This window comes from Hemicordylus capensis, chromosome 4 (genome assembly GCF_027244095.1).
Source record: "Hemicordylus capensis ecotype Gifberg chromosome 4, rHemCap1.1.pri, whole genome shotgun sequence".
Lineage (NCBI taxonomy): Eukaryota > Metazoa > Chordata > Lepidosauria > Squamata > Cordylidae > Hemicordylus > Hemicordylus capensis.
This window is the reverse complement of record NC_069660.1, coordinates 39,709,870-40,286,585: the sequence shown is the minus strand read 5'-3', so window position 1 is coordinate 40,286,585 and position 576,716 is coordinate 39,709,870. Positions and strand designations below refer to the sequence as shown.

Sequence of the window (576,716 nt, the reverse complement as noted above, 5' to 3'; positions counted from 1 at the left end):
TCAGAGTCCTGGATTGGCTCGCCTGTTGTGGTAATCTGGAATCATGTGTTCTGCTTGCACTTTATGACTTTATTGCATCTGCTTCCCATTTGTGGCATGCCTGCAGCCATATTTGTATGCCACACCTCCCAGTTTTCTTGGCCACACCCCCTACACATTCACAGGCATGTCCTTATTTTCACTGGTGAAATGTGGGAAGGTACTATGCTTCTCCCAGCTGTATTGGTAGTGGCCGCCAGTTTCTTCCCCACTGCTCCCTCTGGAATTATATGACACCATCATAGAGCATAATGATGCAGCCATCGCTCACGGGTAGCATCTGCTTTGCATGCAGAAGATCCCTGGTTCAGTCCCTGCCATCTCCAGGTAAGACTGGGAAAGACCCCTGCCTGAAGCCTTGGAAAAGTCATTGCCAGTCACTGTAGATCAGGGCTGCTCAACTTCAGCCCTCCTGCAGATGTTGGCCTACAACTTCCATAATCCTTGGCTATAACTCACTGTGGCTGGGGATTGTGGGAATTGTAGTCCAAAAACAGCTAGAGGGCCAAAGTTGAGCAGCCCTGGTGTAGACTATAGGGCTGTCATCACAACTGGAACTAGAGTAGGAGAAATCTAGAGTAGGAGAAATCCGAGCTCAGGAGCTGTGCACACTCCTGATATTTGATCATGTGTTAGATAAAAGCAAGGTCAGAGGCGAGGAGCTTGCTCATCTGACAAGCCCCAGCTGGGTAGGAGGGGTTTTTCATCCTACCTTGTTCCAAACCTGGGAGAGAATCTGGATAAGGTGTGGTCATCCTCCCCAGCTGGGACTTGACAGATGAGCAAGCTCCCCACATCCAGCCTAGCTTTTATTCAACACACGATCGAATATTGGGAGCGCACACAGTTCCCAAACTAGGGGAAGAAGCTTTTCCCACCCTAGATCCAATCATGAGGACAACCCTAATGCTTAGCTAAGATAGATCAATAGTCTGGCTCAGTAGAAGGCAACATCCTGTGTTCCTTAGGTTCCATCATTCTGAAGGGGAAATGCATTGTTAGTGTCTGGAACCTATAACCTGAATAAGAGCAGGGTTTTTCTTCAAGTTGAAAAGTTTTTACTTGCTTATCACGAACCCCTTATCCCCTTTGAGCACTCTGCCATGCCAACCGTCTTGGTGGCAAAAGATGGCTGTTCCATGGAATCCAACTGTGGCCCTTTCTCCCAAGTTTTGCCTTGGGTCTTCATTGGTTAAAGCTTCTGATATATCTGACAGTCACCAAAGCCAAATCTCAGTGCAAAGAATTTAAAACTGCTGTTATCCTTCATTGCATTGGAAATGTATAGTCATATGCAAAACGTCAATGCAGATCCTACAAATGAATCCCTTGCAGAAACCCTAAAAGCATTCAAGGGTTACTGTGAACCTAAGGGGGGTGGGGGCCTCAGTTTTTATGAGGTATCTCTTTTGGCAGCATAGGAATAGATAATTTTTATAACAATGCCAATAGGAAAAGTGAGAGGCTGTGAATTTGGAGCTATGGGAGCCCTCATGCTGAAAGACAAGATTGTTTTTAGTTTCACAGATGGCAAATTAAAGGAGTGGGTCCTAGGAAATCCCAACCTAACACTTACCCAAGCTGTTGAGGTGTGCAGGGCTAAAGCACTTACAACAGCCCAGGCACAAGCAGTGGCTGCTGCTGTGTAGGAGCAAAAAATGCATGTTATTGACTAACAGCAAGAATATCCAAGGGTCATATCTAAAGAGGGGGAATCTCCACCCAAATCGGTTTCACTGAAAAGCATCAGTGCATAACCCCTGCAGAGAGCGTGTCCATATTGTAGTGCTTAAATTACAGGCACGGAGAAAGAGAACCGGCCCCTTTACCTTTTGTGTTGCTTCTTTAGCTGCTAGTTTTAGAAGGCTACAGAAGGGGTTGTGATTTGACTAAAATTAGAGGGATCAAGGTGTGAGGCTTATGGAGAGGAGAGCTGCTCTTGTGGAAGCAAGCATGACTTCTCCCATTAGCTAAGCAGAGTCTGCCCTGGTTGCATTTGAATGGGAGACTACATGTGAGCACTGTAAGATATTCCCCTTAGGGAATGGAGCTGCTTTGGGAAGAGCAGAAGGTTCCAAGTTCCCTCCCTGGCTTCTCCAGGATAGGACTGAGAGAGATTCCTGCCTGTAACCCTGGAGAAGCCGCTGCCAGTCTGTGTAGACAATACTGAACTAGATGGACCAATGGTCTGACTCAGTATATGGCAGTTTCCTATGCTCCTATGTTCCTATGTTTTCAGTAGATGCCCCCTGCCTTTACCCCCATAATTTAAGCACAAGCCCAGAAGATGCCCTGCATATGGTACCAAGGGCCTCAAGTGGTCTGGCACCAACCATTTCTTATTCATCAGATCTTGAGGGCAAAGCAAATAGAAGCAACACCCCAGCTGGAGAATGTCATAAATGAATTGTTTGCCGAAACAATGGCAGGGGCACTACACAAGAGGGAAAAGAACAAGAGGATCCCTGATGCATGTTACATTACAATTGAATTTGCCAGGTTTGCAGGTGTCGTTCAAACCAGATGGTGGAACAAACAGCAGAAAACATTGCAGCAAGCATGCAAGACAAAATGGGAACCATATATCCATAAACATCACACTAGCTGCTTATGGAGGTGCAAGATTTCCACAATCACGGCAGAGCTGGAACTAATGAAGCAGATTTCACATTTTGTGTCATTAGGAAGAAACAGCATTTCCACAGTTAAGTGCAGGGTTGTTTTGGATTCTTTTCTTTTGTTTAGTTAGGGGGGTTGTCACTCTGGTGAATTTTTTTCCTGGGAGAACAATATGAATATAAATATGAGAACAGTGCATCAAGATTTTACTGCACAAATCCCACTAGTATTAATTTATGTATACATGTATTAATTGTATTATAGTCCATTATTAAGACTTGTAGTCAGGGAAGCTAGGGTGGGCCTGCCCCTGCTAATTTTTTAATACATCATTTTAAAAAAAATAACTGAATATTGCTTTCACTTGGGATTGATGGGGGCCAGATAAGCTGCCCCCTACTTTTTTGCAGCCCCCCTAAACTTTTAGGCTGGCTATGGGTCTGTCTACCACAGGCCTGCACAACATAAGGCTCGGGGACAGGATTTGGCCCCCAGGGACTATTTTACTGGCCCCCAGATATCCTGCAACAACACAGGAGCTGGAAACTGCTCATAGTGCCATCCTGTGCATTCTTTCTCAGAAATATGCTCCATGGTGTGCCCAGTGAGACTTACTCCCATGTAAGCATGCCTAGCTTGCAGCCTGAAAGCAACAACAATTTAGGGAGAGGAGAGGACTTAGCATTTGTTTGGGGCTGGCATGTACTCTAGGGGCCCCACTGATTGAGCAGGGACAGAACCTCTCTCTGGCCACTATCCTTGGTTAAAAATATGGTCCATTGACAGTGGGAATAGATCCACAAGTAATTAACAATATTTTTAATTTTAATGTAATGATGTGCTAAAAATTTGACCTCGGCCCCTGCACACCAAGTTGTGGATGGTTCTGGCCCACCAGGGCATTTGAGTTGTGCAGCTCTTGTCTACAATATACTCATACACAGCCAGGACAGATAAATAGCATTTTAAAAATGTTGGGTCCTTGAGTGACTACCATTCATTTTAATACAGGATGGTACAGCAGGGTGATCCAGGCTGTTTTAATGTGACTGTATCATAAAATGAACTCATTATCACATGCAAGGCATTTTAATCGGGAATAAAACTGCTCTACTGGCAATTATCTGTGAGAAAGCAACGCTTGTTTTCCAATCCCACGCGGCATTAATAATTTGCTCACCCCACCCGCCCAAAAGTGGCAAGCATAAGACGAGCAGATTTGTTCCCTGCCTTATAAAAACAGACCTCTTCACGGATCAGGATTAGAGTTTCCAAAGGACTGGCAGCAAGAATATTCTCTTTTTAAATCTTCAGCTTCTAGCCTCCAAAGGAAGGTTAAAAAGAAGCAAAATGTAACTAGGCCATTAGGTAAGCTGATGGAATCAGCTCTCTCTTTCGTTCTCTCATTAATATTTCCTTTAACTCCCATTCCATACACACACACACCCCTACTGAAAAGTAGGACAGTATCTCCATCAGCAGTTAGACTTCAAGTCTGGCTTTCTTTTGGATGGAACACTTGTCATCAGCGCTGATTCACAGGAGACACTACGGAGCTTGCTGCTGGAACTCTCACTGGGGTAGGCAACAGGACATTTGATGGATGGATCAGGGCTGAGGTTCTCTTTAAAATGCTTGGGCATCCAGGTTCAGGAAAATAGAGAGTGTCCATAGAGCTTCACAGATGCAAATGTGGGGCACTTTGTGCACCTTACTGGCTACATCCAACTCTGTCACTGTTACATCACATTTATGTGTCCTGACAAACCATGTCCTGATAAACACCTGTTCTTAATCATCAATATGTTTGCAAAGTTGCTATCCTCCATGTCAGATAGTGCCAGTTCCCTAAGCTAGGAGCAGAAGACAGCAGTATGCAATCCATAAATGGTTGTGTTGGAGTGTACATGGGGTGTATCCCTCTTTGCTAAAATGCATTTCTTCTGCACAGTTATATGTTAGGACTTGAGTTCTGATAAACCCAGATGCAACAAGGAACAAAATGTAAGGATCTTAAACTGTCCTTGGAAGTCTGAGTAGGTGCCTTTATAAGGCTGTAGAGGTAACATTTGGGAAGATAAAGGAGCCACACTACTCATGTCCAGAAACTGCTTCTGAACCACCAACGGTCTCTGCTGGGCTGTTGAGCAGACATGGAGAGGTAACTCACTGCATCCAAAGCTCTCTCCAGAAATCCCAGGTTGGAGCATCCCATCTGGCTGGAGAGTAACCAAATGTCCTGCATCTTATCTTATAAGAGGAGAGCTGGTCTTGGGGAAGAGAGCTGGTCTTTAGGAAGTGAGCATAAATTGTCCCCTTTGCTAAACAGGGTCTGCCTTGGTCTGCGTTTAGATGGGTGATTACATGTGAGCACTGCAAGATATCTGCATGCTTTCATGCAAAGAGGCCCAGGTTCACTCCCTGCCATCTCCAAGTAGGGCTGGAAGCAGTAGCAGAACCAGCCACATGGCGGCCTGTGTTCCGCCCCATCCTACAACCCTGCTAGTGACGCACCATGCGCATGGTGTCACACACACAGGGGCATGGCTCAGGCTCCAGAGAACCCTGAGCAAGCTTTCCCCCTCTCATTTCCCCCTCTCATAGGCACACTGCCATTCTTCCAGCTCCCCAGAAGCCTGCTGGTGGAAGGAAGAGGAAAGGCTTCATCTGGCCTTGGCAGACCCCAGAGTGAGAGGCTGGGGTCCCTGCCTGGCTGCCTCCTCTTCTGCTCCCCCCTTCATTTGCCCTCTGGTCCAGCCAGGACTGTCTGTGGTGGTGAGTCCTTGCAGGACTGGGGGCAAAGGTGACGGGGCAATTTTAGTTACTGTGCTCCACCTGTTGGAGCTGCGGCTGCCCAGGACTATATAGGCACTCCGCCAGTGGCGGCAGGCCCGCCACCGAAGGGGCGACACCAAAGGGGATTGCCCCCTTGGGGGAGGCACTTCGGGGGAGAACCAGGGCAAGGGCCAGACCCTCTGTTTAATTATTAGATTAGGGAGGAGCTACTCAACAGTAGAACTTCTGTTTAGTTAGTTTAGCTGTGTTTTGAACTGGCCTGAAATTGCTACAGTGTGTTTGGGTTCATCTGCAGATGGGGAGATGGGGGCGCCTTTGAATGTGGTGCAGCTATCCCAGTGGTGGTGGGGAATAGAAGGAATAATGTTGTCAGGTCAGCAGGCCATTCCAGGGGAAGGGTGGTCAGAAATTTAATTGCTGTCACCCCTTCTGGCTGTCCTGCCAGCACTCTGACCTCGGGGAGCACTGCCAACAGCCCACATAGCCTTATCCTGCTTCTCTGCAATGCCAGGTCAGTCCAAAATAAATCTGAACTCATCTGTGATTTGATTATGGATGAAGGGGCCAACCTGGTGTGTATTACTGAGACTTGGTTGGGGGAGGCTAGTGGCCCAGTATGGGCCAGTTTCTCCCACCAGGATATTCTGTAGAGGAGCAGGTGAGGGGACATGGGTGGGGAGGTGGAGTGGCTGTGGTCTATAAGGATAACATCTCCCTTACCAGGGTCCCTGTTAGGGTATCGGACCATATTGAATGTGTGTACTTGAGTTTGGGGACCAGGGATAGATTGGGACTTCTGTTGGTGTACCAATCGCCCCGCTGTCCAACGGAACCTCTTACTGAGCTCATGGACTTGGTCGCGGAACTTGCATTGGAGTCTCAAAGACTTTTGGTGCTGGTGGACTTCAGTGTTCATTTTGGGACCAATTTGTCCGGGGCAGCTCAGGAGTTCATAGCAACCATGACAACTATGGGCCTATCCCAAGCAGTCTCTTGATCAACACATATTGCAGGTCACACGCTTGATTTGGTCTTTTACTCTGATCAGGGGTGTTCCGTGAGTGGAGACTCCTGTGATTTCCCCATTGTCATGGACAGACCACCATCTGGTTAAGGTGGGACTTACGACCACTTCCCACCTCCGCAGGGGCGAGGGGCCTATTAGAATGGTCCGCCCGAAGAGGTTATTGGATCTGGTAGGATTCCAAGAAGCCTTGGAGAGATTTAATGTTGGCTTTGCTGGTGATCCTGCTGATACCCTGGTTGAGAATTGGAACAACCTGCTCACCAGGGCAGTAGACACGATTGGTCCCAAGCGTCCCCTCCAACCCGCTTCAAAACAGGCCCCTTGGTATACAGAAGATCTACGTGGGCTGAAGCGGCAAGGTAGGCGACGGGACTGCAAGTGGAGAAAGACTCTACTCGAAACTGACAGATTATGACACAAAGCACATTTAAAGATCTATGCTCAGGCAATACATGCGGCAAAGAAGCGGTTCTTTTCTGCCCGTATTGCCTCTGCGAGTTCACGTCCAGCAGAGTTGTTCAAGGTTGTGAAGGGACTGGTATCTGCCCCCCCGCCCCCGAACCATAATTTGGAGTCATCAGTTACCCACTGCAATGTTTTTAAAGAATTTTTCACAGATAAACTCTCTTGAATTCGGGCCGACTTAGATGGAGACTCCACAATTAATTTGACGTCTGAACTGGAGGTGTCCAACAACTCCTCTTATGCGACTCGACTGGATTGGTTTCAGTTTGTGACTCCTGAGGAAGTGGACAAGCTGCTTGGAGCGGTGAGACCTACCACTTGCTCTCTTGACCCTTGCCCAACATGGCTTGTTCTATCTAGCAGGAAGGTTGTTGTAGGTGGCCTGGTGGAAATCATAAATGCCTCTCTGAGGGAGGGCAGGATGCCTCCTTGTCTCAAGGAGGCAATTAATAGACCTCTTCTAAAGAAGCCTGCATTAGATCCCTCAGAGTTGAACAATTATAGGCCTGTTTCCAACCTCCCATGGTTGGGCAACGTAATTGAGAGGGTGGTGGCCTCTCAGCTCCAGGTGGTCTTGGAGGAAACCGATTATCTAGACCCATTTCAAACTGTTTTTCAGACAGGCTATGGGATGGAGACTGCCTTGGTCAGCCTGATGGATGATCTCCAATTGGGAACACAAGAACATAAGAACAGCCCTGCTGGATCAGGCCCAAGGCCCATCTAGTCCAGCATCCCGTTTCACACAGTGGCCCACCAGATGCTGCTGGAAGCCACAGGCAGGGATTGAGGGCATGCTTTCTCTCCTGCTGTTACTCCCCTGCAACTGGTACCCAGAGGTACCCTGCCCCCGAGGCTGGAGGTAGCCTACAGCCCTCTCATTTCAGGCAGTGTTTGCTGCCTAACAGCATTTATTTCCCTTCTTCTCCCTTACAGTGGGGAAAGGAAGGGAAATAAACACTGTCAGGCAGCAAACGTTGCCTAGAAATGAGAGGGGGAGAATTGGGGTGGGCCTTCTGGCAAGCGGGCCATGCCTCCTTTGCACGTGATGTCACATGCAACAGGAGCTCCAGCGAGTCTTTTCATTGGTAGCCTGGGTTCTTTGAATCCGTTCACTCAATGGTGGCTCCACCCCTGGCTGGGAGAGACTCCTGCCTGAAACCTTGGAGAGCTGCTGCCAGTCAGTGAAAACATTACCGAGCTAGATGGCCAGTAGTCTGTCACAGTATAAAGCAGCTTCTTATGTTTTGGAGATTCTGCTCCCAGGTTGCCCCCAGAAAAGGTGGGAAATATTGAGTAACAATGGAAGTTTTTTGCCTGGTCAAATAGCAGTAGTAGAAGACTCAATCCAGATCAGGACCATGACAAAGGCAAAGCATACATGCCCTCTCCATTCCTGATTCAGTCACTCACACACACACACCACAAATATTATTATTTGCAGAAAAAACATTCACATGCTTAGAGTAATGTGCCATTTGCCCCTAAATCTGCTGAAATCAAAGAGACTTGTTAGTACAACTACCTTCTACCATTGATTTCAATTGGACGTAAGCATTCCCAGTTTTTGTAAAATCAAGTTCCCTGCATAAAATGATCAGTTATTGCTGCTTGTTCCTTTGTCAAATGCCACTGCAGACTCAGGCAGATGGGATATCCTTACAAACATATTGCTAACGAAACCCATCTGGCAAATGGGTATTCATTTTGAAGAAATTTGAGTCAATACCCTTTATGCTACATGGAAGAAGAAAAGGTAATTGGGTATCTACCAGTATTAATGGATGAAGCTAGGAGTGAATATTAGGTTGACTCATCAGGTTTACACTCTGAGGCTCTATCAATTCAGGTGGATGAATAGGCCTTTCTTACTAGGACAAGAATAGCTGCCAACAATGAGCTCTAGAAAATGTTTCTTCTTAAATCAATTCAATCCAATCTTTGTAGGATGCACGTTTGCAAACATGGCTCATAGCTCAGTGGTAGAGCATCTGCTTTTCATGGAGAAGAAGGTCTCAGATTCAATCCCTGGCATCCCCAAGTAGGGCTGGGGAAAACTCCTGATTGAAGAACCTTGAAGAAGCCTCTGCCAGCCAGTGTAGACAATACTGAGCTAGATCACCAAGGGTCTGTCTTGTATAAGGCAGCTTCCTATGCTCCTGTTCTAACACAGCAAGGATGCAATGGGAGCTGTATCCTCACAATGGGGAGCTGCTCTTAATGTAACCAGTGGCTTTCACACTGCTGTTCTGCCTGCTTGCATGTGGGAAGGAGGGCAAATTTTGGCAATCTTCTCTGCCTCTGGAAATGCCCTCAGGGACATATTTTCAGATGGAACAGGGCATTTCTGAAGGCAGCCTATGCATTTGCCATATTCAGACATTAAATCTTTAGATGTACATATAACACATCTTGTGTGTACACCGAAAACCGTAATGTGTGAAGTGGTTCTATGTGGTTCTAAAATGGATGTGACTCACCAAGAGGGCAGCTACAGGAATGGTTCACAGGTATATGAGAAACCACTCTTGTTTGAATCCACTAGCTGTGGTCCAAACCAGCTCTTGCTGGCATCACAAACTCTTTTCAAGGGCTGTGTGAAGTGGGCCCTATTCAATTCAGGGACTATCTCAGTGCTTTGGGAGGGTCCTCTATTCAGTTCAGATCTAATTAAGGGATTCCACTTTGCTTCAGTCTGCTGAGAGCAAAGATACAGATTCCTGTCCCAGTCTTGTAAGTACGTTTAGAGCTGTAGGTACTTTTAGGAAGGGGTTGGAGCAAAGCTTCAAGAGGGCAAATAGTTTGGTCCAGTTTGCTTGCTTCAGTCCCACTGGCACTTCAATTCAGATCAAAGTGCATCAAAGTTAGCCAAAGTAGGCCAAAGCTGACTAAATTCCCATGGCCGTACTCTTTTCTCTATATTTTCTAAATCAGCTTCTTAGGACTAAACTAAACCTGATGTCAGAGATGGGTAATGAATCTCTGGCATGGTTTTGCTAAAAGCCATTATGGGGAAGGGGCAATTTGGATCAAGTCTGTGATGAGAGAGAGAGAGAGAGAGAGAGAGAGATTAACTCTTTCCCAAGTGCCACTGCAAAGCACTACCACCCCGGCTGAGCTGCTTTTTGCAAGAGGTGAAAACAAGCATTCACCAAGAGGTGAAAACAAGCATTCACCTCCACAGTAATAGCATCAGAATGGTAGGGGTGTGTGGGTGGGTGGGGACTAAAATCTATCTCCACCTGCACGGTCTCCCTGCTCCAAATCAGATCCTAGGAACATAGGAAGCTGCCTTAAGCTGAGTTAAACAACTAGCTCAATATAGGGATGTGCAAGCTGAATCGATTTGAACCATGGTTTGAATCAAGCCAGCCTGATTTGGCCGGTCTGAGTTCAAAGCGGTCTGGCCCCGGTTCTGAGAATCGGTTCATGGGCTGCTTCGGGAATACTTATAAAGGGGAATCCTTGAGGATTCCCCTTTGCAAGTAAAGGGGGCACCCCAATCCCTATCCTAAAGGTGCCAGCAGGGGAGGGTGGCACGAGAAAGGGGCCTCTATACCTTTAGCAGAGGTGGCAAGGCAGAGGCATCGGAGAGGGTAGAGAAAGGGGTGACGGTGAGAGAAAGGAGCCTCTGTACCTTTAGTGGAGGCAGCAAAGCAGTGGCAGAGAAATCAGAGGCAGGGGAGTAGCAAAAGGTACTCCTCCAAGCCCCCCACCAGCCTCCAGCTGACAGCCCAGGCCAACTGTGGTCCAGCTCAGGCCTCTGTCCATGTGTAGAAGCCATTTTCATTACCTCCATGCATGCATGGAGGCCATTTGCATCACCATGCAAATTGTGTGGTGATGCAAATGGCCTACACACATGCACAGAAGTCACAAAAATGGCCCCCACACCGCAGCAGGCCCAAGCTGTTATTCAGGAGGCCAGAGGGGGGCTCGGGGGAATACCTTTTGCTACCCCCCTGCCTCTCATTTCTCTGCCACTGCTTTGCTGCCTCCACTAAAGGTACAGAGGCCCCTTTCTCTCACCGTCACCCACCTCGGCATCTTTAGGATAGGGATCAGGGATGCCCCCTTTACTTGTAAAGGGATTAGGGATGCCCCAACTACTTGTAAAGAATACTTGTACAAGTATTCCCAAACCGGCCCGTGAACTGGCTCAGCCTGGTTTGATGGCCGAACTGGACCTAACCTGGTTCGGCCAAATCCAAAGATATTTCTTGCTGCCAGCCATGTAAATGTATTTAGTGTCAGAATGCTAGGTGCTGTAGTTTGAGATGCAGCATGTTATCCAGATCCCAGAAATAGCAGATGATGTTCAGTTGCTAAAAGTGATGTCTGCCACAGGAGTGCTGATATAAACCTTTCATCATACCTCCTGAGGATTAAATATCCCCTCTAAAAATATATACCTGTATCATGTGCATTTCACACAGCAGAAAAGATAACAAATACAGCGACAGCACACAGGAAAATATCACCAAGGATTTTCCTGCCTTGGTGAAATTACAAAGCTATTTCTAGACACATTTTAAAGAATTCCACTGGACTTAATGACATTTATTTACTTACTTACTTACTTACTTACCTATGTACTACATGTTTATACCATCCTACCCAAAGGTTCTGGGTGGTTTAAACATTCCCTACTCCCTTTCAACATCCTTGCCTTCCATATCCTGATTACCAGGCTGAATCTTGGCAGAATGAAATAAAACAATGGCTGAGATACTGCACAATGTCTGCCTTGTTACAGAGTATGCACCTTGGCTCACAAGTCCTCTTGCACAAATGCATTAAATTGCTCAAATGCAGTTGTACAATCATAGGAATTGTTCATAAGAAGCTGCCATATACCAAGCGAGTCCATGGGTTTATCTAGCTCAGTATTGTCTACACTGACTGGTAATGGCTCTCCAAGGTTGCAGGCAGGTGTCTCTTCCAACCCTACCTAGACATGCCAGGGAGTGAACCAAGGTAGGGATATGAAAACCGGCTCGACGTTTGACAGGTTCAGCGTTGAGCTGATTTGGTTCGACAGTCTGGGGTCGAACCGAACCACCCCCTGTTGGGTCCAACCCCAGACCAAACACCCCTCCGACTGTTCAGGGGGGTCACAAACGTGGTTTAAAAAAAATACTTTTACTCCCTTTGGGGGGGTTCCTTGAGGCAGTGGTGGGGGGGTCCATGGAGGTTCCCCCTCCCCCCGCTGGCCTCAATTCTCACTGCCAGCGGCCCCTTCAGCTGGGTTTTTGGCCCATTCAGGCCTTCAAACTTCAGTGCGGTGGCCATTTTGGATGCCACCGCACCTGTGCAATTGGCCTCTGCTATGCCTGGCATGACCCAGGCCTCACCAAAGCCAATTGTGCAGGCACGGCAGCATCCAAAATGGCCACCACACCAAGCTCGAAGGCCCAAACGGGCCAAAAAACTGGCTGAACGGGCTGCTGGCAGTGAAAACGGAGGCCAGTGAAGGAGGGGGAACCTCTGTGGACCCCGCCCCACCACCTCAAGGAACTCCCCCAAATGGAGTAAAGGTTAAAAAAAATTAAAAACTTCATGAACCCCCCAACCGAACCGAACTGGGGCGGGTGTTTCGAGGGGGTGCGGGACTGAACTGGCTCAGTCAGGTTTGAGTCCGGTCTGAACTCAAACTGAAACAGGCCAGCCGGTTCCATGCACATCCCTAAACCTGGGACCTTCTGCATGCAAGCATGCAGATGCTCTTCCACTGAGCTATCGCCCAATCCCCTAAGGTGAATATCGTACAGTGTTCAAATGTAGTCTCCCATCCACATGCAAATCAAGGTGGGCCCTTCTTAGCAAAGGGTGACAATTCATGCTTGCTAACACAAGAGCAGTTCTCCTCCCCATCAATAGCCACTGAAAATAATGGCCATTGATTGTGCAACTGCACTTGCACAATTTCCCACATCTGTGCAAGAACACTCTGTGCAACTGCATGTGTGTGCCATTACAAAAGAGGCAGAATGTTCCACTTTATGTCAGTCAGGATCTACAAAACTTTTTCAGTTCCTTTAAAAAAAATGCAATTCCGATGTCAGTCTCTGTTCAACTTATATTCCAAACGTTCCATTTAAAATTTCCTCTGACCTTTGCAGGCTATTATACTCTGCCCTTCAGGTGCTGCCTTGAACTTACTTCCGGCATAAAAGAGATGAACTTCTCAGACTCTGAAGCTGCTCCATACAACCAAGACCCATAGAAAAACTTTAATAGCCTATGCCATAAAGGTTGAGATAAAAGTTCAACATGTACTGGATTGCGATGTGTTGGGTTTTTTTGAAGGTGTGCTCTAAAATGTCACAATAGGGCTATGGACCTACAATTACTAATTTCTCCTTTTCCAAAGCTGTCCTTGTAGACTGCTAAGACCCCGTAAGCCCTAACCACAGGTGTCTGTGTTTCAGTTCTAAAAGGATAAGCAGTTGACACTTAATAGATAAGTAACTGGCCAAAAAAACCAAAACAGTAGGAGAGCTTGTCAAAATGTTTAATTTAAGCAGCCAAATATATAGTTTATTACTCAATTTTTTGACAATTTCAACATTGTTAAAGAATCTTGCACTCTTTCCTAGAAAAAATGAGATGTGGGGGGAAAGGGGGAGAGAGAGGCAAGGAAGAAGGTTGTAAAGGAAGGAATGTCTGAAAAGAACACATAATTCAGTCTAGCTGGTAGTATCTCGGAACCTTCTATGTCCTCAGCAATTCAAGGACATTTTAAGGGTCATGTTTTAAGTGAATCAGAATTGACTTTGGAACACCAGCCCATCATTACTGGTATTTTGTTTAAAGTGGAAAGTAATTTGCTGCTAGCGGTGATGGTCAAATCTCAGAATGGTTAGCAGTTTGGATTCATTTCCTAACAAGTGAGCAATTCTAGTAAAATGCAGCCCAAACGTTTTCTTCTAAAGAATTCTCTCTGTAACGTAACCCTTTCCACACCATATCTAATATGTTCAAGGCTAGGAGAGCTGGTCTTGTGCTAGCAAGCATGAATTGTCCCCTTTGCTAAGCAGAGTCTGTCCTAGTTGCATTTGAATGGGAGACTACATGTGTGAGCACCTATGGGAATGGGGCCACTCTGGGAAGAGCAGCTGCATGCTTGCAGGCAGAAGGTTCCAAGTTCCCTCCATGGCATCTCCAAGATAGGGCTGAGAGAGATTCCTGCCTGGAATCTTGGAGAAGCCTCTGTCAGTCTGTGTAGACATTAATGATAAGCTAGATGGACCAATGGTCTAACTCAGTATAAGAAAGCTTCCTATGTTCCCAAGTATCAACAGGTTTGCAGACAGAAAGAAATCTTGAGGAGTAAGTCCTCACTTAAATTTGAGTGAGGGGAGAGGAAAGACACTTTTGGGGAGAAAAATATGGTTGGGGCATGAAGATATAGGCTATGAGGTTTGGCAGGGGAGAGCTCAGTAAGATGAGAGGGAAGTCCTCAAATGTTTAGGGGCTGGGATCTACACCCCTGAGTATAGGTGCTCTCCTCATAAACCATTCATATGGTTTTCCAAGATATTTTGTACGGCATTGGGAGTCAATTCTCACAATATGTTGCACCCATTATTTTGAGATGACCTGTGTTGACTTCCAGCTGCAGATGCCCATGTTCTGGGGCAGTAATGTGCAATCCTGACACAGTACAGTGCAGGGGCATAGCTAGGATGTGGCAGGCAGGGCACGTGCCCCGGGAGCCACTTGAAGGGGGGCACCATTTTTTTAATTTTTTTTTTTAATGGCCGCCGAAAACAAAATGGCCACCGCGCATGCTCAAATGTCCTCTGTGAGGCCCTAGGCCATGCCAGGCCTCGCAAAGGCCATTTGAGCATGTGCGGTGGCCATTTTGTTTTCAGCAACCATTTTTAATATATATATATATATATATATATATATATATATATATATATATATATTTAATGGCCACCGCACATGATCAAATGGTCCCTGCGGGGCCCTAAAGGCCAGTGGGGGGAGGGGGGACCTTTGCAGACCCTCCCCCTGCAGCCTTTAGGAAGCCCCCCAAAGGAGCTACAGGTTAAAACAAAATAAAAAATGTAATATATTATACATTACTGTACACATATTCAGTTTGGCACTATGAACAGAGAACTGGGGCTTGTGAATACTCAGCTGAAGCTTATGAGCTAGGATTGTATTCATTTGCTCTTACTTTGCTTCTTGTGATAAGTGAGTTAAATGTGATGTCTTGCTAATATGGCTATTAATGGTGAGTTTGTCTTTGAATCAGTGTGAAATCCTTAGTATTAAGGCCCACTGGGAGTTTCTTGGAAGGAGGTACGCTGCTGCCCCATGCCAGAGAATTTGAAGACAGTGCCAGTGGGGGAAACATTGCAGGTGTGTGTGGCGGGGGGAGCACCTTCCCCGGTCCTTAAAAGGATCCCCGCACCGAACTGGCCGTCTGCACATCCCTAGTATTTGCACATCCCTAGTATTTGCCTGATGTTTTGAAGACACCACAAAGGTCATAGAGTATTTCCAGCTGTCCTACATTTGACCAACAATGGGGAAAACATTGGGAAGAGTGCTATACTGCCATATACTGTCCAAAAAGTTAGCTTTGTGTTTAACCATATCTACTTAAAGTCACGCTGTTAATGTACAGCCATGCATGTGAGCAGACTAGGATAATAGAGGCAGGCTCCAGCCCCAGCTTCACAAGTTCAATCCACGTATATTCCAGCTGCAGGAATCGTGTGCTGAACTGGTCACGTGGACACTACTGGCCAACATCCCGAATAATTCTGTGCTTGTGTAAGGACATTGCACAATGCAAGGCATGAGCTAGTTATACTAAGTCTGGAGCTTGCATTCCAAACTACTGTTGCACTCAAACAAACAGGTTTGTGCTTGTGCTACAAGGTGCACCTCGTATGTTGTGCTGGGAAGTTTTGCACCATAGTGCAAGATTGCAAGAGTGCACTAATAATCCCCCAGAGGCACAAAAGACCAACTGCTGATTGATAAAATGATTTTAGAAAATTGCAAAAGAAGAAAAACAAATCTGTGTTGCATGGATTGACTATAAGAAGGCCTTAGAACATAAGAACATAAGAACAGCCCTGCTGGATCAGGCCCAAGGCCCATCTAGTCCAGCATCCTGTTTCTCTCACTAGCCCACCAGATTCCGCTGGAAGCCACAGACAGGAGTTGAGGGCATGCCCTCTCTCCTGCTGTTACTCCCCTGCAATTGGGACTCAGAGGCATCCTGCCTTTGAGGCTGGAGGTGGCCCACAGCCCTCCAACTAGTAGCCATTGATAGACCTCTCCTCCATGAAGTTATCCAAACCCTTCTTAAAGCCATCCAGGTTGTTGGCTGTCACCACATCTTGTGATTCAACTCATTGCCTCATAGTATACATGGATACTAAAATGTTTAGAAACAACTAGTGTCAGCAAAAGCATTCAGATATTTATTTTAAAAAGCAATGAGCATGTGGAGTACACAATTAACAATCAATGGCGAGACACTTGGACAAGTTAGCATCAGAAGAGGTATTTTCCAAGGGGACTCACTATCCCCTCTGTTGTTTGCAATCTCCATGACTCCACTTTCACAAATACTAAACAAAACAGGCCTCGGATACCAAACATCTAAAACATCAAGTCAAATAAACCATCTGCTCTACATGGATGATTTGAAGTTGTATGAAAGTCCCAATCAGAAATCGAATCACTGCTAAACACTGTCCGCATATTCAGTAGTGATATAGCAATGGAGTTTGGACTAGATAAGTGTGCCATGTTAATAGTGATCAGAGGAAAAATAACCAAAACAGAAGGAATGGAACTGCCCAATGGAAACAACATTAAGAACTTGGAAGAGAAAGAACATTACAAATACTTGGGCCTTCTTCAGGCTAATAAGAATCATGCTGCTCGCCGCTCAAATGAGCGGTGCGGCTAGCTTGCCCCAGTCCCCTGCAAGAAACACAAGGCATGATACAGCCTCATTGGCCGATCGACCCATGCAGGGGCGGAGCTTTGGCCATGCTGCTCGGGCCAATGCCAACAGCCTCAGTCCGCTCCTAGAAGGCACCATCCCTCCTTCCCTAAGGTACAGTCTGGGCTCTAGCTGGTCGCCTTTGGGGGCCGGGCAGGAATTTGGGGGGCGCTCACTTGATTGGCCAGTGGTGCGTGTCCTTTTTCGACTGCTCCTGACTGTACCAGCTATTAGTCAGCTAGTGAGGTTTCACCTTTGTTGGTCACAATTTTGGCAGGTACAGTGTGGTTGGGAATAACATCGGAGGCCGGTGAGCACCTTCAGGTAAGCGTTTGACTATAGATTGGACAGGGCAACTCTCGAGAGACTGCACAGCTTAGGGAGCTCTGCCCTGGTTCGATCTACTCTGTCAGGCTAAGCTCCCCGGAATCGCTAAATGGCTACCGGGGGGTGCTGCTATGGCAAAGGCCTGGCACTAGGCCAGCTAGGATGGGCAGCCCCTGCTCTAGAGCATTGGGGCTGCCCGGAGCCAAGGTGCATTGCCCTTTGCCATAGGCCAGGCATGCCCTGGTGGCATGTGCCTAGGGATACTGCACTGTATGGGGTGGAGAGCCAATCCCTGCTCTTTAACAACGTTGTCTTTTAAGAAGTTTAAAATAGATAAATAAATTGTGGCCCTTATTTACACCGATACCTTTGTGTCTCATGTCTGCTTAGGTGCTGGGCAATCAGAACTGGATTTGAACCAACCTAATCTGGTCCAGTTTGGCTGCCAGAACGGTTCATGGACCAGTTCAGGGGATAACTGGTAAAGAGGAATCTGGTGAGGATTCCCTTTTACCAGGTATTATTATTATTATTATTATTATTATTATTATTATTATTATTATTATATTTACACAGTCAGACAGGCGTTATTGACTGGTTTGTTTTATACAGACATCGAGTCCTTCCCAAGGACCTGGGATGGCTGAAGTTTATTGTCAATGTTGTTGCTGTTGTTATAGATATCGTCGCAGAATATAGGCTGTTCCCAGTAAAGCTGCTTTTTGTAATTGGCTGATGGTGATTTCTGTGGTCCCTATGGTGTTGAGGTGCTCTTCAAGGTCTTTTGGAACTGCACCCAGGGCGTCAATTACCACTGGGATTATTTGGGTCTTTTTCGGCCACAGCCTTTCAATTTCAATTTGTAGATCTTTGTATTTGGTGATTTTTTTCTATTTCTTTTTCTTCTATTCTGCTATCCCCTGGTATTGCTATGTCGATTATTTTGACTTGTTTTTCTGTCTTCTCGACTACAGTTATATCTGGTGTATTGTGTGGCAGATGTTTGTCTGTTTGTAGTCGGAAGTCCCATAATACTTTTGCATCTTCATTTTCTACCACTTTTTCAATTTTATGGTCTCACCAATTTTTGGCTACAGGTAGCTTGTATTTTTGCAGATGTTCCAGTGTATCATCCCTGCTACCTTGTCATGCCTTTGTTTGTAGTCAGTCTGTGCGATCTTTTTACAACAGCTGATTAGGTGGTCTACTGTTTCATCTGCTTCTTTACAAAGGCGGCACTTGCTGTTTGTTGTTGACTTTTCTACTTTTGCTCTTATTGCATTTGTTCTTAGTGCCTGTTCTTGTGCAGCCAGTATTAAACCCTCTGTTTCTTATTAATTATTATTATTATCATTTCTATTTATTTATTTATTTATTTAATACATTTCTATACCACCCAAAACACAAGTTCTTTGGGTGGTTTACAAAACAATAAAAACAGCCAATACAAGATTAAAACATTTCAACAGTTAAAATTAAAAAGTAAAAACTATTAAAACACAATTAAAACAGTATCTAATTAAAAGCCTGGGTGAACAAATGCATCTTGACTGCCCTTTTAAAAGTTGTAAGAGATGGGGAGGCTCTTATTGCAGCAGTAAGTGTGTTCCAAAGCCTCGGGACACCAATGGAGAAGGCCCGTCCCCAAGTAGCTACCAGACAAGCCGGTGGCAGACAAACCTCTCCAGGTGATCTCAATGGGCGGTGTGGTTCATAGCGAAGAAGACATTCTCTTAAACCACCCTTCTACCGCCCTTCAAAAAATGGCTCAGGGTGGTTTACACAAAGAAATAACGAACAAATAAGATGGAAACCTGTCCCCAGAGGGCTCACAATCTAAAAAGAAACATAAAGTACTGTTACAGTACTATGCTGGTGGTGGATAGGGCCAGTTACTCTCCCCCTGCTAAATAAACAGAATCACCACATTAAAAGGTGCCTCTTTGCCAAGTTAGCAGGGATGATGAAAAAAGCTTTCCATACATACAAATGTAGATCCAGGGAGCTCTCTACAGATGTTCTAATAAATGTGCATGAGCTGAAGGCGGAGCTGCCTGAACAATGCTGCTCCCCAATGCACATTTGTTGTACATTAATAGAACATCTGTAATGAGCTAATATGCGGCAGTGTTCATGTGAGTTTTTCCACTCCTCTTCATACCCTTATTGTTAACATGTGATTCACATGATAACCTCAGCAAAGAGCCCCTCATACTGGAGTTTACATGGATTGATTCATCCATGGGTGCTAGGCACTGAGAGAGATAAATTATATATCAGTGTTCCTCAGTAATACAGCTTAACTCATTTCTTAGGGTGTCCCCCGCCGCCACCATGGCTTCTCAAAATAATATAAGCATTTCTGGAAGTTTTTATTATTATAATAATATCTTTGACATATTTCACAAAACGGGACTGACAACTAGAATTTCAGCTAATCAGAAACAAATATTTATATACATTAAAAAGCAGTATGTTTATTCAGAATCAAAATTGACATTAAAGATCTGATGTTGAAGAGTTAATGCCAGGGCAGGGGTTAAACTAAAACTGGAATAAAATCTGCTCCAAAAGAAGCATACAGAATTTCTCAGCCTTGCCTAATTATGGAGCAAATTATATTTCAGAACAAAACATTTTATAAACAAATGTTTCAGAAAACACTAAAAAGATGCATTTCAAGTAGATCGTAGTTTGCTCCACTTAGGCATCTTCTGGTTCTACAACCCTAAGAGGATGTTGGTGGAAGACTGGTTTAGAGGTGTGCACTGAACACAGAGGCGTATCTAGGGAAAATAGCGCCTAGGGCAAACACTGAAATTGCGCCCCCTGTCCAAGCATCTGACACCCAGCTTTCAGATAACTTTACCATAATATCAGCTGAAAAATACAAGTCAAGCTCGTTAATCTTTTAATATTTCAAAAACTATTTAACAGTGGACTTAGCCAGACCAAAAAATGCTGGAAAGCTGCAAATTTCAGTATGTGGGGACTCATGAAATTCACAAATACAATGTGGAGATGTACTTGGAAAACTAAACAGAAGTGCCTTGCTAATTCTCTACTATGCATTGTAGCATCACCATTACATAAGTTTTAAAAATCAATGGAGAATTTGACTTTTCCCAGATACTCTGTAAATAATTAAAGGATATGCAGAGTAAACTGTGTCACTGCTTGGAATATATTCTAGTCTTTCAGAAAGACAGTTAAAATGAGAGAAAGAGAGCAAGAAACTCCCAGTGGGCCTTAATATTAAGGGTTTCACACTGATTCAAAGACAAACTCACCATTAATAGCCATATTAGCAAGACATCACATTTAACTCACTTATGACAAGAAGCAAAGTAAGAGCAAATGAATACAATCCTAGCTCTTAAGCGTCAGCTCAGTATTCACAAGCCCTGATTCTCTGTACATAGTGCCAATCTGAATATGTGTACAGTGTCTTATATTATATTTTTATTATTATTATTTTTACCCGTAGCCCCTTTGGGGGGCTTCCTAAAGGCTGGGGAGGTTGCAAAGATTGCCCCTCACCACGCTGGCCTCTAGGGCCTCGCAGGGACCATTTGAGCATGTGCAGTGGCCGTTTTTAAAAATAATCTTTTTTTTAAAAAAAAGGTCCACTGAAAACAAAATGGCCACTGCGCATGCTCAAATGGCCTCTGCAAAGCCTGCCATGACCTAGAGCCTCACAGAGGCCATTTGAGCATGCACGGTGGCCATTTTGTTTTTGGCAGCCATTTTTTTAAAAAATTAATTTTACAAAATGGCGCCCCCCTTCAAGTGGCTCCCGGGGCACGTGCCCTGCCTGCCCTACCCCTAGATACGCCCCTGACTGAACAGGTTTTGCTGGTTCAGTTTGAATCAGAACTGGATTTGAACCAACCCGACCTGTTCCAGTTTGGCTGCCAGAACGGTTTGTGGACCAGTTCAGGGGACAACTGGTAAAGAGGGATCTGGTGAGGATTCCCCTTTACCAGAAAAGTGGCAGGGGGGCTTCCCTGAGACTAGAGAGGCGGCAGGAGGACTCAGAGGTACTTAACTCAATTTTTGGTGGTAGCAGCAACAGGGGCAGCGGATTCCCCTTTGCCAGTAGACCTCCAAACCAGTCCAAGCCAGTCTGGTTTGAACTCGGACCAGCTGAACCTGGCCGGTTTGATTAGAACTGCAGTTCAAATCAAGCCAGCTCACACATCCCTTGAGCAACTCTCTGTGGAGCACTATGTTTCCTGACTTTTGCTATATAGGCTTCAAATGGTACATCATCATTCTTAAGTACCTAAGATATCTGGCACAGCATTAGTAAGTTTTTTTGTTCTAAAGCCGAAATGAATTTTCAAAACGAAACATATCAACATCAGGCATCTGATGAAGTAGGTGCTTGCCTATAGAAGCATATGTCACCATAAACTGATTAGTCTTTGAGGTGCCACGGGACATTTTTGTTGTTTTTAATTAAATTTAGCTCATCCGAATAGAACAAATCTGGATCAAAAATCTTCATAGAATTCTAGAGCTTTTCTGTTAACATTCTTACATGCATTCACTGAATGCATTAGCAGAATGAAATGGGTCAAACAGCATAACAAAACATCAGGGTGTCTCAGAAGGAGCGGATCTCAGGGTGACCTCTGAAGCAAAACAAGTAAGGATGTAGTGTTTCATTGATTGCTTAGTTATACTAATAAGTTCAAGATCTTTTATTTAAAAGATGCTCCTGATTAACTGGGAAACATGTTTTTAAAATGTGTTTTAATAGAAATGCTTACAATTATTGTTTATTTTTATGCAAAGTTATGTAGAGTTTATCCTGAGATCCAGTTCTGAATTAAGTGCAAAGATGGGGAGCACACTGAGTGGGTTAAAGTTAAATAAATTGAGAAGACAATGGGGGCCATTCACACGACCTACTGGGCAGGCAGGGGGAAGGATTCTGAAACCTTGCCTTCCCTCCATTTGATGGTTGTTTTGTTGGTGGGAGCATGCAGCATGCTCCACATGATCATTGTCCCAACCTCCATGAATCCCACAATGCACTGCGAGACACGTGTGATGCATTGGGGGAGTCCCACAAGAGATGGGCGCTCTAGGCGCCTGACTCTGTGTACGGTCAGGCTGGAAGCAGCCCATGCTCACACACAAGCAAGTAACTGGGGGTAAGGGACCACTCACTCCCGTAACCTCAGCTAAAAGCTGGGGTAAATAGCGGGGCTCTGTTTGGTGGGAGGCAGAGGGTCAAGTAATTGCGGGCATTCATTTGAGAGGATCTGGGGATGGGATCTTAGAGAGAAATTAATTTGAAGCAGGATCTTGGCCAGCCATTTGCCACTGGAAACTCACAAGCATGGAGATGGCCCCCCTCCTTGTTTGCCCTTAGCTTCTGACATTCAGAAGTACTCTGAACATGGAGGTTTCATTGGCTATCATAGCTAATAGTTATTGATAGAGATCATCTTAATGAATTGGTCTAATTCTTTTTTTAATGCCATCAAAACTCATAGCCTTTCCCCTAGAAGGTCCCTGTGGTTAATGTGGCATGCCAGCTGCCATGGTACATGCAGATCTAACTCAGCCATATGGATTGGTGGATTCAGTCAAAGATGGATTCTCAATCTTGGGTCTCCAGATACCATTGGACTACAACTCCCATCATTCCCAGCCACAATGGCCAAAGGCTGTGAATGACGGGAGCTGTAGTCCAACTGCATCTGAAGACCCAAGGTTGGGAAACCCTGTTTTAACTGAATCCACCTGCTTTAACGGAATCCTTTAACTGAATCCAACTCACCTCCGGTTCAGCCCCTGTGTAGTTCAAATTATTGGAACTACAGTTCTTGGACTCAACCATGGCTCCAATTTTGCCCCTAAATGAACCCTCAGTTTGTAGTAAGTTCCACTCACTCAACTGAGGATCCATTCCCTCCTCCATTATGTCCAGATTGGGATTTCAACCCAAACTGGAACTAATGAACGAAGCTCCTCCTGCTGGCTTCCCTCCCATTAGCTGGCATGGGCTGTCCTTTCATGGTCAGAGGAAGCCCATACAGCCAGTCCCACCCCTGTTGCCAGCTCCCAGACTGAAGATAGTGATCATTTGGGAGCACGTGGGGGGATGAAGGCAAATTGCAGGTCCATTGGACCCGTGGTTTGCCATTCTGTACAGAAGTGCATATAGGTAATTTTGGAGCCTGGACCTAAAGGCCTTTGGAAACCGCATCCCCCCCTGCAAGTTAAGCATCACCCCTCTACACACACACACACACACACCATGACACACACAGAGGCTATTCTCATAATCTGCCAAAAGCGGGCTAAGGGAGTCTAGCCCACTTTTGGGTGAGCGTGAAAACCACCGGGCTCACAGGAGAGCCTGGTTTCCTCAAAGCGGGTAACCCACTGAAGTAGCCCTGACCCAAAACGGTTAATGGGGTGAGCGCTCTGTTAACAGCATTTTTTGATCGTGTATTGCTGTGGTGCGGTTCAGCGCCACAGCAACACACGAGGAGACCCCCCGCCAGGAGGCTGCAAGCAGCCTCCCAGGCTCGGGGTTCTCTCCAGCATGCCCCGCTTACTCGCATGGGGCATCCTGGAACTTCCAGGGGCCACACGGCCCCCCGATCCCTGCAGCCCCAGCCAGCTCCGTGACAGAGCTGGCAGTCATGTGAGCAGCCAATCCGGCCGCCCAGGGCTGCTGCCTTCATAGTCTGCCAGGAGAGCAGGCTAAGCTCTCTCTCTCTGCTAACCCTCTTGTGGCAAGTCTCACTCATCGTGAGACTCGCTTCACAGTATAACTAACACGTGGGCTCTTGAGAACACAAACAGCAACTGAACTCACAAGAATGTAATAATATAAAACAGGTATATTTATGCAAATATGCATTCGCAGAAACATTTCAACACACAACTGAACATATTCCCATCACACATATTATGGAGTTCCACAAGGCTCCGTACTATCTCCAATGCTCTTTAACATCTACATGAAACTGCTGGGAGAGATCATCAGGAAGTTTGGTACAGGGTGTTATCAATATGCTGATGACACCCAGATCTACTTCTTCATGTCAACCTCATTGGTAAATGGAATATCTTCCCTAGATGCCTGCCTGGAGGCAGTAATGGGCTGGATGAAAGATAACAAACTGAAGTTGAAATAAGATGGAGGTACTGACTGTGGGGGGCCAAGACCTGAAAGATGGTTTAGATCTGCCTGTTCTGGATGGGGTTACACTCCCCCTGAAAGATCAGGTACGTAACTTGGGAGTGCTCCTGGACCTAAAGCTCTCCCTGGTTTTTCTCAGGCTGAGGCAGTGGCCAGGAGAGCTTTTTATCAGCTTCGCTTTTTGTCAGCTACTGTATGTCCATTTCTAGAGGTGAATGACCTTAAAACCGTTGTACATATGCTAGTAACCTCCAGACTTGACTACTGTAATGCAATCTACATGGGGCTGCTTTTCTACTTAGTCCAGAAACTACAATTGGTACAGAATGCAGCAGCCAAATTTGACTTTGGGACATCACAAAGGGAACAAATGACACTGGTTTTAAAAGAACTGCACTGGCTGCCCATATGTTTCCGGTTGAAATACAAAGTGCTGGTTATTACCTATAAAGCCCTTAATGGCTTGGGTCCAGGCTATTTAAGAGAGTGCTTCCTTTGTCATAAACCCTGCCACCTTACAATCTTCTGGAGAGGTCCAGTTAAGGTTGCCACCAGCTCATTTGGTGGCGACCCAGGACCAGGCTTTCTCTGTGGCTGCCCCAGGGCTGTGGAATATGCTCCCTACCAAAATAAGAGCATCTCCTCTGTTTGTTTTCAGGAAGACCCTCAAGACTCTCCTATTCTTGTAGATTTGATTTTAATAATTTGTTTTAATAACTCTTTTATGCTATTGTTTTTATTGTGTCGTGTGTTTTAATTCTGTGTTGATTTTTAAATATTTCAAATTTTGTACACTGCCTCTAAAGCAGAGGTCACACTTGGCCACCCGATGCAGCACAGGCCAACGGTGCAAAGACCACACCACCTGGGACAGATTAGAGGATTTAGGGCCCCCCAGGGGGTGTGGAGGCTCTGAAATTTGGCCTGGAAGTCCAGGGGTGAGAACACCTCTGAGTTTGTGTGATGGATACCAAAGATTCTAGCGCAGGCTCAGACAATCCAAACAAGAGCACTCCAGAACTCTAACCAAGGCAGTAAATCTTCAGAAACCCTCTTTTTATTTTGCCTATGCCTAAACATATGTATTGGATGTTTGTAAATATATAAATATTCATCATATTTGTATTCATCATATTGCCAAACATTTGTGAGACATTAGCCAGAATATAGTCTAGCTTACAATAAGAGCAACTGCCCAGAATACTGGGTTGTAGCAATGAGAGCTAAACTGGACCTCTATGTGCAAAGGCAGTATACCTCTAAATACCAGGTGCTGGGGACAAACAGAGATGGGCTGTCATCTTCTATTCCATTTGTCAAACTACTCAAAGCCATCTGATTGGCCACTGTTGGAAGTAGAATGTCAGAATAGTTAGATCTTTACTTTGATACATCAGGGCTCTTCTTTGCTCTATTGTGATTGGATAGGCACAAAGCCTATCCACAGCCTGCATAGCAATATTCTTTTCTGGTCATAGACAAGCCACCTTATCACAGCATCCAAATGGCACTTGAGACACATTTTTGTTTTGTTTTGTTCAATAAACATAGATAGCTAATCTTCTGGGTATTCAGATAAATTGTTAGGCATTTATTTTTACAGGACTGCATTATTTGTTTCTATAAGACCACATTTGACAGTAAGCTTGGATGCATGGAATAAGTCGTTCCTAAATCATTGTAATTTGTATTCTGAAGATAGATATATAAATCCTTCAGGAACTTATATATCTTGTGTATACAAGGCAGGCTAATATTAAATGGTTTGTTCTTTTAAAGGAATGGTTGTCCTTGCACAGAAGAACTTCAGCCTGATAAAGCTATCACCTGTCTAGTCTTCCCTCTGGCAGGTTTTTGCAAATGCTGCATTTGGTGTCAGTATGAAGGTGACATTCATTGCCAGGTGTTTTAGGTGGATGAGAGATTAAAGGATGATAAAAAAGAGGACAATGAATCCTTTCAAAGTGAATGTCAGCAGTAGTAACTCCCACATTTCTTCCATCATATTCTTTGTACTAGTCAAGGAAAAGAGCTCCTTAGAGCCAGTCTTAACTTATCAAGAATGTACAGTCCATTCAGAATACAATCAAAGCAGCCAATCTTTGCAACTGATCCTCCACCAGGTCAGCTTTTACTTTCCCTCACAGGAACATAAGAAGCTGCCATATACCAAGTTAGACCATTGGTCTATCTAGCTCAGCATTGTCTACACGGACTGGTAAGGCTTCTCCAAGGTTGCAGGTAGGAGTCTCTCTCAGCCCTGTCTTGGAGATGCTAGGGAGGGAACTTGGAACCTTCTGCATGCAAGCAGGCAGGGGCTCTTCATGGAGCAACCCCATCCCCCAAGGGGAATATCTTACAGTGCTCACATATGTAGTCCCCCATTCAAATGCAAACCAAGGCAGACCCTGCTTAGCAAAAGGGTACAATTCATGCTTGCTACCACAAGACCAGCTCTCTTTCCTTTCCGGCTCTCCTCCCTCATTGCATAAGCCAGAAGGCTACCTTATGTAATGCCTGAAAAGATACTTTTGCATGGGTTCAGAATTGACTTTCAGTTCCAGCAGCACCAGTCAAAATCCCATTTGTGCAATGGGCACTGGCTTGATTCAGTTAATACAGATGAAAAAAGGGCCACACATGTGATAAACAACTAGTCAATTTATAGGTTTGATCAGTAAGGAAAGGAGATCTAAATTTGCATCTGGACTTGGCATGTTTCCTTTAATATGGGGTTTTTCTGTCTTTTCTCATTAGTGTAGTTATTTTGTGAAATGATTTGTCCATTCTCCATTTGTTTTCATGGGTTAAAAGAATTTATATGTTGTTGATTGCTTTTGAAAGTGGTTATTACTGAGCCCTGGTTGGAATGGGCTGATTAATTTGTCTTTTGTCTCTGTTTCCTTTCTTATGCAAGTAGTTGATCTTTGCTCCGATCCCTTAAGTGAATAAGCTTGATGTCTTATTTGTGGTCTCTTCATGAGTAAAATGACTTGGCTAATTAAGGTTTATTCTATGCAGGAGTTTTATGATGCATGATTGTGCAAATTGAAGCCTTAAGGGTGGTTCACACACACACACACACACACACACAGAGCGCTCTCTTCCAGGTAACACACCACAGGTAAAGTGTTACCATGAAGTATATAAGGTATGAGAAATGTTTTATCACATTAGTTGAAAACATTTGTTACAAGGGCTTATCAGTAAAGACTACTGATGAATCACCTCCAAGAGCTTCAGATGAAGTTGAAGATACTCATAGCTCATCACATGTAGGAGGATGGACTTTTTCATACTCTGGGAAACTAGATTCCTCTGTGATAAGCAATTGCTATTTCATCTACATAGTGGCTATTTTATAAGAATGTTTATATGACTTTTGGCACATTTGGGGGTTTTAAGCATTTGGATATATGGATCATATTTATTATACTTGAAAAATACATCCTTATATATTTAGTTTACTATGCTTTGAGGTTTCATGTGTATGCTTTGAGCTGTCATGTATTGTTTTTGGTTCTTGATTCAGTTAATGGCTAGTATATCCATGGAGTAGTGACAACATACCAGAGCATAGTGAGAAATTCTGACCTTCTAAAAGTTCAGGGGATTATCCAGGAACACACTTGAACTGAGGTGCAAAATGGGAAAGTCCTCCAAAGTAACTTCAGGCTCAAATACGGTTGCCATCATTTTATTAGCCTGCTCTTATTACTTATAGGGATGTATGAGCAGGTTTGGAACTGAACCAGTTCAAAGTTGAACCAGTTTGGTTCAAAGGGTCTAGCCAAATCACCCCCTTCTTGGCTCAACCCCGGATGGACACACACACACACCCTGGTCAGTTGGTGGTTTTCACAGACCTTTCATCAGGAAAATTTTGATTTATTTTTTTTACACTTACCCCCAAGGTGGTGGGGAGGGAGTCCACAAAGGTTTCCCCTCCTCAGCCTTCCTTCCTTCAAAAACAGCCCCATTCAGTCATTCTTTGGCCCATTTTGGCCTTTTCCCCCAGTGCGGCAGCCATTTTGGAGGCTGCTGCACCCACACAATGGGCCTCTGCATGGCACCTGCACAAAGAGCCCCAAAATGGGCTGAAAATGGCCCAACCTGTCATTTGGGTGGCAGGCAGGCTCAGGGAAAAAGCTCTTGCCACGGCCTCCACCTCCCCCGCCTCGGTCTCCCCTCGAGTGCCTGCACCCTGCTGGCCGCCCCCATCTCTGCTACCATTCCTGCTATGCTGCAGCCTCTGGGGGAAAAAAGCTTGGGGGGGAAATTTCACTTGCTCCCAACCCCCACCCCAAGCCCTCAATCTGGGGGGCCACCTCCAAAGCACTTCAGGTCTAGGCTCCAAAATTACCTAGGTGTGCCCCTGCTGCTGAGTATGTCAGTCAGGGTGAGAGAGGGCTGGGCTAAGCCATAACATGTAGCCAGCCAATCAAGAGAAGAAGAGGAGGGAGAGACACTTCCTGACATACCTCCTTTCTCTCTCCTCCTGGAGAGGACTTTTGTTGGAGCCAAGACCAGTCCTGTGATCTGGGAGTCGAGTAGGCCACTGAGATGGGGAGATGGAAGGGAGAGCGTGAAGAAAGAGCATTTGCCCCACCAGCAGGACATCTCTTCTTCCATGGCCCAGGAGCAATTTCCCCTCCTTGTTCCATTGTAACTATGCCCCTGTTAATGACCCTTTAAAGAGCTTGACAAATTCATTGAGGATAAGTCTATCAGTTGCTATTTGTCATTGTGGATAAAGGGAGCTGCCGTCTTTAGTGGCAGTGGCTGACACCATAACATTTCCTTTGTGCAATGGACACAGTTGCACTAGCTCAAGAAGATCCTGTAGCTACATGAAGTCATGATGGTGTTTTAAATTGTGCTATTGCGCAAAAGTTACTTTTAAAATATGAGGCTTGCCACAGGTTGTGCACCTGGTAGCAATTGCACACAGGTCTGGAATGCCTGCCCCAGACTTAACACAATTAGCACAGCAGCCTTGCACTAGCACAGAGTCCTTGCATGAGCACAACATTAGGATGTTGACCAGCATGTTTCTGAATAGCAGCTGCTGGAGTCAAACAATAAGAGAAGGCTGTTGTCTCCCTGCCCTGCTTGAGAGACAGCATGGGGTAGTGGTTCAAGTTTTGGACTAGGACTAGGGAGACTCGAGTTCAAATCCTCATTTAGGCATGGAACTCACTGAGTGACCCTGGGTCAGCTACTTATCTAACCACACCACCATAACCATGTGCACTGCTCTGGGCTCCTTGGAGGGAGAATGGGAGAGTGGTGTAGTGGTTAGAGTGCTGGGTTATGACCAGCGAGACTCAGGTTCAAATCCCTGTTTAGGCATGGAACTCACTGTGACTCTGGGTCAGCCACTTATCTAACCTACATCACAAGGTTGTTGTGAGGATGACCATAACCATGTACACTGCTCTGGGCTTGTACACGTATATGTGTGTGTATGAATAAACAAATAAGCAAGCTTCCCAAAACATCCAGCTGGCCATTTTTAACCAAATGTTCGATGAACATTTGGTGCATCCAGCAGGGTGGTTCTTTCTTTCTTGAGTTCATGGTCTAAATTGCAGTTCTCAGATATGGGGTCTTGGATATGCCACAAGTAGCAATAAGCAAATTTCCAGTAATGAAGGGCATGGCTGATCCTCTGTTGGCATATATAATGCAAACCAAATTTCATGCTACGCTGCCAGGAGTTAAAGAATGTAGAATTAAGCAGCTACATCTTTCTGCTCTTGTGCTTTTTAATTTTTTATTTTAGAAAATGACTTTAACTGCAGCTTTTGTTAAAAAGCTATGATCCTACCCTGCATTGACTGAGGCCAAATGACTATTTAAGACCTTTTCAGCATTTTCACCTTTGGGGGAAAATTAATTATGTGCCAGCCATAACTCATTCTGCAAAATGTAACCGTAATCGTTCCAGCAGAGAAACGGCTTAGCAAGATGTTATTGTCTAGCAAGATGCCGCAAGAAGAGCCACAATGGAGATGCAGAAGAGAGCAATTCTCAACTTGCAGACTTTCATTACAGGAGCAACTTCAATATATAGTTCTCTTCATCTAATTAATAATGGTCAGATATTAAAACAGGAAAACCAGACTTCTGCTGCACAGCCAAAAAAAATCATGGAGGTAAGGGAAACGAAATGGTACAGATGAAAAATATCCTATATTATGTAGCCAGAATCAGAAACTGGTAACATCTTCATTTCAGCAACAGAAAGCAATATGGGAAGCACTAAATCTAGAAAAGGGGTCCTTTCACATGAACATCTGGGGGTGGTTTGCGGCAGGAAGATTTCGTACCCTCTTTCTGACAGAACCTCAATTTGGTTCTGCAAACCCTGCACCAGTGGCTTAGGGAGGCCAGCGGTGGCCCCGGTTCAGCCTGCCACCAGCGGGCCCGCCTAGCCATGCCCCCTGCATCTGACGTCAAGCATCAGCTGTGTGCCTCTGTTTTTCAGAAACTTAGCCAGCACCGGATTCCCAGACTGGCCAGAAACGCATCTCCCTGCCTTTTAAAGCAGGGAGAGCCACTCCCAGCCATGCTGTGAATGCGGCACAGCCCAGATTTTGCTCACAAATGCAACCCCGTTTGTGAGCGAAACAATGCCTCCTGCAACGGACTTCAGCCACAGGGAGTGGCTGGGGTGCAAGGTATGGACCCTGTGTGTGGCAGCTCAGGTTCTTTGAACCCGTTCATGCAATGGTGGTTCTGCCCCTGCCCTGCACCCAGACAAAACAGCAGCTGTGGGCCCCATTTTGCGGGGGAAAGCTGAGTCCTCCAAGTATCCCATAATGCATTGTGCTTACAATTGAGAAGCAGCCCTCATTACAGCAACAGCTCTCCTCTGCTGTTGCTGTACTGCTTCTAGCCACAGAACTCTATGACAAACATGGCCACCCACTGTCGAGCACAGCTTTAACTAGCAAATTCAAGAGATGGTCAAACTTCAAGGAAGGGCATCTGCTATTTTCATCCTACTACCTCAGTTTTTTAAAAAAAGGCTTGCTACTCACATTTTTGTGGCCTGAGCTGGAGGGTTTCCCATTAGTTCCATGAGCAGCAATAGTTGCATTTGCTGCCTCCTGCGTTTATGCTGCTGATCATGAGGATGAGCCCAATATCTAAATAAGTCAGACATGGGAAATGGTATTTCATCCTTGGGCAGGCCCTAAAGGCTCAGCCATTGGCCTCCAACAAGTGCCTAAGTTGGTCAACCCTTGACATTGGGCCTGTCTTTATACATATTCAACTACACAGATGTTTACATTTTTGACAGAAAGCAAGGCCTAGGGACAAATAAGCAAGGACTGTTCTTGGAAGGCTTAGAATTTTTAAAGTAAATGTGACATTTATCATTATTTGAGCAAAAGTCAGCAGCAGCATTTTCACTTAGTGTGCATGACTGAACTGTGCAGCCTACACACATAAGGAGCCAGGTTGATAAACCTAATCCCAGCAGATTATAGCCCTATTCAGACGTTATGTTGTATATGTGTACAGATGCATGTACAGATGCACATGTTGTGTGAATGACTGTCACATGTTGTGTGTGAGACATCAGAGTGCATGTGTGCACTTCCTCTCATAGGCTTTTTTGAGGTGAAGAAGGTGGGATGAATAGTAGTGATGCAAACTGATAGCTTACCAGTGAAAACTATGAGGATTGTTCTCATATCCACTTCCCTGCATAGCTCCTTTACCTCACAGTAGGATGCAAGTACAGGCTCAACCTATTGAATCTGCCAGGGGGCAGAGCCTGAGACAGATCGGGGCAGAACTTGCTCTTCACTCCACTCCCCATAGAATCTACCAAGTTCCAACCCCTGACGTATTTCAGACTCCAGCCCCAGGTCCAGCTCTAGGCCCAATCTATGACTCTACCCCAGGGCTGCTCAACTTCATAGGAACTTAAGAAGCTGCCATATACTGAGTCAGACCATTGGTCTATCTCACTCAGTATTGTCTTCACAGACTGGCAGTGGCTTTCTCCAAGATTGCAGGCAGGAATCTCTCTCAGTCCTATCTTGGAGAAGCCAGGGAGGGAACTTTGAAACAGTGTTCCCTCTAACAGGGATTTCCAGATATTGTTGACTGCAACTCCCACAATGCCCAGCTGCAATGGCTTTGCTTGGGGATTAAGGGAGTTGTAGTCAACAACATTCTCCTGTTAGAGAGAACACTGCTTTGCAACCTTCCACTCTTCCCAGAGAGGCGGATTCATCCCCTGATGGAACTTCGGCCCTCCAGCTGTTTTTGGACTATAGCTCCCATCATCCCTAGCCACAGGGGCCAGTAGTAAGGGATGATGGGAGTTGTAGGCTAACCTCTGCAGGAGGGCCGGTTAAGTAGCCCTGCTCTACCCCCTGGCCCAGCCCAAAACTCCACTCTCTGACCCAACCTAAGGACCAATTATTTTCAACTCAAAAAGATGTCAATCCTGGATTTACTAGAACTTTCAAGGAGTTATTCATGGGATGATTCTAGAAAAGTCCATGTGGATGTCAAATTATTGATTGTCCCCACAGGAATTGTCCCAAAAACACTCTCATGGAGATAAATGTTACATAGAAAGAGGTCTTTATTTTAGCTCTGATCTGAAAGCAAAATAAAGTTGCCTGTTTCCGAATGAGATTAGTCAAACCTTAGTGGATAAATTCTTTTTAATAGCAGTTAACCATGAAAAGAAAACCCTTCCTGAGTTCTGCTAATCCCCAGTGCCAAAGCTGATGAAGACGCTGATGATGCACAAACAGAGAAATAAACTAGAGACTATCACCTGAATACACAATCAGTGCATGTTACCCTCTTGGGATGTCCAATTTCTGCTTACAGATGTATCTGGGAAATTTAGCATGCAAGAAAATACAGTCTACGATTTAGGTAAATGCTTGAATAATTTGAAATCTGGGAAGCTGCTTCAATTACCAAGGCTTCATTTAGGTGACATTGCAGCATTTTTAGGGATTCAAACAAATAGTTCAGGATATATCACAGTATCATAAATATATAGTGAGGACATAAACTACCTTTAAAATGGGCCACAGTTATCTCTTTTTTCAGGGGGTCACCTGGAAAGTTGACCTATGCACTCACCCACTATATAATTTCAAAAATGAAAGCTGCCTAGAAATCACGGCTGATAGGAATTTCTGCTGAAGAAAAAGCACTCTTCACATACTCAGTAATGTTGTTCTATTCCAAAATAGCAGTGCCATCACCTGCCAACAATGTCCTTCTGCTGCCTACCTAGGACCAGCAGGTCAGTCTCTGTGGAAAAATAAATAAATGGACACAGATCTGATATCCAGAATTTCAACATTCAGAAACAAGTGGGAAAACATTTCAGTCCCCTAAGATGCTCTGCTGCTGACCCAAAACCGACTTCAAGTTCAAAGAGAGATTCCAAAAGGAAACTGTTGAACTAGAATTGATCATCAGCAAGTTTGATTCTGTTTGTATAGGACTCAGTCAAGACCAGGTTCCCCCACCCTCCCCTTTCTCTCACTGCAGGTGTTAAATAAGCATAGCAAAGCTAGGAAGACTGCATTATTACCAATTACTGCTGGTGTGAATGATCACTGTGCTCATTTTGTACACATCTGAGCCTTGCATAAGCCCTGTTCAGGCATTACAAAAAGCAGAGATGCTGTAAAGGTAAAGTGTGCCGTCGACGCCTGGCGACCACAGAGCCCTGTGGTTGTCTTTGGTAGAATGCAGGAGGGGTTTACCATTGCCATCTCCTGTGCAGAATGAGATGATGCCTTTCAGTATCTTCCTATATCACTGCTTCATACAATGTCCCTGCTCTGAAGCACCTGTGCTGACATGATCAAAAACTCCCCACTCCCAGCACACTGTCCACAGTACCAGCTTTTATCTGCACTGCAGAGGTAAACACTGTATTTGTGGACTGATTCTTCATACCAGCAGCAGTTGAACGCTGGAACCATGGACAGTGAGTGATTCAGAAAGAGCATTCTTGGGGGCTCCGTACATAAGCACAGCATCCCTGCTTTTTATAACACTTGAGCAGGACTGTAGAAATGTCACAAACTGTACTTTTGTAGCCATTTGGCCCCACTGTTTACAACTTTCTCTGCAGAGGCGTAGCGAGGTTGGAGTGGGCCCAGAGACAAGATTTTAAAATGGCCCCCCTCACTGAAGCTATATATATATATATATAATCCTATGTGCCACAATCAGAGGCGTAACTATAGGGGGGCAGGGGGGGCACGTGCCCCGGGCACCATCTTTTTGGGTAACATGGGGGGCGCCGCCATGACCAAAAATTGTTTTGTTTTTTAAAAAAATTAATACAAATTTCTCCTGCTCAGTGCAGCAGTCAAGGGAGCGCGTCGGCGCCCCCTCCCCCATGAGCGGTCCCTTCTGCAATGCCCACACACACCCCCCATTGCTTTGCTGGCGGCCAGTCAGTTGCCTGGCTTGGCAGCTGCGGGTGCCGCGGCGGGCGCCTTTCATGCTGCTCACTGCGCCTGCCTGCCCGTGCCCCCCCCCATTGCTTTGCTTGCGGCCAGTCAGTGGCCTGGCTTGGCGGCGGGCACCTTTCATGCTGCTCACTGAGCCTGCCCTTGGCTGAGGCTCGCTCGCTCCATCGCTCGCTTAGTCTGGAACAGCCAGAAAGAGGCCCTCTAGTGGCTTGCCAGCCAGAGGGTCTCTAGTCAGTGACGCACGCATACGCGACTTGGCCGGCGTGCCGTGTCGTGCTGCGCATGTGTGCGGTGTGTCCGTCCTCCTCTGTTCGCCTGCACGTGGTGGCGCGGTCGCCGTCGTGGAGGAAAGCGTGGTGGCTGGGGCTGCAGTGCAGCAGGCGCAGGCAGGACGACGAGGACACACACGGACACCCGCACGGAAGAAAGGATTCGGTGGCGGGTGGGTGGAAGCAGCAGACCAAGTGTCAGGGTGAGAAATTGAATGAGTTGCAAAAACTACAGAAGCCACATGTCGGGGAAAAAACATATTAAAGAATCAGGCTTTTATTTAGCTGCCCAACTATGGTTCTCAGATGCCTAACAGGTGTTAATGTTTGCATTATACGCTCCTCTCTCCACCCCAAAAGAAAGAAAAACAATCATAAAGATTCTTTGGCACTCAATCTTAAATGCATGCATGTATATGGAACTGAGAGTCAATTCCCATAGCCTGGGTAGTACAGCAGTGTGAGTTGACTCAAGCAGTGTAACATAGCTGCCTGTGCATTGTTACAAGGTGTTTCAAGAGAGTTTTACCATGAGTTCTGCTTGCTGGCATGCTCGTTTTTGCACTGTGAAAGCTTGCCTTGTGATATCAGTTTACGCTGAAGTGCTCCTATAACAGCTCCATCTCAGAAAAACCTGCAGTCTTAGCTTTAACAAGTGCCTGTGGTATCCTGCTAAAGACACAAAGTTTGGCAATAAAAATGGGGGAGGGGGTTATATGCCAGGACCTTTGGAGATTGTCTCTTGCTTGTGAGGAAAAACCTAAGTATAATGTAGTGTGTATCATCATTGCATCATAATTCTGTTGTTTGAGATACAAGCCAACTCCACAGGGTTGTTGCTTGTGAGGAAAAACCTAAGTATAATGTGGTGTGTATCATCAATCATTGCATCATAATTCTGTTGTTTGAGGTACAAGCCAACTCCACAGGGTTGTTGCTTGTGAGGAAAAACCTAAGTATAATGTGGTGTGTATCATCATTGCATCATAATTCTGTTGTTTGAGGTTCAAGCCAACTTCACAGGGTTGTTGAGAGGAAAAAACACATGTGTGTCAGTCAGATGTATGCTGGGAGAGCGGCGGCGGGGGGGGCACTGCAGGGAGGTGCAATTTCAGTGCTTGCCCCAGGCGCCATTTTCCCTAGTTACGCCTCTGGCCACAATAGAACATCATCCTAAATTATGTTTTAAAAGGTTTTGTAAATTGTGGACAATGCAAGTCATTTAATGGTGCTAGAGAAAAACATGCTGTTCTGGTAGCTCCAGGTCTTAACACTCACATCCATTTTGGAGGATGAATACAACTGAAGGAAGTCCGGGCGGGTGCGCGGCTGGGGGAGTCAGTCATGTGACTTGCCTCTGGGAGGCCCCCCAAGGCAGTGGGCCCCCAGACAACTGTCTCTCCTTGCCCTATTATAGTTACGCTCCTGTTTCTCTGTGTATGAATATGTGGGTACATATAGATAGGTATAAGCCCTGTTCAGGCATTATGTTATACAAGTGTGCAGATGTCTCTGCACAGGTGCATGATTTTTTGTGTGAATGACATACATGGTACAGACAGGAAGTGTACTGCTGCATCCATGATCAACATAACATGTGAAGAAGTATACCTATGAATACTCATCGTATGAGTTTTGAACATAGCATGTGACTTGGGCTATAGTTAGATATATAATCTCAACTAACACTTCATGCATCTGGTGAAGTGAAATCTAATCCAGAAAAGCTTATATCATACTAAATCTGTTAATATTTAAAATACCACTATAACTTTGTTGTTATTTCACATATTCCACAAGTCCTTTGCATGGAGCTCAGGCTCTAGGTCAGCAGCCTGGCTACCTTCATCAGGGCTGGCTGCATTCTTAGCAGCACTATTAGCTGAAGAGATAAAGCTCTCAGACTTTCTGTCTCAAAGAAGTCAGTGATAAGCTAGGACAACATTGCCATCTTGTGAGGATTCTCTAAAGTGACTGCAATAGCAGAGGGAGAGAAATGCTTATGGTTTCCATAAGCAGCACTTCAAATCCCATGATTCACATGTCAGTCAGTCACAGTCTTTATTACAGTCTTTGGCCAATAAAACAACATCTAAAACAATATAAAATTTTAAACATAGCCATATTAATAACATAACTGTACATTGGATCTAACCATTAGTGAGCAGAGTGCAATGAACTCGTATTGCAGAACAACAGAATTTTGCTACTGTGTGTGTGATAGATGAATTCACATCTATTAGCAGATATTTAGCATAGAATTTGTCTGATCGACCTGGCAGGTTATAAAGAAGAGGGTCAATTAACCTTCGCTTAAGGGCTATATAAAAGACACACCGCAGGAGCACATATGCAACTGATTCAATCTCATCAGAGTTACAGGGGCAATATCTCTGCTGAACTGGAATTCTATTGTATCTACCAGCCAAGAATTCTGAAGGGAGGGCATTCACATATGGGCCCTCGAAAAGGCCCATCTGTGTTTGAGCAGGAGAATAATTCACATGGGCTAATTCACATGCACATTGAATCATTCTCTGTGCATGATTCCTGGGTGAATCAACCCACAATACATTTGCAACTGAATACCTCAATTGAAAAGTATTGTGGTTTTAGTCAGGGTTTTAAAAAAAACCACAAATATTTTAAGACTTTAACACACAGGCTTTACATATGTAGCAGAACGTAAAACAAATCGCAAATTTATTTCAGTCCAATAAATACCAAGTAAGCTCAGCTATGATGCCTATATTGAGTTCAAAGTGATGTTAACTGTTTAGAAAAGCCAAGGAGCTCTTGCCTCCTGCTCCGGGAGGGGGGGGGACCACCTTCTGTAACATGTTTTGTTTGTTTTAGTTTTGTAAACTGCTTTGGTTGCCACGGCAAAGGCAGAAAGGTGGTGTATAAATGCAATAAATACGTAAGAAAGCTCTGTCAGGGTGCCAGTTTTCAAAATACTTTATATAGCAAAAGATATGAGAAAATTGTTCCCTGTTCCCAAAGGTCTCACAATCTAAACAAATGCACGCATGCGCGCGCACACACATACACACGGAGATGCCAGCAACATGCCACTGGAGAGAGGCTGTGCTGGGCTGGAAAGGTAAAGTTTCTCTCCCTTGCTAAATATAAGAGAGCCACACTTTAAAAGGAACTTCATTGCTAGGATTGTCCTTGTGGCAGGGCAAGCAGGGCAATCACCCCAGGCCCCACTCTAATAACACCCATAAAATTTAACTGGAAGGGGTCCCTAAAATGACGCCTGGGGGTTTGCCATCAGCAACTGGATAGCATGTGCTTCAGCAAGCTTCAACAAGCAGAATCCCCTAAGGTGTGAGGGTGCAACATTTCAGATAAACAAGGGGACAAAGTAGAACCAGGAGTAGAGTAGATGGACAGCTGGTCAAAAAGGTCAAATGGCGGTAAGGGAGACACCACATGCCAACGCCAGGTAAGAGACTCAGCATATAGGTGTTTATATACCCAGGTCTGCTCAACTTAGGTCCCCAGCTGTTTTTGGACTACGATTCCCATAATCGCCAGCCACAGTGGCCAATAGCCAGGGATTATGGGAGTTATAGGCCAACATCTGTGGAAGGGCCAAAGTTGAGCAGCCCTGATATATCAATGCCAGAAGCCTCCAAGCCAGGATGGGCAAGCTGGAGTGCTTGGTTGCTAATGAAAGCATAGATATAGCGGGCATAATGAAAACCTGGTGGAACTGTGAGAAGCCAAATTTCTAGACATGCTAAATGATTGTGCCTTAGAACAGTAGATAACAGAACCAACCAGAGAGAAGGCGACCTTGGACTTAATCCTGAGTGGTGCTCAGGACCTAGTGTGAGATGTCAGAGGTGGAGAACTATTGGGGAATAGTGACCACAGTGTGATCCAATTCAGTCTATATGTGAGTGGAGCACTACCAAGGAAGTCCAACACAGATGAGTTGGACTTCAGAAAAGGAAACCTCAAAAATGAAGTGACAAGTAAAAAGGAAGCTGAAAGGGAAAGTCAGGAGGGTCAAATCACTCCAGAAAGCATGGAACTTATTCAAAACCACAATAATACAAGCTCAGTTGGAACGTATGCCAAGAAGGAGGAAAGGTCCCACCAAGTTTAGGAGGATGCCAGCATGGCTAACAAGTAGAGTCGGGGAAGCAATAAAAGGGGAGAAGACTTTCTTCAGAAAATGGAAGTCCTGCCCAAATGAAGAAAACAGAAAGAGACGTAAACTCTAGTAAAAAGAAATGCAAGGAGACAATAATGGATGCAAAAAAGAGAGTTTGAGGAGCATATAGCTAGAAGTGTCAAGGGGAATAACAAAAACTTCTTTAAATATATCAGAAGCAGAAAGGTTTCCAAGGAGATGATTGGACCTGAAACCCTCGGGAGGCAGTTGGTGTGAAAGAGATTATTAAAGAGGATAAGGAGATTGCAGAGGAGCTGAATGAGTGGCAGAGGATACTTACTGGCCATATACCCACTCTAGAACTGAGCTTCTCAGGCTTGGAAGCTGAAGAACTGGGCCAATCTGAGGTGACATGATAGGATGTTTTAAATTGTCTTGAAAAACGAAAAATTAACAAATCGCTAGGGCCAGTTGGCATCCACCCAAGAATTCTGAAGGAACTCAAATGTGAAATTGCTGATCTCCTAGCAAAAAAAAATGTAGCTTGTCCCTACAATCAGGCTCTATACCAGAGGTCTGGGAAGTAGCTAATGTAACTTCCACTTTTGAATAGGGATGCAGGGGGATGCAGGAAATTACAGGCCAGTTAGCTCAACTTTGGTACTGGGTAAATTGATGGAAGGCATACTTAAGGACAAAATTGGTAAGCATATAGAAGAACAGGCCTTGCTGAAGGAGAACCAGCATGGCTTCCACAAGGGCAAGTCTTGCCTCGCTAACCTTTTGGAGTTCTTTGAGAGTGTCAACAGGCATGTGGGTAAAGGTGATCTGGTTGACATAGTATACTTGGACTTCCAAAAAGCTTTTGACAAGTTCCCCAAAGGCTCCTGAGTAAACCTAACAGTCATGGGATAAGGAGAAAGGTTCATGTGTGGACTGGTAACTGGTTGAAGGACAGGAAACAGAGGGTAGAAATAAATTGACAGTTTTCACAATGGAGGGAAGTGGGGTCCCCCAGGAATCTGTACTGGGACCAGTGCTCTTTAACTTGTTCGTCAATGATCGAGAAGTTGGGGTATGCAGCAAAGTGGCCAAATTTGCAGATGACACTACACTATTTAGGGTAGTAAAATCCAAAACAGATTGTGAGGACCTCCAAAATGATCCCTACAAACTGGGTGAGTGGGTGGCAAAATGGCAAACACGGTTCAGTGTAAGCAAGTGTAAAGTAATACATATTGAGGCACAAAAACCCAACTTCACATATATACTGATGGAGTATATACAGAGTACATACACTGATGGTCTGAACTATCAGTGACTGACCAGAGTTGAGATCTTGGGGTCATGGTGGACAGCTCATTGAAAGTGACAACTCAGTGCACATCAACAGTTAAATAAACATGGACAGAAGGCATTCCCACAGGACCTAGGTGAGACTGTCAGCAGCCAGATCACTCATGAGAATTAGGAATGGACCCTATGTCTACATCATGAGATGCAGCCTGGATGACCTCCATGCATTCTACAGGTCTATGGATCCAGCATCATATCAGCTTCATAATTACACCCCACCAGACTTCTGGTATCCAGCCAGGTGGTTTCATGTCCTGTACGATTGCCCTAGATGGCCAATTGCAGTGGTCAGGATAATAGTCTATCACAGTGAGTGGAGTCATTGGCAGTTCTGCCTTCAACCATTAGCATATGTCCAGCTCTGGACTGGCTCCAAGTTCAGAGTCCCTTTTTGGCCCACGCATTGGCGTGCCACAAGTTGGGCGGGGACACATGTGTTAGTGCATGGGGGAGTGCCAGCAGTTAATTGTTAGTGCATCTATGCATGCCTCAGTTCCAGCAATGGATCCAGAAGGAGGTCATGTGCCAAACTAGTGTGATGCTAGCCTAACAAGGGATCAAGGAGGCATAGCTGCCTCAAGCCTCTCCCGGGAGATGACACAGCCCCGAAGCAAGCCGTTTGCTAGCCGTTGCTTCCAGAAGTTATTTTTGCCAGCTGTAAGATGGAGTGGCCATCTTGGAAATGGGGAAACCGGCTCCCATTCCAAGAGCTGATTCACTGTTGCCATTGTAAACCCAGATGCCTAAATTCTCAGCTGCCGATGACATCACTGTCCTGCTAGATGGAGGGATGGAGTGTTTGAGCCACATCTCTGGAAGTTTTGCCATTGCATTCCTGTGAAGCATCAGAGACACAAGCGATTGGTGCTGCTAGTCAAACAAGTAAAACTACCTCTCAGAGTTGGCATGGACTATATATACACATAGCCCCAGCTCCTGAAAATACCAAAGCCCTGTAGCCCACTGTTTCCCCCTCAAGAAACACTTGCTTGAACTCTTTTCCAAAATTGTATCCTGACAGTTGCTACTGCTCCCCCATTGGAGTTCCCGCATCACAACAATGCAGTGTTATTCCCTGTACAGCTCAAACCCTTCCCGGCAACATTGTCTTTGTACTATATGCTTGCTGTTATGGCTTTACGTTTACTTTTATGGTTTGCTTTTATTGGTTAGGCACATGCTTTTCAATTGCTTCACATTTAGTGCCTTTTATAATTTTGGAGTTTTTCTTTAATTCATTAGTAGGGATGTGCATGGAACTGGTGGGGGCCAGTTCAAAGGCGGGGAGACACCTTGAAGGGTGGGGGAGGGTGCTCTTACCCCTCCCGCCACGTTCCCCCTGCTAGCGCTGCACTTGAAAAGTGTTCAGCGTGGCAGCAGCATACCTCCATGCTGCCCCATTCCCTCATCGGACCAGAAGTGACAAGAAGTACCCCGTGCACATGCGCATGTCAGCGTGATCATGTGCATGTCTCACATGTGCCAGTTGTGTGCGTGAGCAAGTGCACTCTCCTCTGCCCTTAAAGGTGCCCCTTGCCTTCGAACCGGCGGAACCTCCGGTCATTCAAACCTATTGCGAGGCCTGCAAAAGGTACATGGGGACAGGTCACTTAGCAGGCAGTGGGACAAATACCCCCAGGTTCACCAGCTATCACACAAATTGAAAGGGGATTAGACTCACACCTTTCCCTCTTTTGGGAATGTCTAAGCAGACCCGAGTTAGGCACTGAGAATTAGGGGTGTGCACGGAACCAGCTGGCCTGGTTCAGTTTGGGTGGGAACTGCACCTGAACCTGACTGGGCCAGTTTGGTCCGGCACCCCCCGAACAGCCCTCCAGTTTGGTTCGGTCGGGGGGGGGGTCGTGAAATAGATAGATAGATAGATAACCTGTAGCCCCTTCGGGGGGCTTCCTAAAAGTTGCAGGGGGGCAAAGGTTCCCCCTCCCCCCTCCGGCCTCTTAATTCACTACCACGGCCCGGCCCGGGCTGATTTTCTGGTCTGTTCAGGCTTGCAAAGATCGGTGTGGTGGCCATTTTGGAGGCTGCTGTGCATGTTCCCTGCTCCTTGCAGGGACCATATGAGCATGCGCGGTGGCCATTTTTTAAAAATAAAATATTTCTAAATGGTCGCCAAAAACAAAATGGCCACCACGCAAGCTCAAATGGTTCCTGCGAGGCCCTAGGCCATGCCAGGCCTCACAGAGGCCTTTCGAGCATGCACGGCAGCCTCCAAAATGGCCCGAACGGGCCAGAAAATCAGCCCGAGATGGGCTGCGGCAGTGAATTAAGAGGACGGTGGGGGAGGAGAAACCTTTGTGGACCCCGCTCCACGTGGCCTTTAGGAAGCCCGCCAAAGGGGATACAGGTTTTAAAAATTATGTTAAAAAATAATTTTTTTTAATCGCCAACTGGGGAGGGGGGTTCGATTCAGCCGGGCCAGACCAAACCAAACCCCCAAACCCCAAATCCCCCGAACCAGTTCGCACATCCCTACTGCGAATGCTACTCCCTTCCCCAATAAAAGGGTTAATGGGCCATAGGGAGATGCGCTCATTTAAAATCCTGATTGGTTTACTGGGTCCTTCTGATCCAACAGATAAGTCCTTGCACATCCATTCAAGCCATTTACATACAGATTGTTCTTGACCTTTTCACGCCATTGTGCTAACACTAGCACAGCCAACAAAGACAATGAATTCTTTTGATATGCACAGGAATTCCCCCCCAACACCAGGCAGGAGGAGGTAGTTTGCCCCCGGGCACATTTTGGGCTATAACTGGCACTAGTTTCATGAACCAGTGTGCTTCTCTTGGTCTCTACACCTTGGAGCCACCTGCTGTTTGGGCAATTGACCTGACACCTGCCAGAACATCAGGCCGCGTCTTGGTCTTTGCGCCATTCCTGCTCTCAGCCTCCAGATCAGCCTTCCTTGCTGGCCCGATCTTCCCAGCATGCCTTGCTGCTATGAGAAGCTGGCTACACCAGAACAGACACCTTTGGGATTTCCCCTGCTGCCTAACCCCTGAACAGCGTTCATTTCTCCGCTGCTGTCTCCCTGCTCCAAGTCCGTTCCTGAGGAAAGAGGTACTTTGGTTGCACCTGAGCCATAAGGAAGAAGTGAGGTAGTATAGTAACCAATGCACCTCTCTGGGTTTTTCCCTATCCCTGTTCTTTCCTAAATCTAGAAACCTGTTTCTCTAAAGCCTCCTTTTCCCTAGGCAGCCGGGAGTAATCTAATTCAGACACCAAGCTAAATTGCCTCTTTGCAAGTTTCCTAGTGACATATTTTAGTAATAATATTGCCTTTTATCTATTACAGTGCACACCATATTTAATCTTTGCATGCAAGTTTACTATATTAATATTCACATTGACCCTACTACAGATGGCCAGCCCAGAGTAAATGTGTGGGATGGAGAAGTAGCTCTGCACTCAGACTGTCCTGACTTTGCAGATGAAGACTCCTTTACTTCTCCTCTTGGCTGGTCTTTTCTACTCTCTGATTTGGTCCCAGCCAATGCACCTTGGAGCTTGGCCATGCCACAGTGTCCCTTGAGTCATGATCCAGATCATGCACTCACTGAAGCATTTGATTGGTCAATTTTCTATTGAGAGTGGATAGAGAGACGTTTTTCTTCCCCTCTCATAACACTAGACTAGGGGCTATCAGCTGAAACTGATTGCCAAGAAACATAAGAATAGCCCTACTGGATCAGGCGGAGGGCCTATCTAGGGCAGCATCCTGTTTCACACAGTGGCCCACCACATACCTCTGGGAAGCCCATAGGCAAGAACTGACGGCATGCCCTCTCTCCTGATGTTGCTCCCCTGCAACTGGCATTGAGAGGCATCTTGCCTCTGAGGCTGGAGGTGGCCTATCGCCCTCAGACTAGCAGCCATTGATAGACCTGGCCTCCATGAAATTTATCTGAATCACTCTTAAAGCCATCCAGGCTTCTGGCAGTCACCACATTCTGTGTCAGAGAATTCCACAAGTTGATAGATTATTTATTTATTTACATTTTATATCCCACTCTTCCTCCAAGGAGCCCAGAGCGGTGTACTACATACTTAAGTTTCTCTTCACAACAACCCTGTGGAGTAGGTTAGGTTGAAAGAGAAGCCCAGAGTCACCCAGCAAGTATGATTATGCGCTGTGTGTAAAAGTACTTCCTTTTTTTGGTCCTAAATTTCTTGGTAATCAGTTTCAGCGGATAACCCCTGGTTCTAGTGTTATGAGAGGGGAAGAAAAATGTCTCTCTGTCCACTCTCTCCACACCATGCATGATTTTATCCATCCATCTATCATGTCTCCCCTCAGTCATCTTTTTTCTAAACTAAAAAGCCCCAGGTGTTGCCTCATAAGGAAGGTGCTCCATTTACTATTGGGGCATCCCCTTTTGGGGTAACGCTCCATGCATTCATAGTTACCTGAATAGGTCTAGGGCAGCAGACCGACAGATATAGGTGCGGATTCAAGATCAGTACAGGAATCTAACAGTCAACAGATAATTGGTGATTTCAGCTTTTTCAGGTTTGTAATTATAATCAGAAGAGGAAGAAATAAAAAAAAACAAGGAAGACCCAGCCCTGCTGTGATGTGACCTTGCTTAGCCATAAATAAATATATTTTTTAAATAAAGAAAGCACATTCTTGGCTTCTGCTTACCATGCAAAGCTCCTATTAAATGTAGGAATAAATCTCCAGAATCCTGCTGGGTGCTGGCACTGCAGATGGTGTGGGTGATAGCAAGTGCTGCAACTGTGAAGCTTCTTCAGATGAATGATAATTAGGCACTTCAACTAACAAAAAGTTCACAAAATAGTTAGCTGTCTATGTGGAGCAAGCTGTACCATTCATCACTTGTCATGTCATAGAACAATAGCCAAGAGAGGCCCATAACATGCTTGCAATTACACTCCATAAAACAATCAAAACAGAAATGAATGGTCTATCTAGGGAAGAAGAGCATTTTCCCAGGTGTGAAATTGCAATGGGGGGGGGGCTTAGAAAATGCACTAACATCACATCAAAACCTTAATTTTGAGGTGGAAGGCAGGCGGGGGACAGGGGATGTGTGATTGGGCACCAGAACAGAGAGACACATATTTATTGCATTTATTATGCAATAAACCTATGCAAAAAGACAGTGGCAGCCCATACTAACTGAGCCATGCAGGTTGGTCATTTGTGCGGTGGGGGAGGGAAATTCCCATACAGGTGAATAACCAGGATTTGGGATTTCTTTCTCCTGCTGGACAAATGACCAGTCCACACAGCTCAATTATAGCCAAGACAGGACCAGAAGGCAGGGAGAGACCGGCTGCCAGTACCCAAGCATCTAGGGCTCATTTATTGCTCGTTCAGCTTGTTAGTATGGGCCGCTACTGCAAAAGGACCTTCTACTAGAAGAGCCCCTGGTGGCGCAGTGGTAAAACTGCCGCCCTGTAACCAGAAGGTTACAAGTTCGATCCTGACCAGGGGCTCAAGGTTGACTCAGCCTTCCATCCTTCTGAGGTCGGTAAAATGAGTACCCAGAATGTTGGGGGCAATATGCTAAATCATTGTAAACCGCTTAGAGAGCTCTGGCTATAAAGCGGTATATAAATGTAAGTGCTATTGCTATTGCTATTGCTATTGCTATTGCTATTGCTACTAGGGGTGTGCGAACTGGTCCGGTTCGAACCCCGGTTCAACTTCATCTGGGGAGGTTTGAGTGGTCTGGGTTTGAACTGGACCAGCCCCGCAAAAAGGAATGCCAATCCAAGTTCAAACTAGACTGGTGAGGTTTCCCCTTTATTAGTAAAGGGGCAGGGATGGGGGGTTTCCTAGAGCTAGAGGGTATGGGAGGGGAATCAGTACTACTTACTTTAGTCGGCAGTGGTGGCTCTACTCCACCCCTGCTGGCCTCCTCCAGAGTAACCCAAACTGGGTCAGAGAAAGCCCAAACTGGGCCACAGCCAATCCGGGCTACCCTGGAGAAGCCTAGGAAGGGTGGGAGGAGCCTCTGACTCCCCCCAATGCTGACAATTAAAGTAAGTAGCCCTGACTCCCGCTGCCTTCTAGCTCTAGGAAGCCCCCATTGCCCCTTTATTCATAAAGGGGAATCCTCACCAGATTCCCTTTTACAAGTAGACACCCGAACTGGTTCGTGAACAGGTTCGAACCGGTGAACAGGTTCAACCAAACTGGACCAGGCCAGGACAAATCTGTTCAGATTCAAATTGAACAGGTCTGGACAGTTCCATGTACATCCCTACCTTCTACAGCCTTTGGGTTATGGGCGGAGAGATAAAATAACATTTTAATAGGTTATTTCTCTCAACCATTGCCCCTGACCTTCTGTGGTTTCTCAAAGCTTTCTTTTTGCACTATTTGTGCTGGAACACACATTTCAAAGCTCAAATCACCTGCTGAGCAAGTGTCAGTTTTCTAATGAATCCGTGGGAAGATGGCTAAGTGATGAGGAGCAGACATTGAAAAGCGCACATGAAATTGCAACACTGTGCTCAGATCTTCCCCTGCCCCTTATGTTTACAATGGGATATTTTACTAACTAATAGAAAAACCCAGATTAACTGAATTTCTTCCAGAAAGGTCTCTTTCAAAGGTTTGCTTTCTGCATGAGGGTCTTCCGTGAGCTTGTCAAAATAAATAGGTTCTTTTGAATGTCTACAAATTAGGGAAATGGCTCTCATTAGGTTATGTGCTAATTAGGGATGTGCAAAAAATTTTGGGCACAGATCGATCTGTGCCTGAAATGAGCAATTTTGGGTGATTCGGGGCCGAACCGAATCACCCCCGATGTCCCCCGATATTTTTCAGGGCCGAGCCGAATCACCCAAATTTTGGGGCCAAAAAATTCGGGTGATTCGGCTCATGGCTGATTTGGGGGGATTTTTTGAAGTTTTAGTGACTTTGGGGCAGTTTGGGGGCATAGAATGGGATCTGGGCAAAAAGAGTGGGGTGGGGTGGTAGTGCCTAATGGGTGGAGGCTACCACCCCAATTTAAGTGGGATTGGGCAAAGGGGTGATTTTGGGGGGATTTCTGAAGTTTTTGTGTCTTTGGGGCATTTTGGGGGCAGAAAGTGTATCTGCCCCAAAAGGGTGGGGTGGAGTGGTAGTGCCTAATGGGTGGCAGCTAACACCCCAATTTCAGGGGGATTGGGCAGAGGGCTGATTTTGGGGGAATTTTTGAAGTTTTGGTGTCTTTGGGGCAGATTGGGGGCAGAAAGTGGATCTGCCCCAAAAGAGTGGGGTGGGCTGGTAGATAGTGCCTAATGGGTGGAGGCTACCACCCGTCCCCAATTTCAGAGTGATTGGGCAGAGGGCCGAATTTTGTTGAATTTCTGAGGTTTTTCTTCATAAAGTGCTTTGTGGTAGATTGATTCATTTATCATATTCATAGTAAATGCGAGTTTGAAAAAGTGAAAGTGGGGTCATGAGAGTTCTTTAATTGAAAAAAATCTCATTTGCTATCATTGAATGAGAATTCACACCTCAGAAAATAAGGGAATAACATCCCTTCAGAAAAACTTCTGAGGTGTGAATTCTCATTCAATGATAGCAAATGAGATTTTTTTCAATTAAAGAACTCTCATGACCCCACTTTCACTTTTTTCACACTCTCACTTACTATGAATATTGAATGAATCAATCTACCACACTGCACTTTATGAAGAAAAACCTCAGAAAATCAACAAAATCCGGCCCTCTGCCCAATCACTCTGAAATTGGGGACGGGTGGTAGCCTCCACCCATTAGGCACTATCTACCAGCCCACCCCACTCTTTTGGGGCAGATCCACTTTCTGCCCCCAATCTGCCCCAAAGACACCAAAACTTCAAAAATTCCCAAAAAATCATCCCTCTGCCCAATCCCCCTGAAATTGGGGTGTTAGCTGCCACCCATTAGGCACTACCACTCCACCCCACCCTTTTGGGGCAGATACACTTTCTGCCCCCAAACTGCCCCAAAGACACAAAAACTTCAAAAATTCCCAAAAAAATCACCCCTTTGTCCAATCCCACTTAAATTGGGGTGGTAGCCTCCACCCATTAGGCACTACCACCCCACCCCACTCTTCTGCCCCAGGCCCCACTTTCTGCCCCAATCTGCCCCAAACTGCCCCAAAGACACAAAAACTTCAGAAATTCCCCAAAAATCACCCCTTTGCCCAATCCCCCTGAAATTGGGGTGGTAGCCTGCACCCATTAGGCACTACCACCCCACCCCACTCTTTTTGCCCAGATCCCATTCTATGTCCCCAAACTGCCCCAAAGTCACTAAAACTTCAAATATTCCCCAAAAATCAGCCGTTTGCCCAATCCCCCTGAAATTGGGGTGGTAGCTTCCACCCATTAGGCACTACCACACCACCCCAAAATTTTGCCCCTGGGCCCCTTTTTTCCCCCAAATTGATTTGGATTCGGGTTAAATCCGAATCCGAACCGAATCAAGGGTGATTCGGGTGGCCCATATTCGGGCACAAAACAGAACAGGGGTGATTCGGTTCAGGTCCCGAACCGAATCACGGAAAATCCGAATTGCACACCCCTAGTGCTAATGTCAGGTCTGCTTGTGCCCAGTAGCAGACTGTCAATAGTATAGAATTTTGGTTAGCCTCAGAGGCAGAACGCCTCTCAATACCACAGTTACAAGGGAGCAACAGCAGGAGGGAGGGCATCCCCTCACCTCTTGCCTGTGGGCTCCCCAGAAGTATCTGTTGGGCCACTCTGTGAAACAGGGTGCGGGCCTAGATAAGCCTTGGGCCTGATCCAGCAGGCCTGTTCTTAGGTTCTTATGAGAGAAAGCGGGGGAGAGTGCTGGACAGAGAACGGAATGGGGGCAAATAGAGGCTCTTCAGTTTCTTCTGCTTGTTTTTCGCCCTGGAAACAGATGAAAAGGGCCTCTGTCAGGGCTGGTTAATCTGGTTCAACCCCCCAGCATACCCCACCCAAGGAAGGAGAAATGTCTTGAAAATAAGGGCAGTCATCACACACTCATGGCTCTGAGGTAGATTGGGCCTGCTCCCCTATCACATAGGCCTCAGCTGCTCAGAAGTGGTAGTGTGGCTGCTTCTATCTGACAGTGGCCTTTTCCTTCATTTTGCTTCATTTTACCTCAGAGCTACTAGGTCACAGTGCTCCTGTTACTACACTCCAACTTTGTACCTCATAAGGGAGAACGGCTGCTGAATTCCTTGTAAGGGCCAGAGGCCACAGGGCCTTTAACAATTGCACGACAGGCAGACATTCAACAGGTGCAACTTTGCCTAATGTAAGAGGGTGAAAGCAGAATCTGATGATATTCTGAACTTCAACAGGCATAGTTCCCTTCTCCAAATTTTGGGGGGAACTCAACTGGCTGAGTTTCTGTCTGTAATTCATCTGCTAGAGACAGAGCTGCAGGCATGGTGGAAGCACAGTTATTTCTATCGTTGAAACATTTCTTGCTTCCACCACACCCAGTGCTCTGTGTTTAACAGCTGGATGACAGGAAGAAACTCAGTCAGTGGAGTTTCAGCCAGCAATAGGAGATGGAAATTGCACACACTGAAGTTCTAGCTGTCAGGCAGCTAAAGTACGGCAGAATACCAGCAGGTGCTGCTTGCACCTTCATTTGCTAGGCAAAGTTGCACCCATTGGATATCTGCCTGTCATACAACTGTTAAAAGCCCTGGGCCCTCTGGCCCCAGGGAATGCCCCAGAGAATGGGACAACTACAGTACATGATATACCATTTATCAGTTTGCCTGGAGACAAGCAGTAATTGCTCAGCATTCACTGATGTGCCTTTGTCTGGAGGGATTGGTGACTGCTGAGGAAAATAACAATAATGATATCCTGACACATGCTGCTTACCTCCCTTTATGCTGGTTTCTGTCTGATTAACAACAGGTTCAGGTGAGTGTCCCGTGGGACATTTCAACTGGGCATCCATCCACACCAGCCCATTTGGGACATCTCAGTTAGCAATGATTTTTGTTCCTCTAAACACTGGTCAGCCACTTGCTATATTTGCCACATTTGGCAAATACAGTGATGGCTTGTTTTAAATCCAAGCACTCACATATCTGCCTCTTTATTTATGCCTGGCAATGCTAAAGCAGTATTTTCACTTTCCTCATGCTGGGCACACTTATATTACGTGTGGCACATAAAGGATCCTTCATTTTATCGCACATGTCTTTTTTGCCCTTTTGTGTCTAATCCAGGGAGGCGGTGATGCTGGGTGCCCAAAGCAATGAGGTGAGGGAATGACCTTGATTAGCAGGCTGTTCCCTCCAACGGCAGTACAGGGGAGGAAGAAGCTGCAGTAGTTGGAAGAGGAAGCAGGGAATTCCCTGCCTCCCAGCAGATCAGCTGCCTCTTTTCTCTGCTGGCTGGCTGGCTGGACACTGTAAGTTATCTCTCACCAGCCATAGGCTGTTTTCTTTTCTTTTGGGGGGTGGAAAGGGTCCTGGCTGCTGCTAGATTTGAGTGGCTCAAATCACACTGTCTGTTACCCATGAGTAGTCCCATTGGAAGTAATGGGCTTACTCATGGGTAGCATTTACTGTGTGATTTTTGCAACTAGCATCCTCCCCCCCCCCCATCCTAGATGGCAGCAGCTGCCACTACATTTATTCTCTTTTTGTGCTGATTGTAGATGTTGCCTGCTGAGGTGACAGCACTCACCATATGCTCAGAGGCACATGTTACCGAATTCTTCTTAAACATTGCTGTAATGCTAATCTCCAGTTTTTGCTGTCACTACCAGCCTATGCAGATAGTGGATTGGAGCATGGGGAAACTAGCCAAACTGTTTTTCCATGGTTATGATTTCACAGGGCAGTACAATATCTCATACTGGGCATCCGGTCTCACCCCCCACCCCATGGTGTGAACTTCATGGGACATCAAATTTGCTCACTTTTTGGAGTCCAGTTGGAGCTGCCACTCCCATAACTATCCCTGTAAACCAAAGTTGTTTCATTTAATTAAATATACCATTTATCCTGTTCCTACTCCCAAGGTCTTTAGCAACAGAACATTCAAATGCAGGAAAGGACTGAAGACAATATTTAATGTCAGTTTCTTCAAATATCTATTGGATAGTTTCACATGTAGTGTTATATATAAAATCTTTATATGACTCAATGTGAAACTCTATATAGTTTCCCATTTGCCTGAGTCTATTTTAAATGTGAGTGTGAATGAAATTGGCCTTTCCCCCCTTTTCCTCTCTTTTCCACTAGAGGGCATCAGTGCAACAAAACTGATTGCTCAGAGACCTATACAAGGTAAATAAAATGAGATGAAAAGAAATAACAACACCTTTTATTAGTCTGAATCTTGAACTTTATAGTGCTTTGCATCTTCTAAACATTTTAAAGCAAGTAGGACTGGCCGACCAAAAGACTCTAGACACTTTCCTCCTTTTAGCGAGCATTGATACCAAATCCAACTTAATGCTACCCGAGGGTTGGAAAACTAAGCAAGGTCCTGCCCTCTTCTATCTGTTATAAGATATACCCCACTTTTGACATCTGAGTGAGAGCCAGAGCGGCCCAGTGGTTAAAAGGGAAGGAAAGATTGTGCCGTTGAGTCAGTGTCGACTCCTGGCAACGACAGAGCCGTGTGGCTTTCTTGGTAGAATACAGGAGTGGTTTACCATTGCGTTTCTCCCACGCTGTATGAGATGATGCCTTTGCCATTATCCTGAAGTTAGCATCCACCTCCAAAACCTTCCTATATCACTGCTGCCCAATATAGGTCGGTTGTGCCGTCGAGTCGGTGTCGACTCGTGGCAACCACAGAGCCATGTGATTTGCTTGGTAGAATACAGGAGGGCTTTACCATTGCCTTCTCCTGCGCAGGATGAGATGATGCCTTTCAGCACCTTCCTATATCTCTGCTGCCCTATATAGGAGTTTCCCATATCCTGGGGAACACACCAGCAGGGATTCGAACCAACAGTCTCCTCCTGCTCTCTAGGCAGGTTGCTTCCCCGCTGTGCCATGAGGATGCCTGATCAACAGGTGACTACAAATTTACTAGGCACAGTCTGAGAAGCACACCGGCGGGATTCAAACTAACAGCCTCTTGCTCCCTAGGCAGGCTGCTTCCCTGCTGCGTCATCACAGCCGATCCAGTGGATATCCCAAAAGCAAAACTGTCTGGGTAACATTCCTTTCCCCACCACAATCTCAGTTGTCAGGATACAATACAGACTTGCAAGCATTTTGCCACATTTATCCACTGAAAATCCTGTGAAAAAAATGGGGCTGAGTGTGAACCTCATTCCCTTTCCCATTCAGCCTCCAGAGCTATCCATTGTGAAAGAAAATACACACGCCCACCCCATTCTTCTTCCCACTAGTCTATGACCCAGGCCCACAAATTTTGGGCACTGGTACCATTTCAGGAACCACCTAATGGCGCAGCGGGGAAGTAACTTGCCTAGGGAACAAGATGTTGCCGGTTTGGATCCCTGCTGGTATGTTGTATCAGGCAGCAACGATATAGGAAGATGCTGAAAGGCATCATCTCATACTGCACGGGAGATGGCCATGGTAACCTACTATAATACAGGATCTACCTCCTGTATTCTACCCAAAAAAACCACATGGCTCTGTGGTCGCCAGGAGTCAACACCAGCTCGATGGCACAAATTTGTTTGTTTGTTTGTTTGTTTGTTTGACATATTTGTATACTGCCCAAAACGTAAGTCTCTAGGCAGTTTACAACAAAACAATAAAAACAAGAAGTAAAAAGGTTAAGACATTACAACAATTTAAAATATAAAGGTTAAAACTATTAAAAATCAAACAATTAAAACAGTACCTAATTAAAAGCCTGGGTGAACAAATGTGTTTTGACTGCCTTTTTACAGGTTGTAAGAGATGGGAGGCTCTTATTTCAGCAGGAAATGTGTTCCAAAGCCTCGGGGCAGCAACGGAGAAGGCCCTTCCCTGAGTAGCCACCAGACAAGCTGGTGGCAATTGCAGATGAACCTCTCCTGATGATCTCAATGGGCAGTGTGGTTCATAGTGAAGAAGATGTTCTCTTAAGTATCCAGGGCCCAAGTTGTTTAGGGCTTTATAATCAAGACCTTGTATTTTGCCTGGAAACTTATCGGCAACCAGTGTAGATCTTTCAAGACAGGAGTGATATGGTCTCTCCAAAATGACCCAGAGACCAACCTGGCTGCTGCATTCTGGACCAACTGCAGTTTCCAGACTACGTACAAAGGCAGCCCCACATAGAGTGCATTGCAGTAATCCAGTCTGGAGGTGACTAGCAGATATACTACTGTTCTTAGTTCGTTTATCTCAAGAAACGGACTTTACCTTTCACTTTACCATTTCAGGGGATGAATGTTTATAGTGATTTTTGTTGGAAAGTTAAAGGACTTTGCGCTGTCTCATGCCTCAGACAGTGGAGGACAGACTAGTAAGTCAGAGGGCTAGAAGGTCAAAGACATTTGGTCATCACTTCCCGCTGCTCTGATGCTATCCCTTTGAAATGTAGATTGCTAATCTCAGGGACTTCCTTCCTCCTTCTCTCTCTCTCTTGCTACCTGGCTGTTGACCTTGCAACATGGCAAGTCTCTTGCCCTGCACCATATGTGCAGAGAAGATGGTGAATCCATCTGCATCCATTTAGATAGATAGATTAGAGATCCTAAATCCTCACTTTCCTATCTAGAATGGAGTTCCTTAATAAATGCCTTTTATATTGATTTGAAACTAGCAATTGGCTCCAAGTTAATTTACTCTCAGCACACATGCATGCCTAACTAAATCCGCTGTGTTTTGTGCCTCTGTGCACTCTGCTATATTGAGAAAGGGATTCTCTCACCACAGAGAACTTCCAACAATTTTTGGCAATTTAAAATTTAAATTTCCACCACCCCAAATCCAGAGTTGGAAAATAGGTGGTAGCACTGTTGCACTTACAGCTTTCTGTGATCATCCTTTCTTTATCCCTACCCCCACCCTCCCAAGAGAGTAGGGTAGAATTGCAGTCATTTTTGAATGGAGGAAAGGGTTAGAGTCAGGGTGAGGGAAAAGGGCTGGCCTTCTGGAAGCAAATATGCATTGTCCCCTTTGCTAAGCAGGGTCTGCCCTGGTTTGCATTTGAATGGAAGACTAGATGTGTGAGCACCATAAGATATTCTAGGGGCTGGGGCCACTCTGGAAAGAGCAAGTTCCCTCCCTGGCATCTCCAAGATAGGGCTGAGAGAGATTCCTGCCTACAACTTTGGAGAAGCTGCTGCCAGACTGTGTAGACAATACTGGGCTAGATGGACCAAGGGTCTGACTCAGTATAAGGCGGATTCCTTCCTATGTTCCTCTGTTAGCGTACAGTCATGAACATATTGTTGCACTCTCCCTATGGAGAATATTCCTGCCAATTTTCCTTTCCTTTCCTCTGGCAACACCAATAAAACTAGATTTTGTCTGGTTTTTGGTGTGTTCTTAAAACTCTAAAAAGCTTTTAAAATACCATTGCAAATTTGGCCACTGCAGGCCCATGGTCAGGACAATAAAAGCATGATCACACACTGGAAACTGATATATAAACTTTTATATATCTAGGGGTGTAGACCTTGTCAAAAATCACCACAAGCATCCCCCGCCGCCCGGTACCAATGATGACCCCAGCTGGCTGCTACACTCTAGGTGCCTGGCCATTTGCTTCTCTTCAGCCTACCTTTCAACTCAGTGGCTGAGGGATTCGAGTATGCACTGATGTCTCTCTGCTGCTAACATGAAACAGCACGAGTACTACTACAGTATGCAGCCTTCAGCCCCTACTAATTCGATTTGGGGAGTTTTGTGTGTGTGCGAGGCTGCACCTCATTTTGTTTCAGGGATTATTATTCAAGACGTTTTATCTCTGTGAAAAACAGAAACAGACACTACAATGCAACTGTTGGAAGTGAAGGACTCTGCGCTGTCTCATGTCTCAAAGACAGAGGGGGACAGATTAGAGGGCTAGAGGGGTCAAGACACTGGTCATCCCTTCTCTACTGCTCTGACACTATCCCTTTGATATGTAGATTGCTACTCTCAGGGACTTCCCTCCTTCCTGCCTGTCTTGCCACTTCCTCTTCCTCTTTCCCTTTCTTCTCCCTTGCAACACCCACGCTTCTCTCTCCCTGCACCATGTGTGCAGAGATGCAGAATCCATCCCTCTGCATCCAGCTTGCTAGATAGATTAGAGATCCTATCTCTCCACTTTAATATCTAGAATGGAATTCTCCAATAAAGATTCTTTATACTGATTTGAAACTATGAACTGGCTCCAAATTTCTTTTACTCTCAGCATACACGCATGCCTAAGCAGACTCTGCTTTGTGTCTCTGTGCACTCTGCTGTAATAGAAGGGTATCCCTTACCAGAGAGAATTCCCAACAACAAACATGAAAATATAAGAGATCCATATGAACCAATAACGTCTCTAAAGAGGAAAACACAGAAAAATCAAGATTAATACAAAATTGAACAATTTGTTCTAGTAAGAACTAATCAGCCTACTTTCCTTTCACTGTCTCTACATTTGGACTAAAAAGAAATTGGTGCACATCAAGGTCCACAAGTTATAACTCTTGCGCCTCAAATGTTCATGTGTCCGCCATCTTGGCTTGGGGTGGATGTCATCATTACAAACTGCACCATTGAGGTGTCCCTGTGTGTCACTCACTACAGCTGTTCCAAATTTGGTTCGAATTGGTTAGAGAGTCCTCAAGTTAGTGCAGTTATGCCTCAAAGTTTTATGCACCCGCCATCTTGGAACTAATCTGACTCTTGCAAGCATTGCAAAAAGTGCCTCTCCTCACACTCCTTGAAAAGCTTGCAAGACACATGAGAGAGGAGAAAACCTCTCCCTTGCAGGCTTTGAAAGTGCATAGGAAGCGGGTGGTGGAGGAGAGGTTGCCAGCAGCCTGCTCTTCTCTTGTCATGCAAGTGTTACTCCTAGTTAAGCTTGCAAGGGTTGGAGCAGTCCAAAGCAGTTGCCCTCATGGCGGCAGTGAGGGGCATTGGGCTGCCACCTCTGGGGGTCTTCCAGGTATGCAGGAACCCACTCTTCCATTCTTCCTGGCCCTCTTTTGGCATCCAGGAGCTCCCCAAACATCCCTGTTTACTTACAGAGGTAATATATAAGTCAGTTTTCCTTACTCCACAGGAAAAGCCACAGTGTCTTGCAGAACACATAGAGGGGCCTAATGAGCCTTTATATGAATATGAAGGACATGCAGGAGAAGCATCAGCATGCCCTTGAGTGATGGGGAGGGGACTTTCCCAGCATGACCAGCATTATCTTGTATAGGAGCAGCTTAGATGGGCTTCGGTTCGTCTGAACTGGCCCCAGGACAATTCCAAATCGGCTCTTTGTCCATGTCCAGGTCTAGCAAGGAAGCTGGAGGCATGATCTCACAAAGGGCATGATCTCAATCACTAAAGACCCAGCTTTTCAGCCTGGCTTTTAATAATATCTAATAGGGTTTGAATGGTTTTTTAAATGAGTTTTATATTAAAATTTTATCTGATTTTATTTTATACTTTATGTGAACCACCTTGAGCCATTCTGGGATGGGCAATATATAAATAAAATAAATAGAAATAATAAATAATATGAAGAAGAAGAAGAAGAAGAAGAAGAAGAAGAAGAAGAAGAAGAAGAAGAAGAAGAAGAAGAAGAAGAAGAAAATTGGAGCTGTAGAACCAGCAAAACTGGTGCCAGCTGACAGTATTATGCCCCCTGCAGCCAGCAAGATATCTGTGCCTTCCTTCAGACTAGCTGTGCTCTAGAGGAGGCACCTGATCTGGCCTCCCCTTCCTCCTGAACAGACCCATCAGATGTGAGGCCCCAAGCAGTCAGGCTAGCACTTCACCTTTAGCTGGAGTTCAGCCCTAATGCACCATAGCCTCCACTGCTGGGGTCTCAGAGGCGATGAAGAGGATCATGACGATTGGGCAGGAGCCTGCTGTCAGTGTGTGGGTAATCAAGTCTGTAGCGCTCCAGGGCTGCTCTGAGTCAGTCTCAGTCGGACATTGTTTCATAGCGAGTCAGGCCATTGGTCCATCTAGCTCAGTATTGTCTGCACTGACTGGCAGCAGCTTCCTCTAGGTTTCAGGCTGGAGCCTTTCTACTCTCCAAGTAGAACACCTCTACTTGTAGATGCCAGGGATTGAACCTGGGACCTTTTCTGGGCAAAGCCAATGCTGTACCATTGAGCTACCTATGTCCCACTCCCATCCCTTAAGGGGAATATCTTACCAGAGACAGTGCTCACATGTTGTCACTCATCAAAATACCAACCAGGGAAGATCCTGCATAGCAAAGGGGATAATCCATGCTCACTGCCACAAGACCAGATTTCTTCCCAGGTGGGTTCTAACACCATCAAACCTTTGCATAGCCCTAGTGGTTATAAAACTTCAAAACTTTATTCAGAGACTTCAAACCTGCATTATTTTATATGGCCATAAGATGGCAGTGCAAAAAAACCCTTTCAATTTAATTGAAAGTTAAATTGAACAAAACTTTCAATTTAACGTCATAGTGAGACTTATGTAGGATAGCTAATTGGTTTACACAAGCACAAATGACCCAGGCCTACTCTCACAAGTGATGCTAACGCATTTCTACTTGTACGTCACATTAAAAAAAAACAACCATCCTGTGGATATGATTAAATCTTCTAGCATCTAATGCAGAAAACAAATGTCAATTAAATGACTGAGTCACACTTTATGAACTTTTAGATTAAAATGGTCCAGTGGATATACGTTTTTTGGTTCTTGTGTGCTTGAAGAAGTATAGAATAGACTATTGGAATGTTGCCTTCATCATAGAAAAATACAGCATTCAGGGTCTCCTGGAGGCATTTTCAGGTATAATGTGAGGAATGTGACTTTTTGCAGCGAAAGGGGAAATCTTTTGATTTCCCATATCTTACGGAAGCAACCTAACTTCATTAATTCAAGCTTTTAATGCAATCAAATAATAGCTTAATGCATCTTGCTATCATTAACTGCAGAATACCTCTGCATTCTCAAACACCATTGGTGATAATTTATTATAGAGGAGATAACTAAGAAGAAAGACTGAAGTTCAACACATTGATTTTATGTTATTGGGGGGGATTAGCACCCCAAATCTTAGTGTTGAATCCCTTCCCCCTCAGAAACACAAAGCTGTGAAATGGCTGGTGAGAAAACAAAAGTTTAAGACACCTCCCCCACCACCCAGAAGCAGGGAGAGGAGTGACTGCCTTGAGAGAGTATTCAAGCTGAGAAATGTGCAACTTGTTTTGTTCAAGCCCTCTTCACTTCCTCACCAGTGAGTGTCATTAGCTCCACCCACCTGGTTGTCTATTAAGTGCCATCGAAGTCCTTGAAAATTCCGCTCCACTGAGTTGCATTGGGGCACTTTGAGAGGGTTTGAGCCTCCTTAGATTTTTTTTCTTTCTTTCAGATTTTTGTTCAACCAATGTATCTGTGGTTTACCCAGGGGCGTATCTAGGGTAGGGCAGGCAGGGCATGTGCCCAGGTTGCCACTTGAAGGGGGCACCATTTTTTAAAATTAAAAAATTAGAAAAAAATGGCTGCTGAAAACAAAATGGCCACCGCACATGCTCAAATGGCCTCTGTGAGGCCCTAGGCCATTCCAGGCCTCACAGAGGCCATTTGAGCATGCACGGTGGCCATTCTGTATTCAGTGGCCATTTTAAAAAAACAAAATTTATTTTTAAAAATGGCCACTACACATGCTCAAATGGTCCCTGCGAGGCCCTAGAGGCCAGCAGGGGGAGGGGGAACCTTTGCAGACCCCCCCCCACAGCCTTTAGGAAGCCCCCCAAAGGGGCTACAGGTTATATATATATATATATATATATATATATATATATATATATAAAATGTAAGTCACTGTACACATATTCAGGGCTTGTGTATACTGAGCTGAAGCTTATGAGCTAGGATTGTATTCATTTGCTCTTACTTTGCTTCTTGTGATGAGTTAAATGTGATGTCTTAATAATATGGCTATTAATGGTGAGTTTGTCTTTCAATCAGTGTGAAATCCTCAGTATTAAGGCCCACTGGGAGTTTCTTGCTCTCTTTCTCTCATTTTAACTGTCTTTCTGAAATACTAGAATATATTCCAAGCAGTGACACAGTTTACTCTGCATATCCTTTAATTATTTTCAGAGTATCTGGGAAAAGTCAAATTCTCCACTTATTTTTAAAACTTATGTAATAGTGATGCTACAATGAATAGTAGAGAATTAGACAGGCACTTCTGTTTAGTTTCCCAAGTACACCTCCACATAGTATTTGGGTATTTCATGAGCCCTAGCATACTGAAATTTGTAGTTTTCCAGCATTTTTTGGTCTGTCTATGTCCACTGCTAAATAGTTTTTGAAATATTAAAAGATTAATGAGCTTGACTTGTATTTTTCAGTTGATATTATGGTAAAGTTATCTGAAAGATGGGTGTCAGATGTTTGGACAGAGGGCGCAATTTCAGTGTTTGCCCTAGGCACTATTTTCCCTAGATAAGCCTCTGGAGTTACCCCAAGTTTGCTGGTGCCTCCCTCCCGCCCACAGGTGCCACAGTTATGCTTTTGTAAGGATCATAATATTTCCAGCTCATTCAGAAATAGAGGTAAGATATTAATCTCTCATGTAAACACAATACTGCAGGGGTTCTCAAACTTGTTGACAACTCTAGAACCACAAATGATATGGCTTTCCCCTGCCAAATTCCCAAGAAAACAAGGTGGGAGATATTTCCTCTCCAGAACCCATCCTTCCTTAATCTCAGTGCCAAAACAGGAGCGGCACTAACAGAATACCTTTCTTTCATAGCAGACAAGCATCATACTTCAAGAAAGGCGTGGTTAAGCTCTTCCCTTGTCAGAGTATGATGTAGCAATTTTATATAACGATTGGAACAACAAAGTGGTTGCCAAAGAGATTTAAGGGACTTTTAAAATCAGCTCTGAAGAGTCATTTGTATCATTGGGTATGATTATTGAATTTCACAGAACCCTCAATGTCACAGAATTCTGAACGCAGCAACTGGATGCATTCATGCCTACCTGCCTGGTTTAGAGAAGTAACTGTAGAATCCGGTGAATGAAACCCAAGCAGCATTCTGCTTGACTGGCCTCCTACTTGTGACTCTAGAGTTGTCCTGAGGATAAGCAACTTGCTTATGCCACTTCTGTAATATTAAAGGTCCAGGAACCTTTTCTGGGACAAGAGCTGGAAACTCGTGTTGCCAGCTCTGGACCTGGAGACAGCATTAAAATTTGTTGCATATACACTTCTAAGGCTGGAAAAAGACATCTTGAAGGTCAGCAATGGCCATTTCTATCCCAGATCTGTAGCAAGCTACTTACCATTCCTCACATGCTGTGAACTGTCCTTGAGTCCTTTGTTATAAATATGGATCTAGCAGCAATTCTATTGGCAATTCTGTTGAAAAGCAAGGGGTTCTCCTCAAATTTTATTTTTACCATCTACCGATGGTAAAAGTAGCACAAGTGCCCTGCAGTGCCTTCCTAGAACCCACGGAAGATTTCTCCACCACTTTTGCCCATCCGAGTCCCTTATTCTGAGATAGGGATTGGCCAAAATTACCTTAAAAGGAAGAAGTGAGATATATAGCTGCTGCTCTCCACTCAGCACACTTTCCATATGACCCTCTCTCTAAGGGAGGGATGGGCAATCTCCAATGCCCAGATGTTGTTGGACTACAACTAGAGTTGCCATGCGCCCTGAAATTCTGGGTTTCACCCGGATTTTAAGCATCTCGCCCAGATTGCTTAGCCTACCCAGATACACCTGGATTTCAGCTTTCATTTTTTTAAAAAAAAATAAAATAAAAGCTAAGCTCTAGCCCTTGTAGAAGCAGAATCATGGAGCAGAACGTGCAGTCGCTATTCTGCTCAAAAATTATTTTCAAGCCCATTTACATAATATGCAAATAAGGCACCTAGATTTGGAAAGCCAGAATATAGCAACCCTAACAACTCCCATAAACCCCAGCCACAATGGTCATAGCTGGGGATGATATAGACCAATAGGAGGAGAGCTAGTCTTGTGGTAGCAAGCATGACTTGTCCCCTTAGCTAAGCAGGGTCTGCCTTGGCTGCATCTGAATGGGAGACTTGATGTGTGAGCACTGCAAGATATTCCCCTCAGGGGATGAAACCGCTCTGGGAAGAGCAGAAGGTTTCAAGCTCCCTCCCTGGCTTCTCCAAGATAGGGCTGAGAGAGATTCCTGCCTGCAAGAAGCTGCTGCCAGTCTGTGAAGACAATACTGAGCTAGATAGACCAATGGTCTGACTCAGTATATGGCAGCTTCCTAGGTTCCTATCTTTCACCATGCTATGACCATTGTGGCTGGGGTTGATGGGAGTTGTGTTAGGGTTGCTATATTCCCAGATGTTATTGGAACATTGGAACATAGGAAGCTATGTTCCTATGTTCCAATAACATCTGGGCATCCAGGTTTGAGAACCCCTGCCATAAAGTCACACAGAACACAGGACAACAGTACGCCCGATTGCCCAGGAGATTGTTCAGCTTTATATCAGGAATGTACATTAGCAGGCTGGGCATACATATTTTAAAGAAATACACTAGTTACATATCAGCACTGGCCCCTGCTGTCTAAAGGCCCATCAAGGACACTATACTCCCTCCTGTAAGGAAGTATTGAGGTACTTCTCTCTAGAGAACGGCAATAGAAAATCCCATGTATGCATGGTAAAGCCAAATATGGATTGCTGTCTGGTTAAGATGCCCATTTCAGCCCCAACCAGGAAAACCATTTTTGACCAGAGCTTCCTGGGACAGCATGGGAGAGTGTAGCATTCTCTTGTATTCCTTCTAGAATGGATAATTTCTTCAATCCATCCAGTGTGCTGACCTCACTGACTAGCCCTTTGGTTTGTGGGGGACAAATGCCACCCCAACACCCTATGGCAGGGGCGACCAACCTGACACTCTCCATCTGTTGTTGGACTGCAACTTTCATCACCCCCCCGCTGCAATAAACTGTAGCAGAGGATGATGGGAGCGGTAGTCCAACAACAGCTGGAAAGCCTCAGGTTGGCCACCTCTGCCTGATAGCACTGAATCAGTCTCCAAACACATCAGATTTTGACTTGGAGAAACAGAGGTAGAGATGGAGTGGTGAGCTCTCTGGTGAAACGTGACAGCCTTGGCCACAAGCTGTAATTGTGCCGTTGGAGTCAGGTGGTAGCTAAATTAAATTTAAAAAATAAATAAATAAATAAAATATTTTTTTATTTATTATTTTTAAAAAGTCATCAGTCAGTCGAACCCCTGCTAACTGAGCAAAGAGACACCTTTTGAAGTGGTGATTCTCTCATATTTAGCAGGGGGAGAGCACCTGGCCCTATCCAGCCCCAGCACAGCATCCCTCCAGTGGCTGTTGCTGATATCTGTCTTATGTTTCTTTTAGATTGTGAGCCCTTTGGGGACAGGGGGCCATTTTTTTAATGTATTATTTATTTTTCTTCGTAAACCATTTTGTGAACTTTGGTTGAAGAGCGTATATAAAAATTCGTAGTAGTAATTGTGTGTGCTTTCTCTCTGCATGTTGAATGGGAAGACCTACAGGGTCAGTGGCCCTGTCATCTACTCTTCACATACAGATTGTGGGGACTCGATACACTGTTTCAGTGCATCCGATCTCCTAAAACGTGGATATGTTCAGGGGCATAAACTTGATGGGGAATGCAGGGCTCAAGCCCCCTCTGGGATTTCCTGGATGGAGCAATGCCGCCCCCCCCCCCCCAGCTCCTAGGCAGCACCGGCAAGCTCTCATGTTCAAGTTCATCAGTCAGTTGAACAACACAGTCAGTGCTGTGTCGTCTTTGTAGCAACTCAGCAAGTCCTTAGACAGGACGGCTGCCTCTCAGGGCCCTTTCACTCCATGATTCTCCGATTAGAAGTAGTATAACATGGAGAAAACCTAGTGGTGCTCAATGCAGGCAGGGGCTTTGCCCGAAATGACCCCATCCCCTAAGGGGAACAACTTACAGTGCTCATACACAGAGCCGGGTCTCACAATCAGTGAGACCCAGTCTCAGGACCTCAGCGGGGAGAGTGGGCTAAGCCCACTCGCCCCACACACGAGCAGGACGGGAGCCCTGGGCAGCCACATCGGCCACCCACACGATTGCCGGCTCCGTGACGGAGCTGGTGGGGGCTGGGGGGAGTGGGGGGCCGATTGGCCCCCGGAAGCTCCAGCATGCCCTGCGCGGGTGTGCAAGGCATGCTGGCGAGACCCCCGGAGCCAGGAGGCGGCTTTTCGCCTCCCCTCCGGGGGTCTCCTCGTGAGGAGCCGCGCCGCGGAGCCGCATTGTGGCTACTCACGGTTTTAAAAAACGGGTTTGTGGAGCGCTCGCTCCACAAACCTGGTTTTAGGGGAGGGGTACTTAGGCGGGTTAACCTCCTGGGAGCCACCAGGCCCACCTGCAAGCCCGGTGGCTCCCACGATCAGGCAAAATCGGGCTTGGAATAGCCCCATTGTCTCCTATTCAAATGCAAATGAGGCTGGACCCTGCTTAGCAAAGGGGAGAATTCATGCTTGCTACCACAAGACCTCTCCCATATGCACCGTAACCCCGCTGGGAAATCGAGAAGTCTTTGTTATGGATGTGCACTCCCAGGAGGCTGGGGGGTCCTTTAAGGGGCAGGGAGGGTGACCTTACCTGCCCTCCCACTTTTTCCCCACCAGCACTCTCCCCAAAAGCATTCGTGCGGGGCTGCAGTTTACCTCCTTGCAGCCCCGGTGGACATCACCATGCAAATGGCCAACACACATGCACATGGCACACAGACGCATGAACGTCAGCCATTTGCATGGTGACATTTACCAGGGCTGCAAGGAGGTATGCTGCAGCCCCACACCAGTGCTTTCAGGGAGAGTGCCGGGGGGGGGGCAGAGGAGCAAGTAAAAGCAGCCTCCCCCCACCCCCACCTCCAAGCAGGCTCAAACACCAGACTTTTGAACCGGTTCAGCACTCCAGAAAAAGAGCACCGAACCGGTTCGTGCACATCCCTAGTCTACATCCCTGGTACTAAATATTTTGATGGGAAATGTCACATAGAGAGTGCATTATATGGAGGGAAGGTTGAAGTTTCTACTTCTATGTACTTGGCATAGAATATGGGATTACATAATATTAAATGAAGCTTCCAGGTTGCTAATGGAAACCCCATTAAGCCTACCTCAAATGTGTGAAGGATCAATGGTCCTCCCAGTTCAACATTCTGCTCCGTATTTGTTTATTTGTTTCCTCTGTGCTGGAGTGCTGCCTCATATTATAATACAAACTTTATCCTCTTTGACTGCTAAATGCACACATTTTCTGATTTTTCAGATGTTTCTAGCAATCAGGGCATCTCACACAATGGCTGTACCAAATTTCAGGTTTCTAGGTCATGTAGAAGTACCCTAAAAGTGTGTACATACTGCCGTGAGTGAGCAAGCGAGTGATTGAGCCAAAGAGTCCCAAGTGCATTTATGTATTAACCTGAATGTCTGAAATTGTGTAAATGTCACATGTGACAATGTATGCATTCATCAAGCCAATACCCAATGAGTTTTGAAAATGTCAGAAGATTCAAAAGATGCACTGGGTAAAAACTGGAAATCACCCAAACGTGACAGAACATTCACATGTGGATCCAAAAAGCAGAGAAATGTGTCCCTATTTTCACAAAAGTTATCAAAGATTGTCACAGGCTGACATTCACCAAGTTGTGTGTGTTGTTCACTGAAAAGTATGACATGATGATTCAACTTCTTCTAAGGCAAGGCAACAACATCAGCCAGAAGTATAAGGGGGATTAAAGTTCAAAGAGTCGCTGCCCTGCATCCTTCCAGACATCCTAGGTCTCTTCTCTCCATCTTCCCATCTGCAACTTTGGGGAAACTTACTGCTTTTTTCCCCTTGAAGTGTATGTAAAACTGAGTGCGTTGGTTTGCCTCCATTGATCTCAGCATTCTAGAAAACAGAGGTTAAAATACAGGTTTAAAAAACAGAGATTAAAAATCATATCTATACTTACCCAAAATATCATATATCTATACTTACCTAAAAGGAAAAGTACTCTGAATTTAAGATGACCCCCTGATTTCTAACATTTAAAAACTTGGGGTGAAACCTAGTCTTAGATTCAAGTAAATACAGTATTGTGGCTACAGGAATTAATATCAGATTGCACAGCATCTTCTAATCTAGCTGGTTTGTTTTCTCCTTCTCCACTGCATACTCTTTTGAAGTATACAGTATTTGTGTATTTTGAAGACACAAATTTTAGAAATTAGGGGGTCATCTTCAATTTGGAGTCCTCTTCCTTTTGCATAAGTATAGGTATGAACTGTATTTAATCTCATTTTTAAAGGGGCTCATCTTAAATTCAGAGTCATCTTGTATTCAAGTAAATAGGGTACAAGCTCCGAGTCCACAAGTAATGCAACAGAGCCACCTAAAGGCAAAAATGCTCCAGGGCTGTAGCTAGCCCAACAGTGATTTTCCCTCAGGCAAGAAGGTGCTTCTGGGGACTCCAGCGACATCGATCGGGGCTTGTTTCTCTGCAGTGAGCGTTTGAAAGATGCAAGAACTGTTGAGGGATTAAGAAGGAAGGTTTAAAACAAACATACCTGTATATCCACAACCACAGTGAGCTCCCAAGGTTTCCACTGCCAAATTATCTTCCCTGACTCAGGCAGCATGGGAGGGGACGGGGAGGGAGAGGTGGGAAATGCAGTCCAAGATCTGGAGACTTTCTGTACTATTAAGAACTACCCATGTACTGCGACCACGCCCTCTGCAGAACCGAACCCCGCCAGCCGTATTTACTCAAAGTCCATATTTCAACACGACTTCCTTCCCAATTGCTGTGCATTAGGATTGCTATTGATACTAGTCTTCGGGAGCTTCGAGTTTCTCTGAGGTACTGAGAAACGAGCTTCCGAGGTCTACAAAACTCCCAGGCAGGAAGAAGCATGTTATGCAATTCAGAAGATTGCCTCTCATCCTTGCCTCTGCCTTGAATTCACTAGGGTTGCCTTAGGCAATCCGCTGTCTTTCAATTCCACCTGCACTATGGGAAGATAGCAACTATTCTACCAACTATTCTCACGGGTTGTGTAACGACTGCAAGACAATGAGCCTGAACTTCTTTGAACACGCAAGAAGTACTTGCAATGTATTGGGTATGCTTATTACAAGACCACCACAGCTGGAACCATCAGTGGTCTCTAGCCATAAGAGCGGCTCAAGACGAGGGCAGCAGGGGAAGGAGGATTTAAAGGGCTCCTCTTAAATGCAGAGACACCTAATGGCGCAGTGGAGAATGGCTTGACTAGCAAGCCAGAGGTTGCTGGTTCGAATCCCCGCTGGGAAACACCTATATCGGACAGCAGCGATATAGGAAGATGCTGAAAGGCATCATCTCTTACAGTGTGGGAGATGGCAAGGGTAAACTCCTCCTGCATTCTACCAAAGACAGCCATAGAGCTCTGAGGTCGATACCGACTCGACCAGCACACTTTACTTTTACCTTAAATGCAGAGTTGGCTTTCATTCGAGTAGATACAGCACAAGACCAGAATCCTCAAGTGATGCAACTGCTCCACCTAAAGGCAAGAATTCAGGAGACAGACATTCTTTCTTTTCTGGGCACCCCGAGAAAAGTGGCTTGCCCCTCGCCAATTTCTGTTTCAGAGCTCTAATATGTGGGACACAACTTGCCCGCCCAGAAATGAATGCACTTTGCCCCTTCTGCCTCCCCCCAATATTTCTCCCTGGTGCTGCTGCCCCTTTCTCTGTTTTAGACCACTGTCGTAATAACATACTCAGACGGTTACCTTCCAAAACTGAGGTTGAAACGCTGAGTTGGAGACAGAGCAGAGCCCGGAAGGAAGACTCGGCAACCTGGAGCGAAGGCGCAACCACCCCAAATCCTTGGCGTCCGATCGGGAGAGGCCACCCGCGGATGGAAGGCCCGGGCTGCATTTCATTCACCACTACAAGAGCGCGGGGGTGGGGGAGAGAGAGAATCTGATGTTAGTTAAAGGGCTGGGGAATTTGTAGGGAGAGGATTACCCAAATGAACACGTTGGATCAATTCCACTCGAGGAAGGGTGCGACGGAATGTCTGGCCGGGATGTTTGTATTGTCTGGAGCAGCGATTATGATGTCGGAAAATATGTGGTGGGCTCCTCGGCGCTGCACGTCAGAGCAGGCAACAAAACTGAGCTAGATGGCTTGACTCAGTAAATGGCAGCTTCGAACTTCCGATGTTCATTCGGGGGTGCAGGCAGGCAAGGGTAGAGCATCTGCTTTGCATGCAGAAGATCCCAGGCTCACTCTGGCATCTCTAGGTAGGCCTTGGAAAATCACTCCAGCTTGAAAACCTTGGAGAAGCCACTGCCAGTCAGTGTAGACCATACTAAGCTCGGTGAAGCATGCTCTGACTCGATAAGAGGCCGCTTCCGGTAATGAATCTCTGGTTCTGCGATTATCAGTTTTGTTACAGCTTTCCTTCCCGGTGTGTGCGCGCGCGCCCCCGTGTTTTAACTTTCCTCTTCTACTCCCCCTTCAAAGGAATTCTCTCCTGCAAATCTTCTGCAATGCGGAGCTAGTCGGCGAACCACCACCAAGGCCTTCCTATCGCTTTTTGCTAAACCAATTTTTAAAACACCCACGTGATAAATCCTGGGAGGTGGGGGCTTCGAAACCACTCCACTTTCTTCCACTCCACTGCGTGTGGAATGGAACCTGTTTCTTTGAGTGCTTTAACTGTAGATTATTTTAATCATTTTTTAAAAAAACAGAATAATCGCTCTAAAACCGATCTCTTCTTACTGTCGTGCTGTAGAATCAACAAGAGAGAGATCGTGTTAGGTAAAAGCGTTTCGTTTGCCGCTGATTTTTTGGACCCTTCTCCTTTCACTGAAGATCTTATGGCAACTATACAGCCATTAATTTAAGGAGAATTAAGAATCAAAAATCTACCAGGAGGAATCATGCGGACAAAGCACCCTAGCTAAATCCTTGTCATACGAATTCATCTTGGAATGGGAACAGTGTCTTTGTGCATTCCATTTTTTAGGAAATTCCTCCCCCCCCTTTCTGTTTTAAACAACAATACAAATAACTTCGCTGCATCACAGACGTTGCAGAACAGACATGTCCAAAGGCGATCCCAGTTCGCTAGATTCTAGGGTGGTTCTGGGTGCTTTAGCATAATATTGAACGTCAATGTCTTAAAAGCAATTTACGAATGTCCCTAAAAGCTTTCAGATCACGTTTATTCTTATGCAAGGTGTCTACCTTTCGATGGTGAACTGTTCGGGGTTTTAAGGCCACAAAGCAAACTCATTCTCAGCTCATGTTATAATTATCCCCGTAATTATTTTCGCGGCTGCTGCAAAGCTCACTGGCCATGAGCCCAGCATGCATACGTAAGAGGAGCTTAAGGACGTAATTATTTGTCGCACGCGGTGTGACGTTAGCAGGGCAGCGTGACGTGCCATAGCCATGACCATGAATGTTAATTAATTGTAAAGTAGCTTTAAAAACGCGGGGCTCAAAGGAATCAAAGACAACGGAGAGTCGACTCTCGTTGCACCTTAAACCCTAACGGATTAACTGTGGCATGAACTTTCTTAGATAGACACAGAGTTGCACACAGGCATGTACAAAACACACATACCGGTAGGTGCAGAAAACCGGGAGTGGGGTGGGGTGAAAGCAATGACTAGGATGATAATGTTCCCTTTTCCCCTTCCAGAGAGGAGACTGGGGAAATGTATTGATCTTCAAAAGAAACCTGCAGGAATAATTTGACTACGTGTACCTACTACATGTTTCTTGCTGTTTTTGAAGGGCATTATTTGACACGCACAAGAAACAAAATCCAACGTAAAAGAAAAACGTGCGTAATAATTCCCACCGATTACACAGTGCTAAAGAAAGGCAAGTATTTCTGTTTAGAAAACTATGGGAAGGGTGTTAAACAGTGGTGCTAACCAAAAAGACTGCGGAGACATTCTGGAACCTTCAAAAATATTGTCCTCTTGAGCAATATTGGGGAAACCTCTGATGTACCACTAGGAGGCGCTATTTGAAATGTTCCAAATGTCGTAAAATTAAGATAATAGCGGGGAAATTAGCTGGTAAAGATAACGAAACAGAGCCATTGAGATTATACAAGAAATTCGTAGTCAGAGAAGAGCTGGGGGTTAAGTTCTGACATCTTTGTTGCTTCCAACAAGAGCACGGTTAGCCAAAACTAGCGCTGCACTTCCATTATATCTGGATCTCAAAACAAATCGTCCCTCCTCCGAAGGCTTAAAATGCAATCATCTTGTGCACTGCAGTGGGTAAGGATCTGCTATAATTTGTAGCTGCGCTGCAGAAAATACCAGGACTTAGGAAAGGATGTATATCATCTTAGAGTTTCCCTCTATTTTGCTTAAACTGAAATCTGGCAAATTTGTGTATCAAAGATTGGACTATATAACTGTTAAATCAGTCAACAATCGCCATAATCTTTTGTTCCTCATCAGAGAAGCTTAAAATATTACACAAACATTCTTAGGGATGCTGCATATTTCAGAGCAAATTCTACCACCAAATGCTATAATTAACCTGAAAATCCAGTAAGGATAATTTAAATGACATACTGGAAATTCAGAACTTGAGAGGAGCCCTCCAGACATTCAAATATGCATAAATGTGACATTTTAGAGTGTAAGAACTTTGACAAGCAAATACAAGATGAAAACCTCTACATGACTATTTATCTCCCAATTTCATGTCAGCTCTGTGCAATACTAGTCCTGTGGGTAATGTATTGGACCACGAGTTAAACTACTCATTCAGAACAACCATATGGTAGTCTTTGCTGGCCTTTTTCACTTTAGAGTGTGATCTAAACATGTTAGATCACATGATGATATCACGTTTGTATGCTCCACTCCCCCATTAAAAAAATATCCCTTCACATTTTAAAAAAAATCCTATTAGTATGAAGGCTGAGTTTTCCTGTCTTTCCATAAGCAGGGAAGTGTTTTTACGTAGCGTATATTCAATTAGGTGATTCTCCTACCTGTCCTCTGAAGTGCAGTCCAGAAAGAGCTGTGCCATGTGAGCCTTAGGACCTAGAGTTAAGTCCCATCCTCAGCAATAGGTTCACTGTAACCTTGGCAGAGCCACTTCTCCTCCACCTTGGGGGTCCCCATCTGTAAAATGAAAATACTACTCACCTACCTCATGCTGTAGCTGTGAGGAAAGACCATGTAAAATGCTGTAAAATCCTTTGCACATTTAAAAAACGATCACAGTCAAATAATCATACTAGTGAGCTTGGGAACCGAATACACAGAGCACAGTTTACAATTGCAGAGACACGCAATCAAAACACCTACCCATATCATGTATGTGAAGTGCTCTGAGCATGTCAGAATGCTATATAGATGCTAGGAATACAGGAAGCTTCCTTATACCAAGCTAGTCTAGACCAAGGATTCTCAACGTTGGGTCCCCAGATGTTATTGGACTTCAGCTCCCAGAATCCCCAACCAAAGGCCACTGGGGCTGAGGATTATGGGAGTTGACGTCCAAAAACATCTGGGGACTCAACATTGAGAATCCCTGGTCTAGACCATTGTTCCATCTAGTTCAGTATCGTCTACTCTGACTGGCAGTGGCTCTCTAAGGTTTGAGGCAAAAGCCGTTTCCAGCCCTTCCTAGAGATGCCAGGGAATGAACCTGGATGGGACCTTCTGGGTGCAAAGCAGATGCTACATCTCCATCTCCACAGGTGCCATTATATCCCCAGCCTCTGTCTCCTACAACAAACCATGCCAGCCGTCGTTACTATGATTTCCTTTTATTGTTTGATATATTTATGTACCACATTATATGTTAAAGATAGATTTTCTGATATACATTTTTCATCTTATTTACCACAATTACACCACACATACATTTGAAACAGCTCCACAGATCTGGTAGTTGCACAGAATGGTTTTTCGTGTGTGTGTGTGTGTGTGTGTGTGTGTGTGTGTGTGTGTTTTGCTTCATATCCAGAATACTTTTCAAATCCAACAACTTGATTTTTGTAATTTAGAAATAAAAACACCCCGTCCAGAACTGAACTTCAAGTCCTTGATTTCAGCTGGAGGCCAAGATCTTAATCAAACAGGGAAGTGCTGGTATTGGTCATGAGTTGGTACAGAAGAATTAAACAGTCTTTACAGGGGATTTTTTTTTTAATATGCAATGTAAACACTACAGCTTGCTAGGCTCATCATTGGCCAATGCTGCCATTTTAATTTGTTGCTCATATGATCTAGATCTTGCATTAGGCTTTATCAGCTTGTGTATGATCGCCAGCTCAATGGTCCTGAGCAATTGGGCTGCCATATATGTTATTTTCCCCAAGACTGACTTGCATAATACTTGCAAAAATGTTACCATGAAACCTTTTGTTATTTCCAAATCTAGCAGTTCACCTTCCTTATAAAGATTAGAGAGTTAGATTATACTAAATGAACAGGACGGGGAAATATTTCAAATATTCTCTCTCTTTCTCTCTGATAATATCTAAATAATACAAAATATATATTTTTTTTCTCAGTCTTCATTTAAAAAATCTGCAGGGCAAGCATTTGATCTGGCAACTTTGCTTAAGGTTTGGTGACAGAATTTGTTGGATGCAAACTAAAAGAACAACACTTCTCCTTTATGAGGATGTGTAATCGTTTGGCTATGTGGATGTTCTGTGTGATTATCTCTCCCCTCCACGTGAATGCAACCAGCTCTCGTCATTCTCTAGTCTTCTGTATTGGTTCCATAAGCCTCAATGAGACCTTCTAAAGAATGAATGAACCCGGACACACTGCATATACCACCTATTACAAAAATGGCCACGTCAAAGAAGACGTGGTGCCATAAGAGCTTCCGCCACAACAGCTTGAGGTGGAAGAGGCTGGGAAGGAGGAAGCAGAGGCCTGCACCGGTGAGGCTCCCTGTGAGGCCCATCAGGAGGGCAAAGTGAGGGACATAGATGGCCATCAACAAGGTGAAAACTACCAGGGCACACCTGAGGGTGAGCCCCCAGGACTTGAGCCTCCCATCACCTCCATAGCAGTTAGGGAAGAAGGCCCTGTTTCCATCTTGGAAAAGGGATCTCTCCAGAACTTCCACAGCTGCAAAGAAGGGCAGTGGATAGGAGAGCAAGGCTTTGGCCACCAAGAAAAGGTTAACCACGGCCCTAATCGTGGACGGCAAGTTGTCTGTGATGACTTCTTTAGTGTCATCCGCCCAGGTCAGGTAGGCTACCAAGGCAAAGAGTCCTTTCAGGATGCAAGCGGCAATGTGAGTCCAGTTCATCATGCAGTGGAACTCCTTAGGGTTCTGCATGTTCCCTTCTAAGGAAGGCAGGAAGATCTGAGAGGTGTAGCTGAAGACAATAATGCCAATGGAGATGGGGAATTTCTTCACGTCAATGTAAAACTTGACTTTATCCCACGCCCAGTCATGTGCCCTGGAGAGGCAGTAGGCGATCACCAAAATGTTGATCACAAAATGAGCCAATGTACAGAGCAAACTGAACTTGGAGACAGCCTTGAGGTTCTTCAAGAAAGCACACGGCAGGAGCACAGCTGTGGCAATGATGGACCAAGATTTCTGGGAGACTGGCAAGGTTGGGAAGCTGTTGTACATCAGGTTGCCACTCACCACCACGTAGAGGATGCAGGTCATGACCAGCTCTATGATCTGAGCCACATTCACAATCCTGCCCCCAAGCGTGGGAAACCTGGGAGTGCAGCACGCGTTAGCAATGTCCACATAGGAGTCTCTCACCCTGACTGTCTCCCCGTCTTCATTCTCTTCATAGAGACAGGCAATAAGGATCTTCCCAGTGTAGCAGCAAACCACTGCTGCAAAAATAATTAAAAAGAGTCCTAGGTATCCACCGTGAAGAATAGCGTAGGGCAGGCCAAGAACAAACATTCCCTAGAAAGAAACAAAATGGAGACGGTATTGCTCATTTTTATTTGGCAAAAGACAACTCAGTATGCACAGAGAAACAAGCAGCAGGGTTCAGGCTGCCTCAGTGTCACCAAACAGATATCAAAGATTTTAGAAGCAGCTCCCAGAAAGAAATTAACAAGGATCCATGCTTCACTTTTTTGTGTATCATAGCTTATATAGTGTGCATTCTCTGAGCTCGTTATTGAGACAGGAAAATTGATTTCAACTGGGACATAACTACCTTTAAAACAAACATGTTTTTTTTAAAAACCCACATGTTATATACATTAAAAAGCATACATTTCTTTTCATTTCAAAGTTAGAAAAGTGTTGAGTATTCTGTAGTATATTGGAATAAATGTCACTCATCATCATAATCATCATAATTCTTCCCTATACTTTTAATTTCATCTTATACCTAATGATCGGTGTTTTGTTTTTAATTTCAAAAGCAGTAAAAAAATTAGTAAGGATATATTTAATAACTAGCAAAGGCAAATATCATTCTATCTCCTTCTTATTTCCTTTGCCTTCTGTAAACCATGCCCTGTTTTTATTTTTAAATTTAATAGTGCCTAGTACTTAATAGTACCCAATTGTTATAGTGCCTGTTAGTCACAATAATAAATGTTGAACTCCCCAAATTTCCACAAATTAGTTTTTCCCCAGCCACCAAAAGATCTGCAATTTTACAAAGAAACACATCTTGTAAATGCAATGCAAAGGGTTTGGAACAGAAGGAACTGCCATTCGCTCTCCTTATTTAAACTACAAACCAAATTCAATCAAAGGACTGGAACGGAATATTTTAGTTGAATTGGTTTTGAAAAGTGAATCTCTACAGAGGACATTTACCGAAAGGCTTAGTTGCATTCAGAATTAATCTAAGATTGTTATAGTTACCAAAACAAAAACAAAACAACAAAAAACCCGCTGGTTGTTTCTTTTTACGAAAATGAAAAAACACGAGGTGTTTTTTGTTTTGTTTTAATCAGTGTGGATTATTTTGGGGCCGGGAATAATCTGAAGGGTAAATGCTGTAATATCAAGGGAAGTCCTTGGGGAAGATTCCATCCTAGTCCCTCAACAGCAAACGAAAATGGATCACAGATAAGGAAAAGCAACTTGTCTTCGTAGGGTCTCAATATTACTTTCTCCCTTTTGGATTTGAAATCAGAAACACTGCATCAATCCGAGCCGTTTCTGGGTTTCATTTCATTAGGTTTCATTTTAGGTGTCTGTAAATTTATTTCTTATGTTTATGCATCTGCATTTTTTTCAAGTAAAATAAAATAGTGGTGTCGTTTGGTTTTCCAGACTGGAATCACGAAGGGTCATGTTATCTGTAGCCCAAAAGGAAGCAAGTCGCTTTCCCCAGCCGTGGGCTGGTTTATCCCTTCTGTAAATCACATTCCAGATACATTTAGCTGAATGAGCAGAACAGAACGAAAAAAGAATGTGAGACGCCTAAGGGAGAGAACAAGCTCTCCTGTTTAGATCATCTGTTGCCTTGGTCATATGGACGTCCAGAAGCATGCCAGAAGGGGTGCTATGCACTGTGGAAACCAATTCGCAACGAGAGAGAGAAAAGATGATGTGACAGGTCTGGGCAATTGAAAGATATAGAAATATTGCTAAGACTACATCTGATCATGTGCTCATAGGAGTACATGGATAAAATCACAGTCGTCTATTCTGGGTGGATCAATCGGGGATTAAATTCTGGGGACTGGGGTGTTATTTTGTTCTGATGGTTCTCACCATCACTCACCCGAATTAGACTCATCGCTGCAGAAATAAACTTGTGTCCAGAATGAGGGTGGGGTTAACTGGCCATTCTATCGACCTCCCTGGTATCAAAGTACGATTGCTGTGTGGGTATTCATCAGTGTTGGGTGATATGAATATGAATTTCATATCCCAAGGGTTATTTTACCCTGTTCCTTAAATGATATGGCCCACACGTATTGCATCCTTGGTACACACCTCGGGTCAGCCTAGATGACCCATCGGGCTCCCTAACCCACCTCTAGAGTTTTGTCGCTCAAGTTAGAAGAACAGGAGGAAAGGAGCTCCAGGGAAAAGAGCTCCAGGGAAGCCCCCCTCACTACGGGGGACAGGAAGGATGGCACCCTGGCTCTATGGAAGTCAACGGCAAGGCTCTCTGGATCCAAGGCAGGCAGGATTTCCGCCCTAGGGAACCGAGGGAAATGGAGCTGGGGTGGTTACCTGGATGGCATTGGTGACATTCCAGCCGGCTTCCCAGGCTGTGATCCTGGGCTTCCCTTGGCCGGACAACTCGGAGCAGATGCCTTCGTCCTTGGAGGCGGAAGGGGGCAGAGGGGGCCCAGTGCCGTCCCTCTGGTAGTGGGTATCCCCTTCCAAGGGCGGCTCTCCTCCTTCCTCGCTGCCCTCGGACTTCAGGATGTCCATCTGCAGCCCCTGCCTGTGCTCGAAGTCCAGGTCATCGCAATGAGCAAACCCCACCGCCTCTTCGTTCGTGGCCGCCTGGAAGCCCATGCGGGCGAACATGCCGCTGACTTTCGCCTGGGACTTGTTGGAAACCGAAGTGGCCACATTGGTGATCTTGCTGCGGATTAGAGTCGCCATGATGCCTGCTCACCTCCGGCCCTCGCTGGCGGATGCGCGGCGCGGGGAGAGACCGAGACGCGAATCAACAAAGCCTGCCCACTCCGCAGATCAAGGAAGAAAGAAAAGAAACTTTTAAAATTAAAAAAAAAAAGCCAGCCAGCCAGCGCCTTGATAGGAATCTGCACCAGCAGCAGGCTCGACTGTTGCGGATCTGCTCCGGCGGCGGCTGCGCCCTTGCTGCTGGGGGCTGGAGGATCTACCAAGGCGCTATCTCCACTCCCGGCTGGAACTGGACCTTCTCCTCCGCAGTGTCCCTTGGACCATGACACCGCTCAGAGGGACCCCCGGGGCAGCTCCATGCCGGCCTCTCGCCTCCTTGGTGGTGCATAGAGAGTGGGCTGCAGACAGGGCGCAGCAGTGGGGCTCGTGATGGTGCCGGCGGTCGCGGCAGTGCCGGGAGAGACTCGGATGCCCAGCTTGCGTGCCCGGCGTCTCCTTGTCTCTCCCCTCCCCTCCTCCTCCTCCTCCTCCTTCCTCCTAAGCAGCAGCACAGTCGCGGGTGGGTTGGCTCTCCAGCCTCAGCGGTGCCAATGCAATGCAGAGGAGCCTGTGGGGAGGGGTGGGGGGCGAGAAAGAGAGAGGGAGAGAGAAAGGAACAGGGACGAGCGACGATCACCAGATTGCCAGCGCGAGCCTTGGGCTGTGCACGACACGTCTCCATCCCCACGCGCGTAGCTATCAAAAGGAAGGGGAGGGGAAGTGGGGTGGGGACGGGGGAAGAAAGGTTTGCTGCATTTCTGGGGGAGGTACTGCAAGTCCCCACCAAAATCTACCTCCCTTCTTCCTCCCCCCAGCCCGTCCCATTTCAGCAGCAACACCCACGCCTCGAAAGCACTGCAGATGGGAGAAAGGAGAGGGAGGGGTCAGCATTTTTATATCTGCACAGTATTACTGCACAGTATTTCTTGTCCTTCCTTCACAGACTCATCCAGGCTTGATTTGCAGGATGCAGCCCAACCCAGCCCTTATGTAGGATAGGACCCCTTCCCCACCAGCAAATCAAAGACCCCAAGGAACTCATCTCCTTGACTATGCCAGGTGGTATATCTCTTCTACCCTCTTTCCCCAGCCGCATTACATTTACGACTTCTTCATTCGATCCCCCCCCCGTATTGTTTTTTCGGGTTATCTTTGAGGCAGGAGGAAGCTGATGATGGGCTAAAATATGGAGTATTTTAGGAGGAGTATGGGGAATAATGACAACCCCCCTTTATTCCCCCAAAATGGCAAAGACAGGCCTAACAAGGGTGAACTTGTTCGGTGCCAATTGAATTAAAGACAGACCACTTTTTATAGCTCCTAGCAGAGAGCTAAGGAGAATTCTTCTATGTCTGGTTCCAGGATCTATAAAGAGGAATGCTCGAATAAAACAGGTGTGGTTTTCAAATCTCTGTTTATATTAGAGATCAGATCAGTGGCGTCACTTCATCTTCTAAATGCATATATGCATTTTTCGGAATCTCCTTCCTTACAAAAGTGTCTATCTGGTGTGTGTTTTTAAGATACGCCAGTGGCGGACCTCATAACTGTCCCAGACACCTATTACATAGAATCTAGTGTAATAATTGTTATCCCACAAATTGCAGAACAGTCCTGTGTCTGTTTACTCAGGAGTAAGATCAATGGGATTTTCTCCCACGCCAGTGTGCATGGGATTGCAGAATCAATGAGCGACTCCTCTGTAGGACAACTCCTGGCACTTTAAAATACTGCAGTAATCCGGTTTGGGTGGTGTGTGGGTGGGGTTGGAGGGAGACATACGTTAGGAAACCTAGACCACCGTAAATCAACTTCCAAGCACAGCCATTCAGCACATCCCTCCCTTTCTCATTTGATTGGTTCTTCTCCCCTTCTATTAATATGACAAATTAAATGTTCCTAAAATAGGATCGCGCCTGTAGTAGTGACGTTATTATTATTTTTTCCTTACTGCCTAATTTTATTTGCTGTTTTAGAACTATATAAACGGCCCGGATTATTTCCCCTCGAAATATTTTACTGGTCATATAGCCTGCTGGATTAGATTCAAAATCAGAGGTAATCAAATGATATTGAAATTAGAAAGAAGGTCACGGTAAACATGCCAGGCGTTTCTCGAAAGATGCTTTTAATTTCACCTAATCGTTAGATTCTCATGTTACCTGGTCTGAATGTTACTGGGGTTGGGGCGCGTCTCAAAAGAGCGTCTCAAAAGATTGTAAATGACACGATGACTTGTAAATGACATTGTAAATGACACGATTCTAAGCGTAGTTACTCAGAAACAAGTATCTCTCTGGCAGAGATTTCCTTCCCAGGAAGCATTCTTATAAGGACACCCTTAAATAGATATGTTTATAATGAACTAAAAAACGGGCCCTCTGCTTCTAATGTTCTGGGCGATGAAGGTCAAAGACCGTTTCTTCAAGCAAACATTATGCGCCTGTGTTTATAGCAAACGAGTCTGAATGAAACAGGGAAAGAAGAGGAATCAGCTCCGCAGTTTAACAAAAACAGGTTCCGTCCTTCCTTTGGAGAAGGAATTATCTCATATCATTGCACAAATAGGTCGAGAAAGGCAAGCTCTGGACTCTCCCCCCCCCCTCCATATTTAGAAACATCCAGCATGCATCTGGTACAAAGGGACGATCAAATCGCACCCAGCCAGATTTTAATGTCAATCTTGAAACAGCAGTGCAGTCTCGAGCCGGCGCACACAAACGCATGTAGTTGTTGGAACCTCAGATATTCTTGGAAACCAGAAAAGGAAATAATGACCCAAATCTTGCCATTATTTTGGCAAAGACGTCTTTGAAACAGATGGAATTCTTACACTGGTAAAGATACTGTTCTTTACACTGGTAAAAGAACAGCCCTGCTGGATCAGGCCCAAGGCCCATCTAGTCCAACATCCTGTTTCACACAGTGGCCCACCAGATGCCTCTGGGAAGCCCACAGGACTGAGCTGAGGGCATGCCCTCTCTCCTGCTTTTGCTCCCCCAGATGCATTTAGCAGCATCTTGCCTCTGAGGCTGGAGGTGGCCTATAACCCTCAGACTAGTAGCCATTGATACACTTGTCCTCCATGAATTTATCTTTTAAACCCTTCTTAAAGCCATCCAGGCTGTTGGCTGTCGCCACACCTTGTGGCAGAGAATTCCATAGGTTAATTATGCCTTGTGTGAAAAAGTACTTCCTTTTGTTAGTCCTAAATTTCCTGGCAATCAGTTTCATGGGATGACCGCTGGTTCTAGTGTTAAATGAGAGGGAGAAAAAGTTCTCTCTATCCACTGTCTCCACCCCATGCATAATTTTATAGACCACCTCTATCATGTCGCCCTCAGTCGTATTTTTTCTAAACTAAAAAGCCCCAGGTGTTGTGGCCTTACCTCATAATGAAGGTGTTCCAGGCCCCTGATCATTAGTCACCTGTTTCTGCACCTTCTCCAGTTCTATAATGTCCTTTTTGAGGTATGGTGACCAGAACTGTACACAGTATTCCAAATGTGACTGCACCATCGATTTTTATAAGGGCATTTGATGTTCGGAATAATCTGGCTCCATATATTTAGAGGGAAACATTTTATTCTTCATCTTATTCCCATTTATTCATATTGCTTGGGGTGTTTGGTTCCCAGCTAATCATACCTTTCACTGCACAAAGATTTAAGCGACTTCCTATTTTGTTTAGATCTTTAAAAAACCGAATTGTTCTACAAAAGAATGCAGACCTCAACTACAGAAATAATAACATTAAAAATATTCTAACGGCGGGACAATGATAATCATCTGATGATGAGCATCAAAAGAGACAACTAAATTATACCCCTCAACCCGTCCCGTAAATATTGAACAACTTTGACCTCCTCCTCCCCATAACATTTTTGGTTTAAGTTTCTTCACATCACACCAAAGGAAATAAATTCTGTTGTGGCTACTGCGGAAAAATCCACCTATAGACTGGAACAGGCAAGAGTTAGAGATGATGATGATGATGATGATGATGATGATGATGATGATGATGCCACAATATGAGAGGGGTATTATATCTTGGAACTATTCCTTTTCTTCAAATGTGCGCGTCCCAGAAAGAAAAGGAGATTTGCTAAATAAAGAGAAAAGGAAACGAATCAGGCGGAAGAAGGCGCCGGCTTCCTTTTTTTTTTTTTTTTTGTCTGGAAAAGGTCAAGGCCGAAATCCCTGTTTGTGGATCCTAAACGGGGGAAGCCCCATTGTCTTCATTAAGCGCTCGCTTTCGATGACGTGCCTTCCCAAGCCTCCTCCCTCCTCCCCAAGAACACCCCCCGCCTCCATCTACTGCTATTCCACCTTCCACTCGCCCCCGACCGCTTCGCCCGATATTGGACCAGACAAACTGGTTTCTTTTCTCGCTTCCACTTAAGTACCCTTATTTTACTCCGGAATTCCCCAGGGTTACCTCTACCGGTTTAAGGGAGCGATAGCTGCCATTTAAACGGATTTGCGAATCAAAACAAGAATGGCTTAGAATGGCTTATCTGGAGATCCCAGGACTGCAGTCTGGAATTAGTTTGCTCAATCTAATCATCCCGTAAGTGTCCAAAAAAAGGTGCCCATACAAATCTCTGTTTTTTTTCCTCCCAGTCCCTTCAGAAGCCCTAAACTTTTCCTCCTCTTTGATAAAAAGGAAGACGCAAATTACTAATTTCACTGAAATCAACATTGATTCAGTGCATTCATTCACATCTCTGAATCGATGCTTTAAAAAAAAAAATCCTCCTAGGCTTTGTTTCCTGCGCGATCCACATACAAGGAAATCCAAAATTCTCCAATTCCATCTCAAAATCAGTGGAAGTAACTGACGAATATCCTAAAATCCCTAAGGTTCCTGTGGGGACCACACCCACTCAAGAGAATGTTCCTCTGGGACAGGGTGAGTTGCCAATCTGTTTAACTAATTTGCGATACTGGATTATACATCTGGCTGTAGTAAGCATCATATATCTACATCTACATCTATATCATTAACCTACCCCAAATTAACGAATCCGGAAGAACTATTCCCCCTTTTACGCAAGTAACGCCAGTCCTACTTCACTCAACAACATACGTAAGAGATAAACCAGCTCTTAACTACACTAATGGAAATGGTTAAAGAAGAGGACTTCGTATTTAGGTCCGTTTCAGAGTATACTTTTGGAAGTACTTTTTAGTTTCAAGATAAGTATATACCCCGCATTTAGACGCATTCACACGTGCAGGTTGGTAAATTCTTTTAGACTGTGAGCTCCTCGGGGCGGGACCTTTTTGTTTATAAAGCGCCATGCATGTTGATATGTGTATTGGCTCCCTCTCTCCGAGTCTTTCGGAGAAATCTGAAGACCATCTTTCTTATCTGAAGACACACACACACACCCTCAATGAGTGCACCCTCTCCCTTCTTAATGGAGCTGTGTTTTTGTTTTATTTTATCAGTATGTTTTAACTGTAGTTTTATTACTGTTTTTATTTTGTTGTTAACTGCCCTGGGAATTTCGGGTCAAGTGTAGTATAAAAATACCATAAATAAATAAATAAATAAATAAATAAATAAATAAATAAATAAATAAATAATTAATAACAGATATAGATCTAAATGTTAACATCAACAGACAAGTTGTTGCATGTGTGAAAGGGACATCACGGATCAAACACCACAGAACGGATTTTCCTGTCGGCTATGTAGCAGAGCGGAGATAATTCGCACATTCACCTGCCAGTAATCGAGCGATCAGTGGTGCAATTATTGATGCTTTATTTCCAAGCAAATGTGCTAAGTATGGGGTGCCCGTTTCTTCGTGGTCTCTGGACCGAGCAATTTGGGGCGAAAGGGTTAAGCCCTGCCTCCCCCTCCTTGCTTTTCAGTTCCAAATGCTCCCCTTCGGAAATGGCTTTTCTCCCCAAGGGCTCTATGGCGCGTGGAGTTAGTTGCCCCTCAGTGCAGGCGTGCAGAGGTCACTTTGGTTAACGTGCCTTTTTCTCGAAGACCATGCTCTGGTCCTAGGGACCGACCGACGTTCTCCCACGAGAGCCCTGATCCGGAGTCCAGCAACCAGATCCACTGCAAAACGAGGGGCGGGGGGCAACCTTACACGCCGCTAGACTCTTGTGCGTAGCAAGGCAGCGTTGCCCCTCACGGGGCGGGGGGGAACCAGGGTAACAAGATGTCAGTCAGACGGTCTATCAGCGCTTCCTCGGGGTTTTTTTAACTCTAGCTCTGCTTTGAGCACTGACCCGGAGGAGAGGGTGACGAAAAACCAGTTCCCTGCGTAAAAGCAGCCGAGGATTCCTCCTCCTCCCCCCGCCCCCGCCAACGTACACATCCCAGACAGCGGAATCGTGACAATTCTGTCTGGATTGGAGTCGTGACTCAAAAGACGCTCATTCTTACAGACCGTTTCTGACACGTCCCATCACCCCGCCAGCCAGCTGCATTAGACAAGCAATCCGCTTGACCTGCGAATCTGATGCCTGCTTCCCTCTGGAGTAAGCGCAACTGAACTCAGTGGGGCTGGCTGCGGGGGCTTATTCTGCGTGGCAGCCTTAGCGATGAAAAGAGCGGGGAACGCTCCCGGTGGAACACAAAGAGAAGCCTAAAGAACACTCGACACGGGACAAACAGGACCAATCCTTACGTGGGATGGAACAAGGATTTTAATGGCAGAGTTACGGAAGGGAGGCATTTCTGCCGCCGCGCCCCGCGCGCTTCACTCCCTTTTGTAGTACCATACCTGCCGGTTCCTTCAAGAATGAGAAACTTTCCTGCTGTCGATTGCCGGCTGCAACGGTGCTTCCTTCGGTGGATTTCAGTAGCATGCACGCTACTCCTGGTAGCAGGATAGCTACCATCACATCTACACACACACACACGCATGCATACACACCCTGCTTTAAAAAGTTTTGCCCTGATCTAAGGACGGGCTTTCAGAGAGTCGAAAAAGGTGTTGTGGGACGGGGGGAGGGAGAGGGAGAGGAGAGGGAGAGGGAAAGAAAGAAAGAAAGAAAGAAAGAAAGAAAGAAAGAAAGAAAGAAAGAGGCGGGTGCGGGACAGTGACAGATAAGACAGAAACAGACAGGCAGTTCGGTTTACCTAGATTTCCTCGTAGCCTACGGCGCATGATTCCTTTAGCAAGTGGCGAATGAAGAAGGGTTCGCAATAGCACCGAGAGTGCGGGGTGAATGAATGAATGAATGAACTGGACCGCGTCACACAGCCGCTGGTTCCCCCTAACTCATCATTATTCCCAGGCAGGATGTTACATGCCAATATTGTTCAAAGGTTAGCAGGTCTCGCGGGTGCGTCTGATCTGCAAATAATTTCAGAACGGAGCGAGAAGCAAACAAAGATCCCTTCGCAGGCGTTTCTCTTTCCCAAGCAGCGAAGATTTTCCGCGCGCGTGTGTGTGTCTGTCACGACGAGTACCTACGAGACACAATCAGACAGCCCGAGGATATGGGGGGGGGGAGCCTGAATCAGGTCACGAAGGAAGATATAAAAATGATTATTATCCTCCCCCCAACACACACGTCACTTTGCACAAATCGAGAAGGTCTGGGTATTCCTGAAGGAAAACAAACAAGATGTTCTATTTTAAACGGTAAATCCCACCCGAGCCCTGCCAGAAAGCCGTCATATTTAAAAGGGCAGGCCGATAAACTTCCTCACAAAGACATCCACGGGTTAAACGACTTTGCCCTTATCTCCTCGGAAAAGGCAGCGCTGTGCAGATCCTGCATTAATAACCCAGGAGCCAGAGAGGGTTTAAGGGATGGGCAGGGGGCGGGGAAGGATGGTAGCAGCAAGGGATATGTAGCCAGAAATATTAGTCCTCCTCTCGGACATGGTTAACTCCCCCTTGCTTTGCGGAGTTACAATCTGAGAGCTCCTTTTTTAAGAGTTAAGGTTCTAGTTCTCATTGCTGCCAACACACTCCAATGGAGTGCAATTCCCAGAAAGTAGACCAGCCTTAATTTTCTCCTTCTCCTTAAAAAAAAAAAAGTTTAAGACACCTGAACCTCCTTCCAGTGCTGCTTCCTCCTCAGTCACCCCCGAAGTGACACTTCTTTAGAATTACTACTAAGACTGCAGTCCTGGACACATGCCCTATTCACACATTACGTTCAACACACAATCTGTGAACAGTGTACAATGTGTGTACAGATTTGTAGACATGTACAGATCCTCACACATTATGCTTGCATGTATAGCAGTACACTGTCACTTCCTATCTGTATCCTGCATTTCAGGGGGACCAATAAAGTGTGCTGTCAAGTTGGTGTCGACTCCTGATCTTTGGTAGAATACAGGAGGCATTGTTCATTATTAATTTTTGTATTATTATTATTAATATGAATAATATTATTATACCATTGCCATCTCCCACACAATATGAGATGATGCCATTCAACATCTTCCTATATCGCTGCTACCCGATAGAGGTGTTTCCCCATAGTCTGGGAAACGTGCCAGTGGGGATTTGAACCAGCAACCTCTGGCTTGCAAGTCAAGTCATTTCCCGCTGTGCCATTAGGTTGCTAGCCAGGGGACCAGTACCCCATGTGAATGAATATACAGTCATTCACACAAAAACATGTAGATAGATAGATCCTTTGTTACAGTCATCGACCAGATGAACAATCATGGTACAGCTTGCGGCAGACAATGAGCCTACATCAAAGTAAGCATCTCTTTATGTATTTTGCAAGCTATAAAGCAAGATTTAGCCAACACAAAAGCATGCATGTATGTACATATACCTGAGAGCACATACAGTGTCATGTTTTAATAGGGCTTGAGCTAAATCCCATTGAACTCACCCCCAAGTAAACATGCATAGGACAGAGCTCCATGAAACTGGTGCATGACAGGGTTGAAGTCATAAAGGATTTCAAGCTCATACATGATTTCATTCAAGGCAGAGCTATGTATCTTCTAATCATCTCAAAGGCTAAAGAATTCTCTTCTTTGGAACATAGGAAGCTGCCTTACACCATTTGTCCATACAATGACTGGCAGTGGCACTCCAAGGCTGCAGGCAGGAGTCTCTCATATCCCTACCTGGAGATGCCAAGGAGTGAACCTGGGACCTTCTGCATGCAGGCAGAAGCTCTACCACTGAGCTATGGATCCATCCCTTAAGGGGTATATCTTGCAGTCCTCACAGGTAATTACCCATCCAAATGTAAACCATGGCAGACCATGCTTAGAAAAGGGGGAAATTCATGCTCACGATCACAAGACCAGCTCTCCTCCCCAAAGTCTTCGGTCACGGGACTGATTCAGATTGTGTGTCACTGCCTGTTGCCCTGAATCACAACACTGGTGATATGGACATTTGAATTGAATTTTGCTGCTTTATTGGCGTTGCTTGATCCATGATTAAAATCACAGAAGACTGGGCAATCCCTTGATGGTGATTCAGGGTCAAGGCCACCTCAAAAATTACATTAATAGCAGCTGTACTGTTTGTATAGTACATGTATACAAAGCATCCCCTTGTTCAGTGTTGGAGGAGTACCTACCTGTTTCACTGCTGAGAGTACAGGTTGGTAGTGAGAACTGGTGCATATTCTTTCTATAAGCTGTGGGGTGCAATATGAGCACATATATGCAATGATCCACCTGTTTAAATTGGGGACCTATGGATTTTGGGCTATATATTAATCCCCCCCCCAATTATATTTCAGTAGAGACCACTTGCTGATGTTCATGAATATATATGACCCATCTCAAACTGGTTTTGGTGCTGGGGAGAAGCCTAAGAATACAACATAAGAATAGCCCTGCTGGATCAGGCCCAAGGCCAATCTAGTCCAGGATCCTGTTTCACACAGTGGCCCACCAGATGCCTTCAAGAAGCCCACAGGGAAGAGGTAAGAGCATGCCCTCTCTCTTGCTGTTGCTCCCCTGCAAGTAGTATTTAGCGGCATCTTGCCTCTGAGGCTGGAGGTAGCCTATCGTCATGAGACTAGTAGCCATTGATAGACCTGTCCTCCATGAATTTGTCAAGCCCCTTTTAAAACCATCCAAGCTAGTGGCCATCACCACATCCTGTGGCATAGAATTCCATAGATTAATCAGGCACTACGTGAAAAAGCAATTCCTTTTATTGGTCCTAAATTTCCCGGCCTTCCATTTCAGGGGATGACCATGAACAACATCAGGAAGCAGCAGGGACATTTTGACCATAGCAGCACTATCTTGCCGGCTTCAACATGTATGTTGGCAAACAGAGGGAGCTGCCACTATCATGTCTGTTGATACAGATGCAAGAACATGACTGGTCTTCCAGCTCAAGGTGAGGCAGTTGCCTCAGGCAGCAGATATTCGATTTTGGAGCACCAGGAAGAGAGCAAGGTCTCCCATGATGCACCACTGATGCAGCTTTTCCTGATCCATCCTACCTTTGCAATCTGTGGCTGCTGGCAACCTTCCCTTCTCCCACCTCATGCCACTTCCAAAGTTTGCAAGTGTCGGTTTTGCAAGGGGGCTGGCCCCCACCAGGGATGTAGGGCAAGACAATCTTTGGTGCTTTGCCACAGGTGCCACAATTCCTTGGGTTGCCCCTATGGGAGTAGCCTGGAGAGACTATGAAGCTTACTGGATTATCTAGTACCTGTCCAGCATTGGTGGCAGGTTCCAGGGGAGGGCCCCCGGAAGAAAGTCCTGCCCTGGACCCTGCAGCGCACCCACCTGCACCCCTGACATGTTCCTTCCAAATAGCCTGCTCCCTGCACTCCCTGCTGCAGTCTTTCTGAAGGAGAGATGTCCCAAACTTTGGAGAGCTTCTAGGCAGGAGGTCAGAGCTGACCACAAGGATTCAGAGCTGGGCTTGGGGCAAAACGGGATGTTACTGAAGCGGTGTCATAGGAACATAAAAACATAAGAACAGCAGGATGAGGCCCAAGGCCCATCTAGTCCAGCATCCTGTTTCACACAGTGGCCCACCAGATGCCGTGGGAAACCACAGGCAGGAGTTGAGGGCATGCCCTCTTTCCTACTGTTACTCCCCTGCAACTGGTACTCAGAGACATCCTGCCTTTGAGGCTGGTCGATAGCCCTTCAACTAGTAGCCATTGATATACCTCTCCTCCATGAAGTTATCCAACCCCCTCTTAAAGCCATCCAGGTTATTGGCTGTCACCACATCTTGTGGCAGAGAGTTCCACAAGTTGATCATGTGTTCTGTGAAAAAGTACTTCCTTTTGTTGGTCCTAAATTTCTTGGCAATCCATTTCATGGGATGCCTGGTGTGCTGGGTTCCATAGCCTGCTACTCAGGCAAGGAGACTTGGCCCCGCCCCTTCCAAGAGTACTCTTTGGTCTTTAAAGGGGCCTTACCCAATTTTGCTGGTTCCTGCTCCAGTGGCACTAGGGGCTATCCACCGTGGTCTTTGGAAGACTCCCCCAAATTGGAGGGATGGTTCACTGGATCTCAGCAGGGGTACTGACTGCTGAGATTGACATTAGTTTATTCAGCACAGGGGTTCCTAATGGCATGGGGTCACCAGGTGCTTGAGTTGGTGGTGCCTCCCAATCTGACTGTATTCACATATTAAGCTCAAGAGTCTGTGTACAATATATGCACATACGGATCTGTACACATGTACAGTTATTCACACATAGAGGCTGTTCTCATGAGTAACCTAACCCAGACTAGAGACGCCCAGCCTGGGTTAGGTTGCATGTAAGAAACGCAGGGATTGGGCCCAATCCCAGCAGGCCAGCACTGCCTAGCCCAGCTTTTTAGGCTGGCTTTTAGCTGAGGTTAAGAGTGTGAGTGCTTCCTTAACCCAGGCTTGCTGCTCATGAGCAAACCAGTCTGCTTCCAGCCCTGGAAGCAGCCCAGCCGCACACAGAGACAAGAGCCTAGAGCACGCGTTTCTTGGGGGGATTTCCCAATGCATTACACATGCAATTTCCAGACACAACGGAGTGCTGTGCGTCTGGGAGCGCGGTTCACACTCCCAAAACAAGAACTCACTCATCTAGGGGAAGGGTACATTTACTCAGCCTTCCCCCCCACTGCCTGGCCCGCATGGTCACATGAACAACCTCATTATATTCAATGCATATACAGTAGTACACTTCCTCTCTGTACCCTCTATTTGAGGGGGCCTGTATACTCAGGTTCACTTTTAAAGTGCATGCATGTACAGTCATTCACATGTGCATGTGTACAGACATCTGTAGTATGCCTGTACAACTAAATATCTGAATATGCCTGAAGTGGTTGTGTGAATGGACTCTTGGCTTAGCCAGTTTGCCAGTGTTATGATTTTCACACAGCCAGTGACTAGTTGTCTGAGAGGGAGCAGATCTATTTTATTCAATCTCAAAATATAGTGATTAGTTGGCCCCCAAGTGTAAGCAAAAGCCATAGAGCAAAATGTCGCCTTTTGTTCAGACAAAACTCCCAACATTCTTCTAATTGTACTGATGGAAATATTCATTTGCCTTCCTAACAATGATAATTCACAACCACCAAAACCATAGGTGAATCCTGTACAGTAGCCATAGAGGAAATCAGGCTGATTGATTCAAAACTGTAATTGTAGAAGAACAGGTGCTGCTATGGGACTAAATGACCTATTCAGGGTGGATTTGAGTTTTTCAGCTATGGAGACAGAGTTTGGGGGAGATAAAGTGCTGCAGTTCATATTGCCATCTTCCTTGTCCCAGTCTGATAATTGATGCAATGTTCGCCCCAACCCAATGTAAATTTAGGAGCACCTAAGCAAATTAAAATAAATAGATAATTTTGTAAAGGATCAGGTTATAAGCAGAATTCTATAGATAAATGAATGGATACAACAAAGCAACTCCAGAGTACATGATACTGAAGAAACCCCTCAGTATTTCTTGCAGTGTTGTGCCAATATTTTTTGCATCTACAAAATGCAGATGTGTCTTTGCACATTTGTTTGTTTATTTATTTATTTATTTATTTATTAGATTTATATACCGCCCTTCCAATACGGCTCAGGGCGGCTCACAACATGATAAAAACAATTAAAAACAAATTAACAATTAAAATCAAACTATTAAAACACAATAAAACCAATAAAACAGCTAAAAGCCCTGAAAATCAGGGCAACAATTTAAAACAGTTTAAAACAATTAATCATTTAAAACTCTGGAAGGCCAGGCCAAATAAGTACGTTTTAAGGGCTCTCTTGAAGGACAGCAATGATCTAAGATTGCGGATTTCTGCCAGGAGTGCATTCCATAGCCCAGGAGCAGCTACAGAGAAGGCCCGCCTCTGCGTCGCCACCAGACGAACTGGTGGCAACTGGAGACGGACCTCCTCAGATGACCTTAACATGCAGTGGGGATCATGTAAAACATATACAGGAGGCCCTCATTATTCGCGGGGTACCATTCTCACCTGCAACCACAAGTGTGGAAACCGTGAACAAAGAAACCTTATACCTCTATGGGAATCCTAATGCCCCACAAATACTCCTATTTTTCACCCCCCGCCCAAACTCATGTTTTTTTTTTAAAAGAGCTACAAATAGCTCTGTGCTGCATTTGGACTGGAAATGACACCAGAAGTCACTTCTGGTGGCTCAGGAACCATGGATAGGCAAAAATCACTTATTTTACTACCCACAGATAAGGAACCTGGGACTCTAAGACCTGACCATGGATGCACAAAACCACGATCTTCAAATTCACAGAGAGCGAGGGCCTCCTGCACTTAACATTTTTAAAATCTAGATGATAATTACTCCTATTTATTAGCTGGAGAGCCTCTCTGGTTGGCAAAGAAGGGGACCATTTCCAAATAAAGACTCTGTTTTTTAAATCATCATGTCTTTTAGTATGTGTGTGTGAACTTGGTGGGAAATTCATTGTGGCTTGTCGCCACTTCCCTTCTCCTTGCCTGAGCCTTGGAGCACAATTCTGATGACAGAATAATCAAGCCTGGCATGCAGCACTATAAAAAGGCAATTAGGTAAACTGCTGGTTTGGGAAAAGCCCTGTGACCTAGTTAATAACTCTGAAGAGACCTGGGAATTTCAAGGAAAGAAAATGCACTGATTTGTGTGCTTGGGAACTGGGAAAGAGGTACAGGGTTTACAAAATGCCCGAGAAATATATGCAGCATTCATTAATGAACTTGTCTCTCATGCCATTGCATCATGTTAAACTCTTTTAGCAAGAGTTTTGAGTAACTCTTTTACTCAAATGTTATATTTATGTACAGTCTTCCTCCCCCCCCCCTTTTTTTGAAAAAGCAATTCAAACTAGCAAAATGTACTGTTGGCCTATGAGGAAATCTCACGAATCGCTCTAATTCCATAATCACCATAATTCCCACAGAGAGCTAGCGTGGTGTAGTGGTTAAAGTGCTGGACTAGCTGGGTGACTCTGGGCCAGTCACTCTTTTCTCAGCCTAACCTACTTCACAGGGTTGTTGTGAAAGAGAAACTCAAGTATGTAGTACACCGCTCTGGGCTCCTTGGAGGAAGAGCGGGATATAAATGTAGTAATAATAATAATAATAATAATAATAATAATAATATCCAAATCACACTGCTAAAATCAACCAAGGTTGTGCTTTTGTCAATACAATCTGTGTGCCAGTGATGATACTCTGATGATACTCAGTGATGATGTGCCCACGGGCCCACAGAAACCTGAAGTCAGCCCTGTATAAATGATTCCTCTGGGAGCATTCTCCCTGATAATTAAACAATATCAGGGGGTCACTGAAGTGGCTGTGCCCTTACTCTACAAAAGATTACAGTTTAAATTCTTATTCTGTAATAATTCACTACTAATAATAATTTTGCAATAATTTAATTAATAATTTAAGAGGCATCTTTTAAAGTGGTGGATCTCTTCTATTTAGTAAGGGGAGAGCAACTGGCCCTATTCAGCCCAGCCCAGCATCTGTCTAGTGGCTGTTGCTGGTGTCTTCCTAGACAGTGAGTCCTGTGGGGACCGGGAACAATCTTAGTTATTATCCATTTATTTTCTATGTAAATCATATTGAGAACTTTTGTTGAGAAGTAGTAAATAAATATCCATAGCCATCGCAGCAATAACGATTCCTAAGCTGTTCTCTTACTTCGCCATAAAAGTACATGTGCAAAGTTGATATGCGCATGGTGCAGGGGCATAACTATAATAGGGCAAGGGGAGACAGTTGTCTGGGGGCCCATTGCCTGGGGGGGGCAGAGGCAAGTCACATGACTGACTCCCCCAGCCGCTCACCCACCCGGGCTTCCTTCAGTTGTATTCATCCTCTAAAACTGATGTGAGTGTTAAGACCTGGAGCTACCAGAACAGCATGTCTTTCTCTAGTACCATTAAATGACTTGCATCTTCCACAATTTCCAAAACCTTTTGAAAAATAATTTAGGATGATGTTCTATTGTGGCATGTATAAATTTTTACTGTGCTTTTTGTTACCACTATTTAGCCTCATTTAAGATGTATTTATTTCATGAGCTGATCTTCAGTGGGGGGGGGCATTTTAAAATCTTGTCTCTGGGCCCACCCCAACCTTGCTCCACCGCTGGCATGGTGCTTTACAGAAGGAGGAGGAGGAGGACAGGTCCCTGCTACCAAGTGTAGAATCCAGAGGAAAGAGTTGTGGCACACAAGGACCAGGTAGTGGAGTATAATTAAGTATGTTGATAGTTGCATTGAAAGACGTCTTGATTACAGAAAGGCAAGTGCAGACTGCTTCCTATTCTCCTGCTGCTCCTTGTTTGTCTGCCCCGCCTCCCGTCTAGGACTGAACTAAAACTGTAACTAACATAGAACCTGGCCTGGATCAAGGAATGGATTCACCAGAAACACAACACCTAGGCATTTACAGTCCAAATTAGTATAACGTTCTTCCATTGCCATTAAAATGTATTGCAAGTGCCATAGCAACAAACCTTTTAAAAATCAACACATTATTAGCGTGACATGAGGATTCACTGACAAACAACATCTTGGTAAGGAGTCTTCAGCAGGATCTCTCAGTCTTAAGAGACATGTTCTCAATGTTCTTTTCCATCAATGGAAACACTATAGTCCTACTATTCACATATTATGTTGAATGCACATACAGTTGGTGTACAGTCACCTCTCTCCCCAGCAGCTGTTCAGAGTGAGGGAGATAATGGGAGAAAAAATAGGAGGGGTGATGCTGGGGGCCCTCAGGAGCTGGGGGGGGGCAGGTTCTTTGAACCCATCTACTCAATTATAGCTACACCTCTGTGTACAGTGTATGCATGTACAGATCTGCACACATGTAAGTTATTCACACATTGAGGCCATTCACACAACCAAAAACTGTGTTCTACCTGGGTTTGGGAGCTGTGTGTGCTCCCAATTTTCAGTTGTGTGGAAGCGAGTTAAGAGGAAAACCTGGGGCAGAAGTGATTGTGTGGAAACTACCCAGATTTTCCTCCCAGCTTGCTTCCACACACTCACTTCTATCCAGGTTTCCCTCTTACCTTGCTTCCACACAATTGAAAATTGAGAGCACACACAGCTCCCAAACCCTAGCAGAACACAGTTTTTGGTTGTATGAATGGCCTCACTATGCCCAACGCTCATACAGTAGCACACTTACTGTTGTTTGAGTATGTACTCAAACCACTACAGAACAAGCATATGTATGATGTATGAGGAAACCTCAAGAAGAATGTGCCACTGTATCGTTCCCTCAGGCAAGTCATTTTGTGCAGGGCAGAAGCAATCTACCAAAGTGATGGAGTCGGCGTGTAGCTGCTCTGACTAGGTCAAGAGGCAAATGCTCAGCTCTCTGCAAGCCATGCAGTATCAGCCCACAGGGACTGTCCCACAGCATTATTACATTGTTTCCCCACAGAACGTAGGAACATTTGAAGACCTGTGTTTTTCATCAATCAAGCCCATTTTCAAATATAAAAGAGTGGGTGCCAGACCAAAGGACTTTCCATAAGAGCTGAGACTGGTTTGTATTATGTGGTTCTTCAGTTATTGACTCAACTGCAGCATTGCAATGGTCAGAGGAAGCCAAACAATTAAATTATAAGTGGATTTTAAGAAGCCTGAAATTGCCCAGTTAAAATTCGCTAAGACATACCCGTGACTAATCCTATGTATGGCAGCTCTTGCAAGAGTTCATAAACAGCTGCCCGGATAGCGACGGGGAAGAAAACCATGATGGTGGCCAGCAGGAGGAGGCAGCAGGCCAGCCACCGGGAGGCCTTTTAAAAAATCAGTTAAAATCAAATTTGAAAATCAAAATTTAAAAGGCCCGAGTGGACAAAAATGATCTTTACCTGGCATCTAAAAGAACAGAGTGATGAGGCTAGGCAAACCTCACTGGGGAGGCTATTCCATAAACAGAGTGCAACCACTGAACCAAGTGTTAACATGCTCTCCATGCCAGTTTGTTACTGGAAATTGCAGACTGAGCAGCTGTGAAAGGAAGGAAGGAAGGAAGGAAAAGGTCTACACATGATTAACATAATATTAACATAATATATAAAGTAAAAAGGTAAAGTGTGCCATCAAGTTGATTTCGTGCAGTCTGAGATGATGCCTTTCAGTATCTTCCTGTATCGCCGCTGCCCAATATAGTACCAGCAGGGATTTGAACCAGCAACCTTCTGCTTGTTAGTCAAGCATTTCCCTGCTGCACTACTTAAGGTGACAGTAACATAGTATATAGTTACCCCTAAGTGATTGAGATCTGGGTGCACCAGTGGGAGCATACATTCTGTTCTTGCTGGAACGTTCTGGTCATTCCCCCATCCCCTTTCTTCCAGGCAGTGCTTGAGTGGTGTCAGGGCTCAAGTCTACCTAGAAATCATTCCTAAACACTGTTCTTCCTCCAGTGAACAGTTCCTGGCTGTGATTAAGGACAAAGAAATTCAGAGGAGACGGTGGCCATACACTGCAGCTTATATACAAGGAAGAACAACCTGCTTAAAGATTCCAGGTCCCAATCTTAAAAGTCTTAAGATTCTAGCAAAAGCCTTGCTAAGATCACCTCGAAAGGTCCACCAAGTCTTGCCCCATATGTCCCAGCCCTTAAGATCTTCTTCAGAGGCTCTCCTCCGGGTACTCCTGTCAAACGAGGTGAGGCGGGAGGCTACTAGAGAGAGGGCCTTTTCAGTGGTTGCACCCTGCTTATGGAATAGCCTCTCAAGTGAGGTTTGCCTGGCTTCATCACCTTGTTCTTTAGATGCCAAGTAACGACCTTTTTGTTCACTCAGGCCTTTTAGATTTTTGATTTTTACATTTGATTTTAACTGATTTTTAAAGAGTTTTAAAATTGCTTTGTATTGTATTTTGTATTTCCCCCGAAATTTGGTCTGTTATTATTTAAGGTGTTGTGTGTTTTTGCCAGATGTTTTAATGTTGTGAGCCACCCAAAGAACAATTTCTTATGGGGTGGCTAACAAATAAAGTGTATTATTTATTATAATCCAGAATTCTGCTTCCCACAGTAGAAGCTAGATCTCTCTGGGAAGCCCTTGAGCAGGGCATGAAAGGCAATGGCCCTCCTGTACTATTGTCCCCCAGCAACTAGCTAGCATTTAGCATTCAATGGCATATTGTTGCCTCTAAACTTGGAAGCTCTATTTAACTATCACGGCTAATATCCACTGAAGATCCATCCTCTGTGCTTCCTGCCCTCTTGGGCAACTTGGAGATCAAGAACTACATTTTAGTTGGCAGTGCTGAGTAGGCACCTGAAGTTTTGCACTTTTGATAACTCAATCACTGATGTATATCAATTTTGTGGGGAGCCAGGTTCATGAATTAGATCTTAATTTATTAATGTTAAAAGTATTTTTGGAAATGCGTTTTAAAAATCTCTTCTATTGGGAACTTTCTGGAGACTGGCTTTAATAAAGAGAGAGTGCCCCTTCTGAAACAGCAGTTGCAGAGTTAATTTCCCACATATAATGCTAAGTAAGGTCCCCATGTTGTCTTAAGAAAAGCCACCTAACTCATCTGCTAAATAGAGACAGTAATACTAGTACCCACTGCTGAAGGATGTGGCAAGGATTAATTAGTCAGTGAAAAGTACTTTGAAGATTTAGATACATTTGTAGCTGTGTCTCCGTTAAAAATAAATGACATGCCTTACTGTGAGATTGGAGCTGGACGTGGGCGTCTGCCATTAGTCACTTTCGATAATCTTCTTACAGTAGCAGAAGCCTGCTTGCTGCTAGTTAGCTTTCTGAGAGAGATTGTTGGTGTACTGATTCCTTTATCTGGAAGGAAAAACAACAGACTTCTTCTCTTCCTCTATTAAAAAGTTGCCTCCCACCATTAGAAGCTGCAAGGGGTTAGAATAGATTTAGAGGACAGGAGTAAGAGTCCATTTTGAAGCAGGACTGCACAACTTCACCCCTTCAATTGTTTTTGGGCTACAGCTCCCAGCATCCCCAGCCACAGTGGCCAAAAGGGATGTACACAAAACCAGCTTGCCTGGTTCAGTTCGAATCCAAACTGGATTCAAACCAGATTGGGTATGTTCAGTTTTGGCACCCCCAAATGGGCCCCCCGATTTGGTTCAAATTCAAACTGGTTTGGGCCCAGTTCAGGGGTGTCGGGTGCCAACAAATTTGTTTTTTTTTAAAGGTTGACTTACTGCCACTGAGGGCTGATGCAGCCACGGTGGAGTCTCCAAAGGCTCCTCTCCCCCTGCTGGCCTCCCCTCATCTCCCCATGGGCCCGTTTATCCCATTTGGGGGCCGTTTCAGCCCTATTTGCATGCACAGTGGCCATTCGGGTGCCACTGCACATGCGCACAGGCCATTTACATGACCCTGGTCATGATCCAATTGTGTAAATGGCCGGCATGCATGTGCGACAGCCCAAAGGATGGCCACCACATGTGTAAACAGGGCCAAAATGGCCCTAACATGGGCTGAACTGGCCCACGGAGAGATGGGGAGGAGGGGCAGGAAGAGCCTCCAGAGACACACACACACCCTGCGGCCGCAGCAGCACCCCTCAAGGCCACAGAAGCCCTCAGTGGCAGTAAGGCAATCTTTAAAAAAAATTATTGCCACCCAGCACCACCAAACCAGGCTCAGTTCAACCTTGAGCCGAACTAGGCCCAGTTTGGTTCAAGGTCGAGCCCTCTAACTGAGACAGTTCCAGCTCAAATTGGATGAGTCTGGCTCGAGCCTTTTCACACATCCCTAGAGGCTAATATAGTTAGGAATTCTGGAAGTTGTAGGCTAACATCTGCAGAAAGTCCAAAGTTGTGCAGCCCTGGCCTGGTATTTCAGTGACCCCTTCACATAACAAGTGTAGCTCTATGTGGAAGCCAGTTGTCCTGATGTGAGAAGGTACTCCCAGAGTTTAGTGGAATTCCCATCTATACTTAATGATGATAAGCTGGCAATGCTATGCACATATTGGCTCTAAGCAATTCTTCCACCAAGACCTCTTTATTACACAATTATAAAATAACAGAGGTTATAAGTTCAAAACAAATAATAACTGCTTTCAATGTGAAAAACTGCAACTGACGATGGAGTTTTTTTACATTGAAACTGGTTTTGTTTTGTTTTTAACTTGTAACATCCGGTATTTTATAACTGTGTAATAAAGAGGTCTTGGTGAAGAATTGCTTATACTGAAATATGCTTGTGACTAATTGAGTATATGGTTTTCTCAGATTCTTTGCTAAGGTTCTTTATTTGCTGAAGTGGCTGTCCTATAATGTTTGCTGACCCTTGAGAATCAGATGAGTATACATTAGCAGACTGCTGTACGAAATCACTGTCAAAGAGAGCATTGCCTTCAAATCTGACTTGTACAGTAGAGAAGTGCTAAGCCCTGTCAAGACATTCATGAAATCTGGAAATGAAAGGAGTACGCGGATCATACCTTCTGGCTTACCCTGATCTCTGCATGTTTTAGGTCCCATTTGCACAGCAGCTGTGCATGATTCAGACTCCTCATTTTTTTCAGAGTATGGATCGTGCATAGGGAGCCTCCATGTAACCCCTGTGCAACTTCAAACTGAAGTTGAATCCAAACACATCGGAGGTACTCGGTGTGGAAGGCCAGAACTTAGGAAGTGGCTTAGATCTGCCTGTTCTGAATGGGCTTACACTCCCCCTGAAAGATCAAGTAGGTAGCTTGGGAGTACTTCTGCACACAAACCTCTCCCTGATATCTCAACTTGAGGCAGTGGCCAGGAGTGCTTTTCATCGGCTTCAGCTGATACACCAGGTACATCCATTTCTTGAGACAAATGACCTTAAAACAGTGGTGCATATCTATTATTTTATTTATTTATTTATTGAATTTATATACCGCCTAGTATAAAAATCTCTAGGTGGTATACAGAATTAGAACATAAAATAACATTTAAAGTTCATAAAAAGATTTTAAAAATCATAGATTAAAACACACAGAAACCACATTAAATTTTTAAAATTTGTAATATGCTGGTAACACCCAGGCTTGAATATTGCAATGCGTTCTGCATTGGCCTGCATTTGTACCTAGTTCAGAAACTGCAACAGGTGCAGGATGCAGCTGTCAGATTGGTCTCCAGGGCCACCTCTAGAGACCACATTACTCCTATTTTTTTTATTTAAAAAACCACTGGCTGATCCATGATGTTTTAAAGTTTAAAAGTTTAAAAACTTAAAAGCGTAAAAGTCTTGAGAAGGCAGATCTGGCCAAAGTTACCCACGCCTGAGTCACATCACAGCTGGATTACTGTAATGCATGCTACATGGGGCTGCCCTTGCAGAATTTTCAGAAACTGCAGCTAGTGTAAAATGCAGCAACTAGGATTTTATCCAGAGCTGCCCACTGAGATCATATTACACCCATTTTGAAAAAGCTACATTGGCTCCTTTTGTTTCCAGGTCCAATTCAAGGTGCTAGTTTTGTCCTTTGAAGTCCTTAATGGTTTGGGCCCTGGATATCTGAGGGACCGGACCACCTGCTACCAAGGGTTTCTGCCTGCTTGACAAGGTCATTGGAGAGGACTCTGCTCCATGTGCCAACAATGAGGGAGGCTCAGCTGTTGTGCATGCCACCGCCGGACAGGGTCTTCTCAGTTATTGCCCCCAAGCTTTGTAATGCTCTCCCGCTGGGCATCTGCTCCTCAGTCTCTATCACAGTTTTTAGAAAGCAAGTGAAATCTTGGCTTTTTAACCAGGCTTTTATATGAGTGTTGTTTTTGTGGGTGCTGCTCTGTATTTTATGGTCTCCTGTATGCTTTTTAAATTTTTAATTAGATGTCTATTTTTATATTCCAGTTTAATATTTTTATTGTGTAACTGTTTTATATTGTTCTAAATGTTTTGTAAACTGCCTTGAGATTGTTTTAATGAAAGGTGGCATAAAAATCTAACAATAAATACATAATTAATAAGGTTTTAAAGTTTTGTTTATGGTAATTTTAATCTGTTTTTATGATTTTAAGATTTTGGTTTGATTGGATTGTAAACTGCCCTGAGTTTTTATATAGTTTAGTATAAAATAAAATAAAATAAAATAAAATAAAATAAAATAAAATAAAATAAAATAAAATAAAATAGGTTTTGAGGCATGGAGGTGACAAGAGGGCCCAGTGAGTCACTGTTTGTGCCCTCAAGAACCCATGTGTTTAAAATATAGTGTGTGTCACGGTGTGTGTGTGTGTGTGTGTGTGTGTGTGTGTGTGTGTAGGGGAATGATGCTTAACTTGCAGTGGTGGGTGGGGGGTCCTCCAAAGGCGTTTAGGTCCAGGCTTCAAAATTACCTAGATGCACCTCTGCTCCAGGGCACTGGTGGTGTAAATCTGGAAGTGCTGTTAGTCTACTTCGCTCACTGCACTGGTGTTTCCGTGCTCTGGATATCAGCCATTGTATGGAATTCCATGAGTAATGCTTAGACTGAGATGAGAACTAGACTGTCATTTTCACAATATTTCTTGCATTTTCAGGAACCCAATTTCTTTCTTTTCCACCTTGACCTACAAGCAGTCTTGACCATCCTTAGGGATTCATTCATTCATTCATCTGATTTATATACCACCCTTCCAAAAATGGCTCAGGGCGGTTTACATCAAAACATGTTAACAACTTCAACATGGGCCTGAGGTGATCAGTGATGCACTAACAACAGTTCTGATGGTCATGCCAACAAACAAGAACAAGAACAATATGCTTTATTTGTTAGCTGCCCCATAATATTGTTCTCTGGTGCTCACAACACAGCATTTAAAAATATCCAATATAAACACCTAAAACACAACAAACAAAAGACCACACACAAAAAATAAATACAAAATACAATACAACACATTTTAAAAACTTTTTAAAAAATCAGTTTTAAAGATCAATGTAAAAAACCCTGAGTGAACAGAAAATTCTTCACTGGGCATCCAAAAGAACAAATTCATGGCACTAGGCAAGCCTCACTAGGGAAGCTGTTTTATCAATAGGGTGCCACCACCAAAAAGCCTCTCTCTCTAGTATCCACCTGCATCACCTTGTTTGGCAGGGGCACTTGGAGGAGGGCTTCCGAAGAAGATCTTAAGGTCCGAATCGAGATATATGGGGCAAGGTGCTCTCTCAGGTAACATGGTCCCAAGCCGTTTAGGGCTTTAAAGGTTAAAATCAGCACTTTGAATTGGACTGGGAAATGGACTGGGAGCCAGTGCAGCTGATAAAGCACTAGTGTGATATGATCAAAATGCCCAGCCCGGGTTAATAATTTTGCAGCCCTATTTTGTAGCAACTGCAGTCTCTGGAGTTCTTTGCATCCGTCTTCATGGCAGAGGATACTGAGCATATACCTGTTCCTGAAACAGGCTTTTCAGGGATGGAGGCTAAAGAATTGAGTCAGATAGAAGTGACAAGAGTTGATGTTCTAAACTGTCTGGAAAAACTGAAGACTAGCAACTCACCAGGGCCAGATGGCATCCATCCAAAAGTCCTCAAAGAACTCAAATGTGGAAATGTCAACCTCCTTGCAAAAATATATAACTTATCCCTACAATCAGGCTTTGTACCAGAGGACTGGAAAGTAGAAAATGTAACACCAATTTTCAAAAAGGGATCCAGGGGTGATCCGGGAAATTACAGGCCAGTTAGCTTAACGTCCGTTCCAGGCAAATTGATGGAAAGCATCCTCAAAGATAAAAATGTAAAGCACATAGAAGAACAGGCCCTGCTGGGGGAGAACCAGCATGGCTTCTGCAAAGATAAATCTTGCCTCACAAATCTTTTGGAGTTCTTTGAGAGTGTCAATAAGTGTGTGGATCAAGGTGATCCAGTTGACATAGTATACCTGGGCTTCCAAAAAGCTTTTGACAAAGTTCCTCATCAAAAACTCTTGAGGAAACATAGCAGTCATGGGATAAGGGGACAAGTACATGTGTGGAATCCTAACTGGTTGAAGGACAGGAAACAGAGGGTAGGAATAAATTGACAATTTTCACAATGGAGGGAAGTAAGAAGTGGGGTCCTCCAGGGATCTGTATTGGGACAGGTGCTTTTTAATTTATTCATAAATGATATAGAATTTGAGGTAAGCAGTGAGGTGGCCAAATTTGCAGATGATACCAAACTCTTTCGGGCAGTGAAATCCAAAACAGATTGTGAGGCACTCCAAAAGGATCTCTCCAAACTGGGTGAGTGGGCAAAAAAATGGCAAATGTGGTTCAGTGTTGGCAAGTGTAAAGTGATGCACACTGGGACAAAAAAACCCAACTTCAAGTATACGCTGATGGGATCTAAGCTGTTGGTGACTGACCAGGAGAGGGATCTTGAGGTCCTGGTGAATAGCTCAATGAAAGTGTCGATAAGTGTCAACTCAGCTGTGAAAAAGGCCAATTCCATGCTAGGGAATAATTAGAAAGGGGATTGAAAATAAGACCGCTAATATTATAATGCCCTTATACAAAATTATGGTGCAGCCACACTTGGAGTACTGCGTACAATTCTGGTTACCACATCTAAAAAAGGACATTGTAGAACTGGAAAAGGTGCAGAAGAGGGCAACCAAGATGATCAGGGGCCTAGAGCACCTTTCTTATGAGGCAAACCTGGGGCTTTTTAGTTTAGGAAAAAGAAGACTGCAGGGAGACATGATTGAGTTCTATAAAATCATGCATGGTGTGGAGAAAGTAGATAGACAGAAATTGTTCTCCCTCTCACATAACACGAGAACCAGGGGTTATCCCATGAAATTGATTGCCACAAATTTAGGACCAACAAACGGAAGTACTTTTTCACACAATGCATCATCATAGAAACATAGGAACATAGGAAACTGCCATATACTGAGTCAGACCATTGGTCTATCTAGCTCAGTATTGTCTTCACAGACTGGCAGCGGCTTCTCCAAGGTTTCAGGCAGGAATCTCTCTCAGCCCATCAACTTGTGGAATTCTCTGCCACAAGATGTAGTGACAGCCAACAACCTGAATGGCTTTTAGAGGGGTTTGGATAACTTCATGGAGAGGTCTTTCAACGGCTACTAGTTGGAGGGCTATAGGCCACCTCCAGCCTCAAAGGCAGGATGCCTCTGAATACCCATTGCAGGGGAGTAACAGCAGGAAAGAGGGCATGCCATCAACTCCTGCCTGTGGTTTCCCACGGCATCTGGTGGGCCACTGTGTGAAACAGGATGCTGGACTAGATGGGCCTTGGGCCTCATCCAGCAGGGCTGTTCTTATGTTCTTATGACTGTTTTCAAAGGCAGCCGCACATACAACACATTGCAGTAATCTAAGCAGGTGGTTACCAGAGCATGGGTAACTGAGGCCTAGTGATTTCCATCCAGGTAAGTTCACAGTTGGTGTCTCAGCCAAAGCTCATAAAAATGCACTCTGAGCCACAGAGGCCACCTGAGCCTCTCACAACAGTGCTGGATCGATTATTCCCAGACTGTGAACCTGGTCCTTCAGGGGCCATCACAATATGTACTGTACATCACAATTAAGGGAGTTACTGCATGTTTCATCTGGAATTGCCCCATCTGCATGTAACGTTTTTGCATGTTTGGCCAAGGATGGGTTGGGCTTTGCAGGTGATGAGCCAAAAATCTTGTGTGAATCATTCTTTAGATATGTGATCTTGGGTAAATCACTTTACATTTCAGTTGACTTTTTCTTTCTTTCAAAACAGAATTTTCAACAAAGTAAACAAATGACTTGACTAGCAAGCCAGAGGTTGCCAGTTTGAATCCCCACTGGTATGTTTCCCAGACTGTGGGAAACAGCTATACTGGGCAGCAGCGATATAGGTAGATGCTGAAAGGCACTATCTCATACTGCGCGGGAGGAGGCAATGGTAAACCCCTCCTGTATTCTACCAAAGTCAACCACAGGGCTCTGTGGTCGCGAGGCGTCAACACTGACTTGACGGCACACTTTACTTTAAACAATAGGGTCGGCTACAGGTTTAAGGGAGTTCTTAGCAAGCTGTCCTCTGATGAGCTCCCTTCGACCTGGCCATGGCAGCAAACATGGGTTTCTTTCCTTTTCAGAAGGCCAGCAGCAGTAATAATAAAATTCTGCCCAGCAGCTGCTGCCTGCCATATCCCCCTCAATGCTACATGTAGGATCCTAACTCTATGTGGGGCACTGTGGGGGGAAATCAAGGCAGGCAGCAGCCACTAGTTGATGCTTCATTCCGTTTATGGTTTGTAATTATTAGTCTTTTGTTGTAAAGCGTGTGATATATTGTTTTGCTTTTAGTACCTTAATTCACGTTTTGCCAGTTTGTGGTATAAAAGTGGGATTATAAATACATACATATTATAACTATAAAAAAAATTGATGTGTCTGCCACCAAGCCAAATTCTGACACCTCAGAATACGACTGTATTGTTTATTGCCCTCTGCTAACTGAGCAAAGTGGTGATTCTCTTTATTTAGCAGGGGGAGAGCAACTGGCCCTATCCATCCCCAGCACAGCATCCCTCCAGTGGCTGTTGCTGTATCTGCCTTTTGTTTCTTTTTAAATTGTGAGCCCTTTGGGGACAGAGTAGTCATTTTATTTATTTATTTATTTAATTTATTTATTTATATCTATGTAAACCACTTCAGAAACTTTTGTTGAAAAGCGGTATATATATAAATATTCATCGTATTTGTATTCACATTGTTGCACAACTTTATTGGTGCACTTAAACCAGTCAGTGTTGCATTCCCCAGAGTGACACCACCTGCATTCTTGCTTAGCATTTCCCCGCGCAAACTTCAGTGGAGTTAAACACACTCATTTGCTCATATAAAATGCTTTGCTGGGTTAGATTTGCCCAACAATCTAATCTAATCTAAGGATATGGGTGGGGAGAGGAGTAAGCCTAAAGCTGAAAGTCAAACATGGGTTGATGGGTGACAACAGCTCTTCAAAGAACCAGGCTCAATGAGAGTCATGAAAGAAGCCAAACAAGCCAAGAGGGCACGAAGGATCCTGTGGGGCTACCAGACCCAATGCTTTCTTGGTCAGGTGAGGATATCATTGCAATATCAATTAGGGATGGGGCTGCAGTTCAATGGAAAAGCATCTGTTTTACATGCAGTAAGTCCCAGGAGCGCCTCCTTTATCATAGTTCCAGGACTGTGGGATGCACTTCCTGTTGAGCTGCTCCAACCCTGCTGGCTTTTAGGAGACCACTGAAGAACCACCTGTTTGTAGAATCCAGAGGAAAGAGTTGTGGTAGGCAAGGACAAGACAGTGGAGTTGAATCAGGAATATTAATTGTTTAATGAGACCGATATTATGTACAGAGAAGCCAGTGCAGACTGCTTTTCAGTGCTCTTGCTGCTGGCTGTTTGTTAGCCCCGCCTCTACTCCAGGACTGGAATAAAAGTAACTAAAGCGCCATTCAAAAGCTGGCCTGGATCAAGGAATGGATTAAAAATACCACACAGTTCAGCCAGGCTTTTTGGTGAATTTTTACTGATGTTTTCAAATTGAATTTTGCAACTGTTTATTGTTGTTGTTGTTGTTTGCTGTTTTTATTTGTTTGTGAACTATAGTACTCCAGACTTCTGTAATAGGTGGTATATAAATATCTATACATTTAATTCTCTTAAACGTACCCATCGCTAATCCCATGTGTGGCAGCTCTTGAGAGCATTCACAAGCAGCTGCCAGACTAGCGATGGGGATGAGGGAGAAAATAGGGATGGTGGCCACCGGGAGCAGGAGGCGGCAGCCTGGCCCGGCCGGTGGGACTTGACGGCCGCTGCCGGGAGTGGGCGGACGGGCAAGAGGAGGCGGCTGGCTGGCTTTCCGGCCGGCCGGCTAGCCAGAAAGCAGGGGGTGGGGTGGAGAAGGGAGGGAGAAGAGAAGTGGGCCGACTGGCTAGAAAGCTGGCCAGGCCGGCAGAGGGGGAGGGAAGGCAGCCGCGGTGCTGGCCTGAGGCACAGAAGCTCTGCGCCCGGCCCAGCTAGTATTACTTATTTATTTTATCATATGTCTATACTGCCCGACTTGTGCGTCCCTAGGCGGTGTACACAACTATAAAACAAGATAAAATGATTAAAACAATTTTATAATATAGAATCAATTAAAAGTAATTAAAAGCATGAAAAATCAGGTGCATCTTAAGAGTCTTTTTAAAAACAGGCAGAGATGGAGAAACTCTGGCTTTAACAGGGAGTGCATTCCAGAGCCCCGGGACAGCCACAGAGAAGGCCCATTGGGTGGAGTAGCCACCAAACAAGCTGGTGGTAGCCATAACTGGACCTCCCAGATGATCTTAATAGTGACAGGGGTCATGACAAAGGAGGCACTCTCTTAAATACCCTGGGCCCAAGCCATTAAGTGCTTTATAGGTTATAACCAGCATTTTGTATTTCATTCAGAAACATGTCAGAAACAATTTAATTAAATAAATACATAAGCCAACAAGCAAATGAGCCCTTGCATTTCCAAGCAGGGCTGAGAAATACCCCTTTGAAACCTTGGAGGGCTGCTGCCAGTCAGAGTAGACCATACTGAGCTAGATGGACAAATGGTCTGACTCAGTATAAGGCAGCTTCCTAGGTACCTGTGGACTACTGTGGGCTTCCATCTTGCCATCTCCAGCTCTTTTTTTTTGCCATCCTCTGGAGGGAAGAGCCTGGAACCTGGTGTGGCAAACCAGGAGAGGGTTGCCTGACCGATACCTCCCCCAATTTCATTTAAAATTCCTCGGTAGAGCTGCCACCATTAAAAATCTTCCCCGTTAATAGCAAAATGCCTTAAAACCTCTTTAAAGAGTGTGTAGCCAGAGCAAGCACATAGGGAGGCAGAATGGAACACATTTCCAGCCCAGACCAAGCTTGAAACAATCAAAATCTAGTTTCTTTAAGTAGATATCAAAAGCAGGACAGTTTACAGGCAAACAGGAGGCTCAGTAGATCTTAGGGCTTAAGTTGCAGTTCACAAAACAAAAGCTTGCATGATGGTGAAGTCTGCAAGGCTCCTAGGAGCCGTGCAGGATGGTATCAGCTAACAAAGCTAAACTAAGACAAAAGTAACATTCTAGACACAACCACCTCAAGAGCCCCTCCAATGACAAACTACCACCACAACTAACTCACTCCATTCCACACAAAAGCTGGCTGTTTCCTTTATAAGGAAAAGTTTGCAGATTTAGTGTCTAGCACGGAAAAGAGGCAAAGCCGGCAGCTAATTACATTCTTCTTCCTGTAGATAGGCAATAGGATCCAATGGTTGAATACTTATTTCAAAAGCTTAATGTCTCCCCCTGATAGTAGCAGATTCCTGAGACAATAGGGGCCCCAGTGGTGTAGCCAGAAGTAGGGCAGCCCATGTTCCTCCTACTGGTGGCCGGTGCACATTATGTCACATGATGCCGGTGCGCATTATGCCACACACAAAGGGGACGTGGCCCAGGCTCCAGAGAGTTTGTGCCAGCTCTCCTGAGCTCATTTCCAGCCAGCATTTGCTGGGTGGATGTATTTATTTCCCTTTCCCTCCTTCCAGTTTACTGGCTGGAGGGAGGAAAAGGAAAGGAAATAAATGCATCCAGCCAACAAACACTGGCCAGAAATGCTGTCAGCAGGGCTGGGGTGGGCTCTCCAGTGATCGGGCCATGCCCCCTTTGCACGTGACATCATGTGCACAGAGGGCACTGGTGGCCCCTTTCATTGGCGGCCCAGGTTCTTCGAACCCTACCATGCAATGGTAGTTCCACCTCTAAGGGGCCCTCATTTACATTATGGGTACATAAGAACATTCCGAGTCTTTTCCTGGCCTATGGAGGTTAACTGATTCACAATAGGCTAGTGCAAGACAAGAAATACACAGAACAGCCAGGCCAGGCCAAAAATGGCTTTTAGAATAGAGGAGAGTTCTGATATGAAACATGGATGAGTTTTTGCGCTGAGCAATGGCCCATTCCGTTTCCTGTATTATATGAACAACCACATGGGACCAGATGACTTCTCCCACATATTCCTCTTATTGCGGTGTCTTTGTGTGCATTCTGCATGGGAAGTTGCTGTGGAAGCCAGTCTTGGCTGAAAAATGGGGTGATAATACAATACAATAGATGGATAAATGAAATCTCCACTAGAGTACTATAATGAAGGCCCAGAAGGACGAACCTTCTGGGATTTCATATTAAGCACTAGGAAAAGAGCAAGCTTGGCTGTGTGATCAGACACTTGAACTGAGTGGGAGAATAAGAGAATCATGTCATCAGTAGCAAGTTTCTTCCCACAAATGAACTCATAGAACCAGGTTTTCTCGCCTCCCCACTGCCCCTCCCATTTCTTCCCCCCCAGTGCTCATCTTTCACTTTGTCATTCAATTCCCTATTGGCCAGATGCAGTCTGTTTCGCTCCGTTTTTCCATTACACACTTGACTGAGCCGAGGATGAAAGGGTCCCCGGATTCCAGCAAGAAGGTAATTAATTGACTTTCTGCTCTCGTTGCTATGCGGCAAAGGTTGAAGCGGCAGCGGCCACAGTTCATTTTCAATCCTGGAAAATTAGCCATGAATGGCATCATTATGGAGATGATCATCTGTCCACTACAACAACTGTGATGCCGGCACCAGGCGATCTCAGAGAGGCTGCTAGAAAGATGGTTTGCATGCCATGCACACGGATGCCTTTAAACTGTTGAGCAAGTATCAATAAGAGCAAACTTCTGCATGATACATGGCATCTTTGTCCTCAATGGATTCTTTTTAAGGGTATTAACTGGATATGTGCACATGCATGCTTGCATACACACAGACACAAACATGAGTTCCATGTTGCAAGTTGTCAACATTCCACTACCTTCATTTCTTCATAGCAAAAAAGGAGTTCAACCTTTCCTCTCATTCTCCAACTGAATAATTGCTAATATCGTGTCAGGACCCACTTAGTCCTCAGACCTGATTGTGTCAGAACCTGCCAGTACCTAGACCTCAGATGCATGAAGATCATGAGCACCGCTTCTCATGTTATGTGTGCAGTGTGAAAGCCACTGAATGAAAGCACTGTTCCAGTTTTCAGGAAGAGCAAAGCTTGGGACCCCCATGAAGCAAAAAGCAATTAGGGGGATAGTTGGGTGTAGAAAAATTGCAGCAGAAAAGATGAAACATTCCATCCTTCCTTCCATACACTTGTTCACTCCAAACTCTCCCCTCTTACAGCTGCTTTTCTTTTCTTTTTTTAAGTTATATGCTCTTATGATATGCATTTGTGTGAAGCTGGTCCATGCTGGGTCAAGGCCAGCATGTCCATATAGGCAGTCATATAGAGCACCAAGCTTTAAGGGGTGCCATGCTGTCATGCTAACACCCCAGCTGCTGCCTCCTCCAAGCTCCTTAACTGATGAGGTGATGGTAGCAGTGGAGGTGGAGGCAGTGGTTGTGCCTGTCTGGGCCATGGTGAGCAAGCACCCTAATGAAGGCAGTTGCAGCAGCCCTGTGTGCTGGGCATGCCATCTATCCACCCATCAGCCAGCGACTCTCTCCCCTCTGGTGCTCAGGTGCATGTGAGTTGAGCACCTGGCAGAGTCTGGTGTTGGGGGGTGAGGGGCAGGGCAGCTCAGGGCTTGAGAACTGTGGAGGAGGAGGAGGAGGAGGAGGAGGAGGAGGAGGAGGAGGAGGAGGAACAACTCACCTTGTATGTGTGCACCACTCTTGGCTACCAGGCATGGGCAGGGCTTCGCACATCTCAGCTGGGGGGTGGGTTCATCTTAGTCATACTTTGCCTCGGGCACAAAAATACCCAGGGCTGGGACCCTACTAAAGATTTGCTGCTATTTTGAAGTTATTTGGAATCAGTGCTGAGTGTATCATATTTATATCCCACTTTCCATCCATTGAACTCAAGATGGCATACTACAGGGTTCCGAGGTCTCTCAAAGCAGCCACTGACCAGACCTGGTTCTGCAAAGCAAGGTTGTTACATCAGGTGCCTTGAAATCATAGCCCTTCCCTTGGCTTAAGGTAATTAAGACAACACTCAACAAAGCATCTAGGAGTTGGCCTACATACTCCACCAAAGGTTGCTTGCCTGCCTGAAATTATCCCATTGGAAGAAATAAGCAAATGTTCTGAGAACACTAGACAGCAGACATTTAAATTATCCTCAGTACTCTTGACTTTTGGTTTGTTGACGGAGAAGGCCGGTCATTTTATTCTTTCCTCTTGTTTCCTTAGCCCTGTTCAGACATTCTGAAAAAGGGAAATAACCCTGTTCAGACATTGAGTGGTGTGCAGGGGGTAGGGAGATAAACCTGTGCACAGCGTCCTGAAAGCCTGAACAGAATTCCCACCTCAGCACTGATGCATGGATACCCCGCACTTTCCACACTTATTCATTTCATTTCATTTGTCTACCGTCCATCCTAAAAACAGCTCTTTGTCAGAGGTCTCAAGGAGACCTGGGCAGTTCACAATCCAAAATAAAGCCAATTAAGATATTAACATGAAACATAAAATAAAACCATTTACAATATTAACATAAAACTCATTTCATAACCATTTCAACCACCTAAATATTATTTAAACCCCATTATTAACTTAAGGGGTTTGTTTCTCTGATCAATAGGCTGCGACGCCCAGCATTCCCATCACAGAAAAGCTCCATCACACTTACAGCACTTGCCTCTTCAAACAAGCACCATAAGCATGATGGGCAGTGCAGGGTGTGAGGTTTCGCAGGGTATCAGCACTAGTAGGCTGTGATTTCCAGGCGTGTTCTTGAGATGCTGTAAACGAGAACAGTGACCCTTTAAAAATATATCTATCCAAACAAGCTCTTTGACCATTTCACCTACTACACAAATTGCACATGTATCAGGCAGACCATGTATCAGGTGTATTGTCGGTTTGCCTTTTTGTTGGTTCGTTTCCTTGTGAGATGTCTTTATGAATGTTGTGCTGTTAAAGTATTTTCCATGAGCTTTTCTGTATGGGGGGCAGGAGGGGAAGCACTGGGGTGGGGGAAGTGTCTAGAGTGACAAATAAGCAATACATTCACCCACTTCTAGTGATACCAACAAAAGCTGGGAGCATACCTTTGGCATAAAGTGGCACACCTAGATTCACCATTGCAGAATTATATTAATGCCTAGCATTTCTAGAGTGCACTTCAGGTATCCAAAGTGCTTCCCATACATCTGTTAATATATTGCTGCTCGCTGGCGTGTGTTGACAGGCACGGAGCTTCTGAAAGCTCCTTTTCTTGCCACCTCCCATTATGCCACCATTCTCTCTCTTAATCTCCCATCTCTAAGGTCTGTTTCAAGATCCTGCTGTGGCGGGAGCAGGAGGTGCTAATAGACTGAGGGAATAGGGGTCAAAGTGTTTAGTTTTTAGAGAACACTGGGGAACAAAGTGTGAATGAAACTTGTAACCTAACAGACTCTGTCAAATGGCCTCAACATTAAACACAGGAGCCACATGTTCCTTTGGCAGACACTGTGAAATAATGGGGCAGGATATGTTTTCAGGAAGGGAGATTATTTGGAAGAGGGAAAGCAACCTAGGAAGAATTTGGACTGCCGAAGTGACAGGGAGGGAAAGAAATAATCAGCACCTCTCATCTCCTTGCATACAAACTTCTTCTCCACAAGGAAGAGCTATGAAATATTGAACACATAAAGCCAGACTTTTAGTCATTTTCTCAAGTTGTATCTACTTCACTGCCAGTAACTCCTTGAGACCTCTGACAAAGAGAATTTCCCTTTAACTGGAGATCCCAGGCAGGGGTGGCCATCTAATGAGGCGAGGTGAGTCAGTCATCTCAGGTGGCAGTATGTTACTAGCAATGCTTTTCTGCAGGCTCCCAGATGCCTGCAGGCTCCCACCCGGCCTGTGTCTGAATCTCCAAGCTTGGAGATCTCAATCTTGACATGCTCGGGAGCCTCACAGCATCATGAGCTCTCCATTTGTGGCACATGAGGACAGGTTAGTTAGTTGACAGTGGGCCATTTGCCCCTAGATTTGGCTACTAACAAGCAAATTGGAAAGGGCGGGGAGAGATGCACACCCTCCCTATGTTGGGATACCATAGGTAGACCCTAGAAGTTAATTAAAGCAGGTTAACTTCCAGCCAAGGCCACTCTGCACTTGGAGTGAACCTGCCTTGGCCCCTTCCCTCCTTTCGCAAAGGATAGCAGCAAGCTAATGTGCCAATTAACACAGCACACAGAGGAACTCTGCCGCCCCAAGAACAGTTTTGCCAACTCCAGCGCCGGAGTGGGAAGAGCGGCGGGGGGGGGGGGAGGTTTAAGTACACCGCCCCCCCCCTTAAACACACACTCCCCCGCCCTGCCGGACCACCGGACTGCCGGAACTCCGGACTGGTCCGGAGGCCTTTTCTATGGCCCCAGACCGGTCCGTACACACCACTACCATAGTCACCTCTTTTCCAAATGAAAAAAGTCCCAGATGCTGTAGCCTTGCCTCATAAGGAAAGGCCAATCTGACATGCGCAAAATTACCAAGGAGTGCCTCTCCTCACATTCCTTGCAAGGCTTGCAAGAAGCACAAGGAGAGAAGAGGAGGCTGCTGGCATCCTTCCCTCCTCCCAGCTCCCCATACACTGTCAAAGTTTGCAAGGGTTGGTTTTGAAAGGGACCTGGCCCCCAGTGAGGACATAGGGCAAAGCAGCAGTTTGTGCCTGACCTCAGGTGTCACAGTACTTTGGGCTACCCCGGACCCCAGAAATTGAAACTGGGACCTTGTGCACTAAACTATTAATAACATGGGGTTCATACACCAACTCAACAGATAGTTCTGAAAGCATTGATCTTCTGTTGGGAACAAATAGGACATGGATTCAGTTCACATCCACACCTCCTAAAAGGCCACTGGTGCTGCCAGAGCTGACCAAATGTTTAGTGTTTGATGCATAGGCCCAGCCTCACCATGCAAATTGCGCGGGCCCAGATGCTAGTCATATATCAACACACATCATGCTCAAAGCAGGCATTTCCCCACTCAGTAGACTTGACAAGCATGTTGGCATCCCAGTAAGGGAAAGGTTGTCTTTGTTTGGACAGATGTTACTCTAAAAAGCCAAGGGTTTCATTTAGCCATATTCACTGAGATGGTGGCTTTTCAGAGTGCAGCCACTTGGGGAATTCATTATAGTCCCTTTGAGCAATCGGCTGTTCCCCTTCCACCCTTTCTCACCTTTTTATGATTTCTCACGTCCCTGAAGTGCAAAGCTGTAAGCCCCATAACGGCATAATGCACTATTTGCTGGAGAAGGTCAGTAGCAGAATAAATATTTGCCCCTCCTGTGTCTGTTTCAGGGCTTTATAAGAATTAAAGTTTTATTTCACAATCTAAATCTATGGCAACCACAAGGGAAGGGTGCATGCAGATAGTCTTGTTATTGTTGGACAATTTCCCTCTTTTTCTAATTGCACGTCAGTGTCAGAACTCTGCTATTTATACAGGGATATGCATATAACTGTGACAACTTGCTTGAACATTGGCTGGCACCCAGAAGTATCATTCAAAGCTCATCACTCTCTGCTACTATTGATGTCTACCACTTTGCTCCTACAAAGACTGGCTACTGAGGAAACAACATTTGCTTTTTTAACACTTTTCCAAAATTAAATCACAGGGAAGATTCTATTTCAAATCTAAGAGGAATGAGATCAGTAGATCACTCTCTGTTACTGTGCACATTATTAAGGCAAGGGAAGAAAACACACTGGATCCTGGAATCGTGGAGAAGAAAACCAACATCTGGATTAATGCTGTGCTCATGCAATGACTAAAGATGTGCACATGCAAGAAGTGTTGGGATTTATGTGTGTATACACTGAGGTCATTCACATGACTGCGTGATGCACTGTTCACATGCACATTTCCCCCAGATGAGCATTGTTATGATTCTGGGAGTGTGGACCGTGCTCCCACACAAGCAGTGCTGTGTGGCAAAGCGTGCAGCTCTGGAGACTGGGATCCCACAATGCACCAGTGACATGTGTGGTGCATTGGGGGAGGATTCCCCAAGAGACAGGCACTCCAGGTGCCCATCTCTGTGTGTGGCTGGGCTGGACGTAGCTTAAGCTCACAATCGAGCAGCGAGTCCTGGTTAAGGGAGTGCATGCTCCCTTAACCTTGGGTAACAGTTGTGTCAAAAAGTCAGGCTAGGCAGCGCTGCCCCACCAGGATTGGGCCTGATTCCGGCAGATCTAATGCGCAGTCTAACTCAGGCTGGGCTTCCCTAGCCTAGGTTAGGCTGCGCGTAAGAACAGCCTCATTGTCTTTGTTCATGCCACTGATGTATTGTATGTGTATCTGTGTTTAGGCCTGGGCAAGAGTTTAGAATGTTCATGCCAGTCATCAGTTCTGAAGACTGATTGGTCGGTTTGTATTTCTTACTGGATGCTTGAGACTCTTATTTTCCTGCTAGGATGATCTTTCACTCAGAGTAGGACTGTTGTTTATATTTTCGTAATCATTAAGTAATAAACCTTAGTAATTTTGTTCAATAAACATAGCAAGCCTCAGTTTCCACTACAAGAAGGTCATGAGTGCTGTATGGAAACTCAACATTGAGCTTGCACAACATTGAGGTTCAGCAACAAGGACAGTGGAACGAGATGTGGGCATCTGCTTTTATCACAGAATGCACACCTTTTAGCACAGTGCGCCCAGTGTGCTAGAGCAGGCCTGCACGATTTAGTCCCTCCTGCAGATGTTGGACTACAACTCCCATCATCCGTTTTGGCTACTGTGGCTGGGGATAATGGGAGTTGTAGTCCAAAAAGCAGCTGGAGAGCCAAAGTTGTGCAGCCCTGTGTTAGAACAACACTAGCCCTTAGCACAGGATGTGGGCATCTGCTTTTACCACAGGTTGCACACCATGTTGCAGAAGCATACCCTAGTGCAGGGATTCTCAACGTTGGGTCCCCAGATGTTACTGGACTTCAGCTCCCATAATCCCCAACCAAAGGCCACTGGGGCTGGGGATTATGGGAGTTGAAGTCCAATAACATCTGTGGATCCAATGTTGAGAACCCCTGCCCTAGTGGTCTAGTGCAACTAGTCTGGGATGCAAGTTCTTGACTTAGCACATCTGATTAGTGCAACAGCTTTGCTCTAGCACATGTCTGTGCTTGTACAGCATTAGTCTGGATGTCAGCCATGGATTTTAAAGATGTTTTGAAAATGCCCTATTGTATGCCTCCCCAACACTTATTTAAGGTGCAGAAGGCAACTACCAGTTTGAGGTCCTTTGCAGTGATGATGACCCCTTGCTTTTGGAATTCCCTGACCAACGTAATACTCTGAGGGGCATTTCAATGAGAAAATGGCTTCCCGACCCAAAGAGGCTCACAATCTAAAAACACACAGAGCAACACACAAGCCTTCCTCACACAACCATTTGGGGGTAGGTAGAAGGGCAGGAGCACTCCTACGTTCTACCTCAAGACTCCCAGAAGGCCAGAACCTCTATTTTGGTTTGCTAACCTAGAACCCAGACAACCAAGGCTCCAGCCACAAACTTCATTGAAATCGGGAACTGCAAGCCCCACCCCACTGTGGATGGTCCTCCAAACATGCCCCTGCCTTCCCAGCATGCACGATGCCTCCAGAAGCCGGCAGCGTCTGCTCCCTGCCAACTGCTCTGACTACAGAATTCTATGGTGGCCATGTAGGAGCGGTCAAAGAGTGTCGCGTTCTGCCAAGTAAAAAGGCTGCATGTGCCCACATCACCAAGGGAAACCAGTAGGACTCTTTTCCTCCTACATAATTTAAAAGTAAGGTAGATAATCTGGGTTAGCCAGGTTTGGGGGGGGGGGGGGAATGTGTTGGAGAGTTTCCTGTAGCTCCACATGAGCTGTGTCTACTACCTTCTGCCCTGAAACGGATGGCTGTGAAAACAGCCCTGCATACAAGGGAGACATCAGAACAGCCATTGGAGGGATGCTATGCTGGGTTGGTTGAATAGGGCCAGTTGCTCTTCCCCCGCTAAAAATGAGAATTGCTTTCATGCTAACCTCAGCGGTGTCTGAATTCCACACCAAGAACCCTGAGTTGTCCTGCTGTATTATTTACTTTCAAATCTTGTAGTTACAGAGCTATTGCTGTGCAGAGCGGGTGCACAGCTTCCTTTTTACAGCTGCACAAAGGGATTGATTTGATGAAGTCTCTTATCTAAGAAATAATTCTGACAGCGTTGGGTCCTTCAGGGAGCTTCCAGTGGAGGATAAAGCAGAGATGATGGCCTGCATTGCATAAAGCAAAAAGATATGGCCAGGAATTCTTTCCCCTGTGCTTTCGGCCCCTCATGACCTGCAATCTACATCATCACAGCCCCTCTGCTGGTGTACATTTGGCAGTTAGTCACAATAAAAACCACATATCATATCAGAATAAAATGCCCCTTGGGGCTGCATTGAGAGCAACACGTGTCAATAATTTCTGCTTTTGAAGGCACAGAGCAAGAGCTTTCCTTTAAAAATATAAAGTTGGTGTTTTAGGATTTAAGCAAGATACTTTGAGTTCTGCAGAAGTGCTCTGGAGGCCACAAGTCATGTTTTTACGTTACTGCTATAATCTATATTCTCAACCAGAGTTGTCAAAACAGCATGTAATAAAACAGCCCATGTCCAACTGTGAAACAATTCATTAAGAGCAATAAAGCAATTCATCTTAAGGTCAATGTCTTATCAACACATCATCAAATGTCACAGCATAGCTGTATGAATTGAAACTTCTCCCACCAGCAAATGTTAAGAGTGTTCACCATTTCACTGGGCAAAAGCATTCCCAAAGAAAATAGTCTATATCATCAGTCTAAAAGCTGACTGCAATGAACTACTGTCAGGCTGTGTGGCCCTCACGCACATTTTCCTGGCAGAAAGGGGGCTTCGTCAGGGAGAGGAGAGAAGCAAACATAATTTTCCCCTTCTCTTCCATCCATGCTGAGCTGAGGAGCAAGCTTCAATAAAGCTAGACTCTTTATTTTTGGTTAACCCCTTCTTGATCCAGGCCATCTTTTGAATGGTGCTTTAGTTACTTTTAGTCCAGTCCTGAAGTAGAGGTGGTGCTAACAAAACAGCCAGTAAAAAGAACATTGAAAGCAGTCCACACTTGCCTCTCTGTAAATATTATCTATTTCATTAAACCGTAAATATTCCTGATCCTATTCAACTGCCTTGTCCTTGTGTGTGCCACAACTCTTTCCTCTGGATTTTACACTCTGCAAGGGCGAAGACCTTCTTCACTGGCTCTATGGGGGAGGGTTGATTCCCACCAATCTCCCCTTCTCTCTGAAGCCCAGAGTGCCTCCTGACATGTCCCTGAGGATTGTGCAACCCTCCCCCATAGTGCCAGTGCTGAGTTAGCCTGGATGTCAGCCACTTTTTTTTTCTTGAAAGGTCCATAATACTTAGATATTTCTAGAACCAATTTTATAGAACCAATTTCTGCTAGTGAGGATAAATGCAGGCAGAACACCAACAGCATATTTTCACATCACTCAAGATTAAGAGAGAAAAAGACCTTATATTAAACCAACTAGTTAAAAATGTGGAAAGTTTTGAACTACAAGCTATTTCTTGTGCAGCAACCTTTAGACAAAATCTAAAATGAACTTTGTATTGTATTCATTTTAATTAAAAGATTTATAATGTATCTTTCCACTGGTCAGTAGCCAAGGCAGCTTATATAATTTGTTGTTGTTATTATTACATTTATATCCCGCTCTTCCTCCAAGGAGCCCAGAGCGGTGTACTACATACTTAAGTTTCTCTTTCACAACAACCCTGTGAGGTAGGCTAGGGTGAGAGAGAAGTGACTGGCCCAGAGTCACCCAGCTAGTATTATGGCTGAATGGAACAAGAAACACAGAAATAAAATTTAAATCAACCGCTAAAGCTTAAGTAACCATAAAATAAACAAACCTAATGAGCAACAAATGAAAACTGTCAATACAGTCATAAAATGGTTCCATATTATATCCTGCAAAAAGGTTCAGGAACAGGTTGACATCCAGACTAATGGTGCACTGCTGCTGCTAATGCTGCTAGGGTCCTAGGAGGGACAGGTGATTTCCTTCAATCCCCCCTCCTTTCTAAAGCCATCTGTGTCTTCTGAAAATATGGCCCTGAGGACTGCATGACTCTCAGGAACATATTTTCAGGAGGTACCATGAACTTCAGAGGGAAAGGGAGACTGATGAAAATTGCCCCACCCCCTTAGGACCAGGGCAGCATTAGCAGCACCAGTTAGTTTGAATGTCAGCCACAGATTTTACCTGGAGCATTTCCAGATGGGGCTTTTGGCTTGGAATGGAGGGTGTGCGTTTGCATATCAGCTGGATTTGCACCCATGTCTATGCAAGATATTGGGGGGGGGGAATCTTCACACACAATACAGGTTTTTCATTGCACAATTTATGTCTGAGGTAAAAAAAATCCACTTTTTGTGTCGGTTTTGGGGTTTTTTTTACAAATTCAAACTCACAGTAAAGCCTTGCAGTAAAGCCTGCTGGTGTCTAAGCTCCTGTTCTCTAAACAGAGAAAGAGCCAACATGGTGTAGTGGTTAGAGTGCTGGACTAGGACCGGGGAGACCCGAGTTCAAATCCCCATTCAGCCATGATACTAGCTGGGTGACTCTGGGCCAGTCACTTCTCTCTTAGCCTAACCTACTTCACAGGCTTGTTGTGAGGAGAAACTCAAGTATGTAGTACACCGCTCTGGGCTCCTTGGAGGAAGAGCAGGATATAAATGTAATAATAATAATAATAATAATAATAATACCCCCAGTGAGGCACTACCTTGGCGTGGTTGTGGGGCTTGCGTGCTCTGAGGAAGGTGAGAGTTATGCCAGAGGTCCAACCATACTAGACAGGTCTCACCAGAGGAGCCAGACAAAGAGTGCCTCTCCCATCAACAATATGGTGAGACGTAACTTTAATAAATCTATACCGGATCGGTCGTCGCCCAGGTCAACAAGGACCGTGCCAGGTGCTGGAGTCCCTGGACATCTGGTGGTAAGTGGGCAACAGGACTCAGGATCTTCAGTTGAGAAACCAGGGCTGAAGACAGCAAAGTTACTGGAAGAAACGTTGCTTAACCGAAAAAAATATACGAAAAATGCCACCAAGGAAATAATTATCTGCTATTACAAGTCTAGTCCAACTAGAAGAGGTTATTTAAAAAGAATGTACCAAATTTGGAAAGAGAAGCATCCAGACACAGAAATAACATAACAAAGGCTCGCAAACCAGAGAAGATTCATAATAAGAAATAAAGTATTCACAGGAGTTGAGCTGGAAGAACTGCAAAGAGCAACACAGGCTCAAGATATGGAAGAAGAATTACCACCAACTGAAGCAGTTAGTCAGGCGCAGGTGGAGGAGGTGTTGGAAATGGAGGATACCACTGTTGCTGAACTGTTTCAAAATCAAAACCAGGCAACCTCCCCTTTGCCTTCACCTCAAAAACCCAAATGCCGTTTAACAGAAAAGCAACAGGAACTAAAGCAAAAAATAACTGAGCATATGAACCAAACAACCACCAGGGTTCGACTTCCAGCTCTAAAAACAGTTACCAAAAAACAACTTGCTCAGGCATTAAAAGATATAAATGCTGCACTTGCAGAAATAACAAACAATAATTTGCAAGAAACAAAAGAACTAATGTACAGTATAGCAACAATAACAACACAAGAGCTCGGATATAAGATCAGTGGACCTGTAAAAAAAGGAAGTAGTACATCACCTAAATGGAAGATTAGATTAGAAAATAAAATCTCCAGGCTTAGATCAGATGCTAGTAAACTGAAAGATATGAAAGACAAGAAGCTGAAGAATGAAAACACCAAACAGTATCTGATCCAAAAAGACCACCTAGATTCAAGGAAAATTAGAAAAGTCCTGGAAATAATAAAGCAGCAAATAACAGCAGTGTCAAAGAAGATTAGCAGATATGAAGCCAGAACTACACAACACAGGCAGAATCTCCAATTCCAGTCGAATCAGAGACGTTTCTACCAAAGCATAGAAGGAGAAACTGCAAGAAACATAGAAACACCAAATAAAGAAGAAACAGTGCAATTCTGGGGGAAATTATGGGACAATCCAATAGATTATAACAAAAAAGCAGGCTGGGTGAAAGAGGTCAAAAAATGTAACCAACAAATGCAAGATCTAATAATAACACCAGAATTAATAAGTGAAAGAGCAAAGAAAATTAAAAATTGGATTGCACCAGGCGACGATGAACTGCATGGCTTTTGGCTTAAACACCTAACAAGCCTTCATAAACAACTATCAAAACAGTTCAATCACATTTTGCAAGGAGGTGATATTGAACAATGGCTAACAACTGGGAAAACTCATCTCATCATGAAAGACCCAGCAAAAGGTGCAGTTCCAAGTAATTATAGACCGATAACCTGTCTGCCAACCATGTTCAAATTATTAACTGGAATAATAGCAGATGAAGTGATGCAACACTTATTAACTAACAAAAAGCTCCCAGTTGAACAGAAAGGAAATTGCCCAAACACCAGAGGCACAAAAGACCAGCTGCTGATTGACAAAATGATTTTAGAAAATTGCAAGAGAAGAAAAACTAATCTAAGTGTTGCACGGATTGACTACAAGAAAGCCTTCGATTCATTGCCTCACATATGGATACTAAAATGTTTAGAAACAACTGGTGTCAGCAAAAACATTCAGATATTTATTTAAAAAGCAATGAGCATGTGGAGTACACAGTTAACAATCAATGGCGAGACATTTGGACAGGTTAGCATTCGAAGAGGCATTTTCCAAGGGGACTCACTATCCCCTCTGTCGTTTGTAATCGCCATGACCCCACTTCCACAAATACTAAACAAAACAGGCCTCGGATACCAAACATCTAAAACATCAAGTCAAATAAACCATCTGCTGTACATGGACGATCTGAAGTTGTATGGAAAGTCCCAGTCAGAAATCGAATCACTGCTAAGCACTGTCTGTATATTCAGTAGCGATCTAGCAATGGAGTTTGGACTAGACAAGTGTGCTGCATTAATAATGAACAGAGGGAAAATAACAAAAACAGAAGGAATAGAACTGCCCAATGGAAGCAACATCAAGAACCTGGAAGAGAAAGAACCTTACAAATACTTGGGCATTCTCCAGGCTGATAACATTGCACACACTGAAGTTAAAAGAAAAATTGGAAGTGAATACATCAGGAGAGTTAGAAAAATACTCAAGTCCAAACTCAATGGCGGGAACACCATACACGCCATAAACACCTGGGCTATACCAGTTATCAGATACAGTGCAGGAATAATAGACTGGACCCAGTCAGAGCTAGAGATGCTAGATCGTAAGACCAGGAAAATCATGACCATCAATCATGTTCTGCACCCCCGCAGTGATGTCAATAGGCTATACCTCCCTCGCAGCTCAGGTGGAAGACGAATTCTGCAAGTCCATCAAACAGTAGAGGAGGAGAAAAGAGGCCTTGAAGAATATATCAAGGACAGTGAAGAAGATGCACTTCAAATGGTCAATAACACGAAACTATTCAACACCAATGAAACAAAGCAGGCCTACAAGAAAGAACAAGTCAAGAACCGAGCAGAAAAATGGGAAAAACAGCCCCTGCATGGTCAATATTTGCACAATATAACTGGAAAATCAGACATCACCAAGACCTGGCAATGGCTTAAGAATGGTTACTTGAAGAAATAAACAGAGGGTTTAATACTGGCTGCACAAGAACAGGCACTAAGAACAAATGCAATAAGAGCAAAAGTCGAAAAATCCACAACAAACAGCCAGTGCTGCCTTTGTAAAGAAGCAGATGAAACAGTGGACCACCTAATCAGCTGTTGTAAAAAGATCGCACAGACTGACTACAAACAAAGGCATGACAAGGTAGCAGGGATGATACACTGGAACATCTGCAAAAAATACAAGCTACCTGTAGCCAAACATTGGTGGGACCATAACATTGAAAAAGTTGAAGAAAATGATGATGTAAAAATATTATGGGACTTCCGACTACAAACAGACAAACATCTGCCACACAATACACCAGATATAACTGTAGTCGAGAAGAAAGAAAAAGAAGTCAAAATAATCGACATAGCAATACCAGGGGATAGCAGAATAGAAGAAAAAGAAATAGAAAAAAATCACCAAATACAAAGATCTACAAATTGAAATTGAAAGGCTGTGGCAGAAAAAGACCAAAATAATCCCAGTGGTAATTGGCGCCCTGGGTGCAGTTCCAAAAGACCTTGAAGAGCACCTCAACACCATAGGGGCCACAGAAATCACCATCAGCCAATTACAAAAAGCAGCTTTACTGGGAACAGCCTATATTCTGCGACGATATCTATAACAATTGACAATAAAATTCAGCCATCCCAGGTCCTTGGGAAGGACTCGATGTCTGGATAAAACAAACCAGTCAATAACACCTGTCTGACTGTGTAAACAAGATAGTAATAATAATAAACAGCACAAGAAAGCACTTGGGTTTGAGAAGGGAATTCCAAAGTTGGAGCACCATCACAGAGGATACTCTATTTTCTGGTGCCTAGCCACCTAGACTTGGACCAGCAAGACCTCAGCTGATAATCTCAGCAAATGGGCAGGTGCTCATGGGAGGAAGTGGTCCTTCAGATATGCTAGGCCAGATTGTTTAGGCCTAAAAGTAGCACTCTGGATGCTATGCTTAAAATATTTCACTTATTTAAAAAACAAATGTACACATTCATTTTATATTTGGTTAGATCATCGCTTATAGGTTCTCCGCAGAGGAAATGCCCTCGTTTCAAAGTAGATATTTTATTTCCTGAGTAACATACAGAACAATAGAAGATAATTCAGCACAAAGCAATATGGTAATATTAGATACCAAAATCAACATTAATCCCTGTATAGGGGTCTTGAATCAGGCTTCAGTCAGTATTACCTGCGTCCCAGTTCAGTGCTTTGCCTGGTCATCTGCAGGATACAACAATCGGTTCTATCTTTAGAACTGTGTGCCAACTCTCTGACCAACAACGATTTTCATGAGATCTCTGGATGCTACCCAAATCTCTCATTGTTTTGATTCTTCAGCACAATCATCCTGAATTATTTTCTAGACTGCTAATGTCTTCAATTATGTGAAGATCAATGCAGTAGCCCTGCCTCACTGGGAGACAGCAGGAGGCAGCTTTTCATGTTCTTTGACCTACAGCCGACACCATTTGCTGCCTATCTGACTAGCTAGTGAAGCAGAAAATGTACATAATACAGCACAGTAAAGGGCGGGGTTTGAAAAACACACCAGGTCCCAGCAGAATACAGAAAATTAGCCTTTTCCACATTGGGGTTCAGGCTTCCTGACTGGATTTTTACCTTTATGTAGGATTTGAAATTTTCATAAAGACAAAATACACCAAAAGATACAACAGCTTTAGAGTAACATCCTTTAGTGTAACTTCTAAATTTAGGATGTCAACCGGTGTTAGGAAAGATGTATTTATTTATTTATCTGCCTATTTATTTATTACCGCCTAGTATAGAAAACTCTAGGCTTAAAATGTCATATAAAACAAAGCATTTAAAATTCACAAAAACAGATAAAAATCACAATAGATAATAACACACATTAAAATTAAAATTTTAAATTTCAGTTAAAAGCCTGGGAAAACAGGTACATCCTCAAGGTCCTAAAAGTACGCAGAGAAGGAGCTGCTCTTATTTCAGCAGGGAGTGCGTTCTAAAGCTCTGGGGCTGTGACAGAGAAGGCCCGGTCCCGAATTGCCACCAAACGAGTTGGCGGCAACCATTACCAGACCTCTCTAGATGATGTTAATAGGCGGCAGGGTTCATGACAGAGATGGCGCTCTATTAAGTGCCCTGGACCTAAGCCATTAAGGGCTTTATAGGTAATAACCAGCACTTTTTATTTACCCTATTACATATGACAAAATAGCGCTCTCTTTCTCTCTCTCCCCACGTGTGTGTGTGTGTGTGTGTGTGTGTGTAGAAGGGGGAGGGGAGAGGGAGGGCTAGTTTATCACATGCAATAGGGTAAATCTTCCTAACTCCAGCTGACATCCTAAATTACCCAACAGTACTACTCAGAAGTTACTCTAAAGGGTTCCTAAATTTCATTAGGGTATCTTCTAGTACATTCAGTCAAGATGCCAGCCATTATTTCTTTTCATGATTTCAAGGTCTCACAGGACACCATCCATCAATATCATGACCCTCTTTGTAGATATATCATGTACAAACAACCACTTTGTATATAATTGTGCTTTGGCAACGTACTGTATGCTTTGGTAGTTTGTTGGTTCAATAAAAAAATCTTGTCCTATCAAAAAAATCTTGTCCTATCTTGGAGAAGCCAGGGAGGGAACTTGAAACCTTCTGCTCTTCCCAGAGCGGCCTCATCCCCTGAGGGGAATATCTTGCAGTGCTCACACATCAAGTCTCCCATTCAGATGCAACCAGGGCAGACCCTGCTCAGCTATGGGGACAGGTCATGCTTGCTACCACAAGACCAGCTCTCCTCTCTCCTCTTGAAATTTTGAACTGCACAAATAAATGTTCTTTTAGAATTGCACTTTATTTAACTGCCCATTTGGTGTCTGGTTGCACTTTTAAAAATATATATATACCTAATATGCCACGCTTAGCCAAATATTATGTTCAGCATTATTTGATTTGTTGTTCTTGTTATTGTTGTTTCTGGTCCCAAAATGGCTCACAATCTTTTAAAAAAAACCCTCTTCCTTTGAATATCTCATATAAGGTTCTTCCCTTATTATAACCTCACAACAATCTTAAGAGGTAGGTTAAGCTGAGAAAGAGTGTCTGGCCCCAGATCACTCACTGACTTACATGACTGAGTGGGGATTTGAACCTGAATCTCCATAATCCAACATTTTAACAACTTAGATTGGGTTCACATAATCACAAGGATCCTGGTTAAAAGGTTAATTAGAATTACTGAATCCAGCAGAGCTGATTGTGTGAACCCAGAACTTCAGGGCAATCCTGGTCAAACTGCTCTGATTAACTAGCATTTAACCAGGATGGATAACCAAGATTGAAACCTAGCTTCCTATCCTGGTTAAATGCTCATTATCTGGAGCAGAGATTTCAGGATTGCCTGAAAATGCCCTGAAATTCTGGATTCACACAATCTTCTCTGCTGGGCTAACTAATTCTGATTAACCTTTTAACCAGGATCCTTGTAATTGTGTGAACCCAGACTTAATCACGGTGGCTGACATCATGACTAACAAAATATGTGTGGGAAGACATTGTAGTACCTACTTGGGCTAAGTCTGCAGCTTACCTTGCAGACGACTCTTTTTTGTAAAACAGTTCACAACAGTGGCACATCTCATTTGTTTTCAAGTGTGCAAATGTGCAAGTCCTTGGGGTTTTTTTGGTGCAATCTTCTTACGCTAGCACAACTTTACTCATTACAAAAGTGCTTTGTTAGGCAGGATGTCAGCCACTGGCTCACACAGTCTGATTGATATTCAGCACCATAGACAGCTCACAAGTCCAACTTGACTGTGAAGGCATATACTGTAGTAATTTTTAAGTTATCTTCTAAAGATCTTATGAGTACAATTATACCTTTAAAAACAAACAAATCAGAATGTCCCTAAAAATCCACCATCAGAGTGATGAGGTAGCTTTAAAGTCAGCTTTAGAAACTACACTTGCGTTTGTCAAACAGTGTGTGGTTTTTAGCTATTATAAGTAGCCACAGGAGGCTTTGTACATGACTGGTAAACTGATGTGTAAAAGCTTTTCTATGTATGTACGTTTGTATGCATGTATATGTCTGTTTGTTTGTTTTTTCTAAGACCAGCTAGGCTAACATCCCAAGAGACACTTCTGGGGACACTTGAATTTTTGATTTGACATGTATGGCAAACTGGTTTCTAGAATGTGGGCTTTTTAATGTGTACTTTAATGACATATTTCCTAGAGACAAAATGTTTGATTCAATATTATTGTTAGAATTTAAGAAGAGGAAATAATTAACTGGACATGCATAGGACCTCTTAACAACAGACATTCATACTGAATGAAGGCAGGACAGGGAAATTCGAATATCACTGTAGATCAAAACTCAGTTTTTGACACTTGGGCACATTAACAGTTTACTACTGTCTTACAAGACTACAGTGATATGTCATAATATAATATTCCAGAGAGAGGACCTTTATGGCACTAAAAGTAAAAATTTTCTTGATATGACTCTAGAATGTAGCAGAACCCAAGACTGTGCTTTCGCCAACATCCTATTCCATGAGAATTTCAAAGAAGTGTTCAGATTGGATAACCCAAATCACAATATACTGCTAATGTTGCTGCAATGGGGTCAGACTTTATTTTCATATTGCACAAGTACCTATTGCCTGGGCATCTGTACCTATTGCCTGGGCATCTGTACCTATTGCCTGGGCATCTCTGTGTTGTTTAGATAGGTCTTGTGCAACTTGCATACATGTGAATTTACACGTGATGTACCCTTGTGCAATACATCAGTCAGGGTATACAGGTTCTGATCTGTACACAGGTACAATTATTCACATGTCATGTTGAACACATGTACAGCAGTATACTTTCTAACTGTATTATACATTTGAGTGACCTGTACTCAGGTTCACTTTTAACATGAACAGGGGTACAGTGATCCACACAAAAACGTGTACCTTGTACAACATAATGTCTGAATAGGGCTTAAGGCAGGTGCAAAAGAGTTTTGTGGCACCTTAATAGATCTTTAAATTACATCAAAGACAGGAAGACAGAAATAATGCACAGAGAAAGGCTCTAAATGAGGGGTAGGCAATCTTGGCTTTCCAGCTGTTGTCGAACTACAACTCCGATCATCCCTAGCCACAATAAATTAGACCCAAGGTTGCCTACCTCTGTTCTATCTGATCTCCTTTTGTGTCCTAGCAAAGGATTAGTGTAGAGAGCTTTTTTTAAAAGTAGATTTCCAATACAAGGAAATTATACAATAATCTTCCAATACAAATCACTGAATTTTGTGTTTAAAGAAGATGACAAAAATACTGCAAGAGAAACTACATGTTTTGAGTTAGGCCTAGTGTGTGGCTTATTTTTAGCATGCAGTCACTCAGGCCCACCCTAGACTGCTTATTAATTGATTGATGAAGTGCCATCAAGTCGGTGTCAACTCTTAGAGACCACATAGATAGATTCTCTCCAGGATTATCTGTCTTCAACTTGGCCTTTAAGGTCTCTCAGTGATGCATTCATTGAGGTCATAATCAAGTCCATCCACCTTGCTGCTGGTCGTCCTCTTTCCTTCAACTTTCCCTCTTCTTCTCTTTACTTCAGCTTTCCTTCTCAAGGCAGCTGGATTTTTGCATAATGTGTCCAATGTATGATAGTTTGAGCCTGGTCATTTGCACCTCAAGTGACAATTCTGGATTGATTTGTTCTATGAGCCATTTGTTTGTTTTCCTGGCTCTCCATGGTATTCTCAAAAGTCTTCTCTGGCACCACAGCTCAAAAGCATCAATACTTTTTCTATCTTGCATCTTCAAAATTCAGAACTCTACCAAGTGCTAGTCTGCACCATATTTCTTGACTGCTGGATCATTTACTGTTGATGGTCGATCCTAGAAGGCAGAAGCTATCCACCACTTCAATGTCTTCATTGTCAATTCTGAGGCTGGTTGCTGTACCCGTTGTCATTAATTTAGTCTTGTTTACATTTAGTTGTACTCCCATTTTTTCACTGTGCTCCTTGACTTTCATTACTAGAGCTTGTAGATCATCTGCATTCTCAGCTATCAGAGTGGTGTCATCAGCGTAGCGCAGGTTATTAATATTTCTTCTTCCAAATTTAAAACCATGCTCATCTTCTTCCAATCCAGTTTCTTTCTCTCAGTATATGTTCAGCATATAAATTGAATAAAGAAAGAGAAAGTATACAGCCTTGTCTTACTCCTTTGCCGATCTGGAACAAGTCTGTTTCACCATGTTCCATCTGGACTGTGGCTTCCTGTCCTGTGTATAGGTTTCTCATGAGAACAATGAGATGTTCTGGGATGCCCATTTTCATAACGATATTCCACAACTTGATATGGTTGATGCAATCGAAGGCTTTTCTGTTGTCAAAAGCACATATTGACTTATTTTTGGTATGCTTTGGCTTTCTCAATTATCCAGCATGCATCAGCAATAATGTCTGTTCCTCGGTCTTTTCTGAAACCAGAGTGAACATCTGGCATTTCCCTTTCCACGTATGGCTCTAATCTGCATTGGATGATCCTGAGCATTATTTTGCTAGCATTTGAAATTAAGGATATTGTGCAATCTGTTAAAACTCCTTTCTTTGGTATGGGTATGTAGACTGACCTCTTCCAGTCGGTTGGCCACTGTGTCGTTCTCCAGATTTGCTGGCATAGTTTGGTTAGAGCCTTGACTGATTATTCTTCAGTTGCCTGACATATTTCTGTAGCCATTCCATCAATTCCTGTAGCCTTCCGACTTGGTAATGACTGGAGTGCTGATCTAATTTCATCTTCCCGTACTAGAGGTTCTTGCAGATAGGGAATATCTTCAACAGTATCTTGGATGTTGATGCCCCTGCTGTACAGTTACTATCTGTCCTTTGGCATCCCTTAACATACTAATTTGAGGTTGGAACCTCTCTCTGAGTTCAGAGATCTTTTGGAAAACTTTCCTTGTTTTTCCATGCCCATTTCCATCCTCAAGTTCTTTACAGATGTCATTGTAATACTGCTCCTTGTGTCTTCTAACAGCTTTCTGAAATTCCCTATTAAGTTCCTTCCTTAAGGAACTTAAGGAGGTCTTTATCTTTCTTGATTTTGGCTTCTCTCCTCTTCTTAGCAATGACCGCCGTCTGTTCTGACATCCATTTTGCTTTCTTCTGTTTCTTGGTCTTTGGCAGTCTCTTTTCACATTTGTCCTTAACAACTTCTTTGATTTCATTCCACAGTTCCTTTGGTTCCCTATCAATGAGGTTCATAACTTCAAATTGGCTCCTGATGTTCTCCTTGAAAATGGTGTGTACATTCTCAAGATCAAATCGTGGAAGTTGGATAGCTTTGTTTTTCCACTTTAGCTTGACTTGAAATTTGCACATGAGTAGTTTGTGATCTGTTCCACAATCGGACCCCAGTCATGTTTTTGCTGTTATAACTGAACTCTTCCACCTCCTTGCACCAATAATGTAATCAATTTGATTTCTGTGTACTTCATCTGGTGATGTCCATGTGTATAGGTTCTGCTTTGGTTGTTTGAAGAATGTGATAGCAATGAAGAGATAATTGGACGGGCAGAAACTAATATGTCATTCTCCTGCTTCATTTCTGCTTATGGTGTTATAGGATTGCTTATTGTGTCCTATTATACGCAAAGAAAAAGAAAAAGGACCAGCAATGTTAGTGACTAAAATATATACTAAACAAGCATGTAAAAGAGGAACTTGGAAAGTAGAATCTTGCCTAAGCAAATGGTAAGTAGAGGACATGATCCAAAACTAAGCACTTTTGAAGTTCTGTTGATTTCAATGGAAGAGGTTTAAGCTCATGCTAACATTTCTGTCAACGTTAATGGGGTGTAAATGCATTTGTTGTAATAGAACTTAAATATGCATGCTTGTTGCCAGTGTTTGACCATATTTATAGATGGAGTAATTTCAGAATCAGGAGGACAACAACTGCATTTCAACCCTATGTTCTTTTATGCGGATTTCTCTGCATTGGCAACAATGAAATGTCTGTTTGTATCCTGAAGGCATAGACTCTTCTGCATTTCCCCCAACTTCCTTACATAACTCAGAAGGCAATGCACACACGCAAAGCAAACAGCTTCCGGAAACCATAAATAGAAGACCCTGGAGTGAAATTTACACTTTGGCTATTAATACACCTCCCTTCTCAATGACCCTAGTGATAAAAAGAAAGAGTTGAGCACAGCTTTATCTTTATTCAGTGCCTTTCTCCTTCAGGGACACTTGAACATGATTGCATCATTTTCAGTGTCAGCCTTGATAACACACTGATTGTGTTTCTTCTCTCTCTCTCTCTCTTTTTCCAGTGGCACAGAGAATTCCCCAGGTAGCCTGAACGGTTAATTCAAACTGACTGCCTCACCACATTAGTCCATGTGGTTCCCTTTGCATCCCACTGTAGCACATTAACACAACAAATTAACATTCTAATTGCCTTTTAACTATTTATCAAAGGCGGCGGGGGGGGGGAGGGGAGAGACCACAGAGAAGGATGCACCAGAAAAATCCCAGACTGCGGTGCTTTCTGTCTGTAGTTCCATCTTCTTCTGTTTATGGCCAGCCATTGCTATGCTTATCAATCACAGGACACATACATTGCCCTGCAATTGAACAGTGAAAACATTACGATTCAGGTCACAATTCAGCCAAAGGTAGGCACTTTGATTATAATGGGAAGTAACACATAAATGATATGATATATTTATCATATGTATATTATAAATAAATTAGGGGGCTATTTACAAGTGCGGTTGAGTGAGTTGGGGGTGGGGAGGCAGGATTCAACCTACGTTCTCCTAGATGATCCTTTGCATCCCGTGCAAGCCATGCGCCCACACGACCCATGATCTTAAGAGCCAGATAAGTCACATTTGTGCCCTTAACCTCGGCTAACTGCCAGGCTGCAGCGCTGGGTTTAGCAGCCCAGGCTTGGCTGCTTGTGAGAACAGCCTCAATGTTTATTATGATAAATCTCATCCCCTGAGATCAATGGGACTTAAAAGTGCTTACATTTGAATGGATTGTGCTCCTAGATCAAAATATACATTTTTTCACACTGTTTTTGAGTTCTGTTCTAAAGACTAGTCTAGTACTGGGGAAATTTGCAAGCTTTGAATCGAGACTTCCCCCGCCCCCCTGGGTGCATAGTTATGATATTCTGGATTTTTTTTTTAAAAAGGTATTGGAATGGTGCAGTTGTTTATTTCTTCTTTATCACACCCTTTCTCTAAGAGACTAAGAACAGCAGACAAAGTTCTCATTTCCCCATTTATTCACACAGCTTTGAGACAGGTTAAGATAAGAGGGAGAGAGATTCTGGCCCACAGTCACCCAGCAAGGTTCCTGCATGATGAGGAATTTGTACCCAGAACGATAACCATAGTTCTAATCATTCTAATCACTCTAATTACTTTACCTTCTTCAGCCACGATGATTTCCTCCCCACTTTTGCCCGCTGTAACCGTGAGCACCTGGGACCTTTCATAACATCTGAAGAGGGCGATGGGCTCTTGTTAAATCTAGTTTTTATATGTAGCTCTAATGCAGGGGTAGGCAACCTTTCAGCTGTTGTTGAACTACAACTCCCACCATGATGGGAGTGGCAGAATGAAAAGAATGATGGGAGTTGTAGTTCAACAACAGCTTGAGTGCCAAACTTTGCCTATCCCGCCCTAATATATTCTGTTGCACTTTTGTTATAGGCATACTGGGAATTCCTATAGCATTAGATGGGCCCGTAGCTCAGTAGCCGAGCATCTGCATAGCATGCAGAAGGTTCCAAGTTTTCAATCCCTGACATCTCCAGGTTTGGCTGGGAAATATCTGTCTGAAACTCTGAAGAGCTGCTGCCAGTCAAAACAGACAATACTATTAGATTGTAGACAATACTATTAGAGTTAGATGGACCAATGGTCTGATTTAATATAATGCATCTTTCCTGTCTTCCTAATTTCTTATGAAAAACTGATATTAAGTTAAGTTTCCATAGCACTCCAGATTAAGGCAAGGATTCCTTTCCAAATGCTTAAGTAGCACTGGGTCCTAATGTCTTCTACTTTTTTGCTCAGTTTTGCTGTTCACACTTGGAGGGGGAGTTGTGATAAGGGGGGGATTAATTCAAAACTGTCTCTGTACGGCCCTGTTCAGAATTCTCCTCTACAAGTTTTATGAGCACATGAAGGGGGAACAGGATCAGACCACCAGGCACTTCCCAGACGCTGATACACTTGCAAGCCACACACTAGGGTGGCCGCACATTTGGAGTTGGACTCCAAGGGGCCCTCTGTGTGCAGAGCTCACAGACTGGTCAGAGTTCCAATGTGTATGTGAGGGAGTCCTCCACACATACAGAGACTTTTGCAGAGCAATGCTGAATGCACAGCTGGCAACAGTCCTGCTGAATATCCAGCAGAAACCAGCAAGGCAGTTCACACTGGCAAACAATGCTAGCTGACACTGTGGGGCAATGAGGGGTGAAGGGGAAGCAAATCCTTGCCAGTAACTTCTTACCAGTGTAGTATTGTGGTTAGAATGCCAGACTATTCTTATCATGGGATGTGGTGATGGCCACCAGCTTGGATGGCTTTAAAAGGGGCTTAGACAGATGCATGGTGGACAGGTCTATCAATGGCTACTAGTCTGGTGGCTGTGGGCTATCTCCAACCTCAGAGGCACAATGCCTCTCAATACCAGTTGCAGGGGAGCCACAGCAGGAGAGAGGGCATGCACATACCTCTTGCCTGTGTGCTCCCCAGAGGCATCTGGTGGGCCACTGTGTGAAACAGGATGCTGGACTAGATGGGCCTTGTGTCTGATCCAGCAGGGCTGTTCTTATGTTCTTATGTACTAGGACTGGGGAGACCTGGGTTCAGATCCCCACCAGAGTCACTCCAGGCAGAGGTCCAGGGCCTCCACACCACCTAGGGGCCTCCAAATCCTCTTTAATCTATCCTGGGTGAGGTGACCTGCACTGGATAGTCGAGTGTGACCTCTGCCTTAGAGACAGAGGGGGGAGTGGGGAAAGAAATATGTGCAATGGGAATATGTTAAGGTGTGTGTTGAAATGTTTCTGCTAATGCATATTTGCATAAATATACCTGTTTTATATTCTTACATTCTTGTGAGCTCAGTTGCTGTTTGTGCCCTCAAGAACCCATGTGTTAAAAATACTGCATGTGTCATGGTGTGTGGTCTGTGTAGGAGGATGAAGCTTAACTTGCATCATGTAGTGGAGGGCGGGGCTCCAAAGGTCTTTAGGTCCGGGCTCCAAAATTACCTAAGTGCACCTCTGATCCCCACTCACCATAAGGCTGGGCATGAAATACACCAGTGTTGTCCAATGAGTAACAGAGGGGAGTTGTAGTCCAATGACATTTGGTGGGGTGCTGGGTGGCTGTGAGCCAAACTCTCTCTCTCTTTCCCTCTCCCTCTCTCAAAGATCTGTAGATAAAATTGGGGAAGGAGAGCCTCATATGGTATTCTCAGTCTCTTAGAGGGAGGGTGTGACATCCTGGCTTTGATAGACCTACATTTATTTCTTAACTGAGTCCCACTGATTCAGCAAGTAGACTTGAGCAAATTGCTATATATCACAACCTCAGTTCTTCATGTGTAAAATGGGAATAACCACCATCTGTCTTCCAGGGGTGTCATGAAAGCAAAGAAAATAAGCATGCGTTACCAGTCTCAGGCCTCAGGGGAGATTGTAGGGTATACATCTAAAATAAAACAATTAATTGACATTAGGCACGCACAGGGTCTTATTGCAAATTCAAACAAAATGACCAATATAAATGATTCAATAAAGAATTTTAATTTGTTCCTCTAAAATCATGATGGCACTGAGGAACGATTCAGGGCAGCCTTGTAAAGAAGAGATTAATCCAGAAAGAAAATCTCATTTATCAAAATAAATGTACACTGCAGCTGCTATCCACATCTCCATATTACATTTTCAGGAATACTCTTGCTGTTCATTTCCTTGTTCATATTTGACCGCAGTGCAGTCAATAGAATGATCACACACAGAGAGGCTGTTCTCACGAGCAACCTAACCCAGGCTAGGGAAGTCCAGCCTTGGTTAGGCTGCACATGAGAACTGCCAGGATTGGGCCTGATCCCAGTGAGGCAGTGCCTCCAAGCCCAGCTTTTTAACCCGACTTTTAGCCGGGGTTAAGAGAGTGAGAATGCCCTTAACCCAGGCTCCAGGATTGTGTGAGGAGTCATAGAGATGGGTGCCTAGAGCACCTGTCTCCTGGGAGAATCACCCAATGCATAGCGCTCAGTGCGCAGTGCATTGTGGGATTCCCAGAGGCTGGGACTCATTGTTCTGGCTCTCCAGAGTTTGATTCTTTCCCAGCACATTTTTACTGATCATGGGGGTAGGGGGGAAGGTCAGGATTGCACAGCCTTCCCCCTGGCTGGCCCACCCGCCCAGTAGGTCATGTGAATAGATCCACAGTCTAAGAAAAGCTCAGGTCCTCCTACATATTAGGGAGAATGAGGTGACAGAATTCTGACTGTACCATTTCAGAATGCAGGTGGGGATTGTATTTTCAAATGCTTCTCCAAGTAAAAAAAAGCCCCCTGCATATAGTAATTGAACCAACTATACCAAAGGAAAAGGTTCTGCACACCTTCACCCTGATGTGCTAGTATACCAGATGTCAGGAACTTTCTACAAAGGAGACCATTCAAAACTATACACCATATCTGAAGTAGTACAGTCCAGAATTCTACCACCTCATCCTCCATCAGTTGTACAATGGCTCTCAGACTGATTCTCATGTTACTTTGCCATTATGGCAGGTGTCTCCCACATAATGATTCTCGTCATGGCAACTATAATGCTTGCTGTAGTTTGCTCAGTGGAGTTTTCAATCATGTGGAGAGTGTCCACCCCAGTACTCGGTGTTCCCAGACATGTCGTCTACCACACAAATCCTTCAAATGATCTTATGAATCTGCATGGCAAGCTGTGCTAGAAATTATAGTCACATTAATGAAAGGCACAATGTCAGCAGTTCTCAGCCTTGGGTCCCCAGAAATTGTTGGACTTTTGATTGATTGATTGCGTGCCATCAAGTTGGTGTCAGCTCTTAGCAACCACTTAGATAGATTCCCTCCAGGGTGATCTCTCTTCAACTTGGCCTTTAAGGTCTCTCAGTGGTACATTCATTGCAACTCTCATTGTCCCTAGCCACAATGATCAAGGCCATTGTAGCTGAGGATGGAGGCAGTTGTATACAACAACATTTTGAGATGCAAGGATGAGAACCCTGCCCAACATAAAGTGGCATCCAGACCACACCTGAACTGATTTAGATTATAATACACGTGACACAGAGGGGCTGGATTACCTATTATGCTAAATTAACTACAGAACAGGTTCTTGTCTTAATTAGAAAATATCATGCTATGGATATTTGGGTGCTCCTTGTACACATTATTTTGGACCTCTCAGGATGATTCCATTTTCTCAGTACCAGAAACTAATTGCTATCAGGTTTAGTTTTATGATGACATGAGTTAGATATTTTATGTTCTTCCCTGTGATGCATGCAGAAGTTGTTGTGTTGCGCATAGCTGTTGTAACTCATATTATGAGCCTTGGTGAAACAGCACTTGTTTTAGATAAAAGCTCACTTATCTCCATAAATCATCACTTAATTTCATGTTTTACAGGAAGTTCACCATCCCACATTTTAAGATCTGTTCCCAATCATTCTCCATTGTTAAAGTTCAGGGATTGAGGGGTATAAGAGTGAAGATTCTCTTTAAATGCCAGTTTTGCTTCAATTGTGCTAGACTGGAGCATCAGAAAACTTCACTGATTAATCACTATACTGTATGCCTAGTTTAAGTTACAAGACAAGAGGTTTGTTAAGCCGAGCGAGCCTTGGGACTCCCCAACCCATTTATAACAGGATGAATCATCAAACGCTTTGTGACACATTACAGTCCCGAGGCTTTTTGCTTCCGTGCAATTAGTCTCTTGTGTGCCATGCATGCTTCATAATAACATAAAGCCATAAGAAGATCCCTGCTGGATGGGACCAAGGGTGTATCTACCCTAACATCCTCTTTCCTTCATGCCCTGCTTGCAGCCTTTCCAGAAGCAGCCAGATGTCTCCAGGAAGCCTATAGCAGGAATGAAGGCAACAGCCCTACAGCATTTGAGGAAGGAGCTCAGTGGGAGAGCATCTGCTTTGCATGCAAAAGGTTCCCAGTTCAACCCCTAGCATTCCAAGGTAGGGCTGGGAGATAGCCATCTGAAACCACAGAGAGCTCTTAATGCCTCCCCCCCAAAAAATACTATGAGCGCCCATGCTCGTGGGTACACATCTTTCTCATGCAAGTGTTTTGGTAGTCTGGGTGAAAGCTAATGTTCACAGTACAGTCATACAGGAGTTGGGCAAACAGGATGATTAAGGGCTGATGATTCACATGTTCATCTATCAGTGGTGGCCAGGACAGATGGATTGGGTGGGTGGGGGATGATAAATGAACTTTAGGTCAGGCTTATTCTCACTCCTCTCACCCTGTTCCAGCTGCCTTGCCATGGTGCTAGCCCCTTGCTCACAGGCTGGTTGCACCAGGTTGGGAAACTGAGCAAATGGCCAGCCTATGTACAAAGGGTTAACAATGCAGCTGGGTGCAGCGTGGCAGAGCAAGGCAGCTGGGATGGGCCAAGAGGAATGAGAATAAGCCTCACCTGTTTACTCCCCCCCTCTTACAATTTGTCTATACCGGCCGCCACTGTAGAACATCTCCTTGTTGCTCAGAGTTGCAAATGCAAACTTTCTCCATCGAAAACTATAGTGTTTGGGTGAAATCAGATGATTGCTGAGCACCCAAGAAGACATGAGACACAGAGTGTTGGTATAACTAAGGGCCACATTTTATTTAACTGATAATCAACTTTGTTAGAACAGGGATTGGCTCTCCACCCCACACAGTGCGGTATCCCTAGGCACACGCCACCAGGGCGTGCCTCGCCTATGGCATAGGGCGACACACCTCGGCTCCAGACAGCCCCAGTGCTCTAGAGCAGGGGCTGCCCATCTTAGCTGGCCTAATGCCAGGCCTCTGCCATAGCAGCACTCCCTGGTAGCTGTTCCAGCGATTCCGGGGAGCTTAGCCTGGCAGAGTAGATTGACCCAAGGCAGATCTCCCTGAGCTGTTCAGTCTCTAGAGAGTTGCCCTGTCTGACCTAAGGCGAAATACTTACCTGAAGGTGCTGACCAGCCTCAGATGTTATACCCAACCGCACTGTACCTGCCATAATGTGACCAGGAAATGGTTGAAACTGCTAGCTAACTATTCACTATCAGTACAGTCCAGAGTAGGCGAAAAAGGAAGTGCACCAAAAGCCAATCAGGTGAGCGCCCAAAAAATTCCTACCCGGCCCCAAAAGGCGACCACCTTGAGCCCGGACTGTACTTCAGGGAGGGAAGGCAGGTGCCTTCTCGGAGCGAACTTAAGATTGCCGGCATTGAAGTAAGCTGCGTGGCCAAAGCTCCACCCCCCAGCACGGGCCTTCTGGCCAATCAGAAGCCAGGATGCCTTGTGCTTCTTTCAAGGGGCTGGGCAAACCAGTCGCGCAGCCCAATAGACCTGCGAGCAGAGTGATATTGAAGTTCTGTCTGCAACGCTTGATGTGGGGTAGCTATTAAATACATGCAAGGAACTGAATGATGAAGATGTATGTTGATCTGAAGGGGGATATAAGAAGCATTCATATATACTTTTAAAATACACTATTAAGTGGCACAGTGGGGAAATGCTTGACTAACAAGCAGAAGGTTGCCGGTTTCAATCCCCGCTGATACTATATCGGGCAGCAGCGATATAGGAAGATGCTGAAAGGCATCAGCTCATAGTGTGCATGAGGAGGCAATGGTAAACGCCTCCTGTATTCTACCAAGAAAACCACACGGCTTTGTGGTCGCCAGTATTCAACACCAACTCAACAACACACTTTACCTTTATTAAAGGACAACATCAATGCTCATGATGTTCTCTTTCGCTCCTGAAGCCAGGACTAGAACCAATGGATTGAAATTACAAGGAAGAAGATTTAAGATAGACGTTAGAAGGGATTTCCAAGCTGTGAGAGAGTGGAACATTCTGCCTCATGCAGCATCAGGCTCTCTGCTGGAGGTTTTCAAAGAAAGGCTGGTCAATCATCTGTCAGAGATGCTGTAGCAGTTCACCGCACTGAGCAGGGGGTTGGACAGAGGCCTCCAAGGTACCATGATTCCATCATCACTGAGCATAATTTGTTTACTGTAAGGCTGTCATGGAGCCCATCATGCTGCCCAGGGGCGTAACAAGGCTGGAGTGGGCCCAGAGACAAAATTTTAAAATGGGCCCCTCGCTGATACACACACACACACTTCACATGTGACTTGGCTCTGGGGGACCCCTCGAGGCGTGGGGGCCCCCAGGCAGCCGCCTCCCCTTGCCTAATAGTAGTTACGCCCCTGATGCTGCCACCACGTGTCATGACCTGGTCTCAACCAGCCCCATGATTTTTACGTTTAACTGCTGCCACCAAGTAGACTTGTAGGCTTTCTCTGGCAGAGTCTACTGAAACCAGCCTTCCAACTTCTGTTGTATTAAAACATTAACTCATGTGGTAAACTGTTCAGTTTCTCCCACCCAAACCAAACTGTAGAACTATAGCTGTGGACTTTTGACCCCTGCTCAGCATTTTAACATAGGGAGTAAGCAAAGCAATTGAAATACGGACATCTTATATACAAATCCCCGCTGGTACTATATCGGGCAGAAGTGATATAAGAAGATGCTGAAAGGCATCATCTCATACTGCATGGGAGATGGCAATGGTAAACCCCTCCTGTATTCTACCAAAGACAGCCACAGGGCTCTGTGGGCACCAGGAGTTGAAATCAACTTGATGGCACACTTTACCTTTATATATAAAAAGAGGAGCTTCAGGCCTCATTCCTTCACAAAAGCACTGATGTGTGTCTCTCCATCCAGGATCTTTAGCAGTCAGGCCAAGTGTCATACCCCCTGGGAGGAACCCTCGGGCAGAGGAAGTTGTTAGCCCCTGCTAACTGGGCAAAGAGGCACCTTTTACCGTGGTGATTCTCTTTATTTAGCAGGGGGAGAGTAACTGGCCCTATCCACCCCCAGCACAGTACTTCCAGTGACTGTTGCTGGTGTGTGTCTTATGTTTCTTTTTAGAATGTGAGCCCTTTGGGGACAGGGAGCCATCTTATTTGTTATTTCTCTTTGTAAACTGCCCTGAGCCATTTTTGGAAGGACGGTATAGAAATTGAATTATTATTATTATTATTATTATTATTATTATTATTATTATTATTATCCTTATTTTTCTGCTGGAGCATCACCCAAATGATGGCCAGAGAGGGCACAGCATTTCATTGCCCAGCCAGGCTAAGTTATCTGGTTGGGGCCCCCCAGAGGGGCCTGGGCAGCCACAGATAACTGCTGCTGCAAGCTTGGTCCCTCAATCGGAGCAATTTGTCACTACAACTCCTTTGCCACATTTGGCAACTTGACTGTCAGCCTGACCTTGACTGTGGACTCTCCTTCTCCATCAGCCACCCCAGGACTCTGTTTGCTCTATTAGATTTTGACTTCTGCCTGACCTGACTCCTTTCTCTACCTCCAGCCCTCAGATCCCTGCCTGCTTGCTCTGAAACCTGACCTGGCCTGAACCCCATTGCTTGACTGTGAAGGCAGCTCAGGTCTGACAGTTACATCAACACAATTTATTCAAGCTGCCATGCTCCCAATCAGGAAGGTTAAAGTGTGTTAAAAGAGTGCCTTTTCCTTGAATGCCTATGTTTCCTGTGGGGCTTCTAGTCCATGCTAGAGAGTGAAAGCAGACTTTTCTTTGAAAAAATGGAGAACTGCACAGTGGTATGTGAGTATAATTTGTGTGTGCACCTGTGCATTTTCCTTCTCTTTGCATGCACCTGTTCATTTTCCCTGTCTGTGTACAGGTAAAGCTTGTTCACACAACCCCAGCCTGAGGAGAGCTGGGCCTGCTCCCAGTTTTCAGCCATGCACTTGCAAACATTAAGGTAGGAGGCAGGGAGAATGATTGTATGCGAGGTGGCAGCTGCAGGGGTGGAGCTATATAGGGTGGGTGGGTTCAAAGTGTTGGAAATTCTCTGTGGTGAGAGAATCCCTTTCTCGTTATAGCAGAGTGCACAGAGGCACAACACAGCAGACATTTAGTTAAGCATGCATGTGTGCTGAGAGTAAAGTAACTTGGAGCCAATTCATAGTTTCAAATCAATATAAAAGGCATTTATTAAGGAACTCCATTCTAGATAGGAAAGTGAGGAGTTAGGATCTCTAATCTAGCTAGCTAGCTGGATGCAGATGGATTCTGCATCCTCTCTGCACATATGGTGCAGGGAGAGAGGCTTGCCATGTTGCAAGGTAGGTGGGCAGGTAGGAAAAGAGAGAGGAAGGAGGAAGTTGAATTCCCTAAGAGTAGCAATCTACATTTCAAAGGGATAGCATCAGAGCAGTGAAGAAGGGATGACCAATGTCTTGACTCTCTAGCCCTCCGACTTACTAGTCTGTCCTCCACTGTCTGAGGCAAAGAGACAGCGCAAAGTCCTTTAACTTCCAACACAAAGAACCCAAGCCAACCAGCTCCTGGGGGCCACCTGACTCACCCCACCCCACGAGTTCCAGCCGATCCTCATTTCCCAACTGTGTTCATTGTTGGGTGCACGTTTTGTTTGTTCCGTCCCTCAAAGGAGAAAACAAACAAAATGCACACCCAGCAACAAACATGGCTGGGAAATGAGCAACGGAGGGCTCGTGATGTTACATGCAAGGGGGTGTGGCCAGAACCCTGGAGGGCCTGCACAAGCTCTCTGGAGCTCTTTCCCAGCTGGTGTTTGCTTGCTGGGTGCGTGTATTTTTCCTTTATGGCACAGCAGGGAAATGACTTGATTAGCAAGCCAGAGGTTGCCGGTTTGAATCCCCACTTGTATGTTTCCCAGATTATGGGGAACATCTATATCGGGCAGCAGTGATCTAGGAAGATGTTGAAAGGCATCATCTCATACTATGAGGGAGATGGCAATGGTAAACCTCTCCTGTATTATACCAAACGACAACCACAGGGCTATTTGGTCACCAGGAGTCAACATCAGCTTGATGGCACACTTACCTCGAGCAAGGGAGAAAAAGGAAAATACATGCACCCTGCAAGCAAACATCCGCTAGAGATGAGCTCTAGAGAGCTTGTGTGGGCCCTCCGGGGCTCTGGCCATGCCCCTTTGTGTGTTATGTTACACACAGGACTGTCACTGGCTTGTATGCACAGCACGCACCCCGCAAAAGAAGCCAGCAGGGCTACCGGGGATGAACACTGTCTCCTCCACTCCCAACTACGCCACTGGGAAGCTGGGTAGATTCCATCCCCAGCTTTTAACCAAGGTAGGAGGAAAAGCCAACCTACACAGCTGTCCTCTCTCACACACGATCATTCTTCCTGCCACCTACCTTAATGTACACAAGGACACAACCACCAATCGGGAGTCCTCCTGGTTCTCCTACTCAGGCTGGACACTTCTCCTAACCTGCTGGTTGTCATGTGAACAAGCCTATACTCACTATAGTCACTTGCCTACAGTGACATCCCATGATATTTAGAAGCCTACATAGAGTGGGAGAAAAGCCTCAGAACCAGGAATTTGACAGCCTCACTGCAGATGAGTGTGGTATCCCTGGTGAGATAGCCCCTGGTGGCGCAGTGGTAAAACTGCCGCCCTGTAACCAGAAGATTACAAGTTCAATCCTGACCTGGGGCTCAAGGTTGACTCAGCCTTCCATCCTTCCGAGGTCGGTAAAATGAGTATCCAGAATGTTGGGGGCAATATGCTAAATCATTGTAAACCGCTCAGAGAGCTTCGGCTATAGAGCAGTATATAAATGTAAGTGCTATTGCTACTATTGCTATCCCTGTTACTGTAAGAGCTTCCACAAGACTTTGGTTAGCTATATGCTGGTTTTACTGTTGTTGTTGTTGGTATTTTAAACCATTTTAACTGTTTTAATTGTTTGTTTTTAACTGTGGTTTTAGGTTGGGGGGTTTTTTTGGGAGGGGGTTGTGCAGACCACCATGAGACACCAATTTTTGGTGGTATAAAAATATAATAAATAAATAAAATGTAATAATAAATAATACATATTCAGTGGTGAAGACTCTGTGTGGAGTAGCAATGGAATCTGCAGGAAACATCTTTGGCAGTCGGGGGAGAAATGGGTATGCTTGACCAGGGTCTCCGTTCTAGAGGAGTCTGGTCTATTTGGCCTACTTCTCTTATTCTTATCAGTCATTTTACAACATAACATAACATTTGCATGATTTGAATGTTTGAATTCCACAAATGTTCTTTTAGAATTGCACTCCCCCCCTTAAACTGCATGTCTTGTGTCTGATTGCACATTTTAAAAAGAAGTCCTGAGTAGTAGTACTGTATTCTGGATTAATTAACCCAGAGTACTGTGTCTGGTCTTATGTATACACTACAAGGCTAATGCAGGAAGTCCAATGCTACAAACCCTTTCCCTTGAATTAAAATATAATCTGTAAGTGTACCAAGCAGACGGCAGTCAGTCACTTGGTTCCCAGTGTATCTAATATTCCCTCAGGCTCCTTCGCCCTCCCCTCCCTCAACTGCACACACTGTATGATGAATAGAGAGGTATTTTGTAGTCATTAAATTTTCATTTTATTTTTAAACAGGCACGCTGCCGTTTGAAATGCTCCCTGGTGAGAGAGGGGATTGCTAAGCCTGCAGAGGAAAAAGCAGCAGTGAGGGGAGGGCAGATGGATTGGAGATGGAAGGCAATTGCGCTCCATGGTTTTAGAGTGCTGGGTGGAAAAGGAGGCTGTGCATTGAAAGCCCACACTGCCTTTCTGCAAAGGAAAGCGGCAGGGAGAACAAAGCACAGCTAATAACCTCAATTACAGCCAGGGTCCTCCCAAGACCATTCTTGGCACCTCTGTTTGCTTGGCTCTCCAGATACGGAGGCAAAGACCGGCTTTGTTCCGGGGGTTTTTTTGGTGGGTTTAAAAAAAAAATTCATTGGCATATGTTGCCCAGACTGCCGCAAAGTAAACAGACCAGGAGGCTAGAGCATACAAATATCATCCCCACCCCCACCCCAAAAGCAGTTGCTTTCCAAACATGCTTTAGGTCCCGGCAATCTAAATGACAATCTTAAAGCTCCCAACTGTTCCAGTTTGATAGCCAGAGGCCAAGCACACACAGCTGGGATTGGACCTGCAGGAGCAGCATTGCTCACTTGACTTGTATTTGCATCTTATATCTATTGCAAATCTATGCTTATGGGGAAATCTGTGTTTTGAAGCATTCAGGGGCTGCTGAAACATTTTTGCAGAGAATGATGGTGGAATCTGAATTTTAGGGCTAGGTCACAACCCAGAGAACTGTCCTTATACATGGGCAGTGACCAGTAATGTCTTTCTGTGACATTCCACAGATTTGATCTCCATAATAGGCAACAAGGTTGTCGAATCCAGAGGAAAGAATTGTGGTGTGCAAGGACAAGGCGGTGGAGTGGAATATTAATAGTTTAAGGAAACAGATATTGTGTACAGAGAAGCAAGCCGCCTAATGGCGTAGCGGGGAAATAACTTGACTAGCAAGCCAGAGGTTGCCGGTTTGAAGCCCTGCTGATATGTTTCCCAGACGATAGTTCAGACTATGGGAAACACCTATATCAGGCAGCAGGAATATAGGAAGATGCTGAAAGGCATCAACTCATACTGCACGGGAGATGTCAATGGTAAACCCTTCCTGTATTCTACCAAAGACAATCCCAGGTCTCTGTGGTTGCCAGGAGTCGACACCCACTTGATGGCACACTTTACCTTTACAGAGAGGCAAGTGCAGACTGTTTTTTAGTGCTCTTGCTGCTGGCTGTTTGTTAGCCCCACCGCTACTCCAGGACTGGAATACAAGTAACTAAAGCCCCATGCAAAAGCTGGCCTAGACTGCGGAATGGGTTAACCAAAAACACCACATAGATCAGGAAACAATGCAACACATTTGGTAAGTTTTTGCTTCCATCCGTCAGTCCAGGAGTAGGGAACCTTGGCTCTCCAGCTGTTGTTGAACTACAACTCCCATCATTCCCAGCCAATTGTGGTTGTCCATTCCCAGCCACGGTTGTTTACCCTGCTTCAGACTGTACACACACCCCTGCTGCAGGCATTACCCAAATGCCTGGCATGTGAGCAGCTATAAATTCAGCAGCCTGCCAGTGTTCTCATGGATATGTAGGACTTTCATATGCTGGATTGTACACATTAAGGCATCCAGGTTTGCAGCTTCGGTGCAAACTAACTTGGCTGTTGGAGTCCAGAAAGGTGCAGTGCCATCCCTTCGGGAATGACTTGGAGCTTTCCAAGACAGCAGGCTTTAGCGCGGGTTTTCTGCAAGACTTTACTGCGATTTCAAAGTTGCCCCACAAAACCGATGCAACAAGTGGATTTTTTTCACTCCAGATATAAATCCGGCTATACTCAAATGCAGGATGAAAAATGTAAATTGTGTGTGAAGTGCTCCCTGATAGCTCACAGGGACTTCAGGGCAGATTTGGCCAATATGTGAACGTACACCTCCATTCTGGAGGACCTGCAAACTAAATGCCAGGTGTGAAAAACTTCTTGGAGTTTCCAGGAATCAATATCAATCTCTAAGCTACTGCCAGAATAAGAACAAGAGAATAATTGGGCATACTATCTGGGTGGGTATCTATGTCTCTATATTGGTGTATCTTTTATTTATTTTTACTTTTTTAAACTTTTGTATATTGGTATGGCTCAGTTTTGAAAAACTTCTTGTTTTGAATTGTTTTTATTAAAGTTTGTACCTGTAAGCGTTTTTTCCTAATAAAATTTACAGATCTAAGTGACTGCCAAAAGCAGTCCTGGAGGTTTTAGTTGCATGATATAGTGAACAATATTGTGGCGGCGGGGGGAATGTATCTCCAGGAATAGCTTCAGCAGGGGGCGTATCTAGGGTGGGGCAGGCAGGGCACGTGCCCTGGGCGCCACTTGAAGGGGGGCGCCATTTTTAAACATTAAAAAACATTAAAAATGGCCACTGAAAACAAAATGGCCACTGCACATGCTCAAATGGCTTCTGTGAGGCCCTAGGCCATGCCAGGCCTCGCAGAGGCCATTTGAGCATGCACGGTGGCCATTTTGTTTTCCCTAGAGGCCAGTTGGGGAGGGGGAACCTTTGCAGACCCCCCCATGGCCTTTAGGAAGCCCCCTGAAGGGGCTACAGGTAAAAAAAAATTAATTTAATATAATATAAGTCACTGTACAGTTTGGCACTATGTACAGAGAATCAGGGCTTGTGAACACTGAGCTGAAGCTTATGAACTAGGATTGTATTCATTTGCTCTTACTTTGCTTCTTGTGATAAGTGAGTTAAATGTGATGTCTTAATAATGTGGCTATTAATGGTGAGTTTGTCTTTGAATCAGTGTGAAATCCTTAGTATTAAGGCCCACTGGGAGTTTCTTGCTCTCTGTCTCTCATTTTAACTGTCTTTCTGAAATACTAGAATATATTCCAAGCGGTGACACAGTTTACTCTGCATATCCTTTAATTATTTTCAGAGTATCTGGGAAAAGTCAAATTCTCCATTTATTTTTAAAACTTATGTAATGGTGATGCTACAATGCATAGTAGAGAATTAGACAGGCACTTCTGTTCAGTTTTCCAAGTACACCTTCACATAGTATTTGGGTATTTCATGAGCCCCAGCATACTGAAATATGTAGTTTTCCAGCATTTTTTGGTCTGGCTACATCCACTGCTAAATAGTTTTTGAAATATTAAAAGATTAACAAGCTTGACTTGTATTTTTGAGCTGATATTATGGTAAAGTTATCTGAAAGATGGGTGTCAGATGTTTGGTCTGGGGGTGCAATTTCAGTGCTTGCCCTAGGTGCTATTTTTCCTAGAGATGCCTCTGAGCTTCAGTCAGCATTGGCAACCCTATCAGGAGTGCATAATAAAGAACTGAGAAGAGGCCACAAGAACTCTTTCATTCTTGGAGGATATTATAGAGCCTTCCTCTGGCACTGCACTTGATGGGTTCTACTTGTATAGTCAGAGAATAGCCAGGCCGCCCCATCATGGCTGCAGCTTCTACTCCAGCAATTGGCAGCAAATTCCACACCAGCAGAAGGTTAGGCCTGATGGGGATACTGGGGGGGATTCACTGTGCAAATACTTACTGTGAAACACTGAGTTCATTTAAGAGCCTGCTATTTGTTTATTGTCCCCGATTCCCCTCCCTAATTAAATTACTGATTTATCTGGGATATGGGTTATATGTCAGTAATATCCCAAGCTACAGGGGGTGAGAGATATTAAATGAATTCACCCAGGCTATTAGTGGAGCCAGCCAGTGCATGGAAGAACCAAAAGCTAATTGAATCAGGCCCAAGAAAGAGGAGTACAAAAATTAGAGTTGTGAGTTATTATTTAGGGTTTCCTCTGGTTAAAACAATAATGCAAAGAAAATGCTGGGTTACCTCACATTCCCACCAGCACACCATAATTGTTTTCTTTGACATACATGTACAATTGTTTTATTCTGCTGTATTACTCAGTGGTAGAAATTGGTAAAACATTAATTGATCCATGTATCAGGATTGGTAAAACATTAGTTGATCCATGTATCAGGGTTGATAAAAATCAATGATTTTTTTAAAAATTCAAAAATATCAGATATTTTAAATTTAAATCAGATTTTTAAAATTTGATTTTAATTTTTTTAAAAAACACAATTATATATTTTTAAAAATAACCTAGGTCAAAAATATCATGAATGTTAATTATAACTGCTAATTATATTCTGTGAACTTGTTAACAGCAGTATATGGGGTTGAGAGATAACAGACCACATCAATCCTGTTCTGCAGGTGTTGTACATGCAGCGCGCTCACGCTGACACACACACAATCAAGCCCTTGCCCCTCTCTTTATAAAAATGCAAAGACATTAGACCCATTCACACGTTACGTTCAACACTCATACAATGAATTTACAGTGTACTCAGGTACAGATCTTACACAGGTATAGACATTCACGTTATGTTGAATGCAGATAAAGCAGTACACTTCCTGTCTGTACCATGCATTTGAGGGCCCTGTGCCCAGGTTTATTTTTGAAATGAACACAGGTACAGTAATTCCCACTAACATGTGTACAAGCGTACAGACATCTGTACACGTACAGCATAATGTCTGAATCAGGTTAAAGAAGGCAAATGAATGAATAGATTTGGGGAAAATGAGTGGATCTCAGCAAGGAGGAGGAGTCTGGTTAAAACTTCATGGTATAGGGGTGGGGGATTGAAAGTGAAACCAAAAGTGAACAGAACACATTCATGAACACAGTCTGAGGAAACATTTTCCAAGTTCATTCCTACAATCCTCCATTGTAGAAGGGAAACATCTATCATGGCAACAGGCAGTAAAAGAGACCCCACTTGGGAATATTTTAATGAAGTTCCTGCACCCGTGGATAAGATAGGCATGTGTGTGAAATGTAAACAGTGCAACAAAGAAATGCAAGGCCTGGTTTCCTGAATGAAACAGCATTATGAGTAATGTGTACCTATTATATAGTGTACCTACCTTCTAAAAAAGAAACCTACATCTCTGAATATGCATTAAGGTTATATTAGACAAAAAGAATGTACTTTTACTAGAAAATGGGGATTAAACAGAATCTTCCTGACTAGTGATTTAAATTGTGATTTAAATCATTAAAATTGAATCCTTCTGTGAAACTGTTTAAATCGTGATTTAAATCAAATCAACCCTGCCATGTATTATTGCTCCACGTATTACTGCTGATTGTTCCATTACATGTAGGCGATAACTCCCAAACTGTGTGTTATGAGAAATAAATTAGTTAAATAATTAGAGATTCCTGTGAGCCCTAAGTGCCTACACCAAAAGGAGACTGCTGGGAGTCTCAAATACTCCAGCTTTGTCTCCTTCCAGTAAGCTGGAATAGATAAGTCTGTGTTGGTTGAGGTCCATCTAGTCCAGGGGTTCTCAACCTTGGGTCCTTCAGAAGTTGTTGGACTACAACTCCCAACACCCCCAGCCACAATGAACTTCAACCACGCTGTCAGGGGATGATGGGGATTGTAGTCTGACAACATCTGGGGACCCAAGGCTGAGAACTGCAGTTGGACTAGTCCATCAGGGCTCATCTTATCTTCTTCAAATAAAGCAACATGACGCCATTTTGCTTTATTTTGTTATGTTGCTTTATCTGAATTCTTATATAACACATAACAGCTATGATGTTAAACTGCATCTGCACAAATCAAAAGAAGTCTTTAGCACACACACACACACCCCGCTTCCCCCAACTGGAACAAGTGCTGTGATGTTACTGTGTAAATAAAAAGCCCAGGGAAACCTAATACGCAATCTAACAGCTCCAAGTCAGATGTCCGGGCCTCAGGCTATCAGATTTTTTTTTCCTTGCAAAAAAAAAAGTTCACAGTGTGAATTAACCTCTGTCTGATTTCACACATGATTGGCTCATGACAGAACGATTACAGGAAAGGAAAAGAACAGGAGAAATGCTGAGGGAGATGCTGTAGCTGTGCTGTGGCCTTGTGGGTCTATTTCGGATGACAAAGAATGGATCTGCCTGTAAAAGTGTGATGATGCAAAGAGCACCCAATAACCTTGCAAGGCTCACGCTGACCACCTTGCAGTTTGTGTACCATTTTCAACTTGGGACCCCGACCTCATAAAGTTGAGCTCACAGACAGAATCCACAGGAATATTTGCCTGTAGGGATGTGCACAAACCTCGGTTCGTGCACTGGTTCAAAGCTGAACCAGTTTGGCGGGTCAAGTATGGCGTCAAGTGGTAGCTTTAAAAGGTCCTTATGTGCTCCATGCAGCTTCCTGCTCCATCATTGCTCTCCCATCAGCCCACATGCAGCAGCGGTGCTCCCCCATCAGCCCATGTGCAGCAGCCATGTACATGCTGGCACCGTATGCGGGCTGATGGGGGGAGAACCATGGAGCATGGTAGCAGCCCGAGTGTACACAGAGTTGGGCACCTAGAGCACCTGACTCATGGGTGATTCCACCAATGCACTGTGCTCACCGTGCAAAGCACTGTGGGATATCCAGAGGCCAGGACTCATTTTCCCAGCCTCCGGAAATCCCCGCTGCTTGAAGCAGCATGGATCGTGTGGAAACACAAGCTGCACTCCACACAGTGAAATAATGGAAAGTAAGTAATAATGGAAAATAATGGAAGGTAGGTTCATCCCAGCCCTCCCCCTCTAGGGGGGGTCAATCATGTGCATAGGCTTTATACCAGTATAATTACCAGATTTTACACTAAATCCCCTGCTAACTTGGCAAAAAGGCACCTTTTAACGTGGTGATTCTCTTTATTTAGCAGGGGGAGAGTAACTGGCCCTATTAACCCCCAGCACAGTACTTCCAGTGACTGTTGCTGGTGTGTGTCTTAAGTTTGTTTTTAGATTGTGAGCCCTTTGGGGACAGGGATCCATTTTGTTTATCTTATTTATTTGTTATTTCTCTGTGTGAACCACCCTGAGCCATTTTTGGAAGGGCGGTATAGAAATAGAATAAATAATAAAATAAATAATAAATACATGATTCTAAGGTTGTCAGACTACAATGTGAACCATGAAAAGGGGAAGAAATTTTAAAACACCAGCTGTAATTTTGGAAAAATTGGCCATGAACAGTGTTCCTTCTAAGGAGTATGCATGTGCATACGCACACAAGTTTTTTTTTAAAAAAAACTTTAGCTCAGTTTTATTTTAATTAAAAGTTAATTAATTTAAAAGTAATTAATTTTAGGTCCTGCTCAGGTTGAATCAGGAAGGTCCCACTCTGAATGCACATGCACACACACTGCCTTGATACTGCCGCCCAGAACAAAACTCATTCTATACACAGATAGAAAAAAAAAGAGAAGGTACACTAAAAATAAGGCTGAAGACAATACGTGCAGATTTGTCTGGAGTTATAAGAAAGATCTTTACAAAGAGCAGTGGGAACAGGCCTGTAACACAGGGACACTCATTGTTAATGTTTCACAAAGCATTCCCAGATAGTAAGCAGATTAACAATTGAAATTGACCTTTGTATGCCATGAAAAGATAAGACAGAAACCTTGCTTCTGTAGGTTTCTGATAACAGCAGCTCCCAAAACAGGGCACCAGGCGTGTGAGAAGATGGAACAGGCAAGACCTCCAGCTCCTTATATGAAAAATGAGAACGCAGAGCCACATCTAAGGAAGATGCGACATGTTTCTGAACCTTAGTCATATTCTCCTGCTGTCCCCATTTGGATTTGGATAGTCTTTGTTTTGTAGTTCTGTCTCTGGTAAATCACTGCTCTTATTTTGCTTTCAGGGAAAACTTGAAGTACCAATTAAAACTGAAGCCCCTCGTTGCAGATAGGTATTAAGGATTTTGCTGTTATCTATTGGAGATGGGGATGGAATTCATTGTGTTTGTTTTGCATGTTTCAGCCTTCACAGGATTGTTGTGAGGAGAAACTCAAGTATGTAGTACACCACTCTGGGCTCCTTGGAGGAAGAGCGGGATATAAATGTAAAAATAAATAAATAAATAACTGTAGAAGGTTCTGTGTTCAATCCCTGATATCTCCAGACTGGGCTGGTAAAGACTTCAGTATAAAACCCTGGAGAGTAATTGTGAATCAGAGATGGACCAACAGCTGTTTAAATGCTTTGAATTTAATTGTCTGGGCTCTAGAGGGGTTTTTTTTGTTTTGTTTTTGGCTTTTAATGGGTTGTACTTTGTTGTTTAATGTTGTAAACAGCTTTGTACATTGATAATTGATAATTCGATAACTGAAAAGCAATACAAAATCAATAGTAAATTAATAAAGCCTCCAAATGTCGAGCTCTTAATAATTCTGTTCCATTGCCAAGTTCTGAGCTTTTAAAAATTCTCTTCTTTACCAAAGGGGAAATCTAGTCTGCAAATGGTTAATACCACAGAACATGGGCTCCAAAGCTGAAGTCAGTGATATCATAAAGCATTGCAGTATTCCTGGTTCCCAACTACTGAAGGTGGAGCAGCAGCTAACATTTAAGAGGTGTGTGCACTATGGGATTAAAAAAAAAAAATCAAAATTCTGTTCTAGTCTTTACAGACTCTGTGCCAAGAAACATGGGCTGAGACCCAGACTAAGTTACTCAATATTCCTGCTCAGGAGTTACTCTAAAGGACTACTTAATTTCAAAAGGACTTCCGTCAAGTAATTTAGTCAGGGTGTGTCAGCCACTATGATCTGCATTCACATTAACCAAATTGTATATTTCTGCTTACTTTAGGGCCGCCACCCATTTAAAGAAATGGTATTAGTCAATTCATTTTAATTGTATAATCAATCAGTTAAATCTGCATAGAGCTACATAGATATTAAAAAAATTCTGAAAAAAACATGCTGAGGTCATTCGCACAATCAAACCTGTGTTCTACGTGGATTTGGAAGCTCTGTGTGTTCTCAATTTTGGTTATGTGGAAGCAACATAGGAGAGGAAAACTTGGGTAGCTTTTCCTCCTACCTTACTTCTACACAATCACTTGTACTCAGGTTTTCCGCTTTCCTTGCTTCCACACAACCAAAAATTGGGAGCACACACAGCTCCCAAACCCAGGTGGAACACAGTTTTTGATTGTGTGAATGACCTCGCTAGGTTTTTATACAATGCATGCACAAGTCACAACAAGTACCATCTTAGAAAAAGGATTCCCTTCTGTTAGCACAGGGCTTCCCAACCTGTGGTACTCTCCAGATGTTGCTGAACTACAACATCCAACAAACCCAGATACAATTTATTGTGACTGGGGATGATAGGAGTTGTACTTCATCAACATCTGGAGTACCACAAGCTGGGAACCGCTGTGTTAGTATAAGAGCCAGCTGGGATGGTCGGTAGCACCTGGGGGGTGCTGCTGCTGCTACTACTACTACTAATAATAATAATAATAATAATTTTTATATACCGCTCTTCAAGCAAAGTTCTCAAAGCGGTTTACATAGAAAAATAAACAATACATCAATAAGATGGTCCCCTGTCCCCAAAGGGCTCACAATCTAAAAAGAAACATTAGATAGACACCACCAGCAGCCACTGGAGGGATGCGGTGCTGGGGTTGGATAGGGCAAATTGCTCTTCCCCTGCTAGATATAAGAGAATCTCCACTTTAAAGGTGCTTCTTTGCTCAGTTAGCAGGGGTTTGCAGGGGTACAAATGCTTAGCAGGGGTTTGCAGGGGTACAAATGCTCATTATTTTTGACACGGTCTGCACCCCTAGAGATTGAAAATAGGTGATAGCATCACAATACTTTCCGCTTTCAATGTAGTAGCATGCTTTGATTGTCCTGACCATCAGGCCTGCAGCAGCCAAATTTGCAATGGTGTTTTATTTAATTTCATTCATTCATTCAATTTCTATACCACCCTTCCAAAAATGACTCAGGGCAGTTTACACAGAGAAATAATAAATAAATAAGATGGATCCCTGTCCCCAAAGGGCTCACAATCTAAAAAGAAACATAAGATAGACACCAGCAACAGTCACTGGAAATACAGTGCTGGGAGTGGAGAGGGCCCGTGGCTCTCCCCCTGCTAAATAAAGAGAATCACCACGTTAAAAGGTGCCTCTTTGCCAAGTTAGCAGGGGACTAACTTGGTCCCCTTTTAAAAGCTTTAAAATGTTTTTAAACACACAAAAACTACTGTACATTTTTATTGATGTTGTCAGAGGAATGGAAATAGAAAATTGGCAGGAATGTCCTCCAAAGATTGCTCCATGGAGAGAGTACAACAATTTGTTCATTGTTACCCCAACCCTTATTGTAAACCTTTTTCTCTGTGCAAAAACGACAGCAATTTTACCCAAATCATTTGAGATAAAGAAGTAGTGATAACACAGAGAAAGCTGTTATGTGCAACCATACTAGCATCCATCCCCGGGTGGGTAGAAATTGCCAAAAATCACTATGAGCAGAGCATTCGTGCCCTGATATGGTAAAGGTAAAGGTAAAGCGTGCTGTCCTGGCGCCTACAGAGCCCTGTGGTTTTCTTTGGTAGAATTCAGGAGGGGTTTACCATCGCCATCTCCCACGCAGTGTGAGATGATGCCTTTCAGCATCTTCCTATATCGCTGCTGCCCTATATAGTACCAGCGGGGATTCAAACCCGCAACATTCTGCTTGTTAGTCAAGCATTTCCCCGCTGGTTATAGATTGCCAAAATTTGTGGGCCTGGCTCATGGGCTATGTGCAAGAAGGAAGGGGAATGATTTTGATCAGATGACACTAGACAACCGTTGGAAGTGCTGTATTAAGAGTTTGTTTGTTTGTTTGTTTGTTTGTTTATTAAAAGATTTAATATACCGCCCAGTCCACAAAGTCAGGGTGGTGTACAAACCAGAACAGCATCCGAGATTTTTTTAAAAATGTAAACAATTAAACAATTGTTAAATTAACAACTTACGTTAACAATTAAGTTAACAATTAAATAAAACTCCTGATTCTTAATGGATTGAGCCCATGTTTTTGCTCAAACAAAAGGTTGTTATTTATTTTAAACATCTCTATATTGCCCTTTTCCAAGGACACCAGGACAATGATATTAATCAACTAGTCTAACCAATTAAGAACTAAAACCAATTAAGAACTAAGTTATTGCATCCCTACTTATTTTGCATAATTTTCTCTTCTGTCATTTATTATTTATTTATTACCTTTATAATCCTGTCTGTCTTCCATCTTGGAACTCAAATCAGTCATCCAGGCCCAGGAACAGATCTAGACCTTCTTAGCTTAAGCAAAGTGGTATATCAAGGACTGTCAGACCATGGGAACAACTTGTTATAAGGAGAGGTCATGGAGCAATGCAGGGCACCGAAACCTCATCCTCAGACGAACAGAAATCTGATTCAGCCATCCCTTTGGCTTCTGAAAACTGCTGGGTATTTCCTATATACTTCAAAGCCTACCATATTTAACAGAATCCAAGACGAGGTTCCCCCCCACTTCTTTCCTGTCAAATATGGGGGGGTGGGGTGGGATCCTTTCTTGGGGTACATACAGGTATAACCTGTATTTAACGCCTATCTTTTAAGGCAGCACATTCAGAGTCACCTTCTGTTTTGGTAAATATGGTACTTTCACATCACAGCCATAAGGGCGAGAATCTTGGCTTTTAAAAAGAAAAAAGAAAGAAAGCTGGGATTCCAAGAAAACTGAATTTTGGAACTGAAAAACTGAATTCTGGAACACAATGGCTGACATGGTAGCAGCCTTCCTGAAACTAGAGAGCTAGTGTTCCCAGACAGAAGAGCATTTTCAGTCTGTTCTTAAAGCCCTTAGCGCTCCACCTATTTGCCTCTCTGCAATCCTCTTCCCCCCATATATTATCTTTAATCACAAGAATAATGGAAGCTCCATTTGAGCTCTCAGCTGCCTTTCCTTCCCCATTACTCACAATGCTGTAATTTTCCTTGTAATAAACAATTTTCCCCTGCTCTTTTAGGCACTGATCTTGCTTGGACATTCAAAGAGAGTTCTTTTTAAAAATAATTTCTGCACATTATTACATGGAAGGCCCTGGCTGGTAATGAAGATTAAAAAAAAAACCTGGGGCACTTCACCAGAGCATTAAATTGCACAAGGGCATAATCATGGGACTCTCAGCCTTCTTTGTTCTCTTTCAGATGCAGTATCTGGGAAATTATTGTAGTCATTTGCAGCTATTTGTTGACACAATTTATCCTTCCTCACAGAGACACACACTATTGTACGTACAGAGCTAGGTTTGAAACCCACACATCATTCTCTTTTGGCTTCCTTCATCTAGCACTGTAGTGATTGGCTGATTCTCCCACTGTCCTATGCACTGGAGACTTCAGTGGCTTTGTGAATTTTAAGACTGAACTGATCTTTTCTAGTTTGATTTTTAGGTCAATCTAATTAGTCATTTCAGTGACTCACTAGTCATAAATGAAATAAACTAGTTATTTCAGTGAGGTGGAAATTTCTCCTGAAAAATTACTTCTTAAGACTGTGTGAATATTCATCTTTTTTCAATACTGTTCGACATTATCATTTTCCCTGACTGCTGCTTCTTCTTGGTCTAGCCAGGAAGTTAATCAAACCCAGTCATGTAATAAGTGGGATGACATCACAACACTATATAACCAATAAGAGTTGGCTTCATGGTGACATCGGTAAGAGAAAGCAAGAACAATTTAAATGAACAAATGAGCATTTTTCACAAAGACTGCCAGAAGATTAGCCCAAAATGGAAGAGCTCTTTGCAGAAAAGGTTCACACACAAAAACAGGGAATAGTTGCAGCTTAGCACTAATTCATTCACAAATGTGTAGCCTGAGACAGGCATGACCAGGCTGAAGCCCTGAGCATGGCATTGTTAGCCTGAAGTATCAGCAGTCTTAGGGTTGCCATATTCAAGCTCTCCAAATCCAGGCCCCCTAATTCACACACCATGCAAATTAATTTGCATATTATGGCAACTGGCTCGCAAATAATTTGCATATTATGTAAATTAGTCAAATAAATTGATGCACTGTCCAGTTGACTTGTATTTGCCCTGGATATCTACCAGCAATAGTTGGGGATAAAGATGTGGACGAACTGAGGTCCGTGCACTGGTTCAGCGCCGAACCAGTTCGGACAAGGTCCAAACCAGTTCAGCACTGCGAGGAGGGAAGCAGTGAGCAAGATCTTTTAAGAAGAGAAGAGCAGGTTGTTACTTGCTCCAAATGCAGCTTCCTGCTGCGATGACACTGCCCCCCAGAACCCATGCACAGTGCTGGCATGCACATAGAGTCCACACAGGCACAGGCACCATGTGCGTGCCGTTGTCATGTATGGGTTCTTGGGAGCAGCACCATCGCAGCAGGAAGCTGCATTTGGAGCAAGTAAGGACCTGCTCACCTCTTCTTAAAAGATCCTCTGCTTCCCTCCTCACAGTGCTGAACCGGTTTGAACCTGCTCTCCTCTTTTTAAAAGATCCCGTTCATCGCTCTCCTTCCTGCAACGCTGAACTGGCCACTTGAGCCTCTAGTGACAGTGCTGTGTACCTGGTCCTTCAGGGGGAGAGCAACCGTATCTAGAACAGACTGAGCACCATTCAACCGGGCAGAGGAACCACCAACCAACAGTACTTCTGTCTTGTCTGGATTGAGTCTCAACTTGTTCACCTTCATCCAGTCCAATACTGCATCCAGGCACTGATTCAGGACAATCACCACCTCACCTATGTCTGATGAAAGAGAGAGATACAGCTGAGTGTCATCTGCAGAATAATGAAAACTCAGGCCAAATCTCTGGATGACCTCTCCCAGTGGTTTCACGCAGATGTTAAACAGCATAGGGGAAAGAACAGAACCCTGTGGCTCCCCAAAGCATAGCTGCCAAGGGGTAGATACCAGCAACTGCCACTGGAGGGATACTGTGCTGGGGATGAATAGGGCTAATTGCTCTCCCCCTGCTAATTATATGAGAGAGGCCACTTTAAAAAGTAATCCCCCAGCATCACCTTTTGGATGTGGGCCTCAAGGTAGGAGCGGAACCACCTCCAATCAGTGCCCCCCAGGCCCAATTTGGCCAACATATCCAAAAGGATACTATGGTCAATGGTATCGAAAGCCATTGAGAGATCTAAGAGATTTAACTGGGTTTATTTATTGTTATTGTTAAATTTATATACCGCCTTTCATTTGCAAATGAAAATGGTTGCACTCCACCTGTTTCTCTCTTTGCACAGGTCATCCCACAGAGTGACCAAAGCAGTTTCTGTTCCAAAGCCAGGCCTGAAGTCTGAAGATGTTCAATGGGAGAACGGCATCAGGCATACCAATCTACTTTCCCTACATGGTGGAGACCACAAACAAAATGAAAATGAGCAGCTACCACATCTTGAGTAATTGGGTGAAGCCACTTACAGTGGACTTAAGGGGTCAATGCACAATGGATTCTGCAGCCTTCACACTTTGGGCAAACTGTGAATAGGGGTGTGCACAGACCATTTTGCGCTGTTCGATCTGAATTTGGACCAAACCATGGGTCAGCAAATTGGTTCAATTGAACCTACTGGCTGGCCCAGTCTGTTTGACCAAACCAGTTTGAAAGTTCACGCTGCTATGTAAAGGGGAATCTGGTTAGGCCAAAATATCTCCAAGGCCAAAATTGGGCAGATCTCTTGTAAAGTGGCCATCACATAAACACAAGTTGCTTCTCTGTTCAAGGCCTGGCTCCTCTATTGTTAAAAGAAAAAAATATTTGTGAAAATGGCTGAAATAACATTTTGATGCTGTTCACTCTCAGGAGAAGATGGAGGACTTTGATTGTGATTCTCCATCTAGAACATAAGAACATTAAGAACATAAGAACAGCCCTGCTGGATCAGGCCCAAGGCCCATCTAGTCCAGCATCCTGTTTCACACAGTGGCCCACCAGATGCCACTGGAAGCCTACAGGCAGGAGTTGAGGGCATGCTCTCTCTCCTGCTGTTACTCCCCTGCAACTGGTACTCAGAGGCATCCTGCCTTTGAGGCTGGAGGTGGCCTATAGCCCTCAGACTAGTAGCCGTTGATAGACATCTCCTCCATTGAGGCAAAAAGAGAGTTTGAGGAACATTTAGCCAAAAGTATCAAGGGGAATAACAAAGACTTCTTTAAGTACATCAGAAGCAGGAAACCTGCCAGGGAGGTGGTTGGGCCATTAGACAATGAGGGAGTGAAAGGGATTATTAAGGAGAATATGGAGGTTGCAGAGAAACTGAATGAGTTCTTTGCGTCTGTCTTCATGGCAGAGGATACTGAGCATATACCTGTTCCTGAACCAGGCTTTTTAGGGATGGAGGCTAGAGGGCTGAGTCAGACAGAAGTGACAAGGGATGATGTTCTAAACTGTCTGGAAAAACTGAAAGCTAACAAATCACCAGGGCTGGATGGCATCCATCCAAGAGTCCTCAAAGAACTCAAATGTGAAATTGCCGACCTCTTTGCTAAAATGTTTAACTTATCCCTGAAATTGGGCTCTGTACCAGAGGACTTGAGAGTAGCAAATGTAACACCGATTTTCAAAAAGGGATCCAGGGGCGATCCGGGAAATTACAGGACAGTTAGTTTAACGTCCGTTCCAGGCAAATTGATGGAAAGCATCCTCACCAACCTTTTGGACTTCTTTGAGAGTGTCAACGAGTGTGTGGATCAAGGTGATCCAGTTGACATAGTCTACCTGAACTTCCAAAAAGCTTTTGACAAAGTTCCTCATCAAAGACTCCTGAGGAAACTTAGCGGTCATGGGATAAGGGGACAAGTACATGTGTGGATTGCTAACTGGTTGAAAGACAGGAAACAGAGGGTAGGTATAAATGGAAAGTTTTCACAATGGAGGGTAGTAAGAAGTGGGGTCCCCCAGGGATCTGTACTGGGTCCGGTGCTTTTTAACTTATTCATAAATGATCTAGAAGCAGGGGTAAGCAGCGATGTGGCCAAATTTGCAGATGATACCAAACTCTTCCGGGTAGTGAAATCCGAAACGGATTGTGAGCAGCTCCAAAAGGATCTCTCCAAACTGGGGGAGTGGGCGACAAAATGGTAAATGCGGTTCAATGTTAGCAAGTGTAAAGTGATGCACATTGGGACAAAAAACCCCAAATTCAAGTATACGCTGATGGGATCCGAGCTGTCGGTGACGGACCAGGAGAGGGATCTTGAGGTCCTGGTGAATAGCTCAATGAAAGTGTCAACTCAATGTGCGGCAGCTGTGAAAAAGGCAAATTCCATGCTAGGGATCATTAGAAAGGGAATTGAAAATAAAACGGCTAACATTATAATGCCCTTATACAAAACTATGGTGCGACCACACTTGGAGTACTGCGTACAATTCTGGTCACCACATCTTATAAAGGACATTGTTGAACTGGAGAAGGTACAGAAGAGGGCAACCAAGATGATCAGGGGCCTAGAGCACCTTTCTTATGAGGCAAGGCTACAACACCTGGGGCTTTTTAGTTTAGAAAAAAGACTATTGCGGGGAGACATGATAGAGGTCTATAAAATCATGCATGGCATGGAGAAAGTGGAGAGAGAAAGATTCTTTTCCCTCTCACACAACACTAGAACCAGGGGTCACTCCATGAAATTGATTGCCAGGAGGTCTAGGACCAACAAACGGAAATACTTTTTCACACAATGCGTGATCCACTTGTGGAACTCTCTGCCACAGGATGTGGTGACAGCCAACAACCTGGATGGCTTTAAGAGGGGTTTGGATGACTTCATGGAGGAGAGGTCTATCAATGGCTACTAGTCAGAGGGCTGTGGGCCACCTCCAGCCTCAAGGGCAGGGTGCCTCTGAGTACCAGTTGCAGGGGAGTAATGGCAGGAGAAAGGGCATGCCCTCAGCTCCTGTCTGTGGCTTCCAGTGGCATCTGGTGGGCCACTGTGTGAAACAGGATGCTGGACTAGATGGGCCGTGGGCCTGATCCAGCAGGGCTGTTCTTATGTTCTTATGTTCTTATCCAAACCCCTCTTAAAGCCATCCAGGTTGTTGGCTGTCACCACATCTTGTGGCAGAGAATTCCACAAGTGGATTATGCATTGTGTGAAGAAATACTTCTGTTTGCTGGTCCTAAATTTCCCGGCAATCAATTTCATGGGATGACTCCTGGTTCTAGTGTTATATGAGTGGGAGAAGAATTTCTCTCTATCTACTTTCTCCACACCATGCATGATTTTATAGACCTCTATCATGTCTCCCCACAGTCTTTTTTTCTAAACTAAATAGCCCCAAGTGTTGTAGCCTTGCCTCATAAGAAAGGTGCTCTCGGCCCCTGATCATCTTGGTTGCCCTCTTCTGTACCTTTTCCAGTTCTACAATGTCTAGAACAAAACAGACTAGGAAGAAGGATCCAGGGGTAAGTACTCTAAATGGAAACCTGATAGAACATTCCCTGGTGAGAATGTAAAAAGAATAAAGGAAGGAATCTCAGTTGAAAAAGTTTCCATGGCACATTTTAGAATTAAGAATTTATTTATTATTAATTTATTACTGCTACTACTAGACAAATATATGTACTGCTTTTCATCTAAAGAGGTCTACATAGAATAAGAAAATAAGATGGCCCCTTGTCCCCAAAGAGCTCACACTCTAAAAAGAAACACAAGATAGATACCAGCAACTGCTACTGGAGAGATACTGTCCTGGGGATGGATAGGGCCAATTGCTCTCCCCCTGCTAAACAGAAAAGAGTGCCCACTTTAAAAAGGTGCCTCTTTAATCATTTAGCAGGGAAATCCTTATTAAATGCCACAACAGTACAACATAGGAGGAGGCAGAGGCTTGCAAGATGTAAACTGACATATTTTATTCACTGCATCCCACGCTCCATGGAAGAATCTTTAATACTAAATGATCAATTTAAGATTACCACTCACTAGCTGAATTATTGCTGGTTGATGTTCCATTGTGTTTCTACTTGCTTACAGCCTTTGATAGATTATTTGCATTTGCTGGGTTATAAACATGTTTCACAGCCATCCTTGAACAAAAGGACTGTTTTGATTCAAACTGCTGTACATTCTTTGGTCCAATGATTGATTGGATTTTGGGAGGATGCCTTATACATGAGCCCTTCTTAGCTAGCACAATACGTATCCATGAAACATAATAATTCATCAGAGTACCCTCTGTATCCTGTATTCAATCATCCCCATAGTTCTGCTGATATTATTATTACTGTTAGCCTTAGGATAGTATCATCAGCTATTTAATCTGAATTAACCATGTATATCAATCTTGAAAGCACACAGATTATGAGATTTAAGCCTGGACTCAGCTCAATAGTCTAGTTTGGATACTGTGATGTAGCTAGAGGATTGCTTTTAAAACAATGGATAATTTTTTCCTTTTTCTTAAACTGTCAACATGGTTTTCACACAAGCTCCTGGCAGATTGATATTTTAAGAGGCTGTGAAACTCAGCCTTTTATTATTCTGAAAGGGCCTCAGAAGTGAGATAATGGGGCAGGAGTTAGAAAGCAGTTCTTTTGCTAAGGCATTAAGGTCACTTGCTTAGGCATTATTGTGCTAACGCATTAAGGTCGTTCTAACAACTGAAGTACCGGGCAGTGGGGAGGATGGGTGGGGAGGCAGGCCAAAAGCGCACCAAAAGCATGGTGTATTGGGGAATTTCCCCACTGCTGGGCACTCTTGCTGCCTGGCTTTGTGAATGCTTGGGCTACAGGCAGCCCAAGCATTCACACAATGGGAGAGTGGGGTAGATGAGTGTACTCACAACCTTCTACCCTAGTATTAGCCCAGGTAAAAAAGCTGGGCTACTTGGTCACAGAGTGCCGGGATCGGGACCAAACACTGACTTCTCACGACTGGCTGCCCTAGTCTGGGTAGAGCCAGTTGTGAGTACGACCTTATTGTGTCTCTAGTGCATGTTAAAAGGGTGTTCAACAATAAAGCACTAAGCAGTGCACAGCATGTGGCAGGTGGAATCCATTGTTCCGCAATATGTCCGTGAGGGGCTTGAGCAGTAATTCTTTGTATGATAATGGGCTGATAACAAGTTTCATCCACAGAATGTTGGAGCATATGGGCTTGGCTCATCTACTTTGGTAATCTGGAATCATGTGCTCTGCATGCACTTGATGATGTGCTTGCCATCTGTGGCATGCTTATAGTAAGATTGCATCCCGTATCTCCCAGGTTGCTTGACTATACCTCCTACACATTAATAGGCATGTCCCTATTTTCATTGGTGAAGTGTTGGAAGTTGTGTGTCCATGCTAGCTCAGACAATCAAGCCTTGGGCAGACTGAAGACATGGGCTGGAGAGCAGGTTTTGGAGGACCATATGTGGCCCTCCAGGCAAGCCACTAAGTCTCCAGTCACCTGCAACTCCACCACCTCTCCCATCGTCTCCTTCATTCAAAATTGATTGCATGCAGCTAGCATGCCACTCCATCTTCTCCAACTGGCCTGAAAGAAGTTGAGATGCCATGTGACATCACCAGTCCCTGCTCTTGAGTTACAGATCTGAGGATGCCTCTGACTTGGAATCCCTACTCCTGAGGAATCACATTTACTCTCAAACAAGTGAGAGGATCCCACCTTACCCTCCCTAAACAGTATCTTGATTATGCATTGTTGTTTTTAATATGGCAGACATTAAGAGATTAATAACTCAGATTGGTTAAATCTTCCTGAATTTTAGTTTCACGTTTCAATTCCAAATGCATCTTTCCTTGCCAACCATTAAGTTTTCATTTACTGCTTCTTCAGAACATTCTTCGCAACTATGCATTCATACTTTAAACAACAGATCCTGGCTGTTTTCCTGTCAATTAGACCACCAATGAGTCACATAGTAGGTACACCTTTTTTTCAGGCTGTTTTGTAACACATTGGATCTGTCATTTAAAGTATGAATGCATAGTTGTGAACACAGTAAAGTGCAGTGAGAAAAACTTCCACCTCTCCTCTGCCCTTACAATCCCCCTAGTGATTCATAGAGTTGGTTTGCAGGGTCCCTTGAGTAGGTTGCAAGACTTTTCTCACACACAGCCTAACCCAGGCTAGGGAAGCCCAGACTGGGTTAGGCTGCATGTAAGAACCACTGAGATCAGGCCCTAACCCAGTGGGGCAGCACTGCCTAGCCCAGCTTTTTACCCCAGGTTTTAGCCTGAGTTAATGGCGCCAGCACACCATTAAGCCAGGCTCTGGGATTGTGTGCCTCCTTGGGCTGCGTTCTACACGAGGAGACACAGAGATGGGCATCTAGAGCTCCCATCTCCCATCTCATGTTTGGCGCGTGGTGCATTGTGGGATTCCCGGAGGCCAGGACGCATTGTCCTGGCCTCTAGAGCTCCATGCTGCCTGGCGCAGCAGTGGATCATCTGGAAGTGTGGTCCACACTCCCAGCAATGTTTAATGTATCATCTGGAAGGAAGGAAAGATTAGCACAGCCTTCCCCCACCCACTGCCCAGTCGTATGAATGACCCCATTAGCTTCCTTCATAATTATTTTATTTATTTATTGTATTTATTACATTTCTATACCACTTTGAATAAACAAAGTGTTGTCCCTTGCCTTTCAATGCATTTTCTAACTGTAAGCAAAATGAATCATCTTTCATTGCTGTTTCTGGAGTCAGATAATTAATGCTCACAGAATCCCCTAGGTCTGCTGAGGGGATTGTTTGTATCACAGGGAGGACAAAAGTGGGAAAACTCTTTAACTCTTGCACACAAGGTGTATTGTTGCCAATGAAAAGAGTTGCCTCATTTTGTGAGTGCAATAAATGTTACATTTCTGATGTTTCCAGAATTTGTGCTCAAGTGCATACAATGCCACTAGCAGAGAATATGCTGGGATTGAGAGATTCAAAATGCAGATATACAACAGCCAGATCAATACCTGGAGATCCTGCTGAATGCTTACAAATCCTGATTGATTTCTCCCTATGACAGAGGAGAAAAATGTTCTGTACATCCTATCCTGTTCTCCACCAGTTCCTTTGCCCATCCTCTTCCCTTGCCTGCAGTAGAAATCAGGAATCCAGACTTATCCCACAGCAGTGGAGGACCAGTGGAGGACTACACCCCTGTGTGCATTCAAACACCAGACATACTTACCCCAAAGTCCATTCAAGATGCTTGGAAGCACTCCTCATACAAATTGGGCTTTGTCTTCCGAATTCTAGCTTATCTCAATGTATTTCCAGGTTTTTTAAATGCTGGGTTTAAGCGATTTTTTCCAAAAACACTGGAGCAAATAGAGAGAGGCACTGAAGTAGAATCATGAACATGATAAGAGGGAAACCCTCTTTAGAAATGCAGGTATAGGCTAAATCTCTCCTCCACCACCACCATTGGCTAGAAGGGAAACACGGAGGCATGCAATGTGAACCTGCACCAAAAGAAAACTTGAGAGCAGAGGGGAGGGGCTGCTTCCTTCAATGCCGTGAGTGTAATTCGAAGTGGCTTCACTCAACATTTACCCCGCAATATGAAGCCATGTGTGAATAACTCTCAGGTAAGTGATTATGGAGCCTCAGCTGCCCCACCAGCATTATTTGGCTTTAACTGGCCCTAATCTGCACCACTGCTGTGACTGTACTATCCCCATCTCACTTCAAGCCCAATAAGTTGATGAGAAACCCCAATTTTAGCTTCAATTTGTGCCTTGTCTGCCTCCGCCATCCAAGCTGATAATTATGCACTCACTAGTTGCTCTACTGGATGTCAGTCTATAGCAGTAACCTGAGTTTACTGTGCAAACTGTTATGGTCCAGGCCTGATTTATATACTAAATATGCTTATTAGCTAGCATACCAAATTAGGCCTGGCTCATAGTGTCACCAAGTGACCAAGTTCTTTTATATGGTGACCATGTAGGATCTGGGCGCATGGAAGAAAGGAGATCAAACCAATCCTCAAAGATTCCATGGGCTTTATTGGGTATAAAAGAATAACTCATAGTCTAGCAGAAAGCAGAACACTCTATCAATATATTACTAACAGCATTTAATCAGAACATCCTAGCCAGCACCAGTATTCAACCAGTGTTCCAAACTACATATGTGTGTGCATTAAATCTTCCTAAAGCCTAATATACAGGCAGAAAAGAGGGGGGGAAGGAAGGCTGAGGGCTGGCATGGTTTGGGGGAGATCAGGGATTAGTATAGGCACGAGGGGAAGGGAGCAGAAGAAGGGGAAGGGATGAAGGGATTCCAGGCTTGTAAGGGCAGCATATTTACCAGGATCAGAGACTTGAGAGCAGAGATCTTTCCAGCTGAAGGAGCAAGGCCTTTGGCAGGAGACAGGAGCGTTTGCAGTTGCTTAGGTCACGGCTGAGAGCCAGAGCACCATGGCTGGGGAAGTCTTGACTTCTCACTGCGCAGTAGAAGTCGCAGACAGCTCCTGTCCATGGACAGAGTTCCTGCCTCTAGCCCCGCGGCTTGGGCAGCAAACTCTTGGATCGCTTGTGAGCAGATCTTGAATGTAGGCACAAGATGCCCGTAGGCACAAGACTGCTAACTCTCTGTCCAGTAGCCTCATTCTTTATAGTGTATTTTCCTTTGATCTCTCATAGAATCTATTCAAATCTCCTCTTTTCCTGGGTCCTCAAAAAGGGTGACAATGCTGTTACCTTCTGGACAATGTCTTTTAAATATTCAGGAAATTGGCCAGTCCAGAGAGATCTTAATCCCATCTTCTGTTAGCTCCTATCTTGAGGAGGGGGCATTGCCCAAAGCAAATCTGCATCTTTGAGTTGCAAAGGGCATCTTCTCTTCCCAAAAGGTGTTAAAGTGTTAGTAAAGTAAGAATTAATGTCTACAGGTGTTTCCTTTGTATGCATCTACCTATGTTGAATTTCTATAGAGAGCAATTGAGTAATCCCCTTTGGGCATGGCAGATGTTAGAAAAAGGACTAAATCTACAGGTGTTCTTCTAGGGTGAAATTTCTATAGACAGCGATCCCCTTTGGGCATAGCAGAGCAATCATTGACAAAGATTAACATAGATTTCTTGCAACAGGAAAGGGGAGATCAGCCCCTGGCCTCTTCCACAGACATTATCTGATAGTGAGTTACATTTTAGCATATTGATTAGCTCAGGCCTAGCACTTGGGTACCCATTTCACAATTCAGTGCTGGATTGCCTCCTCCTTCACAGAGCAGTTGAGATCTAGTATGGCAGTTCACCTTGAGTTCAGGTATTATTTCATTTCTTAATATAAAATGAAATCAGACGCAGGCCTATATTCCATATACGTCTGAGCTGGTACCTTTAAGTCTAAGGTTGGGGTGCTCATAACAAAACTATGTATCCAAAGATATCTCATTGGGCCCATAGCCAGTCCACATGTTTGTTTGGGGCCACAAAAAGTAGGGGGAGCAGACAGCTTCTGGTCTGGAACACTTTGCAGAAAATTTAGGGGGAGCAGAAAAAAGGGGTGCAAAAATGGGGTGGGTGTTAACCTAGCCCCCTTCTCCCTGATGCTATGGGTCTGCCAATATCTAATATGTGATATATTCTTTCCATATCTTATATGGGAGCAGCAGCCTGGCTTATAGGGGTGTAGCAAAGGTTACTGAGGTATTATTTATATATTTATTTAATTTATAAACTGCCCCATCTAGAGGCTCTGGGCAGTGCACAACCAGTTTAAAAAACATAAAAGCAAACACTTTTTAAAACTCACTACTTAAAACAATATAAAAACAATTTAAAATACTTAAAAACAATTTTAAAATCTTGGAAGGCCAGGCCAAATAAGTAAGTCTTTAGGGGTCTCTTAAAAGCCAACAGTGAGCCTAAACTGCGTATATCTGCCGGGAGTGCATTCCATAGGCCAGGAGCAGCTACAGACGTACTGGTGGTAACTGGAGACGGACCTCTCCAGATGACCTCAACAAGTGATGGGGATCATACAGAAGAAGGTGCTCTCTAAGCATGTAATATATATGCAGTAATGTGAGCACCTGAAATGCGCACTGTGAATGCTAACTGTTATCCCATCAGGAAACAAAGCTTCTGTTTAACTTGAAACCTGCCCCTGAATAACAAGACTCTGGCCCTTTAATTCTGAAGTGGTTAAAAAAGGGTCAGCAGTGAGCTCTCCAGTTCTCCCTGATGTGGCAGTTAGAGGGCATCCCTCCATGATGTGCTGCATCCCAGCCTTTTAAATATAGTAATTGTCCCTGCAGCCCAGCTCATCTAGGGATGACTCAGAAGTGGTTTTGCATGCATAGGCATCCTTGCTTGATAGGAATGAGGGAGGGAGGATTATCTGTTTTTTGCATTCAATCCATCACAGCGAAGGTGCAGAAGAGGGCAACCAAAATGAACAGGGGCCTAGAACAGTTTCCTTACGAGGCAAGGCTACAACATCTGGACCTTTTTCATTTTAAAACAAGGCAACTAAGGGGAGACCTGCTAGAAATTAATAAAATTACCAGGGAGAACCAAGTTCACTGTCATGAAACTCACTGTGTGGCTCTGGACCAGTTACTTATCTCTGAGACTAACAAGGTTGTTGTAGGGATAAACATAACCATGTCGACCACTCTGGGCTCCTTGGAGGAAGAGTGGAATATCAATGTTAAAAAAGAAGTCTCCCTCTCTTGCAACACTAGAACCAGGGATTATTCCATGAAACTGATTGGCAGGAAATTTAGGACCAACACAGTGCATAATTAATCTATGGAATTCTCTGCCACCGGATGGGCACCAGTTTTGATAGCTTTAAAAAGGCCTTAGATTCATGGAGGACAGTCTATCCATAGCTATAAGCTACCTCCAGGCTCAGAGGCAAGATGCCGCTAAATACTAGTTGCAGGGAGCAACAGCAGGAGATGGGGTAGACCTGAATCTCTAGACCAGATAGGTCTTGGGCCTGATCCAGCAGGGCTGTTGTTATGGCATCCTTGAAAAGATTCTAAATTTTTGCAAACTAAAATAAGCAGCTTGGCTGTATTTAAATAATGGACACTGGGAAATTTCCATTCATGGCAATGTGGCATGTATAAGAGAACTTCCCAGTGGAGTGTGCCATATGTGTACTGAAAACAAACCCCTGTTCATGCAAACATGCAACAAAACAAAAACAAAAAACATGCCTGGAGTGATAGAAGAAAGCAAGAGGAGCTAAATCCAAGGTGAATTATTTTTCCATCTCATTAGCCTGCCAGCTGTAGCCCTTTCATATGGACACAGATAGATGCCAAAAGTTCTGATTTATTCAGTCATGGAGATCATAGCCTTTATGATGGGAGGGATGGTGACAGAGAAGAGAAAACAGAGATTTGTCTTTTTTGGCTGACCTCCTCTTGAAAAGGCAGCCAAAATCCTATTTTAATTATCTGGCTGCTTAACCTTTTTTGCATCTAAACTTAGATTGGGTAAAAAGAATTAATATGAGAATATAACATCGACACATCAATGTTGAAATCTACATTTTAAAAATTTCCCCTTCTTACTCATTAGCTACCTATCCACATTTTTAAAAATAAAAAAATCTTATATCATCTAATCATCTAAACTGCAGCCTTCTTGGACACAGCAGAACCTGGGGACTGATTCCTGACAAATCCTCAGGGGGCAGAGAAGATGTACAGAAGAGCTACCCTCTACAGAGTCAACCCATTGGTTCACGGCTGTCCTTAGAGAGCCCTGGTGGGGGCGGGGCCCAGGGCAAACCAGCCAGTGCGGGGCCGCCTTCCAGTTAAGTCTAAAGAGCGGGTCCTGGGGCATTTGCCCTGCTTGCCATGCCCTAAGGACAGGCCTGCATTGACTCATCCAGCCCATCCTTGGGGTTGTTTTAATGAAAGGCGGTATAAAAATCTAACAATAAATAAAATAAATAAATCCTACTCTTCCTCTGAGGAGCCCAGAGAGGTGTACATGGTGATGTCATTCACACAATCAAAAACTGTGTTCCACCTGGGTGTGGCAGCTGTGTGCGCTCCCAAATTTTGGTTGTGTGGAAGCAAGGTAAGAGAAAAACCTGGGTAGAAGTGATTGTGTGGGAGCAAGGTAGGAGGAAAAGCTGCCCCAGGTTCTCCTCCTACCTTGTTCCCACACAATCACTTCTACCCAGGTTTCCCTCTTACCTTGCTTCCACATAACAAAAAATTGAGAACACACACAGCTTTCAAACTGGGTAGATTTTGTGTTGATTCTGTGAATGGTCTCATTAAGTTTATCCTCACAACAAGCCTGTGAGGTAGGTTAAGCTAAGAGATAATTAGCTGAGAGTCACCCAGTGAGTTTCATGGTTGAACATCTCTACAATGTGCCACTGCACTCTGCCAGTGTAGTTGAATGAGTATTGCACTTCCCTACTGGAGAGTATTTGTGCCATCCTTTCTGACAAGTAACCCAATTTCCTCACCTAATATCTGCAACATTTTGTGTACTTCTTTAAGTGCTTGTAAACATTTTTTGTTTAATTCTTTTGTTAAGTACTCCTGCTCTAGTGAACTATTCAAGCACTAGCGTAGAACACTCTCACAACCCGCATGTCCTGCCATTTAACAAATATTTAATTTTAGCTTTATTTAGTTCTTTGCAAGCTGTATACTCATTCTAGCGACATAGTACACATTTTTAAGGTTCAAAAATATGTAATGTCATACTTCTTTCTGCTTCATTTATCATACATTATTCATTTCTAAAGACTGAAATTTGGGTGACAAACAGAAGATTTTTATTTTTGCAGTACCAAAAGACCCTAAACAACTTTCCCCCAAATATTTCTAAGTATTTCATAGAAATACTTAGCTTAAAAAAAATATATAGGGGATAAGATTAGAAATACTTAGTATTTCTAGAGCCTTTGGAGTCAGATGGTATATAAATTGAATCAATTAATAAATATTTCTGTTCCCAAAATAAAAATCTTATCCCCTATATTCTTTTTTTAAAGCTAATTCTATTAACAAGCCTGCATTGTGTGTATTGAATCAGACTGGCTCATTCCTTTAAAACCTAATATTGCACAAAATCTGCTGTCAAAGAAATATTTATTATTGACCCGTCAGAGTTTGGAAATGTAGCTCAGAATAAATGAGTCTGAATGCCACTGACTCCAGCATTATTAAACTGTTTGGCATTGAGGAAATTGCTTTTCATAAACATCCTGGGTTCTTTCTTTAAAAAAAAGAAGTTCTATACACATCAAAACATAGTTAATCTGTACAAATCCACAAAGTGCATTGCTAATGAGACAGGGAAATCTATCATTCCTGGATATTGAAATCCTGGAGGGGCTGCAGTTTGAGGCTAAATTTAAAAGTGTAGCATAAATTCCAATACATGTTTTATTGCAGCTTGGCTTCTGTCCTCTGCTAGAAATTCAGCTGGGATAACACAACATATTTGTTAAAAATAAGAATGGGGTAATAGGGTGGTAACAATCTTAGTCACTAAAAACCTAACTCAAACCATTTGTCTTGCTTTTATAACATGCTTTAGCAATGGGGTGATAGATATTTTGGCACAGTGATATTCGTTCATTCTGTGCCAAAAATGTGGTCAGTAAATCTAGCCACACACTTTGAGAGAAGGGAATTGGATAGATTTGGCACATGTAATGCTGCAGAACAAAGTGGAAGTCTGGGCAATACCATATCAGGCAGCAGGTAGGAGATGCAATTTTGAATGCTCCCTTATATTAAAAATCCCTTGCAAACACAAAAACACACCCTTGCCCTGTTGTGCTGGTTTTCTGTTTTGCAAAAAATTTTAACAATAGAAGATATAAGACATTATTTTCTCCCAACTGCAGCCTGAAATGGGATAGTCCATTTCGCATCCTTCACTCTGCTACCTGTGTAGATCAGGCCGGATAGATACACTATAGGTGTAACGAAAGTGCAGTGACAAAATTAAACGCCACGAACTAGCTCCAGCTTCAGGAGCACAGGAGCACAGCAACCAATTTAGATTATGACTCATACAAGCCTGAAGGACAGTTACGGGAAAAGGGAAAGAAACAGAAAGGCATGAAACTAGCAAAACACCATGACAGTCGGCGGGTAGGTGGGTGTGCATCCTCTTACTCAACCAAATACAAAGCTGTGGAAGCTACTGCTCAGTGTTCCAGGTAGAACACTGTGGAAGTGACTGCAAAATTTGTGAACTAGTTAACTTTCAACCATACTAAAAGGTACAGACAAACCTCCGTCTTCACTGTTCTCTGTCTGAAGGCGCGGGGCCACACCAACTGAAAGGACCCTGCTTCACAGAGTGAAATAATTTCATGAGCTGTGGGGGTGGGGGAGGGAAAAAGTCACACAACTGAGTCATACATGAAGTTTACCTTCCCCCACAGACGATCCATGTATCGTTGCTGGGAGCACAAACCGTGCTCCCAGTCCCAGACAATCCACTAATGCACTAGGAAGCACAGAGCTCCAGCATCCTAGCCTCTGGGTATCCCATAATGCACCATGTTCAGTGCATTGGGGGATTCCCCCAAGGATATGGGCTTTCTAGGAGCCCATCTCTGTGTCTCCATGGGCTAAACAAAGCCCAAGATGACACACGATAATAGAACCTGGGCTAACAGTGCATTGGTGCCGTTAACCCAGGCTAAAAGCTAGGCTTAAAAGCTGGGCTGGGCAGCACTGTTCTGCTGGGATTGGATCCGATCCCTGCGGTTCTCACGTGCAGTCTAAACCAGGCTGGACTTCCCTAGCCTGGGTAAGACTGTCCATGAGAACAGCCTCACTGAATGTTAACTCCATAATTTCCCCTACAACTGGCTAAGTGGATCACAGCAATAGCCAATGCATAAACATTTTAGGAGCAAGTTTACTTACTTCTTCTTTTTTTTTTTTTAGGATTTAAAAATAGAAATATAGCCTGCACAACAGGAATTCCCTAGACCTACCTTCCCCAAATGTCTGAAGGAAATGACACAGTTTCTATTTGCCATGGGAAGGGGAACCAGTCAGTAACTATAGAGTACACAAAGGATTAAAAATAGCTCCAAGTAGTCCAAAATAGACCCAGGGGTCCTTAATGAATTTTAAAGTTTGGTATGCCTTAAAGGATTGGGGGTAACCATTGGCATAATGTGTTAAGAAATGGAAAACCTATCAGTCTGTAGCTGGGAATAAATTTTTATTTGCATTGCAGCTAAATTGAAGAAAATTATGAGTATTTCCCCCCGATTCCTCCCAGAAAACTGGAGATGTAGACCAATCTGGGTTGCTAGGCAACCGAGGCCTGCACATGGCTGATAACACTCAAGGCATTATTTGCCCGCCTGACTGCACTGAGTCAGAACAAAGGCCAGCTAATGAAGCTTTCAAATGCTGTCGGCTTTTGCCTTTGACGGTTCAACACAGGTTCTCCCTGCATGTATGCGACAGTTACAGCAGCCATGCGACATCCCCTCCAAACACAAATGCCTCCCAAGCTTGGACAGGAAAAGCCCAATGGAAAGTGACAGACAAACAAGATAGTAGATGAGCAGCAAAATGTCTGACAAACATACAGCGCTAGATTCCAAAATGGAGGATGGCTGGGATAAGACAGACAAAAAGAAACCACAGAGCAAGCAAGCAAGAACAGTCACTCACTCACTGGATGAATAATCTGAATCCTAAACTAATCACATTTAGTTTTTACCAAATGGAAATATGTTCCTCAAAGGTCAAAGTTGGGGAACTGTATTTTTTAATGCTAGAACACAGATGAACAGCTGAAATGTGGACTAAATTAGTACCATTCTTAGTATCATTCTTTGACAATATTATAAATTCCCTCCTGTATTAGCTCAGTCTTCATGTTTTTCCTCAAGGAAAGTTCCTCACGGTAGAGACCAGTCCTTTCTCTTGTGTAGTCTACACAGATAATTATATAATAAGTTTGTAGTCATGAATGCTAACTGGCCTCCTTTTTTCCTTTTTCCTTAGGAAGATCATGGGCTAATAGACCAGGAGGCCAAAGGATGTTTCTGAATGGGGTATTAATGGCCCTGTACCCAAGGAATGCAGAGTACCAACCAAGGAGGTTATCTTCTGACCTGGAGACTCTAGGTTCTACTTTAACAGCAATGGTAGAACTGAGTCCTTGCCAGTGATAGAACTCTTGACTTGTAGGGTGGCAAGAACTCCATTCTACCATTGCAGCTAAAGTAGAACCAGAGTCTCCAAGTCAGAAGATGAGTCTTGTTAGAGTTAGACCAGGGGCTACAAAAGAATTAAAAGTGACCTAGAAGTTCAGCTATGGCAGTCCTAGTCAGGTTTAGTAAAGAAAATTGATGAGATGGATGGACGGTTGGCTAGCTTGGACACTAGAGTACTCCAGTCCATCTCCATAAATCAAACAGTATTTGACCGATTTTGAACTATTTAGCAGAGGCATCCATGACAAACTGCACAAAGATCTACAAGAACTAGAAAGCTAGTAAAGAAAACAAAACTGGAAGAGGCATAGCAAGGAATGGTAGCCCACACTGGCAGTGGAGTGGCTTGGTAGAAGACAGGAAGCCAGAAGCCATGGCTAAGGACACCCTCCTTATAAGAGCACCCTTGTTCTCCTCATAAAGACCTTAATAAGAGTGGGCAGGCCCCTACAACTGGAATAATCAAGATGCCACAATCTATGACAGGTGCTCTTACCCGTAGACTTCTGGGCTGAAGTTCAGGGCCTCCACAGCCCCTGGGGGCCCCCAAATCCTTTTTAGTCTGTCCTGGGTAGTGTGGTTATCCAGCCAAGCATGATGATGCTTAAATTGCAGGGGAGAGGGGCCTCCAAAGTGTTGTGGTCAAGGCCTGATTTATATACTAAATATGCTCATTAGCTAGCATACAAGATTAGGCCTATCTCATCAGTGTCATCAAGTGACCAAGTTCTTTTATATAATAACCATGTAGGATCTGGGCGCAAGGAAGAAAGGAGATCAAAGCAATCCTAAATGATTCAATGGGGTTTATTGAGTATAAAAGAATAACATCAATCTAACTTCAGCAGAAAGCAGAACATTCTATCAGTATTACTAACAATATTTCAACTCTAACCAGCAACAATATTCACCCAGTCTTCCTAACTAACATATGTGTGTGCAATCAGTAATTACAGCTATCTAACAATCTAACAAATCCTAAATAAAACCTTTAGAGAGAAGCAGAGAAAGAAGGAGGAGGAAGGGGGGGCTTAGGAAGGGGGTAGCGGTGATTAGTAGGAAGGAGGGAAGAGGGATCCAAGGCTTGTGAAGGCAGCATATTACCAGGATCAGAGGCTTGAGAGCGATGGGGCTTTCAGCTGAAGGAGAGAGGCTGTAGCTGGGAACAGCAACTTGGGAGCAGTGGTCTGGCTTCTGGTGGTCAAGCAGACAGTTTGCTCAGAGCAAGGCAGAGAGTGAAGGTACCATGGCTGGGGAAGTCTAGACTTCTCACTGCGCAGTGGAAGTCAGAGACAGCTCCTGTCCATGGACAGAGTTCCTGTCTGTTGCCCTGCGGCTTAGCAGCAAACTCCTGGATTACTCATGAGCAAGTCTTGCTTGTAGGCAGAAGATTGCTAGCCTGCCATGTCCAGAGAGCCTCATTCTTTATAGTTGTATTTTCCTTTGATCCCCATAGAGTCTATTTGAAATCTCCTCACCCTTTCCTAGGTCCCCAAAAGGTGACAACTTGCTGCTACCTTCTGGATATCATCTTTTAATTATTCAGCCAGTCCAGAGAGATCTTAATCTCATCTTCTGTTAGCTGCTATATTGAGGAGGGGACATTGCCCAAAGCAAATCTGCATCTCTGAGTTGCAAATGGGCCCCTTCTCTTGTCCCAGATTTGCTAGCCTGGTCCCAAAAGGTGTTAAAAGACAGGCGTTCGTGAGAGAATTAGTTCTATTTGTGTGAGACAGCAATTACATTATTTCTCGTGTACCTCTATCTAGTGTGTAATTATAACAAGAGAATATTTAAAGTAACATAAAAAGCGGTACATGTGTGAGACAAATTAATCAATACATTTGACTAAGGCAGAAGCATCCTGTCAGTGAGGTAAGGGGATTACTGGAGGTTAATTTCAGCAGTGTGAGACTGGTAATTAAGCCTGACCCATTGTGTCCCTTGTGAGTTCCACAAACACTGATAAACAATGCTAGATTACCCCTGCCTCTACAAATCATTTACCAGGCATTACCCAGGCAGATCTGGGTGTCATGTTCACCTCAAGTTCAGGCATTTAATTGAACTCTTAATATAAAATGAAATCAGACACAGGCCTGAGTTCCATGTACTTCTGGGTTGGTACCTCTGGGTCTAATGTTGGGGTGCCCAACAAAAGGCCTTTAGATCCAGGCTCCAAAATTACTTAGCTGCACTTCTGCTCTACGATGGTAAGAGATCCTGGGAAGCCTACCTTTGCCAGTTCGAAATGGTCTCCCAAATATATAGTTGGAATGATGGGCAGAAAGGGAGAACCCTGGCAGATAACTTGAATGGACCAGCCTGATGGACATCCCTGCCCTGATGGCCCCCTAAGCCAAAAAGCAGAGTTGTCTATACTTGGGAAAGCTTTAGATCTGTGGTTTAGAGCAGCACACCAATAGGAGTTGGCTAAGACACATTCAGGAGTCACAGAGAGTTTGTGTGGAGGACCACTTCATGGCTGGAAACACCTTACTTCCCCTACACTTTGCCTGCAGGGAAATCCTGTTGCTACATGCCAGTCTCTGGGTTAGTCTCTGTCTGCCATGTAGCTTTCAAAGGCGCAGGAGCCCAGCAAGAGCCTAGCAACTCTAGTTTTTCTTTAGGGCTTTCCATTCTCCTAACAGGCTCTGAGCTTGCTTATTTATTGAATTTATAAACCGCCCAATATCAAAATCTCTAGGCAGTGCACAGAATCAAAACATAATATAAAATATAAAACATTTAAAAATCATAAAAAGATAAAAATCACAATAGATAAAAGCACATTAAAATTTAAAAATTTGGTATCAATTGAAGGCCTGGGAAAATAGGTACATCTTCATGGTCCTCCTAAAAACAAACAAAGAAGGAGATGCTCTTATTTCAGCAGGGAGTAAGTTCAAAAGCCCCGGAGCAGCCATAGAAAAGGCCTGGTCCCAAGTTGTCACCAAACAAGTTGGCGGCAACCATAACCAGACCTCTCCAGATGATCTTAATAGGTGAAAGGGTTCACGACAGAGAAGGCACTCTCTTAAGTAGTTATAGTACAACTCAGGTTTGTACGTAAGTACATTTTTATACTTATATGCCACCCAGGGGCAGAGAGAGGCCAGCAGCAGCCCGGGTCCAGTCCACTAACACAGCCCCCTAGCCCCGCCCCCTGCATCTGATGTCAGATGCTAAGCCCCACCCCTGCATCGGACATCAGATGCAGGGGGTGTATCTTAATCCCCTGGCCAGCACCGCATCTGCAGCATGGCCAGAGCGGTTCTCCCCGCCTAAAAGTCAGGGAGAGTCATTGCTGGCCGTGCAATGGCTGGTTTAGCGTTTGCGAGCACAATCCCTGGCCAGTGCTGCATTCGCAGCATGGCTGGGAGCAGCTCTCCCTGTCATTTAGGCAAGGAGAGCCGCTCCATCTGCGCTGCAAGTGCAGAGCTGGCCAAGGATTTTGTCTGCAAGCGGGTCCGTGCAGCCCCATTTGTAAGCAAAGATACGTCCCCTGCATCTGATGTCAGACACACGGCATGGCTGGGGCACCAGGTGCGGCCCCTGATTGACGGTGGCCCAGGTTCTTTGAACCCGTTTGCTCAATGGAGGCTCCGCCCCGATGCCACCTTTCATTAAAAATAGCTTCAAAGTGATTTACAATATATTATCCAACATAAAGTGGATTTTAAAATGCAAAACATAATTAAAACAATACGAAATGCCATAAAACACAATTGCATTGCAGAGAACTGAGCTAGATGGACCAATGGTCTGACTTAGCATAAGGCATGCCATTGGTCCATCTAGCTCAGTTCTCTGCAATGCAATTGTGTTTTATGGCATTTTGCCATGATGCTTGCTGAGTGACTCTGGGCCAGTCACTTATCTCTCAGCCTAACCTACCTCACAGGGTTGTTGTGAGGAGAAGCTTAAGTATGTAGTACACCGCTCTGGGCTCCTTGGAGGAAGAGTGAGATATAAATGCAATCAATCAATCAATCAGTATGTAACTATCTCTGAACATAGCCGTCCAATTTTGCTGTCATAGATAATGGTTGCTGATATCCCCATCCATTTCCATATTACAGCAATATGTATCTATGGCTTTTATTTTATCTATGGGGGATAATTTTCCATGTAACTGCCTTACTTCTGTGTTTCACAACCATTTGTTTTCAGCATTATATTTCCAGCATAGAGGATCATGGGAGAATATAGTAGTTTTATCTGCACTGACTAGCAGCAGCTCTCCACAGTTTCAGTCAGAAGTCTCTCCCAACCTTACCTGGAGATTCTAGGGATTTAACCTGGAACCTTCTGCATGCAACATAGATGCTCTTCCACTGAGCTATTGCCCTAATGGGAACATAGATTCAGGAGATGGCTAGTATCACCTTTATACTTTGCTGTGATGTCTTCCATGGGAATTGGGGTGTAATTCAAGAAGGGGCACATGCATTGTTTTCCCAACAGTGGTGGCACCTGAAAAAACAAGTTGTTATAGCAAGAACTAATCTGCCTTTCCTTTCACTATCCCTACAGCTGTAGCAAATTTGGTTCAAATTGGTTAGGTGGTTCACAAGTTAGCCCATTTGCACCTCACATGTTTACACTTCTGCCATCTTGAATCAGGCAGGATGACATCATCACAAACTATGCCATTGAGGTGTCCCTGTGTGTCATTCACTACAACTGTACCCAATTTGGTTCAAATAAGTTAGACAGTCCACAGGTTAACCCACTTGTGCCTGAAAGGTTCACACGTCCACCATCTTGGATCAGAGTGGATGACATCATCACAACTATGCCATTGGGGCATCCCTATATGTCCCTATAGCTGTAGCAAATTTGGTTCAAATTGGTTAGGTGGTTCACAAGTTAGCCTCAAAATGTTTACGCATCGGCCATCTTGAATCGGGGTGGATGACATCATCACAAACTATGCTGTTGAGGTGTCCCTGCAACTGTACCTGATTTGGTTTCATATTGGTCCAGGCATTGTGAAGTTGATGGAGGAAACACACATACGGACACACACGGAATGCCAGGTTATCTCACAAGCCTACTAGAAAGTAGGCTAAAAGTTGTGAGGAGGGCACAGAAGGGGCAAAGTGCATTCATGAGTGAGCAAGCTGTGTTCCACATATTAGATTTCTAAACAGAAATTAAGGGTAAGTGGGGGGGGGGCTAACTACTTATTGGGGGGCACTTGCCACCCTTGGAAACGAGCCATCCTCTTTTCCAAATCACACACAATTACTATTCAAAATAACCTCTCAGACTCCGATTACTATAACAAATACTTTTAAACCACACTGCTTTTGTTGCGATTTAATTCAACGTAGGCCTTTAAAATTTGCATTGAATTTCCCCCTCCCACTGCCACATCTGAAACCTGAAGAGATGCCCTTCCTGGTTGCTTTTGACAATAAAATGTTGTATTATATGGAACCTTGGTCTGATCCCAGCAAGACCATCCTCAGATGGGCTTGTAGATACATTCTGTTAAATTACTAAATTATTTCAGATAGTTTCCAGAGATTCCCAGCTAGACGGTCATTTTCCAACCTATTTTATCCTACTCTAGCTCTGTAGAGTTTGAGAGAGGAGACACGATGCCCTGACCACAGACATAATGACCCAACAAAGATGAGCTGGACATCTTTGCCCTTCCATTTAGTTATTAAAGGGAAGCTTTAGAGAGAGGCTGCTTTTGTCACTCCCGAAATGAGCCACCCTCTGCTCTTTCTTTGCCTTGCTGCTGCTCAAGCTGCTCTAATTTTTGCTCTTTGTTCTGTCCCAAAGAAGTAAACAGCTACCAGGACTGATCTGTTCTTTAATTGCAGCAATTTTACCTTAAATACAGGCAGCTGAGTGCTCATCATCAAGTTGCAAATTTCACTGTTTAGTAAGAGACCTCCCCCAAGCGAAATAATTAGGGATAATAACAAGTGGATCATAATAAATGCAACACACAACAAATGCGTGCTAAGGACATGAAGCAGAGTCAGAAGGGCTATTAGGGAACCCCCACGACTTTCCCCTCTTTTTGGGAAAAAAAAAGAGAGAGAAACACAATGCAATATCCTTAATTGTCTCTTGTAAACTTGAATCTAGCTCATCAACCAGCTCTGTTGGTTTGTTATAAATAATACCCAATTATTCCCCTTTTGGCAACCTCTTGTGTCCAGAGAACAGCTCACCAGTGTCATCAGCACAGATGAGAACTGCCACCTCAATTTACATCAGTGCATAAAAGACTATAATGGAAGGCAGTAGGAGATACGCACTTAGGTTAATTATAGTATTCTCTCAGACCTGCACCTGACGGAAACCAATTTGCTACGACTCCCCTTCGACTTGCACAGCTCTTTAACCCTCTGTTCCTCACCACATCACCAAGCTAAAAAATGGAGTGAATGTTCTCTTTCAGCTTCCATTTTGTGGATTTTTAAAATTGCAGGGTCACACTCTAAAAAAACCAGACACCCATGCAGCTGGTTCTGGGATACACAAAGCTGATTAAATGGCTGATTTTACCCAGAGACATGACACTTGGGGGTTTCAAAGTAGATAGTAAAGAGCTGCTTTGCACTTAGACCAGTGATCCATCTCACTCAGCACTGTTGGATTATTCTCTCTTTCTGAAAAAGTTTGCATATATTCCAAAACTATGTATGGTATTTGTATCCCACACTTCCTCTGATGAGTTCGGGATGGTGTATATAGGAAGCTGCCATATACCAAGTCAGACCATTGGTCCATCTAGCTCACTATTGTCTACACAGACTGGCAGTGGCTTCTCCTAAGTTGCAGGCAGAAATCTCTCTCGGCCCTATCTTGGAGATGCCAGGGAGGGAACTGGAACCTTCTGCATGCAAGCATGTAGATGTTCTTCCCAGGCTCCATTCCCTAAGGGGGATATCTTACAGTGCTCACAGATGTAGTCTCCCATTCATAAGCAACCACAGTAGACCCTGCTTAGCAAAGGAGATGTCATGACCATTTGACCATATGGTTCCTTCCTACCCCCATTTTATCCTCACAAGCACCCAGTGAGGTGGGTTAGGCTGAGCCAGTAACGACCCAAAGCCGCCTACTGAATGCCATGGTTGATTGGGACTCTGAACCTGGGTCTCCCCTATCCTGGCCTGAAAGTCTAACCACTTGCACTACATTGGTTTTGTTATTATAGTTACCTGCTACTTTTCTCCAACGTTTTTGGGGAAAATATTTTGAATACATCTAATAAATGCTTATCAGAACTAGAAGTGGCAATTGATAACTACACTTATATATTGGCAACGACCACCTGCATGGCAGCCAGTCATTCATACCAAGGCTGTAACGACGCAAGCTGAGCCTTACCCTCTTCCCTGCAATTGCTGGAAATTCTTTGGGGACAGAAGATTGAAATGTTTGGGTCAAGACATGGCTCTGGCCTATAGACAGTTTTATATCCACACAGATGGAGCCACATGCCTGATTGCCATGTGGCAAACAGTTATATGTTGTCCTATAGAGCCTTACTTGAGAGTAAATCTCATTGCACAGTAACACCATTTACAGTTTGATCCTGTAAAAAACAAACTGCATTTCAGAAAACTGGGCTAGAGTGATTAGTAAATACATATTCATCCACTCAGCCAATTAAAAAGTCTTTTAGTCAACTTAGCCACATGATTTTGCCCTATCAAATCTACATACATTTACATATCACCAAGTGCTTTTTAAAAATTGGTTTCTGAATTAAAGTCATAGTTTTGTTCAGTATGAGGGCATTACATTTTAATTTAAAACTCTGCAGTCTATTACTCTGGTTTAGACAAATTGCTATTAGTTCTATGTGCATTGTGATCAGATTTGTGAAGCTGGCAATGCTCTTAGTGTCTCAGGTTTGTGACCACAACTAGACATCATGATGTTGAAGCTGACTTAGTTTATCATTCTGCTTTAACTGGCTTTTCAACAATAACAACAACAACATTTTCAGAGTCTTGCACAGCAAAAGAATAAGAAAATGGTCGTCTGTCCCCAAAGGTCTCACTGTCTTTTTTTAAAAAAAACCCCAAAAACCCACAAAGCAGATGCCAGCAACAGCCGCTGGAAGTATGCTGTGCATGGGGTTGAGTAGGGACAGTTGCTCTCCCCTTGCTAAATATCAGAGAATCACATTGGTGCCACTGGCCTGATATCCAGCCCCCTTGCTCAGCATTCAATCTTTTTTTCTTTTTAAAGTTGTTTCAGTGCTTTGTATAGTTCATCCATCAAAGCGACCGAGGCCATTTTAGTGCCAAACACAGGCTTGAAGCCATATTGAAATACATCTAGATATGTCTCATCTAAGAGTGTCTGGGTTGCATGACCATCACCTGCTGGTACACTTTGCCTCAGAACATGATGTTTACAGTCAACTGATAGTTGTTACAATCCTCACGGTCCACGGCGGGAGGTTCTTTAGAAGTGGTCTCAACTACCTTCTTCAAGACATCCAGGAATGTTCCCTCTTGCAAAGTGGTATGAATAATCCATGGGCTCCAGCTGATCATCCCTATTTATTGTTTGTTTGTTAAATTTATATACTGCCTTTCATTAAAGCAATCCCAAGGCGATTTACAGCAAAAAAAAAATTTAACACAAGATGGTAAAAAAGACACAATTAAAATATTAAGTGGGGGCGGGGAAATATTAAACAAATCTGATTTAAAAATTTAAAACAAAAAGCATAAAAGCAATAAAGATTATAAAGAGCAGCAGCAGAGAATCAAATAAATGCCTGGGCAAAAAGCCAAGATTTTACATTTTTTCTGAAAGCTGTGATGGAAACTGAGGAGCAAATAGCCACCGGGAGAGCATTCCAGAGTCTGGGGGCAGCAACAGAGAAGGCCCTGTCCCGCGTACACGACAACCGAGCCTCCCTCATTGTCGGCACCCGGAGCAGAGCCCCCTTGACAAGATGATCTTGTCAAGCGGGCAGCAACCCTTGGGAGCAGGCAGTCCCTCAGGTATCCCGGGCCCAAACCATTAAGGGCTTTAAAGGTCAAAAACAGTACCTTGAATTGGACCCGGAAACAACTGGTAGCCAGTGCAGCTCTTTCAAAATGGGTGTGATGTGCTCCCACCGGGCAGCTCCAGATAAAACCCTAGCTGCCGCATTTTGCACTAGCTGCAGTTTCCAGATGTTCTTCAAGGGCAGCCCCACGTAGAGCGCGTTACAGTAATCCAGCCTTGATGTGACTAAGGCATGGGTAACTGTGGCCAGATCCACCTTCTCGAGAAAGGGATGCAGCTGGCGCACTAGCCAAAGCTGTGCAGAGGCACCCCTGGTCCTCCACCTGAGCTTCCAAAAGCAGAGCCAGGTCCAGTAATACCCCCAAGCTGTGTACTTGTTCCTTCAAGGGGAGTGCAACCCCATCCAGAACCGGTGAAATCTCCTCATCCCGATTGGCTCTCCTACTGACCAACATTACCTCCATCTTGTCTGGATTCAATTTCAGTTTATTAGCCCACATCCAACCCATCACGGCCTCCAGCCCCCGATTCAGGACATCCACCGCCTCCCTCGGATCAGGTGACAAGGAGAGATAGATCTGAGTGTCATCCGCATATTGCTGACAACTCAGTCCAAGTCCCTGGATGACCTCTCCTAGCGGTTTCATGTAGATTTTAAACAGCATGGGAGACAAGACCGAACCCTGCGGGACCCCACAGGCCAATGGCCACGGAGCTGAGCAGTAGTCCCCCAGCACCACCTTCTGGACCCTTCCTCCAAGAAAGGACCGGAACCACTGCAACACAGTACCTCCGATTCCCATGCTTGAGAGGTGGCCCAGAAGGATACCATGGTCGATGGTATCGAATGCCGCCGAGAGGTCCAGCAGAACCAACAGGGACGCACTCCCCCTGTCTAGTTCCCAGCATAGGTCATCCACTAGAGCAGGGATTCTCAAACTTGGGTCCTCAGGTGTTATTGGACTTCAACTCCCATAATCCCCAGCCTCCGTGGCCTTTGCTTGAGGATTATGGGAGTTGAAGTCCAATAACACTTGAAGACCCAAGTTTGAGAATCACTGCACTAGAGCGACCAAGGCAGTCTCATTCCCATATCCATGTCTCTTTGCTACTTTATATAACCCAAGGAGAGCCATATCAACAGGATGTAGGCCAAGCTCCTCCAAATACTTTATCCATGTTCTTAGACTGCAGCAGCTGAAAGTCACTCCATAAAACAGGAGCAGATAGGGCACCTGACACATCCATAGGATGAACTGCAGAATGAGTGGTATCCAAGTCAAGGCAGATGTGAGAAACTTTATCTTCAAAGTGCTTTGCAAACAAGTCACAGGAGGTTGCAGAGGGTTTTACATCAACTTCTTAGACCAAGGGTAGGCAACTTTGGCTCTCCAGGGAGTTATTCAGACACGGTTTCATGCCACGGGTTATCAGAAGAGTGAATCTGCTTCGCAGCAGATTTGGAGCTGTTTAATTTGCAGCATTAAATGGACCATTCACATTTCCTCAGCTCCTCTCCACATCTTTCTCTGTGTGCATTCTCACAGCTTGCTCTGGGTTTTTTCTTCCATCAATCTCATCCCAGAGGAGGAGGCACAAGATGCCTCCATTATTGCTTTTTGTTTGTTTGTTTGTTTGTTTGTTTGATAGTGTGGCCTTCTGCAAAACTGACTACTCAAAACAACAGAATGCTTAACCCAAACCTGCTGAATATGATCCAGATCTTTGCTGATTTTTATAATGAACTTTCCTTTGTGACTGCCTTCATCACCTCATGTTCCCTCCAACCCTCACCCCAGACCATTTAAGAGGCAGGGAAGTTTAAAGCAGAAATCATTGCTTTCTCTCTGTTGTGAAGAAAAATGCAGCCTCAATCAGCTCAGACACAAAGGACTCAGGTTACATCGGAACCTGTAGTCTCCATTGTTAAGCTTCCAACAACATCTGCATATGTAAAGCCTAGCTTCCTATAGTGACCCGGTTTCAATAAGACAAAGACAAACTTGAAAGCATAGGAAGACCCACATTTTGCATGTACTTGCATTTAATTCAGGAGTTTTCCCCTCCCCCTCCCCTTCTGGACTCCCTCCACAGAATTTCACCAATTTGCCACAACCCCTCTCCACCCCCAAGCGCTCGCAATTTTAAATCACTCAAAGAGCAGGCCAGACTGAGCTGTCACACTCTCCTTCCTGACACTTGATGTTCTGGAAATCCACCCAGCAAACTTTTTTTTTTAAAAAAAGCAAGTGCAAGTTTAGGGCAAAAAATCTGAATTATTGGCAATGGCCCCTCTACACATCACAGATAAGGGTAGGGGTATACCAGAAGCCTCAGGTTTTTTTCTTCTTCAAAACCTGCTGAAAATAGAGCAGCTTTTTACACTGGATATAATTCAGGCTAACCCATCATGCACAGCCATAATGCAGGGGGAAACAGAGTTGTGTCTGTCCTGGTCCCTGATAGCCTGCAGCGACTTCGGGGTAAATCCAGCTGATATGTGGACTCTTACCCTCCATTCCGGAGGAGATTCGAACTAACAGCCATGTGTGTAAATGCTCTAGCTATTGTATTCCAGCAACTCCCATCATCCTTAGCTACAATTTATTGTGGCTGGGGATTATGGGTGTTGTAGTTCAAGAACAGCTGGCAAGCCAAGGTTGCCTGCCTCTGCACTATTTAGTAGTTGCTTACTCACCTCCTTTGCGATTCAAGCAGTTTTCTACAGTCATTATTGTTTGCTCGAGTCTCATTCAGATGTTATGCTTAAAAGATGGTGTACCTGCATACACCATCCAAACGATAAACAGAAGTCACACCCTGCCATCATTTTCTTCACTTCTCCTGCGGGGCTCATGCTTACAAACTTGGTTTGAAGTGAGAAAGCAAGCTTGAGTCTCCCAGTCATGGAAGTGCCTGCCATCATGCCTGCAGCCTTCGCCTCTTCAGAGGAAGGCTGTAAGTGTGAGCCCTGCGGGAGGGGAAGTAGGGAGAAGGAGGGACACACAGGTGTGGTGGGACTTCCATTCCTTCGTTGGACGGTGTGTACAGGTACACCACCCTTTAAGCATAACAGCTGAATGAGGCTCCGGTCTACTTCAAAACCATTGTGTTTCCCCCTTTACAGTTCAACACAGCCCTTTTTCACTGCCAAAGAGAAAATTGACAGAATAAGAGACCAAAAGGAAGATATTTTGCAAATGTGTCTAGTTCTTTATTGATTAACCTTAAATACAGCATTAAAAATGTTAATATAAACCATGTTTAAAAAAAACGCACAAGTGAGCTTTACATATTATGCCTCATTGGTTTGACACCTGTCAATAAAACTGCTCTTTTCTAGAGACAAAAGATATGAAAATGCTCTCAAAGAACATCAAAAGCATGGACAGGGCTACACCGTTTCCTCTCAAGTGTTATAGCTACAGTCCATTTTTTCCTGATTGGTTCCCTCATATCGTTTTTCACAATACTCATTACAAATTGGTTTGTTAGCATTTGAGGAGTCTAATGAAGTAATGTTCAGCTATTCCCTTGCTTTTCATTAAGGTTTGCTATGAATACAAAACGGGAAGATGTTACCAGGACAAAATAGGCCTCATATCTTAAAAGAGTAGGGATCTGCCCCTTTGGTACCTTGGACTTTTCATAAATACCAGCAATATCCCCCTTTTATCCATTACTACTTAGTCGGGAACCTTGTACTGTGTCTCATCCTGGATCAAAGCATTTTCTCTACCTGGAAATTTGCATTGTTCCATGGCTTGCAACTTCTATACAGACTACTTTGTACTAGACACAGTGCCATGAGTTAGATTATGTGTAGTGTATCTAGAGCAAGATGTACCTTTCTAGAGCGAGATGTACCTACCATATTCTAGAGGAGCTAGGGGCAACTTCATCTCCCATTTAGGCTCTGATGCAGAAATATTCTTATCAGAAAAAATATGTCCAATATACCCAGCCTGTCTAGCACATCCTATTGGTTTATAGCAGGGGTTTCCAACCTGGTGCTCCAGATGTTGCTGAACTACAACTCCCACCATTCCTAGCTGGGGATGATGGGAGTTGTAATTCAGTAACATCTGGAGAAACACAGGTTGGGAACCCCTAGTTTATAGGATGCCTCTATTTATTTATTTATTCTTCAGTTAAGGTTCCTGAAGGAAGGGAAACGCAACAGTGGAACATTATGCATTGGAGGAGGCGTTATTCTTTCACTGGGCAGAACCAGACATTAAACACACAGCTGCAGCTGATGCTGAGGACTACATCCACATGGAGAGATTATTTTCCCCTTTCCTAAGTTCGAGCACAACTAAACCTTCATCCTGGCATCATTAAGCTCCATGCCCTACAACCCACCCCATCTTTGGCTATCACTAGCTGGGGGAGTGGGGGACGAAACACTCAGCACAACAGTGCCAGGACACAGAAGGTCCTTGGAATATTGTCATAAGAGGGGGAATATTGTCATTTTTGAATGACAACTTCATGTAGCCATACACTTTACGCATAGTCTAATTCCACTCTGTGATCCACTCCTTAACCCCAGAGAACTAGCTTTGCCACTTCAACAAGCCATTTTTAACTAAACTGTTAAAAATTCACCGGAACACAGAATATATGGGGCTGGGAGAGGAAATGCAGGGAACTAGTTCAGGATTTATTCCATACTTCAGCGTACAAACATACACGCTGCACTATCTGAATGGCAACTCTTAGGAACTAAATATACACTTGGAGCCCTGAAGACTTTTTCTCCTCTTTAGAAAAGCAGATTTGGGATGGTGCAATTTAGAGTAGAGAAGCAAGGAGGGACATTTAACCCTTTTGCTGTCACTTGAATTCCTGTTCCAAACTTTCCCAGCATTTTCTCCTCACCCCACCACATGGAGTTTCAGATATACATTTTGCCTCTTTGCTCTCAGTCCCATCCTCCCAAGGCTGCTTCTCTGAAGGGCATTTGGGTTCTGATGCATATGTGCATATTGCATGTGTAATTCAACACTCTAGAGCCTAGATTCTTGCATTATGCTAACAAATATAAATTCTCCCAAACTCTACTCCACCCAAAAGACCACTCCTTTCTGGCTAAAGGCAGGCAAGCTTCTGGCAATACATATATTCAAATAAGTTGTTCATGTTTTGTTCTTCTAATGATCTTTGGCTAAGATTTTATTCCAAAAAGGTATAGCCTTCATAAGTATACCACACTGAAAGGGGCCAACATATTCTTTTTAAAAGTCTCTGTTCAATTCTGAGCTTTTAAAAATAAATTGGCCATCTTAAAGTGAAATTCCAAACACTGAGGCACCTAAAACTATCACGTTTAAACCCTCTGCACATTTAGGTGGTTATTTTGGCATTTCACAAATATGCCTACAAACACAACATTTAAAAATTAATATCAAAATAACGCAAAATATAACAAGACTAAAAACATCGTATGGCTCAGATTTTTATGAATTATTTGTGTTGTATGTATTCAGAGGACATTTAAGGGTATGGAGAAAGAAAAAAAATCCATACTTGCAATGTCTTTTAAAAAATAATTATTATGTGAAGTAAGCAATGAAGGTTAAATGTAGGCCCCAAAAGCCAGACAGGATATGAAATTCAATCTGAAGTTGGAGAAGGTTAAAGAGTAATATGGTAATACTGAAGTGGTTTACTGTGCCTGAGCAAGCAGGAAGATGTTCTTAGGACATTAAAAAAAAATCATTACAAAAACCTTGGGTACATACCAATATACAAAAAGATATATGTTAAACTGTAATGCTAGAACTCATCAGAGATGACATTCCATACCTACAGTTGTGCATAGTAATGTTTCAGCACCAGGGTGCTTGGACAGCAGAATTCTGAAAACAGAATTCCCAGAGCTCTCTTAACGTCTGGTCAATATGACTGTCAATTACTCCCCCCAGAAACATAACATGTCAAAATGCACCTATCCAACAAGCCATATTCCTTCAAGGAAGCATTCAGCTTCATTATAAACAGTCATTAACCAGCTACAAGTTGAGCCTTTGGTGTCTCCATCCTCCAAAGTGAAGACCCTAATTTTCTCTAATAAATTAATCAGACCTCAAACCAGATGATCTCCATCAGTTTCTTCAAGGACACAAGTCTCCTTTTATCCCTTTCCTTGCATGTATGGAGGTCCTTTACTACAGGCATTCATACTGTATAAGTCCTGAAGTCCTGTTAACCTGAAGTCATCTTCCATTGGCTACAAGCTCATATGAACATTTTAGTGGATTTGCTACTTTTTCACAGCCAGTTGGTCCATTTTTAAGTGTTTTTCAATGCATAATCTATTCTTGGTTTCTTTCCCTTTGACCATTTGTTCAACAGAATCTGTGGTTGGGTTCTTTTTCTCCCAACATTCTTCCTAGACTGTCCGTGGGAAGGATGGGTTTTGCCTTATAATCCATTCTGCATGGGGATTCACGTGGTACAGGTCCAAGAGATATGTATCAGGGTCCAGGCAATGTTCACCTGTTGGGAAGGAGGAAGCATTTTTTTTAAAATTCCAAAATTATACAAATCCCATCAACATTTGAGTTGGTTCCAAATTGTTTAATAAACTCCCAAATGGAGTGTAGCCTTTAAAATATCTCTCTTACTGCTTCTGGGCTACAAAATGAGAAGAGAATAGAAGGAATGATCCAGTGAGCAAATTTCTACTCCTCACACTGCTAATGCATGCTAGGAATGCTCATCTGGGCAGATGTTTAGGATGCAGCAAACAAGAAGTTCAACGCTGGTCCTCTCCCGGGCATAAGCCTTTTGTTTTATTTATTTATTTAAAATATTTATACCCCACCCCCTCCATTACACTACCGTTGGGGGCGGCTCACAACTCAGTTTTCAAATAACTGAGTCCCTTTTCCTTTACTGGTGTGCCCTTCTAGTCAGATTTTAAAAAGAAAGCAAAAAACAGGGGGAAGGGCAAGCCACAGCACAGCTTTTGCCCCACATCAAGGCTGTCTTCCTAGATACAGATGGGATGCTGTGCTATTATCACTGAAAAGGGACAATGAAAATTAAAATGTGTTTGGGACACATTTTGCCTATCTGTGTGGAAATACTCTCAGCACCCTTCCTGTACTTTATATGGCCTTATGTCCAAGGCTGCACATTTCTGCATGTTGGCCATCTCATTTGTTGCTATAGCAGCTCCTGCCTTCCATGCCTCATCTGAAGCGGCTTTATTCTGAATCAGACAATCAGTCCTTCCAGCTCAGTATTGTTTAGCATGACTGGCAGTAGCTCTCCTGGGTTTCAGTTAGGGGCCTACCTGGACATGCTAAGGCTTGAACATGAGACCTCTTGTATGCCAAGCATATGACCTTCCACTGAGTTATGATCTTTCCCCAATGGCCCCTTCCAGACTTCACCTGCTAACCCACTAGACCAAATTCCATATGACTTAAATAAATGCCAATATTCCAAATTCACATACCTATGTTGCCGCCAACTTCATAGAGGAGAAGGTTCATTGAATCCACCGAACCATTGCTGCAAATAAAGAAAATGCTGTGTTATGGACAGTTCTGAGACTAAAGACAATTAAATATTATCAATATTATTCTGAATTTATGTATGGACTTGAATTTCTGGTTTATTTATTATATTTGTAGACCGCCTCAAACTTCTATCTCTGGGTGGTTTAAAGATAAAGGTAAAGTGTGCCATCGAGTCAGTTTTGTCTCCTGGCGACCACAGAGCCCTGTGCTGGTTGTTGGTAGAATACAGGAGGGATTTACCACTGCCTCCTCCCGCGCAGTATGAGATGATGCCTTTCAGCATCTTCCTATATCACTGCTGCCCGATATAGGTGGACCGGCAGGAATTTGAACCGGCAACTTATTGCTTGATAGTCAAGCACTTCCCTGCAGAGCCATTAGGTGGCTGTCTTAGAACAATATAAAACAGAACAGATATAAAAACCTTTAAAAGGTCAGTTCTCACATAATAAGTTATTGTGGGGGTGCGGGGGGGGAGGTACCAATGAATCATTTTCTGGTGACATCCTTATGAGGAACATTGGTAAAGTCACCATGAGAAGGCATGGAGACCAAATCAGTGGTTCTGCCTGCTATAGAGACTGGCTGACTAGAGATGTACATATCAGGCGAAATAAAAATATGATAAATAAATAAATCGCAGGCTAATGCGGGTAGTTCTGAACTATGCCTCCCCACCATGCTGTGGAAATCTAAAGCAATGCCTGCAATATTGTGCATGAGCGCTGCTGCACTAATGCTTAAAATTGGTAATAATGGGCGTAGCTATGCACAAATGTGAATACACAATTTTAAGCAAGAGCACAAGAGCGATCTGGTGCAGCACTGCAGGCGTTGCTTTAGAGGCCTACAGCAGCATGGGCAGCAGCTGAAAACCGCCTGTGTTAGCCTGTGCTGAATATCAGCCACTGAGAAGACATCCACACTGCAAACTTTGTTCAGGATTTTTGCTTTGTTCACTTTGACTTCCTCCAATGAGTCATCCAAAGAATGGAAGTTTTCTGAGGGAGGGGATAGGCATCTCTAAAGAAGAGTCCTCAACATCCTTAACAAATTAAAATTCCCAGGGTTCTTTGGGGAAAGAGAACTATTATTTATTTATTTAAAATATTTATTCCCCGCCCCTCCAGTACACTACTGCTCGGGGTGGCTCACGGCATTAATAAAAAGATACAATGTAAAATAAGACTAGGTTAACCAACTTTAAACAAATTAAAAGACCAAGCTTAAATCACATTTAAAATTATATATTTTTAAAAAGTTTCAAATTAAAAGTTATTTTAAAAGCTAAAAACTGAGAACTATAAAAACTGTTTAAGGTATGTAGTACAGACCCCCTCCCCATACTCTCAACTCCTGGAGGAGGGCTAAGTTCTCAAGAGGAAAATTAAAAAGGCTAAAAATCAATATCTATCGACAACATTCAGCTGGATCAACAGCCAATTCAGGCAACGTTCTAGAAGGTTAAGAAGAGCTGCTGCAGCCCAAGGAGAAGATGGTAGCTGTTAATAGAGTATTAAGAGCTAATGCTTTCAAATCCCCTGTGACATGTCCAATACTCCTTTAAACCTGCTATGCAAATCTATACCAGGTTTACGGAGAGTAATGACAAAACTACTGCGTAGAGGATAGACTAACAGATGCAAGTAATAATATGAACCACCTAAGGAGGAGGTTATAAGCCAGTCACAAATTCAGATCATGCTTATGAACTGTGACTATAATATAATTAGTCTTTATTTCTTTTACCTCACACTTCCTCAAAAGAGGAAGCCATTTATATAGATGGTTCCCAGCTGGCCTCCCATTCAGGCAGTGGATAAGGCCACACCCGCTTAGCTTTAGCAAAATAACACAGTCTCATGCCTTCACACTATTCTCTGAGTATTGGCCCAAAGTGTCCAGTGAACCTCTGTCAATGAAAGATTACAACTGCTTGTTGATTGTAAAGTTCTATGGCGCAGCAGGGAAATGACTTGATTAGTAAGCCGGAGGTTGCCAGTTCAAATCCCCACTGGTATGTTTCCCAGAATATGGGAAACACCTATATCGGGCAGCAGTGATATAGGAAGTTGCTGAAAGGCATCCTCTCATACTGCTCAGATGGCGGCAATGGTAAACCCCTCCTGTATTCTACCAAAGAGAACCACAGGGCTTTATGGTCACCAGGAGTCGACACCGACTCGACGGCACACTTTACTTTAGACAATCCCTTTGCAAAGCAGGTCAGCAAGGTATTTCTGACACTTCTGTTTTGTCTTTTTTTCTCCTAATTATGTACTCCCTAAGAACAAAAACATTTTCAGAAATACCAATCCAAAGCACCAGTATCAAATGGGTTTATTCTAGTCTCCCTTTTTTTCTTTCAGGGTGAATCCAGTCCTCTGGTTGTTACAGATACGCAAGATCAAAAGGTATCTCTGCATGAGTCCTAATTCACCCTAGGTTTTTTTAATCTACAGAGCAAAGGTTCTCAAACTTTGGTCTGTGAACCAAAGTACTCCATATCACCACCCAGGTAGTCCGCAGAAAGGTCGTAAAAATAGTTGAGAATTTCTGCATTTTGCCCTGTGCTTGATTTTTTTTAACTTTTTAAAATTATATATGAGTTATGTGCTTTCATTTGTACATCAAACAAAGTTTATTAAGCGGTCCATTGAGATGCCAAGCAAGATTCAAATGGTCCGCAAAAACGGATGGGGAGCACCCACAGTCAAATAGGAGATAATGTTCTTTGCACGAAATAGGTCCCATGTTCAGTCCCCAGTTATTTACACCAAAGTGAGCCTTTTACCATTTGATGAGGTTGACTGTGTTGGCAATATTCCAGCCATTCTGACAAAGGTGCTTCTGGAACTGCTTGAGGACATCAGCAGCTCTGGTCCCATTGTTTAAATGAACTTCTAGAGAGTCCTTCAGGAACAGGGTGGTCTGGACTTTCACTGTTATGGAAGGCTGAAAAATGAAAGAGGCAGCAGGGTGTGGGGGAGAAGGGAAAGAAACACGCAAAAGGTAAGAAAATCCAAAAGGCATGCAACAATAAGATGGCATGTAGAAATCGTTCAGGTAGTCAATCTGAAAAAGATTCTTATTTCCAAGTGTCCACTATGTATATACACATTGATCTGATCAGACAGGGATGGCAAGAGACAGGATGAATGCAAAGCAGTGAAGATTAACATCTAATAGATTAATTCTACCATAAAACCAGAGAAGTGTAGAACTGAGAAAGCGAAAGCACGGGCGCCCCCCAGTGTTTATATATGGGAACATTATTTCATTTCAAGTACGGGTTTTCACTGTAGAGGCAAAGGTCCCTAGCTTCAGAAGAATAAAACTCGCTGCATTGAGAACCTCAAGCAAAGGGAAAATAGAGAAAGATGGCTCATTGGTCAGGTGCACTCTCATCGAGGGCCAGTACATGAACGTTCTCCAGGACAAAGCTTCATGAGACTTCATGAGGACGTGAGAGTTCTGAAAACAAAAAGGAGGCAAGCCTGCCCTTCTTTTCAGAACCAATGAGATGAAACTGCTGGGCAGAACCTCAGGGTCACACTGAGCTCTGACCTCACCTACCCTACTCTCTAGCGTCTTTTCCAACAGCTGGAAGCTGGTGCTATTGGAAGAGAAGGCGCATTTCAGAACCTGTGAGCTAACACTGACTATCCTGGGAAGAGCTCTAGAGACACTACCTCACTCTTTTCTCCCCCACCCCTTTTTAAAAAAATCAGCAGTAAACTTTGGCTCTTGGAACTACATTTCTCATCATTCCCGATTACTGGCCACGGTGGTTGGGGATTATGGGAGTTGCAGTCCAACAACAGATGGAGAACCAAAGTTGTGCACCACTGCTGTAAAATGGATGTTATGTTTACAATTTTGTTTTGATTTCATTTCCCCTCTTTTATTCTCCCAAACATGATGTTTTTAGATTGAGAGCCCCTTGGGGACAGGAATATTAAATTTAGAAAAAACAAACACTGTAAGTTGCTCTGAGTTCATGGGATATAGTGGGTCAGGGCATAGCAACATTGACGAGAGGGCATGGCATTCCCAGGGCCACCGGGGTCAAGGGGGGACATCATCAGCCCCTTTCCAAAGGCAGCCCCTTGCCCCCTCCTTCACACAGCCGGTGAGGACTTTGTTTGCCAACTGGGAGTATGAAGCACGCCCCTCTCCTGCCTAGCTGGCGCTTCGTTCCAGTTCTTGCTTACTGGGGACTTCGCTTCCTGCCTCTCTCCCAGCAAGGCAGAAAAAGAAACGCCCAGCCAGGCAGAGCTTGTTCGAAGCGCCGATTGTGAACGACTTGAAGAGAGTCTGGCTGTGACCTCTCCCAATATTAGTCGTGCCCCCTGCATTTGACATTGATAAGGGGGCGTGGCTAGTGCATGCCCATTTCATTGAGGTGGAGCTAGTCCCCTGGCCACCAGCAAGCTTCTTACACCCCTGTAGTGGGTAATTCAATCAGAGGCGATTTACAAGTGGGTGGGAATGGTCTGTAAATCTCTGTCTGTTGCACTAATCACATGCAAAGAGCAGATTGGCTGCTCAGCTCTTGGTCCCGGGAAGATTCAAGCCTATTCACACATTATATTTATTTATTTACTACATTTTTATACCGCCTTTCTGCCTCGACAAAGGCACCCAAAGCAGTTTACAATATTAAAAGAAGCCAATAACAGAAGATTAATAAAACGTTGTCTCAGGCTGTTGGTCTTTTCAGGAGCTGAGGACAAGAGCTCCCTGGCCTGGGCGCCTCCTTTCTTGCCTTCTTCTCAGGGTACACTGGTCTTTCCATCCATACTCCTAGGAAGGGGGGGGTGCTGCTGGTTTCTATGGGGCCGATGTTATGCTCTCCCCTGGCACAGGCACCTCCTTTCATGCCTTCCTTTCATATTAACTCATGTATGAGTGTACACAGTGACAGATCTGTACCCAACAGTGATTCACACATTATGATGAACGCAGGTACAGCAGCACATTTCCTATCTGTACCATGCATCTGAGGGGCCTGTACCCAGGTTCACTTTTAAACTGAAGGCAGATACTGTAGAGTCATTCATACAAAAATGTGTGTGTGTGTGTGTGTGTGTGTGTGTGTGTGTGTGTGTGAGAGAGAGAGAGAGAGAGAGAGAGAGAAGATATCTATACACTTGTATTCTGGTCCACTATATTTCTACTTGCATTTGTTTTCAAATTTTAATGGGATAATACTATAATGAATCCAAACAAGGTGTAGACATTCAGGGTTTATGCCTTCTATATGTAGAACTAGCAATATGGAATCTTCTAGGATGTGGAGTGACAGTACTAAGTTGTTCATGCAGCAAAAGGTGTCATGATATCCTTGCACTTGCCATGGGGGTTAACAACGTAATTATGCTGCAATTACAGAGCAGTAAGACTTAGGAAAAGCAGTAAACTAATCAGATTTAAAGATTTTTCAGTTTTTACAACTGATTGATTTATTGATTAAGTGTTGTCAAGTCGGTGTCAACTCTTAGCGACCACATAGATAGATTATCTCCAGGATGATCTGTCTTCAACTTGGCCTTGAAGGTCTCTCAGTTTTGCATTCATTGATGTCATAATCGAGTCCATCCACCTTGCTGCTGGTCATCCTCAAGAGAACTGGACTGGATTATGACAGCAATAAATGTACCACTGAGAGACCTTAAAGGCCAAGCTGAAGACAGATCATCCTGGAGATAATCTATCTATGTGGTCGCTAAGAGTTGACACCGACTTGACGGCACTTATTCTCTCACTCACTCACTCACTCACTCAGTTGTAAAAACTGCAGAAGGCAAAGCACTATTTTAAAAGAGGCATGTCTGCTTTTCTCTCACATGTGAGGGAATGCCTCTTCCAAGCATGATGCCTACTATGACACATGCTTGGATCTTCTAAAAACAAAAAGGCAGGCTTCCTTTCTTCTGAACTATTGGTTTTAAACCAATAGATTGAAGACATCTTAGTCAATCAATCAGTTTAATCAAGTGACAACCCTAGTATAAACACATAAGAGCACATAAATAGAGTATCTAAGGTACAGAGCTTGTTGGTAAGTCATCAACAGTTGTGAACACAAACCAAATTATGAGCAAGACAGCATGTACAGGATTTTCACAAAACCTCAGGCCCACAGAGGGCAGTGGCAGTTCAAGACCTCTGTGGGCCTGAGACAGGGCAATAAATGCCACCCCCCCTTGTGTACAATCCCCCCCCAAAATGTGTTTTTTAAAAGCAGGGGCAGGAGGAGGGCATCTTGTTGCCTTGCTGACTCCAATAATCTCCTGCCTGACGCCATTACCTCAACTCGCCGCATGGAAAAACTGCCTCATTTGTGTGAGTAGACTCACCTTGACATGGTTCTTCTCCGTTTTCTCCTTGTCTGTATGAATCTTTTTCAGCAAGTTTTTGATCCTCCTGTCATAGAACTGGTATCTCCTGCTGCTGCTTTCATTCAGTTTTCTCACTTGAGCCACTAAGAAAGATGCAACCTAAAATATATGAGCAACAACAACAACAAAAAACAAGAGGAGAAGAAAAGGTAGCGTTGGTTACTCAAAAGTCAGAGTAAAGTATTCTTGTTCAGTTTTCTTGTTCTCCAGAACTTGATTACCACTTTGTGATAATTTAGATGGTCCTAATAAAGGTATAATCCTACTTTGGCTTTCTGTCAAATGGACCAGAACAGCTACCCACAATTGTTTGCGACTCATGTCACAAAATTATTCACAAAGAGTTATTCTGTGAAATATTCTGAAAATATCCTCCAAAGACAGGCTGGAGGAGTGTGGGGTAGAAGGTAACTAAATTGAGGAGTAAGGGAAGCAGGCTGGGCTCGACTAAAAAACAAAGGAGATCCCACAACCCTGAAGTCTGTCCACCCACTGTGCTATTAGTTGACTGTCCCATCCAGTGTTCCCTCTAAGGCATGTGCATGCGTACACAGGTTTTTTCAATGTCCACTCAGTTAATTTTAGATCTTGCTCAGGTTAAATCAGGAAGCCCCCACTCTGAATGCACATGCGCACTAGGGATGTGCACGAAACAGATTTTGCACTTTGTTTTGAGCTTGAGACAAAATGCAGATCCCTGGAACATTTCGTCGGAACAACTGGTTGAGCTGGTTGTTCTGATGGAACAAGCTCGGAACGTTTCAAGTATTTCAAGCGCCATTTTAGAGGGCTGTTTATCTGGGAAGAGCTGGTCTACTGACTGGGGTCAGCGGGTAGACCAGACCTCTGCTCCAGACTTAGCACATCAGCCCACCCCGGAGGACTGGTCTAACTGAAAGCAAGCATGGTGTAGTGGTTAGAGTGCTGGACTAGGACCGGGGAGACCCGAGTTCAAATTCCCATTCAGCCATGAAACTAGCTGGGTGTCTCTGGGCTAGTCACTTCTCTCTCAGCCTAACCTACTCCACAGGGTTGTTGTGAAAGAGAAACTCAAATATGTAGTACACCGCTCTGGGCTCCTTGGAGGAAGAGTGGGATATAAATGTAAAAATAAATAAATAATAAATAAATAAGATAAAATAACTGGTAGATCAACCCGTCAGTAGACCAGCTCTCCCCAGATAAACAGCCCTCCAAAATGGTGCTCAGAACACTCAAAACGTTCCAACTCTGAATGGGGTCATTCCTTTCTGAGCTCAAAACAGGCCTTTCATTTGAAGGGTGTTTTGTTTCCTGCTCAGAACACTTGAAATGGCTTATTCCAAGCTCAAAACATTTTGCACACCCCTAATGTGCACACACTGTCTTGATACTGCCGCCCAGAACAAAACTCATTCTGCACACAGATGAAAAAAATTAGAGGGAACACTGGTCATCCTTGTTTTATCTGAGAGTAGAATAGGGGACTCTGTGTTCCGCCCAGGAACTCAAAACTCCCTCACCTACTCAGCAACCCACTATCTGTGAAGTTTGGTCCCAATCCAAACTTCACAGATAGAAGGATAGATACCAGACAGTGGGTACCATCTACACACTAAGAATGCTTTTTAATCTAAAAGGTATTGCTTGCAAATACTGCATGTGAGAAAGAAAGTGAAAGGCTATTAAACCCAAAAGATCTATTTTTAAACCCAAAAGATCAATTTTAGTCAATCTAATCTTCCCTCAATTTGCACCAATTGTAAATGACAATGACAATTTAAGGGCGCCAATTTAAATGCCATTCAAGTCATTCTTACACGCCAATCTGAAAGCAACTCAGAAATACGGCCTGACTTACAGTCCAGAGCAAATCCTGGTAATGGATCATCATCCGTACAATGTCTGCCGCACCCTCTGCCAGCTGTTTCTCCTTCCCCTCTGGGATCTTGTTCGGCAATCCCTTGTGCATGAAGAGATTTGGAGCAATGACTGTGGAAACATTCCAAAGATTCATCTTGTTTCTCTTCTCCCTGGTAACCACCAGCCTCAGAAACTCCAGCAGAGCCTGAAAGAGGTGGGGGAAGAGAAAGATGCTCCTTGTCAGATCATCAGCAAATGAAAAACACAACATCAATTGGAGCTTAGATCAAGGAAAGAGGGGCCAGGCCTTCCCGCTGGCTCCCGGGAAGCCGAGACGCTTACTGAAGATGAAAGCCACGGGGCGTCCAGTTCCATCAGGGGGCAGTGGTGCCTCACCCCAGGATACAAGGAGAGCCAGGAGGCCAGGAAGCAGATTGCCCAGGGATGGGCCAGCATGGCTCGATAAGCCGTTGCTTGGTGCCAATGATGGGAGGGCAGTCCCCCTCCCTCTCTGCTATGGCGCTGTGTTCTGTGACGGCACCAGAAGCATGTGTGGGGATTAGAGCGACAGCTGCCTGGGAGGCAGCCATGGCAACAGGTGGGGCGGCAGCTGGGGCCACAGAGAAGGGGACTCAGGACTGCCCTGGATGTGGGGCATTGTTTAAGGGGCAGACAGCCAGGGATGAGCAGCTCCACAGAGTCGGGAGCTGGCTGGCCCTAAAGACTCCCAAGGAGGAGTGGGGCAGCCCCTCTTGCTGACGGGTGGAGGAGGAACAGGGTGACTAACAACCCCGTCCCTACCCTTTCTGAGGCCAATATTCCCTTTACAGCGGGTGAGAAAGAGCGTTGACCACGAGCGGCGAAGTGGTCAACAAGAGGAATACGTTCCTCTTGCTGACAAGAGGAATACGTTCCCTCTTTCATGAAGACTAGCATTGGCTCTCCAGGATGTCAGGCAGAGGTATCTTCCAAATCTGCTAGCCAAGATCCCTAACAACTAGAGATGCTAGGGACCAAGATGGGGCCTTAATAAATGCAGAATATATGCTCTCTTGCTAAGCTTCAGCCTCTCATCTGGTCAAAGACTCTAAGAAGTGTTCAGGTCATGGCTCTTTGGATAGCTATGTGCAACGTTTCTAAGACAAGTGACAGCACAGGAGACAGTTGATTATTACCTTAAGGGTGTTTCGGTTAGGCTCTGGCAAAATCAGTATAAGGAGATTGAGAGCTTGCAACCTCTGCTTCAGATCTGGGATGTCTGCAGAGGAGAGAACAAACCACATCTAAATTACACATCAAGAGGTCCCTTGTTCTTGCAAAGCACCAAGAGGATCAAACATTCTAAAAACTCCTTCGGGAATTGCAACTAGACTAAAAGAGGAAAGCTGGATATTTATGTTTTGTTTATTGTTTATCTAGGGTTTTTAAAATTGTTGTAAATTGTTTCTAAATTGTTTTAAATGTTTGCCCTGGTTTTCCATGGTTTTTAACTGTTTGAATGTTTAATTGGTTTTATTCTGTTTTTATAGTTTTGATTTTAATTGTTAACTGGTTTTAAATGTTTTTATTTTGTTGTAAGCCGCCCTGAGCCATTTTTGGAAGGGCGGTATATAAATCAAATGAATGAATGAATGAATTAAAATAAAATAAAATAAAATAAAATAAAATTGATTTTTCTGGGGGAAACCCATGCTGCACTCAAAGTAACCAAGAATTCATTTTTTGGTGAAACCAGTGCATTGTGGGGAAGAACCAATGTGGATGCCCAATGAGCAGCAGAGGCTTCAGATGCAGGAAGGAGACCCCTATAAGCACAGGGCACTTAACTCCATCCCACACTATACAGAGCAACATCCCTGTGGCTGTAGTGTGGTTATGGTGATTCAGACAGTTAATTGCACGTGGACAGCACTATGCAGAAATCTATTTTTGTTATTATTATTTTGTTATTATGTTTGTTATTCAACAAATCATACCTTACTACAATATTTGTTAACTGCATTTATATCTTCCTCCAAGGATCGCAGGATGGTGTACATAGAGTTTAGGGCTAGCACACCTGGGAACTGACCAGTCAATATTATCAGCTGCCTTCCTTTTATCTGACCACAGTCAGATGCAGCTTAGAGATAAAGTCTTGACCAGGATCACATAAAGTGAGCTTAACAGCTGAGCAAGAATCTAACCCTTGCCCACAACCAACCATATCAACCACACCACAATGACTCTCCAGTGAACCTGACAGGCAAGAACACAGCTACACGTGATTAAAGCTGCAAAGGCCAGACCCTTTGGCCAAGGACTCACTCTGCACAGCTGCAAATGCCGGCAAGTATTCTGCTGTCAACAGAGGATTGGGAAGTTCCCGGATGAACCTCTTCAGCAATCCAGACACATCATTCTGATGGACCTCGTCCCACCGGAAAAAGCCAGAATAGAATTCACTTTCTAGTTTTTGTTCCAGGCTCTGAGGGGAAGGGGAAAAAAGAGAGAGAAATGAGAGTTACTTCCTGATGTAAAAGCTTCAGAGAGTTTGGATAAATAATAAGCATTAAGACCCTGGCAGAAGTGGGGGGAAATCAGTCAAGCTTCTCTCTACAGAACACCCTTTCTGTTACTTTTCTCACCTTAACCTTGCAAAATCAACTATCTAAGTTACCAGATGAGATACAAATGGGGGTAGGAGGATGACACATTCCCAGGACAATTTAAGAATGGGGGGAAATTAGATATCCAAGGTATTGAAGTGTAATGACCTTCCTGAGAAGTCCATCCCATGTTCAACTCAAGTATCAATCCCAGCCGGCCCTGCGGCAGCAGAGGAAGGGCTAGCTTCAGGAATCCCTCTGAAAGTCACATTTCCCTCTGAACTGTGCATTTATTACTTGGGAAGCCAGCACAATCATTGGGAATGGCCCTTGTCCCTTTTAGTCCCTTGAGCACAGGGGGCAATCTCTGCTTGTAGCTGTCCCCTTATATTTGGGTCAGGAATACAAACAATCAGACCTTTAAAGTAATCCTCTACAGTGAAACGTCAAGCAATTGTTAGGCACAGATAACCACAATTAATTTTGTACTATAGACAATTAATCTTGCATTTTTATTAAAACAAAAAATCATACCTTAATGCGGGTCTGTGATCCAGAAACTCTCAGGATTCCTTCAGTATCCAGCCCTTTCTTTTCCAAACAGGACAGCAACTATGAAGCAAAATATAAGAATTTCATCATACAAAGGCACTTTTGGAGCAAACCTTCTGCACCAAAATTCAAGACAAAGAGCAGACAAGCATTAAAAAAAATAACCAAAAGGAAATGTGGAAATAACTTACTGCTTGCAGAACCAATGGAACTCTGGTATTTGGGTAGAGCTTTTGATCATTTTCCAATAAAGTGCAAAGTGGAACGCCAAAGAGTTTATGCTCTGCAACAAAGAATGCAGCGTTATATCTGTATTTATAAATATTCCATCTATAAGAACCAGGGTACAGAGTGATCAGCATAAAAAGAAACAAACAAAAAGGATAGTAAGGGTCAGCATGAAGTCATAACCAGGGAAAATTACAGAGATATTGTTAAGGAACTATACTTACTGCAGTCAGTGGAAGCAAAATGTTTTACCTGGTGGAATGGCAACACTCTAACAGTAGGGTGGGTTCGCTTGATTATTTTACAGCAAAACCTCACTACAGGGTTAAAAAAAAAAATCCCTGCTATCATTTGGTTATATAGGCCTGGTGTACCTGATCACACACCCAAGGGCATGTCCATAGACTGAACCTCTTTCAGAAGTAGTTCCCCCCACCCAATAGCATGACAGTGCTACTGTTTTATATGAGGTCTGCAAACAATGAAGCATGATCTCTCTTCAGTCAGGGTGATAGGCAGGGGAACCAGTGCTGGCTCCGCTCAAGGCATTCTCTTATATTTAGCAGGGGGAGAGCAACTGGCCCTATCCAGACCCAGCACAGAATCATTCAGTGGCTATTGCTGGTATCTGCCTTAGGTTACTTTTTAGATTGTGAGCCTTTGGGGGACAGGGGGCCATCTTATTTATGTCTTGTTTATTTTTCTATGTAAACGGCTTTGAGAACTTTGGTTGAAGAGCGGTATATAAATATCTGTAGTAGTAGTAGTATGGCTTGCAAGCTGTAGGTATTCATAGAAACATCAGAAGCTGCCATATACTGAGTCAGACCACTGGTCTATCTAGCTTAGTATTGTCTTCACAGACTGGCAGAGGCTTCTCCAAGGTTGCAGGCAAGAGTCTTTCTCAGCCCTATCGTGGAGAAGCTAAGGAGGAAACTTGAAACCTTCTGCTCTTCCCAGAGCGGCTCCATCCCCTGAGGGGAATATCTTACAGTGCTCACACTTCTAGTCTCCCATTCAAATGAAAACCAGGGCAGACCCTGCTTAGCTAAGGGGACAATTCATGCTTGCTACCACAAGACCAGCTCTCCTCTCCTTCATATATGTATACTCTGAGTGGTGCACCTAGATAATTTTGGAGACTGGACCTAAAGGCCTTTGAAGGCCCACCCCACCCCCCACATTCTGCATTTTTAATACCACCACAACACCTGGGACAGACTAAAAAGGATTTGGAGGCCCCTTGGGGTGTGGAGGCCCTAGATTTCGGCCCAGAAGTCCAGGCGTAAGAGTGCCTCTATGTATACACAGCAGGCAGACACCCACCCTGCCACACATAACTTTTATATCCACCAGTGTAAAAATTAGCAAAGGGAACAATTAATAATCAAGGACAAGAACCTCCTGATTTAAACTGTACATGAATAGGGGGAGTAGCTACCTGCTGTCTTCCGTTTTACTGCCTTGTTTCTCTTCAGCTCCACGCCTACAACATCACAGAGAGCAGTAAGCTCAATGAGGGCGAGCGTGGGGATCTTCTTCATATCCTGTAGAGAGAGATCTCCTATCCTGGTCACCCCCAGTCTGCCCTTGGGGATCTTAAATTTCTAGACCAAAAGAAACATACAAAAGAAGAAAGGAATGTAGAGTTTAGCAAGCTGCATTAGGCTCAATGCAAATAACTCTGCCCCTATATATATATATATATATATATATATATATATATATATATATATATATATATACACACACACACACACACACACACACACACACATACACACACACACTTTCTTAAAATTATTTAAATGTTATTAAAGTAAAAATTGAATAAAGATATTCAAAACAAACAGGATGTTAGAAGACATAGCAAAATCTTACAGGTAAACAGCTCTCATCCTTTATCCTTCTAGATTCTCTCGGAAATGATCCTTTGAACAGGATGGCTGCCTGCTCCGAATAAGCAGTTTCAGTATTGAACATCTCTTCTTTTATAGAACCCCTCAGTGGTGATGGGAAGTCTGGGATCCCCATTGTATCTGCTAATAAAAAAGAAATCTGGTGTTAAGATACATTTGACATACAAAACTGCAAGGCAAGGTAAACCTAAATATATTGTTGTCAATATGGACCACTCAACAATCCACTTTAAGAGCCTATATACTAATGCAGACAGCTGTCCAAAATTTCCATTTCATATGTATTTCCCTATATGCAGGGAGCACACTGGGAGACTAAGGAAGTAAACAGCCTGGGTTTCAGATCCTGATTGAGTAAAGAGTCCATTCCTAGTTTAATCGAGTGTTTTTATCTCAAAGGGCAATTTTCTGTAACCAACGAAGCTATGGCTTTTGCAAATTCCAGTCTCTTTGAAGTATTACAATACATGATGTTTGCATCATCAGCTTTTCCAGGTAATGAGATTCCAGGTGAAATAACTTTGGCTTCTCCTGTTGAACAGGATGAGAGTAGCTCAAGTTTCCTGAAAGACTACAGCAGGGCCATTTTTTCCATCTTGTAATAAACGAGGACATTCTCAACATTTCACAAGAAACTAAACAAATAAATAAGACACACAGAGGAGGTCCAGCACAGTTGCACAACATGAGGCCCAACTGTACAAGCAATACCAGCTCTGCAGAATTATATGTAACTTCCTCCACACCCCACCCCAGTTGGGGAGCTGGGGAGCCCACCATTAAAATACTACTAACCACCCTGAACCATTTTTGGAAGGGCTGTATAGAAATCCAATCCAATCAATCAATCAATAGTAAAATGACAAATTCTTTTGCAAAGATTTTAAAGGAAGAAAAGATTCATATAGGAAAAAAGAATATTTGCAGAAATCAGAGGTTCTCGGGTCCCCAGATGTTCGACAACATGACTTCAACTCTCATAATCCCCAGCCAGAATGGACAAAGTGGATTATGGGAGTTGAAGTCCAACAAGATCTGGGGACTGGGGGGGTGGAGCCACCATTGGGCAAACAGGTTCAAAGAACCCGGGTTGCCACCAATCAGGGGTCGCACCGCATGGCCCCGACACGCCCCCTGTGTCTGACATCAGGCGCAGGGAGCGTTATTTCACTCCCAAATGGAGTCGCGCGGCCCCGTTTGGGAACAAAATCAGCCCACGCTGCATTGGCAGCACAGGCTGGAGCGACTCTACTTGCCTTTACGGGCAGGGAGAGCTGTTCCTGGCCTCGCTGCCAATGCAGCGGAGCCAATCACCCTCCCAAACAGAGCCATGCGGCCCCTTTGGGGAGGGAGATCGGCCCACGCTGCGTTGGCAGCATGGCCAGAAGGGCTCTCCGTGCCTTTAAAGGCAGGGAGAGTCACTCCGGCCCACTCTATCCAACAGGCCGATCTGCCTTCCAAACGGGGCTGCATGGCCCCGTTTGGGAGGGAGACCACACCGGCGTGGCTAGCCAGGCCCCTGCATCTGACGTCAGACTCAGGGGTAGGGCCAGAGGCCACAGTGGCCAAACATGGGCCACCGCCAGCCTCACTCCATGACTGCTGGGGACCCAAGGTTGAGGACCGGGGAGACTCGAGTTCAAATCCCCATTCAGCCATAAAACTAGCTGGGTGACTCTAGGCCAGTCACTTCTCTCTCAGCCTAACCTACTTCACAGGGTTGTTGTGAAAGAGAAACTCAAGTATGTAGTACACCGCTCTGGGCTCCTTGGAGGAAGAGCGGGATAGAAATGTAATAATAATAATAATAATAGATGTCTGGATAAAACAAACCAGTCAATAACACCTGTCTGACCGTGTAAACAAGAAATAAATAAATAAATAAATAAATAAATAAATAAAGAAAGAAAGAAAGAAAGAAAGAAAGAAAGAAAGAAAGAAGAAATTAATGTAGTGTGGAAATGAAAGAACATTTAATTTCAGGTTTCTTTGCATACCCATTGAATGTTTCTGAAAGAAGAGCTATTTATATATTTTATAATCTCTCTACCTCCAGGACAATACAGTTTCCTTCTTACATTTCTGGATGTTGTTCGACGATGCAGACCTGCAGTGCAATCGATCTATGTCTGGTTCCATCCCTGATTCAGGCTCCTAGATACAGGACATAGAATACAAATGAAGCCACATGAAGAAAAGCTGGGAATATAACATTATTTATTGTTAAATGCCAGGTCTTTTATCACTCTCTGTCGGTGGCACAATCCAGCTAATGATATTTTTGTTGTGTGCATGTATATGTAGAGGTTTACATATGATGTGTGCATGTATATGTAGAGATTTTTATCTTGACTACACCCCAAAGAAGAGTGAGAACTCAAAATGAAAAAGGCAGCAACAGATATGGGGGATAAATCTACTCTTTAGAGAATATCCACATGGAAGACAGATAAGCACATGGCAATTAGCCACAAACCTGCTACCTGCAGAGTAGAGTTCCTCTGAACTGGATATGCTGGGGACAGAGAACAGGGTAGGCTTATTCCCTTCATGTCCTGAATGTAGAAGCACCTGGCGAGCCACCCGCTGTTGGAAACAGAGTGCTAGACCAGATGGAGCTTTGTCTGATTCAGCAGCGCAATTCATATGGAAGTTTCAGCATTTAACCGGAACGTGTATAGCAGTACCTAATGATGGTACCAGGATACATGTCATTTTGAGAAATATTCCTTTCTGTGTGGAGTTTGACACCCCAGCCTCTCTTACTGCTTACACCCCAGCCTCTGAACTTATTCCCAGACGTGCCTGCAGAGGGGCTTAGCAAAAACTGCCATGATGTAGCTCGTGGCATCAGATGCACTGAGCTTGTACAGGGATTCCCAACCTTGGGTCCCCAAGTGTTGTTAGACTACAGCTCCCATAATCCCCAGCCACAATGGCTGAATTTGTGGTCCAGCTGATGGGAGTTCTAGTCCAACAACATCTGGGAACCCAAGGCTGATGGGAGTTCTAGTCCAACAACATCTGGGAACCCAAGGCTGGAAACCCTTCATCCAGCACATCTGACCCTGGACAGAAGTCTACACATATCTCCCTCTAAATTTAAGATCTGGCTACAAATAAGGCTCCAGTTTCAGAGCTGGCCTAACTGGAAGAGTCATGAAACAGAGCAGTAATTAAAGAGCCACTGTCACCAAGTGATTTTTACACTCCGATGAAGCATTTTAGGACTAGAAAATCAAAGCTCAAAATTTGGAAGCCAGATTCAGCTCTGCCTGAGCTGTTTGTTTATTCATTTTTAGATCCATTAGTAGTTTGTGGTTGTTTTTTTCACATCACAAAACTGGCACAATACGGTGGACCAATTTGCCATGGCGGGTGTGGTAAACAATCCAGAACAAGTTTAACTATCCACACACCATCTAATCACCACTTTGTCTAGCATGAAACGGACTTCTACCTGTTACTGGTAGCCACCCTCCTCTCTGTTCACAGAACCTGCTGTGGCTGAGGTCTGAACAGCCAGCTCACACCTTATGCAGCTCATGCAAGTTAGTTTCTCCTGTGAGAACAAAATGCATCCCAAACATGATGTGTGACGAGTTTATGCTTCCTCACATGATGGGACAGACATTTGAACTATCTTATGACAGTCATTAACTGAGCATTTCTGTGGCTTGCCAAAGGAGCCACCACTGTGCAAAGCACCTATACAGGAGGACCTCAGTATTCGCAGGAGTTCCATTCTGAGCTAGTACCATGGATGCCAAAACTGCGAATACAGAGGCATCGGGACAATGGAAATCCGTGGGTTAGGTTCCCGGTGCCGGGGGGGGGTGGTGGTGTGTGGAATCCAAATGCCAAAAAAAGCCTCCCAAATGCCAAACTAAAGAGCCCTACCATGCTCCATCGGCCTTCTGCAGGCCAGTGATGCCCCCGCCCTGGCCCAAAGTCCCAATTTTTCCATGAAAAATCATGTGGTGAAACGCCTTTTTTAAAAATCAAGATGAACCACAAAATGGCTCGTCACAAAATAGCGGCCGGAAATTACCTCTGAGGATATGTGGATTTAACCCTTTAAAAAGCTTTTTTAAGCTGCGTATATTGTTACCAGGTGTCTATTACCCGACCTGCAGATGTTGTATATGCATCTGCAGATGTTGGATCTGCAGATATCGAGGTTCTACAGTACTTATTTCTTTGCACCTTCAAGAGACAGATGATATAATGCCAGTTTCATTTAAAGCAGGGATGTCAAACTGTGGCCCTTCTGCAGATGTTGGCCTACAACTCTCATCATCCCTGGCTATTGGCCACTGTGGCTGGGGATTATGGGAGTTGTAGTCCAAAAACAGCTGGAGGGCCACAGTTTGACATCCATGATTTAAAGCATAAGTTCTCAAGCTTTGACCCAGTGACCTCCTACAGGGGCCAGTTTGGATACGCATGTGCATCACTTTATTCCTCATGAGGGACAACCAAATATGCAAGTTGACTCTGTTGAGCACCTTGCATTTGAACTTATTGGATGATATGAAAGTCCCGTAAGATCCGTCATGGCGCCTTCAAACCTGCAAGTCATGACATGATGTCAAAATCATGCCATGTAACATGCATGTGTGAATCGTTCCTAAGTGTGTGTGTGGGGGGGATCTTTATCAGAGAGGTTAAGGTGCATCTGCAGCCAAGAGAGAGGTGCATCTGTAACAAACTTCTCTCCCTTCTATTTCAGTGCTTTCTTTGAATGCTTCCTTAGGAATCCAATTTCCTCTAAAGTGCAGTCACTCACAGACGAGCTAGAGAGCACATTCTGTCTCTCATATTAATTCTATTAAACATTTGCATTGGGCAGGGGGGGGAGCGCAATTCTGTTCTCATAACCAAAGCTGCTTCTGTTGCCAATTATAATGATCACAGGCAGTGGTTAAAAGCAGGTAGGTAGACAAATTAAGCAGCACCAAGGCATAACTTCAAAGACACAGGTGCTGGGAACCAAGCGTGCCCAAAAGCCTCACCTTCCTTCCCACCTGAAGGTCCTGACATCTCATTTCACGTTAGGATTACTCAGTGCTAAGGTGGCACTCTACACATGCTCGAGTGTTCTCATGATTATTACAATAATCATGTCACTCAGTCAAGCCCTGGCTTCAGGGCTTGACTGAGGAATGAAGGGACAGCATCCAGTCCAATATAAACTTTGTTTGTGAAGCGAACGTAAACCAAAGAGTACAAAGCAATCAGTGCTGAGTCAGGGCAAGTGGAGTGGAACAATCAGAGCCAGAGAAAGGTTTTACTTCTCTTTTTCCTTGAGCAAGACCTGCGCAGGTAACCTAGCAGCCACGGCTCAGTGCATACCTGGCATGCTGTCCGATGCAGGGACAACACAGGCCTCCCAGTGAGAGCCACTGAGCAATCTGGGTGTGTGCAAGGGCAAGGAAGGCTCAGCCAGACCATCAGGTTGTTTTGTTGGCTAAAAATAGATTAATCGGAGAGAGAAGAAACTGAAGGTGTGGTACAAGGCTTCTAAACGTAAATCAAAGCCGCAGACAAGGAAATTATTATTTGTGTTTAGCCAAAGAGAAATTCTAACGTTTTGATGGTCTGTAAATTAGGGCCAAACTAAAAGGTACATAGGAAGCTGCCATATACTGAGTCAGACCATTGGTCTATCTAGTTCAGTATTGTCTTCACAGACTGGCAGCGGCTTCTCCAAGGTTGCAGGCAGGAATCTCTCTCAGCCCTATCTTGGAGGTAGAACGAACAGTGCCCTTTTCCTTGCCAAACAGCAGTTAGGGGGTTGGGGTGGAGACTCCAGCTCAGGACCCGGGGGACAAAGGATTAAAGTCCTACTCCTCAAGCCTGCGTGCTGTCATGGTAAGAGTGCTGGACTAGGACCGGCGAGACCAGAGTTCAAATCTTCATTCAGCCTTGATACTTGCTAGGTGACTCTGGGCCAGTCACTTCTCTCTCAGCCTAACCTACTTCACAGGGTTGTTGTGAGGAGAAACTTAAGTATGTAGAACACTGCTCTGGGCTCCTTGGAGGAAGAGTGGGATATAAAATGTAATAGTATTAGTAAGAATAAGAATAAAGAATAATAATAAGCAGCAGAGCCATCAATTAGGCAGGTGTCTATCCTTGTGCTGCCACCCAAGATCCTTGTAACTGAAGATGCCAGGGTCTGAACCTTCTGGATTCAGGGCCAGAGTTCCATCTAACAGGGATTCCCAGATGTTACTGACTACAACTCCCATAATCTCCAAGCAAAAGCCATTGCAGCTGGGGATTCTGGGAGTTGTGGTCAACAACATCTAAGAATCCCTGTGAGAGGGAACACTCTTCATGGCATGACTGCTGTCATTGACCTGTAGCCCCTCCCTTGCCCTCCTATCCTTGATGATATAGCCAAACTAGGTCAAATAAGACACTCACCTAATTGCATCATTAAGAGCTATACTCATAACCAGAAGCACCTCTTTTTCACAAAGACGAGCCAAGGGAAAAGTCCCTGCTCCTGCAAATAGCCAAACTGCTATTTGTCCTTGTAGTGGCTCTTTGCTGCAAAATAGCCACTTTGGGGGCAAAAAGTTGCTTTGGGTGTGTGTTATTTTCAGTAGGAAAAGGGCATGAGGGGGAAAGAGTCAGCTCCCTGCATGCTGTGGCCCCAACCAAACTCCAGTTGCAAGCATGCCTCTTAACAATTAAGTGAACGTCAACTTTGATCCAGAGACTGTGAGAGTGCATATGTGTGCATATATGCAGCAACACAGTACAGGCAAACCTCATTATTTGCAATTTCACGTATCACAGGTGTCGCAATTTCATTATCCGCAGATACTAATGGGTTAAAACCCACTTAATCCGTGGTTCCTAGAGTGCCGTAAGTGACTGCAGAGATAACTTCCAGCCATCATTTTGTCTGCAGGAGCTATTTTGTGGCTCATTTCTTTTGAAAAAAGCTCCCCCCGCCCATGATTTTTCACAGTTTGGGGAGGCATTTGGTGGTCACAAGGAGACCTCATGAGTACATAAATGCCTTTCCAGTTTTTTTCGCTGTTTTCCACCATTGTTTTGCCCTTTATTTCCCACCAATGAACCTAACCCTATTTTCCATAGGCACAATGCCTTTTTACTCACAGTTTTGTTACTCGCAGTAGTAGGCAAAGAATGGAACCCCCATGAGTAATGAGGTATACCTGTATATCATCTGACACCCTGTCCCCCTTATGAGATGGAAAATTATTATTATTATTACATTTATATCCCACTCTTCCTCCAAGGAGCCCAGAGCGGTGTGCTACATACTTAAGTTTCTCTTTCACAACAACCCTGTGAAGTAGGCTAGGCTGAGAGAGAAGTGACTGGCCCAGAGTCACCCAGCAAGTCTCATGGCTGAATGGGGATCTGAACTCGGGTCTCCCCGGTCCTAGTCCAGCACTCTAGCCACTACACCACGCTAGCTCTCATTCTCTATTCTCAAAGAGTAGCCAAGTCATGCAGAACAAGACTTAATCATAAAGTTCTCTGTTCTCAAACTATTACTTACCACTTACATCAACCTGCATATCAGGAATCAGAGTACAATTATTACCCACGCTTTGCTATCTCTATGCAATAATGGACATGTTATTTTTCCCCCTCCCTCGCTGTTGTGGAAAGTCAATTAACAGTTCTTAAATCATGGACAAGAACCCAGGAAGCAACCTACCGCAGAGTCAATCACTCCAAAAATGTCTCTGACGTCACGGACGGGCTGCTTGTTCTTCTTCCGCCGGGAACGGGTGTAAGTATCCAGCCGCCGCTGCACAGCGGCAGCCTGGGTCTTGGTCAAAGTAGAAAGCAGGGCCATGTTGCCGTTCTCCACAGCAGGGTCTCCAATCAGGTCCGAGAGCCCTGCATCTTGCAGCCATTCGGCTTCAGCTTCGCCCTCTGAAAAGTAAGGAATAAGGCAACATTAAGGAACAGCACACTGCCTGCTACTGGCCGCATAGCACGGATGCGGCACGTGGGGGAGGTTTATATGCAAACTGTGCAAAGAAAACTTCAGCTATATTTCCTGCTGAAGTCCACTGTTGGAGAATTCAGTATCTTAAGTCAGCAAGCCTTTCCGTATACAAGAGCTCCCACCTGGAAGCACAGGTTCCATAGGCACAGCCTCTCCCATGCAAGTGGTGGATAACAACAAAGAAATCTGTACTTACCAAGCACTACTTGGTACGGGCGCTTTCAAAAAGGACAGAGGCTCTTGACCCAGGCAGAATTTAAATCACAGAAAGACAACAACATTCTCAGCCGACAAAATAAGGACATTCGCCTCAGAAGTGTCTGGAAAAAGAGGTAGCATAATGGCCAAGGAACTGAGCTATGTGTCAGGAAGTCAGCGGCAGTGTTCCCTCTAACAGGGATTCCCAGATGTTGTTGACTACAACTCCCAGCATCCCCAGCTGCAATAGCCTTTGCTTGGGGATTATGGGAGCTGTAGTCAACAACATCTGGGAATCTCTGTCAGAGGGAACACTGGTCACCAGCTTGAAGTTTGTCCCTGCCACAAACTCACTAGGTGGCTTTAAGCGAGACACTATTCCCCAAGCTTCTCGTCTGCAATATGGGGATGGGGCCGTAGCTCAGTGGAAGGGCATTGGCTTTGCATGCAGAAGGTCCCAGGTTCAATTCCTGGCATCTCCCGGTAGGGCTGGAAGAGACTTCCACCTGAAACCTTGGAGGGCTGCTGCAAGTCACTATTGACAATACTGAGCTAGATGGACCAATGGTTGGACTGGGTATAAGACAGCTTCTTATGTTCCTACATACTGACCTACCTTACTGGGTTGTTGTAAATGATACAAGACGACAGTCTATTTGAAGTGCTATATAAATGTTAAGAGTTCATTGAAACTGCTCTGATGAAGACATACTGGGCATTACTTATACTCTCGCCTAAAGTGCTACACCCTTGTGACGCTTGCCATTCTGGCCAGTCAGTGGAGAAGGTTGTCTTTCTGTGATTTAAATTCTGCTCCGCACACATTCTGCCTGGGACACGAGCCGCCCGCTACTAATTTAGTCTTTGGGGAAAGGGCAATCCCAGGACAGAGAGAAAGAGTACGTCCATTCTCTCTCTCTCTCTCTCTCTCTCTCTCTCTCTCTCTCTCTCTCTCACACACACACACACACACACACACACACACACACACACACACAATTTCTTTTTATTGTTGCTCCTGTAAACCTTTCAGTTGCACAAGTGTGTTCTTGGTGATATGCAAAATACTTAATGAAGAGACATAGGAGTAATGCTTTGGACTATTTACAGCACCACCTAGCGGCCACAATTAGAGACATACTTGCTGAGGGATTGAAATTTACTAGGCAACCAGTTTTCTTCTTCCTCCTACACACAGTCTGCTTCCTACAACAGTCTGCTTCCAACTCTCTCTCTCTCTCTCTCTCTCTCTCTCACACACACACACACACACACACTCTCACTCCCCTCACCCTACACTGGCCACAATACATAAGCAAGAAATTCCAAGCAAGAAGTTATTTCTCAGTTCCTCATAGCACAGTAGTTTCCTTCCATCACAATTTTCATTTCCTCCCCCGAATGTCTAGCTGGATACTCAGCATACCTTAAGGGGTGGAGTCATAAAGCACAAGCCTGGATTTACAGCCCGTTTCGTCTTGGCAAGGGCATAGTAACCGCCTTGGGATTGTTTTAATGAAAGGTGGTATATAAATTTAACAATAAATAAAATAAACAAACAATAAATAGTTTATGAATTAATAACTCTAGAAATTTAAGATAGCCATTTTAAAAGATCTTTTCAAAAAGGTACTTTTTGGCAGGCTCCCTATACCAGTTTCACAAGCACAACTTGCACACTCAGTGTACTTTTGCAAGGGCCATGGCATTACTTTGATTGTTAACAAAGGAGATAAAATTTCACAACTGTGATCCAGGGATACCTGTCTGCACATGCAAAAACACTTCTGCACACACATGGTAGCTTTGCTTATCTCCTCTCCTGGTGGCAGTCCTCATCCTTAATGGAATGCTATTCCAGAGGGTGCCATGACTTTGCTTTTCAGGAGGCATGGGGTGCTGTCACTGGAATAAGATGACAGAAAGCCACTGTACACATGCCAATGAGACCCACACGTGCCCCTTTGGATCCCAAACAATATCTGCCATTGACTAGGGACAGGAAATTAAACACACATTTGTGTTTAATACAGGCACTCCCTGAGTTACAAACATTCAACTTACAAACGCCTGCACATAAACCATGCTCCATAACGTATCATTACATTAAGCATGTCCCCAGCTTACAAACACCAACACATACAAACCAGCTTACACATACAAACCCAGCTTACAAACACCTGCACATACAAACAGGTTGTCTCTCTTAGGAACTATATGCGTTCCAAGCACTATAAGCATTATATGCACATCCGACTTACTTAATGAACTTTTGGGACACAACCTGTTTGTAAGTTGGGGACTTCCTGTCAAAATAAAGATTGGAAAGCACCTTTGTTGTGCTGTTAGGCAGGCCACTGTGAGACCTATTTTGTAAAAGGGGGAAGCAGCTGTGACCGCCGGCCACAGTACTGTGGCTCCAGTATGCACACAAAACTCAGGGACACCAACAGCTAGGTCATTTTGGAGTCTGGACCCCGCAAGATAAGCATCCTCCTCCTACGCACACACAGAGTATTTAACAGGTGGGTTCTTGAGGGCCCAAACAGCAACTGAACTCACAAGAATATAAGGATGTAAAACAAGTATATTTATGCAGATGTGCATTAGCAGAAACATTTCAACATCTAACTTAACATATCTCCATCCCACATTTTTCTTTCTCCACTCCCGCCTTGGTCTCTCAAGAGAGTCTAATTTTTGAGCAACTGAATTTGCAAGGATGTAAAACACGGAGGAGGAAAAGCTTCACCAATTTCTACAGAGGAACCCTGCAAGGAACCATACTGCCAAACACTGCAGTAGAGCAGGTGACACACTGGATGTTAAAAACTCACTGATGTACCATCACAAATGCATCTCAGCACATCATACTCTATTGAACTTTTGCGTAAAACATGAGAGAGTCCAGCGATACTGGGAAACATTTTCCAACAACACCCTGGCAGCAGCACAATCTAACATTGAGTTAGGGCATACCTAGCAGGCTTTATTCTGAACTTGTACATTTCTCCCCATCTGGTGCTCACTCTTACTGCCATTTATTTATTTGCTACATTTATATCCTGTTCTTCCTCCAAGGAGCCCAGAAAAGTGTACATGGATGGTTTTCCTCACAACAACCCTGCTAGGTTATCATGCAGTGGGTTGTTTTATCCAAATTGCCCCTCAAAGCATGGATTAAATACTATTTTAAAGTAAAATTAAAGTAGTATCCCCTTTCCACACCAACTATAAATGGACATAGGAGTAAATAAAGGCCCTAAAAGGGGCTCAACCTATCCACAGGACCGCCCCTCCATCCATAACTTCACAATCACAACAGCACTCAGTTGGTGGTTTATCTATTGCAGTTCTCTCTGTCAGTCTTTGGATGGACTGTGGTTCCTAGTGTTAACCCAGGCTAGGCACACACCCTGGCTAGCTCGCTGCAGGCGTGCCTGCCTGCCCGGCCACCAGCGCTGTGCTTCACCCCTCCTTTTTCGCGGTTGGTGATGCTGCCACTTGCGGAGCTCCAGAGGCAGAGTGATGTCATCCTCTGTCCTAGAGTCAGTGGGGCTGCCCCTGGCCTCGCAAGCTGCTCCTCAGCTCGAGACTCGACGGATGCTGCCTGAGCCTCGCTCGCTCTCTCCTTCCCTCATCGCCTGGCTCTGAGCCTCGTATCATGTGGCAATAGCTCTGTGTCACGGGTGTACGACTGTGCAATAGCGCAGGTGTTGAATGGCCGGGCAGAAGCAGCTGTCTGCTCGGCAGCCTTCTGGCCCAGTCCAGCCCCACCGCCGCTGTGCACTGAGCAGGCAGCAGCACTCAGCCCACCTCAACTGAGTTGCACCCGCATGGGCGGGCCAGCGGCAGCCATAACAAGCAGCAGAATTTGGGGGCCCCAAGGCTTGTGGGGGGACTTCTGCCTGGAGTTATGGTGCCACTGCACACAAATATTCTTTCTTCTCTCATAGGAACTGTAAAATATACTCTGCATATGCAGTGAGGAATCATTGTATGCATGTATGTATGTATGTATGTATGTATGTATGATTTATTTATTTATTTATTTATTTATTTATTTACACAGTCAGATAGGTGTTATTGACTGGTTTGTTTTATCCAGACATCTAAGATCAGTGAAACATTATTTATTATTATTTATTATTATTAATTCAATTTCTATACCGCCCTTCCAAAAATTACCACAAATAATGCAGTCGAGTTTCCCACATTTGGGGAAATCGCAGGGGTCAGCACACCCGCAGTGCAATGGATGAGCCTCACCCTGGGAAAACAGGTTCGCAGTCTGGGAGTGCTTCTGGATTCACACCTCTCCCTGGTTTCTCAGGTTGAGGCAGTGGCCAGGGGTGCTTTCTATCAGCTCCAGCTGATACGCCAGCTGCATCCGTTTCTCGAGATCAATGACCTCAGAACAGTGGTACATCTGTTGGTAACCTCCAGACTGGACTTTTGTAATGCGCTCTATGTGGGGCTGCCTTTGTACGTAGTCCGGAAACTTCAGTTGGTTCAGAATGCGGCAGCCAGGTTGGTCTCTGGGTCATCTCGGAGAGACCATGTTACTCCTTTACTGATGGAGTTACACTGGCTGCCAATAGGTTCCCGGACAAAATACGAAGTGCTAGTTATAACTTACAAAGCCCTAAACGGCTTAGGCCCTGGGTATCTAAGAGAGCGCCTTCTTCATTATGAGCCTCACCACCCATTGAGTTCATCTGAGGAGGTCCGTATCCAGTTACCGTCAACTCGTTTGGTGGCTACACAGAGACAGGCCTTCTCAGTTGATGCCCCGAGATTGTGGAATGCGCTCCCTGCTGAGATACGATCCTCCCCATCTCTGGCAATTTTCAAAAAACACCTGAAAACCCATCTTTTCACCCAAGCTTTCTCAGCTTCCTAAATTTGGGGGGTTTTAATATCTGGTTTATTTTAAAATTAAAAACCTGATTTCGGGGTTTTTAATCACTGTAATTGTTTAATTGTTGTTTTAAAACGTTTTTAAATTGTTAATTGTTATATTGTTTTTTAATTTATTTTAGCTCTTTACTGTTTTAGTGCTTTGTTTTAATTGTAAACCGCCCGGAGCCATTTTGGAATATAAAAATGAATGAATGAATGAATGAATGAATGAATGAAATAAATAAATAAATAAATAAATATGGTGCAGGGCTGTTTACACAGAAAAATAATAAATGAATAAGATGGATCCCTGTCCCCAAAGGGCTCATAATCTAAAAGGAAACATAAGATAGACACCAGCAACAGTCACTGGAGGTCCTGTCTGGGGGTGGATAGGGCCAGTTACTCTCTCCCTGCTAAATAAAGAGAATCACCACGTTAAAAGGTGCCTCTTTGCCAAGTTAGCATGTAAGCAGCCTGCCCAAAAAATCAGGGCAGCACCTGGACATGTGTGAAAATTCACATACACATGAAAGCCATGTGTCACTTTGGTCTATACTTAATGACCTCCCTTTGTTTCTCCGGTGAATCTGGGGATGAGCCGCAAGCAAACTGAATGCAGGGCTATGTAGGACTATATTCCTATTATCTGTCTTAGCAGTTGTGCTTGAATATTCAAAGCACTTCACATGCATTCTTATGATAATGCAATCCTGTCTGCTCTGAAGGCAGAAGATACAACTATCTTGCTTATGGTCAAGCAGGTCTAGATCTGGTCAGTGCCTGGATGGGTGACTGGCTGGCAAATTCCAATACACAATGGAATAAAGCCGGGATATAAATGCAACAAATAAATAAGGGAGGTGGATATTATCCCCAGTGCAACAGAAAGGTTCAGGGTGAAAGCCTAAGGCCAATTAGTGAATTCATGACAAGAGCAATGTTTGAACTGGGAACCTCCTAGTTTGTAGCGCAGACACTTATACTACACCAGCTCTTTTAAGTACAGCAGTTCCCTTTTAAGTATACAACCAAAATTAGTCCACAGAATGCCCATTTTTCTAAAGACATGCATGTTACTCAACCAATAAGCCCAGGAATCTGGTAGTTGTAACAAAGATATGCTTAATTCCCACATCCCTTTTACCTTCTGGGGGTCTGGCATCCATAAGGTTGGACTCCACTGGCTCAGATTCCGTATTCTCTTTGATGCTCTCTACCTCTAGCCAAAATGTATCCATTGATAAGTTGCTCGAGGAATCTGCCCTGGAATTCTTGCACTCTTGCAGGAGCTCGAAGGAGCTTTTCCGAGTAAAACGGCTCATTTTGCAAGGACAATTTCTGATGCTGAGAGACAAAACAGGACAAATGTTACATACTCTCTAATATCTTGAATCAACACATGCTTACTGTGAATACGTCAACACTCTCCAAACCCAATTAAATGAGGACAACGTCCAGAAGTGAGATAAATTCTAAATGTCCTATTTCTATTTTTGTTTAGTGATAATATGGGCTGAAGGCTGAAAATGAGCCCAACATTTGACGTGAGTGGAGCTAGCAACAATGTCAATTTCCTTGTGCTGTCCTTTCTATGACCTAGAAAGGAACACCCTTCAGAGTGTGCTGGAGACGTATCAGAGATCTAGAGTTAATTTTGCTGTAGCAAGAGCTTCCCAAATGTAAAAGAAAGAGAACCTTGCTTTTAATTTCCCCAGGACAGCAACCAGACCGTATTGGTTTCTGATCTACATCCTTTAAAAAAAAAAAAGAGGAAAGGAAATGGAGGAGAGGGTCTAACTCAAAAGGCGATGTCACTCATGCAAGCAAATTGTGCAGTTTTCTGAACGAACACATTCGCTCTCCCTCTTTCATGTTCCGATGAGCAGAGACAATTAATGATGACATTTCCAAGCTTGACTATGAGCATCAGAATGAGCTTTATTTTCAGTGATATGAGCAGAAAGTTCACTTTACAGCCTCACAGAGATTATCACATGCTTCCAGCAAAGTATTTTTCTTATAGCTGCATAGATTTCAAAGAGCATCAGAAATTCTGGAGAGAGAGTAACAGTGTGCATTGCGTATCTACTAGCTAAACAGATGCAAATCCACAGCTAGGGTGGGGATGCAACCCCACCATGGAATGGTAGTCCCACCCCACCCCCGGCAAAAACCCCAAAACAAACCCAGATTTTTTTTTTAAGTGTACAACATGATAGATGCCTGAACTAGCCCACTGAATGGATGCTATAGGGCTGAACTAAAGTCTCCCAGCCCCACCATCCCAGGTGATCCAGGAGGAGACCAGTCATATAGTATCAAAAACAATGTGAGGTGTTTATTGTAAGTAGGTAAAACTCCTGATATTAAGGTCAAGCTACACATTATGTTGATATGTTTGTTTCTTCTCTCGCAACTAAATAGCAGCTGGATTGAACCCACAGCATGGAGCACCCCCTGCATCCTCAGTGTCCTGATCCGGAGCACATGTGAGCAAAGTATAAAAGCCTCCACATCATAGCCTTGTTATGGAAGTGGCCCAATCTGGCAGCTATTTCACGAAGAAGAAACAAGCATGTACTTAACACAATGCATAGCTTGACCCTCCAAAATAACTATTCTTACTGAACTCTATCAGTTGCTATCAATTCATAGACACTAAAGTATATAATTTTAAAATACTTATATCCCATCGTTCTAATTTACATGGGGGAGGGGAGCAGCTCAGAGAGTAAAGATACGGAGGCTGTACACACTAAGTGTGTGTAGAGCCTGAAGGACTTCTGTGGGGACAGCCGGCTTGACCTGTTCTCCCCGCAGACAATCCAGCGCCGAGCCCCAGGCAGATGGCCCACAGGACTACTAGGGATGTGCACGAACCGGTTCGGAGGCCATGTTGGAGGCCTCCGAACCGGTTCGGAAACGGACCAGTCTGGTGGTCCGGCACTGAGGGGGGGTCTACCTTTAAGGGCGGGGGGGTAGAACTTACCCCTCCCGCCGCTCTTCCCCCTCCGGCGCTGTGTTTTAAACTGAAGTTTTCGGGGCGGCAGCGTTCCTCCCTGCCGCCCCTGCCCCCGTCGTTGCCCGGAAGAAGCAGTAATACAAGCATGCATGCGCACGTCAGCATTACTGCTTCTTCTGGGCAACGACGGGGGCAGGGGTGGCAGGGAGGTACGCTGCCGCCCCGAAAACTTCAGTTTAAAACACAGCGCCAGAGGGGGAAGAGCGGTGGGAGGGGGAAGTTCTACCCCCCCCGCGCTTAAAGGTAGACCCCCCCTCAGTGCCGGACCGCGCCGCGTGGTTCTGTGCACACCACAAATGACTACTGGCTCCATCACGGAGCCGGTAGTGGCAGTGGGGATCGGGAGCCAGGTGGCCCCCAGAAATCCCAGCATGTCCATGCAAGTGCACAGGGCACCCCAAGGCTTGTACGCTTGTTGTAGCCTCCTGTTTGGGGGTCTACTTGTGTGTCGCCACAGCTCGGAGCTGCGCGGCGGTGGCACATGATCTACTAAATGGGGTTAGTGGAGCGCTCACTCCGCTAACCTCATTTCAGAGAAGGGTTTTTTTGTGGGGTTTGCTGTGGGGAGCCATGCGACTTCCATGGCAGCACACGACCAGGGGGAATCGGGCTAGGCTCCCTTAGCCCAGTTCCTCCTGGTCGTGAGAATAGCCTCACACAGTCACAAAAATCATTCAACAACAACAAAAAATTCTAAACACATAATACACATGAACCATCACAGAAAAGGAAGCCTGGCAGTCCAATATAGCCTCCCATAGTTACAACATGCACATGCAAGAAGAGTTTTAACTCTGTGCCTGTGGAAATAGCAGGAAGGTGCTCTGCATTGGGTCCCCAGATCCCTAGCCTCATTGTTGAGCCCAACGGAACCTGGGGACCCAAGTGTGAGACCCCCTAAGCTAGATGGACAAATGCCTCAGAAAAAGGCAACATCATGTGTTCATATGGTACGGTCCCAGGCGGACTGTACTATACAATTCTTCTGAGCATACAGTTCAGCTCTAAGGCTAGGTGAGCTGGAGCAATATATGGGATAAATAAATGATTTGAGGTATATTTGCTGCCATTTGCTTCAGACATTTCTACATATGGAGGACTTTTTAAGGTCTTGAGAAAGACATTCAGAATTGTGTTAACAATCCCCCTACAAAACAGACATGTACCTTCCAAGTGGAAAATAAGGATGTCTATGATGAGAACACCTCCTGGGCCCAAACAAATGGACGAAAGGTAGCTAAATTAGAGGCGAGGTAGGCTGTAGCACTGGTTGCATGCAAGCCGTGTTATAGAGCGACAGAGAAGGGCAGCAACCAAATCTCCTTTGAGGCCCCATATGGGTGTCATAAACCTTTCCACAGATAACAGTAGCACTTCTGAAGTCTCAATAAAGATAAATACCTATAAAACAGCTTTTCAAATAGCAGTTGTTGGGTTCAAGGGTAGGGGTAGGGCAGCCGCCTGTCGGAGAGGATTTGGAAAGAGGGTTCTAATGGTTGCATTGACCTTCAGTCACACACGTCTCTCGCGTAGGCTGCAATCTTAGACACACTTGGTAGGAGCTAATCTCCACTAGACACAATGGGACTCACTTCTGGGTCAACACTCCGCCTTGTTCATCGTCATGTAGCCTCAGTGTACTTGGGCACTGACATTAACTTCAATATCTGGAAGAGTACAACGTCCATTCCCCTACCCAAGACTTCAGAAATTAGTTTCTAAAAAGATAAAAGAAGTGATTCCTTTAATCTAAGAAGTTCCAGCCAGAAAGGGATTAAGAAACAAAAGTACCTAGTTTACAGAAAGAGGAATTACGAATAATGTGGTAGGAGAATATGGAGACAAAGAGTTTATAGGAAAAATATATATTTATAATTCCCAAGTTCCCTTTTGTATTTCCCTCAGACTCAAAGTACAGATCATACGTTTCAACCTTTTGGAGGTACTATCTGTTCAGGCTTCAACAAGAATAAATAGTTTTAGCAGTTGTGAGGAAACCAAATTATAAAAGCATCCTGGTTTTTCAAATGAAATTAAGTTGGAGACAGAACAAAAAGGCCCCTCGTCTGTATGCACAAATCACAAACAGTGATGTAAATATTTGCAACTTTATTTAAATATTAACATCCGTAACTATAAGAACATAGGATCAACAACTGATATTTGCAAAACAGAAATGATAGAACATGCAAATCATAATGGAGAGGCTCTGTTTCCAGCCTCAAAAGTTGAGTCTTCAAAGACAAATCTGTGCTTTACTTTGATCAAGTTAAAAGCCATCTGGAACAGCTTCCGGGTGGTGTTTTTTCCACAGTACCATTTGTGTTTCCATGGTAGTACCAGACACCACCAGAAGGTTTATTTATTTATTTGATTTGATTTATACACTGCCCCTCCAAAAATGGCTTTAGTGTTGCAACACTAATGCAAAATCACTCCGTACAATGAACCATGCTATGCACTGAGGCTGTTCACACACCCAACCTGGGCTAGGCTGCGCACATGACGTGCCAGAATCAAGCCCGATCCTGGCATTGCCCCCGCACCTACCTCTGGTTTTTTTAACCCGGCATTTAGCCAAAGTTAAACAAGCCTACAGTTTGCTTAACCTTGGCAAGCGATCATCTGGGTGACTGCTGCCAGGGTAAGAGGATTCCACTGGGCCCGCCGCCATTTCTGGAAGTGAGCTTGGGGGCGGAGGGGGAAAGTCCTCCCACTTCCAGCTTCTGAGGTTTCTGCTTGTGTGGGCGTGTGGTGCAGTGGAGGGGAGGGGCAGCCGCTGCTCGCCTGCCAGAGAAGGCAGGCAAGCTCTTGCCTTCCCTGCAGCCCTTCACAGTGGCTGCCGGAGGTAGTGTGAAAGACCTCATTGTGGTTTTCAAACTTTCTATTTTCAGGGAGCCATTTCCACTTTGAGCTGATTCGGGTGACAGGTCCAACGAGCCCCACCCACCACATAATGAGAAACAGGAGCTCATACATCCCCACACTCCCAGCACGTGGAACCACAACTACTTGATTACATTGGGAGGGCTGGTTTGTCCCAACTGCCCCCACCAGTGTTCCCTGTAAGAGGGGCCTCCAGATGTTGTTGACTACAACTCTCATCAACCCCAGCTGCAATGGCCTTTGGCTGGGGGTGATAGGAGTTGTCACCAACATCTGGGAATCGCTGTTATAGGGAACACGGGCCCCCACAGGCAATTTATAGGCATATTTACATTATAGTAGTACTTAAATTGCATGCGAGGGTCAGTTTAGACAAATCATCCTCCCAAAGTGACACGGTAAGCCAAGAGAGGGAATGGGATGGTCACATTCACACCCATCATCGCGTAACAAGTGAGGCTGGTTGGACACATCACTCACTGATCCATCCTCCATTGCAATATCCGATAGCTGCCATGGAACTCCTACACACTGCACAAGATTCTGGGGCATGTTTTTCGGCACGTACTCCATTTATGCAAAGTACTAGCAAGGACTAGTGGGCCTCAACTATCACCTTTCATGACTTGAGAACACACCCACACTCCTCCACAACTGCATATCTGACCAGAAGATCAGGAATGGCGGGCGAAGCTCCCTTTTTTCCTCTGGGAAGCTTCTCCACTGTGACCGATCTTGTCTTTGGAGAACCTTTGCTAAGCTTGCAATGATCAATCTCTATTCTATCCCACTGACTATAAGAACTAAGTTTTCAGTAAGCCCTGGGTTTTCCAGGAACAGAGATTGAAAACTGCCTTTACAGCAGCAGGGTGGAGAAGACACAGTATGGCAGCTAATCTCAATCAGTGTATATCATCATGTATTAGCAGAGTTGCAGAAATCCACTAGTCTACTAGTCTCTGATGAGTGAAAAATGATGCCTGACGAGTGAAAACAGTCCTGATGAGCAATGTACCAAACAGCAATGTACCAACCTGATGAGCAATGTACCAGTCTCTAACGGGGATTCCCAGATGATGTTGACTACAACTCCCATAATCCCAAAGCAAAATCCATTGCAGCTGGGGATTATGGATGTTGTAGTCAACAACATCTGAGAATCTTTGTTAGAAGGAACACTGGTACCAACATAGCTTGACGAGTAAAATATTTTGTCTGGCTGATAAACTAACGTTTCTTCACTACTGTGTATTAGAATAGTGGTTGGCCCAAGATCACCCAGTGAGCTTCATGACTGAGCAGGAATTTGAACCAAATTCTTGCTGGTTTGACACTCTGACCACTACACTACACTGGCTCTTTACACAAACCAGTAAATCAGAATAAGTAGAATGCTTGCCACTGACACACCTATTTTCTTTAAAATCCACTTCTACAATTAACTAAATGCCAAAGCCTATGGCAGTGAATTCAAAATCTCAATTATGCACTATATGGGGAAAAATATAGATTATACATAGCAACACATTTGCTGCACATTCATTTCTTTTCTTTGTCATTATATGAAATATTAGACTGTTTTGTGCTGTTTCCACAGAATTGTGTGTGGTGTTTCTTTCTTTACACACAAAACAAAGCTGCCGTTTCCGAAATAAATTAGAACCCATTGCATTTTCCGGAGGCATGACATTTTGAGAGCCAAGAAACTGTTTAAAATTAGCAACATCTGGATATGCCAGGGCCAAGGCAAAGTGTGTATCAGTAGACTTAAAGAATTGTTTTACTTTGAAGACAGAAAGGAAGGAACACTGAGCGACTTCTGTGGGCAGCTGCAGTTTAGATACAAATGAAGATTGGGTGATGTGCGTATTCACTGGGGCAGCTGAAGCAATACACCGCGGAGAGAGGAGAAATAGTCAAGTTCATTCAGAAGCACCATAATCCTTAAGAAGCTTAGTCTTTAAAAAAAGACTTTAAAGTCTGGATCCAAGTATCCATGCAACGTGTCTCCCAATCCTGAACACATGGACATGTAGCATTGCCCTCATTTCCATGTATTGTTTTTATGAAGTGCACCAATGTTTCTCCTTGGAGCAAATGCATATATATGGAAATAAAACATGCATCCTGCAAACCTGGGCCAATCAAGTGTTACCCACAATATTCGTACGCAGTGCTGCTCTGAATATAGAAAGAACCAACTTCTATGATCTGTACTTAGGGACCCAAATCTCAAATGGCTGACTGAGAATTTTCTATCCAAGCTGCTCCTTTCTGCCAATCTAGTTGACTGCAGGAAAGCAGTCATTTGAGTGTCCCATTGCAAGCAGAAACCACAGTTTGGTGCTCCATCACAAAAAACATCCAACCTAAAGTGGAATGAGGGATGACATGCTGTATTGAGGGTAACAATAATCTCAGATACTAAGGAACAAATGAGACACGATTTTATCATTTGCTTGGCACACTTGCTTTCCCTCCTACAAACAGCACATGGGGGATAAGATTCGGATCAAGTCTATGGCAGGGGTTGGCTTGGAGCCCCCTTATCCTCCCACCATGCCCTCAATCCAGATTTCTCCATGCATGCTATTAATGGGGAGAGGGAACCAAGCATTTCAGAGCCTCTATCTATCTATCTATCTATCTATCTATCTATCTATCTATCTATCTATCTATCATTCTCCTGGGTGTGCCTTGGAATGTGCATCCCGGCGCCCAGCTGATTGGCTGGGCGGGGGGCACGCCTGATTGGCTGAGGTGCACCCAGGAGGATTGGTTGCCACGGCGGCAGCAGGCCTGGCCGCGGAGGCCAGAGGTGGCAGTGGGCCCAGCCCGGACACAGAGGGAAGGCCCAGGAGGGGAGAAAGAAAGGGGGGGCAGAAATGGCGGTGGGGAGGAGAGGTGGCTGGGCCCGGAAGCAGAGACTGGTGCAGAAGCGGGGGGGGGGAGAGGTAACCGCTGGCCCCAAAGAGAGCACAGATGCTCTGTGTGGGGTCGGCTAGTTTATTTTATTTTATTTTATTACATTTATATCCCGCTCTTCCTCCAAGGAGGCCAGAGCGGTGTACTTCATACTTACGTTTCTCCTCACAACAACCCTGTGAAGTAGGTTAGGCCGAGAGAGAAGTGACTGTCCCAGAGTCACCCAGCTAGTCTCATGGGTGAATGGGGATTTGAACACACTGGCTCTCATGTGTTTACTGACAGATCTAGTTTGGCTTACAGCTGACCTTTACTTTTGTGATCAAGGACAGGAAAGGATTTCTTCCTATCCTGAAATAAAACTAACTGAAATATCCCCCTACTTTTTAAGCCTACAAAATTAGGATGGGAAACCGGGGAGTGGGGGATTCAGGTCAGTCCTATGACCTACTTCCTCCTGCACCTAAAGAGGGTTATAAGGATGAATGTGGAAATCCCAAGTAGCTCCTAGGGAAAGGCCCCAGACCCAGGCTTTAAGGCTCCTGGCTCAAATCTCAGAATCCTTTTTAAAGCATTTTGAAAAACTGTATAGAAACAAATACAACCATTATTTATATACCACTTTTCAACAAAAGTTCCCAAAACTGTTTACATAGATATAAATAAATATAAATAAAAATATAAATAAAATATGAATAAAATGTCCCCAAGGAGCTCACAATCTAAACAAGAAACATGAGACAGACACCAGCAACAGCCACTGGGGGGATGCTGTACTGGGGAAGGTTGCTCTCCCCCTGCTAAACAAAGAGAATCACCACTTTTAAAAGGTGCCTATAACCTTAGTCTGCTCCCTCTTTTCTCAACTTAACAGGTTTTCTGTACTTGTTTTCTATACAGGTTTTTCTGTACAGAAATTTTCAGTACCTGAAATTTCTCCTCCAAGCAAGGAATTTCAGTGTGAACTATACTCACTCCATTCTAGCTTCCCCTGTACCTTTTCACTCATCTGTTGAACTCTTATGCGCATGGACATGTACACATATACACACTTCTCTCCCTACCTTCTACATACCTCTTCATTTCCAACCTGAGATAATTGGGCCTACAATGAGCAGGGACTTGCAACTCCATGCATCCCTCGTTTCAGTGATGCTACAACCCACACACAGAAAAAGCTATTGCTAGGAAGGCACACACAATGGTTGGAATTCCCACCCACTGGCTCTGTCTAAGACTTCCCCATTCTTGCTTCCTATTATAAAAATACTATCTTACGGTACTCACAGATTTCCAGGCAAGCCATATGTCAGCAGCATTTAGCCAGCATTAGAAAACATTATGCAGCTTTTCAATCGTTACCTAGCCGCCGCCACCAAAAGAAAAATGGACAATACACATCTGAAACATTCTCCTGTGCCCTTTGTGTACCTTATCTATAAAACACACATGAATGTTGCTATGTCGCCTGATGTGCCAAGGCCGAAATCTCCCACCCAACAAGCTGCTCCTCACAGAGATCGCAAGCACAGTGCTTCTGCCCTGCTTGCTCAGGGCTTCCCAGAAGAAAGATGAAACCAAACACCACGTCCAATTCAGCAGCTGCCTTGATGAAGAGCATTTCCTTTTATTGTTCTCAGCTGCTTTAAAAGGATAGACTTATTTGCCAGAAGCAGAAGCCAGCAAAAATGCAATTCATGTTATGATGGTTTATTTGGATTTTTTTTTTTTAAAGGAGATTTAAAGGAGCATTCAGAACAAGGCTTAATTCACACAACTACACTATGAGCCCTGTGAATTATAGCTGACTGCTCCACTGAAGGGCTGGGATTGGTTCTCACCCTGCTTTGTGTCACTGTTTTCAGCCATAAAAGTCAGACCTAGGAATCATACATACAGCCAAAACTGAGTCCAATAAAATTTTCTGCATAAAATCTCTTGCACTCCAACTTAAGATAGCTACAAAGTGTAAACTTTGGAGGCTGCCCCATCAGGTCTAACCCCCACCACCATTTTGCTCAACATTCAGGCCGAACAGCTTCTGAAAAATTCAAAAGTTGGCTGACTACTTTGTCCTAATTTTAATTGACCCTAGTAAAGATATTACTATTGGTTTTTGTTTTGGGTTTTTTTGTTTTGTTTTGGGGTTTGTTTTTTTTGCTTTCCCAACCCCAAATGAACCAACATGGTTACCTACTCTTTTAGCACAAGATGTAAAATCCTGCTTTTAGGCACCAAGAAGACTTAGAAACAGAAAGAAAATGATATTTTGCCACCTGGAGATGGCATTTTACTTTATGAGGGTTAAATACCCTCCAACTACTAGGTAATACAACTCAGTTTGTCGTATTTTGACTCTTTGCATTGTAACCACTTACAATCTCCAGCTTTGCCTATAAGACTACCATGTTTTTCTTCACTTCCATTCTGCTCTTTTGTCTTGCAAGGTATCTGTGAGTTTGACTTAGTGCTGGAAACAGATCCAAGTAACTTCTAAATTTTATGTGTTGTTTTTTTAAAAAATGTGGAGCAGATAAATGTAGCCACTGATGTTCCTTTTCCTCTGTGTCTCTCCATACAAACTGAAATCTGTTTTGAAACTAACAGAGGCTAATCTAAGTTGCATAAATACCTCCTGCACTTCATCTCAAGACAGATACAAAACTGTAGATTTTTCCATCATGCCCTTCTTCGTCTATTTTCTCCCCATTTTGCTTAATATCCAGTCTGGAATTTTTTTTTTGAGAACTCAAAAGCTTGCCAACTACTCAATTAAAACCAATTTTAATTTTTCTTAATAAAGGTATTGTCCTACTTTGGATTTCTTAAAATGAGTTATCGTTTCTGCTTAGGATTTTTATACATAGCACATAGTCCTGGATATCACACGTCTTTATAATTAATTCTCTTAGCCAGCCAGCGTAGGGATGTGGCAAGGCAATGCGTGCCGGCGAGGGAGGCACCTGATTGGCTGAGCTCTGTTTGGCCGGCAGAGGCGCCTGATTGGCTGGGTGCTGGTTGTGAGGAGGGGCCGTCTTGGCTGCAGCCTGAGCTGGGAGTCGGGAGGCAGTGGGAAGGACTGGCCCTGGCCTGGCGCCAAAGGGGGTGAGTGGGACATGCATGCCTTGGGACATGCGTGCCCAGGATTTGGCGGTGGAACTCTTGAAAGGCTGTTAGAGTTCCGAAGTGAGGACTGAGGAGAAGAGGAGGAAGAAAGTGCCGGCAGTGGTTACTGGCCAAGAAAGGGGGAGAGAAAGGTGGCGGGGGGCAGCAGATGGGGGGGGAGAGAAAGGCGGCAGCAGGAGAGAAAGGTGGTGGGCGGGCAGCAGGTGGGGGGAGAGAAAGGCGGGGGAGAGAAAGGCGGCGGGCGGGCAGCGGGCGGACTGGAGGGAGAAAAATCGGTGGCGGCGGGGCCCTTCTTAGCCGCCCGCCCTGTGTGGGGGGAGGAACGGGAGGGGAGGAGGGCTGGAGGGAAGGGGAAGAGAGGAGAGACCAGGGCAGGAGGAAGAGGGAGGGGAAAACAGCCGGCCCCAAAGCGCCGCACAGATGCTCTGTGCGGGTTTGGCTAGTATACAATAAAATCTGCTGGAAAGGAAAGCTTTAAAAAGCCAGAGGCAACTGGTAACAGCTTCAAGAAATGTATTTCTTCCACTAGCCTTCAATCTATCTCTCAAGGTCAAACAATCAGTGGGCAGAAAGAGATAATGGATGACAGACATCACACATACGGGTTAATGCAGTGGGAAACTAAGCTCACAATCCTATACTTTTTTAAACGCTGATTTGAGTGGCCATAGGACTTGGCACACATCCCTTACCACCAGCAGAACCAGAGATATACCTTTGCTCTCTCTGCTACAGCAGCAGAATGCTATGACAGCATAACTTGGCGCTACTTCAACTGGTAGAGGCCCCAATCCAGGGCAGAGACAAAGACACTGCACATTGTGGCCAGGATAGGGAAGAGCTCACTTACACCGAATCCTATACGCCAGACACGCCCCCTGGCAGACTACATGATTCCAAAGCTAGAAGCGGCCTACGTTAAAAAGCACCCACTACAATCAACAGAGAGCAAAAAGCCAGTGAATCTGCCCCCTACATCTTCTTTCACCCATCTCACCATACCCGAGTATAAGATCCAGAACAACTCTACAGTCAGCCAAAGCACATCTACCTCAGTTCAGAAAACCCTGGATAGGGAGACCATAATTCACAAGATAGCATACACAGCTGTACCTCTTTGGCGTCATGCCATGCATGCTTATAGCACACCAAGGCAAAACCTGGTGAAGGGGAACTTTGGAGCAAGGACGCTATGTTCAACCAACCTACAGACCTCAGAACACAGAAAGAAATAATGCACTTACATTTGTCTTCTCAGAACCCATACAGGCATTTTGCCTCTGGAGGACTCCACAGACAAACACCCAACTGCAATGCAAGAAAAAAGTATCCCAGAGAGAGCTGGCCTTGTGGTAGCAAGCATGACTTGTCCCCTTAGCTAAGCAGGGCTCACCCTAGTTGCATTTGAATGGGAGACTAGAAGTGTGAGCACTATAAGCTATTCCCCCCAGGGGATGGAACAACAGAAGGTTTCAAGTTCCCTCCCTGGCTTCTCCATCTTGGAGATACCTTGGAGAAGCTGCTGCCAATCTGTGAAGACAATACTGAGCTAGATAGATCAATGGTCTGACTCAGTATATGGCAGCTTCCCATGTTCCTTTGTACAGGTAGTTAAGGGGGAGAGAGTTCATGCTTCAAAAGTATGAATGACGCAAATGGCTCTCATATCTTCTCCCACTTTAGTCTACTGCCTTGGCTAAAGCCAAGGCAGTTCCTTCCTCCCACAACAGCTAAGAACAGTGTCTCCCACGCAAGGTCAGGATGCTTTCTGTTCATGAATGCCAGGCACTCCAGTCCAACCATTGCTAATGCTGGACAAACACTCCTGAGCCACCTTGCTTTTCAGGACAGCAGCCTGTCTGCATGGAGTGAAACACACAGTCACTGCACACAGTCACCACACTCTTCCTTCAAAAGGTGGCAGAGTGGCTAGGACCACTAGAGCAAGCAAGAACATCGCTGCATATGCATTCTAGCAGAACCACTCTCTAACACTGACTTCATAGGCCCATTCACACGCTATGTTCAATACTCATACAATGAGTGTAAAGTGTACACAGGCACAGAGCTGTACACAGGTACAGTCATTCATATGTTACGCTGGATGCAGGTACAGAAGTACACTTCCTATCTCTCTCTGGTGTCTCAAGTTGAGGCAGTGGCCAGAGGTGCTTTCTATCAGCTTCAGCCGGTACAGCAGCTGTGTCCGTTTCTTGAGGTAAACCACCTCAGAACAGTGGTGCATACACTGGTAACCTCCAGACTTGAACATGAGAACAGCCCTCCTGGATCAGGCTCAAGGCCCATCTAGACCAGCATCCTGTTTCACATGGTGGCCCACCAGATGCTGCTGAAAGCCAATAGACAGGAGCTGAGGGCATGCCCTCTCTCCTGCTGTTACTCCCCTGCAACTGGTACTCAGAGGCATCCTGCCTTCTTTTTATATTATTATTATTATTATTATTATTATTATTATTATTATTATTATTCGATTTCTATACCGCCCTTCCAAAAATGGCTCAGGGCAGTTTACACAGAGACATAATAAAGAAATAAGATGGATCCCTGTCCCCAAAGAGCTCACAATCTAAAAATAACATAAGATAGACACCAGCAACAGTCACTGGAGGTACTGTTCTGTGGGTGGATAGGGCCAGTTACTCTCCCCCTGCTCAATAAAGAGAATCAGCACATTAAAAGGTGCCTCTTTGCCAAGTTAGCAGGGGTTTGAGGCTGGAGGTGGCCTGCAGCCCTCCAACTAGTAGCCGATGATAGACCTCTCCTCCATGAAGTTATCCAAACCCCTCTTAAAGCCATCCAGGTTGTTGGCTGTATTTGGTACAAAATGCAACAGCCAGGTTGGTCTCTGGGTCAGCTTAAAGAGTCCACATTACACCTATACAAAAAGAGCTACACTGGCTACCAATATGTTTCTGGGCAAAATACAAACTACTGGTTATAACATATAAAACCCTCAACAGCTTAGGCCCAGAGCATTTAAGAGAACACCTTCTTTGTTATGAGCCCCACCACCTATTGAGAACATCTGGGGAGGTCCATCTGCAGTTGCCATCAGCTCGTCTGGTGGCTACTCAGGGATGAGCCTTCTCCATTGCTGCCCTAAGGGTTTGGAATGCGCTCCCTGTTGAAATAAGAGCCTCCCCATCAGTGTTCCCTCTAACAGGGATTCCCAGATGTTGTTGACTACAACTCCCAGAATTCACAGCTTCAATGGCTTTTGCATAGAGATTCTGGGAGTTGTAGTCAACAACATCTGGGAATCCCTGTTAGAAGGAACACTGCTCCCCATCAGTGATAACTTTTAAGAAGGCAGTTAAGACACATTTGTTCGCCCAGGCTTTTAGACAGATTTTAACATTATTTTAAATTATTTTACTGTTTCAATGCATTAATTTTCTTTTAATTTGTGCTGTTTTATTGTAAACTACCCAAAAACATCTGGGCAGTTTGGGCATTATATAAAGTAGAGATTTTATAAGTTTTGGGCATTATATAAAAGAGATGTGCACAAATTGGTTTTTGCTATTCAATTTGAGCTTGAATTGAATCACAAAAACTCGAATCAATTTGTTGAAACAGTGGTCAGTTGCCGGCAGTTTCAATGAATCACCTCAAAACAATTGAAGTGATTTGACCATAGGGAACAATGGAGAACTCAAATCACCCCATTGTTCTCCATGGATTGGTCCTAGGGACACCAACGTGGGTTGAGTGGTGGGACATGATGAGTGCTGCCTACAACACAACCCACAAAAGAAATGGGTAAGCAGGCAATATATAACAAATTTTTAAAATTCCCCTAAAATTCCCCCCCAAAAAAACTCCATATGATCAGGTGTTCAGGTAGGGGGAGCTCAAGCTGACTCTCCTTGAACATCCACCTACCCTTTTCACTTCGTTGAAAGAAAGCTACTATCTTGTGGCACCTCTCTACAAGAGCAGCTGTGGCAGCAGCAGGATGGCGCACAGCATCTGCAGTGGGGATATCTCACCTGCCCGCAACCAGTGTTCCCTCTAACAGGGATTCCCAGATGTTGTCGACTACAACTCCCATAAACCCCAAGCAAAAGTCACTGCAGCTAGGGATTCTGGGAGTTGTAGTCAACAGCAACTTGGGATCCCTGTTAGAGGGAACACTGCCCGCAACCCCAGAAGGACCAAGCGCATCTCGCACGACCAGGTTCAGCATGTGCGCCCACAACGGATGGACGCAAACTGACTCTGCTCAGCTGCCCTAATTAAATTTGCAGCATTGTCAGTGACCGTGAACCCCCAGTGAAGATTTGGCTGCCCAGACAGCCATCCGTCCCCCTGGCGATCCATGGCTACTGATAGCTCATCTGCCCTGTGGTCAGTGACCAGCACCTGCAGTACAGTCTGCTTTGCTGCATAGGAGGGGCTGGCCACATCGCTAGCAGCAGATGTCCCCGCACTCTCCTGCCCCCACCAGTGCGCTGTGAGGGACAGGAAAGCAGCGTGCCTCCCACTTCGGATGGTCCACTGATCCACAGTGAAGTGCATTCTGGTGTCAGGCACTGCTGTGCACAGCAGCCCCAATATGGCCTCCCTGTATGACCAGTACAGGGAGGGCACCATCCATCTGCTGAAAGTGGTGCATGAGGGGCACTTGTAGTTGGGCGCAAGCTGTCGGAGCAGCCAACAGAAGTCGGCATTCTCGACCACCTGGGATGGCTCGTCAGTCAGAGTTATCTCAGCAATGGCCTGGGTGACGAGATAAGGCTCTGGGCGACCAGACCTCTTGCCCACCAACTGTACCCACTGAGCAGGCAACTTGCCCTGCTTGGGAGTAGAGGCAGCTGCCTTATTGCCGCTAGTTGAAGACACAGCAGGCCTATTGCTGCCAGCAGGACCAGGCTCCCCCAGGTGATGCCGTCACAGGTGCTGCAGCATCCCCAACATCATAAGACAGTTAGGGTCATTAGCCCTGCTGACCTGTGTCCTACAGTAGACAGGCAGTCCATTAAAAACATTTTGAAAATCCCTCCCTTTGGCTCTCACTTCCCTTCCCCCAGCCAATGGGGGCAGAGTTGCCCATGATAACACTTGATTTGAATGACAAGCCAACCAAGAAGCAAGGAGTTCTCAAGCCAATCGGAAGCCAGTGACAGAAAACCAGTCAGCAAGGGGGGAAAGCCCACCAGAACAGCATTTGAATCAATTCGAGCTCAAATCAGGGTAGATTCAAGCTCAAATCAGGCCCTTTATTCTAAGGATGATTCAGTTTGAGCTTGAGTCATTCAAATCACCCCAATTCGAGCTCGATATATCCCTAATATAAATATCTTAAACAAACAAATAAATGCATAAATGCATGCATGAATGAATAAATATCTGTACCATGCATTTGAAGGGCCTGTATCCAGGCTCACGTTTAAAACGGACACAGGTGCAGTTATTCACCCAAACACCTGTACAAGTGTGCAGGTATCTGAACACTCATGCTGCGTAATGTCTGAATCAGGCTCATATATTGATAACGCTGACCAGGGCAGGTTAGTCAGCCTCTCTCTCTACCCTCTGCAGACAGCTCTCAAATCAGTGCAGATGACCGGACCATCAGCGTGCCCAGGGGCATACAGACTACAAGGGCAGCCCACAGCAGTAGTGCCCAGTGCAATTCCAGTTATGCAATTCCAGCTGACAACTCTGTGGAGTTGTCTATCAACTTGTTCCAGGCAAGCCCCCCATAGGTTTGCATACTCCCTGACTGAAATTTGTGGGATGGGTGCAGCCAGGCCCCACCACCACCTGATGCTCTGCTGTCCATCATCATGCAACTTGCAAAGGCACAGGAGCCCTGCTAGTGTGCAATGGGTCTTACTCTCAGATGCTGCTCCACCTCTGAAGCTGCTCAATAAAAGCTATGTCACAGTTGCTGCCTAACTACTGACTGCCATGGTGAATAAAGACATCATTTAGGGAGATGGAGAGGGGATGATAAGGGCTGTTGGCTGGGCAGGCAACCAAGGAAACAAGCACGAGTGGTGGCGGTGGATAGATAGGATGGCTGGAACAAAAGACAAATCATGTAATATGGAAGCCAAATGATTGGCTGAGACACCGCAGTCTCTCAACAGTGCCTGTTTGTGGGGACTCCTCCCAGCCCTTTCCGGTGGGGGAGCCTATGACCATTTGTAAATCGGCAAAGGGAACTGGCTTGCAGCAGGTGATGAATGCCCCGGGATACATTTTGATTCTGTCCGTGGCGGTGTGGTTGGAGAGCAGCTCTATGGACTGGGCAGTCTGGCTTTGAGACCTGCCAGCTTCTTCTGTTTTGTTTTATCAATGATTCCAGATGCTTAGTCATGCAAAAGGTGAAGTCTTTTGCTTGACTAAGCTGGGTCTTGGTTTTACTGGTCTCCATGGCTGGGTTAAAACCTGACTTGCCTGGTTCCCATCTGATGTCTGTGTGGTGAGCTACAAGAGAAGTTCCCAACCTCTTCCTCTCTGCAAGCATTTCTTAACCTTGGGTCCCCAGTTGTTGTTGGACTACAACTCCCACCATCCCCAGCAATGGCCTTTGTGGCTGGGGATGATGGGACTTGTAGGCCAACAACATCTGAGAACCCAAGGTTAAAGAAATCCTGCTTTATGCAGACCACTGCATCATCATTGAAAACTTTTGCAGACCATCACGTAAGCAAGCCTTTTTAAACATTTTTAACATAGCTTATGGCTGACAGGAGTCAAACTTATATAGCAAGGGGTATTCAAAATGCAGTTATTTCTAATAATTTATTATGCTCACTCAAAAATCTATTGCACTCATCGCACTGCATTTAACTGCAGTAGGCCTACCAGTGTGGGAAAAGATAACACTTAAATGAGAAGACTGATGTCAATTATCTTTACAGCCTCCCCCTGCCGCCATAGACCACCTGCAGTACCTTTGTGGACCACCAGTGGTCCATGGACCACAGGTTGGGAACAACTGAGTTGCAGCAATGTCCCCCACATGGGCGTAATTGGAGATCCACATGAGGCTTGTACCTTCAAGCTCCTCCCCAGGCAAAAATATTTTTTCTGGCAGCAGGGGCGTATCTAGGGTAGGGCAGGCAGGGCACGTGCCCTGGGCGCAACTTGAAGGGGGCGCCATTTTTTAAAAATTAAAAATGGCAGCCGAGAACAAAATGGCCACCACGCATGCTCAAATGGCCTCTGTGAGGACCTAGGCCATGCCAAGCCTTGCAGAGGCCATTTGAGCATACACGGTGTCCATTTTGTTTTCAGTGGCCATTTAAAAAAAAAAAATTTAAAAAATGGCCACTGCACATGCTCAAATGGTCCCTGAGAGGCCCTAGAGGCCAATGGGGGAGGGGGAACCTTTGCATACCCCCTCCCCCACAGCCTTTAGGAAGGCCCCCAAAGGGGCTACAGGTAATTTTATATATATATATATATATATATATATATATATATATATATATATATATATATATATAAATAAAATATAAGTTCCTGTACACATATTCACTTTGGCACTATGTACAGAGAATCAGGGCTTGTGAATACTGAGCTGAAGCTTATGAGCTAGGATTGAATTCATTTGCTCTTACTTTGCTTCTTGTGATAAGTGAGTTAAATGTGATGTCTTAATAATATGGCTATTAATGGTGAGTTTGTCTTTGAATCAGTGTGAAATCCTTAGTATTAAGGGCCACTGGGAGTTTCTTGCTCTCTTTCTCTCATTTTAATTGTCTTTCTGAAATACTAGAATATATTCCAAGCAGTGACACAGTTTACTCCGCATATCCTTTAATTATTTTCGGAGTATCTGGGAAAAGTCAAATTCTCCATTTATTCTTAAAACTTATGTAATAGTGATGCTACAATGCATAGTAGAGAATTAGACAAGCACTTCTGTTTAGTTTTCCAAGTATACCTCCACATAGTCTTTGGGTATTTCATGAGTCCCAGCATACTGAAATTTGTAGTTTCCCAGCATTTTTTGGTCTGGCTATGTCCACTGCTAAATAGTTTTTGAAATATTAAAAGATTAATGAGCTTGACTTGTATTTTTCAGCTGATATTATAGTAAAGTTATCTGAAAGATGGGTGTCAGATGTTTGGACAGGGGGCGCAATTTCAGTGCTTGCCCTAGGCGCTATTTTCCCTCTGTCAGGCAGGACTGTCTTTAAAGAGCCCTGGCAGGGTGTGAAACTTAGGGCAAATCAGCCAGTGTGGGGGGCCCTTCCAGTTGGTTTTAATGGGGATTAAAAGAGTGGGGCCCAGGGCTTGCCCTGCCCTAAGAATAGCCTTTTTCTAGAGATGGGTGTTTCTCCCCCAGAGTGACCTGAACTCTTGCCCTGGGGAGGTCTGTGTGTTTGTTTCCCATCCTTTCCCCCTCTCAGTGGAACTCCCTTCCTTTATGTAACACCCTCAAAAAGTGGCTATTGTGTCTGTGTGACTGGTATAGACGAATTTAACTCACCCACCCACCCATCTAGTTCTCTGCTTCCAGCTTCCTATGGTCTGCATCACAGAAGTTCATTCAATAGAAGGCACTGGAGCATCTTGTGTGTTGAGCATCTTGCCAAGGATGCCATTGGAGCGGCTTGCAGAGTTGCACCTCTCTGAGGTCCCCCCTCCCCGCACCTCCCAAGTTATTCTTTACTCCTCCCACCCTGTTCTGAAGTGGTACAGCATTCAGACGATGTCAAGCTGACGCTGGCCTGACATAGCCAGGGTGCTGGCCCAAGGGAAGTATAGGACAGCCCAGTCCTATACTTTCGTTTGCTTCCCAGTTTTTGCCTGGAACATTTAAGTGCCAATAACGGATTGTACTAGGCAATTACTTAAACCTACGTGGAGCAGATCAACTGATACAACTTTGTGGGGCCTGAGTAAACAAAGGAGGTGGGAAGGCAGCCAGATCCAACTAGCTGAAAACTGTTCCATCATGGGGAAACAAGCTTGATCAGCAGCACAAATCATGTATCCCAAAACACACATTGCAGTCATGGAGAGCAAGTGCAGGAAAGGGAGCTTGGCCATTCCACAAAATTGCATGGCTTCCCCCTTCTAGAACTCTGGTTATCTGGCATAAGGACAACTTCCTCCAATCAGTTCCAATCCAATGATTCTCAGGAAGAGGTGAAAGCCCACTGATGTGTCAACACTTTACTGGCTCACAATCTTCCAGCACCTTTACTTAGAAATCACTCCCATTGGTTTCAAGGGAACTTGCTTTGTAAAAACATTCCAAACAAGCAGAAACTCTGGCTCTGTCACCTTTTCACACATGCATATGGCAATCTGCATTTGGGTTGCAACCTCATATTCCAATACAGCCACAGGGAATCATCAACGTTACTGCTATCATGGCCCCATCTTAAAAATCAAAAAGAGCTAACCAAATGGCTGTTTGGTATAGAAACCAAGCTCCAATGAAGTGCTGCAATTATAGCCATTAACATGATGAGCATGACCAACCATGGAAAAAGATCACAATCATCTAGCGAATCTGAGACAAGCAGCTAGGTGCTCTCTTGTCAGAACTAGCTCATGCGAAGCTGCAGGGGAGGCGAGGCAGAGGGGGAGAAAGGCAAAGGTAGACTATAATCCACAAGAGCAGGTCTTCTCATTGCTTGGACCAGGGGACTAATCTGATGCGGAACCTTTTAGAAGGGTCAGGAAATATTACTTGACCCCATGCTGATGTATTCATTTAAGGTGGCTTTTTTGGCTGGGTGCAGTTGATCTTCCTGAAATACCTTCTTTGCCCAGAGAGAGCTGGATGGTGGCACACAACTTGAAATTCTGCTGGACCTTCCTTGGTTCACCAGTTCCAAGACCTACAACAGGCTCAGGTCTTGACAGGCTGTGTAGCTTGCCAGCAACAGGAAGGATACTGACCTTTCTGCATGTTTAATACATTTTCAAACCCTTTCAAGCTTTCCCAGGAAGTGTGCCCTTGGAAATGCTCTGTCCCAGAACCAGCTAGTAGCAAGACCAATTTGCACAACTGTAGATAGGGATGTGCATGGAACCGCTTTTCCCAGTTCAGCTTGAATCTGAGATGGATTCGAGCAGCCCCAGGCGGCTCGGGATCAATCAAGCTCCCATCCAGACATCGAGCCACCTGATCCTGCTCGTGAGCTGGCTTGAGAAGTATACTTGTAAAGATAAATCCAGCAAGGTAGTAGTCTTGCATTTACCTTAACCTTGAAAAGCAAGCAAGCAGTGGGGACGGTCATGGGGGCTCCTCCAACCCCCCCTCACCCACCAGCCTCCCAAGTGACAGCTGGGGCCCGGTTCAGGCCTCTGCGCACACATGGGGGGGCCATTAGAGTGGCCTCTGCACAAATCGCATGGTGACGCAAATGGCCTCTGCACACATGCAGAGGTCACTCTAATGTCCCGTGTGTGCACAGAGGGCCAAACCGGGCCAGCTGTCACTTGGGGTAACGGCAAGGAGGTGGAAGGAGTCCCCTCAGCCACCAGCTTGCTTTTCAAGGTAAAGATGAGACGACTACCTTTTTCCTCTCCCTCCCCCCCCCCCCGCCTGCCCCACTTACTAGGAAAAGCCCTTTACTAGGAATACACCTTGAGCCGACTCACAAGTCGGGGTTTCGAGCTGGGCTTGGCTCGACTCAAACTCGGACCAGCTTCCCCCTTCATGGGGCTAGTTCGGTTCAAATCAGCTCACACACCCCTAACTGCAGAGATGTCAAAATGTTTTGTCATTTATGTGCATTACCGGGCATTAAACTTTTTAAATACATCAGAGTAAAATATCATGCCCATCCTCTAGAAACATTTACTTTAATTTTATAAGCAGCACCTGGAATGCACCACAAACACCAGGCATATAGATGCAGTTGAAGCAGGTGGGCACCTTCAGAAACCAAGCAGTATTGTTTTCTGCTTACTATAGAGATTTGTCTTCGGTGTACATTCAAGGTAGTTGAGTACAATATGTGGCTTAGAAGTGTGTCACCCCCTTCAAAAGCCCACTTTAGCAAAATCCACACTACATTCAGTTGTGATGAAGCTGCTGTAGTGTGGATAACAGAATGAAACTGAGCAAGGAGGATCAAAAGACTGGCAACCAGGGACCCACAAATTTAGGCTTAGCTCAATAGCTAGTCATTATTTGTGGTCTCTGTAGAATCCAAGGGAAAGAGTTGTGGTATTCAAGGACAAGGCAATGGAGTGGAATCAGCAATATTAATAGTTTAATGAAATAGATATTACTAGCTGAACCCGCACGGAGCATCTGTGCGGTAGTTCACTTCCTTTTTGGGTTTAGTTTGGAGAATTTGTTGAGCTGGTCCTCCCACAGCTCTCTCGCTCTCTCTCTCCCCCCCCCCGCGCCTCTCTCGCACGCCTCTCTCGCTCGCTCCCCCCTCCCCCCGGCGACTCTCTCGCTCGCTCTGTCTCCCCCCCTCCTCCGGCGCCTCTCTCGCTCGCTCTGTCTCCCCCCTCCCCACGCGCCTCTCTCACTCGCTCTGTCTCCCCCCTCCCCGCGTGCCTCTCTCGCTCGCTCTGTCTCCCCTTCCCCGCGAGCCTCTCTAGCTCGCTTGTCCCCTTAGCTAAGCAGGGTCTGCCCTGGTTGCATTTGAATGGGAGACTTGATGTGTGAGCACTGTAAGATATTCCCCTCAAGGGATGGAGCCACTCTGGGAAGAGCAGAAGGTTCCAAGTTCCCTCCCTGGCTTCTCCAAGATAGGGCTGAGAGATATTCCTGCCTGAAACATTGGAGAAGCCACTGCCAGTCTGGGCAGACAATACTGAATTAGATGGACCTATGGTCTGACTCAGTATATGGCAGCTTCCTATGTTCCTATTATGTTCCATAGACACGCGGTAAGCAAAAATACATATACACACACACACACACACACACACACACACACACCCTATCTGCAACCTACATTAGAGGGGGCCTGTACTCAGGCTTGCTTTGAAAATGAATGTGTGTACAGTCATTCACACTAGAACGCATGCATACAGACAGACACCTGCACATACATACAACATACTGTCTCAACAGGGCTACAGAGAGACTCTTATTTGCAGTCACTACCTCAGCCAGGCAACCCAACAGGTTAAAGATTTCCTCGATTCAGATCCCAAGAGATACACCCCAAATGGCTCAACTATGTTCCATTGATGCAAATTCAGTCTGCAGCTTGAGTGAAACTGTTAGAGTAATAGATACAGAACAAATTAGCGGCAGGGCGGGGGAATGAGGAGGTGGAGTAATAATGCCACCGGGCAGTTCTCAGCACTCCCAGCTGTGTTTTCCCTGTATGCATTAGGATGGCTGTTGCCTCTACAAGTTCAAAAGATTTCTCAACATGGACAGCAATCAGATCAGTCCTCTTCACTAAGTTTACCATCCTAGCCAAAAACCAGAAGGTACCAGCCCAGGATGCATTTCCAAACACCGCTAGGCTGTGTGCTTCATCAGGCTAGGCAGCCAAATCTGCTCTGCAACATGACCCTAACAGCTTTCAATATTTGGGACCGCACTCTTTGACTTGAAGCAGGCATATCTAAGGAGGCCAGTGAGTCACCGCTCCTGTCTGAGGTCACCCCGGGCCTTTTAGGTGCTTCCTTGTACAACCAAGAATTGGAAGGTGAACAAGTTGTGCCCTCCAGTTCTTGGTACACGATTTGATTTAGAATGATGGGGTAAGTGAAACCTACTTCACATATGCCTTTTACTTCCTGGACTTCCTTTGCTGTAGATCTTAAACACAAGAGGTGTTGCCATCTTTTTTTCTTAGATCAGAGTTTCACCTGCAGACCCAAGCTCTTCCTTGCTGCAGTTGCAAAGCTGGAGGAGAGCTCAACACACACTCAGTGTGCCTTCTTTATATAGGGAAGTGCACAAGAACCAAGTCTTGAGAACTTTGTTCTTAGTTGCAACACCTACTGAGCCGACGCAGCTCAAGGAGCAGGACTGCTGAAAGAGCTGGGTCTACATTGCAGCTCAGCTGCAGACTCCTTGGATGGATTAGGGTGAGCCACTGTAGCCCGAGTGGCCAAGCTGAGGCTTTCCAGCTGTTGTTGGACTACAGCTCCCATCATCCCCAGCTGGAATTTAGCTGGGGATGATGGGAGCTGTAGATCAGCTAGAGCAGGGGTTCCCAACCTGCGGCCCTCCAGATGTTGCCGAACTACAATCCCCATCATCCCCAGCTACAACTTGGCTGGGATGATGGGGGTTATAGTTCAGCAACATCTGGAGGGCCGCAGGTTGGGAATCCCTGAACTAGAGAGTCTCAGGTTGGCTCTCAATTGATACTGACAGCTGTAAAACAGCAATGCTACCATCCCCACACCTGCTAAACAGCAGCAGCAACAAAATAGGCACATCCAAAAAGGTCTCATTTTGACAACTTGGGCATGCCATTTCAGCACACCTGGCAGCCCAGGCCTGCAGGATGCTTTAACCTGTGCTGGCCAGCTGATGTGGAATCAATACAGATAATGCAACTTCTTTTCCTGCCCTTCCCAGGAGGCTTTACAGACAGAGCTGTTACCCCGTATCTCCTCCGGAAGAGAGTGTGTGCGTTCACACACCAGCCGGACTTAGCCCGAAGTCCATTCGAGACCCTTGGAAGCACTCCACCACCACCCCATTGGCTAGTAGGAAAACACAGAGGCATGCGATGTGAACCTCCACCAAAAAAACCAACAACCCCGAGAGCAGAGGGGAGGGGCTGCTTCCCTCAATGCCACGAGTGTAATTTGAAGTGGCTTCGCTCAACATTTACCCCGCAGCATGAAGCCATGTGTGAATAACTCCCAGGTAAATGTGTGAGTGGGCTACTGTGTGGAAAGGAGGAGTGCCTTTTCTCTGAGAGACCGAGTTCACAACGGACTGCTATATACAGAGGCAAACCTAGAGCAAAAGAAGCCAGAATATGGAATGCTTTGAAATGAAACCTTCATTGTTCTCCCTCAACTAAAAAAACAAAACAAAACCCACCAACTCTCAGGAATGTCTTTCTATGGGGTGCCTGCCTTAACTTCCCCACAATATCACAGTTTTGAAACAAGAAAATCAATGTTCCTATGATGTTGGGGGTAGCATATACTGTGAAACCCCTAGTTGTTTGTTGGGGAATGGCCGTAGCTCAGTGGAAGAGCACCTGCTCTTACATGCAGAAGGTCCCAGGTTCGATTCCTGACATCGCCTGATAGAGATGAAATGCCCTTCTAAAACCCTGGAGAGCCACTGCCAGTCAGTGTAGATCAGGGTTTCTTAACCTTGGGCCCCCAGATGTTCTTAGACCACAACTCCCATCATCCCCAGACATGGCCTTTGTGGCTCAGGATGATGGGAGTTGTAGCCCAGCAACATCTGGGGGCTCAAGGTTAAGAAACCCTGGTATAGATGATACTAGGTTAGATAGACCAAAGGTCTGACTTGGTATCAAGCAGGCCTTGAGGGTTTTTGTTTGGATCTAGGAGCCAGCCCAAAAATGTAGAACCCAGACAATTGGACCCTTAACAAAATTGCTGGATTTAGTGAGCAACGTTGCAGAGGGGGAGGGCAAATGGGCCTCTCTTTATCCCCTTTACATGTAAGATACTTAGAAAAGAAACATGACTGCCTGGGACAAATAAGAATTGTATTAAATGACTCTGCCTCTGAATATCCTTGTCTAGATACCACCATTACATTTCTAGGCAGCATAGCTCCTGTTACCTGGGATTGGCCAAGCTCTGTTCTAGACCATCAATACTTTGGCAAGGGTATAACCAAAAACAGTTAAGAATAGAATTACAGAGAATCTAGTTAAGAGGCAACTGATTTTCAGTCAAAAGAATGAGCATTCTCCGTTTAAAAAAAAGAATAGTTTATTATTATTATAACATTTATATCCCGCTCTTCCTCCAAGGAGCCCAGAGCGGTGTACTGCATACTTAGGTTTCTCCTCACAACAACCCTGAGAAGTAGGTCAGGCTGAGGGAGAGAAGTGACTGGCCCAGAGTCACCCAGCAAGTCTCATGGCTGGATGGGGATTTGAACTCGGGTCTCCCCGGTCCTAGTCCAGCACTCTAACCACTACACCATGCTGGCTCTTTATTTTACTGCCTAAGGCCCTGGGAAAGCACTCTAAATGAGTAATTAGCAAGGAGTGAAACACAGGAATAAACTAATTGCCAACCCCACTCAAGGATCAACTTAAGCTGCATGCTTAAGAGATTTAGGGGCAATGGAAATTAAGAGCACAGATTGATACATAAGCTTCTTGCAGTCTCCCTTCCCCCAGCCTCCAGATACAGAAGGTTCATTTTGTACACACACACACACACACACACACACACACACACACACACTCCACATTTCAGTGTGTTACACCCATCATTAAGAGTCTTCCTTCAAACTAGACAGACAAATGGAATTAAATTCAGGGTCACAGGCAAGAGAGGCAGGATAGAACACACACCAAAGTTTTACCTTGAAGCAAGAACTGTGAAGGACAGGTTAACCTCCGCAATTGTTCAAAATACATGAATAGTCTCTGCATGCAATTTGGTCATCATATGGAATGTCACTAAGTCAGTTTTTGAGCTCAGAGAAAATGCAGAACAGTTGGCATCCAGCCTGCAGATTAGGGAACTCACAGACACTAGAAATACAGGCTCCCTTTACCAGGCCTTGGAAAGATAAAGGCAAGCGAGATGGTCAAGAGAATCTGGATCAATAAGCACCACCTGTTAACTCTTTTCAGAAAGACGGGTAACAAAATTACCAAGCTGAAAAGGGTCAGGCATTAATGGCAATCTAATACTCATTATGGTTGCCATGGCACTAATTGAACAAGCGGTCATTAAAAAGTTAATTAAAAAACGACTCGGATTTTTTGCATATCATGTTGCAAACATCACACAGTCACAGGCTCAGTCAGTCATGCCTTCAAATATGGAACAGAGGATTTATTATGCAAGCACTAAGTGTCTTACTTACGTACTGGTTAAAACTGGATGCATGTTTTAATTTAAGCAGTATATCTGATTGTAAGTTACCAGGCCTTTGCTTAGCTCTCCAAACCCAAGCTCATACAGTTATATAATTCAGTAAGGGTAAGAGGCAAATCACAAATACAGTGAAGTCCAAATGAACAGACATATGCGGATTTAAAATGATATGCTCTGACCATTTCAAAATGGGGCAGATTATTGCAATCTTTGCAATGTTCATTTTGAAAAACACCGGTTCAAATAGAGCGTCTACTCTTGGCTTGCAGAATAAGATGCTGGCTCTCTTTTAAAGTCATTTTCTTTGCCACCGCTTTGTGAAAACTTGGTAAAACTAGTCATTTGGAATTAATGGTCATCTTTCTAAAGCAAAAACTAGAAGTGGAAGTTTTAGTCAATTGGTCTTCCTAGCAATCAGAAAAGGCGGGGGTGGGTGGGAGGAAAGATTGTGCTGTCGAGTCAGTGTCAACTCCTGGCAACCACAGAGCCATGTGGTTTTCTTGGTAGACTACAGGAGGGGTTTACCATTGCCTTCCACCCACACAGTATGAAATTATGCCTTTGCCATTGTCACTGAAGAGAGCATCCACGTCCAGTACCTTCCTATATCACTGCTGCCCGATATAGGTGACTACAAATATATATTTACAGTCTGGGAAGCACACTGGTGGGGATTCAAACTAACAGCCTCTTACTCCCTAGGCAAGCTGCTTCAGTTAGGCTGAAAAAGAAAAATCCACCAGCCTTATAAACAAAAAATACTTACCAAGTAGTTCACCAAACATTGATAATCATGCAAGAAAGAAATGCACCAGTGCTGTGATTCCAGACACATATTTGGAAGCTGCCCAACTAATTTCATTGGAACTTATGTTCAAATAAGTACGCTTAGAACTGCAACCTACGCATTATTTAAACTACCTGCAGGTGTAATCTCATGCTTTTCTATAGAAGCACATTTGGTTTTAGTTAGCGTTTGCAATCATCCTTTTTAAATTTTTGAACAAAAAAACTTTTTAGCCCATTGGAAGCTACTTTCTCCCCTCTTTTACTTGCCCATGTCTAGAAACAGTTTGTTAGAGAAGTTGTAATTTAATTATTGATTCTGAAGCTACTTCTAGCACTGAAACACTTTTACACTTCCCAACACAGCCCTATAGTCTCCAAATAACCAAACGATCCTGATGTAGATCGACACTCTGGCAAGCAACGTATAAGTAACCAAGTTGGTAGAAACCATTCTTAATTACATTTACCCATTTTATTCCAGCAATCCTTTAGTTTGGGGGTGGGAAATCCCGCTTGAATTCACTCACTGCATTTTGCAGAGGACAATAGTCCTACCAGCCTGCGCTGCCTTCTACGCTAGGGTCACCACCCGAAAAAAGGGCATCCCAAAGCCATGAAACAGTACCTGCAAAAACCTGAGTGACCTGAAGACTGGATTGGCTGTAATACGATCTGGGGTCTAGGAATCCGAGTCCTAACAAACGCAGTACGGCCATGCTTTCCAAGTTTATCCATTTTCTCTACCAGGTGGACAAGTGGTTTCTCTCTGCCAGGACACGCAGCAACCAGTCCATCCGTGTCCCCTTTCAAAGAGTCCCAGGACAGGGGACGTTACTGGAACACCTTCGGATTTTTCTGCTATGCTGCTGACTGCACTAAACACTGCAGCACCACCCACTCATGCCACAGGAATGCTGCTAATTGGACAGCAGATCCTCCTCCTTTTTTTTCTCATACACCCGGTGAGAATGGAGAGATAAAATCTAGTCAACATACTCATGACTTCAAATACGCAGCCAGGCACTCATTCCAAGAATTGCAATCAAGCGCCTCGTGCTCAGAATGAAGAAGATACCTGGCTCGTATCACTGGAGGCTTGGAGCAGAAGGATAATTCAGAGTGCTGGCAGCCTGGTGCTGGCCATTTCAAGTCTTATAAGGCTTGGGACCCGAGTAACTGAAGGAGCACTTGCTCACTTATCAGCCTACCTGTGTGCTAAGATGTCTCCAAAATGTCCTCCTATGGTTGCCCCCACCACCACCACCATCTGAGGTGTGCAGACTGGGGAGAGAGCCTTTTCAATTTACCTTCTCAAGTTGTGTGTGTGTGTGTGTGTTTTTTTTTTTAAGGCAAAACACCAATATCTTCAAAGCCCTCTCTTCCAAAAACAAAAACAAGAACCACTATCAACCAAACAAGCATAAACAAAAGCAAAGGAAACTGCAAAGGCAACCCTGAAGGTCCTAGCATATGGACCTGGAAAAAGAAAAAATGCCACTTAAAGTGCTGATGTGGACTAACTGTACATACAGCCTCTTAGCACAACCCCAAGATGACAATTATGGGAGGCATCACACAATCTAACACAAGTCTGGTTCCCAGGGAGCACACATTCCCAGAGAATATCTCGTTCAAACCTGCCAATGTCCAGTTCCCAAGCCCAACTGCCAACATTTGTAACCTACATTACGAGTTGGGCAGAGAACGAGTCCCGGGGCGAGTTCTCTTTTCATTGTGAAGGGAGTGGTGCCCTGGAATGGGTTCGCCCTGAGAGAGGGGCCCGAGCCTTGGAAAGCGTCACGGTTCCAGTGGCATCTGGTGAGCTCTCACTGGCCCCTGAAAATCTGGGGGAGAGGGGATTGGCAGAGACGGGCACTGCGAGGCATCCAGTGTGGTCACACAAATAATCCCAGAGAAGCCGAAGGGAGCCCCAGCCAGAGTTCTCTTTTCTTTGGGCAGAGAACACCAGGCAAATGTTGGCAATCCAACTTGGGAACCTGACTTTGATGGGTTCTGATGACATGCTTGCCAGGAGCATGCACACCCCAGGAATCGGACTCATGGTGGATCATGTGAAACTGCCCTCTTACTATCCCCAATGTACACCTCATTATTTTTTTAACAGAGTTATCCCAGCCAACTTCCAATGAGAAGATGCATCCTTACACAAAATGAATAAAAGGCGGTATAGAAATCGAATAAATAAATAAATAAATGGAATGGAATGGAATGGAATGAGCACACTTTTAAAAATCAGCACTAAAACAGCAGCCTGAATGTGGGTTTTGTTCAATAAAAAGCAGCAACAAATATCAGACAGGAATAGTTGCATACCATGCAGCAAAATCCCACGCATATTTACTCTGAAGCAAAACTCATTGAGGTTGTTCTCAAGACCGGGCGGAAGGCTGCTTGTACTCACCTTCACCCCCAAGACAACTGCTACTTGTTACTGGGAGCGCAGACCATGCTCCCAGACGATCTGTGCTGCATGCCGGGACACAGAGTAGTTCGAGACGATGCATCCCAACCTCTGGAGATCCTACAATGCACTGTGAGACATGCACGATGCATTGGGGGACTCCCCCCACGAGACAGACGCCGTCTCTGTGTCTGCTGGAGCTAAACATAGCCCCAGCAAACACACAAGCAGCAAGCTCAGGTTAAGGGAGTGCTCACTCCCTTAATATATTCACTTAGCTTCAAAAAGTTGGCTGTATCACATGTCCTTAGTTGAGGCAGCCCAATCCAAAATTTCTTAGGGCAATTTTTCAAGTCGCAAGATGTGTCCCCAGTGTGGTACTAAGACTTGATGCTGGCCTTCTGAAAGTGAAGGCCAAAATATGGTATGCGGCTTTTACTTTTTGGCTGAAACTAAAATTACAGCCATCTGGCATAGCCCCATTGATGTTGCTTAATACCTTTCAAGAAACTTGGTAATTTCAGCTGGAAGCAAAGCCATTACGATATGAGAGGGCCAAGGTGACTATAAAGCAAGGAATACAATGAACCCAATAAAGCAATGATACTGAACATCAAAACAATATGAATATAGCATATAACTATTTGAATCTGCAAATAATAAATTGTAACTTTGAACCAGCAAACTCTCTTGCTAGTCTAACAGCCCCTAGTTATAGAAGAGCTTCTACCTTGGCAAGATGCAATGTCTTACCTTCGGCTGTTTTGTCTGGAAAGTACCGGAACATCTCGTATAACGAAAGAGTATCCCCATGTGATTTAAGCTCAGTGGAGTCAATTGAACACATATTTTTTTCACTGTAAGTTTTATCAGGAAATGCAGAATTTTCTTATTACTCCTCTTTTATTGTCTCTCACCAGCCATACTGAAGCACTTTATCTTACTTATTTACTTTCGGACCATAATACAGCATTAGTTTCAAGGTGTCCAAGTTCTGTGCAGCTAGCTGTTTGTAAGATTCTTTTTGGCTCAGGCCTTTAAACTGGTATTTAATTTAAGTTATGATTAACCATTAGCCTGGCATAGCCCATCATGTACCACTACTTGGAATAGATAGTGGGAAAGAAAGATATCATTTATGGAGCAATGTATTATTATGTAGAGTGTGTAAACCTTGTTATTGTATCTGGTCTCTGACCAAAATAAAGACTACTACTGTGTCCTTAGACCATGCTCTGGGCCCCACTACCAGATGTTTGCTTGATGAGGGTCACCATAGAGGGCCTTTTCAGATCAAAAAGCAATGTGTTTGATACAATATGCAAGTTCTGTTGACAGCGCTACATCTGCAATGGCCCATTCAAGCATGCAAGTCTTCATGACGTTGCAGACATCAACAGATGAACATGTATGTCAACCAGTCCATTGTTCTGCTATTACAGGTCGAGTATCCCTTAGCCGGTCTGCTTGGGACCAGCAGTGTTCCAAATTTTGGACTTTTCCAGATTTGGTAATCTTCTATATATAGCTATGTAATTCTGGTAGATGAGGGTCTGGAATTGGAGGCGGAACACTCAGGAGAGCGTGCGAGAGTTCCAGCAGTGAGAAACAATGGTGGTGGCGAGGTGGTGGACGGCTGAAGAGGCGAGCAGAGGAGGTGGGAGGCGCCGGCAGTGGTGCCGGTGGGGGTGGGCTGCAGCAGAACGGCCTGCAACCCCGCATGCCATAACAATGTTGGCTGATACCCTTCCCTTGCATATACCAAGTTTCGTATCTCAGAAAAAGTTTGCGTATCTCTCTCTGTTGAGAGAAGTTTCCCCACTGACTCAATCAGTAGGTGGCTCCCAGGGCCAGTTTCCTATGTTCAAAGTGAACTTGAGGCATGGCAGAGAAGGACTCAGCGGAGGTGGGACGGCCCTGGCCCTGAGGAAGGCGACTTGATTGCATTTTTAAAATGAGCTGAGGCATTTGGGGTGGGGGGTTACAGCGTAGTGTCCGGATTTTGGAGCCTTCCGGATTTTGGATGTCCGGATAAGGGATACTCGACCTGTATGTGATGAAAGTGTTTAAACTGTTTTCAATGTCTTTGTCTTGCCAGAAGGCCTTTGTAAAGTTTTGATATTTTGAATGCCTAAACATCATTATTATTAGGCCCTGCTTGCAGGGGCGGGGGGGGGGGGGGGCGTAGTCCAAACAAAAACAAAAAACAAAAAAACCCAATCCCCTGAGGCTGTCTGGAATTTTCACCAAGAAATTTTGACCACTTTGTTTTGGCACAACTGTGATCATAACTTAGTATCAGTGTTCCCTCTAAGGCGTGCGCATGTGAGTGCACTCACACATTTTTTGATATCTGCTCAGTTAATTTTAGATGCTGCTCAGGTTGAATCAGGAAGGCCACATTCTGAATACATGTGTGCACACACTGTCTGGATACTGCTGCCCAGAACAAAATTCATTCCACACACAGATGAAAAAATATTAGAGAGAACACTGCTTAGTATCCAACCATCCAAATATTTCTGGAGGGAGCGTAGGATAAATAAAAATGTGGTGGTGGTGGTGGTGGTGGTGAAGGAACCCAGCAAGGTTCATTTATTTCTCTTTCAGTACAGAAGAATACATTGATTCCATTCACCTGTTCTTAAAAACTAACAAAAAAAAAAAAAACCACACCTAACAAGCCCACAATAAAAAATGTTAACCTTGAAACATGCAAGAACAAGAGTCAGGACAGCCTAGATGTTATCCTCACTGCAATTTTCGCAATAGTGAGAACTGTGGAGGCCCACACGCGAGTGGGAAAAGAAATTGCAACAGGCAATTAAACAGCGTGAGAGAACTTCTCACAATGCTCTTGGAGATTCTTGGCTCAGCTGAAGCTTAAATTCAAATGCTGTAAAACAGAAAATAGTGTACAGAAAAGAACATAGCATGTGTGTTCCAGAAGGGCAGGCAGCATCTCCTCTTTCGGTCTTTGCAAAACAGGTTCTAAATATTTCAAGTTAATTGTGGAATACCTAATAATAGTGGAAACTATGTTAAAAATCCAACATTTTCATAAAATGCAGTTAATTGGGTAGGTTCGATAAAGAGAAGCATAAATCCATAAATTATCTGAAACAGGAACCAGTTTGAGTTTGATTGCTCAACAATTAATTACAGTAGAACAAGTTAGTAGAACCTGTACAAGCATTGCAAAATTGTTTGGTGTTTTTTTAAAAAAATTGCACGTATCTACCTGTCCGTCACTCTTATTCCTTACTCTCCAATATTGCATCAGGTTGGTATATACCAGTTATTGATTTCGAGATTCAAAAGAACACTTCCCGGAAGGGCAATTTAAAAAACCATTTAACAACAAAAGTAAATACCCAGTGCAAAGTTATACATTCCTTTCTGAATGCATGATAAGATTACTATTTAGTCTAGATCACTATGATTCTCAAAGGAGCACCCTGACCTAACTAATGGTTCCAGAAGTTAGCAGCTAATCAAAACAGGTTTACAGCCTGGACCTAGCCACTGTGATAATGCAAAGCTTTGGTTGTGCTACAGAAACACCACTGTCTACTCTGCTCCCACCTGTATATCAAAATCCTTGCAATCCCTCTTATACCAACTTGGTTTTTTTCAACAGCATCACTCACTGATCTTCTCCACCTCCTTGTCCCCCAAAAGTATACAGTGCAATGCAACCATATCTCCCCCCCCCCCACATAGCACAAAAAGTTAAAAAAAAAAAAAAAACCATAAACGGGAGAAAGATTTGGGAGAGTCCATTTTCCAGGAAGAATAGTCTTGGCTATGGAAGAGTGTGTCAAAGTATTTGGATAATGTTACCCTTAGAGAGAGTTTCTTGAAGCAACAGTACCATTGGTACGGATGTGAACAAAATGGCATTTGCATTCCTTTCCAAGCTCAGAACAGAACACAAATGCCCAGATCATTCTGTTGGAATAACTGGTCGAGCCGGTTATTCCGATAGAACAACCCCCTTCCAAGTCAGAACGTTCTGAGTGCGGTCTCTTCTGGCCTCTGCACACGCATGGCAGTCATTTGAATGGTTTTTTCCTTTGGTTGTTCTAAAGGAACAATCCAGGCGTTTGAGTTCCATTCTGAGTGGTATGGAAATGGCTGCCATGCATGCTCAGAGGCCAGAAGAGCATTGTTTTGAAGTCCAAAATGGCACTCAGAACATTTCAAGTGTTCCAATGAGGTCATTCTGTTCCGAGCTTGGAACACGCAAAACAACCCGGTTCACAGTTGGAACATTCCAACCGCAAACTGTTCTACACATCCCTAGCTGCTACTTAACCCCTGTGTGACTGTCATATATTTATAAGTCTGGTAAAGACAGTTGTTGGAGATGTCAAAGCCCTAAAACTGGCATCTACCATTTGTTTTGGATTTGTCCTTTAATTACACAGTTCTGGTTAATCATTCTGAATATTATAAAGGAGTTAACAGGATACATATGATCCAAAAATAGTCCTTTTTGGTTATGTCAAAGGGGTAGTTTTAGAGGACGCTTTAGAACTGGGTTTTTGTTGTTGCTACCAGCTGCACGACTCTTTTTGGAAATGTTCATATCCACCTTCTTTAACAGATTGGTATAAACATATTTGGGACATTGCATTACTTTGAAAATTAACTTATTTTAGAAGATCAGAAATGAATGTAAAAGCAAATAAATTTGTACCACAATAGATTCTGTTTACTTTTTGCAACTCAAAATTTAATGATGTATTCCCTTACTCTTTTGTTTTCTTTGTTATAATTGTATTTTTGTATTAAGATATTTTTCATTTTTAAAAAATAAATCCTTGAGCATGCCACTCACAACATAGGAGGGCTGTTTTCACAACCCTAAAGAGGATCAGAGGAGTGCCCAGTCAGAGTAGGAGAGCCATCCGTGCTCCTGAGCAGCATTCACGTGTCTGCAAAGATTACAACAGGACAACATGAAACCACGCAGTGGCATTAAAATGGGGAGGGGAAACTGACAAACTTAGGGAGGAACACACACACCACCACACAAGAAAATATTCCTATTCATATGGCATTTTTTACATGGTGCTTCGCAATGAATCGTTTATGTTTCACTTCCACTCATAGCTAATTAGGATAATTTGTAAGAAGGGCTCTCCAAATTCATTTTTATAATCAGACCAAGGAGTGGGATACATTCATTTACAGCCAATCACTTAAGAACCCGTGCAAACAACCATGATTGAGATGTGTTGCTTAAAGGAGACTTCCCCTTACCAGGATTCAGATTATACTAGCTGGGCTGGGCGCAGAGTATCTGCGCCTCCGGCCGGCCCACCCACCTGCCACCAACTTCTTCCTCCACCAGCCTGCACACCACCTTTTTCTTGTGTTCTCCCCACCACCACCTGCCACTTTCTGGCTGGCCGGGCACCAGTTCTTCCCCCCCCCCCCCCCGCTTTCTGGCAAGCAGACTTCTTCTCCTCCACCCCTCTCGTTTCTGGCCAGCTGGCCCACCTGCCGCTTTCTGGCCGGCTGGGCACCCGCTTCTTCTCCTGCACTCCCACCCCACTTGCTGGCTGGAGGACCGTTTTCTTCTCCCTCCCCCAATAAATAAAATGGCTCCCTGTCCCCATTTTAAAAGGGCTCACAATCAAAAATATACACGTAAGGTAGACACCAGCAACAGCCACGGGAGAGATGCTGTGCTGGGGTTTGATAGAGCCGGTTGCTCTCCCCCTGCTCAAAAAAGAAAATCATCACTTTTAAAAGGTGCCTCTAGTAGAAAGGAGTGAGGAAGGATCCCCTCCTGCCAACTTCCCCACTTCAAAAATGTCTGTGAAAACCAGCTCTTAAGTTATCCACTCACTGTGGGTAAATCAACCTCTCTTTCTCTCTCTCAAACTGAATCTGCTAACCATCCTAACCAGTCACAGATGGGTCGAGTAAAATAAAGTGATGCACCAGGAAGCATCATTAACACATCTGTCTCCACTTGATTATGGTGTGAATATAGCAGAGTGTTTAATCAATACTGCCACAGAGTTTATTCAAATGCCTTAAAATGCCATCAGCACCTTAGAGCTGCAAGCAACGTACCTTTCATCAGATGGGTGCAGCAGTAGCCTTGTTTCCAATGATCATCACAACACACATAGCAAAGAAGTGCTCAAAGCCCAGCACAGTCATCTGGGGTTTTTGTTCCCTCAATCCAATTGATAAAGAGGTTTGGCTCTGCTGAGTGCATAAAGCCTAATCAGATCACACAGTCAGAGGGCATCATTGGCCTCCATTTGGAGACTCATAAGCTGCTTTAAAAACACCAAATTGTTATGTGACAAACAGAGGATTAGGCCTTCAGGTGGAGAATAAGCACATCGCTCTTTAGAAGCAAAGTATCTGTATTTATATTATAAGCAAGTTACCAGCAGATGGAGATAAAGGGTGAAGAAGGGAAGGCCAGAAGCCGAAGCAACAGAGCTGCTGTGTCCAGCGCTGTACAAATGGCAGCCACTCACAACCCTATGGCTAAGCAAGAGTTAATGCCTACTTATGGATGATGGAATCCAGCCTACAAACCAACATTGCTGAATTCCCCAGTGGCTCTATCAAATTGCATCAAGGTGTGGTAAGATTTTCACCCCCAGTTTCACTCGTGAAGAATGGAAAACAGAGAAATAAGAGCTTTTCCATACTTTCATTGTTTTTATAGGATTCTAGTGCTCTGACCAATAGCTACTTGGAGAAGCAGTAAGAACCCTTGTACTTCATATGAAATTAACATGCTGCTGTTTTAATTCATTACAATTATTTTCCAATCTTCCTGCAGGCAGCATAAGGTAGCATACATGGTTATCTCCTTGTCCAGTTTTTCCTCACAACTACTCTGCAAGGTAGGTTAGACTGAGAAAAAGTGTGACTGTCCCAAGGTTATCCAGTTAGTTTCTGGGTAAGGATTTGAAGATGGGTCTCCTCCATCCTAACCAGCAGTCATCCAGCCTTATTCAGAGTTTCTGTTGTATGTGGATACAGATGTCTGAATGACTCTAGATGTGTTCATTTTAAAAGCGAATCTGGGTACAAGCCCCCTCAAATACAGGGTACAGATAGGTAATGTATTATTATACATGCCTTTTACCAGCTACGGTAAGACACATACCAGGCACTTTTACCAGAAGTGCCTTTTACCAGCTACGGCTGGTATGCCAGCTGCTACTCGGAGAAGTTGGACCTGACTTCAGTCACTCATGCTTTGGTAACATCCAGATTGGACTACTGCAATGTGCTCTACATGGAGCTGCCCTTGAAGACAGTTTGGAAGCTTCAGCTGGTCCAGAACGCTGCCACAAGGATGCCCATGGATCTCTTCATGAGTGTCACACCCATCCTATGGCAGCTTCTTTGGTTACCAGTCCACTTCTGGACTAGATACAAGGTGCTGGTCTTGACCTTTAAAAGCTCTACACGGATTGGGGTATGGATACCTGTTCTGGATACCTGTTAGTCTGCATTCACCCATATGAACCTACCAGGGCCCTCATCATCTCAAGCACTGCTCATGGCCCCACCACTAACAGAGATCTGGTTGGTGGGAACTAGAGACAGGGCCTTTTCGGTTGTGGCCCGTTGGCTTTGGAACACCCTCCCTGTAGAGCTTCGCCATACTCCCTCCCTCACTTTTTTTTTAAACTAAACACACATCTTTTTTGAAAAATGTTTCTTAATGCTCCATCTTTGGTTATATCTGGTAGGTTCTTCAGTTTTTATAATTTTCAATTTTTAGCTTTTAAAATAACTTTTAATTTGAAGTTTGGAACGCTCTCCCGGTGGCTATTCGCTCCTCAGTCTCCATCATGGCTTTTAGAAAACATGTGAAGGCTTGGCTTTTTACTCAGCTTTTAAGTGATTGTCTCCATTGCTGCTTCTTTGTATATTATATGGTTATTTTTATGTATGTATTTTTTTAAAAAATTAATTAGATTTGTTTTTTATATTTTAGCATAATATTTTAATCGTGTAATTTTTATAGTCTTGTTTTAATTTTTTCTATGTGAACCGCCTTGTGATTGTTTTAATGAAAGGTGGTATATAAATTCAACAATAAAAATAAAATAAAATAAATAAAATTTTCTGATTGTGGTTTTAGCCTGACTTTTAATATGTTTACTTAATTTGGTTAATTTTATTACTTTTATTTTTAATTGTATCTATTTTATAGTTGCGAGCTGCCCCAAGCAGTAGTGTACTGGAGGGGTGGGGTATAAATATTTTAAATAAAATAAAATAAAATAAAATAAATAAATGATGCATTGAACATGTGTGTAAATAACTATGTATACGTGCACATCTGTATGCCAACAGAAAGCCTGTGTCTTTCAAGTTCAGTAAATAATTAAACCACATAAGATATTTTTAATGCCCCAGGAAGAACTCAGAAAAGAATGAAGCTGCGAGATTGAAGAACAGGGGCTGACATACACACATTGCATATGCTGAATGTTTTTTTGCATGCAACTCTCATATTTTTGAGAGACACAGAGGGCTGCAGAAGAGTGGACTGGCAAAAATCACTCCTCTGTTGCCCAGGCAAACTGTTATTTGGTGCACAAAACATTAGTCTGGATGCCAGCCAGTGTTGCGCAGTCTGCACAGTTCGTTGGTGGTTAGTTACTTGTAGTAATTTACAAGTTAGTTACTTGTAGTTATTTTTGTCTCACTCCTGGTTATAAGAATATAAAACTTCATCTTCTAAATGCTTTGGTGGTTCCTATTGCATAAAGCAACCAACAGATCTCTCCTCTGCCTGTGAAATAAAATTATGGGATTTGGGACTGGTCACTGCAAGTGGCATCTCAGCTATGGCTTTGCCTAAAGACAATGCCTGGTCAGTGTGTCTGGGACCCAACATAAAGTAATATTAATATTGCTTAAATGGCTGAGGAAGACCAGTCCATGTCTCTTGATGTGAACTGGGGGAAACAATCTGAGTCTGGCAAGGCATGACATAACCTAACATAAGAACAGCCCTGCTGAATCAGCCCAAGGCCTATCTATTCCAGCATCTAGTTTCACTCAGTGGCCCACCAGATACCTCTGAGAAGCCCACAGGCATGCCATCTCTCTTGCTGTTGCTCCCCTGCAACTGGTATTTAGAGGCATCTTGCCTCTGAGGCTGGAGGTAGCCTACAGCCACCAGACCAGTTGCCACAGATAGACCTGTATTCTGTGACTTTGTGAAAGCCGCCTTTAAAGCTATCCAAGGCTTTAAGTGCAAGGTTGCACTTATCCACCTCCACCTGCTGGGAGGGACTGGTGCGTGAATGTAAAAAGAGACAGCGTGGTATAGTGGTTGGAGCGCTGGATTAGGTCTGAGGAGACCCGAGTTTAAGCCCCCATTCAGCCATGAGACTTGCTGGGTGACTCTGAGCCAGTCACTTCTCTCTCAGCCTAACCTACTTCACAGGGTTGTTGTGAGGAGAAACTTAAGTATGTAGTACACCGCTCTGGGCTCCTTGGAGGAAGAGCGGGATATAAAATGTAAAAACAATAAATAATAAAACCAACAGGCATGGCTGAGCAACAGACATCGGGACAGACAGTTTTGGAGAGGCTGGAACAGAGGTGAGCAGAGTGCTGAAACACCTTATGGTGCTACTTCTAGGGATCGGGTATAATCTGCTACTTGTAGGGGCACACAGCTGTTCAATCATCTGATGTTCAAGCTGTGTATTTCAAAATACTTATTAATTTGTGTATCACCTGACAATGGACAATGTCCCTAGGGGCAAGATATCCCGGAGATTGCAAGGACTATAGCAAGAAACTCAAGACAGCATGCTTCCTCCTTGACCAACTTCCAGACTTCACTGGGACACGACAGCTTCCTGCTCCTTCATATCAGCACATCAATGAATAACGGGAGAATGTAAAGGGTCCCAAGGCAAGTATTGTTTTTGCCTTCCCTGAATACTCCAGCATCCCAAACTGGAAGGCAGTTTTGTAGATGGCATGGCTCACAACTGTCCAGCAAATGTCCAACAGCAAGTGTGAGTGAATAGCGATCCACTATAGACTGAAGAATCTTTTAAAGGAGTCCTAGAGCTTATGCAAAGCCTTGTAGGTATGTTCTGTATGGTTCTCTGACATGGAGCAAAAGCAAACACCGCAATATGAATCTGGTCTGCTCCTAACAGCCCTTGTGGTTCAAGCAAAGGGAAGAGATAAACAGCTATTTCAAGTGTTAGCGCAGCCAATCTAACTTCCAGCGATCTGTGGAAATTAGATTGACAGAGACAGATAGGACACACACAAGAGTGTATTGGTTTCTCTGGGAATTAAATGCCACCCTACAGGTTTAGGCTTTGGACACCAGCCAGTTTCTTTGGTGTGGGAAGGATGAGTCTCTTCAAAAGCAGACAGACTGGTACAAGGAGAGTAAGAACTTGCATTTCAAAGCCATGGCTTCCTACACATTATTTTATTGAAATATATACACCAAACATATCAACTGTAATGGCCTAGAATATAAAATGGGGGGTTTACAGAGAAGATATCAGGACAGAGTTATTCCTTGTATTCATTAGGGCACACAAGTGCCCAAAAAGAACGATCTAGTCTGTAGAAGAATCACTGCTGAGTGCTGAAATGCCTCTGCTTCAGAAAATAACTTCTCTGCAAAAATAAAGTGGCTTGCTTTATTTATTGAATTTACACCATGACGTTCAGTTTTATTGAGCTTTTAGGTTAGTCCACAAGACCAGATAGTAATTACATTTAATAGAATCAATAGAATAAATCAAGACCCTACCATTTATAATTCTACAAAAATGTCCACCATCACTTTCCAAACAATTGGAAAGGGATACACCTCTTCACAAGGTCAGTTTTCTTGAAAAGAGAAAGCACATTTTAGGTTTATGGGATCTTTGAAATATCTGTATACTTACAAGTCTATATACAAGTAGCGCATATGGGAAGCATGCAGGCTTCTAAAAGCAGGCAGCAGCACCACTAATTTTGCAGATTTCGAGAGACATAGGGCCCCCAAAACTGGACTGGATCATGAAGCTGACTTATACAGTCAGTCCATTAAATTGTGAGCACTGACTGGAAATGGCTCTCCAGGGTATTAGACAGGAGTTTTTCCCAGCCCTACCTGGAGATGCAAGGGTTTGAACCTGAGACCTTTTGCAAACAAAGCCTGTGCTCTGCCAGTGAGATATGGCCCCATTCCTTAAATTTTTCTTATGCTTATGTAATTAAGCATTAAGCCACCTAATGGCGCAATGTGGGAGTAGCTTGCCTAGGGAGCAAGAGGTTGCTGGTTCAAATCCCTGCTGGTATGTTTCCCAGACTATGGGAAACACCTATATTAGGCAGCAGTGATATAGGAAGATATTGAAAGGCATAATCTCATACTGCACGGGAGAAGGCAATAGCAAACCCCTCCTGTATTCAATCAAAGAAAACCATATGGCTCTGTGGTCGCCAGGAGTCGACACCGACTCGATGGCACAACTTTACTTTTAGTAAGCATTGTTGCAGGGGAGTAACAGCAGGAGAGAGGGCATGCCCTCAACTCCTGCCTGTGGCTTCCAGCGGCATCTGGTGGGCCACTCTGCGAAACAGGATGCTGGACTAGATGGGCCTTGGGCCTGATCCAGCAGGGCTGTTCTTATGACACCAGCAACAGTCACTGGAGGTACTGTGCTGGGGTGGATAGGGCCAGTTACTCTCCCCCTGCTAAATAAAGAGAATCGGCACATTAAAAGGTGCCTCTTTGCCAAGTTAACGAGGGGGGGGAGTTTGGTGTAATAATGCTTATTTTATTTATTATTTTGTGTAATGCTGCTTAAGTCTGGTTGCAGGAAGTAGAAACAGAGGAGAAGGAAGTGGTGGGGTGGGGAGGTGCTCTAAGCAGCCCCTCTCCTGTACCCCACGTCCTCTTCTGGAAGGGGAAGGAGATGGATGAGCAGTGGTGGCTGCTAGGCAATTATCACCCTGATGAACTGGAGAGAAAGGGAGGAGAGGTGGCAATGGTAGGTAAAGTGCTGCCCACTGTGGGAGGTTAGGTGGCGGCACCAGCCATCCTTCTGCCCCACCACCTGGGGTGACCAACTCACCTCATGGCTGGCCCTGCCAATCAGGACCATGGGGAGGGAGGTTATAACTCTTCCCCAGATGCTGCAATCTTGTCAAACACTATTTATTTATTTATACATTTTATATCCCGCTCTTCCTCCAAGGAGCCCAGAGCCATGTACTACATACTTAGGTTTCTCCTCACAACAACCCTGTGAAGTAGGTTAGGCTGAGATAGAAGTGACTGGCCCAGAGTCACCCAGCTAGAATCATGGCTGAATCAGGATTTGAACTCGGGTCTCCCCGGTCCTAGTCCAGCACTCTAGCCACTACACCCACCACTCTGGCCTATGTCACTCCACAAGCTGCTATTGGTGCTAGCAGCTACTTTGCCCCTGAAGCAATTAGTGGGTCAGAGGGCCATTTTTGTTGGAACTGGCATGAGGAGGGTTAAAAACCCTGTCACTGTGATCCTGATAGTTGGCTGAGATATATATAAATAAATATATATATATATGCAAATGGTTTAACAAATGCTGAGTTTCACCTTGAGCAAATTCATCTTAAAGAGCCGATAAAAGCTCCTATTTTGCTTAATATCAATGAACACAAGCTTATTATTGGAAACTAGCTGGGCCAGGCGTAGAGCATCTGCACCTCTAGTTCTTCCCCTTCTTTTCCCTCTGTTCTCTGCCCTCCCCTGCCACCATTTTCATTCCCTGCCAGCCGCCATTTCCTCCTCGCCTGCCGCTGTCTTTCCCCCCTTGCCCGCAAGCCTATCCACTGGCACTGCTGCTTTCCTCTCTCCCCGCCAGCAGCTCACTCGCAAACTCTCATGATAGCTGCCACACATGGGATTACAGACAGGTACGCCTTAGAGGAAATATGTGTGTGTGTGCGCGCACACACACACACACATATATATACATACACATCTATATATACACACATCAGTAACCAGAAACAAACAGAAATGAAAAAAGCCCACAATAAAATTGCGCACAGAAAAAACCCCACTGTCATAAAAGCGCACAAGGAAAATGCGCACATGGAGCATTGCCCACACGGAAAGAAAAATGCCCATATATATACTACGCTCCAACACAATAATTTTTCGGTGTGGGCATTTTTCCATGTGGGCAATTTTTTCGTGTGGGCAATTTTCTTGTGGGTTTTTTTCATGTGCATTTTTTCCCCCAAAGAACCATACACATCTGTATCTAATCTATCTATCTATCTAGATGGCTCACAAATTCAGCTGGGTGTAATCAAGTTTTTGGCAAACAGCTAGTGTATGTGCATGTCTGAAGTGGCATGGCCTCAGCTCTTGCCTGTGGGCTTCCCAGAGGCATCTGGTGGGCCACTGTATGAAACAGGATGCTCGACTTCATTGACCTTGGACCTGATCCAGCAGGGTTTTTCTTATGTTCAACTGTTAATTCCACCTGGCTCAATCCCTCCTAATCCAGGTTGTTGTCAGTAGTGCAGAAGGTATGGATTAGAGATGTGCACAAATAGCGATTAGAAGGGTGATTCATAACGCATCCCCTGCACCTTCAAAATGGAGGTCATGTCCATGCCAGTGTCATGTGGGGGAATCTAGGGGACAGCACTACTGGCAGAGATGGGCAAAATACTTCTAAAAAGTATTTTAGGTACAAAATACAAAATAGTATTTTAAAATATGCCTTGTAATACAAAATACAGTGCCTGAAAAAAAGGAAACAATTTTGAGATGAGATGAAACTTTTCCATTTCCTTTAGCAATAGAAGCTTTTAAAAAAATTAAATCACTCAAGTTGTGCCTTCTGGGCTGTGAATCATCCCAGCAAAGGAAAAATAACTGATCTACAGGACCACTTGATGTTTGTATTATATCTTTAAAAATAGTTATCAGAGGCCCATCCAACATACTAATGTGCTTGGATATGTCCCAAAAAGGCTGGAGTATTTCCAGCTTTTTAAAAACTCAATCAAATCAATAATTCCAAAACAACATCAAACTCTTTTTCTTTTTACTATGTTTGCTATGTTTCTACATTCTCACCACCCTCCATGAGCATCTGTAAGCTTTTTTTTTTTTTTTTTTTTGCAGGGGGAGCAAAATATACACAAAATATGTCAATAGAAATCAAAACACAACAGGATGTAGCCAATGGTAATCCTGCTTACAGTAGACCCACTGAAATAACTGAAAGTTAATCATGACAAAGTCTGAAATCCTATAGCTTGAGCATAGTCAAATGAGCAGCAAGTTGTATTTATGGTGAAGCAATCATATGGTCAAATCATATGGGGAGAACAATCCCTTTTACCCCAATTGATCTGCTCCCCCCTTTCTTCTCTCTCCCTATGTTATTCTTGAAGCAATGAGAGCAATGGTGTGTGTGTCTGTCTGTGTCTATGTCTGTGTGTCTTACAGGAGTGACTCAGAAGGATTCCCCTAAACCCAAACTCTTACTCAGAAGGAAAGCTAAAGAAAGCTTCTAGTTTATATACAAATAAAAAGGATTTATTTGCATAGCCTCCTACAAATAATAAAATAAAGAAGATGTTAACTGCCCCATTAGCCAATGTGGTATAGCGATTAGGTTGTTGGATGAGGACTGGGAGACCCACCTTGAAGCCCTCACTCAGTCATGAAGCCCTCAGTCAGATCCCTGGGTGATCTCAGTCACTCACTATTTCTCAGCCTAGCCTACCTAAAGGATAGTTGTGAGGATAAAATGGGGGCACACAAACCTGAGATATTGTACATGGAGTCATCTGCTCCTGTGAGGCATGTTCTCTTTGTGTGTATCTCAATGTGACCAACTATACAGGATGCTGTGAGGAAAAAGATGGTTTTTAAAACTTTAGAAGCTTTTAATCCAGTCTAAGCAAACATAGCTGCTTGATTTCCTGTATTGTTCCGTGTGCCCCAGTGATACTGAGGCTGTTCTCATGAACAGCCTAACCCAGGCTAGGCAGCCCAGACTGATTCGACTGGTTGTGTGAAGCGTCAGGATCATCACGCATTCCAGCACTCCTGCACAGCCTGACCCCCTTAACAAAGAGTGCACCCTTAACCCACCTGCCAAGTATGGTGTGTCGCCTCGGACTGCGTGCAGCCTGAAGAGACACAGAGATGTGAGAATACCCCAATGCACCTCTGAAACAACATGTTCCAGCCACATATCATTCTGCGCTCCTCCATGGAACGCTGCTTATCTGGATGTGCGCAAGGTGTGCTGAAGACCCAGGGCTTGGTCATCTGGGGGGGGGGAGTGAGTTAAAAGCAGCCTTCCTCCTGAAACCCCCCACCCCACCCCGCCTGTTCTTGGCAATCATGAGAATTGCCTCAATGTGTCCCATTCCCACCACAGCCAGGTAATCTGGAAAGCCAGCTAAGCACTCTGCATGGCCTCCAGCAATCTGAACACAAAGCTCTCTAAATGTAAACTTCAGACAGAGGGTATGCTGGTGCTTTGTTTCATAGAGAGGGGGAAAATTGACATCTGCTACCATTAGTCAGGAGATATTTGTAAACTACTCTGCAACACAACCTGCCTAAGCCTTAGGCAAGTTGCAAATTTACAGAGACTAGACCAGAAGAACTTCAGCCTCCTCAGGTCAAGTCAGGTTTCAAGTTGCAGCTAGAGGAACAGAAAAGCTTTGAAGCAAGCAAGCTGTGATGTAAAGATTTCTCTTGCATCCAAAATTGTGGGGCGGGAAGCTGCTCCCTCTGCCCCCCTCCATGGACTCCCATGACATCTTCACTTCTCATTTCCTATTTCCTATTTCCTCACAAGGACAGTCTCTTCCTCCTGCCCCCCCACTTTAATTTTTAAAATTGGCTAGCTGACCAATCAGCAGTGGAGTAAAACTATTCAAACTTGAGGGGGCAGAGAGGGAGGAACAAAGCACAGAGAGAGAGAGAGAGAGAGACCCACACACAGATGCTTGGAAGCCAATGGACTGCCTGCTTGCAATAAAAAGGTAGCTCCTGAAGCAAGAAAGCAAAGCAGTGATTGACTGGGATGTATTTTGGTTTTCACGATGTATTTTAAAAATACAAAATACCTGAGCAAATGTATTTTAGATACAAAATACAAAAGAATTGATGTATTTTAAGTACTTGTATTTTAGATACTGGCCACTTCTGGCCACCTGAGCGCCAAGATAGTGGGAGGAGTGCCGCCAATTCAGGAAGTGGTGGGGGAACAGGTATGCACCTGCTCTCCTCCATTTTAAAGGTGCAGGGGATGTGTTATGAATCGCCCTTCAAATCATGATTCGTGCACATCTGTAGTATGGATTTAGTATCTTTGGAGAGTCCCCATGATACATTGCCATGTAAACTCTATAGAAGATGTTTGAACCTTAAGTCACTGCATTTGGATAAATGGCTTTGATTTAAAACACAATAAGGGCAAAACACTATATAGAAGGGGACCTTCAAAATAGTATGAAAATTTATTTGGATCAAAAGGAGTCTGGAGGCTATGCCCTCGTGAGAACAATAATTGGAAAGTCACTGAGGAAGACGACGTGTTGAAATGCATCTGACTTTATCAAGATCTATAAGGACTCCATATCACCTGGAATCACAAGACTACATGATCCAGTCAATATATGTCTGAGAACCTTTACAATATTTGAACCAAGTACCTAATCAGCATATGTATGAGGACTTTTAATGTATTATGACTTCTTAAAAACAAACCTTATTAAGTTTCAAATGACTTTATGCAGTATTATTAACCTTTATTATTAAAATACCTATTCTTATTCTTTTTGTAGTTTGCATATTATTAACCTAGGACCTAACTGCAATTTTTCATGATTTCTTACGTATTTCTTTTGAGAGTCCCTCCAGCTTAGCAGTCCCACTTCAAAAAGAAAGCTGTCCTGAAGCTGTTGTTGCCCACCCACCCCACCAAAGGCAAACTGTTGCTCTTGCTTGGCTAAAATATAAAAGCTCCATATTGAGTAGGGACTTGTATATTTTAAATCTTACTAGTTCAAGAGCAGGTTGCCTCCACATAACATGGAAATGAAAGGATATCCTTTGGAAGGGGAGGCAGAGATTAATACATTTTTTTAAAAATAGCTTCACTTAAGCTGTGTTTTCCTGGCCAAGTGGAATCTCTGAGAGAGCTGGCATTTGCAAATAACACCCTTAGCACAGTCAAAGGAAATCCTGTCCTTTGTGTAGGAATCGGGGCTGGCGCATATACATCCTTCACAGCTGATCGGAAAAGCAGCCGCGTGGATAGAGAATGTTTTTGGTGCACTTCCACTGGAAAATGCAAGGTGGTGCAACAGCTATTTAGAATAGCCATGCTCACACCTTGTGGCCAATGCACATACAAATATATATGGTGCACACACACATACAGATCTGCACACAAATACAAACAGTGTTCAGGCTATAAGAACTGGAGATGCTTTACTTGCATAAACATCCCCAAAGCGTGCTCAGAAGACCTGCCCCCAGGCTGATGTGCTCAGATGACTTCCCCCTCTTTTAGAAGGAGAGCTGGTCATGTGGTAGCAAGCATGGATTGTCTCATTTGCTAAGCAGGGTCCACCCTAATTTGAATTTGAATGCGATACTACATGTGAGCACTGTAAGATATTCCCCTTAGGGGACGGGGTGCTCAGGGAAAAGCATCTGCATGCTTGCATGCAGAAGGTTCCAAGTTCCCTCCCTGGCATCTCCAAGATGGGGCTGAGAGAGACTCCTGCCTGCAACCTTGAAGAAGCCATGCCCAACTATGTAGACAATACTGAGTTAGACTGATCAATCGTCTGACTTGATATAAAGCATCTTCCCGTGTTCCTGTGTTCCCTCCAGCTGCCCACAGTCATGGACAGATTCTTCCCACACTCCAGCAGTCTGCTCACAGGGAGAATCTGTCCATGAGTATAGCATGAGTCTCTGCAGACAAACGTAACTGTGGACAGTGGGGAGGGGGCATGCTCTTGAGAGTGCTCTTGAGAGTGCAGAATGAGAGTACAGTGTGCCCAGTTTTAACAAAACCTGAACAGCACTATAGATTGAACATAATGATGAGCAACACACATAAAGTAGCTGTAGTGCACTTCCTATAGATTCACTTATAAAACAAACGCATGTTCAGTCATTCACATGTATGCACATACAATGTAATGTCTGAACAGAGCGAATTTCTCCACCTATCCCAGCTGGTTGGGAGCTGCCTGAAAGTAGTCAAAGGCCTGGTCAAACTTTACTCCACATATGAGAGGGTGAGCATCTTTGGGCTTGCACGCACATACCCGAGCCTTTCCAACATCTTCTCTTTCCACTCTTCTCGCTGGTGAGCAAGCAACATTTGAACTCTTTATCCAGCAGCCTTCCCACAAGAAGTCTAACTGACCCAGATCAGTAAGCAATGGACATCTTTATCCAGAGAACACAGAAAATATTACTGTTGTCCAGAACAATGAAGAATCTGTTCAGTCCATTACATTTTGACCAATAGTATACATATATGAAGGAACAGAATCAGTGACAGAAGGACTCAAATGCTCCTCATTTGGCTTCTGTGTCTTATTTCTTTAGGTCTTCATTAATTTCTTCCCAGATTTTTTTTAATTTTAATGTATCATAATTTTTCATCATATCAAGTTCTTTGCAATGTGTCTGCCATTTTTCCACAGTCTTTGTGTCTCTTTCATTAAGATCAAGTAAAGCTTGCTATGTGCAGAACAGCTGTTTCCCCAGTACAAACTCATGCTGGATCCTGTGGTGTGTAAAATGGGAATGATCCTAACTGGCCATCAGTGCATGTAAACTGACAGAGGATACCAATGCCACTGTTATGTGGCAAACAGGGGCAGCAGCAGAAAATGATGGTGATTATTCTTTGCTGACAGCTATAAACCCTCTGGATCCTTGTGAAATTACCAGAATGAGTACTACTTGTTTATTAGAACTTAATAACAACCCTGCTGGATCAGGCCGAAGGCCTATCTAGTCCAGCATCCTGTTTCACACAGTGGCCAATCAAGATGCCTAGGAGAAGCCCACAGGCAAGAGGTGAGGCATGTCCTCTCTCTTGCTGTTGCTCCCCGTAACTGGTATTCAGAGGCATCTTGCATCTGAGGCTGGAGGTGGCCTATAGCCACCAGACTAGTAGCCATTGTTAGACCTGTCCTCCATGAATTTGTCTAAGTCCCTTTTAAAGCCTCCCAAGCTAGTGGCCATCACCACATCCCGTGGCAGAGAATTTCATAGATTATGTGCTGTGTGAAAAAGTACTTCCTTTTGTCGGTCCTAAATTTCCTCACCTTCAGTTTCATGGAATGACCCCTGGTTCTACTGTTGAGTGAGATATTTATCTCCGTCTACTCTCTCTGCTCCATGCACAATTTTATACACCTCAATCATGTCTCCCCGTAGTCGCCTCTTTTCCAAACTAAAAAGTCACAGATGCTGTAGCCTTGCCTCATAAGGAAGGTGCTCCTGGCCCCTGATCACCTTGGTTGCCCTCTTCTGCACCTTTCCCAATTCTAGTGTCCTCCTTGAGATACAGTGATCAGAGCTGTACGCAGTACTCCATATGTGGCTGCACCATAGATTGGTATAAGGGTATTATAATATTAGCATTTTTATTTTTAATCGCCTTCCTAATGATCCCTAGCATGTAATTCAATTTTTTCACAGCTGCTGCGCACTGAGACGACACTTTCAATGAGCTGTCCACTGCAACCCCAAGATCTCTCTCCTGGTCAGCCGCTAGGAGACCCTATCAGTGTATATGTGGAGTTGGGGTTTTTTTGCTCCAAAACAAACCCCATCATTTTACACTTGCTTACATTGAACCGCATCTGCCATTTTGTCACCCACTCATCCAGTTTGGAGAGATCCCTTTGGAGCTCAGCACAATCTGTTGTGGATTTCACTCCCCTAAATTGTTTAGTGTCACCTTCAAATATTATTGTACATTGGCATCTCTGGACTGCATCCATGCTTTTTAGCTGAGTTTCCAACCACCACCAAATAGAAGATTTTTCTTCTTAAGAAGACAGAAGTGCTTTTGTCGTCTAGCAAATATGTTAGAAAAATGATTAAGCAAAATACCAGAAATACTGGAGAGGGCAGAAGGATGCTTTCTCCAGCTTTGCTCTTTTGTTTACTCAGAAAGGAAGACTCTAGCGCTGTCAAATAGCAGAAAGCACACAAGAAGGGCAAAGGAAAAAGGAAGTGTTCAGGAAACCAGGAAGCAAACTTTGGCTTCAGGGTAACAAGACAGCTGTGAACACAGATAAACAAGTCTCTTAAAGCATTTATTATCAGCTTAATTTGAAGTTAACAATAATACTCGAGCCATACCAATGAAAAAATAATACTGGCTGCATAGTTTTTGTTTATGGTTGTCTGGCTTTTATGACATGCATAGAGTGGAGACAATGGTTGGCCTGAATCCATAGATTATTCACCATTTTAAAATAACAACTCCGAAACTGACCATCATATATTAGGAGGCAATGCGTGCAATTGTTTTGATCAGTGCAGCTGTATGTTTACAGTCTATGTGAAGAATTATTGCTATCTCTCTGTGTTTCAACAATCTCAGCTGTTGGTCCACTAAGACACAAGTTGGGAGATGCACGCAGGTTACTGGATGGGATCTCTGCCCAATGCTTTCTTAGAGCCAGGCTTCACAAAATAAGTTTAATCTTTTCTTTTTTTTTCTTTTTTCTTTTTTTTAAGAAAAGGGAGTTTTATGTTAATGCTTTAACTTTTTATTTTTACATTTTATGTTAAATTTTAATGATTTGACTTTTTGGAAGTGAACCCTCCTGAGTGGAGTGGAGTGAATAAAATAAGTTTAACGGTGTGCCTGGGATGGTGGTAAGCAAGTGCAGAACATTTAATGCAAATCAACACTTACTCAATTTCGGTCACACTGTATTACTCAGTTTTGGTCACACAGTCAAAGACAATTTCGGTCTTTATATCTCAGCCATTTCCCCATTATTTCACTGTTCCTCTGTGCATTCAGTGAAGAAGGGGAGAAGAAATGAATAACTCCACCCCAATGGACTCTTGTGAACAGTTGTACACGTGGAAGATTCCATCCATGGCAAATGGTAACCAGTGGTCCATCTAATTTTTTTCAGCTCTGTGCAGAATGAGTTTTGTTCCGGGCAACAGTATCAAGGCACTGTGTGTGCACATGCATTCAGAATGGGGCCTTCCTCATTCAACCTGAGCGGGTTCTAAAATTAACTGAGCAGTCATCGAAAAACTTGTGAGTGCATGCACGTGCACATGTTTTAGAGGGAATAGTGATGGTAACTCTGCCTTCGCAGAGTTCCCAGACATGTGGACAGCATTTCTGTGCTTAAAGGCATTGAGTGAAAGTGCAGAAGGGGCAGGGAAATGGAATTGCAGCCAGGCTGCCACTCACCCTCATGCAGTTCATTTAATATCCAGAGGAGCCACCTTATTCTGAACACTTTTCCCCCTTTCCTTTCTTTTTTTTAAGGAAGACAGTTTTAGCTTCTAATTCTCAATCTAGAGAAGGATTTCCTACTTGTGGAGGATGCTTCCACCTCTCAATCCAAATGCAGTAGGAAAACCTTTTCCCAGAAAGGAAAAATAAAGATTACTTACTAGTATTAACAAAATGGATGGAGGTCTGTATGTGTTTGCTTCCTTGGATTATCTCTGTTCATCCATCTGTTCCCCAATGCTCCCATTTCAGGGCTGCCAGATGTCCCTTGTACTGTAAACTCTGACCTTTACTTGACAGGATCTTTATCCTACAGACCACAATGGCTGCCTTACTGCAGAGATCCCCAACCTTGAGTCCCCAGATGAAGTTGAACTACAACTCCTATCATTCCCAGTGACAATGGCTGAAGTAGATAATGGGAGTTGAGTCCAACAACATCTGGGGAGCCAAAGTGGGGAACATCTGCCTTACTGGGTATTTCTGTAGTAGGCAGCCACACCCCATGCCATTGAGCAGGAGCAAGTACCCCCAGCAGCTTCCGGCAGACTCTCTTTACGTTGCAGGTTGGAGAAGGGAAGCAGCCGCCAGCATTTCTCTTCTGTTTCTTCATCTCTTCCAACTGCTGTGCAAGTCAGAGTAAATTCTCGCTCCAGTCTCTCTCCAAGTGCCTCTTTCCTCACTTGCATAAGTGGATCTTATCACTCAGATAAGAAAAAACACTGTGGTGGATATACACTGATTTCCCCCCACCCCCAAACCTCTGGGCAAGTGAGAGAAGATGCCATGTTTCCCTTGGGCCCTGACAACCATAGAGAGAAATGAGGATTTCCCTCACTTCTATAAAGACCTGAATACGATAAGGAACAGTGGGGGGTGGGGGTGGAAGGGCCCTGCTTTCTCTTATATTATCTAAATCTCTGTTCCCTCAAGAGATGTCACTCCTCTTCCTAGCTCTCTGTGTGTGCCAGGAGGTTTGGAAGGTAGGCAGAGTTCCTTTCTCCCAACTGCTGCACAAGTGAAAGGAAAAACAGTAGGATGTGCTGTGTTACTTCTTTCTTCGTCTATACTGTATCACTGCACAAATGCGAAAGATCCTTGCCTCTCTCCACCGCCAACTGCACATGCCACACTATCTGTCCGTGAAGACAGAAGTGCAGACAGCCAGCCAAACTAATATGTATGTACTCCTGTTGGGATGTGCACGAAGGGCTTGTGCATAGGTTGGCAGGGTAGAGCGGTTCCCTTAAGGAGCCGGTAAGCAAGTCTTTACCTGCTCCACTGCTGCCCCGCCACTTTTCCAGGTGTGGCGCTCGCTCTAGCAACAGCCACACGAGGCTGCAGCACACACACGGCACGCACTGGCTGCATGGAACAACACTGAGGCCCTGCGTTGCCATTGCTAGGGCGAGCACCATGCCCAGGAAAGCAGCGAGACAGCAGTGGAGTGGGTAAGGACCTTAAAGGAACTGCTCCCCGCCCCGCCAAACCAGTTTGGCACTTCCCAAAGGGTTGTGCACATCCCTATGCTCCTGTCCTGTGGAAATAGCTCTGTGGCTTGTTCTCAAAGTATTACAATGAAAGCTTTAGATGTGCAGTAGATGTTTACACAATGATTGCAATTTTGAAGAGCAGGCGGTAACACAAACCTTTTTGCTAACCCAGGCTCCAGCAAGAAATTCTGGTAAGAACTAATCTGCCTACTTTCCTTTCACTATAATCTTAATTGATAATTACCATCTTCACAAGTTAGCCTACTTGCACCTCAGATGTTCACATGTCTGCCAGCTTGAACTGGGGTGGATGACATAATCACAAACTATGCCATTGAGGTGTCCCTAGGTGTCCCTAGAACTGTACTCAAATTTGGTTCAAATCGGTACAGGCATTGCAAATCTGATGCGGGGGCATGCTCCGGACACACACAGAAAGCTGGGTGATCTCCTAAGTATGCTTTAAAAAAATAATAAAAAGAATTAGGATCATACAGGTAAAAGGTTTGGGAGCCAAAACATTGGTCCTAAATGCCTAGATTCTCTGGCACAAACAATCGCATGCAATTTAGGAAAGCCACAAAATGGCCAGATCCAACTATGTGAAATTACATGCAATTCCAACTCCTCATTCTACAGGGATTTTTAAAAGCTGAAGACGGGAGAGGGGGGGAGCATATGAGTCATTCATTCAAGAAGCTTTCTTCCTCAAAAAAAGAACTTCCTCATAGGTTTACAGTCAGGCTACTTCACATATAAGAATATTTTGCTGGCTTAAGAAACCAAACACACACCTGGGGGGCGGGGGGAAGAGTCTACTTCCCTACATAAGAAAGACGTGGTTGACCTCAGTGTCATGAGACCGTCTGGGGGTATATCTATACTATAAACTACCTGTTTCATACCTGTTTTTACAGCCAGTCATGGCTTCCCACAAATAATCTGGGAAATTGTAGATTTATTAAATAACATGTTTTGTCCTAACTAGATCTTTTTCAGAGTCCTGGGCTTGGAATTCTACAAGTTCCCTCCCCAAAGCAGCAACTGAGAGGCCTGAAGAGCTTAACTCCTTGCCGCTGCACCATGGACCTGATCCAGATCCCACCCCTAAGCTGCTACTTGCCCTGCTATGGAAAACATGTGGCTCACCCCTGTCTTCACAGAACTAGAGCTTATTTGGGGAAAGGAATAACTGTCAAACCTGTTTAAGTTTGCTCTCTACATGCCTTGAGTGTTTAGCAGTCTAGCATACCTTTCAAATCAAAGGGTAGGTGATTATAGGAGATGACCAGGACAAAACTGAGGGGGAGAAAGAGAGAGGGAAGGAGAATGACAAAGCACAGACATTTGAGGCACAGATACTTCTGCTGGTGCAGGATACAATCCCCAGAAAGAGGGAAGATTGTAGGAGATTGCAGAGAGGAGAGCGGGTCTTGTGCTAACAAGCATGACTTGTCTCCTTAGCTAAGCAGGGTCCGCACTGGTTGCATATGAATGGGAGACTACATGTGTGAGCACTGTAAGATATTCCCCTCAGGGGATAGAGCCGCTCTGGGAAGAGCATCTAGGTTTCAAGTTCCCTCCCTGGCTTCTTCAAGATAGGGCTGAGAGAGATTCCTGCCTGCAACCTTGGAGAAGCCACTGCCAGTCTGGGTAGACAATACTGAGCTAGACAGACCTATGGTCTGACTCAGTATATGGCAGCTTCCTATGTAAGATATTAGAAATACATTTGCCTCTGAAGAAGAGCATTCATTGTTCAAAATGCTTCAGGCAATATTGAACAAACAATTCATTAATCTATCCAAGACCTTTGAGATTTCTCCCCACTTTTTCCAGGGCAAGACTCCCATGCCAGCAAGACCTGAAAATATATTGACAGGAGAAATTATGTCTTTTTTTACCCTTTATTTTTTGTTTTAATATTCAAAATTGCAAACTGCCTTGACTATCTTGGCAAAAAGGCAGCATAAAAATGCAAAGTCAGGGTTCTCAACCTTGGGTCCCCAGATGACGCTGGACCACAACTCCCCGTTATCTCCAGCCACAATGGCCCAGTTGTAGTCCAACAACATCTGGGGACTCAAGGTAGAGAACCCCTGCAGCAAACAACCAATACAGCTCATTTTCCCACCCTTTCCATTTCTTCTTTCCTGCAGGGTGGACCTTTGTTATATTCCAAGACTCCACCAAGGTTTCCTTCTGCTCACCTCACTTTTATGGTAGCAGAAATTTTTGGTTGAACTTTTAGCATTGTTCACTGTTGAAATACATACAGGGCCAATTCATGTAATCAGATGACAGTTACTGAGCTTGTCATGTCCCAATGAAGTTACATGGCATTTAGGCAAGATGACTGATTAGCCAAGGCAGCTGTCCTGCAAAAGGGTGGCTATGCTGAATGTATGACAGATGATCATTGCAAGGGTCATGTGAAGAGTTCCCATAGTCTCAATTTGTAGTCATTAGCCGTTGACAAAGAAATAGAAATATCTGGCCATGTGCATCACAGCAAACCTACATTCTGAGTCACCAGCTCCATTAGCAATCCAAGAAGCCACAAGAGATGAAATGCACAATATAACTGTATGTGGTTTGGCTTTTCAGCACTTCCAAAGAGAGACTGAGTCAGTCCTTCCAGTATTTAAATATGTGGTCAGGATTATTCATTAATGATATTTAAATCAGCTCATTTTTGAGAGCTCATTTAACACATGAGGCAACTGAGACACAAAGCAGTTGAACACAACCAAGAGGCCATTTATACTTGTCTCAATTTCTATCCCACCTCTTCCCAAAGCTCAAGGTCATTAACAAATAATGAGTGCAAGCAATTCAAGTTCTATGTAAATAAAGAAATTAAAGTTGTTCCACTCCCATTTAAACCCAGCTGCTAAAAGGCAGTCCAGACAGAGTCAAAGTGCTTTGGAAAGTTGATGGATCTCTAAAGGGAGGAAGTTACCAGTTAAGCTTCAATCTAGACTAGATCTCTATATCAGGCGGTATAGAAATGATAAATAAATACCTAATGGCACAGCAGGGAAGTAACTTGCCTAGGCAGCAAGACGTTGCTGGTTTGAATCCCCGCTGATATTTTTCCCAGACTATAGGAAACACCTATACTGGGCAGCAGCAATATATGAAGATGCTGAAAGGCATCATTTCATACTGCGTGGGAGATGGCAATGGTAAACCCCTCCCGTATTCTACCAAAGAAAACCACAGGGCTCTGTGGTTACCAGGAGTCGACACCAACTCAATGGCACAACTTTACCTTTATACATTATTAGGAGACCAATTTCAAGACTCAATCAAGACAAAGGCCTCTAGTGGGCCAACATTTGAGAGGACTTGTATCCTGCCTTTCCCAATTCAAGAGCTCAAGGCAACTCACAACAGGGCTTAAAATCAAACCGAAGCACCATATGAATTAGAAGCAAAACATAACTGAACACAAAGGCCAGAAGATAACCAAAAAAGCAGAACTGATAAAAAGGCTGCTGAAAGAACCCCAACTTCAACAACCATCAAAGCAGACAGGCTGAGTGTCGAAGTTCAACATCTTAGAGCACACCACCAAGAAGGCTCTCTTATACATTACCCACTAGTTGAACTGTGGGAAGTAGAGGGGTGCCCCAGAGGCCCTCCCCAGCTGAAATTACTGACAAAGTTATTTATTGTTTATTTATTCGATTTATATACCGCCTTTCCAGAATGGCTCAGGGAGGTTTACAACAGAATAAAAACAAAACAATTAAAATCAAAACTATAAAAACAGAACAAAACCAATTAAACATTCAAACCATTAAAAACCCTGGGAAACCCGGGCAAACATTTAAAACAATTTAAAAGAGTTTACAACAGTTTAAAAATCCTGGAAGGCCAGGCCAAACAGATAGGTTTTAAGGGCTCTCCTGAAAGACAGTAATGCACTCAAATTATGAGTTTTTGTTGGGAGTGCATTCCATAGCCCAGGAGCAGCTACAGAAAAGGTGGCCTCTGGGTCGCCACCAGACAAACTGGTGGTAACTGGAAACAGACCTACTCAGATGACCTTAACGTGCAGTGGAGATCACCGCAGGTTGACCCATATGAGACAAAGTGGTCCCTTAGATATCCTGGTCCTAAGCCAGGAGAGTTATGACCAACAGTTTACTGCAGAAACACACACAGGGCCTGTTCATGCCCTCAGGTGACAGTGACTGAGTGATGATAAAGTTACATGGCAATCAAGTGAAGTGACTATCCAAGGCAGCTGCCCTGTGATAGGTGACCATGCTGAATGACTGTCATGTGATCATTGCAAGCATCAGGTGAACCCAGGGGTGTAGCTATAATTGCGTGAATGGGTTCAAAGAACCTGGGCCCCCTAGATCCTGAGGGGCCCCCCCAGGTCTACCGCTCCCTATTTTCTTCATTATCTCCCTCACTCCGAGGGGCTGCCGAGGAGAGGGGAAAACAAAGGCCCCCTCTCACCTAGCTACGCCCCCGGGTGAACCCACAACTGGGAGGGACAACTAGATAGATAGTGAGATAGTATCACCAGCAGCTTATATTGTGCCTAGAAACAGGCCAGAAGCTAGAGAAGCTGAGATAGCAAGGAAGTAATATGCTCCCAAGAATTGGCTATTATAAATAGCTAGTGGACTGCATTTGGCTCGATGGGTCACAAAGTGCATGGGTCCAATGGTCATTGCCTATAAATATAATGAGAACAATCACTCATTCCTGCATGGATTTTTCTTGCTATGGGACAGGGAGAGGGATGCAAACAAACAGTGGTTAGAGTGCTGGACTAGAATCAGCAAGACTCCAGTTCAAATTCCAATTCAGGCACAAAACCCTCTGGACCAGTCACTTCTCTCTCAGCCTAACCTACCCCATAGAGTTGTTGTGAGGATAAATATACGCTCTGGGCTAAAACATTATAAATAAATAAGAAAACTTGGCGCTGTATAGCCCCTGTGTATTCATTTGCTAAAATATTTAACAACTTTGCTAATGTACAATCAAAGTTTGAAATTTATATTTTTGGAGCATTTAGGTTTTGTTGGATATTATTTGCAAATAGTTCTCAAACAAGCAAAAAGCACAGTTGGTTTGCACAGACGCCTTTTCAACAGCACTTACAGTGGCTGGTAGATTTCCCCACCACCGCCACCACCTTGAGGATATTTTATGATACTGCTTGAAAGTATGTCTCAACAGGGAGGGGAACCAGGCCAAGGCCACAAACCAGATGTCTTGAGAAGTGGGAAGTGGGAAATATAGCACTTGGAAGCAAATTGGAACCTTTGGGATTAAAAGTAACGCTTTGGCTTGTATGCAATGTACAGGTGCGAAAGTTGTTGACGACACAGTATAAAAGATGGATGAGCTGCCGGCAGGGGGCAGTGGGGACGGCTACACCCAGAAGCTTTTGCTAGCAATGAAATAAAGCTTTGTCTGAAATTTTTATACTGGTGTCTGGTGAAAATACCTAACCAAGAGACGAGTGACAGGGAGAATCTCTCTCTCTTCTAACAGTTTTAACCACCGAATTGCAAAATATATTTTCTAGGTAAAGGGACAGCTTGCATTTTGAAGCCAATGCATGCAAAACTGAAGTCAGCTGGGAGCCTTGGCAGCTAAAGATCAAGTAAAGATGTTGCGTGCATATATATATATATTTAAATACACACATATACATGCACGTACACATACTGTACCACCTACTAGACGTGATGCTTACTCATATTGCTGACTTTTTACGTGTGTGCAATAAGCAAGTATGCTGGAGCAAACATCTGGCACTAAGTTTGTTTGCAGAGTATTCTTTCCAGTTACAAGGATATTAGTAGGGAAATATTTATGTACTGCTTAGTGCAAACAAGCAGAACTACAGTATTGGAACCAACACCAAATACTTTCTGTGGGATGGTCTTACAGAGTAAAAGAAAACGAGGAGTACAGTAATCACAAAGAATTACATTTAGCAGCTTCAAAAATTAAACAGAAAAGTAGGACACCATTGTAGACAAAGAAAGTGTTCCTTAGTGGTCCCTGGCAATATAATTGCTATAAGCAAACAAAATATTAAGACTTGAAAATCTCAGTTTCCACTTTCTTCAAGAAGTTTCTATTCTTTGTGGTTGTGTAGAACATACATTTGCACTTCCTCTGCCTTTCACATTTACCAATAACAAACATCATAGCAGAAAGTAACCACCAGAGGGTATGGTTGCTTAGCTCTCTACTTGAAGCAAACAGAATGTCCTTGAGTTAGTCTTGAAGGTGGCTCTTTACTGTCATTTAACCAAGATAAAGCCAAAGGTGAGTGCAAAAGGGCAAAGTGTACGCCGTCTGTCACAAATATTCAGCTCAAGTATCCCGGGGGTGGGGGGGTTTGCATGCTCACAAATGTAAATGTTACAATTATGAACCAAGCTACTATAGTCTCAATGGGGAGTACTCAGCGCTAATTCTCTCAAAACTGTCAATCATGATGAGCTTCAGCAAATAGCCAGCCAATCAGGAGCAGCGGAGGAGGGTCTTCACACTCCTTCCTCCCCTTCTGCAGCAGATACATCACTGACGATACATCAGCTTCAAGCTGGCAATCCTCAGAAGGGAACAAATACCTGTTCCCAGAAGGAACAGGTATGCAGTCTGGAAGTGCTTTTGAATCCAAACCTCTCTGGTGTCAATGAGGCAGGGACCAGAGGCACTTTTTATCAGCTTCAACCGACATGCCAGCTGCATCCGTTTCATGTACATATGTACAGTAGTACATATGCTGGTAACTTCCAGACTTGACTACCACAATGTGCTCTATGTGGGGCTGCCTCTGTATGTTGTCTAGAAACCACAATTGGTACAGAATGCAGCAGCCAGGTTGGTCTCCAGGTCATCTAGAAGAGACCATATTACTCCTACATTAAAAAACTACACTGGCTACCAAATGTTTACAGGCAAAAAACAAGGTACTGGTTATAACCTATAATAAAGCCCTAAACAGCTTAGGCCCAGGGTAATTAAAAGAATGTCTTCTTCACTACAAGGCCCATTTCCCACTAAGATCATCTGGAGAGGTTTGTCTGCTGTTGCCACCAGTTTGTCTGGTGACTTCTCAAGGACGGGCCTTCTCTGTTGTCACCCAGAGACTCAAATGCACTCCCTGCTGAAATAAGAGCCTCCCCATCTCTGACCTTTTAAGATGCTTCAAAATACACACTTCTTCACCCAAGCTTTTTAACCAGAATTGTGGTTTTAAATTATTTTAATGATTTGTTTTATGTTGCTGTGAACCACCCAGAGACATACGTTTGGGGCGGTGTACAAAAATAGTAAATAAATAGTGTGGCTACAGTGTGAGGAGGCAGGAAGTCTCTGAGACAACACCGGGAGCCCTTCAAGTACCCCTGGGGTACTAGTATGCCTTGCTGGGAACCTCTGGACTAAGGCACTTTGGTGCTTAACCCACACAAAATCCAAAAGATACCCACATGATCATGACATTAAAATTATAAACAAATGACTATTTGCTGGCTTTTAACGGTGCCCCATGATTGGCTGCCTGGAGCACTACATCTCACCCTTCCTAATGGTAGAGCCAGCTGCCACCACCTAGCACCCTGCTCCTTAATAGGTGGTCAAGAACTACATCAGGCCCACCAAGCTTCTCCTTCCCTCCTCTCCATCCCATTAGCCTTGCAGCTTCTGCAACTCTCAGTAGATACTGACGCCCCAATACCAGTAGCCAAATGTTCTTACAATACAGCATATGAAGTCCTACATGCATGACATCAAAAGAAACAGGGTATGGATAGGACTGAAGAGGTGTCAACAGGTTCCAGAAAACAGGATTTCCTCCCACACAGTTGATTTTGCAGTGGGGAAGGGGAGATGGCTCTCCCACAATTTAACTGAGCAACACTGGAGTGAAATCCATAATTCAGGCAAGGCCTGCAAAGGCAGGAGCAAGAACATTGGAGTGCATTTATACCATGTGATCGCATCATGGAATGTAAACTAAGTTGACATGACCATCTGACTACATCACCAGTACTTGCTATAGCCTTCTCCATCCCCAATCCACCAGGGATTACAATGCAAGGGAAGGGAAGAGGGAATCCTTTAGAGTCAGTCTCATAGTAACATCTTAATTGAAAGAGCATCTGCTTAAATTTTGTCTCTTAAGGGTGTGTGTGTGTGTGTGTGTGTGTGTGTGTGTGTGTGTGTAGGGCAAAGAGGGTCAATGCAATACAGCAGATTGGGGTCACACATGCGTCACAGATGAAATACTGTACCACAAACCACTCACATGTTGATTATTTTGTTTCCAGGGGTGTAGCAAAGTTGGGAGTGAGCCCACTGGGACAAAAAGTAAACATGGGCCCCTACCCACCTTCTTGTTCAGAGAAGCATGAGCCGGAAAGCAAACAACAAGCTGACGTCCAGCTGGCATGGGCCACCGTGAGGGGCCCAGGGACATTTGTCCCTCCCCCCACCTTGTTCAACTGTGGCTAACCCCCTGCTTGTTTCAACAGAAAACTTAACTAGTTGCAAACGTTCTTCTTCAAGGACTAGTTGGGGCGGGGTGTGTATGTGTGTTGAAAGTGATGAGCACTTTTAGGCTAAATATTCAATTGCTGAAAAGAAGCAAGCTTTTAAACAAGTCACTTGCTCTAATTATTGCCACCTCAAATCAGGACACCACGACCACCCCAAACAGCAAAGGCTTGATCAGTCTACAATTCCCCCTTTGCCCCCAACTAAGTCGCTATTTCAACCATTACATAAGTGATCCGTACTGCTGTTTATTAGATCAAAGAACCAGACCTCTTGAGGAAGGACACTGAACATCCTGTACTCTTCCAGCAACTGCAGGAGAACCATAATATTGCTCTCAGTTACACAAAACAGCTGCTTTTGTCCGATTATTAGACACAACCTTCTTTTAAGAACCTAACAATCTGATCTGAAGCAACTTTGAAACGCAATTTGGAAACCGAATCGCAGCACATCCCTTTAACACAGAGGGATTACACATCCCCTTTAACACGGAGAGCAGGTCCATACCTGCTCCTCCACTGCTCTCCCACTTCATTAATTGTGCCCCCCCCACCAGCTATCATCACGTGCTAGTGACACTCTCTGCCAGCTGCCCCTACCCGATGCCAGCATGCGTGGCAGCCGTGTGTGCTGGCGTCATGCAGGGGCTGCTGGAGGAGAGCACTGCAAAAAAGAGCCAGCGTGGTGTAGTGGTTAGAGTGCTGGACTAGGACCCGGGAGACCTGAGTTTAAATCCCCATTCAGCCATGAGACTAGCTGGGTGACTCTGAGCCAGGGTGGATTTGATTTAAATCAAACTGATTTAAATCACTATTTAAATCACTAGCAGGGTGGATAAAAATAAAAAAAAATCCGATTTAAATCAAAAAAATCCGATTTTTTTTATTTAAGTCGGATTTTTTTTATTTTTATCCACCCTGCTAGTGATTTAAATCAAATCCACCCTGCTCTGAGCCAGTCACTTCTCTCTCAGCCTAACCTACTTCACAGGGTTGTTGTGAGGAGAAACTTAAGTATGTAGCACACCGCTCTGGGCTCCTTGGAGGAAGAGCAGGATATAAATGTAAAAATAAAATAATAATAATAATAATAATAATAATAATAATAATAATAATGGAAGTGGCAGTGAGCAGCAGCAGAACCTACTCTCCTCCGTGTTAAAGGAGATGTGTAATCCCTCCATGTTAAAGGGATATGCTGCAGTTCAGCATCTGAATGGCATTTCATGCACATCCCTAGTTTGAAGCAGCTCATAATAAGTTTTTGCCACTGTAGGGGTGTTCAGGCCTTTTGCTTCAAAGGGCACACCTGCACAAGTGTCCTTGAGCCTTGACACCACCAAGCTGATACTGCTCCTTGGCTAGTATACCAACACAGCCTACGCTGGCTTGCTCTCTATTTGCTGGGCAGCTGATTCATGTGGGCTGAACACCTGCAGGCATGTGGAATGGAGAAGCTGCATGAGAACCATATTGTTAGAGTACAACTGTCTGGGAGAAATCGACTGTACTCATTATACCATCAAATGCTCAACCAGCAATTCTTACAGTGTTAAAGGAACAAAGCCCTCAGTTGCTTGTTCTTTGTGGACCACCACATCGTCTTGCCTTCTATTGTTTACATGGGAACACACCTGAAAGGCTTCCGGATGAAAAAGAGTGTGACCTCCGTGTAGTGGCAGAGAGTTTACACACATACACTGCCGGTATGCATGATGTTTCCACTGCAACCCCTTGCACTGCTGAAGAGCCAAGCTGCTTCTTCAGCTGGGTTTTAAAATTTAATCTGAGAAGTTCACTTTGCCTTTTGTGGAAACCTCTAGAAGCACCTCAGCAATATCATCTTCCAGCAAAATGTCAACCAAATGGTGGGGAACTATTTGGAACAGCAATACTTGCTACTCAGAGGATGAAAATAGTATAATAGAGGCAGAAGTAATCTTACCGTCTTCATTCACAATATCAGTCCAGCTTTCTCCTGGCTTTGCAGTTTGCATGACAAACACACACACACCCCGTGAATTAACTTCACATTCAACCATCAGCCCTGTGCACAGACACACTTGGAGTATACACTCTGTACTGTTTACATTTTTGACTCATCCTAAGCTCACCTACAAGCTTAATGTAGCATGCATGACACAGTCCCTTCCCCACCCCGCTCTGTTCTTGCAACAACCCAACGAAACAGGTTCAGCTGAAAGAATGGAACTAGCTCAAATTTACATAGTAAGCTTTGTGGTTGTGCAGAGATTCAAACCCAGATCTTCTGGCTCCAGACAACACTTTCTAAGGACTACACCACAGGTTTTGCAGGATTCCTACTGACAATGGCTGGCGTGCTTATTGTCAGCACTTTAAATTCCATTCATTCCTGGGGAGGAAAGGACATATAGCAACAAGTAAATGGCGATGCTCAGGATGGAGGACAATAAACCTGCTCCCAGTCACCCCAGTGCCTGGAGGCAGCCCTTTCACCCTATGGCGGATTAACGTAGTAACAAATGTAGCATTTGCTACAGGCCCCACATTTTCCAGGGTCTGCAAGCCCAGCTTCCAACTGGGAATTAAAGTTAAAACTTTACCTGTTTTATTTGGTCCATGTTAGATAAAATATCCCTTTTCTGCTCAATGTGCCTTTTAAGAGAAGGCCGAGCACAGCATTTGTCCAATGGCTGTTGCTGGTGCCTACCACATTTTGCTTTTTAGAGTGTGAGCCCTTTGGAGACAGAGAATCATCTATCCACACTTTATTTTTCTATGTAAACCACTTTGAGAGTTTTGATTGAAAAACGGTATATAAATGTTCACTGTTGTGGTAGTAAGTATGAGTTTGTGGCTTGGTCTCTCGTACTCCAAAATAGCAAATGAAATAATAGCAGTACTTTAATATGCCAGTAAATAATTTATGTTTTAATATTCTGTGCATTTTTTTAAAATTTAGGGCCCCTTTATGCTACAGGCCCCGCACTAGCTTAATTCGGCCCTGCTTTCACTTTCTCAGCTGTATCCCAGATTAGGAACATAGGAACCTGCCATATACTGAGTCAGACCATTGGTCTATCTAGCTCAGTATTGTCTTCACAGACTGGCAGTGGCTTCTCCAAGGTTGCAGGCAGGAATCTCTCTCAGCCCTCTCTTGGAGAAGCCAGGGAGGGAACTTGAAACCTTCTGCTCTTCCCAGAGCGGCTCCATCCCCTGAGTGGAATATCTTGCAGTGCTCACACATCAAGTCTCCCATTCATATGCAACCAGGGCAGACCCTGCTTAGCTATAAGGGGACAAGTCATGCTTGCAGCCTGCCTTCTCTACCTTGGAGAAGCTGCTGCCAGTCTGTGAAGACAATACTGATTGCAGCCTGCCTGTCTCACAGAGCTCATTCAGAGCCACTGAGAATCAAAAGCTCCCATCCTCACAGTGTACCCAAACTTCTGTTCTTAGTCACACTGTAGTGGGAACCACTCTGGTCAAAAGCTTTCAATGTGAGAGCTACTTCCCACTGTGCTGACCTCTGACCTCTCAAGAGGAGAGCTGGTCTTATGGTAGTAAGCATGACTTGTCCCCTTAGCTAAGCAAGGTCCGCCCTGATTGCATATGAAAGGGAGACTAGAAGTGTGAGCACTGTAAGATATTTCCCTCAGGGGATGGAGCTGCTCTGGGAAGAGCAGAAGGTTTCAAGTTCCCTTCCTGGCATCTCCAGATAGGGCTGAGAAAGATTCCTGTCTGCGACCTTGGAGAAGCTGCTGCCAGTCTGTGAAGTCAATACTGAGCTAGATAGACCAATAGTCTGACTCAGTATATGGCAACTTCCTATGTGGGTTCCGTTTCTCTTAGAGGAGTCTTACCAGTGCTCACAGAATGCAGCACTGCACAGTAGTAATGGCTGCCCCCACACAGCGCAAGGGAGGTTGTGCAGAGTACTCGGCTTTGACTGAAGCTTTGCACAGGCCTGAACAGACAATTAGCCAGGGAGCCCACTTAGAGTCCATGGGAGCCACCATGGGCTTGCAACAAAGAACACTGGGCTAGTGTGCCAGAACTTGGAAACTGGTTAAGTTATAATATCTGCCTAAAATGTGGACTCGTCCGATTTTGTGAAGGAGAGTTTGTATCGGAAGCCTGTTTGTGCAGGCCTTGACAGATTTTCTTTAACTCTAGGATCCAACCCAAAGACTCAGGAACCAGACAATGAACATTTCAAAAAATTACCTTAGTGACAGACATTGTGGAGAGGGAAGGTAAATGGATTTCTCTTTATCCCCCTTTAGAACAGAAACAGGGCTGTCTGGGCCAAAAAAGTAAGCTTTCATTCAATAACCCTACCTCTGAATATCCAAGTATAGTCATGGTTAAACTACCAGGTGCCAGGGCTCCATGGCACCTGGGATCAGTCAAGCTTTTTATTTGTAGCAACTCTTCCTGAGAGGTACTTGTTTAATCCCTGGAATTGATATGTGTCAGGACTCAAAAAGAATGAAAATATTAAAGGAAATCCTCAGGAAATTTGCTTATTGAAAGAAATAGAAGACACAGGCTAGAGCTTGGTTATTGGGAAATAGGCAGAAGACAACTGGTATAAAAGCAAGCCAGAAAACAACACTAAAACAGACCAACACTCCAATTGCTTGCTACACTGTTAGCAATTTATACAGCAAAATCAGCCTCAGCCCTGGATAAACACCCTGGGAGAAGAGTCCTTCAATGCACCCATTCTCTCCCTCATTGATGGAAGTTCGTTTTTGTAGTTAGCACCCAAACAATCTGTAGAATTTTGAACAAAGCTGAAAGACATTTTTTTCTTCCTTATCTAACTGCAGACAATACCAGGGATGTGGAGAATGTTTTGCCATTGAAATGTTTTGACTCAATGCAGCCGTTTTGAGGGTTTCAGTATAAACACCCTTTATATAAAAGGCCTGTTTTGAACTCAGAGCAGAACCCTGTTTTGGTTGAAACATTTTAATGCTTCGAGCAACATTTTGGAGGCCTGTTTTTCCCTTGCTGATTGGTTTTCTAGCACTGGCTTCCAATCGCCTTGCTTCTTGGTTGGCTTATCATCATACAAATCAAGTGCTGTCATTGGCAACTGTACCCCCATTGGCTGGGTGGAGAGACACAAAAGGAGGAAATTTCAAATACAAGATGTATTCAAAAGGGACTGAGATGTCTGCCTCTCTTGAAGAGGATACATTAAGACACAAGGAAGGAAAGTTTGCTTTTGTGGTTTTCTTTTCTCAGCAATGAGCATAATATGCTGTGCTACTGCTGCTATTACTATCTGGTTTTGTTGGTTCTCAGATTGCCAAAGGCAGAACTTGCATACCTACCTTCCTTGAGTTGTAGTTTGGTTGTGAGATAGTGTTGTGGTGAAAATAGACAGTGGCAGCACTGTGTGTGTTTATTGGTGATAGCTGTGCTGAGTTCCATGTCTGGCCTTGAGACTAACTTATGCTTCATTCACAGCTGTGGTCTGCTCTGCAATCTGCATTGCAAGGTGTACTCAGTCTAAAAATGTGGCTGAAGTTGCTCAAGTTGACCTTATGGCTATGTTTGCTGCTAAGTAAGGGTGCCACTGTTGCAATGCTAGGCAGTAATGCAAGGAGTCATAATTGTGTGTGAGAGCAACTTGTGCCAATGATGTTAGTGCAGCACAGGCACCGTGGCTGGCAGTCAATTCTGGTTCAGTGATTCTTTTTTGGCCATTTTTGGACCGTGTTTGAAATATGTGTTCATGTTGGAAGGGACAGATTCTTTTACAATGTGCTTCTGTAGTGTTTTTCAAGGAAGGGTTGCAAAACGCATTGCGAATTACAATGCAAACCTTGTGTGCAGTAACTCTTGAGTACCGCTTGTTCTAGCCATAGGGAACAATGGGGAAACTTGAAACACTCCATTGTTCCCCCATGGGCAGCTCCTAGGGACACCAAAGTGGGTTGTATAGTGCGGTACGGCATGATGGGTGCTACCTACCACCCAACCCACAAAAGAAATCGGTGGTTTTTACCAAATGTAACCCTTCCCCCAAACCCCCATAGGATCCTATGGGGGTTTTGGGAAAAGGTTAAAAATGGCCTACTTGCCCATTTCTTGTGTGGCCTGGGTGGTAGGTAGCACCCATCATGCCCCACCACACAACCGACTTTGGTGTCCCTAGGAGCTACCCATGGGGAACAATGGGATTTTTCAAGTTTTCCCATTGTTCCTTATGGCGAAAACACTCAACACGTTTCAAACTTGTTTCATCGAAACAGCTGGCTCAGCCACTGTTTTCAACTAAATGTTTCAGCTATTTGCATTTTGAGCTCAAAACAGAATGCAAAATCTCTTTCGTGCATAACGCTAGACAACACACTCAACAAAAAGTGAGCCACCAAGCTCAGCCATATGCCCAGGACAACTACTCAGCTCGCCCACCCTTAAACTAGCCCTGCCCTAAGCAAAATGTGTATCACACAATACGCTAGAAACTGCAGTATAATTCTGATCGATCCCTCCTAGTAGTACAGTAAGAGCCATAAAGATCACCAACTGATTACAGAGTAGCTTCCACATCTATGGAGAGGGGACATGCTAAGGAGACTGACGCCTTACCTAGACTCAAACATCTGCAGGGGGAGGCCCTACTTTTAATATGTATTTTTAAAAGCCTCCACGCTTAAGTGCCATCATTCCACAGACTAGAGAAGCTTCGTTTCAAACAATAACAGCATTAGAAGCTCTAGGCAGCCTGGCAGGCAGCAGCCGCAGCAAACTAAGGGTTCATTCATTTGGAAGCAAACACCCAAAAAGACCTACTGACAATGCCATTGTCCGCTGACTAACACCACCCAAAAACAGTTTTCTTACAGGAGTGAAAGAGAAGGGAAAGTGCTATACACAATTATTCAGTACAGTATTGGACTGTTGCAGTCATTCCAAAGACTTCTCTTCCTGGGAATTTTGCTTGTCTTCAAACGTTAGGACATAACTTTGGTGTTATGTCTGACAACTTTTAAAGAGTCTCTAAAGACACATTTATTCACCCAAGGTTTTACCTAGACTTGTAGTTTTATTTATTGATTACATTTTTATACCACCCTATCCAAAAGCTCTGCACAGCCGCCGCCACCAATCATTTAAAACATGGGCTTAAGACAATATAATAAAGGCAATTTAAGACCACTTAAAAGCATTTAAAAACATTTAAGAGCAGTTTAAAAACTCTGGTAGTCAGATCAAACAAGTAAGTTTTAAATTGTTATAGGGTTTTAATTGCTCTCTCTTTTAGTTGGTTTTATGTTGATGCGAGCTGCTAAGAGACAAAAGTTTGAAAAGAGGTATGGATAAATACGATCGAGTTCAATGGGACTGCTTTCCACATAACTCTGCATAAGACTGCAAACCCTAATACAAGCTCCCTGCTGGTAACTTACTAGCCCAAACCAGGGCGTAAGAGCTACGGAACACCGTAGTGGGACTTACTTTCAAGCAAATATGAGAAAACTTAGGAGGTCCTTCACCGGGTGCTTTTTAACTTCAACCTAAGTTTGCCGGATGATCAAAACCCGAAGAACTAGGGACAATTCCTAAGGAACATACGCCCCTGGTGTCATCTTGGAATGAACAGCAAACGCTTAAAACAAGGGGAATTCTAGCACAGCTTTACCAGCCTCCCCCATGCCATTCTGTTTAGAGAAATAATGCAATCCGATTGATCATGATCTCCGTTTTGAATCAGTTCCTCCAGAAAGTGACTGATTTAAATACCAAGGAGAAAAGACGAGGAAGTTCTTTCTCTCTGCATTCGACGCACAGACGCAGCTCTGGGAGGATTTTTCTGCAGCAGAAAGTCTCCGCTACAGGAGACGCCGCTCCAACCTCACTCTGCCCCATATCCCGGCAATAAACACACACAACTCACCAACCAACCGCCTCCTCTTTTCCTAATTCCCCCTACAGATGAGAAATCTCGGTCGCAATAATAAGGATGGGCGGGGGGGGGGACTCGGGTGAGTCGCTGCCCTCTTAGGCAGAACAAAGGGGCGCCTACCTGCTTAATGAGAGCAACAGACAGGGGCACCACCGAGAAGCAAGCCACCAAGCGCCGCTTCCCCTCGCCTCCAATAGCGTCAAAACGATTCGACGAGTGCAGCACCCCAGAGAAGTAGCGTTTGAATGGAGCCGGGAACCGCAAGCGAGCGGGGGCGGGGCCAGAGAGAAAATGCGGAGCCAGAGAAGGGCGGAGACGGGACCGCGGAAAGGATCCAGAAGGGCGAAGTCTAGCGATAGGCCAGCGTTGCACGAGAAGAAGACCCCTAGTGTGTGTGTGTGTGTGTGTGTTTAATGTAATAATAATTAAACACATACAGGCGAGGGAAGAGCGGTTATCATTTCCCCCCCTACCCTGACTCACCCAATAAGCCTCGCACGCTGCTTTGCTTCCCCTTTCCCAATAAAAGCAGCTTAGCGGGATGGGGATTTTCAGTAGGAAATGTCCAAACGGGAAAGGTTCAGCAGCAGCACCGCTCAAGAAGATCACGTGGAGGAGTTTCGGTCCAAAGAGAGTTCCCTCACCTTCCTCTGCTACTCCAGTCGGCCCTGGTTGCTATGGAAATGAGTTTTAAGGAGACCGGGAGAAACATCAGGGAGTGATTAGAGGCTTAGTTTTGTCTAAGCTAGGATTGGCCTGTTGGCCAGGCCTTCTGAAAGAAGGGGCAGCACAGAATTACTTCTTCTCTCAGCCCCACCCGTGAAGCCCTGGAAGCATTTGAGTGATAAAGAACACTTAGCTGTTCAGGGAAGATTTCCTTGGTGTAGTGCAAAAGGTTGTAGTAGCAGTTGAGCCAACCACAGGGATTAATCCACCTAGGCATAATTGAGGAGCGAAACATTCATTCACAGCCCAGTCTGCTCTTATATGTGTTCCCTCCGAAGTCAATTCCATAAGGCCTAGTGTGCAAATACTGCAGAAGAGTTGATAAACCTGTATCTGGAGCAGCATACCATCCTGAATTCAGGTTAGGTCATACGTGAGTGAATATTCCTCTTTGCAAGCAAAAATGGTGTGTATATACGGTAGTTTTCCACCTTTGATATGTCAGGTTTCCTAGATATTTTTCACTCTAGCAAATGAACCTGTTCCTGCAAGGGGAAGTGGAAATTGCTCTAGCCTAATACATGTTTACTTCTTCATCTGTAGGAGATTCAAGCTTTACCCCAAAAGGTATACATGCAGGGCTATTACACACTAACTAATGCATATGCAATGATCAAAGGGAGGGGGATTCAAAATCCCACCTCTAGCTGTGAGGAGTCCAGGGTAGGCTGCCATCCACTTTTGAGCAGATTCACCCTTCCAAGGGATTATTCAGGGAGAATGATTTATAGCTGCTTCCCTTAAACACAAAATAATCTTAGTTAAATCTATATAAGAGTTTATTCAGAAACAAATCAGTTTTCCCCCTCCCTTTTCCTTTCCAGCTCAACCCCCCACACTCTCTGTAGGATCCCCAGGAGGACAAACTCCTAAACAAATAGAACACAACACATCCCTCCACTTCCGTAACAAACCAGAATTCAGTTGATTTAAAATTGAGTAACATAGGCTTGAAGTCTTTTAGGTGGTCTCCTGTCAACCTACTTCTCTGAATTCTTGGGTTCTCTGGCACAGGAGTTTGTAGTGATGTTCTTTCTGATAAAGAGAATTGTCCATTACTTTCATCAGCCTCCTCTGTAAGGTCAAAAATGGAGACAAGATCAAAGTCCTCTCCAGTTCCTCTCAAGACCAGACTCCCCCCTTTTCTCATAGTATGCATGCTGGAAAGTTTCAGACTGTTCAGTTTCTTTCCATCCAATATGACAATCTCCTCAGATTTCAATTACTTGTTTTGGTCCAGAATATCAGGAACATCTTTCTCACTTTTTAAGGCAACCATACCCAAATAAAGTCCCCCACCTAAAATGTTTGCTGTTTCACACCGCTACTGATCCACATACAGTTTGGATTTTTGTTGCTTCTCCCTTACCGAATCACTAATCTTTGCATCCTCAGAGTGTGCTGGGAGAGAGTGAGATCAGTTGTTGCCATTGTAGAACCTTGGTGGTATCTTTGAATCCTCTCAGCAGTTCAAAAGTTGATTTTCCTGTAGTGGAATGAGGAGTAGTTTGAATTCCATGGATTGTCTCTTTCCAGGATTATTGTTCTGTAGAAGCCAATTGTAAACTTTGTCATTAATCTGTACATTCTTTGCACTAAGCCATTCCCTTGAGGATGGTACAAAGAAACAGTCTTGCATATTATCCCATTGTTATGCAAATATTCCTCAATTTCAAATTAGGTAAGTTCAAATGGGTCAAGTCTGAACCAAACCATCCCACTGGAAGAGGAGGCCGGTTTGAGTTTGATCCGCTTTGCCTGGCTTGATGGCCCTGCTTGTAAAGGAGAATCCTTAACGGATTCCCCTTTACAAGCTGGTGGGGGGGGGTCCCTGTCAAAACATTGGTGGGCAAGAGGGCACCTTACCAGCTCTGGTGGTGGTCCCTCTCGGCCCCTGTTGGTAGACTGGTTCTGGCCTCCATGCATGCACAGAGGCCATTTGTGTGACCTCCATGCATGTGTTCAATTTCCTCACAAAAACAGTGAGAGAGACCCATTCTGATGAACCAACAGTCTCTAGGATGTCAGCATGCTGTAGTCTTAAGAGCTGCTCTAAGTGGTTGGTGCAGTACTATGGGTATGTTTCTAACTGTGTTGTACAGATACAGTCATCCCTTGCCAACCGTGAGGATTCATGGTAGACAAGCCATTCAAATCAATGGCAAGCAGGGGGTTAGGGGAATCACGGTCATGAAAAGACTGCAAAATACAATTAAAAATAGGGGGGAATCACCCTTGAGCCCCCAGAATCACCCCTGACCCCCCAAAATTGCGCACACACAAAAACCCCAAATTGCCCAAAAATCTCACCAAACCACAGATACTCAGGTCATGGTTGGCGAGACCTGCCACAATTTCCCACTTGTAGATACTTAAAACCATGATTGGGAAGCCTGTCATTGGCGAGGGATAACTGTATTGCATTTGCTTCATCTGAATTTTATGTTTGAAATGTACGGCAGTACCAGGAGTATCGGCAAAAACATCTGAGAAATCAGTAGTCATATCAGCATATGGATGCTCCATCATCTGAAATATGGGTTCTATGCTATTTAGGTCTATCACAATCCATAGATCTTTCTGATATTTCCAGCCCAATACTGAGACTTTTTTGTGACACATACTTTCTCTTCTGTAGTACATCCTTTGTATTCTAGGACATCAGTGAAGTATCAGTTTATGGCAATAGGGGAACCTCTATATCCCCATGTGTCAGGCCTGCTCAACTCCCATAATTCCTGGCTATTGGCCACTATGGCTGGGGATTATGGGAGCTGTAGTCCAAAAACCAACTGGGGGGCCAAAGTTGAGCAGGCCTGCCACGGGTGAATGTCTGAAGGCTACAGGTACAGATCTGATGTATTAAGGAGTTTCTTGTAAAATAGATGTGGAAATGATAGTGTATGGAGAACCAGAATCAGCCAGCATCCACACTTCATGGCCATTAAGTTTTACTTGACAATGTGGAGAAGCAGGCTCTGACTCAGTCACACTTAACAGCGTCATACAGTGAATCAATAATGGAGTAGACTGAAGACTTGCAAACCTTAGCAAGGTCTAAGGTTCCCTTTTTTTGTTGTAAGTGATTTCCATGCAGGATAGTGAGCAAAATTGGCTTGGTGGGCAGAATCTCCATCTCAGTAGCAGTGGCAGCTTTTCCTTTCTTGTGCTACCACTTTCTGGGGCTGTGCCATATGAGAAAATTGGGCTTGAAAGGATTTATACTAAACAGCCTGGATTTCAGGAGGTTTGGGGGTACTTCGAACCCATCTGCTCAATTATAGCTACACCTCTGAGGCACACAATGATATGACATACTGATCAATAGATTCACCAGGCAGTTGGAATTTACAATAGAACTTGTAACATTCAATAATCACATTCAAAGTAGGGTTGAAATGATCATCTAAGGCTTGAAGAGCAGCTTGATAAGGCAATCGCTTCCAAGTATTTGGCCTTCAGGGCCCAGTTAGTGCAGCAATATAGAGCCGCCTGCTTTGCTGGAGTAAAATCAGGAGTCGGTATAGTGAAGAGGCAATTGCAGAAATAGGACCTCCATTGTTTCCAGGGAAGTGCAGGTTTTCTTGGAGGGGGCGGGGGAGAGAAAAATGGTGGTGGTGGGATCATCCAGTGAACAACAGCATCCAGGAATAATAAGGGAAAAGTACCTTCAGGGAGAAACAAGCAGTAGCAGCAACAATAGAAAGCCGTTCAGGAACGTAGGTCCAGCAATGCAATAAAATGAGGCTGCAGAACATTCACAAGCTTTGCAGGCTCACAGGCTTAGCTGGTTCAAAACCTTGTCACCAAATGTTTCATAGCTGCTTTCCTCACAAACACAAAGTAATCTTAGTTAAATCTGTTATAAGTTTATTCAGAAAACTCAATTTTCGCCTTCCCAATAAGTTGTGACACTCTTTAACAAGGATCTAATAATAGTTGGATAAGGAGAGCTATAGAGGCATCAATAAATCGCTGCTTCCATTCTCATAGAACTCTTCCCCAGGAACTAAAAGAATCATGCACTCAGATCCAAGCACTTAAACAAAAATAAATTCCCCAACATGGAATTTAGCAACTAAACTGGTTGCTATCCTTCCTACTTACTTCCAGGTAAGAAGTTTCCAGTTGATTCCCAACCCTAGACAGACTCCTTTTCTTACAGTACTGTAGTTGCTGATCAGAGCTCACTCACTCAGAGGCCTCTAGGGAAGAACTCAACCCAAACACATCCCTCCCCTGCTCCTCTGTAGGCTGTTGTCCAGTAAACCCTGCCCCTCACTCTGGATTGGGCCACAGGGATTTTATATTCCTGGGCTTTCTTCTGGAAAAGCCCAGCATCCAAGCAGTTACTCTAATTAAGGCCTAATCCTCTCTCAAGCCTGACTTTCACTACAGCATATAATTCAACACAAGGATTTTAACTAAGAAAAGCTGCTTCGTTTAGAATGGGCAGGAGGTGGGGAGATGGGGCCAAACCTTTCCTTACGCATCCCTTAATAAATTGTAGAAGGAAAAAACCACATACACAGACCCAGCTTTTCATCCTGCAAGGTTCAGTTGTCTTTGTAAGCTCAGAGGTGGAACCCTACATGGTAGACAGTAGTTCCAGGGGACAATTTTAGGCAGCCAGATAAATTACTTATCCAAGCCATCCCTTAAGCTTCATGGCCGAGCAAGACATTCATCCTTTTACACCATGTCCAATGACCTGACTACCTCACTCTTTCACAAGAAACTCCTCAATTATTTCAACCAATACAACTCTGAGACTCTCTTCAACGAGAGGTACCAAACACAGTACCTAGATTTAGCTGAAAGCTTCAGAGTAACAAAGGCTAAATGAAAGGCCAGTGAAGAAAAGGTTATTTTATTTAGGCTCTTGCTCAGACCGTTTTTCAGAAGCAGCTAGTGTCAAATTAACAGTTACCCCCCCCCCAAAAAAAAACCCCTATTCACAATTACACTGAGTGCAGCAGAGAGGAAATTTGACATGCCTTTATGCATAGTTTAAAGCACTTTAAATCTGGTGGGATAAATTGGATTTAATTCAGCAGCAGCTAAACTGGGTCCCCCCGCCCCCACTAATAGCTGCAATATATCAAATCATGGGTACAGCTTGTTTACTCTTCACTTACCAATTCATGAAAAAAACAACATCCAACAGTAACTGGTTAGCTATCTTCATTAAGTTAACATGAAAGCAAGCATCTACATTCAGTACAAGTGTAACATTTCCTAACTATGGTTAGGCAAGCAAGAGTCTGGGGTATGTGTGCATTTCCCCCTCCCCTTTCATCAGACCCGCACAGATGTTATCACTAATCATGGTTAGCAGTACCCCAAGTATGGAGACCAGCTTCTCATGCTGGTTGCAGTCTCTGCTTTAAAGCTCTCAACATCTTTGCAAATACAACAGTGTGCTATGAGAAGCTCCAGAACAAAGAGAGAAGACTCCTGCACAAGACAGCAGAAATGAGTTCTGTTGAAGAGTTCTGCAAGACAGAATGACTCCCATTGTTTGTCCCATTCTGTTAGCCACAATTAAGAGATCAGGAATGTTATATCCATCTCACATAGCTCATTCTTCTTGGATTCAACAGAAATGAGGTAGGTTTAGAACACTAGCTTTACGATTTTCACTACCTGTGTACTCCCAGAAAAGGATGTACCAACAGTGGGTAGGACCAGGGATGCTTTATCTCAGTTGCATCTTCTTGTAGTCACCTGGCATGGGAACAAGGGCAGTAAAGAAGAAAGCAGCTGGTATCCATTATAGGGGCCTGCCAAGGAAGGAAACAGAAGAGCAAGACCTAGAGAAGGCAAAATGCTCTACTATATTATCCCTAACACTCTTTCAAAAAGTTACTTGCATTTAAAAGTGTTCCACAATTAAATATTGTAGAAAGCAGGGGGTGGGGAACAAAAGATGAAGGAAGGAGTAGTTCTTAGGCTGATGTATGTACTAGGCCATGATTTTGCCTCATTTTTCTGCTAGAGGCATTATTATTGTGATTTGATTAGTGTGGTGTGAGATAAACTCTTGTCTAGGTCTTAATCGTTTGATTCTAGTACTTGCTCCATTATGGAAAAATCTGAGCTGTCAAAAAGCATGCTGTTTATACATATATATACACACACACACCCTAAAAGAAATGCATTGCCTTATCTCAGATAGAGACAACACTTTCCAATAGCCCCATGACAAATAAATGACTGTTACTTCAACAGCCCAGTCACAAAGACATGACTTGTACAGACATGCGTCATTCCTACTTTGGTTCTTTACTGGAGCTGCTGCTGTATTGCACGTCTCCCTTGACCAGAACATTAGCTTTTAACCCTGGAGGTTGTTTGCCCTCTCTTCCTTGTGACAAAAGCCAATATCGAGCAGATCTTTTGCTTCAGGAAAACCATGATCCTCACGAGCTTTTCAACCAGCCAGGCAGAGAGTGAATATATGTGGAGAAGCAGAGATGAAGGCAGCAGCTGTTTCCGAAGAGTGTTGGAGATCTCAAGCAGCTGGCAGAGAAGGCTGAAGAGGAGAGAGATCAGCAGAGTGCACAGCAGCTAAGAAAGAGCAATATAACTGTAAACACACATATGGTTTGGAAGCATGGTATTTAATTGTCGTTTGAGTTGCTTCCTGCAACCAACTTTAAATTCAGTTTATGAAAACATGATTCTTGGGAATGGGTTGTACTGAGGTTCTGTGATGCACTACTCCAGTACAACCTAGCATGAGTACAACCCAGCTCTCTCTCGGGGACCTAAGCAGTTCATAGTTCAGTAGACAGCAGCCAGACTCTTCTGCTAGCGCCATCCCTATTTCAGGGGTTCTTAACCTTGGGTCCCATATGTTGTTGGACTACAATTCCTGGGGCTGAAGCTCAGTAGCAAAGCATCTGCTCTGCATTTTGAAGGTTCAGTCTCTGGTATCTCCAAATAGAGCTGGGAAAGACTCCTGCCTGAAACCTTGGAGAGCCATACTGCCAGTCAGCATAGAGACAATATTGAGCTAGATGGACCAATGGTCTGACATAGAGGCTGTTCTCTAGTGTGGAGTGCCAGGATCCGCACGGATCTCAGTGCTCTCACCCAGCCTAATCCCGTTCCTAAACCCGGCTCTTAGCCAAGGTTGAGAGCAAACACTCCTTTAACCCAGCTGCCAGGGTTGAATTTATCCTTGGGCTGCACACAGCCTGAGGATACACAGAAATGGGCGCCAAGAGCACCCATTGATGAGGGATCCCATCAATGCTCATGGTGTGGTGTATTGTGGGATATCTGAGGCTGGGACATGTTGTCTCGGCCTCCGGAGCTCTGTATGGATCAACTGGGAGTGTGGTCTGTGCTCCAAGCAGTATTGCTGTGGTCATCTTGCGGGGGTGGGGGGAGGTGAGTTGGAGCATCCTCCCCACCCCTGCCCGATCATGTGAATTACCATTTGCATGTGCGCACTCTCTCTCTGCCTAACCTATTTCACAGGGCAATTGCAAGAATAACATGATAGTGGGAGAATGACATATACTATCCTTGTGCTGCTTGGAGGAAGAATTCGCATATCCTGTGCCTGAAGTGGGGTGAGCCTGGTAGCACTTGCTCGCTCCCACCCACCTCAAGCCTCTACTTCCATTTCAACTTCCAATACATGGAGATGTTGTGCGAACTCACCAGTCTCAGTATATTGGAAGCTGGAGTGGAAGTATGAGCTTGTGCAGGAAGTACACACTCTTCCAGGGAACTGACTGCTCGCCCCAACCTCAGGTACTGCTGTACAGTACAACCCACCCATAGAATCTGACCAATTTATCTTTAAAACAGAAGTGGAGAGAGGCAAAAATCATTATTTCCTCCCCTTTCTTATCTTGTCTTGAAAATTCTGCCTAGGTAAACTAGATTTTACCCAACTAATCCTTCTTAGGTCATGTGATAAATAGGTATGGGATTAGCATGTGAATTCCTGTTGAAGTTAGTGCAGCTTGCAAACCATGTAATTGAGGCAATAATGTGCACCTTTGGGGTTTAACTTGTTTTAATTTCACAAAACCACCATTGTTTTAATATAGACAAGAACATACAACATAGCACTAGCCTAAAAAGCAGTACAGCCTACTCCACTTACCATTATAGTGCTATAGAAGGACCTTTTCTCAAAGCAGTACTGTTTTATTTGCTGGTCCAGTCTATCTGAAATAAGGGCAAGGAGGCCTTTCTTCTTGACTGACTCTTTTGAACTCAAATAAGCAGGCTTGGGTCCAATACTTTTCACAGGTGAAGTCGTCCACATGGCACTTTTTGAGCTTTTTCTAAGCATCTTATTCTGGCCGTTATTTCCTCTAGATTCATTCTCGGATTCTTGGTCAGCATTCCCATCAGAATTATCAGAAGGTGGCATCTTTATCTCTTTAGTGATGGGTAACTGGGCTGAAAGGTTTGGGTTTTTTAAAGCATTAATAATATTTAAAAATTAAGGAACAAGAAAAAGCAACAGGCTGGAAAGAGAAACATGCTTTTTTAGCTGGAGTATAGAAACTGTAAGCTAAACTGAGTTCTATTATGAAAAGGGTATGCTGAATACAACATGGAATTTCCACTTCCAAGATGTACCAATTTTGGGAAGGATAATGTTTTTCCTTTAAATATCAGTTATGCAAGCATCAAGTACTAGGACTTTTGCACTCCATTCTATCCTGCTCCAATGAAAAGCAGCCGGCCAACAAGAACAAATGTAAGATTAAGAACAAAATGAAGAATCCATCTTAGTGTTTCAGCAGAGTACCCACAATTTACCATTCCCAATTAATAAATGATGTAGAGAGCACAAGCAACATGTTAAGATAGCCACTTTTCACAACTGAGTCCAAGTCCCAACAGAAGTATAAACCCAGTGTAATCTTTATTTGGAAGAAATTAGTGATAGTCATGATTCAAAGGGAAATGCTGCTGAAGCTTCATTGTTCTTCAGAAATGTTGATCAAAATACCATCATTATACAAAAGAGGTTTCTCCAGTTCTAGCCTAGACCTAAGCATGTTTGCACAGAAGAGCCAGTGTCTTCAGTGAAGCTTACTGACAGGCAAATTTGCACAGGATTGCAGCCAAAACCAATAATAGTTTTGAAGTTGTGGCATATACTCAGTGTCGTGATCATTTTTGCCATCACCTCATCAACCCACTTTTCGTTAATTGCAAAAGGAAGTCCAACAGCAGCAGTTCCATTCATTCCAAGATACCTTGTCCTGACCCACTAACTGACCCCGTAACATTATAGAGTGTTTTTCAGAGCAGATATAGTAGGTGTTTTACTTACATAGTAACTAACGGTTATTCAAATATGTTGTCACTAGACATGGTTTGACTAGAAAAGTACCAGCTTAGTAGGCTTTGTCCCAGAGCATCAAGCCATGGGAACTCAAGAGTCTTTGGTTTCTGTCTCAGGGAATCTGTATCAACAAGACAATAAAGCAATGAATCTCTCCATTTAAAAAAAAGAAAAAGGGAGCAAGTAGACTGAGATGGCTTTTACAGGCTGAAAGCACAAGTCCACAGCTCCAGTTGGCTTGACAGACTGCAAGATACTTGAAGGATATTGTTTGATGTTCTGCTTGCCCTAATACACAGTGACTGACATCCATTCCTGGTTAACGTAGGAGCAGTGCCAAAGGAGAAGCACCAGTGCTTCTAAAGCGTTCCAGCCTAACTCTGTACTGGGGTGTGGGTGCATGCGCATGCAATTTCAGACAACCTCCCTTTCTCCTAAAAGCCCTCTGTGTTGCCCAAAAATATGCCCCTGAAGGCTGTGGGGCCTTCAGGGACATGTTTTCAGGTGACACAGAGGGCTTGCTGGGGAAAGAGGTGATTAGCAAGATTTGCCCACACTGCTGAGCCAGCAGTTTCGCTGAGTCAGTTGAACTTTTCAGAGGCACCTTTTCTTGTTGCACCAGTGCTTCGTTAGTTAGCACGTCAGCCAGTTATTGCAACCGCAATATCTTTCCTTCACAAAAGTTATACATAGCTATGGTTTTATTTTGCTTTCTTTTTTATAATGCAGTAGCAGAACATACAAGCCAAGCAGTTATTTGCCCCTGAATAGCTGCTTTGTGTGTGTATGCGGGCAGGCAATTTTCAACATAAAGAACAGGACAAAAGAAAATACAACCCTCCCACCCTGCATTCTACAGTCCCAAGCTAGATCAGGGACCCACAACTATATCTAGAGATAAGAGGACCACTTCTAGTTCAGTTCTTGGTTTAAGCCAGTCTATTCATTACAGGTTTGTCATCATACGTAGTTTGGTCCTGCATCATTCTTAAGCAGCCTACTGGACACCAGCCAGTTCTGTTTAAATGGCCAGTTTACCATGAGCAAGTATGCAGAAGGAATCAGATATATTTAGAATAGTTATACACCATGGGTCAGCAAAAAGGTTTTCAGTGCAATTTACATGGCAAGAAGAATGACTCATTCCCTGGCTGTCCCAAAGGGCTCACAAACACAAGGAAGACACCAATAGCCGCCACTGGAGAAGGGGACAAGGAGAGCTGGTCTTGTGGTGGCAAGCATGACTTGTCCCCTTAGCTAAGCAGGGTCCACTCTGGTTGCATATGAATGGGAGACTTGAAGTGTGAGCACTGTAAGATATTCCCCTTGGGGGAAGGGACCACCCTGGGAAGAGCAAAAGGTTCCAAGTTCCCTCCCTGGCAGCATCTCCAAAATAGGACTGAGAGAGATTCCTGCCTGCAACCTTGGAGAAGCCGCTGCCAGTCTGTGTAGACAATGCTGAGCTAGATGGACCTATGGTCTGACTCAGTATATGGCAGCTTCCTATGGGATGCTATACTGGGCTGAATAGGAACAGCTGCTATTCTCCCACTGCTCGATATAGAACAGCCACCACTTTATAAGGTGCTGCCTCCTTGTCCTGTTAACAGAAACAATATAAACCTACAGAAGCTTCTCTAGTAATCCTGCTGCCAAGTGATCCACTTGACAACCAGGTCAAGTAAAGCAGTTTCTATGCCAGCCTATTAGGACTGCAGCCATTTTTCTGGTAGAGACCCTGTACCTTTAGCTGCTGGTGCTGGGTGACAAAACAGAACTCCAACAGGTGCACTTTCCTCCATTACTACAGCCCTATGCTAGGAAAGAAACACATTTGTTTGGGTGGTTATTTTGGGGAAACATCTCAAAGTAGTTTTAAAAAATTGCTCTCTTTTCTGCCTGGGCTATCCAAATCCCTGTACATACTGCAACATTGATCATTATATTAGAAGTTAGCACAAAACTAAAATTCCATAGGAGAAGAGTAGCCAAAGCACTGCCATGGTTTTCTGTACCTATAATAGACTCCTATACTTTATTTCAATGCAGGGTTTAGTATAGTACTAAACATGCTATAGACACATGCTGTTTATTATAAACAAAGAGAAATAGCAATTTAAAGGAAACATTCTCCCGTCTCCATTTTTATTAACTGGTCCTTTCCAGCCACCATATGGGGAATTATTTCCCTTAACATTTTCTAGGTTTATACATGAAATTTAAAACCAGTAACAAAGCCTGCTTTTATAACCTGCTGCTTCTTACTGGAAATGACATTACTTTTTATTTGGGCAGAAACACAACGTTTATAAGTTTTCTTTTTAAAGGGCACTTAGTCAACTATGACAAAGGACACTATAATATACAATGTTATCACAACATTAAAATTTTATAGCTTTTTATGCCAAGATTATTTGCATTTCTAAAGATGTACACGAAAAGCATTTAGTTTCTCTGCAAGATGATCAACATGAAACTAAAAATAGTCTTACATCACAAAGCTTTAAAAGGAAAGCTAATACTTAAAGCCTTAATGTACAAACAGCTCTTAACTATCTTCTAGAAAGGCTTACCTTCATTGAGTAGGAACTGAAGCCAGAAGATCAACATAATCAAGAAAATTCCAAAAGGCAAACAAACCCAAAAGAAAAGAAAATGAAAAGTTAGATCATTGACTAAAGGAACCAGAGGATACTTCATTGCTGCTTTTAGACCAACCTAAGCTATGTATTGTACATGTTTTCTTAAATACTTGCACTGCTACACTAAATACCTTTGGATGTAGCCAATGGATGTACCTCTTATTACATCACAGCTTGAATCACAAAATAGCTATGCTGTCATTTCAACAGAGCTGATTTAAAATAAGGCTTCTATCCCATTAAGGGAGGAACACAAAGGATTAGATGGAGGATAATTAGAGAAACTGAAACACACCTAGTATTACACCACCTTCTGCACTTGCAATTAGAATCAATTAATGAATGCGTGGCAAATAACAATTAAAGGCATTCCTCCAATTTCTTTTATAGACAATTTATGACCAAACATTAATGTTGCAATCTTAAGAGTATTAAATAAAAATAATCCCAATTGAATCTGATAGAACATACTTCCAAATCTGTTTTGAAATAGGAATGTCACAATTCTATGTATGTTTACTCAGAAGTGAGTCCCACCATGTTCAGTGGGCTTATTTCCAAGTAATGTTGCATAGGATTGCAACCCAATCCTATGATGAGTTAAGCCCTTTGATTTCTGAGTATTTTCTTTTGAATAAACATGCTTATGGTAATACTCCACTAACTCCAATGCAATGCAGGATAGGTCCCCTGTTCCTTTATTTCTTGCATAGAAGGGAAAATTTCTGTCCCAGTGCCTTTAACCTTCAGAAATTCATGCAGAAATTCAACAGATGCAGCAAAGGGAAACAACCCAGCTAATGACTTTCACACATTAATGCACAGAAGGCCCTGCCAGGAAAAATTCTAACATGCACTCAGCAAACGAAGCTTTCTCCATAACTCTATCTGCTTGCTAGGAATAGCTTCACCTGTTGAATTTCTGCTTGTCACACAGCAGTAAAAGGCACTGGAACCCTGCTGGGTTAAACCTGGCTTTTCTACATGTGGCCACAAATGAAACCTTGAATAAACATTACAAAGTGGTGACTTTACATAAGAACAAGCTTAACTGTACTATACTTAATCTTGAAGTTTTCTGTGTAAACTAATTACCTGTCAAAGACTTTATGTGCTGGTGAAATGTTTAGAGGAAGGAATATATTATAGCAGGCAGTGGCAGTAGGCACCTATTTTAATTTAAAAGACAGACCTACAGAAACCAATGAAGTACTGATCTGGTGCTAGTGAACTCACTTGGACCATTGATGGTAGTGGGTGAATTAAAAACAACAACACCTAGCAGGGACAAGAGATGGAAAACCTTTTGTAGAAATTCAAGAGGTCAAGAACCCTGCTATTCCAATTCATGTATCTGCCAGCTCCACTGCAGCTATGAGAATGGCATTTTAAAGAGAAGTAGATTTTTTTATTTGTTTCCTGTGGTTTAGCTAATGAAACTAAGGAACTGCTTGAGGAATGGCTTTTCCAAGTATTAAAGTCTGGTAAAAGTCTCCATTGGTTGCATGTAGTTTCTGAAATCTAGTCCATGTATTTGAAGAACCTTTGCTGACCATGGTAGGTTGGCGGCACTCTACAGCACTGCATCAGTGTGATATCAGTTCTGTCTTCAAAGCAAATTTCCATTAAAGTTGCACTTCTGTGCTCACTTACTTGGGAACAAATCCAGCCTGTTACTCTTTATGGCTATGTGGAACCTCCCTGGTCAGAAGCAGTATACCTCTGAATACTGTTTGCTGGGTGGAGCAACAGCAGGGGTCCTGCTTGTGAGCTTCCCAGAAGCATCTGGTTGGCCACCAAGAAACAGAATGCTAGACCTGATGGGCCTTTCATCGGATCCAGCCAGATTCTTATGTTCCATCCAGATCAGTGGGCTTACCTCTGAACTATTAAGGGGTTCAGGGCAAAAACAGTTCCCACCCCCATGACGAATCAATATTATTCTTTCTGAGCCTGACAAAACTAGAAGAGTCGTGTTGTTGTGCTGCAGCATAGGGCCCTGGGTGACTGCATACCTGCCAACATGTGACTTTTCCCCAATTCAGGTGAAAATAGTTGGCAGGTATACAACTGCCCTCCTAGCACCCCTCCCCACCTTCCTGCTTCTGAGTAAACATAGGAACTGATTATAAGGCTTATGGATCAAAGCTGACTTCATACATTTGATGAATTCAACTGTCGTCTTGTCTATATGAACTCATGACACCACCTCATTGTGTGACCTTGGATAAATCCTTTTCAGCTTCAGCTAGGCATCTGCAAATTGGGATTAGCAAGTGGCAGAGCTCATAGCATTGGGACTGGCAACTGGAGGCCATAAGGTTTTCCATCAGACTCCCAGAATCACTCCTGATCCTAAAGAGCCTCCCCTCCCATGCATCATGATGGGCCTCATTTTGATTAGCCCTCAGCCACTTTCTCCTAAACTGGGAAAGGTAAAGGGTGCCATCGAATCAGTGTCAACTCCTGGCAACCACAGAGCCGTGTGGTTGTCTTTGGTAGAATACAGGAGGGGCTTACCATTGCCATCTCCCTCACAGTATGAGATGATGCTTTTGAATATCTTTCCTATATCACTGCTGCCAATATAGGTGTTGCCCATAGTCTGGGGATTAGAACCAGCAACCTCTGGATTGCTGATAAAGTCATTTCCCCCACTGCGCCATTAGGTGGCTACCCCACACTCTGAGAGCAGGAACAGCAAGAGAGGCTGTGGCAGGAGCCCCTTCAGTTGATCAATCCCACCCACAAACTTGAACACAGGGAAACAAATGGCTGTGAATAGATAGCGGAGGTGCCTAAAGGAAGGGTTGCATCTGAGCAGCCTCTCTTGACATCCACAATGGAGGAGAGATGGTTCAACAGCCCCTTGCCTCTGTCTTAGCTTGCGTGGGAGTGAGCAGGCAGAACCAATATTTGTTTATTAAAATATATATACCCTGCCTTTCTGCCCCATTTAGTGGAATCCCTAGATGGCACTTATATGACTCTGAACATTAAGATCAAATGTCTCTGCTTCAGGTCCCACCACACTCTGATTATCTAGAAGATGGCTTTCTTTGGTAGTGGTGCTAAGGTTCTTGAATTTCCCTCTCTGGCACCTTTTGTCAAGCAGTAAAAACCTTTTGGTTTATTTGTTTTATTTTCATGTTTGTATCCCACTCTTCCTCCAAGAGCTCAGAGCAGTATAGATGATTATGTATATCCTCACAACAACCCCGTGAGGTAGGTTTGACTAAGATACAACAAGTGACTGGCCCAGAGTCACCCAGTGAACTTCATGGCTGAAGGGGGATTTGAACTCAGGTGTTCCAAGTCCTAGTCTAACATTCTAACCCAGGGCTGCTCAACTTCTGCCCTCCTGCAGATGTTGGCTACAACTCCCACTATCCATCACTATTGGCCCCTGTGACTAGGGATGATGGGAGTTGTAGTCCCAAAACAGCTGGAGAGGGCGGAGTCTCTACCCATTAGCAGGTGCAGGTAACCTTGGCTCTCCAGCTGCCGTAGAACTACAATTTTGATCACTCTCAGCCACAAATTGCCTGCCCCTGCATGCTGGCTCTCTTTAAACAAGTATTTGCTGGATGTTGCGCTGGTTTTTAGTTCTCTGCTGTAGGGTCACTCCGAAGTCCCTTTTGGCCCTGCTTGAGTCAGGATACTGTATCTTTTACATTATGTTTAATTTACATTATGTTTGTTATGTTGAATAATGGTATTCCGCATACTTTTGGATAGTAAATTAGTATAAAAGTGTAATAAATAGTTTAAACGCAGAAGTAAATCAAATAAAATATAATGGCTTAAAACGACAGCAAACGGGCTCCTTTCAGATCATCCTCACCAGAAGTGTACAACTCTCTGGGTCCCCAGATATTGTTAGACTACAACTCCCATCATCGCTCAGCCACAATGGCCGAAGGAAAAATGAAGGGGCGGGGTTGCGAAGCTGATCGCAGCTGTAGCAGGCTAATGGATGGAGGCGATTAACCCTTTGAGATCCCAACTTCAGGTGCTTTTCCGCAGGTTGAATAGGAGAACACTTATGGGAGGGAGAATGCAGACAGAGGGAGAGCTAAAGGAGCAACTCATCACTCCCCCCCCCCTTTTTTTTTTTTTTTTTTGCTTTTTGCGGGTGGGAGAGAAAGTGTTTCTCCCAGTCCCAGATCCCGCTGAGCAAGCGAGCTCCTCCAATGCTTGGGTGTGTGTGGAATCTGGATCCCTGGGGTCTGGAGTAATCTTGATCGCAAAAAAAAACAGTGTCTGGGAAAAGGGGAATCTCGCGCCTCCCGCAAGAGGCAACTGAACAGTCCAGATCATGTCGGGGAAAGTATGTGCAAGGAGGTTCCTAAGTCTATGGTGAGTCGCTCAAAGACCGGAACGTTCGGCCCCCAGCTCTTGTTCCTGGTCGGAAGGAAGCGGAGGGGCGGACTAAGCGAGCGACGCACAGTTTCTCCCGAGCGATGGCGGTGCCTGGCGGGGTGTTCCCGTTCCGCGATGTCCGCTGGGACCCCGACCCGATGCTGGAAGCCAGCCCAGCCGTGCGCCTGCCGCAGCCAGTTCCTCTGGTGGTGGACAACGGCTCGTTCCAGATGCGGCTGGGCTGGGCCTGCGCGGACCCCGAGGTGCCCGGCGAGCCGCTGCTCCGCTTCCGCTCCTTGGTGGCTCGGAGTCGGGGAGCCCGCGGCGGAGCCGGCGCCGAGACGCAGGTGGGCAACGACCTGGGCAGCCCCGAGCCCCTCCGCTGGCTCCTCCGCTCGCCCTTCGACCGCAACGTGGCGGTTCAGATGGAGCTGCAGGAGCTGCTCTTGGACCACGGTTTCCAGCGCCTGGGCGTATCTTCTCAGGTAGGGGGCTTGCGGTGGAGGCCTGGCTGGGTGAAGCACTAGGTGCGGGAGAGGGGTGTCGGTTTGCAGCCAGGGATGCCTGCCCTCAGGTATATAAGACCTGCATTGGCTCTCCAGCTGTTGTTGAACTACAACTCCCATCATCCCCCGCCACAATTGTGTGCCAGGGGATGATGGGAGTTGTTGTAGTCCAGCAGCAGCTAGTGAGCCAATGTTGCCCATCTCTGTACTACAGAATGTATTGAGGATACACCACTTTGGCCCTCCTGCCAATGGTGGACTACAACCCCTGTCATCCCTGACAACCGGCCACTGTTGTCAGGGATGATGGGAGTTGTAGTCCAGCAGCAGCTGGAGGGCCAAGGTTGTGCAGCCCTGGCAGGAAGCTTACCTGTGGCCTGAGGGCAAAGTCCTGCTGGTGGCTTCCCTCACCCCTTTTGGTTTTAATTGCCCCAAGCCATGCACCCAGCATCTGACATCAGACACAGGCTGGTACTGGGGATGGGGCCAGTCAGCCCCTGCAGTGTTTCCTGTCAGTGCTTCATTGAATTGCTGACTGAGAGCTCCTTTCCCTGCCTCTGCACTGCATCTGATGACAGATGCCACTGCTCTGGAAAGGGCTGACTGTCTGGGCTCCCCCCCCCCCCACTCCCCAGCCCAGCCAGTGTTTCATTGAAAACACTGGCTAGGGAGGAGAGGGACACACTTCATGCTCCCAGCCGACAAGTGTTTATTTCGCCAGCTGGGTGCAAGAGTGGGCAAGGGGGTGCCTTGGTTGAGGGCAAGGGGGTACCTTGGTGGTCCCTCTAGACTCTGGCGACCAAAGGACAATCGTCCTCCCTTGCTCCATTGTCCCCACACCCCTGGGCATCTACAGTTATACAGCAGGGCTCATCAGGTTACTTAGCAGATGTATAGCACCTTTGAGTGTTCATAGTGCTTCATGTCATCCTTGCATCAATCTTTTAAGATAGGTCAGTATTATTATCCCCATTTTGTAGAATAAGGGTTGAAGCTGAGGTTTGGGGACTTGCCTAAGGCCACTTAATAAGTTTATGGCTGAGGGGCGATTCACTCCTAGAAGCCTTCCTGATTTGTAGCTCATTCTTTTAATATAAAACCAGAGAGTTGGCCAGAGCTGTAAAAGCCCTATTCACACAGTACATTCAACACGCATTCAGCAATACATATTTTTGAGGGCCACTTTGTTGACATTTAGAGCAGATGCATGTATGTGAAAACATGTACACATTTATTTATTTATTGTTAAATTTATATACTGCCTTTCATTAAAACAATCCCAAGGCGGTGTGTGTGTGTGTGTGTGTGTGTGTTTAAGTATGAGTATCCCTATCATTGTTCCTGAAGAAAAATCATCTGTGGAAAGGGAGATATACCCCCTTTATCACCTGTTTGGGTGATAACTGTACCTGCAATGAATATGTGTAGGAGGATATTATTGCATTGACAAGTTTTGCCCAGCCTACCTGTATTCATTAGGCAGAACATCTGGGGAAATAATGGCCTGACTTGCTATAAGGGAGCTTCAGTTTCATATGTGCTGCAGACAGAGAGACTTCTAAAAAAAGGGGGTGAGTTAGAGTTCAGATTGCAGGCTGACATAGAAATATTGTCTCTCCTTTCAGTGCATTACAGACAAAATGCAAAAATACTGTATATCAATGTTATGCTTAATATATTTCCCAACTTTGAAGCCTTACTGTCAGTAAAACAGTGGACAATGTTCTTAAATTGATTAAAATTTGGTAGAGCTACAGGAGATCAGATAAGATAGTTGAATGGGGTATATAGAACCTGCAGCCACTAGTTGGTCATCCCTGGCTTGGGGCATCTAAAGAAGAAAATGTGGCCCCTAAAGAAGAAAATGCTGGTTTCTAGTTTTCGTGTACTTTATTTCCAAAACTGACCAGTGTCAGAGTTGCAAAAACCAGTTTAAATTCCCATGTTCCATTGTTAGAGTTAAAGGAGCCCGTTGAACTTCTGCACACCATTGCCACATAAGACTTTACAGTTATTTCAAAATCTAGGCATCCATTTGATCAATTGCTGGGACTTCATGTAGCCTGTTCTCTCCCCAACCCCCTTTCACAATTTTGTTATAGGGCTGTGTCGACCACCCAGTTGTGATAACAGAAGCTGTCTGCAACCCTCTCTATTCGAGGCAAATGATGTCCGAGCTCCTGTTTGAATGTTACCAAGTCCCAAGAATTTCGTATGGTGTGGACAGTTTGTACAGCTTCTATCACAATAAAAGACAATGCTGGCCTTGTAGTGGTCTCATAGTTTCCTCTGGATATCAGAGTACACACATCTTGCCAGTCTTGGAGGGCAGGTGAGTTGTATACTGATTATGAGGTTAGATGATGTAATGTTTTACAAACTGGTGTGCAGTCCTGACTTCTCTTTTGCACAGGTTGTGTGTGTGCATGCTTGTGCAGGGGCGCACCAAGATAATTTGGGTGCCCGGACCCCCAGCTGCAAGCCCCCCGCACACACACGAGGCCCCCCAAAATCTCCTTCAGGGGGCCCACCCCACCAACCTGTTCTTTAAACTTCTTACCACGGCTGAGGGATGGCTGCAGGGTGGCGGAGCGGAGCAGTCCTTCTCCCCTCTACCCCCCTCCACCTGCGGCTCTGAGACCAGAGGGACGCTGGCTGTGTCCGTTCAGGTCAGCATCTTTAACAAAGTGTGAGGTGCGCCTGAGCAGTTTAGAGATCGTCTCCCTGGGCTCTCTGCTGCTGGGGGAGGGGGAAAGAAGGGGGAAGGACTGCTCCGCTCCCCACCCCCATGCAGCCAACCCTTGGCTGCGGTAAGATTTTTTTTTAAAGAACAGCGGAGGTTTGGCGGTGTGGGGTGGCTGCCAAGCCTCCCTGGCCTTTTGGAGGCCCCTCCCGGACCATGGGGGACTGGACCGGGTCCCCAAGGTCCGTGTGTGTGTGTGTGTGTGTGTGTGTGAGAGAGAGAGAGAGAGAGAGAGAGAGAGAGAGAGTTGTCTCCATGAGAGGAGAGGTGGTCTTGTGGTAGCAAGCATGACTTGTCCCCTTAGCTAAGCAGGGTCCACCCTGGTTGCATATGAATGGGAGACTAGAAGTGTGAGCACTGTAAGATATTCCCCTCGGGATGAAGCCACTCTGGGAAGAGCAGAAGGTTTAAAGTTCCTTCCCTGGCATCGCCAGGATAGGGCTGGGAGAGATTTCTCCCTGCAGCCTTGGAGAAGCCACTGCCAGTCTGCATAGACAATACTAAACTAGATGGACCTGTGGTCTGACTCAGTATATGGCAGCTTCCTATGTTCCTAAGTTTGGTTACAGTGTGATCAGACTTCACCCAAAAAGAGTTAAAAATCTAGTTTTATTGGATGTCTCAGTTTTCTCAACTCAGTTTACTGAGCTATGCACACAGTGCTGAGCCAGCGTGGTGTAGTGGTTAGAGTGTTGGACTAGGACCGGGGAGACCCGAGTTCAGATCCCCATTCAGCCATGATACTTGCTGGGTGACTCTGGGCCAGTCACTTCTCTCCCTCAGCCTAACCTACTCCACAGGGTTGTTGTGAGGAGAAACTTAATTATGTAGTACACCGCTCTGGGCTTCTTGGAGGAAGAGCAGGATATAAAATGTAAAAAATAATAAAAATAAAATAATAGTCAATTGCCCACAGACTGTGCTTGCATTTTTTTCTCTTCCCCCTCTCCTCCAGGAGAAAACCCATGTGCAGTCACCTAGCAGAAGGCAGTTTTTACATGCCTAATTATCTGAAGATAACAGGATAGTTGCCATATGAACTGAGTCACTTTTACTGAGTCTTACCTGAATAATCAGATCAAGTAAACTATATATATACACACATATACACACTGTGTTTCACAGGTTGCATGCAAAGTTGTGAAGACTGATTTTATCACAATAACATTATCAAATACCTCCAACGTGATGTTGATGATGCTCTTTTGGTATCCTCCTGTGTCTCTGGAATTTGAGCATCCTCAGTCAACTTTCCCTCTTATTTCCTGTTTACAGAGGCTGCAAATATTATATTAACGTAGATTCTCTGCTCTGAATAACGCCGTTTTAAGCAGTTTGCAGAGGAAGAGAGTCATAGTTCTGTTCTCGCTCTCTTTTGCACTATGTGCAAAAGACTATCTCTATTTTTGTGTGTAAGATATGGAAATGCATAATAAAAATATCGGAATATGAAACTTAATGATCATGTTCACCTATATATTTTAATTAGCTGTTTGCTTGTCTATAATTCTTAAGTTATACATAATTTTATAAAAACTGGATGTGGGTATGGTACATGCAATTATTTTATAGCTCAGTATTCTGATGCCAGGGGGTGGGTGGGGAGATAACCCAGACAATATTTCCCATTGAAAGCTCTGTGGTAGAATAAACTATTTAACAAGCTATTTTGTCCTATGTCATGTACAAGACTCCTTTTTCTTTCTTTTTGTGGGCTGGTAGGTTGGATGCTAGAAATTGTAAACGTATAAATCTTGGAGGTTGCCAGGCTGCTATGTACCTTCAGCGTCTCCTGCAGCTGAAATACCCTGGGCATTTTGCTGCTATCACTCTTAGTCGTGTGGAGGAAATACTACATGAGCATAGCTACATTGCTGAAGATTATAGAGAAGGTACGTTTTACTGTTAAGCAATTTCCCTTCAGGTTCCATATTTATTACATTTATGCCTCATGGCATAAATAACCAAACTGTCTTTTCCTCCTAGATTCTGGCAGTCCTAAGAATTAAATGTTTTACTGCATGTATTCTGGGTTACTTCCAGTCTTACGAAAAGTCTGTTTTCATCTCTGTGTCCACAAAAGAGATCTTGGGGGTGGTGATGGTAGATTAAGAGGGTGGCTGCCCCCATTTAACATTTTTAATACAAACATTCACACCTTTATAAAGAAATAAATACTCTTCCAGAAGAGAAGTGAAAAATGTAATTGATACCAGTTACCTGGATTGTTACAGCTGAATGATGTATTGTATACAAGACTTTTTCCATAATAGCTTTTACTCAGTTACATGAAGCTTTTTCAAGATTCATTTTCTGTGCATGGAAATGACCATAAATTGACCTGAAGGAAGGTTCAAGTTTCAATCCTAGATAGATATTTTTAGTTACGACTCATGGTCAGCTTAGAAAACAATTTAAAAAGATTTCAGTCTTTTTGAAGCATGACAGTTTCTGTAGGTGACCTTGTTTCTTTGGGATCCCAATATGTCTAAATTGAGGTTAAATTTTCCCCACCCCCAGGCTTTTAAGATTGACTACTGAGGTCTTATTTCTAAACCAAGTTTTTTCTTTTGGCTGTTTTTCCCCCCAATAGTTGTTTTGAGATCTTTTGCTCCACTGACTAGTCATTTGTTATCTTGCTTGTTTTTCAGTTTCTAAATTTGTTCTTATTTTAAAAAATGTTTAATGTAAACCGCACTGAGCCTTTTGGAAGGGCAGTATAAAATTTCTAATAATAAATAAATAAATAAATAAAATATTTATATTCTCCTTTGGGAATTTTCAGTAAAAAAAGAATTTTTTTTGTTTTAGTAAAACAAAATCATAAAAATGTGAATTATGTTTAGTTCTAAAACAGAATTTGAAGAGAGCTTGTAAACCCTGATTAAAGATAACCATGGTTAGCATTAACTTCAGTGTTGACATACCACAGTTAAGGCAGAAAAGTTTTGTCTGATTAAGCTTTTGTTTGGAGAACAACCATTCAAATGTAGTAACTCGCATCAAAAGTCAACTCAAGTAGCATTCAGTGGTAGATAGAATCCAGTAACGGTACATGTAAATCACTTTATACTTCTGTATATTAAAGAGTAACCTGCTAAAGGGACTGCATAGCATATGGAGTCTGGTCAGCTACTGGTTTTAATTGGAGGGCCATTTTGAGGAGGCCATGGAAGGTGGCGGGCCAGCTCTCTACCCTGCTTGGAACTGCCAGCAAGTCTCTTTGCCACATGTCCTCTATTAGGGCTGTGCGTCAGACTCTTGGATCTCAGTGAATTTACTGCACCTCCACCGCCGCCCCCGTGCCATACAGAGGTGGCCACTTCCAGCATGGCCTTCTCTGCACAGTTACTCACTTCCTCAGTGCATGGGAGTGGCTCTTCTACTGGAACTTCCATGGCTCTTCCATGGAGCCGAATGGGGAGACTCTCAGGAACATTTGGGTAGAGTACTTCCTCCTAGTGCTTTCCCAGTGGGAAAAGCGCTGGGAACGCTTCCCAGATGTTACTGTACACTAGGGATGTGCACGAACTGGTTCGAAACCGGGCCGGCACTGGGGGGGGGGGTCGAACTTTAAGGGCGGGCCATGCGTGCTGGTATTTACACGACTTCCTGGCAATGACGGAGGCAGGGGCAGCAGGGAGGAATGCTGCCGCCCCCAAAACTTCAATTCTAAATACAGCGCCGGCGGGGGAAGAGCGGCGGGAGGGGTAAGTACTTCCCCCCCCGCCCTTAAAGTTCGACCCCCCTCAGTGCCGGACCATGCTGCCGTGGTTCCGTGCACACCACTACTGTACACAGCCAATCCTGTGGGTTTTGGCTAAATTAGAAGAGGCCCACAGCACAAGAAACAGTCATGTTGTGACCTCCATGCAGTACTGGGGGTGTGTGTGCTGTAAACTCATACAAGTATCTGATGCACAGCCCTGTTCTCTGTACCTTCTCTTGCCTTTGACTGCCATCTGTGAGGCTAGCAAGATACATTCAAGCAACTGAACTTGGTCTTGAAACTTTCACTTGTTGTCTCAGACTCTGGGCAGTAGTTACTTTTCATGACGCAAAGGGTATTAGGCAGAAGCACCCTGTTTCCTCTCTCTCCTCTGTTTCTTTTTTCCCTTCAGTGTCTCCTGTATTTTGGTCTAGAGAAGGCATAGGAGAAATTACTTGCATGTAATGGGCAAAACCTACTCCGTTTAGAAAAAACAGGAAAGAATCTTGGGCAGAGGGGTTAATTGCACTCCCAGCTAGTTTGTTTTCAGAGCTGCATACTTTTCAAAGAGAAGTGCACAGAAGAGTGTTGGTTGACCCTGCCCAAATTACCTTGCTTCTAAAATTGTTGAATAGAGATGCAGAAGTGGCGATCTCCCGAGTATTATGAGAACAATGTCCATAAGATGCAGCTGCCCTTTTCAAACAAGCTCCTGGGAAGCACCCTCACATCTGAAGACAAGCAGGAGAGGCGGCAGCAGCAGCTTCGTCGGCTCCAGGAGCTTAATGCTCGCCGGCGAGAGGAAAAGCTGCAGCTCGATCAAGAGAGGCTGGACAGGCTGCTTTATGTTCAGGTAACCCTGTGCGGTGTTTGACTTATGGTTTTAGGGAGGTTGGAAAGGAGCTGCGGGGAGTGAGTGGCATGCACAAAGGCCACACTTCATTCTAGAGAGAAGTATTAATATAATAATTCACTGATACCTATCATACGGCTGAGGAAGTTACAGTTGTCACTTGGTTGCAGCTAATGATACACTTGCTGTTTGTAAATGTCTCATGAATCCTGCTGTACAACATTTGGGGTTTTCTGCTGTAGTCCCATTGATTTTTATATTGCACTCATTATAGCAATATAATGATTGCTAACTGAGCAAAGAGGCACCATTTCAAGTGGTGATACTCTTATATTTAGCAGCAGGAGAGCAGCTGTCCCTGCCCAACCCCAGCACAGCATCTCTCCAGTGGCTGGTTGTATACATTGCTTTGTAGATTGTGAGCCCTTTGTAGATTGTGAGCCCTTTGTAGATTGTGATACCTTGCTTTGTAGATTGTGGGCCAGGGAGTCTTGTTAGTTAGTTAGTTTTTCTATGTAAACCACTTTGAGAAGCAGTATATGAATATTTGTTGTAGTAGCTAGAAAGTGTGCAGCAAAAGCCAGCGACTGTGTTCACAATTTCCAGTGCAAATAGCTAATTTTTACTATTTCCTTCTATTATGTTTATGTGCAGGAACTTCTAGAAGATGGTCAAATGGATCAGTTTCACAAAGCTTTGGTGGAGCTGAACATGGACTCTGCTGAAGAACTTCAGTCTTACATCCAAAAGCTGAGTATGGCTGTTGAGCAAACTAAGCAGAAAATCCTACAGGCGGAAGTCAGTGTTGAAGTGGATGTTGTGGATAGCAAGCCAGAGGTACACAGTGATGCTAAGCTATTTCTGTTAATAGTAGTACAGGTGAACTCTGGTATCTGCAGGAGTTCCATTCTCTGCTACAACTGAGGATACTGAGTCATTGAGGCAATGGGAAACGAGGTGGGGGGCTTAGGTTCCTGGAAGCTCTGGAGACTGCTGAAAATGGTGAAAAGCCCCCCCCCCCCCCCACAAATGGAGGACCTACTGTGCTCTGCAGGTTTCCAGGTATCCAGCAATGCCACTCAAAACTCCCAAACCCAGCTGTGAGAAATCACTTTTTAAAAAATGTACACAAATGAGCTACAAAATGGCTCCTCTCTTCAAAATGGCGGCCGGAAATGGCCTCTGGGGCCATTTCGGGCCACCCCGAACCCACGGATATGTGGAATTAACCCCTTACAAACTTTTTTTTTACTGCATGTTGAGGTCAGTTGTCAATTACCTGACCATGGATACATGAAACTGTGGATGTTGGATCCTCGAATGGTGAGGTTTGCCTGTACCAACTACCAGCATTTGTGACAAGTGAAGCACATTGCCACAATCAGAAAGTCTTACACAAAACTTGTGCAAATTGCTTTACTTGTATAATCCTTATTAATCTGTACAGCAACTCTCTAAGGCAAGGGTTCTTAACTTGTTTACACCTACAGAGAACGCCCCCCCAGATCCTCAAGTATTACCCATGCCCCATTAATACAATATATTTTAATAAGGTTCCATTAACAATCAGAGAAAAATAAAGTAGTCAGGATAGTTATTTTAAAGAACTTGATTCAGGCTCCCTTGGAAACAAATTAAAATTCAATGCAGCAAAGATTTTCAACGGACCACCTGGACCCTACCTCGTAGACTCCAGATTAAGATCTCTAAGGAAATATTTATTATCGCCCTATTGCAGCTGGAGAGTATGATAGTGGCTGAGCAAATTTATGGCAGAGATTAAATTCCCTGCCACTAACAGAAATCTGGTTGGCGGGAACTAACAGACTTTTCTATTGTGGCCCCTCGGCTTTGGAATGCCCGCCTGGAAGAGCTTCACCATGCTCCATCCCTCAGTGTTTTTAAAAAGCAAAGACACATGTTTTAAAAAGAGGCTTTTAAATGTATTGCCTGCTGCTTATATATGTTAGGTTTTTTAGTTCTTAATTTTTAGCTTTTTATTAATAATTTTTAATTTGAAACTTTTGGAATTTGTAATTTAAAATGTGGTTTTAGCCTGGTCTTTTAACTTGTTTAATTTTATTATATCTATTTTATTAATGTTGTGAGCCACTCTGAGCAGTAGTCTGCTGGAGAGGTGAGGTATAAATATGTGAATTTTTTTTAAAAAAAAATTCAAACTAGGAACATCTTGATTTGAAGCTCAGCTTCTTAGTCACTATGCTACACAGCTCTCACATATACTTAATGTACGAATATATATAAAGCAGCTCTAAGATTTTTATCTTGTTAACTGGGCTAAGACTTGATGAAACGTGCCTACTGCTATCTTCTCCTAGAGCATATCTCTTCTTCTCTAGCCACCCACCCCATCCTATTTCTGCAAAATATGAAGAGGACTCTGTAGAAGCCACTTCTGTGCCACTAATCTTCTGAAAGCGCCTTTCTACTTAAGTACTTTAGAAATAATAAATATTAATCTTGGCACTTAGCAAGCCCTGTCTTCTTTGCAGAAGTTGCTCCATTTTAAGATTCTTCAAAGATGACCTAGACTGCTCCAGGTGTTTATACAGTGAATAAATATAGCCTATATTAAGGATGGACAGATAAGGCTTGTTAAGTTGAAAGTGTGTGAAGACTCTCATCTGGCTGCTGCTTGACATCTACAATTTTTCTTGAGCCTTCCCATATCAGTGTCAGGTAAAAGGCTGAGAAGAACAGAATACAGGATATAGAGTAGTTGCACATCAAGGCTGGGGAGTTTGGGAAGATGTCAAGAATATAATTAAACATATTTTCCATGTGCATCTGGAGGAGGTGAACATGTATGGCTTTGATTATCATATTGATAAGAGATTGTCATTGGTTTCTTGATTTCTCTCAAGAGGTGAGCTAGGAGAACAAATTAAGATTAAATCAAGTTGCTGCTACTGTTGAACCTTGTAGAGAGACAACCTTGTAGACACAAATTTCAGGATAGCAAGACTAGAAGATGAATAAACTTGCTAGTGAGACTAGCAGACCATCAACGTTTAGTATGAGGGTCACTGTAGAAAAGAGAATTATTATTACCTCTAGTTATTATCCCCATGGATATGTTTGAAAGGTCAAAGGTAATTAAGGGCGTATCGTATCCCATTTCAACTCTGAGCCTATGGCTTTCATAGTAGCTAGACTGCATTTCAGATCTGCTGTATATAATCTTGGTTCAATGAGCATTTATTGTGATTGTGTGTGCCTTTTTGTACTTGGCGGGAGAAGGGTGTCTGTGAACTGAAAGCAGTGACATTTTGAGCAAGGTTTTCTTTAGGACATCTTTTTACTTGTATACAAGTTTTTTAAAAATATTTATCCTTATGTAAGCTTTATTTTTAAGTTGTGTAAACTTTTTAGTGTTTGCTCAATTAAAAATATTATATTTGGTTTACTGCTGGTGAAAGCAGCTTCTTGGCCGGGAATTCCCAAACACAAATTATCTAGTGCTTGGAGTTCTAAGTAAAGTAGATTCAAAACCTCACCTAGTAAATAATAATCTGTGGTGATGCATTTTGCCAGCAGTGAGTTGTGGCATACTATCCATTCCTTCACTTTTGGTAGCCTGGTCTCTGTGGCCCTTTATGGCATAATACCTACCTTCATTGACACTTGTCTGAAACTAGCAATTTTCTAAAGTTCACATAGCATTTATTTAGCCAGCAAATATTTATCTTCCTGAATCAACAGGTTACAGAATAAAATAGTTGATAGACTTATTGGGAAGGTTGTAAATGTAGCAAGTTGGAGCCATCTTGAAAATCTAGGTTAACCAAAGACTTGTAATTGGTATCCAAACACTTTTTTCATGAGGAATTGTCACTCTTTTGATTAAAGTAGATTTTGAGCTAATACCTGAACTCATGAGGTGGGGGGGGGGGCTCCCTCAACCTTGGGTCCCCAGATGTTGCTGCACTCTAACTCATCATCCCAGCATGGTGTAGTGGTTAGAGTGCTGGACTAGGACTGGGGAGACCCGAGTTCAAATCTCCATTCAGCCATGATACCTGCTGGGTGACTCTGGGCCAGTCACTTCTCTCTCAGCCTAACTTACTTCACAGGGTTGTTGTGTGGAGGAACCTACCTATGTACACTGCTCTGGGCTCCTTGGAGGAAGAGCGGAATATAAATGTAAAATAATAATAATAAATAAAATAAATAACCCCAAGCCACAGTGATCTTCAGGCATTGTGGCTGGGGATGATGGGAGTTATAATCCAACATCCTCTGGGGACCTAAGGTTGAGGGCCCCTGCCTTAACTTTGTATTAGAATAATTGGAAATATGGAAATGTGTAGAAGACCCCTTCTCCAGAGGCCCCCTTTTTGTTCACTGCAGTTGCCATTCTAAGCATACTTACTAGGGAGGAAGTCCCACTGATCTCAGTGGAACTTTCTCCAAATTAAACCATCTGGCTCATGCTTTCAGCGTTTTCCCTTTTTTTCAGAACTGAATACTGCATAAATGGAATTCAGCCAGCAGAGAGGGATCATTTGTCATGCACACCGCTGTTTTTAGACCTTGGCACACACATGGTAGCTTGTGTATGGCTTTGCTGTTTACTGGAATAACGTCCTGGTATTTTTCCTTCTCAAGACTCCTGACCTGGATCCATTGGGTAGTGAACAGTCCATGGAAGATGTGGAAAGCATGAATGAATTTGAACCTTTATTTGCTGAGGAGCAACCTGAAGTTGAAAAGCCAGTGACTACAGTACAGGTTTGTCTTTATATATGTACACATAAAATGTACATATAAAGCATGTGTATGTACACATAGTTTATATATGTGTACACACACACACACACACAATTTTAATAATAATAAAGCAACCCTGCAGACAACTTTCTGAAATCTATGACAGCCGTCGATGTAATGCATGAACCTGGGAGCCATGTTGGCAGCAAGGAAGGGCCCAGTCAACCGCTGCTGCTGTTTGGGGTAAACAAGGCCATTGGCACAGGCAGGCAAGGGATGGGCCTGGGCCGGGCCTGTCAGCGGCCTGAGGGGAAAGCGTGGCCATGGTGGCTGCGGCAGCGAGGAAGAGCCCGGTCAACCACTGCTGATTCTGTCGGGAAGAGCAGGAACGGGGCATAGGTGAGGGTGGGGAGGTTTCTGGGGATAGGAGGCTGCAGCTTGGCCAGTAGGTGCCAGCAACGCTGCAGCTGCGACCAAGAGGGGTGAGGGGGGATGGAAGCAACCAGATGGAGGAGCAGCAGCAGCTCAGGTGAGGGTGGAGAGATCTCTGAAGTGAGGGGGGCTGTGAGAGGGAGTGAGGGGAGCAATCAAGTACTAGCGTGCAGATGCTCTCCGTGGGTTAAGCTAGTTCCTTCTACTATTCCATCAGAAACAATTTTGGGGCAACTTCTCCCTGTCTATAAAAGTATCTGTTGTCAGTTTAATAATATTTGATACAAATATTTTATAAATGTGCTGAAATATTTCTGCTCCTTTGGATGGGGCAGATAGAAAATTTCCTGCTTGGCGAGTGGGACAGTTCATATATTTGTTTTATTTCAATAAAATCCAAAATGCTAAAAATAAAAATAAATAGTAGTGCTCAGGAGCAATACTGTTCTGAATCTGATGTTTTTTGCAGCCTGTGTTTAATCTGGCAGAGTATCATCAGCTCTTTCTTGGCACTGAAAGAATCAGAGTTCCTGAAGTTATTTTTCAGCCATCCTTGATAGGAGAAGAGCAAGCTGGACTAGGAGAAACAATGCAGTTTGTTCTTGAGAGGTTGGTCCACACAAGTGCTAAATTCCAAGTATTAACCCAGCTTTAATATACTGGTTGTGTGTTCAGTCTTTGCCCTTCCAAAGCCTATCTAAAACACTTCCCTGACTTTTCTATGTTACTGCTAGATGACAACTCCAACTCCATAATTATTCTAGGATAAAAGAAGCTTTGGTTAAAGAGAAGAATTGGGGTATTTACAAATAATTCATTCACCAAACACATGAAAAAATTAAAGTGCCCATCTTAACTCTCATGCCATGTAAACAGTAAATACAGCAAATGTCTCACAATTTGTGTTCATTTATGATGTGGCCTCTGTGCACCCACACTTTCCCTTGGTTTCTCAGTGCCAATCCTCTTCATCTGCTAGTTGGGGAAACACTAACACTCGTGAAGCTATGGGAGCAGTGGGACACCAGCTCTCTTCTTCTCTGCGTTAGTTTTGGTTAAGGAGAATAGCATACATTAGTAGTGACTAGGGATGTGCATGAACCGATTCGGTGCTCCTTTTATGGAGCACCAAACCGGTTCGAAGGTCTGGTGTTCAAGCCGGTTCGGAGGCGGGGGGTTTCCTTTAAGGGACAGGGAGGGTCCCTTCCCTGTCCCGCCACTTTCCGCTGCCGGCGCGTTCCCCAAAACCGCTGGCGCGGGGCTGCAACGTACCTCCTTGCTGGCATGGGGTGCAAGGAGGTATGCTGCAGCCCTGTGCCAGCAGTTTTCGGGAGAGCACTAGTGGGGGGAAAGCGGTGGGGCAGGTAAGGGCACCCTCCCTGCCCCTTAAAGGAACCCCCACTTCCTGGGAGTGCACGGAATAGTTCGTGTACATCCCTAGTAATGACTGCTAACTATGTAGTAGGGAGGATAGTTGATGAAGGATGCAGAGAGGGACACAAGACTGGGGACAGAGGGGCATACTGTATGTCTGTTTTATTATGAGACAACAGACAGGTCACTAAGAGAAAGGAAATGGGGAGAATTGTATTGATGATGAAACATAGGGTTGATCTTTTCAAAGGTCTCTGGATAAACCCCTTTATCCAGAATAAGTACAAGTATTAACACCCACTTACATTCAAGGTTCTAATGCCTGTCTATAAATTGCTGATAGAGCTTATGGCTAATATAAGGAATAGGCCATAGATTACAGAGAAGAAGGAAGCTACCCCCACCCCAAGCAGGAGTTTATGAATTGGAGAAAGCTCCATAACTGGAATTAAAAATAATGCTACTTGTAGTGATTGATCTATCCTTATAATAATTAAAGCCCACCTGCTGCCACTGTAGCAGTTGCATTACAGGTTCTAAATTTTCATAGACCAACAAAATATCAGATCATATGATTACAAACAAATCTCATGAATATGAGTTTAAGGTAGACAATGTGCTGTCAAGAGATGGAGTTTACAGCAGTTTCCCCCCCACCCCCCCCCAGGTATTCTAAAGAGCAGCAGGAAAAGCTTGTCCAGAATGTCTTCCTTACTGGTGGAAACATGATGTATCCTGGAATGAAAGCCAGAATCCAGAAGGAACTGCTTGAAATAAGGCCATTCCAGTCATCTTTTCAGGTGTGGTATTGGATTTCGCAGTACAATGGCTGCATATGCCTCCATGCTTGTTCTTTTTCTTTCCTTTTCATTATATTATATTATGAATTTTTGTGTTATTACTTATTTCAAATAAGGGAAAAGAGGGGGAGAAAGACACTATGCCAGTGCCAACAAGATGTTAATTAACTTGTCCTATGTATGAGGCAGCTGCGAGGCATTTGAATTGATTTCATATGCTGTCAGAATTATGATGTATCTTGCAGACACAGAATGGCAGAATGCTTAGTAGCAGTGATGGGCAACATGGAGATTTGTCTGTGGAAAATACTCAAAGATCATAGTACTTTTTCCACAGTGGAATGACTGACAGGTGTGTGTGTGTGTGTGTGTGTGTGTGTGTGAGTGAGAGAGAGAGAGAGAGAGAGAGAGAGAGAATTTAAATCACATATCCTGCCTTTCTACATCAGCATCCAAGGTAGCTTAAAATATTAAATAAAAATCTAAATATACAATTCAAACGGCAAACTATAAAACCCAAAATTCAAGAAACACAGCAGCAACAAAATTCATTCATTTAAATGCTCTGTAAAATAAAACAATTCTAGCTTGTTATCTGAACGATAAGTGTTGGCACCAAGCAAATATTTCTGGGGCAGAGATTCCATAAGCAGGACACGACCATAGAAGAGGCCCTCTTCCCAGCTGCCAGCTGAAAATGTCCAAAAGGCAAGTACAGGTGGCGCAGGACCTCAGAAGACGATCTTAGGGAACAGGTAGGTCCACAGAGGAGAAGATGATTCTTCCGATGATTGCTCATGCATTGCCATTCTTGTTCTGTGACACATACTTTCACTAACCAGGCTTCTTGACTGTTCTTGCTGCCATGTAGGTGCACCTTGCTTCCAATCCTGTGCTAGATGCATGGTATGGAGCTCGAGATTGGGCACTGGAATACATGAACCGTGAAGAAGGCTGGATTACTAGAAAAGATTATGAAGAAAAAGGTGGAGAATACCTTAAAGAACACTGTACTTCCAACATCTATGTACCTATTCGTCTACCAAAGCAGACTCCACGGACAGCTGAAGCTGCAGCATCCAGTAAAACACTGGGGTCTGCTCCAAGCAGTGCCTCTGAGCAGGCATAGTATGCAGACTGTGAGGGTATTCTGACCTCAAGACAGGAATCATAATGTGTTATGGAGAGTGCTTTTCAAAGCAAGAAGAGAGCTGCCATTGTGCAGGCCTGGATGTGAGTTTGTCCAGGTTCTCTGGTTGGACTTAAATATCTGGCAGGCCTGTGCATGGCCCAAAATGTCAAATTCCAACATGATATGACCCAACAGTGGAAATGTTGGGAGGGGCCAGGGCAGTCCTCCCAACTGCCCTGTCAGGTTGGAGATCCAACATGTCTGAGTCCCCACTTCCCTGGTGATGGCTTCAGAAAGAACTATGAATCGTAGAAGCACTTGGACCACTCAGGGACCTAAAAGGGCATTTGAGCCAGGCTGGGGATGATGGGAGTTGTGGTTCAACAACAGCTGGTGGGCCAACTTTGCCCACCCCTGCTTTAAAGTAAAGGTAGCTGTTTGCTCCCTACTGAGCAAAGAGAATGGGAGACTGCCTGTCTCCTGGGCCTACCCAGTCCCAGGTAAGGGAGGCGGAGAAGGCAAAGAAGGAGGGGTCCAACAGAGTTCCCGAACAATAGGAGAGCAGCTTCTGACAGTTCTGACTTTTGGAGGGTCCCTGCTGACATTGCAGACCTCCCTCTGATAATGCCTAACAGGGCATATTGCATCCGTGTGTTTGATCCAATGCAATTCACAGCCCTAATAGTTGGCATCTCGGGTAGTGAGTCACGATTCTTTATATACTTAATGAAGCATCTAGGTTTTTATCCTGTCGTGAGGCATCTTAAGTGCACTGTCTCTTTATTGTTGCCATCAATGAATTGCAGGTACTACATCAGTTACAGGTGTAAAAAAAGTAATCGGATATTTCAAAGAATGTTTATTGGCCTCATTGAGGCTGACAAATTGTAAAGGCTATGATTTATATTACTATCAAAAAATGTAAATAAAGTCTTGGATTTCTCATGACTTTCAGACTCAAGTATCTTATTTCTAGCATACCAGAGTAGCAGTGTTGGTCCAGAAGAGGGCACTCACACGCAAACAAAATTTATATTTTTTAAGGAACTTCATTGAAACAGAGATTGCAGGTATTTTAAAATTCCCTGTTGCCTCATATTCTATTTTAGCTGTTTAGGGGCTTTTCCTCTTTTTATTTTTTTTTTTTTGTCCCAAAGCTAAAGGAAATAACCCACATCTTAGTGAGAAAGGATTTGTTCTAATATTTATAGCGGAGACTGCCAGTTACGACAGCTATGACTTTCTGGTGCATAAATTTATGAAACATCCATTTAAAAGGCTAGGGCTTGTTGCAAATATATTCAGAATCATTTGTAATTCACTTTCAGGCCTCCTACAATAGTATCAGATTACCAATTGAACACTATTTCTATGCCTGGTGGACCCCAGTATCACAGGAGAAAGACCCCCTTGTTAATTTGCTCTTGCTTATGTTAAGCCACCATTGTTTAGTTCTCCATAGTGCCACATAGTTTCTCTCCTGAATGAATGTGTCTCTTGACACTTGAACATCACCTTTATTAATCGGAATCATAGTGGTGTATTTAGGGAAAACTGTAACCCTTAAGGCCATTGGAAAAAAAGAAATAGGCGAAGCAATTAGCCCACTTTATGTTCTAATTTCCAGCAGTCAATTACTATGGTACTGCCTTTATGAAGGCATAATGTCTGTCCACTAGGAACTGATCTGAGATACTTTATGCCTCTGGAGATATTCAAGACTATTGGAATCTACATGTCTGCATATAATGTATTTCAGGGATTGCCAGTTGGTGACCCATGATGTACAATTGGCCCCTGAGGCAATTTTATCTAGCCCCTGGTTGGAGTAGCTAAATGTGTGTGTTCTCCAGGGATGTGCATGAAACTGGGGGTGGGGATGGCGGAGCAGTGAGCAGGATCTCTAAAAAGGAGGGGAGCAGGTCCTTATCTGTTCTCTAGGGATGTGCACGAATCACAATAAGAACTGTGATTTGCAACAGATGCCCGGCACCTTTAAAAAAGGAGAAGAGCGGGTCCATACCTGCTCCTCTGCTACTCACCTGCAGCTTCCTGTTTGAGTGGCACACACCCTAACTGCCATAGTGTGCCAGTGGCACTCTCCTCAGCTGCCCTTGTGCGATGGCGGCATGCACATGGCCTCCATGCTTGCGTGGCGGTCATGTTGACCACGCAAATGGCCGCCATCACACAAGGGTAGCTGGAGAGAGTGCTGCTGGCACACTATGGCACTGGAGGGCGCACTTCCAGAACAGGAAGCTGCAGGCAAGTGGAAGAGGTGCAGGTATGAACCTGCTCTCCTCCCTTTTAAAGGTGCTGGGGATACGTTACGAATTGCTCTTGGAATCGTGATCCATGCACATCCTTACTGCTCTCCACCACCCCATCAGCTTCCTCCTGCGGTGGCATTTGAGTTCTTATGATGAGCGCTGCCAAAGCAGGAAGCTGCAAGGGGCGGTGGAGAACAGGTAAGGGCTTGATCTTCTTTTAAAAGATCCTGCTCGTTGCTCCCGCCCGCCCACCCCGGTGGCACCCAACCTGTGTACAAACCTTGGTTCATGCACAGCCCTAGTGTTATCACAGTTTTCTTTCATAAGGGATTGGGATGATGGTCTTCGAGTTTTAAGCAGTATAGATCCCACAGTCCTTGACTGTGTGTGTAAGTACTGTATATTTATTTATTTATATGTAATGTGATGCCTGAGCACCACAAAGTGAAGCCAGTCAGCACTGTCTTCAAGCATTTGACCTTTGTGAGGGCGTCAATGTTTGCAGGAAAAAACCCTTCTTGCCCGAGGCTGCTATAAATAAAATAGTAGCCCTGAGAATACATACGATGGCCATGGCGGCAGCCATCAGATTGGTAGGGCTTATTATTTTTTCAGACAATTTCTACGCCACCCTTCAGTATAAAACTCCAAGGGTGGTGTGCAATTGATGTATTAACATTAACATTACAATAAAATACCATAAAAAGGAAGATAAAAGCACAGACACTGGCCATAAAATCCAGCAGAGCTATACCATAATACTGGAAAAAAAGGTTTTAACATGTGGAACAGAGATCGAATGTATTTAGTTGCCTCAAACTAAGGCAAGCTTTTTTGGGAGAAGGCATTCCACTTATGGGGTGTCACAACTAAAGAGACCTGTGACACCCCATATTAATAAATGTAATAAATAAAATAATAAATAAGACCCTCTCTCTGGCCACCATACATCTGACCTCAGATAGCAGAGGACCCAAAGGACACCTCCGATGAAGCATGGAGGACTCCAGCAGCCTCTACTTGGGAATACTGGAACACAGTGTTCTAGGTAAGATTTTAACCAGCATTGGTTAGCGTGGTACTATTTCTCCCCAGTTCTTGGACACACAGTGCTTAACCTAAGATGTGTTTCCCCTTTCTACATTTTCGTCCGAAAGGCAATACATTAGATTTGGTAAGCTTTATCATTCCTCCATTGAAAAGCTGAATGGATTCTTCAGAAAGTTTTTCTGCACTTGCACAGAATTGTGGAATAGGGGGAGCAGAAGCTTAATGTTGCTGGCTGCTTGCAGGTTTTTTGCCCCAAATAGGCTCAACATACGGATTATTTCAACATGGTTATTTGGACCATGGTGATTCATGTTGGTTTGCAAAGACATTGAGAATGTAATTCCTCTCCCACTGAAGTCGGTGTCAACAGTCCCATTGATTTTAATGGGGTCGGATTCCACCTTGATTTTATGCTGCAAGAGTAAAGGAGGAATAAGCAGGTGCTACTATTTTAATTCCTCTCTGCTCCCTTGGCAAGCTTCTGAACAGCACTTTGGCATCAAACGTCATTCCCAGAACTCTACCATTAACTGCAATAATGGTCAATTAAGTGTACCAGGAAGTAATGATGAGGAAATAACAAGAGACGTGTTGATTTCAGCTGCCTCAGACAAAAGAAAATGAATGTTTGCCAAATGGAAAATGTTAAAATCAACAGCAGCAGGGAGGGAAATAGAACAAATATTTTCAAGCTTACAGTCTTGCGAAGGGCATCGCACTATAGAAAACTAAGCCTGCAATCCTAAACACACTTTACAGGGGAAAGGGTCCCATTGAACACAGTGGGACTTCCCTTTGAGAAGATATACTTGATATCAAGCAATAAGTTACTTCATCAATGCTCTTTAGAGCTTGCCATTCAGATAATCTGCATTACAGGCTTTTATCAGCAGGTCCTTAAGAACTTGACATATGAAGCATGATTGCAAACCTTGCTTTTACAATGTAGCTTTTCATAATCCACTGTTTCCCCCCCCACCCCACCCATTAAGCTGTTGCTACAGACTCCAAAATAAAATTCAGCATTGGGTGTCAGAGGCCACATGTAATTTTCTTCTCTCAGAAGAAACTATGCTTGAGACTTGTGATTAATGATTAGGTAAATAACAAATGAGTGATTGATTGGTTACCTTTGCTGCAGAATGCAATGCTGCTGTTCTGTGTTAATTGCCAGTGTCTGTTGGCTAAACTGCAGAATTATTTTTCCCCAAGAGGGGGAGTGATTTCACTGCTCCTCCCTCCCTCCAAAAGTACTTTTTGGCTTCATAAATATGTCCCTGAGGGTTGCCTCACACTCAGGGACATATTTCTGAAGCAAAACTTCAGAGGGAGGAGAGAGCAGCAAAAATTGTTCCCCTTTCACATGTTTGGCACTCAGCACTCTGGGCTGAGCTCCAATGCAGTGTCTTCCACAGATGCAGCTCCTATTCTAACACTGCAGAACATGTCAGCTAGTATTAAAAAACTGCAACTATTGTAAAACATGGAACCCAGACAGTTATCAGGAGGTGCCTGAGTGGAGCAAATCATCCTTGTACTGAAAGAATTGCACTGACTACCAATTTGTTTCTGGATCCACTACAAGGTGGCTCCAGTTCAAATTTATCACATTTAAAGCCCTACATAATATGGGCCCTTGCTAATCACCTGTTCCCAAGTAAATCTACCCACCTTCCATGATCATCCATGGGGTGGGGCTGCTTCACATACCAAGTCCTGGAAAAGTCTGGATGCCATGCACCCAGGCCTATCGGTCATTGCCTCTAGACTATGGAAGATTTGTGCTCTTGGAAAATTTGCACTCTGTTCCGTCTCTTCTAGCCTTTCATACATGCCTGGAAAACCCTCCTCTTTAGACACTCCTTTGAGTAAAAGGGAAAAATCTGGTTCACTTTGCTCTTATCTAGTCCATCACTGTATTCATTTGTCCAGCCACTGATTTCATTGTTTCTAACTGTTTTGTATAAATAAGTCCTCTGTGCTCTACATTGCTTTGGGATATCCTGGTAAAAAGCCATTTATAATGCAATAAATAATAAATAAATGTTGAAATGTAGCAGTGTAACTTAAAGGTGTTCAGGAATAAGTGGACCAGTGTTCCATAACATTTGACTGACTTCCCCACTATCCTAAGCAAATCTTGGTGTGAGATGAATATACCTGTTGTCATATGACAAATGTTGAAGGGCTAAGCAAAAGCCCAGCTTTAACCAAAAAATCAACTCATAGTTCAGGTGGGAAGTGGAAGCCCCCCTCTGCTGCCATTACATAAGAAACTTCCTTATACTGCATCAGATCCTTGGTCCATCTAGCCCAGTATTGTCTACACAGACTGGCAGTGGTTTCTCCAAGGTTGGAGGCAGGAGTCTCTCTCAGCCCTATCTTGGAACTGGCAGGCAGGGAACTGGGAATCTTCTACCTGCAAGCATGCAGCTGCTCTTCCCAGAGCTCTTTATTGTTGGCAATATATTATTGATTTCATGTATATACTACCCATCCAAAAATGGCTTGGGACAGTTCATATTCAAAAATAAAACTATTTAAAATATTAACATAAAACTGATTAAAGATCATTAAAACGATGTAAATACTATTGAAAGCCAAGCTTTAAAAGTAGGTAGTAGCCTTCTAATCTCTGTGTGTAGGCATACAGCTCTGTTCTAGGCTTCAGAGGCCGTGTGTGATTATGTGAATTAATTTGTGCTGAATGTTTAGAGAACACTACTTTGGGGATTAGGCTTGAAGTTGAAGCTGCGCGTTCCAGCTTTTAAAAAAAACTAAAAAAAAATTTTCTGTGTGAGAGGAGATGGCAAAGTAGTTAGGGATGTGCACAAATCGATTTTTTTGATTTGATTTGTGCCCAAAACAAATCTCCCTGATTTGTTTTGTATCCAAATCTACCCCCTCCAAATCACCCCAGATTCGATTTGTATTTGCTTTGATTTGATTTGGATTCAGACTACTTAAAAAGGTCCTAGGGGCACCAAATTTGGCTGATGGGTAGGTCCCAATGGGTGCCACGTACCACCCAAATTTCAAGGCAGTGGGACACTTGGTTGATTTTTAATGATTTTTTTAAAAAAGTGTAGTGATTTTGAACATTTCCGCCATAGGAAACAATGGGGATTCGAAGTTGCCATATCCTACCCTAAAACGGATTCCCAGCTTTCATTTAAAAAAGAAAGAAAGAAAAGAAAGGTTAAGCTGTAGCCCTTGTAGAAGTGGAGTTATGGAGCAAAATGTGCAGTCATTATTTTTCAAGTGTTTGGATTCTTTGGTGTATAATAACTTTTCCTCATAATGAATCCCCATGAGGATTCATTGCACACCTTCATTTCTTCTGTTCATTTTGACTCTCATTGGACAGTGCCAGCTGTCAACTGTCATGTGTCAACTATACACACACACACACACACACACACACTCGCTCTAGGGTACTCAGTTTATTTTTAGGTATTTTTGAAGTGTTTAGATTCTTTTGTGTCTTCGATACACACATTCATTTCTTCTGTTCATTTTGACCCCACTGCTTTGCAGGTGGGGGTGGAGAATTAGTGGCATCCCATGTTCCAACTACCCCACAACCCACAAGCACTAGTACTCAGTTTATATTTTAGGAATTTCTGAGGTGCTTAGACTCTTTGGTATGTAATGAATCCTCATAGGGATTCATAATGAGGAAAGGATCTTAGACACCAAAGAGCCTAAACACTTGAAAAAAACCCCTAGAATATAAACTAAGTAGTACCCCACTGCCTTGCGAGTGAGAGTGGGGTGTAGCTGGCACATGGCAGTTGACAGCTGGCACTGTTGAAACGACAGTCAAAATGAATAGAAGAAATGAAGGTGTGTAATGAATCCTCATAGGGATTCACTGAGGGAAAGTTATTATACACCAAAGAATCCAAACACTTGAAAAATAGTGACTACACATTTTGCTCCATAACTCCACTTCTTCAAGGGCTAGAGCTTAGCTTTAAAAAAAAGAAAGAAAGCTGGGAATCTGGGGAAATTAATAGGAGGGATCCGACTCTTGAATCGAATCAGGCACGATTCAATTTGTGCCCGAATCTAGCCAATGGACCACAGGGGTAATTTTTTTGTCTCCAAATCACCCGAATCAGCTAGATTTGGGTACAAATCGGTTTGTACCTGAATCAATTTGCACATCCCTAAAAGTAGTGACTGATTGGGATTTGTATGTGTGAGTGCCATTTGGCAAATAGACATCTGCTTAAATTCTGGCATAGCGAGGTTCCTGGCCCAACAAGTCTGTGACACAAATCTGGCTTCTCTCCTCTTGGAAACAGATGCCATGTAGGTTGCATTGAGTCCCAACCCACCTTCTTGTAGATTCTGCATTCTTTAATTCAGATGCTAATATAAATGGCACCTAGCTTTCCTAAAGCAACACAACAAGATAAAGCTCGGGTCATACTGGAAACCCTTTGCCTTCACCCATTGTAAATCACTGCAGTCCATTTAAATTCCCTAAATGGGACGGTCATTTTCTGTCATATGCTTTTCTTCTCAGTTCCAGCTCACACGACCTATTTATACACAGGTACATCAGTAACATAATGGCCATTTGAGCAGAAGAAACTACTGTTGGGAGAGTGATCAGACACAGGCTGTTTAACCCTCCCCTCCCCTTTATTTTCCTGTTCCACTTTGCCCACTGCAGCTGTTTCTACCATGATGTTTCACTTAAAATTTGATTAGAAACCTTCATGGGGGAAAGTGGAGACTGGCAGCATGAAAAGGTTTTAAGTCCCTCTGCTTCATTTTCCCTTTTCTAAAAGGGTTGACTGGATACTGTTATATGCAGTTGCATATAATGTATAGTTTGGGGTTTTGCAAGCCCAGCTTCAGGATGGTAGAAGTTCACTGCTTGCCTGAGATAGAGGCTCCTTTTTCCGGCAACTGAGTGGCAAGAGGAGATTGAGAGCTCTGAACTCTTTTCCAGTCATTTATTACCCTGGGAATTGACATACATTCCTGTTTCTAGGTCACTCAAGCGTCTGTTAGTGGCTGGGAGATTGGTTTTGCTGAAGAACGGTGTCATACCATAAGATATCTGCAGAGGAGGTCAAGGGCTCCTAGGCTGTCTTGCCCTGTCACCAAAATGCAGTGTGGCAGGTAATTTGCCCTAGTAGCTTTAGAAAACAAATCAAACGGAGGGTGGGAGGATTTTTAGACAGTGGAGCTATTCTGATGATCACTGGAAAGCGGGCTAAGGGTGCTTAGCCTGCTTTCCACCGATCGTGAGACTCCCCGGGCTCACAGCCGAGCCCGGTTGAGTCAAAGCGGGTCACCTGCTTATGTAGCCCTCCCCTAAGCCCGGGTCAGCGGAGCGAGCACTCCACTAACCCTGGCTTCCCGAGCGTGAGTTGCCGCGGTGCGGCTCCGCAGCACGGCTGCTCATGAGTAGACCCGCGGAGGGGAGGCGAAAAGCTGCCTCCCGGGTCCGGGGGTCTCTCCAGCATGCCCTGCACGCTCACGCAGGGCATGCTGGAGCTTCTGGGGGCCGATTGGCCCCCGCTCCCCCCGGCTCCGTTACGGAGCCGGCAGTCATGTGGGTGGCTGGTTTGGTCGCCCAGAGCAGACTGTCTGCTCTCCCCGCTCACCCTTACAAAGCAGATCTCACTGATCGTGAGACCCGCCTCTATGTGTAGATGATTCCTCAGAAATGGTTCTATTACTGGGGCAACTATTCTACAATCTGAGGGATGATTTTTAGATGCCAGGTAAAATGGGCCTCCATATTAGTGAAGCATAGCAAACACGCAAATCCCTTTGCTGCTATAAAAGGGGTGACTGTCTTGTGTCAATCTTGCGGCTGCTGCTATTATTACTTTGTATAGTTCTATATTGCTGGCACTTCATATGCATACTCGGTTGATCTCTGGTCCCACACTTAACTTAGTCTTTGGTTATCACCAGATGACGGTGTCCCATGGATTATGCAGGAGGCCTTAGTGCCATTGGTACAGAAGGATCACTATCTGGTGAAGATTAGGGATAAACACTTTGAAACAGGGGAGTTGCCGCCCCGCCATTAGGGGGCAGGCAGCCATTAGGACAGCCTAATTAGGACCCTCCTGGAAAAGCAGGCAGCCATTAGGACCCTCCTGGAAAAAAAGATCAGCCCTGCTGGATCAGGCCCAAGGTCTATCTAGTCCAACAACCTGTTTCCCACAGTGGCCCACCAGATGCCTCCGAGAAGCCCACAGGCTTCTGAGGGTACCCCTTCGCCTGCTGTTGCTCCCCTGTGTCTGGTATTTGCGAGTAGGAAAATAGCTGGAAGTAGCTTTCAGTCAGGAAACAGGCTGACTCAGACAGCAGCACTGATTAATGTTGCAGTGTTCAAGTCTTGTTTGGGAGTGAATTACATGTGTATTGATCTTTTTAACAATATGCTAGTTCCCCCTATTTTTAGACACAAGCGTATTCACGTCCTTGTAGCTTTTCACGCAGAAAGGAGTCGTGAGGCATGAGATCACAATTTGAACATGAACTGTGTGTAAATGTGAGATACTGCTGTGGGTCATCAATTGTCAATAGTGGTACTTCTTAGGGGCAATCTTATATTGCACTTACTTGGAAACAAATTCCATTGAACTCACTCCACTGAATTTACCTTGGCATTGGATTGGGCTGTTAGACACCTCTTGGATACTTCTGATAATCAGGGTTGAGTCACATTAGCAGTCTAGACGGGATTACATACTGACAGTTAATTACTTCTTAATGCCTTTTTGAAAAATCCCCAGTTTAAGTTCTTAGGGCTTTTAGGGTTTCCTTTATTAGTGGTTGTGGGTGGGCTTTGTAGAAATCTAGTCTAGAGTTGAGTTATTCACTTCCATCCAGCCAAGGGCACATTGGCATTTAATTCCATTAGGCCCTCCCTTGCCTTTGGGGAAAACTTATTCCTACCCCAAGCCATCAGCTGTCTTCTACAGTTCTCAGACAGACATGGCAACAATGCTTTCTTTCTTTCTTTCTTTCTTTCTTTCTTTCTTTCTTTCTTTCTTTCTTTCTTTCTTTCTTTCTTTCTGGCAGAGTGAGTCAGAGTGAGTCAGGTTGCAAGCTTACTTAAGCTTGCAACCAACACAAAGCTTGTGAGTAAGCCTGGAGTCTTGCCTCTTTGCTAAGAGAACAAAGTCAGATGGTCTTTTTTTTTTTAACAAGACGAGGCATTACCCTAAATGGCCCGGCTTACCTCATGACGTCTTTCTACCATGATTTTCAGAAGTGCAGAAAAAGCACAGAAAGTCGTATTCCTCATGACTTTTAAGGCAGGCAGGCTGAGGGAGAAAGCAGGGCATCTCCCCAGCTGATGGTTGATTCTCCTTTGGGTGCACAGCCACACACTTACACAATCCACACTGCTTTGGGCAGCACGGATCTCTAGAGGCTGGGACGAGGCCCTGGTGTTTTTGGTTAATCCATTCCTTGATCCAGGCCAGCTTTTGAATGGGGCTTTAGTTACTTTTCTTCCAGTTCTGGAGCAGAGGCGGAGCTAATAAACAGCTAGCAGCAAGAGCACTAAAAAGCAGTCTGCATGTGCCACTCTGTATATAATATCTATATCATTAAAATTTTGATTCCTGATTCCACTCCACTGCTTTGTCTTTGCATACCACAATTCTTTCCCTTGGATTCTGCAGAGCTCCAGCCTCCAGGAACCCCAGAATTCATCGCGTGACAACTGCAGTGCACTGGGGCGCGGTATCCCCTGTCATTGCCTTGACCCTCAGAATGGCTTCCTAGCTGCCGGGAGGAGCAGGAAGAGGAGGAGGCGCCGCTGGTGGCGGTAGCTTGCTTCTGCTAACTCTCTGTTCTGCATTGCCACTGTGAATGCTGTTCAGGGTATGGGTAATCCACTGCCAACACAAGGAGCAATGTCGGTGCTAGTCCTAGTGCAATGGCTGCGTGTGCTGCTGGTGCAGCAGTGCTGCCTCTGTCCTGCAATCTATGTTTCACAGTGCTCATCTCACAGAGGGTGCAGGATACCCTCCCATGCTGCCAGTGCTTTCTTGCACGGCAGGAGCTATGTTTGCCAGCCACAGTAAGTGAAGGGTTCATCTGTGTGTTTCTTCCAACTCCAGATTTTTGGGGTTGGGGAGGCTGTTGAGCAAGGAGCCCCTTGCCCCCAATTCCTCCTCACTACTCTCCATTGGCTTGCCGCCGCCGCCACCACCACCACCACCCCTCCCCTCCCCTCCCCTCCCCTGAGGCAGAGGACAAGATGAATGGAGATGGCTCCTCCTCCCTCTTGTTACTGCTTACATACTCAGAGAGGGCAAAGAAACAGGCAGCAACAGCAAGGAGGAAGGGCAGCAGGGCCAGGGGAGTTGGGTAGCAGGCCCCCTGCTGGGAGGAAGCTTTTGATAGATGTTCATCAGTGCTAATCCAACAGTGGCTGGGAGGTGCAGGTGTGGGTGGTCCTGAGAAGTGTATTTGTATTCCATTAAAAATAGCCCTGCTGGATCAGGCCCAAGGCCTATCTAGTCCAGCATCCTGTTTCACATAGTGGCCCACCAGATGCCTCTGGGGAGCCCACAGGTAAGAGGTTAGGGCATGCCCTCGTTCCCACTGTTGCTCTCCTTGCAACTGGTATTTAGAGGCTTCTTGCCTCTCTGAGGCTGGAGATGGCCTATAGCCCTCATACTAGTAGCCATTGAGACCTGTTCTCCATGAATTTGTCCTTGTCCCTTTTAAAGCCATCCAAGCTAATGGCCACCAACACATCCCAAGGCAGAGAATTCCATAGATAAATTATGTGCTGTGTGAAAAAGCAGTTCCTTTTGTCGATCCTAAATTTCCTGGCCACCAGTTTTCCTGGGAAGACCAAGATAACATGGCAAGGTAGGTTCCATTAAAAAATTATCTCGGTGGTAGCCAGACAACGGCATGATTAATACCTATTATTGCTAAACAAACAGCTCATTAAGTTCTCCATGGGAAGCATGCTCCAGCGTCCTACTTGAGCTGAAAATGAAGATGTTTAAGGCTGCTGAAATTAGATGAAAAACAGAAGCTTCACTTTGGGGTGGAAATAATCAAGCTTTGATGAACAGCAAGCAGAGATACAAAAGGCTGACATACAGTGGAGTGCAGTGGAGTAGTGTAGTGTATGAGTTCCTATCCAACACATTGGATCCCCAGCCTTGAATCCCCAGATGCTGGGTGATAATGCCTATCATTTCTTCTCAAAATGGCCTTTAGATGATAGTTGTCATACGGCAACATCTGGCGACACAAGGCTAAGAATCTCTGGTCTAGATTCTGGAGCACAGGGTACCATTTTGGGCACCATATTTCAACAAGGAAACAGGAGGGTACTACGCTGGTGGGAGAAGGTGCCCTTAAGGCAAATGGGAACAGCCGCTTAATAAGCAGAACGTTGCTGGTTTGAATCCCCACTGGTACTAAATCGGGCAGCAGATATAGGAAGATGCTGAAAGGTATCATCTCGTACTGCGCAGGAGGAAGCAATGGTAAATCCTTCCTGTGTTCTACCAAAGAAAACCACAGGGCACTGTGAGTGCCAGGAGTCGAAATCGACTTGACGGCACACTTTACCTTTTAAGGCAAATAGGACTGCCAAGTGGAAAAGACAGGCTGCACCTGCTAAAATTCCTTTTTCTGGGCATCTACTAAAGGTACAGAGGATTGGTCATCCCCCCGCCCCCCAAGATGGTACCAATGGCCAATATTGAGGGCTTGACTCAAGGATTAACTGGCAATGGCTCTCCGGAGTTCCTTGTCTGGAGAGACCAGGGATTGAAGCTGGGACCTTCTGCATACAAAGCAGGTTTTCTACCACTGAGCCAAGGTAGAATTCATGTAGCTATCCTTCCTTTCTCTACTCCTCCTCCTTTGAATGCCTTTGAATTTTCAGCTTATATGCCCGTGTCTCATTTTATGTATAGTGCCTGCCACCAGCACTATACTGGATTTCTGATTGACATGAACTGCTCTGGAGAGCAAGCCATATCTGAAAAGTGATGTAAAAATATAATAAATAGGCCTTTGAGCGACCCATTCTCCATGAACTTGCTGAATCCTTTTTTAAAATCTCAGCTCTACAGCAGTAACGTTTCTTCCTAACCAAGCTGAAGCTTTGAACTGGGTATGAGTTGCACTTCAGTGCACTTTAATATCGTAACTGACACCAAGCCTTAGAAGTGTGTTGGAAGTGTGAACAAACAAAACCAGGGCCTTAAAGCCATGTTTCAAGTGCATTTTGCAACACCTTTTACATGGAGTCAAAAGTTTACTCAGCTAAGGGAAAAGGCATTAAAAATGAATGTGTGAGTGCGTTTCTCTGTCTCTGAACTAGGCTGCAAGGTGTCCTACTCTCTGGATGAAAGCTTCGCTGCACCCCAACACGAAAATGCTTTTTGCATATGTGCTGAAATGTTGCATGCTGGCTGGATTACTCAGAATGAAGGTCAAAGGCATGCAGAATATAAGCTGGTGAAAACCCAACAGATCTGCGGATTCACACTTGAGCAGACAGACATGCATTTTCAGTCTTCAGTAAAATACTACTGACATTTATTTGGAAGCGAGCTTCATTGATCTCTGTGAGACTGACTTCCAGGATAACTCACTGCAGTCCCCAGAAATTGCTTACAGTTTCAGGGAATAGTACTACATCTGCTGTCAACATGGTTTTTCCATTATGATAAGAACATAGATACAGTTAGGGAAAGATGGAATAGGAAAGATGCACCAATTGGTCCTGCTCCTGGGAAGGACAGACTTAGCTATGATCACCCATGCCTGAGTTGCATCAAGGCAGGATTACCATAACACAGGATTTCTCAAACTTGGGTCCCCAGATGTTGTTGGACTACAACTCCCATCATCCTTAGCCACAATGGCCTTTGGTCATTGTGGTTGTGGGTGATGCGAATTGTAGTTCAACATTATATGGTCTCAAATTTGAGAACCCTTGCGCATGTTCTATATGGGCCTACCTCTGAAAAGTGTTCAGAAACTACAGTGGCTGTAGTACATAAGCCAGTGTAGTGTAGTGGTTAGAGCGTTGGACTAGGACTGGGAAGACCCAAATTCAAATCCCTGTTCAACCATGACTCTGAAGCAGTCACTTACCTCTCAGCCCAATCTACCTCACTTGGGTGCAAGGATAAACATAACCATGTACATCGCTCTAGGCTCCTTGGAAGAAGAGTGGGATATAAATGTAAAAATAAATAAAAACAAACCGCTGCAGCCAGGTTGTAACTAGAGCTGGTTTGGGGACTCAGTTCAGAGGGTTGAGTGTGGCAAGAAGCATCAGCAAGGAGATTGGGAAGAGTCCTTCAGCACAGCAGGAGACTTTAAGGCAGCGAAGGGTTATTTATATCTCACCTTTTACTATGTTTGGGACCACTCACAACAGTGTATAAATGCCATAAAACATAATTTGTCTACAATACAAGCCATTAAAAACACAAGAACACACAAAACAGCAATAAAGCAGCAGGGAAAACTCACAAAAGAACCATCTTAATAAGACACCCACAAAAGGGCCTATAGGGTGTGATCGTTATGGGTTCCTTGTGCCCTCCCTCAACTCTCTCTCTCTCTCTTTGCAATGTACATTTATGAAGTTCAGCAAGGGAGCTCATTTCACAGTCTTCCTGGGCTGCTGAAATAATGTCTGTCAAGTGCTATGAACAGTTAAAGGAGAAGCACTACAAAATGCTGTTTATATACACTGAAAAATACATTCAGAAAGGAGAAATTAGAGGCCAACAAGAAAGTCACTCACTTGAATTCCAGGCTCCTTGCCTGAACCCCTATATAACTAGTTATTTAAATAATACCAGAAAGCTGTAAATCAAATCAAATCAAATAAATAAATAAGATATCCAAGTCAGAAGCAGTGCTCCCTGTAACAGGGAATTGCAGATGTTGACAATTTGTAGCATCTCCAGCCAAAGGCTACTACAGCTGGGAATGCTGGGAGTTCTACTCAACGACATCTGGGATACCCTACTAAGGTAACACTGGTCAGAAGCTATTTGAATGGACTAGGGATTCCCAACCCTGGGAGCTATTATGGGAGCTACAACTCCCATAATCCCCAGCAACAATGGCCAAGTTGGGGACCCCCGGAATAGACTACACCCTGGTTGCAACATAGGTGTAAGTTATAGCTCAACACTGGAATAGCTGAAAGAGCTGAGGAATGGAGGGGTTGCTTTTATTTATTAGAAACATTTGATATACCGCCCACTCCGAAGACTCTGGGCAGTGTACAAAAACATGCAAAGCAAAGCATTAAAATTAAATTCTAAATTAAAAACTAAAGTAACTAACAAAAAAAGCAAAAACCAAATAGGTAAACTACAGGGCAAAAGCCTGGCAAAAAAGAAAAGTCTTCAATAGAGATTTAAAAATCAACAAAGAAGAAACAAATCTGCAGGGAAACGAATCTGCTAAATGAATCTGAAGGGGAAGGGAGTTCCAGAGAATTGGGGCAGCAACCGAGAAGGCACTTTCACGGGTCCTAGCACCCCGAACCTCTCGGAAATCAGGGAATGACAAAAGGGCCATCTGAGAAGATCTGACCAGACCGGATCTAACTGGATGGGAGAGGCAAGTCTAGGTAGACAGGCACCAAACTCTGCAAAGCTTTGAGGGTCAAAACCAGGACCTTAAATTGAACTCGGAAGCGAATTGTGCATTAGAGTGTAGCATGATTTATATCTGGGGTAAAAATAAATCCACTTTTTGCGTCGGTTTTTTTGGACATCTTCAGACTCTCAGTAAAGCCACAGTAAAGCCTGCTGTCTGAGAAAGCTCCAGGTGAAGCCTTTCCTAACATAAACATCCTCAGTTGCTAATTGTCAATGAAAAAACATCTGTTAAAGCACAGATACAGGGGCCAGTTCAAAAGCTGACCCCTCTACCTTTTAATAATTGTATCAACTGCAGGTTTTCAACAGATGCAGGTGATCTTTGACTCCTGTAAGACAAGATGCAACTTGCTTCTTGTATCCAGTGATTAAAATATAGGAGCAAGAGGATGTTAACTGCTCTGGTGAGTTACAACTCAGTTATGCTGGGTAAAAATGCATCTAGAACAAGAGGGACAAGCAAGGCAAAGGGTAAGTGGCCATTGTGTACATAACCCTACCATATTTTGGCTGCTAGAAAATCAAGAAAGCCAGTGCCAGTGACTTCCCTAAAGGTAAGGGCCAGATAGAGGATTTCCTAATAGGTGAAAAGTAAGACAAAACTCTGCTCCATTTGCTTGGGTCAGAATTTATTTAGCTATGGTAGCAGAAAGTTGGTTATGGTGGACTCAGGGTCAAATTATTAGACTAGACAATGATGATCTGTGATCCAACCTCTCATTTCTTTAAGCTTTTGTTTAAATTTTAAAAAACACAAGCAGTTGTGAGAAGGGAATTCACAGGACCACAATGCTGATTATAACCTATAAAGCCCTAAATTGCTTGGGCCCTGGGTATTTAAGAGAACATCTTCTTCATCATGATCCCTACCACGCATTGCGATCATCAGGAGAGATCTGTCTGCAGTTGCCACCAGCTCGTCTGGTGGCTACTCCGGGACAAGCCTTCTCCGCTGCTGCCCTGAAGCTCTGGAACACACTCCCTGCTGAAATAAAAGCCTCCCCATCTCTGACAGCTTTTAAAAAGTCTTTAAAGATGCATCTGTTCACCCAGGCTTTTAGTTAAATATTGTCTGGATCGTTTTAACACTGTTCTAAAATATTAAGATTTTAAATTGTTGCAGTGTTTTAACTTTTTGTTATTTGTTTTGTTTTAGCTAATGTTTTAACTTTTCTGTTGTCATTTATTTTCCTTTGTTTTAAACTGCCCAGAGATGTATGTTTTGGGTGGTATAAAGATATGTTAAATAGATAAAAAACAAATAAATGCTAGGGACAGTGGTGGCACCAGAAGCAGACGATGACGACGTGGGGCACAGAAAGGGTATAGTGCATTTTTGTGCTGTTTCCCACATGTTAGCTTTCAGAAATAAACATGGGATCAGGTGGGGGTAACTAGATTTCTGAGAGCATGCTTGCCCACCTTCCCCCCCCCCAGGAAGCTGCCATTGGCTGGGGGAGGGGGATCACCCTCTCCCATATTGTTTCCCCGATGAAAATACATCCTTCCAAAGCTGCCATTTGCCTCTTTAAAGAAAGCTTATGTGCACATCAGGAAAATGGTGCAACAGGGAAGTGTTTATCCCTCCTTCTTGCGCTGCTGACCTAATCTAAACTGGGCTTCCTGAGCTGCTTTTTGTTAACAGTGAAAGAGACAGGAGATCCAGTCACAGATCTCTTTTATGATGTCTGGTTTAGCCCTAAATTTATCATGCAGCGTTCCATGTGTGATCACAGCAGCTTTTTCACCTGGAGTATGAAAACCCCACTTCACAACTTGTGTTTCAGATGTGCATAGCAACAAGTCAGATGCTTCCTTTGCTAAGGAGATAGGTCAGCTCACATTCTTGCCCTGACCCTCATACAATTGGCAAGTTTTTTGTTTTTTAAGTGACACATGCTCATTTATCATATGTATGTGCGTCCTTCACTTTTCCAAAATAATGTTGCAAAGATGATTAACATTTTAGGGGTTGGTGTGTTTGATGTTATGGGTGCTAGCCAATAGGTATTCACCATAACTAGATTTTACTTTGGTTTAAGAATTTATAACCTATCTTTCAATTAAAAAATTTCTAGGGCAGTATGGAACCAGCTCTAGGACAGAAAATGTTTGGAAAGCAGGGTCAACATTATAATAGTTTGATGTGTTACGGCCGTCTTCCCCTTTTGAGATAGGGCTATCATGCAAGTATGAACTAGAGATGATCCAAGTCTCTGCTGCTACATCCCATACTCAAAGAAGCAGCAATATACAGGGAACAAATGCTACTTCATTCTGTTAGCATTAACCATTTGTCTAAAGTGAATCATGGATGTGATTCAGCTAAAGTTAATCACTTTTAAGTCCATTGATTTTCAAAAGGAGAGTTAAGTATGTGCTTAAATCTCTTAAATTGAAATCAATGGGATTTAAATGTGATTAACATGGCTTGGATTGCACCCCAGTTATCTTCAAACAAAAACCCTACCTTCTAAATCTCCTTGGCTCTACTCTAGGATTTAATTTTGTCTGGGCAACACGCTTTAATAAATTCTCAGGTTCACATACCTGTTTATAGTGTTCACAGCTGCAAACTAGATGCTGCCATTTGGTTTTAAACACACACTCTTCACCATCACCACTTTCTCTGAGCAGTCATTTCTGGGCTTAGAGTTTGCATCTGCTAGAACGTTCATTTGTCTATTTGATTACTATGACTAGCCTCATTTGCTTGTTGCCATCTTCTTCCAAGCTTCCCTGCTACTTTCTTGACCTTGTATCTGGAGATGGTGGGCCCTTCCATTTGGTAGAGTGAGGCTGTAGCCTCAGGCTTAGGCATGAGGAGGACCGCAGGGGGCAGCGGACACTGCCTCCCTGCTGCCACCAGGGGTGCCACCACATGGACCACTCTGGCACCACCCTTCATCACCCACTGAGGTATGCAGTTCATTTTCCATTCCTCATCTTGCTAGGCTGTGCCTCTTCTTTCCCCTTGCCGGGAAGGCAGAGCAGCTGAGTGGGTCTCCCTGTGAGTCACTGACAGCTGCGGCTGGGAAGAGAAGCAGGAAATAGGAAGGGCATTAGAGGAAGCCATTTCCTCCTCCCACTGCCTCCAGGCTGAAAGGAAGCTCAGCCTTGAAAGGAAGGAGGAGATCCTTACAGGATTCGGACCCTTCTCCTGTGGGGGGAAATCTGTTGGGAGAAGCCTGTACAGCCTAGGAGCAAGACACAGCTAGCCTTCATGACATACTGCTGGTATGAAGAGTTTAACTAACTATAGGCAAATACCACAGCCTAGGAACGCCTAGAAGCCACCCAATGGCGCAGCGGGAAATGACTTGACTTGCAAGCCAGAGGTTGCCGGTTTGAATCCCCGCTGGTATGTTTCCCAGACTATGGGAAACACCTATATCAGGCAGCAGTGCTATAGGAAGATGCTGAAAGGCATCATCTCATTCTGTGTGGGAGCAGGCAATGGTAAGCCCCTCCTGTATTCTACCAAAGACAACCAAAGGGCTCTGTGGGCACCAGGAGTCGACTCTGACTTGACAACACAACTTTACCTTTAGGAATGCCTCAAGCAGGAGTGGGCAAACTTGGTCCTTCCAGCAGTTGCTGAAGTACAACTCCCATCATCCCTAGACACAATAAACTGGAGGGCCAAGTTTGCCCACCCAGGCCTCGAGCTTAAGACCAGTAATGAGACTTGAAGGCAGATCTTCCCTTTGGGAACTGAGACATCCCTGGGAGCAAGCTAGTTTGTGAGGCCCCCAAAATCTCTCCCTTGTCACCTCTCTTTCCATCCCCACAACACCCTTGCTGCCACTGCTGGATCGGGCCCAAGGCCCATCTAGCCCAGCATCCTGTTTCACACAGTGGCCCACCAAAAAAACATTTCCCCATAGGAAGCTGCCATACACTGAGTCAGACCCTTGGTCCATCTAGCTCAGTATTGTCTACACAGACTGGCAGCGGCTTTTCCAAGGTTGCAGGTAGGAATCTCTCTCAGCCCTAGCTTGGAGATGCTGCCAGGGAGGGAACATGGAACGTAGATGCTCTTCTTAGAGCGGCTCCATCCCCTAAGAGGACTATCTTACAATGCTCACACATGAAGTCTCCCATTCATATGCAACCAGGGCAGATCCTGCTTAGGCAGTGTGGTGTAGTGGCTAGAGTGCTGGACTAGGACCGGGGAGACCCGAGTTCAAATCCCCATTCAGCCATGATACTAGCTGGGTGACTCTGGGCCAGTCACTTCTCTCTCAGCCTGACCTACTTCATAGGGTTGTTGTGAGAAGAAACCTAAGTATGTAGTACACTGCTCTGGGCTCCTTGGAGGAAGAGCAGGATATAAAATGTAAAATAATAATATCAATCATGCTCTGCACCCCCTGGTGATGTAGATAGGCTATACCTCCCTCGCAGCTCAGGTGGAAGAGGAATGCTGCAAGTCCATCAAACAGTAGAGGAGGCGAAAAGAGGCCTTGAAGAATATATCAAGGACAGTGAAGAAGATGCACTTCAAATGGTCAATAACGCGAAACTATTCAACACCAATGAAAGAAAGCAGGCCTACAAGAAAGAACAAGTCAAGAACCGAGCAGAAAAATGGAAAAATAAGCCACTGCATGATCACTATTTGCACATTACAAATGGAAAATCAGACATCACCAAGACCTGGCAATGGCTTAAGAATGGCAACTTGAAGAAAGAAACAGAGGGTTTAATACCGGCTACACCAGAACAGGCACTAAGAACAAATGCAATAAGAGCAAAAGTTGAAAAATCAACCACAAACAGCAAGTGCCGCCTTTGTAAAGAAGCAGATGAAACCGTGGACCACCTAATCAGCTGTTGTAAAAAGATCGCAGAGACTGACTACAAACAAAGGCATGACAAGGTAGCAGGGATGATACACTGGAACATCTGCAAAAAATACAAGCTACCTGTAGCCAAAAATTGGTGGGACCATACAACTGAAAAAGTTGTAGAAAATGAAGATGCAAAAATATTATGGGACTTCTGACTACAAACAGACAAACATCTGCCACACAATACACCAGATATAACTGTAGTCGAGAAGAAAGAAAAACAATTCAAATAATCCACATAGCAATACCAGGGGATAGCAGAATAGAAGAAAAAGAAATAGGAAAAAAATCACAAAATACAAAGATCTACAAATTGAAATTGAAAGGCTGTGGCAGAAAAAGACCAAAATAATCCCGGTGGTAATTGGTGCCCTAGGTGTAATTCCAAAAGACCTTGAAGAGCACCTCAACACCATAGGGGCCACAGAAATCACCATCAGCCAATTACAAAAAGCAGCTTTACTGGGAACAGCCTATATTCTGCGACAATATCTATAATAACAGCAACAACATTGATAATAAAATTCAGCCATCCCAGGTCCTTGGGAAGGACTTGATGTCTGGATAAAACAAACCAGTCAATAACACCTGTCTGGCTGTGTAAGTAAGTAAGTAAGTAAATAAATAATGATTAATAATAATTCGTGCTTGCTACCACAAGACTAGCTCTCCTCAACAAATGGAGGAGGGCTGCATCATATAGGGCGGTATAGAAATCAAATAAATAACGAAATAAATAAAATAGTCTTTTGCCTCAGGCATCAAAATGTCTTGGGCCATCCCTGGTGGGCAGGCAGGGAGGATTATTTTCTTGGGGATGCCTGTTCTGTGACTATCTGCTGTGGTTCTCTCCACCACCTCTACCCCCTTTTAGAATCTGATGCTTGCTTCATGTAGAAGGAACTGAAACCCAAGACACTGGGTGAGAGACTACAGGAAACTGCAGATGGTGAAAGATCGGTATTAGTCTTCTCTCCGTCCAGTCACCAAAGGCGAGCACACTAAGCTGCTCTGATAGGGATGAATAACAGAAGCAACATATACAGCTCAGTCCAGGCTCAGCAAGCTAGAGGCTTTTAATGCTCCCTGGTAGAAGACGAGCCCACTTCAAGACAGTCATAGGATTAAAGCGTGTCAATTTTGCAGCAAGCTAAAAAAACAACCAACCCCCCCCCCCACCTAAGTACAGCTGAAATCTGTGTCCCATATTAATGGATACTTTTATAGGGTTATTCCCTCTCTTACTAGCATGCATAGTTAGGAGCTGTAGCTCAGTGGCAGAGTACCGGCTCTGCACGCAGAAGGTTCCGGGTTCAACCCCTGGCATCTCCAGGCAGGGATGAGAAAGACCCTGTCTGAAATCCTGAGAAGCGACTATCAGTCACCTAGACAATGACGACCTAGATCAGGGGCACACAACTTCAGCCCTCCAGCTCTTGTTGGATTACAACTCGCATCATCCCTGATTATTGGCCACTGTGCCTGCTAGAAGGCCAAAGTTGTGCATCCCTGACCTAGATGGACCCATGGGCGGACTCATTATAAGGCAGCTTCCTAAGTTAGAAATTTCCAACAAAAGAAAGACTTAAAACACACACACACACACACACACACACACACACACACACACACACTTACACTTCTATTCCACTCTTCCTCCAAGGAGCCCAAAGTGGTTATGTTTGTCCTTACAATGGTTATGTTTGTCCTTACAATGACCCTGTGAGGTAGGTTAGGCGATATGCGACTGGCCCAGAGTCACCCAGTGAGTTTCATGGATGAATGGGGATTTGAACTCGGGTCTCCCTGGTTCTAGTCCCACACTCTAACCACTCTGAAATATGAGGTGCAAAATATGAAGTTATTTTGCACCTTCATATAGATATAGATATAGGATGTCCTGCAGCCACAGTCCTCTTCATCTGCACTTGTTGTCATTGGACAATGCTACTGTCTTACTCAGCATGCAATGCTCCATTCCAATCCAATCTTTGACCTTGCAGGTCATTGTATCTGAACAGAAATAATTTTGGAGATAAGGCTCAGGGAAAGTTAAGGTTAAGCATATAGTCATCAGGCCCCTCCTTTAAAAAGCCCTCATTGGACCCAGATGATCTGAATAACTTTCAATCAGTTTCTAAGCTCCCTTTCTTGAGCAAGGTGTTGGAGAGTGTGGTGGTGTCTCAGCTCCAGGCTGCTCTGGATGAATCTGATTACTTTATTAGATCCTTTCCAGTCTGGCTTCCAACCTGGATATGAGACAGAAACTGCCTTAATCTCCCTGGTGGATGATCTACGCCGGGAGACAAGACAGAGGGAGTGTGACTTTGTCAATTTTCCTGAATCTCTCAGCTGCTTTCGATACTATTGACCATGGTATCCTTCTGGGACGTCTCTCTGGGTTGAGACATGGGGGGCACGGTTACACAGTGGCTCCGCTCCTACCTTGAGGGTCTTACTCAGAAGATGGTGCTGGGGGATGCCTGCTCCACCCCCTGGCCTTTGGTCTACGAGATGCCACAGAGATCTATTCGGTCCCCCATGCTGTTTAATGTCTACATGAAACCTCTGGGAGAGGTCATGCTGAAGACGCCCAGCTCTACCTATCTTTTAAGTCAGCAGACACTAGGGAGGCAGTGGATGCTCTGAACCGTGGCTTGGAGACTGTTCTGGACTGGATGAAGGCAAACAAACTGAAACTTGATCCAGATAAGACGGAAGTACTCTGGGTTGGTAAAACTGATTATCTGAGTAGTAAGGTAAATCTGGTCTTGGATGGGGTCACACTCCCTCTGAAAGACAATGTCCACAGCTTGGGGGTGCTTCTGGACCCAACGCTGTCCTTGGAGGCATAGGTGGCGGCAGTGTGCAGAAGTGGCTTTTACCTGCTATGATCCTACTTGGAAAAGTCAGACTGGTTCGAAAGACCAGAGGTTCAGACGATTCGAAGGTCGGGGGGGTAACTTTAAGGATTGGGGAGGTGCTCTTCCCTGCCCCACACTATGTTCCCTCTGCCAGTGCTGTTCTCAAAAATGGTCCTGCTGGGGCAGCAGCGTACCTCCTTGCTGCCCTGGTACGTAGAGAACCAGAAGTGGCTGGATGTCGCGGACCACTTCTGGTCTGTGACATACCGAGGCGGCATGGAAGTATGCCGCTGCCCCTGTGGGACAATTTTTGAGAACAGCGCCAGAGGGGGAAACTTGGTGGGGAAAATAAGGTAGGGTGTGTGTGTGGGGGGGGGGGGGCGGGGGAGAGCACCTTCCCCAGTCCTTAAAGTTATCCCCACCACCACCTTTGAACCAGCAGTCGCCGGTTCCATGCACATCCCTACACCTGGCCTGGCCTCTAGTCTATATCACTCAAAGAATAATCTTGATAAATACAAATATGACATTTATATAGTGCTTTTCAACAAAAGTTCCCAAAGTGGTTTACATATGCTGTAAATATATATGGCTCCTTGTCCCCAAAAGGCTCACAATTAAAAAAAGAAATATAAGATAGGCAACAGCCACTGGAGGGATGCTGTGCTGGGGCTGGATAGGGTCAGTTGCTCCCCCCCTGCTCAATAAAGAGGATCACCACTTTTAAAAGGTGCCTCTTTGCTCAGTTAGCAGGGGGAAGTGTGATACTTGAGTGTGATACAAAACATTGTACCACACTCAAGTACTCTTAGCTGGCTTAGTGGGACTTTTCTCTCCAAACAAAACAAGTTTATTTCCCCTTCCTATAGCTTCACCCCGTCAGAATTTCCCGTTATTTAATTCAGCAGTTAGTTTGCTTGCTTGCTTGCTCTCTCTCCTGCTCCAGTGACTTGAAATTCCATCCCGCCCTGCAGCAAAACCTTAAATAACCTCCACCTCTATTTCTCTGTTCTTATTCCCTCCTACTACCCTTCTCAATCTCTAAAGCCCTCCCAATCCTCTTATTTTGCGGGCAACACTGGATTAAAGGATGGGGGCGGTGTGTGTGTGTGGGAGGAGTCCTGCTTTGGCTATATGGGCACCTATCAGTGTTTCCCACAAACAGACCAAGGTAGGGTTGACAGTTGTTCAACCAGCTGCTGTAAATGTGTTTTTAACAACAACTTGGGGTGCAGATTTTAGCTGAAATAAGTCTCAGCAGCTCATTTGTGCAGGAACATAGGAAGCTGCCTTGTACTGAGTCAGACCATTGGTCCATCTAGCTCAGTATTGTCTACTACACAGACTGGCAGCGACTTCTCCAAGGTTGCAGGCAGGAGTCTCTCTCAGCCTATCGTGGAGATGCCAGAGAGGGAACTTGGAACCTTTTGCATGCAAGCACGCAGATGCTCTTCCCAGAGCTGCCCCATCCCCTAAGAGGAATATCTTACAGTGCTCACATGTAGTCTGCCATTCAAATGCAAACCAGGGCAGTTCCTGCTTAGCAAATGGGACAATTCATGTTCACTACTACCACAATAGCAATAGCAATAGCACTTACATTTATATACCGCTCTATAGCCGGAGCTCTCTAAGCGGTTTACAATGATTTAGCATATTGCCCCCAACATTCTGGGTACTCATTTTACCGACCTTGGAAGGATGGAAGGCTGAGTCAACCTTGAGCCCCTGGTCAGGATCGAACTTGTAACCTTCTGGTTACAGGGCGGCAGTTTTACCACTGCGCCACCAGGGGCTCCTGGTGGCGCAGACATCAAGCTGCTGTTGAAGGCACAGAAGCAGGCTAGATCTGTCAGCTGGCAACCTTAAAGCATCAAGGCATCACTTTGCAACCTGGCATCAATGGACCCAAGTCCATTAAAGGGTCCATCCAGCCCAGTTGGCCCCTGCAGCATTCACATCTGCCCACCACTGCCTGGCAAGCCTTCCCATTGGGCCCTGGCTTACCAGGCACTGGTGGGCAGCAGCAGTGGAAGCTGTTCTCCATGGTGCCACAACTTTAAATTGTCCACGTCCTGCCCCCGATACAGGAATTTAGGACATAGAAAATTCAAAATGGTTTTGCCAGTGAGAGGAGCATCTGCTGCTTCTGCCTACTATTGTCCACCAAGAGAGATAAAAGGGGAGCAGACAGAGACTGTGCATCCATTCCAGTTTATTTTTCCCCAGTGACCAAACACCAACAGTGGGCAGTGTGTGAATGCCACAGGGCGAATGGGCTTAGTATGCCACATGGGCCCAGCACAGGAATTTGCCTTAGGGCCCTGGATCTTGGTGCCACCCCAATAACAAAATACATAACCATACACCCAAGAACAAATCTTTTATTTTTACTTTTGTGTTGGCCCCAATTCTATGTCTCCTGATTAGTACTCACTAGCTAGGTTTGACATCCTGAACTTAGAGGAAAGGGAAATCTCCCAAGTGGAACCTTTTCATTTACCTGGAACTCCTAGCCAGAGAGGGAAAGGTCTCACATTTAATCTCTGCATAAGTGGGAAGCTGGAGAAGATTCCTGTCTCTGACGTGTGCTTCTTTCGCTGTCCCTTGGAAGGTCAGAGTTTATCCTCTTATTCTCTTAAGTGGGGTTTCTTTATCCAGTGTCTCCAGATTTCTTGCAGCCATGCTTAGCTTGAATGACTCCTCTAACCTTATATCCAAATGTGCAGATATAATAAGGCAATTAACTCATCCACGATTCCTTCCATGTAGGAATCATGAGCGTGTGTGCACACATGCATATGTGTAGCGTATGAAATGACCCTCTGTCACTTTCGTATCATTCATAAAAGATTGAGGATTGTCAGTTAAGACGACCCATACTGGATCACACCCACGATCTATCGTCCATCATCCTGTTTCCAGAATGGCCCACCAGATACCCTTGGGAAGCCCATAAACAGTAGAAGAAGGCATGCCTGCTCTCCTGCAACTACTATTCAGAGGCATTCTGCCTCTGAACCTGGAGGGAGCAAAAGGCCATTGTGACTAGTAGCCACTGACAGACTTGTCCTCCACAAATCTATGTAGCCCCCTTTTTAATCCATCTAGGCAGCAGTTAGCCATCCATCACCACATCTTATAACAGAGAAAGCCTATCTTTTTTCTGTCCAAAAACTTTTGACGACCAGTTTCATTGGATGACCTTGGGTTCTAGTATTATGGGAGAAAGGAAAAATCTTTCTCTCCACTTTTTCCACACCATGGAGAATATTATAGGTCTCTTCTACACTATGTGTTGTCCTAGTAATAAACCTTGGTCAAGTGGTAGATCTGTTGGCTAATGCTAGAAAGCATGCTGTGATCTCCGTTACAAAAAACCTAGTCTTTGAACTGTTTTAGAAAGTATCACTGATGGTTTGTTGATGTTTGCTCCACAAATATTAAACTGAAGCACTGTATTAAGAATAGCTGTGTACAGTAACGTATTTCTGTCAACAGATATACATAATGTGGGATTGTGATTTGTACAATAATATGCCAGAGTGAAACTTACTGGTGTGTACATGTCTGATGGGACACTTGACCAGAACTCATTGATTAAATATACATAATGAGCAAGTCTGAGCTGGACAAACAATGGATCCTCCCCTTCTGCTGCAGCCCCCATCTCACCCCATGGGCCACCTTGTTCCCAATGGTCCTCTGACCCTCAAGTGCATTGGGGGAGGGAGGTGCCTCCAGGAGCTGAAGTGCAGAGGAGAGGATGGGAAATCCCCTTCAGCAAAGTTCCTTCTAATCTGCTAGTTTGGATGCAGTCCAATGTGTGCATTTCTCTCTCTCTCTCTCTCTCTCTCTCTCAAGCAACAATTGAACTTTTGATCCAAGTCATTTTAAACAGAGGATACAAGGTCCTTCCATAAACTGAATTTACATATCCTAGGGAGATAGTAGCCATGTTAGTTTATTACAACAACAACAAATAATAATAATAATAAAAGATCTGAGTATAGCATCACATGAAGAGGCCTTATACCAAATCAGACCATTGATTCATATAATTCACTATTGTCTACATTGGCTGGCAATGGCTCTACAGGGTTTCAGATAGTGGTATTTCCCAGTCCTACCTGAAGATGCCAAAGATTTTCACCATGCAAGACTTGTGCTCTACCACTGAGCTACAGATTTGCCATCGGAAAGAGACACTGGTTCATTGTGGCACAAGCTTCTGCAGACTAGAACCCATTTATTAAAATGGGAAAGTTTATGACACAGCAAACACGTTAGCCTAAGGCGTCACAAGACACCTTTTTACATTTGCTAACTTTTGCCGTGTCTGTCACGATGACATTTCAGTCATTATTGCTTCCTGTGCCCCTCTCCTTAAATTAATTATTGTCAACACTGAAGTCCGCAACAGGTCATAGACCTGAAGGATGGTTCAGAGTTACATGGCCAAAGGAGGGAACGACAAGGAGTCCAGCTAAAAAGCTTCTTTCACACACACACACACACACACACACATACATACTTTATTTGTAAATGAAAATGACAGGACAGGATGATTTTATTAAGTACTTTTTAAAAAAAAATCATCAAGGATATAACAATACTACAGTACAATAAAATACATTGTAGCTGGGGATGATGGAAGTTGTAGTTCATCAACATCTGGAGCACCACAGTTTGGGAACCCCTGCTCTAGTCTAGACAATTCACATTTTCCCACAGTCTCCTCCTTCCACTATGGAACAGAACAATCTCTCCCATACATTCCTATTTTTCCAGAAATGAGACATCTTCTGCAGCACTATTCTGTACACATCTATGCTGAACTAAGCCCTATTGAGACCAATAGGTTTACTTCCTGGCAAATATGTATAGAATTGAAGCCTTAATCTTGAAATTCTATTCAGCATTCTGCTGATGGTGTTCTCACTTCCTTTCTGTAATTTTCCTATCTGCTTTTTAGGCCAGGAACCTGGAGAAGATTTCTCCATCTGGGTCACAAACCTGTCAGATTCTCACATCTCCTGAGATTTGCAATTGGCTTCTTACTTCTAGATCTAGCACAAATACATTTAAAGGCATTCAATTTAGGTGAACCATTTTCTCCCCCTCAGAAGTATTGGTCTTGAGGATGCTATGATTAGAATGACTAGGTACAAAAGAGGACAAGGCTCCTGTGTTTTAAAATTGAGCACAATCTAGGCAGGTGCAGCTTATCTAAGATTATCTAAGCACCTGCTACAAGCAGAGAGAATGTTTATCTCCATGATCTGAAAGACTTCATTTGATGATTTCTGAACATCAAATTGCAAACCAAGGCATGGGAGCAGGCCAGGCTGGTTTTTTCGCCATCAGTTGGCAACCCTGATTAAAAGTACAGGAGTCACTGTGTGTGTACTCTCCTTCACTCTGATCATCCTAATTGTAGCTGGGTCAAGTTCTAAAATGGCCTGCAGGTTTTCAAACGCATCATAGTGTACAGTCCAGACAGAAGCCCTATTTTATATGTTTTGTTCAACGCTCTTACAATCTGTGTACAGTGCACATGTGCAGAACTATAGTCAGGAACAGTTCTTCAAATGTACAGTAGTACACTTCCTATCTGTACCCCACATTTGAGAGACCAGTATCCCAGCTTCACTTTAAAAAGTGAACACAGGTACAGTCATTCACACAAAAGCATGTATCAGTAAACAGACAGCAGAAGCAGAACACAGGTGCAACAATGTCTGAACAGGGCTAAAGTGAAACACTAGCTAAGGACTAGGGAAAATGCAAGAGAGAACAAGCAGATTGTAGCTACAACTGCAACACAGAAGAACATTCTTCCAAGTATAGTGTTCTCAAGGATTCCAGTATCCCATCTAGGGATGAGGGAGAACCACCAGTTCCTACCATAAATTCTTGTTAATGTTGTCCAAGGACCCAAAGCTCTTACAGTAATCCTACAGTTGAGTATGTATGGTAGATCTCTAACCAATAACCAGCAGACTTGGGCTTACCTTAATAGACCTGCTCCTTTAATCCATACTTCTGTCAGTTGTACTTAAAGTTCTGACCCCTAATTACACTAATGAACTCCCAAGGATATCCTAGGAAGAAAGCTGAATGTTGTTTCATAGTACACATGTGGGCTTTGATTGAATATTGGCAATATGGTCTAGTGGGTAAAGCTGAATACTCTCAACAAGAACCTTAGCTTTGCTTTTGATTTGACACTGTCTCCAATGACTTCCTTGCTTCGTTGATTCATTAACTTATACTGAGTGTTTTGAGATTGTTATACAACCTAGAAGTACAAAACAGTGTTAATTCAGCAGCAACTTTAGTTTACTGTTAATCTTTGCTATAGACAAAAGTTTTTCCTCCAGACATTACAACAGATCCATTTAAGGTCAAGCAGACTCCAGATGTCAAATCTACTCTACATAAAGTAGCATTATATAGAGCAGGCGATAACCTGGATATCCTTCCTGAAAAGAACTGATCTAAACATAAAGTAAAACAATTTCTGCTGGTTCTCAACAGCAGCTTGTTTTAGGAAGTCTTGGACATAACAAGGTCTTTTTTGTTAAACCGAGTTTCAAGCTCAAGACTCAAAGATTGTTTAAAATGCAAACAATAAGATTTGCTGTGTTTCAAGACTCTCATTGTTTCATCTCAATGCAAATGGGATTTAAAAGCAAGATTATGGGCCTGATTTATCAAAATTCATCATCTCCCTGTCTTTCCCGCAGTAAGAGCATGTTGGCTTTAGCAAAGTTCAAAAGGTCTCTAAGTCTTTAGTACTGCATAAGATCCATACAGATATTTATTGGAAAGATCTCTGGTCATGATAAGGTTCTGGCTTCATATAATGTATTTCATGTGAACAGAGTTCAGTTTTTCTTATTTGCAATTCAAATTTCACTGTGTGAGTAGAACTACAGGCTGAGTTTGATTGGACTTAAGCTTTTGGTGCTTTGCGGTATGAAAATGGCAACATATGACTGAAATTTAAAAACCACTTAAACGGGAATATTGCACTTTTCTTTCAACTAGCATTGGTTGCAAACCTCATACTGGATGTACTGGAGTAATAAGACTTGGTGCTTCCTTTTGCAGAGGGTTAGAACTACCTCAGCGTGCTGGTGGTGCTGCCCATGCTGATCTTGCTAGTTCATCTGGACTAGCAGCAGCAATTGGCAAAGGGATCAATAGCATCCTGAACGTACAGGTTACAAATGACTGCTCTTCTAATTTAGTCCTCAGCAGCTGCAACCGACTACAAGCAAAATCCATTAGAACATTCTCCTCTCTTGCATAACTTCAATGCAAAATTGAAATTAGGCAAAATAACTTTCTATCAGGTTATGCCCTACATCAGAACATGTAGGACATAAACTGATTTACAAAGTGCTTTGCTGTTTTACTAGAAGTCTGCTGTCCCAAATGGGGGTGGTTATTTCAGACCAGTATGGGATTTCTCAACTTTGCAACTCTCTTTTCTGCATAGGGGCACTCCCAGTTTTCAGACTTTTTCCTTGGATCAATTTCATCTCCCAGATCCCAGCTATACTTTTCTAAATCCCCCTCTCCTTTGGCCTGCTGAAAACTCAGGTCACAAACTCCTGTTTTCCTGTTCTCTTTCCCTAGTCAGATATCATGTTATATGTATATACAGGTGTCTGTACACTTATACATCTTTTTGTGTACTGTACCTGTGTTCATATTAAAAGTGAACCTGGATACAGACCCCCTGAAATGCAGGACAGATGAGTGTACTGCTGTACTTGTGTTCAACATAACATGTGAATCACTGTGCCTGTGTACATGTATATAAGTGTGGAACGTAGTGTGAATAGGGCTGGGTCTTCTGCCGGCCATGGTTCTAAGTTCTGAGCAGCTCAGTCAATAGCTGCCAGAAAATTATTCTGTCTGTCCTGCCTCTCTATGACATCAGGGCAGCTCAGCCAATCACTGCCAGAGGCTTCATCATAATTGCCATCACTACCACACAGTATCCTTTCCCATTACTTAGGTTCTATTTGCTTTATTTTATAGGCTGTGGAAATGTGAGGTAAGATGTGGGTTCTGAAACCAGCTATCACATTTTATCCTTTTTTTAATTTATTTTATCCTTGGGGCCACACTGCCTCTCCCATGTCTCCCTCTCTCACTCAACATGCATAAAAACCTGTTAGATCACTTTGGACCCTGCACCCCACACATCTGCACCACTTGATTTAGTGCAGCACAATCCTGTGCATACTCACTCAGAAGTTAGTCCAGCCGTGTTGAATGCTGCTTTTCCTCAGTCATGTATAGGACTGCAGCTTTACTAACTCGGTGAGTTCCTTAAAAAGGGGAGGAGCTTAGGATTGTTACTTTTGAAGTGAGTTTTTCATTTGCTTCTAGCTTGAACAAAAAAAACAGTGTCTCTGACTTCTCTTTCGCTCTGAATGTCTGCATTTCCTTCCGCCCCAAATATACCCATCCCACACCGCGGCCCACTCTCCAATCTTCTTTGAGGGGGGATTGCTAGCGCTAGCGGCTCATCCTTCACCTTCCAGCTAAGTTGGCATCTCTGGTCCTTAACCGCCGCCTCTTCCTCCTCCCGCTCTCTCTGCATAGCTCCGCCTTAAAGGAAGAGGTGGGCGGGGCTAAGCAAACCAGACCTAAAGGCTGTACCACCATCCGCGCTGGCTCTTTCCCCAGCCTGTCTCAGCCAGTCGCCTTGGGAATCTGCGAAGGAACTGTTTGCTCCGTCGGGGGCTTCCCCGTTTAGCCCTCTGCTGCTCTTGCGGCCGGGAAAGCACCCCGATCGTGGGGCTGCTGCCTGTATCTGCTGCCGCGGTTCGGGGGAACTGGCTCTGGCGGGTCTCAGCTGCTGCCGGTGAGTTGCACGGAGTGTGAGTGACAGAGTAGCTGCGGCTGTACAGAGCGGCGATTGGGAGCCGGTGGCTCGTGTGCGGGCGGCGCGTCTCGCGGCTCCAGCCTCCGATTACTTTCCATAGGCGCCAGGTGTAGACAAGAGTCGGAGCAGAAGAATCCGGAACGCTTCGGGGGAGTGGAGTGTTGGAAAAGAGGCGTACGGGTGAGCCGAATCAAGCCGCGTTTCTGTTAACTGCCCGGAGGCTCGAAAGTGTAGATGCTAGATCCGCTGCGAGGCCACGCCTTTTTATTGTACATCTTCTGGGCATAGAATAATTAGCTGTTCTCTTCCTCCAGTATGGGGGAAACTTCTGGTAATTTATTTCCGAAGTTTACCGTTGACGCTCTCCATTGCCGAGAAGCCGCATCTTCTGCTTGGCTGGCAGCCTCACACGTGTGGGGGCTGATTGGGGGCAGCTCAAGTCCCTCTCACGCGTTCACTTAACGTGTGTCACCGTGAAGAGGGGCGGGGCGGTGGATCGTGTCCGCTGTCCCTGCTCCTTACCTCCATGAAGCTGTATGTGTGTTGGAGAGGATGGGAGTGAAGGAAGTCTTTTGCACATGATCGGAGATATTCTTGCATTTTATTGTGGTTTCGGATGTTGCACCTCTAAGCCCAGGTTGCTCAGTGGTAGAGCATCTGCTCTGCATGCAGAAGGTTTCAGGTTCAGTCCTTGGCATCTCCAGGTAGGAGTGGGAAAAGACGCCCGCCTGGAACCTTGGAGAGCTGCTGCCAGTCAGTGTAGATAATACTGAGCTAGGTGGCCCAAGGGTCTGACTCGGTATAAGGCAGCTCCCTATACTGAGAAAGGCCCTTAATCCATCTAGCTCAGTACTGTCTACCCAGATTGGCTGCGCCTTCTCCAAGGTTACAGGCAGGAGTCTCTCGCAGCCCTATCTTGGCAACGTACTGTATGCTTTGGTAGTTTGTTGGTTCAATTAAAGAAAAAAATCTTGTCCTATCTTGGAGATGCCAGGGAGGGAACTTGGAACCTGCTGCATGCAAGCAGAAGGTTCACACATGTAGTCTCCCATTCAAATGTAACATGTAGTCTCCCATTCACACATTTAGTCTCCCATTCAAATGCAAACTGGGGTGGTCCCTGCTTAGCAAAGGGGACAATTCATGCTTGCTCCCACAAGACCAGCTCTCCTTCCTAGTTAGAGCTTCAGCCACCCCTGCTGTGCTGCCTCAAATGAAGCCCAGCAAATGGGCAGAGGGCTGGAGCTTCCTGAAAGCGGAAGGAGGGGCATGGAGTCCCTGTCAAAAAAAAGACACCACAGCATCCCTGTGCTGTTTGCCCTGCCTTGAACAGGGCTGTGCATTTGCTGAAATAACAGCATATTTCTTTTTGCGTATTTCTGTGGAGTGTCTCTGTATGCATGCAGTCAGTGTGCATACACTGTCAGTGTGCAGAAACTCCATTTCTGTGTAGTGTGTCTGTATGCGTTGTCTCCCCGGCAGCTGGAGGGGTGTAATCATGCTATGCAGGGGTAGATCTAAAAGCTGTGGGCAGGTGCAGTGCATGTTCTCATTCCCCTCTGTGCGTCTGGATTCCTGCTTCAATTGCACATGTTAGTCAGCCTCGCTCTCTTGCAGACCCCTGATGAATACATATCAGTTATTTCCTGATCCCCGCTTGCTGTTTCCATTCCGTTCCGTTCGGTTCCATTCCTCCTCTTCCTCCTCCCCCTCCTCCTCCACAATACAGACAGGATGGAACAAATCCAGTTAGGGAGTGTGGGTATTGTGTGAGGTTGAGAGTGTTGTACCGCCCCCATGTTAGCAAGCAAGGGGGTGATTATCTGTGAGTCTGTGTGTGCAGGGGTGGGGTGAGACTCCTCTGTGGATGAGGCATAGATCAGTTGCAGAAATAGTGGGCGGGGAGAGAGAGATTGGGACTCATCTTTTGGAATGAGAGAGTTGAATCAAAATAACATTATGCATTTAAGAGTTCGTGCTTAGCTGCTTTATATAAATTGTTGCCCTTTTAAAAATAAATAAATAAGGGAGTTCTTAATTTTAGAATATTGAACAGTAACGGGAACAAGTCAATGTAACCGGGAGGATTATAGAGGAGGATCTGCAGGGGTGGGTGGAATTATCAAGAGCACAGTAGTGAAAGGCAGGGAGAGAAGGTTTAAAATAAAGAGGGAAGTGCATTTCTTCAAGCTTTCTTTCCCCTGGATACAGCCTCTTGCAGATGTCTACTGTAAACCACTTCCACAGGCATGTGGTCCACACATGTAGCCCATTGGTTCTGCATCTGACCTACCTGTGTGTGGTTGACCTGTGAACAGTCCCTTTGTGGGTGGGCTTGCACAGAACAGTCTGTTATCTTGCAAAAAGCAGCCTCAGGGCCCTTGGTTTTGTGGACAACCCTACATGGGTACAGTTTGATCTGAAGTAAAGTCTTGTTAACAAGTTCAACTGAAGGTTTGTAGATTAGGGCCAGGGCCAGTAGATGTGATTCTGACATCCCCTGAATGTTTCTGGAAAAGAACTTCTGTATTTCCAGAAAACTGAGGACTAGAAACATTGCTTTTTAACTCTCTGCTTCAAAGTTAGGTCCTTGGTAAATCTGTCTGTAGCCATCTAATGGTGCAGCAGGGAAGTAACTTGCTTAGGGAGCAAGAAGTTGCCGGTTCAAATCCCCACTGGTATGTTTCCCAGACTATGGGAAACACATATAACAGGCAGCAGTGATATAGGAAAATGCTGAAAGGCATCATCTCATACTGTGTGGAGGATGGCAATGGTAAACCCCTCCTGATAACCTCATGGCTCTGTGGTCGCCAGAAGTCGACACCGACTCAACGGCACAACTTTACTTTACTTAAATCTGCCTGTGCTGTGTAGTACTAAATTCCTCATGTCAGTCATGGAGATGTACAGCATTGTTTATATCCCCTAATCTGCAGTTTGTCTTCCAGTTCTGGTCCTTGAATAGGTTTATTAGTGCGCGTGTGTGCATACGCATACGCATGCTTGCTTACAATACTTGCCTTTGTCCAGTGTGCGATGTTCACTTTCGACACTTTTCAATTCTGGTGTGGCACTGGCATCACTCTTATTCCCAAGTTAACCTTCTGAACACAATGATGACCCGTTTGTATTATGATGTTCACAGCCCGCGAGTGTCCTCTAGCAGCAACTGGCTAGTTGGTTCCGATGTCACAGTGGACCTGGGCAGGCAGAAGAAGCACCCCAACTGTTGTGGCTTCCACTGGCTGCTGTGATGTCACGGTGAGCCTGGGCAGCATTGAGCCAGGCAACAGCCAAGTGCAATGGAGTACTTGGGAGCCCTCAGAATAGATGTGGTCAGCAAGCAACTTCTGTTAAATTAAACTAGGGGTTTCCAACCTTGGGTACACAGATGTTGTTGGACTGCAACTTCTATCTTCAGTTGTGGCGGGGGTTGATGGGAGTTGTAATCCAACTATATCTGGGGACTCAAGGTTGTGAACCACTGAATTAAACCGTGTCATGATTGCCTGCCTACTACAGTTGTTTGAAGACAGCATGCCTTGATTACTTATTTATGTATTTTTACATTTATTTTTTACATTTTATATCCCACTCATCCTCCAAGGAGCCCAGAGCGCTGTACTACATACTTGAGTTTCTCCTCACAACAATCCGGTGAAGTAGGTTAGGCTGAGAGAGAAGTGACTGGCCCAGAGTCACCCAGTTAGTTTTCATGGCTGAATGGGGATTTGAACTCGGGTCTCCCTGGTCCTAGTCCAGCACTCTAACCACTACACCATGCTGCTGGTGATGATTTTTTAAAACCATCAGAGTGGTTTGGGAGCTTTTTGATTATCACAGATAGCTGATGCTTGCTGCAGAGGTATGTGAATGTTATTGGGTGGGCGTGAGAGTCAGGAGTTGGACTCAGGATAAATCCGTGCTTCACAGCAGTGGTCCAAATTCAAAGAAAAGGCTGTGTGCCCCTCCCATTCATTGCACCCTTGACCCTCAGAGTATTATGGTGATAGATGAGGTTGTTAAAAAAAAACCCTTGGATAATCTAGTCCAAGTCTTCCTACATCAAGCAGGATAAGGCTGTATGCTAATCCTGGTGTACTGTGGTACACGAGGGCAGTTTATTCCATTGCATGATTGGCTTTGGTGTTATCGCTTGGCATAGTTTCCGTTCGCACTGAGTGGCAGCCAATTCAGATGTTCATTTTTCTGCTGTCATTCTTGTGTGGTTTTCTGTTGGTTCCCTTGGAATTTTCCTCTGCCTTGCCTGCAATCTAGGCACCATCTGGTAGTTAAGTAAAATGTGAGCATTTTTTAAAAAATGAGATGCTGCTTAAAGTGTAGAAGAGGAGTGCTGGAGCATCTAGGTTTGATGGACTGCAGCATTGCTGTCTTTCTTGGAGCCACTTAAAGGGAAAATGCCACATGGAAAAATCTCATTTGGTGTGTGAAGGGAGCAGGAGATTTGGGCTGATATACCTTGAAAACACTTTAAACTGAGGCAATAATATTGAAATTTCCCATTTTATGTATGTATATGGTGTGTGTGTGTGTGTGTGTGTGTGTGTGTACACACACAAACACATACACACACATATATCTCACTTCTGACAGTACAGTACTAAGTGTGTTGCAATTATTGAGGTCAGTCACACGACCGGGTGTGGGTGGTTGGAACGTGTGGTTTAACTCACCTTCTCCCCCCCCACCGCCGCCCCCGCCGCCAGACAATGGCTGCTTGTTCCTGGAACTGTGCTCCCAGACGATCCATGCTGTATGCCTGCAATGTGCAACTCTGGAGATCCCACAGTGCACTGCGCGGCACATGCAATGCACCCAGGAGATGGGCGTTCTTGGCACCCTCCTCAGTGTGTGGCCAGTCTGGAAGCAACCCGGCTCACATACAAGCAGCAAGCCGAGGTTAAGGAAGCGCTTTCTCCCTTAACCTTGACTAAAAGCCAGGCTGAGAAGCTGGGCTAGGTGGTTCTGGCCTGCCAGGATGGGACCCAATTCCACAGTTCTCACGCACAACCTAACCCAGGCTGCGCATCAGTGTTCTCTCTAATTTTTTTTCCATCTGTGTGCAGAATGAGTTTTGTTCTGGGCGACTGTATCAAGGCAGTGTGTGCACATGTGCATTCAGAGTGGGACCTTCCTGATTCAACCTGAGTGGGATAGAAAATTAACTGAGTGGACATCAAAAAATGTGTGCACGCGCACACATGCACATACCTTAGAAGGAACAGTGCTGGGCATCCCTAGCCTGGGTTTTGCAGTTATCAAGTAGTGAACATACATGTGTTCCCTACCTGAGTCACTTAAGAATGCTAGTGAGAGTTGGATGTTAGAAAAGCTTCCTTCTGATAAAGACAGATTACAATTCGAGGAGAGTTTTACCTTGAGTTTATTTAGGAGTCAGGCCAGGCAACAATCCATTTCCTACAAAGGTAGGAACATAGGAAGCTGCCATATACTGAGTCAGACCCTTTGTCCAACTAGCTCAGCATTGTCTACACAAACTGGCAGCGGCTTTTCCAAGGTTGCAGGCAGGAATCTCTCTCAGCCCTATCTTGGAGATGCCAGGGCGGGAACTTAAAACCTTCTGCTCTTCCCATCCCAGAGCGGCTTCATCCCCTGAAGGGAATATCTTACAGTGCTCACACATGTAGTCTCCCATTCATAAGCAACCAGGGTGGACCCTGCTTAGCTAAGGGGACAAGTCATGCTTGCTACCACAGGACCAGCTCTCCTAGGAAACCTTTGCATATGATGTCATTCTCTCATCTGCATTCTGAAGTTGTGTACCGTTCCAGGAGAATTGTACCCTGTTATTATTTAGATCGACACTGAATATTTGAGCTGCCTTACTGGTGTGGGGTGTGTGTGTTTGTGGTTATGAATGTGATATGAATGTGGTGACTGAGTTACCTGTTGATCTCTCCTTACTCAGTGCCGTGGCCCTCGGGTAATAGAGATGCACGAGTGTTGGAGGTGCATGTGGAACTCACTCTTACACTACCTTTGGAAAACAGAGGTGCTTTGTGAATCTCCAGGAACAGGGCATTTTCTAGCTGCAGAGAACCAATAATTGGTTGTCCCTGGTGCTTGATTAAGGTGTACAGTTGGTTACTGCTGGCCAGTTTCAGCTGTTGTGCTGGCACATGGGGAAAATAACTCTCTTAAAAATATGTAGGGTCCAGTTCATTCAAGACTTAACAGGATAAGACCAGAATTTTAAAATGTCCCACAAGTTTCTCAGGATCAGTGCAGACTCTGGAACTCTGCTCTGAGTAGTGCCAGTGCCAAGTTTCTTGGGATCCTGCGGGGTCAAGTGCCCTTGAGAAACCCCTCAGTGGTGGTGGGAGAGGGGGGTAGGGCAGTTGTGCTGGTAGCTGCTGTGCCGGTGACCACCATATCTCCCCCCTCCATTAAGGCAGTGTCGCCACCATAGTATTACTGGATGTCATGGTGCAGTGGGGACATTGTATCCTAGGTAAAGGAAAAAGCTGGTCGCCAGCACAGGGGCATAGAGATCTATAAAATCATGACTGGTGTGGAGAAGGTTGATAGAGAAAATTTTCTCCGTCTCGTGTAACACTAGGATCGGAGACCATCCCATGAAACTGATTGCCAAGAAATGTAGGATCGACAAAAGGGAGCACTTTTTCACACAACGCATAATTAACCTGTGGCATTCTCTGCCACAAGATGTTGTGACAGCCAACAACCTGGATGGCTTTTAAGAGGGGTTTAGATAGATTCATGAAGGACAGGTCTATCAATGGCTACTAGTCTGAGGGCTATAGGCCACCTCCAGCCTCAGAGACAAGATGCCTCTCAATACCTGTTGCAGGGGAGTAGCAGTACGAGAGAGGGTGTGCCCTCAACTCTTGCCTGTGAGCTTCCCCAGAGGCACCTGGTGGACCACTGTGTGAAACAGGATGCTGGACTAGATAGTCCTTGGGCCTGATCCAGCAAGGCTGTTCTAATGACATAAGAAGCTGCTTTACACTGAGACAGACTATTGATCCATCTAGCTCAGTATTGTTTGCCCTGACTGATAGCAGCTCTCCATGGTTGCAGGCAGACCTCTCTTTCTCCCCCAGCCCTACCAGGAGTTGCCATGGAGTGAACCTGGGACTTTCCACATGCAAGTACATGCTCTACCACTGAACCACGGCCCCTTCCCCTAAGAGGAATATCTGACAGCAGAGAGCACTCACATGTATTCATCCATCCAAATGCAAATCGAGGCAGACCCTGCTTAGCAAATGAGACCGTTCATGCTCACGACCACAAGACCACCTCTTTCCCCCCCACAGTTGGTAAAGAGCACTCTCCCAGGGCTAACTCCCCCACCCCTGCCTCCCAATCCACAGGGGATAATTAACCAGCAGCTGCTGCCATCTTTTTTTCACTAGGACCATGGGCCCTTTGATTGCCCTGGACCTTGAACCAGTGCCCAAGTTGGTTGACGCTGGCTCTGACTCTGTGGCCAATCTCCACCAATAGTGAGCCACAGTATTCTGAGCCTGTAGCAGTTTCTGGGCAGTCCAAGGAAATGTGATGATGATTTGATCAGTGGCTGCTTCATAGGAACATAGGAATCTGCCTTATACCGAGTCGGACCATTGGTCCATCTATCTCAGTATTGTCTACACTGACTGGCAGAGCTTCTCCAAGTTTTCAGGCAGGAGTCTTTCCCATCCCTATCTAGAGATGCCAGGGATTGAGTCTGGGACCTTCGGTGTGCATAGCAAATGCTCTAAAATGAGCTGTGGCCCTATCCCCAAAGATGGCACACATCCAGGCACTGTTGCTCAAGTATTGTTAGAAGTGCCAACAAGGAGATGCACAAATGCCTTGTAAGGTCTGAAGGGGAATTCATGCTGGGAAGAGGTGCACCCTTTTGTGTTCAGAAACTGAGAGAAAGCAGGACATTTTTTGGCTGTGCAAAGATGGAGGGAAAGACCCGACAGTTAGCACTGCTCTAGGTGTTAAATATCTCACATTTTACTGGAGGACACATATTTCAGGAGCTCAACAAATGTTGCAGCCGAGTCAAGTCCTCGGACTGTACTGTACACAAGTGACATTTACATCAATTTTGGTTTCTCATATTGGTAGTAAAAATGGCAGTTTTATTTGCTAGAATGTATATTTGATTGAAAACGACCTCTTATACCTCATTAACATTTTATAGCTGTGCATTCTAGATGATGGTGCTTTTAGTTAGTGACAGTGTGTGTCATGCCTTTAGTAGGACTCTCTAAAATGTCACAAAATGATGACATAAAATTCACCAAGTAATTATCTACCCTACTGTGGATATTTTTTCCATGATGAACCAACCTGTGATCTATTTTTGTACTTTGAAAAGTGGTTTATGGTGTTATCAGAAATGTCAAAAACCAGCTTCTTGAAAACCATATCTATATCTATATCTATATATCTTGAAAACCATATATAGATAGATAGATAGATAGATAGATAGATAGATAGATAGATAGATAGATAGATAGTCTTTTTCTGTAATTGGGCTGTGTATAATTTTCTGTGTAATTGGGCTGTGTATAATTGGGTTGAGATTCCACAGGAACTGCCTCATGTGGTCTCACGCACAGAATTAAGCTTTTAGAGGAACTCCACATTCTTTTTTCTCCCCCACCCCACTTGTTTTTTAAAGCAAGTTTCTAGCCATTATGAGGATAAAGCTGAAAGTGTGCGGCTGTGTCTGCTGGAATCTGGAAGGGAAGCTGGATAAGGGCAAGGCTACATGTAAACACATCTGTCTCCTGACAAGAATGTGTGTCTGTATGGGTGGGCTGTTGGAGACCCATTTGACCCACTCACTCTTTTCCTTCCAGTGCTAAGTAAAAATGTAGCTTTTCTCTGGGACTGGCTGATGGGTTTCTTTTAGGTGACTGACTGACTGACTGCTGAACAAAGAGGCACCCCTTCAAGTGATTTTTTAAAAATATTTAGCAGGGGGAGAGCAACTGGCCCTATCCAACCCCAGGCACAGTGTTTTCCAGTGGCTGTTGCTGGTGTCTACCTTGTGTGTCTTTTTAAGATTGTGAGCTGTTTGGAGATGGGGGACCATCTTGATTTTTCATTATTTCCCTTTTCTATGCAAACTGCTTTGAGAACTTTTGTTGACAAGCGGTATATAAATTTTTGTAGACAAATATATTTGTAGGGTATAGTGTAGACAAATATAGTGGTATATAAATATTCATTCTAGTAGGAGTAGTTAAGACTGGCCAATTGGGGCTTTCTGTTGTAGGGTGGCTTTCTGTGTGGCCTGCTTGTTTTTATTCTGATTATGCATATTGTTGTTCAGTTTTGGTTATGTATGGTAAGCCGTTTGGGCTGGCAATTGCAGGAAAGGTGGAGTTTATATTCTGAAGACAAAATGAAAAAGCTGCGTTGGGAGTAGCCAACAAGAAGCAGTGGAGGAAGGTCACATAAAAGTTTCCCCATCTGCCATTCCTCAGGTAGTTTCACTGGCAGTTTTCACCTATCTGGAACCCTGCGAGGGGTTAATTTTGAACCCTGGCAGCAGGAGGGCAGAATTTGTAATGGAGAAAGGGTTATGCACCACCCCACCCCTGCTTTTCTGCACTCAGTTGTCTCCTCTTGAAACAGGCTTTTCATGGAGAGAAGTAGGGCCATTGGGTTACCCATTGCTCTCATGTGCATGTACTGTGTAGCTTCACTCTAATATTTCCTGAGTTCAGGCTTGATGCTCCGTTTGACGCCTTGGCCCTCCCCATGATGACTTTCAAGCCCAGGATATATTATGCAAAATAGGAAAACATTACCAAATAAATGATAGCAGCTTAGAGAATGTATGTGAGCTGGTTGGATTTGCATAATGTATACAAGCCACATCATTTAGCATTTCTTGGTGCAGAATAATAATTTTTTAAAAGCTCAGGATACATGCAGTGAAAGGAGCGATGCCCACTCCTTAGATACACATACATATTTTAAGCTTCACACATGTTCTGATATTACAATGAAGGTAGGGGTGTGTGTGTGTGGGTGTGTGTAAAGTGAAAGTGCAATCTGTTTGCCAGTATTCTTCATAATGTCCAAAGCTGTATCCAGGTTATGTCATTTAGGATATGATGTTATTTAGAACATCAAAGCTGTTATTTATGTTATGATGAGGTTAATGAAAATTGCCAGGTCTCAGTTTGGGGAAGAAGGTCATGGCCACTTTGTTAAAGGGAGGTGGTGAAAAGCACCCTTAGCTAGCCACTTCGGCGTGTAGGGCTACCAGACCAGTCTATGGAGGTTCATTCCTTAAGAAGTAGGTGGGTGGAACTCTGGAGCTAGGGTGTGGCCCCTGGTGGGGAAATATGGAAGCTAGTAGTATATGACACTGGATGTTACCTGGTTGGCTGGCAGAGGGGACTTGGTTATGCCTGTTGATTAGGGGTGGAGCCTTAGGGACATAGGGTGGGGCTAATATCAAAGGCTTGCTGGCCAGAAGCAAATTGCCTAGATACTGGTTAGTTGTCCTAAAGTTTTACTCCTTCCCCTGGAGACCCTGAGAAGGAGGTTCAGATTGTGAAATGGCCAGACCCTAATCTCGGAACCCTAGCTTCCACCTGGGTTTTTACATTTGCACTACTGTCTTAGAATTTTAGAACTGGAAGGTATCTTGAAGTTCTTCTAGCTCATTGCAAAAAAAAAAAAAAAAAAAGGGGGAGAAGAGCTGGTCTTGTAGTAGAAAGCGTGAATTGTTGCCTTTGCTAAGCAGGATGCATCTTGGTTTGCATTTGAATGAGCACTGTAAGATCTTCCCTTAAGGTTTGGGGCCATAGCTCAGTGGAAGAGCGTCTACTTTGCTTGCAGAAGGTCCCAGGTTCAGTCCTTGGCATTTCCAGGTATGGCTGGGAAAGACCGCTGCCTGAAAACTTGGAGAGCCACTGCCAGACAGTGCAGATGATACTGCACTTGATTGACAAAGGGTCTGACTCAGTATAAGGCAGCTTCCTATGCTTTAGTGTTCTTAAGCATCCCAAGGCTGTGAATAGAGTGTGATCAGGGGAGGTACAATCTAGTCAGCAGTGGACAACTATCTCTTTAGACCTGCTAAGAACTGCTGACTCTTTCATCTTGTTGCCATCTCTATCCCCAGTGACCTCAATCAGATGTTGCATTAGCGTGGAGGCTGCTGTTTTTGTGTCTTAAAATTTTGTATCTTGTTTTTTTTTTTTGCGGGGGGGGGGGGGTCTGTTGTAAAACAATGTGGAGTTCACTGTAGATTTGGTTGGATTCTTATAAAGAAACGTTTCTTGCATGTGGAGTCCAGCTAAGCTACATAGAGTGAGCCTTTTCGCCTGAGCATATCTTGGTCATTCGTAGCATCATGCTACGAGCATTTTACCACACATTAGGTGTTAAGGTGTGGTAGGGTAGGTGATAGAATGGTGATCTATATGGGCTTGTTATCTGCCTTGAATATTTGGGACAGGCCAGGATACATGCACAAAGAGGAGATGTTGCTAGTTTTTATGTACATTTTAGCGAAAGATAAAATATTTAACTGAAGAGGATCTAGGGTTGCTGTGGTTCTCTGTATAAAGACTATTGGTCAGATGGGGTGGAACTGGATGATCTTTAGGTTCTTTCCAGCCCTGTGATTCATTCTATGAAAAAGAAATGTTGCACTTGGGTGGAGATAGATAGAAGCTAACATTTTGTGAATGCTAGTGTAAAAGCGCATAGTGCTAGACATGTACAAAGGCTTCTGATGAAACCTAGGCATAAAGATGACCAGTATTCTTTTCTGTTTCCCTCTATCCAGCTCTTAAAATCCTTTATCCAGCTGGTTCATCACTAACAAGGTTTCTTTATTAGGCAGTTGACCTACTGTGGATACTATTGGTGCCTGTGGTACCAGCTTTATCTTTGTGTTTGTGAGCACTTCACCCTGTGTTCTTTGCTGTATCATGTTTAGGGTGGCTCTGCCTGTAAAAGAAACATTCCTATGTTTTTAATTAATACTTGGTCAATTATAAAGCCATGTCTAATGTTGTGCTTTGGCTGGTTGCTCATGTGGATGGGGACTGTGGAGGTGGTATTATTGGTCACAATACTTCTGTTGTTTTACATCTCAATGATGACTGTATCTCTAGGTCAAGATCACTTCTCCCCAATTGTACACCAGTAAACACAAGCGCTGCTGAATTGTTCTCTTATCTCAATCAAAAGCCAACGGGGTCTATCAGAAAATTCACTATATGCTACCCTGAATTAATTGGTCTCATTTCAAAGTGTCCCAGTTTGGACTTCTGGATAGGCAACAATTAAAAACAATTCTGTATGCCCAGGCTTTTGCCCTCTGCTGTTATCAGTTATTTTGCTTATGGGATTTTATTGTAGACAGTTTTTGCAAACTGCCTTAAGGGTCTGTTGCAATGGAACTTTATTATTGCAGTTTTATACCATCCTTCCTTCAAGACGTTCATGGTGATATGTATAAAAAAAACTGCCTTGCTTGGGCCTGATCATTCAATATTGTCTACCCCGATTGACACTGGCTTTCCTGGGATTCAGGCAGAGCTCTTACTACCACCTGCCATTTGATCCTTTAGCTGTTAATGCTAAGGATTGAACCTGGGACCTTCTGGGCACAGTATACAATGTTGTCTCATTCCCTCCCCTCTTAATCCTTATAACAACCCTGTGACTCAGAGGGGCAGCTAGGTAATTTTGGAGCCTGGACCTAATGGCCTTTGCCTACCACCACCCCGCCCAAGATAAGCAACCTCCACCCATGCACACACACCGTGACACATGCAGTATTTAATGTGTTTAATTAAACAGTTAAAATTAAATTAACCAGAAGCCAGTATTGAATGGTTTCCCCATTTTTTGCATCTATTTCTATGACTCTGCTCCTTATTGAATCCCCATATTTCCAGTTGCCCTAAAACTTAGTTTCTACCAGACACATTTTTTCCTAGTCCTGCACAAGAATGTGTCCAGATGTGTAAAGTTATTTTGGTTACTCGCCAGCCATTTCACAAATGAACATAGGTACAGTCATTCAGTGTTCTCTAATTTTTTTCATCTGTTTGCGGAATGAGTTTTGTTCTGGGTGGCAGTATCAAGGCAGCGTGTGCACACATGCATTCAGAGTGGGGCCTTCCTGAGAGGGATCTAAAATTAACTGAGCAGACATCAGAAAATTTGTGAGTGTGCACACGTGCGCGAGCCTTAGAGGGAACAGTGCAGTCTTTCACATAAACATATGTACAAGTGTACAGACATCTGAATGTCTGAACTAGGCTAAAGAAAGCCAATGATCCTGCAAAGGACTAAAGCCTTTGTCTTAGAACTAGCTCATGTGAGGGAAAAGAAATGCTGAGTCATCCCTGGAGAGCTGCCTGACTGTGCTTCTCATAAAACGATTCTATATTTCTGGTAGATTTAAAATACTGCTGCTGCCATCCCTCTTATCGGCAGAGCCTGCACCTTCCTGGGCTTGGTGTGGAATATCCTAGGGAAAACTCTCTTAATTTTACTGTTGGATAAGTACAAAAAAACTTCCACGAGTATGCCTACATGTGGTGAGAAAAAACTGATAGCTACTGAGTTCTTGAGGATGATTTTGCATCAGAGAAACCCCCCTTAATGTTTCCTGAGTTAAAAATCAACTCTGAGAGGTGTGTAAAAATAAAAGAACAAAAACCAGTTTTATTCAATTACTACAGAATGCTTCCATCTGAGGATGTTATACACTCAAAAATACTTAGTAGGTTAAAAAAAAATAGTTTGTCTGAGGCTTCAGTTTTAGGTTGCATTTAGGCACGCTTAGATGTTTGCAGAGTCTTTTGCAACATCCTAGGTGGGTTGAGTGTTGGCCAGTGTTTTTTATTCTAATTACGTTGCAGATAAATAATAATAGAACAATATCAGGATATACAAAGCACACAGACAAAGAAATATAAGTTTCTAATGCACAGTCTGACTAAACAAACTGTTCCCTATGCTGGATTCCCTTTTATTGAAAACTTACCAAAACCCCTGATGAGAATCAAGCTTCTTGCAATCTTGTCTTTCAAGGATCTGCAGAGTTATTCCATGAGAGAAACCTCCATGCTGGCTTCCGCCACGAGGGAGCAAAACTCCATGCACCTCACTAAAACCTTCCGCTCACACTTCGCTTGCACACACTACCCTTCTTCCTCTCAGAATTCCCAGCAGCAACTCTCTAGGTCCCACCCACCTGGCATACTGATTGGCTGCCTTGGAGTTCACCAGCTTGTCAGTCAAGATAAGGGTTACTCCCTGTTAATTCTTTAGAGGGAGGGGAGGCTGGTCACTACAGATCCTGTAATGGACAGGTCAGGAGTTATATCAAGGAATCATTCAGGATTAGTACTTTCTGATTTTTGCATAGATGGGAACCAAGTTGACAGTTGGGGACATACACATCCAGCAACAAGGGAATACCCTTTTTCCTCACAATTATTATTCTAGATTGGACTATATCTTTATCTCTGTTGAGCTAGCTAGTACTTCAATGAACCTGCACAGATCATGCTTGAATTTCTTATCATTTAGCAAGTAGAAAAAGGAAACTCTTTGGCAGCCTCCAAAAGAGAGATCATAGAACGTTACCAAAAACCTATCTTTTGGCCTCTACCTTAGCAATATGGGATAGATGGTGAAACAAACTATTCAGGAAAAGATCTAAGGCCTTTCTAGGGCAAAGAGCTTTTACACCGGGACAGAGTACCAAAACCTTTGGGGTATGGACAGCAAACAGAAATTAAACCAAATTATTGGAAAAGAAGAGTGTAAATCCAAAGCTGAACTAGAAGCAGCATTTGGATGTGCAATTCCCTGGTTTGAATGTTGGCAGATTTGGCATTTCCTGAAACAGAATGGTTACCTGGGGGAAATGGAACACTCAACAAAGGTAGAACAACTAAAAACATCATTCTGTGTTATATAAATATTTGCTACATCAGCTCATCTCACTTTTGCACTAAAAAATGGGAAGTGGATATAGGCCACCAGCTCCAAGAGGAGAGGACTGGGATAAAATCTGGTCATCCCATCCTTTAAAATCATCTTCTTTTAACATAAAAGTCTGCGATTACGATACTAATGAGATAGTATCAAACACCGATGCAGCTAGCACACATAAACAACAACAACAAATATTTATATACCACTTTTCAACAAATGTTTCCAAAGTGCTTTACATAGAGAAACAAACAAATAAATAAGAAAAATGGATCCCTTTCCCCAAAGGGCTCACAATCTAAAAAGAAACATTAGATAGGCGCCAGCAACTGTCACTGGAGGTACTGTGCTGGGGGTGGATAGGGCCAGTTCCTCTCCCCCTGCTAAATAAAGAGAATCACTACATTAAAAAGGTGTCTCTTTGTCCAGTTAGCAGGGGAATATGCTGAACTCAGCATATTCACTTGCATATTTAGACAGACTTTTAAGAACAATTCACATGCTATTCAAACCTCAGCTCCTACATCCACATGTGGTGGCTATGTCCAAGGCTACAGCATTTAAGGAGAAGAGTTATCCAGGTTATATATGTGATTACAAGGGTCAGGATCCCCTTAATAGCTGAGGCCATATTTCTTTGATGTAAACAGCACTTTAGTTAGAGATTGATAGTACAGTATTGTTAGCAGTACTAACAATAACTCTTGTTAGCAATCAAAAGTGTTATAGTGAAACACTGGAAAGATAATATGGGCAATTTTGGTTCAAGTTAGGATCTCACAAAGTAAATGGGCAAATTAAGCTGTAAAAGAGACCCCCTAGGGGAATATTCCTGTACCTGTGGGTAAGAAAGGCATGTGTGAAATGCAAACAGTGCAACAAAGACATGCAAGGCCTGGTTGCCCAAATGAAGCAGCATTATGAGAGGTGTGTACCTACCTTCTAAAAATTAAACCTAGGTCTATCCCTGAATATGTATTACAGTATATTAATAATAATAATAATAATAATAATAATAATTATAATTATTATTATTATTATTAATTCAATTTCTATACCACCCTTCCAAATATGGCTCAGGGAGGTTTACACAGAGAAATAATACATAAATAAGATGGATCCCTGTCCCCAAAGGGCACACATTCTAAAAAGAAACTTTAGACACCAGCAACAGTCACTGGAGGTACTGTGCTGGGGGTGGATAGGGCCAGTTCCTCTCCCCCTGCTAAATAAAGAGAATCATCACCTTAAAAGGTGCCTCTTTGCCAAGTTAGCAGGGCTCATTAGACAACAAGATTGTACTTTTACTAGAAAATGATGATTACATAGAATGTTCTTGACTTGTGTTTGACTTGTGATTTAAATCATTAAAACTGAGTCCTGTAAAGCGATTTAAATAATGATTTAAATAGATTTGATTCTAACCAAATCAACCCTGGCCCCATAATGCACATGTTATGGTCCCTATCCTCATCCACACCTCCATGGCTGCTATTTTAATCTTTTTAAAACAAACACACACAAAAAAACATACTGTACTTAACTGAATCCAAGTCTAGGTTTTCTCCAAGTTTTCAGATATTAGAAATCAGGAAGTCCTCTTAAATTCAGAGTCCTGTTCCTTTCAAATAATTGCAGGTATAACCTATATTTAACCTCTACTTTTTAAGGTGGTTGTCTTAAATTCAGAATTGTCTTGAATTGGGTAAATATGGGTAAAAATAGAAGCACAAATGAGCTTTTAGCGTCATGTTTGACCCTCATTCATACAGTGTTAAAGCTACATTTATTTAACTTACTGAAACCGCAGCAAATCTGTCAAGAGCTCTCTTCAGATTCAGAGTCTGACCAATCTTTCAATTGCCAGGATAGCCATATCCTTAAACTCGCCACTTGCCATGTAGTCTTTCTTCTGATAATTTTTCTTCTGTTGAAGCTGTGACAATGTTGGCTAACCTGACAGGATTCTTTCAGCAATCACACATGCTTTGTGCAGTTCAAAGAAGGCAAATCTATATTTATTTCCTCTCTTCCCTAAATGCAGCAAACTTCCAGTCGCATGGACGTCTGCTTTCCTTCCTAGAGTTCAGTTACTTTTGGCAAGAGCTTTGCTTCTATCTCCACAGGCTATATGACATCCATGGTAGTCTGAAATTTTTGGGGGGAGGAGTTTGCATAGTGGTATAGGCTATTGTTTTGGTCTTTGGGACTTGGCTAGAGGTTTCAGACTTGTTTCCTCTTCCATTCCTGACTGAATCCATTTATGCAAAAGTTAGGATTGAGATGCAATGAACTACCCTGCAGTAAACTCCAGTTCTGCATCCTAAACCAGAAGATATTGGTTAAATACTCTATTTGGAAGCACACTAGAAAACGATTTAGCCACAGCATGACTTGTCCCCATAGCTAAGCAGGGTCTGCCCTGGTTGCATATGAATGGGAGACTTGATGTGTGAGCACTGCAAGATATTCCCCTCAAGGGATGAAGCCGCTCTGGGAAGAGCAGAAGGTTCCAAGTTCCCTCCCTGGCAGCATCTCCAAGATAGGGCTGAGAGAGATTCCTGCCTGCAACCTTGGAGAAGCCGCTGCCAGTGTGTGAAGACAATACTGAGCTAGATAGACCAATGGTCTGACTCAGTATATGGCAGTTTCCTATGTTCCTATGAGTGTGAGAGAGTGTGTGTGTGAGAGAAATTGTCCCTGGGCCACTAAGGAAAGGGGGCTCCACTAGCTGAGTGTGGGATCATCCTTCATTCTCACCCTCCCACCTCTTTGTTTCATTGGCATGCGTTGGCTCCTGATTAGAGGACTCATCTCAGCTTCAAAATAGATGAACCCTCTCCAGGAGGTGTATATGCAACACATGCGTGTGTGTGTAAGTGTCTGCATGCATGGAGAATGTATGATATTATTTGCATAGGAAGGAGAGAAAGGAGAATATTTGGTTACTTTTCTTTTGCAGCAAAGACATGGTGGGGGGCATCTTAACTTTTGTCCCAGGGCCCGCTCCAGCCTTGCATTGCCTCTGATGAAATATGAATGTTCCTAGCCTTATACTGCAACAGGTTTGGTCAGTTCACTGGCTAATAGTCCAGGAGGCCACTTATGCTGCTAGTAGGAGCTAATGGTTGAGATTTAATCATCCTGAAGTATCCTATTGGGGGAAATGACCAGAATGTTATGACATGTACCCACTCTCTCTGAAGGGGTGGGGAAGATGTTAGGGGTGTGCAGAACCAGATCGAATCCAACTGGCTTCAGTTTGAACCGGCCCAGCTTGACCAGTTTGAGCTCAAACCAAACTGGCCTCAAAAAAAAAAAGCTGGCCGGTCCAAGTTCAAACCAAACCAGGCCTGGTCCGTTACAGACTGGTTCAACCCAGTTCAACGGTTCAAGGGGCTATGCTTGTAAAAGTCTTCTGAGGGAGGCCGGGGGAGGGGCAGCAAGAGGGCACTTTACCAGTGGGGGCAGTGGTTCCTCTCAACCCTAGTTCTTCCCCCAGCAGTGTGGCCCACACGGTGGTGGCACGGTTCCATCCTCTGTGCATGCGAGAGGTCATGCAAATGATCACGCTGCTGGTGGGGGAGCACCGGGGTTTAGAGGAGCCGCCGCTGGCACCACTGGTAAGGTGCCCTGTCATCACTGCCCCCTCCCCCGCCACCCTGGTCAGGCAGGATTCCTTTTTGCTTGTAAAGGGGAATCCTCACCTGATTCCCCTTTTCTAGCATAGCCCATCAAACCAGTTCTATCCACTTCCATTGAATGGACCAAAGTAAGAACATAGGAAGTTGGCTTATACTGAGTCAGACCATAGGTCCATCTAGCTCAGTATTGTCTACACAGACTGGCAGCCGCTTCTCCAAGGTTGCAGGCAGGAATCTCTCTCAGCCCTATCTTGGAGAAGTCAGGGAGGGAACTTGAAACCTTCTGCTCTTCCCAGAGCGGCTCCATCCCCTGAGGGCAATATCTTACAGTGCTCACACTTCTAGTCTCGCTTTCATATGCAAACAGGATGGACCCTGCTTAGCTAAGACAAGTCATGCTTGCTACCACAAGACGCAGATCATTGGTTTGGTTTCAATTCTGTTCAAATTCAGACCGAACCACAAAACCCAGTTCCGTGCACACCCCTAGCAGATGTAGGAAAGTGAAAGGAAGAAAAGCAGAAGCTTGGGACAGATTCTGAGTATCGGACAGATGTAGACTAAGTGATGGAGAAACTGGAATGGAGAAGCAGGAGAACGAGATGAAGCACCTTAGTGTGCAAAATTTTCTCCCTGGGGATCTGACATAATCTGTTGCTGCTTGTAGGAGTGCTCTGCTATTTCAACTTCTCCAAATACTTGCCATAAGACACCATAAAGTCTTCACTGATCTCTTCTCCAGAGGAAGCCAGAATCCAAGTCACATTGCATTCCTAGAAATTCTCACCACTCCGATATGTGAGGAGCATAAAGTTTTACAGCAGGGGTGAACAAATGGCCTTTGGGGGCTGTAGCTCAGTGGCAGAGCATCTGCCTTGCATGCAGAAGGTTCCAGGTTCAATCCCTGGCATCTCCAAATAGGTCTGGGAAATAGTTCTGTCTGAAAACTTGAAAAACCACTGCCGGTTAGTGCAGACAATACTGAACTGGAAGGACCAACAGTCTGATTCATAAGGCAGCTTCCTGTGTTTTTATCTCTGGATGATCTGCAGTAGATCAGCAAGAGTTTCTGCTTCCCAACTGCAACAAAAAAAAAACACCAAAAAAAAACCAAAAAAAAAAAAACCCCAAAAAAACACCCACCCAGGCTGTTGAAATGAAGAGTTTTGTGTGTGGTAGGAAGAGAAACTAGGAGGAAAGACTAGTATGTGTGGAAAGACTGAGCTAAGTTCTGGTACAGGAAACCAATTTCTGGGCTGAGCATATATTCAGAGACATGGTGCTCCCACATTCTCAAATGTTTCTTGCTGAGAGAGGAGATTCACCGCAACAGATCTGGTTAAAGTAGATCCAAATGCTGAATATTTAAATCATTATATGGAAACACAAGGAGTGTGATTCTTCAGTACCAATGCCACTGACGAAGGCTGCAATGGTCAAAATGCGTTTGGTGCAGGACATTAAATTGGATAAGTACCTCCTTGCACTGTGCCATTCCACGGGAGGACAAGCGACATTTGGAACCGTTCATTCTACATTATGGATACAAAAGCTTTGTCATTCCCATGTGTCTTAGGACATATGCTACCTACCTTTTATGAAGCAAGACTACAGATGTGTGATTCCAGATAGTTTAAAACCTAAATGTATTAACAAACATAGATAAAGGCATAAAACATATAGCTGTGTTTAGGGAGGCTCTTTGTTTGGCGAAAGTATACTTCCTCCATGACTCTACAAGGTTTTGTATAATCAGTGTGTGCTACCTGAGCCACTAAGTTACATCTGGTTCTGCTAAGGATTGTAGATTGTTACAGTACAGCAGTTTTAGCATCACAATGGTCCATCATAATGATCCTAATGGTTCTTCAATCATAATGGCCCTTCAAGGTGGTTCATTTAAAAGTAATTCCCAAGTACTTCCTTGGGATTCCAGGAAGAAACAAAATAGATTCCACAAGCCTGAAGTATAGGAGGAGATGGACAAATAGTCCCTACATTCTTTCTCCTGGTAAGTACAGGCAAACCTCCATTTACGGACCCGACATCCATAGTTCTGAGTATCCACAGTCAGGTAGTTGACACCCAACCTCGGCATAAATGGGGAAAGCGGGGTGGTCAAAGCATTAATTTCATGTATGCGTGGGTTCAGGGTCTTCTGGCCACCATTTTCAGGAGAGGAGCCATTTTGTGGCTCATTTTTTAAAAAAATCAAATATCAGCTATTTTTCGTGTGAAAATGCTGCATTTGGGATTTTTAGGGTCATTGCTGGACACCTGGAGACCCATGGAGCATGGTAGGGCACTTTTCCCAAAGTTTTTAGGCCCCCTTTTCACTGTCTTTTGCCGTTTTCCACGCCTCCATGAACTTAACCCCCCCCCCCAAGTCCCATTGACTCAATGATCCCATTATCCACAGTTCTGGTATTTGTGGTTGTAGTGGAGAACGGAACCCCCACAGATAATGGGGTTCACCTGTAGTTTGAGGTGCATATCTTTACAGGCAAGAATTACTTTAAAGTAAAGTTGTGCCATCGAGTCAGTGTCGACTCCTGGCAACCATAGAGCTATGTGGTTTTCTTTGGTAGAATACAGGAGGGGTTTACCATTGCCATCTCCCGCGCAGTATGAGATGATGCCTTTCAGCATCTTCCTATATTGCTGCTGCCCAATATAGGTGTTTCCTTTGGCTTACTCTTATTCTTTGTTGCAGCTCTCTGGCTTGATACCAGAGAACTGATGCAGCAATATCAATGTGCCCTCTATTCCAAGCTTCCAAGAGATGAGTCCAGAAACAGCAGCTCAGTGGTTTTGATTTGTAAGGTACTTGGCAAGTATTTCTAGTTGATACTGAAAGTAATCAAAGTTGTCAGAATGAAATCTGCTAAAGTCCACCCTCATGGCACATTTCCCTGGAGGATCTCTCAGCATGCCAGCACAAGCTGACTTATCTGAATACATCTGCATGTATTGCTGGTCCAAAAAGCTACTTTCCCATTGGCTTCTTCCTGCTTTGTGCACAAGGACATTCTAGATGCATCTGCTCTTCAAGACAGATTGGTGTGTATTTTGAATTTTGCAGGCACTTCTTTTGAGGTACAGAAACTATGGCCTTTTCACATACTCATTTGCATCTAGGTTTTATCAACTTATCACAATCTTATTTATACTTTGTAAACTACTTTGATAACTTCTGTTGACATTTTCTTTATTCTTCTTCTTTTTCTTATTCGGAGGAGGAGGAGGTTTAATGTGGGTTACCAACATTAGTGTGATTGAGTGAACCCACACCAAGCTGGTTTTTGGCTTGAGATGAACCTTGGATCTTTCCCAGTGAAGTCTCATTGTAGGGCTGACTGTTGTTACAATCCTAGGAACTGGGGAAGAACCCCCAGGACCCCTACATCCTCATGCTAGGATCTGCGATACTTTTATTTCCTATAGATTCATCAAGCCTTTTAAATATATCTGTGTTCTTGAACAGAAATTTGTCTTTGGATATGGCCCATTTATATTTAATATTGTTTATCCAGATTCCTAGCCAGCCAGCATTGCTTGAGGTACTTGGAAAAGTCCACTTATCTTGGGATAGTCTGGCTGCCCGATGAAGTTGTTGATGTGTGCAACATCTGCATTTGGTCCAAGTTGCTTCCTCCTTTTGACATCTGAAGAACCTCCAGTTGGATGATTAGTAGCGATGGTACATGCACATTTCTGTCCTGTCCACAAGGCAGAGGCCAGGCAAGATGTCAGGTCCTTGGATTGATCCCAGGGAAGAAGCTGACTCACTACTGTCTGAAGGCAGACTGAGCTCTAAGTGCCCTGGAGCCTAGATTTCTTCTCCTGGGCTCTGCTTCCGTGTCGAGAGTGTCTGAGCTTTAAAGGAGCTGCTGCCCATTCAAGTTGTTCTTCCCTGCCTTGCTGGCAGTACTGATATATAGATAATAGGGGCTGTGGTGATGGAGGAGGCCAGTTTGGTGGTGTATTTGGATCCCACGGGTGTTACCTCAGGGGCCTCTGACCCTGATGGGGCTTCCTTGAAGAGCTCTAACCCCAGCTTCAGTTTCAGTGGTCTGGCTCCACCTTCCCACATGGGTGTGGCGACAGGCTGGGCCATGACAATTTTCTCTTTTCCTCGTCATTCCATTTATAGTTCTACTTGCAATTCTTGCTGAAGTTGACTTCTGTGAGATGATTGGCGTTCTCTCCCTGTGTGCTGTGCCATGTGCCTGCCTTGGTGGTGCCTCCACGGAATAACACTGATCAAATGCCACTGGTATAGAAATACATGAAATGATGTGCTTTGAAAGGAGCGATATAAACAGGTCTGTTTAGCAGATTCAGTACCAGAGGGCAAGTGGCTGTCATTGTTCTTAGAAGAATACAGCAGAGAATTGCTGGCCGCGGTTTCCAACCCTAACAACTGAATTATACTTATCCCAAGGGATGCATTGAAGTGCATATTTCAAACAACTTTAAGAGGTGGCTATTTGTTATCCCTGTTTACAGACAAAGGAGCAAGTCACATGATGTTTTCCCTTTTAGATTTTCATTCTTTATTGATTTTTTCCCATCAACTTGAGTGGAATGTTCAAACTGGCTAATTAAATAGCTTATCAAGTGTGTACTATGAGATTGATAGCCATTCTTAGTTGAAGAAGTCTACTCATTCTGGTATAGGCTGTTTGAAAGTCTGTGTGCATCAACAACAATTGATTTGAGTGGAGTAGATCCATGCTGGAAAACAAAGGTTGGAATAATGGCTGTGTGAATTGGTCCAGAATCATAGTCTCATCTAAAGTGTGTACACATTGCTAATTTATGATAAACGATGGGAACTATTATAAAAGTGTAAGGGGGGATCCTGGCAAATTGTATCCTCATTGGGCCTGTTCAGAGACTTGCCAACTGGCCCAGTTAAAACTACACATAAAGGGGTGTTCAGATGAAAGTGTACTGGGTGCAGGAGGTAGGGATGTGCATGAACTGGCTCAGCAGCCGCAGGTGGGGCAGGGATCAGGTCCTTTTTAAAAGGAGGCATGCAGGTCCTTACCTGCTGCTCCACTGCCCCACTGCTCATCCGGGTCCGGTGCTGGCGTGCAAAAGACCGCATGCGGCAGCTTCCCTGTTCACAGCAGCCTGCATACAGCATCAGCACACACATGCGGCGAGACCTATGTATCCATATCCCTCCCCCGTATGTTGAACTGGGTTGGTCAGAGTATCTTGAACCATTGCTAACTTTAGTTTCTTATCTGTACAAGTGCTGAAATTGACTAGACCAGCTACAACCTGCTACTGGTCTAATCAATTTCACTCCTAAGAGAAAACACACTACTGAGAGCAAGGGAGACTCACACTTTTTCTTACTTTATAGGGCTGCTGTGTGTGTGGACACATCCTTGCATGCACTTAAATATGTACAAGGGTACAAGAGCAGAATGCAGAATTTTAAATTCCGTCGGATGCTGAATTCACTAGACTATGTTGTATGTATAATCTTTCTATAATTCTATGTATAATCTTTAGTTTGCATAATTAAATGTACATTATTCCTAAGTGAAATAAGAGAACTTATTTTTAATCTTCTCTGGAAAAGGCAAGTTAAGTGTGGGAAGAAGTTTGCTGTGTTGAGAAGATGGTTTTGAATTACCATGTTGCAAATTTCCTGTTTTTCTTTTTCTTCTCCTGGAATTACGGAAGTGAATTGAATGGCTATTTTTTCTATTCTCACTTAGACCAACTCAGTGGCATTCAGGGTGAATGAGGCTAAATGGGGAGAAGGAAGCCAATCTGTTAAATAGAATTTTATCAGGAGGAAGAGGGTGTGTGTGTGTGTGTGTGTGTGTGTGTGTGTGTGTGTGTGTAGGCAAAGTTTCTTACATAACGCAGACATGGTGTTTATATCTATTGATTCTCACAATGCCTGAAACTGTGAGAAGGCAATCTAGGCTAACTAAGTGGGTTTCTTGGTCAGATTGGCAGGGTAACTGACAGGCAAGTCCAGGATGGGGCTAGGGGCAGAAAAAATTAAAGAAGTGGCTTGGGAGGCAGCAATATTTACAGCAGGCAACTGGCTACTTGTGCTGTAGCACTCTCTGTGGCATTGTGGGAGAATCCGGGGCAGACTATTCAGATAGTTCCATGCAATGGCTTTGGGCAGGGAAACATCCTAATCTGATGTTCAGAAATTTCCATATGCATACTTCTGGAGGTTTTTCACACATAGCTCTATGCTTCAGGGTATCTGAAGAGTGAAACTGTCCGAGGCATTTTAATTCAAGGACTTATATGGATCATTTGCGTAGCCATCAGCATCTCCATCAACACCTGCGAAGAAAGCATAAGCCCGGGAGTTTCCCCCCCCCAAGCTTCTGGAAATAGAGGTGTGTCGTCCCCCCCCCCCCCCAGACATAACAGGCTAAGTCAGAATTCACAGCCTCCCTTTAGAGAAAAACAAAGCCTTTTCTGTCCTGGTCCCTGATAGGCCACAGGGCGGCTGGGATTTGGGTTAAATCCAGCGAATATGTGGACTGGCACACTCCAATCAGGAGTGGATTCCAGGGGGTGGGGGTGGCAGGAGACCTGTCTGTAAAACCTCCTGGTGATGGTGCTGTGCCTTAGAAGTTAGGGAATGGTGGGGAGAAAGTTGATAGAAATAATTCTTTCTCACTCTCTCATAACACTAGAACCATGCCATGAAACTGATTGCCAGTAAATTTGAGACCAACAAAAGGAATTACTTTGTCACACAATGTATAATTAACCTAAGGCATTCTTTGCCACAAGATGTGGTGACAGCCAACAGCCTGAATGGCTTTAAGAGGGATTTAGATACATTCATGGAGGACAGGTCTATCCGTGGCTACTAGCCTGAGGGCTATAGGCCACCTCCAGCCTCAGAGACAAGATGCCTCTCAATACGGGTTGCAGAGGAGCAACAGCAGGAGAGAGGGCATGCCCTCAACTCCTGCCTGTAGGCTTTCCAGAGGCATCTGGTGGGCCACTGTACAAAACAGGATGCTGGACTAGATGGGCCTTGAGCCTGATCCAGCAGGGCTGATCTTCCATTCTTATGGATCTGTGCGAAGCTTCAGGCAAAGCGGAACACTCTGCCTAACCCCCCGGCACCATGTGGAGACTTCCATTCTCATCATGCGGTGCCACACACTTTTATTTATGATAAATAAATAAATAAAATACCTTTCGTTCTGGTACTAACGCACTGATGTGTGCTGTTGGCATGACCCTGTTCTTGCAGAAGTGGCTAGACCCCGTGCTTGTCTTTGTATCTGCACATACCATTGGGGCATTATTCAAAAGCAGCTGGTGGCAAATACAGCAGAGCTGTTTGGGGGATGAATCTGGGGACTGGGCTGCCTTGCTGAGGAATCCAAACTGGCTCTTGTGCAGCCATCCTTGCTCTTCACACGTGGTTTAGGACGAAATCCTGGAAGTAGATTCTTTTGAACTTAGTGGTATTCCTTCATATGATTGTATTTAGGATGAGGGGCACATTGGGAAGAAAAATGGGGGCACGTTGGGAAGGGAAGAGCAGCCCTGCAGGGGTTGCTTCATTCAACCAAAGCTTCTTTCTGTTTCCAGTAGCGGCCAGCCAAATGGCTCTGGAAAGCTCACAAGCAGAGCATGAAAGCTCTGTTGGCTGTTCCAGGTGGCTTCCTGCATATGGCATGGAGGCAAATAGCCTGTGAAGGAGGGTCTGTGTAGCGTTCATGGCTAAAAGCTGTTGATAGATGGGCCGTAGCTCATTGGAAGAGCATCTGCTTTACATGCAGAAGGTTCCCGGTTCAGTCCCTGGCATCTCTAGGTAGGGCTGGGAAAGACTCCTGCTTGGATCCTTGGAGAGCCTCTTCCCATCAAAGTAGACAATACTGAGCTAGATGAACCAGTGGTCTGACTTGCTATAAGGCAGCTTCCTTTGTTCCTATGCAGTAGGTTAGGTTAGGCTGAGAGATAGTGACTGGCCCATTTATGTCATGGGACCAGTTCAGACATGCCTTACTGGCCCAAACGTTAAAAAGAGGCAATGCCGAGAGCATGCCCACATCGGGATGTCTTCCATGCATGATGTCCCAATGGATGTGCTCTTGGCACCTCTCCTTCTTAATGATATGACTTGCTTATATCTTTCGGGGGAAAGCAACTGGCCCTATCCAACCCCAGCACAGCATCCCTCCAATCATTGTTCCCTCTAACAGGGATTCCCAAATGTTATTCACTACAACGCCCAGCATCCCCAGCTGCAATGGCCTTTGGATGGGGATTATGGGAGCTGTAATCAACAACATCTGGAAATCCCTTTAGAAGGAACACTGACTCCAATTACTATTGCTGGTGTCTACCTTGTGTTTCTTTTTTGATTGTGAGCCCTTTGGCAACAGGGCATCTTACTATTCTCTTTTTTCCTATGTAAAATGCTTTGAGGACATTTTTGTTAAGATTATAGACATATTCTCAACAACAGAAATAATAAGTATCATACAAACTGGCCGCAAAGGAGTTAACTTTTTGGATATCAGTTTGTTGGGGGATAAATGGGGGGGGGGGCTCCTTCAGTCCTGTGTCAAATTCCCTGTCTTCTGCCATTCTAGTTTGCATGGAATTCTGTGATGCATTTGGCAAAGAAAAATATGTGATGCAATATATTTATCTATGGATTCTCTGATCATTTTTTGACTGAAATCATCACAGTGTCACTATGAATAAAATATAAAACAATATCATTTCAGTATTCATTCATTAAAATTAAAATTCTAACAATGTTTGAATAAAAATAGGATTTCCCCTTTCCTAAGCAGGGACCACCCTGGTTTGCATTTGAATGGGAGGCTACATATGTGAGCACTGTACAATATTCCCCTTAGGGAATGGGAGCACTGTGGAAAGAGTACCTGCATGCTTGTATGCAGAAGGTTCCAAGTTCCCTTCCTGGCATCTCCAAGATAGGGCTGAGAGAGACTCCTGCCTGCAGCCTTGGAGAAGGGTGGGGTGGGGGTTTCTTTAAGGGAGACAGAGCTCTCTGGAGTCCCTGCACCATCCTGGAAGGCATGCACGGAGTGCTGGGAAGTGTAGCCCTTCCCAGTGCTTTCCCCACAGAGCAATTTAGATAGGTCTCTGTCTCTCTTGACGTACCCTCCCAGCACTGAAAAAAGTGCAGTACTGTGCAGAGGTCAGCACAGGAGGAAATGGCTCTCGCTTTGAAGGTTTTTTGTTTTTTTTAATAGTGAAGAAGCAGTTTGAATTAAGTACTCAGGATAGTTATTTTTAGCAACTTTATTCTGGCAAACCAGTGAGCAAATTTAAATCAGTGCAGCAAAGATTTTCCATGGATCACCTGGATCTGCCTCATGGATATCCAGGGTCCATGGACCCCAGATTAAGAAGTCTTGCTGTAGTAGAGCCTCTGGCCCCCTTTCTCTGTTTATGCTGACTTTCCTCTTCTTAGCAGGTAATTGTTCCTGCTTCTTCATCTTGGAATCCCTAGAGAAAGTTAGCCACTACAGAAGACCCATGACAAGCACAGAAAAAGGCCATTCATGGCTCTGTGGCCCCCTCCATCGTCTTCTATCCATCACCAGGGCAGCCTGCAGAATTCTCAAGGGTCAGAGCCTAGTTTACACATGGCAACATCTCACATGATGAATGTAAGATATAGCCAGGCTCTCAGGTGACGAAGAGCTGGCACATGATCGAATTTAAAGTGGTCACCCATTCGTCAGAGTTCATTTGTATCAGTTCAGTGTCTTTTGGCACTGTATCATCTGTAGTAGACAAGTCACCACTCAGAAATAGGTGTAAATTTGAAACGTGTGTGTACAAAATGATTTCTAGAATGTATAACTAAAGGAAAGTACACTTTCCAAGTGGTTCTATAATGAAAAGCTGTGAGGACAGGGAAAACTCAGATCATAAGGAAGTAAAATTAATAAGTGTCCACTGGCGTTCTATTTATATATACTATGGGACGGTCTACTTTGTAGTGCAAAGCAAAGGGATGACCTTTCTCTATACCTGATACCTGGAAGGTCCTTGCTTAATGGACATGGAAAGTTGAGATTTCTGGAGCGAAAGCTGTGCTTTGGGACTCCCTCTCTCTTGGGAAAGGAGGGAAGTGTGAAAATCAGTTTTTAAATACATTATAGCATTTGACTGCAGGAGAAATTGATCCATTTGAAACAAAAATACATTAAACAGGAAGTTTGTGTATGGGAGAGGGAGAATATGAATTTGCTACTATTGATGGAAACGTGAAAATGTATATGATTAGGAGTGATTCAAAAAAGTGGTCCTGTTTTTCCTTTGGCACCCAAAGTGGGCAATTCGCATGACAGCTAGCATCTTTACAAGTTGCCATAGTTCTTAGTGTTTGTGTCTTAATGCTACTCTTTGCATGTTTCCGATACACATTTCTTCCCCTGAGGGGGCTCTCTATGTCAGAGCTGCACAACTCAAATGCCCTGGTGGGCCAGAACCATCCACAACTTGGCATGCAGGGGCCAAGGTTGAACATCTAGCACATGATTACATTAAAATTAAAAAATATTATTAGTTACTAGTGCATCTACTCCCCCCGTCAATGGACCGATAGTTTCAACCAAGGATAGTGGCCAGAGAATAGGTCCTGTCCCTGCTCAATCAGTGGGGCCCCTAGAGTGCATGCCAGCCCCAAACAAATGCCAAGTCCTCTCCTCTCTCTAAGTTGTTGTTGCTTTCAGGCTGCAATGCTAGGCATGCTTACATGGGAGTAAGCCTCGTTGGGCACACCATGGAGGATATTTCTGAGAAAGCATGCACAGGATGGCTCTATAAGGCAGTTTTCTGCTCCTGTGTTGCTGCAGGATACCTGGGGGCCAGTGAAATAGTCCCTGTGGGCCGAATCTGGCCCCGGGCCTTACGTTGTGCAGGCATGCTCTATATTATGGTTGCGCTTAGGTGTCCTGTCCCGACCCGCCAAGTCCAAGCAACTCCCCGGTATACAGGTGAGCTGCAGACAATGAAGCAAGCTGGTAGATGGCTTGAGCATCGTTGGCGGAAAACTCAGAATGAATGTGACCAAACACAGGCTAGAGCCCATATCAGGGCCTACTCTATGGCAGTGAGTGTGGCGAAGAAAGCTTGCTTTTCTGCCATTATTGACATACAGCGGAGCTTTTTCTAGTGGTTGGGGGCCTTCTAGGCGAGGGTCCTAAAAGACAATCAAACAGAACCCTCGGCAGCCTTCTGTACCAATCTGCGTTACATTTTGCAGATAAAATTGCTCGCATCCATTCTGACTTGGATGCTAAGGTTTTTGCACCCCCAGAACTGGATGTTGCCCATGCACTGTCTGGTCTTGTGATATTGGATTGTTTGCAGACTGTGTTGCCTGAGGAGGTGGACAGGCTGCTTGGAAAGCTGAGGCCCACCATGTGCGTGCTCGACCCTTGCCCTTCATGGCTGGTGAAGGCTGCAAGGGAGGCACTGGGTCCATGGGCGGCAGGGGTGAGGAATGCCTCTCTAAAGGTGGTGCCCCCTCAGCTGAAGAAGGCAGTCATTAGGACCCTCCTTTAAAAAAACACACAACCCTCTTTGGACCCAAATGATTTGAATAACTTTAGACCAGTCTCTTAATTTCCACTTATTGGGCAAGGCGTTGGAGAGTGTGGTAGCGTCTCAGCTTCAAGCAGCCCTGGATGAATCTGATTACTTAGCTCCTTTCTAGTCTGGCTTCCAACCTGGATACTAGACGGAAACTGCCTTGGTCACCCTGGTAGATGACCTGCGCTGGGAGATAGACAGAGGGAGTGTGATGCTATTGATTCTCTTGGACCCTTTGATACTATCAACCATGCTTTTGTGGCCCCTCAGCTTTGGAACACCCTCCCTGAAGAGCTTCATCATGCTCCTTCTCTCAATGTTTTAAAAAAGCAATTGAAAACACATCTTTTAAAAGAGGCTTTTTAATGTTTCATCTCTATTTATATCTGGTAGGTTCTTTAGTTTTTATAGTTTTAAAATAACTTTTAATTTGAAACCTTTTTTTACAAAATTGTAATTTTGAGTGTGGTTTTAGCTTGGTCTTTTAACTTGTTAACCAAATTTAAGTTAACTTAACTTAAGAAGTTAAGTTAGTCTTATTTTACATTGTATCTTTTTATTATATTGTGAGCTGCCGCGAGCAGTAGTATACTATAAATATTTTAAATAAACAAACAAACATAGAAATACAAGCAAAATGCCCACCAAACTGTGGGAACAGAGCATAACAATGAACTAAAGTGAGTACGTGGGTAGTCAGCTTTTTACAGCTGCATTCATTCCTTTTGCTTTCAGGCCTGTTGAGCCTAGCCGCATTTGCCTCTTTCTGTACTATGAGGTGTGTTGGTTGCTCGATGTGCAAATAGATCTGAGATGAGGATGGAGATTGGTGTAATTGCTGCTGACATCAAAGGCATTCATTTTGCTCTTAAGCTGGGGAAAGCACTGCAGTATTTGTGCCCCTAGAACTCTAGGAGATGTATATTTTTGGAGGGTGAGGGAAGTATCCTCTTTCTCATGTGAAAAGTTTCAGGTTGCCCTTATAAAAGCTATTAGCCTTCCTTCTCAGCTTTCTGAAAGTACTTCTCCCACACATTTTGATAAAGTAATTTGGGAGGGGATGGATGGACAGACACTCTCAGATCAGAGCATTAAAGATATAAGCATGCATGTGCACATTCATCCTTGAAAGCATATGGAGATGTTGCATCACCAGATGGACACTGCACAGCTCAACGCTAGAAGGCTGAACGCTGTGCAAGCTCTTAGGTAGCTTGCAGTGGAGTTGCCAAGCCAAACAAAAGCAGGTCAAAAGCGGGGCCTAGGCAACGAGGATCACGGCTTCCCAGATCTATTGCATCTTGTAAAGTAGAACTGCAGCAGCTGCTGCAGCTTCAGGATTCCTTTTCCTGGGGCTTAAGTGTCATGCCAGTGCACAGCTCAATTACTCAGGCCATGGATGGGAGCACAGATGAAAGAAGCCGCTGCCTTTCCAGCGCTTTCTTCAGTTCAAACCCTGCCTTGGAAGACCTAAGCCTGTGCACCAAGGCAGGGAGCAAGTGCATAGCTCTCGTGCAAGGATAGACTTGCATTTTTGTTCTTCAATGCTGATGTTCCTTTAGATGGGAGAGCTCGAAATGCCTGAACCAGAGAATCCACATGTCACATTGGCCTCTGACCCAGACTGCTGCTGGGTGATGTTTCACTCAAATACTGAGCTCATTTTTTAAGTGACGCCACGTTCTGCCTAAAATACGAGCAGGCCCTTGGCAGAGGCATCTTTTCCTTTGGATAATCCAGCCCTGGACAGCGGCCAGCCTCTTATTGGCATGTTAGCTGCCAGCCACCACTGAGAAGCTAATCCACTGCTTCAGGATGACAAATGGAATGATTGTGTATTGAAACAGCTCAGGTAAGAAGGAACACCTGTCTTAGGTAGGGGGAAATATATATATTTTTAAAAGCAATTGCTGCAGAGGCCAGCCCTACTTAGTTAAACAAGAGGTCCCCTCTTACACACCTGTATTTCAACATGATCACTATTTATTAGGCCTGTGCAAAGCAGCCCTGCTTTGCTTTGGGGTCCACTTTGGAGCTTCCATAGTGTTCCAGTTTGGCTTGGCCTCCTTTGGTCCTGCATCAAGGGGGCCTGCTTTGCTTCAAGCTGAAGCCTTCAGCCGCTTGAAGCTTTGCTTTGGCCCTTCCACCTCTAAAATTAGGCCCTTCCACCACTAAAACATCCTCCTCTAAAGCTGGACCTGAGCACCAATGGCTGCAGCCTTAGAAAATACTACACATCCCAGGAGCACTCACACCATTTCCTGAACTCCAACGTAAAGCTGTGGAAGGTGGCTGCTTGCTCCCTTGTGGCAGGGAGTGAAGAGGAAGAACAGACTTGTTTCCTGTTCCTTGCTGGTTCTGGTAAGTATTTGGAGGGGTGAGGATGCTGGAGCAAAGCTTCAGGTATCTGAAGGGTTTGGTCCAGTTTACTTCTCTTTGACCCCACTTCTGCCCTCTCCAGATGGTGCTTCATTGTGGGTGGAAGAGAGTTGAAGTGGTCTGAACCTGATCAGGCCCCTGGAGCTTTTTAACACCCCTATTGTTTATTATTGTGACATTGGTTAGGACTTCTTAGAATCCAAAGAAACCCAAAACATCCAGTGTATTGCCACAACATCCTGCTTATGGACTTCCAAGAGGCATCTGGCTTCTGTGTGCCCTGAGAGAGTTGCTCTGCCATCACGTGAAAGTTATGGGCATTGAAGATCAGCTGTGGGCCCTTCCGAGGGCCATGATCCCCCAGCAACTGCACAGTAATGGTGGTCCTCTTGCTAACATCCGAACAGCTTTGCTTGCAAGTTTCTTTTAGATTCCAGTTCCCCCTGGCATGAACTTGGAACTACTGATGGCAATTGTAGAAGAGCCCCAGTACCCCCAGTACAGTAAATGTCTTAAAGTTGCCATAGTAGGAAGAATTCCATGCATGTGAAACCAAGGAAAGCCCAACTCGCAATCTGGAAATAGGTCCCAGGATTTTTAAGCAAGGATGATTAGAATGATTAGGTTTGTGGAGTGGAGGGCAGGTTTAGGCTATCTTATTTGCTTCACCTAATCATTGCAAGCTAGAAGGCATGCACAGAAACAACAAGTCGTATATGGATGCCGATATCCACCCTGGTGAAGGAGCAATGCTGGCACACAACATCATGAGTTTTGGGGATGGGGCTGTAGCTTGTTGGTAGAGTATTGGCTTGGCATGCAGAAGGTTCCAGGTTCAATCCTTGGCATTTCCAGGTAGGACTGCACTAGCCAATCTTTCAGTTGGCTAGAGCAGGGGCACCCCAACTTTGCATGACTTGTCCCCTTAAGCTAAGCAGGGTCTGCCCTGATTGCATACAAAAGGGAGACTAGAAGTGTTTGCACTGTAAGATACTCCCTTTAGGGGATCTTGCTGCTCTGGGAAGAGCATCTAGGTTCCAAGTTCCCTCCCTGGCATCTCCAAGATAGGGCTGAGAGAGATTCCTGCCTACACCCTTGGAGAAGCCGCTGCCAGTCTGTGTAGACAATACTGAGCTAGATGACCTATGGTCTGACTCAGTACATGGGAGCTTCCTATGTTCCTATGACTGGACTTTTATGCAATCCCTTTTGTCCATTTTTGTATGGACTGAAAGCCCACACTTCTACCCAAAACTGATAAAGTCTCCAGCCTGAAACTAATCTGCTACTGCTAATCCATGGTTTCTACTGCTAATCCATGTAGACTACATTGTGCTAGATGGATCATGGTCTGACTCAGTATAAGGCAGCTTCCTATGTTGTACTTTGTGTTTGTGGATGGATTCCCATGTTTCTAGATCTGTGCTATAGCGCCAAACCAAAGGTACAAGAATTTTGTATACTGACATGCCTATAGCTGCTCCTGCCAAGAATGTAAACCTGGTGCCTGAGTCGTTTAGGAAAATGAAGCCGGTAGATCCCGTGGGAATGTGCAAAAGATTCAAAGAAGAGAGCTGCTTTTTATGGGGTTATATTGTTGCAGCAAAAAGTGAGGTGGAAATGCTGAATATATTTGCTGGATTAGACCCAAGGATTAGATTCTCTTTTCTCTAGTACAGTATCCTGTTTCCAACAGTGGTCAGTCAGATTGCTCTGGGAAATCCACAAACAGGATATGGAGGCAACAGACTCTACCCTACGTCATCCAGCTCCTTATGATATTATTTGATTGTCAACAGCAACAAACTGAGGCAGGGCCCATCTTTCTTATATCCATTTCCAAAAGAGTTGGTGGTACACATGCTGGTAACCTCTAGGCTGGATTACTGCAATGCACTCTATGTGGGGCTGCCTTTGTACGTAGACCAGAAACTATAGTTGGTTCAGAATGCGGCAGCCAGGTTGGTGTCTGGGAGAGAGACCATATTACTCCTGTGTCGAAAGAACTACACTGGCTGCCGATACATTTCCAGGCAATATACAAGGTGCTGCTTATTACCTATAATGCCCTAAACAGCTTGGGCCCTGGAGTATTTAAGAGAATGTCTTCTTCGCCAGGAGCCCCACTGCCTGTTAAGATTTTCTGGAGAGCTTCGTCTGCGGTTGCCACCAACTCGTCTAGCGGCTACTCAGGAACGGGCTTTCTCCGTTGCTGCCCCTGGACTTTGGAATGCATTCCCTGTGGAAACAAGACCCTCCCCATCTCTGGCAACTTTTTTAAAAAAGGCACTGAAGACACATTTATTCACCCAGGCTTTTAATTAGATTTATGGTTCAAAAAATTTTAATGTTGGGTTTTAATGTTAATGGTTTTAATGTTTAGAAGATTATAATTGTTTGATTTAGTTTTAATTTTAATTGTTCTGTTTTTGTTTGATGTAAACTGCCCTGAGCCATTTTCGGAAGGGTAGTATATAAACAAACAAATGTTTGTTCTGGGCACATGACTGGAGTACTTGCGGGTGAGAGGGAAGAACTGGAAGACTTGGGAGTAATACACAGATATGTCAGTTTCACAAAAATCGGAAGAAAAAAAACTTAAGCGGGCAACTGCCCCCCACAACTGCCCCAGAGTAATGCAATAAAGAAGAATGTTTGTGGACCCAGAGGGCACTTAACAGATTGCCAGTTGATTGGGGCTAATGAACCTCAGCGGTGAGGGGTGCGGAAGGAGTTCTTGAACAAAAATAGTAGGACATTTCTCAGCTTGAAGAATAGTCGCTCAGTATGGTCATAACCACCTCCTGCTTATGAGGGAGAAAGGTGTCTAAAACTCTTTAGTTTCCTCAGGAGCCTATCACACTTGTGTGTTTCTGTGAGGAAAGGAGTTTGACACATTTAAGCTCCTGGTTTGCGGGGTTAACATAACATAAAAACAACTGTATGTATGTGAACTCTCATGAGAATTGTTGGGGAAAGTTGAACACTTGAAATGTGTTGAACTGCTGACGACTATACATGTGTGCGCACACTCGCACAATAAAATCACATTTGCCTTTTTCCCCACAAACCAGGGATATACCACAACATTTTCTTGCGGGCCTGTACTTTATGGTTGCCAATTGGGGACTTTTATAGAGGACATGCAACTATTTTGGGAACCAAGCAACTTTCCCCCCCATTTGTTGTGGTGCCTGAAGTTCGGGGGGGCAGCTGGAACACTGCTTCCTCTGTCTCTGGCAGATTTTAAAAGGGCTGTTAAGACACCTTTATTCATCCAGGCTTTTAATTAGCTCTAGAGAATCTCTCATTGTTTTGAATTGTTTTAAATGTTTTACCTTTGATCTTTAATCTGTGTTGTGTTGTAAATGGCCCAGAGTCGTGAGTTTGGGGCAGTATACAAATATGCTGAAATAAAAATTTTGTTGGCTCAGAACATTTTGCTCTCACGAGCAGCTTCTTTTCCTCTGTCTCCTTCCCCTGCTAGCATCCTACTGAGTGACGATCCATCCATTGGGGAAGCCAGAGGGGAGGTTCTGATTCATGAGCAGGTTGCAGAGCCACATGATGCAGAAGTAAGGATAGGTGGGCCTCGCAGTTGCAACTTGCTTCCTTCGTGTGGTAGCAGTGAGACATTAGCTGCTAACTAAATAACTTTGCTCAGCGGTTACCCCTAAAGGTAAAGTGTGCTGTTGAGTCGGTTTTGACTCCTGGTGCCCACAGAGCCCTGTGGTTGTCTTTGGTAGAATACAGGAGGGGTTTACCGTTGCCATCTCCCATGCAGTATGAGATGATGCCTTTCAGCATCTTCCCTTATCGCTGCTGCCTGATATAGGTACCAGCGGGGATTCAAACCAGCAACCTCTGGCTTGCTAATCAAGTCATTTCCCCGCTGCACTATTAGGTGGCTTTTTAAAGTGGCAAATCTCCTCTACTTAGCATGGGGAGACCAACTGGCCCTATCCAACCACAGCATAGCATCTCTTCAGTGGCTGATGCTGGTGTTAGCTTTTGTTTCTTTTTGGATTGTGAGCCCTTTGGGGACAGGGGAGCAACTTATTATTTTTCTTTCTATGAAAACCACTGAGAAAACCTCTGTTGCAAGGCGGTCTATAAATGTTTGTATTCGTAGAAAACAGCAAGCGAGTGCGAGGCTGTGCCTATGCCGCTGTGCCAAGAGGCTGGCTCGGTAGCTAGCTGACTGCCCTGCCTAGAGCCAAGAGGGTTAGTTCTTGGCCTGGTTGGGGCGAGCAGGCTAGGTAATGTGTGGGTGGGAGGACAGAGGACTGTGGGTAAACCTAAAGTGCCGTTGAGTCGGTTTCAACTTCTGGCGCCCACAGAGCCCTGTGGTTGTCTTTGGTAGAATACAGGAGGGGTTTACCATTGCCTCCTCCCGCGCAGTATGAGATGATGCCTTTCAGCATCTTCCTATATCGCTGCTGCCCGATATAGGTGTTTCCCATAGTCTGAGAAACGTGCCAGCGAGGATTCGAACCGACATTCTCTGGCTTGATAATCAAGTCATTTCCCCGCTGTGCCATTAGGTGGTAAACCTGACCAGGAGATTAATTTACGATTAACAACCTTGAGAACCTAAATAGCAGACTGAACAGACATAATGTTCACCAGATCATCAGCTTCACAATGGTGAGTTGTATTTATTCTCAAATAATCCAATTTTTTAATCAAAATATGCATATATAATACCACCAAAATAAGCACACATAATACCAAGAGACATATACAAAGTGGAGACTTTTGTGTGTGAAAAGTGTCCTCTATTTCCACTTTTTTGACAATGGATATCTACTTCTTTTGCCATCTGGACCTGGCAACCCTACTGTGCTTATAATGGTCTATTAATATTTTCTGCTGAAATGTGTTTGGCAAAGTTTAAAACATTTTCCTCCCTAATATTTCTTCCCTGGTGCTGTGGAAAGATTTGGATAGAAGGGAAGTCTATTTGGTATTGTAGAAACATAGGCAAGAAAATCAAAGTGATAATTTTGTTTACTATGTGATAGTTTTAGTATCTGGAAGAATAATGGTAAAGAAACTTAATTTAACTGCATTGAGACAACAGCTTGAGTTTAAGATTAACTGTGCTTGCAAGTCACCTATCACTCACATAAATGAACATTTAAGCTTTTACTTTGTGGAAAGCATTCCTGTGTAGGAAGAAGCATGAGGCCTTCTGTGGGTCATTATCTTTCTATGATGATATTACGTTCCTTTGGTTTCCTGCTTGCCTAAATGGTAAGAAGTTCCAGGGGTTTGTAGAATGCCTTGGCATCTGATTTCCTTTTGGAAGGAGAATCACTACAGAGACTTATGGTGTGTCATAATATTTGGTTGGTTTATGGCACCAGGCCTGCTCAACTTGGGCCCCCCAGCTGGTTTTGGACTACAACTCCCATAATCTCCAGCCACAGTGACCAATAGCCAGGGATTATGGGAGCTGTAGGCCAACATCTGCCAGAGGGCCAAAGTTGAGCAGGCCTGGTTTATGCAAATGTACAGGTTGAGTATTGGATGAAGTTGAAAGAAGCATAGGAAGCTGTCTTATAATGAATCATCTAGCTCAGTATTGTCTACACTCGCACTGACAGGCAGAAGCTCTTCAGGCAAGTGTCTTTTCCATCCTTACCTGGAAATGCCAGGGGTTGAACCTGGGACCTTCTGCATGCAAAGTAGATGCTCTACGACTGAGCTGTGGCCCATCCTCAAAGATAGCAGATCATTCTTAGAAATTGTCAACAGATTGCATCAGTTCTCCAGAGAGTGACCTAAAATTTTGCATCTTCTGCCAAGTCACTTCCATTCCAGCCTAAAATATCTGGTTTCTGTTGCATAGCTGCTCGCCTGTTCTTTCCACACCAGCTTAACACAGGTATCCCTTTGCAGGAGAGCAAGGAAGGGGAGCAGAGTGATATCACCTTCAGCTGCTCCTTTCAGGTGGCACCTATGTGCTTGTTGCCAGATCCATCAATTTGTCACTAATTCAGAATAGCCAGAACCAGGAGCAGCCAGGGGAAGCATCCTCTGGGCCTCTTGACCCATCAACCAGTGATGAGCTCACAAAAGAACAGCCAGGCACTTAATGACCTACCATTTTCATAACGATAAGAACAGGCCTGCTGGATCAGGTGCACAGGCAGTCATTCTGTTGCCCGCAGTAGCCAGTTATCTGCACGGGAAGGCAATAACCCTGCCTCTTGGTTTCTCTCTCCATCTTCTGTTATTCAGAGGCATATTAGCTCCAGCAAATGCATTGGGCTGTTGTGGCTAGTTTATCATATTTTGCTGTGCTTTGCAACAATTGGCCATAACTTCCCAGTGCATGTACATGCAACAAAGAATGTGCAACTTACTGTCACATATGATGGGTGACAAATCAAGGTAGAGCTGTTCTTGAACAGAGACTGTTATTTATTTATTTATTTATTGGATTTATATAATGCCCTTCCGATACAGCTCAGGGCGGTTCACAGCATGATAAAAACAATTAAAACAAATTAACAATTAAAAGCTATTTAAACACAATAAAACCAATAAAACAGCTAAAAGCCCTGAAAATCAGGGCAACAATTTAAAACAATTTAAAACAGTTAATTATTTAAAACCCTGGAAGGCCAGGACAAATAAGTGGGTTTTAAGGGCTCTCCTGAAGGACGGCAATGATCTCAAATTACGAATTTCTGCCGGGAGTGCATACCACAGCCCAGGAGCAGCTACAGAGAAGGAGCAGCTACAGAGAAGGCCCGCCTCTGCGTTGCCACCAGATGAACCGGTGGCAACTGGAGATGGACCTCCTCAGATGATCTTAAGATGCGGTAGGGATCATGTAAAAGAAGGCTCTCTCTTAGATAACTCGGACCTAAGCCATTCAGGGCTTTAAAGGTAACAACCAGCACTTTGTATTTTGTCCGGAAACATATGGTTAGCCAGTGTAGCTGTTTCAAAACAGGCATAATACTTGTATTTTATTGATTTTAAATTTGGTTTGTTTTTATATTTTTTAGCTTAATATTTTTATTGTCTTTTTATTGTATGTTTTAACTTTTGTAAACCTCCTTGGGGTTGTCTTTTAACGAAAGGCGGTATATAAATGCAGCAATAAAATAAATAAATAATATGGTCTTTCCGGGTTGCCCCAGAGACCAACCTGGCTGCCACATTCTGAACTAACTGAAGTTTCCGGACTACATACAAAGGCAGCCCCAAAGTCAGCCCAAAGGCAGACTGTTCTATTCAAAACAGAGGCAGAGCTGCTTCATGTGCAGATGACTGACTACTGCTGGCAACAGAATGATGAACTAGATGGACCTGATCCAGCAGGCCTCTTATTCTGTCCCCCCTAGCCATTCTGATACAACGTTCCTCCTCCCTGACAATGTGAGAAGTGACCTCCACGGCTGATCTTTTCATTGTGCTTCAGATGCATCAGTAAGCTTGCTTACTTGGGTATTAAGCTCAGGTCCTTCATTGTCCACTCTATTCTTGCGTATCTTCAAACCATATTTATTTCCTGCCTTATGGGTAGATGTTGCTGTTGTATACCGGATTGCTTATCTGCCAAGTTGACCTGTTTGAAGGAATGCATCTTGACTGACTTACATGAAAATGAAGTCTTGCAAGAGTGCACTGAATTATGAAATTCTTCAGTGACATAATAGCTGGCTTGGAGAATACCTGAAAGGGCAAAACTGATTTGAATATGTGCATTTAAGAGATGAGGAATAAATGAAGACACTTCTGGATATAATTTAGAAACTGTTACAGACAAGGATCCATTCTAGGCTGTAAATTCACATTTTTCTTCTCTTTGTAACTCTTTAAATTATTAATAGTAAAAAGTATGAAATCCTGGCACTTTGGAGGAAGGGAGTTGTGTGAGAATTGAAATATATATCTCAATATAAATATATCTCTCCAACATCTGCAAGTGTAAAATATGTGTTCTTCACTTTAAGGTCATATATCTTATTATTTTAAAAGTTCCTTACCTGCTTCTCCCCAATGGTGATGAATAACAATATATAGAAGCTTGCAAGCTATTATTTGTAGGGGTGTGTCACCCCACCCCAAGCCCCTGGAAGCAGCTTTGCACATCTGGTTTGCTCCCTGGCATCCTATGAATTTCTTTTTCATTTAATTTGAAACAAATGTACCAGTTTTCTCCCAGCAAACATAAGTATTATTGATCTAGCTGACTGCTTTTCATATTTAAGGTACAGAATGAACAATGCATTTGAACCTTTCTGCTCCCAAGCTAGGAGGGTGTGTGTGTGTGTGTGTGTGTGTGTGTGTGTTTGTTTGTTTGTTTGTTTGTGTGTTTGTGATGTCTGGCATGTGTTTCTGTTTAAAGGGAAGAGAGCTGGTCTTGTGGTAGCAAGCCTGAATTGTCCCCTTTGCTAAGCTGCAAATTGTCCACCTGGTTTTCATTTGAATGGGAGGCTACATGTGAGCGCTGTAAGATATTCCCCTTAGGGGATGGGGCTGTTCTGGGAATAGCACCTGTATGCTTGCATGCAGAAGGTTCCAAGTTCCTTCCATGGCATCTTCAGGATAGGGCTGAGAGAGATTCCTTCCTGCAACCTTGGAGAAGCTGCTGCCAGTCTTTGTAGACAATACTGAGCCAGATGGATCAATGGTCTGACTTGGTTTAAGGCAGCTTCCTGTGTTCCTATGTAAATTGCTTTGAGTACTTTTGTTGAAAGGGGGTATATAAGTGTGTGTGTGTGTGTGTGTGTGTGTGTGTGTGTGTGTGTGTGTGCGTGAGGGGGAGAGGGAGAACTGTGGGGTCTTTGATTATAGTAATTGGTTTTTATGTCATTAGATCTCACTGATGAGTCATTGGTAGACTTCTGTGACACTGGCACAACCCCAATAACGACAGTGCTCATTACTATAATAGTTGTGCTCAAAGGAGAGGAACTTGCATTTTCCAATAACAACTCATTAGATGCTTAGTGCAGAAGAAGTGAAATGTCCTAGAAGAGTCTTCCTAGGTGACAGAACATCAGTTGGATTACATGGAACGTGTGTGTGTGTGTGTGTGTGTGTGCACATGCGTGCGCGTGCTATTTAGATACCTACCTACACACACACACACACACACACACACACACACACACACACACAGAGAGAGAGAGAGATATCCCATCTCTCACATGGGCTCCTAGTAGTTTTCTTTCCAACAGACCACTCAGGTCCACAGCTGCCCAGCTGTTGCTCCTAGACCATTCAGCAGGTCCCACACTGATTGAACCCATTCTGATAATGTCTACATTTCCCACAGCACTGCATTCCCTACAATAAACAACTTCTACAAGTTTCTTTCTTGTCTTTGGGAGACTGGAAGAGGTTGCCCCCCCCCCACTGCAGTTCCCTTTGATTTAGGGGAGGTCACCTGAAAAGCCCCTGCTTGAGTCTTCTGATCAGTCTTCTGTACTTGGTGGAGAATGTCTTAAGGCGCATCTCGTAAATCAGTGCATGGCCTTTGGTCAACTTGCTTTGCACTTGTGCTCTGCCAAACACGGCTTTCTTCTTAATTATAAATCACTGCTGCCAAAGTGTGTTGGGAGCTATAGAACTGAAAGACACATTATTAATGTAAGAAATTTCCTATTAGTAATGGTTCTGCAGTTTTGCTTGCAGCTAACTGGCAGCACCCCAGTGCCTTTCATCATTCCATAAGGCAACTATAGAAAAGCATCCTCTAGATGTGCACACATCATGCCCATAAAGGATATGGGACCAGGAATACTATGCAACTGGAGAGCCTGGTTTCCAGCTAAAGGCAGGTGATGTCATACCATCTTAAGGCAGATGATGTCATGGCATTATCTCATTCTCGCAGCCAACTCGGAAAAGGGGCATTTTGCCAAGACAACTTGCCTTCTGTGCTATAACAGAATATTCCAAATTCTGCAAATTTAGACCCATATACTTTGTGACTCTGAAATGCTGTCTGTGACCTGGCTAAATATTGCAAATGAAATCTGCATACACCTTTGTTGTGTTTATCAGAACATATTCTGCATCTGCTACTCATGGGAGGGTCAGTGAGCTTTGCATGGCACCTGGTCGGCAGCTACCTTCAGGCTGTGTGGAAGCGCCTAGTTCTGATGAGTGACGGGAATGTCTTCCGCTTAACATTATAGTGGCACTAGAGCCCGACCAGCATTGGTGCACACATAATGAAAGGGTTGTGTGGGATGGGGTGCTTGTAAGAGGGGAAGCCTCATTGCGTGGGTGGGGGAAGCCTGATAGTTCCTGTCCTAATTGCAGGTGCTTCCTTTTGATCCATATAACTCAAGAGAGCGCTGAAACGGATCACAAACCGTTTCTAGTCCAGTCAATTTAACAACCAAGGAAAGCAATGGGGGGAGGATTGCTTCTTTGTGGGGGGAGAGGTTTTTGCTACACAAAAATAGCAGAGGGGAAAAGTGTTAACACCTCACTACTACCACCAGGCACCCCACTCCTGGCCCGGATTGGGGGCCCTGTGGCTGATTTTTAAAGATAAAAGACCACTTCCAGTCCACTTCTGTATTGAGTCCTGCTTCTAAGAATGAGTTTAATGTCATTTTAGATCCCTCAGTGTTGAGCAATTATAGGCCAGTTTCCAATCTCCCATGGCTGGACAAGGTAATTGAGAGTTTGGTGGCCTCTCAGCTCCAGGTGGTCTTGGAGGAAACTGATTATCTAGACCCATTTCAAACTGGTTTTCGGGCGGGCTGTGGGGTGGAGACTGCCTTGGCCAGCCTGATGGATGATCTCCAGTTGGCAATGGACAGAGGAAGTGTGACTCTGTTGGTCTTCTTGGATCTCTCGGCGGCTTTCGATACTATCGACCATAGTATCCTTCTGGAACATCTGAGGGGGTTGGGGGTGTGAGGCACTGTTTTACAGTGGTTCCGCTCCTACCTCTCGGACAGATTCCAGATGGTGTCGATTGGAGATTGTTGTTCTTCAAAATCTGAGCTTAAGTATGGTGTTCCTCAAGGCTCCATACTCTCTCCAATGCTTTTTAACATCTACATGAAACCACTGGGAGAGATCATACGGGGATTTGGAGCTGGGTGTTACCAGTATGCTGATGACACCCACATCTACTTCTCCATGTCAACTTCTTCAGAAGTTGGCATATCCTCCCTAAATGCCTTCCTGGAAGCAGTAATGGGCTGGATGAGGGAGAATAAACTGAAGCTGAATCCAGATAAGACGGAGGTACTTATTGTGCGGGTTCAGAACTCTAGAGACGAGTTTGATCTGCCTGTTCTAGACAGGGTCACACTTCCCCAAAAGGAACAGGTTCGCAGTCTGGGAGTACTTCTGGATCAACGTCTCTCCTTGGTTTCTCAGGTTGAGGTGGTGGCCAGGGGTGCTTTCTATCAGCTCCAGCTGATACGCCAGCTGCACCCGTTTCTCGAGATCAATGACCTCAAAACAGTGGTACATTTGTTGGTAACCTCCAGACTGGACTTCTGTAATGCGCTCTACGTGGGGCTGCCTTTGTACGTAGTCGGAAACTTCAGTTGGTTCAGAATGCGGCAGCCAGGTTGGTCTCTGGGTCATCTCGGAGAGACCACATTACTCTTGATGGAGCTACACTGGCTGCCAATAGGTTTCTGGGCAAAATACAAAGTGCTAGTCATAACTTATAAAGCCCTAAACGGCTTAGGCCCTGGGTATTTAAGAGAGTGTCTTCTTCGCTATGAGCCCCACCGGCCGCTGAGGTCACTTGAGGAGGTCCGTCTCCAGTTGCCACCAACTCATTTGGTGGCTACACAGAGACGGGCCTTCTCGGCTGCTGCCCCGAGATTGTGGAATGCGCTCCCTGCTGAGATACGATCCTCCCCATCTCTGGCAATTTTCAGAAAACACCTGAAAACACATTTCTTCAACCAGGCTTTCTCAGCTTTTTAAAACTTGTTTTTAAATTGTTTTGATTATTTAATTGTTGTTTTATGATGTTTTTAATTGTTAATCATTGTTTTATGTTTTATAACTTTTGTTTAATTATTAATTGATTTTAATGGTGTTTTAATGTAAACCGCCCTGAGCCTTTTGGAATGGCGGTATAAAAGTTTTAATAATAAAGAAATAAATAATAAATGTGTAGCTTGCCCTTGAAGGAGTGTGTTTAAGCTGCTGCTGCTGCTTCTTCTTGTTATTGTTATTGTTATTACATTTATATCCTGCTGTTCCTCCAAGGAGCCCAGAGCGGTGTACTACATACTTTAGTTTCTCTTTCACAACAACCCTGTGAAGTAGATTAGGCTGAGAGAGAAGTGACTGGCCCAGAGTCACCCAGCTAGTCTCATGGCTGAATGGGGATTTGAACTCGGGTCTCCCCGGTCCTAGTCCAGCACTCTAGCCACTACACCACGCTGGCTCCAAAACCATTTCAGGCCTGGGGTCTGGAGAGTTTCTTGTCCAATACAGGCACTATCTGTCTAATAGGTGCCCCAAACAATCACTAACGTTAGTATTGCTGCCGTATATTGTTATGCTGTTGGCAGAGAATTCAGGTCTTCTGGGATACAGTTTGAAGTTCCAATTTAACCACTGATCACAGTAGGGCGACAACATTTGAGCATGAGTCCTTCAGGCTTCCTCCGGCTTTTGGGACAGCTAAGCATCTTTACATGGCCCAGCATTTCACTAGATATTGCCACATGCTTTGAAGCTAATGTTCACTACCTCAAGAGCTAGACACTTAAAAAAAAAAGTTATTACATTCTCTACTTGACGCCAAGTTATTTCAGTTTTCCTGGAGTGTTCAAGAAAGATTTAGAACTGATGCAAAGAAGCAGAAAAGGCATTTGGTACAATCCTACCTTTAACCCCCAAATGACTGTGTACTTTGATGAATTATTTGCCTTGCAGAAATTTATTGGATTTATTGAAACCCCCCACCCTAACACATGTGACTTTTGCTAACTTCTTGTGATTAGTCTGTTCAGTCATGCCTTATCAGCACCTGAATTGCAGGAACTGTCTTTAGCTCTCATGCCATTTGTGTGCCTTTAGGAATAGTAAAGTAGTGTGCCGTCAAGTCGATTTTGACTTCTGATGCCCACAGAGCCCTGTGGTTTTCTTTGGTAGAATACAGGAGGGGTTTACCATTGCCGCCTCCTGCGCACTATGAGATGATACCTTTCAGCATCTTCCTATACCGCTGCTGTCTGATATACAGTACCAGTGGGGATTCGAACCAGCAACCTTCTGCTTCTTAGTCAAGCATTTCCCCACTGCGCCACTGAAGGTGACTGCCTTTAAGAATACCTGGTCCTATAAAGTGCAGTTTCACTCCATGGCCCCTAGCTTCACCCTTTTTGAACCTGCTATAGTGAGGGAGTACAATATCCTTATTACCTATGTAGCACCAGGAAGATGGAGAGAGAAAAGCACATGTATAAAATGAGCTTGGATGTGTTCCTGTTTAGGTTATTCTATCTTGGTTTGATAACACAACAAAAGACCCATTCACACGTTATGTTCACCACTTGTACAACAAATGTCCAGCGTACCCAGGTACAGATCTGTACTTCATTCACATGTCATTCACATGTTATGTTGAACGCAGGTACAGCAGTACACGTCCTATCTTTACCATGAATTTGAAGGGCCTGTATCCAGGCTCACTTTTAAAATGAACCCAGGTACAGTAATTTACCTGGGTTCATTTTAAAAGTGAGCCTGGATACAGGCCCTTCAAATACAATGACTCGAGGGCCCAATGTTACTTTACAGTAATTTACACAAAAAATGTACGAGTGTACAGATATCTGTACAGCGTAACGTCTGAATCGGGCTGAAAAGATTAATGCATTTACTGCTAGATAATGTGCATTGTTAAGACAGATATGTACCAATTGCAGAGCGGTGGTGGTTTTCATCTTTCATGTGAAAAATAACATCTGTGAAATAAAGAAACAAATATTGATGGTCATAGTGAATGACTATGGCAAGTTTGCAGTAATAATAAACCGCAGGTATAGGAATCACATCTTTCTGACACACTAGCATCCTGTGTGCATGCAATATTTGAAGGACCCAAGAGTGGGCGACGAGAGTTTTGGGCTGTGATGTGTGGGAGATCATTGAAGTGGGAGGGCTGTGTGGGTGGTGTCTTGAGAAGGCCAACTTGGAGTGTTGCTTACAGAACCCTTTGGGAACTGAGCTTCTTGGCCCCTCACTGAGCTTCTGCAGTACTTGCAGAGTGGTGGCACTGATGTGGGAAGGGCGAGTCATGCCAAGTATCTATCTGCATACATTATGCAGAGGTGGGCGAAAAATAGCTGTGTGACACAGTATGCAGGCTTGCTGCTCTGGCTTGGCTAGAGGAGTTTCTGCTGTGTGTTGTTTGTTTGGACTCCCTTGGAGGAGAGATGGGAAGAGCTGTTTTGCTGGGAGAGTGCTTTCCTGTGAGGAGGCTTAAACGGGCTCCACCAAACTGGCTCTAACATGACAGGGTTTCAACATAATATGGAAAGGCAAGAGCTATGGTGAATTTCTTCCTCTCTCTCCCCCTACCAAGTATATAGATTGGCTGCTGCTAAGCTGATATATAAGCTGGTTCCTGAAGACAGCAAGGTCAGACAACTGCCAGGTCTCTGAGGCCAGTAAGGGCTCGATGTGGAGGCCTAAGTCTTAGCTAGGCTTGTTTATTGCTCTCTTTTGGAATAAATGGGATGCATAGCTGTATAAATCTCTAAAATAGTATTGTGTGTGCCGTGTGACTTGGCTTGCTGGCGAGAGCCATCTGGGCAGAGGGCTTGAGGGTTCTTTTGTCCAGCGCCCCAACAAAGTCCTGTACAGAGGGAGCCATGCTGGGTGTGCTGTCCGGGAAGCCATGCACAGTTACTCCTTTTCCTTGTTGGCAATGGCTTGATTCATGCCATCCTGGAGCAGTGTGGTAGTCTTTCCTTATATTTAGGGTTGCCATATTCTGGCTTTCCAAATCCGGGTGCCTAATTTGCATGTTATGTAAATTAGCTTGAAAATAATATTTGAGCAGAATACTGACTGCATGTTTTGCTCCATAACTCCGCTTCTACAAGGGCTAGAGCTTGCTTGCTATTTTTATTTTATTTTATTTTATTTTATTTTATTTTTTATTTTAATGAAATCTGAAATCTGGGTGGGCTAAGCAATCTGGGTGAGATGCTTAAAATCCAGGTGAAACCTAGAATTCTGGGGGGCATGGGAACTCTACTTACATTTGACTCCAAAGCTGTTGGCTTGGATGAAGAAACTGGACTGGGTGGGTTGATCATAGAGGGTGAGAAGCAGCCATGTCCATGTGCTGGACTCTGGAAAGTAGGGATGTGCTCGAAGTGTTTTGGCACTTCTATTTCCAGGTGCCGAAACACTTGGAGCTGCCCCAGTAGAATCGCATGATCAGTCTCGTTGCTGTTTTCATTCAAACATTACCGCGGTGGCTTGAGATTGAGCCACAGGGTGGTGGCAGCCATGCCATTCTGGTTACAGATAAATTGGACTGGAACGGTTTCCAGAAATAAAAACCCAAACCTGGTAGCAGCCTTTGGCTTCCTTTAGGAATGTGGGTGGGTCATGTCTTCCCACCCCTCAAAGGTAAAAAAGAACTTTTATTTGAATTATCACATATTAAAGTGATCACACAAGCGTGCCTTTAGTTTGAAGGTTAGATGGGAGTGGGACCTTTTAGATCTTTTTTTTTTTTTTAATCCATTGACAGCCAAAAGGAAGCTCAAAACAGGTGTTAACAGCATTTGGACACTTGCCCTTGGAATTTGGCGTGGGTTGCTAAAGGCATGCCAATTACTTAGTCCAGGGATTACAGGGAGTATGATTTCCATTGCCTAAGGCAGGAGAAACTGGTTCCAAAACACCTGCTTGTAGGTATTGCATACCATTTTACAAAAGATTCTGGCACTGAATGGAAAAGCTGTGTGCTAGCCAGCCTCTTGCTGGTACTCAGCACAGTGAACAACCTTGAAAGAGGTGCACAGGTCCTTTTGGTTTTTCCCAACAATGAAACTGACATGTATTAATATATATATGAATGAAGTAGGAAGATCGGAAGCAGCCTTATACCGAGTCAGATCACTGATCCAGCTAGCTCAGTATTGTCCACAATGACTGGCAGCACCTCTCCATGGTTTCAGGCAGGAGTCTTTCCCAGCCCTACCTGGAGATGCCAGTGAGTGAAGCTGGGACCTCTGATGCTCTTCTGCTGAGCTATGGCCCCATCCCCTAAGGGAAATATCTTACAGTGCTCACATGTAGTCACCCATCCAAATGCCAACCAGGGCAGATGCTGCTTAGCAAAGGGGACCATTCATGCTTGTTACCACAAGACAAGACCTGCTCTCTTCCCCATTCACACACATCACATTTTTCTTAATGTTCTGAAAGGATGGCTTATTGATTAATTATCTTTTATATTCCACCTTCCATCCATCAGGGCACTCCAGGGGGTGTTCATGTTCCCAGGTGGTCTCCCATCCAGCCACTTACCAGATTGAGGTTTTACTTAGTTTGGGCAAGGTCCATGCATTTTTACATCCTTATCTGGGTGCTTCTTATAGAGCTAAAAGCGTGAATTGATTTCACGTGTGCATGTATGCATTACAACAATTGCTTAATTGCATGTTAAAACATGGACTTTCATCGTACTCTGAATTGGAGCTGCCTCTTCTGAACAGGTTTTTTAGTCCTGATGGCATTGCTATAAGAACATTTTGGGCATTCTGGCATTATGATTTTTGGAAAGATGATTTCCTGAACCCTAAATTATTTCATAAATCATAGACATCTGATCATCTTCAGTAGTTAGTTAGACACAAATAACATTTGTAGCACTGTAATAAATGGGATGGGGGAGGGAATGGTTCAGAGCATGCTGGCAACTTGAGATCTGTGCTTGCCTTTTGCCTCCTTCCCACCGCGGTCTCCACCAACCAGATTTTTTTTTTTTGGACAGCTAGTTCCCCCCCACCCCCAGCTGTCCAGAGCCATATGAAATGCTTGCTGTTAAGCTTGATTACCTGCTCATATCCAGGATCAGAGCCGTAATTTGCTTAGAGGCTGCTGCTGATTATTTAACTATTATGATGGCAGGCAGTAAGGACAACTGCTCCATATGTAATCTAGATAGTGGCCTAATGTAGTTATGTTAAAACAATGTGGTTACATAATTGAACGTTTATATTCTTTTCAGGTTAAGGGCACTTGGATCTGTTTTCAAGGTTGTAGATGAAAGCTGCACAACTTCAGCCCTTCTGCAGATGTTGGACTAAAGTTCCCATCATCCTTGACTGCTGGCCACTGTGACTAGGGATGATGGGAGTTGTAGTGTAACAGCTGGAGGGCTGAAGTCATGGAGCCCTGTTGCAGATGAAGGGCCGTAGGCCTGACTGAGTAGCTGCCCTTGATATTTTATCAATATTAAAGGTACACAAGCATGCTGCTGCTGAGTTGTATCAGCTTATGCCCATCACCACCCTAATATACCTAATATATATATAAACTCCGAGAACATTTCAGGGTGAAGGTGAGACATTAGGAACATAGGAAGCTGCCATATACTGAGTCAGACCATTGGTCTATCTAGCTCAGTATTGTCTAGTCTACACAGACTGGCAGCGACTTTTCCAATATTGTAGACAGGCATCTCTCTCAGCCCTATCTCAGAGGAGCCAGAGAGGGAACTTGGAACCTTCTGCTCTTCCCAGAGCGGCTCCATCCCCTGAGGGGAAGATCTCATAGTGATCACACTTCTAGTCTTCCTTTCATATGCAACCAAGGCAGACCTTGCTTAGCTAAGGGGACAAGTCATGCTTGCTACCACAAGATATTATGTGTGCCTGTGTCTGCACCCTAATACATGTCTCTGTGTGAATGGACAGTTCCTGTGTTCATTTCTCTGTGTGAATGGACAGTTACATGTTCCTGTGTTCATTCTCTGTGTGAATGGACAGTTCCTGTGTTCATTCTAAAAGTAAACCTGGGTCCGGGACCTTTCCAAATGCAGGATAGAGATAGGAAGTGTGCTATTGTGTGTACATTGGAAATAATTTGTGACTGTGTACAGATCTGTACGGAGATTGTATGTGTGTTGAACTGAACGTGTGAATTGGTCTACAGTGTTCAGGTAATGAAGGCTGTTCTTCACAAAAAGCAGGATCTGCATAGTAAAAGCTTGTTAATTTTGAAGAGAGATGGATATGTCTACCTCTCCTCTTTCCCTTTCGCTTCCCAGCATTTGTTTTGGGATGGGGCTTTACCCATCCTGTAGCCCAACTACTCTAAGCCACCCTCTTTCCCCTCGTCCCCCACTCTTCCTCCCTGTCTCTCGTTCCCTCTGGCTCGTGGGGTAGCCATGATTCTCCTTGCCACACTTCTGGTTGTGCTTCACGGGTTGCAGGATGTTCTTAGCACATCTCAAGCAACGGAAATGCTGAGCTCATGGAAACAAGGAGTGCAGTGCAGCCCTCTCCTTTAAGAGAAAGTGGGGGAGAGAGAGAGGGAGAGGGAGCGAGCAATTACAATGCCATGCTTTTGTGAACTACACTGGCCTCTGCTTCTTCACAGGTAAGTGAACATTGTAGCGGTGCTATAATTAGACTGACCAGTTTGTGCGAAAAGCGAAACTGGCAAGTGTAATTTTTAAAAAGGGGGAAAAAACCTGGGAAGGAAACTAGGTCATCTTGAAACCGGGCAGCCTGAACAGCAGAGCCGAGAACTGCATGGGGTTTCTGAACCATGTCATATGCTAATTAATGAGCTGCACCAAAGTCAGGGAGAAGCTGGCCAGCTGCCCTTCTCTCCGGGTTTGCATTTCCCCTTCCTAATTGCCACTCTTAGCCGTAACGGCTGCACTTGCCTCTAGGAAGCCGTACGTCTGCTCCCGAGCAGTGTTAATGGGGATTCACTTGTAGTTTAAATGAGGGGTTGCTTGCCTGTAGCAAATTGCTGCCTTCTATCTATCTATCTATCTATCTATCTATCTATCTATCTATCTATCTATCTATCTATCTATCTATCTATCCATCCATCCATCCATCCATCCCATATACACCTATGGACAATGTGATTTTTAAAAAGTGAGGGAATGTGCTAAGTACTGCTAGCTTGGTCGAGGGCTTCAGGCCTGTCATTGCAGCCTGCTTGTCGGCTGGTGAACTGGGTGTGTGCAGAGAACAGTTTTTGTGTCTGATTGTTAGGCCTTCCCTGCACCCACCAGTAAGGTGAGGATTCAGCCATTTTACGAAGGATCACATAAATGTATCCTATATCGAGCAGCAGCGATACAGGAAGATGCTGAAAGGCATCATCTCGTACTGCGCGGGAGATGGCAATGGCAAACCCCTCCTGTATTCTACCAACCACCACCACAGGGCTCTGTGGTCGCCAGGAGTCAAAACTGACTCGATGGCACACTTTACCTTTACCTTTAAACCACCCAGAGATAGCAGGAAAGGAAAGGAAATGGGGAGAAGGCCTCCATCCATTCCTCACCCTTTCCATTATAGCACAGACCAGCTTTGAAAGAGGAGGTGGAGTTACTGGGGCTGTGGGCTCTCTTGGGCTGGCAGCCCAGTGGCAGTGTGGGCCTTGCAATGGCAGCACTGGTGACCTGTGGGCCTGGAAAGAAGAGGTAGGGTTGTTGGGACTTGTGTGTGTGTGTGGGGGGGGGGGATGGCTTGGGCCCTGATGGGAAAACACTCCGGCTGGTGGCCCTGGTGACATAGAGGCTTTCTTGGTGGCCTGGAAGGAGAAGGAGGCAGAGTTGCTGAGGCTGTGAGCTCTCTTTGGCACCCTGATGCTAACTGCCCTGCAATGTGTGCTGCTGGACTAAATGAAGAGGTGGAGGATGTGGTGTCAAAGGCAGAGGAGGGAGATGGAGAAAAAAAATCCTGTGGTGGGTCGGGGTGTTCATGGAACTGTAGCTGTTCCATTAATTGGTGGGCTGGTGGGGGAGGGTTATGGAACCTAGGAAGCTGTCTTGTACCGAGTCAGACCATTGGCCCATCTTGCTCAGTACTGTCTACCCAGAATGTCAGTGGCTTCTCCAAGGATGCAAGCAGGAGTCTCTCTCAGCCCTGTCCTGAAGATGCCAGGGAAGGCACTTGGAATCCTGCATGCAAACATGCAGATGCTCTTCCCAGAGCTTCTTCCTAAGAGGGGTGCTCGCATGAAGCCTCCCATTAAAATGCAAACCAGGTGGACAATTTGCTGCTTAGCAAAGGAAACAATTCAATCTTGCTAACACAAGACCAGCAAGAGATAGATTAAAAGCAAAGTTCATTGCAAAATAAATGCTGATGGTGGGGTGGAACCTGGAGATTGAGCCAAGGCCTGGATCTCTTCAATACTTAACAATGCAGCTGCTCTTCTGTGACGATTCTCTCGTCGTTTCTCTAGTTCTCTCTTAGAGAAAAGATGCAGCTGTTGAAATCATGCACAAACATTTGCTGCCCTGAAAATAAATGCCTCAGAATGCAGTGAATGGGTGTTCAAACCATATCCACCACACTTGCAATGTAACAACTATCTTACAGAAGCAGCTATTTTAACCCATAGCAGAGTGGCTTATTTTGTTTGTTATGTTTGTTTGTATTTTAACTATTTATATCCTCCCTTTCCTCCCTTTTAAGGTCTTCAAGGCAGCTTTCAAACATGTTTTGAATACATGTTTGAATACCAACATGTTTTGAAATCAAAAGCAGTAGGGACATATAGATCTTCCTGCCTAGAACAAAGAAGTCACCCCTTCTAACTGAGCACAGCGGCACCTTTTATAGTACTCTCTCATATTTAGCGAGCGAGAGGAAATCTCCCTGCCGAACTCCAGCACAGCATCCCTCCAGTGTTGGTGTCCACCTTGTGTTTATTTATAGAACTGTGAGCCCTTGGGACAGGGAACTACCTGATTTCTTTCTTCCTTATGTAAATTGCTGTTAGAGGTTGTTGATTTTTACCCACAATAGGTAAAACAGCAGAGCACTAAGGAATGAGCACACACTCCAGTTACAGAGTAGGTAGCAGAGGATGGTTTGGATATTGCAGCTATTTAGAGAAAACACATGGAGATCCTTGTGTGACTAGCAATAGCAATAGCAATAGCACTTACATTTATATACCGCTCTATAGCTGGAAGCTCTCTAAGCGGTTTACAATGATTGAGCATATTGCCCCCAACATTCTGGGTACAATAAATGTTTAGTGTTTAGTGACTAAACACTAAACATTTATTGGTTAAATACACTTAGACAGGAAAGACCTATATCTAATCTAAAGGACTACATAGTAGATAGGTAAGGAGAGAGAGAGATGTTTCCATCTGCTCTCTAGGAGGAAAGGGAGGATTGTGACTCAGCACAGGAAGTGCTGCAGAGTCAGTTCAGGGGTCATAGAGTAGGGACAGATAGGGAGACCCTGACTCACTGTCTCTACTCCCAATGCCCCTAGTGGTCATTAGGACAGTTGGTGCAAAAGGTCGATGCACTGGAGGTTCATCTCCAACAATTGCTTGGATAACTTTTTGTTGAAAAGTGGTACATAAATATATATGTGTTTATTTTTACATTTTATATCCCGCTCTTCCTCCAAGGAGCCCAGAATGGTGTACTGCATACTTAAGTTTCTCCTCACAACAACCCTGTGAAGTAGGCTAGGCTGAGAGAGAAGTGACTGGCCCAGAGTCACCCTGCAAGTCTCATGGCTGAATGGGGATTTGAACTCGGGTCTCCCCAGTCCTAGTCCAGCACTCTAACCACTACACCACGCTGGCTCTCTCTTTCTCTATTTGAAGTAGTAGTAATAATAATTAATAATTCTCCAGGCTCTGAATGTCTCTGCCTCAGGGGTGAGACAAGGATCAAGCTTTTCCCAGAAGCACACCCACTATTATTTCTACTACTATGATGAATATTTAGATACTACTTTTCAACAAAAGTCCTCCAAGCAGTTTACATAGAAAAATAAGGTAGATCCCTGTCCCCAAAGGGCTCACGATCTAAAAAGGAACATATAGCAACAGCCACTGAAGGGATGCAGTGCTGGGGCTGGATAGGGCCAGTTGCTCTCTCCCTGCTCAATAAAGAGAATCACCACTTCAAAAGGTGCCTCTTTGCCTAGTTAGCAGGGGAAAACACCTCCTACCCCCAGCCAAATCCCCACAGCAGAGCAGATAACTGTGTCTGGATCTAGCAGACAGGACTGCTCCTGTCTGTCATACAGTTAAAAATACGACAAATATCTATATATCATTTCCCCACAAAAGTTCCCAAAGCAGTTTACATAGATATCCATCAATGAATAAAATGGTTCCCTGTCCCCCAAGGGCTCACAATCTAAAAGAGAAACATAAGATGGACACCATCAGCAGCCACTGGAGGGATGCTCTGCTGGGGATGGATAGGGCCAGTTGCTCTCTCCCTACCCAGTAAAGAGAATCACCACTTTAAAAAGGTGTCTCTTTGCTCAATTAGCAGTTCTTCGCATAGGCAGCGGTCAAGTCACTGGCTGGCTTTCTAATGAAGTGCTTTCACTTCTAGAGTTTGCAGAGGTGAGACCGGAGCCTTAGCACAACTTCCCCTGTGCAAGAACCTGTAGGTTCTGGAGCAACCCACACACTCCGGAAAGGCCCCATATGAGTGGAATGACATCACGGACCCTCAGTAACGTGTTTCTGCTCTTGCAGAGCCCTTCAGGAGCACAGAGGGTACTTCACAATTTTAACAACGCTAATGCAGGGGTGTACAACTCCATCCTCCAGCTGTTGTGTGAGCTCCCATCATCCCCACAGTAGCCAGTAGTCGAGGATTATGGGATTTGTAGTCCAACAACAGCTGGAGGGTCCAAGTTGGGCACCCCTGGTCTAGTGCATCTGTTCTGCCTTGGGGGACAGGGAGATTTGTGTGCCCCCGCAGCCTCTAAAAGTGCAAGTGGTTCATGAGGACATCAGCCACTGTATAGAAATTGCACCAATGATGTTAATCTGAGAAGTGATTGATGCTAATTGAAAGCTTTTTCATGACGTCATTGATTTAGACTCCATAGTTCTTAAAACTTTCTTCGAGAGGTCCAGATGTTGCATCACAGTGATTCTTTCCCCACCCATCTCCTTATGCTGCTCAGTAATGAGAAATGTGGTCAAATTCTGTGCACTTCTATTGTGAACAGAATGTAATGGGAGACAATATTGGGAAAACCTGTTGATTGTTTCCAGAGATTTAATATTAAAGGGCGAAGCATTGGAGAAATGGTGGCAATGTTGTACAGATGTTATGAGTTTTCTCCCCCTCTTAAATTAACTTCTTCTTTTTGAAGTTTTAATCTAGCCACTATAAGAAAAGAAGAATTCTGACATTACTATTTATGCTTTTAAGATATTCTTACACTATAGCTTTAACACAAGCACAACATGCTGTGTTTGGAATTCTGTAGAATATTTGGCACTTGAGAGCATATTCAGACTGAAATGCATTCACTGATGAGGGTATGGTGTGATGAGTAGCAAAGCATGCTTCACATCCATGCATCTTCCTCCTACTTCTGTTCAGAATTACCTCCTTAACCCAGTCCTGTAAAAAGCCTGGAGTTGCCTCTCTGTGCGTTGAACAGCGATTGTTTAATGAGTACCTCTGCTGGAAAACATGCAAGTGATAGACCTTTGCAATGTCATTAGTTGCACCAATGGTGTAGAAGTCTGAATTGATAGGAATAAAGTAGTACTCTGACAAGAAAAGAGATCTGTTGTATGGCCTACTAACTGGGCAAAGAGGCACCTTTTAAGTTTTGCTCTCATTTTGCAGGGGGAGAGCAAGTGGCCATTATTCAGCCCCAGCTGAGCTTCCTTCCAGTGTCTGTAGTTGTGGTCTATCTTAGGTTTCTTTTTAGCTTGTGAGCCCTTTGGGGACAGGGAGCCATCTTCTCCTTATTCAGTTTTTTCCTATGTAATCCACTCTGAGAACTTTTTCTTTATTGAAAAGCAGTATATAAACTGTAGTAGTTGAGCTCTTTCAGGCTCTTACCAAGTTAACACTATGAACTGATTTTCTCTTGAGCTTACCTTTCTGGCTGTCGCCTTTACACTATTATTATTTATTATTAAAATTTTTATACTGCCCTTCCAAAAGGCTCAGGGCGGTTTACATTAAAACACCATTAAAATCAATTAACAATTAAAACAGAAATTATAAAACTGCATAAAATAATTAATAATTAAAACATCATTAAACACCAATCAAATAGCCAAAACAATTTAAAAACAAGTTTTAAAAAGCTGAGAAAGCTTGGTTGAAGAGATGTGTTTTCAGAAGTTTCTTAAAAATTGCCAGAGATGGGGAGGCTCGTATCTTAGTAGGGAGCGCATTCCACAATCTCAGGGCAGCAGCTAAGAAGGCCCATCTCTGTGTAGCCACCAAACGAGTTGGTGGTAACTGGAGACGGACCTCCTCAGATGACCTCAATGGGCGGTGGGGCACATAGTGAAGAAGACGTTCTCTTAAATACCCAGGGCCTAAACCATTTAGGACTTTGTAAGTTATAACTAGCACTTTGTATTTTGCTCGGAAACCTATTGGCAGCCAGTGTAGCTCCATGAGCAGAGGAGTAAAGTGGTCTCTCCGAGATGACCCAGAGACCAACCTGGCTGCCGCATTCTGAATCAACTGATTTCCAGACTATGTACAAAGGCAGCCCAACACAGAGCGCATTATAGAAGTCAAGTCTCGAGGTTACCAACAAATGTACCACTGTTTTGAGGTCATTGATCTTGAGAAACGGGCGCAGCTGGCATATCAGCCGGAACTGATAGAAAGCATCCCTGGCCACCGCCGCAACCTGAGAAACCAGAGAGAGGTGTGAATCCAGAAGAACTCCCAGACTGCAAACCTGTTCCTTTTGGGGAAGTATGACCCCATCTAGAACAGGGAGATCAAGATCGTTTCTAGAGTTCTGACCCCGCCCAATAAATACCTCCATCTTATCTGGATTCAGCTTCAGTTTATTCTCCCTCATCCAGCCCATTGCTGCTTCCAGGAAGGCATTTAGGCAGGATATGACAACTCCTGAAGAGGTTGATATGGAGAAGTAGATTTGGGTGTCATCAGCATACTGGTAACGCCCAGCTCCAAATCCCCGTATGATCTCTCCCAGTGCTTTCATATAGATGTTAAAAAGCATTGGAGAAAGTATGGAGCCTTGAGGGGCACCACACTTAAGCTCAGATTTCGGAGAGCAACAGTCTTCAATCAACACCATCTGAAATCTGTCCAAGAGGTAGGAGTGGAACCACTGTAAAACAGCCTCACCCCCCCCCCCCAACACTCTCAGACGTTCAAGAAGGATACTATGGTTGATAGTATCGAAAGCCGCTGAGAGATCCAAAAGGACCAACAGAGTCACACTTCCTCTGTCAATTCCCAATTGGAGATCATTCATCAGGCCGACCAAGGCAGTCTCCACCCCGTAAGACCGCCTGAAAACCAGTTTGAAATAGGTCTAGATAATCAGTTTCCTCCAAGACCACCTGGAACTGAGAGGCCACCACTCTCTCAATTACCTGGCCCAACCATGGGAGGTTGGAAACAGGCCTATAATTGCTCAACTCTGAGGGATCTAATGCAGGCTTCTTTAGAAGAGGTCTAATAACTGCCCCCTTAAGACAAGGAGGCATCCTGTCCTCCCTCAGAGAAGCATTTATGATTTCCACCAGGCTGCCTACAACAGTCTCCCTGCTAGATTGAACAAGCCATGTTGGACAAGGGTCAAAAGAACAGGTGGTAGGCCTCATCGCCCCAAGCAGCTTGTCCACATCCTCTGGAGTCACAAACTGAAACTGATCCAGTCGAATCACATAAGAGAAATAGTTGGACACCTCTAGTTCAGATATCAAATTGATTGTGGAGTCTCCATCTAAGTTGGCCCAAATCCGAGAGATTTTATCTGTGAAAAATTCTTTAAACACATTGCAGTGGGTAACTGATGATTCCAAATTCTGGTTCAAGGGATGGGGGGCAGATACTAGTCCCCTCACAACCCTGAACAACTCCGCTGGACAACTCCCTGAACAACTCGCAGAGGCAATATGGGAGAACCGCTTCTTTGCTGCACATATTGCCTGAGCATAGATGTTTAGATGTGCTCCATGTTGTAATCTGTCGAATTCGAGTCACGTCTTTCTCCACTTGCGCTCCAGTTGCCTACCTTGCCACTTCAGCCCCCATAGATCTTCTGTATACCAAGGGGCCAATTTTGAAGCGAGTCGGAGGGGATGCTTAGGAGCAATTGAGTCTACTGCCCTGGTGAGCAAGTTGTTCCAATTCTCAACCAGAGCATAAACAGGATCACCAGCAAAGCCAACATTGAATCCCTCCAAGGCTTCTTGGAATCCTACCAGATCCAATAACCTCTTTGGGCGGACCATTCTAATAGGCCCCTCGCCCCTGCAGAGGTGGGAGGTGGCTGTAAGTCCAACCTAGATGGTGATCCATCCATGACAATGGGGATATCACAGGAGTCCCCACCCACGGAACACCACCCTGATCAGAATGAAAAACCAAATCAAGCGTGTGACCTGCAATATGCGTCGATCCAGAGACCACTTGGGATAGGCCCATAGTTGTCATGGCTGCTATGACCTCCTGAGCTGCCCCGGACAAGCTGGTCCCGAAATGAACATTGAAGTCCCCCATTAACGGAAGTCTGTGAGACTCCAATGCAAGTTCCATGACCAAGTCCGTGAGCTCAGTAAGGGACTCAGTTGGGCAGCGGGGCGATCGGTACACCAACAAAAGTCCCAATCTATCCCTGGTCCCCAAACTTAAGTACACACATTCAATATGATCTGATACCCTAACAGGGACCCTGGTAAAGGAGTTGTTATCCGTATAGACCACAGCCACTCCACCTCCCCGCCCACTATTGATTGGTTTGGTTTGGTGAAGGAATATTTTTTGGGGGGTGCCTTTTATTCATTTAGTATTCATCAAGTGAACTCCCCAGTGTGTGGGTTGCCAACTGAACTGAGGAAAATTCACAAACAACTTATGCCAATATGCATAAATGTTAATGCACTTGTTCTAGAACTGAATATTCATAAATATTTGTAATTTATCAGCGTTTCCCTTTTGACATTCAAGTTTTGAATGCAACATTTGAAATTTGAAATTAAAATGCTTATTTTGAATTGTGGTGTCCTATACAGTGTGTGTGTGTGTGTGTGTGTGTGTGTATAGACAGAGAGATAGACAGATATTTTCATTCAAATCATATTCATTAGATGTGGCTATTTTCAATGGAATGACTGGGTGGATGCATTTTCCAGTTCTCTCATGCAAACATGATATGAAAGCTTTCAACAGTAATCTTTTTTCCCAACAGGTAAACGGCTTGTCTATCTGGGGTGTGCCATCCCCTTCTCTGGACTAGAAAATGACCATGACAGGCTTAAAAAAAGGAGGGAGGGAAACAGCCATTTTGATTGGTTTCTCTAGTAGTTGGTACAAACCACAATCTCTCGATCACTTAGCAGAGGCTAATCTAAGTCTGTATAAAACCTTCTGCACTCCTCCTTAAGGCTGATACAAACGGCAGACTTTAGGACTTGTATCATTTCCATTTTTGTCTTTCTCCCATCTGACCCTTTAATTCTTTGCTTAACATCCAGGTTGATGAAGTATTCTGCAGAACTTGAAAACTTTCTCACAGCTTTGTGATCTTTTAGCTGGGTCTTGAAAAGATACTTTTTGAGTTTTATGTACTTTACCATAATGCCCAAATGAGCAAAGAGTGGTTTAGCATTTGCCCTTGAAACTGGAACCAGAAACTCACTTATAATCCCAAACCATGGTTTGAGATGGATTCCTGCTGATGGTTTTGTGGGGCAGTCTAATAGATTTCTGGAATCTAACTATGGTTAGCACTAGACAAGGAAACTGAGAGGCAAGCCACATTCAAACGGGGAGGAGGGAGTACCCAAAACCTCCACAGCTTGTGATGAGGTGGGCATCTGAACTGAGACATGGTGGTACTTTTGGTTTGTGTTTGGTCTTGTTGAGTAATTGCTAGTAGGCTTGATGGATGCAGGAGGATCAATAGCCTGCTTGCTTAATGATTATTCAAGCTGCCAAATTTTAATGAGTATAGGCTCTTGACATATTCGCAAGATCAGCTTCCCTGTAGGGTATAACCATCACAGAGGAACGCAGTCATGACCATGGCAATAAAAGATCCCGAAGTTGTTCTAGGACTTCAGAGGGAACAGCATTAAAGGGATAATGCTGATTGCTTTGGCATTTACACTCAATGACTGTGGTCTTCCTACGCAAAGTTAGAATGTGTTTGTCAGATGTAGCATCTCAAGGGAGCATGGGATGATTATTCATTGCATGAAGGGCAAGTGAAAGTAATGCCAATATGTAGTAGTAATTGAAATCTAAATATGTTCTTGGTAACTTTGGGGTGCAATGATGTCATGTGATATGAAAGCTGCAAAAAAGGGAGTAGTTCATGAACATGACAGCCCTGTTGGATCAGGCCAAGGCCTATTCCAGCATCCTGTTTCACAAAGTGGCCCACCAGATGCCCCTGAGAAGCCCAAAGGGAAAAGGTGAGGGCATGCCCTCTCTCTTGCTATTGCTCGCCTGCAACTAGTATTTAGAGGCATCTTGCCTCTGAGGCTGGAAGTGGCCAATAGCCACCAGACTAGTAGCCATTGATAAAACTGTGTGCCCTGGATTTGTCTAAGCCTCTTTTAAAGCCGTCCAAGCTAGTAGCCATCACCACATCCCATGGCAGAGAACTCCATAGATTAATGGTGTGCGGTGAAAAATTACTTCCTTTTGTCAGTCCTAAATTTCCTGGCTTCTAGTTTCATGAGATGACCCCTGATTCTAGTGTTGTGAGAGAGGGAGAAAAAATTATCTCTGTCCACTCTCTCCATTCCATTCATAATTTTATATACCTCTATCATGTCTCCTTGTAGTCGCCTCTTTTTCATACTAAAACGCCCCAGATGCTGTAGCCTTCCTCATAAGGAAGATGCTCCAGGCCCCTGATCATCTTGGTTGCCCTCTTCTGCAGCTTTTCCAGTTCTATGGTGACCAGAACTTTCCACAGACCAAATGTGATATATTGATATATTTGTATAAGGACATACAGCCAGCGTGGTGTAGTGGTTAGAGTGCTGGACTAGTACTGGGGAGACTCCAGTTCAAATCCCCATTCAGCCATTATACTAGCTGGGTGACTCTGGGCCAGTCACTTCTCTCTCAGCCTAACCTACTTCACAGGGTTGTTGTGAAAGATAAACTTAAGTATGTAGTACACCGCTCTGGGCTCCTTGTAGGAAGAGTGGGATATAAATGTAATAATAATAATAATTAATAATAATAATAATAATAATAATAATAATAATAGCATTTTCATAAGACCAGAGGAGAGCTGGTCTTGTGGTTAGCAAGCATGACTTGTCCCCTTAGCTAATCTGGGTCCGCCCTGATTGCATATGAAAGGGAGACTAGAAGTGTGAGCACTGTAAGATATTCTCCTTAGGGGATGGAGCCACTCTGGAAAGAGCATCTAGGTTCCAAGTTCCCTCCCTGGCATCTCCATGATAGGGCTGAGAGAGATTCCTGCCTGCAAGCTTGCAGAAGCAGCTGCCAGTGTGTGTAGACAATACTGAGTGAGATGGACCAATGGTCTGACTCAGTATTTGGCAGCTTCCTATGTTCCTATTTTCATTCCCCTTCCTAATGATCCTTAGCATGGTATTTGCTTTTTTCACAGCTTCTGCACACCGAGTTGACACTTTGAATTAACTGTCCACCATGACTCTAGTATCTCTCTCCTGGTCAGCCACTGACAGCTCAGACCCCATCAGTGTATATATGAAGTTGGGGTATCCCCCCCCCCCATATGCATCACTTTACACTTGCTTACATAGAACTGAATTTGCCTTTCTGTCGCCCACTCCCCCAGTTTGGAAGGATCCTTTTGGAGCTCCTCACAATCTGTTTTGGATCTCACTAGTCTAAATAGTTTAGTGTCATCTGCAAATTTGGCCACTTTGCTGCTTACCCCAACTTCTAGATTATCTATGAACAAATTAAAGAGCACTGCTCTCAGTACAGATCCCTGAGGGACCCCACTTCTTCCTTCTCTTGTGAAAACTGCCTGTTTCTTCCTACCCTCTGTTTCCTGTCTTTCAACCAGTTACCAATCCACACATGAACCTTTCCCCTTATCCCATGACTGCCTTTGGTGGGGAACCTTGTCAAAAGCTTTGGGACATAGGAAGCTGCCATATACTGAGTCAAACTATTGGTCTATCTAGCTCAGTATTGTCTTCACAGACTGGCAGAGGCTTCTCCAAGGTTGACAGGAATCTCTCTGTCTGAAGGAAGCTTCTCTGAAGGAAGCTTCTCCAAGGAGACAGGAATCTATCTCAGCCTTATCTTGGAGAAGCCAGGGAGTGAACTTGGAACCTTCTGCTCTTCCTAGCGCGGCTCCATCCCCTGAGGAGAATATCTTACAGTGCTCACACTTCTAGTCTCACTTTCATATGCAACCAGGATGGACCCTGCTTAGCTAAGGGGTCAAGTCATGCTTGCTAACACAAGGCTAGCTCTCCTCTCCAGTGGAGAGGAGAAGTATGTGATGTATTGCTGGGTGGGGGTGGAGAACAATTATGGACATAACATTTTTTAAAAAGAAAAGAAAAGAGCATGTTTAGAGGTGGTTGTGTGGAGAGCATTTCAGTGATGTGCTTGTGTGTGTGCACACACATGTGTAAGAAGGTCCCCCTTCAGCTTGTATGCAAAATGTGTGTCGGTCCTGACTGCTTCAGTACTGTGGGGAAACAAATAATATGTGTTCTTTGCATGAACTATCCTGATGGAAAACATTTAGTATTGGGGAGCAGCCTTCCTTGCGGCTTCCCCCTGCCCTGAGTTTCTGTGAGTAGGAGTTAATTTGCTTTGAGAGCTCTTCAGATATCCACCTCTGCTTTTGCTACCAAACATATCTATTCCTCTGAGGCTTTTGTCTCTTCTTAGTGTGGCTGTTTGTTTCACTCCTTGCACTGAGTGAGTCAGAAATGCTCTCCTTTTAATAAATGCATTGTTCAGCTAGCTCCTCAAAGGATGAATTTATTTTTTTGTGGTGGGGGGCAAGTATTTGTTTATTTAGGAGTTCAGTGTTTTCTGCCATGGAGGATGCTTCAGAGTAAAAGAGCAGATCCAGTTTTGTTGAATCCAGAGCAGACCTGTTGGTTTTGCCTTTTGGGGTGACACTATTAACGGTGTGCAAGATTTTTCTTCTTTTAGATCATTCTGTTTGTCCTTATTAGCTAACAACTTCATATCTGTATTGTTGCATTCGTTTGTGTTAGTTGTGTTTGTTTTGACTTCTGTTTATTTCAATGAGAAATCCAGCTGCTCTTCTCCCGTAACTTCTAGGTGGCATTGATTTTTCAGGCATACAATTGCCCACTAGTTTCCGTGCAACAATCTTGCTTTATTGAAATCAATGGGAGATTAAGGACCCTTCACCAGGAGTGTTGGCAGCAGCACGTGCCCTGGGTCAATTCTTTAGTGCAGCACTGCCTGACAAGCTTGGTGAACTGTTACTGTAACAGCCTTGGCATTGCACTGTTACTCTGAACACTTCCCTTCTAGGTGCACTGCACAGCATCTGCATTCTCTACAGGCCCCCTCCACATCCCATGGCATAATAGTGGTGAGCAGTCGCCTCCTTCCTGTGCAATATGTGCACTCTCAGCTCAAGCAGGAAGTTCCTAAAGTGCCTGCATGTGATGCTGAATGCAGACAGTGGTGCTTTCCTCTCTCGTCCCCTTCCATTAGACAATTGATAGCCTGGAGAAAGCCTGTTGAGCTTGCCATTCATGTGGTGTTTTTTGGTTAATCCATTCCTGGATTCAGGCCAGCTTTTGAATGGGGCTTTAGTTACTCGTATTCCAGTCCTGCTGTAGAGGCGAGGCTAACAAACGGCCAGCAGCAAGTGCACGGAAAAGCAGTCTGCCCTTCTGTACATCTATATGTATAAAAGGCTAAGGATGTATGTGGCAAGCCCCGCCCCCACCACAGATGTAACCAATGAAAATACAGGGGTGAGGCTTGCCACGTACGTGGAGACAGGGAATGTGGCCGACGAGGTGCAGTGCTGGCTTCTTCCATGAAGAGGAAGATGGCAGAGAGGGCTGTGCAAGCCACCTGTGGAGAGGAAGAGGGCGGCAAAAGCTTCTTCTGTGGAACTGCCTGCTGCCCAAAATGGGGCAAAAATGGCCTGACATGTCCTTTGGGCGGCAGGCAGGCCCACAGAAGAAGCTTTTGCCACCTCTGCCACTATCCTGGATGTCAGGGGATGTAAGGCAGGGGGTGGGAAGGCGGGGCATGTGGCCAGATCGGCCAATGCGGGGCAGGGAGAACTAGCACACAGATGCTCTGTGCCAGCCCTGCTAGTAATATCTATTTCATTAAACTGTTCAATCAATCTGATGGATTGACTGTTAATATTCTTGATTCCACTCCACTCCCCTGTCCGTGTATACCACCACTCTTTCCCTTGGCTTCTACAGTTGTCACGGCTTACCAACAGTGTTTAAAAACTTAAACAGGTTGTTTAGCTTTTCTTTTTTTATACCAATTTCTCACTTACAGAACTGAGCCAGGCCCTGTGGGCCCCCAGTTCCTGGGTCTTTTAAGTGCCTAGCAATAACTGTGTCCGAAAGCACCTGGTTAGGGACAAACAGCAACCCATTACTGAAGAGTTACAAATTAAGATATGCTACTGTGAGCAAATCTGAATTCCTCTGACACGGATTTTGTTAATAAAAATGAATGGGCCCCATTAGTTTGCATTTTTCATTGAATGCATGTCCTAGCAACTGCTATAGTTTTCCTTCCAAGGGTAATTTTACATGACAGAGAATATACTGTGCTGCATTTTTATTTTTAGCAACTATATTGGTATTAGCCCCTTTTTCAGTGCCAGGGATATACTACACTATCTGTACATGTAAAGGTAAAGTGGTGCTGTTGAGTCAGTGTCGACTCCTGGCAACCACAGAGCCCTGTAGTTGTCTTTGGTAGAATACAGGAGGGGTTTACCATTGCCATCTCCCTCACAGTATGAGATGATGCCTTTCAGCATTTTCCTATATCGCTGCTGCCTGTTATATGTGTTTCCCATAGTCTGGGAAGCATACCAGTGGAGATTTGAACCAGCAATCTCTTGCTCCCTAGGCAAGTTACTTCCCTGCTGTGCCATTAGGTGGCTCATCCGTAGATGTAGTACTCTCTCATATGTAGGGAGGGGAGGGGATTTTGCTGCAATGGATAACAGTGATGCATTGAGTCTCTCCAGTGATGTCAATAGAGACAATAAAAAGAACCCGTGGGTCTGAAAATGGCTGTTGCAGGAGGGGGACCCTCACCCCACCCCATTTAAACCCTTGGCCCAAGAGATCTTCAGTGGCTTTGCTGGTCAGTGACCGAATAAACTTATATCTCTCTATCTTCAGTGGCTGTATTTCCCCAACCAGACATTTGTGGACCTTCAGGCTCTATTAGTTCTGCTAAGCTAGTTCAGCAAACATACAGAGCCTCTATGGACTTGAAGGGACAGAGTTAAAGACCCTGCAGCATAGAAAATGACTGGCACAGGGCAAATATTGTGTTTTATGAGCATTTTTTAAAAATGTTTGCGAAAAGCTTTGGGCTATTTCTGAATACTCTAAGGAAATAACTGCAAATTCTTGATCAATTTTTTAAAGCAACAGTGATGCTCATGCATTTCTAGTTGGAAGAGCTGGTCTTGTGGTAGCAAGCACGACCTGTCCCCATAGCTAAGCAGGGTCCAACTTGGTTGCAGATGAATGGGAGACTAGAAGTGTGAGCACTGTAAGGTATTCCCCTCGGGGGATGGAGCCACTCTGGGAAGAGCAGAAGGTTCCAAGTTCGTTCCCTGGCTTCTCCAGGATAGGGCTGAGAGAGATTCCTGCCTGCAACCTTGGAGAAGCCACTGCCAGTCTGTGAAGACAATACTGAGCTAGATAGACCAATGGTCTGACTCAGTATATGGCAGCTTCATATGTTCCTAAATATAGGGCTGTCAGCTTTCTTCCTGGAAGGGCTCTTGTGCCTTTAACAGTTGTCCGGCTTGCCTTCTGGCATGGAGGTAAAGGGAACAACCTTAGCTAAACTTCTTTGTGTTGCATAGTAGCTAGTTAATGGCATAGAAGTTCCAGGGTGAGGGGAGTGTCACTGTTATATAGACACAAAAATAACACAGATGCTACTGGACAGAGATCTACATTTGCAAGGAGCTGAACTGTGCATCTAGGCCACTCTGAATGTGTTACTGCATGTGACAGTGACAGTTTCACACAAGCCCTTTGCGACTTCTGTAAGAGGGACAGTGGCCTAATTAATACCAGATTCTAACCCGACTTCTACAGGGCACAAAATCTCCATTAAAACTATGGTTTTATAATGCTCCATTACACTGTGCAATAATAATAATGGTAAATAAAAACTGATCAGGTTACTAGTGGATAAATCTGACAATATGGCCCAGTTCTCACAAACTGCTACTGAGCAGGTAACTGGCTGTACTACTTGAGACATAGCTGGCAAATGAGGCTAGATGAGGTACAGCCTTTGGGATCCAATGAAAAGAGATAAAATGCTGGTTTTAGGCCAATCCAGGGTTGAGGTTTTCCCACCAAACTGGAGGTTCCTCCTCAAATTTTAGACTCTAAAGTACATGCCTAAGGGAAGATCTGGTTGAACTGGTTACCTACTGTGATGAAAAAATGTTTAAGACCATACTGTCCCTTCAGTGACAAAAAGCAAGGTTTGTCCTCATTCCATACCAAAAGGGAGAGCTGGTCTTGTGGTAGCAAGCATGACTTGTCCCCTTAGCTAAGCAGAGTCTGCCTGGTTACATTTGAATGGGAGACCACATGTGAGCACTGGAAGATATTCCCCTTGGGGGATGGAGCCGCTCTGGGAAGAGCATCTAGGTGCCAAGTTCCCTCCCTAGCATCTCCAAGATAGGGCTGAGAGAGATTCTTGCCTGCAACCTTGGAGAAGCCGCTGCCAGTCTGTAAAGACAATACTGAATTAGTTGGACCAAAGGTCTGACTCAGTATATGGCAGCTGCCTATATTCCTATGAATGTCCCCAATTCAGAGCACTCAAGGTGGAGTGGAAGTATCGGGCATTCTTGAACTAAGAGGGAGATCTGCATTTTGTTACACCTGCATTTAAAAAAGTGTGATATGCATCAGTCTTTGTATCCCTAAGGGAGGCAAAGGTGGGATCAGCGAGGAGGCAGGGTGGCGTCAGGGGATGTGGCAGGCAGAAAGCAGGGGGATGTGGCAGGCAGAAAGGGATGTGGCAGGCAGAAATTAGCTGGCACTATTGTGTATTCATGGCTTGGCTTTGAACTGTGACAAGACTCATATATATATATTTTCTCTCTCTCTCTCTCTCTCTCTCTCTAGAATTCCACCATGTGCTCCACAGACTCTAGGAAGTGCTGCTCACGGTTCAGCCACAGAATATTCTCCTAGTACCAGACAGTTAAAACAGGGGGCCCAAACTGGCCTGCTGGTCCAGTAGACCCATTGGCCTCTTAGCCTGCAGAAGCAATGGACACACACATGGACCTGCTGACAGAGCTCCAGCTGCTGGATAAGGTACCTACACTTGAGCGACTCCGGGCAGCCCAGAAGCGCAGGGCTCAGCAGCTAAAGAAGTGGGCCCAGTATGAGAAGGAGATGCAGCACAAGAAGAGAAAGCACGAGAAGAAGAGGAACATGGTCAGCCGCAAGAAAGTTTCTTTTGAGGCCAGTGTTGCGCTGCTTGAGGCTTCCTTAAGGAATGATATTGAGGAAGGTAAGAGATGCTTAAAGCTCTAGTAGCAGATGCAACTTCCTTGTGCCTGACTGTAAATTATTGTGTAAGCACCAGGCTGTAGGCCTGTGCAGTCAGATAGGTTCAGTAGGCATATCAGGCTGGTAGTACCCATATCATTACTATTGGCAGTCATTCCGCAGCCAATAGGGAAGGTCTCAGAACTCCAATTGCTCTTCCTCCTATTGGCATGGAATTACATATTTCCAATATGCCTTTTGGAAATCCTTCCCCTGGGCTTACGTAATTTAAAATTTCAAGACTCATTGCCACTGCTCTGGTTCACTACTGGTCCTGTGAGGTCTCAGATGCTGCCAGCCACCCACCGCCCCTCTGGCACTGGCCCTGTTGCTGCCACCAGCCTGATGGTTGTTTTTCCTGGCCACCTCTGGACCTCCACTGGAGGTGTCATCATCATCATCATCATCATCATCATCATCTATTACAGTCCATGACCAACCAGCAATTGCAACAATCAACAGTTACAGGCAGTACAACTTAAAATACTCGAATATAGGAGACCCTCAATATCCGTGGATTCGCGTATCCACAGTTGGGTAAAAGACACTCGACCTCGGCATATGCGGGGGGAAACAACACATCCACCTCGCGTATCTGTGGGTCAGGGTGGCCAGAAATGACTACAGAAGTCATTTCCGGCCACCATTTTTTGTGTTTCAGAGCCTCAAAATGGCCCCGTTTTTAAAAGAAGTGATTTTTGGCTGATTTTCAGCAGATTTGGAGGCATTCGGGGCACAAGCGATTCAGGGGGAGCAGCTATGATGGTAGGCAGCTTCCTCCCATATCCCCCCTCTGAAATCCTATGTTTTTAGACATTTTCCCCTGACCGTGAATCTAACCCTCAATTACCTAATGCCTTGATATTTGCAGTTTCCGTATCTGCAGTTGTACCATGGAATGGAACCCCTGCGACTATTGAGGTTCTCCTGTACTAAATAATAATGAATAATATTAGGACTACCAACCCACCACCACAATAACACATATAACTTACATGTCATAAGGGTAAACCATTTGTTTCCTAATATTGCAGGCAGTGGCGCAGAATTTAGCCATACGATAGGCAATCTCAGCATCAGACTCCGAAATAAGGAGATTTACACTGGAAGCCTCTGGCTCGGGCCCCCACTGCTGCCATTGGCTTTGCTTCCTTGGGTGGTAGGCCTCTGGCATCATAGTTTCGTCAGCACTGAAGGCTCTTCTGTTTACAAAGTAGGGGAGAGTGGGAGAAAGGCCAGTTCAAAAAGGCAAAGGCTTTAATTTGTGCTTGCCTTTTAAAGAATGGCCAGGAGGAACGAGGCATTGTGGGGATTGTAGTTCCATTAAGGGATGCAGCCATGTTGGCCGGACTGGCAGTGGTGAATCTTGAAATTTTAAAGGGCCTAAGCATGGGGAAAAGATATCTAGTAGGACTATCGGTAAAATATCGAGTCCATTCCAACCTGATCTGGATTCTGATGGTATTAGGGAGGCCATATTGACCTCCCCAGTTATTTTCCTGCAATCAGATCAGATTTGAATAGACCTGATGTTTTTTGGTGGTGCAGAGGCCTACCAAACTGCACTGTTAGTGTCAAGTCATTAGTGCTCATGGTGTTAAAACGGAACGTTTTGTGCAAGAAGGTACTGTGGGTACAGTTTTGAGCAACCAGGTGAGATAAGACCAGGGAGTTGATACTCAGAGACAGATATAGACAGGCATGTGGGAGCTGCAGCACACCCAGCTATCATTCCTTTTAGTATAACACACCTTGCCCTTTTCCACTCTCCAGAAAGCCCTCCCCTGCTTCCCCTTTGGCTACAGAAGCCAGTCCCATATCTGTGCCTTTAGTGCTACACAGCATTACGGGCGACAGTTCCAGGAGGGTGGAAAAGAAGACTTTTTCTCCTCTCCTGAAAGCTCCCTGCCCTTCCATACTCTGCAAGTCTCAAATAGATCTACAACGCTACTGTTCCTGGTTGGAGCCCTGAACAGAAGCATTCCTGTTAGGGGATGGTATCCAGACTCCATGTACTTCTTTCAACTCTTAAGCAGGGGCATAACTACCATTAGGCAAGGGGAGGCAGTCATCTTGGGGCCCCACAGCCTCAAGGGGCCCCCCAGAGGCACATCACATGATTCCCCACCAGCCCATGTTGCACCCCCTATGAATTATGTTGAGTCTCTTGGAGATCGGCAGGAGCAGAGAGGAAAAAAACTAGATTCAGTGTGAACTAGATATTCACCGTATTCATAATGGGGATGTGAGTGTGAGTGCACTATATATTGTGAAGTGTGTTTGTGTGTGTATATCAGCGAAGGGCCCATTTTAAAATCTTGTCTCTGGGCCCCCTCCAACCTTGCTACGTCCCTGCTCTTAAGTCTAAGTTTAGTCTCTCCATGTTCTCTGTTCATAATCTTTAAAGGTCCATCTCATAAAACATTCTTTGGTAGAATGGTTGGGACACAGTGACTCTTTTTCTTAAAAAGAAAAAAGAAAGAAAAAGAAAGTTAGGAACATAGAAGATTGCCTTATACCGAGTGAGACCATTGGTCCATCTAGCTTAGTATTGTCTGTGCTGACTGGCAGTGGATCTCCAAGGTTCAGGCAGAAGTATTTAAAACTACTGAACACTCCCCCACACATCCACACCTTCCAGCTGAGTTGCCACTTTCCTGCTCCTCCACCTCACAGCCTTCCTTGCTTTTTAAATATCCTCTTCCCTTTCCCCAACTCCTCAAGATTCTATCTCATCTTTAAGAGCTTCACTAATTTAGCAAAAAAAGAAAAGAACTTACACTGTTTAGGATGAATGGTAGAAAAGCAGAAAGAACACACAGGTGTGAAGGGGAACAAAAAAGAAGCTTCAAGCTTTGGTTCAAGTATTCTCCACACTGAGGTCTTGCTTCTAGACAGCAAGCCTTTACTTGAGCACCAGGACGACTGTCTGTCCCTGACACTGCCTACCAAACTCTGCTGCTCCTTCTCCTCTTTTCAGTGGGCTCACTAGAAAAGATAGTTTCTTAAAATATAACTGGAGCAGAAAGGAACTCTCATTGCCCCCTAGAAAACTTCCTGCATGCCTGATGGTTTTTATTTATTCATTTTATGATTAACTGGTTGCCATGTTTTTGTGTTGTACCTGAACTGCAACTGAACTTCTCAAGGCAACCAAGAGATTTTAAGTTTTGGTTCCGTTCTGGTTCACTGGGGGTGGGGTGGGGAACCAAAACACCTCTCTGAACCTGGCTTGGGTTTGGTTCCGCTCCCTGTTGCTTTATACCAAATACTGTACAGTCATCCCTTGCCAACTATGGGTTTCCCAATCACGAATTTTAAGTAGCCGTGACTTGGAAATTGTGGCAGGTCTCACCAATCGCGACCTGAGTGCAGTTCAGCAAGATTTTTTGGTGATGGGGTTTTTTGGGTGTGATTTCCTGGGGCCAGGGGGTGATTTCTGGGGGTTTGGTGATTTTCAGGGTTTTTAAAAATGTATTTTATGGGGTTTTAAAACTAATTTTTACTGTATTTTGCTGTCTTTTTGCAACCGTGATTCCCCTAACCCCTTGTCTGCCATTTATTTCAATGGCTCGTCTACTGCGAATTTGCCAACTGCAAGGTTTTCCCAGAATGGAACCCTCATGGTTAGAAAGGGATGACTGTATTTTCTTGGACTACTATGCTGTCCAGTTGAAATGGATTTCCTGTTTGTTTTTGTCAGAATGCAACTTGGATGGAGTTCAGGCTTATTCGAAATTACAGCTGGATCCATTAGCAGCATTAGTATGGTTTCAAAGGAAATACAATATGGGTCTAAAACAACAAAAGATTATAAAACAAATTGTTTGGAATCTGAGAGAGACATGAGAGTCGGATTAGCCCAGATTTCCGCAGTGGTCTTAATCATCAAGCATAAGTTGTTTAACCAGGGCAAGACAATAGGACACTATAGTGTAATCAGATCTAAAGATAGGATTATAGAGGGTAGATGATATCATCTGAATGATGTAGAAAACAGAATGAGGAAGGGGAATCCTATTTCTTTTTCCATCATTCACTTGTGTTTGACATGTTTGTATCAAATGTTGGGAAGCAATTTTAAAGGAAGTAAGTGCAGTTGCTCAAGATGTGATATCTAAAGGACTTTTAAAAAGATTGTAAGTTAATTTTGGTCTTCAATAACAAGGCGCCTAACTGCAGGGAAGAAAGATTTGTTGAACTGCTGTATCTGTTGCTGTCTGCAAATACCTCAGAAGATATTAACATACATTTACTGCTTGCTGAGATTTGAAGGAGATTTGCTATAAAATTGTCTTTTGACAGTATGAAATCCATCTAGAAAAAGGAGGATTCCTGTTTCTTGTACTGAATATATAATACTTTGAAGGCTGTGTGCTTACCTGGTTAAACTGATATTTGGCAACTATAGTAACTGCAAGGATCATTTTGCTATCTGACCCAATCTCATTTCTGTGAGGTTTTCTGAAGAATTTGTGTAAACCCCACCCCCAGACCTGAATGCTTGGAAGTAAACTCTGCTCTAGTGAGGTTTATGCCCAATTAAGTGGGGACAGGATTAAAGCCCTGATGGATAATTTGTTGGTTCCTGCAGTTTCATTATACCAAAAAAGAAAAGAAAAACCTCATCACCCACTAAAAGAGAGGAAAAACAGACAAGGTAGTGAAAATACTGGAACTAGTGTTACTAGAACTAGTACTGCAATGGAACCTCAACACACACCTCCATGATTAACACTATGGAATATTTATCTGTTACAATGGTGTAATTATTATTATAGAATTAGGCAATATGAGTGAGCTATCTATAGTGGTAGAGGATTTTGCATGACTGTTGGCAGTGTTCCAAAAGGAGAGCTGGTCCTGTGATAGCAAGCATGAACTGTCCCCTTTGTTAAGCAGGGTCCACCCCTGGTTTGTATTTGAGTGGGGAGACTACATGTGAGGACTAAGATATTCCCCTCAGGGAATGGGGCCACTCTGGGAAGAGCACCCGCATGCTTGCATTCCAAGTTCCCTCTCTGGAATCTCCAAGATAGCACTGAGAGAGACTCCTGCCTGCAACCTTGGCCAGTCTGTGTAGACAATACTGAGCTAGATGGACCAATGGTCTGACTTGGTAGAAGGCAGCTTTCTATGTTCCTATGCTATATTCTCTGCTCCTCAGAAGTATATTGGTAGACTTCATAAGCTCCTTGTACATTGCATTGTTCTAATAAATAAGTTTCTCAGATTCTGTGTATCACTCTCTCATGAGAATGTCTGGAGTGGGCGGATGAGACATATAAAGGCTCTTGTAAAAAATGCACCCAATATGGTCCCCCATATAACTCCAAGCAGTTTGTTTTTCCATTGTAAATGGCAATTTTACCATATGAGGGCCCTTCTCACAGGATTAGTATACTTACTAAATGAATAATGGAGAATATTGGTTACATCACAAGCCACCCTGCCTCTTGCGCATGTCCAAGTGGTCTCCACATGTCAACAGACTCCTCTTCTAATGTGAGGCTTAACCCTCGATATTCTGCCATGAGCCCATTCCTGACTTTTCTTCTGCTAAACTCATGTGAAAGTTTTCTCTTTGTTGGTTTTCTCTGGGGATAGAAGTGATGGGAAATGAGCGATTGTGAGAAGAGGTCTTGCAATGTGCATTACTGATTAAGGATCTGACTAAATTGTGATGTGTGATTTCAGCTGAGGGAGAGTTGACCGAGAGAAACCCCTTTTGTTGGACTGGCTGGGAGCAACCCCCATTTGGTATCTTCCCTGCCAAAACTCTCGGCATTCTAATTGGTCAAGATATAGCTTCATTAGAGGGATGTGCACAAAACGGATTTTGTGTTTTTGTATTGAGATTGACACACAATGCAAATGGCCAAAATGTTTTGTCGAACTGGTTGTTTCAATTATGTTTCAACTAAACAAAACTTGAGATGTTTTGAGTGTTTTGGCCATAAGGAACAATGGGGTAACTCGAAACACCCCATTTTTCCCCATGGGTAGCTCCGAGGGAAAGTAAAGTGGGTTGAATGGTAGGGCACGATGGGTGCTACCTGCCACCGAACCCACGAAAGAGATAAGTAAGCAGGTGATTTTAAACAAATGTTTAAACTTTCCCCCAAACCCCAATAGGATCCTATGGGAGTTTGTGTGCACAGAGTGCAAACAAGTTTTGCATTGCAATTTGCAATGCAATTGCAGTGCAGTTTGCAACCCTGCCTTGAAAAAACACTGCAGAAGTACACAGTAAAAGGGAATCTGTGTACAGAACACACATTTCAAACACACCACTGACTCAGAATCCACAACCAGCCACAGTGCCCGCGCTGCAGTAGCATATTGGCACAAGTTGGTCTGTCACACACAATTGTGACTCCTTACTTGATTTGTATGATGACAAGCCAACCAAGAACAAGGAGATCACAAGCCAATTGGAAGCCAGTGCCAGAAAACCAATCAGCCAGGGAAAAAACAGGCCTCCAAAACGGTGCTCAAAAGATTGAAATGTTTCAATTCGAAATGGGGTTGTTTTGTTCCTAGTTAGAACAGGCCCTTTATTTATTTATCAAGTATTTTTGAACTTGAAACACCCAAAAAGGCCCATTTTGAAGTTGAAACATTTTGCACATCCCTACTTCCTTATGTAACAGTATGAAAGAGCTGGTATCTGCCAGGAGCACCCATCCAGATTCAAATCATGAGGAAGCCTTACCAGAAGAGGAGGAACTTGCCCCAACCAAGATCCTCATCCCTGTAAGAACAGCCCTGCTAGATCAGACCCAAAGCCTTTCTAATACAACATCCTATTTCTCACAGTGGCCCACCAGATGCCCTTGGGAATCCCAAAAGCAGGAGATGAAGGCATGGCCCATCTTCTGCTGTTGCTCTCCTGCATCTGTTATTCAGAGGCATCCTGCCACTGAGCCTGATGGTAGCCTATAGCTACCCTGGCAAAATCCCTGTTAATGGATCTTGAGCAGCCAGAAATCTCACTTTCTCCTGTCCTTACCCCTTTGGAGGAACTCTGGCACTGTGAAGATCCAGTGCTCCCCAAGAGGGAGGAGCACTGTCCCATCTCCAGAACACCTTCCATTTGCCCCTGGACCTCAGAAGCAGAGGCAGCCCCAAATGAGGGCTGAGCTGTAACACTGGAGGCAAAGTGCTCACCTGGCTGCTTGAGGCTTCCTGCCCAGTGGGCTTACTTGGGAAAAGGGTGAGGGCAGCTCAGGTACTTGTCTCTGGATGGAACCAGTCTGACCTCCAGGAAGGGGTGGGGCTTTCAACTTCCATGACCCTCAATTTCAAAGCCTGGCCTTGCTTTACCTAGACCAACCAAGATGATCAGTTTGCTTATGAGGCAAGGCTACAACACCTGGGGCTTTTTAGTTTAGAAAAAAGAAGACTTCAGAGAGATACGATAGATGTCTAAAATCATGCATGGTGTGGAGAAAGTGGATAGAGAGAAATTTTTCTCCCTCACACATAACACTAGAACCAACGGTCATCCCATGAAATTGATTGCCAGGAAACCTAGGACCAACAAAGGGAAGTGCTTTTTCACACAACGCATAATCAACTCGTGGAATTCTCTGCTATGAGATGTGGTGACAGCCAACAACCTGGATGGCTTTAAGAGGGGTTTGGATAACTTCATGGAGGAGAGGTATATCATCGGCTACTAGTCGGAGGGCTATAGGCCACCAGCCCCAAAGGCATGAAGCCTCTGAGTACCAGTTGCAGGGGAGTAACAGCAGGAGAGCGGGCATGCCCTCATCTCCTTGCTGTTGGCTCCCAGTGGCATATGGTGGGCCACTGTGTGAAACAGGATACTGTACTAGATGGGCCTTGGGCCTGATCCAGCAGGGCTGTTCTTATGACCTACACAGAACCAGGATTTGTGTATATTGTTCTTCTTCCCTCTCTGTCACTACTTGTATCATTTCTCTTAGATTGCTAGCTGTTGTTCTAAAATGTGAGCTGCCTTGAGTGCTTTGGAAGAAAGGCAGGCTATAAATGTCATTATGAATAATAATTTCACTGAAAGCTGGATTTTTATCTATCTTGACATGCTTTGCAAAGCAATGGGTTTCAACGGAAGCAATTTCCATATTCAGCAATGAGCCATTGTTTACTGAGCAATAAAGTGGTGTGCACATGTACATGAAGCAGCCTAAGTGAGTACTGTTGTTTGGGTCTGCTAACGGAGGAAAGAGATAACTTTTAAATTAGTGATTCTCTTATAATTATCAGGAGGAAGGCAACTGTTCCTATCCAGCCCCAGCAGAGCATCCTTTCTGTGGCTGTTACTGGTGTCTAGCTTAGATTTCCTTTCAGACAGTGAGGCCTTCTTGGACAAGGAACCTCTATCTATCTATCTATCTATCTATCTATCTATCTATCTATCTATCTATCTATCTATCTATGTAAACCACTTCTGTTGAAAAGTGGTATATAAATATTCATAGTAGCAGTCATCGTCATTTATGATCAGGGTATATTGTTAGAGCACTTTGGCAAACATTAGCCCCAAATCCAGAGGTTTTCAGGGTCTTTAAAATACATGTTAAAGCATATACTAACTTGGCCCTGACATGGAGCGAAAGCCGTAGAGTAGGGGGGCTTTAACCCTTTCACATGTATAATCCTGATCTGGGTGTGTGTGTGAGGGCCCCCCGATGCAGCTTTTACTTATTGCATAGGGATGTGCCTCCTAGCCATATGTGGGCATAGCTGGGGGGAGTGCCGGGATTACTGCAATAGTGGCAATAGGAGAAGCAGGGTTGGATTTGCTCTCCTCTGCATTAAAGAGGCTGGATAAGCCCCTGATTTTAAAGGGATTGTGCCACGTTTCGGAAGCCAAATTGTGTTTCGAGCACATCTCTAATTGGAAAGCTCCCATTGGTGCCAATGGGAGCTTTCCCTCCAAGGTAAAATAACACCTGTTGGGGTGTGTGTGATGTGATCCACATTGGGGCCATGGCAGGGCAATGGGTTAAAACTTCCCTCCTCCCATGGTCTTGACCTGGATCATTCCCCACTCCATGGTGACTGCTATTTAGAGTGCAAAAGATAAGCATGGCAGGTCCAAACACATGCTTAATATAACGTGTAACTTGGCCCTTAGAGTGTTACAAGAATGTCTGGGATCATTCACTGCTTTGAAATGCTTCAAGCAAGGTTTGTTTTTCTCTCTTGGAAACAATAAAATAAAAGTGTGTTCTTTGGTGCGTTTGCGATGCCACTTAGTTTTGAGATGTATTTGTCAAGGAAAGGCTCAGGAAAGCAAAATCTATCAGAGCCTTAACATATCCTGTTGCAATGCTGCTGCTTATTTGTGGTGTTTTTGCGACAGGTTTAGATCCCATTGTGCTCTGCTCTGCAGAGAAACAAAACAAGAATAATCCCTACTTAGAACTCTGTCAATCTAAACCAAAGATTGATAGGCAGGCACGAAAAGGAGGCAAACTGAAGGAAACAGTGATGGGATTGTGTTTATTCCGAATAGGCAGCATGCCCACAGTGTAATCTTTGTTGAGGGCACTGTAGGGGGCATGGCACAAGTTGATCCTAAGGGAGAAATGTGATCATATCTTGCTAATGACATGTGCATGAGCTCACATGTGATCTGACTCAGGGAGAGATCATTCAACATGTCATAAGCCTCCTTTTCTTTCTCTTTTTGCCATGAGTCACAAGATAAATATTTCAAGAATAGAGAGGCATACGAAAGAAATCACATTGGAGGGGGGGGGGGGCAAACCAAAGCAATAGATTATTCCTTCCAGAAGAAATATTAGACTCTGAGGCTATTCTGACGATCAGCCGAAATCGGGCTAGGGGAGCCTAGCCCGATTTCTGCTGACCGTGTGAGCCACCGCCTAAGTACCTCTCCCCTTAAACTGGGTTTGTGGAGCGAGCACTCCACAAACCTGGTTTTTAAAAAAATCGTGAGCAGCTGCAGCGCGGCTCCTCATGAGGAGACCCCCAGAGGGGAGGCGAAAAGCTGCCTCTTAGCTCCAGGGGTCTCTCCAGCATGCCCTGCACGCTCGCGCAGGGCATACTGGAGCTTCTGGGGGCCGATCAGCCCCCGCTCCCCCCAGCCCCTGCCGGCTCCGTCATGGACCCGGCAATCATGTGGGTGGCCGATTCAGCCACCCAGGGCTCCCACCCTGCTCGTGTGTGGGGAGAGTGGGCTTAGCCCGCTCTCTCCGCTTAGCTCCCCAAACCGAGTCTCACTGATTGTGAGACCTGGCTTTCTGGTTGTCTAATATTAAACTACTTTGTGTTGATAACTGTAGAAAAGATGCCTCCACACTTCAGAACTTCTGCTTAAAGTCTACAGTCAAGCATTTGATGGGCTGTTTCAAATCAGTAGGCCTAGCCATGTGACTGTTAGGGGAGGAGGTCTCTTCTCTCCTCCACCCTAGGTCAAAAGCTGCGTTCCAAAGCTTTTTGAAAGCTTTTCTTCACAAGGGGAGGAGATCTGGTCTTGTGGTAGCAAGCATGAATTGTCCTCTTTGCTAAGCAGGATCTGCCCTAGTTTGTTTTGAAATTCTTTAGAAGGCCCACTTTTTGACCATCTTGAGTGGGGTGGGGAAGAACCATGCTTAAGAAATGAAGTCCTAGAACCCAAGGAAGTCATGCCCACTGGAGAACCAGCCTCAAAAAACTGATTTAGGTGTAGGTTGACTATGGTTAGTCAGGGCTGAGATGCACCTAGGTAATTCTGGAGCCTAGATCTAAAGGCCTTTGGAGGCCCTGCACCCAAAAGTTAAACATCATCATCCCTATAGATACACACACACACATAACCATGACACGTGCAGTATTTCTGACACGTGGGTTCTTGTGGACACAAACAGCAACTGAACTCACAAGTATGTAAGAATATAAAACAAGTATATTTATGCAAATATGCATTCGCAGAAACATTTCAACACACTATTTAACATTTCAACACATATTCCCATCCCACATATTTCATTTCCCCATTCCCCCTCTGTCTCTAAAGCACCTGGATCAGGTCACAATCACACTCGACTGCCCGGTGCAGTGCAGGCCAATGGCACGGCATGGTGACCACACCCCTCAGGACATACTATTTGGGGGTCCCCAGGGGGTGTGGAGGCCTTGCACTTCGGCCCCAAAGTCCAGAGGTAAGAGTACCTCTGAGTCAAAGGGATAGGAAATGTGCAGGGGTGTAGCTATAATTGAGCGAAAGGGTTCAAAGAACACGGGCCCCCAGCTCTTGAGGGCCCTCCGGTTCCACCCCTCCCTATTTTCTTCCTTATCTCCCTCACTCTGGGGGGCCGCCAGAGAGAGGGATGAACACGGGCCCCCTCTCCCCTAGCTACGTCCCTGGAAATGTGTTCTGTACATGCCCAGGGGAACTCGATGTCTGAAAAGCAAATTCACATCCACAGATTTTTGTTTCTTTCCCCAGCCTTGAGCCCTGGCTTTTAAACTAACTGTGGAAGAGGCACCTTTTTAATATGGTGGTTCTTTTATATATAGTCAGGGGTGAGGGCAGGGGGAACTGTCCCTATCTAATCCTAGCACAGCATTCCTCCAGTGGCTGTTTCTAGTGTCTACTTTGTATTTTGTTTTGGGACGGGGAACCATCTTCATTCATTCATTCAAAGTGCTTTGAGAACTGTTGAAAAGTAGTATATAAATCTTAGTAGTAGTAGTAAAATGTGTTCTGGGGCTAAATTCTGGTATGATCTGAATTTTAAAAGGAGATTCTTATCATGAAAGTCTGCTAATCTCTAACTTGTGATCTTATGAATGCCCTTGAGGGGTCTCTGATAAGGAATTACCACCCCTCACAAGGTGGAGTGGTAATTCTGTATATCTGCAGTAATAACCTTTGATGGCACCTCTAAAGCATCCCCATGCCTGTGAATATTTTGCATACTTAAACTGCCCCAGCTCTGTAGGCTGATTTCCTGTTTCCAGTGAGTAGGAGTAAGAAGATGACCACAGGCTGTGTTATATGCTGTGGTGCTTTCGGCTTTCACAGCAGATGTATCGCTTTCATATATAGGTTTACCACCCATCTTCATTGTTTTTATCCTTCTATAAATAGCAGTAATACAAACTTCTGAATTTTAGCCTCTCACTTTTATTTTTCCAGTAAACTGTGTGAAGTAGAAAATACACAACACAGAGAAATGTTCTGCAGAAGTTTAACTACACATGCATAGGAAAACATCCAATTATGTTGGCCAATGTTACATGAATAATTATTTGTCTTGATAGAAGATAACTGCCAGTGTAGAAATCTGGCATTTGCTAAGACTCTTGAGATCAACAAAAGACCAGGGCCAGACTGGGGGCACTGAGAGGGCGGTGGAATGTATGTGGGGAGGGCGCCGGGTTTTGAGCAGAATAGGTAATTAAGGGTGGGAGTTGAGGCGCAGGGGCACCGTGCGGCTGGGGTGCACCGGGAATATGCCCTGTTGCCCTGTGGGCCAGTCTGAGCCTGCAAAAGACCATCACCCCAACTGCACAGTCACACAACCTCAGAGTCTGTCTGTTGCTCCTTCTTTCCCTCTCCTGCTCATATATTGTGATTTACCATTACAATTACCACCCAGTGCATGTATGGCTTTAATATTATTTAAATTATAAGCTGATTTGGGAGCTTGCCCTGGCTGAAAAATGTTATTTCTCTATGTAAACCAATTTGGAAACATTTGTTGAAAAGAGGTATATAAATATTTGTTGTTGTTCGCCTAATGATTCCTCAAAGTCCTGGAACCAGCATTGATGTGCAACAACTGATCACACACACACACACACACACGAGCAAGTACATAGTGATTTGGCTGGTGGTGTTGTTGTTTTGCACTCTATTTCCACCCTTTCTTCAAAGAACTCAGGACAGCACACGTGATTCCTCCACTTCTATCTTCACAGCGGCTCTGTGAGGTAGCTGGGTCTGTGAGTCATTTGCCCCAAGTTCACCCAGTATGTTACATAGCTGAAAACTGATTTGAACCCAGGTCTCCTTGGTCATGGTCCAGCACACTATATCAAAGTGATTCTCTACCATGTGTAATTCTGTATTCTCTGTGAGAGGCAATTGTTGCAATGCCATTGACAGCAATAGATAGGTCTCTATGTGTTTTGCTATTCCACAATTGCACTCTGGTACTGTGCAGAACCTACCATCCTGATAATAATCTCTTCTTCTATTTAAGGCTGAGTGGGGGAACTAATATGTTTTCAGTCCCTTACGCTTGAGAAGAGGGAATTGACTGGATTTGAGCAAGATTTCTGTCAAGGGTGGGACTTCAGTGTACTGCAGAGCAATTTGCTCCTCCTTGGACTGGTTGCAGCAGAGTAAGTAATGAAACTTTGGTTACTCTCTGAAACCAAGAGAAGTAGTGGACTTAAAATGAATGAAATGGTCTAGCTTGACATGGAGAAAGTCCCAGGTTGAGTTGGCCATCTCCCCACTGATTCATCTGAGTCATTGGGGGCTATATGGGAACACAGGGGTTAGGTTACCTGTAATGACCTGCATTGACCGACTGCCCAGCAGCTGCGAAACCACTCTTTTCAGAGGGGAGGGGAGAGCCAATAGACAGGAACAGAGACAAAGTGTAGATGCAAAATGTTGCAAGAAGTCAGTACTGGGGATTCCACAGTTGTCAGGCTCAGGCGTGAACATGAATCGTGTCAGTCACAACGAACAGGTCTAGATTTCCAGGACAAGGTTGCTCACGGTAAGGGCTGGTCACCAAGGATGTTGTTTCCAGCACAGACCCAGCTTTCAGGCTGCACTAAATAGGCAGTGTGCTGAGAGTCCCGCCCATCACTGCAGCTGGGTCAGAGCTGGAATATGCAGCTGGGTCAGAGCTGGAACACCTGTTCCTTCTAGCCTGCCTCTCCTACCTATGGCGTTCTTCCCTCTGAGCCTGTATTCTGGCCAAATGTCACTGTCAGGGATCTGGGGCAGGCACCTCAACTTCAGCAGCCTCGGAGGCTTCATTAGGAGGAGGGAGGGAAGGAGGCAGAGGGGCCTGCAGGCCTGTTAGTTCCGGCTCTGCTGAGTCGACCGGATTTTAAACCTACTCCCCCTGCTCTAGGTCTTTATCTAAAGAATCCTCCTCCACGACCCCCATGGGAGTTATCACATTACCAGTCATTGGGAAAATCATCAGAAATGACTGAAAATCATCTGAAATGTGGGGGGAAGCTTCCTGCCACGCTTTGCTGGTCCCAAGTTGCGCTGTGCCCTGAAAATCGCCAGTTATTTCATTTTTTAAAAAGAAGCCATTTTGAGGCCCTGAAACACAAAATGGTGGCTGGAAATGACCTTCCCAGTAATTTCTGGCCATCCCTGACCCATGGATACATGAGGTTGGCGTGCCATTTTCCTTTTTTCCCTGTGTATGCGAAGGCCGGGTGTCTTTTCCCCAACTATGGATACAGGAGAACCTCTTTATTCACAGAACCGCTATTCACAGTTTTGCATATTGATTGGGTGTCTTATTGACACCTGTTTCCAGTATTTGTGGATACTAATGAGTTAAAACCCATGTATCCGTGGTTCCTAGAGGGCTGGAAATGACCGCAGAGGTCACTTACAGCCACCATTTTGTCTCTGGGAAGCCAGGAAGAGACTGGAGGAGCCACTTCCCCTGCCCCATGGCTTTTCACAGTTTTAGGGTACAATCTGTCCTTTGGGAGCCATTCCTGGGCACATAGAGGACCAGGGAAGCATGCTAGAATATGTTTTGGCCCATTTGGGGGGCATTTGGGGGCATTAAAATGTTTTCTCTCCACCCTGGAACCTAACCCCCCTTTCCCCAACGACCTAATGCCTCATTACTCAAGGTTCCGTTATTCATGGTAGTATGCGGGGATAGAAATCCCCGTGAGTAACAAGGTTCTCCTGTATGCGAATCTGTGGATGATAAATCTACGGATATTGAGGTCGAACTGTACTGGCAGGGATGTTATCTTGAAATGAATTGCAACAGTTGCTATCCCTCTGCTAAATCTAAGAGAGCCACCAGTGTGGGAGGAGAGCTGGTCTTGTGGCAGCAAGCATGACTTGTCCCCTTTGCTAAACAGAGTCTGCTCTGGTTTGCATTTTGAATGGGAGACTACATGCGTGAGCACTGTAATATATTCTTCTCAGGGGATGGGGCCACTTTGGGAAGAGCACCTGCATGCTTGCATGGAGAAGGTTCCAAGTTCCCTCCCTGGCATCTCCAAGATGAGGCTGAAACTGAGGATCTTGACCTACAACCTTGGAGAAACAGTCTGTATAGGCAATACTGAGCTAGATGGACCAATGGTCTGACCAATGGTATAAGGCAGTTTCCTGTGTTCCCAAAGATGCATCTGTGTCTGGTGGCAGGGCTGGGAAAGACCTCTGCATGAAGAGCTATTGCCAGTCTGAGTAAACAATACTGAATTGACTGGATGGACCAATTATCTGACTCCTTATAAGGCAACTTCATATTTTGGCTGAGCAAAGTGGCTTCACTCTGGCATATAAAATTTGGCACACACATTCAGTACAGAATTTTGTGTGTTAAGTAAGTCAGGGCTGCACAACTTGGGCCCTCCAGCTGGCTTTGGCCTACTTCCATCATCCCCAGTGGCCGTCCCAGTGGCCAATAATCAAGTATGATGGGGGTTGTAGTCCACCATCTGTAGAAAGGCTGAAGTTGTGCATCCCTGCTTTAAGTCAGATAAGTCTCTGTTCTCTGAACCTGGTTTCAAAGAGGCAAGGAAAGATATAAAAGATACTGCCATGCAATATCTTGACTCCTCTGCTTATTTCTAAGGGTAGGGGACAGGAAAAGATGAAGGAAAAAATACATTACAATGTTTTTGAACTGAGGCTTCTAGTACATTGTGATTTCCTTGTATATTACCTTTAAACTAATGTGACTTGTAGGCTTTTCCAGCCTACAAACTTGAAAATCAAAACTGCTTAGTGTTGGCAATTCTCCACTATCTGGGTGTGAATAGTTTTTCCACTTGCCTCTGGTCACCCAGTTGGGGAATATGATTTTTAGCACACACCCTTTCCCCTTCGTGTTACATAGGAAATGGCTCTGTGCTTTCCATTTTGGCACAGGAAGAGGTAGGCGAGGTTTCCAGCTAAACACATGGCTTAACGATGGGTGTTCTTTCACTGTGACACCCTGATCCAGTGATCTAAGTCAAGATAGGCCATGTTTTCTGGCTTCCTTGGAAATATCTCTAAAAACATCCTTACCATGGTCTGGGGTTCCCAGCCTTGGTTTCCTAGAGAGTGTGAGGACTCCAACTCCTATCACCCCCAACCTTTGGCTCTTGCAGCTTGGAATGATGGAGGTAGTCCATCGACATCTGGGGACCCAAGGTTGGGAACTTCTGCCATTGACCTTTGTGGCATAGTTGCATCTGCAAAATTAGGTGTGGCTCCCAATGGCTGAGAAGTAGATATGTGAACTTAAGGCTGTTTGCATGGCTGTTTCTTATGCCAGCATCCCTCCTCCATTAAGACAGCTCCTGCTGGCATGGAAAGTAGCCAAGATTTAATTCATTAATTACATTTATATCTCAACCATCATTCAAGAAAGTCAGGCCGGTATCTATAGTTTTCCCTATCTCCATGTTCTCCTTACAACAACACTGTCAAGTAGGTTAGATTGAGAGATTGTGACTTCAGCTGACCCAGGGTCACCCAGTGGGATCTGTGGCTGAGTGGATATTGAACTCTGGTCTTCCCCCTTCCTTGTCTGATTCTTCAACAACCACACGACCCTGGCTTTCATGTAATACAGGACATTTGTGTACGAGTGATTAGGTCTGAGAGTGGTGGCCAGTGTTCTCTCTATTTTTTCCCCCAACTGTGTGCGGAATGAGTTTTGTTCTGAGCGGCAGTATCCAGGCAGTGTGTGTGCACCTGGATTCAGAATGGAGCCTTCCTGATTCAACCAGTGCAGGATCTAAAATTAACTGAGCAGAAATCAAAAAAATGTGTGAGCACGCGCACGCCTTAGAGGGAATACCTATGGTTGAGTTAGTGCTGTGACTGATTCTCAGTGGCGTATCTAGGGTGGGGCAGCCAGGGCATGTACCCTGGGTGCCACTTGAGGGGGGGCGCAATTGCCATTCTGCTTCTCACCCTGTCCCCAGTTCGCGATTAAATTTTTTAAAAAAAGATTTAACCTGATTTTCTGCATGGTGGCCATTTTGGAGGCTTCCATGCATTGAGCATGTGTGGTAGCCATTATATATATATATATATATATATATATATATATATATATATATATATATGTGTGTGTGTGTGTGTGTGTGTGTGTGTGTGTGTAAATAAATAAAATGGCCACGGCACATGCTCAAATGGTCCCTGCGAGGCCCTAAGCCTTGCCAGGCCTCAGCAGAGGCCATTTGAACATGCGTGGAAGCCTCCAAAATGGCCACCATGCAGAAAATCAGGTTAATTTTTTAAATATGCTCTTACTTTGCTACTTGTGATAAGTGAGTTAAATGTGATGCCTTAATAATATGACTATTAATGGTGAGTTTGTCTTTGAATCAGTGTGAAATCCTTAGTATTAAGGTCCATTGGGAGTTTCTTGCTCTCTTTCTCTCATTTTAACTGTCTTTCTGAAATACTAGGATCTATTCCAAGCAGTGACACAATTTACTCTGCATATCCTTTAATTATTTTCAGAGTATCTGGGAAAAGTCAAATTCTCCATTTGTTTTTAAAACTTATGTAATAGTGATGCTACAAAGCATAGTAAGGAATTAGACAGGCACTTGTGTTTAATTTTCCAAGTACACCTCCCATAATATTTGGGTATTTCATGAGCCCCAGCATACTGAAATTTGTAGTTCTCCAGCATTTTTTGGTCTGGCTACGTACACTGCTAAATAGTTATTGAAATATTTTATTGATTGATTTGATTTGTATAGCATCCTTCCAAAATGGCTCAGGGCAGTTTACAATTAAAATACACCACTAAAACAGTAAAAAGCTAAAACAAATTTTAAAACAATATAACAATTAACAATTTAAAAACATTTTAAAACAACAATTAAACAATTACAGTGATTAAAAACCCCGAAATCAGGTTTTGGATTTTAAAATAAACCAGAAAGTAAACCCCCCACAATTTAGGAAGCTGAGAAAGCTTGGGTGAAAAGAAGGGTTTTCACTTGTTTTTTGAAAATTGCCAGAGATGAGGAGGATCGCATCCCCAGCAGGGAGCGCATTCCACAATCTCGGGGCAGCAACCAAGAAGGCCCGTCTCTGTGTCGCCACCAAACGAGTTGGTGGTAACTGGAGATGGACCTCCTCAGATGACCTCAATGAACTCGTTAATATTAAAAGATTAAGAAGTTTGACTTGTATTTTCAGATGTTTGGACAGGGGGTGCAATTTCAGAGCTTGTCTTGGGCACTATTTTCCCTAGATACACCTGCTTCTCCCCAAGTATTGTTCAGGACATGATACAGGTGATATACCTCTGCACTTGATACAGGTGATATACCTTTATTGACAGGAAGGGTAAGAACAGAAAGAGCCACTCTCTAGACATTATGTTCAATGCATTTACGATCCATATAAAGAATGTGCATATACAGTTATGCAAACATTATGTTCAATGAACATACAGCAGTGTACTTCCTATCTGTGTCCTGCATTTGAGGGGGCTTATATTCAGGTTTACTTTTAAAATGAACACACATGTACAGCTATTCATACAAAAGCATGTACACATGGACAGACACCTCAACACAAGTACAATGTAAAGTCTGGATAAAGGCAAAGTGTGCCATCGAATCGATGTCGACTCCTGGCGACCACAGAGCCCTGTGGTTTTTCTTTGGTAGAATACAGGAGGGGTTTACCATTGCATTTCCCGCGCAGTATGAGATGATGCCTTTCAGCATCTTCCTATATCGCTGCTGCCCAATGTAGGTGTTTCCCATAATCTGGGAAACATACCAGCGGGGATTCGAACCGGCAACCTCTGGCTTGCTATTCAAGTCATAGGGCATCTATAATCCAAGATTTTTTGCCTTAGCTGAAATTTGAGCTGATTTTTCTGGGCTTGTATTACTACTTGAGCTGAGGGTCTTCATGACCAAATTGGTTGAGCTTTGCACTCCACTAACCAAACTGCACTATGACTAGATTGCAGCATGTTCTAGACAGTCTTGCAACCACATCTGTGAGTGGTGGACAGTGGCCACCTGGCTCTGGAGTGGTTGTGGGAACAGATCTACTAAAGGTATACCAAAACCCATCACTAATCTTCTCAGAGGAGATATTAAAATTTACTAGCTTAACCCACGCAGAGCATCTGTGCACTAGTACTTGATTGCTCCCCTCACACTCTGCCACAGCTCCCCTCACCTCAGATATCTCTCCACCCTCACCTGAGCCACACTTTTCCATCTCCCTCACCTCTCTTGGTCGCGGCTGCAGCATTGCTGATGCCTATTGGCCAAGCAGCAGCCCCCTATCCCCAGAGACCTCCCCACCCTCACCCAAGCCCTGCTCCTGCTCCACCCCACAGGAGCAGCAGCAGCAGTTGACCAGGCCCTTCCTCGCTGCCGCCACCGCCATGGCCGCTTGTTCTCCTCAGGCCACTGACAGGCCTGGACCCGTCCCTTGCCTGCCTGCCTCCCTCCGCTAATGGCCTCCATAGCCCCAAAGAGCAGCAGTGGTTGACTGGGCTTTTCCTTGCTGCTGCTGCCACTGCCATGACTGCTCGTTCCCCTCAGGCTGCTGACCGGTTCAGGCCTATCCATTGCCCTTCCTTCTTTCCCTCTTCTCCTCCCTTATTTTTTTTCCCTCTCTCTCTCTCCTCCACTCACTCTTCCCCTCTGTCTTTCTTCCCCTCCCTTCTTCTCTCTCTCTCTCTCTCTCTCTCTCTCTCTCTCTCTCTCTCTCCATTCCTTCCTGAATTAACAAATCTTGTTCATCTTGTTTCCTCATCTAATTCACACAATGGCAGCCTCCTTCTCCTGAAGGGGCTCTTTTCTCCCTCACTTTCCCTCTCTTCACAGAACCCTGGCTACTATCACACACACACACACACACACACACACACACACACACACACACACCCCTCTCCTCTACAGTCAAGAACATCTTCCGACCAGTAACATTTGCATTCCAACTTACCTTAACCATCACAGGTTCCTCTCCACTATCTGCACATGGAATGCCCACTGCCCAATCACCATGGTGCTTCTCCTCTCACAGGCTCCTCCTCTCTATCTGCATATGGAATCCCCACTGCCCAATCAGGTGCTTCTGATTGATAGATATTCAGGAGGACCTTGATATCTGCATATTCGTTATGCACGGACATGCACTTGTAATAGACATCTGACCTCATCATACACAAAGGGGGTGGGCACGTTGACCTTGTGTATCTGCAGGTGTGGCGTGACTAGAAATTACTGCAGAGATAGTTTTCCAGCCACCATTTTGTGTTTCGGATCCTCAAAATGGCTCCATTAAAAAAAAGAAAACAGTAATTGTTGGTTGATTTTGGTGTATTCCAGGGCACAGTGCAACTCAGAGGTGGGCAGCTAAGTATGGTAAGCAGATCCCCCTGTGTCCCCCCAAATCGATGTTTGGGGGATGTTTTCCCCTGACTGGGAATCTAACCCCCAATTCCCCATTGCCCTAATGCTTCAATATTCATGGTTTCTGTATCCACGGTTGTACCACAGAATGGAACTCCCACAAATATTGAGGTCCTCCTGTACTGCTTTTTAACAAACCATGTTTAACAAGCAGTTTACATAGGAAAGGAATGCAAAAAGGCCAAAGAATGCCTCAAAATCTAAAAAGAAACACAAGGGAGACACCAGCAAGCTTCTACTGGGAGGGATATTCTGTAGGGATGTGCCGAAATGTGATTCGGCTTCTGAATCGTGGCACATGGGCATTGTTGGCGGGGAGTGCCAGGATTATTGCATTGGCAGTGATCGGAGGAGCAGGGATGGACCTGCTCTCCTCCCCATTAAAGGGGCTGGGTAAGCCCTAAATTTTAAAGGGATTGTGCATGATTTGGAAGCCTAATCACGTTTTGAGCATATCTCGAATGTTATGCTGAAATGAATTGGGACACCTGCTACCCCCCTGCTAAATATTAGAGAGCCACCACTTTATAAGGTGCCTCTTTGCCCAGTTAGCAAGGGTGTCATTCTCTGAAGTGCCAGATAGAGGGGGGGAATGCTCTAAGTACTTAACATTTTTTTTCTGCTGAACCCCAACTGTGCTTTCTTTCTTTCTTGCACTCAAGCAAAACAAGTCCTTATTTCTGAAGATGAGTGTTATGCCACAGGCTAACAGTGAATAGTTAGTGCCTTATGGCAACTGTGCATAATTTAGAATGAGAAAATGTTTATTGCTTTTTGGACTGCATAAAGAAATAATGGTAACTAAAGTGAATTTCAAATGTAGCAAGACCAAATTGCCTTTCCATACAGTCGTTCCCCGCCCCCCACCAAAGAGGTGGAGATTTGTGTCATTTGCAAGAAGGGAAAACTGTGTGTAGGATTATTAAACTCCCTCCCCTCTGCCTCCGCATCCTCCAAACAGACACATTTGTAGGTGTTAGAAAACTTTCTAAGTAGGTCATTTTAAAGTATAAATTAATCAACACCCTTGAAGAAGCTGGTTTTGCAACAAATATTTTTCCTTTTCATGGTAAAATGAAAGATGGGCCATATTATCTGAGACAGACCATTTATAGGGTATAAAGACCTGAATTTGGGCATGTCTTTCTCCTGATTTGTGCATGCAAATTCATGCTCATTCTGTTCTGGCTGTGTGCGAGTTTCCTTCCACTGTTCCTAGATATGATCTTATGCTGATTGCTAGAAGCAAAGCATGTGTACTGTTCTATATGTTCTACTTGGCATCATGATGCCTGTATGCTCATTATTGACAATGAGGTGGGTTTTTGTGGTCTTGTTTTCATTTTGTTTGGTTAGATGTTCATATCCTTGTGTTTACCTCCTTTGGGATCTGTCTTTCAAGTGGAAAAATGGGCTAAAAGCAACAATCAAAAAGAAAATAATACTTACCTAAAAGTATCATAAGAAAACGTTAGATCAAGAAAGCTAAATAACGTGACACACAGAAGCAACAGAAAAGCCATGTTTGGTTTTTGTGGTGTTTTTTTTTTTAAGGCAGAATAAAATTGCTCAAAAATAAAACCTCCTGAATACTAAAATCCCTATAATACACAGGAATATTCTTTGATAACTGAGAATCTTTCTCCAGCCTCTGGAATCAGTTTGGGTAGGTGACCTCCTCCAGCTAGAGGAAGAGACTAGAACTTTTCTACTAGACAAACTGTTGGAGCCAGTTTTGCTGGAAGTCTGGAACCAGTCTGAACTGAGAAAACGCTGAGTCTGTTGAGCTGAAATTTGCTAAAGCTGAGCTGTAGCCTGGGATGGAATTGGTGCTACAGCCATTTTTGTAAATAAAGCACTTTTGGCTCTTAAGGTTGCCAAATGCTTCCATTTGCCTTGTGCTTCTGTTATATAAATAAAATGTATTCCTCCCTCCCCCTGAAAAAAGCCTTGTCTTTTGAGTCCGTTGCTCATCTAGGAGTCTTTAATGTTAACAGCTGCCTGTGTCTAAACTGATCTTTGGTTACACATGCTTGCAAAATCTCACTCCTAGCTAGTCACTGCCTATTCAGACCCCATCAGAGTATATGTGGAATTAAGGTTTTTTACCCCAATGTGCAGCACTTTACACTTACTTACATTCAACTACATTTGTCTTTCTTTCTTTCTTTTTTGGTCCATTCACCTGGTTTGGAGAGAGCCTTTTGCAAGTGTTCTCAATCCATTTTGGTGTATGCCACCCTGAATAACTTGGTATCATTTGCAAAACTGGCCACCTCACTGAAGTGTAGTGGTATGCATGAAGTAGCATGTGATATTTCTTTGCCAAGTGCTGAGCTAACTCTTGGCCTCTATTTGGAATGTAATATGGCCAGGCAGCATGCTCTGGAATCCTGTTTGAGTGACGGAAGCTCAACCAAGGGGGCGGGGTGCTGTAACTAAGTGATGATGATGAACCTCTTACATAGTGATGATTTCAAGGTCCACTATATAGCAGTGACACCATTTGCCACACATTTTTGGAGTAGGTTATTAACTAGTGTTGTTAAAGTACAAAATCACAAGAACTTCTGTAAGGAACAAGAGCTACCTGATCTTTTAGTGTTGAAACACTGCCTTCCTGCCTATTCTATTGCACTTGATGCCCATCATGTTAACATTCCTGAGAACTGGGGGCAGGAGGAGGAGGTGGGACAGGTGGGAGGAGAGGAGGAGGACTTTGAATGTCATACACCAGAGATTCCCAAGCATGAGTCTCCAGATGTCTCCACCATCCATAGGGATTTTTTCATACCCGGCTTTAGTTCGTATTCCCACCGGAATGGAGGGGGTGCATTCATGTATCAGTCAAATTTACCCCAAAGTCCCTACGAGTTATCAGGGAGCACTTCACACACAATTCAGGTTTTTTAAATTGTGCTTTAGAGTGTAGCCTGATTTATATCCAGAGTTTTAAAAAATCCACCTTTTGCGTCGGGTTTTGGGGGCAACTTTGAACAGGTAAAGTCTGTTTTCGGGGAAAGCTTCAGACACAATGTAATGGTACTTCTAGGTTGTTAGCTGACCTGGAGAAAAGGCAGCCTGATCAGATCTTTTTCTTTTCATTTGGGGTCAGTGGTCAGAAAGGAACAATCAAGGTCAATTTCCCCCCTTAATCAGGGGTTCTAAAACTTGGGTCACCAAATGAAATTGGATTTTATTTTATTTTATTTTTTATTTAACATGTATATTCTGCTATTCCTCCAAGGATGACAACTCAACACCCATAGGCCTTAGCCACAATGTCCTCCATCTGGGGACCCACATCTGAGAACCCCTAACGTAAAACTTTTTTTTTTAAGCTTTACACCTTGGATGAATAGGTAGTCTAGAGAGAGAGACTTTTGAGTCCACTGCTCAGTCCCTGGAGCCCTGCCCAGGTACCACTATTTTTGATTTCAGGAGCTGTCAACTTTTAGGTACTTGACTGCTCTTTCTGACTGGGCTGCATGTACACATATGCGCACCACACACACACACACACACACACACACACACACCCTCTTATGCAGGCGCCAGAAGTGTGTGCCAATGTGTAAGTGCTCTTTGAAATATCTCTGCCAAGAAGCCATTTCTAATAGCTTGTGTTTTAAAAATTAAATCCTCGGGGCTTTGCTTTCTTTTGCTGCATTTCCTGCAACTCTCAGGAGAGTACCAAGTACTTGTTTCCTGTCTGACAGCTACAGAGAACACATTATGAAGTAGAAAAAGCAACCTTGGAGCCAGGGTGGGGGCAGGGACAGGTGATTTTGAGCATTAAAAACAGCCACAGGGGAAATGGTGAATCAGTCCTGCTCCCCAATTCTCTGCTTAAAGTCAGAGCCTCCCAAATCTGGTTTAGATTTTTTTTTTTTTAAGTAACCAGAAAGATACACTTGACTGAATGTTAGAATATTATCGGTAGTTTCAGCTTCAGTAGTTTACTTGAGAAATGGAGTTTGCTCAGACCAGGCAGCAGAAGCTACGGCTGTTTTTGAATTAGGTATGATATTTTAACTTCTAGGAAGATGGTGAGAGGAATGGTGCTGTTGGGCTGTGCTTTGATGACTTTGTGTTTATTTAGTTACAGCCCATTTCCCCCTAGCTTCTGAGTTAATTAGAGTTGCTGCAATGCAAATCACCAAGCATCTACTTTGGTTGCATGTGGAGGTGCAATTTATAGACTTTCTTGGGCTGTTGACCCTCTTTGCTTTCTGGAGGAACTGATAGATGCCACACTCACACCTTGCACATAAGGTAATGATACATAGGAACATAGGAAGCTGCCATATACTGAATCAGACCATTGGTCTTTCTAGCTCAGTATTGTCTTCACACACTGGCAGCGGCTTTTCCAAGGTTGCAGGCAGGAATCTCTCTCAGCCCTATCTTGGAGATGCCAGGGAAGGAATTTGGAGTTCCACCACATAAGGATCCACTTCCCAGGTAAATGTGTGACTCAAGCCTGAGATGATAAACAGCTCATGTGTAACTCTTCTGGAATTATCACATTCAGATTACCTACTGCAGGAGTGGCCGACTTGAGCTCTCCAGCTGTTGTTGGGATATAACCAAGAGAGCCTCAGGTTGGTCACCCCTAGTCTCCTACCTCTATGGCTCTGGGTCTTTTCACTGTCAGAACAGCCATCAGTCAAGATGGTCACTAACACTAGTCAAGAAGACTGCTTAGATTCCACAGAGGTGAAGTCACAGGCAAGAAGCCAGGCCTTCTTGGTTGTACTACCACCACTTGGAAACCCTCTCTACAAAGAGGCCATTGTGCTCCTTGTGGAATTGGAACTGCCATATGGGGCTGCAACCATGGCATGGATTGCACCATTGCCAGAACGCTGTGCATCATGTCAACCACTTTTATTTAGACAGCATTTTTCTAAAAGAACCCCAAAACAACATCCCCTTTTTCAGCAGTTTGTAGTACCAAGTGGCTTAAAAACCTTCTAATTCTCATCAAAAACATAAAGCAAAATATTTCTTTATTATATTTTTACATCACCCTAAATTTACATCTCTGAGCGGTTTACAACATAAAACAAATTAAATCAAACATTAAAATAGTTTAAAACCACAACATTAGTTTAAAAGCTTGGGTGAATAAATGCGTCTTTAAAGTCTTTTTTAAAAAACTGTCAGAGATGGGGAGGCTCTTAATTCAACAGGGAACACATTCCAAAGTCCAGGGGCAACAACAGAGAAGGCCCGTCCCTGAGTAGCAACCAGAAGAGATGTCGGCAACGGCAGACAGACCTTTCCAGATAATAATGAGTGATGGGGCTCTTAATGAAGAAAAGATTCTCTTAAATACCATGGGTCTAAGCTGTTTAGGACTTTATAGGTTATAACTAGCATTTTGTATTTTGCCAAGAAACATATTGGTACCCAGTGTAGTTATTTTAATATAGGAGTAATATGGTCTCTTCAAGATGATTCAGAGACCAACCTGGCTGCCGCAGTTTGCACCAATTGCAGTTTCCAGACTACGTACAAAGGCAGCCCCACACAGAGCGCATTGCACTAGTAAAGTCTGGAGGTTCCCAGCATATGTACTACTGTTTTGAGGTCATTTATCTCAAACAGATGCAGCTGGCGTATCAGCTGAAGCTGATAGAAAGCACCTCTGGCCACTGCCTCAACCTGAGACACACGAGAGAGGTTTGGAAGCACTCCCAGACTGTGTACCTGTTCATAGTGAATATCACAGTGAAAACAAAATAGCATAGTAAAAAATTGTCATGAGACATGCCAATGGTGTCTTCCCATGCCTTTGCTCTTCTACTCTTGGGGCCTCAATTCAGGATGATGCTACATCACCTTTGGCCCTGTTCACAACCCTACAGTCATGGCTTTGCACTTGCTCCTCCTTGGCCATCTCAGGCATAAGGAAAGGTGCCCTTCTTGTCCCATGGGTGGCCATTCATGCTCTCTGCAGACATAAGGGGCACAACTTGTGTCCCACTGCATGGACATATTCATGTTGGAAACACTATATCCCTGTTATTCCTCAATTCATCAATACCTGACTTATTTTCTGTGTTTTTTTCTGTGGTGAGCATAGGAGTACTATTTAATCCAGACAGCTCCTGTTGGAAGGGTTGCATTTGGTCAGAAAATACCAAGACGTATCCTATGAGCTTCTCTTCCTTTAAAGTGCTCCATCTCAGGAAGAGCGCTAGTAGGCTTAGTTTCTTTAACCATGGTACTATTCCAGTCTTTGCATCCTCCTCACTTATTTCAGGCATGCTCAACTTTGGCCTCCCAACTGTTTTTGGACTACAACTCCTATAATCCCCAGCCACAGTGGCCAATAGCCAGGGATTATGGGAGTTGTAGGCAAACATCTGTAGGAGGGCCGAAGTTGAGCAGCTCTGACTTATTTCTCTCTCCTGCAATAGGTTCATGGCTGCTGGTGGCAGAGAAGGAGAGGAGGCTGAGTAGTCAGATAGTGACTCTACTGTGGCAGAGGGAGACAGAAATGACATCGCCTTGAAGTAGATCTCTTAACAGAACAGGAAATTCCTGTTGGTTGAAAGCAGGAAACTTCAGAGTATGAGGTTAAGCATATCTGATACAGTATTCTTCTGTCATCTTAAAGCTAGGGTCTTGCTCACATGCTGTTTGAGCTAGAAACAACCATCAGTGTTGGTCCATGACATTTTGCTGCTTGCAGTGAAGGGCCAAATATGAACACGAAGAATATTTATATTCCGCTTTTCAACAGAAGTTACCAAAGCAGTTTACATAGATGTAAACAAACAAATAAAATGGCTCCCTGTCCCCAAAAGGCTCACAATCTAAAAAGGAAACATAAGATAGACACTAGCAACATCTATTGGAGGGATGCTGTGCTGGGGATGGATAGGAGCAATTGCTCTCCTCCTGCTAAATAAAGATAACCTCAACTTTTAAAAGGTGCCTCTTTGCTCAATTAGCAGGGGACAAATGTCCCTCCCTTCCATGTCCTTAATTAAAACCACGGATCCCAGTTCAGCTCCCATTATCCCCAGACACAATGGCCTTCTCCTAGTGTAGAGACTATGGTGTAAACAAGGAAGTCTCCAGGTCACATTGTGTGTCTGCTACAAACTCACTAGGTGCTTCCAGACAAACCACTGTCTTTCAGACTGCGGTATTCCACCTGCGGTATTCTACGGATCCACCTTTATTTCCTTTCTTACTTATCAAAGTTGTACACAGCCCCAGACTTTTGTATCTGGGATAATTATGTGAACAATCTAAAGTCCTATATATCTGTGAAGCATTACTCATAAAATTTAATGATTCAAATTCCTCAGAGTCCTATGGATTTCTTCAGAAATAAACAACTAATGTAACTTCGGAGAATGTTGGCTGATATCCAGACTAATGCTGAATGGACCAAATAAGGTTTGCATGTGCAAGGCAGAGGTGCAATTTTCAACAATTGTTCCTTCCCTCTGCAGCCCACTGTGCCTTCTGAAAATATGTCCCAGAGCACTACCCTCAGGGATATATTTTCAGGAGCTATAGTGGGCTGCAGAGGGAAGGGGGAAGGTTGCAAAGAGTGTGTATGGGGGAGCACCCTTGGTTGCACATGTTCAATGGTTTTTGTTAGTCTGGATGTCAACCTGTGGGTAGGTGGCTAAATAGCACTCAGAACCAAACTAAATAAGACATTGGATATTTGTGACTGATTGCCTGTCTATTTTAAGGTTCTTTAAAAACTAGCCACAGGGAAGTGGTGGTGGAGGTCACAACCTTACCTTTGCATATTTTCTTGGTGAAAATCTCCCCTAGCTGCTTTTTGACACATTAGGGCAAACATATGGAGTCAGATAGGTTTTCCTAAATGGGACAGTTAGCAGCGGGAGGAGACTGACTTTTATTTATTTTAATTAGCCAGCATATTTCTATACTGCCCAAAACTTGCATCTCTGGGCAGTTTACAATTAAAATCATTTAAACATTAAAATCATTAACATTAAAATTATTTAAAACCCAACATTAAAAATATTAAAACTATAAATCTAATTAAAAGCCTGGGTGAATAAAGGTGTCTTCAGTGATTTTTGAAAAGTTGCCAGAGATGGAGAGGTTCTTATTTCCACAGGGAGCACATTCCAAAGTCCAGGGCCAGCAATGAAGAAGGCTTGATCCCAAGTAGCCGCCAGACGAGCTGACGGCATCCGCAGACGAACCTCTCCAGATGATCTTAACAGGCAATGGGGCTCATGGTAAAGAAGACGTTCTCTTAAATACCCAGGGCCTGAGCTGTTTAGGACTTTATAGGTAATAACCAGCACCTTGTATTTTGCCCGGAAATGTATCGGCAGCCAGTGTAGTTCTTTCAACATAGAAGTAATATGGTCTCTCCTAGATGACCCAGAGACCAACCTGGCTGCCTCATTCTGGAACAACTGCAGTTTCCGGACTATGTACAAAGGCAGCCCCACATAGAGCGTATTGCAGTAATCCAGCCTAGGGGTTAGCAGCATATGTACCACCGTTTTGAGGTCAGTCATCTCAAGAAACTGATGCAGCTGGCGTATCAGCCGAAGCTGATAAAAAGCACCTCTGGCCACCGTCTCAACCTGGGACAGTAGGGAGATGTTCGGATCCAGAAGCACCCCCAGATTGCATACTTTTTTTTACATTGGGGAAAATAGCACAGAAGGAAAGGGTTAAATTGTTCCCTCCTCCCCCATTGTCCCAATGCAATTCGATGCACATGCACTCACACATCATTACAGCTGCCGCCACCACCACCACCACCACCAACTGAGTTGGTTTTTTAAGGAAATCTGATCCAACATCTTGCCTAGTTTGACCATTAACTTCAGACTGATGTATAATGTGCAAACTATCCTTACAGTAATAACAGGGTTTCTTTGAGCACAACAATGTAGTGCTAGGAATGTACTGGGGCCCATTTTTGAGTGGATAGTCGGGAGGGAACTAAATATGAGCAGAGCCAGAAAGCCCTCCTAGGAAGACAGGTGAGCAATAGTTCCTTCTTGACTCCAAATTGCTTTCATTTTTCTCTTTCAGCTGGTGATAAAGCAAAAACCTAGGTCAGCAAATTTTTCATCAGGTCCCATTTTTCTCGTGAAAGGAAAGTGTCATCTGTGAGCCTAGGGTAGATTATTCTACCAGAGAAAATCAATTTAGCACTCATCTCATTTAACATGGCAAGTTGGTGTCCTCCTGCCTTATTAGCTCTCCTAGGGAAACCTGAGGAATGTCCTCCCAGGTGTCTCCTTTGGTCCTGGCAGCACTGTCTTGAATGTAGCACGAGATTGATTGGAAAGTGACCTAAAGCGAAGATGGTCTCCTGAGTTCAGTGGTCCATAGCCCAGTGCTAGAGAATCTGCTCTGCATGCAGAAGGTCCCAGTTCAATCCTTGGCATCTCCAGGTAGGACTGGGAAAGGCTCCTGCTTGAAATCTTGGAGAGCTAGTCAATCCAGGCAATACTGTGCTAGATGAACAGATGGTCCGACTCTTCCTCTTTCATGTAATACAAGCTGCCCTGAGAAAACTGTCTCTACAGCCAATAGAACCTAAAGTAAAGTGTGCTGTCGAGTTGATTTTGACTCCTGGCGCCCACGTTTTCTTTTAGGATACAGGAGGGGTTTACCATTGCCTCCTCCCGTGCAGTCTGAGATGATGCCTTTCAGCATCTTTCTATATCGCTGCTGCCTGATATACTACTGGTGGGGATTTGAACCGGCAACCTTCTGCTTGTTAGTCAAGCATTTCCCCACTGCGCCACTTAAGGTGATCTAAAAGGCTCTTCTGCTGATTAAAATCCGCTCAAAACCCAGAAGTGCTTTTCTCAGAGTTGTATTGTGAATCAGTATTGATTACATTCAGCCATAAGCCATTGCGTATAGATAATGTACAATGAAGTCAAAACAGACACCACTAAAAGAAGGCAGGATACAATACCATAAAATCAACATTCCTGGCTGCTTGAAATAAAACAGCCGTAGCTTCCTAGCTGCTCCTGCAAACAAGGCAGCTGGATATGTTTTATATAGGAACCATCACTGCACAGTAATTCTACCGCCACATCCTAGGGTGATCTGTCAAGACACTGCTGAAGAACAGCTGCCAGAAGGGTTTTGTTGTAAGAACTTAAGAAGAGAGCTTTGCTGCATTGTATCAAAAGTCAAATGACAGTGCCCCGGCAATGACCTCTAGGACGCCCACATGCATGGCATGGAAACAGTGCCTCTTTCCAGCTGTGGCTACCAGCTACGGATACTCAGTATGCCCTGCTGCCTCTGAACAGGGGAATTACATAGGAGTGTAGGAAGCTGCCTTATACCAAGTCAGACCATTGGTCCAAATAGTTCCGTGCTGTCTACACTGGTCTTGTGGTAGCAGGCATGAATTGTTCCCTTAGCTGAGCAGGTTCTGCCCTGGCTGCATTTGAAGGGGAGACTACATATGAGCACCGTAAGATATTCCCCTTAAGGGATTGGGGCTGCTTTGGGAAGAGCATGTCCTGAGTTCCTTCCCTGGCATCTCCAAGATAGAGCTGAGAGGGACTCCTGCTTGCAACCTTGGAGAAGCTGCTGCCAGTCTGGGTAGACAATACTGAGCGAGACGGACCAATGGTCTGACTCGGTATATGGCAGCTGCCTATGTTCCTATGTACACTGACCAGCAGTGGCTCTCCAGATAGGAGTCTTTCCCAGCCCTACGTGGAGATGCCGGGATTGAACCCAGTGCCTTCTGCATGCAAAGCAGGTGCTCTACCACTAAGCTACGGCTCCCGCCCCAGGACAATAGCTCCCGAGAGCCCTATCCTTCGAGAGCCCTAACATTCATACATTTCTCTAATTCCTTTTTTAAACTATCTACAGTAAGGGCCAAACTACACATGACATAGAAGTCTCAGGTAGAGAGCCAGCCTTGCGGTAGGGAGCATGAGTTGTTCTCTTTACTAAGCAGGGTCTGCCTTGGTTTGCATTTGTGTGTTGTAAGAGGTGCCCCTTAGGGGATCGGGCTCAGTGGTAGAGCATCTGCTTGCATGTAGAAGGTCCCAGGTTCAATCCCTGGCATCTCCAGGTAGGGCTGGGAAAGACTCCTGTTTGAAACCCCAGTCAGGGTAGATAATACTAAGCTAGATGGGCCACTGGTCTGACTTGGTATAAGACAGCTTCCTATGATCCTATTAAACCCATCATTACAAGATGAGTTCGGTGCAGAACTGGACTGGAAGCTGAAGGGCTCCCCTGATCTGGCCCAGGAATGTGATGTGCAGCAATAGGGAGGCAAACCTCCTTCCTCTTCTCCATTTTGGGCCCCAAAATTGTGACACTGAAATGACAATTTACACACACACACACCAGTGGAATTTTGCAGCCATCACCACTTGAGGAGATTTGGGGGATGAAAATGGCCCATGGGGGAAGTGTTGACTCCTTCCTCACGGTGCCCCACATTTCTGAGTCAGATCAGGGACCCCTGAAGCTTGTTTTTAAAGATAAAAGGGCCACTTTGGATGTACTTTTACATCAAGCCTACCTTGTAATGACAGACTTTTAACATCAGGTGTAATTTGGACCGCAGCTAATCACTGCACCTGGTGTCAGAGGATTCTATAAATTATGCATCACATACAGAAGAGGCACTTTCTTGAATCTCCTGCCAGGCAGCTTCATTGACTCCAAGTTCTAGTATAGGGGAGGGGGGAAGAGTTTCTCCACACCGTGCAGAATGGTATTAATCTCTGTCCTTCCCTTAGCCGCCGCCTCTTTTTTCCTAACCAAAGGCTGCCGTTTTCAACTCTTTCACGTGGGAGTACGTACATCCCAGTAAACGTAGTTAGGCTTATGAGTAACAGATTATACTCAGAATTGCGTTGTAAAAAGCCACAAATATTGTCACATGTGAAGTGCCCTCAGTGAGTCCTTTGCTGAAAGACCTGGGCCTTTCTAGAGGTAGCTGGCTCCCTTGCATCTAACTTCTTGCTTTAGTAGCCCTATTCAGAGAACGTTGTGTATAGAGGTCTGTACATATGTGTTTGTGTGAATACATACACTCATCTTAAAAATGCAACTAGGTACGGACCCCCCTCAAATGCAGGATACAGGTAGGAAATGCACTATTGTAGATGTGTTGAACATAATGTGTGAATAACTGTGTGCAATTCATACATTGTACACAGATCATATTCCGAACATAACATCTGAATAAGGCTAATGTGTTTACGTATTCAGGGGGTATATGGAGGACTTAAGTGAATTCAGAAGTTGTTTTCACAGGTCACTGATCCTGTAAGCCAGTTCCAAGTGACTATAAGAAAGGGGGAGCTAGGATTTCATTTTTTGCCTTGCCTTTAAACCACATTTATCTATTTTGATGGGAGAGCTGCCACTAACTTCAGTGGAATGTGGATTTGTCTTTAGGATGCTTTACTTTCTGGTTGACGTCATGAACATAACACCTGCTGTGAATTATTGCTTTAGTTTTGGGGTGATAATGGAGTTCAGTGTACCTTGGCATGCTGCGATATTCCTTTATGGCTACTGGTATATGTGGAAGTGGCAAGGTTTGGTTTTGTTCTTCTTTGCAAGCAAACATTGGAGATATAAGGAATTTCTTTTTAAACCTTTTCATCACTGCTACGTTTAGTACAGTGAATTGGAAACAACTACAAAAAGTCTGGAACCTTTCCATTGTTGTTTGTGCTATTGTCATGTCGAGACTGGACTACTGTGATGTGCTGCAAGGGCATTTTCTTGTCTGTTTGTCTCTTTGGACTGGGGGCACTGAATTGGCACATTCAGTGTTACGTAGGAACACAGGAAGCTGCCATATACCGAGTCAGATCATCGGTCCATCTAGCTCAATATTGTCTACACAGACTGGCAGCAGCTTCTCCAAGGTTGCAGGCAGGAGTCCCTCTCAGCCCTTTCTTGGAGATGCCAGGGAGGGAACTTGGAACCTAGATGCTCTTCCCAGAGCAGCCCCATCCCCTAAGGGGAATATCTTATAGTGCTCACACATGTAGTCTTACATTCAAATGCAAACCAGGGTGTACCTTGCTTAGCAAAGCGGACAATTCATTCTTGCTACCACAAGACCACCTCTCTGTTTTGAGCCACACCATGCTTCTGGGCTACCCAGTTATCCATAGAGGCTGTCCTCAACTTAAGACACTCTGAGTTAAGATGAAAAGCACTTAAGAAGTTTGTAAATTGCCACCTTGTTTTGACTTTACAACCCTCACCGCAGGAGGCGAGGCTATGGTAGGTGGCTGCTAGTGTATGAGGAAGAGGAACAAGAGGTAACCATGGCGCCTCAGGCTCACCTTGTCATGGAGACTAGCAGTCCTGGTGGTTGCTGCTGCATCTGAGGAAAGATTGGATGACCTGCTCCTCATGTTGCCATCACTGCCTCTTCAGCTCCTCCTTCTCCAGGCTTAGTTGCTGTGGTGTGATAGCAAGAGGGGATGTATCTGGCCCATTCACAGCCCACACACCTTTTCCTGCTTGCCATCCTTCCTTCTCTGTCTAACGGTTGTCCAGGAGGAGATGGAGGCTCCTTCCTTCCTTCCATGGAAAACTTAAAAAGAGGCAGGAAGAGCTCCAGAAGGCAAGGCTGAGCAACTTATGGTTCTCCATCGTCTTCTCTGCTGCACGTCTGTGACTGACACACCACCAGCTTTCCTGCTTTCACAGCAGGAAAAATTAGGTTTTAGTTCAAGAACCAGATCCCCATGTATAACATTGTTTCCTATGGGAATATAGGTTCCAACTTAAGACATTTTGACTTACAGCACAGTTTTCAGGAACTGATTGTGTTGTAAGTCTGAGGCGTACAATGAACCAACAGCATTGCCGGTTCACCTCAGTATCCTGATCCATGTGGAGGAAAAAAGGGAAAACATCTTATACTCTTTGTGGGGTGGGGGCAGGGGCGGGTATTGCCTGAACTTTACAGTTCATGTTTTAGTCTTTAAAAAGACCTCTGAAGCAGCTAACAGTCCACTGTAAAACAACAATCGTAATTAAAACATAAATTGGCAAAACAATTAGGAAAAAGTTACTGTATTTAATTGAATCCAAGACTTGGTTTTTTCCAAGTTTTTTGGTATTAGAAATTGGGAGGTCATCTTAAATTCAGAGTCCTGTTCTTTTTGAGTAAATTCAGGTATATCCTGTATTTAACCTCTGCTTTTTAAGGGAATTGTCTTAAATTCAGAGTCATCTTCAATTTGAGTAAATACGGTACTGTGCCACAGATCTCAAAACCACCAGTGATAAATAAATACAAGCTTAATTCAGACATTATTCAGAAGAGATGCTGTACCCAAGTACTCAGTGTCTCAGATGGGGCTGGAGGCCCCGCCCCATCCCCATCACTCACCTCCTCCACCCATCACAACAGTATCATCCTGATCTGCCTGCTAGAGTTTATATATGCACAGGCTTCCATGTACATAGCCCTCCCTGAATGGGCAATTGCATGTCTAGGAAGATACTACATATACAATTCCATAGCCCAATCCAAGAGACAGAAACATTCCTGGTGATGAATCTGTCCTCCATGAATGGGAAAAGGAGGGTAGATTCCCCCTACCATGAAACTGATTGGTGGAATTTCATCACTCACACAGTGTTTATCTGAAGGGGCAAACACCGCTATGATGACAGGCACTTCCATGATCAGGAGGTACGGGCCTCTGAATTAGGCTACAGCAGGGGCGTAACTATAAAAGGGCAAGGGGAGACAGTTGTCTGGGGGCCCACTGCCTTGTCCCCCCCCAGAGGCAAGTCACATGACTGACTCCCCCAGCCACGCACCCGCCTGGGCTTCCTTCAGTTGTATTCATCCTCTAAAACTGATGTGGGTGTTAAGACCTGGAGCCAGCAGAACAGCATGTCTTTCTCTAGTACCATTAAATGACTTGCATCATCTACAATTTACAACACTTTTTTAAAAATAATTTAGGATGATGTTCTATTGTGGCACATAGATTTTCGTTACCACTATTCAGCCTCATTTAATATTTCTTTACTTCATGAGCTGAGCTTCAGTGATGTGGGGCCCATTTTAAAATCTTGTCTCTGGGCCCACTTCAACCTTGCTACGCCCCTGGGCTACAGACTGCCATCAAATAAGTTCTCCTTCAAATGCTCTACCCAAGAGCCAAGTATTTGCTATATGGCAGAAGTCCAACAACTGGCAGAGCCCTGTGGTACCATTACTGAGAAACCCCTACCCAGTTGCTTGTCCACCATACATCTGATGGCAGAGGCCATGGAGAGGGACTTCTGATGCTGATCTAAGTGTTTGGATCAGTATATTTGGGTGAAAGTGGCACTGAAGATGTCCCAGTTGCAAGCCACTTAGAGCCTTAAAGTGCAAAACCTGCATTTTGAACAGGGGCTCCCAGGTTGCACCAAGGTATATGTAATGCTGATACGGCTGATATGCCAGCTGCGTCCATTTCTTGAGATAAACAACCTCAGGACAGAGGTACATATGCTGGTAACCTCCAGACTGGATTACTGTAATGTGCTCTATGTGGGGCTGCCCTTGTATATATACCAGAAACTACAGTTGGTCCAGAATGTGGCAGCCAGGCTCATCTCTGGGTCATCTTGGGGAGACCAAATTACTCCTGTATTGAAGGAGTTACAATGGCTGCCGATAAGTTTCTGGGCAAAATACAAGGTGTTAGTTATAACCTATAAAGCCCTAAACAGCTTGAGCCCTGGGTATTTAAGAGAGTGTCGTCTTTGTTTTGAATCCCACCGCCCATTGAGATCATCAGGAGAGGTCCATCTGCATTTGCCACCGGCTCATCTGGTGGCTACTCAGGGACCGGCCTTCTCTGTTGCTGCCCCAAGGCTTTGGAATGCAATCCCTGCTGAAATAAGAGCCTCCCCATCTCTGACAACTTTTAAACAGTTTTTAAGGACACATCTGTTCACCCAGGCTCTTAACTGATATTGTTTTGATTGTTTTAATGTTGTTTTTAGAATATTGTTGTTTTTTTAAAATTTGGTTTTTACAAATTTCTTGTTTTTTGTTTTTAACTAATGTTTTAATGTTGTTTTTATCTTATTGTAAACTGTCCAGAGTGAGAGATAAGTTTTGGGCGGTATAGAAATATGTTAAATAAATAAATAAAATAATAATAAATATGTGGTCTCTCCCAAAGTAGATAAGATGAGATTCTTTCATAAGAAGGCAACATTAAAAAATCCCGAGTCTATTACACCCCCTCCCTCATAGCTTTAAAGCTAGAGGGCAAAGACCTGGCCAGTGTTCACCCCTTTCCATCTGCAAATGGGTGTTCCAGGGGAGAAGCTGTAGAGATTAACGCTCTCTCAGCCAAGGACCTGCCTACTGATAGACTACGGTAAAACTCAGTGCTAGTCAGTTAGTAAATGCTTTTTGTATTTTCTTTTGAATTCCTGTATTCCTTTCTTTACTCCCAGTTTCACCCTATTTCCCCCAATTCCTTATTCTGTGTGCAACTCCTGCTTCTTAATAAAGTTCATATAAAGTTCAAGGGGCTTCAGTCTGATTTGTTAGGTTTTGGAGGATTACTTGCAAAACTCTTCCCTATGTGCCTTGTAAGGTCATTCACTACTGTTGAGTTGTTTTCAGAATAAAATCTTGTCTAGAGCTGGGTTTGTGAACTCCAGCTGTACAGTGCCTGTAAGTCCCAAGCCAGATAGTTCTAGGTTGTTGAAGCTGTGTCTAAGCTTGGTCAGTGGTTTAGATCAGTCTTCAACTGGTAGCAGCCTACCTTGAAGGAGCGGTATGCTCCTAGATTTGGGATCAGAGCAGTCAAGAAATGTTGGCTCAGTTCACCAGCCAGACATAATATTTTACTCGCCAGATGGTTTCTTGAGCTATGTTGGTACATTACTTGTCAGGATTTTTTTCACTCATCAGGCATCATTTTTCTCTCACCACAGACTAGTAGACCAGTGGATTTCCTGAGCCCTGTTTATAGGCAGCCTGTTCTCTATGTTCATCAGAGATCAGTCAGTCAATGCAAACAGTGGCTGAGATAACTGTGCAACATTATGTGCACATTGTAAAGTAATGTTCACACTGTTGTGCTAAATGCAGGAATTCTGCCAGCGAAGTTTCACAATTGACAGCCATTGTTTCCAGTGGCCTTCAATTGCACAACTGCATTTGTGCAATTCTTGTATTTAGTGCAACAGTGCTCTTGTGCAACAGCATGGACTTTGTGTTGCAGGGCACACATAACAGTATATTAACCAATAACACTTAATAGTTTGGTGATTTTATTTCATATTGCATGCTACATGTGTGATGTTGTGTTACATTTCCTTTTGAAGACCTGACATCCATTTGACATTAGAATAAATGTGTGTATTGGGATGTGGGGGAGTAAGCAGGCATACCTATGTCTTTTACCTGTGTTAAAAATGAATCCTTGACTAGTTCAACCAAATTGTTCTAGACTAGGGCTATATATTCTATATATTCTCTCTCTCTCTCTCTCTCTCTCTCTCTCTCTCTCTCTCTCTCTCTCTCTCTCTCTCTCTCTCTCACACACACACACACACACACACACACACACACACACACACACACTTGTCTGTGAATGAATATGTTTGTGTTCATTTAATGGGTGAGGGACCATGGGCGGGGAGGTGGAGTGGCTGTGGTCTATAAGGATAACATCTCCCTTACCAGGGTCCCTGTTAGGGTATTGGACCATATTGAATGTGTGTACTTGAGTTTGGGGACCAGGGATAGATTAGGACTTCTGTTGGTGTACCGATCGCCCCGCTGCCCAACTGAGTCCCTTACTGAGCTGACGAACTTGGTCTTGGACTTGATGTTGGAGTCTCCCAGGCTTGTGGTGGTAGGCAACTTCAATGTTCATTTCGAGACCAATCTGTCCGGGGCGGCTCAGGAGTTCATAGTGGCCATGACAACTATAGGCCTATCCCAGGTGGTCTCGGGACTGACGCACATTGCTGGTCACACGCTTGATTTGGTCTTTCACTCTGATCAGGGTGGTGTTCTGTGGGTGGGGACTCCTGTGATTTCGCCATTGTCATGGACAGACCACCATCTGGTTAAGGTTGGACTCACGGTCCCTTCCCACCTTCGCAGGGGTGAGGGACCTATTAGGATGGTCTGCCCGAGAAGGTTATTGGATCCAATAGGATTTCAAGAAGCCTTGGAGGGATTTAATGTTGGCTCTGTCAGTGATCCTGTTTATGCCCTGGTGGAGAACTGGAATAGCAAACACACCAGGGCAATAGACATGATCGCTCCTAAGTGTCCTCCCCGGCTCGCTTTAAAACTGGCCCCTTGGTATACGGAAGAACTACGGGGGCTGAAGCAGCGAGGTAGACGACTGGAGTGCAGGTGGAGAAAGACTCAACTCAAATCCGACAGATTGCAACATAGAGCGCATTTGAAGATCTATGCTCAGGCGATACTTGTGGCAAAGCAGCAATCCTTTCCTGTCCATATTGCACCCACAAGTTCACATCTGGCGGAGTTGTTCAGGGTTCTGAGAGGACTAGTATGTGCCCATCCTCCCTTGAATCAGAATCTGCAACCATCAATTACCTGCTGTGACGTGTTTAATGAATTCTTTGTGAGGGAAATCTCTTTTATTCAGGCCGACTTAGACTCTACAATTACTTCAGTGTCTGATGTGGAGGTGCCCAGTGACTCCTCTTGTGTGGTTCGGTTGGATCAGTTCCAGTTTGTGACTCCTGAGGATGTGGATGATCTGCTTGGAACGGTGCGGCTTACCACCTGTTCTCTTGACCCTTGCCCGACATGGCTAATACTATCTGGCAGGGAGGTTGTTGTAGAAGGCCTAGTAGAGATCATAAATGCTTCTCTGAGGGAGAGCAGGATGCCTCCTTGTCTTAAGGAGGCAATTATTAGACCTCTTCTAAAGAAGCCTGCCTTGGATCCCCCAGAGTTGAGCAACTATAAGCCTGTCTCCAACCTTCTGTGGCTGGGCAAGGTAATTGAGAGGGTGGTGGCCTCCCAGCTCCAGACAGTCTTGGAGGAAACTGATTTCCTAGTCCCATTTCAGGCGGGCTATGGGATTATCTAGACCCATTTCAGGTGGGCTATGGGGTGGAAACTGTCTTGGTCAACCTGATGGATGATCTCCAGTTGGGAATTGACAGAGGAGGTGTGACTCTGTTGGTCCTTTTGGACCTCCTGGCAGCTTTTGATACTATTGACCATAGTATCCTTTTGGAGTGTCTGAGGGGGTTGGAAGTGGGAGGCACTGCTTTGCAGTGGTTCTGCTCCTGCCTCTCAGGTAGGTTCCAGATGGTGTCCCTTGGAGATGGTTGTTCTTCAGAATCTGAACTTTTGTATGGTGTCCCAAAGGGCTCCATATTGTTTCTGATCTTGTTCAACATCTACGTGAAACTGCTGGGAGAGATAATCAGGAGATTTGGTGTAGGGTACTATCAGTATGCTGATGACACCCAAATCTTTTTCTCCATGTCAGCATCATCAGGAGAGGGCATAACCTCCCTAAGTGCCTGCCTGCTGGAGGTGGTGATGGGCTGGATGAGGGCTAACAAACTGAGACTGAATCCAGATAAGATGGAGGTACTCATTGTGCAGGGTCGAAACATGGGAGATGAATTTGATCTGCCTGTTCTGGATGGGGGTCACATTTTCCCAGAAGGATCAGGTACACAGTCTGGGAGTGCTTCTGGATCCAAGCCTCTCCTTGGTGTCTCAGGTTGAGGCAGTGGCCTGAAGTGCCTTCTATCAGCTTCGGCTGATACGCCAGCTGTGTCCATTTCTTGAGATAAACGAACTCAGGACAGTGGTACATATGCTCGTAATCTCCAGACTGGATTACTGCAATGTGCTCTACATGGGGCTGCCCTTGTATGTAGTCCGGAAACTACTGTTGGTCCAGAATGCGGCAGCCAGGCTCATCTCTGGGTCATCTCGGAGAGATCATGTTACTCCTGTAATGAAAGAGTTACATGAGCTGCCAATAAGTTTCCAGGCAAAATACAAGGTGCTGGTTATAACCTATAAAGCCCTAAACGGCTTCGTCCCTGGGTAGTTAAGAGAATGTCTTCTTCGTCATGAACACCACCGCCCATTGAGATCATCAGGAGAGGTCTGCTTGCAGTTGCCACCAGCTCGTCTGGTGGCTACTCGGGAACGGGTCTTCTCCCTTGCTGCCCCGAAGCTTTGGAATGCAATCCCTGCTGAAATAAGAGCCTCCCCATCTCTGACAACTTTTAAACAGTCTTTAAAGATGCATTTGTTCACCCAGGCTTTTAATTAAATAGTGTTTCAATAGATTTAACATGGTTTTAAAATATTTTAGAATTTTAAATTGCTGTAATGTGTCAATCTTTTCCATTATTTATCTTGTTTTAATTAATGTTTTAACTTTTCTGTCATTTATTCTGTTTTAACGAATGTTTTAACCTTTCTGTTGTAAAATGCCCAGAGACATGAGTTTGGGCAGTATAGAAATATGTTAAATAAATAAATAATAAATAATAAATAAATGAAGACTGGACTCCTTGCAGAGATATGCCCTGCTGACGGTAGCCCTCTTCAGACATGATCTAATCCACCTAATCATGGAAATGTCCACCCTCATGGTTATGGTGTTCACCTGTTCAGATGAGTGCTGCTATAACTGTGAGCAGTGCGGGTGAAGGGGTGAGTGGCACACCAGGGCGGACTTCTGGCATGCTTTGAAAGCTTTTACTCATGTACAGCGTCTTTTTAAATAATATCTGAAGACTTGTGTGTTGAACGTAATGTGTGAATGACCATATGTATGCACAGATCAATAGACATGGGTACTCCATACACCAATCCTTTGCATGTTGAATGGAATAGGGCTGTTCATGGGAAAGAGCTGGAAATATTGGCTGTTTCCTAGCTTGCTCTGTTGTTGTTTTTTTAAAAGGAATTAAAAACTCCCAACTTCTCCACATAAATCTGAGCCCTTGCTTCCTCATTAGAAGTGACTCATGGCTCCTCTGGAACATTAGTGTGATCTACGTCCATAGTGTGCAATTATCTCTCTCTTCATGGAGCAGGATAGGCAGTCACTTAAGCATTAATTAACTTTAATGAACTTACTGAGATCAACTTTAGCTTCTAAAGCAGTTTGGTTTATGCTATAAATTTGAAAGACAAAACACTGCGCTGCGGGATTAAATAATATCCTAATAGCCAGCCTTGAGTAATGCATCTTTATCCTTTTTTCAGTGGCAATTTTGGAAATGGCTTGTTCTCTTCTGGTACAATGGGTGTTGGCTTATTAACAACAAAATGCATGGGATTATATCCGCCATGTGTTGTTAATCCTGACAACCTAATAGGAGATTAATGAATATAGCACAGTTGCTCAATCAAATGCAATGGGCCTCATGCTTTCTAATAACGAGATATTCTGGGCAAAACAAATTGGTTATGTAATGGAAATGTATCCAGACTGCAGTTCTATGCACCCTTGCTTCAGAGCAAGCCCCATTGAACACAGTGGGACTTGCTTCTGAGTTAACAAACATTTAATCAGGCCATCAGAGCAAATGATCCTGCTTTCTGAGGATCAGATGAGAAAGATCCATCTCCAGATGCCTTTTTTAAAAAAAGTATTAGAACAGTCATGACAGTATGTAAGATCTGGATGGACCATGGTGCTGAAGGAGAGGGAGTTTAACTGTCCCTCTAAAGCTTCTTGTTAGGGAAAACCCTTATTTGTTTATGTTTAAATGTATATACCATCTCTGATTTAAAAGAAACCCCAGGGCACATCACAGCATATTAAACAATAAAATCTATAAACATTAAAAACAACCTATGCAACAGTAAAAATACAGCACATAGAAGCAGCAACAATAGAGGAAAAAAGGAAAACAGCACCCCTTAAAATCTGAGCAAAAAGCCAGGTCTTTTCCATCTGTTTCTTAAAGGCAGTGAGGGTGATTGAGAAACATTCCAAATCCTGGGGGCAATGACCTAGAAGGCCCTGTTCCGTGTGCACAAAAGTTGAGCCTCCCTCCATGTCTGCACATGGAGCAGAGCTTCCTGTGATGATCTGGTGGTCAAGTGGGCAGAAACCCTTGGAAGCAGGCAATCCTTCAGGTATCCAGGGCCCACACTGTTAAGGGCTTTAAAGGTCAAAATCACTACCTTGAATGGGATCCAGAAACAAATCAGCAGCCAGTACAGCTGGGCATAATATGTTTCCCGTGGGCAACTCCTTTCTGCATCTCAAAGCTGCCTTTAGCTGCAGAGTGGGGAAAAGACAAGTACCTGTACGGAACTTCTCTTTTTAAATAAGATCTAATCATGGATCTCCCACATTGCATCTTGGTTAGCCCTGACATGTAAATAACACTTCCTGTGACAGTTTGTCTATTCATTTTTCTCTGTTGATTTCCCCCCCATTTTTTTCATGACTTTTTCATGAAAATTTTCATGATTTTTTCTCCTCCTCCAAGGTAATAGTAGTAGTAATGTTAATAATATTTATTTATTTATTTATTTATTTATTTATTTACACAGTCAGACATTGACTGGTTTGTTTTATCCAGAGATCGAGTCATTCCCAAAGACCTGGGATGGCTGAATTGTACCATCAATGTTGTTGCTGTTGTTATAGCTATCGTCGCAGAATATAGGCTGTACCCAGTAAAGTTGCTTTTTGTAATTGGCTGATGGTGATTTCTGTGGCCCCTATGGTGTTGAGGTGCTCTTCAAGGTCTTTTGGAATTGCACCTAGGGCACCAATTACCACTGGGATTATTTTGGTCTTCTTCTGCTACAGCCTTTTAATTTCAATTTGTAGATGTTTGTATTTTGTGATTTTTTCTATTTCTTTTTCTTCTATTCTGCTATCCCCTGGTATTGCTGTGTCGATTATTTATTTATTTATTTATTTATTTATTTATTTATTTATTTATTTATTTACTACATTTATAAACCACCCCATCCAAAGGCTCTGGGTGGTGTACAACAAATTTAAGAACACACACCATTTAAGACATGGTGCTAAAAGCAATATAAAAACAATTCAAAAACAATTTAGAACAATTTAAAACCAATTAAAATACTTTTAAAAAATTTTAAAACCTTGGAAGGCCAGCCAAACAGGTAAGTTTTTAGGGTTCTCTTAAAGGCCGACAGCGAGCCTAAACTGCGGATATCTGCTGGGAGTGCATTCCATAGGCCAGGAGCAGCTACAGAAAAGGCCTGGTTCTGAGTCGCCACCAGATGTGCTGGTGGTAACTGGAGACTAGGAGTGTGCATGGACTGGTCTGGGGCCATACAAAAGGCTTCCGGACCGGTCCGGAATTCGGCCGGTTCGGCAGTGGGGGGAGTGTGTCTTTAAGGGGGGGGATAGCACTTTCCCCCCCCACGCCGCCGCTCTTCCTCCTCCGGCGCTGGACTTTCTTAAAACATTCTTGGGGTGGCAGAGTTCCTCCCTGCCTCCCCTGCCCCCGTTGTTGTCTTTAAAGTTAGCAAGCCGAAAAAGCTGGAGCCACACATGTGCCCTTCGCGGCATGCACGCGCTCGTCGCTGCCGCTGGTGCGCACACGCCGCATACGTCATTGTGACGTTTGTGGTGTGCACACCGGCGGTGGCAACAAGCACGCGCCGCGAAGGGCACATGTGTGGCTCCAGCTTTTTTGGCTTGCTAACTTTAAAGACAACGACGGGGGCAGGGGAGGCAGGGAGGAACTCTGCCACCCCAAGAATGTTTTAAGAAAGTCCAGCGCCGGAGGAGGAAGAGCGGCGGCGTGGGGGGTAAGTGCTATCCCCCCCCTTAAAGACATACTCCCCCCAGTGCCGGACCACGCCTCCGTGGTTCTGTGCACATACCTACTGGAGACAGACTTCTCCAGATGACCTCAATGTGCTTAATTAATAGTAATTGCCTAGAAGACAAGCTTCTATACAAACATAATATTAACAATGACAAAACCCTGCCTGCAAGATCAGAACCTAAATTAATAAAACCTAGTATGGAAAGGTATGTTGCTTCTTAAAATGTATCTTACCTACCCTCTTTAAATACAGTTATATGGCTGTTTGTCCTGGGAGCACCTGATGCTATAAAAGGGAAGACTTCCTTCAGAAAATGGAAGTCCAGCCCAAATGAAGAGAAAAGAAAGGAACGTAGACTCTGGCAAAAGAAATGCAAGGAGACAATGAGGGATGCAAAAAGAAGTTTGAGGAGCATATAGCTAGAAGTGTCAAGGTGAAAAATAAAAACTTGTTTAAATATATCAGAAGCAGAAAACCTGCCAGGGAGGGGTTTGGACCCTTAGATGATGAGGGCATGAATGATATTTTTGAGGATAAGGAGATTGCAGAGAAACTGGATGAGTTATTTGCATCTCTCTTCACAGTGGAGGATACTGACCTCCAGAAGAACTGAGCTTCTTGGGCTTGGAGGCTAAAGAACTGGGTCAATTTGAGATGACGAGAGAGGATGTTCTAAACTCTAAAAAAAAATTATCAAATTGCCAGGGCCAGATGTCACCCACCCAAAAGTTCTGAAGGAACTCAAATGTGAAACTGCTGATCTCCTATCAAAAATATGTAACTTGCCCTATACCAGAAGTTTGGGTCGTGGAGGACAGTTCCTGAAAGTGTTGACTCAGTGAATGGCAGCTGTGAAAAGGGCAAATTTTATGCTCAGGATCATTAGGAAGGGGATTGAAAATAAGATTGGTAAATCATAATGCCCTTATACAACGCTATGATGTGGCCACATTTGGAATACTGAGTACAGTTCTGTTTACCATATCTTAAGAAAAGACATTGTAAAATTGGAAAAGGTGCAGAAGAAGGCAACCAAGATGATCAGAGGCCTGGAACACCTTCCTTATGATGCTTTATGGTATTTCCATCTGGGGCTTTATAGTTTGAAAAAGTGGTAACTATGGGGAGACATAATAGACATGCATAAAATTATGCACTGAGTGGAGAGAATGGACAGAGATAAATTTTTCTCGCTCTCTCACAATCCTAGAACCAGGGGTCTATACCATTAAACTGAAGGCCAGGAAATTTAGGACCAACAAAAGGAAGTACTTTTTCACACGGTGCAATCTATGGAATTCTCTGCCGTGGCATGTGGTGATGGCCACTAGCTTGAATGTCATTAAAAGGGGCTTGGGCAAATTCATGGAGGACAGGTCTGTCAATGGCTACTAGTCTGGTGGCTATAAGCCACCTCCAGCCTCAGAGGCAAAATGCCTCTAAATATCAGTTGCAGGGGAGCAAAAGTAAGAGAGTTGTACACTATAATTGCATGCCCTCACCGCTTGCCTGTGAGCTTCCCAGAGGCATCTGGTGGGCCACTGTGTGAAACAGGATGCTGGACTAGATAGGCCTTGGGCCTGATCCAGCAGGGCTGTTCTTACATTACGTTAATTTGTAGATTGGAATCAGTGCTTGGAAAAGGTGGGGGGCGGGCACCAGGAGCATGTTTAATCTGCTTTGAAATTGCTGAAGTAAGAGCAAAATACTGTATACATAGTCATGAATAAAACATATGGAAAACCTCAAACCCAGTAAAATCAATAGAAGGGAAACCCACATAATTAGAAAACAGAAAAATCCTATACAAAATACTTGTGTGACCCCAGCCACAAAATCCTGTTCCAACATGTGGTTTTTCAGTTCTTCTGGAAAGTACTCAGAGGCCATTTCATGACTGGTGCTTTAAATTCTTTTTCTCCCCATCCCACTTTGAATTTCCTGCTTTGCTAATAATACCTGCCTTGGCTAGAATGTGCATTTGATTTTAAATTGATTCTGCTTTCTGTCCCGCATTAATAACATTCACAGCTTTTATGGCACTTCTGGTGTCCTGGGTGAGAACGCACTCAGACTTTGGCGAGTCTCCAGGGAGAAATGGAAGTTTCACAGTTGTCAGCATTGTGGATGCCAGTACTTGGTGATGATGATGTTTAGCATTAGCAGTGAACTTCCTAATGCTTACAGTCATCATCATAACCCTGCACATGTATTAGACTTGTTCACACAATTATTAATTGGACAGGACAAGTGTCCTACCCAGGTTTGGGAGCTGTGCACGCTCTCAATTTCCAGTTCTCCGTCAGCAAAAAGTAAGGTAAGAGGTGTGGAAAGTGATTGTGTGCAAGGCTTGCGCTGTGTAGGATGCCAGCTGTTTGATAAGGTAGGAGGAAATGCCTTCCTACCCAGCATGAGCCTTTCACACCATCACTTCCTCCACCTCCTAGCTAGGTTTTTGCTGACAGATGACCCAAAATTGGAGTGTGCACAGCAACCAAACCCGAGCAGGACACTTGTCCTACTCAATTAACTACTCAGCTATTCAGTTGGCAGCAGGTGGCAAATGATGGGGCAGATAGGCGGGGCATGTGCACGAACCGAGGTTCATGCGCTGGTTCAGCACCGCCGGGTGGGGAGGGGTGAGCATTGAGAAAAAGGAGAGCAGGTCCTTACATGCTCTCTTCCACCACATGTAGCTTCCTACTGCTTGTCCCAAGTACTCGCATGTGGCACTCACATGCACATGGAGTCTGCACATGCACAGGTGTCATTTGCATGACCAGCATGTTGTTGCTGACTATGCAATTGATGCCTGTGTATGCGCAGATGCTATGTGCATGCTGGAGCCGTGCTTGGATTCTTGGAGAAAGTGCTGTTGCAGCACGAAGCTGCATGTGGTGGCAGAGGGCAGGTAAAGACCTGCTCTCCTTTTTCTTAAAGATCCCACCCGCTGTTCCCTTCCCTGTGGTGCCAAACTGGTTTGGACCTCATCCGAACTGATTCTGCACCGAACCAGTGCACGGACCTTGGGTTGTGCACATCCCTACCCAAGGCAGAGGCAATGAATATCGGAGTCTGCAGCAGCTGCTCCTCCAGCAACCACCCTCCCCAGCAAGGCCTCTGGGGACCCGTCTTCTTCATGTGCAACCACACAGTGGTAGATCCAGCCCCGCTTTCTGCCACACGTGAATGTGGCTGTGGGATAGAAAGGGGAATCATATTTAAGCAGAATGTACATCTTGCACCAGTGTAAGTATCTTGTTTAAAATGACATTTAGCCCCACATGCAGAAGTGCTCTAATTGATGTCTTGTCTCTTCACTGCTGATTTCAGAAGACTGTTCTTCCTGCTCTCTGGGGAGCTCTGTAGCAGCTGCTGGAAGCTCAGTGGGACTGATAATCTGGTGTCAGGCTGCACGGGAGATCATGTTGCAGACAGTGAGATGGGGAATTCTGTGGTTGCTTTCCTAATTATGATCAGTGAGGCTCCACCCCTCCTCCCTTTTGAATCCTGGGCCTAAGAGAAGTATCTGGTGGGAGGTAATTTCAGGGGGTGGGTAGGTGCCTCGTTATGGGCTCTTTTAGAGAAGAGTGGAAGAGAGACAAAGATGTTATGGTTCTGATTTCATGTAAGTCTGGATTTATTATTGCTATTCGTTCTTGAAACATTTGGCAAAACTTGCATCTATTTTAATGTGAGATCTTTTTGAATAGCCAAGTCTCAATGGAGAGGGACCCCTGCAGTCCTTTCTTAAGCTGTTTTCATGCAATTCAACACTGATGAAAGTCTAGAAAACTTGGATTTCTGAGGGTCAAGGTATACCTTGCATGCAAATGTGTGCAACAAAACCCCAAGGGTTGCTTTTTTAAAAAAAGGGCAAGGGGCTTCAGGGGTGTGTGCAGCCTGAAGCCACGGCAGGGGGCTTATCTCATTCATGGCCTGCAGGTTTCCACCTTCGGAAAGGTGTCTGAATGGAGCATTAGATAAGCACTTGTTTGTGTCTGTGTTCTGCAGGGTGCTTTTAAAAGCTGTGTACATGAAGTCTTTCATCTTCTGTTCTGGACTGCTGACCTTAGTCACTTCATTAATCAAATGAAATTGTTTTTTCTTGCCCTTCCTTAATACAGCTCCATATTCCAGCCCCTTTTTACATGCCTCATTGGCATATTTTTATCATCTTTGACTTTGACGTAATCTACTTTTAGAGCTTAACTCAGTGCTGGTTTATATCTGTGTAATGAGCCAGCCTGGGACGAGACTCTTCATGGCCTCTTTAGAAAATGAGGCCAGTCAGACTGGAGAGACAGAGGCCATCAAATTGCAGCATGAGTTCCAGAAGGAAGGGAGGTCTACCGACAGCCATTAGCAATGAAAAGCGAAATGGAACCTCCGTATTCAGAGGCAGTATATCTCTACAGAAGCGTTTGCTGCCTTCCTATCCAGCTTGTGAGGTCTTGGAGGCACCTGGCTTGTCATTGTTGGAAACAGGATTTTGAACTAGATCATTGTTCTTCATTGTGAGGCCCAGGAGCCTGTGGTGGCCCCTATCAACCCTAAGTTGACTGTCTGATTTTTGGGTCTGCGTGAAGCTTCAGCCAAAGCTGAATACTCCGCACAGTCACCCTGTTACCATGCTTAGATGACCATTCTCATTTGTCCCTCACCAGGAGGCTGCCTTTAAGAGAAACAGAGCCCCTGTGGAGTCCTTGACCCATCTTGAAAGGCGTGCATGAAGTGATATGAAGTATAGCCTTCCCAGCACTTTCCCCATAGAGGTCTTAAGAGAGGGCGCTGTCTTTCTTAATGGGCTCTTAATGCAGTACTGTGCAGAGGTCAGCACAGTGGGGTATGACTCTCCCATTGAAGATATTTTGCCCAATTGGCACCTGCTTGAAAAACAGTGAAGATCACTGAATCAGATGGATGGACTCTTGGTCTGATCCAGCAGAGCATTTCTTATTTTCATGTATGTATTTTGTTTTTACATTTATAGACTGATTTTCACCATCCGCCTCAAGGTGGTGTACAACATAAAACATACAATTATAGAACAACAAGAAAAACAAATATTGTATAAAGCAATGTGGAATAAAAACAAACACTCTATCAGCTCAGAAGCATCTAAAGTGAAAGAGAAAATGGCAACCAGGCCAACGAAGCTCCTACTCTCCAAAGACCCAGGTAAAAAGCACAGGCTGACATCCAAACTAATGGGATGCAGTGTCATAGGGCAGAACGGATCCCCCATGGATAACAGGGTTCACCTGTACCAGTAAAGATTTGATTTGATTGGCTCATACCAGTTTGGCAGTTAAGAAAGGAATTTTCCTTTCTTGGGCCAGCCATAGTGATTTTGTGAATGTAAATTTTCATTATTTTTATTTTTATTTTTTAAAAAACCCTGCTCATTAATAGGGGTGTTCTTGAATCTTGGTTCGAGCACCGGTTGGGAGCAGGGAGTAGGAGCTTTAAGAATAAGGAGAGTAGGTCCTTACCTGCTCTCCACCACCCCATGCAGTTTCCTGCTAGGGTGGTGCACGTCCCAAGTACACCCGTGCAGTGCCAGCATGCGCATGGTGCCTGCACATGTGCAGATGCCATGTCGATGCTGGCACTATATGAGGATACTTAGGATGCGCACTACCACAGCAGAAAGTTGCATGGGGTGGCAGAGCTCCTGCTCCCTGCTCTGAGCCAGGGTTCGAACCACGGTTCAAGCACACCCCTACACGTTAATTTTGCGGCTTGAAAACCAAACGAATATAGACAAACAGTTTGTAAGATTTCTGTGACAGATGTATTAAACTAGCTATACTTCTGCCATTCGGTGCACTCTGAAATATTTTATAATTAGCTGAGTTCAAGAAATTAAATTTACATAATAGATTTTTTTTTATTAGTATGCTTGCAAAAGGGAAATAAAATAACAGTTTGAAAGTTTGAAACTTCAAAAAGTATTCATTCAATTGAATAATTACCTTATATGGTAAATTTGAATCTGAGAAAAGTTCTGCTACTTCTCTTGGATGTGTCATTTTGAACTTATTGCTCTGATTACTGAGTGTTAAAAATCCATTGAGAACAATGATGGTTAAAATATGATGATTATATTCAGAATCGCTTCTAAAGAAACCCACACACCCTAAACCTTCCCCCCAGCATATTCTGATGTAAAAAAATAGTGTATGCAAAATTTGGTATCTGTAGATCATCGGGAAGTATGACTTTATTTCAGACAAATTCTTCAAAATATATAATAGATTGCAAAACTGAGCTTGGGAACATAACACTTCCCTCAAACAGCTCTAAGAATGCATTTTCATGTTTTAGGCAGTGCCCTCAAGCCATTTTAAATTCAGCATAGCAATAATACTTTGAAATACTGTGTATAATTATGAGCTTGGTTATCTGGATTTGCGTGAGTGAGCTGATCCCTAAGCTTTCTCTGGAAAACCTGGTGAGCAAGCAAGGACTTTACAAAAGATCATTTAATGATGATCCTTAATGGTCTGGAATCTCTCTGCAGCTTGGGAATAGAACACCTATCCGAATTTGGAGAATGACCAGAGAGATAGCTGGAAGCAGGTGTGGTCTGATGAAATGCATAGTGGCATGACTGGCAGGGGTGGTGGTGGTGGTGAGAATGGGCAGATGCCCTTTCTAACTGGCCCTATCCACCCCCAGCACAGTACTTTCAGTGACTGTTGCTGGTGTCTATCTTATGGTGTGTTTTTTAGAATGTGAGCCCTTTGGGGACAGGGATCCATCTTATTTGTTTGTTATTTCTCTATGTAAACCGCCTTGAGCCATTTTTGGAAGGGCAGTATAGAAATCGAATTAATACTACTACTACTACTACTACTACTACTACTAATAGAAAAGGAATGGTTTCCTCTTCTGTAGGAAGAAACCAGTTGGTAGTGCTTGCAATTGGATTTTAGCTGCTGAATGAGCAAATTAGCTTTCTGTGTTTCCCCCAGTTCCCACGAGCTGATGTGTGCAACACAGAACTTGTCCTCCAGGCTTATCGCTTTCTACTATGCAGAATATGGACAATCCAGGTTCTGTTACAACAGTTTGGGCAAAATGTTTAGGATATCAGGTGTCCTAAACAAACTTTTTCCAACCAATTATTATCCTGAGAGCCTAATAACATTTAAAAAAAATTATAATAGCAACGTTGGCCCACACAATCTGCAGCAGTACAAGGGTACTGTAGGAGCTAGGGATGTGCAAAACGTTTCGGGTACAAAACGTTTTGTACTCAAAATGGGCCATTTTAGGTGTTTTGTAGACAAAACAAAACACCCATTTTCCAAATCCAAAAGTTTTGTACATAAAACAAAACGTCCCTGTTTCAGCTACAAAATGTTTTGTTGTTTTGGACCTCCATTTTGTGGCGAGCTCTGCGTCAGTCTCCATTTTGTGTTTGACATCTCTTTGAATTTGCCGCCTTTCCAGCCTTCCAATCGGTGACCTAAAGCATGGGCTGACCTGCTGACGATTCCCTCCTTGTTCCCCATTGGCTCTTTTGCCTCTTGCCACTCTTTTCTGATCCCACATTGGCCAGGGGAAGGGTTGAAGAAGGGGCAAGCGTGCGGGGGGAGTTCAAGGAGCAGTTTTCAATTAATTCAACAAGTTAGTTACTCATTCACCATTCTGCCTTTCTGCCTCATTGGAGAGAGAGAGAGATAACTAGTTGGCATTGCATGGCATGCTCAAGTTGCCATGATGATGCCATGCCATTGCCTATGCCTGCCTGCCTTGTTGCCAGCATGAGCCCAGCCTCCCAGCCTGCTATGGCTATAGCATGCCAGCCTGGGAATGGATTTATCTGCTGCATTGTTTTTTTGTTTTTCACCCCCTTGAGAGATGTCATGCCATTGCCTATGCCTGCCTTGTTGCCAGCCTAAGCACAGCCTGTAGATTCTCTGGTAGCATATGAAATTCTAAATGACAAACCATGAATCCACTCTCATATGCTACCAGAGAATCTACACTCAAAACATCTCAGAAACAACAGAATTCAGTACCCCATGGGTTAGCAACCCATGGGGGTGGTTGGCACCCTATGTGCTCTATACCACCCACTTGCTCTGGGCAAACCCAGTGCCCGCCAAGTGCAGTTATGGGGCTTCTGAAACCTCCATCTTTCCCTATGGGAAAGAACCTTAAAGATGCGTAAATTCCATTAAATCTTTAAAAATCAGCCCTCTGCCCAATTCCTTTCAAATAATTCTGGCAGCTTCCTTGCCCTCACTGGGCACTACTATGCACCCTACTCTGCTCTGGGCCACCCACTTTCCCCTGAAGTGAAGCTATACTTTTGCTGAAACCTCCATTATTCCCGATGGGGAAAATTTTAAACTTCAAAAATTCACCAAACATCAGCCCTTTGCCCAATTCCTCTGAAATTTGGTGGTAGTTTCCACCCATTGGGCACTACCACCCTCACCCACTAGTTTTTCCCCGGGGCTGTTTTTAAAAATCCAAAAAGTTTCGGATAAGGATTTTGCAATTTTGAACAAAGAACAAAATTGGGGTGTTTTGGATTGGGTGATTTAGAACAAAGAAAATAATGGGGATGTTTTGGATTCAGGACAAAAACAAAACAGAAAAAAACAAAAAACAAAACGCACAACCCTAGTATGAGCTGTAGCAAAGATTTCTTCCATAGCTAAGCATGGGTGGAAGGGAATGGGGAAGCCACTTCTGTGTTTTCCTCCTCCCTTCAAGCTCTTTTCACTTCCAGCTAAGGGCTGGGTGACCCTCAGACATATATGTGGAAGTGAAAAACGACTTTATTTTTTAAAATTTATTTTACATTTATATCCCGCTCTTCCTCCAAAGGAGCCCAGAGTGGTGTACATACTTAAGTTTCTCCTCACAACAACTCTGTGAAGTAGGTTAAGCTGAGAGAGAAGTGACTAGCCCAGGATGTCTCATGGCTGAATGGGGATTTGAACTCGGGTCTCCCCGGTCCTAGTCCAGCACTCTAACCGCTGGCTCTTTTGAAGGAAAGGGAGAGAAGCAAAAATCACTTCCCCCTTGCCCTCTGTGCATGCTAGACTGGAGAGCAAGCCTTCACTGCAGTTACTCTCCAGCCTCTCTGTATGCACACAGCTCTTTTTCCGCCCTCAAACTGCTGCAGAACATCTGGGCCATTGTTTTATTTTAAACAAATAAAACAATATTTACTGTATTCTGAGCTGGAAAATGGGTCACTAATGCCTAATAGTTGTTGTAGCCCCTTATTTCCTACGCAGCAATTTCAGGTTTTCAGAGAAGCATGACAGACAAAGAGGTCGTTCTCATGACCAACCCTACCTGGGTAGGGTAGTGCTAGTCTGGGGTAGGGCTGGTCGTGAGAATGGCTGGGATCACTCCTGATCCAGGCTCTCCTCCACCAGGTAGCCCAGGTTTAAAACCCAGGCTAAAAGTGAGGTAGGAGAACACACAAGGACCTTCTACCTCACTGACCAGTTGAGTGGGAGGGCAGTCTGCCGGCAGCCATCTTACCCATAGAGGCCGGGGGAAGGAGCATCCCAGCAACCAAGATGTATCCCAATGTGCTGCATGCCATGCATGGTGCACTGTGGGACATCTGGAGGCCGGGCATCCTTCCCCTGGCCTCTGGATTGGTGTGCTGTTTTCTGCAACACTGATTGTGTGACTGTGTGAGCCTGCAGTTGCAAGAATTGTGGCAAGGGGAGGATGGGAAGGTAGATAGGATTCTGCCTTCTCCCCAGCCCTCCACAACCCAAGCCCAAGTGGTTGTGTGAACAATCAGACGACGCCATTCTGCATTACATTTTTTAGGGCAGCATTCAGACTAGTACTTCCACAAATGGCAGGCATTCTACTTGCACAAGGATGGAGAGGTGATTTTAGCTGCTGCCCCATTCCTTCTGCAGCTCCCTGTGCTCTCCAGAAATATAACCCTGAAGGTTAGGGAAGCCTTAAGAGAAGTTTATTTTTTTTAAGGGGGTGCAGGGAACAGCAGAGGGAAGAGAGGGAATTGGCAAAAATGGCCCCCATCCCCTTGTGTGAATGGAATGTCTTCTGTTCTCAGAAGTACTAGACCAGCTGCTGCCCATAGTTAGTTACTGTTGCTCTGTGCTTTTCACAAATACATTTTTTAAATCAGAGGTATCCATGATGAAGTTTGCTCAGATCTCTTTCCCTAAAATATAGACGAACTGTCCATAATAAGTTTTCTGCATTTTATGAATAAAGGTAAAGTGTGCCATCAAGTTGATTTCGACTCCTGGCGTCAACAGAGCCCTGTGGTTTTCTTCTAGTAGAATACAGGAAGGGTATACCATTGCCTCCTCCTGCACAGTATGAGATGATGCCTTTCAGCATCTTCCTATATTGCTGCTGCTCGATATTTTACCAGCAGGGATTCGAACCGGCAACCCTCTGCTTCTTAGTCAAGCATTTCCCCGCTGTGCCACTTAAAGTGACTATGTTATGAATAGAGTTTCCAAAATAGGAACAAGTCATAAAAATTATGATGGGCTGGTGACTCTGTTGTTGTTCTCCTCCAGATCGAGATTGCTGTTCTTCCCCCATTCTACCCCCCCCCCCCCCGCTCGAATGCAGCCACTAGGAAAGCAGGCTGAAGTGGAAAATCCAGGTGGGGCATGAAGGAATGAACTATGAGCAGGAATGCTCAGCTCTTGCTCGTGAATCTTTCCTGCAAAATGAATGTTGACATTTCATTCTGGCATAATGTACTCCAGACACATTCTGCCATAGAAATAATTCTAAAGCATGACCACTTCAAAGAAAACTGAGTTTTGTATGAAGTCTTGATTTGGCTTGCCTCATAATCAAGTCTAAGAATTCAGTCAAAAGTTGTAGTGCCAGCAACTCAATCTGTGTTTGTATGTTCTATGAAAATATGGAAAGGGAGGAATGGATTTGCAATTGCTTTACTCCCGATGTGCATTCATTTGTTAGATCAGAGTCCCCGGTGTAGAATTGTACATAGGGACAAGAACAGGTAATGCTCTCTCCATTTAATTAGGAACCCTGGAGAAGCCAGGTTTCTGATCATCTGAAAAGAACCCTATTCATGTATCCTTGAGCATATGGGGTCTCTATTATTGTGCTGGAAATTGAGGGTTGTGCCCCTGCCACAGTTCATCCCCATGTGCATTCATTGTCTGCAGAATGAAACCATAAATAGGCTTAGATACAGTACCTATTCACATTTCTTAGGCAAGGCTATAACACCTGGTGCTTTCTAGTTTAGACTGTGGGGAGACATGATAGAGGTCTATAAAATCATGCATGGTGTGGAGAAAGTGGATAGAGAGAAATTCTTCTCCCTCTCACATAACACTAGAACCGTGGGTCATCCCATGAAATTGATTGCCAGGAAATTTAGGACCAGCAGACAGAGGTACTTTTTCACACAATGCATACTCAACTTGTGGAATTCTCTGCCACGAGATGTGGTGACAGCCAACAACCTGGAAGGCTTTAAGAGGGGTTTGGATAACTTCATGGAGGAGAGGTATATCATCAGCTACTAGTCGGAAGGCTATAGGCCACCTCCAGCCTCAAAGGCAGGATGCCTCTACATACCAGTTGCAGGGGAGTAACAGCAGGAGAGAGGGCATGCCCTCAACTCCTGCCTGTGGCTTCCAGCGGCATCTGGTGGGCCATTGTGCGAAACAGGAAGCTGGACTAGATGGACCTTGGGCCTGATCCAGCAGGGCTGTTCTTAAGTTCTTATGTTTTATGCCTATGACTAAGCTGTACCTACCAATTCAGTGTAATGAGCTATTATCCTACTACAGGGGGAGGAGATCACAGACAAATGTGAGCATCATTGGTAGACTTCTAGTGTACAATATAGGATCTGGTTGCAAGGAAGATGCTCTTTTAATAAATATAAACTCAGTTAGGTTTTGTCATGAGACCAAACTCAGTTAGTTACAACAAGCTGGGCTGATAAATATAGAAACAGTGGCTGTCATCCAGAGCAATGAACTGCTTGAACGAACAGGATGACTTAGTTGCTCTAAAGAGAGGAGCTTGGCAGGCAGAATTGCGCTATTGCACTAGAGTGCAGATGCCCCCATTAAAACAAAAGAGGCATGCTGCAGTTACACAGTTATTGTGCAAGTACTAGCACGCTTGCAGCAGTGCAACGCCAGTTAGGAGTGCAAGCTTTGTGTTAAAACAGCGACCTTGTTCATTGCTCAGGCCAGTGTTGTTGCTCTGTGAAATCCTGTGCAAATCCCCAGATGGTATCTACATTTCAAATATGAAGTTAATGGTGATAAACAATATCCCTTTCCAGGGGTGGAGCCTTATTAGGCTCCAAGGACGCAGCCACCCAGCTCCTGGGAGCCACCTGGCTTGCCCCCCCCCCCGAGCTCCAGTTGCCTGCCGGCTTCAGCTCTCTGCTCCCGCACTCCGAGAGAGGGAGAGAATGAAGAAAGTACCCAGCCTGAAGCCGGCTAGGAAATTAGCAGCAGCCCTTCCAGGTGCTGGCCACGCCTGCTGCATGTGATGTCACATGCGGGGATGTGGCTGGCACGTGCAAGGGGCTGCCGAGCAGAGGGGCAGACATGAGCCCCCTCTTCCCCAGCTCCATGCCTGCTCATTTTCTTAGTTTCAGCAAGTTCAGTGCTTTGTGTATTTGACTTTCAGTTCCTTGAGATTTGTTCACTAGGCTTATGTAGCCTGGAGTTAATTTAAATGTTTACATTCTCTTCCTAAATAGGTTTTGGTCCCATGCAAGAGCGCTTTTTGAAGAAGCATTTGTTTAAATGGGCTGGGCTGTACTGCTGCGATAAAGAGCTTTTCAAGCTCATCAGAATATATGTTTTCACAGAGTTTCACAACTCGGTCTCCACAATAATGAACTGCTGGGGATAGTCTTGGAAATAATTCTTTGCTTTCCAATTCCATAAGTATACAGTTTATTATAGTTTCAAAGAGAACTTGCCCTCAAGCGGAGATAAAATTTTCAGTGCCAAGATTAAAGCTACGTGGTTTTTTTTAAAAGTGTGTGTGTGTATACACACACACACAATTTATATGAAAGAAACCCAGTTGAAAGGATATGGCTTTAACAGTATTATCTCTGGAGATAATCCATTACAATATTGTTTATCTTTGAACCTATAAAGACAAATGAAACAAAGAGCTAGACAACGTATGCTTTGATCTCCCAATTATTATTATTTTTTAAACCTAAATACAGCCATGGAGTTCTGCTTAGAGGTAAGCAGCATGGAGGCTGAGGGTATTTATCCCCCCGTGCCATTTTACTGATATATGTCTCCCTATCCCAGCTGCTCTTCGCTCTGTGAAAAATACAGGTGCCTGTATCATACCTGTACCTTCCCTCAGCAAGCAAATCATAGTTTGGGGAAATAACACAAAATTTAAGGGTTAAAAGCGCCCTCCCAGCCCCAGTGCGGCTTCCCCAGTGAAATTAGCAACACCCCATTGCTGCAGTTACTTCAAACACATGCATACACATCACACCTTAGGAACATTGGTGCTGCCTTTATACTGAGTGTGAGCATTGGCCCATCTAGCTCAGAACTGACTACAGTGACTGGCAATGGCTCTTCAGGGTTTCAAGCAGGAGTTTCTCCCTGCCGTACTTGGAGATGCCTGGGATTGAAACTGGGCCCTTTTGCAGGCAGGCATGCAGATGCTCTTCCACTGAGCTAGAGCCCTTCCCATATATATGGTCCTTACGCTTTAGCTCTCAGCTCTAAAGGTGCCATCTTACTGTCTCACATATCCCACTGTAGCCCCTTTCTCGCAAATGCTCCCAGTGCTCACAGTATGTGTGGAGGGGGAGTTGGGCTTGCATCTTTTGTCCCCATTCCCCTGACCTCCTTATGTTGTCTGGCTCTGCCTGCCAACCATTGCACACTGCAAATTGGGTTTCCACATGTGTATGGATCCAGTTCTCCCCATTGGCTCAATACATGCAGGTTGGAAGCAGAAGCAACTGAGTGCAGACCAGTTCCCCCTTACCAGGTAGAGTCAAAACACTAAACATTTGTGAGAAGAGGATTTGTGTATCCTATTACCCATTGGTGGTATAGAATTGAATATCCCTTGGCTTTTATCCCTTAGCATGTATAGAAACCACATGATGCTCAAGCCCATGTTACTGAGGGCTATGTGTACTCTTGTGCTAAAACAACAAAATAAACCTTTACCAAGAAAAGCTAGATTCTCTGACCTGCATAAATTATGTCATATAAGCCTCCATATAGGTCCTTATTTTGCATAATTTGTTTAGTCATCAAGATGGACAAGCAACTATGTATTCACCTGATGCTCTGGCTTCTGAGATACCATAGGCATTATCTGTTTATCTTCAAACTGCTCTTTGCAACCTGTCTTTGCTGCTCTTTTTTATGTTTTAAAAGTAAGCTAAGAATCTTTTTCTCAAATACATGCAGCCCTGACAATATATTGTAACACTAGTGTTTTTAAGCCCGTTAAAATAACGGGCGCTAGTATGGAGCCTGTTTTAGAGCTCTTCCCTGGGGCTCGACCCCAGCAGCAGCACTTGAGACCCAGAGGTTAGCCTGCCTGCCCATCTCCCCCACCCACCCCAGAAACATCACCCCAGCCCCCCAGTCAGAAGCCTCAGCCCCCATCCTTTCCCCTCCTTCAGGTCTGTTCCAGCCCCACCTTCCCCGCTCGACGACGCTCTCTCTCTCTCTCTCTCTCTCTCTCTCTCTCTCTCTCTCTCTCTCTCTCTCTCTCTCAGCCTGCTGCTGCCACTCCTTCTACGCAACTCAGCAGCACCTCCGCCTTGTCGGCCACATACCTTCTGCCGCCGCCCCCTCAGCCCGCCCGCTCTTCTTCCCACCGCTTTGCGTGACCCTCCTCAGCCGAAGCGACCCCCTGCATCGGGGGGAATTGCAGTTTGTCGGCCCTGCTCTTCCTTTCCATCCCAGCCTCCCCTTCGTAACCTCTCTTGCCGCCTTTCTTCTATTTCTCTGGAGTTCCCGTGGCGCTCCGGGCCCCCAGCCGCCATTCCCCCTTCCTCCGCCGCCAGCCTGCATGCCGTGGCCGGTCTCCCCAGCCGGGCAAGGGCCCCAAGCTTTCCCCCCTGCCCGGCTTTGGCAGTGGCGCCAGGCCTCGGCCAGCTTCCCCCGCCGCTTCTTTCCCCTGCCCGGCTTCTGCGGCGCGGCCAGGCTTCGGCCATGCCGCCGCCGCCGCCTCGGCCACGCCACGTCCTCTGGCCGAGGCGGCGGCTCTGCTACCACCTCGGCTAGTTTCCCCCACCTCCTCTTCCCCCGCCGCCTCTTTCCGAGTTTCCCCCGCCGGCTCTTCCCAAGTTTCTCCCCGTGGCCGCCGCTGCCTCTTTCCAAGTTTCCCCCGCCAGCTCTTCCCAGGTTTCTCCCCGTGGCCGCCTTTGTCCACTCCGCGGCCAGGCAAAGCAACAAACATGGCCGCCTGGTCCCTTTGTCCGTTTCTGCCTTGGCCGTCCTGCGCATGCGCTCTGCGCATGCCCAGAACAGCCGAGGGAGGCACGGACACACGCTTGGGTGTCCATGGACGGACACCAAGGCTTTTATTAGAGAGGATACACTGTTTTTGGATTGAGTGGATAAGAACTCTGCTGTCCCATCATGTCTATGGTAGCCCCCTACCCTATATCATATGGAGTGAGCAGAGGAGATTGCCCTGATGTTTCCCTCCTCACATTCATTGAATGCATGGAGGGGGAACTGGGTTGTGCTATTCCCAGTGCCCTATTCAGACATTATTTTGTACCTAAGTGTATAACATAATTTAGGTTAGAGAGAAAAGCTGGTCTTGTGGGAGAAAGCATGAATTGTCCCCTTTGCTAAGCAGGGTTCATTCTGGTTTGCATTTAAATGGAAGACTACATGTGTGAGCACCGTAAGAGATTTCCCTTAGGGGATGGGGCCACTCTGGGAAAAGCACCTACATGCTTGCATGCAGGTTCCAAGTTCCCTCCCTGGCATCTCCAAGAAAGGGCTGAGAAGGACTCCTGCCTGCAACCTTGGAGAAGCTGCTGCCAGTCTGTGTAGCCCAGGGATTCTCAACATCATCATGAGAAGTAAGTAAATAAGATAAAATTATTGTTCCCCACCAAAGATAATTACGATCAAAGGCACAATTCCAAATAAAATGTGCGTCTCAACAGAATTAGAAAACGGAAGTCGTACAGGAAAGGAAAAGGAAGAACAACGCAAAGTAAAGGCACCCGGAAGCCAGTTTCCACTCTCTTTAAAGCTAACATCTGTCTTCAGCTCTAGTGAGGGTACAGCAGAGAGGGGAGATTTGTATCAGCTTCTGACTCTCAATTCATTCTCTTAGCCACTCTAACTCTTAATAAACAATAAACAGAAAACAAAGTTTCTATTTTCATTGACATATACAATCATGGGACAATTGCAAGTAACTTTTGGTCTGCGTTATTCACAAATTGATTGATACCATGGAGCAGAGAGCACTGTAAGGTGTGAAGAAGCCCATCACTTACTTCCTTTGCAAATTTGATAAGACTTGGTCTGCAATCAGTCTCATTGTTCCTTCTGTGCTGAACCAGTGAGTCAGTTTCCGTTGTTTGTGTGAATGTTCGGTACAGCTATTAAAAAAAAAAAGACCTTTTAACAGACAGAAAACTGCAAACATAAAAGCCTAGCACAGGAGGTGTGGGCATATATTTTACTTAATAACAGTGGAGTAGTCTGCACCTTGACGGTATGGCTTTAAGCACGGGGTAGGGGGCAGTCTAGAAAATGATTTTCTGTGTGGGCAGCCTTAGCAGCAGGGTAACAAAGAACTTTCAAAATGACTGAAAAATCAAAGACCTCTGTAGGGAGAAGAGGTTGCTAAGGCACAAGAGGACAAATCATTGGCTCAAAAACATTAGGGTTATTATCGGCCAAAATTGCCTAAAATGTGTGCCTCTTTAGAAGTTACAAGGTTCATGATAATTTAAAATCTGTTAGGGGAGTCATCAAATGAAAGAAATTGTAGCTGATTGATCATATGACAGTTAGTTAATTAATTAATTGTATCAATGTGGGAGTAGTGGATGTGGAAACTAATAGTTGTAAAGAAAAATATAAACATAGGCCAATATTAACAGTCTGGATAATCCCACTAAAATTAATGGGACTAGTCATGACTAAAAGTAATGGGACCTAATCATGACTAATTTGTTCTCATTTATTTCAGTGGTGTTTAGTCATGACCAGATATTGCTCATAGTTTCTTTGGTTTTCAGTGATGCAAACATGTTGCATCAGGCATAATCATAGAAGAAGCACCCTCCCCCTCTAACCCATAACTGGGAATGCTTCTTTTTAAAGATGGTGCCTGCCATCTGCAGTTTTTGTAAGTTCTTGAATCTTAAAATGTTTTAAAAATTATAGTCTGCTGCTTAGTTTAATCAGGAGTGCCCCCCCCTTTTTTTTGGTGGCAAAAAATGATGGATTTAGCATTGCAGATGTAAATATTATATCTGAAATGAAACAAGTAACTGCTAGCAGAGTGGAGAAGCCCAAACAGAAAGAACATACAATTCTGCTGGGATGATACCATCCTTGCACACATGATTAGTGTGCCTAGCATGACATCCTCTGCAGATGTCCTGATTAAGGGTGTTCATGGAACTGGGGAGCCCAGTTTGGTTTGAACCAAAACAGACTTGAAATAAACTGGGCCTGGTTCAGTTCTGTGCATGTTGAGCCGGGCCCCAGTTTGGTTCAGGCCCGGCTCAAAGGGTTTATTTTATTTTATTTTATTTATTTATTTAACATATTTATATACCACCAAAAACACGCCAGGGGTGTGTGTGTTCCTCCAACAGTTCCCACCCACCCACCCCAGTCTTTTTAGGGCCAGTTTGGCCCATTTACAGACCTTTATGAGACCCAGGCACACAAATGGCCAGTGCAAACATGTGGCAGCTTTCAAAATGGCCACCGAAGCAGGAAGAGGGCTGAAAAAGCACGCAAATGGGCCAAACTGAACCTAAAAAGACTGGGGAAAGCAGGAACTGTTGGAGACATGCGCACACACACACACACACGTGGCCATGGCAGCATCCCTCTGAGGCTGCTGGACCAGGCAGTAATTTTTTAAAATTTCTTTTTTTTAGAACCCCAAGCTGGCCCGGGGAGTTCAGCTCAAGGTCGAACCCAGACAAACTGAACTGGGCTCTGCTTGACTCGAGGACGAGCCATTGAACAGGCCCGGTTCAGTGGTAAACCAGCTCAACCTCGAGCCAGTTCACACATCTCTAGTCCTGATGCCTTTCCAAAACATCACATGAAGCTGGGCTGTTCATCCAAATGCCCCTTCTACATGTGCTCCAATACTTGTTTGAAGAATGTTTGGGTGAACAGCCTACCCACCTCCACACAAACACAATAAAGAGACATGCTGGGATGTCTGTGGAGGACATCCCAATGGGTGCACTTCTGGTGGATTCACTTCCTAATAGCATTAGTGGGTTTGGTATTTTCTGAAGTGACCCAGAGAGAAAGAGAGTCTTTCTTTCTTTTTCTTTCTTTCTTTCTTTCTTTCTTTCTTTCTTTCTCTCTCTCTCTCTCACCATATCCATTCATTTTTGCTTTTTTTGCTTCTGCTTTTTACCCCCCTCTCTTTCTGCATGTTGAAAGCATCCCTGTCATGTACACGCAACATGACAGGGGTGTGGTGTAGTGGTTAGTGTGCCAGACTAGGACCGGGGAGACCCAAGGGCCAGTCACTTCTCTCTCAGCCTCACCTACTTCACGGTGTTGTTTTGAGGAGAAAACATGAGTATGTTGTACAGCGCTTTGGGCTCCTTGGAGGAAGAGCGGGATATAAAACGTAAAAAACCAAAACAAAACCAAAAATCCTTGGAGAGGGGATAAGGCATGATGAGCTGCTTCACTGAGTGGTTTCAATGGACTGCTTTTCCTCACTGGTTTGGAATACAAGCTTTTAAAAATTCTGGCCCCATGGCAGAATTAAAGCCATTACCAGTTGAAGGCCTGAAACATAAATGGAAGGGCAACAGTGACTCTTTTCTGGGAGAGCTAACTGCTGGGGACTAAGCAGTAATCTGAGAGCAAAGAGGCTTTGTTGAGCGATCTGCATGAAAATGAAAGGCAGAAAGAGGTTTTCTGGAATGAAGCAGTAACCTGGCAGTTTATTTTAGCAGTGTGAATTTTCCTCTTCCACATGGCCTCGGCACAAAACAGATGGGGCCCTGGAGGCTCATCTCTTTGCACAGCTATCCCATGTTGTATATTAGGCATACAGAAAAGCAAAACCATGCATTGCAAGCATAAGGCAGTCGCTGCAGGCTTTGAACTCTGGGAACTGAGGAATCTTCTGGTGGAGTGTCTGGATTCCTAGCTCAGCAGGTAAGACTGGCTGCATATCATGGAGTGATAAACTGTATGTTCAGGCACAGCTCTTTGGGAATTGCCAGCCCTCAAGAGTGATTGGATGCTTTCAGAGATAAGAATATCCAGATGCCCTAGGACAAACTCCCGCTATCCATCATGGCACACCACCCTTTAAGCAGTTTTATGTGCAAAAATAAGTAGTCAGATTTAATGAAATATATTTTAACCTGTGAAACATTTCTGCATGTTGTTTGCCGAAGTAGCCCCTAAAGTGATTTTAGCAAGTAGCATGCAGGATTGTTTTAGGAGATTCAGTTGCCCCCAAAGAAGTCATCCAGCTCAAAACTCTTTCATGTGCAGCTTTTCATGTGCAGCTTTTGAGATTTCATCTCTTCGTTCCTTAGGGCAGTTGGATAGGAGCTCTACAGCCATTGAGCAATAGAATTCTGCAATTTGTGCAAATATATACATGTTTGTTTAGCATAGTTTTTTGTCCAGTTTCTGTGGTTTGAAAGAATTTTAAATCTTGGGGCGGGAACTAGGGAGAGCATGGAGAGGTAGGTAGTAAAGAGAGGAGGACAGGGAGCGTTGAGGTCCAATGGGGCTTGACCTCAAGTGGTCAGGTTTGGGAGTTTGCATGCTCTAAGGTAAGCATGGTTCAAGTTCCTGAGATAGTGATCAAAGGGGCCAGAGACAATAATGGAGATAATGATAAAGAAAGCCAACTGGTTGGGTTCTGAAAAGCAACAGTGCAGGCCAGACCAAGCTTTAGGAGACAGTAGATCCACCAATGTGGCTAACTAGTTACTTAAATTAGTGAACTGAGCCAGAATCAGCAGTTACATAAGGCCAGCAGGCTCCCTGTTGGATTTCACAGTTACCTGATCTGGCTGGCTGGCTGGACAAGCTATAGTACACCTTTCAGGCATTTATCAGGATGGTGCTGTGGAGCAGCAAGGATCAGGCCAGCAGTCTGCTCTTTGCATGTGAGCTCTCCTAGTGGCACAGAGAGTAAGAGGCCTGGGTCCTGCTTCTGGACTCTTTAGTTTGAGCCTGCTGGTGCCTCACAAAGAGGGTAGCACAAGACACTCACAGTGTCTTGTGAATATCAGTAGCCCCCTTGTTCCCTGAGCTTTTTCTTCTAGGTAGGCTCTCATCAGGGGTGGGACTACCATTGGTCAACTGTGTTCAGTGAACATGGGCCACCCAATGGGGCCAGAGGGGTCTCCCAGTGGGACTGTGGCTAATCACTGGCCTCCCTCCCTCATCGGCACTAACAGAGAGCCATCACATATGAGAACAGGGCTGGGAGAGCCACCCACCTGCCTCTTGCTCACCCTCCAGTTCTCTCCCGCTTGCCACCTTCATCGTGGGCTAATGGGCAGCTTTCCCAGTCCTGGTCCCATGTGTGCTGGCTTTTTGCTGATGCTGATAAGGGAGGGAGGGAGGCCAGTGGTACTGGCTGTGGTGGGAGGTGCCAGAAAATATAGCTGTAGGTCACTGCCCACATCACTATGCCACTGGCTCTCATGTTCCAACCTGAAAAACCAGAAAATGTTCCTGTAATGTTGAGCTCTGAGAGAGAGAGGCTCAGGTCTCTAGGCAATTGTAGCTATATCACATTTACTGGGATAGCAGTTGTTCTAGGACAATTGATTAAGCCTTTGGTCATATCTACACTATGGACTTGTATTTTGGCAGAGAATTGTGGCAACTCTTGTGCTGAGAATCTCTAGAGAGTCCCAACGCCCTATAGTTTCTAGCAGTCCTTAGGAATAGAAAATAACTATTAAACTTAGGCTAGGGTAGATTTACCTGATGTCCTTTTGCTGTCATCACTGCTGAGATCTTGCCAAAGCATTGTTGCATGATCTTGACTGATTGTACCCAGGTGCAGCAGGAACCAAAACATTACCATTGCCAAGCCAGCAATGCCAGCTGTTCCACCCACACTTGTCTCTTTCGTGGCATCTTCTCTGTCATCTGGAAGCCAGCCATTTAGCTTTAGCCTGAATCACTTTGGAAATGTATAGGGCCTTTGGAGTGCCACTGGTTTTGTCGATGAAATTTAATTGAAATAAAGCATCAAATGGATTTCCTAGAACTGAAGCTTCCCATTTGTTAACTCATGTTTCAGAAATGTTTAAACCAGTTTCAAAGGGCCAAGGCCTTCTAAAGTCATGGGCATGAATGCCTATCCCTCAGGCAGTGTATAGCCAATTATTTATGGATGCTATGAATATTTATCCAGTCATCTCTCGCCAACTGTGAGGCTTCCATCCCAGCAAAACCCAGTGGTTGGCAAATTTACATTTGGCGAGCCATTGACATGAATGGGAGATGGGGCTAGGGGAACGGTGATTGCAAAAAGACCAGAGAGAGAGAGAGAGAGAGAGAGAAATCCCCCAACATTGGCAAAAATCCCATTTTTGCCAAGAGTCACCCAGAGGAATGAGCAGATTGAACCTCTGGAAAATTTTTGAACCCCCCAAAATCACTCAAAGGCACTTTCAGTCATGAGGTGTGGGTAAGGGGAATGAGCATATTAAATCTCTGAACCCCCCAAAATCACTCAAACCCCCCCCCCAACACCCTAGAAAACCTCACCAACAGCAGATACTTGGGTCACAGTTGGCGAGACTGGACACAACTGCGGTTGGCGAGGGATGACTGTATACCGCTTTTCAACAAAAGTTCCCAAATTGGTTTACATAGATATGAATGAATGAATGAAATGGCTCCCTGTTCCCAAAGGGCTCACAATCTAAAAAAGAAACACAAGACAGACACCAGCAACAGTCACTGGAGGGATGCTCTGCGGGGGTTGGATAGAGCCAGTTCTCTCCCCCTGCTATATAAAGCGAACCACCACTCTAAAAAAGTGCCTCTTTGCTCCTTTAGCCTCCTTAGCAGGGGGCAGATTTCTTTCTTGAGCAGGGGTTCCCAACCTTGGTTTCTCATAGGTTGTTGGATCTAGGACAAGATGGGCTAGGCTTTCTGGCTGCTTTGGAAATCTCCCTAAAATCATCCATCCCATAGACCAGGGGTTCCCAACCCTGGGCCCTTTAATGATGTTGAACTATAACTCCCATCTGTCCCAGCCAAAATGGCCAAAGGCAAATGGAACAACTTTCCCAATAAACCTTTACTTTTCTTCCCTAATAGTCAAACCAGTTCCAGGAAAACAGGGTTTTTCTTTTTTCAGTCCTGGTGCAGGATCTTCTACAAAGTACACTTAATCCTTGCACACTGTTAACTAACTGGGCAAAGATGCACTTTGAAAAATGGTGACTCTTTTCTATTTAGCAGGGGGGTCACAACTGTCTGTATTTATCCCAGCATAATGTCCTTTCCAGTGGCTGTTGCTAGTGTTTCCCTTGTGTTTCTCTTTTAGCTTGTGAACCCTTTGAGACAGGGAACAATTTTCTCTTTTATTAGCTATCCCACTGAGGATTTGTTGTTGTTGAAAAGTGGGATATACAGTAAATATTCTAAATAATACTAATATCTGATTCTCACCCCTCTGCAATGAAGGCAAGGGGAATTATAAGGTCAGCATAGGTAACTGCATCTCAAGGATAATCTGTATTATTTCTACACACTGGTGGTGGGGAAGTGACAATATGAACTGTTCCTTAATTTAAAAAAATGACATCATGGCATTGCAAAGACCTTTGTTCTGGTTCAGACAATATTTTCCAGCCTATGAAATTAAAAGGGGGATAAGTCAAGAAAGTACTCATCTGGATGTCTTTCACAGACATCCTCCCAGTGTATTCCTTTAGCGTGAGGGGGAGCCAATTCATCAAAACCACCAATCTGCACTACTAATTTAAAGGGGAGCAGCAATTTGGACAAACTGCCCCCCACCCAATGTGAAAAAGGAATGCACCAAGAGGAAGTCAGGACGTCCACAGAAGACGTCAGAATAGACATGCCTCTTGATCACGGACGCATCCGCCATCACGGAAGGAGCATTCGCCTCTTCAGATTAATGCTGTGGTAAACATGAGCAGCAGGCTGAGGAGGTGAGTGACAGGGCAGGGGCAGGACTTCTGGCCCCGTTTTGAGATGCTGTACCTGGGTACAGTGTCTCTTTTGAATAACATCTGAATTAGTCTATAGTTTAACATGAAATTCACAGGTTGTGGGGATGTCCACTGGCATAGATGGCTTTTAAAACAAAGTTGGACAAATTCATGTAGGAAAGACCTGTCTCTGGTTCTTAGGCATGAGAGCTAAATGGAACTTCACACAGCCTACCTGGTAGGCGGGCAGGTGGGAGAAGGCTTCCCAAACCTTGGCTCCCCCTCCCCGATGATGTTTTGTTGGTAGAAGTACATTGTGCTCCTACATGATAAGCCTTTCTCCATGCAGAGCAGGGCAGATTGATCTGATGCCAGATCTCATCCCAGCCTCTGTGAATCCCACAATGCACGCATGATGCATTGGGGGATTCCCCCAAGAGATGGGCACTCTAGGCGCGCATCTTTGTGTACGGTGATGGAGAAATTCTGGGAATTCTGGGTTCATTTAATGAGCAGAGGCCATCACTGTCCATTAGGTCCAAACTTTTATTGATCACGACATGCTGGGTGTCTCTCTTCCAAGAGCACACTCTCAGGCTTTTGGCAAGAGTATTTTATACTGTTTACAGGCTATAGGATTGAGTACAGAGTTTTTCAGAGGCCAAAGTTTCATGAAATACACCAATCATACTAGTACAAGCAGAATAAAGCTTAGCCATTGGTAGACAAGGCAGACAATTACAAGGCAGAAACCAGCAATAATGCACCAATCAGCTTTAGCTGTGCTTATTCCTCGTCAGGCAGGGCAAGGTATGGTCAACAGGTGCTTATCTAGTCGGGCGAGGCAGCATATTGTTTCCAGGAAAAGGGGCCCTGTAACAGCAGGGTGCAGAAACTTGTGCCCTTTAGGGCTTAAGTTAAGTGAAGGTGAAAGGGGTGAAAGGGGTTTCACTAGGTGAAAGGGGATAGTGGAATTTTCCTTCATCAACAGCCAGGCTGGAAGCAGCCTGTCTTTGCACATGAGCAAGTAGCCGGGGGTAAGGGAGCCCTTGCTCCCTTAACCTCAGCTAACAGCCAGGGTAAATAGCGGGCCTAGGCAGCGCTGCCCCACCAGGATCGGGCCCAATCCCAGCAGTTCTCATGCGCAGCCTAACTCTGGGCATCTCTACCCTGGGTTAGGCTGCGTGTGAGAACAGCCTTCTTGAATAGTAGGAATCTGGCTTGCCACTGTTGGAAGCAGACTACTATTTAGTCCAGGGGTTCCCACTTGGGTCCCCTGATGTTGTTGGACTACTGCTCCTATAATCTCCAACCGCAATGGCTGCTATTGTGGTTGGGGCTGATGGGAGTAGTAGACCTATCATCTCAAGCCACAATGGTGACCCTTGTGGTTGGGGATGATGTAATCCAGGCCTGCTCAACTTAGGCCCCCCAGCTGTTTTTGGACTACAACTCCCATAATTCTCAGCCACAGCAGCCCATAGCCAGGGATGATGGGAATTGTAGGCCAACATCTGCAGGAGGGCCGAAGTTGAGCAGGCATGATGTAATCCAACAACATCGGGAACCCAGGTTTGGGAACCTAGTCTTAGTCTAGTCTGGCAGGGCTCATCTTATGTTCTCATGTCTCTCCTGTGAGTACTGTTCTTATCTTAGGCTTGAACACACTGTGGTGCAGGGAAGGAATAGAACTCTTAAGCTGAGTTTATTTTGAAATATATAGTGTAAAATATATGATGGTGGTGAGCAGGGGAGAAGAGAACTGGCAGTATTAATCTTCCAAGCAGCAACAACATAGCTGTAGCGCTGGAAGCAGGGCCTGATTATAGATCTCCTTGTCATTAGTACACAATGGCTTTTAAATGAGCCAGATTGAATTAAGTGTCGTAATGGAAATCGCATCCAAAATAAATAAGAGAAAACCAGAGGCACTAGTGAATGACACATCTATCCGTCAGTTCCTATTAGGAGGGCAGGAAGATGGGTTAGCCATCAACAGAAGCATAAGCATTAAATGAGATTTGCTGGCAAGGTTGCAGACGCCATCCAAATTGGATGTTGCAAGGCGTAGGTTGACATTGTTTCCCATAGGTGTTGGTAAGCTCGCTAGTCTCTTCCTGAAGGAAACATTTATTGTGGTGGGGAAGTGAAGGAGAAGAGCAGGGAAGACATAACTGAACAATATATGGCTGTCATGTCATATGTTGTAAATGCTACTGAATATTTGAAGAATTCTTTGTTCTCTGGAAGAAAAACATTTCTAAGTCTGTTCCTTTTTTTAAAAAAGCTGTACACCAAAGATGTTTTTCATACAGCTGAGCCAAGTTTGTATAAGCTTCCAATTTTGTCTTGAAATTTGCATGCTCAACGAGGGAGAACGGCTGAGCACCTTGCACAAGAATCAAAGATGTTTGGTTTTTGTACACATCCTGTATACTAATCGCATAGATAAAGCACAACAAAACTTGTGTGTGATCCAACTCCTAGTGGAGTGAATTAAATTCTGTTTTCAAAGAAACCCTCAAGAAAGTAGTAAGTAGCAATATGCTGTTTGCCCCTTGCAATAAAATTAACATGAGATGTTGGGGAGCAGACTGTCAGACTAAGAGCTCCCTTGCCCCACATGGCTCAAACATTAAAAGGAGAGTGAAGCAGTGGTGCAAGTAGTGAGGGCTTAACCCCCTTTGCTGGCAATCTCCTATACCAGGGATTCCCACCTTGTGGTGGTACTCCAGATGTTGCTGAACTTCAATTCCCATAATCCCCAGCTACAATTTATTGTAGCTGTGGGTAATGGGAATTGTAGATCAGCAACATCTTGAGTATCATAGGTTGGGAAGGAACTCCTGACCTACACCTTAAAGTTCAGCTGGAATTCATGCATTCTACAGATCTGGGCAGATTTCTCTAAACTCAGATTCAGGGAAGAATTCTGGAGCTTCAAAAAAGGTCCATCAAAGGAGGAGCAATCCTCCCAGAGCCTGAGCTTAATGTTCATTAACTTTCCTCCCCACTCCTTGGCAGACTCCTGCCCTTTACTTACTAGTCTCAGCGCTGGCCATGGGAGACGCAGCAAGAGTGATGGTGCTGCCATCACCATGTGGTGAGAAGGGAGCCTTTCTTCTCTGTCCTGGACACCCTCAAGAGCAGTGCCCAGGAAGAAAGGTATGGTGGCAGCAGCATTTGAGAATCCAGGAGGCTTTCCCCCTCCCCTCCACCATCTGACACACTGCTCTGCTGCATACGAGAACAATACATGGTGCCCCTTGGCCTCCAGATCCCCTGGGCAACCATGCCTTTGTTCTGGTGTGCCACAGAGCAATATGTCAGAGGGGCATGGGAGTAGAGGAAAAAGTATTCTCCTTGTACAGGAGATGGGAGGATGTGGCCATAGCTTAGCGGTGGAACATCTGCTTTGCATGCAGAAGGTCCCAGATTCAATTCCTCCAGGGAAGGATTATTCCTGAACCCTGGGGAGCGAGTGCCAGTCAGGGTAGCCAGTACTGAGCTAGATGGGCCAATGGGCTGTCTAAGGCAGCTTCCTATGCTCACAGTGCCACCTCTGTGTTTCTCCGGGCTCACTGCTCTTGAGTGTACCAGGGTAATGGGGGGAGAGGAAAAGCTCCCTCCTTCCCATGTGGAAGCACCACTGCCGCTTCTCCTACTTTGAAGATCAGTAAGTAATGGGTATGCAGTAAGTAATGGGTGGGCTGCTGCCGAGGAGAGGTGGATCATTTTCTAAGTCACCTTGAACAGACTCAGAAAATGATCTGATTTCTTCCCAACTTTGGGAAGTAAATTGGTTCACTTCCAGGTTACTCCAGGGTGAGTTCTGGAGAATATGTCCATCTCTAATGGCTCTGTGGGCGCCAGGAGTCAAAATCGACTTGACGGCACACTTTACCTTACCTTTAATGCATTTCAAGGTGGCAGGTGAAGAGGTGATCATGAAGGATGAGTGAGGCAATTGCAGAGTATACCCAAGTGTTCATGTTGGTATGTTCATGTTGGTATGTGGTATAAATGGGGTAAAAGTAAAATCTAAGAATTTTAGGTACCTGCCCTGTTGATAAGAAAAGTGTTACCATGCTCGTGCTGGCTACTCTTCTGCACACCATACACCAATAATAAATAGGTTGTCACTGTGAGCAGAAGTTGCGGTTTTTCATGTTAACACAAATCACCCCACTGCTGGGGGAAGATATACTGTACATCAGTCCTGAGAATTGCTTATACTGTGAGAGGGTAAATTCCCCATGGAACACTTGCCCCATTTAGAAAATGAAGTGCATGGGGTCTGAAAAATTTCTAATGGCAGTAGTGTAATGAACTACTTAAAAAGAACTGCTGAAATTTGGTCACATCAGTAATGCAGACATGGACTTTTTAAATAGTGGCTGAATCAAGATGCCTTGCTTCTTGCATGCGATTATTCAGCTGCAGTGGCCACAGAATAGTTAAGACCAGACAGAGCATTTAGGTAGATGCTTGAGACTTTGTGTTTTCAGCACGACCTGTGCCAACGTGCCATCTAAATAGGAGATTATCCTGACCTAATAATAATAATAAAAGTAAAAAATGATAGTTTCAATAGACTTGCACAGCCTCTATACAGGAAAGAGGAATTCCTGGAACCATGTTAATAACTTGTGCATGCATGCACATACAGTGCACACATAATTCAATGAATTTTTAGCTCACTTACTGTTTTGTGGAGGAAAAATAGCAAATGTGGGCTTTTGGGACAGTTTATATCAAATCAGATGTGAATCAAAATGCCGCCATTCGCTTAATGCCTACTTGCAAATATGGAAAGACCATAGCTCAGTGGAAGAGCATCTGCTTTATGAGGAGAAGGTCCTAGGTTCAGTCCCTCCAGACAGAACTGGGAAAGATTCCAGGAGATCTGTTGCCAGTCAGGTAGACACTACTGAGCTAGTAATGGTCTGACTTGATATAAGGCCTGCTTCTTATGTTTCTTATGTATAGACATTACATTAAACACATCACTGAGCCTGTTGTGCTTCCTTCTGAGCTTCCTTCTGAGGGCAAATAGCTGTGGAAGGGACCAGTTCAGATTGGAATCATGCTGTGGGCAGAGGGTTAACATTTCCTCCCTGCATGCCATAGTCCCAGTCTTTATTATACAACTCCTGGGTGCTAACAAAAATAATTTTTTAAAGTATGTTGGGGCTAATGTGTGTTTAATCTTATGTGTGGTTTGGTCCTAAGCAGTCCCTGCATGGCTGAGAGAACATTTTAAGGGGCATCACATTCTCGCCTCGTTCCACTGCATGAGCGGATGAGGTCATGGGTTCTCAGGGTTCCTGAGGAGAAACCATAACAGTTTAAACCATTTTAAGGACCAGCTTACATGACCATTTTGATATGACATGCAGACTGGAGGGAGATGCTCTTTTTGGCCTCGCAAAGGATTCAGCACATTGAGATTGTGGTTTAGCACTTCCTTAGTCAATCCATGGTTTGAAAGCTTTGCAAAAGATGACAAGCTGTGGTTTAGACACATCTATTCTAAGCAAATAAACAAATCACCTTCTGAGAGCTGGCACCTCAAAATTCAATTGGTTGGGTTCTGAAGCCCAAGATCTGAAGACATAGAGTGACTTTTAATTTCCCCAGACTCATCCTTTAGATGCCTGCCTGTAACATGAAATAATTGCTGACACTGAGATAGCCTTTAAGAATTGCATTTCTTCCTGTAATTTCTTGGAACCAACTTAAGATGTACAGTCTGGTGTCCACAGCCTATAACGTTTTATGAGTGTTGATTAGTCTCTTTAATGTTCTGCATCTTGTAGCCTCTGTTCCTCCCCCTCCCCTGCCCCTGTTTATATATCCTCCATCAGCATAATACCGGTTCTTAAGTAGCAGTGGCTTTCAAGCCCGGGAGAGGGTGGGAGGGGAAGTGATAATTTCCTGGCTGATGCTTTCTTTAGCTCCAGAACATTATGTTGGGGAGAGCAAGTGGCTACAGGCAACACTTTCCCTGACAAAACTTTGTGGATTCAAAAGCAAATCACAACAGTGGCAAACATAACCAAATAACTATTTCTAATTAGATATAGGAATTAGCTGACATATTTGTCATTACCCTGGATGCAGGACCCCCTCAAATGAGAGATGAGGCAGTTCAGGGGATGAGACAGGGTGGCTAGACCCTACAACCCAGATAAATGGCCACTGCCATCTCCTGCACAGTATAAGGTGATGCCTTTCAGCATCTTCCTATATCGCTGCTGCCTGATATAGGTACCAGCAGGGATTTGAACCAGCAACCAGCAACTTTTAATTTCCCCAGACTCATCCTTTAGATGCCTGACTATAACATGAAATAATTGCTGACACTGAGATAGCCTTGATAGCTAGGCTAGTCATTTTCTGCTGTGCCATTCTTAAATCTATGACCCACTCCCACCTGCATCCCAGAATTCAGTCACCTTACTCTACAACAGGCCTGCTCAACTTAGGCTGCCCAGCTTTTTTTGGACTACAACTCCCATAATCCCCAGAAACAGTGGCCAATAGCCAGGGATTAGGGAAGTTGCCAGCCAACGTCTGCAGAAGGCCCAAGTTGAGCAGCCCTGCTCTACAAGATCATTTTAATAACAACCTGTTCCAGGGCGTTTTCCAGATTAGCTGCTCAGCAGGGACAAAATACTTCCATTCAGGCAAATCACATTCAAAACGTAAATAGCAAAGTGCCCAGCAGGGAGAGCAGTCTCACAAAAACTAACAACCTGAAAAAACAGCAACTTTTTTACACCAGATAGACACTGTTATAGCACTATATCACAGCGGTTAAATTCAAAACAAGGCATTGGAAATATGAATGGCACCCTGCTGTCAGCATAGGGACTGCAGTGTCACAACACAGGATGTGTGGAAGCCCACTTCAGAGATACGTTGTGACCCTGTTGCAGGGTGTAATCTGGAAAGCGCCCAGGTGGGGGTCAGTGGCTGAGTTGGGGTCTCTGCCATGGCAGTGGTCCGGATGCAGGAGGGAGCTGGACACCTCCAAGAGATGGAAGGCAGAGACCCAGGGCTCTGTGGTCGCCAGGCGTAGACACCGACTCGATGGCACACTTTATCTTCAGCACCTAATGGTGCAGCGGGGAAATGACTTGACTAGCAAATCAGATGTTGCTGGTTTGAATCCCTGCTGGTATGTTTCTCAGACTATGGGAAACACCTCTATCGGGCAGCTGTGATATAGGAAGTTGCTGAAAGGTATTGTCTCATACTGGGTGGGAGATGGCAATGGTAAACCCCTCCTGTATTCTACCAAAGAAAACCACAGGTCACCAGGAGTCGAAACCGACTCGATGGCACATTTTATTTTACTTTACAAGTATTAAGCTAGCATATTTGGGGGAAAATGTTTATAGAGTCACCTTCCCCTGTGCATCAGTTTAGTATGTGCAGGGAGCTTTTTAGATGGGAGTGGAATGCAACAGGGTGAACAGACCAATGGTTCTACCACCTTTGTCTTAAAAAAGGGCTGCTTTGCTTGAACTCTTCAACAGTTTTTGGACTCCAACTCCCATAATCCTCAGCCACAATGGCCAATAATCAGGGATAATGGGAATTGCAGGCCAACATCTGCAGGAGGGCTGAAGTTGAGCAGCCCTAGTCTACAACATAATGCTAGGTCAGGACTACTCAGCTTAGGCCCCCCAAGCTGTTTTTGGACTACAACTCCCATAATCCCCAGCCACAGTAGCCAATAGCCAGGGATTATGGGAGCTGTAGTCCAACATCTGCAGGAGGGCTGAAGTTGAGCAGCCCTGTGCTAGGTAATATAGAACCTGTGTGATGCACTGTGTGATGCAGTGATATAGTTGTTCTGTCCTGATAGCCAGTAAGGCTAGGCAAGGGAAAGACAAGGTGAGGCTGAAGTGAGATCCGCCTGCAGGACCTTGGAGAAGTCTGAGGGAACACAAAGACTCATCACCACTCAGACTCAGCCCTTACCTCTGAGCCCAGACTGCCTCGTCTAGGCTACACTTCCCTCATGCTGATATGAAACTTTAAAGAGGCAACTTTTTGGAGATTGGCACTCCTTTGCTGTACCTGCGCTCGATGAGCTGCTTGTCAGCATTTGCATGCAGACATTGTGGGGCACAATAGTGTGGGGAAAGGCCAGCTCTTAGTGGGCATGGATTCCGGAGAGGAAAGCTGGTCTTGTGGTAGCAAGCATGACTTGTCCCCTTAGCTAAGCAGGGTCTACCCTGGATGCATATGAATGGGAGACTTGATGTGTGAGCACTGTAAGATATTCGCCTCCGGGGATGGAGCTGCTCTGGGAAGAGCAGAAGGTTCCCAGTTCCCTCCCTGGCATCTCCAAGACAGGGTTGAGAAAGATTCCTGCCTCCAACCTTGGAGAAGCCGCTGCCAGTCTGTGTAGACAATTCTAAGTTAGATATGGCAGCTTCCTATGTTCCAGAGGTGCTGCCTCAGTGAGCCCAGGCCCTGATGGAACTTCTTTGGGGAATGTGAGCCCTGGGGTTCTCCTGGGTTCCAGCCTATGGTCGGGATCTTCATCCTGCCTCTTCAACTGAGAGTCTATGATAGGCTTGGCCATGACACCAGTGTTGGACATTAGCCATAGAGCAGTGGTTCCCAACCTGGGTTCCTTCAGGTGTTGCTGAACTACAACTCCTATCACCCCCAGCCACAATAAATTGCAGCTGGGAATGATGGGAGTTGTAGTTCAGCAACACTTGGAGGAACCCAGGTTGGGAACCACTGCCATAGAGGCTGGAGTTCAAATCCTCATTGAAGTGCACTAAGCCATGAAGTTCATTAAGTGGCCTTGGACCAGCCATTCTTTCTCTGCCCAGCCTACCTCACAGGTTGGTTATAAGGCCTGTGCCCTTTGGAGGAAGAGTGGAACAAAACATATCAATGATACATAAATAATTTGTAGAACAACTCCAAGAAGATTCTTTTTGTTGGACTCAAGGTTACTCTTGTTGCCATGTGAGAGAGGAATTTCTCAGGTTGGTTTTTTGCGAACAAGATTAAATCAAGCTTCTAAAATGTTTTTAATAAGGAAGGCCTTATTGAAAACTGAATGACAAACCCTGCGGGAGGGCAAAAGGTGAAACTTCAACAAAAAACTCATTAATTTAAAAATCTCCCTGTGTGTTTCAAATTTATCAAATAGCAGAGCCATAGTGCTGCTACAAATAGGTAGAGTTTGCTTATTTTGGTAAGCACCTCAGACTGATGCTGTGGATTTGACATGCTGTAAAAACTCAATTTTCCAAAGACAAAACCTTGTTTTTTTTCTGCCAGTGAAACCATTTCTGGACTTGATAGTTCTGTTACAAAAACATTGTGGATATTTTTCCAGCATGGAGGCCTTGTCAGTAATCCCCCATTTTACAACAGAACTAAAGTAGAGTTTGTGTTCTGTTTTACCACAGTATATATTTTAACTATATCCTTATACATGCTGAGGCTGTTTCACGAGCAGCCAAGTCCAGGCTTAGGTAGCCGTGCCTGGGCTTGGCTACCTGTGAGAACCACCAGGATCTCCCAGCCATGCTGCGGTGCCAAACCCAGTACCGAAGCCCGGCTCAGGCGCACCCTTAACCCGGCTCCTGGGATAATGTGTCAGTGTAAGCTGCTTGCAGGTCATGCTGACACAGAGATGGGTGCCTAGAGTGCCCATCCCCTGGGGGAATCCCCCATTGCTTTGCACCCGGTGCACTGTGGGAGACCCAGAGGCCCGGATAATGAGTCCCGGCCTCGGAGCGATTCATGCTGCATCAGGGATCATGTGGGAGTGTGGAGCATGCTCCCACCAGTCTAAGGGTGCTTATCTGGAGGAAAGGTAAGTTTTGCAAAGCTTTCCTCCTGCCTGTCCATTAAGTCATGTGAATAGGCCCACTCTGTATTTAAGGGGCCTGTATACTGGTTCACGTTTAAGATGAATACCTGTATAAGTCATTCCCATAAAGCAATGTACCTCACCTAACATGCTGCAAGACATTGGACCGCTTCTGTCTCAGCTTGTGTGTTTCAAAGTGGCATACATTCTGTTCACATGTAATACCTACAGTGTTCACTGGACGTGTGGAGGAGGAAACAAGACGATATGTGCCTGCCCTCTCCCCTACCTCAGGGTTCTTTATCAGGTGCAGAGCCCATGTGTCTTCAGTGGCACCTCTGTAGGTCCTTTTTTTTTGACCTTCCACAGAACATGGGAAGGTCACGAGTGGGGCAGGCAGCCATGCCAACATAGGTGACAGGCAGTGTTCCTTCTAAGGCGTGTGCACATGCACATGCTCACATGCCTTTTGACATCCGCTCAGTTAATTTTAGATCCTGCTCAGGTTGAATCAAGAAGGCCCCATTCCACATGCACATGCGCACACACTGCCTTGATACTGCCACTCAAAACAAAACTCATCCCGCACACAGATGAAAAAAGTTAGAGAGAACACTGGTGACAGGGCTCCCACACATGGTCCTGCATCTCCTTCTGCCTGCATATTCACATGGGGATGTGTGCCACTTGTGAACAGTACTATATGCAAACAGCCGTTGTAAAATGTAGAGAAGCCTGCATCAGGAGTAGCAATCATCTCCTGGGAGGAGGGAAATAGAGCTGTGTATAAAGAGTTGTGCTTGGTTTTCATCCTGTTGAAGTTAATGGGATTACACCGGCCAACAGTAAAACAAATTTAGTTTAGTCTGATTTTATCTGTATTTAAGTAGATACTCTTTTTAGACTTTGTGGTCAATTGTTTGGTGCATCTGAGGGTGAAATAATGCTGTAGGACACCTAGAAATGCAAATTGAGGTGGTATATACAGTAAATGTGTCAAATAAATAAATAAAGATGAATTATAAGTGAGTGACCATTTTTACTGTAAGTAATCAAATATTTCTTATATTGTCTTTTGCAGTCTGCTATTTGTTGAATAACAACTTCAGTCCAGACCTGTGTAATGAAGATGGATTAACTGCACTGCATCAGGTAGGCCTCTAGGAAAGCTTGAACTGTGATATGTTGGGGTCAGAGAGAGGAAGATGTTTGCACAGCAGCAGGGGTGTAGCTAGGGGAGAGGGGGCCCGTGTTCATCCCTCTCTCTGGCAGCCCCCCAGAGTGAGGGATATAATGAAGAAAATAGGGAGGGGTGGAACTGGAGGGCCCTCAGGAGCTGGGGGCCCGTGTTCTTTGAACCCTTTCGCTCAATTATAGCTACGCCCCTGCACAGCAGGCTTCCATGCTGCAAATGTGGGGCAGGTTATCAAGTTGTGTAATTGAAACTGCAACCTGATTGATCCCCCTTCTGTGCTGCAGTCTGCCAGGAACAGAAGGGGACAGCACAGGTTTGCTGCAGAAGTGTTCACACTATGTATTGTATGCTGGTGCGTGTGGTGTTTTTGGTTAATCCATTCCTTGACCCAGGCCAACTTTTGAATGGTGCTTTAGTTATGTTTATTCCAGTCCTGGAGTAGAGTCTTTGGAGCCAGCATGGTGTAGTGGTTAGAGTGCTGGACTAGGACCGGGGAGACCCGAGTTCAAATCTCCATTCAGCCATGAGACTTGCTGGGTGACTCTGGGCCAGTCACTTCTCTCTCAGCCTAGCCTACTTCACAGGGTTGTTGTGAAAGAGAAACATAAGTATGTAGTACACCACTCTGGGCTCCTTGGAGGAAGAGCGGGATATAAATGTAATAATAATAATAAATAAATAAAATAAATAGAGGCAGGACTAACAAACAGCCAGCAGCAAGAGCACTGGAGGCAGACTGCACTTGCCTCTCTGTAAATAATATCTGTCTCATTAATTAACCCATTAATATTCCTGATTCTACTCCACTGCCTTGTCCTTGCATACCACAGCTCTTTTCTACAGTGCACACAATAATTTCTCCACATGTACATGCCCAAGATCACTTGTGCAGAAAAGAGTTTGCTGCAGAAGTAACCTCTACACACACACACACACACACACACACACACACACACACACACACACACCTCATCCAGAAGACTCATAACCTCTTCCTTCCTCTGCCCGCCTAAAGCCCAACACATTCTGGCTTTCATTTTCAAAGGTTTGCAATCACAAGCCCTGTCCTGCCTTTCCCTAACCCAGCAGAAACCTCCCTTCTTTCCCAGATGTGGCCCACGTCTCCTGAGACCGCAGTCAGATTGCCAGTTTGGCTGCATCCTCTGGCTTCTTGGAGCACCTCGTTCGGAGACAGACAGTAATGTTTTAAGAACTGCGAGAGCCGTTATGACAGGGACCTTGTTCCCCATTGCGTACATGCTTTGTTTGTTTCATTGCACTACCCCAAAGGTGGCTAACCTGAGGCTCTCAAGCTTTTCTGGGACTACAACTCTCATCATCCCCAGCCGCAATAAACAGTGGCTGAAGATGATGGGAGTAGTAATCCGACAACAGCTGCAGAGCCTCGTGCTGGCCACCCCTGCACGATCATCTCTCGTCAGCTCGATGTTTCAGCCTTTTGAAGTATGACAAAAGCCTAAGAATAGAAACAATGAGTGTGCACACCGTGGGCGATTATGACTCTATGCATGCCACCTTCAACTCTCTGACAAAATAATTATCCCCATCCTTAGTATGAGCCTCAGCTTGAGACTGTCTGCTTCCTGCTTTTAGTCTGCAAGCCCTGCTCCCTTGCTTTCATTTTATCGGTCTTACATTTGCCCAACTTAAATTGACACCCATCCTAAAGTCATGATGGAAAAATAATATTTTAGTTGCCTCTTTCCTTCCTCCATGGTTGATGGAGAGGGGCAATTGAGTCAGGGAAATGTTTGCTTGAAATTAGGGATGTGCCGAAACACGATTCGGCTGTCAGAATTGTGGGTACCTCCCTTTAAAATCGAGGGGTTACATAGCCTCCTGAAAGCAGAGGAGAACAGGAGAACCTGCTCCTCCTCTGCTCTTCACCATCCCAGCACTCTCCTCAGCTATGCTCATGCACCGGCGGAGCATCTCCCAGCTTCCCCTGTGCACTACCAGCGTGCACATGGCCTCTGTGCATTGGCATGGCCAGCATGCACATGTGTGTGCCAATGCAGTGCAGTGCAGGGGCAGCTGGGAAATGCCCTGCCAGTGCATGGGCATAGCTTGAGGGAGCGCCAGGTTGGTGGCAATTGCGGTGAGCGGAGGAGCAGCAGCAGGTACAGACCTACTCTCGTCCGCTTTAAAGGGGTTGTGTAAGCCCTCACTTTTAAAGGGAGGTGCCCACGATTCAGACAGCCGAATCACATTTCGGCACATCCCTATTTGAAATGGCCTGGTTAATGGTGAAATCTCCCTCCTCCTAGTGCCATGATCCAAATTGCCCCCATGGTTGCTTTTAACCCACATTAACACTACTTTGACCCTGGAGTGCTAATGCCAGTCGGAGTAAACAGTCCTGGGCTCAGTGGACCAATGGCCTAACTCAGTATGAGCCAGCCTCCTATGGTCCCCATCATTAATGCTCATGGCTGGCAGGCACTTTGGGCAAAAGACCCCTGGAATTGGGTGTGAGTGCTTCTGATCCACCACATAAACCATGGGCGGGTGATGATAGGACTACGCAGGGCAATTAGAAATTGCAAGCAAATCACATGATATGCTTCTGAAGGGGCCTTGAAAGAGGGAGAGACAAGGTTGAATTCAGAAATTCCTCTCTCTTGCCTCAATATTCTGAAATCTGGCTGCGGCTGCTGCTGCTTAGCTTTGGGGGCAGGAGGCATCATCTGGAGGCCTCTTCTTCAGGCACTAAGGAGGTGGGCAGTAACAACAGAGGGAGGGTTGTTGAGCTGATTCCGAAGGCGGCTAACATCATCCAAAGTTCATTCCTTCTCAGTTCCTGTTATAAATGCTACTATTGATGGATCACGGCTGGAGCCCAGATTCTTCTGCAAATGAGCATTCTTTTTTAGTCCTGGGTAGATGTTTATTTTAAGATTGGAAGTGGGGTTGCTTATTGTCCTCATAGCCAAGGGAAATACAGTGGCAGATTGCTTCTGTTGAAACAACACAACTGCATCAGTAATATCTTTTTGGAGGGACCCATGCCAGGAAGATACCGTAGGGCAGGGAAAAGCAACCTCTGCTCTCCAGCTGTTGTTGAACTACAACTCTGATTATCCCCAGCCACAATTTATTCTCTGAAACCCTAGAGGGCTGCTGCTAGTCAGTGTTGACTATAATGACCTAGATGGATCAATGGTTTGACTCAGAACAAGGCATGTCCATATGTAGGCTCCCTTTCAGATGTCCCACTAAATGTGTGGATGTTGGGCATAGGCTGGGGGCACAATCTCATTCCCCGCTCCTGTATATTATACATGGGGAAGTATAATGAACAAACAGACCTGACAATCACTGCCATTTTTTTTATTTATATCTATGTACACCATTTTGGAAACTTTGTTGAAAATCGGTATATAAATATTTGCCGTAATTGTCGTCGTATTCGTTACAGATAAAGGTCAGCACAACATTATGTGTTCACTAGGCCATAAAGTGTGGTTCTTCTCCAAAAAAAATTTTTAAATTATATTTATGATTCTTTAGGATGGTTCAAGCAGAAACTCTTCTGCGTTTATTATAACAGAGACTGTTCCATAAGAAATGAAGATGAGTTTACACTATTATTGTGTTAATTGCAAGAATCAGTGGATATTAATGTGTGAAATTATTGTAATGAATTATCACCTGTGTAGATTGAAGAAAAACATTTCCTGGATTCTGGATTCTGCTCTGTAAACCTCCTTACTTTTCTAGCATTTGCTATTAGACTTTTGAAAGGAGAGAGGTTGGGTGGTTGTTTTTTTAATGAAAGCATGACAGAAATTCCTAAGAATAGTGCTGTATTACCAATCATTATGTTTTGTGCAATGGTGTTAGCATTGCTGATTCCTGCATACCCTCGAAAAATCTGAAAAGCCATATATGGCATGTTTTTCCTAATGGAATCTATTGTTTGACCTTGGTACAATAGGAAAAACCAAACTTACTGTCTAATTGCAAAGAAAAAAGCGAAAGGAAATAATTGAATGGAGTGCCCTGAAGACTTCTGTGGATTCTGCTTATTTGAAGCTGTCACTAAGGAAAAATTATAGTGGAGACAGTATACCTTAATAAATCCTATTCCTTTTGGCCCCTTCACCTTTGGAGAAAGTGTGGGAGCTACAGCAAAATAAGAGTAGGTTAAAATAAGAGAAAGAGTGATGTTCTTATAGACCAATTCCTGGAGGACTGATCTGTCAGTGGCTGCTAGTCTGTTGGCTATAGGCCACCTCCAGCTTCAGAGGTAAGATGCTTCTCAATACCAGTTGCAGAGGAGTAGCAGCAAGAGAGAGGCATGCCCTCACCTCTTGCCTGTGTGCTTCTCAGAGGCATCCTGTGAAACAGGATGCTGGATAGTGATGTGCATGGACCGCAGAGGCGTGGTCTGATGCGGGGTGTGTGTGTTGCTTTAAGGCAGGGGGGGTGTACTTACCCCTCCCGCCGCTTTCCCCCCTCCGGTGCTCCAGTTTTCGGCAAAATCTTCGGAGCGGCAGAGTTCCTCCCTGCCGCCCCTGCCCCCTTGTTGTCGGCCAAATCTGGAAGTAACAGGGGTGCATGCACCTGCCGCCTTGTGTGTCACGCAGGTCACTGTGACGTGCGTGGCACACACGCACATCGGGGGCACGCACACGCACTTTGGCGGCAGGCATGTGCGCCCGTGTTACTTCCGGATTTGGCTGACAAGGGGCCAGGGGTGGCAGGGAGGAACGCTGCCGCCCCGAAGATTTTGCTGAAAACTGGAGTGCGGGAAGGGTAAGTATAAGTACAACCCCCCACCCTTAAAGCAAAGCCCCCCCCCCCGATGGTTTGTCGGACTTCCGAACAAGCAAACCAGTTCTCAGATGGCCTGCGAACCAGTTCAAGCACATCCCTAATGCTGGGCTGGATGGGCCTTGGGCCTGATCTAGCAGGGCTGTTCTTAGAGCCCCTGGTGGCGCAGTGGTAAAACTGCCGCCCTGTAACCAGAAGGTTACAAGTTCGATCCTGACCAGGGGCTCAAGGTTGACTCAGCCTTCCATCCTTCCGAGGTCGGTAAAATGAGTACCCAGAATGTTGGGGGCAATATGCTAAAATCATTGTAAACCGCTTAGAGAGCTCTGGCTATAGAGCGGTATATAAATGTAAGTGCTATTGCTATTGCTATTATGTTCTTAAGCCCTGAGAAGTTTTGTAGCATTCTAGACTGTGCTGAAATAGGTGTTGGTGGCAGGGACCTTCTCATCTCAGGATCATTAAGCATTGGTGAAATTGCTTAACTTTTAGTGGGTACTTTTACTAGCTGCTGTGAACAGGAATCTGGTGGAGTGTTTCTGGGAACACACATTTACATTCTCTGGGTAATAATATATAGCAGTCAGCATTTTTTAAAAAAGAAGATAGAGGATAGCTTTCCAGATAAAAAGATGGTATCATAGAAGAGCAGTCATTGCCTGTGGTACATGCAGGTTTTTAAATTTTTGTTTTTTGTCCTGATGTGGTCTCTGGTCAGACCAAGTTTTCAGATTTCAGTTATGCATCACATTGTACACTGGAAATCTGCACTGCTGCAACAGGTGTGTTTGGTGGGACTGTTATGGGCATGTATTGGATAGTGCCCATGGGGAGAAAAATACTCTCAATCATGCCATTCTACCCTGATCCAATAGTTGGTGCATTTTTCCACACTCTATAGGGATAGGCAGCATGCACTTGCTGCTTTCTAAAATGGGGGAAATATTTTCTCTACAAGACTGAAACTGATTAGACCTGCAGCTGCTTTGAATTCTGTAGAGCTGTGGAAACAGCTGCAATCAGAAACAAGAAAACTGAGCAAGTAGGTATGCTCCTTCACCCCTTGTGAGGCTCCTCTCTTTTAACTCATTGCATTTGTGCAGCTATCAAGCTACCAGTGCTGGATCAGGTGGCAGTAAGGTGTAAGTTGCTCCCAAGAAACTGTCCGCTGTATAAGTAAAGCTTAATACATCTGTGTTTCATTATTTCTGAATGTAAATTCTTTACTGTTATACTTCTGATACATATTACAGGAGAAACTTGTTATACGTGGATTCTTTATCCGCGGTTTTGCATATTCACAGGTGCCTAATTGACACCTGATTTCAGTATCCGTGAGAGGTCTGGAGTGCAGAAGTCACTTCCAGCTGCTATTTTGTCAGTGGGAGCCATTTTGTGGCTCATTTCAGCAAACAAAATGGAAAGAAATCTGCGAATTTGGGGACCTTGGGAGAGGTATTGCTAGATGCCAGGAGACCCATGGAGCATGGTAGAGCACTATTTGGCCCATTTGGTGGTGTGTGTGTTTTTAAAAAAAATCTGGGAACCTAACCCCTGTGTTCCCATAGATTCAATTACTCATTATCTGCTATTTCATTACTTGTGGTAATCTACGGGAACGGAACCCCCAGGGATGGAGCAAGGATGCCAGCGGCCCCTGTCCAGCTCACAAGTGGCAGCCGCCACCGTCTCAGCCAGGCCCCCTCGGCTCTGTTTTTGAAAGGCTTCCGCCAGCACTGAGTTCCCAGCCTGGCCGTAAATGTGTGTGTCTGCTTTGCAAGCAGAGCTCTCGGCTGTGCTGTGAATGTGGTGCCAGCCGAAGTTTACTTGCAAATGGGGGACGCGGCCCCATTTGCTAATGTGCTCATGCCACCTGCGTCTGATGTCAGACGCACAGTGGCCTAGGTTCTTTGAAACCCACCCCCCACCCCCACGCAATGGTGGCTCCACCCCAGGAAACCCCACAGATAATGAGGTCCACCTGCATGCTGTTATAAATATTATTTCTATTCCCTACTGTTACATCCCATCCGGTATTATATTACCACTGTGTTATATTACATCTGGTCAAAGACCATAATACTGTAAATATTGTAAATATTTACTAACCTATTTATGTACTTACATTTGCATTTCATACTTCAACAGTGCTGCATAGATAACTATGAAGAGATTGTAAAGCTTCTCCTGAACCATGGGGCCAACGTCAATGCAAAAGACAATGAACTGTGGACTCCTCTGCATGCCGCAGCAACATGTGGGCACATCAACCTCGTGAAGATCCTGATTCAGCAGTAGGTGACTCATGATACTTTGTGTTGCATTGGATACTCTGGAATATATTTATGTGTGTGTGTGTGTGTGTGTGTGTGTGTGTGTGTGTGTGTGTTTGGGTCACTATAGTTTGTTCTGAATTTCCTATCCACTCCTGCTATGGTAACTGCAACCTGCTTCATTACCTTCAGTGGGTCAGAACCTAAAGCACAGAAGCAGAGACAAGATAGGATGGATGTCTGTCTGTCTGTCTGTCTGGGGTATCCAGTCACAGCACACCTACTGTATTTACCTGAATCCAGGTCAAGGTTTTCTCGCAGTTCTTTCCTATTAAGTATTGGGAAAGGATGGGGGTCATCTTAAATTCATAAATCCAGAGTCTTCTTTCATTTGGGTAAATACAGGTAGAACTTGCATTTAACCTCTCTTTTAAGGCATCGTCGTGCATTCAGAGTCACCTTCTATTAGGTTAAATACGGTATAATGTCCTATTCTGTCCCACAGACAAGAGCCTATGAGCTCTGGAAAGTGGCATGGCGAGGCAAGGCAGGGTTCGGCACCACAAACAGGCCCACAGGACAGGCAGATCTGATAGTAGTCTGTGATAGCCTGAGCTCTTAAATATCTCCAAGCTCAGGCTACCATGCTCAACTCCATCTCCCTTCCTGGAGAGTGGAAGCCTTAAAAAGGCAGCCTTCTGGCCTCTGTTCGGCACCTGCCCTGTCTCTTGCTGATCCTGCCCTGTCTGTTGCTGGTGCTGGCCTGCAAATACCTGGTTGTGCAGGGCTTGACCCGGGGCTGTAGCTCAGTGGTCGAGCATCTGCTTTGCATGCAGAGGTGTCCAAGTTCAGTTCCTGGCAGCATCTCCAAGTAGGGCTAGGGAAGACTCTTGCCTGAAACCTTGGAGAGACACTGCCATTCAGGGCTGACACTACAGAGCTGGATGGGCCAAGGGTCTGACTCAGTATAAAGTAACTTCCTGTCTGTCTTCCTATCCCAGACACTAGGGAGCTGTGGTGCCTAGACTAGGTTTTCAGAGGCAGAGTTGTTTAATAGCATCTTTATTTGTCCCTGACAAGCCCTGCTTCTGTTCTAGGTATATTATATGTAAAGGGGATAAAGAGAAGCCCATTTATCCCCCTGCCCACAGTGTCCATCACTAAGTTCAGTAATTTTTGTCAAATGTCCATTGCCAGGCTTCTAACATTTTGGGCTGGCTCCTGGATCCAAAGAAAATCTGTCAAGGCCTAATGTGGTGCAATGCTGTGGGAGGGCCTGGCTCTTCAGAGAGCTCGAGTTCTGAGGGTGTCATTCCACGGGGCTCCGAGGCTGCTGTTTTGGAGGGCTCCAGCTCAGAAGGGTTACATAAGAACAGCCCTGCTGGATCAGGCCCAAGGCCCATCTAGTCCATCATCCTGTTTCACACAGTGACCCACCAGATGCTTCTGGGAAGCCCACAGGCAGGAGCTGAGGCAGGAGCCCTCTTTCCTCTGTTACTCCCCTGCAACTGGTTCTTTCAAGCTCCAGGCTGGTATCAAGGCCCAGGACTGGGTCTGTTACTGATCTTATCTCCTCAAGGTCAGACTCAGAGTCGCTACTCAGAGTGGAGGTCATTCTAGATAACAGACTTGGATCCCAGAACATTTCTTCTGCTTTCCCCATGGATGAGTAGCTGTAGTGTTCTGCATCGGATTTGTTCCAAGTGAAGTTGGCAGAAGGCAAGATTTGGATTTGTGCAATGATTTCCCTTTCATATTTCCATTAGATAGTAACCAGGTGGTGTAGTTAAGAGAACGGCAGAAGGTGGTTCATGGTGCACTGGGGGCCCATTGGCCACTTTCTGATGGACCACCTCATCCCTGCTGGTTGCAGGGATTCTTCCAAAGGGTCTGATCCAGCAAGGCACTCCTTCGAGCAAAACTACATATGCTGTGCTGGAGCTCTGTGTTCAGAACTCCCAACAGAAGTTTCTTTTTGTATCAGCAGTGGAGGAGGAGGTTTGGACTGGGGTGCAGCACAGTGGGGAAGAGCCAACTCTCTTCCCCTGAAACAGTTCCCTAAATTGCCCCCTTCCCAAAACAGATATTAGTTGCAGAGGGGAAGACTTACATGCCTCTAAGTTTTTGTCCCAGTTTACAAAGATAAACAACTTGGCCCCAAGTAGTAAACAACTTGATCCCCAGGTTTCTTAAGGGCCACCTGCTCTCAGCCAAATCTACCCACTTTACTAGGTCAGCAGGAAGGGCACTGCTCCATGTGCCTACACCAGCTGACACTTCTTTGTTGAACATGCAGGGCATGTTGAATATGCCTTCTCCGTGGTTGCCCCCAGGCTGTGAAACTCACTCTCACATGAGATCTACATGGCTCCCTCACTCCCAGTATTTTAGAGGGAACTGAAGACTGCCCATTTACTCAGGCCTTTGGTTAACAAGAGGCTCCTCTCAGTTTCCCTGATGCTTATAGCTGTTGTTAGTTTTTAGTGTCTTTTTAATGAAATTGTATTATTGTTTTATCTGCTATTTTTATTGTTCACTGCCCTGGTGTCATAGGATGAAGAGGGGTATATAACTGTAAAGAATAGCTTCAGGGAGGATTTGTATCAGGGCTGTGGTGTAGGGGGAAAGGGTTGGATTGCTTCCCCCTATGCCACAACTGCAATCCAACTCTGAGCCTCCCATGGCAACTTTTACAAAAACGTTTTATTGGAAATTCCAGCCACGGAACTCCAACATAACGTGCAATTTGGTCCTTATATTCTGAAGCAAGGTTGCATACTTAGGATCACTGGGCAGCACCAGACTAAGTTAGTCGTTCTGAAGCCCCATTTAAATCAATGGGACTGAAGTAATCATGACCCATTGATTTCAGTAGCACTTAGACATGACTAACTAGTCTGGATGCTGGATGAGTATGCACTCTTGCTTTGCAAATTTAAAACACACTGAAGTTCTTGTAGATAAATAAAAATAAACCATACAACTCCGACATCAGCCCATCTATATATATAATTCTCCTGGGTGTGCCCAGGAGAAATGCGTCCCGGCAGCCCAGCTGATTGGCTGGGCTGCAGGGGGCGCCTGATTGGTCCTGGCGGCACACCCAGGAGAACGGCGGCAGCGGCGGCCATGGCCGCCGGGCCTGGCCGGGCGAGGTGAGGAGGCGGCGGGGGAAGCCGGGTGAGGCGGCGGCGGGCCCGGGCGGAGGAGGTGGCGGGCCCGGCTGGGAGGAGGTGGCGGGCCCAGGGGAAGCCGGAGGCCAGGGGAAGCCGGAGGAGGAGGCGGGCCGGGCGAGGCGGCAGCGGGCCCGGCCGGAGCCACGGGCGGCGGTGGTGGGCCCGGGCAGAGCCCAACTAGAGGCACAGATGCTCTGTGCCCGGGCCCACTAGTTTAATGTAAAGTGTCATTTCTGCCTATCTGAGTTTAACCAACCTTAAAGGGCTGTGCAAAGATTAAAACGGGGAAAACCTATATATAGCCCTGAGCTCATTGGAGGCAAGGTAGAATAGAAATACAATGAGATAAACAAATTCTGCTTGTTGGGAATAATAAGAATGCTGTGGTCTTTGCACTGTGTCAGTGTCTCTCTGTACCAAGGGGCAATAGGATTTTTTGTTTTGTTTTGCTTCAGAATACAGCACAGTATGAGGTTGTTCCAAGCAAAGTAGTATTCTGTAAGAAGTCTTTCAGATCAAAGGGCCTGTTTAAATACAGAATCAAAAGGCTTCAGTGTCAGAATATGGGGCCCACAGAGACCTGTAGAAGTAGCAGCAGTACAAAGGATGTCTGATCCTGTGCTTTGTTTGCTGATTTGGATGGTCTCCATAAAAATAGCTTGCAAGTGTGTTTTTACATTGTAATTTCCTCTGTTCTCAAGGGGAGGAAAAATGAGCATGAATATCAATACAAGTGGCTGCTTGGTCTGTACTTCAAAGGCTGTAAATGTCAAGGCAGATCAAGCTTAATCTGTATTAGAATATCATTTTCACTTTGAAGCCACTTGTGAGTCTAAATGCACACTGTGAACCTTGCATTTTATTACAGGGACAGAAATTATCTTGTTGAACCAGACTGCTAGGGCTGTTAATTTGGGGGTGATTTTGTGAGACAGCAGGCAGCATACAGGCAAACACTGCCCTTGTGTTAGAATGTTGCCCACAGACAACAATTTTTCTGATCCCTCTGAAGTATGTCTCTGAGGGTCTCCCAGCCTTTGGGGACATATTTTCAGGAGCAGTAGAGGTGGGAATAAGATTGTTGCGTGCATAGAACATTCTACTACAAGGGCAGCATGATATATATTTTTAAAATATGTGTGTGTGTGTGTGTGTGTGTGTGTGTGTGTGTGTGTGTGTGTGTGTATAGTGAGGAATTTTAGTGAGGAATTAATTTTTCTTCAAATATATAGTGGGAAGTCAGATTCTTTTCAGAAGTTGCTTTTCTTTATTGCCTTAGTGGCAGTAGCTGGTCTAGATGTTATTTTTGGAAGGGGATTGATGTCACCATGGCACGTTTCTGCCTTTCAGCTGTATCATGAAGCAGAACAACTCATTGAGTGAGTTGGGGCCATCATGCCCCTGAATTTTTCTGTTGCTACTTCTGGCCACTAATATAGCATAGTAACACAGGAAGCTGCCTTCTGCCAAGTCAGACCATTGGTCCCTCTACCTCAATATTGTCTATAGTGATCAGCAATGGCTTCTCCCAAGTTTTCAGGCAGGAGTCTTTCCCATCCCAGTCCTACGTGGAGATGCCAGGGAGTGAACCTGAAACCTTCTGCAAGCAAAGCAGATCAGATGCTAGGCTACTGCCTGCACAGTGTCTCCAACTCATGCAGAGTTGTACTGGGAGATGGAGAAGTCACCCTATGGATGCGGCTCTCCATGGCAAAAGTAATGTCTAGGCTAGTGTTAGGCTCCTTTGCCCTATTTGTCACCTAAGAAAGCACCAGTGGGATACCTCAGCCAAAGTGTGTTTCAATTATCATATATACCCTCCAAAGCACTTGAGGCCCTTAAATCCAAGTATGTGGGTATATCTTATGCCTGACATTCTTCTTGCAGTGGAGCAGACCTGCTGGCTGTGAATGCAGATGGAAATATGCCGTATGACCTCTGTGAAGACGAGCCAACCCTAGATGTCATTGAGACTTGCATGGCATACCAGGGTAAGGTGGGGTATGAAAACATGGTGCTTCCAGTGTGGGATCATGTTGCTCTCTCTCATTTTCCTTCCTATGGTACTGCTTTTCTGACTGAAGGCTGAGCACTCTGGTTCTTTTTCCACATCCGTGAAAGGCATCCGTGCATTCCACGTATTGGTGAATTTTGCCTATTTTTAAAACCTCAAAAGAAGAAACTGGGTCTCTTAGGCCAAACTGCAGATATGTGAAACCACCCTTACCGTGTTTTAAGCCCCTAAGATGTACATCCAAGCAAAACAGCAGTCTATAAAAGGCAAATTATGTATTTTATTTATTTATTTAAACATATTTGTATACCACCCAAAACACAAGTCTCTGGGTGGTTAGGCTAGCCATGTTCATGCATGCCCCCCCCCCATTTATTGTTGTGTTCATCTCCTCTTGTTCACTGTAGGAATCACACAGGAGAAAATCAATGAAATGCGGGCTGCCCCGGAGCAAGTGATGGTCGACGATATCACTGAGATGGTAGCGACAGGGCAGGATCTGAACAGAACTGACGTACAAGGTGCTACACTGGTGAGCCACAATCCCGATGCATTTTGACACCTTGTGTGATGGGGAAGTGGACTTGCTTTTGAGTACAGCTGGACCTTGAAATGACTGGCTCGAGAGATAAAATAATATTTGAGAGATAAAAATCGTTCAAGAGAATTTGATTTCCCATGGTGTATACACACCTTGGTTTTGGTCTTGCTTTTGCTTCTGTGCAACCAAGTTTTGCAGGTTTTTGAAATGCTATAACAACCCTAACACCACCTACACAAATTAAGCTATTCACTAGTGTAGGGAAAGCAGACGGAGTACACACATCACAGCCAATTTCCTTTTTCAAACTGTCTTCAGTTCTCTGAGGGGAACATTCCTCCAACATGAGCAAAATATAAAGCCCTTTTAAAAATCAGCTGTCTTGGTTTTATTTTTCTATTGTCTTGACCCTGTTATTTTTATGCAGCTATTTATTTCATTTTACATATATTTTATTGCTATTGTTAATCACCCTGGAAGCTATGCTAGAAAGAGAGAGAGGGAGAGAGAAAGAATCTATATCTATAATACTAAATAAAGTTTAAATAATGTGGAAGCTGGCGGAAAATAAACCTACAATTTACCCCAGAACCCAGCCGGTATTGGTACCTAAGTTTCTCTTCATACTTGCAATACTTCAGCAATATACTTCATCCCAAATGATAGCTTCTTGCTGTCCTTTCCCCCTTTCAGGCTTAAAATGTTTACATTTGGCTTAGGTTCTACTCTGCAGATTCATCAATTTAGGTCTCCAAGCTACTGTTATACAAAGTGCAAAGCTGATAGCTGGGTAATGTTTGGCATCATTGTGCCATGCTATACATAATAGTTCAGTTTTGTTTTGATTTATTAATGTATCAATAAATAAATAATGAAAACACAATGGGCCTGGTCTGGATGATACCAAGGTCATCCCATGGAACTGATTGCCAAGAAATTTAGGACCAACAAAAGGAAGTACTTTTTCACATAACACATACTCATCCTATGGAATTCTCTGCCACAAGATGTGGTGACAGCCAACAGCCTGGATGGCTTTAAGAGGGGTGTAGATAAATTCATGGAGAACAGGTCTATCAATGGCTACTAGTCTGAGGGCTATAGGCCACCTCCAGCCTCAGAGGCAAGATAACTCCCAGTTGCAGAGGAGTAGCAGTAGAAGAAAGGGCATTCCCTCAGCTTTTGCCTGCGGGCTTCTCAGAGGCATCTGGTGGGCCACTATGCGAAAGGATTCTGGACTTGAGAGGCCCTGATGCAGTAGGGCTGTTCTTACGATATTCCGTCTGCCTAGCCCACCATATGTGATCAGGATACGCACACTCTGTGGGCATGCATGTCCTTCCCCTTCCTCTTGATGTGCAGAGTTTGCCTCTTCTGAATCATGGCAGGGCAGGACAGACTTCATTTGAACTGCACATCTACATAGGCTAGAAATGCTAGAAGACATGCACACTTAAGGCACACGTATATCTTCATCCCATGGGATGGAGCATTGTCCAATTGGTCCATTAATTCATAACATCAATATTCTAAGTAAATAATAAATTATAAACGTATTTTAAACTATGAACTAATTAATTCATAACATTAATATAGAGACTATAACTATAACTAGCTGGGCCAGGCGCAGAGCATCTGTGCCTCCGGCCAGCTCAGCCACCGCCACTGTTCCCCCCCCATCCCACCCCCAGCTTTCTGGCCAGCTTTCTGGCAAGCCCAGCTGGAAAGCCAGCCTTCCACCTCTTCCCACTCCCTCCTCCCGGGGGGCGGCCGGGCCAGGCCGGCCCGCTGCCACCTCCAGCCTCCTCCTCCCCCTCCCGGCCTCTTTCCCTGCCTGCCTGTCAGCCAGCCCGGCGGCAGGCACTCTCCTTTCCCTCTCCACTGGTTGGCCCGGTGGTGGGCACTCTCCTTTTCTGCCCGCCGGCCCAGCAGTGGGTGCTCTCCTTCCTGGCCAGCCCGGTGGTGGGCACTGTCCCTCCCTGCTGACCGGCCCGGTGGCTGGCATTTTCCCTCCCGCAGTTGGCCACCATTTTCTCTCTCCGCACCTGTCGCTAGTCCAGCAGCTGCTCGCGAACTCTCGCAAGAGCTTGCCATGCATGGGATTAGCAACGGGTACGCCTAGGAGAAATAAATATATAGATGGTCTTGAAACGTTAAGTACTTGAAAACTTCACATAGTCCAAAATGCAGTGGTGAAGCTGTTATCAGGAGCCCCATACAGGGATCAAGAGACTCCCCTGCTGTACCATCTTCATTGGCTCCCAATTAGTTTTTCCAGGGACAGTTCAAGGTGTTGCTTACCTTTAAAATCCTAAACAGTATGGGGCTGTAGTACTAGAAGGACTGTTTTCCCCCATATGAATCTGCCAGAACACTGAGATCGTCTGGCAGGGCTCTGCTTTGACTTCCACTCCCATTGGTTGTTTGGTTGGCAGCAAACCAGAACAAGGCCTTCTCTGTGGTGGTGCCTAAATTGTGGAGCTTCCACCCTCTTGAAACTGCACAGGCCTCTCCATGGTAGCCTTTCACCAAGGAGTTAAAACCTTTCTTATTCAAGCAAGCATTTGCTGGCTACTGAGCTGCTGCAAGTCAGCTGCTGTATCTGTGCTGGTGTGTGTGTCTTTTTAAAGAACATTTATCCTGTGTTTTATATTGCTTAATCTTATTTTTATCATTGTGTACCACACTGTGTATTTCTGAATAGAAAAGTGGTATACAAACAGACCTTTCCACAATCCAAATATGTTAGAGTTTTAAAATATATATATAAATATTTTTCTAGTTAATAGTTCAGACATTAGATAGAGACAGAAATATTTGCATAACAAATATTTCAAATCCAAACACAGGGAAAGAGAAATCCTCCAGTATTTCATAAAACAGTAAAACTCCAAAATAAAATTTGGTATCCAAAGATAAAATTCACTCTATAAAACATTAAGAACTCTATAAAACACTTTTATACCACTCTTTTGGAAGGGCGGTATAAATTTTTTAATAATAAATAATAATAAATAAATAAAAAGACACTATTTATGGTTACACTAGGGATCTTATTTTGATAGCAGCAGCAAGATATTTAGCTGTATTTTCAGTTGCTAATCTGAGCCAGATTAAAGATATGCAGTATAAAACTCCCATGTCCTACCAGGGAATGGGTTTGAAAGTGGAGTAATAAAAGGTTTCCTAATATCATTATAGGAAATATATTAGAATATGTTCCACTTTCAACAAGATCCAGGTCACAGGAAGACAATCTTAATTAAGGAGGGATGTTCTTAAAACGTCCCTCTGTAACAGCTGTAGGAAGATAGTTGAATAAAGTGGAGGTATAAGCTCTTCTGCATTTTGCTATATGACAGTAACCTCCTGCTAGATCTCCATTTGGGCCTATACCCCACTGTACCCTGCATTTGGGCCTGCACCCCATTTGTTTGATGAACAAACACGGTTTGCCTTTGGCAATGCTTCCTGAATATCAGTATGAACTAACCTACTTTTTATTTGTCTCTTAGCTTCTGTATGATCATATCTTCTCAGCTGGGGTAAGGAGAGTCCTATTGAGTTGGCTTTATGATTCAGCTTCTTCTGCCAGGACCTAGTATAAGTATCTGTCAGCATCAACACGAATACGACAAATATTTATATACCACTTTTCAACAAAAGTTCCCAAAGCGGTTTGCAAAGTTATACATAAATAAATAAATAGAAATGGCTCCCTGTCCCCAAAGGGCTCACAATCTAAAAAAGGAAACATAAGATAAACACCAGCAACAGTGCTGTGCTGGAGATGGATAGGGCCCATTGCTCTCCCACTACTAAATAAAGAGAATCACCACTTTAAAAAGGTACCTCTTTACTCAGTTAGCAGGGGAACAATACTAAATAACTGGTTGGGACTGGACATAGGTGTAAATGAATCCCAAAATTCAGGATATGTATCCAGCCAAGGTATCAATTGCGGGAAGCCCAACTCCTAATCTTAATGCAACATTCTTAACACATCTAGGAAGGAAGACTCAAAATACCTCTCGAGAACTTTGACTGACTTCTTTCCATTTCACGATTCATTCTCATGAACCAGAATCAAATGCCTTATAATAATTTTGTTCTCACTTTGGCTTTGTATACTGACAGAGCTGAGGGGACATGGCTTCCCCCTTTTGTATGAAAGAACTGAACCACAGCAGCTGATAGAATGGCTGCAACTTGTATTGCCGGATCTCAGTGTTGAATTAATGTTGTATCCCCTTTCCCAATTTTGAAAGTGCTCCTGTGTTCTCAATGGGTGAGTGGTTTGCCCTACATATAACTTATTACACAGGCAAATTAATAAATATACATTTGTTGTCCAGCAAGTACCATATAAATTAAATTGAAAAGTTTTATCCAAATGAGGTAGAATATATTGATGTCCTTCATGAATATGCTTTCAAAATGTACAATGACCACATTTGAAAGTCCCTTTATTGCTCGATGTTTTTTGGCTAGACTTGTGTGCTATATCTGCTCAAACTAACTTATTTTTTAGAGAAAAACCTCTCCTATAACTAATTATTGGACACAGACCACATCCTTCTGTATGTTCTACTATGTGCCAATGTTTATATATTATCTTTTTAATTTGGTTGGACAAATGGGTGTATTCCATACTCCAGTATATTTTTCTGTCTTTGTCACATTTTCACTTTTTGTTTTTAACAGTTCCTTTCTGGTTCTGTTTGAGATCTGGTCTACTTAACAGTTTGAATTAATTTCAAGGAATAGCCTCTATCTCCAATTTGCTCTAATTTATTGACTTCCGTTTCATATGTATTGTCTAGTATACAATTCCTACATAATCCTATAAAACTACCAAATGTTAAATTGTTTTTCAAAAAATTAGGATGATAACTTTTATAATGTAAATATGAATTTACATTGGTTACAAAGTTATTGGTTTCTTATAAATGGATACTTAATTAAAAGCCTGCCTTGTGTTTATGTAACCATTACATCTAGAAATGGTATGTTCCTTTTATCTGTGTGGCTAGTAAATTTAATGTGTGTGTCTACTATGTTGATCCACAGCATAAATTGTTGGAAAATCTCCTTTTTAAAAATTTAATTTAATTTAATTAACATAGTTTTATACCGCCCAAAACTCACATCTCTGGGCGGTTTACAACAAAACAAACAAACAAAAAGAAAAAGTTACAACATTGGTTAAAATAAATGACAACATAAAAATTAAAACATTAGTTAAAACAAAATAAATGATACAGAAGGCCTGTCCCCGAGCAGCCACCAGACGAGCTGGTGGCAACTGCAGAAGGAGCTCTTCTGATGATCTCAGTGTGCGGTGAGGTTCATGATGAAGAAGACATTCTCTTAAATACCCAGGGCCCAAGCTGTTTAGGGCTTTATAGGTTATAACCAGCACCTTGTATTTTGCCTAGAAAGTTATTGTTAGCCAATTTAGATCTTTCAATACGGGAGTAATATGGTTTCTCCGAGATCACCCAGAGACCAACCTGGCTGCCGCATTCTGGGCCAATTGTATTTTCTGGACTACACACAAGGGCAGCCTCACATAGAGCGCATTGCAGCCTGGAGGTTACCAGCATACGCACCACTGTTTTGAAGTCGTTTATCTCGAGAAATGGATGTAGCTGGCATATCAGCCAAAGCTGATAGAAAGCACTTCTGGCCACTGCCTCAACCTGGGATACCAGGGAGAGGCTTAGATCCAGAAGCACCCCCAGACTGTGTACTTGTTCCTTCTGGGGAAGTGTGACCCCATCTAGAACTGGCAGATCAAACTCATCTCCCGAGTTCCGACCCTGCACAATGAGTACCTCCGTCTTATCTGGATTCAGCCTCAGTTTGTTACCTCTCATCCAGCCCATCACCGACTTCAGACAGGCATTTAGGGAGGTTATGCTCTCTCTCAATGATGTTGACATGGAGAAATAGATTTTGGTGTCATCAGCATACTGATAGTAACCTGCACCAAATCTCCTGATGATCTCTCCCAGCGGTTTCATGTAGATGTTAAACAGCATTGGAGATAATACAGAGCCCTGAGGGACACCATACAAAAGTTCAAATTTTGAACAACAATCTCCAAAGGACACCATCTGGAACCTGCCCTAGAGGTAGGAGCGGAACCACTGCAAAGCAGTGCCGCCCACTCCCAGCCCTCTCAGATGCTCTAGAAGGATACTATGGTTGATAGTATCGAAAGCCACTGAAAGGTCCAAAAGGACCAACAGAGTCACTGTCAATTCCCAATTGGAGATCATGCATCAGACTGATCAAGGCAGTCTCCACCCCATATCCCACCTGGAAGCCAGTTTGAAATGGGTCTAGATAATCAGTTTCCTCCAGGACTGACTGGAGCTGGGAGGCCACCACCCTCTCAATTACCTTGTCCAGCCATGGAAGGTTGGAGACAGGCCTGTAGTTGCTCAACTCTGAGGGATCCAAGGTACGATTTTTCAGGTGGTCTAATAATTGCTTCCTTAAGACAAGGAGGCATCCTGCCCTCCCTCAGAGAAGCTGTCCTCTCTCTAACAGGAAGAAAATATCATCTATTAATTTTCCATAATACCTGATTTTAGAAAAATATGGATTGGTCGATGGATTTAATATGCAACTAGATTCTAACCCGAACATATATAAATTTGCTATTGAAGGCACTTACGCCCTCCGCCCAGTCACACCCACTGCCGCTTTAAGTCACCCCCACTTTAAATACTGGGTGAAATTTTTGTAAAGCAATATATTAAATGGCAGGCAGGATGCACATTGTGCAAAAAAAGTGGAGGGGGGGAATCAAACAATGTGGTGAACGTCATCTGAACAGCCCACAATATTACCCATAAGAATCAGCGGTGATGTTAGAATAAACCACTGTCTGGATAGTTCATGGGGGTGGGGGGTGTCTAACTTTACCCCTTGCACTATTTCCTTAATCTAGCCCTTCCTACAGCTGCTCTTAATTGTGGAAGGAAAAAAGATTGGTACAATACAAAAATAGGTACTCCATGGCTAATAGCAGCTTGTAGAAGGGTGTGTGATTAAATTAGGGAAAAGGTGCTGGTGGAAGCTAAATCTTTCCTCTTCTCAGCTTCATGGCCAGTGTGGTGTATGGTTAGAGTGCTGGACTAGGACTGGGCAGACCTGAGTTCAAATCCACATTCAGCCATAAAACTCACTAGGTGACTCTGGACCAGTTATCTATCTCTCCACCTAACCGACCTCACAGGGTCATTGTGGGGGTAAATATAAAACTGTGTACACTGCTCTGGGCTCCTTGGAGGAAGAGCAGGATGTAAATGTAATAATAAATAAAATAAATGATTCCAATTTGGGAAGAAGACGTAAAGCTGCTTTTTATCAAAGAATATATTTTTTTTTGCATACCCAGTCACAGATCTCTTGTGTTATGCTTATTTGTTGCTTCCATATATGGTGTTTTTTGTTTTAAATGAATTTGTAGCATGGCCATTACTTGTTCACATGGAGCCCTCTATTGGTTTCATGAAATCCTGCCCACGAGGCTTGAGATATGGATGGGAATGCATTGGTTTCTGGTATTGCTTCTATCCTAACCATGCACATTTATTTTGGGTCTTAGGATCAGGGACCAAACTGAATGTTGTTGCTTGGTCCAGTCTGGATTTGGATGAGAATCGTGTAATCCAAGATTAACAAACCATCTATGAACAATCAAGAATCTTACTAGTTATACAGGATCAGTCGTACTAGGGAATTAAAATGAACAGCCACATGCTCTGGGACCCAAATGTACAGTTGTGTTAAGGAAACCAAAAGGAACTCAAGCTGAGGAGGAAGAAGCAATGCTAGATCAGATAATGAAACCAGGAGTATGGCTCAGATTTGAAACTGGGACAGGCAAGAATGTGGCTTAGGTTTCTGGGTAAGGTGCAGAACTAAGTTCGTATAGCATGATAATGATATTTAGTATCTAAGTACATGAAAGCAAGATACTGTCATCAAGCTTAATTTATGGTTGCTTTTTAAAGAAAACAATCCCCGTCTCCCGTTCTCCCTGACTGCTTTGCTGCTTAATAAATTGCTTATTTTCCCAGTGGCTCACAAACCTTCACTAACGGGACCTACCCTGTTGGAGACCACCTCCCTGACATACAGCTTCATTTCAGATTGTGCCTCATAACCATACCCATCAGCCTCATGTTCCTCTGGCAAGTTTCCTGAAATCCAGTTCCATAGCATCTATTTGGGAATCACAGAGTGTTCGAAGCTTTTCTGAAATACAATTTAACAGCCACTGTGTTTGCTTTTCCTTTGCAGTTGCATATAGCTGCAGCCAATGGCTACCTGCATGCAGCAGAGATTCTTTTAGACCATGGAGCAAGGCTGGACCTCAAGGACTGGGATGGCTGGGAACCCCTCCATGCTGCCGCCTTCTGGGGACATGTATGTTTCCTTGCAAGGCATTTAAATATGGCTAGACCGATTTGTGAAGGGTAGCTCTGTCAATGACTATTAAGGTCAGGAAATTTAGGGCTGACATGGTAAAGGTAAAGTGTGCCATCAAGTTGGTGTTGACTCCTGGCAACCACAGAGCCCTGTGATTGTCTTTGGTAGAATACAGGAAGGGTTCACCATTGCCTTCTCCTGTGCAGTATGAGATGATGCCTTTCAGCATCTTCCTGTATATATCACTACTGCCCGATATAGGTCTTTCCCATAGTCTGGGAAACATACCAGCGGGGATTCGAACCGGCAACCTCTGGCTTGATAATCAAGTCATTTGTCTGCTGTGCCATTCGGTGGCAGGACCGATAAGAGGAAGTACTTTTTCAAACAGCGCATAGTTAATCTATGAAATTCTCTGCCATGGGATGTGGAGATGGCCACCAGCTTGGATGGCTTTAAAAGGGGCTTAGACAAATTCATGGAGGACAGGTCTATCAGTGGCTACTAATCTGGTGGCTAGCCTCAGAGGCACTACTAATCTGGTGGCCAGCCTGAGAGGCACAACGCCTCCCAATACCAGTTGTAGGGGAGCAACAGCAGGAGAGAGGGCATGCCATCAGTTCTTGCCTATGGGCTTCCCAGAGGCATCTGGTGGGCCATTGCATGAAACAGGATGTTGGACTAGATAGGCCTTGGGCCTGATCCAGCAGGGCTGTTCTTATGTTCTTAAACATGATGGCTAATGGAAGTTTGATGTTCAGAGGCAGCACAGTATGTCACTAAGTAGCAGTTTCTGGGGCCCAACATGAGAGGATGCTGTTTCTCTGCTTGTGGGCTCCTTGGAAGTATCTGGTTGGCCACTGCAGGATGCTGGACTAGATGGAGTTTTGCTCTCATCCAGCAGAGTTCCTATGTTCTCACCTTCCTTTGTATTATTATTGTTGTTATATTAAAATTATTATTTTTTATTTTATTATTTGCACTTTTGTATCACCAGCTTATAAAATCTCAAGGTGGTTTCCAAAGAGATAAATATAAAAAAACCACTGAGGCGATTAAAACCAGTTAAAACATGAACTAAATGCCTGGTTAAGCAGGTGTGTTCTTCAGGCCTTCCTAAAGGCCACCAGGGAGTTGTGTATGGCACATGGTCCTATCTGGGGAAACTTCTAAGAATGTTGCTCTCTCTCTCTCTTTTTATTCCAGATGCAGATGGCAGAACTGTTAGTGTCTCATGGTGCGAGCCTGAGTGCACGGACAGCCATGGATGAGATGCCAATAGGTGAACTGTCAACCTGTCCCCTTGTGGAGTTTCTAATTTTGGACAAATCAGTGAGACTCAATAGCCCTCTCCAGACATTGAAAAATCTCAGGGACCCTATACTCACCTGAGAGCACACCCTGAAGCCCCACCCACCCAGTGCTGATGCACTCAGCAGCCCCACCTGCCTGCTGCTCATTGGTCTGCAGCGACAAACACTGTAACCATGGGTTCATTCTGTGATTGGATGGCTCGAATCTACCTTTTGTAGATTCTCTTCAGACAAACCCTGTGAGTGTGGGCAATGGGTGGGCAGGGATTCTACGCACATCCACATGTGGGGGCAGCAGTTCCAGGCGTGCTCTCAGAACACCGTATGCGAGTAGGAACCTAGGAAGCTGCATTATAGTGAACCAGACCAGTGGTCCATCTAGCTCATTGTTGTCTGCCCAGACTGGCAGAGGCTCTCCAGAGACTCTTCAGGCAAAAGTCTCTCCCAGCCCTACCTGGAGATGCTACCAGGGACTGGACCTGGGACCTTCTGCGTGCAAAGCAGATGCTCTACCACCGAGCTACAGCCCCATCCAGAGGTGCTCTTCTGGGCCAAAGTCCAGGGCCTCCACAACCCCTGGGGACCCTGAAATCCTCTTGAGTCTGTCCTGGGTGGTGTGGCCATCTGGCCAAGCATGGCAGTGCTTAATTTTCAGGAGAGGTGGGCCTGCAAAGGCCTTTAGGTCCAGGCTCCAAAGTTACCTAGACCTCATCCCTTAAGGGGGATATCTTACAGCAGACAGTGTGCTCACACGTAGCCACTCATCCAAATGCAAACCATGACAAACCCTAAGGGGATTATCCTACAGGTAGTGTATCCCATTCCAAACCCAAGTGAACCCTGCTTAGCAAAGGGGACAGTTCATGCTCGCCACCCCAAGTACTGTGTCCCTGCTTTTTAAAAACCGTCTGAAGAGGGCTTCTTAGGCAGCCCAGTGACGTTCAACAGGCCCTGCTTCCTTTTATTCTTCCTGAAGTTCTGGAACCTGAATCGCCCTCTTAGCCTCTCCTGCCTTGGTGTCTTCAGTGTGGCCTGAATTCTGTACTACTGGGAAGATGTGGGTTGTTTCAAGGGCCTTTGGTGTTATGCCCATAATGATGTGGAATGGATCTTCACTGATTCATGATAGTCAGATTTAACCATGCGATCCTAAAAGAGGATGGTGGGGAAAGGGAATGAATGATTACAAGAAGGCTTCACAGACTAGGGTCGTGCACGAAGTGTTGCGCGCATGCGCGGGTGGATGGTGGAGAGCAGGCGCTTTAAAAGGAGGAAAGTGAGTCTTAACGAAAGGCTCCTCTGCTCTCCCATCGCAGCGCTGTCAGTATTAAACGCTGCGCTGTGCAGCTGCAGGGCTGCTCCCAGCAACCCACGGGTGGCATTGGCATGCACATGGCGTCCATGCATATGCAGACGCCATTTACATGCCGATACTGTCCATGGGCTGCTAGAAGCAGCCTTGCTGCGCTTAATGCCGACAGCACCGCGGTGGGGCGACAAAGGGGCAGTTAAGACCTGCCTTCATCCTTTTGAAGTGCTCGCTCACGCCCAGCTGAAACAGATCGGCGGGGGCAGCTCAAAGCATTTTGACGCCTCGAATTAGAGTCACCAAAATGCTTCATGCACATCCCTGCCACAGACTGTGTAGAAAATAAACTCACGCCCCATTTCTACGTAGAAGACTAGGAGCATAGGAAGCTGCCATATACTGAGTCAGACCATTGGTCTATCTAGCTCCGTATTGTCTTCACAGACTGGCAGTGGTTTCTCCAAGGTTGCAGGCAGGAATCTCTCCCAGCCCTATCTTGGAGATGCTGTCAGGGAGGGAACTTGGAACCTTCTGCTCTTCTCAGAGCAGCTCCATCCCCTGAGGAGAATATCTTGCAGTGCTCACACATCTAGTCTCCCATTCATGTGCAACCAGGGCAGACCCTGCTTAGCTAAGGGGGCAAGTCATGCTTGCTACCACAAGACCAGCTCTCCTCCCAACAAGACCAGTTGGGAGATTGTTTCAGAGTCCTGGGGCAGCCCTAGAGAAGCCCCGATTACAAGTAGCTACCAAATGTGCTGGCGGCAGCCGTAACCAGACCTCCCCCGATTATCTTAATAAGCAGTGGAGTTCATGGAGAAGAAAGCACTTTCTTAAATACCCTGGACCCAAGCCATTCAGGGCTTCGTAAGTAATAACCAGCACTTTGTATTTGTCTCAGAAACTTGTTGGCCGCCAATGGGAGTACTGTGGTCTGCTGCATTTTGCACCAACCACAGCTTCTGGGCTACGCACAAAGGCAGCCCAATCTAAAGCACATTGCACTAGTCAAGCCTGGATGTTACCAGCATATGCACCACACTGTTTTACTTTTCCTCGGAGACTGTCAGTGTAAGGCATTAGTAAAAATATGGCTTGTGGGGAGTGGTAAGAACTGTACAGTGTGCATCAAGAATTGCGGAAGGAAGGTCCAGATCATTGGAATTCATTAACAATATGAATTATCACTGCCCTACCTTAGGAGTCCAAAAGCCACATAATTATCAGATTCTCCAGGAAGCTGTTTGCATATTGGAGGACCTTTTGCTCCTTGGTAGAGCATCTGCTTTGCATGCAGAAGGTTCCGCGTTCAATCCCCAGTATCTCGAAGCAGGGCTGGGAAAAGCCCATCTGAAACTCTAGAGAGCTGCTGCCAGTCAGTGTAGACAATACTGAGCTAGATGGACCAGTGGTCTGACTCAGTAGAAGGCAGCTTCATATGCTTCTATGTTTGCATATGTCATAGAGCCAGATACCTCCCTGCTCTTCCCAGTTTCCTGTGCCATCTGCATCAACACCGTTCCAAGGAAGACGTGCCAGTGCTGACCACAGACTGCTCTTTGTACAAATATGCTCTTTGTACTTTGTATTGTTTTTATGCTTGTGTTTTAAATTTTTAAATCAGATTTTTTTTATATTTTTAGCTTGATATTTTAATTGTGTCATTTTTACAATCTTGTTTTTAAATTCTGCTGTAAACTGCCTTGGGGTTGTTTTAATGAAAGGTGGCATATAAATCTGACAATAAATAAAACAAAAATTGCCTCTTCCCCTGCAGTCATTTTAGGATGAAGATGGGTTGGCCTGAAGCCAGCCATGTCATGCCTCCCTTGAGTGCAATGGATGTTGGTGCACATGGGGGAAAGACGACTCCTCTTTTCGGTCCTCAATTCCTGGCATTGCTTTCCTTGTACTCTAGTTAATAGGCCGGTGCGGGTTGGAAAAATGGGAATTCTGACGTCGGAATTCTCAAATGGGAGTTCTGTGTGGGACCACAGTCCCGAGAAGCCCACTAATCTTCACCGCAGCTACAAAGGCTCTCAGGGAGAAGTCCACCCCGCCACCTGCCCAACTTTGCTGCATCAGCTAGCCACCCCCATGCCAGTGCTGGGCCACCAGTTCAAGGGCCCCTTTCACAGCAGGCTACTTGCCCCGTGCTCCAGTGCCTCCTTGGGGAGATGGGAATTCCGATGTCAGAATTCCTGTTTTCCCAGAGTGTACAGGCCTACTAGTCAATGCAACATGCAGGCAAAATGGCAGGTATCACGCAGCCGTCCTTTCGCTCTGCCACGGAGCAGCTGGCTTCAAGCATGTGGTTTTGTGCTTCTTTAGACCTGTGCGAAGAAGAGGAATTTAAAGTCCTGCTGCTGGAGCTGAAGCATAAGCATGATGTCATCATGAAATCTCAGATGAGACACAAGTCCTCCTTGAGCAGGAGGACCTCCAGCACTGGAAGCAGAGGGTGAGTAAGCCGGGGGATGTTGTCAGATTGGCTAGATCAGGAGTGGCTAACCTGAGGTTCTCCAGCTGTTCAACTACAACTCCCATGATCCCCAGACACAATAAACAGCTGTAGGGAATGATGGGAGCTGTAGTACAACAGCAGCTGGAGTCCTTCAGTTTGATGACCCCTGAACTAGATAAGTATATTTGTCTATCAGATAATGCACAGTGGCAAGTCCAAACTTTCACAAGTCTTGGGTCTTTCTCTCTCATCAATTTCTGTTTTTTCTTCCTCCTCTTCTCTTGCTTCCTTCCTGACCTGCAGCAAAATTCTCTGCGAGTTCAGGGGTTTTGTTATTAAAATACCCTATTCTGTTGATATGAATTTTTGTACAAGCTGTCGCTCTGTGACTGGCTCTGCTTCCCCAAGCATCCATTTTTGTGACTGACTATTTCCCCCTGGTACTTTGTGCTGGCAGGTCCCAAGGCTAAAGTAGCTACTAGAAGCCTTAAGTCTGCCCAACCGTACTCTGTAGGTCGCTGTTGAAATGACAAACACTGCACTGAAATGAAATGAAATTGCTGTTGAAAATGACCAATATTGCATTATTTCATTTTTACCCTGCCCTTCAGCCAAGAAGCATATTATAACATATTTGGTGTTCTGCCACAAATTCTTCTTTTTATTTTCACTACAACCATTTGAGCTGGGTTGGGGTTGATGGGAGTTGTAGTCCAACAACATATGGAGAGCAGGGGTGTGCAGAACCAGTTCAAATCATAGGAACATAGGAACCTGCCGTATACTGAGTCAGACCATAGGTCCATCTAGCTCAGTATTGTCTACCCAGGTTGCAGGCAGGAATCTCTTGGAGATGCTAGGGAGGGAACTTGGAACCTAGATGCTCTTCCCAGAGCGGCCCCATACCCTAAGGGGAATATCTTACAGTGCTCACATTTGGTCTCCCATTCAAATGCAATGGGAGACCACATGTGATCACATTCACATGGAATGTGATCAAATGCAGTTGTATGTACTTCATTTCAGTTCAATTGAAGAGGAGGGCTAAGGAAGTTGAACATCTCCATCTATTCCCAGCTTTTAAGAAAAGCTTGCTATTATGAGATGGGCGCCACCTAGTGGCCACATTTGGTCACTGGAATGTCTGTTTTAGTATGACTCATGCAGTTATCTTAGAAATTTACCCTGAGCATAAATATTGTAGTTAAATTGATTATTTAGTTCAAAGGAAGCAGCATCAGACTAGTTAGTCATGACTAAAGCACCCCTGGCATCAGTGAGACAAATTAGTCATAACTAACTTAAGCCCAATTAATTTCAGTGGGACTTGGTTATATTCTAGTCTGAATGCTGCCCATTGTGTATAAATATTTTCATAAATACAGTGGATGCTAGGTCCTGACAGATAAACACAAGGTATCTTGGACACCATTTAAGACAGATATCTTGTCTAGTACTAGTAGGAACTAGTACTGATCTTGCACGTGCCACTCAAAACACAGCTGAGCCCCTCTTCTGCCGTTGGCGTGATGTGTGGACAGAAATCCCAGTTCTAAGGTGTTTTGGCCCAACTTCAAAGTGACAAGCAGGACTCAAGAGCCCGAGGGGAAGAGCTGAGCAGATCCCTGTCACCAACACCAGCTATCGAGGCTCAGGCCCCAGTGGCAAGGGTGAATTGGAGAGCAAGGAGCTGGAAAACCTGAACTCAGACCCCCAGAGATGGTCCCTGCCAAGCTTGACTCAGACCTGCCCGAAACCTTTTGCCCTCCAGTGCCTGTTTGCAGATGCAGAGAATTAGGTATGTGCAAAACGTTTCAGGTACAGAATGAACTGTACCCAAACTGCCCATTTCGGGTGATTCATTGCCAGAATGAATCACCTCTGTTTCGGCTCCGAACTTCTTCCTTCTCCATTTTGAGTTCTGACATCTGTTTGAATTTCCCACATTTTTGCTTCCCACTAACTTCAATGCAAAAAGGTCTGATCTGAAGTCTACTTGAATTTGGGTTCCAGGGACAAGAGTGGGGTGGGGTGGTAGTTCCTAATGGGTGGAGGCTACCACACAAATTGTAGAGGGATTGGGCAAAGGGCTGATTTTTGGTTAATTGTTGAAGTTTTAGTGTCTTTGGGGCAGATTTGGGGCATAAAGTGGAATCTGGGGCAGAAGAGTGGGGTGGGGTGGTAGTGCCTAATGGGTGGAGGCTACCACCCAAATTGCAGAGGGATTGGGCAAAGGGCTGGTTTTTGGTGAATTTTTGAAGTTTACGCGGCTTTAAGGTTTCCCCCCATAAGGTATAATGGAGGTGTATCGCTTCACATCAGGGGGAAAGGGGTGGCCTAGAGTGGTGTGGGGTTGGTGGTAGTGCCCAAGGGGGGCAAGGAAGCTACCAGAATTTTTTCAAAGGATTTGGGCAGAGGGCTGATTTTTGGTGATTTGTTGAAGTTTACACATCTCTTTAAGGTTTTTCTCCATAGGGAATCATGGAGGTTTCAGCAGCCTTATAACTGCATTTGCGGGGCGCTGGGGTGGCCCAGAGCAAGTGACAGTGTTGTGCACATAGGGTGCCAACCACCCCTATGGTTTTCTAACCCATGGGGTACAAGGTTCTGTTGTTTCTGAGGTGTTCTGAGTGTAGATTCTCTGGTAGCATATGAGATTTTCAATACAAACCATGAATCTACTCTCATTTATTAATTCAGATCCAAATCGAATCTGGGGTGATTCAGATGGGTCAGAGTCAGACCCAAAAACGAATTGGTGGTGTTTTGATTCGGATCCAAATCGAAACACTGAAAATTCGAATTGCACACCCCTACAGGAAATGCATTGGCGAGAAGGGGTGTGTGTTTAGAAATAACAACGTAGCCCTCAGCTCCCTTTAACAATTGGCATCACTCTGAGTAGAGGGTGGAGCTTAAGAGGAAGTCAAGACCCAGAGACATTAAAAGGCTCTTTTGTAGCTGGGACACTAGGCCCATCCATACGTTACGTTCAACATTTGTACCATGAGTGTACAGTGTACATAGGTACGGTCATTCACATGTTATGTTGAATGCAGGCAAAGGAGTATATTTCCCATGTGTTCTATGCATTTGAAGGGCCTGTATCCAGGTTCACCTTTAAAATAAACACAGGTACAGCCATTCACACAAACATATGTACGAGTGTACAAACATCTGGGCACTCTGGTCAGGTAGAAACCAATCTATCTGACAAGATGCTGAATTGGGCTTCTGTTAGGTCAATGTGCTCCCTCAGACTCTCCCAAGGTCCTGTCCTGTCTCACCTTTCAGGCCTTTGTATGAGACCAGGACAAGACATTAAGGCACTTTAATTTCACTGATGGCACTCAGGCTCCCCTAAAGGAAATAATAGACGGACATGTAATAAAAGCCAACAGGGCTGTAATCGTGTCACTGGGAATCTAGTGATCACATTTTCCTTACACTTCCTCCAAATAACTTAGTGGCATGCTCATTTCTCTCCCATTTTACCCTCTCATCAACCCTGTGCAAGTAGGGTTTGAGAATTATTGGCCCTAGCTAACCCAGGGAACTTCATACTGGGCTCGGGTTTGAAATTTGGTCCCTCCAGTCACAGCCAAGCACTCTAACCACTACACCACACAGGCTCAGCCAGCTCATGAGTGATGTCTCTGTCCTCCTCCCTCTGCATGGCCACAATGCAAACACTTTTAAGACGGTTTGTTTAAAAGCTGTTTGTGGGCACTAGTGTCTAGACTGAATAGTAACCTATAAAATTAAATTTAAAAAACCAACCTATGTTGTAGGGGTGAAATTGCTTGAATGGTTTACATCATAATTGCCTGCTCCTCTGCCTCTAGCAAGGCAAGTGTGGAAAAGCAAGGTTACACCCTATTAGTTCCCAGTCCACGGTATAGAAACCAACCTGCATGCCTATAACTTACAGCTGTATTCTGTAAAACACATGCACAGTAATTTGTCGTCCAAATAGCTGCAAAACTCATGCTGAATAACCTTGATTAATGTGCAGGTCTGGACATTGTATGTGCACTGGTACAAGGTATGGCTTAAAAATTCTCAGCCTCCTATTTTGCGATATTAAGCTGAAAGAGAGTGAATAAATGATGAACTCAAGGTGAGTTAGTGAGCTTCATTCACATGTGGCTGAATGAGCATTTAAACCCACATCTTCCTGGTCTAGCCCTGTTCGGATCTTATGTTGCAGGAATGTACATTTTTCTGTACACATGTACATATATTTGTCTGAATGACTGTATTAGTGTTAAAGGTGAACCTGGGTCCTGGCTTCTGAAATGCAGGCTACAGATACGAAGTGTACTGTTGTGCCTGCATACAACACATGTGAATAACTGTAGCTGAGTACAGTTTTGCACCTGTGCACACTGTATACAGGTTTGCAAGTGTTGAACATAACGTGGTTTCTGACTACTCCACTCTAGCTCCCTCCTTGAAGTCTGAAAACTGGCTTTGTAGATAAATGAGACATTCTCAGTTTAACAAGAGCAGCAGAAGTGGTCTATGTGCTCAGATGTATCCTCGTGTAGTCTTCAGATTAGTTTAACTGGCTCTAGAAAGCTCCCCAGGTAGTCATCTAGCTGTTTTGTCCTATCTGGAGAGGTGCGTTTTTCTCATTTGCTTTCAAGGCCTAATGGTGGTTATAGCCCTGTTAAGACGGGGCTGTGTGTGTGTACAATTACAGCATACAAAGCAGGACCGGAGGTCCCACCTCTGGCATGTCATACCCTTCCACCTGCGCTCCTTATGGTTACAGTGTTCATCAATGTGATCGCACCCGTTTGCGTGATCAGTAGACGGGAGGTGTACTAAGAAATTGTACAGCTTCCCTTTTTTCCTTTTTGCACAATCTAAACAGAGCTTATGTATAATTTGGTAATGATCTGGGAAACAGAATATCCTGAGTGGTCTTTCATGCTGGGACAGACCTGTAAAGAATGGCCATCCAATTCTGAACCCCTCTTCTGTTTCTTGTTCTTTTTAGGAAAGTGGTGCGGAGGGCAAGCCTTTCTGACCGAACAAACCTTTACAGGAAGGAATACGAGAAGGAGGCCATTGTCTGGCAGCAGATAGAATATTCAGAAGAGCCAAGAGCCACTGGCTATAATGGTGACATCAGTGAGGCATGCTCCAATCAAGAGAACACAGATCCAGTAAGGGACCAAGTTGTAACAAATAGTTATCTACGCTTACATCCAAATTAAGGCATCTCCAATTACGGATTCCTGGAATCCCTGAGGACGATGCTCTTGCTATGTGTTCCAAACGGGAGTAGGAATGCCATTGTGCCGACGACAAACAAGGAAGAGGATCACAAACAACTTGCAACTCATTCATAGACAGGACAGGTGTTCGGACTGGTCTTTCCAATATGTTTTCAGTATGAATCTTTGTCAAGGGAATAGTCAAGCCATTCATGAACCAGCTCAATAACCTACATAAAGTAAAGTGTGCCGTCGAGTCGATGTCAACTCCTGGTGACCACAGAGTCCTGTGGTTGTCTTTGGTAGAATACAGGAGGGTTTACCATTGCCTCCTCCTGCGCAGTATGAGACAATGCCTTTCAACATCTTCCTATATTGGTGTTTCCCATAGTCTGGGAAACATACCAGTGGGGGTTCGAACCAGCAACCTCTGGCTTGCTAATCAAGTCATTTCCCTGCTGCACCATTAGGTGGCTCAATTACCTACATAGTGATCTCTAAGACAAAATCTGGAGGTCAGTGCAGTGTAGCTTTGAGCTGATTCATAATATCATGTCCCCTTGATAAAGATTTATAATGGAACATGTTAGGAACACCAGTTCCAGCAGCTGCCCTGCCTATACTTCTTAGAAATTCAAACATTATCCAAATCTCCCAACTTCTTCCTCTTATACAGCCCCAATTCAGCCTCCTTTCAGATGTCCCTCCAGGCAATTTTAGATACATTATTACAAAGACCAAAAAGCAGATAAGACAGCATTATATAATATGTCATCTTCTCTACTTAGGTGTGGGGCAATTCATACGATCGACATTAGGGTAGGAGAAGCCTCCTACTCTAATTCAAGAGCTGGGCATGCTACTGATTCTCAATTGTGTGATAGACAAGGTTGTGATTAAATAAAAATGAGGTTGGAGGCGGGGAGCTTGATCATCAGTCAAGCCCCAGCTAGGTTGGATGATTTCCCTGCCTACCTAGTCAGAAGCTGGCGACGGAAACTGGGTAGGAAACTCATCCTACCCAGCCTGGGCTTTACTGATGATCAAGTGCCCCGCTTCCGAGCTTAGGAACATAGGAAGCTGCCATATACTGAGTCAGACCATTGGTCTGTCTAGCTCAGTATTGTCTACACAGACTGGCAGCAGCTTCTTCAAGGTTGCAGGCAGGAATCTTTCTCAGCCCTATCTTGCAGAAGCCAGGGAGGGAACTTGAATCCTTTTGCTCTTCCCAGAGCGGCTCCATCCCCTAAGGGGAATAACTTACAGTGCTCACACATCAAGTCTCCCATTCATATGCAACCAGGACAGACCCTGCTTAGCTATGGAGACAAGTCATACTTGCTACCACAAGACCAGAGCTTGTTCTTACCTAACACATGATCAGACACTGGGAACATGCCTAGCTCCCAGAGTATGGTAGGAGAGGATTGCTGGTCATGTGGAAGCAAGCATAACTTGTCCCTTAGCTAAGCAGGGTCTGCCCTGGTTGCATATGAATGGGAGACTAGAAGTGTGAGCACTGTTAAGATATTCCTCCTTGGGATGGAGCTGCCCTGGGAAGAGCAGAAGGTTTCAGGTTCCCTCCCTGGCTTCTCCAAGATAGGGCTGAGAGAGATTCCTGCCTGCAACCTTGGAGAAGCCACTGCCAGTCTGTGAAGCCAATACAGGGCTAGGCAGACCAATGGTCTGACTCAATATATGGCAGCTTCCGATGTTCCTATGTACCCTCATGTTGATTCTGTCAACCACCCTAGTATGTTTGGAAGCTGGCAAAAAAGTCACAGGTCAAATAAACATAATGAAAGGAAGCAGATCCTCGAGCTGATTGCACAGTGCATGAAAATCAGTAAAGATGGGCAAAACGTTGATCAGCCAGTCGATGGGTGAGGGTGGCTGAGCTTTTTTCACGTGTCTCTTTTCCATTTCAGAACTCTTCAGTAGATTCACCTACATTCCTTCCAGAGCTGGCAAGCAAAAGCACTCAGTGTGACTCGGAATCTCTCCTCCAGAATGGGCTCAGCCTCTCCCCTAACCCTTATGAATACTCAGTCCCCAATGGAGACATTTGGAAAATGCATTCTGCTCTGGACAGTGACACAAGCCAAGCACTGCCCTATGACAACCCGGGGGTCTCAGACTCTCATCAGATCTGGGGGGGCTACAAAGAGAGGAGCCACCAAACCCTCTCCGAGCTGAAACGGCAACGGGCGGCAGCCAAGCTACTCAACCACCCCTTCATCAGCACACACTTTGGCAGCAACGTGGGAGGCACAGCAGAGAACGGGGGAGAAGTGAAAGAGCACCTCATTAGCTGCAGGACTCCTTCCTATACAGCCAATGGGACTTCAGTTTATTATACCATGTCGAGTGGCGACCCACCTCTCTTAAAATTCAAAGCACCCATGGAAGAAATGGAGGAGAAAGTGCACGGGTGCTGCAGGATTTCCTGATCTAAGTTAATTCCTGACTGGAGCAGATAAAGTTGGGTAGTCACCTTGCATCCACTGCTGAGTCTGGGCTGTAACCGTGGCTAACTGGGAGAATCTGAATCGGTCATCGAAGGCCAGGCTTTACCAGGCTTATTCATCTTTAGTACCTTCCTTTTGCAATTCCATTTAACAACTAGCAGCTGTAGATGGCAGAGAGAAGTATGGGGGTGGGGCAACTCCTTATTGCACAAAGATCAGTGAATATATTTCATTATAAACCCCACCTGATTTAGAATCCCCATTTCTGAGCTTCCTGGGCCACTGTGCTCCTTACAACTGGAACTATGAGGATAAACCGTCTCAACTTATCCATGGTGCACTACTACAAAAGGTATGTGGTCCTCCAAACCCAGCACTTTTCCAAGCAGACAGTAGCCCTGTTCAGACATTATGTTGTACGAGTGTACACGTCTATAGACTTGCACATGTTTTTGTGTGAACGGCTGTACCTGTGTTCATTTTAAAAGTGAACCTGGGTACAGGCCCCTCAAGCGCATGGTATTCAGCATAATGTGAACAACTGTACCTGTGTAAGTAAGATCTGTGCCTGTATACACTGTATACTCATTGCAAAAGAGTTCAATACATCTGAATAGGATTAATGTGAAGGGCCCAGTTTGCTTTCCCAAATGTGAGGTTTTTGCACGCAGAAAACCTACGCGCTTCACTAGAACAAGCAGTCTGAAAACTTTGCTTATTTATGTGACAACACAGTAGGGATCTACATCCCATCACCAATTTCTGAGCCATTATTTCCTGCTCGGCTCTTTGTAAACAAACAGAGAGGACATGGATGGATCTCCTTTGTAAGCTTCATCACTTTTTAGATGGGTGGAATCTTGTATGCTCCTTAGAGGACTGATACAAACGAAAGAAGTGTATGGTTCATGTCTAACCTTCTCCATTGGTTGTCCTTCCTTTTGCACTTGTGCATATCTTGAGATGTTAAACTGGTAAATTCCAGTTTACGTTGGTCATATTCCATCGAAAGACGACTGCCTTTTGAGTTTTCCCAAGCTACTGTTGGAGAAGTGATATAAGGGGCAAAAACATCTGCTTCCATTCATCTCGACATTAATTTCTTGCCACTTTTGAGTCTTGGAGAATCTTTTTGGTTCACAGATGCTACTATTGAAATGGCTCTTACACACTGAAGTCTCTGGTGTGTGTGTTTGGCAAACTCTCCCAATTCTATTGGGAATTTTGTATCACACTCTGATGTTTACTACTTTTTTCCTTTCCTCACGAGTTCTTCCTGTGAGGGCCCCTAACAGCAATCTGGTGGCCAGATTTCTGGGCTTGAAAATACCTAACTTTTTAAAATATAAAAAGGCAACATTAAACATTTAAGAGGTGCAGGGAGGGCTGCCAATAAAAAAAGCATTCCTGGATCTTTCTCCCCGTAAACCACTATAGCATGTAGCTACAAGTACCTGCAATACACAGTGTTGTGCATTTTCCTATTCTATTCAACATCCTTGGCTACCACAACTGGAGCTGGGGAAACACATGTCACAACATGGGCTAAGTACATGCCATGGAGGGGGGAGAATTTGATTTAGGGCAGCTTTGTCAACTTGTGTAACATGTAGTTCTGCTCAAGTGTGGAGTTCTTCACACTGATTAAAAGCCATCACACACCCAGCAATAAAAGTTTCAAATACCCGGGTGAGTAACACCATAGTCAAGGGCAAGAGAATGGCTTCGAACAGACCAGGACCTTGTTACATCCAAACTGAGCAATCCTGGTTTATTCTAGCCAGAGTTTCAAAAGAAGCCAGGGATAGAAGAATTCTTCTTCCTCTTGCGCGTGACAAGATGAGGTGGAATGGAATAAATGTGCCCAAGGCTAGGGAATGTTGTGTGAAGCCAGGATTAAATCCTGGTTCCATGTTACATCTGAACAGGCCCTCTCTGTCTTGCTCTAGGTTATATCTACCCTACACACATCCTGGTTTATCAGCCTTTCCTTCTCCCAACACCCACACCAACTGGTCAAAGGATATAGAATAGACCAAGGATTCTCAACATTGGGTCCCCAGATGTTATTGGACTTCAACTCCCAGAATCCCCAACCAAAGGCCACTGGGGCTGGGGATTATGGGAGTTGAAGTCCAAAAACATCTGGGGACTCAACGTTGAGAATCCCTGGAATAGACATACTCTTGCACAGTCTTTCTCTTCAACACGCTTCTCTTGTCTTTCTACTACTTAAACAAAAAGTGGTGTCACTGGTTCCATGGCCCACTTGTGGGCCTCAGTGAAGTGAAGTGAAGACAGTGAAGTGAAGTGAAGACAGTGACCCTATACAAGACATAAAAGGCAAAGGAAAGATCTCACTGGGTATAACTCTTCCTGGTTTCCATCCCACAAATTATAGGAACATAACATTTACTATTAAATAGTAATTCAATACAATGAGGAATACTTACTTTTAATAAAAGAAATCTGGGCATATTCCTGGCATAATTTCCCCAGCAAACAAGTGTGAGCATGTAGCAGAAATTACTCCAGGTTTACATGGCAAACTACATACTGGACATGCTGGAAATCTTTTTGCAGTATGAACTGTACTGAAATCATTACTACAGATCATACACCCCACACATTAACACACTTCTTCTTAATGTAAATATTTTCAGATCAGTTATTTACCCCAGAGAATGTATTAGGGGAACATGTGAATTACGATCTCAGGGTAAAAGTTCAGAAGAAGTTCAGTAGCTTTCATTTCTCTCTCATTCCCTACGATATGTAGACCTTCTTGAGACGTTTCCTCAAGGTGGAGCTCTTGAGACAAGGGAGGGACCCAAGTGAGCTTAACTGTAACTTTCCTGCAAGGAATGCTGGGAAATTGCAGGTTTTTGAGGCTGCTGATTGGTGGAGAGCTTTAGCCTGCAATTCTCAGGGTTCAGAGGAGGATCAATTTATATCCGTTTGTTTTGTGGTACAAACATATCTGCTAGATTTACTGCCTGACACTTCCACCCCCTTTTCGCTACAACTATGTAAATGCACTGACATAAGGTATTGTCTTTCACCAGATGGAAAGACCAAAATAGAGTAATGTATTTGTGTACACAAAGAGCATTGGGTTGTTCAAGGCTGTGTGCTGTTGCTTTATTAATTTTTTGAATTTGACATAGCACTTTAAAATCCAGTTCACGTTTTCTGAACATAAGCCTCTCCTTTCTCCTCTGCTGGAGAGTAAAGGCTATTGCACATGGCCATTTTTCAGTCTCCAGAAATCATAACATTCACTGCTAAAGCTATGACAGATTATGCAGTTGGATGTATAATCGACTATCGCAGTCTATGAACGATGAGTGATTTGTATCACTGCATCATTGTGATTCTTGACCGCATTTTCCAATCACAGATTGGCTGGAAGCCCAAGGATCCCAGGCAGAAAAAGTGACAAGTTAACATTCATATAAATGCATTGTGCATTTGAAACTGCTTGCAGCTTCCATACTTTAAATGCTGAATTTTTCAGAATAATAATTGCTCACTGATTTTCACCAGTGTGCTCTTTTGGTCTCGATGCATGACCTCCAGCACTTTTTCCTCTAGCATGTGTCTCTGTGGGCAGGGGAAACAGACTGCAGTTTAAGGATTTCCTATATGAATCTGTGTAGTAAAATGAGTGTACATTGTATTGTATGATGTGTGGCATAGATTGTGCTTTCTGCTGTGACTGCACTGATTGGGTAGCCACTATTCTCATCACTGCCCAATCAGTATTCTCATTTTAAAAGAATGTTCATGCCACATTTCAAACAATATTGGGCACATTCTTTTTCCCTACCGTGAAATTACCATTTCCCTATGCAAGCAAAAGCCTGATTCAGACATCACAGGGAGCCATGAATTAATTGTGGCACCGTTCAGCATTCACAAGCCCAGGACTCATGTGCTGTCCCTTGCCTTCAATCTCTGTTTCATATTCTGGGTTTTGATTAACTCTGATTAGAATAAATTGGAATTCGCTTGGTTCAGACATCACAGTAAATCCCAGTCTGTTCTAAACCAGAACTACACGTCTACATGCAACAGGTGTGTAAGCCAAAGGCTTGTTAACATCCAGCAGGGCCATGATTAAACCATGGCTAGACATGATGTCTGAACCAGACCATTACGTGAAGAGGGTCTATAAGGAAATGATTCCACACAGTTTGTTGCAAACCCAAGGGTCAGCCTAGGATTTACTTTAAATCAGGCCTTGATCTATTTTCTTTGAATTTAGGAGCCAGGCAATGGACACTTGACAAAATTACTGGACTCAGTGATGGACATTGTGGTGGGAGGGAGGTAAATGGGCTTCTTAATATCCCCTTTACAAGTAACATACTGCAAACAGAAGCAGGGTTGCCTAGGACAAATACAAGATTTTATGAAATATCTCTACCTTTGAATATCCTAATCTAGGCACCATGGCTCCCTGGTGTCTGGGATTTGTCTAGCCCTGCTTCAAATTTATTGTTTGACTGCATTTATCCTCTGCCCCACTTTATAAATAGCACATATGGAGCTGCGTGAATCAGACTGGAATGGGGGAGGGCAGGCTTTGGTCTTTTGCCCCTGTCCCAATCCAGATTACACACTGCCACCCACGCAAGTGAAAAAAGCTTCCATTTGTGCCCATGGAAATACTGTGTCATGCCTCTGAACCACTGTTCGGTTTTGCTTCCGAGTTAAACGAGATGGCCGAATAGGTTATGTAGCTAAAGTGTCTACTGATCTACCTTTTCTTGATGATTTTCCTGCATGCATATGCTCACACACATGTGCTCGCGCGCACACACACCACAGAAAATGTTTTGACTACATCCACCATGGAAAAATAAGCCTCTTTTAATTCATCCAACTTTTATGCCCATAGTTGGTTTTGCTGTTGCACAGTTTCATAATGTTTTGAAGTTGCACAGTTCCCCCCAATGACTTACACAGGGTGAGACTGAAGCCCCGACCCTGAAACTCTTTTCCCTTGAGCAGTGTAGTTTTAATGAGACTATTCCAGAAGAAGCAGGTTTGAGGATCACAGAGCCTTGCCCATTCTTGGTACCAGGCTGGGAAACTTCTGGTCCTGCACTCAAGGATATTAGCATAATGTTACCACTGGAGAACTGAAGCCCTTCAAGGTGGTAATATAGATATGGTCTTAGTTAAATGTTAACATCATGGCTTAGCTCTAAAATGCAACTGTTTTCCTGTGTTGCCTAGAAAAGAGAAAGTAAACTGGTTCCAAAAAGGCCCATAACATGTTGTACAGTGATGATAAGCTACTGAACATTCAGGTAATGTCAACGGTTTGGTCAGCCTTCAGCAATAACTTGACTCCATGGATCTGTAAGAATGATGTACAAAAACAAGGGGGGGGGAATGTCTATTCTAAGGGGAGAAAAACACACACAACTGTATATTATATAAGCAGCATTATGTATAAAGATGTCATTTTGGCACACAGAATCTAATATATTAAACTTTTAAAAGAAAGATTATTTGATATTTTATGGAATCAACTTCATATTACTATATATATATGTATAAGAGGATGGTGGTTTCTTAACCTGTTGGAAAAATATATAGAATCTCAAACTGTCTGAGAATCTGATGCCAAAAGGGTATGTGTGACAGTATTCGTTTCTGTCTTCGGTGTCTAACAGAACAATTTTTAATTTAAACTATTAAATTTCTTTTATTAACAAGAGAGCAGTTGGGTGTTGAGTCTTCATTATTTCTAGTGAATGGCGATATAAGAAAGAAGGACCCAGAGTTGCAACTGAGCTCTCACTATGCTGTAGGATAATCTCTTAGTCTTATGTATGAACAGCTTCTTTTAACACCAGCTAGATTCTGAGCTTTATGGTTTCAGGACCTAGGCTGAAAGCCCATGATGCAGCAGCCTTGATAAAGCGAAGCAGGTCTGGGGCTGGTTAGTGTCTGCTGGGAATCCTATGTACGCTGCCTTGAGTTCCATGGGGAAAGGTGGGATATACTGTAAAAGTGGGTGACTTGGTGCATATAATGGGGCTTCCTAAGTACCTTCTTCCATGCATGCTGTTCTGTGTGTAGATTTTAATTGTGAAGTGGCTCCTATAGTTAGGACCCTTCCTGCTCTTGGGAACTGGAGGCCAAACTATACATTACATTAAACATGTGGTCTGGCTTGCACGTTTGCAGCTCTCTGGGCACCTAAGGCAGCATGCCAACCAGTGTCCCCTCTAACAGGGATTCTCAGATGTTGTTGACTACAGTTCCCAGAATTCCCAGCCAAAGGCCATTGCAGCTAAAGATGCTGGGAGTTGTGAACAACACCTGGGAATCCCTATTAGAGGGGGCAGTGGTGCTAACTGCCCTACACCCCTCACACGCACCCTCGTCTTTATGCTTCAAGTAGTGGTCATGATGGCTGCTTCATTTCATGTGTGCACACATTCACCACTTTCTCCTCCACTTTCTCTGCCTTTAAAGCAGGGCAACAGCCACCACCACAAAATGAGTGTACCAGTTATTGAGGCAAGATGTTGTCTGCCACTTGGAAGAGCTTTCTCTAGTGTGATGTAGTGGTTAGAGTGTTTGACTAGGACTTGGAAGACCTGGGTTTCAAATCCCCATTCAGTCATGAAACTCACTAGGTGTCCCTGGACCAGTCACATATCTCTCAGCCTAACCTACCTCAAAGGATTGTTGTGAGGATAAACATAACCATGTACATCACTCTGGGCTCCTTGGAGGAAGAGTAGGATATAAATGTAAAAAAGAAAAAGAGGAAATTTGGAAAAGGCAGTAGAGTACTGGGGAGAGAGCAGCACCAGCACTCTGCTGTCCTTTCCTCACTTCCTCTTCTGCTTCCTCCCCCTTTTCACAACCAGCCCAGTGGCACACAAGGGAGGAGGCAGAGGAATCCACATGCACCACTGCGCCAAGGCATGACAACGTGGCGTGCCAGAAAGGAGGAAGAGGAGACAAAGAGCTGCTCTGATGATGGAAGGTGGCAGAGGGAGGCAGGTGAAGTGGTGGGCAACATCTTGCCACTGTAGGAGAAGAATGGTAGTTCAGTCCCCAAAGAGTAAAGAAAACCAGTTTGGTGAGAAAGCAGCAAAGCAAGAGGTCTTAAGGCAGTTCTTTAGTACTGAAGAACAAGAAGGATTTATTTAAAGAAAAGGTGACAAACAAATGTGAAAAAGCATGCAGCTTAATTTCAGCTGTAGCTCATAGCTGAAGAGAGAGAGCAAAACAAACAGCCATCTCTGGAGAGACAAAATGGAGCCTACCACTGGAAGAACAAAGCAGGGAGGAGTCCAGCACTTTTATCCATGGCCCTAAATCCCACCCCCACCCCCATCCCGCCCGCAGTGGTCACTATGAGACATTGCAGCTGAGAGCTGATGCTGCCAGGGTCCTAGTTCCAACAGCCGCCACATTTGGTGCCTCATTTGAGGTGTCTACCTCACCTTCCTGATGGAAATACCACCCTTGTGTGTCTGATTTTAATTGCAGCCACAGGAGAGGGTGGGTGCTGACTGGGCCTGTAGCACATGGGGAAAGAGTGTTTAATACTTCCAAAACTTTTATTAGCCCCGAAGGTGGCTAATAATGTTGTCTGGATTTTTGTCAGGATCACTGTATGGCAAGAAATAATTAAATAGCCTCTTCCTGAAAGGATAGTCCTTATCCTGATCAGCTCCCCCCCATGACTGTGGCTTAATTTTACTTTTAAAAAATGCCATGTTGGGAGTATGCTTCTGTATACCTGTCATTCTCAGGCAAGAAGCAACTGAGTATCTTGCAGGATACTGCACACAGCTCTTCAGGTCTCCCAGCCTTCATTTCCTGCTGTGCTTTGCTTATAGCTGCAGAGGGTTCATATTAGTGCTAGCCTGTTCTTGGTGGCAGTGTGCTGTCATGCATATTTTGAATGCAGTTTGGTGACTCAGACACATGCTTCTGCTTGGTGTGCTTCTCTACCTAATAGCACTTCAGGAAGTTGCTCACGGGAGCACTTAACACCTATACTGGTCTCCTCTCCCATTTAGTGACATTCCTTGACTGAGTGGTCTTCAAGCATGATTCACGCTTCACCTTTTAAACCTTGCTACACAAAAAACCAGCCAAGTTGAGATACTGAAAGAGAGGAAAGCGTCCGAGAAACTGAATGAATTATCTGTGTTGGCCTTTCCTGCAAAAAATATTGGACAGATACACATACGTGAACTGCGTTTTTGGGGGAGGAACATCTGAAGATCCAAGGCAAATTTTCTGGGCCCATTTTAAATGGGCTTTTGGGCAGGCGGTGGAGTGAAGAATACGAACACGATGAATATTTATATACCGCTTTTCAACCAAAGTTCCCAAAGTAGTTCACATAGGTATAAATAAATAAAATGGCTCCCTGTCCCCAAAGGGCTCACAATCCAAAAATACCAAACACAAGATAGACACCAGCAACAGCCAACGGAGGGATGCTGTGCTGGGGATGGATAGGGCCAGTTGCTCTCCCTCTGCTAAATAAAGAGAATCACCACTCTAAAAAGATGCCTCTTTGCCCAGTTAGCAGGGGGCCTAACTGTGCAAAGACTGTTGGCCCAATGGATTTATCTTCATTTGGGAATTGACAAAGAGAGTGTGACTCTATTAATTCTCTTGGATTGCTCCACAGTTTTCAGTACCATTGAACATGGTATCCTTCTGGCTCACCTGAGGAATGAGAGGTATGCAGTAACCGCTCTCTGGTTTCTCAGACTGAGGCAACAGTCAGGAGCACTTTCTATTAGCTTCAGCTGATATGCCAACAGTGTCCATTTTGGGAAGAGAATGACATTGAAACATTAGTGCACATTATTATTTATTTATTACATTTATAAACTGCCCCATCCAGAGGCTCTGGGCGGTGTACAACAACTTTTTAAAAGACACAAAAACACACAATTCAAAACACAGCGCTAAAAACGAATATAAAAATTATTCAAATACAATTAAAACCATTTAAAACCAATTAAAATACTTAAAAACAACAACAACACTTTATAAGCCTTGGAAGGCCAGGCCATACAAATAAGTGGTCCATGGTAGTAACCTCATGTAGACATATCAGCTTCAGCTGATACGCCAACTGTGTCCATTTCTGGAAGAGAATGACCTCAAAACATGAGTGCACATGGTGGTAACCTCTAGGTTTGACTATTGCAATGTGCTCTACATAGGGCTGCTATACAGAAACGTTTTGAAGTTCTTGGGGGAAATAAAGCCCTAAACAACTAGGGCCCAGTGTATTTAAGATAATGTGTCACTCTAGTGCTGAGATTGTCAATATTTTTCAAGCAGGGCCACTTCAGCAAAAAACAAACAAAAAACCACCAAAAAAAACCCCAACCCTTCAATGTGAGAGCCATTTCCCACTGTGCTGACCTCTCCATAATACCGTGCTTTCTCAGTGTTGGCAGAGCCCCTCAAGAGAGACAAAGCTCTCTCTTACGGGTTTTAGCAGAGAAGCACTGGGAAGGGCTATACTTCCCAGCATTCTGTGCACACCTTCCAAGATGGTTCAGGGGCTTTAAAGGGCTACATTTCCATTAAAGGAAACCCTCCGGCACTGGGCAGAGCATAGCCCTGCACCATGAGAATGGTTGCTTCCACATGGTGCCTGGGGGGCTGTGCAGAATATTCAGCTTTGACCAAAGCTTCACACAGGCCCAATAAAGACAGGGAGCCACACTTAGGGTTGATGTGGGCCATCCCTGGTCCTTGGGCCTTGCAACGAAGAACCCTGCTCTAGTGGATGCTGGAATACAGTTGCTGCTCCCAGTTTTGGTACAATACAGTCTCTAATCTCCTGAGCTGGTAACTAACAGCACCCAACAGCACGTGTTTAGAAATGATGATGTAATAGACTACAAAGTATTTTTGGTCAGGGATGGGTTAAGGTTCTTTCTAAGCAGCTCTGCGGGTGTGGCTAGTGGCACTCTGCTGGGAGAGAAGTCAGTTTAAAAAATGGTTGGGAAGAGAGGACCAACAAAGTTTCCAATTTTTAAAAAAGCTATAAATAAAAATGAGGTTCCGTGGAGAAACAGGACAAAAGGGTGAAACATATGAGATCTATGTAAGATCGGGAAACAAAGAGCCGTTATGTAGAGGAAACGTGTGTAACCAAGCAAGCAAACCACCAAACTACTATACCAGCAGTGAAAGAAAACAACCTCAGAATCTGTAAGCAACAAATCTTTATAGTATTCTGTTCAAAAAGTCTTTCTGAGCGACTCTGTTAAACCTCACACATCTCTACACAACTAGTCCAGAAGAAAGTGCAAGAGCTGCTATGTGCTCTGAGACATGGCGAGTCACATGACCTCATGGGCGGGCAATGGTGGCGGCGGAGGCAGCGTTCAACCGACCTTCCCCCAGACGATTGATCTGTTGTTCTTCGGCAGGCGAGTCGCACGCCCACATAACCCACGCAAGATGGATCACTACTCATTTCCCTGGCCTCCAGGTATCCCACACGGCACCGCACATCGAGTTGGGGGATTCCCCTGTCATCGGGGGATTCCCCTGGGGGATTGTGCAGCCCAAGGAGGCCCATGATCCCAGCAGCTGGGTTCAGGAAGCACTTGCTCCCTTAACCGAGGCTAAGAGCCAGGGTAGGGAGCGGGGTTAGGCTGGGCGGGAGCGCCAGGATCTGTGCAGAATGCCAGTGCTCCACACGAGCAGCCTAGTCCAGGCTAGGCTGCTCGTGAGAACAGCCTCATAGTTGGCAGCAGAGAAATCAAGGGGGGAAACTAGCGGTATTATGAGTCAATTGAAAGAATATTAACCATCTCAGCAAACCCGGGCCCCCTATCACCACCGTGCATCATGGAAGATGTAGGCCATGCTCACACGTATAGCTCAAACCACTCCTGCCTGTGCCACGTGTAGGACAAGTCCTGTAAACTGGCCATCCATGGTCCCTCCTTACCTGGAAATAGGATCTTCTCCACCTTTGCCATCTCATTATAGCTTTATTTATTTATTTATTTAGCAAATTTATTGACCGCCTGGCTTCCTTAGACTCGGGGCACTTTACGTAAATTTAAACAATAACAATGAAGACAAGAAAAGAAGGGGGGGTGAGAGAAAAAGGAAAGGAAAAAAAGAAAAAGAACCTCCAAACACACACACACAGAGATGTTAAAAACTAAACGCCTGGCAAAATAGATAGGTTTTCAGGAGCTTCTTAAAGAACAGAAGGGAAGGGGCATTCCGAATCTCAGGAGGCAGAGTGTTCCATTAGGAGTGGGCTACAACAGAGAAGGGCCCCCCATGAGTCCGGGCCCCACGTACCTCCCCCGGGGCCAGAACTCTGAGAAGGGCAGGTCAAGTTGGACGGGAGAGGCAGTCCTGAAGGTACATATATTAGGCCAGGGCTGCTCAACTTTGGCCCTCCTGCAGATGTTGGCCTACAACTCCCATAATCCCTGGCTATTGGCCACTGTGGCTGGGGATTGTGGGAGTTGTAGTCCAAAAACATCTGGGGGGCCTAAATTGAGCAGGCCTGGATTAGGCTACGCAATAAATCGTTTTGCATGTTAATCTGTAGGCCGCAAGCAGAGAGTAGAAGCCAATAAGTCGCACCATGCCCAAGATGCCCACAAAGCAGGCAGCAGCAGTTGGCAAGGAGGAAAGAAACTGCTCTCTCTTGGACCTTAGCCATTTTCCTTCATGATCTCTGAACAGTCCTTTCTGAGGTGACATGGACACAGGCTGAATAATACACACGGCCTGTAAGAGCTTCAGAAAGCACAGGAGGTGCTCTAAGGCCTACCCCTTCCGAGGGTCAGAGTTCTCCCCCCTGACATACAAGTGCCCAGTTGTGACTGGGGCAGGGTTGAAGCATTCTGTGTTTACAGCTTGCTAACTGTGGAAGAGTCATTCCACGAACCAGAGACCCTCCGAGATAGGGAATGGTTTGAGAGTCGAGACAGGCGGTGTAGGCTCACTCCCTGCAGTGCAAGGATATTTTATTGCCGGCCACAAGGGGTACTATTGCTACTGGATCATGCCACCCAGGTCCCCAGAAGGCCATAATGGCAGAATGAGGATGATGAGAGCTGTAGTTTAAAAATATCTGGGAACCCAAGCAGAGGCGCTCCAGGGCCTCCATACCCCCCGGGGGCCTCTCTTTAGACTGTCCTGGGTGGTGTGATGGCCGTGCCACGCCACTGGCCCCAGTGTGATTGTGACCTGTGCTGGGTGCTTTAGAGACAGAGGGGTGAATGGGGAAATAAATACATGGGATGGGAAGAAGTTAAGTTGCATGTTGAAATGTTTCTGATACTGCATATTTGCATAAATATACCTGTTTTATAGTCTTACATTATTGTGAGTTCAGTTGCTGCTTGTGCTGTGTTAAAAATATTGCTTGTGTGACATGGTGTGTGTGTGTGTGTGTGTGTGTAGGGGGATGATGCTGAACATGCAAGGGGTGTGTGTGTGATCTCCTAAGGCCTTTAGGTCCAGGCTCCAAAATTTCCTAGGTGCACCTCTGAACCCAAGACTGAGAACCCCCGTGTTTGCCTTTAAGATGCCAGATAGCATAACACAATCCCTTTTTGTGCGAGTGTTCCCTGTAACAGCTTAACAAGTCTAGAGCTCTGGAATGTAAAAAACAACCTGGTAGCTTGGCAGACAGACGATGAGAGGACGGCCCAAGGGTTGACGCTACCAGGCTGGATTTTCGGCAAGGCAGAGGCAGCTGACATTGCAGCTTGTCTACTTACCTACCTGATCGCAGGAGCGGTTGTAGAAGCATAATTCCCACCGCACCCAGGCCTGGGGATCAGAGGACGGACAGATGCACAGTGAAGCTCGGGAGCGTGGATGGGAAGGCAGATAGATGTTTCAAAATCCGCCCAGATCCGCCCCTCCTCTCCACATGGCATGATTGGAAAAACAACTTCAAATGCAGCCAACCACCAGGTCCTTCGAGGCGGAGCGAGAGCCTCTGCAGCCTATAGCCGAAGCGCGCACATAAGTTTGGGTTCAAACTCCCTATAAGAACGGGATGCCTTATCTCTGTTCTTTTTCTCAACTCCCTCGGGAGCGCGATTCTGGCAGGGTAGCGGCGGGCGGCCCATGGCGAACCAGTCGCAGTGCCTGGACGATGCGCCCTTCCGAGGGTTCCTGCGCTGCTGGGAGCCCAGCCCGCCCCAGGCCTACAGCGAGGCGCAGCGCCTGGCGCTGGAGGAGCTCATCGCCGGCGGGCGGGCCGCTTTCCGAGCCTTCCTGCGCCGCGAGGAGATGCGCGCCTTCCTCTCGGAGCCCGAGATCCAGGCCATCCTGCGCGCCGCTGTGCCGCCGCCCGGCGCCGAGGAAAACTCCTCCTCGGCAGGCGCGGATCAGCCGCTGAACGGCTCTCTGGATTGCTCGTCGCTCACCTACTTCCCGGTGCAGTCCGACGTGGAGCCGCCAGTGCTGGAGCTGGGCTGGCCGGCCTTCGTCAGCGGCTCTTTTCGGGGGCTCACGCGGGTGGAGACGCATTTCCAGCCCAGCTTTGGCGAGACCGTCTACCCCTGCAAGGAAGCGGTGCGCAAGCAGATCCGATCGGCCCGGGAGGTGAGTGCGAGTTGAGCATTGCCTGGCACAGACGGAGAGGCCCCTAGTCCACCCCAGCAGGAGCGCCGTTCCGTGGCTTAAATGAATGAGCCTCCTATACTTGTGCAGTAGGCAAGTTTATTTTCTATTCGGGGAGAGACCGTAGCTCAGTGATTGTGCACACCCGTTGCATACAGAGTCCTGTCTTGCCTTGAAAATGCAAACCCCTGTACTCTTGCTTCGGAGTAGTAAGGTCTCGCTTTCTGATCGCATTCGCACAAACATGCATAAAGATCCCCCCCACACACACACACACACTTCTCTCGCTGCGTCCCTTAACAACCTTGTGGGTACAACATATAAATGTTGGATAATTAGCCCGTGTTTGGTGATCTGAATATGTATCCTGGCTGGGAGCTGCCTTTTTAGTGCAAGAAGAAAAGGTGTGACATGGTTGTCTGAATGCTCTCCTCTTGAAATGAGGAATACTTTGGATGCCTTTCAGTCTTCTCCCCACTGTTTGTCAACCTCCCGCTGTAGCCAAGAAAAAGCAAGCATCAAAGGCCAAGGTCAGGTGGGGAGAAGAGCTTGCCAGGGGCCTTTCCCTGAATCAACATGTGGAATTCTCTACCAGGAGATGTGGTGACAGCCAACAACCTGGTTGGCTTTAAGAGGGGTTTGGATAACTTCATGGAGGAGAGGTCTATCAACGGCTACTAGTTGGAGGGCTATAGGCCACCTCCAGCCTCAAAAAGGCAGGATGCCTCTGAGTACCAGTTGCAGGGGAGTAACAGCAGGAGGGAGGGAATGCCCTCAACTCCTGCCTATGGCTTCCAGCATCATCTGGTGGGCCACTGTGCAAAACAGGATGCTGGACTGGATTGGCCTTGGGCCTGATCCAGCAGGGCTGTTCTTGTTCCTTCTGCCCTGATGCAGTACTGTACTGTAATTTGCATGAAGTATTACAGTGATTCCAGCTTCATAGGCATAGAAGCCTTTAGCTGGCACTAAGGTGCTTTGAAGTGTGCCACATCTGTAAACTGACATCTCTCTTTTGAAGGCTAGTTAATAGGAATGTCTTATCTCTCACCTTTCCACAGTTGTGAACTCGGAAAACTGTCTGTTCCACCTATATCTTTTGGGGTGTTGATCCGTTTAGGAGTCGCGTGGGGGTGTCTGGTGCTGTCCCAGATGGGGATTCTTCCTCTTCTGCCCTTGTTGATGAAATGCAGTTCATTGTGAATAAAGAGATGCTAATTGCATTCTAGTTTGAATGGAGCACAAGTCTTGAACAATTCTTTTACGGAATATGAGCAAAGGTAGCTCTTGAGGCAAGTCAAGATGACACTTCTCCTGTTTTTAATAGCTTCGAAATGAGCCTTTTGAAAATCAACTGACACTGCTATATATGAATAACTGTTGGAAAAGCTCCAAAGAACATTTTAGAACTGCTGCATAATCATCCGCTGGAGACACCATGTTTGCTATCAGCTTTTTTTTAATTAGAAAGAATCTGATGCATTTCCATAACATCTCTGCATGTTTCTTTGTTATAATTTTATCAAGGAACACAAAAAGCTTGTGCCAGCAGATAACTCAAAATACAAGGTTAGAAGTTTTAGGGAGTGATGTAGCATTCAGTTCATGCAAACTCAGAAGAGCTGTAGCCACTGTGAAGAACTGAACTTGAACTTGACAGCTAAATTCAGACTAAATAACTAGAAATGCTAAATGGAAACCCTGCAAAACCTGTGCTTTAGGGTAGTAGTTCCCAACCTGGGGGGCCTCCAGGTGCTTCTGAACTACAACTTCCATCATCCCCAGCCACAATAAATTAGCAGAGGCTGATGGGAGTTGTAGTTCAGCAACATCTGGAAGCCCCCCAGGTTGGGAACCACTGCTTTAGGGCATACGAATGTTTGTTAAAAACATTTATAGCCTGCTTTTAGTGTCACACACACACACACACACAGCAAGAAAGATTGAAACACTTAATGCTATAAAAAGGAATAAAAGACTGAAGAAGGTCTGAAGAAACATTAGATCACTTGTGTATAACTGGAATGAGATGAGCCCTACACCCTATTCAGAGGCTTAAGATAAAACCTCTGTATATGGTTACAGCATCGAAAGCAGGTCTGGAAGTGCCCCCAGCACATCGCTCACCGCTCCACTGCATTGCATATGGTTATGATGGCATTCATCTGAATTGTTCCAGGCTGCCAATCATGGAAGCGCCTGCCATCATGGTTGTGATGTTTGCCAGGTGAATGCCAACCTAACTGTGAGCAGCATGGTGGACTGGGTGAGTGACACACCAGGACAGGACTTCTGGGCCCACTTTTGGCACTGTACCCATGCACAGTGATTTTATTTTGAACTTCTGAATAGGACTCTATTCAGACCTGAATACATGAGTGTACATGTGTCTCTGCACAAGTGCATGTTGTGTGAATGGCTTTGCCTGTTAACTTGGCAAAGAAGAACCTTTTAATGTGGTGATTCTCTTTATTTAGCAGGGGGAGAGGAACTGGCCCAATCCACCCCCAGCACAAGACTTCCAGTGACTGTTGCAGGTGTCTATCTTATGTTTCTTTTTAGATTGTGAGCCTTTTGGAGACAGGGATCCACCTTATTTATTTGTTTGTTTATTATTTCTCTGTGTAACTGCCTTGAGCCATTTTTGGAAGGGCGGTATAGAAACTGAATTAATAAGAATAAGAATATACCAGTGTTCCTTTTAAAAGTGACCCTGGATACAGGCCCCTCAAATCAGGGTGGATTTTATTTAAATCAAATCGATTTAAATCACAATTTAAATCACTAGTCAGTAAGACTAGATTTAAATCATGGTTTTTTACATAAAGACTCATTCTTCCTAGGGAAAGTTCAGAATATCTAAACAGAAGATGATTTTTTAAATTTAACAGCAGTATACCAGTTTTCAACCATTATGGTCCTCAAAGCAGCTTACAAAATCAGATTATGAGTAGATATTGCCTACAAAATGGCATTTCTAGAATGTTGTCAGTGGTATCAAGTGGCTCCTGGCTTTGTTCTCCCTGAGAGGTGAAGACATGAAAGACAGAACTGGGGCACAGATGTTCTTGTTCTCTCCACAGTGCATCAAGGGTTTTGCCAGCCACTGCTGCTGCCCAGGGCTATTGAAGGCACTCGGGGATGACAACACACAGAGCCATCTTTCCAGTCCTCTTGTTGGCATCACTAGCTCACCAGGTGCAAAATATTATTCAAAGTTTTGGGGGACACGGTCCTCTCACTGAAGTGGCTGATCACATGTTTGTGTTTGGCAACCAGATGCTTTCAGTGTCTGGAGATCTAGTGTCTTCAATCAAGCTGACACCCAATTGTGGCTCTTGGCTTTGTGTGTGTGTGTGCGTGTGTGTGTGTGTGTGTGTGCGCCCCCCATTACTAGAAACCAGAAATAAAAGGCTGATGAAACACAAAAGGTTGATAATTCAAGCTTGGGTGGTCTGCTTCAAGTCTCAGCTCAAGCATGAGCCAACTGGATGGCCTTAGGCAAGCAACTCTGAGCCAAGCTACACCTTAAATAAAAAACACATGGCCCACTTTGGACAAGATGGTCACCAGCCAATTGTCACCTTTGCTTGTCGGTCCTGGTTTGCATTTGAATGGGAGACTACATGTGTGAGCACTGTAAGATATTCCCCTTAGGGGATGGGTGGCCCTGGGAAGAGCACCTGCATGCTTGCATATAGAAGGTTCCGAGTTCCCTCCCTGGCATCTCCAAGATAGGACAAGATAGATAGGGCTGAGAGAGACTCTTGACTGCAATCATGGAGAAGCCACTGCCGGTCTGTGTAGACAATGCTGAGCTAGATGGACCAATGGTCTGACGGTATAAGGCAGCTTCTACAGCACACATAATCTTGGTATAGTAGTACTCCCCCCAGCCATTAGCCATAATTAAGCCCACTGTGAGACTTTTCTCCTGACCATCATATTGCCACCCTCATTACTTTCATCGTTTTATGACTGACCCTCTTCAGTTAAGAACATAAGAACAGCCCTGCTGGATCAGGCCCAAGGCTCATCTAGTCCAGCATCCTGTTTCGCACAGTGGCCCACCAGATGCCGCTGGAAGCCTCAGACAGGAGTTGAGGGCGTGCCCTCTCTCCTGCCATTACTCCCCTGCAACTGGTACTCAGAGGCACCCCTCCCCCAAGGCTGGAGGTGGCCCACAGCCCTCCGACTAGTAGCCATTGATTGACCTCTCCTCCATGAAGTCATCCAAACCCCTCTTAAAGCCATCCAGGTTGTCGGCTGTCACCGCATCCTGTGGCAGAGAGTTCCACAAGTGGATCAGTTAAAAGCTGTACAAAGATCTTCATAGTGACTTTGCAACTGGAAAAGTAGTTTTGCACACAGGGTGACGGATCACATTCAGCCTATGTTAAGAGGTGTCCAGGTTAAGATTCTAGCCAATGCTTCATGAATAAAGGCCATCTGGCAAGGCTGTTCACCATCATACGGTGGAACTATATTTGGCATAGGTGAGGCTTAGTGACTTATTCTTGAAGTACTGGGAGGTAATCCTAAGAACATTGAAGTAGAGGTACCTGTAGTGTTGTGCAGAGCCACTAATTACCAGTGATTTCTTGTGTGTTGGGTATGTCTCCATGATTAATTAGTGTATGCTGATGCAAACTGGGGAGGTGATTAACTGGCTGAACATTTCTCTTCCTTCAGAACACGGACATGCCTGTGAAACCAGTGCAGTCATTGCTAAGAAGGGAGATTTTCTCCCTTTGTGTCAAAGTAGTGAGATAAGGGTGGGAGGAGCAGATCTGTTTGAACTCCTGCTCTGGGGTGAACCTGACTGTAGCGTAACTGAGGAAGAGGAGTAAAAGTAAAGCTGGCCAAGGTGGGTCCTGCAGGAGGATATTGCCAGTCTTCTTTCTGTGCATGGCCAATCTTTAAAGAGGAGTTATAACCCAGTTCAAGTGCCATTCATTTACTTGACCATAATCGTGGCATTTGTTAGGGATGGTTTTAACCAAGAATGTTGCAGTTAGGATGTCTAGAATTCTGTTCTCCATTACCTATTGTGTAGTCTCACCAATACCCCCTGACAGCATTTGTCATTGTCTTCAACGTTCTCTAATTTTGCCATTTGCTTCCAAACTTGCACTGAACAAATTACGGGGAGAAAAATATATCGTCTCTCAAAATTATGGCACCACTTTCCTTCTTTGCTCTTGTTGTCCTTGACCTCACTAGCCCACATTTAACATTAAGAACATAGGAAGTTGCCGTATACTGAGTCAGACCCTTGGTCCATCTAGCTCAGCATTGTCTACACAGGCTGGCAGCGGCTTCTCCAAGGTTGCAGGCAGGAGTCTTTCTCAGCCCTATCTTAGAGATGCCAGGGAGGCGACTTGGAACCTTTGGCATGCAGGTTCTCCTCCCAGAGCAGCCCCACCTGCTAAGGAGAATATCTTAGTGTTCACACATGTAGTTTTGTGTTCAAATGCAAACTAGGATGGACCCTGCTTAGCAAAGGGGATAATTCATGCTTTCTATCACAAGACCATTGTATGGCACTCAGTTTCCCCTGGTGGCTGCTGTTGCTTACCATATTTCCTTCTTTGTCTTGATTGACTTTGACCTCATTTGCCGCAATTGTGGTGACCAACAGGACTCGGCTCACTGACATCCATGAAGATATTGACAGCAGTGTTCCCTCTAATAGGGGTTTCCAGATGTTGTTGACTACAACTCCCAGAATCCCCAACAGCAATGGCTTTTGCTTGAGGATTATGGGAGTTGTGATCCACAACATCTGGGAATCCCTGCTAGAGGGAACATTGATTGACAGCAATGCCATGGGTTCACTGACAATCAAACGCCATTGTGGACCAGTGTTCTCTCTAATATTTTTTCATCTGTGTGCGGAATGAATTTTGTTCTGGGCGGCAGTGTATGGGCACTTGCATTCAGAATGGGGCCTTCCTGATTCAACCTGAGCGGGATCTAAAGTTAACTGAGTGGACATCATTGTGAGCGTGCACACGCCTTAGAGGGAGCACTATTGTGGACCAGTGAGTCAAGGACAATGAGGGCAAAGTAACAACATATGCCAAGGAGAACAATGTATGCCACATGTCAAACTGCCCAAGCTAGGGAGGACTCTTTTACATTTGCTTGCACAAAATAAGGCAAATTACTTAGGCTTGACCATACCTAGCGGCAGTCTTGTTTCCGTATTTGTGATCTTAGATCATTGTGATCAATATTTGACCTGTTGCATTTGCTAACTCTTGTAGCTCATTCTTCCCGTTTCTGCTGCCTCCTGTAGTGATGATGACCTCTGATCCATGTAGCAATGCAGACTTAATTGGTACATATCTAGCATCCTGGGTATAAACACCAAACTCACCTATTTTCTAGTATTTCCAGATCCTTGGTCTCTGTGATATTTGTCATGCTAACTCCTCTCCTATTTGCTAGTTCTCTTGCTAAGCTCATTCAAATGATTCATTATACAGCTGAAATGTGTGAACTTCATATGTAGAACTAGATGCAAGCAGAAAAGGGTTTTTCTTTGAAACAACAGCATAAAATATGCACTAAAGGTTAGTACTAGTTACATTACCACAATTTTTTTTTTCACCCACTGTGAGCTTGGCAGCTGTTCCCACAACCTGGCAGATAATTTTCTTAGATATTTCTACTCCTGTTCCTGACACACTGATTACTATCAAGTTAAGGAATGGTGTGAATTTTGAAGTGTTCCCAAATTACAGTTCTTGAAATTGCAAGGATGGAAGAAGGAAGTTGTGACATCAGTCTAACTGTGTAGCTCATACATACTCCAGGTCATAAGGAGATAGATAATGATAAAAAAGGAATTGCATAGAAAGCTGCCTTATACCAGCTCAGACTATTGGTCCATCTAGTGGAGTATTTTCTACACTGACTGGCAGTGGCTCTCCAAGGTTTCAGGCAAGCGTCTCTTGCAGCCCTACTTAGAGATGCCAGAAAATGAACCTAGGATCTTCTGCATTCAAGCATCTTCCACTGAACTATGACCCCCATCCCTTAAGGCAGGGGTTCTCAACCTGTGGTATGCCAGATGTTGCTGAACTAAAACTCTTACCATCCCCAACCACAATAAATTGTAGCTGAGGATAATGGGAATCGTAGTTCAGCAACATCTGGAATACCACAGGTTAAGAACCCCTGCTGTAAGGGGACTGTCGCATAGCACTCACATGTAGTCACCCTTCCAAATGCAAACTCGGGCAGTTCATGCTTAGCAAAGGGGACAATTCATCCTTGCTACCACTTGACCACCTCTCCTTCTCAACTGAATTACTTCAATCACTTAAGAATTACTTTCAATTTCATGGGAGGTTTTATATTAGAAACTAGGGATGGGCGGGGAGCAGTTCCCTTATTGGCAGCCATGTGCATTCTGATGCCACGCTCAGGCTGTAGGGGCAGCGTTGCAGGCACGTGCAGCCTTTTGTAGACCGAGTGCTGCGCCCGCAAAAGCAGTGGGGCGCAGAAGGTAAGGACCTGCTTTTGAAGGGAACTGCTCCCCACCCTGCCGAACTGGTTTGGCTGTGGGCGCCCAAGCCGGTTCGACGTTTCTGTAAGGAGGCGCCAAACTAGTTTGTGCACATCCCTGTTAGAAACCCAAATGCCTTGGTGATGGTTTTTAAATGGCCCAAGACTGAATTTGGAACTAGCTTGCTCTCCTGCTGAAGCTAAGCCATTGAAGGTGTTGGTTTTATCTGGTAAGAAGAGTTTGGCTGCTCTGGTTTCTTGTTCTAGCAAAAAAACCAAAAAACCTGCTGATGCTGACAGTGATGCCACCTCCTTTGAGGCATTGCCTATCCATTTGGGTTCCTCGTATAAAATCTCCCTATAAAATCTTAGCGTTGAAGTGGTCTGGTTGAAAGCAATTGCTTGATTCTCCATCAATCATATTTCCATATCCATTCCAGTCATGTTTTGAAAAGATGCTGCCTATCAGCTCTGCCACCGTGCTGCATTGTACTATGGAAGATTTTTTTTGGCCTTTAGGTGGTGAAAGGAAAGGGCTTGATCTACACCTGCCTTGGGTCTGAGTAGAGGTGAACTTCTAAATGGACTTCACTGCTTTGGAAATATTGTCCCAAAAAGAGGCTGTAGTGGTGTCAGGAGCACCTGGATAAAACTTGTGGGTGCATATGACACATGGTTGGATCATGATGTAGGGATGTGAGACACTAATTTGCCCTGTGAGGCATTCATAAGGACAGGAATGTGGCAAATGCTCTACTTTGAGAACAGGGCAAAAGAGCACATGATATTTCTCCAGGGATTCAGGGGAGGCCTAGTGAAAAGGTGTGATTATCCCAGGCTCTTTCCAATGAACTGCAGCTGCCTGGTCTCTGGACTATACCACAAACTTCATATCAGAAAACAGGGTTGATTATCTGCTGGTTTTGTGTTGATGAAATTAAAAGAAACGGTACACTGCATGCTTGCTGGAAAGGGGAATGAATACATATCAGATTTCATTGCTCATGAGAAATACCAAATGTCCATTTTCATCAAAATAGTTTGCAACTATTATTGTGTGTGTGTTTCATTTTCAGTGTACTGAGTGTCTCTTATTTCTGGATCTTTAAAAAAAAATCTGTAGCACAGTTGCTGGCTGCATGCCTGTTCTGCAATACCTTCAATTGGTTTTTTTTAATCCAGCTTTATAGATCAGTTGGGAGCTGCTTATCTTGTCATATTCTTCTCTATGAGAAAAGGGAAGGTACAGATTTGGATTACAGAAGTAAACAAGTGATACAGGTTCCTGAAATACTAAGCAAGAAGTAACCATTAAATGGGACTGGTCATGATGCATACACAGGAAATAGAATAAAAGGAACTGACCACAGTAAAACCTGTTCTTCATTGAAATGTTGTATGAACTGGGATATTTTCTGTGGATGTCGGGAGTTGATCCTTGTAACTTTTCTGTTGATCTTATAACATGCAATTGACTTGTGGCATTAACTACTGCAAGTTGCATTATTTAAAAATCCATGCAACTTATAGTAGTTAATGCCACAAGTTTAATTCCCATTGGAAGCATTCATGGAAGGTAAGCCTATCAACAGCCAGGTTTCCTAAACAGAATTTCACAAGCAGTATACTACTGATCTATCAGATGCTGGGGTCAAATGCGATATAGTCACCAGCTTCATGTCCTACATGTGAGTTTCCAGAGACGACTTGGCTGCTGTTGCAAATGGAATACTAAAACTGATGTCTGATTTCGCTGATACAGCACAGCTGTTGACCATGAGCCTGAATTCTTATGAGGTTCTGCTTGTGGGATCAGTTATGTGTTTTTGATTTTCAGTTTATTAAGAGTTTATTCCTGGATCCTTGTTAAAAAACAACAATCTGTAGCAGAGTTGCTGGTCATTTGATGAGAATTTATTCTGAGCACAACAGTTGAGTACATCAGAAGCCTTATGGTGTTCAAAATACCTTTTTGGATGCCTTCTGCTCATGACTGACCAAGTGCAATGCAACATGGAATCTATAGTGCTACATGTGTCTTTCAATTTTTGCTTATGTTGTGCTTTGCTTGGCACTGCTTATGCGTGTGTGTGTCTGTCTGTCTGTCTGTCGAAAATCACCTTAAGTGGCACAGCGGGGAAATGCTTGACTAACAAGCAGAAGGTTGCCGGTTCGAATCCCCGCTGGTACTATTTCAGGCAGCAGCAATATAGGAAGGTGCTGAAAGGAGGAGGCAATGGTAAATCCCTCCTGTATTCTACCAAAAGAAAACCACAGGGCTCTGAGGGCGCTAGGAGTCAAAATTTACTTGATGGTGCACTTTATTTTACTGTGTGTGGTGTGTGTGTGTGAAATATTTCCTAAATGTTTTGTTTCTAATGGCAATAATTCAGGTTTTTCCTTGTCTGAACTTCCCATCTGGAACAAGACTCCTCTAAACTGTAGACTAGATTTCCTTTCCTAGAGAAAGATTTTTCTGTGTCCGTTTCTTGTTTCCATAGCACTTGGAACCAGGTGGAAATATACAACTAAAAGGAAGTGCAAAAAGCTATGTTGGGGTGGATGAAACTGTATCGTTTCGGTGACTAGTAGGGTGTGAAGTTTATTCTTTGAGCGCTTCTTGAAGTCGGTGTGCCGCATCCTCTTGGTGGGGCTGCTACCCAGAAGCCTCTGTTTGACAACTTCAAAGAAACCAGTGAACTGTAAAATGGAAGACCATACAGCCTTGTGACCTGTCTGGATAGACTTTCAGCTTGAGGTCATTCACACTCCAGCTGGAGGGAAGGGTATAAGCTATCAAATAAAAAGATAATTAGAGAGTAAGTGAGATGACACTAATCAAATAGTAACAGCTTATTTTTTGCTTAGTGACAGATGAGTCAATATTTGAACTTTTCATTTAGCCTTGGGACTTCTATTCAGTGACTGAATGTGCTGGCAGAAACGCCCCAAAGCCACAAACTTCAGCATGGCAATGGGCTTAACTGCCACACATCCTTCAGAACATGTTGCTCTTGTCAACGTGACCCAGAAACAAATGTAGGCTTTGAGTAGGGCAACCAGTTGCAAAAAAGAACTGGATCCTGCTTTTTAAAATAATTCTAGCAGGTGCAGCTCTGTCCGCCCTTAAAGGATGAAAGGCACATGCTGAAACTTCCTAATTGCCTGCAACACTGTTAAGGATATAGGAGCCTTGTCTGGCTTTATATCTGGTTTTGCTGTCCCCATCTCTGAATTACTGGTGGCTCGTGGCAGAGTTCCAGATGGTCTGGGATGGTGATCTTCACTATTTTCCAATCCGGGACCATTTGAGCAAAACCCCTCAAGTGCAAGCCATTTCCCACTGTGCTGACCTCTGCACAGTAGTACTGTGTTTTTCTCGGTGCTGGGAGGGTCCTTTGAGAGATGGAGCCCTTTTTAAGAGCTCTGTGGCAGAAGGGCTACATTTTCCAAGATGTGCATGCCTTCCAAGATGGTGCAGAAGCTCCAGAGGGCTCAAGTTCCCTAAAAGGAGCCCCCTTCCACTCACCCACCTCTGGCCCCGGGTTATACTGTAGCACAGGACTGCACAATGAGAAGGGTAGTCTTTGCATGGTACCAGGGAACTCTGCAGAGTATTCAGCTTTGGTGGAAGTGTTGCACAGTCCCAATATACAATTAGTCTAGAGTATTCAATGACTTGTAACCCAGTAAATAAAACTAGCAGTCTCTATGTACAGTTTACAACACATAATGACACAATAAGTACAAAGTACAGAAACTGCCTGCTACTTATTTTGATTAACTTGCTGGTTGACACTATTCTTCCCCCTAAAATCTTTAGCCTCCTTAAACACAAGAGCTGGCACTTAAAACATGAGGATATAGGTAATGTATCAAAAAATGCCCTTTAAGATGAGTACTTACCGTTTTCACTTGTGCTCTAAAAAGCATGCCCATTGCAAGTTAAGGTTGGTCACTCTTACATCTATGCCATGTAAGCAGTAAGACGTTGTACAGTCTCATATTATACTGGCTTTACAAATTAGACTCCATGAACCCACATCTTGCCTTGGAGTTTCACCTTGACATTGAGCTGGGGAGAGTGTATACTAGCAGAAATTCAACAAGTACAGCTTCTCCAGTTGTTTGCTAGAGATGCATCTCATATGAATCTTGACTGAATCTCATATGAATCTTGACTGAACATTACAAGGCACAGTGCTTCCCCCCCAAATACCACCTACTATAGTAGGTGTCCAGGCAGAAGTTGAACAGGTGAAGCAGCTTCCTACATCACTGCTCCAGCGAAGTTCTCTTCCCCCACCCTCCCAGCCTAATGTCAGTACAAGGGCTTTTTTTGGCCCTCTGCCTGAATGAAAGGAGGATTGTGAGGCTGCAGCTCTTCCTGGTTCTGTGCCTTGCATTGCACTACATTTCCTTGCCTACCAATGAAAAATCAGAAGATGGAGAATGATACTATTTTTGTCATTCCCTCCCCGCAAAATAGCAAAAAATGCAGGGAACTACTTGGGTTGACTTGAAAATGTCTTTGAACTACAGTCTCGTCTCCCCCCCCCCACTTAATTTGTCTTTATTTGGGATATTTCTACTTTACTCCTCCAGCACACAGCTGCTTGAAGTGGCTTACAATAAAAACCAATGTAATTAATAACAATGCAAGTTATTACCAACAACACAAAGTAAAGCTGGCATAATATATGGGACTGTAAACAATTTGTTTACTGCTTCCATGGCACAAAAATTCAGATGACCACCTTAGATGGCAGTCTTCACATTTCTTGCAACAGTGAGTTGTATCCTGAAAACCAAAGGGTGTGTGTTTTGTTTTTTTTAAAGGCACCAAATTATGACTGTTCTGTGTGAGCGGGTGAAACTTCCGCTCTAATTTTGCAGCACTTGAGGATCTGAAGACTACTCCGCCTATATATTACCTTGTTAACCAGACACAAAATTGTGTTCTGCAACTTAGCACGGGTTTTACAGTGAGCTTGTTCATTAGAATTAAAAGTGGGCCAATTCAACTTGTCTGTTAGAAAATGGTGACTAATTCTGCGCTGAACGGATGTGAGAAAATGACCATGCAGACATACTGAGAACACAGATGTTTATTGCTTGCTGTGTGGTGTTAGGAGTATAGCAGTGAACATCTAGATCAGTGTTACTCAACCACCAGTCCGTGAGGAGTTGAGTGCCAGTCCATGCTGGTCCATGAGGAATTAATCCCCCCCCCCAAAAAAAACAGTTTCGAGCCGGTGGGGGCCACCGCTGCTGGGAGCTCTAGAGAGCTCATTTCTAGGCATGTAGCCCTCGCTGCTAGGATAACATCCATTATGAGGAATCTAAATGAGTGTTATTCCAGCAGCGAGGGCTGCCTGCCTAGAAATGAGCTCTGGAGAGCTCCCAGCGGTGGTGCCCCCCCCCATGAAATTGTTTTTGGGGTGCCTGGGGTTGGGGGTGAGGGAGGGCGACCCCTTTACTAACTGCTAGTCCTGGAAACTGCACACAAAGGATGTACCGGTCCATGACTCCAAAAACGTTGAGAAACACTGATCTAGATGATCCTGTTCTTATGAGAATACATTGTGACTGTGCCACACAAGCTGATCTTTGCATAGAGTGCCACACACACTCTGGGGTGTATAGTGCACTGTCCATGTGCCTGACTCATATTAGACCAGTAGTACACCCATAATACCTGTCTAACTGCACTTGTGCAAGAGGTTATTTTCTTCAAGTGAATGCCCGGCAGCCTTTGATGTTGCAATAAAGGGCTTCATCTAGTAGCTAAATGAGATCCTAGGTTTCCGACTGCATAGAATGGTGAGAAGTTGGCAGGGGAAGCGTAAAATGACTCTGCCAGACCACTGATGGTGTTTGATAGGCAGGGCCTGCAGCACATGCAGACAATCCTGGGTTCAGCCTCTGAGCCCCCCTGTTAAAGCAGGCCTGCTCAACTTTGACTCATCAGCTGTTTCTAGACTACAACTCCCATAATCCCCAGCCACAGTGGCCAATAGCCAGGGATTATGGAAGTTGTCGGCCAACATCTACACGAGGGCCAAAGTTGAGCAGCCCTGTGTTAAGGAATATGAGATGACAGGCTGGAAAGGGGGCTCTATATAAAACCCCAAGGCTGGCAGTAGTGGCTTGATTTTGCAGAAGGCAGCTTCCTCTGAATACCTCTTCACACATTCAGATCATAGTAGTGTATTAAATCCTAAGGTTACAGGAATGGATCTGTAACAAAACGTTGCAGTATATCTCTAGTGTGCAATTGTTACTTGAGCCTGTGGCTGAGCACAGTGCAAAAAATAAATTAGTAACAAAGATGGGAGTCCTGCTCTAAATTGTCTTATTTTCATATTCAACTTCTAAGGGTTTTTTTGGCGGGGGGAGACTGGTGCTCAGCCCTAGCACCTTTTCAAAACCTTTCCCCCACAGAATCAGCTCTGTCTCTCTCTCTCTCTCTCTCTCTCTCTCTCTCTCTGTCTGAATACACTGAGAGTACTTCCTAAAGGGCACACTCTCAACCTGTCCTCTTCATAACTCTGTGAGTCAGGTGCTATATATATATCGTTGGAATGGCTCTAAAACTATACTAAAAGCAGCAGAAAGGACTAAACACAGTGGTTGATAGGAAACCAATGTGAAAAGGCCCTGTGGAACAAAATATGTCTTCACTTATTTTAAAACAGAAGGAGCCATCTCTCCCTGGGGAGGACATTCCAAAGCTGAGGTGCCACCACAGAGAAGTCACTGTCTCTGAATGCCAAACAGATCTCTCTCTTAAAGGCAGGTCCAACAGAAGGACCTCTGAAACGGATCTCAAGGTTCTGGTGGGATCAGTTGCTCACACGGAGATGCTATTTCTGAAACTAGGACTTGATTGGGTTTGGTGGATTGCTCAGTTAAGCTACAGTACTGCAGTCTGGATGGCTCAGTGTTCAGACTGCTGATCTTGTGGTTGATACTGAGCACTGATTGTGCAAGAGATATGGAGCCATAGCCTAGAAATAGAAGCTGCCTTATATCCAGTCGGATCATTGGTCCATCTAGCTCCATATTGTCTATACAGACTGGCAGCAGCTTCTCCCAGGTTTCAGGTAGGAGTCTGCTGGAGTTTCCAGGGATTGAACCTGGGGCCTTTGCTCTGTCACTGAGCTATGGCCTCTCCCATAACTTTCTTCTGTCATAACTTGCCTCTACTAACTGGGCAAAGAAGAATATCTTTAAAGTAGTGACCCTAATATTTTCCCAGGGTATATCAACTATCCATGTTCATGCCTCCTAGTGGCTTTTGCTGTGGTCTCCTTTGTTTCTTTAGTGAGCCCCTTTGGGTTAGGGGACTATTTTACTCCCCTGGGTATGTGAACCGTCTTGAGAATGCTTTTGTTTAAAGGGGTCGATAAATATTCTTGTTTTTTTTAATCACATGGTGGCAAGAAGGAGATTTTGTCTCTCGCCTAATGCAGATTTGGAAAAATCACAAGCTGCTTTGTGTGGTTTTCTAAATAGTTTCTTCTAGGAATCGGAAGTATTTCTGCAAGTACTTGTGCCAAACTTGAGCTATCTTTCAACCGTGTCTTCATACTGCAAAATATTTATTTATTTATTTTAAAAAGGCATCACGTGTAGATTGCAGACTTTGTTTTAATCTCTGAAACTTGTAACAAGCACAATTGGCCTTTTCTAGTGCTCAGCCCAACCTTGGCCTGGGAGGGAGGGAGTGGAGAAACTTTGGCAAGATTTTAGACTCTGCCACGCTATAGGCACTGGAATGAGATTAATTGCAAAAGGCTTTTAAGCAAGGAAACCCACAGGAACACGTGAACCTCAACCGAAATGAGGGGAGGGGCAACCTTTTATCTGAAGCCATCTTCTCTCTTGTCTTTTACCCTCAGGGCTAGGAGTACAGATGCCTGTTGAGTACCTTGCCAAAAGGCATAAAGTATCTGGATGCAAGCTGTAGAAGTCTCAGTGAAAGTTTCATCTTGTTTGGATGATTGCAACATATCCTACACGGGGCTGTTTGGAAAACCTTTCAGAGACCACAGCTGGTGCAAAACTCTGCTGCAGATGTCATGACTGGGACTAGTTCTTGAGAGCATGTTCTTGTATAAGCAAGTGCTCGCTATTTCAAAAGCCCTAAATGGCTTGGGACTAGGATACTTAAAAGAACACGGGAAGCTGCTGTTTAGAGTTGGAATACTGATCCATCTAACCAGGCATGCGGGGAGGCCAATGGCGGCCTGGGCTCAGCCCGCCACCATAGCCCCCCTAGCCCCGCCCCCTGTATCAGCGTCTTACATCACACGCAGGGAGCAGTTAGCCACACCCCCTGTGTCTGATGTCAGACATGGGGTGTGTGGTTCAGCTACCAAATGGGGCCGTGCCCCCCACCTGATGTCAGGTGCAGGGGCGTGTCTGGGGTGCAAGGCGCAGCCCCTGAGGGCCAGCGGCCCAGGTTCTTTGAACCCGTTCACTCAATGGTGGCTCCACCCCTGCATCTTGCTCAATATTACCCACACTGATGGGCAGCAGTTCTCCAAGGTTTCAGGCAAAGGTCTTTCCCAGTCCTGCCTAGAGATGCCAGAAACTGAAGCTGGGACCATCTGCATGCAAAGCAAATGCTTTCCCACTGAGCTATGGCCCCATTACCACTTAAGGACTGTCTGTCTACATAAGAGCAACCTGGAAAGGGCCTCTTGTGGATCCCTCCGCAGTCTAAGGCTTGGTTGGTCCCATGAGGGGGCCTTTTCGATGGTGACATAGAACTTCGTGCCCTAGGAAATACACCTGAGCCTGCCCTGCACTGTCACGGGCGACCTGGCTTTTTCAGCAGGCTTTGAAGTAGTTTTGCTTCTGATTATATCTACTGATCTTCCTGGATTATTTTGTTGCTTTTAAATCTTTATTTTGCTATGTCTTGTGTTGTGTTGTGTTAACCTTGGTTGTGAGCCACTTTGAGCTTTTATATGATTGGAAAAGCAGTATTTAAATCAGAATTGGTAAAAATATATATTTTAAAAATTAGTTATAAAAAAACCATTCATAAAGAATCTAGGTCAAAGATATCGTCATGAATATGAATACCTTCTAATTATATGATATGAACATGTTAACAGCAATATATGGGGATGAGAGGTAACAGACCTGATCAGGCCTATTTTGCAGGTGGTGTACGTACATGCAGCACACACGCGCACACAAAGTCACGCAATTGCTCTCCCCCACCCCAAGTGCAAAAACAAAGGAGGCCAATTAATGAAGGTTTGGGGGTGGGATGGAGTAGATCTGAGCAGGGAGGCCAAGCCTGGATGTAAATGCACAGGGTGGGGGAAGTTGCTGTCACTGTGGGTAAGAAAGGCATACATGCAAAATGCAAACAGTGCAACAATACAAGGCCTGGTTGCCCAAATGAAATGGCATTATGAGAAGTGTGCACCTTCTAAAAATGAAACCTACATCCCTCTAAATATGTACTAAGGTTGTATTAATTAATACAATTAAATTAATATAATTATATTAGACAGCAGGAATGTAATTTTATAGAGAATGATTCAATAGAATCTTCCTGACTAGTAATTTAAATTGTGATTGAAATAATTAAAATTGAGTCCTTCTATGAAGAGATTTTAAATCGTGATTTCAATCAAATCAACCCTGATTTAAGTAAGTAGAACTGCTACTATAAGTTTATAGTTTTAAAGCTTTGGTTTTAGAGTTTTTAGTGTATTTTAAATTGTTTTAATTATGTTAATGTTTTAATGATTTTGTATTGTAAATCGCCCAGGGACTTTTTGTATGGGGCGGTATATAAATGTATTAAATGAACTAAATAAAATAAATAAATAAATTAGTCCATTCCTGTTGTATTGCTCCTGCTAACACGTCAGTGTTTTTTGTATAGCCCCTTGATTATTGTGTGTACTAAAGTGGCATTCCCTATTCCACTCTCACCCCTGACCATTGCAGAAGGCCCCATAGTATGCTGTCGTAGTATGGAAAATTCTTGCTATGGCAGCAGGTAGCTCCTGCTATCAGAGGAGAGCTGGTCTGGTGGTAGCAAGCATGACTTGTTCCCCTTACCTAAGCAGGGTCTGCCCTGGTTGCATATGAAAGGGAGACTAGAAGTGTGAGCACTATAAGATATTCCCCTCAGGGGATGGAGCCGTTCTGGGAAGAGCAGAAGGTTTCAAGTTCCCTCCCTGGATTCTCCAAGATAGGGCTGAGAGAGATTTCTGCCTGCAACCTTGGAAAAGCCGCTGCCAGTCTGTGAAGAAAATACTGAGCTAGATAAACCAATGGTCTGACTCAGTATATGGCAGCTTCCTAGGTTCCTATCTTTCACCATGCTATCTTGCAAATACCAATAGATCACACAACCTTTTGGGTATGGGGCTGCAGCTCAGAAGCAGAGCATCTGCTTTGCATGCAGAAGGTCTAGGTTCAATCTCTGGCATCTCCATGTGCAACTGAGGAAGACTCCTGCTTGAAACTCTGGAGAGCCGATGCCAGTCAGAGTAGAAAATACTGAGTTAGACAGACCAATGGGCTGATTGAGTGTAAGGCAACTTCTTATGTAAAACCTAAAGGCTTCGTAAAACAACCTTCTGCATAATCCTTGGAATTGTTTCTGTTTTGTAGGTTATTGCTGTAGTTATGGACTGCTTCACAGATATGGACATCTTCAGTGACCTCCAGGAGGCCTGTAGAAAAAGGCTTGTTCCTGTTTACATCCTTCTGGATCAGGCTTCCCTCATTCATTTCATGGAGATGTGCAAAAACCTTGAATTTTGTCCTGAACAGGAACATGTAAGTTGTGGGACTCTTTATTTTACAAGAGGAAAATGGGTTGGTAAGAGAAAAACTGCCTAGGTTATCTGAATTGTAACCTAGTCCCTGGTCCTAGCCCAACAGTCTAACCACTACACTGTGCTGACTCGTAAAAGAAAAGTGAAGTGCTTCAAACAGTATATAAATGCCGAGTAGTGGTATTAAGTATCATATATGTGGAGTCTGCACAGGCCTAATAAAAGAAACTTGGAACATGGGGCACTCTTACCCTTCCTTCTCCAACATTTTGACAAGGATCCTCATGCATGTGGTTTCTTTTTTGCTGTTCCAGTCAGTGTTTTCTCTCATTCTTTTTCCATCTGTGTGTGGAATGAATTTTGCTCTGAGCGGCAGTATCAAGACAGTTTGTGTGCACTTGCATTCAGAATGGGGCCTTCCTGATTCAATCTGAGCGGAATCTAAAATTAACTGAGTGGACATGAAAAAACTTGTGAGTGTGCGCACATGCACACACCTTAGAGGGAACATTGGTTGCCGTGTGTGAGTTGGCTTTTTCATGTTTCATTGGCTCTGTCATTTGAACCACATTTCATAAAGTTAAGAGCTGGTAACTGTCTTATGCCATTCATGAAGGCCCTATAAAGCCCTAAACAGCTTGGGCCCTGGGTATTTAAGAGAATGTCTTGTTTGCTATGAACCACACCGCCAATTGAGATCATCAGGAGAGGTTCGTCTGAAGTTGCCACTGGCTTGTCTGGTGGCTACTGGGACGGGCCTTCTCCATTGCTGCCCCGAGGCTTTGGAACACACTTCCTGCTGAAAGAAGAGCCTCCCCATCTCTTACAACTTTTAAAAGGACAGCCAAGATGCATTTGTTCACCCAGGCTTTTAATTAGATACTGTTTTAATTGTGTTTTAATAGTTTTAACTTTTTAATTTTAATTGTTGAAATGTTTTAATCTTTTATTGGCTGTTTTTTATTGTTTGGTAAACCGCCCAGAGAACTTGCATTTGGGGCGGTATAGAAATGTATTAAATAAATTAATAAATAATAAACTACTTTATCCTCAAGACCCCATTTGGAATGCCTGCCTCATTCTGCAGGCATCAGACAATTAAAAACGTACACTGTGTTTCCTCAATGTTCAGTGCTCACTCCTCCATGTAAACTACTGGCTTGTGGGAGAGTTCTCCATCTACGATTTATTTATTATTTTATTACATTTATATACCGCTCCAGCCAAACAGCTCTGGGCGGTGAGTATTCATACTATTCATAAATAATGAATTTAGGGCTTCCTCCCAAATCATAGTCCAGGGATAACTTCTGCAAATGGATGATGCAAAGCAGCAGCATCTCTTGCAGGTCCATGTTCGCTCTACAAGGGCACATATGTGGGTCTGTGCTCCATAGGGAAGACTTGCAACACACTAGCCTGGTCTTCTTTCCCCTTCTGTGAAGCGATTGCTGTGAGAGAAGCTGGTGTGAGGAGTGTTGCAGGGCATTTTTGAATGATCCTGCCTCTGATCCGAAGACTCTGCTTCAAATATTCTGAAGCTGCATAATCTGCATAGCCTCCCTGGCACTGCATGAAGGTGACCATTCCCACCGCACACCTCTATGCAGTTGTGCAGTCCTCGAGAGCACTATTTCGAGAGTGAGGTGCTTGATAACAAAAATGCTAGTTGAGCGGAATGGGATGGAAGAGACGGTCTTCCACTCCCAAGCTCTAAAAGTGTTCACAAAGGTCGTTGTGTATACAAAGATCCCATATTGTGACTGCAGAGTGCACCACTCAAACCAGCAATTACTGTTAATTGCAAGTCGACCCTCTGCTGGGGGATGTTAGCATGAGTATCTGTAGAGGGCGGGGGGTGGGCGTAGCTCCCCTATCCACCCACCCAAATTCCTGGGCTGTTAGAGTTCTGTGTAGGTGTTTTGTATATTTATACTTTGTATCCAGAAGGAAAGGCTTTGAACGTCACAGGAATGCAGGATTGCAGTGCCTTCAATAGGTCTATATTATGTCCTTTGATCTTTTTTGTCTGAAACTTCTGTTTTGAAAACAGCTGATGAGAGTTCGAACTATTGCTGGAAACGCTTATTATGCAAGATCAGGAGCCAAAATAATTGGGAGTGTCCATGAGAAGTTCATGTTGGTTGATGGTGTAAGAGTGACTACAGGCTCCTACAGGTAAGCGAACTTGCTCCCTTTCCTATTTGCAACAAATACAGAGAAAACCTGTGTGGTCTAATGGGCGGTCTATGATAGTCTCAATAGATATATTGTCCTCTCTGGTGCCCAAGAATAATTTCACTTTGCTGTTGTGTTACCTATTTGAAAAATGGACCAGAAAAGCCTTATATTTCCATATAGATACATAGCAAGTCCTACACGACCTACCACTTGGCTTCACTTGCTGTGTTCCCTATAACAGGGATTACCAGAGGTGGTTGACTACAACTCCTATAATCCCTAAGCAAAAGCCATTGCAACTAGGAATACTGGGAGTTGTAGTCAACAACAACAACTGGGAATCCCTGTTAGGGGGAACACTGCTCACTTGGGTTTTTTCTTCTGCATTTTGATAAGCTTGCAGGCTAGAGGCGGTAGCAATTATATATTAGGAATAGATTTGTGTTATAAATGTTCTCAGTCAAAGGGGTACATTTGGAGATATCAGCACTGTTGGCACTAAATTGAACTAGTCACCCTTCTAATTGCCAGTGTAGGCCTTTCACCATAGAGATGCAGGGGTAGAGCATTGCTCCTCCATATTTATTATTATTTATTTATTCAACTTCTATACTGCCTTTCCAGAATGTCTCAGGGCAGTTTACATTAAAACAAAACAATTAAAATCAATTAACAGTTAAAAACAGATTATAAAACCCCATAAAACAATAACAATTAAAACATTCAAAACAATTTAAAAACCAGGTTACAACATTAAAACCATTTACAACAATTTAAAGGAAGGCCAGGCCAAACAGAGGTTTTTTTAGGGCTATCCTGAAGGCCAATAAAGAATTCAAATTACAGATTTCTGCAGGGAGTGCATTCCACAGCCCAGGAAGGGGCTACAGAGAAGGCCCACCTCAGAGTCGCCACCAGACGTACCGGTGGTAACTGGAGATGGACCTCCACAGATGACCCTAACGTGCATAGGGGATCATGCAGAAGAAGGCGCTCTCTAAGTTGATGCATTCATAGTGTTGCTCTCTAAGGCTCTCTTTAAGATAATGTGTTTATATGTATGCATATAGTATATGCGTTTATAGTGTCCAATGTGGCTTTCAGTGCAATACCAGAAATTCATTATATTTTCTCTTTCTCTCTACTTCACCTTCTCTGACCTCCTGGCTCAAGCCATGCCATGAGGCACTTTGAATTTAATTGAGCTATTGGGTAATTCTTCTTCTTAGTGAATGTTGCTGTTTATAACAGCCATTTAGCACCTGACTTGGATTGTTAAGCAGCGGTCTCTGGTAATATTTGCTTCCGCTATTACATTGTTAACCAATTATCATTGCTTTGGAGAGCTCCTGGTTGACTGAGATGGAAATCTTAAGTTATTTAGTACTGTTAAGTCCCTTTACACTGGAAATGTTATATGGATTAGTTGATGATGGAACTCTTGAACTTCACCAAAGAGACACCTTTTTTTAAAGTGTTAATTCTCTTTATTTAGCGGGGGGGAGAACAACTGGCTCTATCCATCCCCAGCCCAGCATTCCTCCATTGGCTGTTGCTGGTGTCTATCTTATGTTTCATTTTTAGATTGTGAGCCCTATCAGGGATGGGGAGCCTATCTATCTATCTATCTAAACCACTTTGGGAACTTTTGTTGAAAAGTGGTGTATAGATATTCTTAAATTTGCTATATATGAAATGGAAATGCTGATTATCTGCTATGCGGGATACAGCAATGAATGAAATACACCCTTTTAAAATGATTTATCGATCACTGCAGATCTGATTTTGAGGTGAATTGGATGCATAGCATAATACTTGCTTTTTATAGTCAACTTCACATAATACTTGCTTTCTCCCTCCTGCAGCTTCACATGGACTGATGGGAAGCTGAACAGCAGTAACCTCTTGCTGCTTTCAGGCCAAGTGGTGGAACACTTTGACCTGGAGTTCAGAATTCTTTATGCACAATCCAAGCCTATTAACCCAAAGCTAACATCCAGTGGCCGGAACAGCGGTTCGCTTGAGCACTTGGCTAACAGAACCACACCTTGTAAGGACTTCACTGTGGGGAATCTCCTGAGAGCTGAGTTTGCTAGGCTCTCAAGCACTCCGAAAAAGCTTGAGAAAGATATAGAACTGGCTAGAGAGCTCCAAGGAGGGAGGGTGAGAGCAAAACGCCCTCACCTGAGTCCTGAGGAAGAGTGGCTCAGTGGTCACGTGGCCCTAGGGAAGCCCAAGGTGATACACAGTCAGTCGACTCAGACGGAGCCATTGGAAGAGAAAGCCACCGTGACGTTATTCAGCTGTGCCACCCAAACTAGCATTCCAGTGGCAACGGCTGCCACCCAAACCACTGCTCGATCCAGAATGGTTGGCACCCAGACGGTAGTAATGCTCAGGGCTGCTGCAACACAAACTGGCAAAGACAAAGCTGCGGAAGTGATCCTGGATCAGAGAGTAGCTGACCAGAGGGTCCCCTCTAAAGAAGGCTCCCCTGTTTCTAGGAAGTCCATGTCCACATCTTCTAGTGCACGGTCACTTTCTTCATTATCCTCTCAGTGTTCCCGGGCAAGCTCTGTGGGTTCACTAACATCTCTGAGGTCCATGGACTACTCCGTCAACAACCGGGCAGACTACTTCCACAAACTAAACAAGGAGCGGGAATTCCACTACTCAGTCATCCGGACCAAGCTGAACCACATGGCCTCCATACTCTCTAGGAGGGGGAATGTGGCTGAAAACTACATAGGCTGCCATCCAATGAGGTGCAACCTAAAGCCCAGACGGCAGATCAGCACCAGCCTAATAAACCTCAGGGACTTCGCGCTGTATAACTCCACTGACTGCTTCTGAGAAATGTACGTTGAAGTGCTGACGAACACAAAACTAGCTGATGTATGAATGCCACTTGAACTGCCCAGCCAGCCAGCCGTTCTTCTGTGCCACAGTTTACCTCTTTTGTTGTGGCATGAAGAAAAGTAATTTGCACAACCAGTTGGCATGCACGCATGGCTTGTGGTGTGCAGGGAGCCACGAGAGTGAACAAAGTACAGCGTTCTTCATGTGCTCTAATAATTAGAGTTGCAGTTTCTTTACACTGGGTCCTGTTGATTGTATAGTCTTGATACCTTTTGCCTAACCTATTTGTCAGTGAACAAAAATACTAAATTGTGTCGTGTGTGTGTGTGTGCTTCTTTTCATCCAACAAGTGCCTCCCGCTTAGTCCCAATACATGAGCACACAAAATATATTTTTTAACAAAAGCGACAAACCTGCAGTGAGGGAATAGATTAGGAACATAGGGAGCTGCTATATACTGAGTCAGACCATAGGTCCATCTAGTTCAGTATTGTCTACCTAGACTGGCAGTGGCTTCTCCAAGGTTGCAGGTAGGAATCTCTCTCAGCCCTTGTCTTGGAGAAGCCAGAGAGGGAACTTGAAACCTAGATGCTCTTCCCAGAGCAGCTCTATTCCCTGAGGGGAATATCTTCCAGTGCTCATATGTGGTCTCCCATTCAGATCCAACCAGCGTGGACCCTGCTTTACTAAGGGGACAAGTCATGCTTGCTACCAGAAGAGCAGCTCCCCTGTACCAGCCCTCTCCTCATTACTAAGTAATAAGTAAAAGGCATTGTTCAGTAATGCATAAGTTCTTCCAGTACTGTGGCCATATACTGGCAGGTTAGTGCTGTATATTAAAGATCTGACTAATTTTCCAGCTGTCTCTTTCCATTCTTGCTGTCTATTGAGTTGTGTGTGTTGTATTAACTATTTTAACTTTGAAAATAAAACATTGGAAACAAGTTGCAAGGTAGTACAGAGTTCAAAAATTAGTCCTGAAATGCCCCTCTGTCCCCCAAAAATGCATATATGAAACTTGATTTAACTTCATATCCAATGCATACTCTTCTAATTAAACTTGTAATTTTCTTATTAAATTAAAGTGGTGGCATCTTATGAAACCAGTTTGCATCTCCCCCCACTCCACACACATTTTAAAGAGATTTATTATTGAATGTTTATGGTCTCATAATGCGAGATGCAGCTCACCGTAGATCAGTGTTGCCTGTAGCAGGGATTCCCAGATGTTATTGACTACAGCTCCCATAATCCCCTGCCAAAGGCCATTGCTGCTGTGGATGATGGGAATTGTAGTCAACATCTGGAGTCCCTATTACAGGGAACACTGCCGTAGACACTCTACAAATTGGAAAACAAATAAAATCAGCCAAGAGTCAACATAACTACTGCAATCAAGTTATTTACCTCCTAGAAAGCCATTTAGGAGCTATCAACAGGCATGTCCATGATGTTAGTGGTGAGATACATGTATGTGGTTTTTTTTCCAAGAAAGGCATTCAAATGTTGAGTTGGAATGTGTTGCCTTGTGTGGTTCAACTCTTCAAAGTTGCCACAACTGTGTGCTGGGCATTTCTACAAAACACTTAATTATTCTTTGCCCAGAAACCCAACCAACCATAGATTAAACAAGTTGTTCAAGCAAGAACTAATCTGCCTGCTTTCATTATCTCAGCAACTAGACTAAATTTGGTTCAAATTGAGGTCCATAAGTTAGATCTCTTACATCTCAAAAATTCATGTGTCTGCCATCTTGGATCAGGGTGGATGACATCATGACAAACTACACCAGTGGCGAATCCCTATGTTCCTACCATTGTGGCAAATTTGGTTTAAATCAATTAAGGGATTCACAAGTTAGCTCACTTGTGCCTCAAATGTTTATGGTTCTGCCATCTGGAATCAGGGTGGATGACATCACAAACTACACCACTGAGGTGTCCCTGTGTGTCACTCACTACAGCTGTACCTAATTTGGTTCAAATCGGTTAGACAATCCACAGGTTAGCCCACTTGTGCCTCAAATATTCTCACATTCACCATCTTGGATTGGGGTAGATAACGACATACCAAACGATGCCATTTAGGTTTTCCCATGTGCCCCTACAGCTGTAGAAGATTTGGTTCAAATTGGTTAGGTGGTTCACAAGTTGGCCCACTTGTGCCTCAAAAGTTTATGTGTCTGCCATCTTTAATCTGGGTGGATGACATAATCACAAACTATGCCGTTGAGGTGTCTACAACTGTAACCGATTTGGTTCATATTGGTCCAGGCATTGCAAAGTTGATGTGGGGGGCAGGGAACACACATACAGACACATGAAATGCTGGGTGATCTTATAAGCCTACTTTCCAGTAGGCTAAAAAAGCAGGTAGGGGAACAACTGTTGACTTAGAGTTGATGGGGTAAGGTCTGTGGCAGTAGTCAAGTTGATGCAAAGATGGTTCAGAAATTACATTTTTTAAAAATTCATATTGATCTGTGAGGATAGGAAGCCAAGAATGGTGTGTTTGAAGTTTGTGTTTACCTTTTTCCCCCTTGGATGCTAAGCAGTTATATATATACTTTTCAGGGCTGTTCATGCAATTGGTCAGGAAAGTGGGGGGAAGGCTGTGCAAATCGCGTGCCCCCCCCCCCGCCTGGACAATCACACTTGCATTGCTGGGAGCATGGAGTGTACTCTCAGATGAGCTGTGCAGAGCAGTGTGCAGCTCCAGAGACTGGGATGACATGTCCTGGCCTCTTGAGTATCCCACAAGGCACTACACGCCATACGCAGTGCATTGGGGGATTCTCCCAGGAAGGAGAGGAGCCTATTAGGGATCAGGGAGCTGGGGGTCAATAGTGCCCTGGTGCCTTTAACCCCAGCTAAAAGCCACCTAATGGCACAGCGGGGAAATGACTTGATTATCAGGCCAGAGGTTGCCATTTTTATCCCCACTGGTTTCCCAGACTGGGAAACACCTATATCAGGCGGTAGCGATATAGGAAGATGCTGAAAGGCATCATCTGATACTTTGTGGGAGGAGGCAATGATAAACCCCTCCTGTATTCTACCAAAGACAACCAGCGGGCTCTGTGGTCACCAGGAGTCGAAACTGACTCGATGGCATACTTTACCTTTAAAAGCCAGGCTAGGCGTCACTGCTCCACTGGGATTGGGCCCAATCCCAGCAGTTATCACATGCAGCCTAACCCAGGCTGGGCTTCCCTAGCCTCAGTTAGGCTGAGTTTGAGAACAGCCTCTTTATCTCCACTGCCACCAATGATGATATGAATTTTCTGGTTCTTATAGTCTCTTTAGCTTGATAACATAGCTTTGCAGATGTGAGGCGGGTTCAACAGAAATCATTCAAAGATATTTCCATAATAAAACAAACGTATGGTTTATTTAAGTTTAATGACCAAGGTTTGTTAGTCTACTTTCCTTAAGGAAAGTAAGCTTATGAGATCACCTGGCATTGTGTCCCTATCAACTTTGCAATGCCTGGACCAACATGAACCAAGTTGGGTACAGTTGTAGGGACACCTCAACGGCATAGTTTGTGATGTTATCCATCCGCATTCAAAATGGCAGATGTGTAAACATTTGAGGCATAGCTAGGCTAACTTATGAATCACCTAACCAATTTAAACCAAATTTGCTTCAGCTGTAGAGACACATAGGGTCGGCCCAATGGGTGGGCATAGTTTGTGATTGTGTCATCCAGCTGAATTCAAGAGGGCGGACACATGAACATTTGAGGTGAGAGTGAGAACCAATTTGGACCAAATTTGGTACAGTTGTTGGGGCACTTCAAAGGCACAGTTTGTGATGTCAGCAACCCCAATTCAAGATTGTGGGTGTTTGAGGCGCAAGTGCACTAATATGTGAACTGCCTAACCAATTTGGACCAAATTTTGGTACAGTTGTAGGGATAGAGAAAGGAAAACAAGACCTTTCTGGAAACTAAGGGAATTTCAGAAGCTCAGCTTTGGCAGAATCAGCAAGGAGCAAGATGGAGAGCCCTGTGAGAGGCGCCATCTTAGCCACGAGTTCTAGCTGGGCCTCCCGGCCATGGGGTGTGCCCAGAGAATGGCCCCATCCACAGAGCCTGGTTGCAGCCAAGAGCAGGGCCCTCCTCTGAATCTTAGGAACAGGCTAGTGATGACTTGCTTGCCAGCCATGGTTTGTTGTTCTTTGCTTTCTGAAGTGCATCTTGTATCCTGCACAAGGGCTCCATTTAATAAAACCAGTTATCTTCAAACTGTCCCCCCTCCTTGGGTAGAGACAACAGCCACTGCTGAACCTCACACCAGAGATGCCTCACCAGGCACGGTGTGGGGAGCACATAGCCCAGCTGGGCACTCTCCAGATTACAAGCTACAACAGTGTCACTACTGTCCGTTAAGTGTGCTTCCATACTGCCTGTGTTCCAACATCACAGTTTCTGCCCTGTCAGCAAGGCGCCGTCCACATTTCCGATGTCTTTCGGATGTTATCCTTGCATTTTAGTCCTACAACGTTGCATGTGCGTTGCAAAGCACACCCACCCACACTATTTTCCTATTGTAGGAGGCTCACACAAGCTGTTTATGTTTTCAAAACAACAATCCTGCAAAGCCAAAGCATTTTACTGCTGAACAGTGTGTAGTCTGGAAAGTGCCCTGCATACATTTCAAAAGAAAGGGAGCTACCTGGCAGGCAAGGCTGGGTATCAAAGGCAATGCCTAGAATGACCTCACTGGCATCATGTGTGGCCTTGAACACTGAGGAGGCCTGGACAAAGGGTGGGTGAGTGGGAGGTTTGGGCTGAAAGCATTACCAATGGCAGGGGAGGGGGAAAAGACCCTCCACTCACCAAGTCTGAGACAGATACAGCAACATTGGAAGGTTTTCAATTTCAGCATAAGCCAGAAATATGAAACGGACAGGGCAGAGAGCTTGTAGGTGAAAGGCAAGGTCCTTGGGAAGGTGCATTCTACCCCAGGCTCTGTGCTTGGTGGTATCTAGGTAAAGCGCTGGCTCTAAGACCGCAGCCCCAGGGCCAAGTCCTCCATCTGTCCATGCCAGGAAACCCAGGGCATGCCCAGGCGATGGAAGCAGAACACTGGCTGGCAGCCACCACTTGATTCAGAACAATTTGTTATGGGGCAGCTATATGAAGTTATAGCAGTAGCTGGTTTTAAAATGGAATGAGGCCAGGACTACCTGTTGAGGGGCTAGACAGTGCCTCTGGGTCGAGAAGGGGCAGGCCTCCTGCCTTGCTGGTGGGCTTCCCATTGCCTTAGGACTCTGGACCAGGGGGGCTAATGAGGACCCACCTGGAGCTTCACTGCCAGTGAACGTTCAAAACTGGCCCTGCTGGACAGACAAGCCCACCTCTGCCGCCTGGCTCCAAAGTTTTATCAGCAAAGCCCAGTGTACAGATGCCAACATTAAAATCACAGGTTAAAATACATAAAACACAATAAAAACATTATAAAACAAATTATTAAAATTCTAATTAAAAGCTTGAGAGAACAGGAAAGTCTTGAGGGTCTTCCTGAAAATAAACAGAGATGTTCTTATTTCAGCAGAGAGCATATACCAAAGCCCTGGGGCAGCCACAGAGAAAGCCTCGTGGTCCCAAGTCGCCACCAAACGAGCTGGTGGCAACCGTAACCAGACCTCTCCAGAAAATCGTAAGAGGCGGCAGTGTTCATGATAAAGGAGGTGCTCTCTTAAATAACCTGGTCCCAAGCTGATAAGGGCTTTATAGGTAATAACCAGCACTTCGTATTCACGCGGAAACTTATTGGCAGCCAGTGCAGTTCTTCCAAAATTGGTGCTATATGGTCCCTTGGTGTTGTCCAAGAGACCAATCTGGCTGCCTCATTCTGTAACAATTGTAGTTTCCGGACTACGTACAAAGGCAGCCCTGCATAGAGCGCATTACAGTAGTCAAGTCTGGAGGTTACCAGCATGTGTACCACTATTTTAAAGTCATTCACCTCTAGAAATAGACAAAGCTGATGATAAAGCGCTCCTGGCCACCGCCTCAACCTGAGAAACCAGAGAGAGCTTTGGGTCCAGGAGCACTCCCATGCTATGCCCCTGATCTTTCAGGGGGAGGGTAACCCCATCCAGAACAGGCAGATCTAAACCATATCTTGGGTCCCGACCCCCCACAGTCAGTACTTCCATCTTATTTGGATTCAACTTCAGTTTGTTATTCCTCATCCAGCCCATCACAGCCTCCAGTCAGGCATTTAGGGAAGATATGCCATTTCCTGATGAGGTCGACATGGAAAAGTAAATCTGGGTGTCATCAGCATATTGATAACACCCAGCACCAAGCCTCCTGATGATCTTTCCCAGCAGTTTCATGTAGATGTTACAGAGCATTGGAGACAGTATGGAACCTTGTGGAACTCAATACTTCAGTTCTTGCTTTGCAGAGCAACAGTCTCTAAGTGACACCACCTGGAATCTACCAGAGAGATAGGAGTGGAACCACTGTAAAACAGTGCCACTCAATCCCACCTCTCTCAGGTGGTCCAGAAGGAAACCATGGTCGATGGTATCGAAAGCTGCAGAAAGATCCGAGAGGATCAGCAGTCACACTCTGATTGATAGCTAATTGGAGATCACCCGTCAGGCTGACCAAGGCATTCTCGACCCCATAGCCCACACAAAAGCCAGTTTGAAATGGGTCTAGATAATCTGTATAATCCAGAACTGCCTGGAGCTGAGAAGCCACCACCTGCTCAGTCACCTTGCCCAACCATGGAAGGTTAGAAACATGTCTGTAATTAGCTAACTCCGAGGGATCCAGTGCAGGTTTCTTCAAAAGAGGTCTAATAATTGCCTCCTTAAGACAAGGAGGCATCCTGCCCTCTTTCAGAGAAGCATTTATAATATTTACCAGACCCTCTCTGATAATTTAATTATCAGATAAGATAAGCCAAGCTGGGCAAGGGTCAAGAGAACAGGCTGTAGGACTCACAGTCCAAAGCAGTTTGTCCTCTT

At 44.5% G+C, this 576,716-nt stretch overlaps 5 protein-coding genes, 6 long non-coding RNA genes and 2 other non-coding genes across 29 annotated transcripts; 5 read left to right on the top strand and 8 right to left on the bottom strand.

Annotated features, from left to right (window-relative positions):
* Positions 1-65,397: 65,397 nt before the first annotated feature.
* Positions 65,398-69,035, bottom strand: LOC128324588 (uncharacterized). The gene is made up of 3 exons (XR_008306960.1): positions 67,580-69,035; positions 67,273-67,348; positions 65,398-65,711 (listed from the first exon to the last, which is right to left on the bottom strand). It is a non-coding gene; the product is annotated as an uncharacterized LOC128324588 (long non-coding RNA).
* Positions 69,036-71,594: 2,559 nt separating this feature from the next.
* Positions 71,595-83,799, bottom strand: SLC32A1 (solute carrier family 32 member 1). Its single transcript, XM_053249329.1, has 3 exons — positions 83,500-83,799; positions 75,990-76,959; positions 71,595-73,742 (listed from the first exon to the last, which is right to left on the bottom strand). The coding sequence occupies exons 2-3, from the start codon at positions 76,368-76,370 to the stop codon at positions 72,555-72,557; spliced, it is 1,569 nt and encodes a 522-aa protein (XP_053105304.1). The 5' UTR covers positions 76,371-76,959; positions 83,500-83,799; the 3' UTR covers positions 71,595-72,554.
* An 85,332-nt stretch (positions 83,800-169,131) lies between these two features.
* Positions 169,132-194,516, top strand: LOC128324686 (uncharacterized). Its single transcript, XR_008307033.1, has 3 exons — positions 169,132-169,320; positions 190,330-190,374; positions 194,374-194,516. It is a non-coding gene; the product is annotated as an uncharacterized LOC128324686 (long non-coding RNA).
* On the bottom strand, positions 183,616-285,909 carry ARHGAP40 (Rho GTPase activating protein 40). 13 transcript variants are annotated; one of them, XM_053249533.1, is made up of 15 exons: positions 285,893-285,909; positions 215,746-215,945; positions 209,202-209,422; positions 203,572-203,647; positions 201,456-201,616; positions 201,016-201,181; positions 199,538-199,629; positions 199,329-199,406; positions 198,514-198,673; positions 197,382-197,464; positions 196,205-196,411; positions 194,323-194,463; positions 190,755-190,915; positions 187,897-187,952; positions 183,616-186,929 (listed from the first exon to the last, which is right to left on the bottom strand). In XM_053249533.1, exons 2-15 carry the CDS (start codon positions 215,921-215,923, stop codon positions 186,823-186,825), a joined length of 1,887 nt encoding a protein of 628 aa, XP_053105508.1. In that variant the 5' UTR covers positions 215,924-215,945; positions 285,893-285,909; the 3' UTR covers positions 183,616-186,822. The 13 variants fall into 13 exon arrangements, with proteins under 13 accessions (XP_053105508.1, XP_053105501.1, XP_053105499.1 ...); XM_053249526.1 differs by lacking the exon at positions 285,893-285,909 and adding an exon at positions 285,732-285,886; XM_053249524.1 differs by lacking the exon at positions 285,893-285,909 and adding an exon at positions 285,369-285,573.
* On the bottom strand, positions 213,871-214,028 carry LOC128325503 (U1 spliceosomal RNA). Its single transcript, XR_008307495.1, has one exon. It is a non-coding gene; the product is annotated as a U1 spliceosomal RNA (small nuclear RNA).
* Positions 285,910-289,827: 3,918 nt separating the features above from the next.
* On the bottom strand, positions 289,828-294,396 carry LOC128322353 (uncharacterized). The gene is made up of 2 exons (XR_008305672.1): positions 294,100-294,396; positions 289,828-292,509 (listed from the first exon to the last, which is right to left on the bottom strand). It is a non-coding gene; the product is annotated as an uncharacterized LOC128322353 (long non-coding RNA).
* A 903-nt stretch (positions 294,397-295,299) lies between these two features.
* On the bottom strand, positions 295,300-298,183 carry LOC128322356 (uncharacterized). Its single transcript, XR_008305675.1, has 3 exons — positions 298,073-298,183; positions 297,873-297,888; positions 295,300-295,420 (listed from the first exon to the last, which is right to left on the bottom strand). It is a non-coding gene; the product is annotated as an uncharacterized LOC128322356 (long non-coding RNA).
* Positions 298,184-301,987: 3,804 nt separating this feature from the next.
* ACTR5 (actin related protein 5) lies at positions 301,988-319,531 on the top strand. The gene is made up of 9 exons (XM_053243462.1): positions 301,988-302,788; positions 304,912-305,141; positions 307,275-307,444; positions 309,897-310,114; positions 310,769-310,951; positions 314,744-314,866; positions 315,747-315,886; positions 317,319-317,451; positions 318,323-319,531. Exons 1-9 carry the CDS (start codon positions 302,405-302,407, stop codon positions 318,578-318,580), a joined length of 1,839 nt encoding a protein of 612 aa, XP_053099437.1. The 5' UTR covers positions 301,988-302,404; the 3' UTR covers positions 318,581-319,531.
* Positions 316,797-350,826, bottom strand: LOC128322355 (uncharacterized). Its single transcript, XR_008305674.1, has 2 exons — positions 350,547-350,826; positions 316,797-318,379 (listed from the first exon to the last, which is right to left on the bottom strand). It is a non-coding gene; the product is annotated as an uncharacterized LOC128322355 (long non-coding RNA).
* PPP1R16B (protein phosphatase 1 regulatory subunit 16B) lies at positions 350,806-538,453 on the top strand. Of its 5 annotated transcripts, none has more exons than XM_053243464.1 (11): positions 350,806-351,166; positions 419,342-419,735; positions 498,579-498,649; positions 505,638-505,783; positions 510,826-510,929; positions 511,360-511,484; positions 519,813-519,938; positions 521,148-521,223; positions 524,895-525,024; positions 530,033-530,201; positions 532,181-538,453. In XM_053243464.1, exons 2-11 carry the CDS (start codon positions 419,489-419,491, stop codon positions 532,700-532,702), a joined length of 1,716 nt encoding a protein of 571 aa, XP_053099439.1. In that variant the 5' UTR covers positions 350,806-351,166; positions 419,342-419,488; the 3' UTR covers positions 532,703-538,453. The 5 variants fall into 5 exon arrangements, with proteins under 5 accessions (XP_053099439.1, XP_053099440.1, XP_053099441.1 ...); XM_053243465.1 differs by lacking the exon at positions 350,806-351,166 and adding an exon at positions 351,177-351,367; XM_053243466.1 differs by lacking the exon at positions 350,806-351,166 and adding an exon at positions 402,346-402,396.
* TRNAA-UGC (transfer RNA alanine (anticodon UGC)) lies at positions 370,672-370,744 on the top strand. Its single transcript has one exon. It is a non-coding gene; the product is annotated as a tRNA-Ala (tRNA).
* On the bottom strand, positions 533,417-539,725 carry LOC128322354 (uncharacterized). The gene is made up of 2 exons (XR_008305673.1): positions 535,174-539,725; positions 533,417-534,054 (listed from the first exon to the last, which is right to left on the bottom strand). It is a non-coding gene; the product is annotated as an uncharacterized LOC128322354 (long non-coding RNA).
* A 6,045-nt stretch (positions 539,726-545,770) lies between these two features.
* Positions 545,771-570,581, top strand: LOC128322351 (protein FAM83D-like). The gene is made up of 4 exons (XM_053243463.1): positions 545,771-546,334; positions 564,518-564,685; positions 566,738-566,862; positions 568,731-570,581. Exons 1-4 carry the CDS (start codon positions 545,855-545,857, stop codon positions 569,716-569,718), a joined length of 1,761 nt encoding a protein of 586 aa, XP_053099438.1. The 5' UTR covers positions 545,771-545,854; the 3' UTR covers positions 569,719-570,581.
* Positions 570,582-576,716: the final 6,135 nt, after the last annotated feature.

Coding starts and splice junctions, on each gene's coding strand:
- SLC32A1 (XM_053249329.1), bottom strand. CDS start 76,370: ATGGCGACTCTAATCCGCAGCAAGATCACCAATGTGGCCACTTCGGTT. Junction 73,743..75,989: donor ATGTCACCAATGCCATCCAG/GTAACCACCCCA, acceptor GTTTCTTTCTAG/GGAATGTTTGTTCTTGGCCT.
- ARHGAP40 (XM_053249520.1), bottom strand. CDS start 244,068: ATGGATAAACTTGGAAAGCATGGCCGTACTGCGTTTGTTAGGACTCGG. Junction 215,946..243,958: donor GGTCACTCAGGTTTTTGCAG/GTACTGTTTCAT, acceptor TTTGTCTCTCAG/CATCAGAAATTGTCCTTGCA. Junction 209,423..215,745: donor GGATGCCAGACCCCCAGAAG/GTAAAAGGGATG, acceptor CTTACTTTTCAG/AGGGCGAAGCTGAAGCCGAA.
- ACTR5 (XM_053243462.1), top strand. CDS start 302,405: ATGGCGGTGCCTGGCGGGGTGTTCCCGTTCCGCGATGTCCGCTGGGAC. Junction 315,887..317,318: donor ATGCAGTTTGTTCTTGAGAG/GTTGGTCCACAC, acceptor ACCCCCCCCCAG/GTATTCTAAAGAGCAGCAGG. Junction 317,452..318,322: donor CATTCCAGTCATCTTTTCAG/GTGTGGTATTGG, acceptor GCTGCCATGTAG/GTGCACCTTGCTTCCAATCC.
- PPP1R16B (XM_053243464.1), top strand. CDS start 419,489: ATGGACACACACATGGACCTGCTGACAGAGCTCCAGCTGCTGGATAAG. Junction 419,736..498,578: donor AAGGAATGATATTGAGGAAG/GTAAGAGATGCT, acceptor TGTCTTTTGCAG/TCTGCTATTTGTTGAATAAC. Junction 530,202..532,180: donor ATCAAGAGAACACAGATCCA/GTAAGGGACCAA, acceptor TTTCCATTTCAG/AACTCTTCAGTAGATTCACC.
- LOC128322351 (XM_053243463.1), top strand. CDS start 545,855: ATGGCGAACCAGTCGCAGTGCCTGGACGATGCGCCCTTCCGAGGGTTC. Junction 546,335..564,517: donor AGATCCGATCGGCCCGGGAG/GTGAGTGCGAGT, acceptor TCTGTTTTGTAG/GTTATTGCTGTAGTTATGGA. Junction 564,686..566,737: donor TTTGTCCTGAACAGGAACAT/GTAAGTTGTGGG, acceptor TTTTGAAAACAG/CTGATGAGAGTTCGAACTAT.